The sequence below is a fragment of the Artibeus jamaicensis genome, unplaced genomic scaffold, assembly GCF_021234435.1.
Source record: "Artibeus jamaicensis isolate MK-2021 breed Jamaican fruit bat unplaced genomic scaffold, CSHL_Jam_final contig_391, whole genome shotgun sequence".
NCBI lineage: Eukaryota > Metazoa > Chordata > Mammalia > Chiroptera > Phyllostomidae > Artibeus > Artibeus jamaicensis.
Genome location: NW_026521814.1, coordinates 14675872 through 15154726, shown reverse-complemented (window position 1 = coordinate 15154726; position 478855 = coordinate 14675872). Strand labels below are relative to the sequence as shown.

The following is a 478855-nucleotide window of genomic DNA, read 5'->3' as shown; positions in this document are numbered from 1 at the left end:
ACAAAAAAACCCAAAACAAAAAACTGGGCCCAGGAACAGTCTATTACAGCATGGACCAAAGAAGAAATTTAGCTGTCGGCTCCCTTCATCTCCAATCTCCCACTGGTCAAAATGTGCTCCAGGTTGAGTGATCTATCTGGCTGCTCTCATTACGAGAGCAGCAAACCCCATGCTCTGCAGCCCTGGGATGGTGGTAATCGTGCTGAGTCATTCTGTAGGCAACCTGATTATACTGGAAACTATGTCTCCCAGAATCTCCTTTCCAATATTACAGGTGTGTATTTGTTAAGATAGACAAAACTGAAGTTATGTGAAATATGAGTTGTATTTCAACAAAAGTAGCAGCCATTAAACTCTAAAATTGTCATTGGTTAGAGGCAGCCAGAGAAAAATGTCCAGAGGCAGGAGGGTTCTTGTTTGCTCTGTGTTCTGTCTGCCAAATAACCATGACCACAGCCCGGTTAACAGACTTCACAGACCCACGGAGGTGGTGGTCACAGAGTCTGCACACCCAGAAGGTGTAGGACTCTCACACCAGCCCTCCCACACTGGCTGGGCATGCCCAGCTTCCACAATTCCCTGCAAGCTTGAACTCCTTTGTGTCAGGACTGCTCTCTGACCCTTCAACAATCTCTTTTCAGATCTTTACTGCCCACAAATGGGGAGGTCTAATTTCTATAATAAAGTCCTTATTCAACATAACTCATAGTGATTCTGTTTCCCTGACTGAGTCATCTCTGCCAGGGGCTTAAGCTTGTGGCTGATCTGTTTAGGAGGCCTGTCCTGGGTCAGTCACTTGGGGACAGTTGAGGCAAGGCACGTAGCTCAGAGACCTGGAGAGATGTGAGGCCAAGAGCATCGGAGAAAGTAGTCTAGCTGGGTTATAACCAAGCAACAAAAGTATTCATGCTGCTTTGTATTTGTTCATTGAGAGTGTTCAGTCTTAAAACTATTTGTATTATTACTAAATTAACCTACCTTGGTCAATCACTCCCATATCATCGCAATGGCTTATTCCACCTTTGTTAAGATATCATTTAAATGGAAAACTATAAATCAAATCTCAGTTGGACAGTTTTGACTAGTATCTTCCCCTCGCTATGAAATGCATCCTGAGTTTCCCATTTTGTTACAAATCTGAACTTGAACATAAATTGAGCATTCCTTTGTAATTTACTCTTTGTAAAGTAGTTCATTTTTTCTGTTTTGTTTGTTGGTCAGTTTGTGGGGTTTTTTAACCAATTTACCATCTTTACAATCTCAAAGAGAAAAATCAAAAGGCAAACTCTTTGAAACAATGAGTTCTTTCAGGAAGGGCACAATATTAGCTAGTGTTCTCGGGTGAGGGACCTTGATAATCACATGTATTGTCAAAATTTTTCTTAGCAAGAATATTTCCATCAAGAACACCTGGGTAGGCATCTGGCAAAACTCAAAAGCCTAATCTCCATGTCCCAAACTTCATTTAGTCCTTTATCCTTCATTCCCACACTGTCATGATCTGCCCAGGTGATCCAGTCCAGAGAATATTATTATGTCCACTTCAGAGTAAAGCTGTCATTCAGAGTGCCTATCCGAGTGTCTAAAAGGTTCTAGACCTGGGATTTGGTTTAGCATATAGGTTGTAAGAAGTTGTGTGTGTGTGGGGGGGGGGGTTTGGATTTTGATCCCTGTTTCATTCATTGAATTCAATAAATATTTATTGAGTTTCTGCTATGCGTCAGGCATTATTCTGGGTGCTTGAGATATGAATGAGCAAAATGTAGAGCCTGCCCTCATAGAGATTACATTCTAGCATGGGGAGAAAGACAATGCGCAAATAGATATAACAGACAAGTAAATTACATAGTGCATTAGAAAGTCATATATGGAAACTATTAAGAGCTCATTAAGAGAGATGGAAGTGGGTTGCTAGGTTGCAATCTTAAATAAGGTGGTCAGTCTGGGACTTGTTGAAAAGAAGACATGTGAGCAAAGACTTGAAGGAGATGAGGAAGTTATTCAACCAGATAAATGGAAATGGGAGGTTCCCCTCCAGTCACAGAGACCAGGCACTGCAAAGCCCATGGAAGAAGGATTCCTGTGCGGTTCAGGAAGGGCACAGGGTCCGGAGCACCTGGAACACCGTGAGTGCAGCTTTTAATTTTGTTCTGAGTGAGATGGGTATATAACACAGGTCCATGCAGTAGGGTGAAATAATTTAAGTTATGTTTATATATATATATATATATTTATTTAAGATTTTATTTATTTATTTATTTTTAGAGAGAGGGAAGGGAGGAAGAAAGAGAGAGAAACATCAATGTTCAAGAGATACATTGATCAGTTTCCTCTCACATGCCCCCAACTGGGGACCTGCAACCCAGGCATGTGCCCTGACTGGGAATCAAACTGGTGACCTTTCAGTTCACAGGTTGTTGTTGTTCAACCCACTGAGCCACACCAGCCAGGGCTGACTTATGCTTTTAATAAGCTACTGTGTGTGTGTGTGTGTGCATGCGTGTGTGCGTGTGACGAATAGGCTCTAAGAGGGACAGGGTGAGAGCAGGGAGGAAGCTGTGCCATCCTTCTGATGCATGACAGAGGATCCAGCCAGGCAGGGGGTAGAGTAGAGGTGGTAAGAAGCGGTCAGAGTTATGACTGAGGGTTACTTTCACTGTACTATTCACTCGGTGAGACTGCAGCGAGGAAATGTACTGCCTCCAGGTGTGGGGGAGTGCCGATCACTGCCAAAGATCCTAATACCTGAGAGTGACCATTACAAATGTTAATACCTTTATCTGCCCAGCAACACAGCAGTGCCCATTCTTTGGGCTTTATAAAACAGAAACACATATACTCAAACGCAAGATTAGTCCACATGGAAAAGTGGAATGTTTGGGTACGTATATGACACACCCCTCAGGTGCCCAAAAATTTAAAATGAAGTTTTCTCCCAATATTATTGAATAAAATTAGCAAGGTGAATTCCTCTTTACTTCATATCCCAGGGCCTAATTTGAAAAATAAGACTATCAAGTAAGCAACCTCAGAGCCAGAATATACTTACTCAGCCCAAACTTTTGTAGGACTAGATCCCTAAGGGGTCTTTGTTATTACTTCAGTCCTCCTTCCCCTCCAGAAGAGCTAAGGGAGCAAGAAACAACCTTCCTGACGGACAAGGATGCTGAGGGCATCGAAAGTTTCCTGAGGGTGACCAGCCTAGCGGTGGGTGCTGCTGACCGGAGGCAGCTGATACCTTCCTTCCGGTTCCATGGGAGGTCATTTCCGGGCTTGTTTCTAGATCCTCTACTACGATAAGGAATGAGGAATGCAGCAAAGGTGTGTTTGGATGCTTAGGTGGTTCCCAGGCATGTGTTTTAAAAACATTGAATCACAGAATAAGAAAGTCTTTTCATCTCTCTCTCTCTCTCTTTTTGGTGGACCTCAAGAAGCCTCAGTCTGGTGTCCATATGTTTTTAATATCTCTCTCCACACTTGCAAATTTCCCATTTTAACAAAGAGCAAGCAGAACCAGGTTCAGAGCCTTTGACCTTATTGTTATATTTTCAGAAGTTTATGACATTTCATGTTTGTTGGTTTTGATTGCATGTATTTTTTAGAGTTATTTTCACTTTGTAGCTTGTGATACAGTTGCAATGTAAAGTTTATTTTTAAAATTCATTCATTTATGAATATTTTAAAAAGAAAGTTTATTCAAAAACATTAGATAAACAATACTGTAGCTGAATGGCCAAAGATAATCATTAAAGCAGCAAGAAAACAACCGCTAACCTGGGAAGGTTAGAATGGCTGAGATTACAAGCCAGGACCAAGATTTTCTAAGTGTTTGACTCCGACCGGGTTTCTGGCCCCTCTGCCTAAGCCCAGGCTCTTCCTCCACAAGGGAGGTGAAGAAATGTCCTGAACCCGACGAGGCTGCTGTGTGGGCTGTCACAGCAATGTGCACAGTCCCTTCCTGCAGAGAACGCTGGACAAGTGTTTGAGGGTGACCTTTGCCACCCCAAGGCCCACCCGTCCTTGGAGATGAAGCACGAACCTCATGACCTTTATGCAACGTTTGCTTTTCCCTGCCCGGTGTGATGTGACCACTCATCCCCACACTTCTCCCGTTTTCCTGTTCTCGTGGGTAGTTTTAAATTTGCCTTGTTCCTTCTACTTGATTAAAGGCTCCATGAGGTCAGCTCTTTGTCCAAAGCCGTGTATACCATGGGTGATTAATATATATTTGAATAGTAGCTTGATTCAATTAATCATTTATTCAGTGATAAGTGTGTACCCAACACAACCTGTCCTCAGACAACCACTGGGAGGCCTGAGGCTTCTCAGAGTAAGGCCTAAGGATCTACACACATGTAAAGTACTGTCTCTAAACAGAATCTCTGTCTCACACAAAACATGACCTGTGTGGGAAGTTGGGAAATGCTAGATTAAATGATACTCAAAAGCATTATGCTACCTTTGGCTTATACTCTCAGAGCTGGTGAAAAGATATGTTTAGGTTGATAAGACTTTTAACATTGCACCATAATATCAAAGCAGTTCATGAGATGTAAGTGTGTCTTGCCTGACATACACTATAGAGAACAGAGGTCATGCACTAATGTTACATGTACGGGTAGTACCAAAAACCGCAGCAGTGTGCATTGCTAAACACATTATATGTAGCATTATTTTCAATGTAACAAGTCAAGTTTGTTTTCTCATTTTATCATGTGGACACTTTGTGAAATACACAGGTGAGATTTGACCTAGAAGGAAATCGAGGCACTGAGAGGTTGTGACCTGCTCATAGTCACCTTGATGAATGGAGGTTCTAGAACTCTGTTTTCAGTCGAGCTCTGTTCCCTGGACAAGGTCCACTGCCCTAGAGACCTGGGCAGCAGTGTGAATGGAGACCCACATACCATATTCAAAAGTTGTAACTCAAACAAAAAGCTTACTAAAATATGTCCTGTTTGACAACCGTATCTTTGTAATGACCTGGAAAATATTCAGAATTTCCAACCCCCTCGTAGTGCTAAACAGAAGACTTGGCCGTGCAGAAAGTTGTGGCCCAGGTTCCTGCCTGTGTCTTGCCCCCTTCCCTTCCACTTCCTGCTCTAACCCACCTTGGGAGGGCCTTTGCGCTCACACAGGTAGACATCCAGCCCCACCTCTATGTTCTGTCTCCACCCCCCTCAAACGCTGCCACTTGGCACCAGCATCCTGGTGATTTGGAGTGTGGTAGAGCAGAGGGCAGAGGTTCTGGTGGGCAGGCCACCTTGAACCTCACACACCCCTTGTCTGAAGGGGAGGTGCACTGTGGAGGAGGGCCCAGAAGGCCTCTAACGCCAAGGCCCGGCTCTCTAATGCAGCGGCTCTCTCTTCTGACACAAGAACGGTGCCTGTCCACATTTACCTTTGCTATTTCCATGTCAGCGTTCCCTGGAAAGTTGCATAAACATAAAGTCTCACAACCTTCCTACTTTTTTATCAGACTCCATTTCATCTATATAGAACTGTAAAAATATTTGCCACTTTATATATAAAAATATTCAAGTCTCAGCTTCCAAAACAACAACAAAATTGTTGCTTTAAATTGATTTGGAGAAAGTAATAAACAGTGATAGTCAAATTCTTTAACATGAGATACAGAGAAAAAAATGCCAAAAGTAGTTCATAACATATAAATTTTATAGTTTTCTTCAAAACCTAATTCACAAACTAAACAGATGGAGACCAATTTTCCTCTAGAGAGGTGAGCTTTTGACATTTGGAGAATAAATGAATGCAGATGAGTAAAAGAATACACCATACCCTCCGAGCTTTTACTGAAGGCGAGGTGCAGAAATAAGTGTGAAGATAAGAAGGCATCCTGTGTCTGTCTCACTGCCCTCAGGTTTTCTCATTTTGATTCCCCCCACCTATCCGTGCCCGACTCCCAGGCCCGACAGAAAGTACTCTTCTTTGCTTCTGTTTAGCAGAACTGACACACTGTCATTTTCAAACTACCTTTACTAAACAGTAAGGTCAAAGTATATTAACATAATTATAGCAACATACAAATCACTTTTAGAATAAGGCTTCTGGTTCTGAGTTAACTACCTGATAAGACCCACAAGTTAAATTTCCCCGGTTGCTCACACAATCTCTTTCCCTAAGGGCTCCCTGCCTCCACCCTGGCCAGGGGCTTCTGCCCACCGTTCCATCTCCCCGACTCCCCAGAAACCCCATAACCGTCCCTTTCCTTCCGTCCTGCGGACAGTCATTATGTGCTCAGATCTGTAGTCTCAGATTCCTTTTGACCTCTCATGGAAGCCCTGTCTTTCAGCTGAAAAGTCTTTTATAAAACTAATTGTGAGGATTTTGTTGATTGATAAATGGATAAACTTCAGTGATCAGCTCTCTGCAAAGTCAGAAGAGATCTCTCTCTTTTCCCCAAATGCAGGGCAATGAACTCATCCATTATCAGCTGCCCATGTGGACATATGGACCACAGGACAATGTGCAGGAATCATCATAACGTTAGTGTAGCCCATGTGAGCACTGGCTTAAAATAGTTGAAAAAGCAATTCTCGGAATTAAGTAGCCAGGGAGAACATTTAGTATTGTGATGATGAGAGTGTAATAATCTGTTTGACCCATCAGGATCTGCTTTTAAAGTGGAATTCAATTTAGAACAGCACTGACCAATACAGTAGCCACTAGTTACACGTGTGACTATTTAAATTTTAATTGATAGCACTTGATGTTAAATATTAATATTTAAGCCAGTTCTTGAGTTCCACAGTTCTGCTAGCCACACTCCAACGCTCAGTAGCCACAAGGGGCTTAGGGGCACACTATTGGACCCCACGGAGGAGACATTTCCATCATCCCAGCAGGTTCTATGGGACAACGCTGACCCAGAAGACATTCTCTCCCCTAAAGCAGAATAGGAGTGAAAGCGTTTTCCTGTTACCATGTTCTTGGGTACGACGTGAAGTACTCAGAGCTCACAGATAGAGAGGGAAGCTTTTCTTTTCACTTAGTACACGATAAGTTTTAGGGCATTTTCAATTTTTTGGAAGGAAGCACCACCTACTTAACAATCAATGGATAGAAAAAAAGTGTGTGGTGAAGTTTAATCCTAAGGTGCATCACTAGAGAGGAAGAATAAGCAATCTGATGTATGAAGCCTACTTCCCAGTGCAGACCAGTTTAGGTGGAACAGAGAAAAGAGAATTGGCAGAACCAGGAAAAAGAGATAGAGTCTAGACCAAAGCAGATATTATCACTGTAGCCATAACTAGCTAAGGGATTTTGCCAATTCTTTAGGGAGAAGAAATTATAAATTAATATCAGAATCCAGTACATGCCTTTTATACTTGGCTCCATATGAGAGTTTTTCTGAATTCCATAGTGAAACTGCATATAGTGAAAAAATAATATAGTTGACCTTGGAATGACACAGGCTTGAACTGTGCAGGTACACTTAACCACAAACTGTTGTCAGTGAATAGTTGTACTATTTCCACCCATGGTTGGAAGTCTGAGTATGTGGAGGGCCGACTATATGCATGACCTACAGGGGACTTGAACATCCATGGATTCTGGTATCTTCAAGGGGTCCTAAAACCAACCCACCATGAATACCAAGGAACAGCTGAGCATTCGGGGAGTCAAAAATTACAGAGACTTTTTGCTCAGGGCTTGGCACCATTAAGCCTCATGTTATTAGAAGGTGAACTGTCTGTGACATCAGAGAGAGTGTTCTAGGATGGTAAAAACAAAACTAAAGGTACAAGCAAAGCAAATAAAAATATAAAGAAATCTTAGAAAGTAGATAGACTTATATGTAATGCTACTTGGCTCTAATTATTTTATTTATTTTAATTTCCATTAGTTTTAAATATATATTCTCTATATCATATAGTTCAGATATACAAGATTTAGTCAATTTATCCATCCTTCCAAAGGTTTCCATCTGGGAAATTGATTCCTTTGAGGGCTGGCTATCATATTTTGGTCGCTGTTAACCATTTATCTCCCGTGTCCTTGATAACCTTGTTGCTGCAGGACTTTGGTCAGGCACAAATCTGCTCCGGAAGTAGATTGCTCTTGATGAAGGACTCAGAACTTGATTCAATGTAAGGAGCAGGGTGGTACATTTTTTCCTTTCTTAAATAATGAAATCAATAATTATACACGTGCACACAAACACACAACCAACTTTGAAGCCCCCCGCCTCACCACGACATTGCATGTTTTATATCCTGAATGCCCATGCATCTTCCAGTCCTCCACCCTCAATTATAAGTAGAATTCAGCAAAACATTTTTAGGCCTATGGTGAAGTGAAAATACAGATTCAGTGCCACTGAGAGACAAGCAGAGTTTAAGATGAGAAAAATATAAATGTGCAGCTGCTGACAAAAGAACAGCCAGCCGACAGAGCCAACACACTGACAGTCTACCAGTTACATCCATCCCGCATATTCTTACTACCCCTGAATGCCCTCCTGCTCTTCATGCCCCTTTGTGTCCAGTTTTTATTTCAGGATCCACCATTGAAATTCTCCAAGAACTTATTGTTGATTTCTGCACTGATTTCTCTGATTGGCTAAGTTCCAACACAGTAAGAACCCAACCACCTCACCTTTTCTTGCCCTGAGCCTGAGCAGCTGAACGTTGTTGGAGAAAATTATGCTTTGGCCTTCTTTCTACTTTTGGGATTTTAGTCCTCAAAAGTGTCCTATATGCAAGCCACCATACTACTTTCCCTGTAGCTTTGTTTTTGGCTCTCAAAAATACTATTTCATGCTTTCTTCTCCATTCTCTATCTGCTATCTCATAGCACCTCAAAACTCTCAGCTGACAATTTTGCTTCATTCTTTTATTTATTTATTTATTATTTTAATATATTTTATTGATTATGCCATTACAGTTGTTCTATTTCCCCCTTCATTCCCCTCCACTCTGCACACCCCCTCCCCCACCATTCCCCCCATTTAGTTTATGACCACATGTCTCCAGTTCTTTTTTTTTTTTAAGATTTTATTTATTTATCTTTAAAGAGGAAGAGAAGGAGAGAAGGACAGAAACATCAATGTGTGGTTGCCTCACATGAGTCCCCTGCCGGGAACTGGCCTGCAACCCAGGCATGTGCCCTGACTGGGAATTGTGTGGTTCGCAGGCCCGCGCTCAATCCACTGAGCTATGCCAGCCAGGGCTTCCAGTTCTTTATATTCTATATTTCCCCTACTATTCTTGCCCTCCCCCTATCTATTTTCTATGCCACTTATTTTCTGTACCTTCCTCCCCCTTCTCCTCCTCCCACTCCCCTGTTGCTAACCCTCCAGTGATCTTCATTTATATGATTTTGCTCCTGATCTAGCTGTCCTCTTAGTTTGCTTTTGTTTTAGGTGTGGTTCTTAATAACTGTGAGTTTGCTGTCCTTTCACTGTTCATCTTTTTTATCTTCTTTTTCTTAGATAAGTCCCTTTAGCATTTCATATAATAAGGGCTTGGTGATGATGAACTCCTTGAATTTGATCTTATCTGAGAAGCACTTTATCTGTCCTTCCATTCTAAATGAAAGCTTTGTTGGATAGAGTAATCTTGGTTGTAGGTCTTTGGATTTCATGACTTGGAATACTTCTTTCCAGCCCACTCTTGCCTGTAAGGTCTCTTTTGAGAAATCAGCTGACAGTCTGATGGGAACTCCTTTGTAGGTGACTGTCCCCTTATCTCTTGCTGCTACTAGGATTCTCTCTTTCATTTTAATCTTGGCTAATATAATTATGATGTGCCTTGGTGTGTTCCTTTTTGGGGTCCAGTTTTTTGGGACTCTCTGAGCTTCCTGGATTTCCTGGAAGTCTATTTTCTTTGCCAGATTGGGGAAGTTCTCCTTTATTATTTGTTCAAATAAATTTTCCACTTGCTCTTTCTCTTCCCCTTCTGGTACCCCTATAATTCGAATGTTGGAGCGTTTAAAGATGTCCTGGAGGTTCCTAAGGCTCTCCTCATTTTTTTGCATTTTTGTTTCTTCATATTTTTCTGTTTGGTCATTTTTTTCTTCCTTCTGGTTCACTCCCTTGATTTGAGTCCCAGTTTCCTTTCCATCACTATTGGTTTCCTGTGCATTTTCCTTCATTTCAATTAGTTTAGCCTTCATTTGTTCCTCTAATTTGTGACTAAAATCAACCAGTCCTGTGAGTATCCTGATCACCAGTGTTTTGAACTGTGCATCTGAAAGTTTGGCTATTTCTGGTCGCTTAGATTTATGGGCTCTGGGGCTTTGAGTTCTTCTTGAGCCATATTTTTGTCTGTTTGCACCTGTTACGTATGAGGGACAGAGCCCTAGGTGTTCACCAGGGTGGGGCAACTCAGTCCCTGGGTTCTGACGCTGTTTTTGGGGGCAGGGTCAAAGAGGGGCAATAGCGGTCCCTTCTGCTGCTTCCCACTGCTGGGGCCTGTGCGGTCTGTCTCACTGCTTGCTCCTTCGCTGGTTTATCTGCGAGCAAATGTGCGATCGCTGTCAGCCTGCTGCCTTGCACCTTCACTGGGTCTGCCTGTTGCTACCCCACACCTGGGATTCGCCCTTGGCTGCCTGTGCGCCTGGGTCGGGGTATCTTTCCTGCCTGACCTGCTCCACTGCTGGTTCCACCCCTCTTACCAGTCTGGCTGAAGGGTTCGTTGTTGTTGGACTTCTGTATAGTTCAATTTTCTGTGTTTTGGATGCATTTTTTGTTACTAAAACTGTCGTCTTTAAACTTGGTTGTGCGAGAAGGTACAGTGTTTCCACCTACGCCTCCATCTTGGTGGAAGTCCCAATTTTGCTTCATTCTTTGTTGAAAAAATAGAAGCCATCAGACAGGAACTTCTGGCTTTCCACCTTTACCTATACAGACCTGGGTACCCTCTCCTTCCAGAGGTCCAATGCGTGCCCTAGGTCCCAGCTGCTCTCGTCACCTCAAGGACTTTGCTCCTTGAGTTATCCTCTCTCTCTCCTGAGTTATCAACCATGTCCTCTCTCTGGGATCATTCCCAATAATATACAAGGATGCTCTGGGGTTGTCCATTCTAAAAAGCCTTCCTTGTTATCATATCTCCAACTACTGTACATTTCTCTGCTTTCATAGCAAAATATCTCTACTTTCTCATTTCCTATTCCCCCCACAGGACTCCTCAGTCTGGCTTCAGTCCTACAGTCCACCAAAACTGTTCTCACTAGGTACCATAGATTGTTCTTAGTGACTGTCATGTGGCCAAATTCAATGCACAACTTTCTATCTACATCTTACTTTACCTTTTATCTGCATTTCACGAGTTCACTACTTCTTCTTTGAAGCAGTCAATTCTCTTTCTTGGTTTCTGGGAGATCACGCTCTCATGATTTTCTTCTCTCTCTCAGACTCACCTCTTCATGGTTCCACATCTACCAGCTTCTAAATGTTGGGGTTCGCTAAGCTTTCATCCAAGGCCCTGGACGCTTCTTTAAGTAAGTCTCCAGTGCAAACCTCTTCTTTGAGCTATTGTTTTCCAACTTCTGACTTAGCATCTCCATTTAAATATTTTATAGGCCATTTCAAACTTAACATGTGTAAGACAACTCAATGATTTTTATCTCATGAAACCTCTAGGATTTCCTATCTTGGTGAATGATACCACATTCCACCTATTGCTGAAGTCATACATCTCACTTCTCATATGTAATTAACCATCAAGTCCTGTCATTTTTACCTTCAAAATACATCTAAGATGTCAGTGTGAAGTTGCCATTCTCTCCTCTTTCACTGGAAATCATTCAAAAGTTACAAGAAGTACGAAAGAAATAAAGGATGAAAGAGAAAAGAAAGAAGAGAAGAAAGGAAGGAGGGAAAGTAGGAAGGAAGGAGGGAAACTCACAAGTTATCTATTTTATTAAACTAAGGAAACAGCTAAAATCCCAAACTACAACAAATGGAACAAGTGGGCAGGTTCCTCCAAGGCAGGACGGTCACTCAGGACCACACCCAGTGAAAACAGAGAGAGGCCCCCGAATGTAAATCTTAGAGACAGAAAAGAATGTTTCTTGAAGATGAAAGGTAAGTCTTTATTTCCAGAACCAAAATCCTTTTGTTCCGAGAAGCTGGGGAGGAGAATCTACATGAGGAAATAGGTAGACAAACTACATTTACAGGAACCAGTCTGTCTCTACGGCAGAGCAGAAAAAGGAAAATGCATTGGGAAAATTCCCTGTCTGTCTCCAATGGCTGAGGAGAAGTAAAGGCTAAACAAAATTACACAAAATAAAGATTACAAAAACGGGGGACTTCCGCCAAGATGGAGGTTTAGGTGGATGTGCCGTGCCTCCTCACACAACCAAGCTTAGGGACAACTAAATATTAGCATCAGAAAACACAACCAGAACACGGAAAACTGAACTTTTCAGAAGTCCGCTAACAAATTCTTCAGCCCGACCGGTAAGGGGCGAAACCGGCGTCTGGTGAGGAGCTGCAAGGGAGGGCTCGGTTGGACCCGGGCGCGGAATCCAGACGCGCGAATCCAGACACACGGGTTCCAAACCCAGGATTGGACCTAGTGTGCGACCGAGCAACCCACCGGGTGAGCGACTGCAGAGGAGACAGTGGGGAGGCGGTGCAGCGAGTTGACTGCGGTTGCCTAATTGCGCGAGAGCGAGGGAGTGGGCGGTTGGACCGGCTGCAGCGGTGATACAGGGCGCCGCCATTTCCCCACTCTGACCACGCCCCCACATACAGCGTCACAACCCAGCGACCTGGGAGTCCAAGGCGCAGTTTCTCACATTTAAAGGGCCAGAACAGACCAAAAATGTCGCAGGGTGACCTCAAAGCCCCAGAGATAAATCTAAACGACGAAGAAATAGCAAAACTCTCAGACGCACAGTTTAAAACACTGGTCATCAGCTTCCTCACAGATCTGGTTGATTATAGCCACAAATTAGAGAAACATATGAAGGCTAAATTAAGGGAAATGAATGGAATTCCACAGGAAACCCATAGAGATGAAAAGGAAACTGGGACTCAAATCAATGGAGTGGACCAGAAGAAACCAAATAATGGCCAAACAGAAAAGAGTCAAGGAGCAAGAATTCAAAGAAATGAGGAGAGTCTTAGGAACCTCCAGGACATCTTTAAACGCTCCAATATCCGGATTATAGGGGTACCAGAAGGGGGAAAGACACAACCACCAGTGGAAAAACTATTTGAACAAATAATAAAAGAAAATTTCCCCAATCTGGCAAAGGAAATAGACTTCCAAGAAATCCAAGAAGCCCAGAGAGTACCAAAAAAGTTGGACTCAAGAAGAAACACACCAAGGCATATCATAATTACATTAGCCAAAATTAAAATGAAGGAGAGAATCCTAGAAGCAGCAAGAGCTAAGGGGACAATCACCTACAAAGGAGTCCCCATCAGACTGTCAGCAGATTTCTCAAAAAGAGACCTTACAGGCAAGAAGGGGCTGGAAAGAAATATTCCAAATCATGAAATCTAAAGACCTACAACCAAGATTGCTCTATCCAGCAAAACTTTCATTTAGAATGGAAGGACAGATAAGGTGCTTCTCAGATAAGACCAAATTCAAGGAGTTCATCATCACCAAGCCCTTATTATATGAAATGTTAAAGGGACTTATCTAAGAAAAAGAAGTTAAAGAAACATGAACAGTGGAAGAACAACAAGCTCACAGTTATTAACAACCACACCTAAAACGAAAGCAAACTAAAAGAACAGCTAGATCAGGAGTGGAAATATAGAAATGAAGATCTCAAGGAGGGTTAGCAACAGGGGAATGGGAGGAGGTGATGGGGGGAGAAGGTACAGAAAATAAGTAGCATAGACAGTAGATAGAAAATAGATGGGGGGGGGGGGGCAAGAATAGCATGGGAAATATAGAACCTAAAGGACTTGAGACACATGGACATAAACTAAAAGGGGGGGTAATGGTGGGGTTGGGGGGCAGGGTGGAGGGGAATGAAGGGGGGAATAGAACAACTGTAACAGCATAATCAATTTAAAAAAATAAATTAATTAAAAAAAAAGATTACAAAAACAAATGCAACACCTAAAACTAATACAAAATAGTGTTGAGTGCAAACTGCAATCAAGAAAAGGAAGAAAAAAATTCAGTTAGCCAGTAGCTGGCCCCGGTCCTTCCACCAAAGGAAACTCTTGCAAGTAGTGATAGGAAATGCTCGGCTGCTTCAGATAAAAGTAATCAAATAAGAATGTGCACAATATCCACACAAAGATGTTACATAAAGAAAAAGAAGAAGAAACACAGGGTTGATAAAGTACCTTAACCAGAAAAAGATTTCCATAGAGCAGCTGAAAATTATCATCAAACATTCTATCATGAATCTTAAAATCAGAATGAACAAATCTGCTCCATGAGGGAAAAGCCATAAAGCAGAGTTTTGAGGTCGTGGGACATATGTTAACACAACAGGAAGAAATGAGATGTGAGCTGAGAGTGTGCGTGACAGAGTGGAAGAGAAAATGTAATCATCACAGAAATGAAAGGAAAATGGGAAGGAACACATGGGCAAGCAGGTCCTGCCAAAATAACAGAAAAGATGTACGGGGAGGTAACAAGGAAGAGAGCAAAATGAAATGAAGAGGAAGAAAAATGTTAGAGAATTAGAAAGCAAAGACAGATTTAAAAAGCAAGCAAAGGAAAGCCAGTCACATAATTGACGTGTGAGGACAACAAACTAATGAAATAATATTTAAAGATCTAGTTATAGAAAAATTTCCTAAAATAAAGGAATACTTAAACCTATAACTTGAAAGGACCCAATATATTCGAGGACAAACTCACTCAGAACAGACTTAGCTTATTAAACGTGCTGAATTTCAAAGATAAAAAAATTAAGCTAGCTTCAGACTTCTCCATGGTAATATTCAATGCTAGAAAATCTTCAAGGAAAAAAGATGTGATCCAAAGAAGATATACACTTGTTGCTCAAGTGTAGGAGCTTAAAGCAAAGTTCTGAGCATGCACATTGTTCCCTGAGCCCTGCTTAGTGATTTTATCAGATGGCAAACAGAAGAGCCAGCTGAGAATCTGCTCCGGAGGACTGGCGGAGAGCCACGGCTATATTCACCTAGGAGCCAAACAGTATGGGGATTAGAGTAACAGAACCAAATGTAAATCTTATATGCCTGACAATGTAAAAACGACAAGCTAACAGGACTTGCAAGGGGTGAGGGGACTGGGCTGGAGAAAGTAAATGGCACATAGCTATGCTGATTGCCTTATTTTTAACAGCTGAAAGTCAGTGGATAAATATAATGTGGTAGAGAAGAAGGAGGAGGTGGAAAAGACATTAAATACATTAATTTAATCAATGCTCTGGTAGGAAAGTAGTAGAGGATTGCAGCATTAGATAAAGATAACAATTGTAAAGATAACAACTAGAATAATACAAGTCTTCCTAGCTGCATAAATATACAAGGAAAAAAATCAAAGGAAACTGACTACTAGTCACATATTTAAAAAAATATAAAACAATTACAAAAATGTGAAAAACTGAGACCGAATATCTCTGTCAAGGCAATGAATATAAACGGACCGAACTCACTTATTAAAAGAAAAGTATATTTCAGTTGTATCGCAAAGGAAATTGGGTGCTGAATTCAAGAGATATACATAAAACAACATACTCAATAAGAATAAAAAGAAAAAAGAAAGGATGGGCCAAAGTAAATTTAGCCAAAAGCAAATTTTTAAAAAATAAGCAGCGATTGTGATCTTATACCAGTCAAGATTGGATTCAGGCCAAAACCTATTAAATGAAAAATATGGGCCCTTTATAACATTCGAGGGTACAATTCACTAGGAAAGTATGAATAATTTATGTTTATTATCAAATAAGATAGCATTGATATTGATAAGGCAAAAATAGAAAGTGATGTAAAAAGAAATATAAATGTATCAGTGGTGAGAGATTAATTACTTTAGTCCACAGCAGATCAAGAAGACCAAAAAAAGTAAAATTATAGCACACCTAAATAATGTCATGACTGAGATAGTCCTTGTTGTTAAGACAGAGAATATATCTTAAAGTCCAGAAAAATTTATAAAAATTGACCATGTATTAAGCTATTTTAAAAAACCTCAACAAATCGCAGAAAGGAACAGGCAGATAACATTCTCTGAGCACAATGCAGTAAAAGTAGAAATTAATGGCATAACCAGATTACACAAAGCTTCCACCACTACTACCTAGGACTTTGAAAAGCAGGAGCTCTCTTAACCCCTGGGTGAAAGGCAAAATTCAAACTAAAATCAGACTATATAGGAAATACCAAAAATATAAATGTGTCAGAACCAATGAGATACAGATAAAGCAATGCCTGGTAATTTTGTAGACATAAAACAATTCCATTAATAAAAAAGAAAAATACATGAATTAATAAGTTAAAAAAATAAACTACAAATTAATCTTAAGGGAAAATAAGAAAAGATACAGCAGAAATTAATAATTTAGAAAATGTAAAAGTAGTGCAACTGATAAATATATATAAAAACATTTAAAATTTTTTAAAGTATTTATTTATTTCTTTTTAGAGAAGGGAAGGAAGGAAGAGAGGGAAATATCAATGTGTGGTTGCCTCTCCTGCACCCCCTACTGGGGAATCTGGCCCCATGTGCCCTGACTGGTAATCAGACCAGCGCCCCTTTGGTTCACAGGCTAGTGCTCAATTCACTGAGCCCCACCAACCAGGGCTGCAAAAACTTCTAAAAGAAAAACAGTAACAGTATAATATAAACTGTTAAGTAATTTTAACAACAAAAACAGAGAAAACACTAATATACAGAATAAGAAACTAAAAAGGAGAAATAATCACTTACGCAGAAGAAGTAAAAAGAATCACGAGAGTGCTTTAATTCTACCATCGATAACTTACTGTGTATAAAGATGATGTTGAAAATAGGAATGATGCATAGGTAAATGGACACTTGAGAAAAAGCTATGTTCCCTGTTTTAACAATAGACTACCTAATTCACGATATTATTTAGGTGTGCTATAAGTAGGCAAATATACCAATAATTTGCCAAAATGACTCCAAAAGAGACAGAATCTCCAACAGACCAATTGCCAAAATAAATAAAATAAAATAAAATGATAGTGAAAAACCTAATCCTCTTTCTCCTTCTCTTGACAAAAAGCATCAGGCCTAGAGTTTTCACAGGGAATTCATAGGGAGACAGATAATTCCAATGGTATTTAAAGTGTCTCAGAGCATATTAAAAGAAGGAAACCCATTAAGTTATTTTAAGGAAACCCAATGACTGTGTTTAAAAAAGCCACACAAACTAACCTCAGTTATTACTATGAATGCAAAATTCCCTTTAAATAATTGCAAGTAGATTTGAACAGCACAGCAAGATTATAATATACCAGATTAAGTAAAATTTATTTTTAAGTACAAAGATAATTTAGTATTAAGAAATCTAAAATAGAGTAATTTATTATATTAATAGACCGAAGGAGAAAATCATAAAATAATTTTTACATGTACCACAAAGGTATTTGATATGATTAAATATCAATTATTAGTTTTAAAAAAATAAATCTTTCAACAAAACAGAAATGGAAGAAAATTTCTTTGACATAAGATAGAGTTATTTAAACCCTAAAACTAGCATCATGCTGAATGGATAAAAACAAGAATCATCTCATTACAGTCAAGAACAAGACCAGAATGTTCTAGAAGTTAAACCTGATAATTGTTTTAACACAGTTTTAGAGGTACTAACAAATGCAATTAGAAAAAAAGATAATTCCCAGTCAGGGCACATACCAGGGTTGGGTGCGGAAAGAATAATTCTTCTCTCCTCCCCCTTCCCCTGTAAAGATTTGAAAAAGATAAGATGGAGTAAAATTATCATAATTTGTATATAATATGACTATATTTAGAAAATCTTACTAGCAATAAGAGAATATAAGAAAAGCATTAGTTATAAAATTGGTAGAGCACACTGAACATACATCACTCTCCCTAAACCACTCAGAATGGCAAATAAATGGAGTTATATGGTTGTATTCAGCCAATGGGACCCATACCTGCAGTCAGGACTGAGATTCTGGGGTAATTTCCCCAAAAGAAAACCTAAATGCTATCAGAAGGGAGAGGAGGCATTGATAGTGGGTAGGCAATAATCGAATGTCCACTCAACTAAAGAAGAATTAAATACTTTACTTCTTGACATTAGTATTTGCTGCTAATATTCTTTCACATAGTGAGATAACAACAAATAGAATAGTGGTTACTAAACAAAGATGTTTAAAGAGAAACTAGCAAGGGTGACATAGTACTAGTTATTTTTTTTCTAGTAACAGTTAAAGTGAAGTAGTGATACCTCAAATCTTGATAAACCATAAAATGCTGTGTTAGCCCTTACATTTTCTTGCCTTTCCTCTGTTATTCTTTATTTTGGCACATAAATTTATCCAGATGAGTTTTCTAAGAAGGGGACATTAATTCATCTGGGCATAAGTATGTTATTCTGATATATACTGTTACATATGGAATGCTAAATATCTACATGCTCAAATTTATGTATGAGATCAGTAATGTTTTGTATACATCATTGGGTTCAGTGGGGATTATTGGATCCCAATTGCCTTACTCATTAACAGGATATTCATATGTTTCAATTACTCTAATTCTTCTCAAATGTTTTAAAAAAATTTTAATAGCCTAACTAAGCTACCACTTATCTATTTTATCCGAGATGAATTTTACAATAACAATGATTGTATTGGCTATGGATTCATGACTTTTAAACACAAAATTTCACAATTGCCTAGTATATCTAGAAATATACTTTAGAGAAACATTTTTTAACAAGTTACTTTGAGTATCTGGGATATATTGGGACTTACTTCTTCAGAATGAATTACTCTTCACTAGATTAAAACTCAATAACTGTTTAAGTTGGATAAAAAATAGAACCTTTATGATCCAAAACCAACTTGATTGAATTACAGTAATACACTGAGGAGAGATGACAGGTATCATTTGTGTGTGGGAAGAACATGGTAGCATGTTTTGATGGATTTTATTGAGGTGTCTGACTCTAGCAAGTATTATTAGAGTTGGGATGAATATTAAAAGTTCTTTCTGCCCCTCACCAGCTTTACTGAGATATAACTCACATATTACATTGTCAATGTATAATATGACAATTTTTAAAAATGTATTTATTATGCTATTCCAGTTGTCCCATTTTTCCCGACCTTATCCCACTCTGCCCAGCACCCCCTTCCCACCAGCATTGCCCCCTGACTTAGTTCATGTCATGGGTCATGCATATAAGTTCTTTGGCTTCTCCATTTCCTAAACTATTCTTAGCATCCCCCTGTGTATTTTGTACCTACCAATTTATGTTTCTTATTCCATGTACCTTTTCCCCCATATCCCCCCTCCCCTTCCCTGCTGATAACACTCCATGTGATCTTCATTGTTATGATTCTGTTTCCGGTTCTAGTTGTTTGCTTAGTTTGTTTTTGTTTTTGCCTTTTTTAGCTTCAGTTGTTGATAGTTGTGAGTTTGTTGTCATTTTACAGATCATAGGTTTGATCTTCTTCTTTTTCTTAGAAAAGTCCCTTTAACATTTCATAGAGTAAGGGCTGGATGATGATGAACTCCTTTAACTTGACTTTATCTGCCCTTCTATTCTAAATGATAGCTCTGCTGGATAGAGTAATCATAGATGTACGTCCTGGCCATTCATGACTTGGAATACTTCTTTCTAGCCTCTTCTTGCCTGTAAGACTTCTTTTCAGAAATCAGCTGATAATCTTGTGGGAACTCCTTTGTAGGTAACTTTCTCTTTTTCTCTTACTGCTTTTAAGATTCCTTATCTTTAATTTTGAGTAATTTAATTATGATGTGCCTTGGTGTGTTTCTCCTTGGGTCCAATTTCTTTGGGACTCTCTGAGCTTCCTGAACTTCCTGGAAGTCTATTTCCTTTGACAGATTGGGATAGTTCTCTTTCATTATGTTCTCAAATAAGCTTTCAATTTCTTGCTCTTCCTCTTCTCCTTTTGGCACCCTTATGATTCAGATGTTGGAGTGTTCAAAGTTGTCCTGGAGGTTCCTCAGCCTCTCCTCATTTTTTTTTGAATGCTTGTTTCGTCATTCTGTTCAAGTTGAATGTTTATTTCTTCCTTCTGTTCCAAATCATTGATCTGAGTCCCAGTTTTCCTCCCTTCACTGTATTTCTTAATTTCATTTTGCATAGCTTTCAGTTCTTCCTCTATTTTGTGTCTGTACTCAACCATTTCTGTGAGCATACTGATTACCAATGTTTTAAACTCTGTATCTGGTAGGTTGGCTACCTCCTTGTTACTTAGTTCTTTTTCTGGAGTTTTGATCTATTCTTTCATCTGGATCATATTTCTTTGTCTGGGTGCACCTGTTATGCTGTAAGGGGCAGAGTCTTAAGTATCTGTCAGGGCGGGGCAACCCACTGTGCTGTGTTGTGCACTGTCTGTGGGGGAGGGGTCTGAGAGGGAACCATGCTGCTTGCTCAGCTCCTGCCCAGCTTGTTGCCACCTCCCCTGCTTCTCACAAGCAGATTGTGCCCTTTCAGGTGCTGATTCTTGGGTGGGTGGGTTTGTGTACATTCTGGGACCCTGTGGGTCTCTCCAGTGACCTCTCCTGTGAGGTTGGGAGTTTCTCCCACCACTGCAACCCCCAGAGATTTTTACAGCCAGAGGTTTTTTGAGACTTCACTTCTCCATACTGGGACCCCGGGTTATGCAGTCTGTCTTGCTCCTCAGTTATTCCTCCTGACTTATCCCCATGTGAATGTGGGACCACCCATCCAGCCAGCCACCTACTTGCCCCGTGTTCTCTCCACCCCAGCTGCCTGCTTCTGCCCCTCCTACTGGTCTGGATGAATATTTCTTCTTTAACTTCTTAGTTGTCAGACTTGCATACAGTTCAATTTTCTGGCACTTCTGTTTTTGTTTTTTTGTTTTTAAATTTGCTGTTGTCCTTTTTTTGGTTGTATGAAGAAGTAAAGTTTATCTTCCTATGCCTCCAACTTGGCATAGGAAGTACAACGTGACAATTTGATATATGTATCTGTTGTGAAATGATCGTCACAGTAAGTTAATACATCAATCAGTTCACATGGTTTGTATGTGTGTGTATGTTTTTATAAAAGAGAACTTCTAAGATCTACTCTCTTAGTAACTTCCTAATATCTGATACTGTCTGTTAGCTATAGTTACCATTTAAAAGTCCTATTAAGCATTTTTAAAGATAAAAGGAATAAAATAAATGTTGCATTTATAGTAATAATAAAGGAAAATGAAATAAACATTAAGAGCTTCCAATGAAATATTTATTTTTAAATCATCTAAAATACTACTTCCTCTCAAACCTCTCAAAACCTATGTAACAAAGAATAGTCAATGAAAAATACATTTGGCTTAAAGTAAGAACATTTAAAAATAATAAGTTATTTTTTGAATAGTTAATATAAGTACTTTATAATGTCTAAAAGGTCAAAAAAATATGGAGTAAAAAATAAATTTCTTTCTCTTTTCTGCTGCCAGAAGCCTAGTTCCCCTCCCCAGAAGAAACACTGGTATTGGTTTCTTGTACCTTTTTCTTCTTTAAATATTTTTTAAAAATTATTTTTAGAGAAAAGGCGAGGGATGATCATTTGCTTCTCATACATGCCCTATCCAGGAACCAGCCCTCAGCCCAGGCATGTGCCCTGACTGGGAATCACACTGGCAGCCTTGTGCCTCTGAGGAAAATGCCCAGTCAATGGAGCCACACCAGTCAGAGCCAGTTTCTTATGTTTTTAAAGAGCTTTTCAATATTCAAGGAAGCTAATATATGGGTAGAAACTATATGTCACTATGTACATGTTTCATACTGAGGCTTTTTTAAAGTGAAAAATACCTCTTGAACAATATTCCATATTAAGGCCTATAGAAATACTGTATTCCTTTTTAATGCCTGCATAGTATTCCGTTGGATGGATGCACCATACTTTATTTAATCAGTTTTTGCATCAGTAAGTTTCTCCAGAGACACAGAAACACTAGGTGAATATATATATTCAGAAAGAGATTTATTTTAAGGAATTGGCTCATGTGATTAATTACTGAGGAGGCTGGAAAGTCCAACAACTGCAGTGTAGGCTGGAAGGCGGGAGACCTGGGAAAGAATGGATGCTGTAGTTCATGTCAAAGGCTTCTAGGCTGGAGACCAAGGAAAAGCCAACGTTGTTTTTCAAGTCCAAAAGCCATCAGAATTCCTTCTTGTTCAAGGGATGTTAGCCTTGGTTCTATTCAGGTCTTCAATTATTGGATGAGACCCACTGCATATCAAGGAAAATCTGCTTTACCCAAAGTCCACTGATTTAATGTGAATCTCATCCAAAAAACCTCATGGAAAACATACAGAAGGTTTGACCAAATATCTGGGCACCGTGGCCCAGCCAAATTGGCATATTATAAAATTAATTACCATAATTCCCTTACAATGGCTACTTAGTTTGTTTACAATATTTGGCTAATATAATGTATGTCCTAAAACATAAGTATTTCACAGATATGCAAGTATGTCTATAAAATTAATCCCCAGAAGTGGATTGCTAAATCTGTGTGGAGTCGACCACTTTCTTGAGGACACGCATGAGTGAATAAATATGGCTGGGACAAGATGAGATCTGTTTAGGGATGGAGGAGTGGGCTGTGGCCAGTTTCTCAGAGGAGGAAGAGGCCTGGAGCGCCTTTCTCCATAGCCTTTTATTGGGTTGTAATACACAGGAACACAGGGCGGCAAGGATCAAACAGTAGATAACATTACAAAGAGGTCCGAGGGCTTACTATGAGTCAGAGTTGCAGAAACTTTGAGAGACAAACTCCTTTCCTCTGGGACCCTTATCATAAGAATGAAAGCACTTTTAGCAGATTTCACAGGTTAATCAGCAAGTCTTTGTGCTGCCAGATTTTCCCCCAGGGCACACTCTGGTCAGGCAAGGAGCTGCACCTCTCCCCATCAAGTATTCAGGCTTAAGGGGATTAGAGCCAGGAAGTACTTCTCCCAGAGGACATGGGGACTCAGGCTTTGAGAAAGCTGGGGGGCGAGAGTCCATTGCTCTCTGTTGCAGCCCCCTGAGTCCTTCCATGAAGGCCTCCCAGATGATCGAGTCTGGCTTAGGTTGTCTCCTGCTGTGAGGGGTCTTACCCGTCATTGACTTCCAACCAAGCTCTGGGGGTAGGGAGAGGAACTGAGGCAGGGTTTGCTACCAGAGACAGGCTTTGTCTCCTGTGGCTGGCATTCCAAAGGTCGTCTCTTGCCCTTAGCCACAAGGGGTAGAGATACAATTCCTAAAATCAGGCAGAGCGGTCTACTACAAATCTGTGGGTGTATGCTTTTAAAATTTTGATAAATATGTTCAAATCGTCTTCTAAAGTGTCTGTACTAATTCATACTCACAAAAGTTGAGTGTCAATTTTCCTAATCCTTTCCAACACAATGTATTAAAAAACTTTCTGACCTTTGCTATTTGGTTAGTTGCAATACTAGTCAGGCAATTAATGAGAAGACGTTCTATGCATCCTAACAAGGATGGCATTTTTCACCATGTACACAGATCCAGGATGTACATGGTAGTGTTATCGCAGTAGATGGAACGGAATGTAGAGTGCAATTTATTTTAGTAGTAGCATTAATGTCAAGAGGTTAGAAATACCCTTCATCCTGCATTTATTAAGAGTCTGATAGCAGCACTTAAATTGTTCAGTTATACGTGAGGAGTATGTACAAATCTGGATATTTAGTAAGGTTATCAGGATATACGCCCTGTTTTAACATCAAAGACCCAAGATTAAAATTAAAGGAAGGGACAGATTTGATAGGCATTTGGCAAGTAAATAATTAAATTTGGAGGTGATCGGGGGAGGAACAGAGATTGAATGCCCTCCATTCTCTCAACCTTTCTGGTCTTCAAGGTTGGTAAGAATCCAACCCATAAAGGAGTCATTTCACAGAAAGACCAAGTTGTAGACAAATTTAGATTCCTCATACTGCCCTGTTAGTAGTTACTTAGACTGTTGTTCTCAGTGGGGATTCAGAGCACAGATGGTCCCAGTAGCAGACACGTGGTGCCTTCTGGCATTCTAGTCTTCTAGAATTCCCCTTTTTCCTGTCACTGGGCCTCAGAGGCTTTAATGTTCTTCTCTATTCAAGTGACATTTGACCCACAATGAAAGTTTAAAAAAAAAGTTAAAACTTCCTTTCTTCCTTCCCTTTCCACTTTCCTTTTTTTTCTTGCCTGCCCCCACCCACGGCCTTTTTTTCCTCCTTTTATTTGACACACATTTCCTGAAGGCCTTTATAAGTCAGGGGATGTATCAGGTCCTGATCACACCGAGATGAATAAGATGCAAAAGTCACAGTTCTCTGAGGAACAGACAGTTGCAGAGGAAAAGTCTAAATCAATCATTTCTCAACTCCTTTCATGTTCATTTCTAGTTTTGTTGTAGCTGCTGACATATTTTGTTTTAGTAGTTTATAATTTGAAACACAGAAGTATAAATCATAACACAATGAACATATTTTCGACAACAAATGCTCAAAGCTGGCCACCCTATTGTTACCGAAACAAGAGGTCCGGGGTGGGGGGGCAATATCTGTCCCACCTAGGGATGCCAAATATTGCTACAGAACAGAGGCCCCTCCCAAGGACGGTATACTAAAATCTACTGGGCTCTTCTGTCCGCCGCCAATTGGAAAGACATCTCTCAATGCCAGAGATTTGTGAAAGGGAAACAAAATGTTTATTTAATGCTATTCAGGCCTAATGCCTCCACTAAAATATTAAAGTCCTTTAGGTTGTACACCTACACCCACACAGCGTTCCCTTCTCCCACTATCCCAACTCCGGATACCGTAAATCAGGAAAAGAGCACACGTCTGTGTTGTAGGCCACTGGCACCGTCAGCTGTGTCACTGCGCAGGATCTCGAGTTAATCCAAATTACTGTGGTACCCTCTCATGGTCCACTGGCAAGAGTCCTTTGTACCCAGTTCCAGTCAAAGTCTCTGTTGCTTTTCAGGCCCCGCGGCCAAAGGGGGTACCCCAAAGCCGCGTGGGCCTCTTCTACCAAAGCTGCAGGAGTCTGCACTCCACCAAAAGCATGTGGCTTTCTTCTTCACCTGGCTGCAGGGATCTCCATTCTGGCAAAGCTGCGTGGTTTTTCCCTTTCACCTGGGAAAGAGGGGGTCCACACCCTGCCAAAACCACGTGGCTCCCTCTTTCACCTCACCTAGAGGGGGTCCTCACTCTGCTGAAACCGCGTGGCTCTCTCTCCATCTGGCCAAGCGGGGACCCTTCGTGTCTCCAAGCCAGTCTTTTCCAAGCTCCCACCCAGGCCATCTCACTCAGGAGCACAGCCCCTAGTTCCTTCTCCCTTCTCCCTTCTGCTCCAAACTTGGCCACTGCTATTTAACATATCTATGAAACCAGTTAAAGGTTATAGATATGTTAAATAACCATTCCTCCAGAGGTTAGCTCCAAAACTGTTGCTATGCAAAATAGCTCTCAATGGCCTGGCTCCATTCATCCCTTGGGGGGGGGGGGCGCGGTGAGGACATCTTATATGTCTCTCCAATATTTCTATACACTTTGAATTCTGGACACCTTTCTAAATCTTTTTTGGGGGGCCTCCCCTGGCTGCACCCTGTATCAAAAAGGAAACAAAATGTTTATTTAATGCTATTCAGGCCTAACGCCTCCACTAAAATATCAAAGTGTTGCAGGAAAATGAAGCAACCAGACACCGAGGGTTTCAGGAGTACGAGGTTTTAAGGTTTTATTAACGTGTATGGGCCCATAGGAGTCAGTATCCAAATTCTGAGCCCAGAACAAAGGATTCTTGGGAGTTTTTATAGTTTACAGGGTCTTCTTGTCTACGTAGCAAAGCGGGATACAGAAGCGGAATTCGGAAGTTAGTTCTAGCTATGGGGCAGAAGCAGAGTACAAAGGCTAAATTCGAAGGTCAGTTTTTAACAGCAGGGGTGTTAATCTCAGTCCTAGCTAATGCACTGCTGTTTACTTATCCTAGACAGCCCCATCATTCTCCCTAGGGTGCCTGGGGCCTGGGCAAATAAAGGTTAAACAGAGGTTCTTCAAAGTTTCCCATATCAAAAGTCCTTTAGGGTATACACCTATACCCACACAGTGCTCCCTTCTCCCGCTGTCCCAATTCCGGGTACCGTAAATCAGGAAAAGAGCACACGTCTGTGTTTCAGGCCGCTGGCATCATCAGCTGTGTCGCCGTGAGGGATTTCTAGTTAATCCAAAGTCACGTGGCACCTTCTCATGGTCCACTGGGAAGAGTTCTTTGTACCTAGTTCCAGTCAAAGTCTCTCCTGCTTTCCAGGCCCCGCGGCCAAAGGGAGCATCCCAAAGCTGCGTGGGCCTCTTCTACCAAAGCTGCAGGGGTCAGCACTCCACCAAAAGCATGTGGCTTTCTTCTTCACCTGGCTGCAGGGATCTCCATTCTGGCAAAGCTGCGTGGTTTTCCCTTTCACCTGGGCAGTTATTGCCTCATGTCCTGGAGCCCACCTTTTCCAAGCTCTCACACAGGAGCTCTCCCTCGGGGGCCCAGCTTCCTAGTTACATCCTGGGTAGAAGCCATTCCTTTCTCCCTGGCTCAAAACTTGGCCACAGCTATTTAACATATCTATGAAACCAGTTAAAGGTTATAGATATGTTAAATAATCATTCCAGAGGTTAGCTGCAAAACTGTTGTTATGCAAAATAGCTCTCAATGGCCCTGGTTCTATTTGTCTCTTCCCCCTGGTGGGGGTGGGGGTGGTGAGGACATCTCTCCAATATTCCTATACACTTTGAATTCTGGACACCATTCCAAATCTTTTTTTGGGGGGCCCCCTTGGGCTGCACCCTGTATCACTATTGCTAAGCAACTCTTTTATTACATATTATTTCAGACATTTCAATGCAGTTTCACTAGAGAGAAGTCCAATCAGTGGCTAACATAACATCTTAAGCAAAGCATATACAGTTATAAATGATCTATATGGAATTCATATATGGGTTCATATGAAATTTACGATTTCAATGGCCATTTATAATGTATTTATAATGAAATAAATAATTAATATTGATGACTGTACTGTTTCTGCCCCTAAATTGATTATTTGTCTTTTATCTAGGAAAGCATTGTTACATTATTCTATAGTTTAATACATTGTTCATCTAAAATCTCATGCTAATTTTGCCTAATACTTAGAGATAGTATAATTCCTAATAACACTGTAACCAAATTGATCTGGAACTGAATGGGGACATCGGGACAATCTGAGCTTCCCCTTTTCCATGATCAGCACTTTGTGAGACATTGGAGCAGATTTTTTCTGTTTCTCTTTTTCCATCAATTAATTTAGATCAATCATTATCACTGTCTCATGACTTTGGAGGTCTAGGGTCTTAGAATCAGGGGTTAAATAACTTAATACATTTTTAAAAATATTAAAGAAGTTTGTTTCTGATACTTAGATGAATACTACATTATTTAAGTGATGAACAAGATAATGGAAATTTCCTTGTCATAAAATTAATTTTGGCTTCATTCTTTTTTAAGGAAGTAAAACATATGTATGTATTACATTTAAATGTAACTTTTATATGGCAATAGCAATAGATGAATCACCATTTCACTTATTAATAAACTATATAATTTGGTTTTCCACATGGGGCTTTAAAATTATGATACTTAAAAAAAGAGCCTTATTTTCTTAGTTACAAAAGCTCTGTTCATCAGAAAATGTACTTTCTGTTCACAGAAACAGATGGTATATAATATTTGACCTTCTCAGAGAAGATAGAATTGAAAAGTACATGAACAAGAGTATAAATATGTGAATTTTGAAATGTTGCAGGTGAATACACAATTTCTAGTTAAAAACTCTCTCAAAATAGAGTACACTTCTCATCAGATAGTAGGCCTTGTCTTTAAACCATGGGTCTAAAAGAAGTTGGCTGGTTGGCATGAAGGAAATCATTCATTAGAGTAGTCCATTTCTCTTTTACATACTTTGTGGAAAAGAGAAGACAAATAAGCCAGTAGAGAATGAAGAACTCAAACTCTAGCAATCAAGGTTTCAACTGTGTGGTAGGCACACATATTAAGACTTGTGTGGTAGACACATATTGGGTTGGCTACCTAGCTCACAATGATTCTTCACAAGGCCATACTTGTCCTACTCAGACCTCCATGGATTTGGGGGAATTGTTCATTCTCTTCATGGTCTGACTGAGAGGTACCACTTTATTATGGAATAAGCCCCACCTCCCAGAAAGATATTCATATGACTCAGGAAGAGTTCATCATATTATACCCTTTTGGCTATTGTGAATGGTCCAAAGGATGAGTCTATGGTTTATCTATACCAATCAGTGTTCTTTCCTGAGATTTTTTAAGTTGGAGCTAAGAGGGAAGGATTTTTATTTATTTTTTTAAAAATATACTTTATTAATTATGCCATTACAATTGTTCTGTTTCCCCCCTTCATTCCCCTCCACCCTGCACACCCCCTCCCCCACCATCGCCCCCCCCTTTAGTTTATGACCACGTGTCTCAAGTTCTTTAGATTCTATACTTCCCATACACCAAGGCACATCATAATTATATTAGCCAATATTAAAATGAAGGAGAGAATCCTAGAAGCAGCAAGAGATAAGGGGACTATCACCTACAAAGGAGTTCCCATCAGACTGTCAGCGGATTTCTTAAAAGAGACCCTACAGGCAAGAAGGGGCTGGAAAGAGGTATTCCAACTCATGAAATCCAAAGACCTACAACCAAGATTACTCTATCCAACAAAGCTTTCATTTAGAATGTAAGGACAGATAAAGTGCTTCTCAGATAAGATCAAATTCAAGAAGTTTATCATCACCAAGCCCTTATTATATGAAATGTTAAAGGGACTTACCTAAGAAAAAGAAGATAAAAAAGATGAACAGTGAAAGGACAGCAAACTCACAGTTATCAACAACCACACCTAAAACAAAAGCAAACGAAGAGGACAGCTAGATCAGGAGCAGAACCATAGAAATGAAGATCTCAATAAGGGTTAGCAACAGGGGAGTGGGAGGAGGAGAAGGGGGGAGAAGGTACAGAAAATAAGTAGCATAGATGGTAGGTAGAAAATAGACAGGGGGGAGGATTTCTATTTCTATTTGGTTGCTAAGTTAATGAGGATGAGCATGGACCCAGTGGAGGCCATGTTTCTAGCCCAAAATTATAAAGCTAACAACCAGAAAGAAGCACATCCAATATAAGAAGAGAGGAAGAGAGGAAGAGCATGAGAAAGGGAGAAGATATTTAAACGGTCACCTCAGCCTTCAGAATGGCTACTATATTTTTAAAAAACAAAATAATATGTGTACGTGAGGATGTGTACAAATTGGAACTCTTGTACACTGTGGGAATGTGAAATGGTGTAGCCACTATGAAAAAAAGTATTGCAGTTCCTCAAAAAATTGTATAGAATTACCCTATCAATCAGCAACTCCACTTATGGGTATAAGGAAGTAAAAGCAGGGACATGAGCAGATACTTGTATACCCACCGTGTTCATAGCAGCATTGTTTGTAATAGCTAAATGGTGGAAGTAACCCTAGTGTCCACTGATAGATGAATAAATAAACAAATTGTGGTATATAGAGTTCCTCAAAAAAATTAAAAATACAACTACTACATGATTAAGCAATTCCACTTCTGGAGCATCCACTGAGAGATGAATGAATAAACAAAATATGACATATATATTTATATGCAATGGAATATTATTTAGCCATAAGATGGATACAAATTCTGACACACAGTAAAACACAGATGAACTAGCACACATTGTGTTAAGTGACATGAGGCAGGAACAAAAGAACAAATAAATTCCATGTTATTCCACACATGTGAAGAATTTATGGTAGTCAAATTCAGAGAAACACAAAGTAGAAGGCGGCTGCCAGGGGCTGGGGGAGAGGGCACCGGAAGTTGTTGAACGGCTATGGTTTCAGGTTTGCAAGACAGAAAGGCTCTGGAGACTGGGAGCGTGATGATGTGAATACACCCAAACATGCTTAACTGTGGATTTAAAAATGGGTGAGATGTACATTTCATGTAAGTGTATTTCATCACAATTAGAAATTTTAAAATTAAGCACATTCTTAGAATCGCTGGAAGAATATATAGGTAAATATCTAATGTAAGCACAACATCAAAAGTAAAAGCCATAACAGAAAATGTTTGTATATACAAAGAATGTGTTAATACTGGTTATCTGTTGCTCTTGGTGTTAAGGTTACTTTTATCATCTTTGAGAAACTATTTTTTGTAATAGTCATTATTGCTTTGCATAATTAGGAAACATGGTAAGTAGTTTTTAATTAGGAAAAATGATATACTGTTTTTTTCCTTCATTCTGTCATACACCAAAGATCATAAAAAAATACAAAATTTGATGTTGATAAGAGTATGAAAACAGGCATGCTTTTTTCATATTTTATTTTTCAATTACAGTTCACATTTGATATTATTTTGTATTAGTTTCAGGTATACAGCATAGTGGTGAGACAATCATACACTTTGCAAAGTGTTCCCCCTGATATTTCTAGTACCCACCTGGCAGCTCACACAGTTATAACTATATCATTGACTGTGTTCCCTATACTGTACTTTGCATCTTGTGACTGTTTTGTAACTACCTATTCATACTTCTTAATCCCTTCACCTTTTCCACCCAGTTCCTCAAATCCCTTCCCCTCTGGCAACTGTCCCTCTGTTCTCTGCGTCTATTTCAATTGAGTCTGTTTGAATTTTGTTTGTCCATGTATTTTGTTTGAAAGAATATATGCACCCCTACGTTCACTGCAGTGTTATTTACAATGGCCAAGATTTGGAAGCAGCCCAAGTGTCCATCAACTGATGAGTAAATAGAAAAGTTGTGGTGTATCTACACAATGGAATACTACCCAGCCATTAAAAACAAGGAAATCCCATCTTTAGACAACATGAATGGACCTGGAGAGTGTTATGCTAAGAGAAATAAGCCAGTCAAAGAATAACAAGTACCATATGATTTCACTTACATGTGTAATCTAATGAACAAAATAAACTAACAAAATAGAAATAGACTCAGATACAGAGAACAGACTGACAGCTGTCAGAGGGAAGGAAGGTTGAGGAGCTGAGTGAAAAAGGCAAAGAGATTAAGAAAAAAACAAGCTCACAGACACAGACAACAGTGTGGTGATTGCCAGAGGGAAAGGGGTGGGGTGGGGTCAAAGAAGGTAATGGGGGGATAAATGGAGATGGAAGGAGACTTGATTTGTGGTGATGGACACACGATACAATATACAGATGATGTATTATAGGCTTGTACATGTGAAACTTACATAATTTCATTAACAAATGTCACCCCAATAAATTCAATAAAAATTGAACAAACAAAAAAACCAGGTAGGATACTGGTTATCATGGTGCAGCCATTAGCTACAACTTTTACGTATTCCCCCAAAATAAGGACACATAGAGAATGATTGAACAAATGACCAATAATGGGCATTTTAAAAACAGAAAAGAGATAATTAGGGAAATACAAATTAACAAACTTAATGTGTCTGTTCAGATAAGACCCTGACACATTAAGTTGCAACATTAAAATATTTTAATGCATTAACAAGTAATAAGAGTATTTTTTGTAGAATAGCATATCACATGTTTATAACTTGAACACCTTAAATATATTTAGTGATATCCAAGACTACCTAATTTGTCAGAATATTAAACTTCACACTCCTAATGATAGATTATTGTTTTCTTAACCTAAATATTGACTTGTATTGCCCATGTGTGCTAAAAATAGATGTTAACAAATGAAATAGAGCTAATTTATGTCACAGAATTAAATCTCAGTGTTTCTTCAAAAATGATTTAATCTGTTAATGCCTGGCATAATTTATAACAATTTTTCAAATAGGAATGGTTCCAAAAATTAGTTTTCCTAAGGTATTTCCCAAGGTTTATTTTATGAGAACTTCAGTCAATGTATAAGTGGGAAGAGAACTGCCTACATGGATGTCCAGTAGGGTACCAAAAACATCCGTCTTACTAATGCCAACAGATTCATTGCCTTCTTTCCATCATTCTGCAGGAGTGTGCAGAGCTATAGTAAGCCTCCAAAAACAACAGATTCTTCCTACTGCAAACTCTTTAAAGAGAATGACACATTGAGTGCTAACACTTCAGTGAGAATGTTACTCTTTTAAGAAGCGAGGAGGCATGCAATATAAATACACAGGACATGGGGGATCACTGGGAGGTTTGGGTTGAAAAAGAGAAGAGCAAAGAAAAGGTGGGTGGAGACAAAGACAAGACTGCCCTATGTCTCAGTCTTGCCTTCCCAAGACTCTGGGTACTCCCTATGTTCTTTCTGTTCCATTCTCTTAGTCTCCGTATTTCATTCTAGTTGATAAATAGCAAGTGGGGTGGGCAAGAGGCAAGGTCATACAATTTTGATGTTATAAATTATAGCCCTGTTCAATAGCCAAAAAACTGAAAAGTGATGATCCTTCTTGGCTCCAGGGTGAAATCATTGAAAGAGGATGGCACAGTCTGGCTTCCCTGAGAAGCAGACTCTGAGTCAGAGTCAGCTTAGTGGGCAGGAGGTTCACAAAGAGTGTTCTAAGGATCATCACTTATGAAAAGGAAGGCAAGGGAAGGGAAACGAACTGGCAGAGGAGAAAGCTGTGCTGTGTTGGATTCTCAGCTTTAGAGTACTCTGAAGAAGATAGGGTGACCCTTTAGAAAGCCTTGAACTGGGGCAAGAGGGCCAGGCTTTTCTACCTCTCCTTGACCAGTGATTGGTTGCAGCGTTCCCTCGGAAGGGAGCGTTTGTTCTTCAGCTGAGGCAATTCCTGAAGGAGGCTGATGGCTGAGGACCATCTTGTCTGTCCTCTGCACTGCTAATAGCTGGCAGATAAGGTCTTCAGTCCCAAAGGGGGCCTTGGGTAGTGTAAACCACAAGAAGGAACTAGCTAGCACCCACCACAGAGCTCGATGTGTGCAGTCACTCAACAAACATTTGCTGAATAGATGAAGATTCTTGTTTTATCTTTCAAATTGCTCACCCTCCCAACAGGACAATAAATCTTATTATTATTAAAGCTTTTACAGACAACTGCCTTTGATAGTAGTTTTTTGTCATGTAGAAGGATGGGCAAGAAATTTCTGTAATCTCTATCTACGATCAAGGAAAATGGCACTATGTGGTGTGTCTGTGAGAGTCTGCTACAACTCAACGTGCATTTCCTTTTGCATTTTTGTGAAACATCTTTTCATTTTGAATCAGTGTCAAATGTATAGGAAACTTGCAAAAAGAGTACAAAGAACTTTCATTACTACTTTCTAGCACAAGAAGATGTTGCAGGTTTAGTTTGTACTTTCTCTACCTGAACATTGGAATCAGACATTTCTCCTAACCTCTATTTATGGCCACCTCTAAAGGATTTAGAAAAAAGTGCTAAAAAGGAGTTCATCAAAGTTACATAATGGATTGTTTCTTGCTCTTTGAATTCTAAGGGTAGAACACTCTGTGCTCCAAATCCTAAGCTCCAAAGGTACGGATTTCATAAGACTTTATTTTAATATCTGCACTGTGTTGATATTTATCTTTAGGATACCTTGGAAGTAATACAGTTAATAAAACTTTGTGTAACAGTTTACATTTATGTCACCAAGGCCTGTTAGGTAACAGAACCTGTTTAAAACTGCCCTGTGGCAAGACTTGTGACCACCAGTTCAGCAGTTCATGGTTGGACTTCAAGCAGATAACAGGGGTTTGTATATCAGTGGAATCATTCAGTATGAAAATATTCTCTACCTCATTAGATTGCCATAAATATTAAGTGAGATAGCTCCCATAAAGTTGTCAGGTAAACTATAAAGAGCAAATGTTATTTAGAAATGTTAAGAATCACTTAACTGTTAAAACCTCTATAAATAAACTCCTTGGTTTTCACAAAAAAAACTGGTATGGCAAAAAACATCTTTAACATTATTAGTCTTTTAAAAAATGCAAGACTGTGTCCAGCCAAGATGGAGGCATAGGTAGACACATTGTGCCTCCTTGCACAACCAAAATAAGGACAACAAAAAATTCAAAAACAAAAAAGAATCAGAACTGCCAGAAAATCAACTGTATAGAAGTCCGACAACCAAGGAGTTAAAGAAGACACATTCATCCAGAACTATAGGTGGGGCAGAGACAGGCAGCCGGGGTGGAGAGAACACAAGGCAAGGAGGTGGCTGGTGGACCAGGCGGTCCCACATTTGTGCACAGATAAATTGGGAGGAACAACCAGGGAGCAAAACAGACTGCACAACCCAGGTTCACAGCATGGGAGATAAAGCCTCAAAACACCAATTGAAAATACCTGTGGGGGTTAAGGCAGCAGTGGGAGAAACTCCCAGCCTCACAGGAGAGTTTGTTGGAGAGGCCCACAGGGTCCTAGAACATACACAAGCCCACCCACCTGGGAATCAACACCAGAAGGGCCCAGTTTGCTTGTGGGTAGTGGAGGAAGTGACCAAAAGCTGGTGGAGAGCTGAGCAAGCAGCGCTGTTCCCTCTCGGACCCCTCTCCCACATACAGCTCCGAGACATATCAACAGGGGTTGCCCTGCCCAGGTGAACACCTAAGACTCCGCCCATCACTATGTAACAGGTGCGCTGAGACCAAAAAAAAAAAAAAAAAGGACCAAATGAAAGAATAGTTCAAAGCTCTAGAAAAAATACAATTAAGCAATAAAGAAATAGCCAACATATCAGATGCACAGTTAAAAATGCTGGTAATTGGGATGCTCACAGAACTGGTTGAATACAGTCGCAAATTAGATAAGAAATGAAGGCTATGCTAAGTGAAATAAAGGAAAATGTACAGGGAACCAGCAGTTATGGGAAGGAAACCGGGACTCAAATTAATGGTTTAGACCAGAAGGAAGAAAGAAAATTCAACCGGAACAGAATGAAGAAACAAGAATTCAAAAAAATGAGGAGAGGCTCAGGAACTTCCAGGACATCTTTAAATGTTCCAACATCCAAATTATATGGGTGCCAAAAGGAGAAGAACAGAAAGGAATTGAAAACTTATTTGAACAAATAATGAAGAAGAACTATCCCAATCTGGTAAAGGAAATATACTTTCAGGAAGTCCAGGAAGCTCAGAGAGTCCCAAAGAAGTTGGACCCAAGGAGGAACACATCAAGGCACATCATAATTACATTATTCAAGATTAAAGATAAGGAGAGAATCTTAAAAGCAGCAGGAGAAGAGGAGACAGTTACCTACAAAGGAGCTCCCATCAGACTGTCAGCTGATTTCTCAAAAGACACCTTACAGGCAAGAGGGGCTGGAAAGAAGTATCCCAAGTCATGAAAGGCAGGGACCTACATTCAAAATAATTCTATCCAGCAAAGCTATCATTTAGAATAGAAGGGCAGATAAAGTCAAGTTAAAGAAATTCATCATCACCAAGCTCTTATTCTATGAAATGTTAAAGGGACTTATCTAAGAAAAAGATAATAAAAAATAAGGATAGCAAAATGACAACAAACTCATGGTTATTAACAACTGAACCTAAAACAAAAACAAACTAAGCAAACAACCAAACAGGAACAGAGTCACAGAAATGGAGATCACATGGAGGGTTAGCAACAGGGGAGTGGGAGGAGGAGAGAGGGGGAAAGGTACAGAGAATAAGTTCCATAGACAGTAGTTAGAAAAATAGACAGGGGGAGGGCAAGAATAGTATGGGAAATGCAGAAGCTAAAGAACTTATAAGTATGACACATGGACATGAATTAAAGGGGGGGAATGTGAGTGGGAGAGGGGTAGAGGGTGGAGGGGAGTGCAGGGGGGGAAATGGGACAACTGTATAGCATAATCAATAAAATATATTTAAAAGATAATAAATTTTTCTCTCCTCCCTGTACCCGTATCCTACACCACTGTAACTTTGAAGTTCTTTCCACAAAAGACTAAATGTTTCTGCCCTTTGACTTTGGGGTTCAACCATGGGGTTTGCTTTGGCCAGTGGGATGTGATGAAAGTTACTTCATCTCTCTGAATGTACTTTAGCTTCCTTTCTATAAGACAGGAATGGCAGTACTTACTTCATAGGTTTGAGATTCATATAAACCATTTAGCCCAGTGCTTGGCATATAATAAGGGCTCAATAAATTTAGCTCTTTTCTAAGAAACACTTTTAGACATTTTTGTTGCTACGCCAATATCCATTCCATGCCTCTCCCATGTCATGTATATTCATTTATGTAAATCAGACCAATCCCACCCTTCCAGAAAGTTATTGATTCAAGTAAACCATGCATAATCTGAACAGTGTACATTTGCATAATTATAAGAATGAACAAGTACCAACTGGGCAAAGAGATCTCATTATGGTCTTATTAAGATATGTATTACACTAAGTTTTTCTTAGTGTGAACTGCCCTTTCACCAAAGGACAAGCCCTACTAGGCAACGAATTGTTTTTGGACATATGCTTTGTACTTTTTAATATTTGATTTAGACTTGTTTGCACCCATATTCATGGGAGAGCTAAATATCTATAGCTTTCATTTTTGCCTTTAATTTTTAATGTCAGGTATCCAAAATGAAGCATATTCACCTTTTCCAGTCTGCACAGAAAAAATTATATACCACAGGGATAATGTACTTCTCAAAAGTCTGGAAGAATGTATCAAGTTGACCAGGGATCTTTGGAGGAGATACAACTCACTGGCAACTACCTGACTTTTTTCTGTGGTTATTGACCCACTCAATTTATATGAGCAGGTAAATTTAAAATTTATATTTTAAATTCTTGTGCAGAGAATTTTCTAAATATGTTTAGTGAACCTTTAACAAATGTTTAAAATATAATTGAGGACATCTATTTTATTTGTACTCCACACCCAAGAATATATTTATTGCCTTTAGAGAGGGAGAGAGACATCGATTGTTTGATCAGTTGCTTCCCGTTTTCACCCATAACCGGGATCTATCCCACAACCTAGGTAGGTGCCCTGACCTGGAATCGAACTCACCACTTTCTGGTGCAGAGGACAACACTCCTACAGAGCCTCTTGGCCAGGGCAGCATTTATTTTTAAAAGATGCTGGTTTTTTCATGACCTGCGTTATTTCCGATTCTGATGGATTTTTTTTTAAATGCATTTACCAAGAGGTTGTCTTTTTTGTTTCTAATTTATTTCGAATTATTTTTTGTTAGTTTTGGTTCTAGTGTTGCAGCATACTTTTTTCCTCTTTACGAAATAATGGCCATCCACTTGCATTTCAGCACAGCTTCAAACACAACATCACCTACTTTTTTGTTGACAGCACAAAATGTTTAAAAGAGGGTTTTAAAATGATTTCCCAGGGGACTGATGCTTTTATTCCCTTTATTTAATGTCTTGTGGTCAAAGAGCAGAACTGCACAACTTCTGTCCTTTAAAATGCTCTCCAGGGGATCGTCAGATTCCAAGGATTGTTTTCAGCCCCGTACACTTCAAATGCTGTTGTTCAGCATGTGGGCACCAAATGCGGACCCCCTTCCTTCCTCTGGGAAATCCAAGGGGTCCAAGGGATTTAGGCTTGAGGGTGATAGGGCAGAGTCTGGAAAGGGCAAGTTTGAGTGTTTTTTTTTAAACACAGATGTAAATATTCTAAATCAGCTGATGTGCAGAATAGTTCTGGGTCCCGTGCTGCCTGTCATTCAATATTGCCATCTGACTGACTTATAAACTATTCCACTAGGTAAGTTATATCCTCTTTTCCTATATGCAGTTTTCCCCGCTTTTAGGGCAATTTCTCCCTTGTTTGATTTGTGTTATGGTAAGTCCACAGAACGTGTGTTAAGTCTCCCACCACAATCTCTACACTATATGAAAACCTTTTGTACTCCTGTATTATCCTAAATATAATTTTTAGGGCTTCTTGTCTTCACTACTGTGTTTTACTGATTAATTGGAGGGGGGGAAGGGGGTGAGGAGAACAGACTTGTCCCACTTATTCACGCATTCCTTTGTGGATACTTGTGTGTCCCCTGACCAGGGACTGAGCTGCAACCTTGGTGCATGGGACAACGCTCTAACCAACTGATGGTGATTTTATTAGAGAATGTACACATACTTTCTCACTCATGTTCTGAGGTACCTTTTATATTAGATGTACATGATAGAATTTGACTTAAAGATCTCTTGGAAGAAGGAATCATTCCATTTTGTTTTTAGAATTTCAACAGTTTTGGTCTTAACTACTTTTCTTTAGTCAAAGTATTCCATTTGTTTTTTTCAAGAATTTGGACAAGACACATTGTTATTAATTTTATTAACTACCTTAACAGATGTCAAGATTCCTAAGCCCACATTTAATTTTCAAAGCAAAAAAAAAAAAAGTTTTCGCTTTTCTTCACAAAAGGATTTTATTTCTCATCCGACCCCCCCAAAAAAGAAACTGCCATTCCTTCTTGACAGCTTCATTGATTCAATACTTACCAACTGACCTCTTCCCTTAAAAAAATTTATTTTTTAGAGAGAGGGGCAGAGGGGGAGAAACATCAGTGTGGTTGCCTCTTGAATGCTCCCTACTGGGGACCTGGCCCACAACCCAGGCATGTGCCCTGACTGGGAATGGATCCAGCAACTCAACCCTTTGTTTTGCAGGTAGGCACTCAATCCACTGAGCCACACCAGCCAGGATTATTAATTTTGATTTCATTTGCTAAAACAGTGATTACATTCAAGTAATTTTTTTCTATGAAGAGGAAATGAGGAGTATGTTTCATGTCCCAGAACGTTTGTGACCTTCACATCTGGATGAGTGGAGAACTGAACTACGAAACACTGGGGATAGATACTGTTCTGTTCCAGCGGGCATTTAACGCAAAGAGGATCTTCAGAGTCGAGCCTTTTTTCAGATTGAGGTTTCTTTTGGTAGAACTGTTTGTTTGGTCATCTTGTTTGGGAACACCTTTTATGCAAAGGATCTTTGTAATCAGCCTTTTAAATCTGTACCTTTTCTCTTAAGTTATATCTAAGGGTGCTTTTTAGCTTTTACCCTGGCCGTTTTGGTTTATTATGATTTAAGCTGCAGAATCCCTGAAAGGAAAGCTTATTAAGAGCAATGTGTAACACTGACAAAGGCAGCTCTGATCTGGTTCAGGAAAGGCCTTTAAATGCCTCAGGAGACTGCTCTTCTCATGCTGCAGAATTGTCGGTCTCACCTTGTATTGATTTTGCTTAACTCATTAAGAAACAAAAACATAACTAGAATACTATCAGAAAAATACAAAAAGTGCAGCTCAAAAAGTTAACAGCTGTCATCATGCTGGTCAAGAAAGATTACCAGCACACACCATAAGCCTTTTTTGTGGCCCCTGCCCACTGCCTACATGTATATTTTCTTTTGTTGGCTGGTTTCCTTTGTCAACACCACATTTATGAGATTCATCCAAATTGTTACATGTAACAAGAGTTAGCTCAAAGAGTTTCCTTATTTTACAGGTATTTCCTGTATATGTATTCTGTTAATGGGTTGTTTCCACTTTGAGGCAATTTAAATAATGCTAAGAACAACCTTGTATGTATTTTGGAGGGCACTCATGTTCTTATTTCTGTTGATATATGCTTAGAAGTGAAATCACTCAGTTTCGGGGAGACATGTTTCAGTATTAGCAGGTATTTGTCAAACGTTTCCGAAGTGGCTGGTACCTTCCCCAGTTCGGAGAGTGCCTGTTGTCCACACCTCACTAACTCTTGGTATCGCCAATATTTTTATTTTTACTGTTCTTACCAGTGTTAAGAGTATCTCAACACTTACTATAGTTGTAATGTGCGTTTTCTTGATAATGCGACTGAACATTTAACAAATTTTAAAAAGACTCAAACTTAACTGTCAAAGTAAGAGATTTAATTCTTTGCAAAGGATGAGTAATTTAACTCTATGCTCCCTTCCTCTGAGCCCTACTACAATCGATCCCCCACCCGCAAAAAACCCACCTGTGATCCCTTCTTGGCTTTTTTTGTGAAGTGCTGGTTCAAATCTCTTGTCAAATCATTTATCCATTTAGTTGCTCGTTTCTCAATGAGAATACCGAGCAGATGGGTAGAAATGTTAGACTCATTTCATTCCTCCGGGAAACCCAAGGAGGTTCCTCAGATATAGGCTTAGGGTAGAAGAATTTCCTTGCAGTAAGATTGAAGTTCTTAGGACAGAGGTTGGAAAAAATACCTGTTTTCATTTTAACTCCTGCTGTAAGAATTCTAAACTGCCAATGGGCAGAAGCCAGAAGATCTTTTCTGATCACTTATTCTGCCTTTGTCATTCAGCACTACTCTTCTGGTCAGAGGTGAGGTCTTTGATGACCCCTCTGCCTAGGTGAATACCAACTGTGCTTCTCTTGGTTAAAGAAAAGCTCCAAGATAGTCCAGCATCAGTGCCACCAATCCGATGCAGAATGAAGCCTCTTCTGGTGGGACTCTCAATGATTGTCCAAAGAGTCTGAAGATGGGAAGCTAAGGTAGCACCTTGCTTTACCAAACAGTTGCTTCAATGTGAAATTTGGGTCAGCCACTTAAAAGAAAATCTAGCCATTACTGTTGTATTTTGTAAAAATTCCTTATAGTTTTTACTGTTCTTACCCAAGTTTCTATGAATGCTGTTTAGTTGTATGTTTTCATGGGTGTTTTTGCAGAAAATTAGGAGGAGGAGAACTGAAGGCGTTTGTTATTTACACTGCCTTTATTATCCCTTTTATTTTCTACGTGAGAAGACAGGTCCAAGAAGGCAGTGCTAGTACCATATATAAAACTTGCCCTTGCAGAGACTGAAGGCCGATCCTATCAACAAGGACCTAGAAAACATGATGCATTCCTTGTAGTCAAGGAACTGAGAGTCATGAAGTAGAAGTTGGGTGTTCCGGGCACATTGCTCATTTTTCGGATTGATACAAAGGGGACCTACTTCTGTCTTTTTTTTTTTGTAAAATAACTGAGTTATTGCAATGAAATAAAGCTGAGCTGGTGCAAGACAGGACTATACTACAGTGCCTATAAATCCCAGATTTAGAGTTAAAATGGTAGCAAATAAGCCCTGTTAAGAGTTTCTAGTGAAAAGATTGAGCAGAGATGGTGCCTTGGTAAGGAGTTTGTGATAACAGAGTAAGTATGGATGCTATCTATCCAAGTATACACTCTCTCTTCTTCTTCTTCTTTTTTTTGCTATTCTTGGTCCAATTTTGACACTGCGAAAGCAGGTCAGCCAGTCCCAGTTCTCTCAGCAACTACTGCATTCTTCCTAAAGTCAGTCAGATAACCAGCTGTGACCTCCTTCTCTACCTTCCACCAAATGACACACTGGCACTTAGATTTCTTAAGTTACTAATGTACTAATATGGAATGGGAGGAAAAAGTCTTTTGTGCCAATGGATCAATAATACAAAGATGCAAAAACTTTGTATCCAAAGTTGGATACAAAGCTCTTTGGATCTTCAGAATCCAATATAACAAACTTTGTTGATGAAAAAAATGATGTAATTTTATATATCATATTTTCCAATAAATTAGATGACTTTAATTACTTCAAAGTAGATGACTTTAATTCTCTTCTTTTTAGCATTAAAAAAAGAGTAACAGAATAACAAACAAAACCCCCTAACAACTGTGCTAAAGAACGCTGTAACATACATATGATTAATGTTGGAAAATGATAAATATGAGCAAAAAAAAATCAGTGGTAACATCATTTATCTCCAACATCAGAAATAGAAAGAGAGGCAGGAAAATTCACAGTGTAGATTCACACAAGTATCTCTGAGTAGCCCTTTGGTTATCCTACTGTGCTCAAATAATTTTCCCAATTTCTGTGGAAAACAGTACATGCCTTTTCAGTTTGATTTTTGTATCTCGAATACAAATAATTTTCCAAATAACCTTATGAGGCTTCCTTCCACCACTTCCGCAGCATTAAGGTTGGAAAGGCAGCCTCTAGGCTGCCTCAGCGGTTGCAGCCTTGGTCAGCTTGCACATTAGCAAGCTCACGTGGACCCTGATGTCTAGACATTGGCTGCAATTCACATATGTCAAAGGACTTCCTTTTCCTGTAATAATCACTCAAATGGATTTTCATAGTACCTGGTGACTTTCTCACAGTAGAGTGAGACCTGCATTTCTCCTGAGTAAAAGTCTTGTTATCTTAAATAAATTCATCATGGTCATTGTAATGAATGAACTGCCAATTTCATATTTTAACTAAATATTTCTGTCTGATCCCCTAGCAATACCATACCTTCAGTTCCCAGGATCCATGTGTTCTTGAGTTACTGTTTCTAGAAAAGGAAATAATGCAATCCATTCATTAGAATTCAGATATTGAAATGGGAGCTCTTATGTAATAAGGATGACCTTTATGTTTTCTCTTCACTGAAAAAGTGTCAAAATAACTGCTATGATTTTTAATAGTGCTTACCATCCACATATGGAAGAAATAAAACCTGTGTACATTCTGTGTGAAAAGGCTATACAAATATTTTATTCATTCTTGCCCTCACTGATTTTTAGTTTTGTACATTTATAAAGAAGTTACTAAAAGTTAATGTGCACCTATAATCAACCAGTTTTTGGGTATACCAAAAAAGCATTCCTTTTAAAAGAGCATTCATTTTAACTGCAAGAATACTCACATATATGTACATATTTCTGTACCCTTGTAATTATTCTGTTTCAGTTTGTAGACACTGATGATATTGACATTACATTCATGCTTGTCATTTAAAAAGAATGACATACACCTATGTAGTTTTTTAGAGCCAAAATCTGATCATTTATTAACATGATTCACTTCAAAATAAGTGTAAATTAAAAAAATTAAGTAGAGCTTTGAATGGCATAAAGCAAATAACTACCATTCTTTACAAACAATCAAAAAATATTTGCTAACATGAAAAAGCTGGCCTGACATTTTTTCTATTTGTGAGACTGTGTTTTCCAATTTCTTATTGCAATTCATATGCATCCATTTCAAATTGAGGGGAAACAGATGTTTAATTGTAGACATGCCCAAGGTAAAAAAGACTCGGAAACCTCTCAATGTCTTACAACAGTCTATGCTAAGGTCCAAATGTGGAATCCCTGCAGGCCAATACACTGTGAAGTCAATGCCACTGACTACCTGACCAGAATCACCTGGGAGCTTGTTCCAGAACCCACCCCCAACCTGCATCAATGTAGCTGTGTTCTAAGCAAACATCTGAGGTGATCCTTGTGGACACCACAATTTAAGAACCACCGCTCTCCAGTTCTTGAGTAGCAAAGGTTATTACACAACTGGTGGAATCTCTATTTTCTTCTGGTTCATTAATATTTGGTAGGTTCCCAATAAAAAGAGAACAAAAATCAGAGAAAGCTAAAATTTCAGAGTAAAAGTTTCCTTAATATTTTGCACTAACATTTTATCTAGGGTGAAATACAAAAGTTCAAAAAAAAAACCTTGTATATAAAACCACAACATACCATATGAATAAAAGCAGTATATATTTTAAAAGAATTTTTCTTAAAATATATCTTTTTGAATATCAGTGCCTTATTAATAGTGTACCTCTGAAAATACAGTTCACAGTGCATAAAGCAAACTATGAAAGTGCAGATAGTTTTTTTGGAGATAACAGTGATGGTGTTCAATAGCGCATGAAAGGCTCTAAGAAGTTTCATGGTCAAAAACTTGTGGAGCTAAAAATAACAACATTTTCTAAATATACTTGACTATGAAAATTTCTTTCCTAAAGAAGACTTATTGATTTCTCTCATGTCACTAGTATTTATTTCAAAGAACACAGTTTGGGATGTACTAGGAGCAGCAAATTTGATGGCTGCTTTCGGCATCTGTAAACTACTGTAAAAGATCCAACTTAATGAACTTATAGGAGAGTTTTGAACAGGATTTATTTAAAATGTTATTATTTGAACCACCTATGTAAAAGAGAAATTAACTTGTCTTGTTTAGCTTTCTTTCTAAATTGAAGACATACTTCATAAAAACTGCTATGCTAGCATTTTACATACAACCCCTGTTAGCATTTTAGTTAACTGACATACACAGAGTATCTAAATATTTATGTATCATGTTCTTACATCCAAATTCATTTGAGAAGAAAACATTTAGCTGATGACATACAACTCTTTTAAGAGTTTATATGAAAGACTTAAGGAAATAAACCTAGGTGAGGCATCTGATGGAGACAAACTGTTTGCTGGAACTGGCTACCTGATCTTAAATGCAGGATGGAGAAACTGGGATTATTTAAGATGAACAGAAAATTTCAAGGGCAGAAGGGAATATGATAGCTATCAAGAGAAAGATTCAACTTCTCTACATGGCTCAGTAAAAAAAGACTAAGAGGTGAAAATGAGAGGAAATCATATTTTATGTCAGTTTTAAGGGTTAATCAAAGATGCAAGGGTCTCAGGCAGGAGGTAGGGAGCTCCCTACTTTTATACCATTTAGATGAACCACCGGATAGGAATATCTGGGGAGGGGGCAGTGGAAATTCAAGCATTACTTGACTGGTAGAGACAGATACCCTGTAACACAATTTAATCCCAATGTGTCAGAATGGAACTGTATATGTAGCGAATGAGTTTCAGGTGAATAAACCTATCTGCCAGTAATTAATCCTCAACTCTTCTCACTTAGGTTTTTCGTTTATAAAGAGAGCATTTGCTTTCTTTTAAAAAATATGCCCTTTGGCTCACAGAAAGATATTTGGTTCAATTTTTATACAGTAAGTCTTGCCTGGGAAGATAAGGCAAATTTTTCTTATCTAAATTTACTAAAATTACTCATTCAAAAGGAGAATTTAAATTTTTCAATAGAGAGAAGCCCAAGTATGAAACACTATTATGTTCAGTGAATTTAATCTCACTAGTTTTAGTTTAATTGAGGATGTTAGAAGCATAACGAAGAGATAATTAAGTGATGATTTAAAAACTGCATACCATTTATAATGACTTTAAAGGGGCTGAGTTCATGAGTTAGATATAACTTCTTTGATACACAGAATTCACTGTAGGAACTGCTAAAAAATTTTTTCTTGCATTTTCAAAATATAAGCAGAGGAGGTTCCTAATTTTTATTTTCTGAAATGACTATTCTTCCTATCATAGTCTGTTCCAAAAATTGCTTACATGTCATGTTTTTAAGTGGATATTACATTTCTGTATTTATAAAGGGAAAGTATCCTCTTTCGAAAGCCAGTAACAGTTCAGTTTACCATTGAAAAAACCCACATCATCAACAGTTTAATTTTTTCTTTATCACTGTTGCTCTATAATCTTAAAACATCTTTATAAAATTACCAAAAAATTTTGGTTTAACTATAAAAATATGGTATAAAAATATTTCTAATTATGTGCTTGACTCTTGCCTTACAGTAAGTGTAAGTAGCCAATCTTCATGTGTAGACTGAGTAACAATTACCATATTTTATTGAATCTAAGAAGCAGCTGACTGAAAGAAGCATCTTTATGTTCCACTACGAAGGAGAAAAAGGCTGTCAATTACACTTGGTACACCATCGATAATCAAGACGTTTCCAATTTCAGCAGTGGAAAGATGTGCATCTCAGAATCAATGAAATATGTCACTTAGTCAGATTCTAAACACTATCTGTTAAATTTTTCACTCTCACCTTTCACATAAATAAGGCATGATTTAGTTAAGCAAAGAAAACTTTATTTCTGCTACACATAACAACATATTGCTCTAAGAAACAACTACTATATTAGTTTTAGCATCAATGTGTGGATTAAAAATACATGTCAACAATCCCTGCTCCCCAGACAAACAATGTTGTGCACAGACTATCAGATATATGAAAAAAAAAAGCTGTCAACTGTCCACAGGGAGTGCGTCCAGTCACATTTTCAGTCAGTCAGCTGAGGATTATGTCATTATTTAGTCTTTGTTCTGTAGAAAGAGCACAACACAAGTATGAAAATCATCACCTGAACGGAAATAGCTATTGTATATAGTATCCCTAAAATGTTAGGAATTGTTCCTTATTTCAATATAACCAATGTTATCTGCTTACTTAGTTGCAGATACCCCCAAGTAAGCAAAACCAAACTCACCTGGAAGGATGATACAAGCACACACTGAATTTCGGGGGGGGGGTAGGGGGGAGTGCTGTAAATTAATATGGAATCAGAATGCTCTCACATACTAAACTTTTTATTTTCCTCAAATAGAAATAACATATTTTGTACATCAGCCTCATTTCAAAATAGCATTCAACTACTTTAAAAGTCATATTCTTAGACCAGCTGCTTCTCCTACTTCCTGGGCATGGCTCACTTCAACCTTGGCTTAGTGGGCCCAGACAGAAGGAACTAGCCTTCCTGAGCAGTGTTGGTGCCCTCCTGAATTTCACTAATCTAACCCTCCTCTTCTTTGTCCTGGATGTGTACAGATAAATAGCTCACTGAGGAAAACAGAGACAGAGGTATACTTTGTGCCTAGTCATCCCGAAAAACACACACTTCCTCTAGTGCAGGGACTGGGTGGATACAGGCCACTGTAACAGGGGAAGGCGCAGGACTACACAGTTTTGTTCTCAGAGCACCAGCCGACCACAGGGTAGTTTTGCATCACTAAACTTTTAGTTTTTGATCATTTAGAGATGACATCTCAACGGTTTCACTTCAGCCACCAATGCAATGGTTCAGCTCACACTTGAGAAAGAATTTTTAAACATTTTACAAGGAATTTTGCTGACTCATTTTCTCTCAATAACTCCATAAAAAAAGTCAGCCTCAGGAAAGGCCCGATCACAGTCAGTGAGGTGTCAGAGTGGAATCTGAACCCAGACCTCCTGATTTTGTCCAATATTCTCCATGCTATATAAATAATCATTGGGAAAGGCTTAACCACAAGATTAATTTATATATTTTTTGATACTCAGAAGTTTCTGATGATCATATTCTGACTAAAAGGATTGTTACCTATATGTTAAAATATTCGGACATGAATAAACATATTTTTCGTGCTATTTTAGAAGACAGCTTGTCTAAACAAATTCAGTTCTTGACATTTTATTTGTAAACACAAAAAACCACTTTGTTATAAGAAAGACTTGCTGATTCTTTTTTTACTGGCAATTTAACATTTCTACATTTTATGAAACAAAGGGAGTGGTTTTGTAACTTAAAAAAATTTGAAAACATTTCTCAGTGAGGATTACTAACAGCGGGCCCGATGGACACTTTCTACTGTCAGCTGCCTTTAGGAAGACCTAACTAGGAAGGGTTACCAGCAGTAAGGCTTGAGACAATTCATTCTGATACATGCTAGTTCTCATAACTGGTCAGGAAGAAAGCCTGAAGTGAAAAGAAGACTGCAAGCAAGCCAGTGACTTCGAACTGAGCCTAAAGTGCTTGCCAGCTGCCAGCTGCCAGCAGTAGACTCGGGAAGCTGGTCTCTGTGGGAACATGGAAACACTCAGCTTCCCCTGAAACTCAGAATTTATTTACAGAACAAAAATGTGAAAGAATCAAACATTTCTAAATTTGTAAGAATGTTTCCCCAAACTATAAAGATATGAACTGTCATAGAAAAAGAGTCTTAAGTTTGATTTTTAAAAACTAATAAAAGAAAAGGAATTTATATGGCTGCATATATCAGTATTTATAATAAACAAGGGTTGTTGGTAAATTGTCAGAATTAGTTTTTTTAATACATATATGCACATGAGAATATTTTCTGAATGTGTAGTTTTAAAGCACAACTCACATATATAAGTCCAGAAAAGCACCAACTTTTAAATTCAAAGATCTATTATTTGATGTTGAGTCTAAGGCACTTTATGAGTGAGAAGTCAAAACATTCTTTATAATACTGTTATAAATTACCTCAACTCATAACTCAAGGCATTAAGTCTTCAAGTTAAACATTTTTTTAAAGTATTTCAACTTTAAGTTTGTTAAAGTATTAGTAAAAAGTCCAATTCTTTTATCTAAGATATCCACAAACCAAAAAGTAATTAATTTTCCAATTTGAGATCTGATTTTATTTTACAGAAGGGCAAAAACCTTCTTCTAGTAAACACTGAAACCATTTTAAGTTTTAAAAGTTTAAGTTTAAAAAATATTTTGTAAAATTAACCTGAACTGTGGTTTTATCAATGAAGTTGTAAGTCACAGTGCTTTTAACTGACCACTTCTGAATCACTAGAAAAAAAGTAACTCCTAATTAAAGTACCTATTATACATCTTCCTCTTGCTATACTATTTAGTCAATGTGTTTTATAATTCCAATTAAAAAGGACTTACCTCAAAAATCAGTAAGTTCTCTGTCGTTTGTTAGATTCCTCTCTTGGGGAATCTGCCAGCATAACTTTAAGTCTGACTCCATTGAGGATCTTTCCATGTAAAGTATTAATTGCATCATTAGCACTTATTCTATCTGCATACTTGGCATACCCCACATTTTTTCCTGACACAAGGTAAACTTCAATCAGGTTACCAAAACGACTGAAACAAAGTAAAACAAAAAAAAAAAGAAAAGCAACTGATGTTAACAAATATTGCTGCTCGGGTCTGAAAGGCGGGGTCCATTGGGAACTCCTTTTTCACCCTCTCCCCATCTCCCACCTCCCGTGCAAGCTCCTTAAACGGCTCCCTCTCAGTCAGTTTCTCCTCATTCTCTCTCTCAGGTTTCTTTCCTCTTGAAGACATTATCTCTCCTTCATTATCTTTTCCTTAGAGTATATCTTCTTCACTAGCTTCCTGACCCTTGGGCATGTCCCTCTTCAATCCATTCCTCACCCTGACTTGAGTAATCTTCCTAATCCCTTCAGTAGCTCCTCATTGCCTCCAGGATAAGACAAACTCTCTCAGAAACCCTGCAAGCCTTTCAGGACGGGAGCCCTATTCTCTCCAGCTTTATCTTCCCCCACAGTCTCAAATTCCATATTCTTAGAACCTCCTTTCACATTCTCTCTGGCAGTAATAACTGCCAATACCCTCAACTTTCTTCCCAGATTAAAATGTTTTTATCCTACAGGTCTCCGTGATACCTTGCTTCTTTCAAGGAGTCTTCCAAGGTAGCTGCCCCTCTTACATACTTTATAGCCTGTCCATTCCTTTCATGGCACTAATCTCTTAAGGCTGGAACTTCATATTTATTTGTCTCCTAAATAAGGTTATCTCTAAGAAGACAACAACTATTGTGTCTTGTTTATCTAGAATATTTTGTTTATATGATGTCTCTAGCATTTAGCACAATGTCTACCTTGAACAGAGGACAGGTTCAAGAAACAAGCTAAATCAATCAGTTAAATGAAAGTCAAAATACTTCAACCACATACCTGATATTTTGAGTAGCTCTTTAATTTTCTTTCTTTTTTTATTTCTTTATTTTTAGAGAGAGGGGAAGAAAGTGAGAGAGAGAGAAACATCAATCAGTAGCTCCTTGCACACACCCAACTGGGCTACCCAGGCACGTTCCCTGCCTGGGCCTTGAACCAGCAACCTTTCAGTTTGTGAGATAATGCCCAACCCACTAAGCCACACCAGCCGGAGCTTATGCAGCTCTTTAATAAGAATCCTGCCTATCTTTTCAATTCACCAACAATGTTGAAAGGCAAATGGGAAAGAGAAAAAGTTATGGAAGGAGTTACAATAAAACCAAACAGGACTTAAGGTCAAGATGGCAACATAGGTAAGCACAGCTCGCATCCTGAACAACCACGTCAAAATTACAATGGAGATATGGAACCATCACTCAGAAAAGTCAGAAATCAAGTCCAGTGGAACTCTGACAACTACAGAATTTTAAAAAACCAGACCCTCCGTCCTCTGAGCTCCAGCATAGGGGCTGCAGCTTGAAAGGCACCAGCAGCACCCAGGGAGGAACTGAAGTGACTGGCGTCAAGGTGGGAGCTGGAGGACAGCTTTCTCCCAGACAGCAAGGCAAGCGGAGGCCACTGTCCCTCTTCTAGCTCTCCTCCCACAGAGCCACAGAGCAGGCAGGTGGGTGCCATATCTGAGATTCCATCAATTTGGCTAACACTGTTTTCCCTACTATAGAGACATCCTGAAGTGATTCTGTTCCACCCAACTTGCGGGCCGACCCAAACAATTAACAGGGGCTTTTCTATACGAATGGCTGGTCTTGGCTCATGCCTCACAACTTCCTAAAGTCTACCAAACAAGCAACAGCCGGCCTCAGTGAGCCTGTAGCTACTATACCTCTTGCTAAGTGGCCCCAGGCCTGGCACTAGCAGCAGCCAGCCTAGATTCACAGAGTGGCTTCCCCCGGGAATCTCTAAGCCCAGCACAAGTAGGAGACATTTCAGATTGCTTTACAGCTAATGTGGGGTGGCTCTGGGGCAGAACAGAGGTGGGGGTTCACCTTGGCCTGTACCACCTGGGAAGCTCAGGGCCAGCACTCCCAGTGGACAGCTACAGACTAAATTGGAGCACCATCACCCTGTCCCTGCACCCCTGATCTTCCATGGAGGATGGAGGTTGGTGGTAAGTAGTCACAGCTAGTCCTTACAGCTGACTGGCCTGGGTAAACCCCTCCCATTGACCTGCCAACAGCAAATCAGGTTTAACTATAAGAGGATGGTGTACTCAGCCTACATGAAGGGTGCATCTCAAGATTCTGGCTTAGGAGAGGCTGTGCACTGGACCACACTGGACACCTACTACTTTAGGTAATGCTACCAAGACAGAGGGTCATAGCAACTCTATCTAATACATAGAAATAGACGCAGTGAGGCTGCCAAAATGTGGAGATGAAGAAACATGGCCCAAATGAAAGAACAGAACAAAGCTCCAGAAAAAGCACTAAACAAAATGGAGATAAGCAAACTATCAGATGCAGGGTTCAAAACACTGGTTATAAGGATGCTCAAGAAATTTAGTGAGGACCTCAGCAGCATAAAAAAAGATCCAGCCAGAAACAAAGTATACACTAATTAAAATAGAGAACAATTTACAGGGAAATAACAGTAGAGTAGATGAAGCTGAGAATCAAATCAATGATTTGGAACATAAAGAAAGAAAAAACAACCAATCAGAGCAACAAGAGGAAAAAAGAATCTAGAAAAATGAGCAGTCTAAGCAGCTTCTGGGACAACTTCTAATGTACCAACATTCAAATCATTGGTGTACTGGAAGGAGAAGAGAAATAGGAAACTTACTAGAAAAATAGGAAACCTATAGGAAAATAATTGAAGAAAACTGCCCTAATTTGGTAAAGGAAATAGACATGCATCTAGAAAGCACAGAGAGTCCAAAACAAGATGATATAAAGAGATCCACATCAAGACACGTCATAATTAAAATGCCAAGGGTTAAAGATAAAGAGAGAATCTTAAAAGCAGCAAGAGAAAAGCAGTTAGTTCCCTACAGGGGAGTTCCCATAAGACTGTCAGCTGATTTCTCAAAAGAAACTGTAGGCTAGAAGGGATTGGTGAGAAATATTCAAAGTCATGAAAAGCAAGGACCTACAGCCAAGATCGCTCTACCCACACCCTGGCTGGTATAGCTCAGTGGACTGAGCACAGGCCTGGGAACCAAGGGGTCAGTTTGATTCCCAGTCAGGGCACATGCCTGGGTTGTGGGCCAGGTCCCCAGTGGGGGCCACATGAGAGGCAACCCACACCTTGATATTTCTCTCCCTGTATTTCTCCTTCCCTTCCCCTCTCTCTAATAATAAATAAATAAATAAATAAATAAATAAATAAATAAATAAATAAATAAAATCTAAAAAAAATTAAAAAAAAAAAAAAAAAGATTGCTCTACCCAGCAAAGCTATCATTTCAGATAAGGGACAGATAAAGAACTTTCCAGCCAAAAAAAATCTAAAGGACTTCATCATCACCCAACCATTATTATATGAAATGTTAAAGGAACTACTTTAAAAAGGTTAAAACTGTGAACAATAAAATGGCAATAAATACATACTCACCAACAACTGAATCTAAAAAACAAACTAAGCAAACAAGAACAGAGACAGAATCATGGATACAGAGAGGTTTTGATGGTTACCAGATGGGAGGTGTGTGTAGAGGAAATGGGTGAAGAGGTGAGGGGATTAAGCAGCACAAATAGGTAGTTACAGAATATTCACGGGGATGTACAGCACAGTACAGGTAATGGAGCAGCCAAAGAACTTATATGCGTGACCCATGGACATGAACAACAGTGTGGGTGGGGACCAACTGAGGGAGTAGGGGATGCTTGGCAGAGGGAGGCAAAGGGAAAAATCAGGACAACTGTAATAGCATAATCAAAAAATATAATTTAAAAAATAAAAAAAGAAATAAACAGGAACCTCCCTCTTTTTACAATTACATATTCTTCCACACAATCAAGTAATTGTGTACTCGATGAGTAATTATAAAATCCTTAAGGCTCTAACAGAGTGCTGACAAAACAGAAGATGCTTAGTGACCTCTGTTCATCTATCTATATTACAACTACAATGGAAAAGATATGTGAAAAGACTTTAGACAAGTAGTATGCAAAGGTATCTTCTATCAAGAAACAAATTACTTGTCCATTCTATGCATGCAACTTTTCAAAACAATACTACAGGTTTTCAATGCCTTCAAAACAAAATAATAGGAAATTAATTCAGTGTGGAAACTTAGGATATATGAATGATGGGGATGGAAATGATCATGTAGTTTAAAAGGTGATATCAATAGTTTTTTTAAAACTACAGAACAAATTATCTCTATCTGATAGGTATTGGATTTAAGAAGTTTCAAGATGGTGAGAGTGCTTCAATTACTGGTATAATAAAATGCAATTATATTATGAAATGTAACTTTGTGGATTTGAAATCTTACCAGAATATATCCTCTAGAACATCTAGAGGTAAAGGATGAGGATTAAACACAATAAACAGTCTTTCTTTCACAGGAGTTTCAGGAGGGGCCTTTTTTTTGCATGGTGGAAGCACAACATCTGTCTGGATTTGAGGCAACTGTGATCCAGAACTTCCTCCAAATTGCTGTCGAAGAGTTAGGAGCAAAATGAGAAAAAGAAAAACTGCACTTTAGGGATGTTTAGCCAAGATCTGAAGAGATGTGTTTCATGGCACCTACGTGGTCTTTCACTATAGCTCAGAAAATTTTCTCACATAGGTAATAAACAAAGGCCATATTAGCTTATACCCTATGGATGTATCATGGAGGTTAAATTCTTACCTACTTACCAGAAATTGCTGCTGACCTGGATTATTCCACACCATTGATGCAAGCTGGGCAGCTACCATCTGCGTTGCCATTTTTCTAAGGAGACTAGAGATAATAACTGATAATTTACAGAAAACCAGAAATACCCAGTCTCTTAACAGTAACTTGTTTTGTGTGGCCTCTTCATCTGAGAGGTCAATTGTTTTCTACTTTTATTCTTCAAGTCATAACCATGTACACCCAAAGCTTGGCGCAGACACTGCTGGAATGGTACTTACTCTGTTGCATTACTTCCATCATCGATGAAGGAAACACCTATCCGGTTCCCAGGAGGGTACTGAAATCCATGTAACTTGTATTTGGCATAAATAGCTGATGCTACATTAAAATACTGAACCACACCATGACCTAAAACAAAGGTAGAGAATATACAGGAGTTAAACTTAAAGTAGAATGAATACTGAAAAACCTTTGTTGCCACAAAAATGAAACAATGTAGAAATGCCCAAATATCACACAGACAGTAAATACGGAATCAAATGTGTCAGGAAACAAAAGTTCTTTTATGTGTGTAACAGCTGTGTACCTACAGAGCAAAGCATAAGTCAGATTTTGGTAAAAATATGAACATGATAGTTTAAGGTTAATACCTCCCTTTAAAAAAAGCCTTTAAAAAGCAAAAGGTTTAACACATACAAAGATAGATTAAGCTAACACTAGATAATAGGTTTGATCAATTAACTAGTTGAAAGTTCAAATGGCTAATATTAGAGCCTTGCTTCCATTAAGAAGTTAGAAATAGGTACTTGAAATGAAGGAAAGGAGTTTTTATTTCAAGGTATAAAGTTTAAGATAAAGATACTTAGGGATGAGGATGAAATTTTATGGGTTTTATAACTTTGCCTACCATCAACCAAGAGGAGGAAGCGGGGGAGAGGGAGAGAGAGAGAGAGAGAGAAGGACCTTATTCTGAGGTATTTTTGTTGTACAACTGGAAACAGAAAATGCTCTATTGTATGGGAGTTAAAATATTAAAAAGATAAATAACTCAGTATAAAGAAGACATATTCTCAAGGGCTTATTAAGGTATCACTGTATTTAAAAGTTTACCATAGATAAAAAAGATAAAAAGATAAACTTTTTCTAAGTTTAACATAGAAAAAAACAGTTTGTGCACTGTTTGGTGCACAAACAGTATCTAACATATAAAGCGTTATTGGAGAAAAGCCATTTTAACAAAACGCATAGTTAAAAATAACACGGACATGACTTTACCATAATTTGAATACGGATCTCGTTGAACTTCACAGTACTCCAACCCGGGTACGATATCGAAAATGCTGAAGAGCTGCTCTTCGGTGAAAGGCACCCTGGACACCACCGACAGGCGTTTGGAGATGGCTTCCTGGCCTCTGTTGTCATTCTTGTCGAAATTCGAAAATTCAGATGGTTGCTCTTGAACAACAGAGAAAAAAGTAAATCTTTAAATTTCTATCCATCCAAGAATTCATTGAACATTTTCGGTACTAGAAAACAGAATCAACTTTGATTCCATCACACTGAACAAAGGCACGGTATTCTGTAGAATGCTCTTCATCACCAGCACTCTCAAAAGACACCAATGACAAGAAAACAGACAACCCTTCCCTATTGCCCAGGCTCCAGCACAGAAATATTAGCAGAAATGTGTAGTCTAACCTCACAGGAAAATGTTTAATATGCAAAACTGCCAGATCTGGCAGGTGTTTCATCTAAAAGAACATCCGTGCCAGGTAAGATTCAGAGCCCCCACTTTCATCACTCATTTCCCCCTTTTTCCAGCTTCTACTTTTGTCATTGCTCTCCTTCTCTCGCTCTAATTTTAACGCAACTGTAGCTTACGGACAGAACTTTAGGATTCAATACTGAGGAGTTACTTGTGTGTCTTTCACATTTGTTTTGGTCAGCTGTGTAGAGGTAGAAGCTCACCCAAAAAAGTAGCAGTGACATAGATTAATATTTAGAAAAAGCATAACCAACCATATAAAACTATAAGTGGAAGTAGTTAAAATAAGTGTTAAGTATAAAGGACATAAGAAGTCATGACAAACTTAAAAAGAACTCTACAGTATGACTTTTATTCACTAAGAGATATTTATAGACTGCTAATAAATGAGTATTAAAAAAAACTCAATTCAGATTGTATACACTGCTTACACTATAAAGCAAAGGTCGCCCACTTACCAAATGGAAACATATTTACTCTAGGTTCATGTCCTAAAGTCTCCTGCCTCATATTATTATAATAATCTTGTTCTGAGGATTCAGATGCTTTATTTTTGGGTTCAGCCAAGATTGCCCTAAAACCTGAAAAGAGAATCCATGAATTTCAAGCTTCATAGAAAATTTGACATATCTGCAAATATACCTGATTCCTAGTGCTTGACCTAGCTTTAGAAATATAACTGTATAAAACAAAATCTACACAATGGCCATCTCCACCAGACCTACTTTTCTGCTTTTTGAAAGATTAAAAAAAAAAAAGGTCAAATAAGAAACAGTAGGAATCCCAAATTACAGGTCAATGTCAACCTGAAAAAGCAACAATTCTATGCTATTTTTTCTAATCTCCCCCCACTACCGATGACATCATTGTTCTCCCAGGCACCTCAACATCAAAATCCAATAACGCTTCTTCACATTCAAAAGGCCATCAAAATTCTTTCTTTGAAATACGCTTAGAATATGTTATGTTTTGCTTTAACTTCTTTGCCTCTGTTTTTTATTTAGATTCTCTTGTTTACAAGAACTCTTCAACTGGTCTCTGCCTGTGGAGTGAGGATTTTAAACAGGGGTCCAAGAATTAGTTTCAAAAGGTGGAAGATTCCATAAACCCTCTGGAACTTTAAACAAAATATTTATGCATATATGTGCATATGGGTATGTTTCAAGGAAAAAAGTTCGTGTGTTATTCTGAGGCTCCAAAGGGGATAAAAGTAGCCCATCTGAATTAATTCCTGGAAATCCATCCTTGATATGGTGGTTAGCTCACCTGTACTAAAATAGTTTTTATCATTTTTCTTTTTATAACAATATACAAGGGAATCTAAATGTGGACCAAACCTGAACTCTTTATAACCTCTTGTATATGGTTCCAGTGTATCTAGTTATCCGTCCTGTGATATTGCAGCAGAAATATTATGCTTTATTCAGGCAGCTGCCTTTCACTGTACTAAGCAAAGACACATTTCTATCTAGCTCTGTGCCTTTGCTAATGCTGCTCTCACCGTCCGTCCTGCCTACTCTACACCAGATGAACTCCTGCCTCTAATGCATTCCCATGCTCATTCAGTGTGCTTCCTTTTTACCACTGATAGGCTATACCACACACTTTTGAATATTTTTTTCATTTGGCAAATTTTTATTGAGGCTATTATCAATAGCAGTATCTTGAAATAAGTTCTCAATCAATTTTTTAAAAGGTTTTATTTATTTATATTTGGAGAGAGGGGAGGGGAGAGAGAAAGGGAGAGAGACTCTCGTGTATGAGAGAAACATCAGTTGTCTCCCACACACCCCCAACTGGTGACCTGGTGTGCAACCCAGGCATGTGCCCCAACAGGGAATTGAGCTAGCGACTTTTCAGTTTGCAGGCCGCCACTCAAGCCACTGAGCCACACCAGCCAGGGCCAGTAAATTTTTATTGAGGGTTTAATTACTGTATTAGCTACATGGAGTGACAAATATAAATAAGACATACTCTGTTTTCAAAGAACTCTTTAAAAATTGCATTACTCTTTTAACTATTTTCTGCTTATTAGATCTTGGCTATACAATATAGCTATACATTTTTAAATGGCAAGACTGCTTTATATTCTTTTGTATGCCTTAACCTATTAATGGGTATACCAAAGGTAATTAATGTTGACTTACTGAGAAATTTAGAAGGCTCTAAGAGAAAATTTTGGTGTGTACCTTAGGGTTATCTGAGAATTCACTAGTTAACAATAATTCTTCTTGGTATAAATAGATTTTCATAATATCCTAAAATCCACTAATTTAATTACTGTAGACCTCATTTCTAAAGGTCAATACATCTAGAAGTATGACAATAAGGAAAATTCTCTTTGGCTTATTCTCCATTATTATACCAGCATCAGTAGAATATCTAATTAATGTCACTCTACTTTGAAATCAATCCAATGTATATTTACTTACCTATGTTACCAAACCTTATAAATCCTATCCTTAACCTATATGTTTGTTAGTAAACTAAATTCTATTTAGGATTTAGGCCAGATACAAACAGATATTAAAGAAAACTTATTAAGATATTTTGAAGTATAAAGAATTTTTAAAAATCTGAAAGGGCAGGTCAATTTCTAAATACCTAATATTCTAAAGCATGTACTTAAAAATCTATAGAAATAATAACCAAAATATGGCAACCACACTAAGTTATTACAGTTGCTCATAATTCTTCCAAGATGGGGCCTCAATGAAAACTTAATTATCCACCCAAATAATTTGCATTTGAGGGCTATATATATTTAAATGCCCAATGCTAAGATTAAATTAGCTGGTAAGGTTGTTAGCCAAAACCAGAATTAGATTCAGTTACTGAAAATGATGAGAACATTTTTAAGTGTTTAACAGTGTTAAACACATGCACACTTACTTCGATCACAGTTCTCTATTGCTTGGGCAGCTTGTGACGGCTTTAAGTACCGAACGTAGCCCAGACCTTTACTCTCTCCAGTGACCTTATTCTTAATAATGCTGCAGTACTCAATATCTCCGTACACCTGGGAGGGTTAAAAGAAATGATCTTACAGGAGTCAAAATTAATAATGGAACAGATTACTTCAAAACTAACTTAATAATTATTTGTACTTCCTATTTGCCAAAAAGAAGTTACAATTTACAAACACTTTTAATAATAGAATCACAATGTCACAAACTAATGAGGAACTAGAAAAATAACCATAATAGTGATATAAACAAATAATAACATAACCAAAACAATGGACACATATTAGTGAGCATTTGCTTTGCATATACTATCTTATTGTTACAACAACCTGTCAAGAAAAAAATATATGTACACATACACATATATACATTGCAGTGTTTAAAATCGCAAACAAGGAAGCTGGGCCTTAGAGAAATCACTTGTACATGGTCTGAAGAGCTCCAAAGTCTTGCTCATTAGTGGTTAAGAGCAGAGGCTTTGGAATTAAACCTTCTAGATTCAAATCTTGGCTCTGCCACTTACTAACTGGATACTTTAGTTACCCTCTCTGTGCTTGTCTCTTTAACTGTTAAATGGGACAAAGCTCACGGGGTTAATGGAAAAGGTCAAAGGAACTAATACACCTACAGTATTTGTATAGGGTCTGGGGCATACTAACACTCATAAACCCTGGCTGTAATTATCTGTCTACCTTCTAACTGGTGCATAAATGGTCGTATATTCTTTGGAAGGAGAGACTCCCAAAGTATATCTCTAAGACACACTGGTTGGCTCAGAAAGTTAGTACTCAATATGAGAAATATGCGATGTTTATTTTTTTAATGTTGGAAGAAATACGGGATGTAAGTTCTTAGTATTTATTATTTATTTCATAAAATTCTCGTGTAACCAATTAGCAACTTAATTACTATTTAGATAAAAAATGTCCTATTCACTCAGAAAAAGATAATTTATAAATATATAAGGCAAAAACTTATTCTTACTATTAGAGGAAGTATGGAATATACATTTCTAGTATATGTCGTGTCTGAAGTATTTTATTTAACTCAATTGGAATAGGACAGAGGAAGTTTGAAAATTACTTTTTATTACTTGTTTTTCAATCTTGCTTATTATATGCTTTATAATAGCTGAGTTCACTTGCTGTGAACTCAGGCTGGGGGGGTGGTAGAACATTACTATTAATATTTCCCAGTTTTTATATATTCTTTGAGTTAAAATTAATTTATTATAGGCTTAATACTTAAACACCAGGTGGAAGGAGACTAACTTTAAAAGTTATTTAATTCCCACCACCAATCTAATGATCTAACTCACCAACACTTCAGATTTGGTAACTGTACAACCAGTTTAGGGTTATGAGTTATCACAGATGCTAGCTGATTAGAAAACGTTAAGTACCTTAAATTTTTCTCGTAGATCTTCTTCTGTGTAGGACTTTGGTATCATAACAAAGATTCTTGTAAGTTCTTCATCTTCAACATCTCGGTGACTTCCAGATGACCTGGACTGAGCAATAAAAACCTAAGAAACAAACAAAACCATAAAATAATGTGAAAAAATTAGTTGTTTTCCCATTTTCTAAACACACTTAATTCATTACTAGTATGAGGTTCATGTTAGGTTAAATGCAATGTAAAAAGGTCACATAAAATATGTTTTTAAGCAATCTTTATTGCAATGACTTTTTATATGAGCTAATGCCAATCTCTGAACTTTGTTTTTTTCCAAATATATTTTTACCTGCAGACTGTGGTTTGCCAAAAGCAATAGTGAGTGTACTGAAAAAGAATGTATACCCTGCTGCTGTTGGGTAGTATTCAATAAATGTCAATTTATGGTCGATTGATAGTTATTAAAATATTATGTATTAACTAATTTCATCTATTTGTTCTATCAGATACTACGAAGAATGTATAAAAATCTGATCATGAATTTATCTTCTTTTAGTTCTATCAATAATGCTTCATGCATTTTGAAGCTATTATTGAATACACAGGGATTACATACTTTTTGACTAGTATTTTTTATAACTGTTAACATTCCTCTTCTATTGAATACCATTTTGCCTGATACCACACTGGCTGTTTCTTTTATTTCAACTACTTTGTATTTTTATATAGTCTCTTGTAAATAGCATTTAGTTTATTCTTTTTCAAATCCTGATAATCTCTGCCTTTTACTTGGAGTGTTTAGTATATTCGTTTAATGTGGTATTTGACACAGTTGGATTTAATTCTAGATGGTCATATTGTTTTTTAATTTTCTATTATTAATCTTTTTTAAAAAGAGGTAATATAACCATACTGTGGATCATTTCAGTGACCAAGCAAATGACATAGGTTATCAAGAAAATGCAGAGAATAACTTGAGGCTCTTTTTCTACTATTGGCAATTTAGTTTTATTGATACATCATCATCTACGACACTAATGACATTTAATTGTGCATTGCTTTTATTTAATTTGTAAAGTTGTTTTGGTTTTATATTATTCTAGAGGAATATTAAAATCTCTAAATAGGATTGTGGATTTGTTTATAGAGCTATATGCATAATTTTAATGGTTAGTTTTATTTTTTATAACTTATATAAAATTAATATAAATGAGCACACAAGGATCTCTTTGAGGATCTCTACTTTAAAGGGAGGGGGTGGACATTATTTGCTGTATGTCATTCAAGAATGACAAAGCCTAGTCTTGCGAAAATAAAGGTTAAGAGGCAGCAAATAAAAGAACTCAACTGATAAAGCCATGACATTAGGAATACTGAAAAAGGTTATTATCTCTGCTTGGAAAAACGGCTGTCACAGAAGTACAGAACCTTGCGTACACAACACAGCTAGAGCTACGTCCCTAGGCACAATCTATTTCCAGTTTCAATAAATCTACACTTTATGCTCACTATATGTCAAGCAATACATGAAATATTAGTAACACTGAATAATGCAGAAATGGCCTACTGTAAAGTTAATCTAGTGGATGAATCACTAATGAACAGTCAATAGGGAACCTTTAACTATATGGGAAGACAGGGCGGGGGAAGAAATCCCAGGTAAGATTTGAGATTGAAGCTGCTGTCAGATCACAAATTTCTAAATTTTAGCAGACTAGAATGTTTCAAATATCTGACAAAGGAGACAGTATCTAAGTAGACTACATATATAATTAATAACCCAATGGATGATTTATCCTAAGATTTTATGTTCACAGACTATGGGCTCTAACTAAGAGACATTCTTACAAAGCTAAAACCCAAGATTTTTCATTTCCATTCTCTTGGAATCTTTTGGCAAAAGATTCCTAGAGAATGGTAATGAAAAATCTTTCCTCTAGATAATGTAGCTGGTCACAAAATGACTTTTACTTGGACAATCTCTTCTGGCTGTAGGTCTGGTGCTGTAATTTTCTTTTTTTTTTTAAAGATTTTATTTATTTATCTTTAGAGGGGAAGGGAAGGAGAGAGGGAGAGAAACATCAATGTATGGTTGCCTTTCATGCATCCCCTGCTGGGAACTGGCCTGCAGGGAACCGGCCTGCAACCCCAGTATGTGCCCTGACTGGGATCGAACCACGATTGTCTGGTTCGCAGGCCTGCGCTCTGTAATTTTCTAATTTGTTTTGTAGATAGATTTTTTTGAACTTTGCAAAAGCAAAGTACATGAGAAAAATTAATGCTGAATTAATTTAACTGGGACTGCTGAGAAACAAAACACCAAACTACATCGCAATGGAGGACAGCTCAAGCCGCAAGTGCTGAAGAATGAACTTTCACTGTCTAGCTGGATTCTGTGGTAAAACAACCCTCTGGCTAAAAATCAGGGGGCAAAAAATGCGAAAAACAGATTTTAAACTTTAATTGTCTTTGGAAATAATTTAGATTCTCTGTGGCTAAAAGGGAAGACATATTTCCACGTTGGGAAGTTTACTTTTCTTGCATAAATATAATCAAGGAACGGGGTGGGGGTGAGGCTACCGGTTTCAAAAGTGGAGCACGTTTTTGGTTCCAACCTGTGATTATGTGACTCTCAGAAGTATAAAAACCCTTTCTGTTAAAATTATAATTGTAAGGAGATGAAAATTATCCATCTAGTGCAGGAGTCAGCAACCTGTAGCTTTCTGTTTTTCTACAGCCAATGACCTCAGAATTTTTACATTTTTAAAGGGCCGTTAAAACAAAGAGTATATCACAGAAACTGTATGTAGCTCACAATGCCTAAATTATTTACCGTCTGGCCCTGTAGAAAACAAGTGGGCAAACCTCCAATATAGTATATGCTGTGGCCTTACAATGAGTTTTGCTGATGAGCTGTTATCAACATTTCAAAGGGTTGGAGAGGTGGGAGGAGAAAAAATGTCTACTGTGCTGTTGGTACAGTTCTGGGCTCCTCCTTTGCATGTGGATGTACAGGAAAGACCTGCAGAGACTGAAATATCTCTGAGTCTTTCATTTATATAAGCCTTTATTTATAATATTCTTCTTAGTTTTCTGTAGTGAATGGGAAAAACTGAAAAAAATTTGAGGGAAAAGAGAATTTTGTGGAAAGCTACAACAAAATTACATATATAGCAACTATCTCCACAACAAAGGTGAAGGATAGAGTTTAAGCAACTCCTAGATTCTCAGGATTAGGCTGAGTTGAGTTCACAGCAAGTAAGGAATGAATGACATCTCAGGATATTGAGGGCTTACCTTGTACCAGGCACTGTGGTAAGCGCATAGAGTAAGTCATATAACCCTCAAAATTACCCTTTCTGCCACGTGTCAATTATCTTAATTGTACACCATAAGAGTAGAGACAATATAAATACCACCAGGGTGAACTAAGTATACAAAACAAGCATTTAAATACAACTACACTACCATCACAATTACTTGGTTCTTCTCAAAGAAGTTTACTTTGGTCTGCTTTCGAAGAAAAGTAGCAGTTAACAAAACAAATGCTATTAATACCTTTATAAATAGGGAGTATTTAAAATAGTTTTCAAAATTGTAAAGACGTAGTGAATATGTAACAGTAGCAATTTAAACACCTGAACTTAAGTATCATATACACTTGTCAGGTAGTGGGAAAATGCCCAACGCAAGAGGGCCACAGCTTAATGTATTTTTATCAAGTTGTTAAACCCCATACCTCACTGTGGAAAGCATGGTCTCTTTTTCTGATAGTAGACCGGGGCAGCAGGGAGGGGTTTATTTCGAGAGGCGGGTCAAAGAAGTGCTCCAGCAGGCCAAGGCCAGAGCTGGGCAAGGAACGCAAAGGTCCAGAATAGTGGAAGTGGGGGTGAGGCTGGCCTGGCCACAGCAGCTCTCCATCCGAGTTCCCGCAACTGCCGCCAGGCTGACCCGGGGGTGGGGCGGATATTCCTTCCACACCCCTCCAAACCTTGCACCAGAGGTGCAGGCTCACAGGCGGGTTCTGAAAACGCGTTCCCAGGCCACCCTCCCCTCCTCTCGCCCCCAGACTGCCAGGGGCTGCCTAGTCTGGTCCCAGCACCAGACACACTACCACTGCCTGACCCTGGCAGAGCTGTGGAGTGAGGGAGGCCCGAGACACCCATCCCCACCCCCAGACACTGTTCCCGCGGGTACCCGACCCAGGCACCCGCACCTTGATAGGTTTGGTGTCGTTGGGGCCGAGGCACCGGCCGTGCATCTCCTCCATAGCCCTACAGGCCTGCGAGCTACGCGCGAACTTGACGAAAGCGATGCCCTTGGATTCCTTAGTGTGCTTATCCCGCACCACCCAGATATCCTGGATCTCGCCAAACGGTGAGAAGCGTTCCCTCAGTACCGACTCGGGCGTGTACTTGCTGATCACTAGGAAGATGCGGCTGTTGGGCGGCTCGTCCAGGCTGTCCACACCCGGGCGGAAGCCTCCGCCGCTCGTACAGCTGCCTGCTTCATCCATGGTGCTGCACCCAGACGCGGAGCCAGGCCCCGGTCCCCTTCAGCCCTCCTCGCTTCCGCCGCTGTTGTACACCTACAGCCGTTGCAGGTCCGATGCTCCGCTTCCGGAAGTCGGAAGAGTCAGGCGCTGTCCGGCACGACGGGCTCCGGCTTCTGGGTTGCAGCCTGCAGCGCCCCCTGGCGGCACGGGGGAGCCTAACCCAAGCCGGGCCTTCATTCCCCTGGAGATGAGACCCAAAATATTAGGTGTGCAGTCCTCATACTCTGTGGTCAGAACAGCCTCTTCTGTGCACAGGCTTTTCCAGCTCTGGCTTTACGCCACTCTCAGAGGCCAAAGATTTTTATCCAAAACTTGCCATCTTGGTCATAGGCTCAACAGAGGACCACCCTAAGACAGAATTAAGGTGGAATTCCAGCTTCATTTGTTGAGGAAATTGAGGCATGTGGAATAGCCAATGGTAACAGAGCTAAAACTGGAGCCAACCCCTTCTGATCTGCTCAACTCCACAAGGACCCCTGGGGGTCTAAGGGCAGAAAGGGTAGATTACTTAGCTGTGAAACTGGGAGAAACCCTTAAGGTGCAAGTAAATTAGGAAGTGCTTACTGACTTCAAAGGCTTTTTGTTATTGGGCTTTGAGGAGAGGTCATCAGAAAACTGGCAAAAATCCAGAAATAAAGCCTGGATATAACATTGGTGTTGGAATGAAGTAAAAGGAGTAAAACAGAAAGTGGTCCAGGACCCAAGCTCCTTGAATGTTCAAGTTCTAGCTGCTAAAACTTGGATTGCTATGATCTCAAACAGAGAAATACTATTTATTGTGCATCAACCGTGTGCCAGGCTCTGAGCAAGAAGCTAGACAAATCCTTCCCTCCACAATGTGGAACAGGAAGGACAATGTGATTCCTGCCCTGAAAGAGCTTTTCTTCTATTGTTGAAATCTTACATGTAAATATATAATGAAAAGTAATGTCAGTGTTCAACAGTTTTGCCACTGAATTCTGTGAGCTTGGACAGCTTCCTATTTCCAACTTCATTTCCTCAACTCTAAAGTAGAAATAATATTACCTATTAAATGGGGTAGTTGTCAAGCTTCATTCGTTCATTCATTCACTCATCTAAAACTAATGTTTTTGAATGCCTACTGTGTGTTGGGCACTACACTATCCTGAAGTGATATAGTATGAAACAAAATGGTCACTCTGTTTCCCTCATGCAGTTAAGAGGTTAGGCCTGTATAGTTAGGGCTACGTGAGGTAATATATATGGAACTAATAGCTTAGAGGTCAAATGAAATACTATATGTACAATGTCACAATGGAGATTCATTTTCTCACTCTCTTTGACCAAAGTGTTCACTCCCCAACTGTATATATTGTATGATTTGTGATGGCAACTAAAAGTCAAGGATTCTGAGTTCTCACCCTGAATTTAGCACAAGATTGTGAGTTTCTCCTTGCATTTCATTCCATACTTATAGAAGGAGGGCTTTGTTTACCCTGGAGCTTAGGAAGTCAAGGAAAGATTTTATCTTGACTTTCCACTTGTCTTTATCTTATCCAGACCCATCAACGAAAATGAAAACAATGTGGTAATGTAACAACTTTATTGAAGTGAGGGAGTGTAAAGATTCTAGCAATACTATTTGCACACGAGTGCCATCTAGTGGAAATATATATAATTAACTCCTTACTGGGCAATTTCCGTCTGCAAAAGATTACTTGTTGGTATCCTGAAAATATTGGGCTGATATTCAAAGAAGTTACCTTTTTACCTTAAAGAAAGGATTAAAGATTGCATAAAACAAAACCAGGAATAGAAATATTGGGAAATGCTAAGAAAGCAAAGTTTCATTACCACCCAAACATGTGAAATAGCACATATTCAAGGAAAATAAGAAATGTACTTATAAATTACTATACTTTTCTTCATTGGCATGAGTTTACTGTAAATATAGTTCTATTTAGATATAATTAATATATCATACAATTTTCCCATTTAAAGTGTTCAATTAAATATTTTTGGTATGTTCAGACTTGTGTAACCACGACCACAATCAATTTTAGAACATTTCCATCACTCAGTAATGACAGTTGTCTTGTTTCAAATTATATAAATCATATTTGAACATGGATTACATGTAATTAAAACAGATGAAATACTGAGGTTTGAAAGAATGATTATTAAGACTTCTGGCCAAGATGGAGGTGTAGGTAGACACACTGTGCCTCCTTGCACAACCAAAAGAAGGACAACAACAAATTTAGAAACAAAAAACAACCAGAACTGCCAGACAGTCGAACTGTATGGAAGGCTGACAACCAAGGAGTTAAAGAAGAAACATCCATCCAGACCTGTAGGAGGGGTGGAGATGGGAAGCCAGGGTGAGAGGACTCGTGGCAAGGTGATGGCTGGTGGGGCTGGCAGTCTTACATTGCATGCAGATAATGTTCCTCCCAGTTGGGAGGAACAACTGGGGAGCGAGACAGACAGAGCAACCCAGGGTTCCAGCGAGTAGAAATAAAGCGTCAAACCTCTTACTGAAAAAACCTGTGGGGGTTGCAGCAGCAGGAAGAACTCCCAACCTCACAGGACAGTTTGTTGGAGAGACCCACAGGGTCCTAGAATGTACTCAAGCCCACACACCTGGGAATCAGCACCAGAAGATCCTAATTTGCTTGCGGATAGCAGAGGAAGTGACTGAAAGCTGGTAGAGAACTGAGCAGGCAGCATTGTTCCCTCTCGGACCCCTCCCCCCCACACAGTGCCACAACGTAGTGATGTGGATTGCCCCACCCTGGCAAATAACTAAGGCTCTGCCCCTTACTATGTAACAGGTGCACAGAGACAAAAAAATATGGCCCAAATGAAAAAAAAAATCAAAGCTCCAGAGAAAAATACAAATAAGTGATGAAAAGATAGCTAACCTATCATAAGCATAGTTCAAAATACTGGTAATCGGGATGCTCACAGAAATTATTGAGTATGGCTGCAAAATAGAGGAAGAAGTGAAGGCTATGAAAAGTGAAATAAAGGAAAATGTATAGGGAACCAACAGTGACAGGAAGAAAACTGGGACTCAAATTGATGGCTTGGACCAGAGGACGAAATAAGCATGTGACCAGAACAGAATCAAGAAACAAGAATTCAGAAAAATGAGGAGAGATTTAGGAACCTCCAGGACAACTTTAAACTTTCCAACATCTGAATCATAAGGATGCCAGGAGGAGAAAAGGAAGAGCAAGAAATTGAAAACTTATTTAACAACATAATGAAGGAGAATTGTCCCAAGCTGGCAAAAGAAATAGACTTCCAGGAAGTCCAGGAAGCTCAGAGAGTCCCAAAGAATTTGGACCCAAGGAGGAATACACCAAGGCACATCGTGATTATATTACCCAAGATCAAAGATAAGGAGAGAATCTTAAAAACAAGAGAAAAGGAGACAGTTACCCAAGAGGAGTTCCCATAAGACTATCAACTGATTTCTCAAAAGAAACCTTACAGGTAAGAAGGGGCTGGAAAGATGTACTCAAAGTCATGAGAGGCAAGGACCTATATCTAAGATTAGTTTAGCCATCAAAGCTATCATTTAGAATGGAAGGGCAGATGAAGTGCTTCCCAGATAAGGTTAAGTTAAAGGAGTTCATTATCAGCAAGCTCTTATGATATGAAATATTAAAGGGACTTATCTAAGAAAAAGAAGAAGAAATTTGAAATCCAAGAAGAAAATAGTAAATTCTTGTCATTGTTATTTAAATTTTGTTAAAATATGATGTAATTGCAATGGAACTTACTGGTTATCAGTATTAGTTTTCATACCTTATATTTAATTAAGTAAAAATGTTTTGCCTTATGTGCCAATTTTAGTAGATTTTATCACTAATATTTATTGGTGATCAGTTAGAAACTTCCATATTGCTCTGTATGAGTCTGGTCCAGAGGCTTCATTTCCCACCTACAAGTGCCTGCCCTGGCCTTTGGTAAGCACTCAAAAAACGGTAGTCTCTGCTTACTCGATTTTGCATCTTTGTTTGAGTTTGAGAATAATATTTAACTCTTAATTTTTGTTTCCCCTCCAGTAGACCTTTGAATCAATTTGAAGACATCTTTTAAATGTGTAGCTCTCAGGACAGAACTCACACTTAGGTACCACTTAGAACGGTTTCAGTCAACCATTGAGTATTGTGGTTATTTCAATTAAGTTTAAAGTAATTAAGGTTAACTCTAATTAAAATAATTAAAAATTCAGTTACTCAGCCACATTAGCCACATTTTAAGTGCTCAAAAGTTATTTGCAGCGGGTAGACAGTGCACACGAAGAACATTTTCATCATGGCAGTGACCTATTTTGGACTGAACCCTAGAGGAAAAAAATGGTGGGCAAACCTTCCACTTACCTAATTCACAAAATTTTCACTGTCACTTTCTCAAATTTCTCGATTGTTGAACACTTAAAAATATTTTTAGTATTCCTATTTCTCCGTCAGCCTTACTATGCCCAGCTCACACTGAGTGATTATGTGACCAAAGGTGAGCCGCTTTCCCTTCTCATGTTTTCCTACCCGCAGCTTGACTTTCTCACCCATCTGCCTTCAGGACACTCATTTCCGTGTGGCTTTCTCAGTCCTTCCCTCCATCCCTTCTTCCCTGGCTCCTTCGGAGCTCATTCTCTGTTTCTATTCATGCTCCATTCCACCCTTTTGACAATTAGCAGGCAGGTTGCCAACTTGCTGTCAGTTCTTGTATTACTGTATTTTTGTGCAGCTCATTTATACTGTATTTCAGTATTACCTCTCCTGGATTGTAACTCATAGAAAATTGGGACTGTGGTTCAGTGTCGCTTTGCAGTGCTTGCCCGTAGCAAGCTCTTGTTTTACTCTCCCCACCCCCCCCCCCACATGTTTTGATCTGTGATCAAAGGCTAAGGGACCATTCATAAAATGTTGAGCTCCTTCTTGAAGCAAGAACTGGTACATACTGTAAATACGTGTAGATAATTTAACTCTGGTTAGGTAAGAGTGAAACAAAAGGGAAAAAAAACTTGGCTTGGGACGGTGACGCTCGAAGGACATTTACTTTGTCACCTATAGACTCAGCCATTAACTGTACAGCAAGTGCAAAGCTTTAAGCCTTCACAAGTCGTGATCCCACAGGATCTAGGGCCAGTCAGCAGTGGGAATGGAACCCAGCCTGCCATTGCCTGGTGTCCTGGAGCACATGCCTGGCGGGGTCTGCCGCGGGTCTTTAAGAGCCTGTGGTGTGGGTCCACTAACCTCCAAACTGGGCCGGGGGCTTTGGGCCCGCAGCCGCCCAGGTTGACTGCTAAGGGTTTCCTGGGAAGGCAGAGTGCAGAGCTGCCGGCCCTGTGGTAGGTGTGAGGCTGGCTGGGAGGGCGTGGGCCAACCAGTTAGGAGATCTGAGCAGGGGTGATGGGCAGATGCCATTTGGGCCTGTGTCCACCCAGACAGGAGTATCCAACTGTCCTACCCATCCTGCTCCTGAGGGGCTTGTCCCAGCCCCAGCCCCAGCCTGGTGGGGCCCAGGTGTTCGTAAGCGCAAAAGAAGACTTTCTAGTGTGACTTTCAGATTTCAGGATGGGATGAATTGGCAAATGGTATGGGGAAGTCCAGATTGGGAATTCAGAAAGCTGGATTCTTGTTCCAGCTCAGCCGTTCAATTGCAGCCTATTAGAAGAGGGGAGGGTTCATAGACAGGAAGTGATTCACTCAGGATCACAGCGTAGTGATGCCCCGCCCCCTTCAGTACTTGTTCCGCTACAATATGCAGAATCCCATTTAAAATATTCTAGTGAGCTTCTCCGCACTCTTTCATCACCTCAGTTTTGTGGGGTTTTTACATTTAAAAAACTATTGGTGCCTTGGTTGTTTGTGCTACATTCCTCTGTTTATGGGGAAAGTGAGAAATGACAAGGGTATGCACCGATATTAAAAAGTCCTATTTTATATACTCTTTAAGCACTCTCATTCAGTGAAGCATCTGCAGTGTGTCAGACATGGTGTTCAACACAAGGTTGCCTAAATCACTATTAAAAAGGAATCGTTAAAATTCTAGGGTTATAGTTTTTACATTGCTCTTCCTCTCGCCTTTCACCATCTCGCTTTTCATCCACTTGCAACTTAAACAAGTGTACCTCATTTTTCTTATCTGTAAAAATAGAGATATTAGTATCTATCTCACAGGGCTGGTGTTAGGATTCAATGCATTAGTCACACACATATCGAGAACGCAGACTGGGCCAGGCACCCTGCAGGCAGGCACAAGTGTTTTGCTACTCTTGTCCTGGCTGTTGAGGGTGAGAATTTCTTCATTACTGGATGAGTTCACATTCTCATACCAGATGGCACACCTTTGCCTATTTCAGGGAGATATTTCTTCTTAAGTATTGAATACTGGTAGAGTGCCAAATTGCCAAATGATTATGGGACAAAATTAATTTTCTTGGTATCCTTCTTAATCTTCCTGCCCCTTCCTTGTTGCCATTGCTGCATCTATTGGTTTTAGTGCACGTGGTTGCCAGGGCCATAGGCACTCACACGGCGTTGATTAAAGGTGGCAGCCGTGAGTGTTTTCATTGTGATTGACTCTGGTAGTTTGAACGGTGATAATGGAAGTTTTCTCATAAGCGACCTGCATGTCAAATCTATGTGAGTAAAGAAAGCTTTGGTTTTTAAAAAAGATGTCTAGTTTTCTGAATTACCAGTAACATTAAATTGGTATAAAAATCAATCCAGTCTTACTCTTTTATATGAACATTTGAAATGAAGTTTCTTTAGTTAGCACTGAGATAACATTTTGTTTTTATATGATACAAATTTTATGGTTTTAGAGACTGTATTTGACTCTAAGAACTAACTTTGTTTTTGTGACTAGTTTTCCTGCTACGGCTCTGGTTCGAAGGCTCAGTGACTTCTGTGTGTAGGCAGAGAATGGATAGAACTCATGTAGGTAGAAATCAAATGTAGCGTTTTGAGTCATGTTTGGAATTTTAGAGTAAGCTTCTTTCTTGGATAAAGTGCATTTTTTTACTCTGCTTTTTTATTAGATCTAAAGTACTGATTACCATTTTGGTTATTTTGGATACTGCCCAGAGAAAACTTGTCTTCCCTTTAGCAGATTATTAACACTGTTGTGGGTTTCCACACAGATTTAAGGAAATTAGGAAGATGCTAATTTTGAAGGTTGCTGTATAACTAATTTAGTTAAACAATATTGTATTTTTCAATATCATCAGAATAGCATAAAGTTTTTCTACTCTTGGTGGTTATAAAGGTAAAAAGGTGCTCAGAACTTGCAGCAGGGTCCAGAGATTCCCGAAAGGTGGGTAAGGCGTTGGCGATGGGTAACCGAGGGCAACACGCCTCAAAGGACAGTGAAGCTCTGTTCCCTTTATTGCAAGTACAAGCAGGTTTTTATATTTTCATTTTAGGTAGTGATTAACATTTGCAGCATAGCATGATCAGTAAAGCAGAAAAAATTAATACAAAGGTAACCAGGAAAAGTACGAAAGTTCCCAGAGATTCAGTTACAATAAACAAAGATTATTATTATTATTTTTTAAAAGATTTTATTTATTTATCTTTGAGAGAGGAAGGGAAGGAGAGGAGGAGAGAAACATCAATGTGTGGTTGCTTTTTGTGCATCCCCTGCTGGAAACTGACCTGCAGGGAACCGGCCTGCAACCCAGGCATGTGCCCTGACTGGGAATCGAACCTTGACCGTGTGGTTCGCAGGCCCGTGCTCAGTCCACTGAGCTATGCTAGCCAGGGCTAAACAAAGATTATTTTGACCAGGAGAGCCATAAATCAGACAATTAGAAGTAGCCGTATGTACAGAATTTGAATGTCTTATTGTATATTAAAGTTTCTCAGAATTTGTCATGGGGCAAAAGGATATATGCTAGACCGAGCAGAGGTTAGGAAATTTATTATAAGGCCTTTGTGATGTCTAACTTAGCTATCTAGCCTTTTTTTGTCTAAAATGTTTCTCTGTGTACTATGAACTGACTCCCTAGTAACTGTTTCTATGTGTTTAGTTTGTAATAGTTAACCAGTCTTTTTTTATTTCTTTGGTTGTCTAATTGATATATATTCCTGTTCGAGGTAAAGGAAGGGCTGTTATCCAACAACTTTTAGACATTCAGGGGCTATTTCATTAGAGGGAACTTTGTTCTCTGGTCAAGAAATTATTTTTGTACAACTTCATTGAAATTATGCGAAGCAATGAACCTAAAATACAAATGTCTAACAATTCCACCACCTTTTGATCACCAGAACAAACTTGTAAGGAGAGATAGACAGGAAATCCAGCCTTGCAGATGCATCTCAACCGTCCTGACCTTGTCAAGGGACGGTTGCTGGCCGGCTCCTGACAAGAACTGTACCGTCAAAGAATTGGGTATTTCATGGTTTCTATAATAGTAGCGCTTGTATTGAAATCCATCTCCACCCCTCCCAGGCACCCATTCTTTAAAGAACACAGGAGCAGATAAACAACACCCAGATAATACATTCATTAGCATTTCCAACTGCATTTTTTTCAGTAAGTTAAAATTATTTTAATTTTTATATGAGTTTATATGGAGGAGGCATTTACTTAGTTATGTAACAGAATTTTTGGCAGTCTTAACCAAAATATCTTTGTACAAACGTTATGGTGTATAACTATCACCATATGACAAAATCTTCCCTATTTAGAACCATGTATTGTCCACTACACTAGTATTAAATAGGTATTAATACTGACTGAGCACAATAGTGTTATTTGATTGCTTTTAGATTATGCTGGATCTAATCTGGTAGACTTATTTATAGCTGAGAATAAGAATAAATGAAAAATTATGTGTTATATATCGCTTGCTATAGCCTCAATATATGATTCTTTTCTGTATGATTTTTAATTTTACAGTTCTGTATATTATCACAAGCATAAAGTACACATAATAAATATATTTAAGCACATTTTCATTTCATTCTATCCTTATTTTTAAGTAAGGGAATATCAAATTAGACCTATATGCTTCACATCATATTTTGCACATGCACTTTTGGGGAGTGAAAAGAAAAAAATGCAGTATGATTTGCCTGGATAAAGGACCAGCGTTGTTTGAAGGTTGAAGTAGAGCCAGACTTATACCAATAGCAGTTTCTGAAATTGCTGTGGCTAGAAATTTAAAATAAGCATGATAACTCAGATTATTAAATCTTTATAAAATTGGATAAAATTTGGATATTATGTTTGTTTTTGAGCATTTAGACATTAAAGCAAGCATGCTTTAAATTATGTTTTTGTTTAATATCATTACTATTCACTTCAAAGTAATAGAATTCCTTTGTTTTCAGCTTTGCAAATCCGATATTTTCTTTAATCTGTGGTTTACTGTTTCATTGTAGAACTACACAGGAGATGCTGAGGCAGGCAAAACGATCTTTATTTTAAAAATGTGCTCAGTGCCATACAGTGGGAAAAGGGGGAAAACACAAGACTGATCCAAATCTCTGGGGCCTTTTTGGCTGAAAAACAGGACGAGCACCAGGATTTTCTTATTCTATGCAAACAAAAACAAAGGTAAAAAGCTAGGCAGTTGCGGGAGAGAACTAGAAACTTTCTAGTGAAGAACAAACTATAATTTGGATTTATAATAATTTCCTAATTTGCAGCATGAAAACTGAAGTCCTGTGTTTATATTACTGAAATATTGATTTATGTCATAAGGTCTGTGTTTGGATAACTGGTCACCTTGATCAGAGAAATTATCAGTCCTTTGTGGCATAGGTTTTTGCATATATAAGATATTTCATTTTATGTAGCATATTAATCTTGGAAAAGAATAAGCTAAATTAAAAAAATCAAACCGCATTTTAATGTTACAATGGTAGTTTTTTATTTGTAGTAGTATATTGTAACAGCATTCCCAATGATTTCTTTGTTGGTGGAAAGTGGGTAGATGGCTGCTAAAGAGAGAAAGCATTTTAGGGTTGGAATTTAAAATGGTTGGAAAAGACGATGCTTTTTCTGCATCTATTGAGATAACCACCTATTTTTTTTCTTTTGTTCTGTTTATGTGGTGTATTCCATGGATTGATTTTCTTAAGTTGAACTGTCCTTGAATTCCTGGAATAAATCCCACTGGGTCATGGCATGTAAATCTTTTAATCTGCTACTGAATTTAGTTTACTAGTATTGTGTTGAAGATTTTTGCATTCATAGTTATGAGATACTGGTTTGTACTTTTCTTGTGATGTCTTTGTCTGGCGTTTGGAGAAGTTTTAAATACAGATTATTGGCAGCTCTAAGTCCTTTCATATACGACTCCAATTTATTACTTTTGAATTTTGTAATGGGTTTTATGGTGCTTGTATAAACTGTAATGAGCCTTATTTGATTGATCTTCACAGACCGTGTTGCAGGAGAAGGGCTTTAATGAGGGGAGTTGGAATCTTGTGTACTGTTCTATTTTGAGTGCACATATAACATCTTGCACTTTATCAAAAGCAGGATTCTGCTTATTTTAAACTGTATTCAAGTTTCTAGTAGGGCAATGGTTTAGGTTGGTCTTAGGCTCTCCACAGGGATGCTATCAGCTAAAAATGGCCGGAGCACTCACTGGGTTGGTACTACTTGTGCAGAGCCCCCACAGACTTTTCCCCTGAAGAGGCCAACGTTGTGGCTGGATTTTGTGGCCGGATTTTGTGGCTGGACTGGCCCTTCTGGTTATTATGGTCAAAAGTTGCATCTCAGCAACAGCCACCAGGGAACTTTGAAAAGACAAGTTTTATTACTCACATGTCCTGGAGGGCATACAAATTGCTTGCTTGGGGCCACAGAGGTAGGTCACTTTAGGGGGTGGGCATTAGCAGAGACTGAGAGAATGCCTACTAATGCAGCAAGCACAGGCCTGAGGGTCTGCTTTTATTGGTGTTGAGGGTAGGGTGCCTTGGATTTCCCCTGTTCACTTTCTACTGGTGAATTTAAAACATAAGCAAACAAACAAAAGAAACTTCAGGGTGGAGCAGCCTGGCTCTTCATCCAGTCCTGCAGCTGGCAGTGTGTTTTTTCTGGATGGATGTTGCTAAATAGAAGCCTCCCAGTCACAAGCATGATGTCAGGCACTTAACTACAATCCAAAGTGCTCATTGTCAGGCACTTACACTACAGATAGGAAAGATATAGTGAAGTTTTTGTTGTCTGGTGTTTTGGGGAAAGGGAGTTTGTGGGTAGTCAGTGGTTTGGTTAAAACAAAATTACCACCTGCACATGTTGTCAGACTTTTTGTTTTTTGTTTTGGTGAAAATAAGATGCTTTCCATTGTCCTGAAGCCTTGAAAGTGATACAGTTTAGTAGGATGACAAGCTGGCAAAGCTCTTGTTCCCCAGACTTCTCTTGCATTTCCAAGCAAACCAGGTGGGGTGGTGCAGAAAATATACATATACATGCTAAGACCAATTGCTTTAGAGCACTACTAATAGATCTTAGCATTTGAAGATGACATTAGTTTTCTAGGTCTGCTATAACAATGTAGTAAATTGGGTGCCTTAAAAAACCAGAATTGTTTGTTTTCACAGTTCTGGAGGCTGGAAGTGCAAAATCAAGGTGCTGGCAGGACCACACTCACTCTGAGACCTGCAGGGCAACCCTTTCTTGCTTCTCCTTAGCCTCTGGTGGGCTGCCAGTGATCTTGGTGTTTCTGCCCTACAGCTGCATATTTCTAACCTCTGCCTGTGGTGTCACACAATTCCCATGTGTCTCTGTCCTCACATAAGTGTCTCTTAAGGATACCAGTCATATTGGGTTGGGGGCCCATCCAGCTCCAGCATGGCCTCACTTCAACTTAACTAATCATATCTGCAGTGATTCTATTTCCAAACAAAGCCACGTTCTTAGGTATTAGGGGTCAGGGCCTTAACATGTCTTTATTCAAAGGACACCCATAATAACGGACCATACATATATATAAAAGAAATACATAGATAATTTATAAAAATACTTATGTTAAAACAAAATAGAACGAAGTTTAATCTTTGTCAAATCAAAGGTACTTTATTTAGCATCTTTTAAAACATCAACATAGTTGTTATTAACACAATAGTACTGTATTTAGTATGTGCAAAAATGCTGGTTAGTAGGTATTCTGTGACACTGAATTTGTCTCATCTTTTTCCCAGGTTCTCTAAATCCTTGGAACTTCCCAAATTTTAGGATTGTCTTTGTTATTCAATGTTGCCCCTAGGATCAGGGCCTGAGATTATGCTAATACGATGATTTTTGTTAGGCTCCCAGAGAATTTCAGGATTGAGGCTGGCCAAACTGGAAAGACCAGCCTTGTGATTAGAGAATTAGGGCTTTGGGCTAGGTGATATCAGTCAGACCTCCAGGGATGGGAAGTAGGAACTGGAGATTGAGTTCTGTCACGGGGCTAATGGTTCAATCATCAATGTCTATGAAGAGATCTTCATTGAGCTAGTCCTGATTTCTATTCTTTATAGTAAAACTGTAATTATAAAAAATGCTTTCCTGAGTTCTGTGAATTGTTTTAGTACATTATTGAACTTGAGGGGATCCAGAGAATCCTCAAATTTAGTCAGTAGGTCAGATGTTTGGGTGACGTGGGGACTCTGAACTTGGAACTGGTGTCTGAAATGAGGGCAATGTTTTTGAGGACTATATAGTCTGTGCTAATTCCAGGCAGGCGGGTTAGTGCCTCAATTGAATTGCATGTATTGCAGTTGGATTTTCAATCCATAAAATGCCGAATAAATCCGTTTTAACCTTGCATTTATATGGCTCTTTAATTTTTAAAGTAATATATCCTCTGCGGTGTCATTTTATTATTTTATTATCTCATTACAAGAGCAGTCAACCTTTGAAGTCCTAATTTGTAGACTAGTTACAACCTAATATTGTTTCCCTAGCAGCCAATATTTTGAGGATTTTATTGCTTAATAGCATTGATTTAAAACATATTAAAACATTACAAATATGTATTCTAAATATTATAGGTTGTTGTTAAAGATTAAAAGCTGTGTAGAAGGCTTGGCTTTAACATTATTTAAGAATTAGAAATAAAGTTTCCCTAAGTCAGATCATTTAAGTAACACTTACGACTTATTTGAGAATAGGATATTATTATTTGTTAGTTCTGATGAAAGAAGAACAATATGTAGCAGAACAAAATCAAGCCCCTACCTTACACCATTCACAAAAGTTAACTTGAAATGGACTAGAGACTTAAACATAAGACCCGAAACCAAAACACTTAGAAGATAACATAGGGAAAAAACTCCTTGACATTGGTCTTGGCGATGGTTTTCTGGATATGACACCAAAAGCACAAGCAATGAGAGCAAAAACGAATAAGTGGGACTACATCAAACTCAAAAGCTTTTGTACAGCAAAACAAACACTCAGCAAAATGAAAAGGCAGTCTATAGAACAGGAGAAAATATCTTCATATCATATATCTATAGGAGGCCAATATCCAAAATATATAAAGACCTGCAATTGATTAGTGAAAAAACAAACAACCTTATAAAAAATGGGCAGAGGAATAGACATTTTTCCAAAGACATACAAATGGCCAAAAGACAATTGAAAAGGTGTTTGCATCATTAGTCATCAGGGAAATGCAAATCAAAACCACAGGGAGATATCACCTCACACCTGTGTGTGTGTATATATACATTTATATTTATATCTAACATAACCACACATATATAAATACAACTATTATCCAACCATGAGAAAGAAGGAAATCTTGCCATTTGCAACACCTTGGACGAATCTTGAGGACAGTGTGCTGAGTGAAATGTCTGACAGAGAAAAACAAATGTTATATAATATCACTTATAAGGGGAATATAAAAAAGCCAAATGTAGAAAAACAGTAGAGTTACCAGGGTCTGGAGAGGGGTGGGGTAATGTGGAGATACTGGTCAAAGGAGACAAGCTTTCAGTTATTGGAGTAACAAATTCTGGAGAATTTAATGTACAGCATGGTGACTATAGCTAGTAATACTGGATTATATACTTAAAAGTTGCTAAGAGAGTACATATTAGCTATTATCAATACAAAAAAATTGTAATGCGATTGGGTGGAGGTTTTGGCTAATTCTAGGATAGTAATCATTTTTAATACAGTATCTGACACAAATAATGCCCCTATTTTATTACAAAATCATAAGCTTGCAATTCTGTAACATAACAATATCACACTCAAGCACACCCTCTAACATTTTAGGTGAAATGTTCAAATTAAAACTATAAATTATTATACCCATATTATTACCCTACGACCAAGCTCAAGCAGATGTTACTTCTGCCAGACCCTGTATATAATAAGTGTATTAAATCGACGTGCCCGACTTAAACTTATAAAATGTTATATGTCTATTATATCTTTAAAAAATTATATTGATTATGCTATTAGAGTTGTCCTGACTTTTTCCCTTTGTTTCCCTCAACCCAACACTCCCCTCTCTCTCAGACAATCCCACCACCATTGTTCATGTCCATGGGTCATGTGTATAAGCTCCTTGGCTACTGCCTTTCTTATACTGTACTTTACACCCCCATGGCTATGCTGTAACTACCTATTTGTACTTCTTAATCCCCTCACCTCTTCACCCATTCCTCCACACTGCCTCCCATCTGGCAACCATCAAAATGTTCTCCATATCCGTGATTCTATCTTTGTTCTTCTTGTTTACTTAGTTTGTTTTTTAGATTCAATTGTTGCTAGATATGTATTTTTACCATTGTATTGTTCATAGTTTTGATCTTCTCCTTTTTCTTAAGTAAGTCCCTTTAAAATTTCATAGAATAATGGTTTGGTGATGATGAACTCCTTTAGTTTTTTGTTGTCTGGGAAGCTCTTTATCTGTTCTTTGATTCTAAATGATAGCTTTGCTGAGTAGAGCAATCTTGGCTGCAGGTAACTGCTTTTCATGATTGAATATTTCTTGCCATTCTCGTCTAGTCTGCAAAGTTTCTTTGGAGAAATCACCAAACAGTCTTATGGGAACTCCCCTGGAGGTAATTAACTTCTTTTCTCTTGCTACTTTTAAAATTCTCTGTTTATCTTCAACCTTTGCCAGTTTAATTATGATATGTCTTTGAATGGGCCTCTTTGCATCCATCTTGTTTAGAACTCTCTGTGCTTCCTGGATGCACATCTATTTCATTCACCAAATTAGGGAAGTTTTCTTTCATTATGTTTTCAAAGAGATTTCCAATTTCTTGCTCTTTCTCTTCTCCTTCTGGCACCCCTATGATGCAAATGTTGGACAGCTTGTAGTTGTCCCAGAAGCAGCTTATAGTATCCTCATTTTTTTGGGCTTCTTTTTTCTTCTTGTTGTTCCGATTAGTTGTTTTTCACTCCCTTATGTTCCAAATCATTGATTTGATTCTCAGCTTCATCTGCTCTACTGTCGTTCCCTTGTAAATTATTCTTTATTTCAATTAGAATATCCTTTGTTTCTGATGGGGTCTTTTTTATGCTGCTGAGGTCCTCACTAAGTTCCTTGAGCGTCCTTATAACCAGTGTTTTGAACTCTGCATCTGATAGATTGCTTACCTACATTTTGCTTAGCTCTTTTTCTGGAGTTTTGATCTGTTTTTTCCTTTGGGCCTTGTTTCTTTGTCTCCTTGTTCTGGCAGCCTCCCTGTGTTTGTTTCTATGTATTAGGTAGATCTGCTTCGACTCCATGTCTTGGTACTGTGGCCTAATGTAATAGGTGTTCTGTAGGTTCCAGTGGCACAGCCTCCCCTATCACCCAAGCTGGGTATTTGAGGGACACATAAAGGGCTGATTTTAAGGCCTTTTGTATGTATATGTTGTGTACATGCATACATACAAATTCATTGTGTGTGTACATCATATTTTGTTTATATATTCCCATGTCAATGGACTTTTTTGATTAATTTGAATACTGTATGAACATGGGCATGCAGATACATGTTCATATCCCTGCTTTCATTTCCTTTGGGTATACATCCCATACCCAGAAGTGGAATTGCTGCATATGATTATTATATGTTTAGATTTTGATAAACTGCTGTACTATTTTCTACTTTGGCTGCACCATTTTATGTTCCCACCAGCAATACACAAGGGTTTAAATTTCTCTACCTCCTTGACGACACTTGTTATTTTTTATTTTTTAAAAGATTTTATTTATTTTTTGAGAGATGGGAAAGGGAGGAGAGAGGGAGAGAAACATTGATGTGAGAGTGAAACATTGATCAGTTGCCTCTCACATGTGTCCCAACTGGGTGACCAAACCTGCAACCTAGGCATGTACCCTGACTGGGAATCAAACTGGCAACCGTTTACTTTGATGGACCATGCCCGACCAACTGAACCACACCAGTCAGGGCTCTGTTTCTGCTTTTGATAGTAGCCATCCTAATAGGTGTGGAGTGGTATCTCATCATGGTTTTTATTTGAATTCTTAATGATTATTAATGTTGAATATTTATGTTGTGTTATTTAAAACATCAGTGAATGGATAAAGTTTTCTTTTGAGAATAATATATTTATAGGTATTAATGAATACCTATATATCATTTGCATTTTGGGGGCAATGATAATTGAAGGGTTAGTAAAAAATTGTTTGATTTAATTAATGAGTTGCCCAGAGTTCTGTGCTAAGAAGTAGTAGAAGTAGGATTCAGACTCAGATCTTTTTGGGCGTTTAAAGAAATCCTATCATGGACTTAGCATATCCACTGAAGTAAGTTATTATTAGAGATTAATCTTTATCTTTTGACATTGCCATGTGAAATCTGTTCAAAGAGACAGTAGAACACACTGAATCATAAATGTGTTAATAATTTTAAAAATATTTTAAAATCCATGTATATTATATGAAAATTCAAATAATTCCAAAGGATACTTACCAGTATGAATGATAATACAGGTAAGAAATTATGCGTGTTTACTTCTTCCCATCTTCTTATATTCCTTTCTCTTTACCAGCTAATTTTTACTTTTTGTAATTTTAGTGGCTATATTTTTTACTTTAAGCAATATCCATATGCATCTGTTATTTAAGCAATATCTGTTTATCCCACACTGTGAAAGATGAGAAAGTCAAAGTGGTTATTCAATGTCCCATTATTTTTCCACAGTGTCTCCTAACTCTCGCTACTTCAGTTATTTTTTACTCTGACATGATATATGACATTTACAATCTTATTTAGCCATTTTTACTACAGTTGATTTAACAACTGTCCTACATTTAAATGGTGTTTGTGCTTATTCCCAGCTGTTACCACAGTGTCTGTGTTTCTCCTCTGGTCCGTAGAAGGTTGTCTATTACTGGAATTATATTACCCTAATTCTCGGGTGTTTAGAACCATCTGTGAATTTCCATTACGCTTGACTGATAATCTGGCTAGACACAAAGATGATTGGGTGACACTTTTAATTCCTCAGGATTTTGTATGTTTCATGTTGAATTATTCTTTGGAGAAATGTGAAGCCAGCTTGATTGTTTTTCATTATGATTTACTTGGTTTTATTTTTATTTTATTCTTTCCCCCCTAAGTTTCAGTGAAATTCACATTGAAATTTAGTCATTTTGCTAAGCTGTATGTAAGTCTTCACTGATCTGTTTCAGATTCTTACAGGACATGTGCTTTTTCAACTGGCAGATGTAGGAATTTTACTTTTGAAAGTTTTTTTGAATTATGTTTTAATAAGTTTATTCTATTTTATCTGGTAAAAAAATCTTACTAGGGCCACAAAAACTGTGCATAGTTTAAAGTTTCTTTGTCTAAAGGGGGCAGTAACATCAAATGGAGTAAAGATAGCCTCTTCAACAAATGGTGTTGGGAGAACTGGACAGCTACGTGCAAAAAAATGAAACTTGAGCACCAACTTACACCATACACCAAAATAAATTCAAGGTGGATAAAAGACTTAAATATAAGCCATGGCACCGTTGAAGTCCTAGAGGAGAACATTGGCAAGAAAACCTCAGATATTTCACGCAGCAACATTTTTACTGATATGTCCCCTAGAGCAAGCAGTATAAAGGAAAGAATAAACAAATGGGATCTCATCAAAATAAAAAGCTTCTGCGTGGCTAAAGAAAACAGGATTAAATTAAAAAAACAACCAACTGTATGGGAAAACATATTTGCCAATGATACCTCAGACAAAGGTTTAATCTCCAAAATATACAAAGAACTTACACAACTCCACTCTAAGAAGACACCCAACCCAATTAAAAAATGGGAAAAGGACTTGAACAGACACTTCTCCAAGGAGGACATACAGAACATCCAGAGACACATGAAGAGATGCTCAATATCATTAGCTATCAGAGAGATGCAAATTAAAACCACAATGAGATACCACTTTATACCGATCAGGATGGCTATCATAAACAAGACAACAAACAACAAATTATGGAGAGGTTGTGGGGAAAAGGGGACCTTAGTTCACTGTTGCTGGGATTGCAGACTGGTACAACCATTATGGAAAACAGTATGGAATTTTCTCAGCAAAATAAAAAATCGACCTGCCTTTTGACCCAACAATTCCACTGCTAGGATTATATCCTAAGAATCCTAAAACATCAATATCAAAGAACCTATGCACCACAATGTTCATAGCAGCACAATTTACAATAGTCAAGAGTTGGAGGCAACCTAGGTTCCCATCAGTAAATGAATGGATCCAAAAATTGTGGTACATATACACAATGGAATTCTATGCAGCAGAGAGAAAGGAGGAGCTACTACCCTTTGCAACAACATGGATGGAACTGGAAAGCATTATGCTGAGTGAAATAGGCCAGGTGATGAAAGACAAATACCATATGATCTCACCTTTAACAGGCAGCTAAACAACAAAACAAACAAGCAAGCAGAAAAAAAAAAAACAAAAACAAAGACACTGAAATAGAGAACAGGGGGACAGTGACCAGAAGGGAGAGGGAAGGGAAGTTAAGGGGAAAAAGGGAGAGGGATTTGGAGGAACAAATAGGAAGGACACAGGAAAGAGGACTAAGGGGGGTGGAAATGGGAGGGAGGTGGGGAGCACAGGGCGGGGGAGGCTGGGATGGGAGAAATAGACAAAAAAACTGTACTTGAAAAATAACTAAATAAAATAAAAAAATAAAGCTTCTTTGTCTAAATATCTTCTGTAGCTGTCATTTTCTCTTTGATCATTTTAAACTCATAATTCTTTCCATTTTGTTTTTATCAATAGTTTCAAGCTTGATTGTGTTATCAGCAACATCTATTCTTTTTGCTGTCTTTTATGTCTTTATGTTTTTGTTATTGTTTTCCTTGAGACTTTGTAGCTCTGCTTCAAGCCCTTGGTTCATAAAGATATTTTTTGAATCTCTGGAAAAAATATCATAAAAATATTTTTTTAATCTCTGGAAATGTGGCCATAATTTTTATCTGCTTATTGTATGTTATTTCTGATGTGTATTTTTTACTTAACTTTATAAAATTCCGTTCTACTATGCATGGGTCAAAAACATGCACACCCATGTTTTTGACCCAGGCTTTCAGAAAAAAAAAATCTTTTGTTTTAATTCAATTTTTTGATTTATTTATACTTAGAACCAAACCAATTTTTGTATTCCAAGGTATTATTTTGCATATGGATATTGTTATTGCTTTCTAGAATTATGCTTTTAATTCATAAGCATAAATTGAAGAATTAAAAACATTTATATAGATATGGAATTAGTACCACCCATGTATAATGTGCATCCTTATTTTTCCCTCAAAAATTTGGGCCAAAAAGTGAACACTATACATGGCAAAATATGGTATTCCCCTCTCTTTAGGTCATCATTTACTCATCTGCAAAACGCAGGGTTGATCTCTCAGATCTTTCCTAGAAGGAACTTCCTATGATTCTAGGAGAATGGAGAATTGCTTAGGCACAACATGTCTGGGTTGGTAGCTTATTGGTGTATGTTAGCTAATCCTAAACAGCATATAAGTATTGGACTTCTACAGAGAAGACAGAGTAGAGCACCAGAAAGACAAATTTTGGAATTTTCTTGTAGGCCGGAAACTGTAAGTATTCTTAGTTATAATAAATAGTCTTCTTATTGAATCCAAGAGTACTCATCTGTTCACATATGTGGGTCACATCAGAAAGGGAGCCCTACAAACATAACTACACAAGCTAAAAACTTATTTACACTTTATAGGTATCATCTGGGGAGAGGAAACTCTGATGGAATATTTGGAGGACCCAAAGAAATATATCCCTGGGACTAAAATTGTCTTTGCTGGTCTTAAAAAGAAAAACGAGCCTTGGCTGGTGTGGTTCAGTGGATTGTGTGCTGGCCTGTGAAGCAAAGAGTGGCTGTTTCGATTCCCAGTCAGGGCACATGCCTGGGTTGCAGGCCAGGTCCCCAGTGGGGGGACATGTGAGAGGCAACCACACATTGATGTTTCTCTCCTTCTCTTTCTCTCTCCCTCCCCCTCTCTCTAAAAATAAATAAGTAAGTAAAATATTTAAAAAAAGGAAGAGTGAGAGAGATCTTATTCGATACTTGAAGCAGGCAACATCTTCATGAAATACTCTTGCAACTTAAACAAAATATTAGTTATAAGCTAAAATTTTCTAATTGCAGATATGCATATTTAAAGAAGTCATATTTGATCCTTCTTGATCAGCATTTAATAAGTTTACATTTTAAAGTAAAAGTTGATATATTTGGTTGCGTGCAATTTGATTGAATACCCTTCAAAGTCTGAACTTGTTTGCTCACTAAAGATGTGGATAAGGTCAGGAAGACGGAGGAGAGGGAAGGCAACTGAAATCTACTGCGCTTCAACAGTCTCTACATGTGCAAAATATTTTATAAGCCTAGCAACTGCTGTTGATAATAGAAATAGTGTCCACATACTTATTTCTCTGTAATTTAAATGTAAATACAGCAGTCATTAGCTTTAGTGTTTATCATGCTGTGTTTTCCCTTTTATTATAAATAGTACTTAAGACAAAAAGTAGGGAAAATGAAGTCAAATATTTGATCTTACCTTAGAAATACTATTGGAAAAAAATAGAGCAAATCGTTAACCATGGGTGACATAAAATAAAACCTAGGAAAAAGGAAAAAGTATGTTTCCACTTGATAAACATTTATGACATGTAATAGTCTTTTCACACTAATATCTTTATTATATCTTTCTGATCCTGCCTACTGTAAAGCTGGACTGCAGGGAGGGTGGCAGAGACCCTCAAGGAAAAGGAGGAGAAAAAAACCCAAATCTGTTACCATTAGCATGGAAAGACATCCCAACTCACAGGAACTGAGGATAAGGGGTGGTGGAACAGGCCCACAGCAGGGCCTGTGGTGTGAGCAGCCTTTGATATTTCCTTGTTTTTAAATTATATTTTATTGATTATACTATTACAGTTGTTCTGATTTTCCCCCCTTTGCCCTCCTCCACCCAGCAGCGCCCCCCTTCCCTCAGGCAATCCCCCCACCATCATTCATGTCCATGGGTCATGCGTATAAATTCTTTGGCTACTTTATTAAGTATACTGTACTTTACATTCCCCTGCCTGTGCTGTAAGTACTTATTTGTACTTCTTTGTTTAATTTTTAAAAAAGATTTTATTTATTTATTTTTAGAAGGGAAGGGAAGGAGAAAGAGAGAAAGAGAAACATTAATGTGTGGTTGCCTCTTATGTGCCCCCACACTGGGGATCTGGCCTGCAACCCAGGCATGTGCCCAGACTGGGAATTGAACTGGTGATCCTTTGGTTCCCAGCCCGCGCTCAATCCACTGAACTACACCAGCCAGGGCCTATTTGTACTTCTTAATCCCCTCATCTCATCACTAATTTCCTCAAACCTCCCTCCCATCAAAACACTCTTTGTATCCATGATTCTGTCTCTGTTCTTGTTTGCTTAGTTTGATTTTTAGATTCAATTGTTCATAGATATGTATTTTTGCCATTTTATGGCTCATAGTTTTGATCTTCTTTTTGCTAAATAAGTCCATTTAATATTTCATAGAATAATGGTTTGGTGATGATGAACTCCTTTAGTTTTTTTTCTTTCTTTTTTTCTTGTAAGCTCTTTATTTACCCTTCAATTCTAAATAGTAGCTTTGCTGGGTAGAACAATCTTGACTGTACATTCCTGCTTTTCATGACTTTGAATATGTCTTTCCAATTCCTGCTAGCCTGCAAAGTTTCTTTGGAGAAATCAGCTGACAGTCTTACAGGAACTCCCCTGTAGGGAACTAACTGCTTTTGTCTTGCTGCTTTTAAAATTCTCTGTTTATCTTTAACCTTTGGCATTTTAACTATGATATATCTTGGAGTGGGCCTCTGCGCATTCATCTTGTTTGGGACCCTCTGTGCTTCCTGGACCTACATGTCTATTTCCTTCACCAAATTAGGGAAGTTTTCTTTCATTATATTTTCAAAGAACTTTTCAATTTCTTGCTCTTTCTCTTCTCCTTCTGGTAACCCTCTGATGCAAATGTTGGACAGCTCGTAGTTGTCCCAGAAGCAGCTTATAGTATCCTCATTTTTTTTGGCTTCTTTTTTCTTCTTTTTGTTCTGATCAGTTGTTTTTTTGTTCCTTATGTTCCAAATCATTGATTTGATTTTTGGCTTCATCCACTCTACTGTTCTGTCTTTGTAAATTGTTCTTTAGTTCAATTAATGTATCCTTCATTTCTGACTAGATTTTTTTTACTGCTGCTGAGGTCCTCACTAAGTTCCTTGAGCATCCTTATAACCAGTGTTTCGAACTCTGCATCTGATAGATTGCTTATTTCCCTTATGTTTTATTCTTTTTCTGGTGTTTTGATCTGTTCTTTCGTTTGGGCTATGTTTCTTTGTCTCCTCATTTTGGCAGGCCCCTGTGTTTGTTTCTATGTATTAGGTAGATCTGCTTTGACTCCATGTCTTGGTAGTGTGGCCTAAGGTAATAGGTGTTTTGTAGGTTCCAGTGGCACAGCCTCCCTTATCACTTAAGCTTGGTACTCAAGGTATACCCTTTGTGTAAGCTGAGTACACCCTCCTCTTGTAGTCCAGCCTTGATTGCTGTTGGTAGATCAATGGGAGGGATTTACCCAGGCTAGCCCACTTTAAGGATTGGCAGTGACCACTTACCACAAACCTTCACCCTCTGTGGAGGACCAGCTGTGCCGGGGCAGGGTGGTGGTGCTCTGACATTGTCTGTAGCTGTCACTGGGTGTGCTGGCCCTGGGGTTTCCCAAGTGATGCAGGCCAAGTTAACCCCCACCTATCTTCTGCCGTGGGCCACCCTGCCTGAGCTATAAATCAATCTGAGATGGCTACTACTTGTGCTGGGCTTGGAGGTAGATTCCTAGGTGAAGTCAAGCTGTGAATCTAGGCCGGCTGCTGCTAGTGGTTGGCCTGGTGCTCACTGAGGCCAGCTGTTGCTTGTGTGAGAGGGTTTAGGAGGTTGTGCGTCATGAGCCAAGGCCAGCCATTCATATGGAAAAGTAGCGTGGATGGGTCTAAAGTTGGGTGAGATGGAGTCTCTGGAGATCTCTAGGACAGGGCAAGCAGTATTAGCCAGGTTGATGGAGTCTCAGTTATGGCACCAGCTTACTGGCTCTGTGGCTCTGTGGGGGAAGGGTTTAGAAAAGGGACAAAGGCCTCTGCCCACCTTGATGCCAGACACTTCAATTTCTCCCAGTATGCCAGTGGTGCCTTTTAAGGTGGTACCCTGGTGCTGGAGCTCAGAGAAAGTGATTCTGAGTAGATGACTCCATGTGTGGGCTCTTTAAGAGAAACTGCTTGGGGCTCCAGAAGTTTCTTCCACCAGTTCAATCCCTGCTGGTTTTGCAGCCAGAAGTTGTGGAGACTTATCTTCCTGGCACTGGAACCTGGGCTGGGGGCCTGGTATGGGGCTGGGACTCCTTGCTCCTGAGATGCCCTTCCCAAATTTTGGTCTACCACATGTAGATGTGGGCCAGCCCATTCTGCATCTGCGCCCCTCCTACCAGTCTGGATGGGTGTGGTTTCTTTAATTCCGCAGTTGTCATATTTCCATTCACCTTGATTTCTGTCAGTTCTGAGTGATGTTTTTTCTATATTTTAGTTGCATATTTGATGTGGTTGTGCAAAGAAGTAAGCCATGTCTGCTTGTGCTGCCATCTTGACTAGAAGTCTCCCTTGAAGTTTCTATGTGAACCTACAAGTACCCTGTCACACAAGTTATATGGCCACTGTAAGCAGAATCTGTTTCCTTACTAAAGAGAGACATAGGGCTATGGCCAGTGTGGCTCAGTTGACTGGAGCATCATCCTGTAACCAAATGACAATTTGATATTCGGTCCAGGCACATGCCTGTGTTGTGGGTTTGATTCCCAGTCAGGGTGCATGCAGGAAGCAACTGATCAATGTTTATCTCTCCCATTGATGTCTCTCTCTGTCTTCTGCTCTCTTAAATGAGAATAAAATAAACCTTTAAAAAGAGAGAGAGAGAGAGAGGCAGGCAATACACTGGCCAAGGGCCATTATGGGTGAGGATAGGACATCCATTATTTCATTATCACTTTACAGTCAACACACATGTAAGGAAGACTTTATGTTCTATATTGAAACTTAGAGAAATCTTGCATCCAAATACTTTGGATGGACCCACTCTAATTCCTCATGACTGTTCATCATGTCATAGGGATAATATGTTGCTAGTTAACTTATTACTGGGTGCCACTACTGAGAAGATAGTCTAACAAAAAGTTCCCCAAAGGAGGAGAAGAACATGGCTGAAAAGCTGTGATTTCCAGAAGGTTCTTTTAAATCAACTAAGAGCCACAGTCAATTTTGGTGTTGCTGGCACATGGGAGAGAATATACTTCTCATGGAGCCCAGTGTCAGTACTGAATAGGAGTGCGTACCCTGGTGGTGGGAGGAGGGACAAAGGCTTCTGGCAAAGCTGAGCTTTTTTCTCTCTCCTGGAGCAATTCTCTGATGGGGGCAGAGAAATGTGTTGGAACACCAAGAGTATATTGGGGATGTTGCCGGTCTCAGAGCTGAGTTGGATTTGCAAGGATGTAAAATTAGGTGACATGCCTCATATGCTAGTTTACATGAGACAGAACTCTGTGAGAAGGAACTTGAACTTGTATTCGTAGTTACAGTTCAGATGCATACAACCCTGACAGAAGGACTTGGTGGTTTTGACCATTGCAGAAAGGAACAAGAAAGCCTTATATTTGGAGTTTAAATACTTCTGATCTAGGTAAGGTGGAAAGAAGATAGTATGAGGAGAGCTGAAATGATAAAAGGCAGTTGGGTGGAAATGGAAAAGTATTAAGTAGATTCCTTTCATTTAAAAAATTGTTTGGTTACCCATGCAATGTTAATATAGCTTTACATTTATGTTTATCTTAGTAAGAGCCAAATAAATATCTCTTTGCTGTTAATAATGTTCCCAGGATTAGGTAGAAAAAATATTTGGAGGAAAAATTGCATATAAATTCAGTAATTAAAATTCTATAATTTGACAGGTTTTATCACTAAATGAATATAAGGGGGAATCCCCCACAAAATGGCATTATCTTCTGGAGGGTGGGACCTTTGTAGTATAGGCGTCACCTGCTGGGTGAGTGTTCTAGGAACCCATCTGTATCAGTGTGCCAGCTGGTGTTGTTGTGAGAGGCTGTGTTTGGCTTCAATGAATTTTTTTTGAAGACTCGATGTATTTGCCCATTTCATGATGGGTGATTTATGAGTGCACCTGCCCCCACTGCACTAAATGTTCATCAGTTTTGTACCCAAAATTACATGACCCCCATGCCCCAGTCTCTCAATTCATCTGGCCCCAAAGTGACTGTTTGTTTCTCCAGATGAAAAAGTCTTTAAAGGGAAACGTTCGCAGATGTGGAAGAGGTGAAACAAAAAGTGGCAGAAACCCTAAAAGGCATTGGAATCGACGAGTTCAAAACTGTTTTGAGCAGTGGAAAAAATGTCTTGATAGGTGTATTGCATCAAATGGAGAGTACTTTGAAGGTGACTGAAGTTTAAACATGTAAGAGTAATACAAAATTTTTTATAAATAAATTCAGGGGTTTTTTTGGTCCCCCTCCTATATGTCATATCTGACAAACATATCCATTTAGGATCGATCTTCTGGGCTTCTGGGTAATTTCTGGGCACAAAAAGAACTTCTGGGCACTGTGATAATTTTACCCCGTGCCAATTTAGCTAAGCTAGAACTGTGTTTGCGAGAGTTCTCTTCTCTGTATGGTTCCTGGTTAGGGCTGGTCGCATGAGAAATCTGCATGGGATTTAGAAAGCAGCAGAGTTAGGCAGAATTGTAATTACTGCCTTTCTATTTGTCAGATTAGTGCAGGGGCTCAGGTAAAATTCATACTTGATAGTCTCCTTTGTGGGACAGCAGTGGGGACACTGAGTTTCTTTAACTCCTACCAGTTTCATTCAGCCTCTCTAAATCCTGAGTCAGGGAGATGTGCAGATCAGGTCATCTGGCTTCTTCAGGTCATCCACACAATTCACGTTTGAAATGGGAGGAACAGACAACACGGTACCAGTTTGTCCTCACAGTGCTCTCCCTACTTTGCTCCTGGCTCTCCTTCCTTACTTGCCCAGGGGATCTATAGCACATAGAGGCCCATCAGCAGCTGCAGAGCCAGAGATCTTCCATAGTCTTCACCAGCTTCCCTTCATAGTCTTGGGGACTTTGTTCTGATCCTTTCACTGTCTCCTTCTGGACCTTGATTACCTTGGCTTCTCCCCAAATTATGTAGAATCTAGTAACTCCCTTATTCACACCACTCATAGTGGTCTTGCTTCCTTGGTCAAACCTTAACTGATACAGGCACCAAATCTATGCAACATACCTCCTCGTGAATGAATTACGGGAACCTCAAAGGCATTGCTCTCTGAGCACTCCCCAGCCTAAACGTAATGCACCTTGAATGCAGGAAAGATTAATGAAGTTTACAAGGATCTAAAATTGTTAAGTCATTGAAGTCTGCCAATGTCTCCTAAACTTTAATTAGAGATTCAGTAGAAAAAAGATTCATGTTAGTTACAGTACACTTTCCTATGATTATGGAATCTGAAAAAAAAGTAAACATCATTGTTTTATTAGGACTATTAACAGGAATCAAAAATTTCACTGGCTAGGAAATATTATGCTGATTGCATATCAACAAAGATATGTTTGAAAAGAATCAAACAGCTGGATGTTTATATAAAATGTACATTTATTGCTTTTACCGTTGACAATTCCAATATATATCTTGATAAGAATCTGGAAGAATAAAGTGTGGTTTCATGTAATTAAAGTAAAAAGGAGAGATGGGTTAACTTGGTAATTATTTTTGTACTTTAGATGGAACAGACAGAACTCTCAGAAACCAGTGGAACATCGTTAGTCCCTGTGTGGTTGAGTTTTTTTTTTTTTTTCACACTAGCAAGTGAACTACTCTAATCAGTGGTTCTTGTAGGAAAAAACAAAACATCTATTTTTCAAGAAGAATATTTTTTTAATTGAACCCTTGTGTCCCACAAGATGTTGTATATAACACAGTGTGGTTTGGAGTGTTTCATTTGCTTATTCTCCCCCATCATCACATTTCTTCCAAAATATGAACATGGGTAGGAATTTAGAATCAAATTTTCTTCTGTGTAGTTTTTACTCAGCCATCATTACCATCAGCTTGTGAGTTTGAAGTCACAATTTCATGCAGTTGTTCAGCTTGAGTTCCTCACTCCCACAAAGGGGGACCTAATGTAAGCACAGAGTATGTGTAGCAGGGCCTGTGGGAGTGGGGCCCTCTCGTGGGGTGGAGTGCTGCCTGAGGGCAGGGGAGCCCGTGATGGACACTGAAGAGGAGGAAGGGGCATGCAGACCGGGCAACATGTCCTCATCTGTCGAGTGTGAGAGGTTGGACAAGATCTCCCACTTAAAAAGGTGTTCCCAAATATCTGGTTTGCCTACTTTTTAAGTGGGGTTCTGGCTAGATCCATACATTTTAAATTCATGTGTCCATCTCCTTACTTTCTCACATTTAACTTTCCTTTATAAAAACTGTAACAATTATGGAATCAAAACCTTTTAAATAAAATTCTTCTCTATGAGCCCTGACTAGTGTGGTTCAGCAGGTTGAGTGTCATCCTGCAAACCAAAAGGTTGCCAGTTCGATTCCTGGTTAGGGCACATGCTTGGATTACCCGTCTGGGGGCAAGTGAGCGGCAACTGATGGATTTTTTCTCCCCCTCTTTCTCCCTCCTTTCCCCTCTAAATAAATAAATAAATAAACAAACAAATAAATAAATAAATAAAATCTTTAAAAAACTGTTATTAATCTTGTCATGAGGTCTATTTTTGGTTCATTTTCCTTTTCTTTGATATAGTACTTGGAACATTATGTTTATGGATATATAAATACCATTCGATAATAAAAATAAGGTGACAATTTTATTTTATTAATAATTTAAAATTATTGTGTGCCCATTTCTGAGTGTAGTCAGCTGCAACAGTTAATTAATCATTAATTAATTTATTTAATGCATTCTAATTATGCATTGTGGTGGCTGGTCTCCAAAGATGGCCCTTGATAAACCATGCTTCCAGATATTTATGCCTCTGTGTAGCCCCCATTCACATTGAGTCTCGGCTGATCTGGATTCACTTTAACCAGCAGAATGCGGTAGAAGTGATGTCGTACCAGATCCAGTCCTAAGACTTAAGAAGGCCTGGCAGCTTCCACTTTTGCATTTTTGTAAGACCCAAGCCACCGTGTAAGAAGTTTAGCGATCCTGCTGGAGAGACCACACAGAGCAACCTTATAGAGAGAGAGCGGCCTGAAACTGTACAGAAAGTTGAGGGAGAGAGACTGATTGAACTGGGAGAAGGAGAATGAGAGAGATCCGCTGACTCCGCTGTCCCAGAGTCCCACTGAATCCACAGTTCCAGTTGTCTCTGTGTGGAGGCCGGGCAGAGTGAGCCAGCCAGCCCACTCCAGCTCCTAAATGACCGCAGACCAAAGATTGTTTTTATATGTTTAACAGCCACAGTCCTTCTTAAACCTAGGATGGTGGTGCTTCTGGCAGGACAACCATCTCCAAAAAGCTCTTTAATTTTACTCCTTTTGTCAGCAGTACTTTGTGCTTTACCACTGGAGTGGTTAACACATTTGAGCTTTTGTGCTTCCATGGAGTCACATTCTTTTACATGAACCTTTTTTTTTTCACTTATAGACTGAGACTTCTTTGGCCTTTGTTGCACATTTTAAAATTTCATCTGAAGTTGAGAAATAGTTGTAGCTATTTCTCACATAGGGTGGCAATTTCTAGGATTTCTGAATTCTCTATTTTCCCTTTTATCCTGCTTTTAAATAAGCCAGTTATTTTCCTGAGCTCACCTCTTTTGTAGAATTTCATTTAATACACCTAGTAATGACCAAGATACACTAGTAATATTTCCTTTTGCATTCTCTTCATCTGAAGACATAAATTTGTTGTTTATTACCTATTGTTCAAGTTATAACAATTTCACCAACTATTTGGCCTCTATAACATGAATCACCGTTTTTCTAGCTCCAAATAACAGTTCCATGCTGCCTGCCATCGGGTGCTGAATATAGGGCCATGAAGAAGCCCCCCAGTTCTAGGTACCAATTTCTGTATTAGTCAACTTTGCTACATTTAAAAAAATATTGTGTTTATTTATTTTTGAAGAAAAGGAGGGAGAAAAAGAGGGAGAGAAGCATCAATGTGTGGTTGCCTCTTGTGTGCCCCTTACTGGGGATCTGGCCCGAAATCGAGGCATGTGCCCTGACTGGGAATTGAACCGGGGACCCTTTGGTTCGCAGGCCGACAATCCACTGAGCCATGACAGCCAAGGCCTGCCACAGTTTTGAAATCCACTCATCCATTGATGGATACATAGGTTGTTTCTATATCTTGGTTATTGGAAGGCTTCAGTGCACATGGGGGTGAAGATATCTTTGAGTCAGTGTTTTTGTTTTCTTTGGACAGATACCCAGAAGTGGAATTGCGGGATCATACAGTAGTTCTATTTTTAATTTTTTAGAATATTTCATACTGTTCTCCATAGTGACTATATCAATTTACATTCTTACCAACAGTGCACAGAATTATTTTTTCTCTATATCCTCACCAACAATTGTTAATTTTTTGTCTTTTTGATAATAGACATTCTAACAGGTGTGAGGTGATCTTATTGTCATTTTGATTTGCATTTCCCTAATAATTAGTGATGTTTTGCATATTTTCATGCACCTGTTGGCCATTTCTAGGTCTTCCTTGAAAAAATGTCTATTCAGATCTTTTGCTTATTTTTAAATAAGATTGTCTGTGAGGGTTTTTTTTTTTGCTATGAGTCATATGAATTTTTATATATTTGAGATATTAATCCCTTATCAGATGTATGATTTGCAGATATTTTATTCCACTCAGTAGGTTGCCTTTTCATTTTGTTAATGATTTCTTTTGCTGCGAACTTTTCTCTGTTCTTCTTTCTGGTTTCTGTATTTGCTTCCAGCCTGCCAGCTCTCATTTCAGACTTGTTCCTGTCTGCATTCCGACCTGTGACATCAACAGCTGTAGTCTGTCTCTGGTCCCCCAGTACTTCTCTAATTCTGATGCGACAAAATATAAAGGCTTTGAACATTCCAATTTTACATTAATTATAGACTAATGATCAAATTATTGTGCAATTTTACTTGAAGCATGAAAAACTAGTTAACTGAGATTCTTTGATAGCCAGGAGTAGAAGACTCAATTTCACTATTATTTCTAAGAACCTTGCTGAACTACTCAAGAAGACAATTTATCACTAGATGACAAATTCTGATTTAGAAGACTAAGTTATTTCTTTTATAATCTGGATAAAATAAACATAGTCTTTCTTCTTGGAATGTAAGTTTACTTGAAGATAACACATTTTTCTGAATTGTGAAGGTTTTATTTGTACTGATGTACTGTTGTAATTCACTGTTAAGTAAAGAAAGCAAATTTCAGATGAATGCTATAGAATGGTTCAATTTTATATGTAATTTTTTCTATGCACATACAAAAATATGTATTAATATATATTTATGTATATGTGAAAGTGTCTATATAGCTACTTATCTATTATCGATACACACCACACTCATAGGTATGTGTTTCTGGGAATTGGAAATGGAAGATTTTTACTTTTCCTTTACACAATCTTGTAATATTTAAATTTTTACAAGCATACATTATCCTTACAGAAAGAAAAAAGGATAACTCAAAAATCACTAAAATTTTGTTATAAATGCAAAAGCAAAACTTGTGACACTTTTTTTACTGTGCTAGAAATCTCATTATTTTATAAAAATCAAGACGGAAGAACATTTTCAAGCACAGTGAATTAATGAAAAACTTATTCTGCATGTATTTTGGGAATGTGGTGTGGTCAGAAGTGCAGCCTGTGGGGAGGAATGGTGGCGCCTGTGTCAGGGGAAGGGTCGGCTCAGACTCCCTGACCGGGCTGGTTGTGTTGCTGGTAAGACTCCCCCGGACATGTGCTTTCCTGGCCAGCTGGTGGAAACCTGCAGCACACATTCTTTTGAAAAGCAAGTGTGTCTTCCTTGTAAGCAAGGTTTTTTTTTTTTTTTTGCTCCTTAAGTTCATTAAATTTTCTGCCACAATGGTGTTCCTTCAAATATTTAGTTCTCTTAAATCTACCTTTCTCTACAGTAATTTTTATTGACCCTAACTAGCAAAAATTATGTTTTTTTTACATAATTATTTGTGCCAGCACTTACTTGCCTTAAAAAATAGAATAAGTATTTTAAAATAATGTTTATTTACAGAAGATAGGTTGGTGGTTGACATAATAACAACAATAATAGAATGGCTAACATGAATTGAGAGCTTACTATGTGTTAGATACCATTCTAGTTGTTATACATGTATAAACTCATTTAACCCTCACTATAATCCTCTTAGGGAAATTATTTACATTTTACAAATGTAGATACTGAGGCATAGAGAAGTTAAGTTACTTAAGAAGTTAAGTAACCCTGAGCTTGACACTAGTGAAAATATACAAAACAAAGAAATTCAGATCAACCCCAAATCATTAAGGGCAGTGACAGAGACGATGTCATGCCTGAGGCTTCCCACAGTGGCCTTCACTCCTCGGTGATGACAATGGATAGCACCACTCCCACTTCACCAGAGGATCAGACTCAACACACAGAGTATTGGGTAAGATTCCAAACATGAATTTGAGATTTAAGAAGGAAGAAATGGATGAAAGAGTGAAAGAAAAAGCAGGCTGAGACAGATGCCTGTTTTGGTCGTTGTTAACAAAGGATGAAATTAACTGTGTTCACAGGAGGACCTGGGTGAGAAACTGAAATGAACCACATTTTATATTTTATTGTATTATGGTGTGAATTTGAGAACTTGGGCAATTTTTTATTTATTATGTTAATAATGTTGATATCCAGAAGGGCATTTAAATTTGTCTGTTTCTTGGTGGTAAAATAATTGGTGAAGAAATTTCTAGACATATAAGAGTCTCATTCAACATCGGGTTTTATGCTGAAAAAAAAATATATATATACATAAAGTGAGAACATCATTCAGAGGCCAAATTTCAGGAGAAATATCCAGCATCAGGTTCCATCTCGCACTGACAAGCTGCACAACACACAGGGTACACTTGTGATCTCTTCCTGTATAGCACACAGCTCTGATGTAGCTAGGGTTTTCAAAATGATAACTGTTAATGTTAGCTACCATTTACATTATATTCCATGCTAATAAAATTGATTTGGCAAGAGATTTATAGTTTCTCCAAGTTTAACCTGTCTTTAATTTTGATACATATATTTTGAAAAGGTAAATTCTTTATCTTTTGGCATTTTAATTATGATGTACCTTGGTATGGTCCTCTCTGAGTACATCTTGTTGGGGACTCTGTACTCCCTGGACTTGTATTTCTTTTCTTCACATAATTTGGGAAGTTTTCTTTCATTATTTTTTCAAATAAGTTTCAATTTCTTGCTCTTTCGCTTTTCCTTCTGGCACCCCTATGATTTGAATGTTGGTGCATTTGAAGATGTCCCAGTGGCTATTCTCATTAAAAAAATTTTTTTTTCTTCTTGCTGTTATGGTTGAATTATCAAGGGTACTTTGTTAATTTGGTCAATGACACTCAGATTTAGTCAACTATGCTTTGTAACACAGCTATATTTGTCCAAGTAGTGTGTCAATATATGCTTCAGAATTTATACTATAGTTTCTTCTCCTGCAGTGAAAGAAACACTTCATTCCCAAATGTACAACTGGACAGTACTAATCTAATTTACCCTGCCTCACATATGAGATCTGTCCAGAAGGTATCCAGCATTTTAATGTGAAAAATAGAGACATTTATTGAAGAAGATACAAGATACAAGAACGATTGTACATAAGACAATGACACCTCAGTCCCCATCAAAGTAGGGGACCTCACATAATTCTCCCAATCACCATCAGCTGCCCCGTTGTATTTTCCTGAATCTCATCGATGGTCTGCTTCCCTTTCAAAGGTGATTTTAATTTTGGGAAAAGCCAGAAGTCACAGGACACCAAATCTGAGCTGTAGAGGGGCTGAGACACCTGGGCGATTTGATGTTTTGCTAAAAAACTCTGCAGAAGATGTGATGCATGAGAAGTCCTATTGTTGTGATGAGGATGCCAATCACCAGATGCCCATAGCTGCAGCCTTCTTATTCATCCTAATACTTTCTGGGGAGGAATATTTAAGCTTAATGAAAAATGTGATGCAGATTCATTGCTCTACTTGCTCAGTCATTTTGAATGTGAAGACCATGTGCTTAATCACTAATGTCTACCTCTCCCACTGACCAATAAAGTGAAGTCAGTCATCATTGTTCATGCATGTGTATTCCAGTCTACTCTCCTCGGCTGCCAGTTTACATTGATGTCACACAAACCATTCTAGTTATATAAACAATGGTTGTACTTTTTCCAGACAGGCCTCATATATTAATTTATACAATAACTTCTTATATTTATCATCTCTTGTGAGTTACTATGGATTACAAAATTTCACTAGATTAAGGTGAAGTCAATAATAGGACAGGGAATGACAATTTAAACAGACACATGTTGAAATTCTACATAAAAAGAGTGGGGGAAAAAGGTGCTTACAAATTTTAAAACCAGGTAAGACACCTGTGTTAGTTAAATTAATGTCAACTTGAGTGGGCCATAAGGTGCCCAGATTAAATATTATTTCTAGAGGTGTCTAAAGATGTCTCTAGATGAGATTAGCATTTGAATTGGCAGACCCAGTAAAATAGATTGTTCTCCCCAGTGTGGATGGGCATCATCTATTCCACTGAAGGCCCAAATAGAACTAAAGGTGGAGGAAGGAGAAATTCACCCCCTTTTTTTCTACCTTTATTTACCTTACTGGGACATCTCATCCCATCTTCTCCTGCCCCTGGACTGGAGAAGTCCTCTTGCTCCTCTTGCTCTCAGGCCTTCAGACTCAGATTGAATTACAACTCTAGTTTTCCTGCATTTCCAGCTTGTAAACCACAGATCATGGGGCTTTTCAGCCTCCATAAGCATGTGAACTAATTCCTCCTTATCTATCTATCTATCTATCTATCTATCTATCTATCTATCTATCTTGCTATATATAATTATATGGTTCTGTTTTTCCTGAGAACCCCACTATTACAACATCTCAGGTTTGGGATTTGGCAGATTATGACCACTACTGACATTAAATTCCCATAGAGATAAACATCTCTGTGGGGCTTAAAACTCACAGATTTTAATTTTTTGGCATTTGAATAACCCACCTTCTTTTGATCCTGTGGACCCCTATTTCCTAAAATAATAATATGGTAATTATAATTTTTTGAAATGAATTTTTATTTTGAAAATTGCATTAACCTTTCTGATGATGCCTATTGGTCACGCAATGAAAGTCTGTTTTACGAGGTGAAATGATTAGGAGAGAAGCTTAGGAGGCAGAAGTTCATTGTGCTTCAAGGGGTTGGTATCAAGTTGTGCGATGGGATTTTGACAGAGGTGGGATGGAACCAAGAACAGATCAGAGGTTGTGTTCGGCAGCTGACTTTAGAAGAGTTATATGTCTACTGTAGATCTCAATTTTTGCATGTGCAAAATGAAAGTGGAGAATTAGATGACCTCTAAGGTTCTATCCAGTACTAAAATTTAAAGGCCCTCTTTGGAATAACAAAAGCTGTATTGCACGTAACCCAGTGCTCTGCACATTGAGTGCTCCATGAATGCTAATTGACAATGGTAGTGATAAAGTAATGAGTAATTGAATCAAAAAGGATGCCCTTATGCTTAAAAACTACAAATAGCCCTTGTATCTTCTCCAATAAGAGGCTACTTGGTCAATATTTATAATTTGGTAGAAAGAGGTAGGGGTGGGTGGGGAGGGAGTCTTTGGAGCTTCTTGCTTTAGCTGACTTATTTTCACAATAGCATATGTTTTCAGGGTTAATACCTTTAAGGGTTCTGTTGACTGCAAATGATACTGTACAGTGCATTATAGATACTTTTGGTAGAGTTAGCTGGTGAGCAGAAGATGACAGAATTGCACAGAAAATTATTTGAAGGTATAGCATCCATTATTTCTTAAGGGGACCTCTTTGAGGTTTCATACTGGGCTGAATATTTTTCATTTGCCCTCCAGATCTTCCTCTGTCCTCCCCTACTCTCTGACCAGGGAGGGCAACCTCTATGGATGGATTCCGTGAACAAACTCCTGTACCCTGTAGCTTCTATTTGGGTCTGGTCATGATAGGAGAGAGGGAGGAGACTGAAGTTGAGGTATTTCTTCTTTATATTCCTCCTTTGAGGTCAATTTGAGCGGTCAATGTCCTCTGACAGGCTGTGACTGCTCCTGTCAAGGCTGTTGTCACTACACAAGCCTCTCTCTTTCTGGGTCCTGGTTACCTTTTTCTCCCTCCGCCTATCAGTTCTGTGGGTGGTGACTTCTCTGCTGCTGTGAGTCCCAAGTTCTTTCACTGTTCCTGTGATTTACTTATACTCTACTTTATAATTAATCCCTTTGTAAATAAAACTTCTTGGAATTACTTTGAGTGTGCCCTGTTTCCTGTTGGGACCATGACTAATAATACACACATTAGTCTACAAATTGAGAATAAAGAAGAAAGAGTAATTGGGGCCATATTACCATGCATCCTTTTATGCAGATCTCTATCACAGCTCTCTGGACTATCTCATGAGTGCTCTCTGTCACTTTCTTATTTTCTTCCCCAACCACCGACTTCTTGTGACCTCATGAACCAATCAGGGACCAAAGCTACAGCCAGCTCAAAACCAACCCAGAAATGCTTAATTCCTTTTCCTCCCCTTCCCTGTATTTTCTGTTCCCACCCTTGGTGCTACAGACTGTGAGATCCTCAGTCGAAGGGAGAGGTTTTGTCTTAGACTTCTATCATGCTCAGAACCTGGATGGAATGTAACACATGGTAAACAATTGCTTGTATAAAGAATACATGAAGATGGAATCAAAGAAGTCTTTATTTTTTAAGCCTTATGTGTCTAGGCAGCTCAGGGTTGGTCCACTTCTCTCCCTTCTTTGAGGATGCTCTGTGATTTTCTTGCCTCTAGGCATAGCACTGCTGCTATATTCTGACAGGTTGTATGCTTGTTAAAATTTTTGGTGTTGTTTTATAACGGTTTTATTGAAATGTAATTCACATACCACAAAACTCACCCATTTAAAGTGTACAACTCAATGTTTTTAATGAATTGTGCAACTGTATTCAAAGAACTGTGCAATCATCACCACAATAAAATTTAGAATATTTTCATTACCCCCATACACATTAGCGATCACCCATTTTCTCTCCATCTGCCCCTTGCCCCCATCTCCTGGCAACCACTATTATACTTTCCGAGTTTCTGGATTTGCTGGTTTGAGACATTTCACATAAATGAAATCATATAATATGTGGTTCTTTGTGAATGACTTCTTTCATTTTGCTTACTGTTTTCAAGTTTTATCCTTGTTACAGTCAAATAATATTCACTCCTTGTTACAGTCAAATAATATTCTAATAATATATAAATATATCACATTTTATTTATCCAAAATTTGGTGGACAATTGATTTTTTTCCACTGAGTGCTGGTAAATGTTTAACAACAAACAATCTGGGGAAAAATCGTGATTCATAGCATTTGTTGATTTCCATGTGTAAATAGTCACATCATGGCTGATTGCTAGCGACATAATGTCACTGAACATGGAGTGGGAAAGAGATGCTAAAATTAACTCTTGGGAGTCCCTGCAAGCCAGTTCCGGCATAACAGTCTGACTGTCTTTATTGATGGATCATTCAAGTTACCAGAGGTATGGCTACATGCAGTGATGTTTCCAATTAGTTTAGGGTAATAGTAATAATAATAATAACAAAAGTAATACAGTTGGCTCCAAACTACCAATGTTCTATGTTTAGTTCACTGTCTTTTAGCTGATCTCTCTGCTTGCTCTTAAACAGTCCGAACACATTACACTTCAGCCCTTGCTTCCTCTGCCTGGTGCACTCTTTTCCCTGGATATCAACATAACTCATTCCCTCATTTTCACCAGATCTCTGCTCAGGGGTCCCCTCCCCAGAAAGGCTTTCCACTTCCTCATCCCTTTATTTAATCTTTTGCTAAATCTTGTTTTTCTTCAAAGCAGTTATCACTGATGCTGTATTATTCTGCATATTTATTTTCTTATTTTTTTTAAAGATTTTATTTATTTATCTTTAGAGGGGAAGGGAAGGAGAGAGGGAGAGAAACATCAATGTATGGTTGCCTTTCGTGCGTCCCCTGCTGGGAACTGGCCTGCAGGGAACCGGCCTGCAACCCAGGCATGTGCCCTGACTGGGAATCGAACCGCAATTGTCTGGTTCGCAGGCCCGTGCTCAATCCACTGAGCTACACCAGCCAGGGCCTGCATATTTATTTTCTTATTTGTTTACTGGCTGTCTCCCCACCATAGTGCAGGCTCTGAGGGCAGAGTCTTTGTTCACAGTTGCATGTCCAGTGGCATGGCCAAGGCCATTCCCTTAATCATTTTGAACAGTGCCTCTTTTTCCCCTCTCTGCTCCTTCTGATTTGTGGCCCAGATCCTAGCACAGATAGGACTTGGTTGGCACTAGTGGGAGACGTTTGGTGATGTGGCTAAGAGTGTGTCTCACCCTGAAGCCAAACTAAATGTATCATATCCCAGCTCTGGCACTGACTGACTGTGCATCCTGAGTAAGTTACTCAGCTTCTCAGAGTTTTCCCATTGTTAAAACAAGAAAATAAGAGTCCCCACCTCATAAGTCTGTTGTGAGGATTAAATTAATATGTTAATTCAAAGTGATCGACACATGGAATGTTCAGTACGCCTTATCTGAGCACATCTTCCAGGAGCAAGCTTTATTCACTGCGTGTCTCCTCTGGGTGCCTGCCATGTGGAAGCCTGTAAAAGTTGCTATCCACCTGCTCTGCAGCCCTTTTTTATTACCCTCATTGTGGCATCCAGTAAGAGCACTTCTGGATTGTTCTGCTGGTCCAGGAAACGGGATCATTCTCCAACTGCTTTTGTTTCTCACAAAACAGGAGACCCTTGGGCTTCAAGAAAGGGTCATCTGCCTGCTCCTCTTAATTTGCAAATCACCTGTGCTAACCACTAGGTTTGGAAAGGGCCCGAGGGAAACCTGATGTTACTCTCAGCCTAACTAGGTGAGACTAGTCCAATGCGAGATTCCCTAGAGCAGGAGGAACACAGGCCTCCCCCAGACGAGAAATCTTATCCACAGCCCTAGGACACTGAGAGTAAAGGAAGGGCTGGTTTCCTAAACTTGGAGAAAGAAGGAGATGGTGAGTCGTTCATGAAAGGAAGAGAAATCACTGTGTACGCAGGACTGGCTTGGAAGGAAGCCCCTGAGATCCTCAAGTCCACTTTGCCATGTGCCCCTGTTAGGTTGGGTCCCTAATTCAAGTACTATCCTTCCGCCTCCAATCCCAGGTCCTTGAATTTGGTTAAAGTCATGAATTGCTCAGATAGAGGAACTTCATTTATTAATTTCGGGTAAGTCCAGTTCCATTAATATTTACTGAGCACAAGCAGTTAGACAGTGTTAGCTGGGAGTCCTAGGAGCCCTAGGAACCAGCAATCCACAGTCATTTCCCAGAAAAATACCCCTGCTTCTCTCCGAGCACCCTCGGTTCCTCGAGTCAGCTTCTGGGTCTGATTCCTGCGAAACAGCGACATTTTCTCGTACCGGGGACTTCCATTGGACCCCGTGGGGCCTCCTTGAAACGCTGGAGGGTTAAAGGGCTGGGACTAGGAAAGGCTGGGGAGGTAAGGAAGGAAGGAGGGGGGAGAAACAAGGTGGTTTCTCACTCAATTCGTGTTCCAGTCGGGAGTCGGCCGTGTTCCCAGGCGCGGATCCTTTCGGACCAGAGACTGTTCCGGGAACAGCCTGGCACCCCGCGCGGTGCACTTTGGCTGGTCGGGTGCCCGCGTCTCACCCCTCCCACTTCTCTCCTCCCTCCGGGCTCCGAGCCTCACTCAGGGGCGTGTCCTGCCCTGCCTCCCTTTCACCGAGGTCCACTCCTCCGGTTACAGCGGCGGCGACAGCAGCCAGAGCGAGGGCTCAGATAGCTCCGGGTTTCTAGGAAGAACCTGTGGCCGCGGTGGCTGCAGCTCCGCGGGGGCACCTGTGTCGAGCAGGAGGGCTTGGGATTTGGGCCAGCCACTCTCTGAGCCCGAAGGAAGGGGCACCTCCCAGCCCCTTAGGAACCACTTCTCTGCAGAATCTCCACACGGAGCTGGGAGTACTGGTGGGGTAGACATGTGCAGGACCAGCTAGAGGGCTGAGAAAGGTAAACACTTGGTCCAGGTGTGGAGAAGCAGTGAAAACTGTGTCTGGGACCATGACAGCTTCCCCCCTGGACTTCGGGGAGGTGGAAACTTTCCTGGACAGGCATCCAGAGTTGTTGGAAGATTACTTGATGCGGAAGGGGAAGCAGGAGTTGGTGCAGAAGTGGCTGCAGAGGCACAGTGAGGGTCAGGGGGCTGTAGGCCCAAGGCCTGCCCTGGCCGGCACCGGCAGCGTGGCTCACGGCAGTGGTAGAGGCGGCGGCAGCAGCAGCGTGGATGGTGGCACCGGACACACTGACTCTGGCAAGAGCCAGCCCACTCCGGGTGGCGGGGACTCTGGTGGGGCTCCCCTGAGTCCCAGCTGGGCCAGTGGCAGCCGGGGCGATGGGAGCCCGCAGCGGAGAGCTTCTCAGAAAGAGCTGAGGAAGAGTTTTGCTCGCTCCAAAGCCATCCACGTGAACAGGACCTACGATGAACAAGTGACCTCCCGGGCCCAGGAGCCCCTGAGCAGTGTGCGGCGAAGGGCGCTTCTCCGGAAGGCCAGCTCCCTGCCCCCCACCACAGCCCATATTCTCAGTGCCCTGCTGGAATCAAGGGTGAATCTGCCTCAATATCCCCCTACGGCCATGGACTACAAGTGCCACCTCAAAAAGCATAATGAGCGTCAGTTCTTTCTGGAGCTGGTCAAGGATATCTCCAATGACCTTGACCTTACCAGCCTGAGCTACAAGATCCTCATCTTCGTCTGCCTCATGGTAGATGCTGACCGTTGCTCTCTGTTCCTGGTGGAAAGGGTGGCTGCTGGCAAGAAGAGTTTGGTTTCCAAATTGTTTGATGTGCATGCAGGGACCCCACTGCTGCCCTGCAGCAGCACAGAGAACTCAAACGAGGTGCAGGTTCCCTGGGGCAAAGGCATCATTGGCTATGTCGGGGAGCATGGAGAAACGGTCAACATTCCTGATGCCTATCAGGTAGGACTTTGTGTGTCCCCCTTCCAGAGCCCCACTGACCTGGGAGCCAAGCCTTCACTCACCCTTCAGCATCCAGGAACACATTACTACAGACCCTTCACAATATGATTCTTGCTATTTAAATTTCTTAGATTAGATTAGTTAGAATGTTTCTACACCATCTTTGATGTCATGATCTTGTCCTAACACAGTGAGTGGCTTGTGGAAAATTCATGTAGCCCAAGAGTTTCTTTTTTCATCCAATAATACCACACGTTCTCTGTCAAGATACTTTGTCTTTAAGAATAACAGTGTGTGGTTTTAGAGTGCATGCGTGGGGTGATAGAAAAAGGCACGTACTTCAGAATTCCAGTGTTAGTCTCAAGAAGATGAGCATGTTAGCATTTTTGATGTCTTTTTGGGACCATAATGCATTTCATTCTCATTCGTGGTTGGAAAGAGAACAAAGCGCCTGCCTGCTTTCCTGTCCCCTTCTCTCGTTCACAGTTGCATGAGTTCCAAAGTGGAGAAGAGGAAGAGAAGGGAGGTCAGGCAAAGAATGGGCCTCTGACTTATCGGTGCCTTTTTAGCATCTATTTTAACCGTTTTTGTTGTTGAGTTTACAGAAGTTGAACAAGTAGAAGGATTATTTATTTTTAGGCTGGAATACAGCATTATCTGCAATCAGCTTTTAATAGGACTGAGCAGTATTTTAGTTTGTGAAATGAAAAATTGATAATTTTCTAGCAACTCTGAAGGCAATGAGCAGGGTAAACATGCTAGTTTCAAGTGGAAAAGGAAACCCAACATGCTGTCATCTGGTATTTCTAACTAAGCTTTTTATTTTCACATGGATTTGAACTTGATATTAGATCCTGGATCCAAGAGCCGGCTGGTTCTAATTCCTTCACTATCTATCCACTGAGCATGGTGAAACCGGATGCCACTTTCTGTAGACTTCCCCAGGCTTCATAAGGACTGATAGAGGAGCAGTTCTTTCAGGTGTTAATAGAGCTACATGTTTTTCTAGAGTTTGGTTGCTATTGGTCAGAATGGCACAAGTGGTGGGAAGGACATGAAAGAAAAATGCTTTTATTTCATCTGCAAGTTGACAGTTTTACATAGAAAATTGATGAGCTCGTACTAAAACCAAGTTTCATGTATTTGTGAGGTGTCAGTATGTTATACAACCTTTTAATGTTAAGGAATGCCTATCAAAATACCATTTTTGTTAACCTTTTGTTATTGATTAGGTGCATTATTCATTATACACTTCTTGAGGACTGATAGCTTTCAGTCAATTAACCATGAATAATCTTTAACAAGTGTCTGGGTTTTTTTTTTTTTTAACAATTCTAGAAAACCATGGGAAGAAATAAAAGCATTTAATAATTGATATGTTGGAGATTCTGTATTCTAAACTCTCCTTTCCCAGGATTTCTACATGAACTTAGCACACTTGGACCAGCTTGGTCTTTTTCTGAGCTATGTCCCTCCCTTCAATTAAGTATTTTTGAATCAGCTTTACATTCTACTAAAGATTTTTTCTTGCATGCTTGGGCTAAAAAAAAATCTCTTTCTAGTTAGATGATACTTCTTATAGCCTAGAATTGCAGTCTTTTCTCTTTCTTGCCTTTACTTTTTTTATTCATCACCAACTGATTTTCTTCCATTTACGTAGCTTTTATTTCTTACTCCCCTCCTTCAGCTCCTAACTTTTATTTAATACTGTTTCATATACTGTCTTTTCTTCAAGAGCATAATTCCCAGCTTCCTCAACAGTTAACTTGTCTTCTTGGTGACTAGAACTGTGGCCAGAGGCATTATCACAGGCACAGAAAATAAGATTTTCAGCAGCTGTTTCTTCTGGGCCCTATTCTTACCCCGAAGACAGAGTGTAAAGCAAAGTTGCCTTTGGGTGTTTGAAAGCTGACTTTGGGACAGGAAAGGTACTGCTTTTGTTTCCCTCCAGGGTAGTGATGGTGACTGTGAGACTGGGTTGGTGGGAGGGCTGGCAAAGGTGGAAGAGAAGGGTATTGTTACATGGGTGGAGAGTTTAAGATTTTAGTTCATTCCTTGTATTTATTTCAATCTGCTTAGAAGGTTTCTACTTTCTTTTCCCATTGGCTACCACTATGTATTTTTTAACCTGGTGTGTTTTTTATGTTACTTAGGGTATTCATGGATGAAACTACTTATTTTCTTCATTATGGTGCATCATGGTCACCACTCGTGTGACCTCGGGAGAATTTCTTGATCTCTGAGTCTCAGTTTCCAGATCTGCAAAGTGGGAATAACACCTACATGACAAATTATTGTTTTGAAAATAAAATGAGATAATTGCATTCAAGTCTCCAAAACATTACCTGGCACACACAATTACTCAGAAATGGTAACAGGAAATGATGACTTTGATGGTATCTAGTTTGCTAGTATTCTTTTTCTTTCTTTCATCTCATTTTCAATTGTTTTTCTCCTTGTCAGGGACCGAGATGTGAACTTAGCACACTTGGACCAGCTTGGTCTTTTTCTGAGCTATGTCCCTCCCTTCAATTAAGTATTTTTGAATCAGCTTTACATTCTACTAAAGATTTCTCTAAATGTGATTGATAACACTTGACCTAGCCTATCCTATCAAAAGTTCTACACTTTGTTCCTCTTAGGCACCAATGCAGTATACACTTTTTACAAAGTTGTACTGATGTTGCATCCTTCTCAAGTTCTAGTATTTTTCCCCACCCACTTTCTGCTGTTATAGATTTCTTTTAATGAAAACTGACAATTTTCCAGATGCATGTTCTTGTATCATGGTGTTATTGTAATTCTCATCATGTATTGTTAACAGCTTGAACTTTCTGTGTAAAAAATGACCATCCTCCTTGATTCTTTATTAACTACTACATTTTAAAGATGTTTCTTGCTCAGATTCAACTAGTGTATTTTTTTTTCTTCAGGAGATGGAATTATCACATGGAGTTCCAAAATTCAAATCATTGGATAATTAGGTTGAGGATACTCTTGGATTAGTTTCAGAATGTGGGTGAGGCAAAGACACCGAATACACTTATGAGATTCTGACAACAAGAGTGGTATTGTGGAGTCAAGGATAGAGAATTTAATGAACTACTAAAGTTGAATGAAACTTTTGGCAGCAAAAATACTCCTCAGTTTATTTCATTATTTTTCATTACTTTCTTTAATTAGTCCTAAAAAACAGACTTAAAATTTGGAGACAAATAAAGAATTGCAAGAGGAAAAAATTATTTTAGGTACACAGTATGGATCCCAATGGCTGCCATTTATTTTTCCCCTGACAGTTATAAGTTATTAAACAGCCACTTTAATTTAGTAATGAAAACATTGCCCTCAAGAGGTTGAAAATAAGAGCACTCAAGTAACAGGTGTTCTCTTTGAGATTATTCTAAATATATAGAACACGGCACTTTAAACATTAATAAAAAGTGTGAGATGATATTTTTGTTAGTGTTGAAAGTAATGATACAGGTGTTTGATGGGCTTTGGGTATGAAAAGCAGCCCGGATGTTTTGTTAGGTGAACTGAGAAGAAGGGCAATGATGAAGAAGGGTTGCAGGTGTGCCAGACTTTCAGAAAACCCGATCTGTTTACACAACAGATTCATTAAGTCATTAGTTCCAACAAACATACACTGAATGCCCATTATACCTAAGGCTCTGGCTAGAGGCCTGCGGGTGTGCAAAGGTGAAAGGACATGCTTCTTGCATTGTAACTACTTACAGTCCAGGGGCATGTGCTATTCAGACTACTAATGCCAAGCTGTACTTGGTGACCCAAATTAAATGGCATTAGTGTTAGAGGAAAATGAAGTCTCATTATGATTGGGTTCATGATAGAAGACTTCATGGAGGAGGAGCCATTTTAGCTAGGAAAGGGGTTAGATTTTATTGTTGGAGATGGTTGTGACATCAGGGGAAGTGATAAGGGGATAGCAAAATGGCTTCAGCAGTGATATGATGATGAACAAGCCCAAAATATGTATAGGGGATGGTGAGCAGTTTAATTTGGCCAAAGTGTTGCATACAGTATATAATTAATGTTCAAAAGTAACTACTATTCAACAGTGATAGCAAAAGAAGAGGGGATCTTGAAATACCTGACTAAAGAATTTGAGCTTCATGTATAGTAGGCCAATGAGGGGCCCTTAAAAGCATTTCAGCATCACCAGAGTGATATTTTGGGTTACTTGGTCACTGTGGTTGAATGGATTGAACAAGAGGAGGCTCAAAGCTGTGAGAATAATGAGGAGTCTTTAAAAGGTAGTCTGGTAGAGCCATCTGGTAGATGAACAACTGAACTAAAGCAGGAATGGGGGAATGGACAGCAGGGGACATATGGGAGATGCCCTGCATGTGGACTTGGGCTGGCACAGAGAGAAGTCAGTGACAACTCAGAGTTTCTAAACCTGGGGAGTATGGAGGAGGGTAATGAAGTCAACAACAATAGGAAGAGATGCTGGGTAAATAAAGATTTTAAGTAGAGCCACCTATATAATGTGTGGAACTCAGTGCAAAATGATAAAGCAGGAGCCTGGCTGGAGGTGAAGTCAAGCATCCCTTCTTAAGGGTCTGCTGCCCAAACCCACAATAGATGTGAGACCCCCAAGAGATTTTAACTTCCATGCTGAGAAATTTTCAATACCTGGATTGGGGGTGGGTGAGAGGCTCCTGCTGTGTTGCCTGCCGAATTCATCACAGTGCTGTCAGCTCTGGGTTGGGATGAGTTCGGCCTTGCTCTTGCCCTTGATGGCATGGGTGTGCACCTGACCTTTCCCACACTCCCACCCAGACCCCAACCATGAGCAGAGGGGTCTGGGTGGCAGACATGGGATGTGGGCCTCTGCCCCAATCAATGTGAGCTGGTTGTGGCTCCTGGCCACAGGACAGGGTTGACAAGGGGGTAGTCTGCGTTGGGCCCAGGACACCAGAGGGTAGGAATCAGTGGCAGAGAACCAGTCCTGGGCAAGCAGTGGGAGAAGAGACTGAGTGTGAGCTGAGGCTTCAAGTTCCAGGCTCACATACCACTGTCTCATAGGACTCCAAAGCACAGATTCAAAGATCAAATTGAATCTCAAGCAGGGAGCCCCCTGCAACTTCACTGGTCACATGCCCAAGAGCCTGGCCTTGATTCTGAGTCATACTGAGTCTTAGGTGAAAAAGTTGAATTTTATTCCAGCCCAGGGTCTGCTGTTGTCACATAGCCTTAGTTTCACCCTAATTAAATTGTGTGCCATTTTCAGTGCCAGGATAGTGCCCTTCTGTTTCTGTGTTTTTCATCCTTTCTGCCAGGATTGCTCTGTCTTTATCTTTGCTCATTCATATCTTGCTCTGCTTTCTCATGATATAAGAAAGGAAGGCTGATTACTTATCCTTGAAGAGAGGAGATGGAAAACAAATGAAATATTATACACAAAGCTGTATTTAACAACACATTGTTCTATCCTATACCTTAAATAACAATATAAATAATACTATTTAATAATTAATTTTCACTGAATTTTATTTTTTATTTTATTTTAGAATAATCTCTGTTGAAGTAACTGCATTGAAAAGTGTTTGGCCCCAGAAAAGACTAATTGCATGTAGCTAGAAAATCAGTGACAAAAATGATTCATTCCCTAATGAGCCAGTGCTGACAGACATGGGTTTACAGCTCTGTGATTAAGTTACTGGCATTTGCTTAAGAGGCAGCTGTTGATCCCACTCCAACACTAGGATTATAGAGGAGCTTCATGAAATTTTATTTCAGCCTTGCACGTAGTGTTCGAAAAATTCCCCCAAGCCCACAAACATGTTCACTGCCTCAGAATCAGAATTGATTTTGTGCTTGAAGCAGGAAATGTTTCTATTTCAGCCCCTCTTCCTGACAGACACACGATCACGATAAACACAGTGACAAATTGCATTTGCTGCTTTGTACATGAGGCTAGATTACAGTAAAGTGCAGTTCCTACAGAATCATGGGGAGGTAATTTAAGGTTAACTTCATTTTTTCTCAAACCATAAGCTAAATGTTTACTAATCTGACCAGTTTATTTTGGGTCCTAAGATTTGGGTCACCTGTTTATTTACCAGGCTGTCTTAATTTGGAAGTTAGAATTTCGTGTTTAATACAGTGTTGAAGAGTCACAGGAATCTTTCCTCTGAAATAGCTTTGAGTTGTTTTATGGGAAAGTCAACAAAATCTTTGAGGTTCTCTGTTTGCTACTTAGACATTTATTCTGAGAGTGGTGTTTTCAACCACCTTCTTTTGGAAAGTAGAATTTGAACCATAAGAGAAGCAGTTTAGTCATAAAGTAGGGGATTGGGGTTCTAATATTTTAGGACAAAGTTTGGTTCCTGGTCATGTATAGGCATCTAGGCAAAACTTATTTATTTATTTATTTTAAAAATTAAAATAATAAGAAGGTTTCTTGGCATAAAAAGGGTGTTTTCTGCCCTGGCTGGTGTAGTTCAGTGGATTGAGCACAGGCCTTTGAACCAAAGGATCGAGGTTCAATTCCCAGTTAGGGTACATGCCTGGGTTGCAGGCCAGTTCCCAGCAGGGGACGCATGAGAGGCAACCACACATTGATGTTTCTCTCCCTCTCTCCTTCCCTTCTCCTCTAAAGATAAAGAAATAAAATCTTTTTAAAAAGTGTGTTTTCTGTATTTCTAAAAATTTCTTATTAATTGGCTGTTTTTGATGACTGAATAGTGGTTTCACGCATTAATGATAAATTCTATTTTCTACCACAAAAGATAGCATTAGGCTGATGCAAATTTGGTACAAGAAATCTCTTTCAATTGAAGGAAAAAATGAGGAACATTTTATATATCTCCTTAGGTGTCAAATTAAAAAAACTTAAATACAATGGTAGTCAAATGGAAAACTGAAGTTGACTACTGATTAACAAAAACCACACTTCAGGAGCACTGAACTTGAGTTAGGCATCAGCTCACTGGCAAGCGTGGCCTCTTTTAATCCTTTCAGTAATCCCTGGCGGTAGCTACCACCACCCCCATTTTATAGAAGGAGGAACTGAGGCTCGGAGAGGTTGAATAACTTGTCAAAGTCACTCAGCTGGGAAGCAAAGGAGCTGGGATTCAAAAAGATCTTCATATTCCACAAGTTTCATGCCTGCCACTCCTTTTGTGGCCTGTACTGATGACTAACTATTGTACAAACACTTAATCTGTCCCTTTGCTTTCTTTTCTCTTCCAGTTTAAATTTTTTCACCCCTTGAGCCCCATTGCATGAAACTCTTGGTAATCCCTGCCCCATCCCACCCAAATTAGACATGGTCTCCCTCCTTTAAACTTCTGTAATGCTTTAATGTGCTCCTTTCTGTTAGTATTATAAGTATTTGGGTATTTAAATGACCTCATGGCTGTGGACTCAAGATCAAGATATGATTTTTTATTTGTTATTCACTGCAGTGGATTGTATAGGACTTAATGCAGTTGAGTTAATTACCACTGATACCTTCCTTATATGGTCAGTTTAACCACCTGCAAGCAGAAACTTCCACCTAGTCTAGACAGCTAGACAGCTAAACCAGGAAATTCATCCTCTGGACATGTTTTTAACTCATTGGACCCTATTTTGCAGGCTTTGTAAAAAAAAAAAACAGGCTTGTGAAACCCAGGTAACTGGTGATTATATGAATTGCTTTGTGCATTGATCAAATCTTCATGTGGATTGCTAGACTCCTCCCTCCTCCCCTTTTTTTTCTCATACTTGTTTCTACATGGAGACCATGTGGTAGAGAAAGCAGACTGCCACTGACCAAATAGTAAGAAGAAGTAACAGCCCACTGCCAATTTCAAGGCAGGAGCATAGGATGCAGCATTTTTGGCCGACTGTTTTGGTTAACCCACTATTTTGGCTAACTGCATGCTCCAGTTTCCTCCTGCAGAGCCCATCACATAATAAAACTTACTGAAGCAAAAACACCCCTTACAGCCTTAGGTCTTGTAGAAATGAGGATTTTTCCTTTGAAAATCCTTTGAGATATGGGAGATTATATTGACCAACCTTATAAATATTTATGATAAGGCTTATGAAGTCTTACTATTATGTTGACCTATCTTGTAATTATGTATTTTTCAGAAACGTTGCTCTTTTAGTTATTGATTATATATCTTATGTTTCCCATACCCTCAAAAGGTCTCACTTTTGTAAATGCAACTTCTGAGACAGTTGCATTTACACCCTACTCTTTACGAGATGTAGTGACTAGATGTCCATGGGCCAAGTCCAAGTGAGAGCCATCTCTTTTCCTTCTCTCCCTTGTAGTTATCACCAGTGAATTGGCTGGCTGCTGCACCTCCTCCTCATCCTACCTCTTAGATGAAATAATAAGGTATTTTAAGGTAAATAGTACAGCTTTTCTTGTTATGTAGAAATTTATTGCCACCCTTCAATCTGAAGAAGAGGGTGTCACTACAAGCAACCTGAGAGCTACAGCTGTGGGAGAGCCAGTGCTGTGGCGCTCAGGGAGAGAAACTCAGACACTGGTAACCATGACCTTGGGCGAGAGGGAAACACTACCCTCCACACTCCCTCCGTCTCCTGCCAACACCACTCATTGGTGGAACCCAGCTTTGTTTGAGGCCCAGAGGTCAAAGAAAGCCCTGATGCCATGGCTCATGGGAGTTAGCCTCCAGTCACAGAATGGGGCAGTGAAAGGTGGCAAGCGCATCTGGAGAGCCAAGTGGGACTGTCGAGAGTCACCAGGGGTATTAGCTTCCTCATCCAGGATGTGAGTGTAGGGACCAAGTCAGGTAGGAATATCTTTCTTTTTTAAAAAAATTAATTAATTAATTAATTAATTATTTTATTGTTGTTTAAGTATCGTTGTCTCCATTTTCCCACCAACGCTTTCCCCTGCCCCACTCACACCCACCTCCCACCCTCAGTCCTACCTAACTTTGTCCAAGGGTCCTTTATACACGTTCCTTGATGATCCTTCCTTCTTTGATTTGAACACTGAATTCCAGCAGGTTACAGAGCATAATGATTGAAATCTGTTGAAAATGAGCCCAGAAATCCCATAATGGTATTTGGTTGTTTTATTTGCTTCAAGTAATTCTGTTTATTCCTGATACTCTATTTCCCAGAAGAAAGTCTACTTTCTAGTAGACTTGAGGTGACTTGGGCCAAACACATGTGCAGGGAAAAGATGATTCTGGTCTTGTTATAAAACCTTTCCCTGTACTACCTGATTGAGCCCACTTGTTTGAGAATTAAAATTTTAAACTACTAATCACTCTGTGAAACTGTAAAAGACATCAGAGTGTAATAAAAATATTCTCTAGACTGGGAGACAGGAATCTTGGATTCTATTTCCAGTTCTGCCTTAGTTTTTTCAGCTATAACATAAGGATAATATGTCCAAATATGTCTACTCCATATGGTATTTTGTAAGGATACAATCACTAAATCTAATCATTAGATTCTAAAGAGAGCATGGAAAAGCATATTCAAATAAATGAAGTAAGAAATACAAGGCTTTGTGAATATATTTTTAAAATTATTTATTTATTTATTTATTTATCTTTAGAAGGGAAGGGAAGGAGAGAGGGAGAGAAACATCAATGTATGGTTGCCTCTAGTGCATCCCCTGCTGGGAACTGGCCTGCAGGGAACTGGCTTGCAACCCAGGCATGTGTTTTGACTGGGAATTGAACCACAATCCTCTGGTTTGCAGGCCTGCGCTCAATCCACTGAGCTATACCAGCCAGGGCTTTTGTTAATATTTTTAAATGCACAATCCAGTAGGCTTTATTTATGGAGCCTGACCCTGGGGAGACCTTGCACATAAAAGGAGAACTTTGTTTTAAAATGTGGTAGTACCTGTATTGACTATGTTTTCTTCTCTTCTGTATTCTTGATATTCTGGCCTTGGGAGCCTTGATCCTGGAGAGACTGTCTCTCCCAGGGCAAGCTAATAAGTGGAGAGAGCAGATGACTCCCTTGCTAGTGTGCCTTTGACACACAAACCAACCTATCCAGAGCTCCCCATCTCCACTGTCTCCTTTATCAAACTCTCACGCAAGCCACTAAACCCCCCGGCCCTAAGTCATCCTGGTACTGAACAACGAGGGCTCACCTCTACAGCCCAGGACCTGTGAGAATTATTCAAATTATCGAATCATAAACGAACTCAGGGAACCTGGCCTCTTTCACTCATTCCTTCCTGAAAGAACCCCAATACAGGTTCCGGGCCATGTCTGCCCTCTCCCCTTCTGCCTCCTGACCGACCCTGGTCTGTTGCCACGTGGCCCTGGATGGTATGCTGTGCCTCTGGTTTCTCAAGATCTGTGACTTCGACATTCCTCCTTCATGACAGTCATTCCCGTGTCTGTGTGTTGTATCATACCTGATTAAAACAAGTCTCAGGTGCATTTTAACACAGTATCACACATACACGATGTTTTATACACAGGTGATGATTACTTTAAAATATAAGGTAATCAAATGCTTTACTTGAGTATTAGACTGTCAGGATTCACTGGCCATATACATATTCTGCAATTGATAAGTATGAAAAAATTAATTTAACTTCCTTCCTTCCTTTCTTTCTTTCTTTCTTTCTTTCTTTCTTTCTTTCCTTGGTTCTTTCTTCCCAATTGATCACTGTCTATTTTTATAGTATAATATGTAATATCAAAAGTATCCATTGGAAGACCTGGCTGGTGTAGCTCAGTGGATTGAGCGCAGGCCTGCAAACCAGAGTATCGCGGTTTGATTCCCAGTCAGGGCACATGCCTGGGTTGCAGGTTAGTTCCCAATAGGGGATGCATGAAAATCAACCACACATTGATATTTCTTTCCCTCTCTCCTTCCCTTCCTCTCTAAAGATAAATAAATAAAATATTAAAAAAGTATCCATTGGGTTTCTGTGCTATAAATTCCCATATGAAATATTCAGATCTATCACTTATTGTTCCATTCTCAATATACTAGAAATTTTTTAAAATAGCAATATTTGGATCCAGTACTTGTAAACTAAATAAATTCTAGGTGCTGACATTAAAGAGCAAATGAACACTGAAGCTCAGTGCTTGTCATCAAGCTCTCACAGTTTACTGGGCTAGGTGGAATCTGTGACAGAATTCTATTCTAAATGTGCTGACTATTTCCTAAAAAGACAGGCTTTTTTATTTCATGTTTTTCTGTGTAGACACGGTGTTAGTTTTAATACTATGCATTATCCCTTTTCTACTTATGCCTATAGTACTTAGATTATCAGAATGTTCTAACCTTCACTTTCTTTCATTTTAATGAAATAACATGATAGCCCTTTTTCATTGAAATGGCTGTACAAGTTTGATGAGATAATAGTTTTCACAGCTATTTGGCAACTTAATGTGCACAATTACATGTTTAAAGTTTTAATAACAGCTGTAATGGAATTAAGAATTGTAGGCCTGGGATATTGTGGGAAGAATCATCCCTGGGTTACTAAGGAAACCAGTCTAGATTTTACTCTTTTGTACATAAGGTCATCTGGAAAAGGGAAGCCCTAGTCCCCATTCTTTAACGGCCCCTTTATGGAGTACCCATATTTCCCCCTTAGTCTCATTCTCCTTTTGCTTCCCGAGGACCACCGAGTGAGAGGGTGTATGTGCTATGCAGTTGTTAAGGCTGGCTTTTTAAAATTTGCCTTTAGGTACGTGAGATTGAGGTCAGGTTCTTCTGTCACTTCCTCTTCTTTGAACATTGTCTTTGAAAGCCCAGAACAACCAAAGAAGGTACTATCTCCTTTTTATCATGGCCCAGAGATTATCATGTAGACAAGCAAGGAGGAGAGGAGCCGGAGGCAGTGAATGTGCTGGGCTTTGCAGAGCAGGCAGAGGAGCACAGAATCTCTGGAGAAGAAGCTGATAGCACAGCTGGGAGCCAAGGCCTCTCTGCTGTCTCTCCTCTGCCACCCAGTTCTCAAATGAAGAAGCAAGAGGAACAGCTTCGGATTTGGTCCCCCCTCTTTTTTTTTTTTTATCATGCCTGCTGTGAGTCCCACTGAATAGGCACAAAGGAATTGGCATTCAAGGAGCTCCTATTACTTTAAAGTAGGAAAGGCAGAAAACATTTTTACACCTTTAAATTAACCAAATTGAGGTGATCTGCTATGTGAAATTAAAGAACAAAAAGGTCAACTAGGGAAGAAGAATCATTGTCATTGTAGGGATGTTTTATACCTAAGACCTTGAGTTTCTATTGAAGAAACAATCAATTTTATTATTTAGAAATAGCCTTGAAATAATGAGAATCAATTGTTCACGTATATAGTCATATAACAATATTAATCTATTCTTGTAGCAACCTTAGGGAATCTGTACAATTTAATGCAGAATTATATGGAAATCATGTAGTACAGAGACTGCTGGTCATGATGGTGGCATAGGTAAACATGGCTCACCTCCTAAACAACCACATCAACATTACAAGTAAATTATAGAACAACTATCACTCAGAGCCATCAGAAATCAAGTTGAATGGAAATCTGACAACTACGGAGTTAAAGAAACCGCATCCATCCAGATTCAACCACAGAGGCAGCAGTGAGATTACCGTATCTGAGCGGGGACCACATCTGAGACTATATCAACCTGGCTCACACTGTTTGCCCTGCCCCCTGAGATCTCCCAGATGTGTCCCACCCAACTTATGGCCCACCCATGCTGTTAACAGAAACTTTTCCATATGAATGGCTGATCTTGGCTCATGCTTCACAACTTTCCTAAATCTCAAACCTGCAACAGCTGACATCAGTGAGCCCCCAGTTCCTATACCTCTTGCTAAGTGGTCCTAGGCACAGCACTAGCAGCAGCCACCTCAGATTGCTTCATAGCCCAGGCAGGGTGGCCCCAGGCAAAACACGGTGGGGGGGTTGCTGACCTTGGCCTACACCACCCAGGAAACCCCAGAGCCCATGCACCTAGTGGACAGCTACAGGCTATGTTGGAGTACCACCACCTTGCCCCTGCACAGCTAGGTGGGAGTTGGTGGTCAGTGATCACAGCCAGTCTTTGCAACTGATTGACCTGGGAAAATCCCTCCCATTGACCTGCCAACAGCAATTACAAGAGGAGGGTATACTCAGACCATACAAAGGGTGTACCTTTAGTACCCAGCTTGGGTGACAGGGAAGGCTGTGCCACTGGATGGCACAGGACACCTACTACATTAGGCCATACTACCAAGACATGGAGTCAAAGAAGATCTATCTAATACATAGAAACAAACACAGGGGCCCGCCAAAACAAGAAAACAAAGAAACATGTCCCAAATGAAAAAACAGATCAAAACTTCAGAAAAATAACTAAACAAAATGGAGATAAACAATATATCAGATGCAGAGTTAAAAACACAATTTATGAGGATACTCAAGGAATTTAGTGAGGACCTTAACAGCACAAAGAAGATCCAGTCAGAAACAAAGGATTCACTAATTGATATAAAGAACAATTTACAGGGAAACAACAGTAGAGTGGATGAAGTCAAGAATCAAATCAATAATTTGGAACATAAGGAAACAACAACAAGCAATCAGAACAACAAGAAGAAAAAGAAAAAATGAAGACAGTGTAAGCAGCCTATGGGGCAACTTCAACAGGTCTAACATTCATATCATAGCAATGCCAGAAGGAGAAATAAAGACCAAGAAATTGGAAATCTATGTGAAAAAATAATGAAATAAAACTATCTTAATTTGCTGAAGGAAATAGACATGCAAGTCCAGGAAGCACAGAGAGTCCTGAACAAGATGGATGCAAAAAGGTCCATCTAATACACATGATAATTAAAATGCCAAAGTTTAAAGATAAAAGGAGAATTAAAAGCAACAAGAGAAAAAAAGTTAGTTCCCTACTGGGGAGTTCCCATAGACTGTCAGCTGATTTTTCAAAAGAAACTTTGCAGGCTAGAAGGAATTGGCAAGAAATATTCAAAGTCATGAAAAGCAGGGACCTACAGCCAAGATTGTTCTACCCAGCAAAGCTATCATTTAGGATTGAAGGGCAGATAAAGAGCTTCTCAGACAAGAAAAAACTAAAGGAGTTCATCATCACCAAACTATTATTATATGAAATATTAAAGTGATTTATTTAAGAAAAAGAAGATCAAAATGATGAATAATAAAATGGCAAAAATACATATCTACCAATAATTGAATCTAAAAAACAAACTAAGCAAACAAGAACAGATAGAATCATGGATATGGAGAGTGTTTTGATGGTTGCCAGACAAGAGTGGTTGTGGGGAAATGGGTGAAGAGGCAAGGGAATTAAATAATACAGATTGGTAGTTACAGAATAGCCAGGCAGATGTAAAGGGGGAATAACTGGTACAACTGCTAATAGCATAATCAATAAAATATAATTAAAAAGAAATAATGAATGCAAAATTATGTGGAAAGGTATGAAGGTATAAAATTAAATAGATGTGCTTTCTTTCTAGCAAGTAAAGTCAAAGTTTACTTCTAAGCCACCTCTTTTCTCTTGGCTGTTGATCTGACCCTATTCCTCATGCTAACTTAGAACCTACCACTGCACCCAGTAGGTCCTTGGTAAATTGTGCTTAAATAATGGGAGAACCTTCACAGCTTTTTATTTCATCTCAAGGGTGACATGTACTCTTGGGACCATTATGTAGGTTGGAGTGTCTCAACATCAGCACTACTGACATTTTGGACTGGATAATTCTTTGATGGGGTGAATGCTGACCTGTGCATAGTAGGATGTTTAACAGAATCCCTAGCCTATACCCACTAGATGCTTTCCTAGTTGTGACAATTAATAATGTCTTCAGACAGTGTCAAATGTCCCCTGGGGCCAAATCTCCCTCCCCTTGGAAACCAGTATTGTAGGACAATTTGGCAATAATCATGTACTGCCTTGAGAATATTCATAATTTCTGATGCAGCAATTCTAGATTGCCCTAAGGAAATTTTTATGGGTATGTGCAAAAATTTGTCTGTATGAATACTCATTGCAGTGTTACTTAAAATAGTGTAAAATTATCAACCCAAACATCCAGCTAGAGGGTTGGATAGATTATGGTACATCGTAAAGTAGAATATATACTTAAAAGAAATTGCCCACAAAATATTTAGAAAAACATTTAGAAGATAATAGCATCCCAGTTTCTCTAACAATGAAAGTTGGAGGGTTGAGTTCAGGATCAGATAGATGGACTGGGTCTGGTTCCCAGTTCTACCACCTAAGAGTTGTCTCATATTTTACTTCTCCAATTGTTAGTTTCTTCAATCCACAAATGGGGAAACAATACCTATCTTAAAAGGTTGTTGTCAGGATTAAATGAATTACATAATGAGGACTTAGTGAAAAAGTAACTGGAATAGTGCTTGGGGAGAGGCTGGAAGATAATATGCCAAAACATTAATGAAGGTAATCTCAGAGTGGTGCGCTGACTTTTCACGTTTGTGTTTTCTTTTATGTATTTAAATTTTTTCACATATCTATGTATTAAGAGAGTAACTGTAGTTGCTCTAAAAGTTATACCTCCTGTGCTCAGTGGCACACAGTGGTAACACAACAGTTTATTACTCGCCCTTCTGAAGCTCAGCACAGGTCTTTCTGACTGATGGGGAGCTCTCCTCCACCAGTGGGCTCCTTTCTTCATGGGCCTCCCAGCTTCAGTGTGGGGCTTCCAACATTGCTTTCTGCATTAAAATCGAGTCAGCAGGTGAGGGGAAAGAGATGGACAAATGAAGTGGGAAGTGTTATGGGTCCGGTTTAAAGGGGGCCCCCATGATGTCCTGCTCTTGTTTTATTGTCTTTCTAAACTCCAGGACTTAGGCATGTGGTCTTACCTAACTGCAGGGAGGCTGGCAACAGAGCTTAGTCCTGTTCCCCAAGTCCCATCCAGCCTCTGCATGCAGCTCAAAGTACAGAACCTTCAAGTCGTGAGCCGTCTTCTCCATTAGCTACTCCTAGTTTTCACAGGCTAGGGCTCATGTGCGTGATTAATGCCCCACAACAAGATTTGAGGGGGAAATCAGCTGGGCTTTGGAAAAAAGATCTGAAAGATGGAGAGTGAAGATTCTTGCTGTTTTATTTGCCATTGCTGAGAATGGGCTGGGAACTAGGACTCTGAAGGGAGGAAATTTGCTAAGGAGCTTGTTGCCTCTTAGCTCAAAGGTCTGAGGTGTGGGGCCAGACCTGGCCATGCAATTTGTGGGACCCAATGAAAAATTAAAAATGGAGGTAAGGGCAAAGGTCAGAGAAGTCAGTCCTTCCATGCCAGCCACCATGACTCATGACAGTTGGGCAAACCCAAAAGATTATAATCTCTGTGACAAAACCCCATACCTGGATTGAGATGAGTGAGGCACCGCAGTTGCTTACTGAATAAACCCATTGTGCTGTCATTCTGGGATGGGGACAGCCAGTGCCCTGTAGAGCAGGGCACTACTCTGAGTCACCACAGGGCCCCTGACCCTCCTCATTCGATGCACATGACCTCACTGGGAATTGAGGGCAACAGCAGAATGTGGGCACCCTCCCTTTTCAATCCCCCATTGACCTGACTCTGTTGCATCACTAGGCAGAGACAGGTAGAGGTCACAGGGCTCGGGCAGGGAGCAGGAGGCCAAGAACCAGCAGGATTCTGGACTGCACGTGAGCCCTTGGGGCATGCCCCGTCAGATTTCACGAACGAAACACTAAATCAGTGTAAACTTCAAGTAGTGGTGGTTGGGCTTCTTGGCCCAGGATCCTGTGTGGCTGCTCTGGTTGCACACCCACAAAGCCATTCCTGGGCGGCACCTATACCATACTTTTAACTGTGAGAATGAATACTTTTAACTGTGAGAATGAATAGGATGCCAAACTCCCCATGGAAGTTCATCATTTTCCTACCAACTTCCATAGCACTTTGCTCATATCTCTCTTGCTATTTATTCCATTTTGGTAATATAAGTTTTGGCTCACTGTCTTTCCATTAGACTGTGAAGTCCTTGAGGGTAGATGCTCTGACTTTTTTGGCTTTGTAGTACTTCCTGTGTGTGGCACATAGTGCTTAGGTATCCAGTAAATATTTGTTGTGTGAATAAACGAGAAAAAAGAATGTAATTGAGAATGCTGTCACGAGGGCAAGTGGCCTAGGTACTACTACTAGACTACTACTAGGTTAAAGACAAGAGATTTAGCTAATAATATTGACCTAAAGCATTTATAGGCCAAGTGTCCTCTCACTCTCATATACATAGGAAGGGGTTGGGTCCCCTGGTCAAGTGGTCAGTTACAGGGCTATGACGTTCTAGGCTGGGAATGTGTTAGAGAAAGGAGGGCACAGGGAACCAAGCAATTCCCCTACTACTGGTAGGGAAGAAGACTGAAGAGTTGAGAAGATGAAAGCAAGATAGAAAAGGTTCACCTATAACTAATATAACAGGCCTGGGGGCTTTTGGAAAATAGTGAGTATGAAGTTAACAATGGCAAATTTGTAGCAAAGGAGATGCATTCTGCTTTTCAAATTCACTTAACAGTAGTGATGGCTTTAAAGCAAGGATGAATGATGCACTAGGGATAGTATATAAGGTCAGACTGGCAGCTCTCCGAGTTGAGGGGTGTGATTTAAACCAAATTAATGTGTATAGAGAACCTAGCACCAAGGCTTGATGAAAACAAATAAAACAGCAGCACCAAACCAACTCCATTTTCCCCAAAGAACCAAAAGCATGTTTCCTTGTCTGCACTTGTTTCCGGGAAGCATCCTCCAAGATCGTCAGATTCCTCTTTGGACTCTAGACGTTTTTATTTAGATTGGCTATTATTCCTGTGGGAAATACTCAATCCTTTGAGGAGGATGCAATTCTTCTAAAGTCATCTGTGACCAGTAGTTAAATGCCATTTCCAAAGATGATGATCACAATTGTTAATGCTTCAAAGTTCATGAAACAATAGTGTCAACCAACACATTTACCCAACACATTTCAGAAACCTCTGAGGCCCTGGCTTGCCTCAGCCTCTTTCCTTTTCCTCCGTCTTCCTTTCCTCTCTCTGTTTCTTTGCCTTGTGCTTTCCAGTTCCTCTCTTCTGACATCTCACACCTTTGTGTAATTGCTTTTCCGTGGCCCTCGCAACTTTCACTCTTTCCTCCCCCATCTCCCATCCTCCCTTCCACTAACTGTTCTCCATCTTGCAAGTCTCTTTTTCTTTCTTCTTTCTTCTCTTTTTGTCCTGTCCTCTTCTTGCCCTCCTTGACACTAATGACCTTAACATAAAATGGATGTAACATGAAAATAAGTATTTGTTCCCAGTTTTTTATTTCAAATAAAATTTTAAAGTCTTATAGGTTTCACTCAGAAAACACCAGAGGGTTTTTTTAAATTTTAACTTCTACATGGCTTGTGATTGTACATTTCTTTCTAACTTTAAAAATCAGGTACATTAAATATTTGTTTTTCTTATAAAACACACAGATTTTAATTACATTTCAAACTGTTACCCATGCGGCCTTTGGTTGTCATTTATTTCCTGTGCGTTAGAACCTTCCATATGAAAACTTCTTGCCCCTCAAGTACATTCTAAGTAGAACAAGTGACAAAGAAATTAGTGTTTAAAAACTTGGCATACTGACATCCAAACTTTTATTAAAATGAAAACAATGATAAATATTATTTCTTTGGTATGTATCTTAGCCTAGGATCCACCGGGAGTTCTTTACAATAGCAACACGTAGTGACCACGCTAGCGGCTCTCAGGCTGGTTGATGGAGGCCTTGTCTCAGTTAACCTAAGGTTCTTCACGGTGAATGTCCCCTGGAGGGTTCTTTTGTTTTGTTTTGTTTTTGTACACAGAGAAGAAGTGTTTTCATTTGCCTGAATCCACCAGGAAGCTTGTGGGGTTTAATCACCTCTGTTATTATATTGCTTCTCCCTCAACATGTTAATGCTTTGAAACTTGCTTAGTCGTGTGTAAAATTCAGCCACAGGACTTGCTGCCTTTCTGTGACAACCCATCGAAACAAAGTCAACAAAGCTTTATAAACTGTGTGGCTGTGTTCCTAGAGCTGCCATCCTCTCTCCACCGAAAACCTCATTGAACCTTAACGCCCGCCCTGCTTCAGTGTTTCCGGCAGAACGCAAGGCCTGGCTTGTGTGTAGAAGTTTTATTTTTGTTTTTTAAACCAGTCCAGCTTTGTGAAAGACAATGTTTCCCTTTCTCGATAGAGGAACTCATTTGTTAGGAACGTATTTCTAATTCTCAGTTTTTCTATAAATGTACAAAGCTAAAGCATAGGGCAGTTTTTCAACATTTGAAATAGGAAAACTTGAATAAATGAACATTAATTACTTTTTTTCCTGCATGGCTATCACTTTTGATAAACCACTATTTACTTCAGGAGGCATGTGCTAAAATATCTATAATTATTATTATTACAATAGTAATATTAGTTTGTCCATTTTTTGTGTGTTCTCTGCAGAAATTCTATTTTTACATTCCTTAGTGGGTTTTTTTGAATTAAAAGTGGTGTTTTGAGTATTTGAATATTAATTTGAGCCTGGCACCCTGCAGAATTATCTCATGTGATGTTCATAATAATCTGGTGAGAGAGGAGGGGATGGTGTTATGCTCTCTCTCCCTTTTATAAATTAGGAAGCAAGCATTCAGGCCCTCCTCTGAGGCCACAGGGCCCTGGCTGTTGGAGTTAGGACTCTGTACTCCTCCAACATTCTTGCCGCCACTGGGGATCTGAGAAGACCCAATGACTAACACGTCTCTTCTTTGCCCTGATACGACTGACACGAGGAACTACAAAATAGGAAACAGGACATGAAGATACCCCATTTGTAACTTATTAAGCAGATGCTGGAGTAGAGGCTTATATTTATGGGCTTATACAGTACTTCCAGAATTAGATAGATCTACCCTCCCAGATACAAACAAGGCTGTGGCCCTCCCCACACAAGGGCCCTGTCCCTTTGAAACTTACAGCACTGAGGAACACAGCAGAGGTATGCTTCTTGTGGGCAGCCTGACTCCAGAAAACTAAGGGCTGGATGTGTATGCCCAGTTAGTCTCCCTAGAGCCTTAGTGATATCACTTACCCTGCTTCCATAGTGAAGAGCAAGGTAGGGGGTGGTCCAAAGGCTGCAGAGGTTAAGAGAAATCTCTCCTTATGGAATCCAGAGAAGGGGGAAGAGTCATTCCTCCTCTTGAACATGCTGGGCCACCTCTCAAATAGGTTGTTATACCTAAAACATTGAGAGAACTTTTTCTCTCACCACTCTGCCCTGCCCTCAATCTTGCCCAAGCCTTATCTTCCTTACCCTCAGTTGCCCAAGCAGAAACCCAGGTGTCATTTTGGATTCTTTCCTCTATTCACCCAATATATTCAAGCTATCAGAAAGCTATTTTTATTCATCCTTTTAAAAAAACTATTTTATTTATTTATTTTTAGAGAGGGGAAGGGAAGGAGAAAGAGTGGGAGAGAAACATCAGTGTGTGGTTGCCTCATATGTGTCCCCTACTGGGAACTGGCCTGCAAAGCAGGCATGTGCCCTGACTGGAAATCGAACCAACGACCTTTTGCTTCACAGGCCAGTGCTCAATCCACTGAGCGACACCAGCCAGGTTATTCACTCTTTAAAATAGATCTCAAATCTATCCATTTTTCTCCTTCTCAGCTGACGTAACTCCAGAACAAATCACCATTATCTTTTACCTAGATGTTTGAATCAGCCTTCTAAAGGGTTTAAATTCACACTTAACCATTTTCCACACAGCATGTGGACAGAAAGGTGGGCTAGTTTATTAAAAAAATTTGTTATTTTAGTCACCTTCGCTCTGAAGGCAAAGAAGACCCCTAAACAGGAAAGGGACACAAATCTGAGCTGCTGGCACTTGTCATCCATGGAAACTTGGGCACACGACCTGCTCACTGTGGAGCTCAGGACCTTCACATGCTGCATGAGGGGGCTGCAGAAATAAATTCTAAGGCTCTTCCAGCTCTAAAATTTCATCTTACTCGTGGAAGCAAAGATCAGAAACCTTACAAAACAATTCTGCTCAAGGAATAAAATGAGTGGTTTTGTATCAAGGTTTGCTTAGAGTTGAATGAGCTCCATGCCTGATCCACTCTTGGTGTTATCAGTGGGGGCTCCAGAATGTGAGAGGAAGGATTCAGTGCTGCCCTTTCCTGGAAGTACAGGCTAGGGGACTTGTAATAAGCTCTATTTGCATAGTAACACGTTGTCCTCCCATATTTTGGGGAAGGCTGGAGACAAGCCATCCCTTGGTATCTTCTTTGGGTGATATTTTCCAGAAAGAGATGATTTGTGTTCAGGCTAGCTTCTGGGTCTTCCCATTTGCTGCCATAGAGAATATAGCCACCTATTATTTTGTAGGATTTGAGTCTCTTTGTCTCCAAGTCAAATATCGAAGAAAGTTCTTTTTTTTAATTAAGATTTGTTCTTTTATTTATTTATTTATTTATTAAAAAATTTATTTAATTATTGTTCAAGTACAGTTTTCTGTTTTTAACTCCCATCCCAGCCCACCCCCCTAAGTGCTCCCCACCTCTTACCCTCCCATTTCCACCCCCCTTAGTTGTTGTCCATGTGTCCTTTATACTAGTTCCTGTATGCAAGTTCTTATATATAATTTAATCTAAGAGCACTAATGAGCTCACAGGAATGATAGCCCTATATATAGGAATTGTGTGCAAAGGATATTGGGCAATGAATGGCCTCAGCCATAAACTAATGACTTCACAATTGACAGCTTTACTATTATAGCTTAATTCCCCTCATTCTTTCTGGCCTTTCCAACTGTAAGAATCTCCAAACATCTCCGAGTGCCCATCAGTGGTGAACAAGTTAATTAGCTGGTAACACTAACAGAAATAAATTGACCACTTGGTAAGAGCAATGATGGGACCAGCATAGGTTCAAGAACTGAGAAAATAAAGGAAAGCTACAAGGTAGGCAACGATGAACTGCCTAGCTCGGCTTTGCCCAAGGCAAACCATATCTGCCTGACTTGGATGGGGCAGTCAACAGCCTTCGTCAGCTAAGATATCCTTTAACCTTCTAACTCTATGGTTGTGTCATCCTGAAGTTCTGATCCCGGTTCTTAAATCAGGAAAGCAAACAAAAAGTAAGTAGAAAGGAAGCATTGATGATTCTATTCCAGAGGTCAACCTCTTCCTCAACATATTTCTTTGTATACATTTCCTAAACAATTACTCCAACATTGTTTTATATTGTAAAGTTTATAATAAAATCTCCCAAAAATGCCTATTTAAGTGAACTAAATCTGACACTATAATAGCATAAGAAAAAGACTTCTGCTAGTAAAGCTCTATTCTTATATTTTATGGGCCTTAAAATATCAACTGTTAATACAAGTTGTTTTACAATGAATACAGGTAAAAACTCAAATCAACTGGACTAACCAAACCAGAGAAAAATTAATAGCAACAGCTAACACTGATTGAGCATGTGCTGAGTGCTGGGCACTGTGCTGGATTTGTGAGAATTAAATGATATTGTCGTAAAGCTGTATGAGAGGGATACCGGTGCTTTCACATTTTACACTTGAAGAAACTGGACTTTGGGAGTTTTATTAAACTTCCTAAATCTGCACAGCTTGTAAGTGGCAGAGTCAGATTGTAAACCCAGGTTGTCTGACTTGGTGTCTAAACTCTATGTGTTTGCTACTAGGACCAATGTTAAGGATTATACTCATGTTCTGCTCACATACTCAAGGCTGTATTAGTCCTGTTCATGAAAAAAGGTGGCTCTTTGACAGAATAGGAAGTTCAGAAGTTTATTAGAATGCTTTTCAAAAGCTGTGTTAGCAATTCATATCCATTGACATCAGGCGATATTGATTATTTAGCTGCAGAGGTGCCAGCAATTGTATCGTCCTTGGAGAGATTGGGACAAGACGCCTCAGGTAATGCCTGTGAAGGCAAATAATAATAGTAGTAATAGCTAACATTTATAAGGAGCATACTACATGCCAGGCATTAATTTAAGCACTTTGACATAGATTAATTCATTTGTTTCGTACAACAATTGCGTAAGGCAGGTCCGTTATCACTCCTGTAATAACAGGAGTTATCAGATGAGGAATCTGATATCAGAATGTACAGATGAGGAAACAGACACAGAAAGGTTGAATAACTTCCCCCGGACCACACAGGGTTTGGGAAGCCAGGGTTTGAACCCGGACTGTTTGGAGCCACAATTTGTGTTCCTAAGCACCACAACTTAGCGTCTCTCTTGTGGTGTATAACAGAGTTAAGTAAGGAGTTATGAGACAACTTTGACGTAGACCACGCAGTCAATATTTCTGGATGCTGGGTTGTGAGTGTGCTACCTGGACGGTTTCTTTGAAAATGAAAACATTTCATTTTTCATCACAACTGGGAAGTTCCCAAACTTGCTGAGAATATTTTTTACATCATTAGGAATTAACTGGAAGAAATTGTTAGATTTCCTATGATATTCTAGAAATGTTGATAACTTTCAAGGCAGAGCTAGAGTTATTCTCTGAAGTTCTTAAAATTGCATACATGCATTGGAAAGTGAGAGATGGACACTTGTCCCTGAGAAAAGACCTGGAATCAGGTTTATTGTAATCAAGCACATTATCCTAGAATGAATTGCACATTTCCCTTTACTGTGAAACTTTTTGGAAACTATAGGTAAGTTATAAATAGGGCATTGAAGTTATAGCCACAGCAGTGACTTATGGTTAAAAAGCTTCTTTGCCGCTTGGAGAGGAAGCCCTTTGGGACATTCATTGCTTTAGTCATGGACTGGTTTGACTGCTTGGAACAGACACCCACTGAAGCAATACAAAATATTGGGTTGGCCAAAAAGTTTGTTTTTTCCCCATAAGATAGCTCTAGTAGTGCTTGGTTGTCTTTAACTTCATTCGAAACAGCTGTCATATCAGTGTGCATTAAAAAAAACTTATCGAAATTGGTCAGTTTTTGTGTAGCCATTTAAATATTGAAGATACAAGAAAGTAGGCAACATTTGGGGCATATTATGCTTTACTCTTTCAAGAAAGGTAAAAATGCAACTGAAACACAGAAAGACTTGTGCAGTGTATGGAGAAGGTGCTGTGACTGATCAAACCTGTCAAATGTGCTTTGTGGAGTCTCAGGCTGGAGATTTCTCACTGGACAATGCTCCATAGTTGGGTAGACCAGTTGAAGTTGATAGCAATCGAATCGAGACATTAATTGAGAACAATCAATGTTTTACCATGTGGAAGATAGCTGATATACTCAGAATATCTGAATCAATAGTTATTGGTGAAAATAAAAAAATGTGTCTTTTATTTTACAGAAAAAATAAAAACGAACTTTTTGGCCAACCCAAGATAACATCCCGGAAATAACATCTAGGGAAATCTCACAGAACTCAAGAAAGGAAGTAAATCAAACCTTTTAAGGATAGGATTTGGGAAAAAGTTCCTAATGCTTTAGTCTGGTTCCTGTTCAGTATTCTGAATGTGCTGGTATGTTTGTGTAGCACTTTTACAATACAGAAAATAGTTCCGTCTGTATTCAATTCATCCTTACTGTTTTGAAAGGTAGGAATCATTATTTCTATTTTTAGAAGGTGAAGAAACTGAGGCTTAGAGAAGTTAAATAGTCCAGAATTTTAGAGCTAACCAGCAGCAGAGCCAGGGCAGAGAATTTTGACATCACATTAAATGCACTGCCTAAGAACTTTTTGTATGACCATGATCACGAGAGGTTTAACACCAGAGAATATATCTGGAAACCATACATTATACTTATACATTGACTGTCTGTTCGTGGAAAATAAAGTGAAATCAGGAATCTGGCTTCACTTTCTTTGGTCATTTCAGCATTTCTATGAAATGAGCTAGACTGGGGAAAATATATTTGCAATTCATGATGTGCCTACTCTTCACAAAGCAAGAGTTTCAAGCTTTGGGGGAGCACACTTGATTTCTACTGTGCTTTCCTTCTGGAGAAGTCAACACTTGCTAAATATATTTAACCACAGACTGGAAAAAAGTGATCTTGGTTTTGAACTAGTCAACAACAATGATAAACAGTGTTAACTTCTGACTCTGTTCTAGTACATTAAATTGAACATAAACTACTGTTGTTGTTTTTTTTTGCCATGGACAGGTCTCTTCATGGTTTTGGAGCTGTATTTAACAACATGGGCAGTGACTCTGAGCACAAATGGCTAATTTTTCAATTGCATATCATGGTGAAAAGAGCCCAAGCTTTAGACTCAAGAATATCTGAGTGATGACTTTAGCTCAGTTATTGATAAATTACCTACATTTTGTAAGTTGCTTTCTGTTAGCCTCAGGTGCCTTATGTATATCATGGCCCCAAATCACACTCACACTGCATGACAATTGTAAATATTACATGTGTGTAAAACACCTCATGCAGATACCAGGACTATGGTAGGGTTTTGGTAAGTGATAGCTATGGTTTTGTTATTTGAAGAATTAATCACTTCCAAAATTACCTCAGTTCCTTTACTATTTAAATGGATCACAAGCCTCGTTTAGTCCCTCTTTTAAAGACTAACTTACCACATGCAATTCTGCAGCAATTACTGTGATGCTGTCTGCTTTATGCTCATCTACTGGCTTAGAAGACCAAAATGAAAAGCCGAAGCCATGATCTGTCAGCTGCTACAAAGCCAGACTGTGTTCTCTCTTCGAGGCAAGTTTTAGTGTCAGTAGAATTCTGATGTACCCTTTCTGGGTATGTCCGTGTCTGTGTCTATATATCTGGCTAATGTCTTGGACTCAGTAGGGCCCTGTGAGTGGAGGGCCCAGTGGAGAAGTTCCGTAAGGAATTCATACTGTTTATAAGGCATCAGTGTGAGTCATCTGCTCATGACAGATACTGTCTATGAGGAAAATGGCATCGTTCCTCATCAAAAAGCCTACCATTTCTTCAATTCCACTTCACAAATGTGTACTCAGTACTTAACATCGGCCAGGTATAGTTGTGAGACTGTAAGACACATTGCGTGAAATGCAACCACAAATGTCTTTATGACAAAATTGGTTGGAATCTTTGTCTAAAAGCTATACTTCATCTTTATACTGTAGAAGAAAAAAAAATCTATGACATCTTTCTCTCCAGCATCTGAAATGGGTACCTCACTACCCACATCCAAGAGGGCCAGCAGCTCTTCATTTCAGGAAATTGCTCAGGCGTTGCCTCCCACCATTCTCTGCCTCTTGCCAAATTCACTGAACTTCCCAGTCTTCTTTGAAAGAGAATACCTAGATTGTTCCTTTTTTGCTTGCCCCTCTGATTGACTGCTTTTTACATGCTCTTCTTGACTCTCTGATTTGGTTCTCTTTTCAAATTCTAAATTTAAGAGACTAAATTTAGGAGCACGAGACAAATAACCATAAGGAAAATGTTTATTCCAACTGTACGTCTCTGCTAGTGGCTGTGGATCTGGACCAAAGATGTTTCAAGTTTTTATAATTAAGGTGCAGACCATGTGGTATATAAAATCTGAGTGCGTTGTGGAGATGAGGGAAACCAAGCAGTCCTCTATTAATATCCAGGCTCAGTAACCTGGGTATTAGCCTGTGGCCTTGGGTATATCACGTCACTTCTCATTGACTGAGTTTCCGTCTATGTAAAATTCCTACTATGCAGTTCCCAGAGTGTCCTTCCCAGTTGACAAGAGCAGAGCAATTAGCGGCATTATGGTCTTCTGTCAGTGGCATTTTGGATGTAGTTCCTTAGTATCCTGAACCACAAATAGAGGAAACCTAAATCCCTTGTTAGCCACTGCTGTCAAAGTTGAGTTGTAATTAAGCCCACAAAACATATCCTCAGTAAGGCAAAAGCAAGATCAAAAAAGGTGACTCGCTCCTAGTTAAAATACCATGTCAGCCGAAAGGGAGATGGGTGAGATGACTGATTAGAAACTTTGGGATTGGTGTTGGTGAATTGCTCAGATTTCTTCTGCTAGTTGTGTGTTACAATGATTTAGTACAAGGTTAATACAGAACAGTTTTGCAGCAAGAAGAAATGTCTTGGTTACAGACGTCTTGCCCCTAACTTGTCACCTCTCTGTGGCTCTGTGTGGGGAAGGGCTCAGAAAGGGGACAATGCCACTGCCTGGCCTCTGGAGTTTTGCTGGGAGGGAGTTGTGCCCTGGCACTCACCCTGATGCCAGACACTTCGATTTCTCTTCCTCTGCCACTGGCGCCCTTCCAGCTTTTGCCCTGGTGCTGGAGCCCAGAGGGAGTGAGTCTGCGAAAGTTCAAAGTCCATTGCAGCCCTTTAAGAAGAGACTCCTGAGATTCCAGTTTCTTTTGCCACCCCAACCCCCACTAGTTTTACAGTCAGAAGTTATGGGGACTTACTTTCCTGGCACTGGAACCCTGGGATGTGTGGTCTGGTGGCTCTCTCCCAAGGCATCCCTCCCGATTTTTATCCACAGCATGTGGGTGTGGGGCCATTCATTCCATATCTCCAAATCTCCTCACCTATCTGTTCATTTCCATGTCTCCACCTCTCCTACCTGTCTGGATAAATGTGACTTCTTTAATTTTCTGGCTGTCGGACTTACATAGAGCTTGATTTTCTGATGATTCTGGGTGATAGTTGTTTTGTAGTTTAGTTGTAATCTTCCATGTGGCTGTGCGAGGAGGTGATCTGTGCTTACACACACCTCCATCTTGACTGGACTAGTTGAATATAATTTTTGACAGTATCTATAACCAGTTTATAATTGTCAATGATATTATGGCACATTGGACATCTTTTCCCTTTGTATTTACTTAGTGATTTATCAAAGTCTGTTATTATCTAAGTATGGCAGCTCCTCCTTTGACAGGACCATAGATAATTTCTTCTACTGAGATAATGTTCTTGATGCAAAGTGAAATTTCTGGAATTTTGGCATCATTTTCACAAATACAACAGACTTTTGGTTAGTCATTTCTTAGCTATCCAAGATTCATTTTAATGATCTTGTTATTCTGTGTGTCATTATTTTCAAGGTGAATATGTATTTGACCAGCACCACCACTACCACCAGGGTACAAACTCTGGTCCTTCTTACTGAGCCTACTCTCCCCATAGCCACCTGGTCCAAGTCCTTCATTTATGTCCCAGCCAGGGGAAGAGAGGCCAGCTACAGTGAGCAGCAAGCCACGCACACACGTGGTCCAGGATGAACCCTGCAAATGTCCCCTCAGTCATCTTTCCATATGTCTGTGTATTTGTGTTTCCCTTTCTAGGAAATACTTGTTCATGTCAATTACCCATTTTTCCTACTGAGTATACCTTTTTCTTATTGATTTATAAGAACTCTTTGTATATATCATATTTCTCCATGTAAATGAGCACTTGTTTGCCCAAATTTTTGAGAGAAAAAATAAGGATGTGCATTATACATGGGTAGTACTAACTCTTTATCTATATAAATGTTTTTAAATCTTGTATTTATGCTTATGCATTCAAAGTATAAATCTAGAAAGCAATAACAATATTGTATATTCAAAAAGAAATGCTAAAAATCTTTTATAGGATAAAAACAAATATCTAAATGTAAATGAATAAATAATTGGATTAAAGAATTAAAACAAAATATTTTTTCCCTGAAAGTTATGGCTAAAAACATGGGTGTGCATTATACACCCATGCAAAATATGGTGTATCTTCTGAACACTAACCCTCTTACTGGTTATTATATTATGCAAATATTCTCCCTTTATTGCCTGCTCTTCATTCTTAATGGTAAGTTCAAGTTCTTCATTTTAATACAATTTAATTTATCCTCTCATTAAATTTTGCTTTATTTTTATTGCTTGTTTTAAGAAACAAGAGGTTAAACATATTCTATCTAATTTTAATAACTCTATATTCTATATTTTAATATTTTATAATTTGTGTTTTATATCAAGTATCTAATTTATTTGTAATTCATTTTTGTATTAGAGTATAGCATAGGGATACAATTTTATTTTTTCCTATTTGAATAAACAAATGACGCAGTGTCTTTTACTGAGTAGTTCATCTTTTCTTGGGATCTGAAATATCTGCTTTGTCTTAAACCCATTTTCCATGTAGGCAACAGTTTATTATCATGCTCTCTATTCTTCTTTTGGTCTATCAGTCTGTGCCTGCATCAATACCACACTGCCTTGATTTTTGTAGCTAAGTCTTGATATCTAACAGGAAAAATCTCACAACACCCCCACCACCCCCCATACACACATCTCAGTCTTCTTCAGGACTGTCTTGGCTTTCGTTGACCCTTTATTCTTTCATGTACATTTTGTGATCAGCTTGTTGAGTTTTATAGGCACATACACGCTCTGGTAGAATTTCTATTGTAATTGTACTGAAGTTATAGATCCATTTGAAGAGGAGTTGATGTGTTTTATGATATTCAGTCTTCCTACCATATTAAATAAATAGATCTTCATATTACCCTATTAAAAATGTCTTTTAATATATTTTTTTTAGTTTTCGCTGTAGAAATGTCTTTTAATAAAGGTGTTTTTTAGTTTTCTCTATAGAAGGCTTACACATTATTTTGTCCTAGGCATTTAGAAAGGTTTCGTGTTAATACAAATAATACTTTTAAAAATTTTACAGTATTGTCCAATTGTGTGGGTATCTATAATTACTATGTTCTTACTATGTGTCAAATAGTTAACATAGGTTGTTTCACTTAATCCTCACAACTATTTTATTGTTTATTTTTCTCAAAAAGGTTTTGTTAAGTAATTCCTATGTGTTAAGCTTTTGGGGGACATTTTCTGTGTAAGCAATCATATCATCTACAAATAATGAAAGTTTTGTTTCTTTCCAATCCTTTACCTTTTGTTTCTATTTCTTGCTTTACTGTGCAAAGACACCCAGTACAATACAAAAAGAACTTGATGAAAACAGGCCACCTTATTTTGAACCTGCTCTTAGGGTGCTTCCACAGTTTCATTGTTAGGTATGAGGTTTCTGTTCTTTGAACTGCCCTTTATTGGGTTAAGAAAGCACCTTCTCTTCCTAGTTTGCTATGTTGCTGTTATTTTTAAAAAAAATCACAAGTGGATATAGAATATTTATTCCATTTTTTCTGCCTCTTTTGAAATGCACTTTTTTTACCCTTAAGCTGTTATGTGGTGAATTACTTTAATTGATCTCATAATAAGGCAACCTAGATTATCAGGTAACCTCAATGTGGTCATAATAAATTGCCCTTTACCTGATTTGTTTTATAAAGATGTTTATCTTGCCCTGGCTAGTGTAGCTCAGTGGATTGAGCTCCGGCCTGCGAACCAAACAATTGCCGTTCGATTCCCAGTCAGGGCACATGCCTGGGTTGCAGGCCAGTTCCCAGTCAGGGGATGCACGAGAAACAACCATAGATTGATATTTCTCTCCCTCTCTCCTTCCCTTACCCTCTAAAGACAAAGAAATAAAATCTTTAAAAAAAGATTAAAAAATGTTTATCTTTACATTTTTGCATATATATTCATTTACAAGTGAGATTGGCCTATATTTTTCATTTCTTATAATATCCTTGTTTGGTTTTGAAAGCAAAGTTACATTACAAATGAATCTTTTCACATTGTATGGAAAAGTTTGTGTAAGGTTAGAATTGGCCAGTGCTTGAAGGTTTGATAGAATTTCCTAGAAATCCATCTGGACTGTGCATGTGTGTGCATGCATGGATATGTGTTTTTTTTATTTTATTTAGTTATTTTTCATGCATATGTGTTTAATGACACTATTTGAAACTACTGATTCAATTTCTTTAAAGCTTATAGGACTTTTCATGTTCTCTAGTTTTTTAAAACATTGGTTTTTGTTAACCTATGTGTAACTGTTTATTTCATCTAAGTTTTCAAATTCATAATCACAGAGTTGTTCATAACATCTTATCTGCTTAATCTCTGTAGTAACTATAACTTTGCCCCTTGTAATCTTGATTTAAAATTTTTAAATACCACTCTCTTTTTCCCATTTTGTTATTCTTTCTAGGAAATTGTTTATTTTATTACATTTTTGACCTTTATTTGTCCTCCTCATTACATGTTTGTTTTCTTTCTTATTAACTTCTGCTCTTATTTTTATTATTTTCTCCTATCTTAGTTTATTTTGCTATTCTTTTTTTCTAGTTCTTTATGGTTGGATGATTGCTTCATTGAGTTGAGCTTTTCTTGTTCTTTTTTTTCTGATGTAAGCATTAAAAACTAAACCTTTAAATTCCTCTTTAACTGTGTCTTGCAGTTTTGATACATAACATTTTTCTAATCAACCTGGTATTTTCCTAAATTTCCATTCTGATTTTTTTGATCATTAGGTTGTTCAGATATATATTTAAAATGTCCAAATATTATGTTTCTCTAGTTATTTCTTTTATTGTTTCTAACTGGAGTACATTGGAGTTAAATGATGTTCTGTGTGATACAAGTCATTTGACATGGTTACCTCAAAGTGGCTAGCTTGATGACCTAGCTTTTTGTCAATTTCCAGAAATGTCTGATGTCTACTTGACTAACAATAGGAAGTGTCCCGTTGTAGAGTGCGGTGTGCAGACAGATGTATCAGATGTACTTGCATATGAGCCTGCTAATGGGTGGGTTATGGTGGGGGAGACAATGCCCAATGATGCCTGTGAGGTGATCTTTCTTTTTAAGTGAGGCAGAGGGGCTGGGACACTGGGAAGTCTTACAGTTGGAGTTTCCATAGGTATTGAAGTTGCATTACTGCTCCATCTAGAGGAACATGGGAAAGCCCCGTGGACTTGAGCAGGTGTTTGTTGTGGTTTCTGTTTCTGCTGTTCTGTCCTATGAAGATCCTAATCCCTGGGAGAATTATAGTTGCTTAAACTGATTGCTCTTTTTATTGAAACCTCTCAGAAGCGAACTGAAATTTATAGAATGGTTCTTGACCCTGCTGCTTCTATGAGGGTGAGTGCTAGCTGATATGTCCAATCTCTCTAACTCAGCAGCACCAGGTGTTAAAAATATGATGGATGGTGTAATTGGCTGGCTCTGCCAAGGGACTGATCTAGTTTGTAAAGAGGCCACTGTAGCATTCTGCCAGCTGCCCAAGGAAGTATCTGGAATTACCCAGCAGGCAGGAGAGCAGTGTCAGGAGGGTCTAACCAACCCTGTTCAAGGGGGAATAACTTAGACAAGACTGCCAAAATTCAGGCTGACTCAGTTCTCCAGTGTGTCTGTCTAGAAGGCTTCTCCTACTTACAAGCATTTCTTAGAAAGTATTTTGGTGCTTTGTCCAGGAAAAGGCACCCCGCATGCTGAGTACACCCCTGTGTTAATCCAGACTATTTACTAATGATTCCTCATGATTGAAGCAGTCCTCTGAAAGACCTAATCACATGTTGATGCCTTTAGTTTTAAATGTCACTGATCCTCCTGAATTGGAGGGCGGGAGGTTCATGCCACCCTCTTGTTCTGTGGAACACATGGCCATATCACTTCTGGGAGGGGCCTAAGTACTCTCAAGCACTGCTGCTTATTTGCAGCCGAGATCCGGTGAGCACCAGTGAAATGGAGAGCCTGGACTAGAGACAGGAAAGAAAGGCTTCCGGGACATAGAAGCTTACAGTGGGGAAGGGAACATACAGGGAACTGACCAACCCCGGGAATCCTCCTGGGAGGTCAATGGGAAGTAGTGGCATCCTGGTTCCAAGTCTTCTTCCCTGTGGATGATGGCCTATTTTTTATCACCAGGACTTTCTGTGGTTGAACATGCTCTTATGGGTGAAAGATGTGTTCTTATCATTTTCTTCCAAACTTACGCCTACTGGTTTAATAATGTTGAAGATTTTGTTTTGAGAATCGATATCAGGTTACTAGCTTTTGGTTTCTAGTATTCATCCTTTTGGAAAATGAGAATGTTTTTCTAGCATTTTATATGCTATGCTGTAGAAGTTGTTATGATGTTTAGCAATTAAATGTGGAGAGGGTTAGAGTCAGAGAGTTGAAAGATTCATCCATTTCAACTATCAGAACATTGCCTGCAGTGGCTGGTGTGGCTCAGTGGATTGAGTGCTGGACTGCAAACCTAAAGGTCACCAGTTTGATTCCCAAACTGTTCCCAAGGCACATGCCTTGGTTGGGGGCCAGGTCCCTACTTGGGGGTGTGCAAGAGGCAACTTATCTCACGTCAATGTTTCTCTTCCTCCCTTCTCTAAAAACAAATAAATAAAATCTTTTAAAAAAGAACATTGCCAAATTATAATATCTTGGCAAACTTTTTTGTTTTTTGTTCTCTGTGATTTTTCAGAAAATACCAAATTCCTTTGGCTTTCTTTGTAGCATTTCAAGTGGTCTTAATTTTTATGGCAAAGGGTTTTGTACCCAGGATGCTTAAAAAACCCAAGGCCCTTTACACTTCTGCTATATCCTGCTAAAAGTAGGGAGCAGTATGCTATTTTCACATATTTATATCATTTAAGAAAACTGACCCACCTCCAACTTGACAGTTGTCATTTAAATCTTGCTTCTCTTTTTTGGCCATCCAGTAGTATAACAACTTTTGTCTATCTGGAGGACAGTTCTGAGCTATACTGCTGTGCTGGACAGTAATCCCATCACTCTGAGGTAACTGCTGGTATGCTAATCTAAACTTCTTTTTTTCATGTCATTGTCTCATGTCATGATGAAATCACATATAACATATATAATAATAACTTAACACTTTTTAGTGGGAGTGTGTATATACCATAACGTAACTTTCTGTTGAATATTTAGGTATTTTTCAATTTTTCTTATCATAAATTCCTAGAAACAAAATTATTGTATTGGAGAGTATTAAAAATCTTAAAGGTTTGCTACTTATTGCCAAATTGACCTCCATGTATATTGCACTAATTTGTATTCTTACCAGCAATGTGTAAAAGTAGACCTTTCACAAAAACTTTCAATAAAACTAGGTATCCTTACATCTTAAATTTTAATATTTGCCAATTTTATAGAAAAAAACTATATTTGTTGTAATTTGACAGTTTTCATGTGTTTATAGCCCATCAAAAATTTTGCTTTTGTTAATTTCTTGTTCTTATCCATTGCTCATTTTTCCTCATTAATTTGTAAGAATTTAACACTTTATCAGCCTATGTTTTAAAAACACTTTTCCAATTTTATCATACTTGAATAATACAAACACAATTAAAAGTAAGGTCAATTTGGAATTAAAAACCTCTATTAACTCCATCAGTCTTTTCATTTATGCTTCCTTCCTTTGGTCGTACGGCCTGAAAGACTTTCCCCTTGTACCCATGCCTTGTACTCTATGAAAAACATGCCCACGTCCTTTTTAATGACCCTGAGCACAGACCATCACTTACTGAACTAACTTAAATGTGGCCTTTTTCTAAATCAATGATACTAAATTTCCCTTTGCATTATGATAAACAATGTTGAACACCACTCAGGTTGGATGCACTGGACAACAAATTTTAATGAGGCTACAATACCAGCCAGTCTCTATTCCCTTGAAGAATTGCTTTCTAATATGGTATAAAATTTCACCAATGATTCATCATTCTTACAATAAATTACTTGTTGCCTTAAAAAAAAAAGACTTGCCCTTTGTAAAATTATTTAAAATTTATTTATATTTCTTCCATTGTTTTATTTTTGACATTTAACTACTTAAATAATAAAAATATTTTAATATTTCAAGTAAAGTAAATGATGACTTTGTTTATTGTTTATCATTCATTATTCATTCTTCACCAGAAAGAATGAAAACTTTTGACCATTTGTACTTCTGATATGAATCTATTTCAGTTAGAAACAGAAAAAATTAAAGAAATGGAATCAATCTTACTTTTATTGGCTTCTTTGGGTAAAGCTTTGATGAAAAAAAAGGCCAACGTCAGAACATCAGGCTATTGGCTTTTCTGACTGCAGATTTAGGATTCACTTGGTAATGTGTTGGATATATGCATTCTTGTAATATTAACTGTTATAATTAATATTTAAACTTTTTTCTATTATTTCATGTTAAAGTCACAAGTGTTCGTAATAACAAACTGCTCCACCACCTACAAGTATTTTGTGAAAAAATTCAGAGACAAGGTTTTTGTTTAATGTGGAGCAGTGGCATTCTGTGAGTACATAGGAAGAACAGCAGAGATAATGCTGCACTTACTTCCTCAGCAGGTATTAAATTCGGGGCCCAAAGCACTGACTGTCTATTTACCATATGCCATGTCCTTGTTTTTATGGAATCGAATCTCAAGCCTTCCATCAATTCAGAATAATTAGTTATCCTCCTTTGCATGGAGAAGAGCAGAAGAGTACATTTTCAATTATTAAAGACTAATCAAAAATTTTAAGAGCTTAGCCTTCCAAGCCTTTTCTGGAAAACAATTGTTGTTTATGATAAATCATCGATGTAAGAAGATGCTTTGTGAATTGGAACCAAGTGAGTGTTACTAATTGATGTACGAATAAAAGCAATTTTCTTTCAAGGTTCTGATAGCTTGGCAATCTGTCAATTCAAGTTTCAGTGGCTTATTCATTTTATATTTTGTATTTCCATTAGCTTCTCAACATTGCAACTCTGTAAGGCCTTTGAAAGATGATGTAGATAAAATGTGGGACTGAACTCGGTTTCCAAACCTTCCTTTGCAAGGGTGGGCTGGTGGGGTTTGGGGGAGGTATGAAGGCCCTGTGCCTTAAGCCTTCCGGGGAAAATGGATGGAAAACATAACAAAATAAAACAAAAGCTAGCAAATAACCTTATGAAAGCCGTGGTTTACAATCTGTTCCGCCTCAGGCCCTTAGAGGCCTTGGCTTTATGAAGGGATCTTTAATTCAGTGGTTCTTGACACTGAGCAGCAGACAGAAGTCAGATCCCCTACACAGCCCCTCCTACCAGTTATTTAACTGGTCAGGGTGGGGCTAGGACATCAGTAGTTCTCTGAAGTTCCAGTGTTAGCAAGGGTTGTGAACCACTGTTCTACTCCTATGAATACTGAATAGTGTCTGTAGATGGAAGAAATACCATAAATATATACATATCTTGTATCTCCTTTTCTCTATAATTTTGGACACAATAGCTCAGATAAAAATGCATTAAATATTTCATGGAATGAATGGGGGCTCTTTGCATTTATATGTTTTCTCACTCAGATGTTCTAAGAATATAATTACCATTACGGATGTTTTCAGACTTGAAGAGTTTGAACATCTTGGCTATAAAGCAGGGGTCCCCCAACCCCAGTACTAGCCTGTTACAAACCAGGCTGCAAGGAAAGCTTAACTGAGCTCCGCCTCCTTTCCACCCCACCCCCCAAACTGGTCCATGATGCCAAAAATGTTGGGGACCACTATCAAGTACCAAAGGTGGAGTTGAGATTGTGGTTAAAACAATCACTCATATAAGTTAAATTGTGCTCAAGACTAGTTCTTGACTTAATCATGAGGGCTGAAAAAGTTTACTATAAAATGCTGGGCAGAGAAGCCTTAAATACAGAGGGGATAAAATAAATCTAATGTGACCCATCCTTACCATGAGTCTGACACCTGGATAACGCTTGTGGTGCTTTCTCCTACGTTGACGATCCTTAAGGAGCTTCTCTGAGAAGGTGTAAAAGAGACAGGATGGATTCCCTTTTGCTTTTGGGCTTTTTACATGCCTCTAAAATATGTCTCTCTGGGGTGGGTGGCATTGTTGAGTGCAATGAATACAGCTCATTTCTCAAGGACCTGAAAGCTCAGACCACAGAAGTTGGTTCTCTCTGCAAACTTAGTGGACCTTGCAGGCAGGACCCATTTTCTGGGTGTGCTCTGCAGCATCACATTCAGCTCAGGAACTTACAGAAGAGGCTGTGAGTGTGATACCTAAGTCAGAAATGTGTGTGATTACTGTTCTTTGTGTAGTGTGCACAGTTCCATTGCCAAGAAGTAAAAATTGCTTTTGGTCCTATGAATTTGCTTTTTTTTAAATATTAAAAATTATATCTGAGCGTCACATGCAAAAATAGGTCTGCAGAGAAGGGTCTGAGAAGATCCCAGCACTTACTTCTCAAGAGCAGTTATATTTAAAATATCTGAGGTAGGAAAATATTATGACATAAAAATGCTAGAAGCTAGAAGAGTCTATCACAATCATAAGAAACTCATTCCAGATTTTAACAACCTTATTAACGAAGCCTTTACTTTAATTTATTAGAAAGCTCCTCTGTTGTAGATCATTTCTTGTTCTTTTGTCCTAAGGTTGATGAATAAAAATTGGACGCCATTCTCCATGTGATATTTCATTATGAACCTAGAGGCATTTGTTAGTTTCCTATGCAAGTTTCCATTTTCAGCAATAAATAAACTCAGTGTTTCTGCCTTCTTATTGGTTCTGATTCCTTACCTGGCATTCTTGCAACTTTGCTGGTGAGTGTGGTGACCTCCTGAAGACCTCAGGTTCAAAGTTATTGAGCAGAGTCCATCACTCTTATTTAAGTAGTCTCTCCTTTCTAGTCCAATTCCTTTTCCTAAAATTAAAAAAATGTATACGTATGCTTATATAAGATAGCTATAAGAACATATGAATTGATCTACATATCTCAAACTACTTTGGGGCCACCGTGTAGATGGCCCATAGTCTCCCGAACTGCAAAATGTCCATAAGGGAACTGATGTTCCCCAGTCAGGATCTGGCCCCTCCCTGTGCTCCTCACTCAGTGACTACTCCACCGCTCACCCAGGTGCCTGTACCAGATAAATGCAATCATTTTTGACCTCTCTAACTACTTTAACAACCTTTCATTAAATTAATCTGCAAGTCCTATTGATTCTACTTCCTAAATATCTGTTAATGCAGCCCATTGCCCATCACCTCTACTACCACTGATGGTCATCCCAGGGTAGAGATGGTTTACCTCTCACCTGGATCTCTTGCCTCCAGTCCATTCTTTAGATGTAAGCCCGCGTGTTTTTTCTAAAGTAATGAATCAGCCATGTTACTCCCACCCACCTTCTTGAAACCCTCTCATGACCCGCTTCCTCTACGATAAATTTATAATTCTAACCCTGTCACAGACACCCCTTCACCAGGCTTCAGCTGGTCTTTCCTGTCACATCTCTGACTTCCCTTGAAAGCCATTTTCATCCTCTTTTAATTCCCCAAATTTACCAGCTTTCTGTTGCCAGTTTTGAATACCATTTCCTCTTCCTGAGACACTGCCCTTTGAGTGTCAGCTTAAACATTTCACTTTCTTTGGGATACTTATTTCTGACCTTAGACTAGTCATGGTCCCAGTTGTATGTTCCCCAGTGCTTTTTTCCCCCGTTATTACCATCATTTGTGGTTGTTGGTTGGCTTGCACAACACTTTTTGCTATCTTTTTGAATTTTTATGTTCTTTATAACAAGAGAGTAATGTGTCTCTTCATCTAATTATTTTCCTAGTTTTCTTCATCTCCTACAATTAATTTATAACTCAATTTTGGGCTCAACTTTCTTTATTTTTTTAATTGAAAAATGAACCTACTGATTAATACACATTAGAAAAGTATGCTATTGTATCAGCTTTTCTGACCTCCTCTTAAATGGATTATATTAAGTTTTGAGTTAATTTGTGAGAATTATCCTGTAAGTAGTATAATGGAGATATGGGCAAATCATGTTTTAAGATGAATTATTTTTAAGACTTCATGAAATAAATCTTCTCGGCTTCTAAATAGGAAGATTAACACTTACCATATATATCAACATAATTATATTTTTTCCTCAAGTTACAAGTTTATCAGGTGGGTGTGGAGAGTTAGAGAGATGGTGGGAAGGTTTTATAGCATGCACCTAGGGGGCAGGCTGAATTGTTCTGTTGTTTTTGTGTGGCTTTGAACAGCTTGACAAAGGATACTCCACAGTCTTGGTGCTTGGTGTACTGAGTCGGACTTTGGTGGATTAGGCCCTTGCCCAGGGATGCAGGTTATCACAAAGGTCAGGGCAGGTAGGACATGCCTACTCCAGAGTGGATTTTCAAGTTCAGTCTAATATGGGTCCATATGAGACTTCAATTTCCAATGAAGGACCACATATTTTATTTAGATTCTAAGTCTCATAAGTCATCTTTAAACCAGCACAGCTCCTATGGCTTTATTTTATTTTATTCTAATTTTTTTCATCTCTCATAATATTGACATTTTTGAAGAATCAAGGTCAGGCTTCTGATTGACCAATAACCTGTATTTTCGTTCACTTTTTTTGGTGATGTGTGTTCTTTGTATTTCATCTCATCAGGGGTTATGTGGCATCATTTTGTCTCATTAATGATGATGTTGCTTGTTAAGGTGGTGTCTACCAGATCTCTTCATGATGAAGACATCTTTTCTCTTCGAATTTACTAAGGTATCTCTGGGGTGTCACTTTGAGATCATGTGAAGATCCCGATTAACAACAACTTTTCATCCAATGGTGTTAGCTTGTATGGATGGTCCTTGCTTGTATTCATTATTATATTGGTAGTTACAAATAGATATTGTATATTTAACCATTCCCTCTACATTTTTAAGCTGACATTCTGTATAAAGAAGCTTTTTGTTTCCTCCCTCCCAACCACACTTTAAAAAAATTATTATTTTAATATTATTCCTATGAGCTCATAGGTTCATTTTTTTTCCAGGATCATTTGGCCAAAAGTAAACTATTGCTTTTCCGAATTTTTTTTCAGGGCTTAATCTATATTAATGATGCATTTTCACACGACACTTCATAGCCAGTTGTCTCTATGAAATAACGTATTTTAAGAAGTAGCATAGTGTGCGGTTCCATTTAAAAACATTTGCCCCTTCCCTGATTTTGATATGTTGTTGTAGTCAGGGTTAACGTTTCTCTCTTGCCTAACAACTATGGTGGGCAACTATTATTTTCTTTTATATTTCTTTGATGAATTTAACATGAAATCAAACCTGTTATTGTTATTAAAATTTTGTGGGATAAAGTTGTCCTTAATCAGGCACCACACACAGAGAGATTCAGGGGTTAGCAAAGTAAGTTTACAGTTGTTTGTGTAGAGAAAGATGGGCGGGCCATCTTATTACAGGTGCTTTGGTAACTGCTGTGCCCCCACGCAAGGGTAAACCCACTTTCGCCCGCCCCTCTACACTTCTCTCTCCTTCTCTCTGACACTGCACATGCAGTTAATACCCTCTCTCATCTTTAGGACCGAAGATTCAATGATGAAATCGACAAGCTAACTGGATACAAGACAAAATCACTGTTGTGCATGCCTATCCGAAGCAGTGACGGTGAGATTATCGGCGTGGCCCAAGCGATAAATAAAATTCCTGAAGGTGCTCCGTTTACTGAAGATGATGAAAAAGTAAGATTCTGTGCCTTTTGTGGCTTGCACTCTCCGTCTGATTACTGATTGCTGTTCTCCCTGAAAAGGACAGGAATTATGTGAATAGCTGTTGGATTAGCCCATTCATGAACCGAGGAGCTTTTTTTCATGTTACACAAAATATAATGGGAGCTTTTTTATATTTTATAGAATGTGACATAATTGAAAATAATTACTGAATCTTTTTCTTAGCTTGCTTTTCATTACAAGCCTCAGCAGCATTCTTATTGTTCCCAGGTGTTTATCTTCCTTGTAAGTAAGCTTTTTAAACAAGAATCATACCACTGAGGCACATGGCCCAAGAGAAAATAGGGGAGTTAGGAAGATTATTGTGTTTCAGAGACTCAGCACTTTCTCTTGTACTTTTATAATTATTGCAAAGAATTGTTTTTTCAGTTCTTATAGAAAAATCTCAATAAATGAACGTTATTTGATTGTTATTCTAAATTGCTAATGATAAAAGCATTTTTTATCCCTGAAGGGCAGTTGACCTTAGTAGAAGCAATGTACTTTTTGCTCAGAAATTTTAAGGTCTTTTACAAGTAGTTTATTCACCATCTCATATTAAAAGAGAGGCTTTTCAAAGAACTGAAGTTCTGGCTTTGAAGCTCTTACATTCATACTAAATAGAATCTGGTAGAATATTTACACAATTTGCTTAAGTTTGATGACTGCCATAATCCTATCTGATTTAAAAAGAGACTTTATTGAGGTCATTTCCACAGCTGAATTTGAACAACCCAAACCCGGGAGAAAGTTTATAGACCCTGAGGGCACGACAGAACCTCAGACAGTTTCTCACCAATTCAACAAACAACAGTACTGTGCAGGGCACTAGTGCTGATGTCCTAGGAAGCATAAATAGAGATTTCTTTTTTTTTTTTTTTTAAAACAATTAAATGATCTTTATGTATAGAAGAGCATAGTCAAGGTCTTGTGTGAGTCACAGATCACCTGGGCCAAGTCAATGAAAACAGAGCTATTTAACAAACCAAGCATATAAAATGCAGGTAAACATTTACTCTGTTTCTTTTTTTTAATTAATTTTATTTAGTTATTTTTCAAGTACAGTTTTTGTCTATTTTTCCCATCCCAGCCTCCCCCACCCCTTGCTCCCCACCTCCCTCCCATTTCCACCCCCCCTTAGTTCTCGTCCCTGTGTCCTTCCTATTTGTTCCTCCAAATCCCTCCCCCTTTTTCCCCTTAACTTCCCTTCCCTCTCCCCTCTGGTCACTGTCCCCTTGTTCATAAATAGAGATTTCAAGCATGTTAGGCCATCTTGGAGCTGCACAAAACAGAGGGCAAGGTCAACAATAAGATGGGCTAGGATGTACTCTGGGTGCCTAAGAAAGACTCAAGTGAAAAATCTGAAGAGCTTTCTTGGAAGCGATGGCATTTGATCTGAATACTGAAGAAAACAGAGGCCTTCATGAAACAGAGGCAGTGAGAAGGTGAGGAGTTTAGAAACGTACAAAAGTTTCTAACTTTTTTCAACATGTAGGTTGACGCGTGCACTGGCCCGCAGTGCCTGCAGTGTCATGGATGAGACATGAGACAAATTCACTTGGACTACTGAGTCCTGTGGAGGAAAAGGGACAGCATGGCTTCTCTCTCAAGGGGAGAGTGCCCAGACCCTTGCCTACACAGACTTTTGTTGTTGTTGGTTTTTTTGGTGCAGGAGTTCATGTACAACTTATTAATCAATGTCAGGGAGTAAACAGTAGATAACATACAATGAACTATTAGGGCTTCTTCTAAGTCAGGGTTTATCAGCTAAAAAGCTACAAAACTTTAGGAAAACAAACTCATTTTCTGCCCAGGCCTTTATAATTTAACTAAGAGCATTCTTAGCAAAGCAGGCTTCATAGGATTTTACATATCCTTTCTCAGGCCTAATCACCTGGGGAGTCTGCCATTCCCAGCACGGGGCCACACCACCCTCTGTCATTGTTTCAGGTTTAAGTCAGGCAGAGGAGGCAAATAGCCAAGAAATTTTCGGAGACTTCTCATGGACTCAGGGGAGTCAGGCTTCATCAAAGCTGAGGGGCGAGTGTCCATCACCCCCTTTCTCTATAGCCCCCCAAGTCCTTCCCTGGGGCCTCCATGTGATCATGCCTATTTTAGGTGGTTCCCCCCTTGGGGAATCTTACCTGTCATTGGGTAACTGATCAAGCATTGGGGGTCAGTTAGAGATGAAGGAGCAGAAGCAGCACTCCTGCCAGGGAGATAAGCTTTGTCTCCTTGGTGGCTTATGGTCCGAAGGTCATTCACTCAGGCTTATCCATGGGGGGATTACAGCTCCTGAAACCAGGCAGGGCAGTTACCAACAGTAGGTCACTATGCAAATGTTTCCAATGTACAAATAAAGCAAAAATTTTACTTTGTGCATTTGTACTGAAGATGACAGATTCCTATAATAATGTGCTTCTTATAAGGATTTAGATAGAAGGACGTGGGTTGTGTACCTTTCTAAACACAGCTACTACCGGCCACGGACATCTCCCAAGCATTTAGTTTATACACAGCAGTAGTCCTGCCTTCACTCTGCCTTTTTTATTTAATAGGATTCCATTATATATTTAATTCTCATTTCTGATTTCATTTGTGTTAGATTTGTTTTCTGGAGTTAGGGCTTCATGCGCTTTGAGTAGTTTGCACAGGGCTTTGCACCTGTCTTGAATAGCATCGGGGTTTAGCTCTGCAGAGAGCAAGGGCTGGGACCCAGTTCCTGCTTGGTCAAGGACGAGCAGCCTGCTCGGGGCGAGTTGCTTACTCTCCGACTCTCGATTTCCTCATTTGTTAATTATACTATTCATCTTGCCACAGCATGAAAATGAAATAAGATTATAAATAATAAATACTTTGAAAACTATAAGAAAGTAGGCAAGTGTAAAACATTACTTTTTATTTTTAAATTTTATTTCCCCAGAGTTTTAAAATGTCCTATTTTTGTTATTTATCCCCGGGCAAATTATTTCTTAGATTCAATTGCATTTGAGTATTTTCTTGCACCACATGTTATATTTTTCTCCTCTGCAATTATCGCATATTCTCACGGTAGTATTTTATTTTCCAACCTTTCCAATTGCCTTCCTGATTTAAAAACCCCACTCTGGTCTCACTTCTTGGAAGAAGCCCCACCAGTTAGAGCAGTTAGGTTGTGTTCACGCAGGTCATGTGGGTGACACTGGATGGACAGTATTTTATCTCAAATTCTGTTTCTGCTTATCATTCTTTCCTGCAAGGATTCTGTATGTTATCAACCAAACAGGATTGGTGAGGGAGAAAAGCACAAAATCTAGAAAAGATTAATGGGATAGAACAGGGTCTAGATACTTATTCCAAATAAGAGAAGGCATCAAGGCATAATGGCCACACAAAGGCCATGTTGTGTGTCTACCTGGCTCGAAAAGCCATCTCTGCTGCAGCCTGTGTAACCTTGGGAAAGTTATTTAGCTTCTCTGTCCTCCAATTTCTTTGTCTTAGAAGAGATATTGTAGCAATAACGCTCATCTCGTAAGGCTATCGGGAGATTCAATGAATACAGGGGAAGGACTTGGGAGGGTGCCTAGCACATAGTAAATCCTCATAAGAGATGAGCTTTTCCTAACAGCACAGGTGAGATACGGTCAGGTCTCAGTTTACAAAAGTTACCTCTGTGTGACTTAATTAAGCATAATCTATATGGCATTTCCCCTGTTGGAATTTCCACAATGAAATGAGAGGGCATACTTTATAAATTCACAGTTCTCAAGTATGATTGTTAATGTGTGTAGTTTTGCTTGATAGTACAAGATTATGCTTCCACCAGTTTGTATTCTATTTTTAATGTGAAGTTATTTCTTATATCTATGTCTACATGTGAATGCAGCCTTCCATTTTTAAGAATTATAAAGTTTTCTTCTTTTTCTTTTCCTACATACCCTAGTTTGCTTAGTCACTGTCCTATGACTGACAATTTGGGTTGTTTGCAGTTTTTCATGAATACAAATAGCCCCCGAATGAACATCTGCAACAAATTACCTTTTCCTTTTCTGTTATTTACTTGGGGCATATTCCAAAAACTGAAATTACTGAATCGAAGGGCAAGAAACATTTTATAATTCTCATTGCGAGTTATCAAATAGCTTTCAGAAACATTGAACTCATTTCCAGTGGCAAGAGCACATGTATACCTCTTTTGGCAGGGTGCTGCCAACTTCATTCAATTCACGTTTTAAAACTCAAATTACTTTTCCTTAGTTGGCCAGACAGGCTTCAGACAACATCCTGCCACATTCACCAGTATGAACTCATCAATGGAAGTTTCGATGCTATCTACAAGTTAGACAGTGAGGGGGAATGGAAGCCTGGTGATTGGAGCTGGGGAAGGAGCTCCGGATCAGGTCACCTTCAAGGCAGGTTCCAGCAAGTTGCTCAGTCCCTGTTACTTCAGAACTTCCGTAGTAGGGTTTTTGTGAGGAGTAAAATAGATAATAGATGTAAAGCGCATCGGGTAGCACTAATTATGAGTAAATGAGTTTCATGAAATCTCACCATCTATTTCAAAGTCGAACTTTCATTTTAATGACATTAAAATCATTATGCTCTTTAAAATCTTTGCATAATTAGCAATAATTTAATCACCGATGGTTAGAGTTTTGTGTGAAATGTATTCTACCATATGTACATATTAATAATTTAAGTTACATACTGACAAATTATGAGTTTGGTAATTCAAGTTGGAGGTGCATACAAAGACAGATTATAAGGAAGAGATGATTAGAATTTTCTGGTTCACTTCATGGGTATCCAGCAAATGCTTCTGTTTTTCAGTGATATGTACAAGCTAGCTGATTTAGGGGGTACGACATCCCATTAATTTATCTCTTCAGTATTCCCGGGTGAATAAAGAGAGGTTTTCTTTTGCAGAATAAAATAATGAGAGATGGGAGCAAACATTTGTTACCAAGATGTATGGGTGCTCCTGATGAAACCTGGTATCTGGGAATGAGCACGGGCTCTTATCCGCCATGACCAGGTGGCCTGTCCCAGGGCCCGGGCATGGTTTCTCATGGGGGTGTTGCATGAAGGACATGTGTATTGCAGTTGCTTTCCAACAGCCGGCATGTAAGTAGTTGTGGCTGAAAGTTGTTCTTTGGCTGATCTCCATAGGGTTCCTTTAGCCTGTGGTCACCTCTCTCCAGCTCATTATTTAGAGTGTTCAGCTAGCCTGCTGCTCTCTTTGGTGCCAACATGTTCAGACACCCTGCAGAGCTGGGATGCAGCCAGCTGAGCTCGGCTGCCTCAGGAATGGCCACATTCCAGGAACTTGTGGGTGGTGCTGCCCTTCCTGCCAAATGGTGTTGAGGATGGTGCATGGATGATGCTAATGAACCTCACAGAAGGTGGAGTTTTGTTATTTGCAATGGACCGGAGACTCGCAGGCAAAGAATAGGGAAGATTTTACAAGTTCTTGGCTGTACATTTTATAAGCTGTTCTTGACTGTGTAAAGGCTAATGGTTAGGGTCCCGGTAAGGTGTCAAAGCTACAAAAGGTATTACGGTTCACTTTATTGAAGAGGAAGAATGTTGGATGCATCACACTGTGAGGAGTTATACATTGGTTGTCCCAGAAGACTGAATGCAGCACACAGATGTGTGACTTGCATGGAATTTGACTGACACGAGATTGATTTTCTTTTTGAAAGCCTTTAGACATGGCTGCAACCTGTAGTTCTACCACAATAACCAATGCTCAACCCAGTCTGTTTAATATCAAGTCTACACAACGGGAGCAAAGATGGACAGGTTTCTTCTTGCATCTTATGATGAGTTAGTTTCTACACAAAGGTACTTCTCAAAAAGTCATTAAAAGACTTAGTATATACATAGTTAGTGAGATTAACAGCTCTGTATGGCAAGTTTATATGTATTTCTATTAATACTCCATTGTCTTTTGGATATTCAAATGCTAAACAAGAAATGAATCAACTAATTATAAGAAGAGGCCTTTGTGTTCCTATCTCATTTCCCCCCTTTCTGCCTATATTCCAATTAACTTAGATTTTAAACCCGTTGTAATAAGATTATAATTAATAGTCAATTTAGCAAAAGCATTTTTAAAAGCCTTGACAGATGGCTTATGATTAAAAGTTATCTTTGATCAATAAGGTTTCAGTCCTGGAAAAGTTTGGATCGAATCTGGTAACATAATTGCAACACTTTACATTCAAGCTGTCTAGTCCTTGTGAGCGTTCCCTTTAACAGCTATTACCCACACCCCATATAATCATGTGAAACTGCAAGAGCTTCGGAGACCCATCCGTTTATGCACCATGAGCTCCCTGGACTCTCTCCAACTGAGAGATTCAGTAACAAGCAAGATTTACAAGAAGACTCTTACCAACAGCGTACTCGTCAGAAGTCAGGGTAAACTTCAGGGAGTTTTTCTCCTGGAGGAGTATCGTTGTAGACTTCTAGCTCTGTTCCCTACCCCTCCCTTGGGCAGTCTAACTTTGGGGTAAGAAGGCAAGTCTGCTTGCCAGGACCCAGTTTAGGAGTTAACACTCAAAAAAAAACCACAAAAACTGGTCACCCTGCCCCCACAAGACTTGGCCTTGCACTTCCCTCTTCCATACTTTTACTTATATTCCTAGCTAATTGCACAAAAGCCTCCTCTTCTTCACCTGCTTTCCAGGCTTAAGTGAAATTCATCATCTCAGACTTCAGTGGGCTATTCCAAAAGTGATTATTGTTTGTCCTTACTAGTAGTTTTTCATATTTTATAGTTTAACATTTTTTCAGATGTCCCCAGGGATTGAAGTTGGATTTTGACTAACCACGACCAAATACTCAGGAAGTAAGAAAATCAATAATTAAAGAATTGACAAAACGAACGGCAATACCTACATTTGTATTTCAGATGCAAATAATATGTGGTTTGCCTGCAGATTTACAAACCTCTTGCAAAAATTCTGATGTCCTTTGGTGGCCTATATGCTGGTGCTTATAATTTCCTGCTTCCTTAACTTCTCTTTTTATGTTTCTAAAAGTTATCAAGGAAATGATAAGTGCTTAGATATAGAATCCTTCCATTTATTTCTTTTTATATGCTTTGTAGAACATTGTCAGATAGTTTTCATTTATTGGGGACATAGCAGGACCATGAACTAAACGAACGACATTATGTACAGGACAGTAACTGCAGAATGGGGAGGACTTTGAGTGATCATTGATCCAAACATCATTTTTAATGACCAAATAGTGTTTCTTTATGTGGAAGAACCATTCATTCATTCACTGATTATTGAGTTTCTGCTTTCAGACACTACTGTTTGAGGCACTGTTCCAAGTACTGAGGTTAAACTGATGAATAAGACAGACAAGAATTCCTGCCTTCTCAGTTTACATTCTTGTGGTGAAGACAGACAGTGAACAAAGTGATATATAAGTAAATAACATAACTTCAACAAATGATTAGATATATAATTTTTAAAACTTTAGATAATCCAACATTTTTTCTGTAGATTTTATTCATGTGATTGTGTTAGCAATAAAAGAAAGTGGAGCAAAGAGAACTAGACATTGAGCTTAATAAACTGAGGAGCATAAGCCTGCTTGCTGATCCAAGGAGATGCAGTTTTATACCCCAGGGGACCACGACATTTCTTCACCAGGGGAATTAACGCTCCTCCCTCCCTGCTCCAGTACCAGATTGTTGGGGAGCACAGGGAGAGGTGCTGGGCCACAGAAGCCTATCACTCTAAATAGGGGTGTGTCTCCAACTAAAGCTCACAAAAACTTGGGGAGTTGATTAGTCATTTTGAAAATGTCCCTGGTTATATAACCTCAGGGGAACAAAGAAGCTTCCCCACCCCACCTCTCTCTCCTGCTCATGACCTGCACTTGCCCCACGCGCTCATGCATCCTTTCTCCATAGCCCTGTGCCTTAGCAGCCCTGTGGCCCGTGGCTGTGCAGATTCCATGTGCAGGCTCCAGGTAGGACCCGGAATACCTCAGCACAACAACAGTTGCAGCCAGGAATACATGCTAAGCTAGCCAGATGCTGGACTGGACTGGACTTTAATATGAAGCAAAAACTCTTGACAGTGGCCCTACTAAATATAAGATTGGACTACTTCTGTGGCGGGACAGACAGTGATGGGACAGTGGGAGGTCAGGAGAGGAAACTCCTTAATTTTACATCATCAGTAAAGTTTACCATGGTCCTGGCTGGTGTGGTTCAGCAGATTGAGTGCTGGCCTGTGAACAGAAGGTTGCCGGTTTGATTCCCAGTCAGGGTACATGCCTGGGTTGTGGGCCGGGGCCCCAGTTGGGGGGTGTGAGAGAGGCAACCACACATGGATGTTTCTCTCCCTCTCTGTCTCCCTCTCTAAAAATAAATAAATAAAATCTTTTAAAAATTAAAAAAAAAATTTACCATGGAATCCTGTGCAGGTCTTAGGAAATTCTCTTCCTGGTGACACCACAAGGACTTATTTTCCACTGGTAACAGTTAATAACAATTGTGCTTAATTAAGTCTAGGCACTTTCAAAAGGGCAGTAGAATAAGATCTTTCAACAGGGAGCAAGATTTGATCCAAAGCTCACTCTCAAAAAATAATGATAAATGTACAAATTCTTCAGCTGAATCTCCTTTTTCTTCTAAACTCCAGGACTCAAAGTTTGTGTTCCTCTAGGCTGTCTTAAGCACTAAACTTGGGGTACAGAAAAGTGTTGTCTTTTTATTATACTCACTTCAAATAGCTTTGTTCTGCATCGTCTCATGTGTATCAAGCCGTAATCACAGTATGAATTCCCCATCACCTGGACCAGGGAGGTTAAGGCCTCCAGGCTGCGTGTATACAGGGCTGGTCAGACAGGAATCCGGGGTATCCGGGAGGAAAAGGCGTGGACTGAGAGGAGTTAGGTGCATTCTGACATCCAGGGACCAATACCTCCATGGTTTTTAATTGTCGGTATTACATGAAATAAACTTTTTGTCAAGCCACTTCTAAAAATGCAAAAATGACAAAAAAAAAACCCATCTTAGAAACCGTCTCTCTGATTTATACAAATTGAACAAGGAAGAATGATCTGCAATCACAGATTTCAAATAATAAGCACTTGTTGGCAGAAAAAAATTACTATTGAATAACTAGAACAGGGTGTTGTGGATTCTTGTTTACCAGAAATTTCAAATTATGACTACGAACTGTTTTTGAATAACTAGTTTAGTGCTGCTTTTTTTTAATCTTAGAATGCTGAAATATTTTAATTGAAATTTTGAAAACTTAAATCAAATTATTTTTTGATTAAAAGCAAAATTTAGTAGAATTCCAACTATATTTGGCTATCTCTGAGTTGGGAATTTCTGTCTTTCTTGCTTTCCTTTCCTTTTATGATGAGATTATTTTATAATTATAAAAGTAATACACACTGCCCTGACTGGTATGGCTCAGTGGACTGAGCGCCAGCCTGTGAACCAAGGGTTGCTGGTTGATTCCCAATCAGGGCACGTGCTTGGGCTGTGGGCCGGGTCCCCAGGAGGGATGTGTGAGAGGCACCCACATATTGATGTTTTTCTCCCTCTCTTTATCTCTCCCTAAGAATAAACAAACAAACAAATAAACAAAATTTTTAAAATAAAAAATACAAACCTATTATAGAAAATTTGTAAAGTAGAAAAAATGAAAAAGCTAAAATCACCCACAATACCTTCAAAGATAATACTATTAGCATTTTTGGCATATTTTCTTATATTATTTATTTTTACCTATAAAATAGATATATTTCCAAATTTATATTATGCAGTACATATGGTATTTTAACATGCTTTAAGTAATTCTTCAAGTATGCAATTTATGTATGTATATTATATTTTACCATGCCATTATGTAATACTTTATTTAATTATTTTATTCCTCAGTTTTTAAGTTGTTTCCAAAATTATGTTATAATAAAATTATAATTAATGAACTTCTTCATAAATAAATCTTGGACCACATCTTAAGATAGCTATATTGAGTTGTTGTTTTGTAATCCATAAACTTGGGTAGTAATTTTCTATGGTTCAAACTGATGCTTAGAGTTACTGAGTCAAAGAGTTTGAACATTAAATTTTTATAACAGCCTTATTGATATGTAATTCACATACCGCCCAATTCACCCATTTAAAGTATACAATTTAATGTTTTTCAGTATAGTATAGAGATGTACAACCAATACCACACTCAATGTTGGAACATGTAACCACCTCCTATTAGCAGTAACCGTACATTTGCCTCCAGTTCTCTCAGTGCACCAGACTATTTCTTGTCTCTGTGGATTAATCCATGGACAATTCACATAAATAGAATCATACAATGTGTGGTCCTTTATGACTCACTTTTTCAGTTACCATAACGTTTTCAACATTCTGCTACATTTTAGCATGTATCAGTATTACCTTATTTCCTAAATAAGGAAATAACTTATTTCCTTTTGTGGCCAAATATTTGTGATATGGATGTACCACATTTTATTTATACAGTCATCAGTTGATGAACATTTGAGTTGCTTACACTTCTTGACTATTTATGAATTATGAGGCCATTGGCATTCACATACAAGTTTTTGTGTGAATATATTTTTATTTTTATTTATTTATTTTAAAATATATGTTATTGATTATGCTATTACAGTTGTCCCAGTTTTCTCCCCTTTGCCCTCCTCTGCCTGGCACAACTTCCCTCCAGCAATGCCCCCCTTAGTTCATGTCCATATGTTGTGCCTATAAGTTCTTTGGCTTCTCCATTTCCTATACTATTCTTAACATCCCCCTATTTTGCTCCTACCAATTATGCTTCTTAATCTCTGTCCATTTCCCCCCATTCTTCTCCTTCCCCCTCCCAACTGATAACCCTCCAAATGATCTCCATATCTATGATTCTGTTCCTGTTCTGGTTGTTTGCTTTTTTTTTTAAGATTCAGTTGTTGATAGTTGTGAATTTGTTGCCATTTAAATGCTCATAGTTTTGATCTTCTTCTTTTTCTTAAATAAGTCCCTTTAACATTTCTTGTATAATGGCTTGGTGATGATGAACTCCTTTAGCTTTACTTTGTCTGGGAAGTACTTTATTTGTCCTGCCATTCTAAATGATTGCTTTGCTGAATAGAATAGTCTAGGTTGTAAGACCCCACTTTTCATCACTTTAAATACTTCTTGCCAGTCTCTTCTAGCCTGCAAAGTGTTTTTGAGAAATCAGCCGACAGTCTTATGGGAACTCCTTTGTAGTTTATGGAAACTCTGCTTTTCTCTTGCTGCTTTTAAGATTCTCTCTTTGTCTTTAACCTTTCGCATTTTAATTATGATTCGTCTTGGTGTGGTCCTCTTTGGGTTCAACTTGTTTGGTACTCTCTGAGATTCCTGAACTTGTGTGTCTATTTCCTTCACCAAATTAGGGAAGTTTTCTTCCTTTTTTTTTCAAAAAAGTTTCCAATTTCTTGTTCTTCTCCTCTGGCAGCCCTGTGACTTGGCTGTTGGCATTTTTGGACATGCCCCAGAGTCTTCTTACTCTCTCCTGGTTGGTTTTTTGTTTTTGTTTTTGGTTTTTAGTTCTTGTTTCTTCATTCTGTTCTAGTTGATTATTTCTTCCGTATATTCCAAATCATTGATTTAAACCCTGGCTTCATTCCCTTCACTCTTGCTTCCCTGTAGATTTTTCTTTATTTCACTTAGTGTAGCCTTCATTTCTTCACTTATGCTTTTGCCATTTTCAGTGAGTTCTCTGAGCATCCTTATCACCAGTGTTTTGAACTCTGCATTTGATAGGTTGGCTTTCTCCATTTTGTTTAGCTCTTTTTCTGAGGTTTTGTTCTATTCTTTCATTTGGGCCATATTTCTTTGTTGCCTCTATTTGGCAGCCTCCCTATGTTTGTATCTGTGTATCAAGTAGAGCTACTTTGACTCCCTGTTTTAGCATACCTGTTAAGTTGTATGGGGCAGAGCCTTAGGTATTCGATAGGGTGGGGCAACCTTCTTCGCTGCTTTGTGGATCTGTATGTAGGGGAGGGGTTGTTGAGGGTACAATGCCACACAGGTTTGCTTGACATTTGCTCATTTCCAGTCATTTTACCCCTTTCCTGTCTGCAACTGTCGCCCCTCTAGCTGCTCCCTTGGTGGTGGTTCTCAGAGTGAGTGGGTTTGCATTTGTTCTAGGACAGTTGGGCCCTTTTAATGGCCTCTCTCAAGAGGCCATTTTTCTGCTGCCTCAATCCTCACTGGTTTTTACAGTCAGAAGTTATGAAGCTTTATTTTCCTGGCACTGGAACCTTGGGCTGCATGGTAGCCCAGGATTGGGATTGCTGGCTCCCAAGTTATCGCTTCCAGTTTTTATCAACCATGTATGATTGTGGGGCCACCTGTTCTGCCACCCACTTTGCTGCTGCAACCCCACCACCACACCACATCCTCTTCACCCTGCCTCCACATTTCCACCTCTCCTTCCTGTCAGGGAAAATATGGCTTTTCTAAACCCTTGGTTATCAGACTTCCACACAGTTTGACTTTCTGGTAGTTCTAGATTATTTTTTTGAGGTTAGTTCTGATCCTTCTTATGGTTGTACAAGGAGGTGAAGCGTATCTACCTATACCTTCATCTTGAACGGAAGTCCTCAGATTTCTGATATTACTTTATTTCCACTTTTTAGAGTTATTCTCTAAATAGAATAACTAGAGATGCATGCATTGCACAAGGACTTAACTAACCACTGATCTAAGTTAATTTTTTTAACTAGAAAAAATGATTTGCATAATGCAAACTGACCTAAGCCAATTTGGTCACAAACAACTACTAGACTGTTCATAATAGCTCTTAGGTACATCATAATAGCTTCCAAAAAGTTTGAAGTAGTTTAATGAGAGTTGAGTACTTTCTTATAACTTTCCTACCAGTTTTTTAAAAACATATAATCTTTATTATGTATTTTTCATTACCATTTAATCCCCTTATGCCCTCCTCCCCCCCTTAAAAGCATGTCTCAGACCCAATTCTGCTACATATAAAGACATTTATTTAAACAAAAATTTATTGGGAAGTTGGATCAAATAGCTAAGATACTGTGTTCAAAAAGTTTCTTGAAATCTCAGCTCTCTTTGTTTTGGATGATCTAAACACCCTTTGAAAGATTTCAGAAGCAGAATCTCTTTGCTCTTGTGGTGAGCATCAGGCAATCATAATTTTTTGGCCCCATGAAAAGATTGGATAGCCTCAGGCTCCATCCCTAAGGATATAAATTTGAACTTGCTAGATTTTTATATCTTACTAATACAGGGCTTGGGGGAGTGTCTTTAGAATATTATTGCTGATTCACATATCTTGAATACCACTCATTTCAGTAATTATAGTCCTTATATAATATCTTCTGCTGATTAATTTCACAAGCTACTAATTTCACCAGTGAAAGTCCATTTCTGACACTGGCAAAGCCTCAGGCTGTAGATGGCAGGTAGAGAACTCTGCAGCACCAGTGATGGCTGCATTTGGCCTAGGGCTTCTCGATTTCCCCCAGAGGGCAATTTCTTGATAAGGCAACCGTCTGCTCCTGGATGGCATGTTAAACTATCCCCCTCCACATGCACACAGAATTTCACATAATCTTTGCTAATGAATTTAAGGCAAATTGTGGACATCAAAAGAGCATGCAGTCTCTCAATGTTTGTCCTCTTAAACAAGAAAATAACAGACGCTGGTTATTAAGTGATAGGTGCTTTGTGTACGTTATTTCAACTAATTCCCACAAAGCTCAGTGGTGATTACTATCACCCTCATTTTATAGATGGGAAATAGACTGTGAGAGATTTTAAGAATGTGTCCAAATCACTCAGTTTGTATGTGGCAGAGTGGGGTATCTTCTCTGCTTCTCCAGCTCTTCAGGGCACATGGGAACACTTGGTGGATGGGTGTCCCAGCCTTTCCTGTGTGTCACCTTCAGTTCAAGCATTCATGCCTGCACTGATGGTGCTGGGTCTGAAGCACATGTGTGGGTGATTAAACAAAGTTTGAGATTCTACACACCAATAATTGTTGAGGAGATTATACAAGTGACTGGAACATCATTTCTAAATTACATTGTTTGCTGACATTTCAACAGTTCTTAAGTATCTGTAACCAGGTTTAAGCTTTATGTGGAAAACTAGAAAAAGTAATAAGCTTTTTAGTTTTAGTTAGGAATTATTTTAAAATTTCTATGATGGTGACTTTGTATATATATAGCTATGAAGTTAGAGAATTTAATATTTTTATTCCATTTTTGTGTTCACACTGTCAAATAACACAATATTTTACATGTACAGTTTTTAATGCATTTTTCTCTCCTGAAGATGTAAAGGGTCAGTCTAACTGCAATTTTATTTTGCTTTAAAAAGTTGCACTCCAAGTAAGAATTTGCAAATGGTGTTTCATTCACTGAGCAAAGAAGTGAGGTGTTCCAGTGTAAATTACCCTGCAGCCTACTTAGAGGGTTTTATTATCAGTTTAGCAAAATTATGAAATGTGCTGTTTAAATAAGGCTGCATTATATTCCTTGATGGAGTACTCAAATAGAATATAAGATGACTTGTAGCATACTTTGTAATTTTTGTTTTTTAACAGTGTATTAATTTTAAAAAACATACTTGAATATTTATTTTTTCCTTTGCTTCTTTTCTGTATTGGAGGTAGAAATGAAGCCATTTCTTTTCATCATTTTCCATTATTTCCTTTTTATGTCTCCCCCATGTGCCCTGGATAATATCCTGGCTAGATATGATTGTAGGCTGTTTTCACTGGCAGATTCTGCTTTCATTGCCAATCAACAGTGTTAAGGAGCATTGCCCCCACCCCCTTCGTATTCTGCACACTCCATTTAGAAATGAGAAAAAGTCTCAAAGGTAGGCACTACTATATTACCAAAGCAGGCAACCAAGTCCCCCCAGGGAGGTGCCAAGCTGGAGTGAGAGCATGTTAGGAGGAAGAGAAAGTAATGAACAGTTTTGAAAAATGAGGTTATGTAAGTTAGAGTTGCCCAGAGATGCTCTGAAGGTCTATTAGACACAGTTCTTGAAAAAGGGGTTTAAATGAAACTGAAATGTAATAATGAAACCCTTTCACTAGGGAGAATTAAAAATGATTCCTCACTAAAATTAATCAACACCATCAGAAGGCCAGAACATGTTTTGTTTGAAAAGCATAATCAAAGTTTTGGAAGAATTGCTGTCGATAGCATATAATAAGTGACTGGGAAATCGACACATTTCTTTAAAGGTGCCACCCAGTGTTCGATAGAAGTTAGTGGTTATGTCCACCGAAGCATCGAGGATTAGTCTTAGTCCAGCTTCGGTGCTTGATTATTTGCTATATTCTGTTTGCAAATACCTATATGCCCCTGTTTTCTTTTTGTCACTTAAAACACTTTATGATGAATTTTTCAGATCCCTTAATACTGTCATCACTTTTGCTTGCCATGAGTTCTCTGGTACTGGTGGTTTAATGTAACTGAAATTTGTTCCAGGTGTTTTGTGCAACTTTCTGTTTTAAAACCCAGGATGAGCTTTCAAAGTAAGCCATAAAATATTCTCCCCTGTCATGGAGACACAGAATGGCAGTGCCTGGATGAAGCTTTAAGTATCCGTTGCACCTTTTCAGTGTTGGACTCTAAATTTATTTTTACATCTCAGTTTAGCTGTTTGACGTGGTACTTTCATGATTGGAATAGTCATGGGATCTGACGGCAGTTTTGCCATTTTTCCTGTTCTTTTACATTCTGAGATGGACTGACGGGGATTATTGTCTTCTTCAGACTAAGACTAAATTCATTTTATTCTAGATCTAGACGATCCATTGTTTTAAGATTTGATCTTGATGCTTGTGGCTTGTTGCCACGGTATTCTCATTGCTTTATATTTTAAGGAACACATCCAGTTAAAACAGCAGAACTGTAAGAATTATGGCAAAGTTCTGGCCTGCAGCACAGGTTTCTTAAGCAAAGAAGAACTAGACACTAAACTGCTTCTTCCTTTCCTGTGCTCCAATTGTTTCCAGGGGGAAGATTATGCACAGATCATTGGGTTAAGCAAGGGCTATTATTTCCCCCTGCCATGAGCAGAGTGATGTCATTCCACTTCTCGAAATTGCATCCCTACCTGGATCAGTATATAAAACACAGTTCTATTTGTACTGGAAGTACAAGGTCATAGCTATTCACCTGGAAGGTGATCCTTTGTAATTATTCATAGAATAACACTCTCCGCCCTTCAGGGTTCAATGATATAAAATGTTTATGTTGTATTTGTTATGGGCACTAAAGGCAGGGAATTCATCCAGCTGATAGACCTGTGGGCCTAGTGCTATGCTTGGAAAGATAGTCAACTGGTGTTATATCCAAAGGACATAAGAATAATTTTCGAAGACCTTTCAGGGTTTTGATCTTATTTTATTGGCCAAGCTTAACCTGTGCAGGGGCGAACTCTCCGGGTGTCCGGAGACACGGTGCCCAAAAGGGCTGCAGATGAGAGTCGCGCCAAGCACTTACAGCTAAGTCCTTATATAGGGACGAGCAAGCAAGCGTTGAACAGAAGCAGACGTGGCAGTTAGCTATTTGCTGACAGAGACTGCGCGCGGGAACAGGGGGGGTTTCAAAATTCAAAACTAAACAGATTACAATCTGCCTATCTTGCTCTAAGCAGGGCACTCACATACTGCAGGATGTCTGCTCAGCCTTTGTTTGCATGCTGTTCCTTGTTCCTGTTTTGCTGTGGTCAGGCTATGTTCTCAATTTCCCAGATTTCAACACTGGAAGGTGGTAGAATACATGCCAGTTACACAGTTTGTTACATGCACTATCTCTGAAGATATTGGGAGCATCAATCATTACAATAACATCAAAATTTACATTGGTGGAGCCTTTAATCTTCACACATATATCAACACATGTGATTCTCTCAATATTCTCATGAGATAGGTAAGACAATTGTTAATTTTTTTAAAGAAGTAACTGCAGTCCGTCTTGTCTAGCAAGAAGTTAAGAATAGAACTGGGAGGTCAATATTTTTTTCTCTCCTTTTGCTTGGCCTGTCAGTTTTTATAAACAGTGTATTGGCTAGTCTCACTCATTAGGAACAAGAGGGATCAAAGTAAAGAGTATTCACTGAGTTAATGGTAGAAATGATGTCATTTAATGCATCAGAACGTACAGCTAACCAATCAGTAAAAGCAGGGAAGATCATAACAATGAAATTATAGTTCTTGTTAAAGAACTTGTTAAAGGGGTGAAGGTGATAGAAGAATCTTATGAATCCTCATGGAAAAATGTTAAGAGCCATCTTCTCTAAATGAATAAAAACGATAGAAAGCAAGGGTATATAAGAAATTGTTTGGGGTCCCAAGAATGTCCTTGGGTCCTACTCTACACCATCTAGATGCTTGGCTGCCTGTGGGTAGAGGGTCAGACAACAGTGGTCCCATTCGACTCTGTGTTTCTTTGGTGGGCAACACCAGTGGGTATCCCATTTTATGGGAAGAAAAATCCTGGTTGAGGAGGGTCTCCAGTAGCAATTACTCTGTCAGTGGTGTAATGTAAGTCTCCCAAGTGCTTCCTTGCCTGTTCACTCACAGATGTTGGAGCCTACAATGTTTCTGCTTTTACAGTAAAAAGAATTAATGAAGAATCACCTCTATATTTTAGCCACGAGAGTTGAGAATTTTTTAAAAAGATTGAAAAAAAGAATCTCTGTTCTCTAGCTATCATTGAAGTAAAGTACATGTTGTCATTCTTCTATTACAGCTTCTGTATCTGGAATCATGTCAAAATGCCAGCCTGGATCATTCTGACTCAAGCTGATGTTTGGATAGATCAAGGATTTATTTTGTCAAAAACTATTATATCAATCAGTAGCCTGCTTGGCTCAAGAACACTAAAAGAGGGGTACAACTATATAAATACCTACTGCCAATTATTGATTTCCAGCCAAATAGGTAATCCAATGTATTTAACAACAAAACAAACCATTGGAACAAAACTCTATATAGAATATACTCTTAAGAATGTAAGAAATAGAAATGTTGTTGGAAATAGGTTAAGAATAATTAGAAGATAGATGTTTATTGGAGAAGCAGATAGCATGAATAGTAGAAATATTTCCTTTTATCATCAATCTACCTAGAACACTATGACTCAAATGTTTTTGATGCAGGCATTTTAAAGCCAATGTAATTAAAGCCAACAGACACCCTGGAATCTTATTCTACCCTTAACCCCATTCCTATTCTGGGCAATTTTTACTTTCTACTTTATTAATTTATATACTGTTTGAAAACTTCTAAACTTTGGGTGGGTATTGTTTTTATTTAGAGCATAAATTCTGTTTGATATTTTATTATTGCTTAGATATGTTATGTGATTCAGTTGGCACTGGATAAATGAGATTGACTTATAGCTTTTTACATGCTATATTTAACTCTACTATATTTTATTAACATATATCCGGCATATTATTTTAGAATTAGGGAAAAAGCAGTAAAATATTGTTTAGTCTGTTATCACCGGGAAGCCTCCAAGAGGTTAACATCACTCCCCCAAAAAACATTATTATAAATGGGGGGGAAGGGGGGAAGGGTTTTCAGGAACATCTATAAAGGACACATGGACAAAACCAAAAGTGGGTAGGATCAAGGGTGGGAAGTGGGGATGGCTGGGGTGGGGGGCAGTGGTGGAGGGCAAATGGAGACAACTGTATTTGAACTACAATAATAAAAAGTTTTAAAAAAATAAATGAATTTTACTATAAGTGTAAATGTGCTATTTAGAGAAGAGTTAGACATTTAATTAGGGCCTCCTGTGCAGTCTGAAGCTGGGGATAAGAAGGCCCAAGCCCCACCCTGGCCAGGTGCCCCCACCTCCAATATATACCCAATTAAAAGAAAAACTCAGGAAACTTATAGGAAGAAGGTAATACTCTTCCTTTAGATAGGTTTTGGCAGCATTTAGAAACTCGTGCCTTCATAAGAATCTACAAGAGCCCTGTCTTGACTAGCCAAGAAGAGATTTTATGCAGGGTGTTTTATGAAAATTAGTACATGTATTTTCATTTCCAAATATAAAACTGTGTTATATTTTAAATATTTTAAAACCATACATCCAGGAACTTGCAACTTTGACATTTTACTCCTATTAAATTTTAATATAAAAACTGTAAGTTCTGGTACTGGTCAACCACATTATTTAAAAGGCAAAAGTAAGTATCACGATGATGACATTAAGGGTAGAATTGTAATCTGAGATGTAGAAAATTCAAGACAGAAGTGAATTCTCATTGAAGAAGCAGTTATTTGGTTGGAATAATTCATGTTTCCTTCTGAGATGAGTGCATGCTGACTAGCCATGTGTAGTTTGTACTAGGTTAACCCCTACTTCACCCCCATCCCTACCTGTCTCCATTGGTGCTGGGGATGTCAGTTTTGCTTGTAATGCAAAACAGTTTTGACCTGCCAACCACAAAAACTGTTCTCTCTCAAAGTGGGGAAATCCATCAACTATAATGAAGAACCTTGACAATGCATGCATATAATTTAGGATTTTGGCCCCAGCATATCAGTTGGTGAATCCATTTCCCCCTGGTGTAAATGGCATAAATCCCTGGCTTATGCATACAGGGATTCACAGAAAACAGTGTCCCCTGTCTTATAGAGGAAATGGGCCTTCATTTCCTTTTGCATCTGTAGCTCGCCTTGGGATATGATAGGAAGATTCAGCCCTGGGCAGAGTTCCTCTGAACTTGGTTCATTGTGTGCTGTGACTAATAGCTTTTCCTCACAACCACATTGAGAATTGATACTGCTTTAGGAAACGGCATTCCACTTCCCTAGTGAGTTGCTTCTCTTTCTTGAAGCAGAAGGAATTGCTCACATTGTCATCCTTATGTATTTTCTGATGTCACAGGAGCACTCAGGCTATCGATTTTTTCGAACTGTATGATAGGTATTGAGGACCACTTAACAGGATGCTGTACAAAACAACTGAATCAGATGCTGAGTTCACCAAAGTTCAGCAGGCAAGCCTACCCTGCTGCCCTCTCTGAGATATCATACTGAAATTTTGCTCACAGAAGTGATACATTTTTATGTACAAATAACACACTGACCTTGGTGCATCTGGATGATTCTGGTTAGTTCTGAGCAAGAAAAAAATATTTGAGCTATGAAAGATCCCAAGAAGGTTTCAGAGGCACTGATTTTGATGTACATTGTTCAGACAAGTCTCCATATTATATCAGGCCTCTATTTCTTCTTCATTGTTAACTGCAACCGTAGCGACAATGGTAACATAATCTAGTGAGGTGGTATAATCCCATTTTTAGCAGGAGGAAACCAATGCCCAGAGAGTAAGACAGAGCTCATAAGTGATAGAGTTAGGTCTGGAACCAGCTCCTAAATCCTTTTTTGTACTGTGTCTAAGTGAGAGAACAGAATGTACACCCCATTCATGAAGTGGCCTGTAGTGAGCAAAGCAAGTTGAAGGTGCCGGAAAAAGGCTAGGACAAGGCATCACGTTTTTCACTGCCAGAGATGCTTCTGCCTGTCCTCTGCTCTGTCTAGGTCCGTGCTCCTCCAGGTTGACATACTGAGAAAAGGGGCAGAGAGTCAGGAGTGGATTAGCCTGATGTGAGGAGCTGGAGTCCCCACTTTGCTGACTTATCTGAACATCTCCAGGTGGAAGATGATAGCAGATGTCTTCTCACCACAGGGGCATGATAGCTCAGCTCTCATTTGTCCATTCCTCCCCTTGTCTGTAGTTTTGTGCCACTGGGTGGGATTGCTCTTACCTTAACTTTGGGCAGAAATAATAAAAATGACTCTGAAAGGTAGGTTGTCTTTTTCCCTGGTTGTATTTTCCTTGCTACTTGAAATTGCCTGGCTGCCTCCTGTTTGAAAAAAATGTAGATCAAAGGGTTTTTGTCAAAGATCGCTTTGGCTCATGTAATTCCTCCCTTCTCCAATGTAAGGTCTAACCTTTAAAGAAGCAAACAGAAGTACCTGGGCATTGCTCCGGCTTTTCTTGTAGCATTGTATAAAACCCCTGGGATCTCACCTGGATAACTATTTTTGTCTTTGTACTGCACCAATTCTTCAAATTTCAAAGTTCAAGAACAGAAATCAGAAAACTGAGGCAGATAGGAGAAGTAATTTGTCCACCGAGACACAGCTGGTTAGTGGCAGAGCTTAGGTTAAGCTAAATGTTTCTTGCATCGAGTTTAGAGTTCGTTCTACTACATTGCATGGCCTCCTGTGCTATTGATTAATGGATTAATGAGTGTTTCTGAATATGGTGGTGGAAATGCTTTTGAAAGTAAGATGAGAGTGTTATTCCTTACTGATTGTTTTGGTTTAAATGAGTCATCAGAAAATGATAGGAACCTCTGTTATGTGCCTGTGTTCCCTGCCTCATGTAATTTTAGCTCCAATCACAGACCTGATACTCCCAGAAGGCTATGGGTATTTGGTAAATGAAACCAACATATACATTAAGTAAAATGATGGCAAAGGTAAACCTTTAATAATGTTTAGTAATGTCCAAAGTTAGTACTCTACATTATCACTTTCCCAGGAAGTTTGACTATTCATCTACATTCTTCATTTCAACGGCCAACCCTGCTTGACCTCTAAACACTTTAGTAGATTTGTTGAAGAAAAAAAAGCACTATTTTACTACAATAGCCTGAAATGCTAGTGGTCACAGCACAGTGCCACCTGTCAGGAACCATTGAGGACCACTAGAAAATCAGATGTGTGCCTAATTTTAGTTCTGTCAAATGCCAGTTATGTATTAGTCCATCAAAGCAGCTAGAGTGCATTTCCCACAGAGGTGTCTTTGTGCAGTTTGGAGATACCTGAGAGAAGCTGGAAGGCTCTTCGCAAGAGTTTTCAATTTCTACTTTGTGAATGTTGGGGTGGTTTACCAACAACTAAATTAGGACACAGGAGGCCTAAGTAATGTGCCAAGACGGTGAAGCCAGCCAGCCTGGGAGCCGGACGACCTCACACAACGTGCCCTTCACCACCGGGCCTCCAGCTCGGCGCTGCGAGGCGAGCCAGGTGCTTTGGCACAAAGTGCGCTTGGATTCAAAACTTGGCCTGCTACTCAGGAGTTGGGTAAACTTGGCAAATTAAATATACTTTGTTTCCTGTTTATTAACAGAGAGAACATTAGTACTACTCTAATGGGGGTTTTTTGGGTGAGGTTTATGTGAAATGCTATCTACTTATCAAAATACTTAGCATGTAATACAAACTTGACAAATGGCAGCCTTTATTAGATGATGATGATGATGATGACCACCATGGGGACTCAAAATTAGATGATACCTGACTGCTTCAAGGAGCTCTGATTTAAATGGGGACTGAACTGACAAGAAGGTGCAAGTTAATGTGAGATCAAGAATAAAAGGCCTTATCTGAAAATGCTTGAAGGGGCCCTGGTATAACCTGTATTTGTTTTCTCTCTGTGCCTTCTTTGGCTCAGGTAAAAGGGTATGTGCACGATGTAGAAATATCAAGTCATTATGTGGTATATCTGAAATTAATATAATGTTACATGTCAACTTTATCTAAATCTTTAAAAAACATATGCATGTCATTCATACATACCTTCATCAATATGCTATTGATATCATGAGAAAATGATTAATTCTCCATTTCTATATACGAGCTAATGTTTCATTTGCCCTGCTGTTATAATGTTTAGATGAGCAAGCAAATTCATGCACTTTGCCATGCATCATTTGTAGCTATTCAGCACAATCCTAAAATTAGCATATTAAGACACTCTCAAATTCTAGTAGGTCCGTTTCAGTAATTGGCATATTTCAAATTTTTATATAAGCCACTCCTTTTCCCAAGCCCTCCAACAATCGCACAGCAGGTTGTCCTGCTGGTGTTGATTGATAGCTGCTAAGCCGATTCTTCTATAAGAATTTCACAGAAGGAAATATGAGTACCAGTACTTTAAGAGATGATATGTTGCTAATTTTCTCATTGGTGCTGCTTTGGGAGTTGGCTTTGTCCTGCTCTTCTGAAAAGAGCCCCCTAGTCTGCTGCAGAATCTTCATCGGGAAGGTCACTTTCCAAGCTGCCAGTGCCAGTTGTTTTGCTTCGTTGATTGAAACAATCAGATTTCATAGAGTCGATGACTGAACTTGTTTATGTTATGGCTATGACTAGTGAACTAATAATAAAGTAATTATTAATTATAATAATTATCAGTTTCTGCCTGTCTTGCAGTTTAACTATAAATTCACTGGTGCCATGTATTTCAAAGTAAAAAAAAAGATTAAGGAATGCAGAACATATGAAAAAGTTTTTGTTAGTACATAAAATAACAAAACTCTCATGAATTTATACTGCATTTTCAAGTAACTAATAAGTCATTATAGGAATCTTTAAATTGGCTTCTTAGAAATGGTAGAGGACCTTAAGTGTGTTTTCTAAAAGATTATAGCTGTTTTTACCACTTATGTAATTTTTTCTCATCTCCATTCTGCATTACAGTCTCAGAATTTTCCAGTTTTTTTCTTTAAATTTTTTTAGAACCACTTAAGACTGGATCAATTTTTAGAGTAAATGCTGATTAACTCCAATAGCCTACTGCTTATAGTGCCACCTGGTGGCCTAGATCTGTTCCTGGCACTCACTAGCAAGGCCAGCAAGCCCGCATTTGGGGCCAAACCTGAAAATAGCGGACTGAAAGTGCCCAGAGGGGATGGGGGAGGGGGACAATCGTGAAAAAAAAAAAAAAAAAAAAAAAAAAAAAGGGGGGGGAATAGACTAGATAAAGAACATGTATGAACTACCCACGACATGGACAACAGTGTGGGGAATGACTGTGGGAGCGGAGGTGGGCCGTGGGCAGAAAAGGGCAAAAGGGGAAAAATTGAGACAATAAAATAAGTGTTGAGGCAATAACAATAAAAATGATTTTTAAAAAGGGAAGAAAATAAAAAGAAATTCCTAGTGTATCATTATTTATTTTCAAGTCATTAACTACTTGATAAAACTAAGATAAAGACAAAATATTGTTAGAATGAGAAATGATTATTATTAAAGAAACTAAAAATGAAAACAAATCATCTCTGAATTATTTAAAGACATCAAAGGAAAAATGTGATCTGCTCTATGAAGGCTTAACTTACAATTATTTTTTTATGATCACCTTTACAGTGTAAGGAGAGGTAGTCTCTGCTTGCATTCTGTTTTTTCTTTTTCTTTTTAGCATCAAGAAATTATATCTGGCGGGACTTCCACCAAGATGGAGGTGCAGGTGGAAGCATTGCGCCTTCTCGCACAGCCAAGTTTAAAAACAACAAAATTTTAGCAATAAAAATGCAGCTAAACCACAGAAAATTGAACTATACGGAAGTCTGACAACAACAGACCCTTCAGCCAAACCGGTAAGAGGGGCAGAGCCAGCCACAGAGCGGGATTGGGTAGGAAAGATCCACTGGACTGACCTGGGTGTGCGACCCAGGAATGCCAGCAGCCGCGGGCAGATCCTAGGTATGGAGTAGCGGGTGGACCCACTGAGGGCCCAAGGTGGTGGACTCACTGAGGGCTGACCACGGTCACACATTTGTGTGCAGATAAACCGGTGAAGGAGCGAGCAGTGAGACAGACCCTACAGGCCCCAGTGGTGGGAAACGGCTGAGGGGACCGCTATTGTCTCTTTCTGACCCCGCCCCCACATACAGTGTCACAAACCAGTGACCTGGGTGGCCCCGCCCTGGTGAACACCTCGGGCTCCACTCCTCATATGTAACAGTCATGAACAGATCAAAACATGGCTCAAGGACAACTCAGAGCCCCAGAGCCAATAAATCTAAGTGATCAAGAAATAGCCAAACTTTCAGATGCACAGTTCAAAACACTGATGATCAGGATGCTCAGAGAACTGGTTGATTTTAGTCACAAATTAGAGGAACATATGAAGGCTAAACTAATTGAAATGAATGGAAATGTACAGGAAACCAATAGTAATGGAAAGGAAACTGGGACTCAAATCAAAGGAGTGGACCAGAAACAGGAAAAAAATGACCAAACAGAAAAGGATGAAGAAACAAGAATTCAAAAAAATGAGGAGAGGCTTAGGAACCTCCAGGACATCTTTAAACGCTCCAACATCTGAATTATAGGGCTACCAGAAGGGGAAGAGGAATAGCCACTAGCGGAAAACTTATTTGAACAAATAATAAAGGAGAATTTCCCCAATCTGGCAAAGGAAATAGACTTCCAGGAAATCCAGGAAGCTCAGAGAGTCCCAAAGAAGTTGGACCCAAGAAGGAACACACCAAGGCACATCATAATTATATTAGCCAAGATTAACATGAAGGAGAGAATCCTAGAAGCAGCAAGAGCTAAGGGGACAGTCACCTACAAAGGAGTTCCCATCAGACTGTCAGCTGATTTCTCAAAAGAGACCTTACAGGCAAGAAGGGGCTGGAAAGAGGTATTCCAAGTCATGAAATCCAAAGATCTACAACCAAGATTGCTCTATCCAGCAAAGTTTTCATTTAGAATGGAAGGACAGATAAAATGCTTCTCAGATAAGACCAAATTCAAGGAGTTCATCATCACCAAGCCCTTATTATATGAAATGTTAAAGGGACTTACCTAAGAAAAAGAAGATAAAAAAGATGAACTGTGAAAGGACAGCAAACTCACAGTTATTAAGAACCACACCTAAAACAAAAGCAAACTCAGAGGACAGCTAGATCAGGAGTGAATCATAGAAATGAAGATCACGTGGAGGATTAGCAACAGGGGAGTGGGAGGAGGGGAAGGGGGGAGAAAATACAGAAAATAAGTAGCATAGACAGTAGATAGAAAATAGACAGGGGGAGGGTAAGAATAGTAGGGGAAATACAGAATCTAAAGAATTTGAGACACGTGTTCATGAACTAAAGGGGGAAATGGTGGGGGAGGGGTATGCAGGGTGGAGGGGAATGGAGGGGGGAATAGAGCAAATGTAATGGCATAATCAATAAAAAAGTTAAAAAAATAAAAATAAAAACACTTAAGGGGAAAATTGGTTGTAAAGAATTTAGTTTGATTAATTTAAGTATGTTATTATACTCATTTAAAGTCTATTGAAGAGCCCTTCTTTTCCTGTTGTGATGAGCGCAGCTGAGGTTGTCATATGATTTGGACAGTTCAGAGGAGAGGTACGGGCACTCTCTTTGTGGTGCGTGCTTTGCAGGCCTGGCTGCCTGGGCCTGCAGGAGTCTTCCTTTCCTCAGGGCCGGACTCCATGACTGATGGAGATGTCCACACCCAGCTAATTCAGGTTCAGCCGAGCAGGGAACGCTCTCAGTTCATACCAAAGTCTTTCCATTAAAAAGACCAAATAGTCCTTCCTTTAAAAGGAAAAAAGAAACAGAAAATAAACCTCTAGAGAGAACATTCTGCAATTTTAAAATGTTTTCTTTACTAGTCTTTTCTTTACTAGTCGGTCTCTTGCAAAACATCTCTAGCAGGATAGTTTAGTAAACAATAGCTATGGGTTGAATTGTGTTCTACTCAGAAAGATCAGTCTAAGTCTTAACTCTTAGTACCTCAGGATGAGATCGTATCTGAAATAGGGTTTTTGCAGAGGACATCAATTTAAAATAAAGTCACCAGGGTGGGCCCTGACCCAATATGACTGGTGTCCTCGGAAATAGAAGAAACATAGACACAGAGACAGGCTTGCCCAGAGGCAACACTGTGCAAAGAGACTCAGGGAGAACACCAGTGTGTTGGAAAAGGGGAGCAGTGCTGCCCAAAACTGAGGACTGTCTGGGGCGACCAGGAGATGGGAGAGGAGGGATTCTCCTTTCCCTGCAGGTTTCAAAGGCATCCTGGCCCTTCTAATAACTTGATTTGAGACTTTTAGCTTCTGGGTCTGCGAGAGAATACATTTATGTTGTTCTCAGCCAGCCAATTTGTGGTAATTTGTTATGGCAGCCCTGGGAAACTAATGCAGTCATGATATTGAACTAGTACTCTCTGCATTGCCCCATGAGCACAGGAAGTGTCTTATTCACACCTGGTAACAACCCAATATATTAGCAGATGAGCATTCTGATTTGCTTAGGTAAAATGATTTGCCCAAGATCGCAGTTAGTGTGTGAGTTAGAATTTGAACCCAGGTCTGTTTAATCCCAGATTCTGCTGCTGTGTGTGTGTGCTGGAATCTGGTTCTCCTCCCTGGACTGGTTAGGGTTGCAACACGTCTCATCTAGAACCTCTCATCTCTAATCGGAGAATTACTAGCAGCTCCACTCCCTGTTTGTAAGGGCATGAGTAAGACGTCATTTCTCTGACCATAAAGGGTTGGTAATATTCTCTTGTCTTTTTACAGTTTGAAATGTATAACCTTCTTGGCCTCTTTCCCCATACCTCTTCATTTCTTTCTACCTCTTTCCATCACCCAAATCAATGTAGCTTATTTTAATATGTGTAATGGAGTGAAAAATCTACATTGAGTCAATTTTCTGCCTCAAAAGGATTTCTTTAAAAAAATTCAAACAATGTCTTTGTTGAATACCAAATAAACCTTCATTTAACTGTGTATATATCAGATAGTGATAAGTTGGCTCCTAATCTCAAGTTTCATCAGTGAAACTAATCTAATAATTCTGAGAACAGAATTGTTTTCCTAAACGTAAGAATGAGTGCCTTCTTTTTATTAGTAATTTTTCTTTCAGGCATCGGATATGAAGTAAAAACAACCCAACTGCATTGCCCATAGTAAGTACTGCTTTGTGACGATTCCAGTTATATATGCAAATGTGCACTGGGTTGCTGATCACCCACCGATAAAGGGTGCTCCTACCTACCGTTCTTCAGTGCGGACAGATCTTTGTTTTAGTCAGTACTTTAGTTTTAATTTAATTTAATTTAGCAGAATTGAGGTCCAGGGCTTTGTGGCAAGCTTCCTAAAACAAAGGATCAGTAGGGGCAGGGTAATTGCTCATGGGCTTTGCCAACATCACCAGTGCAGCCATTAACCAGCTGAGCATCTATGAGTTCTAATTTCCAAATATATAAAACGCTTGACTTCTCCTTCCTCCTTTATAAACAGTGGGTTTGAGAAAAAAAACCAATTTGAAACAAAAAAGTAGAAGGAAATATACAATGAAGAGCTGCTGACTATTTTTGTGTCACTGTAAAACAACCTGCATAGCTGCTGTTTGGTGAGTCACCTAAGGCCTTGTTAATTGATGGTTTGTCTACACAGAAATGTCTGTTGGAACAAGGAACACCTATTAGTCCATAGAGTGTTCTTGTTATTCTGCTTCGCAGTCTTATAGAACCCAGTGACTCTTACTTCTCGGACAACTTTATTACTCATGACTAACTTGCCTAGATGACCATTTGACCAAACAATAATGAAAATATTTGCTCCAAGGCATGGTGATTCCCTAAGTGTCAGGCATTCTCACTCATCCTTTTAATCTCCCTGAAGCAGCGAGGACTACCTACTATCCCTCCTTCTTGAAACTCCTCTCGTGGCTTCCAGGACCTGGTGCTGCACGGCTCAGGGTCCCCACTTGCCTCAGTGTGCCCTGTTCTACCTCCTCTGCTTCATTTCCTTTACCTGGACTTGCAGTGGTGGTGCCTCCAAAGGTGCTGTCTTCTTTCTTCTGTTCTCCACTCAGTTCTGTAGGAGTCTCATTAGTGCATATGATGTCAGCTCACACTCTCCTGCCAAATGTAGATCACAGAACTCGCTACATTTCTGAAGCTCCAGGCTCCACAGGTCTTTTCTACTTGGACCTTCTGCTGGATCCTCAAATATTACGTAGCCCAAAGCAAACTCACGACCTTCCTGCTCTGTTGCCCTGACTGTAGTCTTCCTCTTGAGCTTTCTGTGTTACCCAGTAGTTCACCATTCTTTTAGCCACCTGACCAGAGAGTTTGCCACCATCTTTGATTCCATTCCTTATTTTAGTCTTATGTCCAATAGCTAATTAGTTGTCAAATTCTATCAATTTTACTTTAAAAGACTTTGCATCTGCAGGTGGTGTTTCTGCCATGCATCTGCTTTACAGATGATGTTTCATATCTCTGCTCTCTCTCTCTGGAGTACTGTTGCTAGGGTTTACTTTTATAGTCCTGCTTGTGACCTGTCACTCCCTTCAAGTCTCTGACAGCTCTCTGTTGCTTGCAGCATTAAATCCAAACTCTTTAGGATGACATTTGAATCATTTCAGGGTTGAGTCTCAATGACTTCTTGAGTCTCATTTCTAGAACATTGCCCATACATTGTTCACACTTAAGTCACTTGGCAGTTCTTGGCATGCACAGGATGCAAAAGGCATCTCCCCAACTCCTGACTTTTTCTTACTCAATTCCTGCAGCCCAGAATTCAGTGAAAGTCACTAACATTTAGTTTAAATCCCCTAAAACATCACTCAATAAGTGTTTTTTGAGGGGTAGAAACATAGTGATTAGCTTCTCTCCTGAATAGAAATATGAAAGCAGAGATGAAATCTTTTTCATCTGTGTATTTCTAGCAATTAGTGGAGTGCTTGATGTCCAGTAGGTAGTCAAGAAATATTTACTTGGAAATGAAAGCTAAGAATTACTAGTCTGCATGGTTATATGTATTTTTAATACCCACAGTTGCCCTGGCAGATACAAAGTAGTAAAATAACCAGTTAAAGAGATAAAACCAGTGTTCTTTACTACCTGCCAGCAGGAGTCATTACTTACCAGGAGAGAATAGCTATTCACAAGATCGATACTGACATAAATAGCTGCACACCACTCCTCTCGTCATGGAGATCAGGCTGTTGATAGTTTGTAGTAATGAGCTTGCTTCCAACTTTTCTCTGTGTGAGACTGAGTGCATACAGGACCCCAGGCTTCAGTGCCATATATTACAGGTAAATGTCTGTTCCCTGCTTCCTGGATGCAAACCTTCACAATATAATACACATGAAACACTGGGTGTTTAAATCTCTATCCTAATTAACACTGGAATTAGAGCTGCCTGACAACACTAGTCAGTCCTTAAAATAGCCGAGAAGTTGGTTCATCCTGTGGGAATTTACTTGGCTGGATATGGATGAAGTGTTCTCATCGGAACATTTTGATTTTTAAAACAGCTCTATCCCTAAGCTTCAGTTCACTTAGCTTTCTATACAATAACTCTTTTTACCTTCTTAACCAGTCAGCATTGATTAGGAAAGCACCAGAATATTAAATCTTTTCTGGTCTGCTCTAAGGAAAACAGTTTCTTCCTTAGGATAATTCTATGATACAGGCTAGAGTCAAGCAAAGAAAATCTACTGAAAGAGAAAAACACTTGTCTTCTTAACTATGTTTACCTGACTGAAATATTTTATTATTTTGAGGACGATAGGGGAAATTCACTGATTTTGGCATAAAAGCAAATGTGTACATTGAGAAGCCTTGATTGTTTTAGGAACAAAATAATCGCTTACAGTTAAGCATTATACTAAATATAGCCTCTTTGCCTTTTTAGTCTGCTGGTATCAGATCTATGCGGGATGAACCAAAGTTAGCACCTCGTCTGACTGAATCCCACTCTCTCATGTGAGAGGGTATGGAGAGTGGTGAAGACCATCACATCGGCATCAGCCGAACTGTGGCCTGAATCCTGGCTTCACCATTTTGTAACTGTGTGACCTTGAGCAAATGGTTTGGTTTTGCTCAGCTTCAATTTTGTCATTCATAAAATGGGTATCCATTCATTCATCCAATTATTCAGCAAATATTTATTGAACAATTACTATGTGCCAACTCCTGTTTTAATAGCAGGAAGTAACAGTGAACACAAAGCCAAAAAGCTTGGCCTTCATTGAATTTATTCTAGTAAGGCAATAATGATAGTACCTATCTTCCTTGGCTGTTGTGAGAATTAGCCAATACAATCACTTAGCACAAAGTCCAGCCCTTAGTACACCCAGTAAGCTAGGAGAAGGAACTGGTCTAGTTTGTAGGCACACAGAAAAGGTGCTTGGGATGGTGGTATATGTGGCCTGGGGAAAGAGTAGGTTGGCATCGGGGTAGGTTGGGCTCAGATGGCAGAGGGTGAGGTTTATTAAGCACTTATTATTTGTCAGACCATGGACTAGGAGTCTTAAACTTAACAACAATCTGGTATGAGGCAGATACTAGAAACAAACTCATTCATTCATTCATTCATTCAAAAAACCTTTATTGAGGATCTTCTATATGCCAGATATGGTGCTGGGCCCTGGAGATAAGAGGATGAGTAAGACTCAGGGTCTCCCCATTAGAAGGCACTCACTAACAATGATGGGTCAATGGAGGAAGTGTCACAATAAAGCACAAGGTACTTCCCAGCTCTAACCCAGCCTGGAGGAGTAGGGCCAGATGATGGAGGCCATTGGAAACGTCTCACACGAGTTACAGAATGGCTCCAGTTCCCCACCAGTCACCCCACCCTACCTTTAAGTTATATTTGAGGATGGTTAGATACTGACTTGAAAGTTGTCTTATATTTGTGCTTTAAGGTAAGAACTATTTTAGATATTGTACTTCTGAAAAACAGAGTTTGAGAGAGAAGCAGAAAACAGAGCAAGAATGAGTTGGACAGTTCTCTGGATTTGCTTGTAGGTGGACAAGGGGAGAGGAGGACCCGTGGGTGGTAGACTGGCCTGGGTGGGTCTAGTTACTTCACCTGATTTGAACTCATCTTTCAGAGTTGATAACATTACTTCTTTTTAGGGGGGATTGTTTTCATATTTGAAGGAGTTGTTTTAGAGGGTTTCCAAGATCTGTTCTTCTCCTGACATTACAGGGTTCTCCATGTTGGATGGCTGACACCTGCACAGTGATACATATTTGTGGGTATGTGGAATGCAAGGTCACACAGCACATGCTCATGCACAGTTCTTGTTGCTGGTTCCCCAAGAATCCATGTGAAGCTCATTGTGATGATGCAGAAATACTGGTGTGGCCAGCTACTGACATGAAATTGAACTAGAACCTTTTTAAATGTAGCAGAAGGTATTTGATAATTTCAAAGCAGATTTAACTTTCTGTTTGTTTTGTATTTGAGGCAAAGGACATAGATGCTCAAAGTTTATTGACTGTTAAAGTTTGCTTACTTTTTTGACATAAGGCACAGGGAGCTGGGATAAACCCCAAAGAATTTCCCTGTTTTGTCTGTTTAAAAATTCTTATAGGCAACTTATTTTTTAAATTAAAAATTTGAGCTTTGGAAAGTAATAGTTCAAAACTTAAAAAATGAACACAATATTAACTAAATCTTCATTTCAAATATGAACATTTCTGAGATTTTTAGCCTTTTCTCTCCCCCTACATCTATTTGTGTTCATTTTTATAACAAAGCACTCCTTAATGTATCTAATAAATATGCTTTTAAAATAGGAATCAAGCTCTATTTAAAATGTATAAGGACTTGCTGATTAAATGCCTTCCACTGTAAATTTATTTTGCAATGTAAGTTATTTGACCCTAATTTATCTTTGATGTCTGCTTGGATTTTAATCTATTAGATTTGTCTAAATCAAGGCACATCAATTAACCATTGGACCTATTCCTGTTTATTACTTTCACTAAATCTAGAGATATCAAAAAAAATAAAAAAATAAATAAATCTAGAGATATCACTTTGAAATTTTAAAACCTAGAATTTTCTATGGTTAGCGTTGTTACTAGTAACAGCAATGTAGAGTTTTTCTTTATTTATCTTGTAGTTTATATTCAGGATAATATACTACATATGTAAATTCAGCATATAATTAAATGGCCTCATTAAGTTTAACTGAAAGATTGAGTATCTTCATTTTACTGATTGTATATCTGCAAACTATGACTGGGGATGTTGATATACTTGTGGTCATTTATTCAGTGAACAAATATTTAATGCCTACCATGTACTAGGGACTGGGCAAAACAGTGGGGAATGTAAAATATATGACATATTATCTCCTTTGGGATCTTATAATTAATTAGGGGAAATAGATATAAACATATAAAAAGTTACATGATATAAGACAAATTACAATATGAAACAACATAAAGTAGCAGTTCCCAAATTGTGATATGAGGTCATTTTACATAGTAGACACAGACAAGCGTTTTTCTTATTTTAATGCTTATATTTTTATTGCATATAGTTTTACAATTACCTTCACGTATTGGCTTTTCATTACAGATATGATCTAAAATGAAAACATAACAGGGAGTATGGAGATATGGGGAGAACAGTGAAGGCTGTGTAAATACTGAGATTTGGGAGACTGATGAATGAAATGCCTAGGGTGATATTGTTCCTGGCAATGCAGCCGCTGTGCTAGAGAAAGGAAAGGTCCCAGTGATCTGGAGGGTCAGGCAGGTTCGTGGAGAAGGAAGGACTTTATGAATGGATCTTTATGGTTGGAGGGGGAGGAGGACATCAAGGGTGAGATTCTCAGTGACAGAAGAACCCAGAGGTCAGAATTCGCATTATACTGAGGGACGGGGAAAGGATGTAAAGAGGGTAGGAGGACAGCCTAAAAGTGTGGGCTGGAAGGAGGAAGGTGGCACAGGGCATTGAACGTGACCCTGAGAAATCTGGGCTCTTCCTGCTGTTTATAAGCGGAAGCATTTTATTCCGCGTGGGTCCGGCTTCCAGGAGCAATGATCGGGAAGATTCTGAAAAGTCGCTTGGATTACACATGTCTCCCAGCATGAGATTCTCCAGATTTGCTCTTTGGAATTAGTATATCCTTTACTATCGACCATGGTTCTGTAGTATTTAGTAGCTGGAAAGGCCAAGTAGTGAGAAAGCAACATTAGGATATGGATTCACTTAAAGGGGAGATGGGTAGGGCAAGAACGGCATCAAACTATGGGACACTGGGCAGCCCAAGACGGCCTTTCCTCAATGGTTTTGCCTGGGGCCAACCTGCCTCTCTAAAGCCCTGTGATATACATCAAAGAGCTGCAGTACCACGTTATTGGATTTGTCATACTGTGTTTCTTTTTTCCCCTAGACTTGGCAGCTTTTCTATTTTAGACCATTATAGATGACTAGGGCAGGTCTCCTGGTGCCTTTCATGTAATTCACCTAAGCTCTCTCTGTGATTTTACTTTGGGGCAGGCTTCCAACAAGCTGGGAGTTCTCTAAGGGTTTTTCCGAAATATGTTTCAATGAAAATTTTGCTGTACAAAAATAAACATGAAATGACTCTAATGTCTTATAATAAAATTTAGTTTGGAGAAGGTATTTGTAACGAATAAAAAGGGTTACTAATTTTGATCTTTAGTCAAAATTTCTTCACTTCAAATGAGTTCCAGAATGAAACTTGGCTTCTTGGTAACACACTGGTATCAAAGTGGAACTATTTTGAAATTGTTTTCTGTCTCTATGGTGAGTGGGGAGGAGAACCTTGGCCCACAATCTCAGCTTCAACTACAGCAAATCTGCTTTAATTTATTTCTTTACATCTGCTCTCTACTGATACTCGGAAACTCAAAAGTAAAGGTAAAAACAGTAATGAAAAATCTAAAACATGGGTCACTTCCCCAACGCAAGACTTGGCTGCTTAAAAAAAGAAGAGCATGTTTTTACTCACTCTACTAAATTATGATATAATGCTTTATTCTAATAATAAATACCAACAAGTAATCCTAATACCTAAATATTTAATTTTTACAACTAGTATAAATGTTAGAGAAATAAAATACATAATTTTGTCACTAATGATAAACTTATATTTCTACTTCTAACAAAATCCAACTTTCTAACTTATTTTTAATATTTTATTGATATAGCAAATCTAATACAGCCAAAGCCAAAACTTTCTTACAACCCACTTTCCCCCAAGCTTTCCTATTTCAATAAATGATCCCACCATCTATCTACCCATGGCTTGATTCTGTTGAAATTCACCAGACATTTTAGCATTTCTCTTTTGATAGCTGTCTTTTCTACTTCCTTTATGAGGCAAAAACAAAAAAAAGGGGTGATTAATTATTCCCAGCATGTGCAAGAATGATATTGCTTGATTGCCTCTTTAAAATGACAAGGGGATAATTTATCCCTCTCAAACTTATTTTATCTTTCTTTGTAGATACAGATTTGTTAGTCTGGATTTTCTTTCCACATCCAAAATAAAATATACTTATTCAACCATTAGGTAAAGTTGCACAAAAATTTAAAGTAGACAGAAAGATAGCTTTACAAAGGACTTGTGTTGATTTTGGGATATGCTTGTGCTGTAGGAAAGCCGTTTAACCAAACCTTGTTATGTCTTTGCCTGTGTTGCAGAGGAAGAAGCAATGCTTTATGGACTGCAGGGTTCTAAGAATACTTAAAATGCATCGAAAAACAGAAGAAGGGAGAACAGCAATATATAGGTCCCCAATAAACAGTTTAGCAATGATAGAGTTTTTGTTTTATTTTGTTTATATCTTTTAATACTTTCTAGGTTTAAAATAACATATTGCTTTTATTTATTATTTCTATTACTGTTAGAATCAGAAAAAAGGAGTTAAAAAAGAGAATTATTGGGATCAAAACCCCAAGGTGGGCTGTGAGAAGCCAGGCCTCCATTACCTGTCTGTGTGACTTTCAAGGCTTGTCCCTAATAACCTGAAAGATCAGTCACGTAGTTCAATAGGCTCTGTGTTATTTTCTGGTTCACAAAAGCTGGTTGCAGGTTCATAACCAGTTTCAAGTATAATTCTTTTCCAGACAAAACTGGTTTACAAATCACATTCCACTACATAATGGAATTTCATTTCTTCCTGAGCAACATCACCCAAGGGAAGTTTTTTGTTTTGTTGTTTTCAGGATGAAAAAATTTACTTCCATTGAATCAATAATTTTTGTTTCCATGAAAAAAAAAACCACTCTGTGTTTAGTAGTTCTAACAAGTAGAGTTATGAGACCATTGAAAATAAAGAATTGAATTTGCCATCTTCTTATCATTTTTTGCTGGGAGAAATAGTATTATGTTATACACAATATTGAGTTTTCAAGAAAGGTGGAAATATTTGCACACTGATGTCCTTAGGTATTAGGAGAAGCCAGTAAAATTGATGATATACTTCTAAGTACCTTGCTACTTCAAATAAGGTGTACAAAGCGGCAGCTTGATAGGAATGCTGATTCTCAGGCCTGCCCCAGACCTAATGAATCAGAATCTGCAGTTTTGCAGATCCCTAGGCCATTTTCATGCACTTGAATCAAGAAGCATTGTCCTAGTACACTGCTGGGTCCTATTGCTTCATTCGCTGTCCTTCCTCCTTTTCCTTCTCTCTGGTGCCTGTCTCATGGAGAAGTAAGTCCTTAAAGCAGGAGTTCTTAAGCCGGAGTCTGTGGGTTTTTAGGAAGTTGTGTGTGGTGGTTTGTGAACCCACTGAAATTCTACATTAAATTATGTGTACATATGCCTATTCAGATTTCATTAAATTCTCATGAAGGCTTAAAAATAAAAAGGGGGTTAGCTACTCCAGATTGCAAAACCATTGGTTCCATGTTCTGCCTTGAAAGACAGAAAGACAGACTAGGATAATCTTTGTAATTACAGAATAATTAACCTTACCTAGGGAGAATTTAGGAGAAAATACCAGTAAACCTTTCCTATTGTTTTAATAAAAAGAATCCAGCTGACCAGAGAGCTGATCACAGAGATGAGAAATTTTTGGAAGCTGCTTTCTAATTCTGTTACACTGGTCCCAATGTGTTGAGATTAAGAGAAAATTTCTGTGTAGTTCCCATTGGTCCTGCATGCTTTAGGATGATATGTTTTGTTCCATAACTCTATTCTTTTGAATTTTTTGATATCCTAACACAGTACTCCTCAATCCTGCCTGCATATCAGAATCACCCCACACCAGACCAATTGCATCAATATCTCAGAACCTCTTGGGTGAGGACCAGGCTTACTGCGGGGTTTGTTTGTGTGAGCTCTCCTTAGGTGATCTTAAAGTGCGGCCAGGTTAGGAACCATTTGTACATAGCGATGTGTTCAATAAATTCCAGAATGGCTTTCTTGGGGAATCCTGGGTCTTTCATTATCTGAGGGGCATTGATTCTGTTTCTTCTGGACAGTGAAGTCCTTTTTTCTATTGGAATGTCATTATTTATGTGCCCTGCTGTGCTGTCTTTTTTTGTCGTGTCCAATGGTTCAGATCTGGAGCGAATTCCAAGAACTATTAAATTCTCCAGTATTTTCTTTAATCTGCTGCTCTTACTACCAGTCCATCTCAGAAAAGCTCCCTGATTTTTATATTATAAGTGACCTTTTCAAATATAAATCTGAAAGGCACTGTTCTCTTGTGCTGCTTTCTGGAGGTCACTCAATAAGCTGTAAGAAGTGATGGAAACAAGTAATTGTGCTCTAACAAGATAATTAATCTTAAGAAATTTGTCTTTCTCCCGTTTATACACACTTGGCTGTCACTTTAGTTCTAAAATGAATATTGTCTAACATTCTGCAAGTTTAAGAACACATAAGAACCTGTAGGAAGCAGGATTTCAAAGAGGTCAAGGAAAGAGCGTATAGAATGGAAGTAGTTTACAGTTACCACTAGAATGCCTTTAATCAAATAAAGGAAGTGAAATCATATCAGAAAATTCCCATTTACAAAGCTGTCCCCTAAACACATTCACAGATTGAAGCAAAATTACATATTCACATTTTTCCATTTTGTACTTTGAAGATGTCTGGCATTATTCAATTTTGCAGCCAGTCCTCTGAAACATAACTTAACAGTTTATTGTGTATTTTCTTTTTCTGAAGATTTCTGGCAATCTTCTCACTCTTTTGGGAATTTCCATGTGAATTAGTAGGATTTAAGCTCATATCTGTCCACCTGTGGGATAGGTTCACCAAGGGTTCATTTAATTACCACTTTTTCAACATCATGAAAATGCATGCCGGAGAATGATAAATTCTCTTTAACATCACTTTGGAGGCTGGGAAATAGGAAATGGAATTATAGAACAATTCAAGTCTGATGAAGATTTCTTTGAAATAACAGCTTGTAATTAGCATTAATGGAAAAAATTGGAACTGATTATTTTCTTAGTATTAATGCTTTGGCATTCTCAGCATAGAGAGAATCACCATGCAGAAGGATCTAATGTAACTTGTATGATAATAACTTTTCTTAACCTCTTACTGGCTATGGGATTTCTTAGTTGTTGTCTAGTAAATATATATAAACAATGTGCTTTTCTGTTTGAAATGGAAAATGCCTGGCATTTGTATTTATGCTTTTAATTTTTACATAGGATTGCTTAATGGTAGGAACTTTAACAGAAGGCTTTCAGCATCTATGTTCATCAGGTATATTGGCCTATAAGCTTTTTTTCTTTGTATTGACTTTATCTGGTTTGGAATTAAGATAATGCTGGCCTTGTGAAAATGAGTTTAGGAGTCTTTTCTCCTCCTGAATGTTTTGGAATAGTTTGAGAAAGGTAAATGTCAGTTATTCTTTGAATGTTTGGTAAAATTTGCCTGTGAAGCCATCCAGTGCAGAACTTTTGTTTCCTGGGAGTTTTTGATTACTGCTTCAACTTCACTAGTTGTAATTGGTCTATTCAAGTTTTTGGATTCTTTTTTATTCAGCTTTGGAAGATCATATGTTTCTAGGAATTTATCCACTTCGCCCAGTTCTCCAATTTCTTCATAGTTATTCATAGTATTTTCTTACAATCTATTGTATTTCTTTGGCTTCAATTGTTAGTTCTCCTATTTCACTTCTGATTTTATTTATTTGGATCCTCTTTTTTCTTGATGAGACTGATTAAAAGTTCTTCAACCTTGTTTATCCTTTCGACGAACCAGCTCTTGGTTTCATACTTCCAGGTTTCTGCTTTAAGGTGACAACAGTGGGTATGACCAGGTATTAAGATTCAAAGATGACAGTGATTTATAAAACAAAAAACTGGAAATTCCCTAGTGATCAATACAATGAAAATAACCATAGGAATGATGTGTTCCAATTCTAACATTTACCATGATTTCAGAGAATTTGCTAATAACACAGGAGGATGCTCATGATATATTAAGCAAAAAAAGTAGTACACACACATACATAACAGTATATTCTGACTTTGTAATGAAAAAGGGCTACTACATATGTTGTATATGTATCTCCCTACCAGCCATCAGTATCTATATACCTATTTGATGAAGGAAATAAAATGTTAAGAATGTTTTTTTTCTGAATGGAGGTGTTTGTAGGTGATTTTAATTTGGTTGTTTATGCTTTTCTGTTTTTCAAATGAGTCATGAGTACACATTGCTTTTCTTTTTAATGTAAAATTGACATTAAGATGTTTAAAATGGAGATATAGGGGTGATTATGTTTGTGTAAAAATTCAAACAATGCAGAGATGTTTGTTTTTTGTCTCAGCACTTGACATAGCAAAGAATTTCAAACAACTTAAATGTTCATCAGTTTTTCTGGGGGAGCCTTGAAAAGTAAATTCACATAAACAAGAATTCTTAGCTTGGTCATCCACATTGTTAACTTTCTCAGAGGATACTATTATCTTGCATAAAAATCAGTGATGAAGGCTGTTTCAGAAAATGTTACCAGGTACACATTTGTGACCGAATTTTCTTTTAAGTATGTTCTCCATATCATCTAACCACAAGTTCCTCCTGCCCTGGGGTAAAACACTTTCCCCTTCACCTCTGTTCAGAGGATTTGAGGAAGAGATGGGTATTTGGGGATTGAGCTGGTGGGGAATCCTCCGAGAGGAGAGTCAGAAGAAAACATGAGGGTTCAGTCTGGTAGAGTTTCAGCTTTGCCACTTCCTAAGGGGGAAGTTCAGGGCAAGCTGCCTGATATCTTCAAGGCACAGTTCTTAGCCTGTCGGAATGACTTAGTGACACTCAAATCAGAAAACTGATGTGAGGATTAAATGAGATAATTTATTCAGAGCACTTTGCACACCATCAGGTGTTGGAAAAGTCTAACAGAAGAGTGAGAAAGAAGCTTGTATTACCTGGAGTTCAGCTTGGGAGTTGTGGAGAAGAAGCCCTAAACTTCTCTTTGACTGGTGCTAATTTTTACTATGTGCTCTTCTTCCGGAATTTGCCCAGTCTGAAATGTGGTCACTTCAAGCTGGCTTTGACTTTGATTAATTAGGAAGTGTTTACATCAACTTGGAAATAAGTCAGTGTGCACCATGAAACACCATTCCCTTTAGAATCTGTAGGATATATACCTGTGTGCCCATCTTAGAGATTCACGGTGCATCCTGTGCACGATTCACCTGTGCAAGGTGTGACAAGTAGTGCTCAGTATTCTGTTTAATTCAGCGATTCCTAAATTTATTTGACAGAACCCTTATCAATATCATGCAGAACACATTTGGGGATAATTTCCTGATGGCTATTATTTGCAAAGATAATTGCTCATATTTTAAAAAATAAGTCATAATGCTGTACCAGAATGTTTGTTTTCTAAATGAAATTGATAATGATATTAGCTAGGAGCACAGCAGGCTACTAGAAAGGCAAACTATTATAAATAAGACTTGCATCCTTCATCCAAGTAGCTGCTGAAATCTCACCTCCTTTATTACACTTTTCTGGAATAAATAATATAGCATAAATTCCCACCGCCCTGTTCTGTCTCGATTATTATCTCATGTACATTTTCAAAATATAATTGCAATATAATCAAGGTTGCCTTTCGGCCCAGCTGCCATTGAAGAAACAGCACAACAGAATCAACTGAAATAAATGATTTCAGTTGATTTGGATACTAATTTAGTCTTTTGAAGAAAACACTACATTGGAGAGTATATTCTTAAAATATAGAAAAAATACTCAAAAGAAAGCAGAATCTGTAGCCCTTCCCTCTAGTTCTGGAAGCTCCCTTTGTGCTGCTTCCTGTCTGGTATGTACAGATCTCTCTTCACTCAGGGGCTCCAGGCAAAGTGAAAGTGTTCTTGCTCATCCCATTGCAACATTTTGGAAAGAAAACAACTTTAGGTCACCTTTATAGATAGATTTCACAAGAAAAGAGCCATAGCTTCTGGCCAATAAAGATTTCACTCTACTGTTACGTGTATGTGTTTAGTCGTATGGTTTGTCTTTCATGTTGCTCTCAGGACTGACTTACAAAACTAAGGAGAGTACAGGCAGGGCGACCATGTAACTCACCAGCCTTATCAGGAAGGATACGTGAAAGGAAGCTTGTATAAGTGCAAAGAAATGCGTCAAAGGCAGAAGCCAGACTTCTGAAGCAAACTGTGATGTACGGTCACACCAATTAGAGCACTCTGACAGCATTCACCACTTTCCTCGGTAGAAATGTGTAGGGAGATGCCTCCCAAGTAGTTTGGGGACATGATAATTAGGTTTAACAGTCCTCCTAGAAACCCAAAGTCACAGGTAATTGCAGCTCCCAGGAATATCTGAGTGTGTTCAAAATATACAATAATTTAGTAAAAGTGTTCCTTAATTATTAAAACCTTGGGGATAAATAAATACATTTCCAATCCAAGGCACTTTTCAAATATCCGCCTGTCCATGGCAGGGCATTGGTGATGAGGCAACTTCCAAAGCCTATCTTTCTCAGCCTGTTTCCACCTCGGGAGCTGCTGGAGCAGGGAAGTGACTAAGCAATGAGCTACAGGGTGCTCTGTTTGAATTGCACCAAGGGCGCAAGGATGGCTTTCTTTTCATGCCTTCTAATCATGGAACAAGGGTGATAATTTTTCTAGAAACTGAATGAAAAATAGATGTGAGTGTCACTAGCACCATGTGAAGTTACAGCCCAGGGCTCTGACATTGTCACACAAATACCAAAGTACAACCAAGCTCAAAATAGACCAGGCATAGAAAACATTAGCAGTATGCTCTGGGAGAGCAAGGAAAAAAATAGGAAAAGGACATTCTTTATTACAGCTTGAGACTCACTGATAATTTTTAAACTTTAGTCTGCCTAGCAAAGCATGCATGTTCCTTTTTTTTCTCTCTGAGGATACCTCACGCTCCTCAAATGACATCCTGCTCATCTTTTCTGATTCCTGCTGACAGTTGGTTAATATAGATACATAGATATCTACATAAGAAACTGAATCGCTGAAAGAGTGCCTGAAGAAGATAAAGCAAAATTATATAAAGGTGAGATGAAGTATATTGATAAGTGCTTTTGGGTTCCAAGATACCAAACAGAGAAGGCTTATAGCTGATGAGGTGTTTTGGTCTTTCTGACATTTGCTTGAGATAAAGGAGGTTTGGCTTTTCCAGTTAAAGTTCAGAGACCAGTTACAATGCCAAGTTCCCCATAGTCAGTCTGAGAATTTTTACAAGGTCCCAGTTGGTTCACGGATCCTCACTGGGATTCAAGTGGAGTGATCAGAGGGAACAACATTTTTGTTTTATTCAGAGCTCCCCAAATGACCCTGGGCCTTGTATTAGTTGATGTGCATGTAGCAGTTTCCTTATAAATACTTACGGGATGACATTCCCTACCATTTCTATCCCTCTCTCTATGTTATTTCCAGGTAAAGGAAGGGTTGGACCACAGAGCTTGGTAGTTATTTAGTATCCTATGTTTTAAAGCTTTTATTTGTTTATTTTTTTTAGACAGAGGGAAGGGAGGGAGAAAGAGAGGGACAGAAACATCAATGTGTGGTTGTCTCTTGCACTCCTCCTACTGGGGACCTGGCCTGCAACCCAGGCATGTGCCCTGACTAGGAATCGAGCCAGCAGCTAGCTTTTGGTTTGCAGGTTGGCACTCAATCCACACCAGCCAGGGCTAGTACTCTATTTCAACTTTGACTGCTGTTTCTGCCTTTCACCAGGGCTTCCCCAAATAGATACTGAAACTCCCACCATGACTATATATTTTGTCTTTCCTGATCTGGTTTTTAGTTCATTGACTGTTTACCCAGGTATTGGATACGGCTGTTGATTTCCTGCAAGGTAGGCATTGCCAATACACGCTTTCCTGCCTGCTTGAATGGAGGCCTTCTCCTCCACCAGCATGTACTTCCTTTAATACAATCTTCTCAAATTGATCAGAAAAAAATAGCTTCAGAAACACTAGTCATTTTATGACTAGCAGCACAAATATATAATAACATTGTAAGGTAGCTGTTAAATTGCTCTTAATTAATTGATCAATTTAGACCTCAAAGAATAAGCTTCAAATTGAGTAAAGAAAAATCTAAAGTATTAGCTGCGAAGTTACATACATATACGGACAAGATGAACAGTCCACATTTGTTCTATCAAACTTATAAATGGTGTTTCATTCTGATTTCTTGTCATGTAGTATATTTTATTCATTGTAATCATATTTATCCTGAAACTTTGGTCTATTAAGTAAATAACTTGTACAAAAGTGGAATTATTGTTCAAATAGCAGTTACCTATTCACATATATTACTGCTGTCTTTGGAGCCCCACACAAAGCAGACCAAAGAGACTTTGCTGCGATTTCTGTGCTGGGTGGTCAGATTGGGGAGTGGAAAGCTTTATAAAATTCCTAACAAAATTTGTTCAACTACAAAATTAGCTCTCCCTCCCCACACCCTCTACAATCACCCACACACAACCTTCTAAAGTAATTTAATTGTGATTAAGTGTAAAATAAACCCAAGGAAACATCAAGCATCCAGATGTTAAAAGAAAGAGAAGGGCCCTGGCTGGTGTAGCTCAGTGGGTTGAGCATGGGCCTGTGAAGCAAAGGGTTGCTGGTTCGATTCCCAGTCAGGACGCATGCCTGGGTAGCACACCAGGTCCCCATTAGGGGATGCATGACAGGCAACCACACATTAATGTTTCTCTCCCACTGTTTTTCCTTCCCTTCTCCTCTCTCTAAAAATAAATATTTTTTTAAAAAAAGAAAGAGAAGGTAAACCACAGGAATTACAAACTGAAAGGTGTCTTATCCTTGTACAGATGAAGCTTCAAGTTCATCCTCGCAGGCTTTAAAATACTGATGCAGTCTTTGAAATGCAATTTTAAGTTAAGGTTATTTAAAATATAGTAGTCTTCATTTCTTAAGGTTAGTGCAGTTACTTAATATTCATTTCATTTTCATCTTGCTGCCCAGCAAATCAAGACTCTCAATGGACTAAAGAATGGTCCCCCCCAACTGTGGCCTCTAAACCAGAGAGTATATGTTTGTGTGATTTCTATTATCGTCATTCACCTTGTAAACTGATATAGATCCAGAGGAAATTGTTGCTGCTCCCCTGTTCTTTCTCAAAGCAAGAAAACTTGATATAACCTAAAAGCTGGTCCTTTGCCCACTACAACCCACCTCTGCCTGCTGAGCTTCCTGGTTGCGGTGTGCGCATTAGGAGACTGGCAGTCTGCCCTCTGTCGGTGGAGGACTTTGCCTGAAAGAAAGCTTAACAGCAGATAAAACATGAAGATACATATTAGACTGGACCACAAAGACACATATATTCAATCATTATTTCTTGAGAAAATTTTGTGTCAGATGTTGTGTCCTGTTTCAAAGGGACAGTGAACTGAACACAATATTGACTCTGGAATCAAGGAGTTCACTCTCTGTCTCTAACTTGACATTGCATCTTACAAATTCCTTGAGCTGACAGCCATGTCTAACTGTCATTCATGGTCAATGGACAAGTGTTATAGGAGTCATGAAATCAATTATACTTGGCAGAGTAAGTCTGCCAGATATACTAGTAAGGAAAATTTCTGCCCTTTAGGACCAAAACAAATAGCATTATTGCATTTGGTCCAAGCAGAACTCTACTCGGTAGTTATCACTGCTGCAGTGTGAGCTTGAGTTACACTTTGATCTGATTATGGTCACGGATGCTGTAACATACAGCTCCAAAATACACTTAGGGTTCATATATGATCATATTACAGTTGATTTTAGTGAGGACAAGAATTTAAAGCAATGGCTTATACCATGAATTTTCTTTTAAAGCAAAGAGAAAGGAGATGAAGAAAATCTGTAGTTTTTTTTTTAAAGCAAACACAAATTATGTCCCACTTGGTCACTTGCTGAATAATGAATTTCACTTTAAGATAAAACAGACCTCTATATTATTTGTTGTGGTTAATGTATGTATTTATGCATGATATTTCCATGCATTCTTTTAGAACTTATTTTATAGATTGTTATTTTAATTTTTTAAATTTTTATTTATTGATTTTAGAGAGAAAGAGGAAGGGGGAGAGAGAGAATGAGAGAGAAAGAAGCATAAATTCATTGTTCCACTTATTTATTTATGAATTCATTGACTCATTGTTTGATTCTTTATGTGCCTTTACTGGAAATCAAAGCTGCAACCTTGGTTTATTGGGATGACACTTTAAGCACCTGAGCTACCTGGCTAGGGCTAGACTGTGTTATTTACTAAGTTGTTCTTTCATTTATTCGGTACTATTGTTTGAGTGGCCACTATGTGCTAGGTATTACTATGTTGAATGTTCAGAAACATCAAACTAATAACCTAATACTCTTAAGAACCCAGTAATGTTTTTAGGGTTAGATTTCAAATTTCATGAAATTTTAAATAAGTGAAGTAACAATGAGAATTTTGTCTCAAAGGAAGGCTAATGATAATTTACTCTAAGAATTCTCTAAATTACTTGTGCATACTTACAAGTTTTGGGACCTCAAAATCTTGGTAGTGGGGCCTCGATTTTCCTCTGGATCATTACCATATTCATTCTCAATCTTTGTTTCTACCCAAGCACAATGATGGCCATATGGCTTAGTATTGGCCTAGATGAGGACTGGTTTTCTTTGACCTCAAGGGTGGGTGTAACAATAACCACATAACCCAATCTGGGCCATTCAGGGCCAGGTTCAGCATTTTTGTCAGGGAAAAGATACTCTCTCTGTACTCTTGAAATCTCACCTGGAAGGAAAGTCTAGAACTAATGCAGTTCTTGAGAATAAAGCCCACATGGAGGAAAGCTCAGATAAGAGGTGTGTAGGGGAAACATTTTATGACTTCATTTGAGCTCTAATCCAGTACCTGCTGGAGCTAGTTCTACTACTTTTTATTGTGTAGACAAATAAATGTTTTTTTTCTGCTTATGCCAGATCTAGTTGGGATATTGTTCACTTGTAACAGAGAGTCTAGAAGGTAGGCAGTGAAAACATATATTGAGTTCTTGCCTATCCTAGGCCCTGTGCCAAGTGGCAGAAAGACAGGAAGATGAGTAAGCCACTGTCTGTGCCCTCAAACAATTCACAATCTATTCAGCTTATAGATATTAATAAAAATCAACCATGAATGGTATATATTGTACAGAGAGCTATAAAAGTATTGATGTGCCAGCTACTGGTTTGATGGAATGGAGGTGACAGAGAGAAAATGGTAGGTCCAGAAAGATTTTACTGAGATAAAATTTGACCTGGTATTTGTAAAATAAGGAGAGCTTGACAGATGGACAAAGAAGGCAAAAACATTCTAGAATGAGGGAACAGTAGTAAACAACAAAAAAAGGTATACAACTTCATTATGCATAGGAATGAACAATGTACTGTGGCTAGGATACAAAGGATGTGGAAGGAGAAGAGTTCTGGAACATGAGTCTAGGAAAGTATATGGGGGTCAGATCGTGGAGGGCTTTGAATGCGAAGTCCTTTTAGCAGTAGGAAGCCATGGGAGAACCATGAGGGGAGCTTGGATGGAGGTGAAGGTGAGGGAGTGGGATGTGATGATGAAGGGAAGCAGACAATGTTGAGAGATAACAGGTGAAAGAGATAGGATATGGTTATTTGCTGGATGCGGAGCATGGCTCCTAAGCTTTTGGATTCAGCCCCTGTTTGAAAGGTGGTGTCTTTATGGAGACACTCCATTCCTCTTGGAAGAGAAGGCAGTGCTGTCAGTTTATTCTTTATTTCCATGTCTCTGGTTATATTTCGTTTGCTTGTTTGTTTTGTTAATTAGGTTCCACTTATAAGTGAGATCCTATGGTACTTGCCTTTCACCACCTGGCTTATTTCACTCAGCATGAATGCTCAGCCTGTCCCATTCATGCTGTCACGAAGGGTAGGAGCTCCTTTTTTCTTTCTGCTGCATAGTATTCCATCATGTAAATATACTATAGTTTTTTGATCCACTGATTTACTGATGGGCACTTAGGTTGCTTCTTGAACTTGTCTATTGTAAATTGTGCTGCTATGAACACTGGGGTGCATAGCTTCTTTTGACTTGGTGTTTCAGGGTTCTTAGGCTATAATCCCAGCAGCGGAATTGCTGGGTCAGAGGGCAGTTGCACTTTTAGTTTTTCGAGGAAATTCCATACTGTTTTTCACAGTGACTGTACCAGTCTGCATTCCCACCAACAGTGTACTAGGGTTCCCTTTTCTCCACAACCTCACCAGCCCTTATTGTTTGTTGATTTGTTTATGATGGCCATTCTGACCCATGAGAGGTAAGTCAGTGAAAGACAAATACCACATGATCCCACCTAGAAGTGGAACCTAATTAATAAAACAAAGAAGCAAGCAAAATATAACCAGAGACATTGAAATAAAGAACAAACTGACAGTAACCAGAAGGGAAGTAGGAGGAGACAATGGGGGTGGGGGAGAGGGGGAAGGGTCATCAAGGAACAGGTATAAAGGAAAAATGGACAAAGCCAAAGAGGAGTAGGGTCAAGGGTGGGAGGTGGGGATGGCTGGCGGCGGGAGTGGTGGGAGGGAGGGGTGGTGAGGAATAGAAGCAACTGCACTTGAACAACAATTAGAAAGAGAGAGGAAAAAAATAAAAATACATTTTAAATTAAAAAATTCACACAGTTCCACCTGATTTTCACACTCATAAGCTTAATATTATACCAAAAAAGTTTATGATTCTTTTAGTTCTCTTCTGTAGCTGTAATTATATTAGCAAGATTTCTCTCTGATTAAACTAGCTAGTGATTTGTCTTACTGCTTTTTCCCTGCAAGAACCATTTCTAACTTATCAATTTTACTAGTTGTTTTCCCATCTGTTGTTTTCCCAGCCTTTTAAGAGATTAATTCCTCCCTTCTGCATTCTTTGGGTTTATAATTTTATTCTTTTTGCTTACTTTACATGAAATTTGTCCCTTGTCATAAATATTTGAGTTATGAAAAGAAACGGCAGCTAAAGGAGGTGGTGAGGCTACCGCACTGCTGACAGACTGATGGGCGAGAAGTGGAAGGTGTGGGCGGGGCAGTAAAGCATTTTGGCTTTAAAGCCTCCCTGCTTGTTAGCGAGACTGTTCCAAGATACAGAATGAGAAACCTTACTGAATTACGGGTTGTCCCACCTAGAAAGCTTCCTCTTGCCTCTTAGGATTTATACTCTACTCTGGTAGCGATGAGTAACCCTTCATAAAGTTCTGTTTGTTGTCAAGCCAAACTGTAAGCCCTCTCTGTCTTCAAGGATGTCTGTTCAGAATGTCCTGAACTTACTAGGTACAAATTCCATGCTTTAGTTGCATAGGCACAACATAGGGATTTGATCCAGGCTTTTACATTTATAATATTCCTTTTAGGGTCCTGTTATGTTAGCTAAATATTAATGCTCTAAGCATGTTTTTTATAGCCTTCTCTGTTTCTCCTCCACTGGAGAATATTGCTGGAAATTAAAAAATACTATGGTTTATTATCCATGTCATTGGCATTGCATTTTGATGATGAATTATTTTTGGAAAAAAAAGATATATAAGTAGAAGAATCCCCTCTGGGTCTTGTGTTTCTCTGAATAGCAACTTTATGTTTCCTCACTATTTTTATATATCTTCCATAATCATCTATAAAATACCAAGCCACAGTCTTAAATATTGGAGATATTTTCTGTTGAGCTCCTAATGAGATTTTAAACCATGCTATATGTGGCATAAAAATGCTCACACAAAAGTAGTTTAAAAAAAACCCTACTTTTTAATGTGCCTAAGGAATTTCTATTATTTTTTACATTCTTCAACTATGACAAGAAGGCACATTGGGACAGTTAGCCAGCATGTTTAAATGTATGACTTTTCTAGTCAGAAAACCCATGGTAGTGAATTCTTGGGTGCATTACAAGTATGAGATGGTCTCAGTTACTATTACAATAACCCACCGACGGTGAGGGACGGCAGTGCTGGGCCAGAGAGATAAGAGTATGGGGATGCAGGCTTCGAAATCTGCCTAATTGCTGACTTGCTTGTGCCTCTACATGAATAGCAATTAAAGGTAACTTCGAGGGTTTGGAACTGGGTAATTTCGACGTCAGCTGCTCATCTGGCACATACAGGGCAGTTTGGAGGAGCAAGCTCTCTTTCTCCAGGAGGAGGGGGCATTGGGATGACAGACTTTGGAGCGCTGAGTTTAAGGTACTACAGGAATCCCCCTTATCTGCAGTGTCGCCTTGCACGGTTTCAGTTACCCACGATTAACCGCGGTCCGAAAATGTTCAATGGAAAACTTCAGAAATAAACAATTCCTGTGTTTTAAATTGTGTACCGCTTGGCATAGCACAATGACGCCTCACCCCATCCCATTCTGTCCGGGGATGTGGATCGCCCTTTTGTGAGCATCTCCATACTGTGTGGCTGCCAGCCCCACAGCCACTTAGTACCATCTTGAATGTCAGATCGACTCTCCCATTATCGCAGTGTTGGTACTCAGGTGACCCTCGCTGTGGCCCAACGCTGCGTCGCAATGCCTGCGTCACTGCCCTCCCTTCATCTCCTCACAGAGGCACTGCCTCATCTCACATCACAAGAAGAAGGATGAGTGCAGTACAGTAAGATATTTTAGAGACTAAGACCACATTCACATAACTTCTATTACAGAATATTGTTCTAATTACTCTATTTTATTAGCAGCTATTGTTGGTAATCTCTTACTGTGCCTAATTTATAAATTACAATTTATTATAGGTGTGCATAAGAAAAATACAGTATGTATAGGGTTGGTACTATGTGTGTTTTCAGGCACCCGCTGAGAGTCTTACAACGTCTCCCCTGAGGGTGAGGTGGGACCACTGTGATCTCATTACCTCCACAAGCCCAGGCAAATACTAAGCTACTTTCTTTCAATGTAAATTTTCTTTTTCTATAATATACAATGAGATATTTTGTATCTATAGGAATTAGTCATAATAATTAATAGCTAGTTATAAAAAGTGAAAAATATGTGTTAGTTTATATGTGTTTATGTGAAGGGAGAAAGAGAGAGGAAAACTTGAATGATGGTCTCCAAAATATTAGTAGGGGTTACTCCTGAGTCATAGAAATATGAGTACTTTTTTACTGTTGAAATCTATGATGAGAAAAAAAATACAAATTGTCTGAGGACAGGGCTCCTAAAATGGGTTCTCTGAAGGTTTACCCTTCGATGGAGTGTCTGATTAAGAGGGTAGAAACTTAGAATTGCCTCTGGGCATGAGAGGGTTATTTTTCTAAAGTCTCAGGAGTTGGGATGTACCAATTAGAAATAAAATTATTTCTAACCGGCCCTGGCTGATGTGGCTCAGTGGATTGAGCTCCAGCCTGTGAACCAAAAGGTTGCTGTTTCAATTTCCAATCTAGGGCACATGCCTGTGTTTCAGGCCAGGTCTGGGAGCATGCAAGAGTAATCAATTCATGTTTACTGTCTTCCTCCCTTCCCCTCTCTCTAAAAATAAATAAATACAATCTTTTAAAAATAAATAAAGTTACTGGATGATATGACTAGTAGTTGAATGATTTAAGTGCTCAGCAGACCCAGAGCCTGTAAAAGACAGAGAGAGGTATTGATGCTTCGAGACTACTTGTTACTTACAAGGCTACTTACTCAGTCTTTCTACCTTTGCGTAAGCTTGGCCTCTTGGGGTTATTTTAGCCAAAACTGTCTTCAAGGAGAGAAGTGAGACTAATGGAAGGGTATTCCTTCCATTTCCTCTGGGTTCCCGGCTTTAATACCCAGGGGCAGAAGCAGAAACACCTGTATGCCCCTCTCCTAAGAAGGGAAAGTGGAAGATGAGTGAGCATCTCCTTTTCCTTTATTGTCCTTCTTACTCTCCCTCATCCTTTGTAAATGAAACCTCCCCATTTGCTTTAGAATGTTACTTCTTACAGTGGACATTACAGAGTATGTAATTGGATCATCTATTGCATGCCAATGTTTTTTAAGAAAGAATTTGGTACAAGTTATCTCTGTGCATTTTTTGAAGACTATTTTCTTCAAAAAAGGACAACACTGTTAGAAGCAGGCATGCTTTAGCCAAAAGCATATACTTTGGTGTGAGCTGAAAATATTCATTTGTGATCCTGTTTCTTGAGATAGAATCCAGCTTATTGCGATGAACCAAACTGTACCTCTGGAAGCAGGAATTTCTTCTGGAGTCTGGAAAACTTCAAACCCATTTTTAAAACCATTTTAATAGTCTATTTCTAAAAGATGTGGAAAATGTTTTATTATGTGAAGATAATATGACTACTTCTATATTTTGATAACTTATTTTCCAAATTACTTTACTTGAAGACTTATTTAGCATTTGAATTACAACTATCTTAAAACATCACCCGTTTTAAGTCAGTGGATCCCGAATCAGTAAAGCTTTGCCTAACAGTTAATGCCTGAGGCCAGAAGGGACTTCAGAGACAAACGCCAGGATTTGCACAGAGGAAGGAGATGTTCTACAATGGTGGGGAAAAACCTTCTCTCACCCACTGGTTTGGCCCACAGCAACGTGACTCTTTAGGGAGCTTTGCCTTCGGGAGTGGGGTCCATAAAGAGCGTGGTCCCAGGCCCCTCACTGAGAATCTCTAGTGTAGAAGCCCAGTGTTCTTCAATGATATATAATTGGAGCAGACCAGATCATGGGGCTTTAACAGCCTTCTCTGTGGTGTGTAAGTTTGCAAAGGCTTGGTACCTACTGTCTTTCTTTAGGACATTGATGGAAAGTCCCAGTGCTCACATTTTATGCTTATTAGTGATACTTTTCATGAGTTTCGAGGGCTAAAGTGACTTTCTCGCACTGTTTAATGACTTTAGTTTAACTCCATTTCTGCATGGGATGTTGTAAAGATTAATTAGCCAATGTTCATGAAGTGCTTTCAAGCTGAAAAGTGATTCACAAGGGTGTACAGACTCATTAGCTTCTTAGTCATTAAGGCTTTTTAGCCTTTTGGCGTTCGGAAACTCGGTGGTAAAGGCCAAATTAGTGTTTTTTCATGGAGGAGGGGGACTTCAGAGAAAGCAGACTAGAGTAGTAGATCTTTTTCTAAAGACGTCTGTTGCACTGAGATGGAAAAAAGAGATACTAAAATATTTTGTTTTTTATTATCTTTTATTTTCTTTCCTGCTGCTTCAGTTTCTTACTCTCTGCTTTCAAAATGTATTTGTTTGCTTATCCTGCACATTTATTTAGAAATTCTATAGATTATATTGTCATATGGATATTTATAATGGAGTTGAATCTGGCCATGGAGTGTTGATCATTGGCTTGGTAAATAAAGGTCCAGTCTCAGTTTGCAATGTGTCATGAAGGTATGATATTGTCTCCATATGCAGTTTTACACACATACACACAGGGTCCAGCAGAAATAAGTCTTGACTGAGTGTGGTTGGTAGAGTGTGTGAATGTCTCACACGAGATGGACAGCAAATTGAACATGTCACCTGAAATGTTGTGTGGTGTGCTTGAGTGTGATATTGTAACATAACAGAATTGAATGCTCATGATTTTGTACTAAAAAATGGCATTGTGTGCGCTGGATTATATATGTATCTCTCTCTCTCTCTCTCTCTCTCTCTCTCTCTCTATATATATATATATATATATATATATATATACACACACATACATGACTCATTAAGCTTTTGATTAAGGCTGGAAAAGTATAACTTGTCCACCAAAGGCATAAAGAGGTCCTCCAGAGACTACGATGAAAAATCTACAAAGAATTAGATTGATAGCTGATATTTTAGCAGCATCAACTGCACATTATAGAAGAATAACACCTCCTAAATACTGAGAGAAAATATCTGTCACCTAAAATTGTATACCCAGCTAAATTATCTTTTAAATTATTATACAATAAAGATATTTTTATACTAAACAAAACAAGTCCATTTGCCACTGATGCTAAAGAATGTTCTAAAGGATGGTTTTTAAAAAGTGAGAAAACTATCCCAGAAAAAAGAAAAGCATAATGTAATGAATGAATTAAAAAAACAGTTAAATACATGGGTAAATATCCATAAACTTTGACTAATAATAATAATGCCCAATTGGTAGTAATAATACAAGACAGAAAGAAAAAGGTAACATGTATACCAGAAAAACAATGTTGAGAGTTAAAGTATTTGAAGATCCTTATCTTATTTGCAAGGAGGCTAAAGATGTTAAATTTAGATTTTGTTAGGTGTGTACATAACATTTCTAGCTTAATTACTAAAATAAAGGAAATACAATATAGTAGATAGGAGAATCAATGGAATAAAAAAATAAATCAATAGAAACTTGCTCAGGGTAAAAAAGGAGTAAAGAAATTTAACATGGATTATAGTAATTGTTCCTGGGGTGCTTATCTTACAATTATAAATACTAAGTAAATTTGTTGTGTGTGTGTGTATATATATATATATATATATATATATATATATATATGACAGATGAAAATAAACCACGGTCTTAATGATATGTGAACAGGTGTTCTAGCTTAAGATGAAACCTTCAGTAACATTATTATAGAGCTTACACAGGGCGTGTGTTAGAGGAGAGGAACTTTAAACGTAGGAAGGAGAACTCAAATCTTTTATAATGTACAATAAGCCTGCTTAAACTCTGCTCCAGATGCTGATATTACCTTACTTATACTACATAGTAATTCTGCTCTTGCTCTGCAAAAAGACATTATCTTTCTTCCAAGACTGTTCACTCTACAAACACCCTTGAAAGATAGAGCCAATACCTTTGTTTTTAAGATGTGCAGAAATATGATAAACCCATGAAGATTTATCTTCAAACAACTTTGGATAAGTTCACAAAGCCTTAGTTTTCTTATCTGAAAAATGGAATAAATAGTATAATATATATAATTGTAAGGATCAAATGATATAGTACATATAAAATGCTTAACATCATATCCAAGGACTTTATCAATTACTATTATAAATGATTATCTTGAATAAGATATAAGATGCTTACTGAATTATTTTTCTCTTTCAAATAGAATATTCCAGTTCACTGATGTTTCTAATTATAGAATCACCAAATATTAGAACCGAAAGTACCAGAAAGATTATCCAGTAAAACCAGGAATTTTACAGATGAGGAAGTAAGTGTAGGCACTTTAAGTGGCTTGCTGACTTTCTCACAGAACAGCCATATAAAGGACAATGGTCATCTGATTTGAAATTCCGATTTTTTGAAAGCTTGGAACTCAATAAATAATGATATTACATTGAATTAAACTGACATGAATTGAAGCAAGGCCGTTATTTATTAAAAAGCATTTCACATGTCTATTTGATCATTCTTTTCTGCCTATGTGCTTGACCTATAAAAACCACCTTCAATTTAGCTCCTGAAAGCAAATAAATACAGAAAGGAAGGAAGGGTGGAAAGTTAATTTAAATAATCCATATCTCCTCTTTACCTCCACCTCCATCACAGTGGATGTCCCCACTGCAGAGGGGAAAAAACAGGAAACCGTGAGGGAAGTGCTATCTGTGTGTGGAGGTGACGCTGGAAACAGTCCCATCCTGGCTCGGGCAGGTAGATTCTGCGGAGTATCTGCAGCTTTATGCCCACAGCTTTATAATGGCTTATTGACAAACTTTTAAAGACATGAGGGGGAGTAGTAAGAAAGGAAAACAGAGGCTGACCAAAATTACATCTAGTTCTAGAAGGCAGTGTGTTGTGGAAATAATCACCAGTTGTAGAATTAGATGAACCTCAGTTCCTGAGTGAGTTTGAGCATAATACTGAGCTTCCTGATCTGTAAAATGTATATAATGTTCCTCCACCAGGAGTTGATGTGAATTCAATAGAGGAAATAAAGTGAGGGTATCTGGCATATAGCAGGCCCTCATTAAATATTCATTTATCTTGAATAAAATTCAGTGAAGTAATTTACCCTGAAAAAGACCTGTAAAAATGAAACCACTGATTTTATACCTCTACTTAATAGCATTCCCACTGGTTTTTTTCTCTTCTTTGAGGCTGAGGCCATAGTATTAGCTTCTATAACATTCTGAAACACTTTCAGGGGCCCCAGGTGAGAGTTAAGTATGTCGAGGTAGTCACAGCAAGACTTTCGTAGGAAATGTGAATTTCCCTTCACCTTTTGTCCACTTCAAGACCTCTGCAAATCACTTTCCACTCCAGGTAATTCTCTTCTGGGTGTCCCAGAAGTGTCTCCTGCCTGCCTGCCCGCCCCTGGGCAGGTGTGCTCCTGCTGCTCCCATCCTTCCCGCAACTGTGAGCACTGCACTGCCCTCTTTTGGGCATAGTAGAAACTGCTGCTTTACAACTGCCGTTTCTCTTTGCCAGGCATCGTACATCATAGTGTGCTCTGTGTGTGTGCGTGTATGTGTGTGTGTGTGAGAGAGAATAAGCTTTTATCCCTCTGCTTTAGAGAAGTCCCAACAATATGTCACTTGTCACAATGACATACTCTATGAGGATTTAGGGAAATAAGGATTTATGTTTTTACCTGTGGCACTCGCTCTTCCTCTGGAATTAGAGGTCGTGGAATCGAATTTGATGGAGAGTTCCAGGCAGTACTGAAAATCCCTAGACACACAGCCTGTGATGAGAGATTATTTGTTAGGATCAGGCCCATCACACCTGTCTCTTCCCATGGGAGTAGTGCTCTCTCACAGAATCCCCAGCCGCTTTTCAAACCGACTTTTGTAGGACCATGTCGCCGATTTGCATCCATATATACTTATGTCAGCAGAATAGCGGACACAATTTGAGCTCTTTTGCATGGAGCTCCTAGGTTCTCTGGCCCCTAAGATCATACTGGACCTGTCCTAACAGGCATGCTAAAATCTTTAGCTGACATAGTCGTAAGATCAAGCCGAGATCCCTGCTATAGATACATATGTATAAAAAATTGATTTATATCCTATCCTGTCTACCTCTAAATTTTAGTATAGCCATCTGCCTTTCATTCTAGGTATATCAGCGTTTATTCATTTGTTCATTGTTCAAAGAAGGCATATAAAGATGATTTGGACCCAGCTCCTGTGCCTTGGCCACCATAATCTGTTGCTTCACTTTTGTCATCATAGTTGTGACTTAACGCTTGATTGAGACCATCTGGTAGTTCATGCTGGAAAATCATCCCTCTGCAGTTAAGCTGCTAGTGTCAACAGCTCCATACTCAGTTTCTGTGGTGGAAATAAAATACTGCAATCGGGTATAGTCAGGACATGTGGAGTTTGGTTCTGTGATGTTTCGATATTCTTAACACTCTCTTTGTCCCCAGGTTATGCAGATGTATCTTCCGTTCTGTGGCATCGCCATATCCAATGCTCAGGTATTTGCTGCCTCAAGGAAAGAATATGAAAGAAGCAGGGTGAGTGAAAAGAAACATGGCTGCCAAGCCTCAAAAGTCTGTCTTTCTAGAGTCTGTGAGTCATTATGTCTTTTTAAAAACAGCAGATGACCTTTGAATAGTCCAGGAACCTTTTTTTATTTCTATAATCCTTCAAGTCTATGGTTGGAGATCCCCTTAAGCAATGAGTCCAAATGGAAATGGATACAAATTATCTGCTGTTGTTTGGAGGAAATAGTACCAGCTTCTTTGAACAAGGAAATTAATTTCACATCTGCACTATAAGGCAACAGGTTATAGTCTTGCTTACTTATAGCTTTGAAACGATAACACAATTTAATAATATTTTTACAATTCAATTCTGTTAAGAAGCAAGGTGTGCTACAAATGGTTTCACCCTACCTCACAAATTTTGGGTTTGAACTGAAAGGTTTTTTGGAGGACTATGAGAAAGTAACTGGATAACTTGTAAACACTATTTTATGGGATTACAAAGAAGCACACACATAAGAATGGGTCTCATTACCTCCACAAGTTTAGAAGTTAAAAAAAAACCATGCTCTGGCTTGTGTGGCTCAGTGGATTGAGCATCAGCCTACAAACCAAAAGGTCACTGGTTCAATTCCCAGTCAGGGCCCATGACTGGGTTGTAGGCCAGAGCCCCAGTGGGGGGTGTTCAGGAGGCAACTAGTTGATGCTTCTCTCACACATCAATGTTTCTCTCTCTCACCTTCTCCCTCCCTCCTCTTTCTCTAAAAATAAATTAAAAAATAATAAAGACAGATGCTCAAAACATTCTAAATTATCACAGGGATTAAATTCTACCAGGTTTACTATACTTTTAAATGTAGAGAAATTACTGTCACAATTTTGAAATATACTTAACAAGAAGATGTTCTAAAAGGTTGGGAACCCTCAATTAATTGGTAGTCAAACTGATTAAAAGTTTCATTTGCCAAGCACTGTGACTTACAAATACTTCACAGCATACAAACGCAGTTCGCTCTACAGCCATGGTCTTCAGCACAGCACAGCACACCTTTTCTCTGACTTGGATCCTGTTTCCATCTTTAGCTCCATGTCTTATCCTTCCTCTCCTTTCATTTGGCACCCCAGCAATATATTGCCCAATTTCCAGAAAGCAATCTATTTTTTCCATTTTCTCACACCTTTATGCGCGTTTCTCCATCTGCCCTCCATGCCTCATGTCTACCTTTCGACTCTCAGTATAATTTGCCTTGAATTTCCTTCAGGACTTCCAGCTCAGACTTCTATTTAATCTTCCCTTCTTCATTTATTGTTTTTCCTCGTATGTATTGCCATTGTTCTATTACGGGTACTTATCACACTGTATAGTATCAGTGGTCCTCCTCTGACTACATTATGAACTCCTTAAGAGACACTTCATGTAACTTTACATGTTCATTTACAGCACAACTCATTCACTCACTCAACAAATATTTATTCAGACACTATTCAAAGTGCCTACCCTCAGAGAGCTTCCTATTCTAGTGGGAACAAAAGAGAAAACAAGCAAACCAAAAATAACATAGTATAGGTTGTGATAAGTGCTTTAAAGAAAATTAAGTAAGTTAAAGGGATGGAAACTTCTTGTTGAAGAATAGTTTGGGAGGATGCTTATTTCAGAGAGTGACTAAGAAAGTCTGTATAAGGAGATAATATTTAAGTGGGGACCTGGATTAAATGAAGGAGCAAAGCCACATGAAAATCTAGGAAGAGCTTTGCAGGCAGTAGAAATACTAGATGCAAAGGCCCTGGCACAAGAGAACACTTGATCTGTGTGTCTAGAGAGAGAAGAGGAAAGACCTCAAATAGCCAAAACAATTTTGAAAAAGAACAAAGCTGGGGCAGTCGCACTTCTTGATTTCAAACTATACTATAGTAATAAAAGCACTGGGTGCTGGCATAAAAAACAGATTCTTAGACCAGTGGAATAGAATCTATAGCCCCCAAATAAATCCATGCATATACAGTCAACATATATTTGACAAGGGAGCCAAGGATACTTAATGGCTTTCAGTAAATGGTCACCATTGGGAAAACTGGATATTCACAAGCAAAAGAATGAAATTGGACCCTTATCCTATTATACCAATCACAAAAGTTAACTTGAAATGGATTAAAGACTTAAATAGAATGCCTGAAACTGTAAAACTCCTAGAAGAAAATCCAGTGATTTTTTTTGGGGGGGGGATCAGACACAAAAGCACAAGCAACAAAAGCAAGAATAAACAAGTGAAGCTAACCCCAAGCTTAAAAACCTCTGCACAGCAAAAGAAACAATCAACAAAATTAAAAGGCAACCTATGGAATGGGACAAAATATTTACAAGTGATATATATTAGATATGGGATTAATATCCAAAATATACAATTCAATACCAAAACTCCCATTTAATCCAATTGAAAAATGGGCAGAACATCTACATAGACATTTCCCCCCACAAAGAAGACATATAATGGCCAACTGGTGCATGAAATGATGCTCATCATCAGTAATTATCAGGGAAATGGAAGTCAAAACTACAAGTTACCAACTTACACCTCACACCTATTAGAATGAATTTTATCAAGAAGGTGGGAGGAGATAATAAGTGAGTGAGGACGTGGAGAAAATGGAATCCTGTGCACCATTTGTGAGCATATAAATTAGTAGAGCCACCACGGAAAGCAGTATGGAGGTTCCTTCCAGTTAGAAATGGAATGTCTATGTAATCCAGCAACCCCACTGCTGGGTGTATATCCATAGGAAGTGACATCATTATCTTGCAGAGATATCTGCTTCCCCGTGTTCTTTGCAGCATTATTTACAATAGTCCAGATATAAAAACAGCTTAAGTATCCACTGATGGATGAGTACATAAAGAAATTATAGTATCTATACACAATAGAATATTATCCAGCCATAAAAAAGAAGGAAATCCTGCCACTTGTGACAACATGGATGGACCTTGAGGGCACTGCGCTAGGTGAAATATGTCAGACAGAGAAAGAAAAATACTGTATGATCTCACTTACATGTTGGATCTATGAGAAGCAGAACTCATAGAAACAGAGAGTAGAATGATGGTTGCCAGGGCTGGGGTGTGGGGCAAATGGAGAGATTCTAGCCAAAGTGTAAACATTTTCAATTGTAAGAGAAGTAAATTCTGAGGGCATAATATTCAGCATGGTGGCTATACCAAAACAATTAAGTAATCTAAATTTTGGGGAGATCAGGATTCAAGATTAGTACTTAGGAACTATCAGCAGAGATGATGTTTAAAACTAGTCTATCAGGTGGGTTAATCCAGGGAGGGGGGGACGGTGTGTGGCTAAGAGAAGGGAAGAGATCCAAGGATGAGGCCGGGAGTAAAGAAAAATCACTGGAAGAAGGAGCAGGAAATGTGTGCGCAGTCAGGAAGCAGGGAGCGTTCAACTGTGTGAAAGACTTCTGGGGTCTGTTGAATTGCGTATCATGCAGATTTTCTTCTCTTTTTCTCCTGTTCTGGAGGTTGACCGCATCATTATTTGAAAAACTCATATTACTTGTTAGTACAGCAGCAATTTTTAATTAGAAACAATAAAGTTACTATAATGTGATTTGTCAGTGCAAGACTCGAAGCAGAATGAGGTTTTCCTCTGAGATAAATGTTCTTCCGTGTGGGTCCCAGAGGCCCTATCCATGCAGTCACAACAAATTGCAAAGTTAAATAATTGTTCAGTTAATATCATCCATCTGGAGAAATAGCCTGGATGATTACAGAAATAATGTTTCCCCTTAATAGCAGGGGATTTTATTGGTAATTATTCAGACAGTTGCCACATTTTTGATATTATAGTTGAATATGAAATTATTGCACACTGACCTCTACAGTGATTTGCTGTCCCAAAGCCAGACTGTGAGGGAGCAGTTAAAACTTTTTCACCCCCTGGTGTTTCTGTTTACTTTGGGGTCATAGAACAATCCTTAGCCATTTCCACAGCTCTCTTGAGAGAAAACCCTGCCCAGGACATTTGGTCCTCTTTTAGATGCTCAGTGAACAAGACTCATTTCATAGAGCTATTAACTCATTCAAATTCTTTTCTACCTGATTAAACGCAGAGAAGAAATTTTCAAATGGTTCCAGGACAAATCAAATTCATTGCTGAAGCTGAAATTAGCCATGTCCCTGGGATGATGATCAACTCTATCTCCCTGAATAGATGTGCATCTGAAAACCCATGACATCCTTTTGTGAGGTATTGGACTTCAGAGTGCACATCTTATTAAATTCTATTGAGTAAAGCACCCTCTGGCCACTTCACTGGCTATGTAATTTTCTGATTGCTATTTGATAGCAGCATAATATCTACCACCTGTACATAGCCCACTATTCTTAAATTTCTGGAAATATCCATGTAATGAAAAACTGCAAATATATATTATTTCAATGCAAAGACTGCAAGCTAATAGCTGGATAAAGTGACAGGTTATTACAATTTGCTTTTCAAAGGAGTACATAGTTTTTAAGTAATAATTTCTTTTTTTTCTTTTTTTCTGCTGTTTTAATGGTGTTTTCTTTCCTGAGATATATAATAGTATTCAAACATTTTTCTGGACTGATTGCGATGAAGCAATACTTCTTGTGAAGAGGAATTAACAGGGGGGTTATGTATTATTTTGGAAGACTCTGGAACTTAGTTAGCATTCACCACTATAATTCTTGCAGACTTCTGTGAGAGATGTGTATTAGTGAAAATGAGTCTTAAGTTTGACCATGAAACTATTTCTTCCTGATGGTGAGGAAAAGCTGCTTTGTAATTTTCTGAAATAAATGAGAAAATCAGGTATTCATTACTTATAAAATGTTGGGATTATTCCTAGTTGCATCGCAGAAAGACTGTGTGGGGTGGGGGAGAAGCCTATAATTAATGAGTATATGGGTCATGTAGTCATTAGCTATATGGGATAGAATCATTCATATATATATACATATATATATGTTATATGTATATATACACACACACAGCTGTATGGGGGAATTATATGGGACTATACAGACTGGAACTATTCTCAAGTTGTGTTTTGCAGTTCAAGACCCTGTTATTAAACACAAATATGGAAATATGCATATGTCAAAATAATCATAATGCTTAAAAAATTAGCCACACAAAAATATGTTTTATTATTGCAAAGACTAAATGGAATTTTGAGAGGAAAAAAACCAGTATTTTTATTCAGTTCTCTACCCACCTAAATACATTCGTTTTGCAGGCATTGCTGGAGGTGGTTAATGACCTCTTCGAAGAGCAGACTGACCTGGAGAAAATCGTCAAGAAGATAATGCACCGGGCCCAAACTCTGCTGAAATGTGAGCGCTGTTCTGTGTTGCTCCTGGAGGACATCGAATCCCCAGTAAGTTCTCTTTTCTCTGCCATGTAGAGTTGGAGACTGAGGTAGGGGAATAAAGGTCAGTTTATTCGTAATCAAGTTTGTGAAATTGTGACTTGAACCATTCTTTTCATGACTCTTCTAATCATGGGGCGAGTTTTTATATGATTAAAGTTTTTAATTTTTTTACATGTATATTCAGTCTTGTTTTGCTGTCACCTTAGAAACACAGACTCTTACACTGATAGGGACCTTGGAGATCTATCTCAGTCCCATACTTACAGATGAGGAAACTAAGGGATTAAATGGTTGGCCCAGTACTACAGAGCTGAATAGAACACAAGCTCAGGGGCCAGCCTTCCACATGCTCCCAGTCAGGCCCTCAGTCTAAACAGTGCTCCACAGCCCTCTCGCTGGGAGGAGGGAGCAAACCAACACTGGAGAAGCAGTGCACTTGGCTCTTGGATCCTGCACCTTTAATACCTGACCTGAATGAAGTGACCTGAGCTGAGGCTGGGCTGTGCAGCAGAGGTCTGCCTTGTTGCTTCTGAAGTGCACAGAGCACCCAATCAGGTGGAGGAAGCTCATTTCTTCTTCACCGCAGGGTTCCTGTTACTCAAAAGGCAAGCATCAAGTTAATTCAGGGACTTACCCTGCCTCCTCTCAGTTTTCAGGTTCTGTTAACCAACCCTTGGACTCTTTGGGGGAAATCTACTGGGTAAATACACAACAGTATTGAAAATAATGATCATCATCAATCTACCTTCCTGAAAGTTAAATGTCTAAACCAACCCTCAGTGGCAATTTGATATTTTTGCTGTGAACTTTCTTCAAAGACCAAGAATTGTCTAGCAATTAAATGCTGTTTTTATACAATAAATATAAAATGCTGTTTTTAAGTGCAGAGAATATTTTACTGCGCTTTACCTAGAAAAGGTTATCATCTTTTCTTTTTAGTTTGTGTTTCTCAAAGAATAAGAACCTTGGGGTAAATTTTGGAGATATAAGAAATATTGTAAAACTTACACATTATGTTTTTAGAAAAGCTATATATGCTTAAAATGCTTAGAAGTGTTTTCCCATGTTTTAGCAGAGCTTGAGGTTTTTTTCTATGTCAGCAGGTGTGGTTTAAACCAACAGTGGTCTTCCAAGTATCCTGTGACTGTGTAAACCTTGGCAGAACACACACATACACACTGGCCCATACTTATGGCGTGCTTCTAGTTGGCTTTGTGAAGCACTTGAGTTCATTGAATCCTCACTGCATCCTTATTAGATTAGTACTATTACTATCATCCTCATTTTGTAGACAAGGATATAATGCTCAGAAAGTCGAATGACTTGCGAGCGTCTCCCCCACCCCCGGACTCTAGAACCCTTGAAAGGGTGGGCGGGGTTGCTCCTTGGTCTGGCAGGCTGCCAGCTCTCACTACACAAAGGCAACAAGGGGCAGTTGCTAGGATGCCCTGAGTCGCTCCCAGGTCCCTGAGGGCAAGTGGCCGAGGGGCCAGGTAACCATGAATATTACATTAAAAACATCATAAAAGGAGAAAAGACAACTCTAAAATATGATATGAAGAATACGGTGTGAAGAATAAAATTGAATATGAAATGGAAAATAATACAGCGTAAAAAGTTAAGAGAGAATGATAAAAAATGGAGTCAGAATATGGCAAGTCCAAAATAAAGATAACTGGTATCTCTGAGGAGAACATGGCAGATGGAGCAGGCAAAACATTCGAAATTACAGCACAAAGACATTGTATTGAAACAAAGGCAAATTCAAATTTACAGACTGAAATAAAACATTATTTCTGGAAAAGTTGGTGCTGACTGCTTAGTACTGAGACAAATTCAGTATTAAAGGACTTTGAAGATAAAACATTCTCTAGGCGTCCAGACAAAAGAATCAAGCCACCTATTTGAAGGAATGTATTCCATGTTAGACTTCCCTGTACCATTCTCCAGGGCTAGGAGAAGATGTAGCAATAACTAGAAAGTCCTCGGGAAAAGAAAATGCAACCCTACAATTTTAAATCCAGTCAAATTTATATTCAGTTATATAAGCCATAGATAGGAAATTTTCAATGATCAAGAAAGAGGTCAGGAAATATAGTCCCAAACTGTCCTTCCTGAAAAATACAAGTGGTTGATATCCAGCTGAGCAAGTGATGGAGAAGGCATGGATAAAGACGAGATAAATAAGACTAGTATTCAGTATTGAATGGATCTAAATGAAGAACCAAGGCTAAAAATGCTGTCTTATATACTTACAGAAACAGACGTAAACCTCATGTTATAAACCATTACAACTGTCTTGGCTCACAGTGTCCCCCGAAGTGCCACAGGGACATCAGATGCCTGCACATGCGATTTCAAAAAAGGAACATTATGCTTGGAGAATCCGTCCCTTTTCCATTGAGGGGTGTCGGGCCTGCTGTTTGGAGAGATGTGTTACAACGTCTCCAAGTTTGCTCACAGCAAACACAGCCCGTGCAAGGACCCGGATGGAGAGAGGTCTGGGCTGTGCAGTGTCGGCAGACACCGGAGGACGGTGTGCTCAAGGCCCATGTGGACTGCCTCCCCCCGCAGGGATCTGCGTTACATGCAGTGTTTTAACTTTAACGTTAAATTTATCAATAATCCTTTTTGATTTGTACTTTATGTTTTTTTAACGGCTTTACCTCCATGTTAAAATGACTTTCTCTTATACTTTCTTTAACCCATCTGGTATTTATGGTTTTTTATGTCCACCTAGAATTTATTTTTTTGTATGGCATAAAGCTGTAGGTATGTGTGTGTTTGTATAAAACCATTGCCTCAGCTGTTTCCCCCCCCCCCACTCTGTAGCGCCACTTCTATGCTGTATGGTTTCCGTGTACACCTGAGTCTGGTTCTGAGCTCACTAGTTTGCCCCACTGGTCTCTTGGGCTGTTTCTGCACCAGCATCACGCTGTCCCAAGTTCTATAATTTTATAATACTCTTGGTGTCTGATAGGGCAAGTGTTGTTCTCCTTTAAAATGGACTTGCCTATTTTTGACTCGCTGCTCTTGCATATAGATTTTAAGAGTAACTTTCAATTTCCATGAAAAACTCTGTAGAGATTTTGATTGAAAATGCTTTGATTTGTAGATCCAGTTTAGGAGATGTTGGCAAGTGAGAATATACAAGGGAAATGGCTTAAACAGTAAGCTTTGTGTCTTATATAACAAGAAGTCTGAGGCCCTGGCTGGTGTAGCTCAGTGGATTGAGCACGGGCCTGTGAACCAGAGGATCGCGGTTCAATTCCCAGTCAGGGCACATGCCTGGGTTGCAGGCAGATTCCCTGCAGGTCAGTTCCCTGCAGGGGATGCACTAGAGGCAACCATACATTGATGTTTCTCTCCCTCTCTCCTTCTCCTCTAAAGATAAATAAATAAAATTAAAAAAAAAAAAAGAAGTCTGCAGGACGCGGTTCTGGGGATTGTGTAGCAGCCAGGTGGTATAATCAAGAACCCGGGCTCGTGAACTTTCTTTCCTTGCCTCGGTGGCCAGCCTTCAGCAGTTGGCTTTGACCCTCATCACCCAGGAGGCTGGCGCAGCTCCAGGCAGCATATACCATCTGATGACTAACTGTGTACCAGGAGAAGAAGGAAGGGAAACTTCTTTCCACGCATCTTTCTTTTTCTCAGGGAGGAAAGTGTTTTCCAAAAAGGGCTTTTCCCATGGGCTTTCCATAACCTATTAGTAAGAATGAAATGATGCTGTTCAGATCACTGATATTCTTAGTGTTTTTGTTTTTCATCTATCACTCTCTGATAGAGGGGTGTTCAAATCAATAGCCTGAGATTTATTTGTTATCATTTTGTTACCAATCTTATTGTTATCAAATTGTTAGCAACTTTGTATACTGCTATCTATATTAATTGTATATGTGTTTTCATTTGCACTGCACCTTATTTTCATGGAAAAGTGTTTTTGTTCATTTGTTCACGCCTTTGTTTTCTTTCATCGTTTCCTGTACTCTTCCTCCCTGACTGACAGTTTGCACGGTTCCTTGGCCCTTCGTCAAGAATGAGGTCCAGTGTGGGTGGCTTGGCTCTCCTGCTATGTGGTAGTATTACATTACACCTGAGGCAGCTTGGTTCAGTTTCTGGAGGTGAGGTGGAGTCATCTGTCCCAGAGTAACACTGAGACCCCAGACCCCGGAGGAAGCTGAAATTCCGGCCCTTGCTGCCTGCCTTTTTCCTGACCTGGAGCACAGCAGGCCTGTCTCTAGGCTTGTGCCTCAGAGATCTTTCTTTTTTCCCCCTCTTCTCCCCTTCTCTTTTCTCTTTCTTTTAACCTCTAGATGTCCTTCCGATTTTCTCTTCCTGTGCTTTATCAGTCTTGGTTCTGTTTTGCGAAGAGCACAGTTGTGTCGAAGCATGAATTTATAGCACCATCTCTAATGGCATTACATACACTACATTTTATGGTCAGAAAAAAAAGTATCATTTCAGGAAGAAATATGCTCAAACTTTTCTTCCTCCAAAAATAACGTGTGCTTTCCCCTAGTTTATTAGAACCATTTTAGGAAACGAAAACTTCTAATTATTTTTTGTGGTCAGGATATTTTAAAAAACTGGTTATTGCAGATGTATGATATTTTATTGCCTCTCTGAATTTCAGGGGGAAAGGGAAAAATTATTTAAACCTAGGTGTAGAAGCTTGGTTCATCATACTCTGACCTCAGTGTTTGGGGACTCCATTCATAGTCTGTAAACTGGCCAGTCATGGATAAACTGGTCAGGTTACTCAGTGGATGCCAGACATAGACATGAGAAATGCCTTGCTAGCCCTCTGCCCTGCCAAAATTAATATTTTACCCTCTTTTGCTTCTCTTAAGTGTTTCAGTCAATCAATTTCAAGTGACTTTGTCAATGGTATTTTGCACTAGACTAAAAAAAAAATAAAAAAGATTGTTCCATAACTACCTGCTGTCAGTATTAGGAAATATTTAGTCCTTTGAACTTAATATTCTCTGCTAGTGCGATTCCATTCCACAAACCTGTCTAAGCAATTTCTATCACTTCTCTTAGTTCCTTTCTAGCTTATGTATCTACTATGATCTCTTTTTCTTTCTGTGCTTAGTGAAGGAAAGCAAATGGAGCCATTTTAATCCCATGTCTTCAGGCACTGTCTCAACACCACTGTTTACAAGTGTTTTTTCCTGGATTACATACAACTATTTTGTTGTCCAGAATTCTGTGAAATACTTTATAGCTGAGCTATATGGGGCTAGTTCTTAGAGTTTATTTTCTGAATCATGAAAGACAAGCTATACTTGTTTTCTAATATGTTCCTTAACTTCTTGGTTCTGATGAAATATACTTATAATTAAGCCACCAAATGAGACGATCTTCCCCAAATCCAACACTTCAGAGGGAGAGATGAGGTGATCATCATCTGACTGTTCTGGAATAGCCATAATTCAATCCCCTCCATCCAAAACGGGTCGTAAAAATTGCTCCAGGCTTTCCTTCCTATTTCCCTTTCTTTTTATTTCCTCATCTTTCTTTCTTAAACTTTCCTTCTCTGGCTAAGGACACTAACAAACTCTGTTTGATTTTTGTTCCAAGTGCTTTTTCTAGAGTACAAAATGGAAGGTATCTAGAAAATCTCTGATGATTAACTGGTGAGTATATGCATATGTATATATACTCATCATTAATAATATATCATATTATGTATTTGTATATATCAATGAACTTTATTAATATTTATGTCACTATATTAACACAAATCACATCAAAAGTCACTTATGTTAACTATGTGATATATATTTATTTTTTAAAGATTTTATTTATTCATTTTTAGAGAGGGGGAAGAGAAGGAGAAAGAGAAGGAGAGAAATATCAATGTGTGGTTGTCTCTCACATGCCCCTTACTGGGGACCTGGCCTGCAACCTAGGCATGTGCCCTGACTGGGAATTGAACTGGAGACCCTTTGGTTTGCAGCCTGTTCTCAATCCACTGAGCTACGCCAGCCTGGGAAATATATTTAACATATATATGAATAAAGTTGTGAGTTGAGTTAATATATCGGGGTGGGCAAAAAAGTAGGTTTACAGTTGTTAGTGTGGAAAAAGACATGCAGATTAAGATTATTACGATAACTTTATTAACTCAAAAGAAGGTCAGAATGCAACTCTAAACCTATTTTTGTTCACTTCTGTATTGGCATATAATTATATAATCATTTATGTTAAATATATATGATCTAATTAACATATATGCATGATTAATGATGTGAGTTGCAATTAGGGATGTGTGAAAGCAATAAAAATACCATTTATATATGTTAACTATATGTCTAGGCATATGTATGCTGTATACATGCCACATGCATGTATACATGTGCCATGTGTTAAATGTATGCATATGTATGTGTATATGCATACATAAATATATGCACATGTTTAACACATATAAATATATATAATATATAAAGTATGCAATATGTGTATGTAAAATCTCCAACTGCAGTACTTCAAAGCCCATCTCTATCACATCCTGCCCAGAATCTTCACCACTTCTGAGATTTTCTGTTTCAATTAATAAAATCACCATTGCGTAGTAACTCAAGCTAAAAACCAGAGTGCTTTCTAAGTCTTTCTTACCGTCTACATTAAATTGTCTAGGTTTGTTGCTTCTGTGTGGAAACATCATTTCTAGGCCCTTCTTCCCATCCCTCCTACCACTGTCTCCACTCTGCCTTTGCTAATCTCTGACCTTGATATCCTCTTCCTACCCCATTTCTTTGCTCACAAACAGGGCACACTTTCTGTCCATCAATTCCTACTAGTATTTCTTTTTAAATTACTAGTATTTTCTTTCTAAAACATGCATCTGTGTCTTCCATGCTTCAAAACATTTGTTGTCTGTGGCCTACACAACAACACTAAAACTGCCCCACATTCAAGGTCCATCGCCTCTGCTGTCAGCCTAACTCGTGGTTCTCCTCTCTGTCCTCAGCCTCGCTCGATCCCTTTCCTCCTGTACTCCACCTCCCCAGGTTAGCTTGTGCAGGTATTTGCTTCTGTATCTTTGCACATGAAGTTCCTGTGAAAGACAAAATGCACCAGGCAATTGAAGAAATACTTTCATCCAGGCGAAACATTCATTCATAAGGAACATCTCAGAGAAGAAAAGGTGTCTGGGGTTTTACAGAAGCATGCAGGCAAGGGAGCTATCTGCACCATTTTGTGCATCTTAGAGGAGTTGTGGGGAAGGAAGGAGGCAAGTCCTATTTTGAAATATGCTAGGGCAGGGCAGTCCTTTGAGGTTAGCCAATTCTGGAAGACACAATGGTAGTGGGATTTCTTGAACATTACTGTTTTCTGGAAGCACAGAACTCAGTTGAAGTGCAATTCCGTACTGACTGTTGTCTGCAAACTCTGCCTCTCCCCATCTATCGTTAGCCTTTCTCTTTCTAGCTCAGTGCCCATGAAATCTAATCTCTATGTACTATACCACTTCGGCTTTCTTGTTCCTGGCCTTCCAGTTGAGTTTTACAAACAAGAGGGATCAGCAGAAGATTTAAGGGCAGGAGAAGGAAGAGGTTGGGAGTACTTACTTCCCTTGTTCTTTTCCTGCCAGTGGTAGAGGTGGCTGGATTCTTCCAAGGCCCCTCTCCACAGGTCCCACTCCTCCAAAGCACCAGTGGCAATGCCCTCCTTCCTTCCATGCTGCCTGCTCTCCCTCACACTCTCTTGCGTTCCCTTAGACCTAGGTCTACTTTCCAAAGTTGCCCACGCTTATATAATCAATTCCTTTATTGAATTAGGTTCAGTTACACTCTTGAGTGCTCTGTTTTCTACCAAAATTCTAATTTTGGAAAATGTCCTCACTCCTCAGCCTAGAGCACTCTTGCTGACCCTTTAGGACAGAGTTCACCTGAGCCTTCCTTCAACACCCTCCTCCATGTGCTTCTAACATTTTGAATACACACAGGTGAAATGTTCCATTTGTGAACTGTTTTCCCCTGTGTACTGTGTTGTGAGTTAACAGTACCTGCTACACTAAGCATTAGATAACTTTTAACTGAGTGAACAAATAATTAAAGTAAATTACTCATCAGGATAAGTGAGAAATTTATCAAGAAGGATGGTAGTGGATATCTTCTAATTCATACCTTTGCCTTATAGAGTAGTCCTCTTAGGGAAAAAATGGGGATTAAGAAAACACTAATGAAAAAGAAATGGTGATCACGTAGTAGATCATTTCTACTTCTTTTTTGGTGGCAGGGTTCTCTGTTTGAGCATAGGTTTTTTTTAAGTTGTTTTTATTCATTTTTTAAATGAAGAGAAACCAGACCAACTAGTGCTTGATAAATATCACATCAAAAAGACTTCTGTCCATGGAGCTTTTCCAAAGAACAGGCAGAGACACTCGGGATGTTTGTTTCCTTCACTGCAACACCGCGATGCCTTCCCCGGGAGCGCAGCACTCGGGCTGGTCAACAGCCAGGGGAGCTCAGAACCATTTGTTCAGATTCACTGACCTATAAACCACTTCTGATGATTTTTTATAAGATTTTCTTTCTACTAAGTGTATATGAGTGTGTGCATACTTACCTAATCTGTGTTTGCTTAGTACATCTATAATAAAAATGGAATTGGATTTAAAAATTAAATTTAAAAAATGAATTAAATGGAGAACCATACAATTGGTCCAAGTCAAGAATAAAGCATGAATTTTATTCTTTTTCATTTATGCTTTCATCTGTTTTTATTAGTCATAATCTGCACGATGACACTATATATCCCACTGAATTTTATCAAAATAGTTTAACTGTTTTTGCTGTTTTGTTTTTTAGCTCAGATATCTGACTGTAAATAAATTTTTACTTGAATACATTATATATTTTTAATTTTTTAAAAGATTTTATTTATTTATCTTTAGAGGGGAAGGGAAGGAGAGAGGGAGAGAAATATCAACGTATAGTTGCCTCTCATGGGTCCCCTGCTGGGAACTGGCCTGCGACCCAGGCATGTGCCCTGACTGGGAATCAAACTGCGATCGTCTGGTTCGAAGGCCTATGCTCAATCCACTGAGCTACACCAGCCAGGGCTGAATACATTATATTTTTTAAAAATTCATTTAAAAATGTAAACTGAGGCATGACTTCTTAGAGTTTTGCTTTCTGAAGGTACGTTTCTGAGTGAAAAGAGGAGCACACTTGTAATAATTGTCCCAGGACAGAAGGCTAATGAAAGTGGGGTGGTCCTGTGTGAATGGGGGCACACACGTGTCCTCCAGTGTGTCCCCTACCACTTGCCTCGGTGCCTAAAATTTCTATTATCACAGTGTTGTTTCAGAGTCTAACACCAGAATTACCCTTTCTGAATATAGGTAGATGACATGGGAACATTATATACATTACTCTACCATCAGTCATGAACAGTTTAACAGGTAATAACTAGTTGTCTTGGTCCAGAGAATGTTCTAGACTGGAAATCAGCAACCTTTTTCCATAAAGGGCCAGCTAGTAAATATTTCAGGCCTTGTGGCCCATATAGTCTCTGTTCTAACTACTCAGTTCTACCATTACAGCAGAAAGCAGCCATTGACAATATTTAAATTAATGAGTTGGTCTGTTAAAACAAAACTTTATTTATAAAAACAGATGGCGGGCTGGATCTGGCCCAGAGTCTTCTTTGCCCACCCCTGCCCTAGAGGCCTGGGCGGCAGGCAGGTCAGCCTGTCTCTCTAGAATCGTGTTGCTCCTCTGGTGTTCATCTTGCTGCTCTCAACGTGAGCTGAAGCCCAAGTGTATGTTGCCTCAAAGGCCCAATATTCTACTTACTTTGAGGGTTAATTTGGTTGTAAGCCTACTGTCGGATTGCCCTAAATTCAGAGAATTTGTAAGAGGTTTCCACCAGCATGCTTGGGTTCCTAAAGATAGCTCAGACTGGGATTTCTGGGACAATCTTAGATCCATTCTAGAATGAATTTGAAGCCCTTCCTACTCAGATGGCCTGGAAACGGCCAACTTTATACAACTTATGGAACTGAGGCTGATGTTTTGCCACTTTCTTGATCTTGTCTAGCTTGGTCAGAGGTGGGTTAGTGCCCACAGTTTTATTGCTCTGCTTATATCTGACCACTCCCTCAGTGGGACTCTGGCCTGCTCCTCTTGTATTCTCATCCTGTCTGCTATGAGCTGTAGGTCCATGTTGCATCTCTCTCACCCACCTTTCCAGATCCCCTCCCAACACCTCTGAAAAGTACTCTTCTTCACAACCTAATGGCACATAATAGCTTTGTTCAACTGTAATTAGCTTTACATAAGCCTATTTTTATTATTTCACATATAAAAGTATTTTACACCCTTTTATACAGTTTCCAATTATGTGAGTACTTCATTTCCTCTTTGTTTATATGTTTACTCAATTATCAAAAACATTTAAGGCACACTTGAGCAAAAAAATACAAAATTCATAGTGAATAACTATTTTCTGAGCACCTATTATGTGCTAGGTATGTCATAGAATAAAAGGAAAATTTTAAATAAAAGGAGAAAAGAGAAAGTACACGTTGTAAACAAAATTAAATCAAATCAACATGCTCAAAATCAAACTATGTGCAAAAAGATAAAACTTTGAACCTAAAGCTTTACTTCCTAAAATTCAAGGTAAAAAATATTTTTAATCGATATACTTCCTTTGGTTTAATGAAAGGAATCACATCAACTGATCAAGAAACCTTTCTTGACCCATAAATTTAAATGTTTTCCCCTTCAAAATATTAATCTTTTAAAAGTTAGAGACCTTATTTATTATTTTTTGATAACTGTTTATACTATTCAGTACTTGATATACATTGGATAATCAATGTTTAACCAAAGGCCAGTCAACATTTGTATTATCCTATTTTTCTTTTAAAGACGTCGAAGCCAAAGAATTATCACAGGAAGTGTGAGGTTAGGGAACATACTCTACAGCCCCGCACTCGCTTACGCCACCAACTACACATCTGGGGGTTCCCAAGACCGTTCCAGCCTCAGGAATTTGCCAGAAGGGTTCACAAAACTCACTGAAAATTGTTATACTCATGGTTATGCTTTATTAAAGGAAAGGATACAGATTAAGATCAGCCGTGGGAGGGATGCAGGGGCAGAGGCAGGAGGATTCCAAAAGTAGGAACCGGGAGCTTCAGGTATCTAGGAGCTTCAGGTATCCTGTCGCCCCAGGGTCATGGGCAGCATTAACTTCTCCTGCAACACTGCAGGACAGCCCTCATTAAGTACTGCCAGACCCAGACTGGGAGAGTTACCTGAGCCCGGGCATCCAGATTCTTCACTGGGTTGTGATCACCAAAACCCAGCTGGCCACCCACATAGCTGACCTCAGTCTTCCTCTCCTGCACAGGTTAACTGGCTCCCCATGACCCAAAGACCCCACCCTAAATCACACTGTTGGCTGCTCAAAGCCCCCACTCTGATTAGGTTGTTATGATCTGGCTGGCCCAAGGCTCCCGGGTAAACAAAGACACTTTTATCAAGGTTAGACATTCCAAAGGCTTAGAGGTCAACTTTCAGGAGCCAAGGACAAAGGCCAAACCTTTCTTTGGGTAAGGTTAACTCTGTTACACAAAGTCAACACCATGGTCGTGAACCCAGTGCTTGGCTTTGATCAGCACGCCAAGGGCTGGTTGACTGAGGGACGTATCTAGTCATCTCCATGATATGCTTAAAGATACACAATCCTTGACTTTATTTCTTAAACATGTATTTAGGAAATAAAACAACAAAATGCTAGACTTTGAGGTTTTTCCCCCCTAGCCTGTGAATTTATGTTGAGATTAAAAGTTCTAACATCTTAGAAAAACATGTTTCTCCCCTGTGGTAATTTTTTTTAAGTTCCTCTTTTATATTTCAAGAGTTCACACATTCTGACATTTTATCAAGAGGTACTTTTAAAAATCTTACCCATTCTCTTTATGATTCCAGATGTATAAGTTTTATAGCTATGAAAGTCCAGAATTTTCTATTCCACTTTTTGTCTTCTGGTAAGTCCCTATGCTTAAGCAGCTTTTAAAAAATACATATGTTAAAAAATTTTTTTCTTCTTTTAATTTCTGGACATTTCCCACCTTTGTTTTTTTAAGGCACAGGAAGCAGTTCACTAATTATTGCAGGGAGCAGTACTTCAAGGAGCCAGGACACACTAAGCCCCTGTCACATGCTCATGGGGACTTTTCCTTTCCCTTTATCAGGTGCAGCCTTAGTGCCTATTGCTCCATGCGACACAGATGATGTGCATCTCCTGTGTCAACAGTGAATAACCTAATCCTTGTACAAGTCTGAAGCAAACATGTGTCAGAGATTTATTAAATTCATTAATGAGAGAAATCGGCAAGCTGGTAAAGTCAGTTCTAAGGCAGGCACTGAGAGAATGCTAGGCTAGATTTTAAAAATGGTTTCTATCATCCAGGAAAGCAAAATCTTTACTATGGGTGTGTCTTTTCTACTGCTCAGAAATCATTTGCTTTTCTACTCAGATAAACTATTTGCATAGCGATAGGCCAAACAATTATTTGTGTAACATAAGAACAGTTTGTTGTTGCCTCAGTGGGTTCGACTGCCGACAATCATCCTGCTTGCTTTGAATTTTTACCTAATTATTGCCATTCTTTGTCCCCATCCTACCTTGTGTGTTCAAGAGACAGGCTTCAAAGATGACTTCTCCAGGTGACTCCTTCCTTCCTTTCTGTGTGATCCAGCTACACTCAAATTACCCAGTGGTAATGTTTCCTGAGTGTCACAAGTTACCTACCCATGACCCTCAATAAAGGCTGTAGCCACGTGGTTTTTTGCTCTGCAATTTCCCTACTACGAGGAGCAAAATTGGGCTTTGGGTGGCTTTATGCGAGTCTCTGGGCAGGTCAGGTCCCTCTCCCTAGGACCTGTGAGTATAATAATTTTTTGTTTTGAAATTTCACATGTCTTTCTGAGTGTAATTTCTGTGGCTGTGTTAGAGTGATCTAGAGACCCGACAAGGGGAACTTACCCTCCCATTGACAACCCACTTTGCATTGCTGTCAGTGTTTCAGAAATTCACATCTCTCCTTTCAGAGCTGTAGTCCACAAAATAGTGAAAAGAAGCCCATGAAGCATTCTCTAATAATATTGGAGAGTTTAATCTGTATCTGTCAGGTCAGAAAATGAAAAGATATATCCTTGATTTCCAAATGCAGGAACAATTAATATTGATTGGTGATGTGATTAGTTTCTATCAAGCCACATGTTTTACTTGTAGGGTTAATAACTAATGCAGAGTCTAACTATCCTGGTTGTGAAGGAATCACGTTCAGATAATTTGCTGTTATAGGACAGCTTGCCCATACTTATGAGAACAGTCAGTAGTGGGGACCTGGGGACTGTGGAATCAGATTGACATGGTTCAAATCCAAGTTCTCCAATGTATTGATTGTATGCTTTCCAGGAAACCACTGAACAAACTCCTCTAGCTTTAATGTCCCTTCAATAAAATAAGGATAAAAATGTATGCCTTTGCAGGGATGCTGTAAGCATTGGCACGTGTGTAAAGGATTGGCCGTAATGTGTGCGACACGCCTCATGTGGCTTTGCAATGTAATGGTATGATAGAGTTGCCACAGTTCAGGCTGCTGCTATAAATGCTCACAGACTGGGTGGCCTACACAACAAAGGTGTATTTCTCACCATTCTGGAGGCTGGGAAGTCCCAGAGGAAGGCAAGACATATCCAGTGTCTTCAGATGGCCATCTTCTCATCGCACCCTCACACCGCAGAGCAGAGAAGGAGAAGCCCGCTCTCTCATCTCCTTCCAAAAGTGTTAACGCCCTTACAAGGAGTCACCCTCATGACCATCAAAACTCCCCAAGGCCCATCTACACATCCCATCACCTTGGCGATCAGAATTTCAACATACAAATTTCTGGGGGGACACAAGCATTCAAGTCCATAGTAACAGCCTAAAACATGTTAAAAATAAGAAAAGAATTTACTGTCATCTAACAAAATATGGAAAGAAATCACAAATGCTGAGAGATCAAAGTAGAGATACAGGACTAACTCCATTTTTAAAAATCAGTGACGGTTCCCCACTCTGCAAATATAAACACTTTTACTTTATATCTTATTACTGTATTACCTTTAAGATTGTTTAAGCTATAGTTTGAGAGATTTATTATTTGGTAAGAGCAAATAGTTTCTATGTGGCTTCCTGGGCTTGTGAGACCCAAGAATATTGCAGCTGGATTGGGATTTCTAAGTGACTGATTTCTGTTTTAAAGTCCTCAAGACAAGTTTTCCACTTACTTTTTAACTCAAAATTTAGGGACTTAAATGTTATACACTCAGAGATCCTGTGGATCAGGAATTTGGAGAGGACATGGGAAGGATGACTTGCCCCTTTCCAGGATATCTGGGACCACATTTGGAAAAACATGGAGATCAGAGGTCACTTAATGGCTGGGCACTGGAATCATTTGAAGGTTTGTTTACTCACATGTCTGGTGTCTGGGCTGGGATGGCTTAAGTACTAGAGCTGCTGACCAGGGGCTGTGGCCTCTCTGTATGGGTTGGCTCATTTAGAACATAGAGGCTTCAGGGTAGGATGTCTTACATGATGACTCAGGAGTCTACGCACAAGTATTCCATCAGATGAGGCGGAACTTCATTGCCTTTTATGACAACCTCAACAGGCACATAGCATCTCTTCCATCTACCCTTGTACAAGTCTGAAGCAAACACGTGTCAAAGATTTATTAAACTCATTAATGAGAGAAATAAATGGGCCTGTTGGCTGAAGTGGTCAGAAGCCCATTAGATTCAAGGGAAGAGAACAGAGACCTACCATGCTGTGGCAGGGTGGCAGAGTCCGATTGTAGAGGGGAGATACTGTCGTGCCATTTTGGGAAACTCACACTTGCCACAGTGAGTGAGTTTGTAAAGGCTGAGTTCACGTGAGAATATGAAATGAAATATGTTCTACTGCTGTCCAGATGATCTCCTTGCAGTTGAGCTATTGTCACCGCTCTGCATTCAGCTAGGCGGACACAATTTTCTTTATGATGAGCTTTTCTCTTAGCCTTTTCCTAATGTTGCATTTTCTTAATTTGGGTTCACTACCTCACTGATAAATCTTTTAAAGCATTTAATCTATTTCCAGTCTTCAAATCATTTCTCAGGTGCCCATCAATTCCTCGTAAGTGGTTAATTTAGAAGGCTTTTGAAGTGTGACTGCATCTGGCAAAGGCAAACCTAAATGTCAGCCTTGGCAGCATCCAGTGACATTCAGAGGACTCCTTTCAGCACCAGGAGCTTGTTTTTCTATTGTGTAGTTACCTTGTCAAAAGAGGGCCAGAAATGGTGCCTTTCCCACTCAACATTTTTAGTGTTGTTGAAAGAACTAAGACTGGAGCCATGCAGACTTGCCTGAATCCCAGTTTCCCCAGCTAACTGCACAAAACTGAGCAGGTTTTAAAAAAATTATGGGGTAGCTTCCTCATGTATCTACTGATGATACAACTCTGTTAAGTTTTTATTAAGGGAATTAAATGGTCAGTGGACCCTCTGATGTAGGGCCTGGTTTATAGGAAGACTCAGTAAGAGATAATAGGAAATACCACCGTTATATTTTGTGTGACCATAAATTCCCTTTTGACCCAATAAGTCTTGATAAAGCTCTTCCACTGGGTATGTGGTTTCACTGGGTGGGTCAGGAGGGAGTGTTCACAATGGGGATGGTCTTTGAAGAAGGTGGCTTCCTCTTCTTTATCCTCTGGAAAGTGGCAACAAAATCTTCCCTTGAGAGGCATGGTAAGCCATGATAAGCCCAAGCTTTAGGAGCCTGGGGTTGAGGGAAGGCGTCCTTCCTGATGGGTGGCTTGTCTCCACGGGTGGTGATTGGGTTAAAAGGACCACAACAAAAAAAGAAAAATTGTACTCAAGTGACATGCACCTTTGCCTGACCACCACAGAACAGTACGTACCTGATTATAAGAATATGTATGTATTTAATAGGATGTAGTAAAACTTTGAAGTGTATGCTATGTAAAAAGAAATGACAAACTGTAGGATAGAATTTTCTTCCTGCCTTTGGGATTTCTTCATTTAAAATCCCTCTTTAATCTCCAATTATTGAAATAGTCACTATAAGGATGAAAACTGTTTATTGCATTGTTTTAACTGTGAGAAAACCTTAATTGACTAGAATGTATTGTTTTTCTGTGTGGCAGGTGGTGAAGTTTACCAAATCCTTTGAATTGATGTCCCCAAAGTGCAGTGCCGATGCTGAGAACAGGTAGGGCTTTGAATTTCAGGTTTGTCTTTGATCCCTGTCTTCCGTCCCTGGTGCTGGCAGCATTGCATATGTTCTCTGAGGATAGTAGGTGTTATTTCTTGAGACCAGCAAGTACACCTAAACAGCATCACTGTTCTGTATTTCAGGGCTTAAACAAAAACTGTAATTTAAAAATACATGTATATACATCTAAAACTGCTAATCAATAAAGTCATTTTTTAATTATTTCCTAACTACACCAACAGCCTAATGTTCTGCTTTATTCTGGCTCTTCATTTCTCTTCCTCCCTTTTATTTCCTTACATTTGGGCAATAGCATCCCCTGGGGAAAAAGAGTGGGAGTACCCAGTAATTGGTTTTTTGTTCCCTTTGTTACCTGAAGCTGTCACGGGGTAACAGAGAGGGTTGGGAATCGTCAGTGAATTTTCGTTAGCTTCCCACTGCCCTGAATAATAGCTGGGCTGCTGCAAAAATGGATTCTCTCTGCTTTTGTCACATCTAGAGGAAAGGCTAAGAATAGTAACATTGACCAAAATGCAGAAGTGTGGAGAAGGACAAGTAAAGTGCTCATGGCGAGTGGTGATAGGAATGATACTGACAGCAAGATGAGCAGCTCCCTGCCTCTGAGTGCTGAGTGCAGCGGGTACCATTCAAATGCTTTACATGCATCCAACCCCCACGTAATCCTGTGAAGCAGACATTGCACCCTTGCACAACAGAGGACAGAACCAAGGTTCATTGACTATCTCCTGGGTAAACATTTCCCAAATCTAGCTTGTCAATCACCATCAAGCTCGCAGAACTTGGTAAAAACTGAATTCTCAGAACCCAAAGAGGCATTTTGATTGAATATGTTGAAAGTGATCTTTAGGCAAAGATCTATGTATTCAAAAGTTTCTCTGGGTAATATCTGTTTTGAGGGTAATTTGACTTTCCATATCATTGCCTTTAAGTTTAGAAAATAGAAATCAATATATCAAAATGGACACTTTATTTAGTTACTTTACTTGTTATCAAGGGCATGAATTTAAAAGAGGCCTTTGCTACTGTTACATCCCGTCCTTGCGAGCAAGAAGGGTGGGAGACTGCTGGGTAGTCAGAGGTGTTTTATTGGCCAAAGTTTCAAAGTTTTACCTGCGCAGGGGCAAACTCTCGGGGTGCCTCTGGAGACACAGGAGTGCCAAAGTGGCTGCAAATGAGAGTCGCGCCTGGCGCTTACAGCCTGGGGTTTTTATTGGGGTGAGCAAGCAAGCAAGCAAATACAGAAGCAGACGTAGCTGTTAGCAATTGGCTATTTTGAGAGGACACACACACATCTCTGCTTACTACAATGGATACTTTTCTGCAAAGACAAGGTCATACATGGGCGGGTTGTACTTTTACTTTTTTTTTTTTACTTTTTTATCTCCCTTGCTGAGACAGTCTGGTGCCTGCCTCGTCCTCCCTGCTAATTTAACCCTATGGTGCCTGCCTCATCCTCCCTGCTAATTTAACCCTAACCTAACCTAACACTACGTACTACATAATTTCATTTATAGGACCTTCTTGAAAAGGAAGAATTATAAGAACAGGAAGCAGGTCAGCAGTCGTTAGGGACTGGGGTTGGAGAGAGGGGTTTACTGTGAGGGGGATGGGGGAATTTGGGTTGTGATGAAACTGTTTTATATTTTGCTTGTGATAGTGGTTGTACAACTGCATTTGTCAAACATGCAGAACTGTACATTAAAAGGGTCAATTTTACTATCTGTAAATTGCATTTTAAAATGGAAAAAATAGACATTTTGTAAGAGGTTTTTGTTTTTAGGAAAATGTGTCTATATCTATATCCAATGTTAGCTAATCTATACCTAAAAATATTTAGACATAGAAAATTACTGGTGGTGTACTCAATGATGCTTCTAAAAATTTCATGTAAAATTACATGAAATATATTAGAAAAAAAATCTATTTCTGCTTATTCCTTCAGCTAGTCATGACCTCAAATGAGTTGTCTTTCATATACGAGGGGAGAATGGAATTATTAAAACACAACCTTTGAAATTCTAATGCTTCATTATTGTTCTTTTCTATACTGCTGAATGTGTCCTCATGGTCCTTGCAGAGTTAAATATTTCTGGCCTTTTGATTGTTTTTAATGCTAAAAGGGCTTTCATGTCAAAATGAAATGACCCAAGCCCCAGACTGCCCTTGGCAAACTTTCTAATAATAAAGAAAGAAAGGTCAGATTTTCTTCTAAAAGACTTTAGAAAAGTTCTTTTGAACTTTGACATTATGAGATGGTCCTCTTCATCATTCTATTTATGGCTTTTAAATTAATATAGAATGTTCATTTATCTCAGAAGACCTTTCTTGCATTCTCTAGTAATTTTCGTCTAGTCCACGTAAGATCCCTTTGGTCATTTATTGGGACTTACAAGGAAAAAGACAATTGGCTCTAGCATTTACGTTGCTGATGGCCACGGAAGAGACATTGAAATAGGCTATGAGTCTACAAATCACAGCCTGCTCTAAACACCCTGTAAATCTTTCCTTTAACCTTTCATCACTTAACATCTTCTCTATAGATAACGTCCATTGGATACCTTAGTCCTGGAACATCACTCAGAGTTATACTAGGACAGCTTTTGAACATAATGTCTGTGGCTTCATGCACCAATGTTTTAGGGCACTATTTCAATTCAGATGAGCTCTGGTTTAAGGCTTACTCAGTTTTACACAGTCCTTGAAGTCCTTGAAGACTTTTCTAAAAACCAGTTTGGTTGCTGACTCATCACTTCTGTTTGTTGTCTTATATGGCTAACTCCTTTGTCCTGGCTGGTCTCCTCTTGGTCTCCATGTAATTAAGACAAAATCCTTGAAAACTACTCCAGCGATAAGATCAGGAAGTCATAATGGGCTTCTTCCAGTATTAGGAAGTTCTGGTTGTTAGAAAGGAGAGTTAGAAAGGCATTTAAATTACTATAACTTCCTATAACTTCCACCTGTTTGTTCTAAATTTGTTTGTTGCACATAATTATTCTTTGACTAACTTTACTTGTTTTTTCAACAGCCACATATTCATTACCCATACTCTGTGCTAGATACTCTGATAGTTCATGAGGCTACAGAAATTTTTTGAAAAATCCACAGCCTCAGCCCTCAAGAATCTGAAGGTCAATTTATAGGGGTAGGAGGAGGTTAAGAATGCAATATAAACATTGTAACCAGATTTTGCCAGACTTCCAGACCATGGCTATAAATAAAGTCCCATTAACAGTGATAATTGTTGCTTGGTCATTTTTCCCTTGTAGTATAAGACCCACAGTCCCTTGCAAAAGCCACTTTAAGTAGTTCTGAGAATCCCTGAGATTAAAAACCAAAACCAAAACCAATTTTATCGCTAACTCATCATTTCTTCTGGTGCTTAGCTCTAAATCTCCTTCCTTTACATGTCAGAATAGCGTCTGCTGAGCAACGGGCTCCCTTTCCCACTCCAGAATTCCTGTGGGCATAACTGGACTCTTCACCAGTGTGGTGCCAAAGATCCACCAGCACTGTCTCAGATGCCCTGGTGACCTTTCCAAACCTGAGCAAGGCTGGGTAGTGTGTGCGGAAGCAGGAGGAAAGCTCACTTTCTTTACCACATGTTACAGTTTGTTGCATGGCAACCACACAGCCCTTTCATTGAGGATCACTTGCATGTGATGAATAGCGTCTCACCTGTTGCTTTCTAGATTTTCTACTTGTAATTGACTTTCAACAACTTAATCAGGATGTGTTTAGGTATGAATTCCTGGAGTTTATCTTACTTGGAGGATGTTGAGCATTCTGAATGTATAGATTAGTGTTTATTTTAATCAAATATGGAAAGTTTTTAGCCATTCTTTATTTAAATATTCTTTCAGCCACCTTTCCTCTCTCCTCACCTTGTGAGACTCCCATATGCATATGTTTATATGTTTGAGACTCTTCATTTTTTTTAATACTTTTTGTCCTGTTTCTAAAACTAGGTCTTTTCAGTTATTCTATCTTCAAGCTTGGTGATTTTTTTCTTCTGGGTCTCAAACCTGCTATTGAGTCCTCGTAGGGGATTTTTCATTTCATTGATTATACTTTTAAATTTCAGATCTATTACTTGGTTCTTTTTTATAATTTCCATCTCTTATTAACATTCTATAATTGATGAACATTGTCATCATATTTTCCTTTAGTTCTCTTTTTATGTTTCTCTTTGGTATTTCTAACATATTTATAACAGATCATTTAAAGTCTGTGTTTAGTAAGTTCATCTGGGCTTCAGGGAGAGTTTCTACTGACTGCTTTTTTCCCTGTATACTTGCCCTTTGTGTTGTACATCTCATTATTTTGTTAACAGCTGAATAGTTTCAATAATATAATGCGATAACTCTGGGAGTTCGATTTGCCCTCAGTCTCGCCACACAGAGTTTGTTGTTGTTTCCCGAGGTTGCTGTTATTACTGTTACTATTGTTGTTTAGTGACATCCCTAACTATTATTTTCTCGTGGATTGCACTGGATTCTCTTCTTGGTCAGCTTAAGTGTCAGCTAATGATTCAGCAGAGATTTCCTTGAAAGCTTTGGGCCAGTAAAGTCTCCCAGCCTTGCTGAGGGGATCTGTGGGCATCTGGGGAACACCTTCGTTTCTGTGACAGGAACTTTACCTAGCTTTCACCTTCTGCTTCCACAGAACTTCGAGGTCAGCCAGAGTTGAAAGATTAGAGCCTTCTCATGTCTTTCTTGGACATATAAACAACTCTACAAGTGAGCAAGCCTTTCTAGATTTAAAGGAATATATGAGTTTTTCAAAGCCCCCTAGAAATATTTCTTCCCCATGCTTCTCCTTTTAAAGGTTTCTGGTCAGCTTCTTGTTAGCTGCAACTGTTATGCCTGCCTAAGGCACTTGCAAGGTTAAATAATTACTCATTTTTCCTCCCACAAAGTCCCCAGGGGTAAAGTCCGCTCCTAGTAGGGGAGCTCCAAGCCCAATTGAATAAAGACAAGCTCTGTGAGTAGAGATTTCCATTGAGCTGCTAAACAAGTCAAATAATGGCAATTTTCTGGGGATAGGGCTTGTGGGGAGCTCCAAGTCAGGTCTTCCTGTGCCAGTGGCTGCCAAGCTGCTGGTCTTCACAGTTTATGTGATCATGGGCCTGTTGTTTTCACAGCTACCCTAGAGCTGGGGAGAGGGCAATGGGAATAAGTGAGTTAAAATGCCACAAAACTTGCTGTCTGTACAAAGATTCAATTGTTTTGCTTGAATAGACACTCTGGATTTTTACAAGCCTTTTGTTAACTTCCAGAGATCTCAAAAAGCTGCTATTAAAATTTTTTTGCTAGTGTGTCCCCTGATTTTATGGAAGAACAAATTTTCAGTGGTGTTTGCCCAGTCAGTTTGGAAGATTTATCCTCCTTTTCCCTTATTTTTAATCACTCCATTACCTAAAGAAATAGGGGATGTTAGACAAACCTAACATACTGATATCAGACAGAATATTCCCACTGCGTACTCTGAATCTGTCCTCTTTCTTCTTCTACTTTCTTCGTGGATTTTCTTTCTTGTACTGTGCTGAGAAGGATGTGCCAGTAAACATGAGATGGTTGTTTTGCATAAATAAAAATGACACCTCTTCTAATTTGAAGGAAATGAAGAAAACCTTTAAAATATTAAAAATTAAAACAGCACCATCACCACTACCACCTGTCCTCTCGGATCATAAGTGAGATTCATGCTGCGGTGTAACTTGAAACAAGAACCTTCCGACATTTATTTGGCTGTTCATTGTCTAGCAAATTCAGGACTGCAGAACCTCGTTAGGCCAATATTTAATGTTGCTAATTGAAGAAGAGAGATCCAGATGGCCCTGGAGGCTCCTTTCTTCCCCTTGCTGTTGTTTAGCAAAGAAGTAGCTCATCAGGTCTGAGTTAGCTCAGTGGCAGGCCAAAAAAGGTACCAGAGGCTAAGGTATGGGGCTCCCTCTTGGTACCAAGGCCAATTCTTTAGCAGGAAGCTCCATTGTTACAGAGTCACCTACATACCCCCTGCATTCTGTCCCTAGAAGTATACAGAGTGTTATGAGTTTGGGATGTTTCCAGTGAAGCACTTCATATCCAGCCTAAGCACACCTTTCAGAGAATGATGTCACTGGGATACTTCAGGGCTTGCATGTGCCCCCAACCCTCTGGCCAAATAGCCTCATGTTCTAAATACCCTCTGTGATAAGAGCGAGTGTGAGTCCACACCCCATTTGTATGATGCTGACGGCCAAAACTGAACATCGGTGAAGGAGAGGAAGCACTTATAATGAAGTTGTGTCCCGTCCAGACTTTTAAGAAACTGAAGGACACATATTTCCCAAGCATATGTATTTTCCTTCTTTTCTTTGTCCTGCTTTTGAACATAAAAATTCAAATGAAAGACAAACCCTTTCATTCCACCTAGTTATTTCGGTCCAGTGGGCTTGTCACTCTAGTAAAACCGAAGATAATGAAAGCCGTAAAAACATTCTATGAGTAAGAAGACAAATGAATAAATACTGAGATCAAACATAATAACAGCCTCTGTGGGTCGGCTGTCCCTTAGATCGATGCTCTACAGTAAATAGAACTATAGCAACTCAAAACCCTTGACAATTGACTTTTGCATTTGATTTCTCTTCTTTTAGTGGCCTCCCATTAAAAATGCTGCAGTTACCATTTTATCACATTGAGCCCACGTTTCTATTTTTCTGGACATATGTTCAGGGTTCGTCTGGAAGGTATGCCCTCAATCCAGACCAGATGCATGGATGTGGCCACGAAACTCTCAGAGAGATGCACAGAGGCTACTCGAAACATCTAGCAGGATGTAATTTTAACTCTGTGTTCTATCATCACCACTTTTGCCAGTGAGCACATTTTCTCTTCAGCACCTCTCCAAATCTGACAGTGATGCCACAGTAAGGAACAGTAATATCTCTCTTGCCCCAGGAAGTGAGCAGGTACACAGAGCATGTCTTATACCTTAGTGTTTCTAATGAAAGAGAAATCTTTGTGGTATAAGGAACTGATTGAGAGGTTTCTATGTGCCGTGCTTCTTCAGCATTATATTATTGTATCCTCAAAATAGCCCCATAAAATGGGTTTTAGTTCTCCTACTTTCCATTCTGGAAACTAAGAATCAGAGTTATAAAAACTTTATTTGTAGTCTCACAGCTAGGAAATGTTGGACCAAGGTGGCAGAAAAACAAACCCCCCAGATATGCTTGGCTATGAAACCAAGCAGTTGTCGTCATGTGATAAAAACTTATAGACACCAACCACTCACAGCAGTGCCATGTGATACCCATCCGAGAGTCGCATCACACATCCCCAAAGTGACATCAACTCCTGGGGGTGATAAATCTCATCATTCTAATTGTACAAGTTGAAGAAATGAAGGATAGAAGTAGTCACCAGTCTTAATGTCTGATGACAGAGAGTGCTGAAAATGAGAGAAGTAAGAATGTGATGAAGTGTCCCCAGGCAAGACCTTAAAGACAAGTGCTTTAACAGGCCAAGGTAAGCTTCAGGAACTTCTGCAGTTTAGAGCATCCCTATCACAGGCTAGTTTTGCTTGCCAATCACGCTTTTGTTACTTTTTATGGCTAAAGGACTTGTTTGGTAACCTTCAAAGATAGACTGAAACCAGTAGGAGGTTATTAATTTTCCAGTTCTGGGTGTTTGAGCATCTCCTGCTGAGCTCCTAGCTTTGAGTCCCACTGGCATTGACTTAGTTCTTAATCTTTTAATTGAAAGACAACTTCCATTAATGTCGTGTAGCTCAAGTCTTCCAAAAGGCCCAGGGATAGACAGGCTTACCTGAGAAGAAAACTTAAGGAATGGAGTTTCTCTTTGTGAGCCAAAATTCAGACCCCTAGTTGATCAAGCAAAATGGAAAATAGCACCAGGCACAACCTATAGATCAAAAATCAGTTTTTGTTTGCAAAGCATAAAAAATAAATATTTGTCCTAAAGAGTTCCTGGAGTTCCTGACATTTTACCTCTCTGGGCCCTGCCCCCACTGGGTACTAAATACTTAAGTGTCAGAGGGCAAGTGACAGTCATTTCTCTACAATGAGAAAATAGATGGTCCATGTTGAAATTAATGTTCCTAAACCAATTATCTATTTTTAGTTAATGGTAACAGTTTTTATTAATGATTGTTAACGCATCAAAGTAAGTGTGTTAATTCAGTCTTAAAAATGTTAAATTTGAAGTGCTGGGGGATAATCAGAAGGAAGCATCCAGAAAGTACTTGGAGATATATGTGTATACACACACACACAAACACATATACACATATACATATATATATATACATACACACACATATTTGTAGGGAACTTAGGACTCAGCGGGCTGCTGATAGAGATGTGGGAATCATCATTGCACTATGGTTGTGGATACAAAATAAGTGCATGAAACCACACAATGTGTTGGTTGGCCTCTTCTGTTGTAAACTTATCCATCATTTCTGCCATGTTTCCTAAGTTTTAGCTCTACCATTTATCATATCAGTACAGAAAATCTCACACTTCTAAAGCTTTATTCATGATGTGGTTTTGTCTGAACCACTCTTCCTTTCCCTACCAGATGAACTCTTACTAATCCCACAAAACCCAGCTTAAATCAATTTCTTTTTTTTGAAGTGGTCCCCCAAATATAATTCTCAACACAAAAGAAATTGATTCTTCTTTTCTCTTTTCCCCTAATGTCTTGTATATCCTTCCATTAAAGGTATCAATCACAATTCACTGGCATTGTTTGTGAGCTTCCTCAAGGTATGGGTCCTTTAGCCCCTGCCTATACCTCTTTCTGTATAGGTTAGGGCACAATTGAGCTGACGATCCATATATACATGGGTTCCCATATGCCAACTCCTTTCAGCAAACAGTCAAAGACTTTCATTGATCACTTCATGTAAGATTCATCCCACTACTCTCTAGCAGTTAGTAAGAGTCCAACCAATGATCATTGTTGAAAGAGGAAAGTATTAGGAGTCTGTAGTGAATGAAGACTAAACTACTATTGAGAACAAAAATGTCAATAAAATGATTGACATCATTTTATTCAGATGTATTGTCTTGTAATTTGGAGACTTATTTTTGAGAATTAATTCTAACAATAATCTTAAGTTTATTTTGATCCAGTTTTCTGTGTTTGAACCTTTAGCTAAGGTAGGTTTTTCAGACAATTGAAGATGGTGAAATTACTTGTTTTGGGGTACTTTATTTTGTCTCGTCTTGCTTTACTTGTATTGATTTTTCTCCTACACCACTGTACAACTGGTCAACCTGAGGTTTACATCCACCTCACTGACCCTCATGTTGGGAGCAGTCACACTTTCTGTAATAGGGCAATTCTCTTTTATCTCTCCACAGTCAATATATCTGAGCTCATGAAGCTCTGTTTGAAGTCAGTCTGAGTCTCACATTCGAAAGCAAGATGCCACTGAAGGAGAATCTAAATTGAAGCCCTTTACAGGAAAGTCATTTAAAACCTTACATTTTCCTTTGCACCTGATTCTAGTGAAAAACAAGTTAAAGGATTTGTTTACAATTCACTTGTTATTATAAATGAATTTAAAGTTAAAATAAGTGGTTAATTTTTACTTTTTAAGGAAGTGACACTGAAGTTTACATGACAATTACATTTATTTTACTTCTTTCAGAGTCTTATTTTAAGGATTTTTTATTTTGCTACTGTGTTTTTTTTATGTCAGATTTTTACAAAAACATCCTCACTGCAGGTGTCAAAGTTGCATGGTATCTTGAATGTGAGAAGCTATGAAACATGAGCAAGATATTAAAACAAACTCTAGGAATATTTGAATGGTTTCCCAGCCAACTTTTGGTTTTCATCAATAAACGACTATTGTCAAGAATGCCAAGCCATGTCTCCCTCTCTCTGTAGAGCACTGTGTAGAGTAAGTATCTTGACAACATACATGCATAACCACCAACATGCACACTAGACATCTGCTTGCATGAGATGATTGATAAGTACCTTTTTCTTTCTGCTGAAAGAAGGAGTTGGTCCATAGTAACCCATCTGCAGATGGATGGTAAGCTCAGCCCTACCTTCTACCTATACAGAGAGAGGTATAAGCAGAAGTTAAAGGGGCTGCTTAATGAGGAAATTTGTGATAATGTAGACACAAGCATTATGGCCTTAGAAACTAGGGGCCACAATTCTTTGCAGAGCCTGGGGAGAGTATTCTTCCCTCAGCACATGAAGCTTTGGCACTCTGGGAGTCGGTGTCTGGCCTCCCTTGAGAGGATTCCAAGTAGCAGGCTTTGACAAGGGGTCTCAAGTGAAAGAATGTCTCTCTGGAGGTGGGGGTGGGGAGAGGACTTGGCATTGACTGTGGTCTTGCAGTTCTGCACATAGCAGCTGAGATCCGCTGAGCTGACAGGATCTCATTTGCACCCACAAACTGCAGAGTAATCAAATGATCGATGCATTTCCAAACTGTGGTGACACTTCTTATCTTGGTTCTGGCTCAAACTGAAAACCTCAGTGTTGGATTTGTTGGTCCTTGTTATCTCTAGTCAGATTTGCAGGGAGCTCAACAACATTGGTTCATTCAGTTTTGGATATTAATTTAAGCTTCCAAAAGCCTGTTAAAAAATAAGACCTACTAGGAATGATTCATCTTGGCCCTTTGGACTGGGAAGAAACCACACAGACTAAAAGGACCCTCCTAAGTCTGAAGGAGCTGACACGTAGGACCTTTAGGAAGGAACTAATCCTTTAAGACAGATGCACCCCTCAAGAAGCACAGTTAATTTGGGCCCTTTCCTTTGTCATTAAATTCACAATACCACATTGCCAAAATGTAGGGAAGGGTACTGCCAGATGCAGAATTTACTTTGGGAATTGTTAAAAAGTTGATTTTTTTCACATGTGTACTCTGGTCTAGTGAAACACTTGCAGAAATGATTACTTTAGTCTGCACAGTATCTTCGTAATAGCATTATATCTTTTGTATAGATGAAATGTAAGTAACTTGTCTGAGATCATTTTGCTAGGATGTGGCAAAACAGATATTTGAATCAGGTGTATCTGGCTCTCAAACCCCTGCTTTTAATCACAAAAACAGAATTGCTTTTTAAAAGAAAAGCAAGGTTTTGAAAGCTTTAACTCAGTGTCATGATTTGCGTTACAGTAAAACATTAGAATCGGAAGACTGAATTGGTGCAAAAGCCAGAACGTGGCATAAATACAACAGAATGACAAATCCACTTTTCAGACTGTTGCTCTGAGCGTTCTGCCACACTGGGCCTTAATTTATGTCCCTGGGCCACATGGACCTGAAGAAAGGGAAAGGTTGTCTTCAGAAAATCTGTTTGCACTGTTGCAGCTACAGGTCAGCTAGTCTCTCACCTCCATTCTGAAGCCTTAGCTGGGTGGCAACACCTGAAGTGGCTTCTCCCTCCCTGCATTTCTTCCACTTCATGACTGGGACAGTTGACTTAGAAACTGGTCCCCACAGCCATGTGACACATTTTTTATTTGGGATTTGTCTAAATGTCAGTGTGTGTGTCTCTCATCTCCCCAGTGGGTGGTCATCCCCAGGAGGACAGAGACCATAGCTTACCCTTTCTAGAAAGCCCCTCCTTAGTGCCTTGCACAGAGTCAAGTCCGCTGTCTACTGCAGTGCTCAACAACAGCTCTGCAATGATTTCAGAGCAGATGCAGCCTGATCTCACCAGATCTAAGCACATTTTACCTTTAGAATGAATCTTGCAGGAGCCTCTCTGCTCAGCGAGTGTTTCCATCCTCATCATCTTCTTCAGGAATTCTGGCAGGAGGGACCTAAAAGTGCTGGATTATCAGGTCCAACGTGTTTTCCTCCCTCTTCCTGTGACTGCACTCTCCATCCGAAGTGTTTCTTACCTGGAGCACCTTCCTGAAACACTGTGACACTGACTGGCCCTGTTTCTCTTCGGGTGGGAACTTAGTATTCTTGCTCTACTCCTACACGTGAGCTCCTTCCCTGAGAGGCAATCGGATGAACAGAATAATCTGGGGCTCTGCAGTCACCCGTAGCTGAAAATTCTACCTCTGCTTGAGGAAATTTTTCAGCATTTCTGAGTCTCAGCTTTCTGACCTATAGAGTGTAGAGAACTATACCCCTCTCACTGGATTTATGTGAGAACAAAACAAATTCATTAGGTAAAGCATCCATGTGGGCTTGGCCCACCATGGGGGACAATGGATTTATTTTCCCTTTTTCAATTTCTTCTCTTTATCCCCTCAGCCCTTATTATTGCTTTTCTTCTCCTTCTTTCCCCTAGATATAGATTTACTTGCATATTCTCTCCCTGAGTCATCTCATCCATTTTATTTTCCCCAAAGATAATCCCAACTCTCTATTGGTACTTTCAGTCCTAAAGATTTGATACAGGTTCTGCCCCTGGGTTTTCAACAATGAATGATGCGTTCCAGAATCACAGAATGACTGTTACCTTTTCTCGTCTCCTCACTCCTCCAAACACTCACTTCTGCCAATCGTGCCACAGGCATGTGAGTGAAATGTAGGCCACTGCTGTTTGCCCACCGAGCCCTGTGGAACCTTGTGCAGAATCTCTCAGATGGGCAGCACCACCTCCCAGCTGCACAACCTGAATGGTGTACAAGGACCTCTCCCACCTTCAGTCTCTCTTACCAACTCTTTTTGCTCTTTGTCCCCAGATTAAGCTTCCTGAAATCACAGCTCGAATCATGTTATTGCCCTGAAGCAGCTCTCTTAAGCAGCTCTCCTTTCCCTGTAACTAGAGTCTCAGCTCCTTGGCCAAAGCCTCCACCTTCGAGTCCTGAACCGCTTCTCAGTCTTATTCCCCCACAATACACACCCTGTGCTGCATCAAAGGGGATTAATCAACGTGCTGAGAAGTACCCCTGTGCTCTGCTGCGCCGCCTCCGTGTCTCTTGTTCTCATTGTTTCCTCCTCTGTCCGTGCTTTCTTCCTCACACCCCCACTCCCTCCTTTCTGAACTCCTGCCCATCCTGAAAAACCCAGATTGAATATTTTTGACACTTGTCGATAAAACCGTCTCCTTCCTTGGGCCCTCTTCACCACCCTCTGCCTCCCCCTACCCAAACCTGTATTTTCAGGGTCCTTCCCTGACTCATCCCCAGCTTTTCTTCCCACCACACACTTGGTCTTCCACACTATTTTTTTTATCACAGAACACTTTTGAAAAATTGTGGTATGGAATACAGTACACAGACAGCACAGGGCGAATTGACAGACTGATTAATTGCAGCAAGAAATTACCGACATTCAATCCCACCTTTTGGTAAACTTGGAAATGACTCCATGAAATTGGATCATCATACCAGGTGCATTATCACATGTCTCCCTACCCCCCTCTTTTTTTTGCTTTCACTTATCACAGGTATAATTTAACAAAGTGGAAATGAAATGTGGGTTTCTTTTGTTGTTCCTTTGGGGTTTTTTTTAGAAAGTAAAAGCTTTATCTCATCTTTGAAGTTCTCAGTCTTTTTACTTCTTTGATTCAGGTGCCATCTGAGAAATACAAGACTCGACTTTTTATTAAAACTTCCATTTTTCAGGCAGGGATCCACAGAAAATAAATTTATGTACTAGTGATGTTTAATATGAAAAAAGGGGTTAATAACATCACAAAAATATACAAAAATTGTTGAACTTGTCAGATACAGACCAACAGTCATTACAGGTGAACTATATTAATGATGGCAGACAACACCTCCGCCTCCCACTCACCTGTGCAGGCGGTGGCCTCACTCTGCCAGTTCCGGGCATTCTCAGTGGGCACAGGTCCCACACAGGTGCATCACTGCGTAACAGCCAGGACCGTGTACAGTGCTTAGTGTTTTACTTATGTATAATGCATTTTAGATGAAAATTCCATAGAGTTGTTATTACTATTCTTGCTGTAGTGCACTCACTGACATCTCCTGGAAACCACAGAATGCAGTTTGAAAACTATTGCCCCAGTGTACTTGCACTCATTTACATAATTTTTGTTATCACCTCTTACACCACAAATCTCACATATCCCATGAAAATTTACCTCGATGCTGCTAATTTGAACAGTGCTAGAATTTGCATTTTCACAGCTCCTGGCTGTCAGAGTTCAGTATGTCAGTTTATTTTTAATTTATTTCTGATTTTTCCCCATTCTTGGGTTTCATTTTGCTTGGTGCCAAACATCTAGTCTGCTTGGTAAAGGAGGGAGCTCAGTGGGCTTCATCCCGGTGTCCTAACTTCAATTTTGTTCATCATCTGACTTTGGGCCCTAAATACAATTGAGTGCTGCTTTCTGGATCAGAGAGAATCTATCATTTCTATCCATGGACTTGGTCATTTTACCTTACAGTAGGTAAGCCTTTCTAAAGAAGATCCTAATAATTGCCCCGCTATTGTTCTGTGACTAATGCCATTTCTCCCTTCCTGATGAGGACAGATATTCCTGCTTTAAGTGTAATTTTACAGGATTTGCTTTCAAGCCACTGACATTTCTCTCTTTCCTGGCTGCCTGGGCTGGTGTTCTGATAGTTTCAAAGAAAGCATGGAGAAGTCATCATACTCTGACTGGCTGATAAATAACAGCATTGCCGAGCTCGTGGCTTCTACTGGCCTTCCCGTGAACATCAGTGATGCCTACCAGGACCCTCGCTTTGATGCTGAGGTAAGAGGATTCTCTTCTTCAGAGTCTAATGGTTCAGTTGCCACTCTGTTGATGGTTTGCTGGTTGAAGCAAAAAAGGGACAGTGTACAGACTGACAGCAACCCCTGAGTTTCCCAGCAATTCCTTTGCATCTTTCCCCTCCGAGCTGATTATTTGCATTGCCTGCTGTTGACTGACAAAGTTTCTCTGTCTACCCTGACTTGTGGCACAGTGGTTCTCTATTGTATTAGTCTGATGGTCTTTTATGATTGGGAACATTTTAGACTAAATGTATCCATATGCATATGCCCATGTGTATTTTGTATTAATCACAGTTTACATTAAACGATGAAATAGCTAATAATAAAAATGTGTATATAATGTAATTATTTCCCAATAGATGCTAGAACAACTACTGTATTTTTAAAAATGACTCCCAAGAAACAGTAAATTGGTTCATTATTGTTCAATGTTAATCATTGTGCTGATATGCAGAATATATTAAAGCAATGCAGATTTTATTTACAAAAGTTTTTAAAATATATAATCTTTATTATAGTTTTCCCATTACCATTTATCCCCTTTATACCCTCTCCTCCCAGCAATCACCACCCTGTTGTCCATGTCCACAAGTCTTTTTTTTTTTTTGCTCAGTCTCGCCACCCCATAACCTCCCCCCACCCTTAGGTGTCATCCATTCTCCATCTATGAGTTCATCTCTGTTTTGCTTGTTACCTCAGTTTGTTCACTAGATACCATATGAGTGAAATCATGTGGTATTTGTCTTTCTCTGACTGGCTTATTTCACTTAGCATAATGTTCTCCAAGTCCATCCACACTGTCATAAAGGATAAACTTTTCTTCTTTTTTATGGCCAAGTAGAATTCCACTGTGTAAATGTCCCATAGTTGTCTTATCCACTCATGTATTGATGGACACTTGGGCCTTCTTTGCAGTTTAAGTTCTAAGATAGTATAGAGTATCATACAGAAAAAATATATATGGACTTATAAAATGTCTCTATGTGTTTTAATTTATTGGAGAGTTGGGGCACTGAGATGAGCTAATGCGGCTGAAGGGTCGGGTGGTGGAGGCTGGAGAGGAACACAAAGGCCAGGTCACTCAAAGGGGTGAAAACCCTGTGAAGAGATTTGAGTACTTATCCTGGGCAACGGAGAACCAGTAGTTGAGTTTTCAATGGGGGAGAAGCAGGAGTTGTGTTTTAGAAAGACCACACTGGCTACAAAAGAGGGTAGATGCGTAATAATAACTGAACATTTGATCTGTGCAACCCTAAGAGGTAGGTGTCATCACCCCCATTTTACAGACGTGAGAGCTGGTCTGTGACTCCGGAGATGGGCATGGATTCAGTCCATCTTACGGACTCAGCCTCCTTGTCTTAGCCTCCGAAGCCCTTACTACCCTTGATCCCGCCCTGCGCCACCTCCAAAGCATGGAGTGGGGCATGATGATGGTAGGGAGACTGGAATCTAAATCTAATCTCTAGTTTCAGCCAGACCATCTTTGCAGATCTCGGCAGGGAAACTTTAAACCCCCCAAACTCACCACCGCTCTGCTCGGTAGTTACTGGGAACTCTTTCTCCAGGCTATGTAACCTCCAGGTATTGCCTCTTCATTACTGAGCGCCAGCGCCCTTCCTGACCTCCCAGTCTGGGCCGGGCGCCTCCCCAGTGTGCCCCTTTAACTCTCCCGGTGCCAAGCACCCTCCAGCTCTCTCAGTTCTGTTTCCTTAAATTTGAATGTTGTGCTGCCTTCCTTGGGAAAGTGCCCCTCCCGTCAGGAAGAACACCACCACCTTTGTTCTGTGACTGGCGGACTGGAGATGATTATAGATGTCGGTATTTGTGCCCGTTAGCATTGTGATTGGGTCAGGATGGATTTCATAAAGTTTTGCCTTTTTCTATGTTTCTTTTCTCTTTGATTTTAGAGACTGCTGAAGAATCGATTTCTAGACACATAGTTTTATAAAGGGCTCAGTCTTCTTTTATTAACATAGGTAATTGCTGAACAAACCAAAAGCCTGGCTATGCAGAAACATCGTGAATTGCCAATTCATTGTTACAAAGTCAGCAAATTAGATGTAGAGGGCTGATGGCCGATTGCCACCCCACATGATAGCACTAGATTTGGTGTGGATTTCTGTTATTCTGCTTTTAGGTGTGGACCATGAAGTCAAGTTTTGGAAAAGCAAAAAAAATCAACAAATTATACCATTTTAAAAAAATGGTTCATAAGGCATATGTAAAGGTGTAACAAAATATGATGCAGTAAATACCCACCATTCAGTTTAAGAAAAATAACATGATCATTACTTTTGAATCCTTATGTTGATCTTCCCTAATCCCATCTCCTTTATTTCCCTCTCAGAGGTAACCACTCTCCTAATTTTAATTTAACATTCCTTTGTTTTTCTAGATAGTTCCATTGCATAGGGTTGAATCCCTGCCACATACATTGTTATATTTTGCATATCTCTAAAGTTTATATAAATTGAATTACACTGTATATGTTTTCCTGTGGCTTGCTTTTTCATTCCACAAATATTCCTGAGTCTCTTGAATTTCCATTTCATTCATTTATTTTCACTGCTGCAAAGTATCCCACTGTATGAATACACCTCACTTTATTTATCCACTGTAGTGTTGATGGACATTTGGATCCAGTGCTTTGCTGTTACATATAAAATGCCAAGGACAGTCTTGTTCGTGTCTCTAAGTAGACAGGTGTGACAGCTTTTCTAGCACTGTCCAGGACAATGACATGTTGGTCGTAGGCAGTTAGTGTCTTTCCCTTGGCAGGAAATAGAAAATTCTTGTCCAATTATTATTTTTCTCATAAAAAACAGCAGTGTAGTAAGCACAATTAATATTTCAAGAATACTTCTTTAAATTACAATATGGAAAGCTTGCATATCTCATATCCTATGTCTACAGGCAGATCTTACCACCTCTCTCCCTGATTGGTGATGAAGCAATTTACATTTCCTCCACACTTAACAGTCAATTCCAACAAAGCTGCCTGCTCCGATAGTCCATAAAAAGAACAAGGTCAAGTTCAAGGAGTTCATCATCACCAAGCCCTTATTATATGAAATGTTAAAGGGACTTATTTAAGAAAAAGGAGTTAAAAATATGAACAGTGAAAGGACAGAAAACTCACGGTTATTAACAACCACATCTAAAACAAAAGCAAACTAAGCAGACAGCTAGATCAGGAGTGGAGCCACAGAAATGGAGATCACACAGAGGGTTAGCAACGGAGGAGTGGGAGGAGGAGAGATGGGGAGAAGGTACAGAGAATAAGTAGCATAGATGGTGGGTAGAAAATAGACAGGGGGAGGGCAAGAGTAGTGTGGGAAATGTAGAAGCTAAAGAACTTCTGACACATGGACATGAACTAAAGGGGGGAGTGTGGGGGGAGGGGTGTGCAGGGTGGAGGGAAATGAAGGGGGGAAAATGGGACAACTGTAATAGCATAATCAATACAATATATATTTTAAAAAGAACAATGTGGACTGTTGAGCAAAAATGAAACAGTTATTTCTGTGGGATTGAATATAAAAATTTCATGCCCTGATCTAGTAGTTAGAAGTAATGATGTCTGAAGACCGTAAACTGTGGTAGGTTAAGCAGTGCTTATCATGTTTTGTGAAATCACATTCTACTCTATGATAAAATAAAATGTGCGTTTGGATGATAATTATTTCTTGGCTTTCCACCTAACTGCCTTCAATCAACCACATAGTTCATACTGGATGTTAAATACAAATCCTAAGATGCATTATGCCATGATTTTTACATGTTGTCTTTGTGTGGTACTAGAATTTAAAGTCATTTTATGTTTCCCTTCTTATGCTAAGGAAAAAAATAGAAAGGAGTTAATCAATATAAATGAAGATGAAAGAAGGAAGGGGAGAGAGAGAGAGATACCTAAATATAGGCATTTCGTAGATTTGTCCTACAAGTGTATGTGTGTGTGTGGTGGGGGGGTTGTGTGTGCTGTGTATCACACCAGGAAAAGCAAAATTATTTGTTACTTTGTTGCCTTAGTAACAAATGTCAATCGTTGGTGTTATAATGGAACAGAGTCCAGAGCGAGCCACAGCATTCCCCCAAGAGGCTAAGAGGCCAAAATCTTCTCCCCACAAAGACTGATGTAAGGTGACATAGATCACAAAATAAAGATGACCATTTTCAGGTATTTTTATTAACAGGTTATTTCTCTCAGGATAAAAAAATACCATGACAAAATGCAATTGATTCATTGTTTCACTAAAAGTAATTCTAAAATTATGCTTGGGACAGAGGGTGTCTTTTAGAATAGTGTTGACTTCCTGCAAAAGTCTGAGTCCTCTCTTCTAAAGTCTGGTGCATGGATTCATAGTTTTCCCCAGTAATCATAACTGAGTCATTATTTATCAGTGATGGAATATAAGGGAGCAGTTTTTTAAAAATGCAGGATTAATGACTAATTATTATCTCCACTGGGAAAGGTGCCTGCTTTTTTGTTCTCTGTACTCACTGACTTCCCTGAAGAGTTTGAGGTTGGTAACAAGAATGGTAATTTGCAGAGGTAGCATGGGGAATTGTTTTAAAGTAGTCATTTTTTTCCCTACAGATTTTCTTAACATAGAGCCACATAACGCCAGGAACACAATTACCCCAACACTGACACCTGTGCTAAATTTCTCCCCGGCTCAATAACTAATTCTGGCGACCCAAATTTTAACTGAGCAGGAAAAACGACTCCAGTTCATCAACAATGTCACTACTTTTGGGACAGAACATCCAAAAGTGGATTGGCCTTGTTCTCAGGTTTCATACTACAGATACATCAACCTTCAGTTAACAGAAATATTAGAGATTTCTTGGATTTATAGGTGAAAAACACAAAGACTCAGAGGGCTGAGATGACTTGCTGAAGGCCACACAGCTTCCTCGAGGAAGGGCACGGAACAGACTCTGGGCCTCTGATTCCTAATTCAATTCTCTTTTCCCGCGGGTTCTTGGTGGGCGGGACTGCCTAGACCCTGCTGAGGATTGCCTGGGCCGTAGAGTGACCACCCCTTCCTCCCTCTTTCCATACAGGCACATGAATTCAGTGGCTGGTAGACCTGCCTTTTGGTCCTGTCTGCTTCACTTACCAGCTGAGTAGTCTCGGGCATTCTGCTTATATACAATATATATAAGCTGTATATATATTCTGCTTATATACAATATATATAATCTGCTTATATATTTACAATATATAAAACTCTATATAAATATTCTGTAAACATTGGAGTCCTGTATAAATATCAGGTGATAGATATTAGCTTGATTGTAGGTTAGTCTTTTAGTTCCAGGGACATGCTAAAAGTAGATCCTTTTCTCTACCTGAGGGGACCTTTACAAAGAACTGCAGACCAGCAGAATTTGGATCATGGACAAGCCAATTTCAGTGTCTCTTTTCTCCAGAGACACAGCAGGGAAGGAAGAGAAAAGTCTCTACCCAAACAAAAGTTAAAGCTGATTGCTTGTTGACAATACAAAGGGCTGTTGGCAATAATCCAACAGCCTTTTTAGGCCTTCAAGAAAGCGAGGTCTTGTCTTTTCTGGACAGCGGAGAAGCAATAAAAGATGTCAGCAGACGGTGAAGGCTGGATGCATGTTCTGTGGCCTTGGGCTGCCTCAGAGAGACAGTCACTAGATCCTCCCTTATAGGAGCAAACTATATGCAGACCTGGCTCTTCACAAGAGTGGTCAGGCATCCAGGGGTCAGGTCACCCAGGTATATCAAAGGTGATCAACTGTCAGGGGCTCACTGGCCTGCCCAGGCCCAACCAACCCACCAATCCTTAAAACATAGCTAAAAGCTAGTCATGTTAGTATATTTTAAACACAGCTCTGGTGCCTACTTTCAAACTACTGTCAGTTCAGGAAATGGGTGAACCCCAAAATTTCTGTGACTTAATACAGTAGAAGTCTGGGTTTTGCTCATGTTAATTAAGCCCAGATGGATGTTTTTGATCAGCAGCGGTGGGTTGGGTGTTCCCTTCTGCATGAATGAACTTGCTCAGCAGCAGTACAAAGGACTGACCCAGAGGACCTTTTGGTGGATTCTTCAGATCTCTAAGTGCAGGAGCTGGCCCCTCTCCTGCACATCCCTCCTGTACATCTGGTAGTTCCTTCTCCAACTGCGACTAACACACAAAGCCTGTCAGTTTGGGGATTCACGATGCCAGTAGCTATTTTCTGCTATTTAACAAAAGATAATTGAGTCTGTCAAGCTATCCATTAAAGTGTAAAGTAGATATCTAATTTCTGTGAATCTTCTGCCTTAAGATAACTTTTGGGAATTCCTCTGAAATTCTGCCCAAAGTTATGCAACAAGTGAATGATCTTTATTTTGAAATTTCAGCTTTGAAACGGTGTTTCTTTTGATAAAAGCTACAAAGGGATATTTCTAATGTGATATAAAGCTCATCCCAGATGCTGTCAGGTGCCAGCTGTGAGGGCTATGGGGCAAGTAATCATAGATGTCCACCTGCTGGGTGTTCTCTTTGTGATTGTGTTAAATATTTAATGGAGTTCCCTCCTCAAGGTGCACAGAGCGCCTCAGAGGGTGAGCCACAGTGATTACTTGCCTTCTGTCTGCCTGTTTGAATTGACTCTTAGGAGCGGTGCCTGCCGGGCTTGATAGCATACATGGTTTTATGGCTGAACTCCTTAGTTTATGGGTTGAAAATTATGTCAGAATGGTCATATAAGATAGTCACAGAGGCAGAACTAAATTTCTGAGCTTTAGTGTTTGCAATCTTATGAAGATCAGGATGTGTTTATTCTGTTTCAAGACCCTGTGATCCTTGAAATGGTTAGATAATAGAAATAACCTACTAAATAAATCTGATTATATTTCTTTACAGTGGCTTAAGAAACACACGTGTTCATGGGTGATCATATTTGTGGATTTTGTAGTTTTATCAGGCATTTGCTCCCTGAGAAGTGGTTATCCATGCTTTTAAACTTTAAGTCACATCATATCACAAATCTGCTCACAAATTCTTCAATGTCTCCTTATTTCACTAGAGTAAAAACCAAATTTACAATTCTTTTGAAGGCTTACAATGCCCTACACAATCCAGCATCTGATTCTCTACCCCTAACCCTCCCTCAAACTTCTCTAGCCACACTGGTCTCCTTGTAATTCCTAGACATGCTGCTCACACACCCACGTCAGGGCCTTTGCACTGGCTACGCCCTCGGCTAAAAGACTCTTTCCCCAAGTGCTGCATGACTCGCCATCCTCACCTCTTTAAAGTCATCAGTCAGATATGACTCGTTAGTAAGGCCCGGCACCCTTGGTATTCCTAATCCCTGTTATTCTGCTTTATTTTCCTCCCAAATTCCAAACACCTTCTAACGTATAATTTATTTATGTATTTTGGGCATTGTTTACCATCTGTCTACTCTCACTAGAATGTGAACTCAGTGAAGGTGAGAATTTTGTCAGTTCAGTTCACTGATCTATCCTCAACGACTAAAACAATGTTTAGTACACAGTAGACATTGTTGTTGTTGAATATTGTTCAGCATTGTTAATTATAAATATATTAACTGTTGTTAAATATAGTATAAATTGATGTATGAACACATTACATATCTGTGGGAAAAGATCAAGAACTTATACCAAACTGTTAATAGTTGTTCTCTCTAGAGATGGCAATATTAGAACTTTAAAAAAATATATTTTATTTATTTATTTTTAGTGAGAGGGAAAGGGAGGGAGAAAGAGAGGGAAAGGAACATCAATGTTTATTTGCCTCTCATGTGGCTCCCACTGGGGACCTGGCCCACAGCCCAGGCCTGTGCCCTGACTGGGAATCAAACTGGTGACCCTTTGGTTCACAGCCCATGCTCAATCCACCGAGCTCTACCAGCCAGGAAGATTAGAACTTTCAATGTTCTTCCTATTAAAAAATTTCATAACTATTTATGTTATTTTTGTTACCAGAAAAATTATAAAAATATTAAAAAATTTTAGACCCTTCCTATTTTATATTTTACCAGGCTATTGTGAGCCCTCTAAAAACTATAAATTATTGCTCAAAACCATAATTGAAATAATGTAAGATCTAAGTAAATTAACTTGCCCTGCTCTGTCTTTGGAGAATTCAGATAGACGACTGTCTAGTGTCCTTGCCAGCATGAAGGATTGCTTGGATTTCACTCTCAGTTCCTTGCCTGAAGTGTCCCAACAGCACACACACACATAGCGCATTTGCAGGTGACCTGCCATGGCATCAGGTGGCTTCTAGCAGCGCATACTCTATTTGCAAATAGCTTCCCCACGAAACAATTATTCTGGCCTTTAGTTGGCATTGTGCTTAAGAATTCAACACCCAATAGCACATCATTTGTGAAGCTTTCTGCCCTTCTTTTCATACCAGAATCAAAAGAGCACCTTAAAACAAATACACTAATGCACACCAAGCCATCATTAGCCAACATAAGGTACAATATTCTATTGCTTAGTGTAATATTTCCTTCCATTAGTATATTGATGGAGAGAATTTCAGAGCCCTTATGTGAAGGGCTTGTTTTCTGGCTGCAACAGGAATGAACAATTGGACCCAACATTTACATAAGAAAGGCCCATCAAGGGGAATGGCAGAAAACAACTACAATAAAAAGTAGGGCAGGCTTTACCCATGGATGTTTTGATGGTCTATGTATCTGTTACAAATTCAGGAGCAGTGGGAAACCCATCAGCACCCGGCTGTCCTCTCCCAAGGGTGGCCAGTGCTAAGACTTACACAGTTAAAACCGTCATGGCCCTGAGTCTGTTATTCTTCAATCCCACATAGTTCTTCCACATGAAGTTCTTTCTATGACCTTTTTTTATTATTATTAAAGCCTGTTATAGACAACTCAGCAGTTCTTACCTTTGTCATGAGCACTTAAGGATAATGGGGCTCCAGGCTCTGAGATCCTTTGACATAGAGTACTAAAGCCCATTTCGCCTGTCAGATCTTAATAGCAAAACACGCCTGCTGTCTGGGACATTGAGCGCTAGTCTGGTGGGACAGTTCATTGTCTGTCTATTTTCAGTAATGCCTTCTGGTCTATCACTTGTGTTTCTGTTACCGAGGGGAATGTGCAAAATTGAGTCCATTAAGAGTTGGAGCTCGGGGATCTGCAGAAATGCATTTGCTACTGGCAATCTCCCAGTTTTGATACTTAGAGTAGGCCAGTTTGAGATTCTTCCCAAAGAGCAGGGTTTGGTAGAGGAGACTGGAGAGTGGATATAAGATTTCCAGATGACCAGGAGGGTGGGGGAGCTTAGGAAGGTTACTAAGACGTGAATAAGATATAGAATGGGGTAGCTGTGAGTGGGGATGACACATAGGAGTCCCATGGTTCCAAGCAGATTGATGCATGGGTTGTGGAGACAGTACTCAGTTCTAAGCCCAAAGGTCAGTTATTTTATTTTAGGAATGCTTTTGTCAGGAACTTAAGGAGTCATTTGTAGGCAGTGTTCTAGGAGTCATGAGGACTGATCCTCCCCACCCTGCCCCCAGGTGCAGGTAAGGTAGACGAAAAGAAACTGCGCCTCCGCCCTAGTCATGTAGTGCAGTAGGTTAGGAGGTCATCCCAATACACCAGGATTTGATGGCTTCGAGCCCTCATTAGGGCACTTACAAGAATCCACCAGTGAATACATAAATAGGTGGAAAAACAAATCAATGTCTCTCTCTTCCTTCTTTTTTCTCTCTAAAATCAATAAGTAATAAAAAAAGAAACTTCCTCTCTGTTGTTTCAAGAAAATCAAATGACTGGAAACTTCTCTCAGCTTGTCCTAGTACCATAATTTCTCTCCAGTAGATGGGCATTTGGGGGATAAAGTTTTTTTTGAGATTACTGTTGAGGTTGTACATGTCTTTCTAGGGGAAGGAAACAGATTGACAAATATGTTTTGATAGTGCCTAGAGATAAACCATCTTTAATGAGATCTGTTAGCTGGAAAGACCCACTGAGGAGAGAGACTTGGCAAAAATTTTAAGAAGACACCTCTTTAACTGAAAAGAGCTAAGCACTCCCAGATAATGTATTTATTTTAACTGTAGCTTCCTGGGAAGGCTGCTTAACCTCCCATAGCCTGACGTCTGGGATTCTAATGATGGGAATTTTAAACTGAGAATGGGTGAGCAGGGACTCTCTGGAACAGTGGGACAGACATTTGGGGGCAAGTGTTCCTTTCAATATTAGTAATATTTACATTTGCAAAACACCTTACACATTTTGAAATGCTTATACATGCATATTCTTATAAAACAACTTGAAAATAAAAAATCACAAAGAAGCAAAAATAATGCAAAAAAACCTGGAGATAACCAGTGTTAACCTTTTGCTTGCAGGAGACGAATACTGATGACCAAATTGCAGTGTGGAGAGTTTTGGTGACTTGGTTGAGGTCAAGAGGCTGGTAGATATTTTTGAGCTCCACTGACAGACATGACCTGGACAGTTGGGGTTATCCGATGAACAGAGTTGATTCTTTCCTTCATACTTTTTGATTCCTCTTTATCCCTCTTTGGGATTCTTTCTTTAGAGGTCTTGTTACTCTCTGATGAGCTTCATTTGTCTTCCCCTTCAACCCCGTGCTCCCAGGCCTTGCCATTTAAACTAACCTGGATTAGTTTACCTTTCCAGAAACAACAGCCATTGCCGCAAACAGACAACTAGGGGATCAGCTTAATTATCGTACTCTGCCATCCTTTTTTCTTCCCCTCTCCTAGCTCGTTGGGCTCATCAAGCATGCTAACTAATATCAGCACCCCCTCCTCCCCACTCTCAAAGTGAGTTAGTGCTGGTTTCACTTTCATCCCCCAGCCACAGTCAGATGATTTAAAGACACTCAGCGTTCCTGTTGCCTGTCCCCTCCTCCTGTGCTCAGCCCACACTAGACTAGCTCCGGACTGAACAGCTCTGCTCTCTCAGCGTGGCCTCTCTCTCCTCCAGACCTCATCACTTGTGTTCCTGCCCTCTAATCTTCTTCTCTTGCCTACTTTTGCCGTCCATTTTCTTTCTGGTTGCTAAATTCAATAGCCCATTTTTCAGTGCTTCTCCTTTTGACTATTCTGCAACAATGGACACTGCTTCTCCTTTTTAGTTCCACTGTCTAGAAAATAATTTTTTTCATTGTGTACAAGTAATTCATTATCTAACATTTAGAAAACAGAAACAGTAATTTTAAAATTCCCATAGGCAGAATTCTTTTATAATGTATACATATACATTACAACCTGTGGTGCCCTTTAAATATGTTACCATTTTGCCAGTTATTCTTCAATAAAGAAGAGCGTAATGCTGGTTGCCAGAAATGAGCAGGGAGAGAGGGGCATAGAGGATTTTTAGGGCAGTAAAACTGCTCTGTATGACACGGTGATGTTGAACGCATGTTAGTATACGTTGTCAAAGCCCACACAACGGACAGCATCAGGAGTGGACCCAAGGTAAGCCAGGGACTGTGGGTAACAGTGACGCGCTGATGTGGGTGCACCCGGGTAACAAATGCAGCACTCAGGGGGCGATGCGAGGATGTTCAGGTGTGGGGTAGGGCATCTGAGGAATCTCTGTACTTGTACTCACTTTGCTATGAACCTAATATTGTAAAAAAAAATAAAGTCTATTTAATGAATAAAGAAACAAAACTCCCACAGACAAATAATTCAAAAGGAACTATTGTGTCTATAATTTTTCCAGAATTCCCCAAAGTATATGATATGTTTATATACCCACATATACTGACAGTGTCACTTAATATATTAAAGTTCTCAATGTTAACCAATATTCTTCCTTTGCATGATTTTAATTGGGTGTATAATATTCTATTTTATGAGTGTGCTATGATTTACTTAGCCAACTCCTTTCAGTTGAATGGTTAGGTTATTTCTAACGATTAGGTTATGATATTGCTTATCATAAGCAACGCTATGGTTCACACCTTTATAGATAACGTTTTGTGTACAGCTATGATCATTGCCATAGGATAAATTTCTAGACACGACATTGGTAAGTCAAAGGGTGTGTGTACTCTTTCAGACTCTGGGTGCATGTCAGTAAGTTCATTTCCAGAAAGGCTGCAGTAATGTGCGTACACGTTAGAGCTGCTACAATGCCTTGCGGTTAGAGTGCGAGCTTTGCCTTCTTTTCCATGCTCGTCACTAACCCCACCTTCTGCTTCCTGCTCTAAATACTGTGTCCTCTTGGGTTCAATTTTTTACCCTTTCCTGCGTGCTTTTTTCTCGGACATGCTCTTCCTAGGTGATTTTACCCACTCAGTTAACACCAGAGCCTGATGACTCCCAGACTAGTATTTCTAGCTCTTACCCTCGCTCAAACCCGAAGCCCTGATCTTACCCTTTGTGGGGATGGGAGAACACAACTCCCACCTTCCCAGACTGAAAAATTCTTTTGGGAAACTGCAATGATTTGGGGTTAAAAAGATTCTCTTTCACCTAACTCAGACACAGCCTAAGCTTTGTTTTTCTCACCATCATCCTCTCCAACTGTCTCTGTCCTTGTTTCTCGCTCACTGCATGTTCCCTCGCTTTTTGACCTGTGACCTCTTTCCTCGGCTGCTTCTGATTTCCCAGGGGAGGTTAGACAGAGCCTACAGCTGTCCCAGGGTTGGCAGAGGCAGTTGTACCTACTGCTGGGTGCTGCTGAGGACCACCCGCAATTCGTATGACCTTGAGCAAAACAAAACAGACCCGGCCATTCGAGTGCTGCTCTGGCTTGCCCAAGGCTGTAGAGATACCTTGCAGACTTCTCTAAAATTGACTTCCTTCTCTTCACGCTCACCAGCATTGCTGTAATGTAGATATTATTCTTAGGGAGTGAGAGAAAACCACTTTGTTCCTGTGGAAGATAAAGTTGATGGATGTTTGTTACTGTCTGGCTTCCTTTGAGTCTCTTCACTTTCAAGGCAGTTAGTTTCTCTTAAGTCTTTTTGGATAAGGAAGAATGTTAACCTTATAGGGCTGTTTGCATAAATGTAGGACATAGTGCATGTGAAATCCCTGAACAGGGTGCCAGACACGGAGAGAGAACATCCAGTAAATGTTAGCTTACCATCTTCACTGTCATCCCTGTCTTTGCAAACCCACTTTTGAGAGTCAAAAGCTGCTCCTAATTTCTCTACCCACAATCAGTTGCTGGTTTTTCTATAATGTTTTGAGCATTCTTTACCTGGACACTTATTTTATCTTAAGTATTTGTATTTTTACTGGCCTGTGAGATCATCATGAGTAGTAACTGTCTGAATTCATTTTTATGTCCTTAGCACCTGGCAACATGTCTGGTGCACAGAAGGTGGTAAATAAATAAATGCTGGAGGAGTACCCTGGATCAATGATTTGTGCCCATGTTTTTGGTTTTGTTTTGTTGGGATCTGGTACATTAGTAATTAGAAATGTAAAATTTAGGTCTGTAAATTCCAATTTCAAAAATTTTTAATATGCAGTTTTAACTTCTACAATGAGTATTTTAAAATTTAAAAATATCATTTTATCCCAATTATCATGATCCAAAACCTTGATATGTTATTTTTTTCCCATAATATTGGGATGTCAGGTTGACCTTTTTCATTAGTAGCTTTTACCTAACAGTTCAGATATGGATCATTGGTTTTAATATTGTGGCACTTGTTACAGATGATGTTTGATGCTGATAATTATGCCTTCATATTTTAAATATGTCATCTCCTGACAGTCTATTAGTGCATGGAAAGAAGATCTTTGAACTTCTACATTTATCTTATTGTTTGCAACTTTAATTTTTTCTATACTATTTTTACAACATACACAGTAAGTTAGTAATGTTAAAATATGGAGTATTTATATAAAGTAAATACAAGTGTCCAGAAAAAGTTCAGCCATTGTTAACACAACAGGAATGGTTTGCATGACACTGATGTAACCTGGCAGCCAAGGGCAGTGGACTGGAACGTGCATGTGTAAACAATGATGGCTTCACTGTACTAGTCAATGCGGGTGGTAGATGCTGTTGAGTGAGTGTGTGTACTGTGTGGCTGTTGTATTCAAAATGACTAAGCAAGTAGAGGAATGAATCTGCATCAGATTTTGTGTTAAGCTTGAACATTCCTCCATGGAAACTATTAAGATGATTCAGAAGGCTACAGGTGTGGGCAACTGGTGATTGGCAGCTTCATCATGACAATACAACCGCTCGTGCATCACGGGTCATGCAGTTTTTGATCAAATCACCCAGGTGACTCAGCTCGCCTTTAGCCCAGATTAGGTGCCCTGCAACTTTTGCCTTTTTCTAAAACTAAAATCACCTTTGAAAGGAAAGAGATCTCAGACCATTGATAAGGTTCAGGAAAGTATGATGGGACAGCTGTTAGCAATTGTGAGAACTGTCTGAGGTGCCTACTTTGAAGGGGACTGAAGTGTCAATGTCCTGTGTACACTGTTTCTTGTATCTTCTTCAATAAATGTCTCTATTTTTCATAGTACATGGCTGTACAGGCCTTGTATGTATATGGCAGCTTATAAACTCAAACATTTTTATTAACAGATGTGCCAATCAAAGAGAAACGTTAACCCTGGTTTAATTAAAATGCTTTAAATACTCAGAACAGAAACTAAACTGTTGCCTGAATTCTTGTCTGGTGGTGTGATCGTGATCGGGACAGTCTTACACCTAGCTCCCTGTGGCCGCGAAGGTGGGGGTGGCGTTGGAGTGGGGTGTTATGGTTGATTCATATTTGCTTAGGATGTTCATTATGAGGTTTTAAATTAATTAAGAGGCAGGTAAGTATATACATTATAAACAAAATTATAACGTGTCTTTAAAACATTATTTTTAACTATTTGCTATGAAGAGTAGTAAGAGAGTAGTGAGTATATAATATTTCATTTTAATTAACTACTTTCTTATGCCCTAGGCTGACCAGATATCTGGTTTTCATATAAGATCAGTTCTCTGCGTACCTATTTGGAATAGCAGCCACCAAATAATTGGTAAGACATTACCTATATGTTGAAACATATTTTTTAAAGAATACAAATTTACTTTTAAATACACCTATTTCTTTTTTTCCTCTCAAAAACACATACTTATTCTATTTAAATAGGTGAATACAAATATTTTCCTTAATTTAAACATTTTTTAAAAATTATTTTATTGTTGTTCCATTATGGTTGCCTGCATTTGCCCCCACCTATTTCTTTTTTGTTAAATGCTTTCTCCCTTCTTATGTTCTGGATTCATAAACCTGTGTATCAAACTCTTGTGTAATCTCATAAGTGCAGAGTCCTGATGAATCAGCATTATTAATCAGATCAATGAACAAATATTTATTCCTTTAAATAAGAACTAATAATTTTGAAGTTGGAAGGAATCTCAGAAAGCAATAGGACCCTCTCATCTCATCCTTTGGAAACTGAGGCAGAGAGGGTGGGGAAGCACAAACAAGAATAAAGTCACAGAGTGAGTGGGTAGCAAGGTCAAAAAACTCAGGTCTCCTACCTCCTCATATAGACTTTCCTGCTGTGTCTGCATATTTACATCTGTGCATGCACACATGGGTTACATGCAAAGGAATAAAGCATATGAGTATTCGACATATACTGAACATGCATTCTGCCTACATGATTTTGAAATAAGTTACACTTTCCCCAGAAGAAGGGAATTGTGGGCCAAAGCAGCCTCGAATCTTTCTCTTTCCTTATTGCTTTGCTTCCCCTCAAAAACTCAGGAAAAACATTGAAACTAAGAAAGAAGTCTAGGCAAGAAGAGGTCAGTGGGGAAGGTAAAGACATTGTGAAGGATGTCAGCATTAGTTAAAATTATTGAAGTGCAAAGAAAATGGGAGCTTTTCCTGAGGGACATATGGTAACTAATGCATTTGGTAACCAATGTATCCATTTGCCTCTTTGTTTACCCCAACTTTGCTGCTTCAACTGACACCGCTACTTACCAATTTACTACACTGCAAATTATCTAATGTTGTCAAGACCCGACTTATAAGAGAAATTTTTTTCATAATTTTACTTAATTTACAGGAAAAAAAGTGGTACATTATTGGACATAAAGAATATTCTAAGACTTGGGAATTTAAGCCCCTAGTATAAAGCATTGAATTACATCATGTGTAGAGTTTAAAATGTATTTAAGTTAAAAGTAAACATCTGTTATTTTTTCAAAATTAAGACCGTGGCTTGCCTGTTACATGCTAAAAGATTTACATTTAATTATACGTCTTTTAGGGTATCATGGCTTACCTCCTGGGTGGGAAATTAGGTGTTTTGAAAAATAAAATTCTGCTTGAGAATTGCAGCTATTTTCTGTTTGCTCTAAATGGGGATACAGGGAAGCAGTTTATAAGATTGATGAGTTTTTTTGGTTAAACTTGTAGGTTTTCATAGTCATGCCCAAAACATCTGATCTATGCTAGAAAAGAACTTTGGAAAGAGGAAGGACATGTGAATTAAGTTTGTTAGGATTATGTGCACCCCACTGGTAGCAGACCACAGCCCTAACCTTGCTTTGAGGGTTCACGGGATCATCATTCCTAATATTTCTTGAATGTCCACTCCATGTGGAATAATATGCTTTACAGACATTCAAACATTATCTCATTTAATCTTTATAACACCCTGAAATAATTAATATTTGAACCTCCATTTCACAAATGAAGAAATCTGGTGCTAAACAATTTAGGTAACTAGCTCAAGGTGGGGTTAAAATTTGAAATAAGACCATCTAACTCCAGAGCCGGTGTGCTCAACTGCCGCGTCGTCCTGCCTCACTCAAACCTCTGCTTCCGGGAACTGAAAAAATAAAAAATGATGTGTGTGTGGCTATATATGTATATATACGCAGTTATACATATTCAGTTGTATATACAGGGCAGGAGAAAGTAGGTTTACAGTTATGAGTATGTGAAACAGGAGTTTATAATCATCATATTATTTTCCATACACACAACTGTAAACCTACTTTTGCCATACCCTGTATGTGTGTCTGTGTATATGCGGCAGATTTATCAGAGTCACCGTGCACAGTCATCCTGAAAACCATGTTCAGGAAATCAGGTTGATGCCTGGTAGAACCCCAGGCTTCGCTGAGTCCCGAAGTAGCCTGCATTTCAGGACACCTCTGGGCTGCTGTACAGAGAACACAGGTACTAGAGAGACCAGAGATTTAGCTGGTGTCTCAGATTACTTAAAGGAGGCCTAGAGCCCCCTGGGGCTACTATTGTACATTGTCGTAACACAGGGTCCAGTGCTGAAAATGACCACATATCCCAAACTCTTCCCACAGGAGTGGCTCAGGTGTTAAATAGACTCGACGGAAAACCTTTTGATGATGCAGATCAGCGACTTTTTGAGGTGAGAAAATTGACCAAGGGTTATAGCTGAGACACCAGTAGTCTCCTGGTTGCACCTTGACCAAAGTTGTAAGGATAAATAATTGTTAATTATCGTTATACTTAAACAGTGTGATAGAACTTAAAGAAAATGTTAAGGAATATATTGATGCTTAGGTAAGATTTGATTTGATTTTTTCCACTGTTTAGATTCTTTTGTGACCATTGATTATTTTTAGCATAATTTTGTTACAGAACTGAATTACCCACTCTTGTCCAAAGTGTTGTCTTATCTTGTCTTTGTTTGGGCGTGGTCAGATTGGTGAGACCCCTGGCCAGCTCTGCCAGCTGGGTTGTCATCCCCTGCCTGATGTTTACAAGCCCCCTTTCACTCCAGGCTGCCCCGGAGCTGGAGAGGCAGGCCTTGAGCAGGCTTCCTTGTAGACTTTAGAGTAGTGACCAACGTGCAAATCCCATGGTTAGTTTTCTGCAGCCGAGAATACCTCACGGTTTCTTCACTAACTCATTCTAGACCAAATCCTCCTTCCGCTTAACATGTAACTACGGGTATATTTGGTTGCTTTGCCAAAATATTTTATAGGCTCGCTACTAAAAGAGGTTGCTTTTGGTTAAATGGAAGAGAATTACTAAAATCAGTCCACAACCTAAAAAAAGAACACATTTAAACAGTCTGTAAGCATGTTTTTAAATGTATGAAGTTGTTTCTCCACAATGACAGTAAATTATTATTTTTTTCTGAGATGCCATGTGAGCTACAAAGCTGTACGTGACAATAGTCAGTAAGGATTTTAATGTGCATGTCTCCCCAAGGTCTACCTCTGTGTACAATAAAGTTATGTTTTCGGGTCCATCGCTGGTGACTGCCTGCTTTTATAGGAGATTATTCCAATGAGTTATTGCAATTTTTAATCATTGGGCTTTCTTTTTCTTAGGCGTTTGTCATCTTTTGTGGCCTGGGCATCAACAACACGATCATGTACGACCAGGTGAAGAAGTCCTGGGCCAAGCAGTCGGTGGCTCTCGATGTGAGTGCAGTGTTTGTGTCAGGACTGTGTGATGACGAGCCCTGGTTTTATGACAGAAAAAACTCTTGTTATGGGGCTTCCTTTCTCAATTTTTAATTTTCTAGTCACTGGGTCTTAATCATGACTTTAGAATCGTGAATTTGAACTTAATGGAAGCCAGAGACCCTCTCTAGAAGAATGCACATACGCACACAATTTTATATATAATTTCATGGAATTCACAGATTCATTGAAGCCCATCCATATATGTCGTATGGTTAAATATAGATTTTAAAATATTGGTTTATTAAAAATGATGATTCAAAAATAATTTCTCAGAATTTTAAGTGCATTATGAACTCATTTTGAATATCTGTAGATATTCTGGAAATGCATGACTTTTCTTGCCATGTGAGAACATCTCCCTTGTAGGGCATATGGCCCAGATAGGAGAGCTACTTCTGCCACTACCCACCTTCTCCCTCCCCCCAAACACCCCCTCAGGACTCTGACCTGTTTCCCAGGCCCGACCACATCTCCTCTCAGACCCACTCAGTTCTAAAAGAATGATTCTTATCTCCCCTGAATTCCAGCTTGTTTTGACCCACGACCTGTTTTTTTTCCTGCTCTGTAAGCTATTATCAAAGATTTTGTTTGTATCAATGAAATGCCTCTAATTAGGGCAGATAAAAAGTCAATGTTGAGATAATACTTTATAGATCACTATGATGTAAGACATACCCGGTCCTCCAAACATCCTGTGCACCCAGTGAGGTGCTGGTAGGAAGAGGAAACCAGGCGAGAGGACCGGTAGGGAGTCAACGGCACTCGCAGTGCTCTGACTTGAAGTTTACAAACATAAAGTCATAGTTACCTATCTATATACTTTGCTTTTTTTTCTTATGTAGACTGTGAACTCCAGAAACACAGGAATTTTTATCGATTTTTCAGTCTTATTCCCAGTGCCTAATAGTGTGTTGAGCACAGAGGAAGTATTTACTGAGTTTTTATTTTATTTTATTTTATTTTATTTTCAATAGTGACATAGGAAGTAAAAAAGTATTTATCATGATTTTCTTTTCTTTTTTACCATGTTTATTGTATTTTATTTTTCGAATTATTTTATTTTTGTTCAAGTACAGTTGTCTGCATTTAACCTCCACTACTCTCCCCTCCCCAGCCCTCCCCACCTCCCTCCCCTGCTCCCACCGCCCTTGGTTTTGTCCATGTGTCCTTTATAGTTGTTCCTGGAAACCATTCCCCTCCATTATCCCTTCCCACCTCCCTGCACACTGTCAGATTGTTCTTAGTTGTCGCTTTTATTAACTGGTTTTTGGGTGGAGGGAGGGAGGGAATTAAAGAATGAAGGTAGGTTTTTTGTTTTGTTTTGTTTTTTTGCTCTTTCTCTGAGCTAGTTCTGCTTTGTTTCGTGTAACATCTTTATAATAAGGAACACACACAATATCTGCAGGATAAGTTAATACACAGGCGAACTGTAAATATGCAAGCAACTGATAGGAATGACTGGCAGAGGGTTAAGGTCTGTGTACAGAACTGTTTTCAGATCTCAGCTCTGTCACCCACCTCAGTTGTGAGAATTAAATAAGATGAGGCTTGAGAAGATTTTAATACTTCATAAAATTATAGCAATTATGTTATACTACATTATCACTTGTAGTAGTATATTCATTACTGTGAAATCAGCATGGATTGGGAGAAAGAACAAAGGACAGGGATTTGGAACCGCAAACACTGAGTCATGACTCCTTCGCTGTCATCAAATTTTAGTCTCCGCACACTGGCCTCACCCATTGTTCCTTAGTAACAGTGAAAGGAGGACATACTCTCCACTAGACCCACCCAGCCCGACCTCATACTGCTGTGGTATGATTCACACACACATACACCGGACACAGCACGTCCCTCACCTCTCCCTGTTCTCACTCCTCACTTGCAGTGGGTCTTCCTCCTGTTGCAAAGGGGCCAAAATAACTGGGTTGAAGCACGAGTGGTCGTTTACCCCGAAAGTCAGCCTCCTCACTGGCACCGCTTCCTAATCCTCCTTCTCCCCGCACCCCACCACCAGCCAAGAGCCACAGATCCTCTCACCACGAAAGTACTAGTATGGTCCCAGTCTACTCACCCCTGAATCGCTCATTTGGCTTCCTAGTGAACACCCTCCTGTTTGTGCAACTCAGATACCTTTTCTCTTTAGATATGAAAATTATTACTGACACTCTCAAATGTCCAGCACAACTCTGAGCCTTGTGACAATCCCAGCCTTTCAGAAGTTGACTTATATGTGTGCACTTGTATGTTCTGTGTCCATTATTTTGTACCAGTGTTAAAAGTGGTATTCCCTGTCAGAATGCTGGTGTTGCCATCTTGGATTTGTCCCTCCCGCCTTTGCTCAACCCCTACCTCATCTGATACTAAATTCTTGGCTCGATTGATCAGGCATATACCACCCCCTCCAGCACAGAAATCCTCCCAGCTCAAGAATACCTGGGAGGATTTTTTATCTCAAGACTTTGTAAAGATAAAAAAATGACTTGTGGAGACCTACTAAACCCGAACTCTGGATTGAGATATACAGATACTATAGCATACATTAGCTTCTGAATAGATATATTTAAAATTTATATATTTATGAATCTTACATGTGAATCTTAACAATGTAATGTTAGTATAAATATTTCTATTAAAAGTATGTTGCTTAGATCTATGTATTTATAACTACCCTAACCTACTAAGGTATTTAAGCTACTTTATAGGAGTATAAAGGGTCCAGCAAACTCTTAAAAGGTAAGACAGTAACAACAACAACAACAGAGCTGAGAAAGAGATGAAGGGAGGGAGGGAGGGAGAGAGAGAGAGAAAAAGGGAGAGAGTGCACACCAGCTCCCAAGCCAAGGGGGACAGAGCCACATGCAGTGCTGTCCTTAAAGCATCTCCTTTGCTCCTGCCCAAAGACCTGGGACAGCCCACTCCCCTTTATCCACTGTGGCTAAGGGAAGATTCCCAACTCGAGTCTGGCCAGGTTCTTCTTCTTGTATGTCTCGTTTTTCCTTATTTTTTCAGTTTCTATCCTACTTGATCTTGCCCAAGGAGATCTATGTCTAAGTGTAGTTTTTTCTTTCCTATAGTTTTATTGCAGTGTCCTTTTTCCAGTTGGAAACAAGAGTGAAGGGAAATGATACCCCAATGGTCCCCAGTGACAATAAGCCCCCTAAGAAGCCTTCATGGTCTGGAGAGGTGACGTGAATGCATTTCTTTGTGCATGCTCATGAGACTCTAAAGAAACAGCACAACATTCTCTTCTGTGTTTTAAAAATTCTTTCCCCCTAGGCTTATTAAATAAAAATACTCCCATTGGTGCATCCTCTGGAAGTAAATATTCTCCAGATAAATTCCCTGGGAAGATTTATAATCTCCAAATGTTCACCAAAATGTTCAGAGCTCACTAGAAGTACATGTTTACTGAAGGCCTTACTTAGTAGCATCAATGTCCCCAACAGAAAGAGGCTGCGGGCTTTAACTAAGCAAGGGACAGTGCAGGGACAAGATTTAAAAGCCTTGTCTGTGATATTGGTCTGATAAATCTAGTTAGGACTGGATGCTGGTTTAGTACTTTGATCTTGGTCAGGCTACTTAACCACTCTATCCCAGTTTATTAATATTTTAAATGGCTATGATAAGAAAGGTGTTTTAACAGTCAAATAAACTAATGCAGGGTGAGTGTTTAGTGAGTGTTTAGTAACAGTAGCACCTCATAAAAGTTGGCTGTTCTATTCATCAGAGCACTTGCTATTCTTTATTTGCAGAGTTCAGACTGCTCAGCCCAAGATTTGCTGTAAAACTGCGCGGATTGAGGGGCTGGGAAGGAGGTGTGATATTTTGCCCCTATTGTATGGAAGATCATTTTCTTCTTGAAATTTGAGCTGCAAACAGACCCCGTTTCCTAGTTCCTGGACACACTCCGTTTTATGCCAGGGAGCATCCCAGCGGCATGGCAACTACAACTGCTTTGCTCAGTGCGCTACTGCTCAGCGTTACTGCGCACTAACTCCCTCTCGCTTGGGGCAAGCCTGCTGTCTGTGGCCCACGTTATCTGACGTGTTTCTGCAGGAAAGTCCAGGGCATGCAAATACAAAATTTCCCATGTCAAAATTGCCACGCAGGTCTCCTGATGCTATGTATCTCCAATGGCAACTGGCCTTCCAGAGAAGACTGGCCACCCCGGGGAGCCCGGCCCAGTTGCCCCATACTGGCTACTTCAGCTCGTTTTAGCCTAATCCACAAATGGTGAAAAATAAAAACGTAAACTCACAAAACACTTTCTACCCTTCTAGCATTTAAAAAGTGCAGTGACTAATACGTTATCTGATGTTGGTTTAACAATTGAATTATAAACACAATTATTTTGACAGATGCTTTTCTTAATTTCTCATAATTTAATTATGTAATTCTTTTGTTAAAGTCCTTTTTTATATCTTTATAAAATTAATATTCCAAGGCTCTTAGAGAGCAAAGATGCTCTTAAAGCTGAATATTGGAACAAAGAGAGAACTTTACTATCATTTTTAACAATTTAAATTTTATGATCCTCATTTCCATTTTATATGAGCAATCAAGAACTTCAATAAGAAATATACTAATGTATGTTCACACTTTCTGAAAGTAAGGCCCAAAGATAAAAGGGGGGAACTTTACCTATAAGTCCTGAATACAGGGAAAATTCAATACAAGTGTAGATGCAGAATATTACTTCTTCATTTTCGAACATCAAGAATTATCCTTTGGGGTATCTTTCATATATATCGCAAATAAAACCTTACCTAATACTGATGAGAAAATTTCCAGGAAATTTTCAGTATGTTAAGGGACACTTTATCCACCTTTATGATCAGAATGGGGAAGGAGTGAGGGTCAAACGGAGGGCGTGGAAAAGGCATACGCAATCAAGAGCCAAGCCCCATTTAGTCTCTCCCCAGTCCTCTCCCATCCATTTTCTCCTTTCCAATGTCCACAGCAGAGACCCTACTTAAGGGCTTCATTACCTTGTGACTGAGCACTTTTAACAGCCTTCTATTTGTTCTTCCTAAACTATAATTCACGTTGCACCACGCAGCCACTCATAGACCTTAATCTACTCCCCCATTACCTATCCAACTATGAGCTTTCTGGCCTTTGGAACTCTTGGAAATCTCCTACCAAACTATCTTCCCACCCCTGGCTTCCACTTTTCTTCTCAGAGTATTCTATGCTACTTACGAACTCAATTACATCTGAGTCTGCAGATCAGCCACCTGCTTCTCTGCCACCTGGCCTTTCCTGTGACACTCCCTCCACTTTAGATATTCTATTTCAATTATGGCATCTCTCCTCAAACTTACTCCACCATTCAAAGCTTGATTTAAACGTTGTCTTCTCTCTAAAGCTTTTAATCCCAGCCTGTAAAATGGGGTGGTCATTCATTCCTCTCTTTGCCTTATATTGTAGTTAATCGTGAATCTGTATGTTTTCCTCTCCCGAAACATATGTGGATTAAAGTGACCATGTCTTATCTGTTTTTTATTCCTTTTGGTGTTTTAAATGTTATGCTATTTTATAAAAGTGTATTAAATAAATTAATGCATGCAGCCACAGATAATTATTTTGGTCTGCCATGTCAGTATTGAAAAGGCAAAGCTTGGGCTGTGAAGGAGAAGCTGGCGGCCACTTCGGCTGGCCGCAGACTCGGGTAGGACCACCTCTGTATTTCCTTCCCCCATGGCCTATGCTCTGTATGGGCCATGACTACAAAATTGCTTTTATTTATTTACTTGTGGAGGGACCTTTTCCCACTTACCATGTCCCCTGGGGTATTTCCTTGCATGGTGTCATGGGGCCAACCTGGCTTCCTAACAGTAAGGAAGAAGGAGAGAAATGAAAGAGATGGTGCTCCCATTAAGAATCTCCTAAGCTCCAAGGAAAGGATCTTTTGAAAGAGCTAGACTCATAGGATGCCAACAGAACGTCACTTCATTCCTTCCCACCCCTCTTCCTTTAAACTGCTCTGTTGAATCATTCTTCCCCACCCTCAGATGAACTCTGGTAGATTCCACGGCTCTTCTGACACACTGAGCTGTGAAATAGTCTGCCAGATTCCCCATTGCCTGAAATTGGAAGCTTATGGTCGGGACAAGGTCACAGTGGGCTTCTTCATCTTCCTCATTTCTCCTCCTCCCACAAGACGGGAGCTGGGAGTACGAGGCAGGAGGGATGAAAGGGCAGAGTCCTTCATGTTTGATGCTGTCCGAACCTGGTTTCAGGGTCCTCGGTGTCAGACACCAGCGTTCGCTTTTTACCATGAGTTGCTTTCAGGAACCCTTCCGAGAACCCGGGCCAGGCTCTTGTCAGCAGTTCCTGATGTGGGTTTGCCTTTGCTGACTGGCAGGTGACAGTCTCTTCTCCGTCCCTGGCTTCCATCAAGAACTTTCCTCTGTGGGAATCATCTTATTCTTCCAGGAAGTCCTTTTGGTCAGGTTCTGTTTTGTTTTTATCTTTTTTTATTATGGCAAAATAAACACAACATAAAACTTATCATTTTTAAATGTACAATTTAGGAGCATTAAGGACGTTCACACTGTTGCACAACCATCACCAGCATCCATCTGCAGAACTTTTTCACCTTCCCCAGCTGAAGCTCTGTGCCTGTCAAGCACTAACACTCATTCTTCTCTCCACCCCACCCATGACAACCAACATTCTACTGCATGTCTATGAATTTGACTGCTCATGTCAAGTGAGCTAGCTCATGTCCAACAGCCCCGTTATCTGCTGTTTCGCCTTTCAGTTTCAGTTTCAGTGACCCGTGGTCAACCACATCCTGACATATTAAATGGAGATCTCCCAGAGACAAACAATTCATAAGTTTTAAATCTGAGCAGTATGATGAAATCTCGTGCCGAGCTTCTCTGTCACCTGGGGTGCAAATCATCCCTTTGTCCAGTGTACCCTCGCTCTAGATGCCCCCAACCCCATTAGTCACTTAGCAGCCTCTCCGATTATCAACTGTCAAGGTATTCCAGTGCTTGTGATTAAGGAGCTCTTATTTTACTTAGTAATGACACCAAGCACAAGAATAGTGATGCTGGCAATATGGACGCGCTAGTGAGAAGTTGTAAAGTGCTTCCTTTAAGTGAAAAGGTCAAAGTTCTCAACTTAATAAGAAAAAAATTGTATGCCAAGGTTATTAAGATCTACAAGCAAGAATAAATCTTCTATTTTACATGAAACCGTGAAAAAGAAATTTGTGCAATTTGCTGAGACCACATTCACATAACTTTTGTTATAGTATTTTGTTATAATTGTTTTATTGTATTGTTAGTTATCATTAATATCATATTGTGTCTAATTTATAAACTGAAATTCAGCATAGGTGTGTGTGTATGTATAGGAAAAAACATAGTTTGGGGGTTTGATACAATCCATGATTTCAGGCACACAATGGGTTTTTGAAACATACCCATAAATGAGAAGGGGGCACTCTAAGTGAGATCGTATGGCATTTGCCCTTTTGTGACTTATGTGTCCTTTTGTGGCTTATTTTACTTAGCATGGTGACTGCAGGATCCATCCATATTATCGTACGTGTCAGGATTTCTTTTTTTAAGGTTGAACAATGTTCCATTTATGCATATACCACATTTTGTGCATCTATTTATCTGTTGATAGACTCTGGTCTTGCTTCTATGGGCAGGGTCACGTTAAGCCTGGATATCTTTCATGAGTCCATTGGGCTTATGGGAAAATTCACAGCTTTAGCCATTAGATAAAACAAATGGAGGTCCTCCTCCAAGCAGCTCTCTCCTTCCACCCACTAACTTTCAGGATGTTTAAGCATGAATCAAGTACCAGTTCCCACACCACACCCTGGGAAACAGATATTACGTTCTACAGGTGGTTCTTTGGAAGGAATCCTCAAGAATTCCTAAGAAATCCCCAAAATGCTCTCTTTCATGAAGTCTCACCAATTTTTTTTACACAGTGCAGAGATAGGCAATAAGCACTTTAACTTGCAGGTGCAGAATGAGTTTGGGGCACCTTCTTTCCAGGTCTTGTGTAGAAGACCTGCAGGCCTAGCATCTCCCTCTTGGAATGTAGCACCTCTTGGTCTCAACTGCAAACTCAGAAGGAAGGAGTCCCTTTTAAATGTCCTGTTACCTACTGAAATGATTTTTTTCAGGCCAGGTTACTGTCAAACCATGTTTAAATGATACACATCAGCCCTTGGAAGAAAACCCATGTTTATCTGTAGGTACAAAGAATACAGATTGTTAATTACAAGGCCAAATGCAACACACCAGCAGAAATGGAATTCTTCCTACTCGTAAATTTTTCTTTACTGAAAACATGTTGAATTATCTAAAAACTTCATTTTTTTTGAAAGGAGAAAAAGAAACCCAAGTGATTTTCTGTCCTGAAATGGTTATGTGGGAATTACTTCCTTATTGTAGCCACTACCAAGTCTTAAGTTACTTTTAAAAATAAAATCAAAATAAAACAAGAACACTTTGGAAGCTGTTCTCTGTAAAAATTCCAGGCATTCGTTGAGCTGGTTTATAAATTATGATCACATTGTGGCTTTTAAAAAGACCCCGAGAGAATAATCATGTTGAACCTTCTACCAAACCTCAAATTTCACCTTTTCCATTGATGTTTCCTGATCTGGCACCAACAGATATGATTGTTTCTTACTTTTAACCTCTTTATAAAAGGGCTATTGTCACATAAAATCTTTGTTGTGTTAGTTGATCTTTGGATATGAGTACAAAGACTAGTAAAATCACAGTACGAATCAATTATAGTTCTGATAATGTGGATAAAGATTAGTCAAATTGTTTTTCTTAAGATTTTTTATATCTACCCTGACATATATATGACATTATTTGCTTTTTAATGTTTTAAGTTATAAAAGCTATGCATTATTATTACATAATAGCTGTAAAAAGCATTTAGAAAAAATAAAAATTACTGGTAACTTACTGCTTAGGCTAACCACCTTATTGTTTGGGTTGATACTTTTTTTTTTATCATTTAGTCCTTTGAAGATGGCACTGTCTTTTTGGCTTCCACTGTTACTAATGAAAGATCTGCCATCATTCTTGTTGTTCCCCTAAATGTAATGTGTATTTATCACTGTCTTTTGCAGTCTTTTGACTGTGATGTGCCTGGATGGATATTTCTTTCTGTTTCTTCTGGTTGTCTTTGATTAAAGGGGTGATACCTATTAGTTTCAGAAAATATTTGGCCAATATCTCTTCAAATGTCTATTTTCCCCCTATTCTCCTCCTCTCTTTCTGGGTCTAGTTAAACATACATTAAATTGTGGTATTACTCTACACATCTCTGACACTCTAGTTTTTTTCATTTTTTTATGCTTCAATTTGGGGATTTTCTTTTGAACTTTCTTAGAGTTTTCTGATTTATTTCTTCCGTCTAGTCATCTATAAAGTTTATTTATTCTGATGTTTTGTTATATTATGTTCTATTAAAGTATCTGTAGCAGTTTTAGATATTTTGACTTGGTTCTCTTATAAGCTTTTATATCTCTACTGACACTTATCAACTATTATTAGTTATGTCTAACTTTTTCTCAAAAGTGGTAACATACAATTCTTCACAAGTTATTCTATGTCCCTAGTCTTTAACTCTAACATCACGCGCATTGATGAGTCTGCCAGGATTGATTATTTCTTCTCTTGACTAAGGGTCACGTTTTTCTGTGTTTTTGCATGTTTTCATAAATATTGATTGCATACCAAACATCTTGTGGAGAAGGAAAAAAGCAGATAAATTTTTTGTTAGATACTGTTTGGGTCAAATAATATTTTTGTTGTGTCATGGTTTTCATAGAAAGGATATGTGATTTTTTAAAATATCAGGCAGCTAGAAGAAGGAGCTGATCATACGAATTCACTCACCTGTAGAGCATAGCTAGAGAGAGGCTGGAGCTTTCATTCATTTCAGTTCACTTCTGGTTTCAAGAGCTGTTATGACTATCTCCCTTTGCCCTTCAAGCCAACCCCAGTGACTCCAGCTGAGTGACTGGAACGAATTTGAGTTGCAGCTTGAAAGTTCATTTCAGTTCACCTGTGGATTCAACTCCAGCGAGATCTAACACCTACCTAATGTGTAAGAAAATAAGATTTCTGCTGTATTTTCTAGCTCTGCACTTGCCGCCACTCTGACGGCAAACTTCCCACAGAGGAGAAATTTCAAGCTGAGAGGTTTACTGTGGCACTGTGGCTCTTCCAGATACCCCTGTGTCATGGCAGCCCACTCTGTCATCAAAAACTTGACAGTTTTCTTCCTTTCAGTGGTCACTCTGCTGATGACAGACTCATCTTACACCCACCTGCAAGTGGTTGCTCCCAGGTGTGGAAGCAGTGACTGCCTTTATTCGTCTATAAAGGACTTCCCTTGACTAGAATTTAGTTCACTTGGAGTTCTTCGTGTTCACCACTTGCTCGTTGACAGCTTTAAAATGAAGCATGAATTAGATTTTATCTCTTTTTCTTGTCATGAAGTAATGGCAGTCTTTAAAGATCCTCTTCATCTTATCTGGAAGTGAAAATTTCTGCCCAATTCTTTTTTTACCTTCCACAACTGATTGATATGGATGCATTGGTATTATTTTTTTGTAATTTCATGGTATTTTGTCATGATGGGATTTGAACATAGTTATAGTTCATTATCATCAATCTCTCTTCTTGAATTGTTAATATTTCTTGCTTTATACTTTTTCATTCCATATCATTTGCAAAAACAGGGTCATGACTGAAAATTGTTTCTTTTACAGATTTAAAAATACTCTTCAAAATTTTTTTGATTGCTTTTTACCTTGAAATCAACTTAGCTTGAAATTAATGTTTGTTTGATTTTTTAATCCAGTGAAATGAAAGTAATTTATCATGCTTATTTTTTTGCCAAAGCATTCTTTAACCAGTATTTTTCTAATTAATAAAGAAAAAATGAACCAGTATCATTTAAATTGTCACTAGATAAAAAAATAAATTAAGTATTTGCTTACCTGTGCCTTGCTAGTTTTTTCACATATTATAGGATTTTAATTACATTATCATTAGTAAATCACTACTTTCCACAATGCAGTTATTTTTCCAAAACTATTTATATTTTTCTATATTAATAGAATTCTATTTCTAATACCTATTTAGACATAGTATACTTTTTGTAATCTAATCTTGCCTACCAAACCACTCCAAAACATTAGCTTAAAACTATTTTATTATTTCTCAATAAGAAACATACCTTGACATCTTATCACTTGGAAAGTTCTCTCATGCCGCTCTGCCACCGCCCTCAGAGACAACCACTGTTCTGTCCAAGAATAGTTTTTACTTGTTTATAATTTCACATGAATTAAATTATACAATATATATTTCTTTTTATAAGGCTTCTTTTAAGCAGCATAATGCATTTGAGATCCATCTATGTTGGTTATATATTGTATGTTTTTTTCTTCTTAAATTCTGAGTTGTATTCAATTGTAGAAATTTACCACAGTTTGTTTATTCATCCTCTTATTGATCAATACATTGCTGTTTCCACTTCGGAATATGAATAAAGCTGCTATGAATATTTTTACAAGCATATTTCTGAACACATGCTTTTATTTCTCTGTAACTAATATCTAGTATTAGGATACTGGGTCCAAAGGTCAGTCAGTGTACATTTAGTTTTATAAGAAACAGCCAGATGTATATTTTTTCGATGTGTCGCACTATCTAGCACTTTCCTACCAAGGAACTATTAAAGTTTTAGCTGCTTCACGATCTCACCAATACGTGGTGCTGTCCTTGTTTATATTTTTAGTGGTTCTAGTGTTTGGTGACACTAGATATTGGTGATACTTTTTTGATGTTTTTATTTTCGTTTCCCTGATGACTGGTAACATGATATTTTTTCATGCACTTACGTACCACTCATATATTCTCTATTGTGACTGTCCAGATTTTTTCACCACTTTGAATTGGATTGCTTGTCTTTTTCTTATTGAGTAAATAGAAATTCTTTCCATATCCTGGATACCAGTGTTTGGTCAGGCGTGCGTATTGTGAATATTTTATCTGAATCTGGACTTTGCTTATTCATTTTCCAAGTGGTATCTTTTGATGAGAAGATGTGTTTAGTTTTGATGAAATCTAATGTATCATTTTTGAAAATTAAGGTTATTGCTTTCTGTGATCTAAGAAATCTTTGCCTACCCACAACTCAGGAATATGGTCTCCTATGTTTTCCTCTTAAAGCTTCATGGTTTTAGCTTCTCCATTTCACTCTACGATCCATCTCAGTAACTTTTGTGTATGGAAGCAGTCCAGGTTTCTTTTTTATTTGTAAACATTTCCCGAAAATTTATTTTCTTTTTTTAAAGATTTTATTTATTTATCTTTAGAGGGGAAGGGAAGGAGAGGAGAGAAATGTCAATGTATGGTTCTCTCTCGTGTGTCCCCCGCAACCCAGGCATGTGCCCCGACTGGGAATCAAACCCCAATCCTCTGGTTCACAGGCCCGTGCTCAATCCACTGAGTTATGCCCGCCAGAGCTGAAAACTTGTTTTCTTCATTAGATAACTTTGGCCTTTTGTTAAAAAACAAATGACTCCAAAAGTGTCACTCTGCTTCAGGCCTACCTGTTCTTTTCCACTGATGTGCTGATCCTGAGCGCTTGCATTTAACAAATTTATATCTCTACTGACTCCAACGTCAGTTCCAATTCTGCTGTTGTAATGTGGGTTCCCTTGAACTTTTCCAGATGTTACTCCACATCCATTTGCGTGTTGTTATGTTGTCTGTGTGTCAGATCACAGAGTATTTGTTGAGCTACGTTGTAGTAAATGCTGTTCTAGGTACTAAGGGCTGAGCAGTGAACAAACAGTATTCGTCTTCTCATGGAGCTCACATTCCAGCCAGAAAAGACAGGCAGTAAGAAGTAAACAAGTGTGCTCTAAAAGAAACGAAGCAGGGTGTTACCTAAAGAGTCACTGGACACAGGGGCGCCTACAGACACATCCGGGAGAGCCCTCCCTGAAAAGGGGAGAGTTGAGTCTTGGTATCTCATTCTTTTGTTTGTTTGCTTTAAAATGTCATCTACACTTATTTCATCTGTATGGTTTTCTCCTCCAGTTTCAATGAGGCGCTTCTTGTAGTTTATTAAGGACACAAAGCTTAAGATTTCTAAAAGGCCATAGCCCTCACATGAAATGATCGTGTGCTTATCTCCGGGTTTTCAGGATGGTGCCTCCTTTTCCTTGGACTTCAGCATTTGCCAAATGGCAAGGCTTTGTGATTGGCCTTGAGCCTTTCTTACTGTCCACTTTTATACTAGAAGAGCCCCTTTATTAGATATACAAAATAGGAGCAGACTGATGTTAGTTACTCGGCTGATTCTTGGTATCTAACATGTAGGCATAGACCTAGGGTGCTTCTGCTGGGCCGAAACGGTGCATTCTCTCCCCACACCAGAGGACTCTGAGTCCCTCATGCCTGAGAAGGTGTCTGTGTGTGTGTGTCCCCACTGTGTGCCCAGTGCCAGCACAGGACCTGGTGCACAGTAGACATGCAAAAAATATTTATTGAGTGAATCAAACACAATAAAGTACTGGTAAGGATCACCGTTAGAAAACAGCAACAATCTCACGTCTCAGCTTTCACAGCTACTAGGACTTTTTAATGAAGTGCAGTGAAATGTATAAAAGTATGCTCTTTAAAATTAGACTGTTAGGATTTTAATTCTAGCTCTGCCAGTTTCTCTCTGTATATCACTTGGCAAGTCAGTTTCATCTTTCTTACTTCCCAGCCTTATGTAATTGTTACGAGGATGACATGAAATAAGTACAATAAAGTCTTCAGCACAGTGCTCATAAATTGCCAGTAACAATTGCTACTTGCATTATAACATCCCCCACAATTCACTGCTTTATTTGTAGTGACTCTATCCCCAAAGATGAAAGCTAATATTTTATAAACAGCTGTCATTCGGAGAAGGTCAACTGATTACTTTTCTGGTTAGTACGGATCCCGGGTCTCCGTGAGGGCCCTGGCACTCGAGAAAGGAGCAATGCCCTCCTTCTCGTATGTCTTCTCTCAGACCAGGGGGGCTGCTTTAGAAAAATGCTTCTGTCTTCTCTCATGCCAGGAGGACCGCCGTATTTCACAGGGTGAGATGTAGTTAAGCCACCAGTTATTTTTCTCAGTCCAGCTGTATCTGCCTTAAAATGGGTCAAAATTCTTTCCAGAATCTAGTAGTGGGTTGTCAGTTGTAGTGATGGTTTCTGGGTTTTCATTTAGGTATTTCGTGAGACATGGGCGAACCTGTACTGAGAATCAGCCAGATACATTTTCTATGTTCACATACACTTTGTTTTTCAGGACAGTACTGCATTACAGAAAAGTGGAGAAGACAGTTCAGAGAGTTCCCATGTACCCTATGCCAGTCTCCCTATTTATTCACGTATTACATTTGTATGTACATTTGTCAGTTAATAAACTAACATTGCTACATTATTACTAAAGTTCATATTTTCTTCAGATTTCTTAATGTTCACCGAATATCATTTTTCTGTTGTAGAACCCAATCTGGAATACCTTCCTACATTTAGTCGTCCTGTCTCCCCTGGCCCCTCTTGTCTGCGACAGTTTTTTCAGACTTTTTTGGATGACCTTCATAGTTTTGAGAAATCCTGGTCAGGTATTTTGTCAAATGTCCCTTTTAGGATTTGTCTGATGTTTCTCTCAGGATCAGACTGAGAAAGGTACACAATTTCATTTCCACGTGACTTGTCATTGTGGGCGTTGACCTTGATCACCTGGCCGAGGTAGTGCAGGTCAGGTTTCCCTGCTACGGACGTTCTCCCACCCTGCCTTCCACACTGTGCTCTTTGGAAGGAAGTCACTAGGCAGGGTAACACCGAAGGAGTGGAGAGCTGTGCTTGACCTCCTTGAGGGGGAAGTAACTACATGTAGTATCTAGAATTCTTCTATACGGGATATTTATCTTTTCTATCATCTATTTATTTTTCAATTATTTGTGTCAGTCTATACTGATGAATATTTATTTTGTACTTTGCATTATAATTCATTAATACTTTATCAGATACTGTTTTATACCGGTAAGGTAATCTCTTAACAACAACAAAGAATTTATGGATATGAATGAACGGTGCTTCCTTACAAACATAGTCAACAGTGGAGTCTATACATGCATTCTAATAACACTGGCACTGTTTGAATATTTGCAAAATACTTTAATGGATACTGTGAGGTTTGTAAGAAATAACCATAATTTAATGAGCAGATCACCTGCTGAGTGCCAAGGACTCACCTGACCCTCACCAAAACAGCATGGTGTAGACTATATATCTACCCCGCCAGCCGTCATACAGAACTCCCTGTAATTCAGTCCAGTAGAGGATAGAGGTAAGTGAAAGTGTGGTTCCCAACGTGGTTCATGAGCTTCAGTGGACAGGTAGGTACAGGACTGAAAAACATGGAGAAGGGGCATCTAAGTCAGAGAGTTCAGCCAATACTGCTTTGTAGAGAAGACAAGTGGAGAATTACCTCTTAGTGACGAGTGGCGGTGAGCTCTGTAGTTTGAAAGACAACCAGCAGAGCACTGCAGGCAGCAGGAGGACAGTGGGCAGAAGCAGGGAGGGCTGAGGCAGCACGCTCTTCAGGACAGTCCCAGCATCTCAGTGCCGCCGGGGCAGAGGGCACGCGGGGGAACAGGCAGGGCACAAGCGGGCAGTGGCCAGATCACCAAAGTCACTTGTGCTGAACCCAACTCTAATGGCGCTGGAGAACCACTGAAGAGTGTTCAGCAGGACAGGATCATAACTGGTATGACATTTTACAGGGACCATTCTGGCAGTTACAGTGAGAAAATTAATTTCAGCACTTTGTAGTCATACCTTGTTTTTTAAATAGTAAGTTGATTGTTTTTATTTTATCTCCTAGTAAGTGATATTTGGCGGTTTTCCAAAATCAAATCTACACTCAAATACTTGCTGCCAGTGCCATGGCCTAAGAAATGTGCTTTGGGCCCTGGGCAAGAGTTCCCAGGCCCAGCGGGGTGTTCCGAGTAGCTGGCGTAGTCCCCATGCTACTGGTTCTGGCTTGTTTGTTTTAAATTAACTTACATTCTTACTGTTTCTTCTCCTGTTGTTACTCTTTGATACTTTTTAAAATGCTCCATGTATTAAATATTTGTCACGTGTCAGGCACTATGTTAAGTTTTTACATATGTATATATAATTGAACCTTCACCTAAGCAGATTAGATAGACACTATTATTGCCAGTGGACCAATGAGTGAAGTGGGGCTCAGAAAGCTGCAGAACCTCTGTGAGTGGGTGTTTGGAGTTGTATTGCACAGCTAGAAGCAGAGCCAGGATTCAAACTCAGTTATGTTTATTTCAAGGGACCATGGTGTGCAAATTGTGCTTCAAGATGTCTTTTGGGGAATGTCCAGTCAATTGCAGGACTTCATTCACCACTGAAGCCATTAGCTAGAAATGATGGGAGTGGGAAGAGAGCCACAGTTAAAGGCCTGTTTTCTACACAAGGAGAGCATGCTTCTGGTTCAGGAGGCAGTGGTGGCAATTTACCTAAAAGCTCAAGCCAAATAAAGCCCACTTGGTAATATGTTGTCCTCTTCCTCTGAAAATTCCTAACTTGTCAGTAAGGAAACTGTTCCTTCCAGCCCTCGTGTGTTTGGTTCTCCAGTACAGACTCTAGGAGTCACAGCCTGGATCTGTATTCAGCTCCAGCAATTCAGTCTTTAGTTCAGTCCTGTTGGAAGTAAATGCCAAACCTAAGTTAGCTGGCTCACATGGGTATGCCATGGTGCAAGAAAGAGAACAGCATTCTACAGTGCAGTGGCCGGGCCCAAGCCTCCTTGCTTCAGTGGTAAAACACTGGCCTGGGAAATCCAGGTTTACAGTTGACTAAATAAGAGAGTAGCCCTCACTAAGCATCTGGATGCTCAGGCTCTCAGTGGTGTCCTAGTACAGGGATCTGGAAGAGGATGCTGCTTTCAAAGCATCTTTCAGAGGATGCACCCAGGATACAACCTGGCTAGAACCAAGTCTCAAAAGAGATTAGAAGAGATTCGAACTACCTGCCTCCCTTCTCCCCACTCCCTACCCGCTCTTTCCCCTGTGCTCGGTTTTCACATACGTGAACCCTGCAGCCTGCACATCCCAGTCTGTCCACAGCCCTCCAAACAATCCCACACTCGGGGGAGACAAAATCGGGGGAAGAAGCCCCTTCAGGTCCTGGCAGTGGGCTTGAGGCATGCAGAGTCCCTGGGGGGATTCTGGGTACATAGGTCTGAGTCTGGGTGATCCCAGGTTCCTGGAACGTAGTCTGGGTGGACATGTTTCCAGGCACTCATTGGTTTTCTCCTCAACAGGCGGGCACAGGTTGCGATGACCAGACTGGAGGCCTGCAAAGCAAAGAGCCAGGCCAGGGACTGGGACTGCCAGGGTCTTGAGCAATACAGTTGTCTGGGCGTCACAAAAATGAAGACAAAGTCTGAGCACTTCTGTCATTCAGATCCTTTTCTGGCCGAGTGGGACCCTTTTGTCCAGGTCCGTGCACATTGTCTGCACATATTTCTGTCTCCACTTCAATGTCATAGCCCCACCACAATTCCCTCCGCTACATCCATCCCTGCCCTCCTCGAATCTGTCCTCCACACATGACTCAGGGTCATGTTCTGCAAGTAAGGGGGGTCTGTTTATGCAAGTTCAAGAACAGGCAAAGCTGCATTATGTACAAAGGGAATGAATGCCTCGGAAGTGGGGGTGGCGGTCACCTCTGGAGTGGAGCATGACTGAGGAAGACTACACATGGGACTTCCAAGGGCAAAGTGACTGAAAAGCTAACCAATCATATCAGTCTGCAGCTAAAACCCCTCAGCTTTTCCCCTTCAACTACAATAAAATCATTCCTGGATGGCCTGGCCTCTGCCCAGCTTCCCCACTTCACCTCAGGTCTTCTGTGCCTCACCCACACTGCCCTTGGAGACAACTTCATCTCCTGCCCCAAATTCCTTCTCTCCACCCCTTGGCCTAGCTGGTTCCTCTTTATTTTCCAAGCCTCAGCTTAGATAATCAGTCAGAGAGGCCATCCCTAGTCAACCTGCCTGCCATCTCCCCATCCCCTCCACCTCCATTTATCTCCTTCAGCGTTTTTCCTGTTGACTTCGCATGTGTGTTGTTTGTCTGCTGCTGAAACAGATGTTCCACCAAGAAAAGGGCTGAGTACACCATGCTTGGCACAAAATAAGTCCTCAGTAGATGTTTCTTGATTGAACGACTGGTTCATGATCCACCCCAACTGCATCGATGCTGTTCCGTGATTTACTCCCTCACGTCTAGTCTGATCCCTGTAGCCACCAGCCTTGACCCACGCAGATCAGGAATTGTCCTTTATTCTCACCTTTGCACTTCCCTTCCCTCCACAGCAGCCAGCCGCCCCTGTGGCCCCAGTCAGTTTGACAGTGCCCCAAACTAGTCCTGGCCCCCTACTTTTTTCACTCCACTGGGGGCTCCCAGCAAAACCATAAAGTTCTGCATGGCATTCCTGCATCACCAATGCAATTACACAATGGTTCTCTCTCCCAAGTCCTCAACCAGGGTAGCTTTGTTGAGTATGCAAAGATCATGAGGGGAGAGGCATATAAATATTCAATAATGGGCTACTCGGAAGTGTGGCATTAAGTAAGATCTGGCTACTTATATTCCAACATACATAACTTACGGATCTGGAAAACCATTGGCACATATAATAGTTGTTTCAGAAAGAGCAAGAATCCATCTGAGTTGCCCAGTTAGTTCAAAAGAATACTATGTCCCCCTCTATTCATATTAACAAACAAAATAAACAAGTAAACAAGGAGTTCATTAGGAAAGTATTTGTGGAACATTAATACATTTAATAACCTACATTATCAGGAAAAACAACCTCACCATTAAACATAATGTGGGGAGCAATACAGTTGTCAGCAAGGAATACTTATTTTGAAACAGTTATGAATTATACTCCAATATGCATGTGGATAGAGTTGTAATGAATTACATGAAGAATTAATCAAAAAACTTTTTAATTTAAATACTAATGGCTGAGATCTTTTATGATAGACTACTAAAATTAGAAGAGTTATTACCTCATACAACTTCTTTGAAGGAAATAAGCTGTTTCTTTCACCCTAAGGACATTGAAATGATTAAAATAAAGTAACTAAGCAGTTCATGAGCATTATATAACAGAAATACACCAATCAAAAACCTTACACTTATAATAATTTTTTTCTACAGGTATCAGAATATGTTTAGTTAAATCAACCATATAGTTGTGTTTAATGAACACATAGTACATGAATGATATGTTAAATACAGAGAATACTTAATAAATACCTATAGTCCTACTTATTTAGTGATCCTACTTACCAACTCTTTGAAACACAGAAGAGAATTGGGAAATAAACAAAAGTTGAGTAAACACCATAAAATCCACGTGCTAGAGTTCGTACATGAGACTCATTCGCTTTGATTCCAAACACAACTCGCCATTGCCCTGCCTCGCCCATTGTGATCAGCATCAGAGCTCATCACCAAATATTTCTGGTTCTGTTCTTTCTGAGTTCGCGGCAGGGTCACACTTCCACACTCCCTTGAAGTTAAATGAAGCCCTGGGACCTGCTCTGGCCAGTGAAATGTGAGTAGAAAATGCAGGTATTTCCCATCTTTTACTGATGGAGAAAGTGAGTCTTAGATAGGTTAAGTAATTAAACCAAAATTGCAGGGCTCTTGGGGCTAATATGATGAGCTTGGGCAGTTGGTCTTCAACGCCCCCAAGCCCCACTGTCAAGCTGCACAGCTTCTCAATGTTGGTGTCCAACATGGTGACAAAGGAAGAAAACAAACCCTGGCCAAAGGAAAGGAAACAGCCTGGCTTAAGAGTTGCTGAAAATTAACCCTCAGAAGCAAAACCAAGTAATACTGCTGACCCCCTTAGATACGGAGAAAATGATGTCATGCTACAAGCCAATGGCAATTTAGGGGATGAATTCTGATTTCTGTGCTAAGAAATGCCATAGAGTTGGCATTCATGATGACATAATTTTCAGGAGGATCTTGAGCAAATTGCTTTTATGAGTGAAAGGGTTCTAAACTGATATTCACTGAAACTAATTTCACAGCATTTTGCATTTCCACTTTCAACAGTTCCATTTTTTTCCAGTTAAATGAAAGGAAATATAGTACTGAGAAGTGTAATCAGCAAAATAAAGCTAAGGAGGCATTTCTAACTCCCTTAAAAGAAGCTATTCAAATCATATCAGGATTTGGCAGGAGACCCAGACAAACTTGGTCTCTGTTTTTTCTTCTCATTACAACATCAACCAGTAACCTCCACTCTGGTCCAGGTATTTTTAACCTGGAATCCATGGGTGGAATTCAGACCAGTGATTCTCATGACATGGCGTCCAGATTGGCAGCATCGGCATCACCTGGGAATCTGTTAGACGTGCAAATTCGCAGGCCCTACCCCAGATCCACTGAACCAGGAACTCCGGAGCCAGGGTCCAGCTTCTGTGTCCTGATGCATGTGAAAGTTTGAGAACCGCTGAGCTAAGGAATGATTTAAGCTGCATAAGAGAACTTTAGAAGTATAACGAGATGGGTGAAATATTATCTAATATTATTATATTGAAATATTTTTCTATGGGAAAATCCTTGCTAAGCCCTCTTGGGATAGTGAAGATATGAGAGAATAGATCTCAACTGCCTCTAGCAAGGAGAGGACGTGGAAAAATGTTTGGTACGAGAAAGGGACAGAATTTTGTTATCTTTTTATTTGAAATGGAGATGGGAGAAGAGGTAAGAGAAAAGGTTACATTGGAGAGAAGCCAGAAAAAAGAGAAGAGGCTGAGATTCATGAGGTTAATGCTCTGTGAAATGCCCCCATAGGTGGAAGGACCAAGAGGCATTGTGAGGATGGGGAAGCTGACATTTCATTTGAAATTATGTAACTCCATCATTTGTTTTTCAGAAAAAAAAGAGAGGGAGGGAGGGAGGGAAGGAGAGACAGAGGGAGAAGGGGGCCAGGGAGGGAAAGAGAGAGGGAGGGAGGAAAGAAGAAAAGAACACTTTTCTCATGACCCACTGGAAACTTGACAGGAAAAGATCTTTTTGTGAAAACTGAAGAGGGAGTTGAGTTTCACATTTTTGTATGATGATTATGTAACAACTCTAGCACAAGAATACATAGGAACTTGAAGGCCAAAGTAAGGATATAAACCTTCCAGGAATTTGCAGATAGTTTTTAAAAGCCCTTGAATTTCCCCAGTATATCATGGTTTTGGGGCTTCAGGCCAATCTTACCTAGACTTTGAAACACAAACTTCTGTTGACCCCTGGATTACATTACTTTGTGGATTGTATAAGGTGACAAGTCCCAATTGAAGGTTAATGTTGTTCTATTTATTTATTGCTTCTTAACCAACTATCCCAAAATTTAGTGGTCTAAAACACACAAGCATTTTGCTCATGATGTTATGGTCAGGAATTCCCAAACAGCTAGAACAGGTGGTTCACCTCTGATCTACCTGGTATCGGCTGGGATGGCTGGGCTGAGGAATGTATTTCAGGATGGCCTTTTGTCTCAATCATATCTGTGGTTTCATGGTGCTCCTCAGCCTCCTTCTTCTTGCACTTGGTGTGCATCCTTCAGGCTTCTCTATGTGTCTGGAGCTTCTCATAGGGTAGGTAGACCTTATACGTAGTGATTCTGGTCTATAAAAGAGAATGTTTAAAGGGAAAAGACATAGAAACTTCCAGTCTTTTAAAGTCTGGGTCCAGTGGAACTGGCCTCACTATTACAGTGCACAGCCTCACTATTACATGCTGTGTTATTAGTGAAGCAGTCACAAACCCCGCCTAGCATCAAGGGGAAGGGATGTAGGCTCCACCTCTCAGGGGAAGAATGTCAAAGACTGCATGGGCTTTTTGTTCTGCCACAGATGATAATTTGCATGGAGTTGCAGAGGATCTGTTAAGTTGCTGGATTTATATAATGGAAGATACACTGCCCACTGGCAAGCGCACAGGTACCAGTATGTAGAACCTTATGCGCACAGGGTACAAGGTAGTCAGGGCAGCTGCCAAATGAATGTCAGTGTTGTCATTGTATCCTAGCTAAAGAGTAATGTTTATAATCATTGAACTACTTTAAGGGCTTGCTTTCCAAAGTTGGATTGAAATTTGGAATGTGAACACCAATATTCACATTTTAATCCAGCAACGACATAGAATGATTAAGTCAAGTCTTTGCGTTGGGTGAATACGTGATGAGTGCTTTCTTCATCCTGAATTAAGGGCTCTCTTAAACCACTGGAGAAGGTAAACCCGTGGCTTTGAATGGAACAAATGCAACAATGGCATGTCTATTCGGTCCAGATTAATTAAAACAGAATCCAGCCAAGAGGGGCAGGCCTCACATTGACCTAGAAGTCTAAGCTTCCTTCCGGAGACACTGTTGTCCAAGTGGATTTCAGCGAAGAGCTCTTTGAAGAAAACTCCTTTACTTTCATCTCCCTAAACGCAACTTCGTAGATGCTTTAATTTTATTCTTATTTCTGTATAAACAAGAAGCCCATTTGTTCAAAACCAAAATAATTCTCCTACATGCCCAAATAAGATGGACTCAGGAACAACTTGATACTGTCTTACAATTTCAGTCTCTTACCTCCTCTATTAATTTGTCCTACTGGTCAGTTGGGGAACTCTTAGCCTCTGACCTGAGAAGGTCACTGTTTTGTGTGTCACAGAGGGTCAGAGGCTGGCTACAGAGCTAACAGGTTTATTTGTAGTACAAATTTCACGTAATACTAAATGAAACTAAAAAATCAAAATTACACCTATATTTTAGGCATCTACCTAATCAATTAAATTTAGATATCTATGATTTTCTCAAAATATATATTTGCATCCCTTTCATCGATAAAGTCCAGGACTGAATATTTTGATCCAGAGGGTCATTCCCTATTTCCCCGTGATTGTGATGCAGAACACTTTTGCCACGGCCCTTTCCCACCTGCCTGGGGAAGACAGCACTAATCAATCACCACACACCTTCCCGCTGAGCTCCTCCTTAAGTCTCAAGAATCATGAACACAGTGCTTCATACAACTACTAGCAATTAAAGAAAACTGAGGCCCTAAATAAAATTTATTTGCCAGGATGAGCAAACAAAAAGCCAAAATGCCTATCACAACGGCTTACGCAGAGTAGGTATCCCATAAATACGTGTTGATAGGACGTACAAGCGCAGACCTTCTTTCTTTCCTTCACGTGGTAGTAACAGAGCAGCTGATCTCAAAGTCACCCTGACAACTGAGCATTTTATTCATTACCCCAGATTCTGCAGGTATCTTTTAGTTAACTTTAAATTGGAAAAGTATGAGTCTGTTTTAGCTTTAAAAAATATGTTTATGACAGATGTATTCAGGAGGTCATGATAGCACTGCATGGCAGATGTAGTTTTCTGAAGTACCTTTTTGAATCTTTCGTTCCGTTAAACAGGGGGCAGTGTCTTACACAGTGGATAGCAGAAACATGCTGTCGTGGTGTCCGTGCATCACCCGGTCACCACACCTTTGAAGCCTGTCATCGTCTTGTTAAGAATCCTCGAGTGTGGCTCTTTACTCAGTTGGATGGCTCTTCTGTCAGGTCATTCCACGTAAATTGACTTGTCATTCCTTGCAGTTTGTCACCGTTCCTGGCAGGACACCTGCTGCTGATAGCAATGCTTCTTTATTTCTTTGGAGACAATCAATATAAATTAGTAGGGATTTTACTCCCGATTAGTTTAAATGAACTCTGCCATCAGTTTAGTTTCTAAGGGCCGCCAAGTGCCACTTTGCCACTAGAGCCATACACATATCAGTAAATGTGTTTGCAGCCCTCTTCTGCCTAAGACAGCCAGTCCGGGTCCTCGGAGAGGTCTGGGCTCCTTCTTCCCAAAAAGTGGTTCTTTACCTTTGTGCTCCTCTCAGCCAGTGTATGCAGTGGCCCATTGCTCATTTCAGGAGCAGACGGCTGCTCAGGTCCAAAATAAATTAACATTCAAAACTATTGGTACAAAAGACATTACTCAAGGGCAGTTCCTCTGCTCTTGAACCGCTTGTGGCTGAGGACAAGGCTCGACACAGCAGTTCTACTTCATAGCTCTGCTCATTGCTTTTCTTTTGAAATATAGTTACTTGTATCTTGTTGCTGTGGAAACTCAACATAAAAACATAACTTCTCTATTCTGTTGTTCATGGGTCTGATAATTGCTTTATCTTGTCTTTATTTGTTTTGCTAGGGTCAAGTCTGATTCAAAAGTTAATTGAAGTTGGTAAGGTTTTGCAAATAGTGATTTATTTTTGTAACTATGAAGACTTCTTATGTTAGAGCTTACCAACAAAATCAGTGTCACTAGTTTTTACTTAAAATATTTTCTAAATTGACACAAACAAAAGATAAATCTATCTGGGGTAGAAATTTCCTTGTGAAAATTCCATGCTTGCCCAGTGCTCTGCGGATCAACTGTCTACTTTTGTCTATAAGCTTTATACAAATTTTATTTAGCTGTCAAATAATTAACAAGTGCGTTTGTATGGCTAAACTCTCATAACTTAACAATGTTCCTTAGAAAGTATTTATATAACCAAGATTTGCAAATGCTTCTTTCTTCAAACCTATTAGGTTTTAAGATTTTATTTATTTATTTTTAGAGATGGAGGAAGGAAGGGAGAAAGAGGGAGAGAAACACTGATGTGTGAGAGAAACACCAATTGGCTGTCACAAGCCCTCAACCAGGGGACCTGGCCCACAGCTCAGGCGTGTGCCCTGACCGGGAATCAAACCAGAGACCCTTTGATTCATAGTCCAGCGCTCAACCCACTGAGCCACACCAGCCAGGGGTCTTCAAAACTATTATGATGCATTCAGTTAAAGCTTTTTTACTCAATCAAATATATTATTACTAAAAAATGCATGGTATACTTAGGTCCTTGATATGTAAAGTACAACTCAGAGAATTCTTATAAAATGAATATACTCTGGACTCATGGAGGAAATTTTAACTTATCCAAAAAGGCTTGACAATAGTAATTAAAACTATATAGTTCTTTTATTTAAATTTAATTATCAACAATACGGTTTTGCCTGATTCTTAGTCATTAGCTGTGCCATATGGTCATCATATGTGTATATAACAGTAATGATTCTCTTTTGGATATTGGCCATGTTAAAAGTAATCAGGAATTACTTTTACTATATTTCCTTCAACAGCACCCATGGATTTGTCACAGATCTTAGATATATGAGGTTATTTGACATTGCTGAAAATATTCTACACTTAAGGCATTTGGTAGGCTTGCCACATAAAATCCTGTGGAAAACAAGTCACTGGGCTCTGGCTGGTGTAGCTCAGTGGATTGAGCGCGGGCTGCGAACCAAAGGGTCACTGGTTCGATTCCCAGTCAGGGCACATGCCTGGGTTGCAGGCCAGGTCCCCAGTGCCACATAAGAGGCAAACAACCACACGTTGATGTTTCTCTCCCTCTTTTTCTCCCTCCCTCTCCCTTTCTAAAAATAAATAAATGAAAATTAAAAAAAAGAAAAAGTCACTGGGAAAAGTTGTGGGGTGGGGACGGGGAGAGGAACATAAATAGTCAGGGACATGGCTTGGAGTGTTTCACGTTTATTTCCAGTTTTCTTAATTTGGAGCAGGTAGAAGTAGGGCTGCCAGGTAAAACACCAGACATCCAGTTAAATTTGAATTTCAAATCAATAATAAGTAATATTTTTAGTAGAAGTATGTTCCAAATATTGTAAATATGAATTGTTGATCCGAAATTCAAAGTTAACTGGGTGTCCTATGTTTTTATTTACTGACTCTGGCAACCCTACACGCACTGCTTAGCTTGTGCTCTGAGACACATGACTCATTGAGGAAAAGGCATCAATTAAGGGCACTAATAATAGAAGGCATGGAGAGATTCTTTTTTAAGGTTATTTTACTTTTTATTCCTTGATTTACCAAACATTTACTGAGTGCCAAATAAATACCAGGCACACTCCTAGGGATAGGCTGTGTCTTAGTGACCAAAACCAGACCTTATCTTTGCTTTCATGGGGCTCACAGTTTAGTGGGGGAGGCAGTGATGATCAAATAATAAATGACTCCGATTTCCATAGGTGGTGTGCAAAAACAGCCTGTTAACTCAGAATAATGGAGAGTGAGGTGGATTCTTGGGGTAGTAGGAGAAGACCTCATTGAAGAGGTGACATTTAACCTAATTTCAGGATGAAAATAGCCATCAGGTGATGAGGGTAGGGAAGATCCTAAGGTAGGAAAGAGCTTGGTGCATAGAACAGCCAGAGGAAGTGGGAGTGGCTCCAGAGTGTGGAAGAGAGTGAGCTCATTGTAAAGTGCATTCTGGGAGGGCCCCAGGAGCCAGGCTGTGCGGGGTCTGCCAGGTCACTGCTTGGGGTCTGGATGTTGTTCTAAGGGTAGTAGAAAGCCACTGATGAGTTTTCAGCTTGGGGGTGGCAAGATCTGATTTATACTTTTTAAATATCACTCTGGCTGACACGTGCCAAAGAGACTGGAGAGGGACATGGTAGAATTTGAGAGATTATTGCCAGCACCCAGGTAAATGGCTAGTGCACTGGACCTGGGTAGTGATAATGGAAGTGGAAAGTGTCAGAATGTAGGAGTGGAAGTGACATGTTTTTCTGATGGAGTCAATGTGAGGCACACAGAGTGGGAAGAATCAAGGATAAACCTCGGGTTTCTGGTTTAAACCATTAATGGATGGAGTGTCATTTGCAGAGCTGTGGAAGGCTAGGAGAAAAACAGATTTGTGTCATAGTTTCCTATGGCTTCTGTGACAAAGTGCCACAAACTTAATGGATTAAATCAACATGCATTTGTTAACGTTCTGGAGGTTATAATCTGAAATGGGTCTCTGAGTTAAAGTCAAAGTAGCAGCAGAGCCGCATTTCTGCTAGAGGAGCCTATGGGGAGAGTCCGTTTCCCTGCCTTTTCCAGTTTGTAGTGGCGTTTGCCCCTCCCCTTTCATGGCTCCCTCCCCTCTTAGCGTTAGCAGTGGCAGGCCGAGTTGTTCTCACATTGCATCACTGTGACTCTCACTCTCCTGCTTTTCCCCTTACAAGGGGTGACTTGTAAGAACCCCTTAATGATGTTAAGCCCACTTAGATATCCAAGATGATCTTCCCATCTCATCTGATTAGCACCCTTAATTCCACCATGGCAACCTTTAATTTCCCCTTCCCGTGGAACATAAACATATTCACAGATTCCAGAGATTGGAATGTGGAAGGGGCACTCATTTGGCCTACTCCAAATGGGAAAACCAAACATGTATGTTTAGACCTGCTAAGCTTGAGATGCCAGGGAGGTGACAAAATAGGAAATTCGAGATGTAGGCAATTGGATAGGAGTTTGAAGCTCAGGGCTAAATTTGGAAGCTGTCAACACAGAGATGGTGTACAAGGCCGTATGACATCACTGAAGGAGAGACTGAGCCCAACACACTGCTACATTCAGTACTGATGCAAAAGGCAGTCGCAGGTTTGTGCATGGATTTGGCAGCAAGAAATTGGGAACCTCGAGAAAAGCTGTTTCAGTGTCGTGGGGGCAGAAACTGATGCAGGCTGAGGAGTGAATGGGAGACATGATCAGTAACCGCAGGTGATAAGAAAAAGTCCAGCATGACTTTTGTTGTGAATGCTTGTTAAAAATAGTGAGGTGATCACATGGATCAAAAGCTAGGAGCTAAGCAAGACCATGTTGTGTATTTATATCTAGTCAGAATGCATGGTAACTATGTTGACAGTATACAAAGAAGGGGTGTGTATAGCAGGGTGCTCACTACCAGGCTCTGTGTATAAAGCAACCACTGAGAGTCGACTGGAGCAGTGAAACATCAGCACCTCCCTGAACACTTCCCAGGAAGTCCTTTGGGGGTAAACAGTAGAAACCGCTTGGAGAAGAAAATCACAGAATTCTGGAAGTCCTGTTGCAGTGTCACCTTTTCTTGAGGAATCTGCTCCCATAGCTGGTTGGCCCTTCCAGGGATTCCTACAGAGGACAATGCTATGTCCTTCCAAAGAGTCTACCCTGCAGGAATGAGGAACTCTTGTTAGCTGATGATTGCTCCCCGCACATCCATAAGGAATCGTACTCTTTTAGGAGAAGGTGGTTGAAAGATTCTTGTGTGGTGCCCCTTCTCTGCTCCCTTTACTGGTTATTAGAATCCTATAGAAGGGAACAAGAAACTTTCAGAACAAAAGGATTCAAAAGGTACAACTAAGAGCTTCCTTGTCATTAACTTGGTTAAATAGATAGAATAAAAAATTCCTGCGGACTTACTAGATTAGTCAGGAGGGAGACTGAAATCTCAGAATGAACTCGAAAGGGATTTGGCTCCAAGTTATGGTCCAGGAAAATGTAAGAATCGTGACAAAGTAACTAAGGCATTTATTGTATTAAAGTCTTAATCTTACAGTATACACAAATTTAATTTCAGTTCTGTCATAGGCTAAAACATAAAGGATGCAGGTTTTAGAAGATAACATGAGCTAGGTATTAGCTACTTTAAGGTAGGTGAAATTTCTTGGAAAGGACACACAAAACAATGATAATAAAGAAAAATGACAAATTGTGCTTGTTTAAGATGAAAAGCTTTTGCTCATTAAAAGACATTAAAGAAAATTGAGTTGGTAAAAAGGTACAAACTTTCAGCTAAGCAAAGAACTTATATGTATGACCCATGGACATGAACTAAGGGGGGATATTGGGGGAAGGGGATACAGAGTGGAGGGGGGAAAGGGGAGAAAAAGATGGGGCAACTGTAACAGCATAATCAATAAAATATACTTTACAAAAAATTTTCAGCTAAGAACAATAAGGTCTAAGGATCTAATGTAAAACACTGTGACTATAGTTAATAACACTGTATTATAGCATTGACATTTGCTAAAAGGGTAGAACTTAAATATTCTTACCAAAAAAAATTTGGTGAGAATCTTCTAAACATTTTTTAAAGATTCTCTTTGAAGTTTTTTAGAAGATAAATATGTGAGGTGATGAATGTGTTAATTAACTAGATGATGGGAATCCTTTCACAATTAAAAGACAAAACAAGAAAAACTAATAGATAAGCCACAGACTGGGGGATAATATTTTCAAAATATACATCTGACAAAGGACTTGTATCTGAAACACACAGAAGATGTCAACTCCATAATAACAAACAAAACAAAAATAATTATGTGGACAGAAAGTCTTAGTCTGCATCACTGATTCAAGTACTTCTAATTTGGTGGAGTTAATAGCTTTTATTTTTAATAATAAAGGAAGTCTGAAAGTTAAACAAGAACAGTGGGTTTTATGCCGTTAATATTAAAAGCCAGGCTAAGCGCCACCTGGTGGCACAGATTTTGAGTTTCAACCTGAGTTTTTCTGAAAAAAATTTTTTTTAGGTAAATAAAAATACATTTTGAAAGTTGAATTTGCAAAAAGAAACTTGTAAATGATAAAAAATATCATAAGGTGACAGTCAAATTAAATTTTACCACAGTAAACCTGAAGCAAAAGGACAAAATCTACTCAGTTATTTTTGCAGTGAAAATGCCTGTTAAATAATTATGCGACAATGAAGATACTACGATGACATGATACTCTACCAAACATTTCCATGGTGGAGTCGTCACTGTGATTAAATATTAAAACGATAAGTGATTATTTGTGTGCCAGATATTTAATCTGTATTATCACATTTGATCTTAAGAACTGTCTGAAAAACAGTCCTGTACCGCAGAATTTTTCCAGTAAAATAACCTATTTGATTACTAAACCTCACAGAACACGTTTCTCTCTCCAAACAACAATTTATGACTTTGTTTGTATTGGAAAAAATTGTATTTATATGCCCAAAACTTTGTAAAATGTTTTTAAAACAAAATGAGGCATGGGAAAATATTTGATTTATTTACATTCCAAACGAAACTGGTCTAATTAACGCCCAAATCCTCTGCAGACTCACTGAGAACCGCACGCAGTTTGACAGTGAGGGCGTGCCTCCCAGCTGTTGCTGGCTCCGGGTAGGCAGTTCGTCCTGGACGTGCTGCCTCCGTGCCTTTAGCATTTAGCTCTTGTTTTCACTTAGTATTTCAGGGACCGTCAGTCCCTGCTGAAAGACGGGAGTGCTGAGAAAACCATGGGGTAACGAGTGAGTGCTCACGGTGCTTACAGTGGGAGAGAAGATGCCGCTGATGTAACTTGTTAAGAACTATATTGGTTATGACCAGAGTCAGCCTTCGAATTTGAGTAACACTTAAAGCAAGTTGTGTCCAAACATCACTTTTGGTTCACACTTACATATGAATTTTACTTCTTTTCATTAAGTTGTAGGAAGCGATTGCAGGCTTTATAAATGCATTATAATTTTTTTCCGTTAAACATAACGGAAAACAGGCAGTGTTTTTCGGTAGAATCTCTGATTTTCAAGAATAAATCGCTGATGTTAAGCAAGGAACGCCTGTATAATAGTATTATGACGCCGTTTTACAAATGAAGCCCGAAGAGATGGAGCGGCAGCCCGGCTCCGGAGGCGGCCTTCTCACCGCTGCGACCGGCTGCTCCTGGTGGCCCGGCTCCGCACCCAGGGCGCCGGCCGGGCCGCATTTCTCAAAGTCCTCGGAGAGTTCCCAGATCAATACGCCCCCTAAAAGGAAGTTCTGTGGCTAACTAGGTTTGGGAAATGCCCAGTGTAACCAAATAAAACCCTTAGTTTTCAAAGCCAAAGGTACACTAAATTTCTCTAAGGTTGGTAAGTGAAGAGATATTTAGCATTTCCCAGACTTATTTGTTTAAGATGTGTACAGATTAAGAATGGGATTGGTAGCATGAAATATATAATATGCATGCATATGTGTGTGCATATGTAGGTATATATAACATACTTTCTGACATACCAGTGCTGACTCAGGCAAATGTGTGCGTGTTTGTCCTACGCAGCAAGAAGTCTGAGGCTGGGCAGTTCATGGTTGTGCTGGTGTCTGTCCCTGTCTGCTGTACTGTACTTAAAGACTCTGCTGAAAGGAAATCTGTCACTTTCCCCCATATCCCATTGGCTAAAGCAAGTCATGTACGAAGGCTGATGTCAATGGGGCAGGGGAGTATAATCCTTTTATAAAGAGCATTGCAGATTGTTGGGCAGAGCCATATAATCTTCCCTGTGTAATAAAGGCAGGCAACCGGGAACAGACCAGAGTTGGAATTGGAGACAGAAATCTACAGTGTCTGCCACAGTACACACACACACACACACACACACAACCTTTTTACTTATTTATGTTCCAGAGCATTTCCCAAGATAAGTGTTCACGTCCTTTGGGAACTGCGGTCTTGAGCCACATCATGTTTCCCTGATGAAATAACTACCTATAAAAACATCCTGGTATCAAATACTTAACCTTGAATGTGGGCTGTAGTTAACATGGGCTGTAGTTCCACTCAGCATTGTAATAAATTCCACTGTAATGGCACAGCCAGCAGTCTCTGTCACCACATACTATTGGAAGATTATTGTCGTGCATCAAAACCCACTATTTGGTCAAGGTAATATTCATGAGCAACATTTATTTATTTATTTATTTATTTATTTATTTATTTATTTAAAAATGCTTACTCCAAGGAGTACCATCTTTTTATTTTATTTTTTAAACTTTAAAAAAAATTTATTTATTTATTTTTAGAGGGGAAGGGAAGGAGAGAGGGAGAGAAATATCAATGTATGGTTGCCTTTAGTGTGCCCCCTACTGGGAACTGGCCTGCAGGGAACCAGCTTGCAACCCAGGTATGTGCCCTGACTGGGAATCGAACCTCGATTGCCTGGTTCCCAGGCCCGTGCTCAATCCATTGAGCTACACCAGCCAGGGTGCAACATTTATTTTTAAGCCAGGAGAATTTCAGAAGACAGAGTCATGTCTAGTTATTAATTTTGTCTTCTTTTTTCTGAATCAGGTGCTGTCATACCATGCGACATGTTCAAAAGCTGAAGTTGACAAGTTTAAGGTAAGGAAGTAATTGGTGCCCTATGAGGGCATGAAGGTAAACCTGACGTGGCTCTCTGACCGTTTGTTACTTGCTTCTGAAGAACTAGCTCTGCCCATTGGGTGCTGGGGGAACAGGCAAGGTGTGTTTGGATATTTCAGTTTTTGATGGCAAGAGAGACATATAGAATGGAGTAGTCCTTTATGATTATTGAATGATTCCGTATTTATTTCTTTCCATTTGTTAAGTAAGCAAGATATCAGAAAAACATCTGTGGAATATGGTGATAATCGGGATGCCTGGTTTGGGCATTGGTTTTACCTCCAACTTTCTGTTCACCTAAAATCTTAGGGCCTCTATCTTCATCTGTAAAAATAAGGAATGTAATTAGGATAATAATAGGTAACATTTTTCCCTGTATTAACCCACTTTGAGTCTCATAATCCTATGGAGTATATACTCTTTAATAGGTGAGTAAATGAGGCACGGAGATATTGAAGAGAGAGGCCAAGGTCAAACAATCGTAAGGGCCAGAGCCAGGCAGTCTGGTCCCAGCACTGGAGTTCTTAACCACCAGGCTTCACAGCCACTCAGCGTGACCCCCTTCTCTCTCTGGTGTCCTGCAAGTCTGAGAATGAGCCTCAGATATTCCTCTTCGCTTTAGTCATTGCCGTTTCCCTAAAGGCAGCTCAGAATTCTTGCTCCTCTGCCTGCTCTTCTAACAGGCCACAGTCAACATGTGGGTATATGAAGAAGCTAATTTCTTCCCTTTTGAAAGTTTTGGTGTCTGCCTTTTTAAGTTTCTGTGGAGGTTTAATCATTCATTATCGTGTAAGCTGCCACTACCATAAGAAAGGTGATTTTTTGTATTGTAGTGTTGGCATGTAAAAATACTTGGTGATGACTACTTTTCTAAGAGTTTCATTTGCACACAGTTGCGTTCATCTTCCCAGGAGCACAGGCACAGAGACCTTTAGGCCCAATCATTGAATCAGGTCGTTAGAGTTGAGTCACACTAATAAAGGAACCCAGGGAAGACCCTAAACTCATAGGGATGAGGGAACTGCCGGGAAGGGCAGGGAGTGGACACTGGGCCTGAGGTGCGTTGCTCAGATTCCATCCGGGGTCATGGAAAAGACCTGCGATGGTGACCCAGGTCAGGAGGGACATGGTGTCGGCCAGAGGTGACCACTGAGAACCAAGGAAGAAGATGGGACAACCAGGACCATAGGAGTCAGGGCCTATTGTTGCAGAGATGAACACCCTAAATTCCAGCTAGAATGTGAGTGCCTTCAGGGCAGCACTGTCCCCATGTTTTGTCCACCCTCTGTCTGTACCGCCTTTCACAGTTCTGAGACACAGTAGCACTCAGTAAATGACTTAGCGAATGGATGACTGAGTGAGTGAATGGATGACTAAACAAATCCAAACAGCGTCAGTGTTCCACAACTTAAAACAATTATTCACTAAAAAAATGTTCAAACTGTGCATGTATGTAGTTATATTTTATGGGTACTTTATTAATATTTTTATCAAAACTATTTAAAGCTTTTTTACTTTAATAAAGTTCAGTTCCCCAGAAACTCTATTTATGGAAATAATTTCCATATCTGTTTCACTATTATACTTTTTACTGCTGTAATTGTCATCATTGCTAAGAGAGGGGAGGGACAGTCAGGGAGAAAGATAGCAAAGCTCATAGTGGATTAAACAGACCTGCAAGAGCTATTTGATGGAATGTGGCTGGAGCTGCAGGGGACATGGCCGGAGCTATAGCAGACTGAAATCACTAGCTGGGTACTCTCAAAGGTACTGCCCTCTGTTCAGGCTTAATTCTTCACTTAAAGTCAGGAGAACACTCTTGATTTGGAATGTGTCTATTCTTAGCTCACAAGCATATTAAAAACATGAAGTAATTAAATTTTTTTAAAAACAGTTATTTCATCTTAAAATTATCAAGATTATTAATGGATTTATTCTAAATTGCTTACTATAGTGTAATTGAGATATATAGCAAATAATTTTACCTTAATGGCTTTTTTCTTAATATATTGATATAAAGTAAATAAAACACTATCATAATTGGTAGCTGATGTCTCATAACTGCAGCAATCACATGAAAATGTAATAGGCTTAAAACACCCTGCATAAAGACACCGAAATGTGTTTACTGAAATTTCATTCCAGAGTGCAGCGGCAGTTTCCTAACGTGGTAGCTAAACAACAGTAAACAAATACTTTGTTTTGACCAATGTGCACAGACAAAACCATGCTTATATTTAAATACTGTAAACTTTGCTACCTGCAATACTTTTTTAACAGAGTAGTAAATAAATATGTATGAGAAAGAGAGACAGACAGATGGAAAGAGACAGAGAGGAAGAGATCAAATCTTGGAATCAGAGTTATCCACCCGCTCTCACGAGTTAAAGGATGCGTGGGTCTCAATGTATTGGATTATGCCAACTTGGACCAAGCTAATGATCAGTGATTCAGAGATTAAGCCAGAGTCTGGGGGAAAATGATTTTATTATCTAGTGCTAAAAAGGATCTGGAGGTCAAATACATCTGTACACAGGTTAGAATCTCCTTGCAGCCCAAGATGTATCACATTTGGGACATGGGCATGTCTAACAACCAAAGAGATGCGATATATTTTACATTCGAGGTCTTCTGAGTTGAGAACTCTTCCTGGTGGAAGTTGAGGGCATAGGCCTCAGTTGTCTGCCTGATTCTAAGTTCAGTGTGGGGTTTGTCTTTTGGGTTTGCCTCCTACTCTAGCCTCCCATGGAATCACATCCTCAGCTAAGAACATGCATGGACACAAAAGGCATGAACTTTCTATAGTTTGGGTGCATTAAATGCCCCTGAAAGCCAGGGTCCCAGAGTGTCAACAGTGCACAGCAGAACTCAGCAGCCTGTTGGAAGGAGGCATCACTGTGGGCCAGAGGCCAGGCACCCTCCACCCAGCGTGACCAGCAGAGGCTGAAAATCAGTGCAGGCTGAGTAGTCACATTGTAAGGACAAGCAAGAGCGAGGTACACCCTGAGAACTTCCCCAAACAAGTCAGAGACATGGAGGTACCACAACATTGGAGAGTGTGACACATGCCATTAATTACTTTCAATTCATTATCACTAGTACTCCCAGATGTTATGGTCTAAAGGAACACAGAATCCATGTACAACAAACCTATAGTAAATATTTACTATTATTAATGATAGGCTGATAGCACCTTATCTTTTCTAATATCTTGTCTTCCTATTTCATACCACTCCATTTCTTTTCCTGTTTTAGACTGCCATAGAAGAAGGGGAGGGTGTTTTTGTTTTGTTCTGTTCTGTTAACCTTATTTCTCCTGCTGGGAAAAATCTCCTTGCTGGGTGTGTCGGGGTTGGAGGGTAAATGGTGGATGGAGAGAGTGTGAAAACCTTTCTAGGAGTGTCCCCGGATTGTCCAGCCAGAATAAGTATGTAAAACAACATGTAATTGCTCATCCAAGCGTATCAGAACTGAAGCTTACTTTTTCTGTGGTTCTGATATATCATTTATACATTGGGAAACAGTCCTTTTGTTGGGCTAAGATCGCAAAACTTTCTGGAACTAATGAGTTAACTTTGTAAAAGTCTGATTCCAGTTATAATGTTAATAATGTATACTTTATGGGTCGGTTGCCCTGTGCACTGACTGAGGAAACCAGGAACTGAAGAACAGTTTTTATCCTCATTAACATTTACTGATCTTCCTTGCACTTGAAATAAGAAAGGTGTGCCCAGAAAACTCTGCAGATTTTAGTGCCTGTTTATATCTTTTCTGCATTGTACTAACAGGGATAATCCATGAAGACCATATTGACAATTAGCTCTCTTTAAAGATGACTGGTTTAAAGGCTTTTAATAACCCGAAGGGGCCAGCTGTGATAGCGTAAGAAAATGAGTTTAGTACACCATTCATTATATGCTCCTGTAACTTCATGCACTTTCTTAAGATTCCAGTGCAATGGAGAGACTGAATGGTTATCACTGTACGTGCCAGTTTACCAACCAAAATCAACTCATGGACAGTCTCAAATTATAGTGCTACCTTCTATCATCCCTTCTTTCAATTCCGAACTGCATGGGTTACAGCTGCAATCAGAGAGGATCTCATGTATAGCACTGTTTAACTGCTTCAATAATTTTGTTTTGTTTTGGATTTTTTAAATTAAATTTTTAGGATGACATTGACTAATTGGATCATATAGGTTTCAAGTGTACGTTTCTGTGATACATGATCTGCATATTGCATTATGTGCCCACCACCCACAGTCAAATCATCTTCCATTGGACTTTCTGCCTTCATTTCTTTTTTTGCTTTTCAACGTGATTTTGTCTTGGTTTCCGGGGTACAGCATAGTGGTCAGAGAATCATATATTTTACATAGTGTGCCCCTTGGTGTGTCCAGCACCTCAGCTGGCCCGTGCATAATTATCACAATATTACCCTCCATGTTCCTAGGGTGCACTTCACATTCCCGTTCCTAGTTTGTAACTACCAGTCTGCACGTATTCCCCTCTTTCACGCAGTCCAACTTTTTTCGTTTTCTTCTTTTTTATTTTTATTGAATTTATTGGGGTGACATTGGTTAGTAAAATTAGATAGGTTTCAGGTGTACAATTCTATAATACAGCATCTGTACATTGTATTGTGCACTCACCACCCCAAGTCAAGTCTCCTTTCGTCACCACGTACCCCCTGTACCCTCTCCCACTTCCCCCACCCTCTCATTTCCCTCCAGTAACCACCACACCATTGTCCGCATCCACGAGGGTTTTTTCCTTAATCTCTTCACCTTTTTCACTCAGCCTCTCAACCGACAGCTGTCAGCCTGTTCTCTGCATCTATGAGTCTGTTTCTATTTTTTTTTAAAGATTTTATTTATTTATCTTTAGAGGGGAAAGGAAGGAGAGAGGTTGGGGGTTTGTTAGTTTATTTTGTTCATTAGATTCCATGACTGCCTTGGTAATTAAATACCAATAACTCATGTTGAATGTTGGTTTCTCCTTCCTCCTGCATATTTCAAGTTTCCATTGTTAATGCCTAGGCCACAAATTCATATCCTGGTAAAGTAAATAAAGTACCATAGAAAAGATACTCCCTGTGGCCTTTCCATACAAAAATAAGAATGGCTACATCAGAAATAGGATCTTAGGGCCTCTTCTGAGAGACAGATGGCAGGGGACAAGCTGAGCAATGGGGTGTGATATACATATACACCTACTGGGCTGGGGGAGACGTGTTTGATCTGTGAATTATTCACATGTTTTAATAACAAGCTTCAGCCCTTAGAAACACCCTTGCCATTTTACTGGTAGATGTGTCTGTCAGAGACCCTGCATAAGGGTCCCTGCACAAGGCGGCAGGAATTGGTGCTGCCCCCAATTGTCTGGCCAAGTACATGGAATACCTTTTATGAATGGATCCTCCAGAGGGCGCATCTTTCTCTAATTGCACAGAGGCAGCACTTACCCTGCCCTGGGCTCTTCATTTCCATAACCCTGGAGGAGCCCAAGCCTTGCAGCAGCTTCTTGCAGAGAAAAAGTGCACTACGTAGAAAGGGGTGTCACACTGTGGCCTTTGCCCAGACCCTGGGGATTCGGGCACTGCACAGGAGGGGAGAGGCTGGGCAGGGGCCAAGTGGCAGAGACTCAGGGAGCTCATGTTCCCCACCCCAGGGAGTAGGGAGCACCTTTCAGCTCCTCTCCTGCAGGCCACCCCTTCTCAGAGGCACCTCCACAGCCAGGAATATGTGGGGGTGGTAGTAGGGACCTCAGGGTGTCAGGGAGACCAGTTTCTCTAGTCTCAGCCCTCACAGCCTTCCTGAAATGCAACCTTTGGGAATCTCAAAAACTAACGACATCCCAGTTAATCTCATCTTACTTCTGAGGTCGTTAAAAAGACCACCAGGGAGCAATTATACATATCTTTTTACACCTAACCTATTCTGCCTCCTGACTCTTCCCTGGCTCTTGATTCGAGGGGGTTGTTTAACTTGAAATAGTATTTATGCCAAGTTTAATATCAGATTTTTTTTTTTACCATCGGGTAAAGTTACTGAACCCTCAGCAGGAAATTGACTGCAGGGGAAGCAGCTGAGTTGGCACCGAGAGGGCGCCCTCCGCTCTACGGCAGCAGACAGCGCCGGCAGCCTGCACACCTTGCGGCGTGTCCGTAACTATGCGGAGTGCTTGTGGTCAAATGCCTGCATGTCCCGCGGGTTGTCTTTATGAATTGTGTGTAACTGAGTGCCACATCAGAGACAGATGGTTGTACTCTGTCACTCCTGAGTATTGAGAATGTCGGTGGAGGGCTGGGGGGCGAGGGCAACCAGATCTGCTGAACCAAGCGGCTACGCGTGCCTCCGGGGCTCTTCTATGACTCACCTGGCCCAACACATCTTGCCGTGACCCTGACCCCCTCTCAGGCCAACTTAAATAGCCACTATTTGTGACACTTTCCATTTGAAAACAAAACTGCGGCCCCGTCTCAGAAAGGTCACCGTGAATGTCTGCTTCCCCCGGGAGAAGGAACGGGCCTGGCCGGCTTCCTCCCACTCGCATCACTCCGCACAGTAACACAGCCGGTCCCAGCACTCCTTAGGTGTCCCGTTGGCAGCCCGGGGCCTCCGAGCCTTCGGGGATGAAATGAAAGGTCCAGAGCAGCTATGAGATGAGTCCTGGAGGTCCCGGGAAGACGGGCGCGGAGGGCAATGGTGTGGCCCAGGCAGAGCCCTGACTCCTGACCGGTGAAGGGACCTGGAAAGGCCGAGCAGGCCAGGACCCTCGGAGCACCAGGGCATCCTCCTGGTTCTCCTCCAGTGAAAGCCATCCATCACCGGAGAGGTGGAACTGGGAAATAAATAACTGAAAGCCCCTCCCCTCAATGACACGGGCTTGGTTGAGCAATCGCAATGGCTGTTTTTTTCTTTGCTCTTCCTTCCGTACACACAGAAGCCACAGACTCCCACTGTCATGCTTTGCTCACCCTCCTCCCCATCTTCCCCAAACGCACACACTGGATAAAATCATCCCCTTTGAGTCCTCATGCTTCCTCACTCCCACACACTGTCTCCTCCGTTCCAGCTTCAGAATGGCTCTCAGGCCCCCTGTCGGTCTCTTGTGATCATCCCTCCTTCAGGCCCAGCTGCCTCCTTGTGCAGACGGTGGTTCCCCAGGGCCCTCCGCCCATCTCCTCCTCTTGACCCGCTCCCAGTTCACCCTGTACACGGCGGCCAGACTAGCAGTACTCTTCTGTGGGTGCCGGTTTCCTTCCTACAAAGCTTCGTATCGTCTTTAAGCCTCTAGATCCATCCTGTCAGATTCTGTAATTGACTAATGTGCTCTGAACTCTGACCTCCATTTCACCTTTGCTCCTGTCCCTGACCCTTCACACAAGTTCCATTTCGTAGTTTCTGTGCCTCTCTTTCCTTCCCTCTCATTGGTCCCACCCCTATTCCTATCTCTGCATATTTAAAATCTCAGTAATCCCATCTGAGCCTGCTCAATTGCCTCCGTCTTCATGAAATTGTTCTAATGGCTCATTTACCACTATTTTAGTGTATTTATTATTTCTACCCTGCGATATAAGTCTTTGGGCACCTATCTAATTGCCTGCTTAAACTAGGAGCATTTTTCGGGGAGAATCCTCATCTAAGCTGTTTTTGTAGCCTTTATAGCACCTAACACCATGCCTTGCACCTGGGTACTGGAGAAATTCCCACCAAGTGACCAAACCCATTGAGATGTTTGCAGTGTTGATGACAGATGACGTTATGACAGGTGAGTGGAATTGTGAAGCAGGGCCTGTGACAACGAGAGTGGAGTCTGTAAATTCGTTCTCAACCCCTGCTCTATGTTCTTGGTGGTTAGTTTCCTGGGTTTCCAGTGGATTTTAAACTCTTTCTAAATACAGGGGTGCCTTTTCTTTATTTAGGATATTCTCCTGGGAATGGTCACTGTGATGACCTCTGTCTCTCCTGCTGCCGACAAGGGCCCTTGTCAATACTTCTTAATTGATTTGACATCTTCATTGATACTAAATACAACTAGATTTTTTTAAAAACTCTATTTTCTTGAATCTCAGGATACATTTCTAATCTGTTTATTATTTTATTGCATCCTTTTTGCCCATGTTTGAAATTTGGTACTGCTTTGTTAGTTCTGCATGTTTTCTCTCAGTTGACAATGAATCCATCCAAAAACTCTGACAACCACACATGAGTCATGCTTCTGTCCGTCCCATGGCACCATAGGAAATTCAAAGCCAAGAAGATGTCTGACCTCAGTGTCTGGTCTCAGCAGCCAGAACCACGCCCTTTGAAGCAGTCTTTCTGTCATGAGGCCACAGACACCATCAGATGGGGGAGCAAACAGCTGCTCGACAAAGCAGCCACAAGACCTCTCGGTTCATTCAAAGGTCCCAGGCCTCAGCGCTCCTCATCTGCAAAACAAACCCATTTCCGGCTATTAAATGGTATAATTTTATGAGCCTATAAAATTTATCTTTAGGAAGGAAGGGGAAAATAAAACACAAAGCAACATAAAGGTAACATAACATCACAGAGTCCTTAAAATTTCTAAATACCCAAAGCTGTAATTTTAAGCTCTGTTTAAAACTTGGTAGGAAAGTTGGGTTAGATTGATTGAATTGCATGTCATAAGTGATTTCCAAAGCCCATGGTGACTGTATTATATTTGCAAGGTAATATAAGGCAATAATACTTGTGAGGAAGATAAGTGATTATTTCGGTTAAGACAAGCATCTTAGTCTCATCTGTATAAAAGTTGTGCACTAACACTACCTATAAGTGTGTAAATAATATGAGCAGTGTGTAAATGATATGACTGAGCAGTGTATGAAGGCCTCCTCAGTCCCATTATCTCACTTCAGCCTCACAACTTCTTGGTGAGAGCTGGATTATTAGCGCTATATTTCACACATGAGGCAACCAAGAACCAAAGAGCTGGCAAGCAAAATCTACATATTTGGCTTTGATTTTTTTCTTTCCAATATTTTGCTTTGACCTTGAAGATAATGCTGCTCTTCATTGGCTGAATGGGAAAATGTAGCAGAATCACAGGATTTTATCCTGAGGTTGTATCTTTTGATTTAGCCATTATTCTTGGAAACTCCATGGCAGTTAGTAAGTATGAATGGTGATGGTGTCTGAGAAAAACAGGATTTTGGACTGAACTTAACTGACATTGTAGAAGAGACTTTTCACGGTGCTCTTTCAGCAGCCGATATATAATGCTATTTTATTAGAAACTTGCTTTGGTGCTGTGTTTGTGCCAGCAGGGTGACTTCCTGCCCTGGGGGTCTCAGCTGCTTAGAAACCTAAGGAAATTGGAAACAGAGAACATTATGAAGATATTGCATCATCCTTAGCAGGAGAGCATGTGTTCCATTATTCTGACACCTTGCTTGTCTTCCTTACAGTCTGGTTGGCTGTCTCACTGTACGGAACTCTCCTGACATCTGGGAAGCTCAAAGGAAAAAGAGCGGCCCCACTTTATTATTCCAACCTCTCTGGGGCTGCCAAGCACCTTGTAGGAAAGATAAGAAGGATAGGAGCTTGTGAACATCAGTTTAATTATAAACCCTTGTCAGGAGATAAAATCTTATGTTTAAAGCGTGAGAACTGATAAACTGGAGACTATTTGGGGAGGGACATGCAGAATGCGAGACTGGGTTTGTGTTTGTGAGATACTCCCTTTAGTGGTGCTGACATTAGGGACATCATGGGCAGCCATCTGCCCATGTGAAATGTGATGCCTTTAACATAAGACTCTTAAGGTAACTTTAAGGATTTTAAAAAGTTGTGCCACATAATGGTTTACCTCCGTGACTGTGTGAGTGCTTACTTTAGCTTAAAGGGATAGTCACGTGATTTGGAGTTTCAACTCTGGCTTGAGAAAACAATCTTGTGGCTGGTGATTCACTGTCTCCAAGGAGACAAGCAACTTTGTGAGAAAGCAACATCTGAGATGAAACACTTTGGCCACTGGGTGCCATCATTGCTCCATGGAAGGATTTGCTGAGCCACATTTCTAGGAAAAACGGTTAAAAACTGAAAGGCAGTTGTTTAAACGTAATTTCAAGGTATAATAATGTTTGTGTGTGTGCACGACCTGGAATCTGTTAGCGGCACAGGCTGCGTATTTGTTTGCTGAGGCATGAGGCAGAGGGACCAGGGAAACTCGCCCTCCAGCTCAGCCTTATCAACAAAGCCTGGGCAAAGCCTGCTTGCCTGCCCATCCCACTGAGCCAGCCAGTGGGTGGCAGAATGGGTACCAGGGATGGGCCGGGAGTTGTTGACCAAGTGGGGCACTAGGGGTCTGGAGGTTAGCAGGGAGGATGCTCCATTAATTATTTTTACTGTTGCATGTATTGTAGCATGCATGTAACAAGACCGAAACCCAGGCTTGCAATCTCTGTGGCCATGCTGTTTCTCTTCAAAGGCGGAGCCCGTGGAGCTATTAAGCACTCTTTTCCTTCCTAGGAAATCTGCATGTTGGTGGAATAGTCACTGTGTTTCAGATGCTTTTTATTTCCCTAGAAGCAATTTAAAGAGTTCACAGAGAACCAGCTTAGAACATCTGTGATCAATGACACAACATCCGTGCAGGATTTTGCTATCTTTGGATTTGACACTTATGCATACTACCAAGAAATTAAGCTCAACATTATGAACATGAGTCTCTACAGAGAATATTCTAAGACTGTCATGTAACACAGGCTGATATTTCCTTCCAGAGCCTCAAACATTTCTCGGGACTAAAAAGAATTTAATTGTAAACAATAATTTTAATAAAAATTGAAAATATGTTACAGTCAATCTGTGACAAAAAGCTCTAGCATCCTTTATACAAGACCCCGATGTAGAAGGGATCCAAGCTCAGAACAGATTTTACCTCCTACTCCCAAGCCAGGGGTCACTCAGCTGGACTCACACTTGGCCCTGGACGCTGGCCCAGAGCAGCGGCTACAGGTACTTCTGTAACTCACTGGAATCAGATCTGGGTCGCCATGAAAAGAGAAAGTGTGAGAAAAGCTGGCAAGAACTTACACAAGTGCAGGCTTTTTTCAACCTAGCCTGGGATAAAAGACTTAACTATTCTTCTGCTAGTGATCATCCATAGGTACTCTGCACTCTATTCTCTGGGCTTACTGCAGGATAACACGGCATCGTTCATTATATATTTTAAATATTACTATTCATTAAGAGTCATGCTGTTCTAGCTGTAAGTATGCTTGCTGTCTCTGAGTGCTTTCATAGCTCTGACTTCACTGAGTGTTAACAGAAGACTTCACGGGAGGAACTGTGGCTGCACCCACTCGTGGTTCAGGCAGCCGAGGGAAGCGGCGCACCGCCAATCTGGCGGCTTCCCTCCTTGTGGCCGAGGCCCCTTCCCTGGATGCTCCCCTGCCCAGAGTCTGCACTCAGATCTCTCAGGGGGAAGGTCATCGGGAACATGAGAGACAGGTAATGAAACATACCACTGTCCGGTCTTTGTTCAGTGCCTGCTATTCTTTTTTTTAATTTTATAGAGGATGAAACAGAGGTACCAAGAATGGCCCAATTAATTCAGTGTACGAGAAACTGATGCGGGTAGGCAGGCACGCTGAATTTGGGATATTCCCTTTTGAAATGGCACAGAACCTTTTTGATTTAGGGGCTTTGGCTCCTGGCGTGGCCCTCTCCTTTCAGTCTGAGTACAAGCCCTCCTGTGATCATGGTTTAGTTCCTTATATGAGTCCAGATGTCAACAGACTGTGCAAAAGGGGTTTTTCTTTGTTTGTTCATTTGTTTGTGTTTAAGCTTACCGAAGTAGCTTTTAAGTTTGCAAAGCAGTCTCACCTTATGGTCTGGGGGACAGTTGTGGTTTCCAGCCGTCAGCATTCGGGAGTATCGACTTCAAGGGGCAGGTTCCTGGGATCTGAAAGCGATTTTTCTGCCCAGAGCGTAAATCCCAAACAATTCCTGTGCTGAATGATCCCTTTCCTCTCTGCACCAGGTTCACTTTCCTGACATCCATTACCCACTGCAGGCCTTTCCAGAGACGGAGGGGGGCTCTGTGAGAACGAAGCCTCGGGGTTTCCGCCGAAACAGGTGGCTACCCTCAGCACTGGGCTTATGCATGTCAGGCAACCCTGTGAAATACAGAAGCTGGATTTTAAGGGAGGACATTGTACTCTTTCCCTCGGCGCCAACAGGACAGCCCTAGAATTCAGAAAAGAGAGAGGTTTCCTTTGACTGCATTGCTCTAATATGAAAAGTCATAGCAATTGCCTTCCCTTCAAAACCATGGATAAATTTATGTTTTGTCTGAACTACATTTCAAACCATCAGTAATTTCCTTGGAAACAGCTTCCCTCTGCTTCTCTGGGAAGTTCTGTGCAAGAGCAACGGCTGGGTATTTTGATAAAACCCTTAAAAACCAAAGGTGCAAATATTCTATCATCAGGAATGTCCCTGACTGCCCTGGGCCGCGGCCAAGCGCCTCTCTCCACGCGAGCTCTCTCTCCCCCCACTGCTCGATTTACTCCCGAGAGGGCAGGATGAGACGGGTGCAATGTTCTGGACCCGAAGTTTTCTATGTAACACACATAAGCCCAGAGTTCCTCATGAGAAGGCAAGTACCCAGAGTAAAACCTGTCCCATGGCTGTGCTCCCGTCAACCAACTGCCACCGGCAGAGTCACCTGACCACTCCCAGAGCTGACTGCAGCAAGTGCCTAGGTTGTCCCTTAAGCCAAAGGTACAAAACCACGTCCTTGCAGCACTGGGCTCCCAGGTGTGCTCACTGCAGCCTGGCTTTCCCTGCAATGGGGTAAACATGGCCTCTGTCAGGGTCTAGCTTCTCATCTTTCAGCAAACCCTCGTCCAGAAAGAACCATTCTCAAGTTCCAGTTTGGGGAATCTTGTGGAAGTTTTCTGATCCGTTCAGGTTGGGGCTAGTGCCCATCCCTGGACCAATCAACTGTGACAGGGTGTGGCCATAGAAGAACATGTCAGCTCTCAGGTGAAAACACCTGGTTGTAGTAGAAGAACCAGTGTTCCTAGAAAGGAGACCATACGGAGGCAGATAATATCATATTGCCCTTTACAAGTGAGGTGTACCTGCAAGTAACTTAGAGAGTGACTTTCGGGCCCTTTCAAACCTGCCCATGACCTCTCTTGTGGAGAGTACAGGTTTCCTTTTGCACAGATGAGATGCTTAAAACAGCCCCTTCTTAATTCATAATTTGTAGACACTGGCGATTTGTAGACACCAGTGTGATCTATCTGCTGAAATGGTTTCCCAAGTGACTGTTTAAACTGTATTATTGAAAAGAATGTCTGTTATGTCCTTCAAGCTTTTCTATTTCCATAGCTAATCCCACTGAGGGTCACACTGATTCAGCTCTCGAACTCACCCAAATATTATAAGGCAAATAAATGTAACTTCCAGGGATGTCCCAGTTTAACGGCCCAAGAATTGCTCCTTAACAACCGTCTCATTTGTTCATATCACAGCAGCATCTTTCCATTGTGCTTGAACACTAGAGGCTCTGATGCATAGAAAAGCCCCTCTAACCGGACCATTGAGTAATCCACAAATCCTTCTGGAATACTCATTTCTTTAGGAACTAATTAGAATTTACTGGAGAATTATGCAGATCCAATAGGCCAAACATCCCTATATCTGATGTTTGGAACTCACAGTAACATAGCTCAATTCCTAATCTACTTCCTGGCCTCATTAGAATTCAATTAGTAAAAGGATGTTCTTGCCTAGAGGCTCTTCGGCAGATTTGTGTGTACACAGTTAACCCATTGTTAGCCAAAGCAGGTACTTGTATCCAAACGGCTCTCTCTGACTGCAGAGAGAATCCCAAAGCTGTTTAGACAAGACCTTCCTTATCCTCCCACCTGGATGCAAGTATTTTACGTGGACAGAGTGTGATAAAATGCAGCCCGTGCAGGCCCAACACCGACCGCATCCTGTGGCTTCTGGATTGTTGCAGCTGAAGGTCATGGGAGGGAGGTGAACGAGGACGCTGGAGACAAGGAGACAAAGCAAAATGTGAAAGGCCTCTTTGATGTTGTTTAAAACGATTGCCCTGAATTAACAAGTTCAGACTTTGAAATGTACCAACGCCAAACTACAAAAGGTGTGTAGAAATACTCGTGCGTTTCCAGGGCAGGTGGACCTGCTCCCAGGACCAGGAAAAGCAGTGTGTTTGAGGGCAAGACAACCTTGAGTTGGTTTTTCTTTTTTTTTCTTCTGCAGTGTTCCCATAACTGTTCTTCAGAAGCCTAAATGTAGACTCAGGGAGATTTATTTTTCTTCTCACAGGGTATGTTATAGTTGTCACTCAGCCTTGAAATAGTTTTCCTCTCCAGTGGAACATCAGGCCCGTGATGTATTTGCATAGCTCTTCCCACCCGTCACTCTGCTGCCAGCCCCGTGCGTCAGCACTGCACAGAACGTCCAACGAGCCAATGGCAGGCTTGCAAACTGCTGCATCTATCGGGCATGTTTTCAAAATATTCACGGTCACCCAGTAACAGGAAAAGGTATTTCATTGGCTCTCTCACTGCCAGCTAGAAAGGAGGACAATCCTGATGGACTTCAGCTGTGAAGATCAAGATGCGGCATTGGAACAGGGAGAGGCCAGGTGCTTGAACATACCAGCCTCTCAGGTATTTTATTATAAGTATCAAATAAAGCACAATGTTTTCATGCCTCCAGATAGGAATCACATGTTAAAGAATAGCATGTGTATGGCAGGCAATTTTCATCTGCAGGGTCATAGGGTGCATAAAAGATCAGCCTGGGCCCCCAGTCTCACCTGCCTGCTCACAGGGAGTGCTGAGAAACTCCAGCCTCAGTGAGAAATGCAGCAGAGCGTTGGTCGTGGAAACGACCAAGCCTCCCTCTGCTAGAGGTGGGGCGCCATGTCCGGTGGTGCCATATGCCAAAGGCAAAAGCAAATTCCATAAGTTACTTTATCAATATCTGATCTTGCAAGTTATTTTGCACTTAAAAGGTTCTACCTGACTCTTCAGGTTGACTTTCCCCCTGCAGAGAAGCCCCAAGGAGAGAGCCAAGAAGCAGGTCAGTGTTACCCTGGCCTTGAATAACAGAAAATTGTGCTGCCCCAGTTGCCTCTAATTTCCCCCTTTTTTTGTTACTATAGGACAGAAAGTTAATATTGACTGGGTGGATATGTGAAATCAAAGCAATTATGAAATGCTTAGGAAAAATTATGCTGTGACCCAGACAAGGAAAAAAATAAATACATTCTTGCACTGACAGCACCCAGTCCTTGCTGAAGACCCAGCCCCTCGTCACTTCGGGAGGCATGACGGACAGCTACACACTCTCAGTAACTACAAGCAGTTGTACTCTGGAGCTTCGGTGCCAGGAACACATACATAGCTCATCACTGGTTAAGGACTTCGATGCAGAGCAGGCTGGCTGATTGTAAGAGCTCACTCAGTGTGAACTCCTCCTTGTGATTCACGAGGGCAGCTGCTCTTTGCCGGCTTAGAGAGCAACATGGAGGGAAGGGCTGTCTGCTGTCCATTCGTCAGACTGGAAGTTAACCCCAATTATTAGTAATTATAATTAACAGTTGGCAACATATTAACTATGGACCCTGTATTATTTTGTGCATGTTCATTTTAGACTCACATTATAGTAAACTAGTATGTGAATATCACTTGTGTGTATCTTTAATGGGGTATAAAATGATACAGTCAAATTTGCTTTTACTAGGCTGTAAGCTACTTGAAAAATTGCTTTATCTCCAGAGCCTAACACAATGCCTGGCATAAATATTTCTTGAGTGACTAAAGCAATAAATTGGTGACAAAAACCTCATGAATCTACCTGAGTTTCACAAATGGCAAGCTTTGAAAAGTTGGGAAACTTTTCTACCTTATTTTCAACATTTGGGTGTATAAGTCTAAAGAAAATTAAAGTCAGGGAACCAGAGTGATAATCCTGTTTGGTCACAAGTCTCTGAACAGAAATTATTATAACCTTATTTTATGGATGAAGAGACTGAGGGCAAAGAAATAAAGGAACCGGCCCAAGGTCACAGAGTTGATAGGTCACATAGGTCTAAGACTTGAACCCAGGTCTAATCCCAAGCTCACGTTGTAACCATTATGCAAGCCTGCCTGCACACCTATGTATTTTTTAAGTATTAACATGTCTTTTGTTTCAAAGCACAGAGTAGAACATTGAGGAGAAAATGCTCATGCGGCTAAGATACAACTTTGAAGAGGATACAAAATAAACTGAGAGCCCAGATGCAGGAAGGATGAAATACCTGGCACTTGCTAGGCTTTAAAGAGGTCAAGCTGAGGCTGGAGTCCCCACCTGTTTCTTGTGGGAACTCTGCAAAGGCAGGGAGACAGTTTGTCCAGGTTCAGTTTTGCCGTCACCGTCACTAGACTTCTGTTCAAGTCCCAGTTCTGCCTTACACTTCCGGTGGAATTGAGGGCAGTGCCTAATCCCCTTTGAACCTCCCTTTTCACAGGCAGAAAACTGGGATAATGGGAACCTCCCCAGGGGCTGTGTAAGGATTAAAGGAGATGACGATATGGAAAGAACTGTATCCATGCTAGCACATTGCAGATGCTCAATAAATACTAAATGCCTTCTCTCTTTCTCCTATACCCTTAAGTTAAAAGGCTGAAGACTCTCATTGCTTAGCAGGTTATAAAAGAAGTCCATAAAATTATACAGTTTGTTTAATCAGTAAATGTTGGTTCCATAGTTAAGGAGAAAGAGACATGCATTTCCTATTCCAATAAAGTTCTAGAAAAGCTCAAAGACAAGGTGCAATTTTGAGCTACAAATTTATAATAGATAATAGGCTTTTCAAGGCTCCAGGCTACCAGCTATTTCTCAGCCTTCATTTCTCAGGTAAACTGCACTAATGGTGAACAGTCAGGAGCTTCCAGCACCTACTAGCTTGAGTGGGAGACACAGAACATCTCGGAGGGTTTACCTGCAGCAGAAGTTCCCACCATTTTTTGTGAGGAAGAGCAGCTCCTCACTTACCTATGGTCATGCTATTAGCAGGTATGGGGGAGGCCTGTGCATTCCCACTGCAAATGGCCCCAGCCGAGGAGAAGGAAGAGTAGCAGGGAGTGAGCCTGTGAAACCAGCACATCAACATATCGGCTGGAACTTCAAGGTCACTTGGTGATCCAGGGCTGATCTCAGATAAACCGTCTTTCTCTGACACATCAGAGCTTTGGGAATTTTTTTCTGTCGCTCACCATGGCTCTGTGCATTGAGAAAGGAGGTCACTGGGGTGCAGAAGTGTCATTAGTGGCAGGTCTAGGTCAGAGGTCCTCAGACCTGGCTAAACATTAGACTCACCCAGGCAAGGAAGCCTTCAAAAACCTTATGATGCCTGGACATTGCTCCAGACCAACGGAAAAGACACAGGGCAGAAGGCTGGGACTGCATATTTTCTGAAGTACCCGAGAGATTCTGTTATGGAACTAGGAATGAAAAGCACAAGCATAGCTAACGTTTCCCAAGCTGGTCTCATATGAAACCATTCCACAGAATATTAACCCATGTGTCGCACACCCACAAAAGATGTTTCAGTAAATCCTCAATTAAATAAAGTAACTAGAAGACTTTAACTTTAAACCTTGCCCAGCCGTCTTTGTCCACACATTTTTCAAAGCCCAGCTGCTAGACGGCTTCTCTAACAGGGTGCCGGGGAACACCTGTCTGTGGCCTTGCCGGCCTGGGCCCACGTGCCGCCCCCGGAGAGGCACACGAGTCCCGAGAGAAATGGATAGAGGCATCTGCTGGCGGTCACGCTCAGTCGTCTGAAATGCCGTAGACCATCCAGATCCTGGCATGGATACTTCTCTAGAATGAGCCTTTAATTATTGTGCTCCTCATTAAATAATAGTTGCAATAAAAGACTTGTCTCAGAAATTTTCAAAGAGCAAGTCACTTTAATTACAATAATGTATATTTCAAAGCTGCTGCATTTATACTGCCAGTATTTCTACACTGAAAAGAAAACGTGTTGCTGTTTTTTAGTGGTGAATTCTCTCAAAGAAGGAGAGCTCCTAAAGATTCATATTGCCTTAGACTACCTGGAGACGCTCAGAGAGCCGGTCTTTACTTCCAACCAGGGATCTCAGAAAAGAGGTGGAAATAAAACGAAACCGACAATGACATTGAGCTTGAGTATGTGCAAGAATTAATGATGTATGATCTAACTGCCCAAAATAAAAACGGGTAGTCAGTGATTTGCATTTTACTGGGCAGAGGTGGGGAGGTTTCTCACATGCGGCTGAGCTCATGTGCCGTCGTGAATGAATCTTGAACCGGAAACTCCAGTTCTCAGGATCTGAGAAAGGAGCGCTCTGCGCCTGTACCATTCCTTCTGCCCAGGACGTGCTCTGAGTATCTGACTTAGACCTTTCTCCCACAGCCTCATCGTGTTTCAATTCACAGTTGGTAGTATATAACAATTAGCAATTTCTAAGCCCCAGTGAAATAGTGACCACACTCCATGTCAAACAGCCAAGAGCCTCAGAAGTTATTTGACGATTACTATTATCGTTATCATTTGTTGAGTACCTAAGATGTGCCAGGCACCTTACCTGTGTTGTCTTAAATTGATCACCAAAACAACTCTCTGAAATTAGTAATTTGGGTCTTCTAGACCTAATGGGAACCTACAGCCCAGAGAGATAAAAATAATGTGCTCAAGTCAGTGTTTAAAACTGGGACTGGAACCACTGTCTGCAAAAGCTCTTTGCAGTTAACCCTGATCTTAAACGTATGCTATTCCTTATTTCATTATTTAAGAGAAATGATACTTCCTATAGAGGAGGGAATGCTATGTGTCTACAACTTCATGTCTGAACTATTTCAATATATGGATACTTGAATCTCTAGATATAAATATTTGTACAGCATTTTTCAATTTTAAAAATAGATTTGGCATCATATACTTATGCTCCTGATTTGCAAAATGATTGATGAGGCTTAAAGTAGCAAATTAGCGGACATGTATATATTTATATAGCTGTAGATACATACACAGGCCAATTTCTATTTTGTCCAATGAGCATCGTTTGATGTCCTCATTACGAGAAGATGGCTTTCCAGACCCACTAACTCCTAGTTGTTTGGGAAGCTGGGACGTTGGATTTGCTCTCTCTGGTCACATGCCCGTCAGGAGCCCCTGCAGGACACATTTATTGACAAGGAAGTGGGCTGGAGGGAGGAGCCACAGAAAAGACAGCTAACTCGCTTCCTGATTCCGCCGCAGTCACTACCCAGAAAGAGAAGAATAATTGTTAATATACTTACTGTGACTGAAATACGAATCTAATGTCTGGTGACCTCTGGGAAAGAAGTGTAAAAAAGAATGATTACAAAAAAAGAAAGAAAAGGGCAGTAAAAGATAAACTCCTTTATCTTCAGCAAAAATAGCGGTGGGTAGTTACTAAAATATACTGTGTCTGACGGGAAAGTGGTCTACTCCAGCCTACACTTGCAGCAGGCACACTCTGTATTTGACTCAAAGAAAATAGCTTTTGGCACTTATCCACAATATTGTTTTTACCACTTAATTCAAAACCAGAAAAGTTCTAGTTCTGACAAAAAGCTATGTCGATGTTTTATTTTTATTCCCCAGCAAACAGCTTCCAATGCCAAAGGATAATTTTATCAATATAAATAATCTAGCTTCAGGTGTTTTATATCATTTTCAATGACAAAGTAGGAAATGTAACATTTTTTGCTTTGACAGCCCATGAAATCCATCATCTGTTTTCACAGATCTTTCATTCAGAAACAGATTTGGATTTTAAGGATTTATGGTCCAGTCAGAAATATTTAAATAAAAGATTTTCAGCTTTAAAAATCAATATCCGGATTTACTAGTAAAAATCTGGAGTCAGTTGATGAAATGTTACTGTGATCATTTATCCTTCATGACCTTTACAAAATAAAAAACTCGCTGCTGTCTTACGCCCACAGTTTATATCCAGCAACACCAATAAGAGCAAGAAGCTTTTTCCCTTCACCCTGAAGTTCATGGCTCTTCAAGAGTCACCCATATACTGCTGCTGGGAGGCAAGGGGCACCGCACGATCTCGGCGTTTAATAAGACATGAATAGATAAGACAGGAAAAGGGCTATAGGCACCTGGTGTGTCTTCGTAAGAGGAACTGGAACCATGAGAAATGTGCCTTGATTCATTTTCAGAATATGAATTTACACTCTGTCTACTCTCTTTCTGAGATGGGTTAGTGTGCTGTTCTCCTCTGAGTCCATACAATGGACTCACTCTAAAATTTCCATTTAATTGGGTCATTATTATAAGGAAAACTATTTCCTCTCAGTGGTAATTACAACTTTAAGAGTATTCTCTCTTGAATAAATTTTACTATTTATCATTTATTAGATTTATTTACAGTGGTATCATGGGCTGGAATTTTCTTGGTAGAGGCTAAATATGGTCGTGATGTTGAGTACTTCATCTGAGATGTCTCATACCCCAGGCAGAGCACAGAATGCTGCTGATTAGAGCCAGAGCTAAGAGAGAGATGGAGCAGAGCACCCAGAACCTTGGCGAATTCTGCCTTAAACTGGAGGGGGCACTTGGGAAGGGCAGCCTGTTTGCTGGACAGAGCCCTGAGCCTGGAATCAGGGGATTCTGATCCAGGCCCCCCCGCGCCCGCCAGCGCTCCCACCTCAGGCAATTCATTCAGCCTCTCTGGCTTCAGACGGGAAGGCACCATCCACTTCCAGCCTTCGTGAGTGACATCCAGAGGCCCACCCCTATTCTCCTTTGTTTCCAATGAGCTGAGTGAGGCTGAGACAAAGGTCTCTCAAATGCTTTCCCCGAATCCCGAATGCCACAGGCAATCTAATGGAAGGCAGGCCACAAGTGGCCCAAGACCCCAAAGATTCAAAATGAAGCCCAGAATTATAAGGAATCTGGGCAGGGTGGGGGTGGGATAGGAAAGAAGAAATGTGAATAGAGTCATTCCAGCATCCCTAAGGATTTTAACTGGTCCAAGAGAGCCATTTGGAATGCTGTCCTAGAGCCCCTGCAGAAACAACTCCCATCCTTCCCGCCCAGACCTCACAGACGCAGAGCCATCTCAGGCTTGGCCCAGACTCTCCCTGGCACACTTCCCATGCTGCCCTCAGCTCACCCAGCAGGGATGGGTGGCGGCTTAGGTGCAAGGAGGGCCGGAGCCCAGGCTGCTGGGAGCTCAGCGCCCAAAACAAGCGACTGCAAAGTGGAGTGCTGCGCACAAGTCAGGGCGGGGCAGTTCCAGAGGGTGGGCAAACTGAGAAACCGGAGCTGAACTGTCAGAGTGCAGAGCAGGTCGAGGCGGCGCTGGATACTACATCAGGAGCAGCGAAGCAGATCTCTGACAAAATCTTTGCTGCTTTTTAAGCTACTGCTTCTCCACCAGGGAGAATTCTATCCCCAGAGTGAGTTACTGTTGTTTGGAGACACCACTTCGGCCATTCCCCCACTGCTGCCCCCCCCCCCCAGCACCTTACCTTACCAAGCCTCCAGAACATTCCTACTCCCACCTCCCATCAGCTGGGATCACAGATGTTTTCCTTCCCTTCTCTCTCCTTTCCTGGGCCTGCCTACCTCATATCTGCCCCCACCCTTGGTTTTGCTTGTCACAGTTTCTTCCAGATGGATATTAGATTTCTTCTGGCAGTCAATATCTACCTTATTTCAGTAAACCTTATTTGACACATATATTAGATCATCTCAGTCCGTCTTTTACTATGTCCCATTTAGATTTAGCTCTCTATATTGCAAGTACCGTTGCTCGCCACTTTTTCCTCTCCTCTTCATCTTTCCCCCCCTGGAGTCTCTGCCTCAGGCCCACTTGTTTGGCTCAAAGCTCTGAGTCCTTCCTGAGCCACAAACGTCTGTCGCTCTCGCCGGCAGGGGAAGCCCATCTTTGCTGGGCACAGCCTCACACGTGCGCAGATGTCCATCTTTTTGCATTTCAGGTTGCACTGAGGAGTCCAATACCAGTCTGATTCTTTTCCATTTTTAAGTTACTCATTGTTTCTGTTTGGCATTTTGTAGATTTTTTTCCCTTCTACTTTAGATTTCAGGAATTTTATCAAAATACACCCACATGAAAGACAATTTTTTAAAAATCATTTCTATAGACTCTGGTCTTTCTGTAATTTAGGAAAATGGCCTGTTTTGGTTGTTTTATTGTTTCCTTTCCTCAGTAGGTTTCTTTTGCCCCTTCTGGAGTTTCTGGTGTTTGCTCATTTTCCTCCTGGATTTATCCTCCAATTATTTTGTATTTTCCCACTAGATTCCCAAATTTCGTATTTTTATTTGTGCTTTGATATATTTCTTCCACTGGACCTTCCACCTTACTACTTTGGCAATGTACCTAGTGAATTTTTTAAAGAAAGTCATGTTTTTAATCCCATTTTTCTGCTGTAATCCTTAGCTGTGAGGGTGATGAGGGTGATGTGTGAGTTGTCTCGTCTCCTCCAGCAGCCCTGTTCGTCTCCGGCTGCCGGGCCCTTTCTGTGCATGGCTCTTTTCCTGTGTTCACTGGGGCCCAGGCCCACCTCCTGGAGACCCCAGGGGCAGCAGTCCGAGGAGCATGGAAGGAGCAGAGGCCCCATGGGCAAGCTCTGAACCAACAGGCAGGCTGCCAACCTCTACGGAAACTTCAGGAAAAGCCCTCTTGCCTTCCTGGTTCCTTCAACTGGCTGCAAAGGCTGATGCCATTCGTGTTTCTCAGGGTGGAGGAGGGCTCAGCCCACCTAACAGCAGGTGAGAGGGAGAGGAGAGGCCTAGGAGAACAGGCACACCCACTCGTGCTGCGGCTGCTCCCCTTCAGAGGAGGACCGCAGGGGCTGAGCGCCCGCAGATTCCTAGAGCTCCCCAGCTACAGCCAATGCTGTCTTCTGGCCCAGAGAGGCCAGCGTCCAACACCAGCTCCTGACCAGAACCCTGGCAGAGCCTGGGTTTCCCTGGCACTCTCAAGGCCCTGAAATCCTGCCAGTGCAAGGGACTAGTGGCAGTTTCCCAACCTGCCGTCTCACTAGCATCTCAGGACAGGGCCTGGGAATATGCAGATATACGCTACTCAGATGATTCTGGAACAAAACTGATTATCAAAACAACCGACTTAAGGTGGAACTTGGTGCTTTTGCCTAGGGGTGCTAAGAGCCCGTTGTAGAGGTAGCAGGCCCTAAATATGCCCTGTGGTAGTTCTGGACATTGTGTTTTCATACCCGAGGCAGCTAAGTCACCCAAAGACCTGAGGTACACTCAGTCTCTTTTTCTTTCTCAGTATGCCAGTTTCTCTCTCTCTCTTCATGCTGTGACTTTTCTGTGACGTACAAAGTCTCCCATGGTTTGGGGTAAAAAGGAAAAGTATTCATGAAGAGGAATAGTTATCCTTTAGTATGAGCACTTGACCTAAAAAAGCCAGGAGGGCAAAGTGAAGTGAGGAGAATGTGCCAGGGAAGGACCATTAATGCACCTCTCACCAGGTGTGTCGAGGGCAGGTTTGCTCTGGCTCTCGGACTATGTCAGCTACAGGTCACCTTGGCTCTGTGGCTGCTCCCACAGGTCTGCTTCATTCCAGGATTCAAGTGGCAGAGCTGGCAAAACTCCATGATGTGTCTTAGAGATATTTTGCATGTGTGTGGGTGGGGTGGTATGGGATTCAGTCAACTCCACTCATGTTTCACATGAGTGACTTGCCAAAGCAAGTCACAGACAAGCCTGAAGTAAACAGGCAGGGAAGTATCACCCCCTGCGGGCAGCGCAGGGCACGCGGCAGTGCGAGGTCATGTAGGGTCTCCTCCTGTGGAAGGGAGTGAATAACCAGGAATGATAATGCCATTCATCACAGTCACTAAACAGAAAAGCATTCCTTTCAGAATTTATCCCCATAAAGAGGCCCAATAAGGCAAACCATCTGATAAGACAGTGACTGAGCGAGGTGATCTGAACCCACGGCCCCTGTCCCTGCTGCCCCGTGGCCCTGCTGGGACTCAGAAGAGGGGAGACGTTCTTTGTCCTCCAGCCTCAGTCTGCCCTGTGAATGTGCAGAGGGGAATTCGAAGACAGTTCCAACACACCTCAAGTTCCTGCTGCTCTACCTAATGTGACGGAGTCAAAGGAAGCAGGGGACGCTCGCAGCGGGCCCACTCCTCGGCCCTCTCCCCCTGCCCAGCGCATCGGGGACGGACTCCCAGGGACGGCTTTCTCCTCCTCCTGCCTCTCACTCAGAGCCGTTCCTCTCACGCTTTTCTTCCCCTCCTCTAATATCTTGGTCTTTTTTTATTTCTAGCCTTTTGAGGTCCCCGTCTCTCTCTGTTGCCTGAGCTGCAGTCCCACTTTGGTCTTAGAAATGTTTAAAGCTCTGGCCCAGCTATTCCCGGCTTGCTTGGTTTCACCACTGGGCAGGGGGAGAGGAAGGAACACCCCGGGATGGTCTGGACACCAGGTCGCCCGACCTTGTTTATTTAATGATGCAGATACCGAAAGGCACGAGCCGTCCCAGCCAGCCTCTGCTGGCGCAGTTTTAGGCCCCCTGTGCACCACACCTTCTCTCGTTTCCGACTGGAGTTTCGAGCACAGGCGTGCTGGGTAATCCCTTCCTGACTCCTGGGTGATAGTTACAGAGCTGACCAAACCCCTACTGCCACCCCTCTCCCCTCTCCCTTTAGACCTCTCCTATTTTCTTAACTTAGTCAAGCTCGGCACCAGCAAGTTGGTTAACTTTGCTGGGCCTCACAGCGGTATTCGCTGAGAAACTAGCCGCGGGGGGCGGCCACTCGGAAAATGCCTGTTCCCTTTCTTTTCATTCCTCTTGAAAGAATCTGAGTGAGCTACTACATCTTGGCCTTCCTAAAGTAGGTGAGATTGATTCTGGAGGCACTTCTGCACCGTGTGGTCTTGTCTGATGCTTGCATAGTTGGAAGTGTCTAGTAGGTGCTCAGCGAGCACTTGGTGACCCCGTCCCCCCCTTGCCCCTCATTCCCTGTGTTCCCAGCACCTCCCCTTGTAAGACTCACACGCTTTGCATACGCCCTGCTCTCCCGTCCTTTCCTTCCCAGCTGAAGCCAGGAGAGCAGCATCCGCACACTGAACTCTTATGTGGGGCTAACAGTCCATGATCCGAAGTGATTGCGGATTATGAAGTTTTAACAGAAAATAATGAAGGCAGCAAAGTACCATTATTTAAAACTTAAGTTTTACTTCTGGTGTCTGGAGTCAGCCTCTGTCTTAGCTTTGATTCTTCTATCCGCCCCCTAGTCCCAAGGAGAAGTAAAAACTATGACACGTGGCTTTACTGAACGACTCCTTACATCATTCAATCACTTTGCTGTTTATGTAGAAGGGGTGTGAGTTCAGAAACACGCTATCCACAAATGCAGAAGCAGCAGAGGAGGAAAAGGGCAGTGGCTGTGAGCTCCCTGGCAGTGGACTGTGATGCGGTTGGCCCCCAACTCTGCCTGGTGCGGGCCCTGCCTCGCCCTCCGGAGGCCCCCGGGGGCCCCTCTCTCCCTCCAGAATGAGGTTGAGAGTTGAAACCTCTATTTCTTCCACTGCCCACTGGAAGTGGAGCTTTTCTTCAAACCTCAAGATACTGCTTCCTCTTACCTTCCTAACCACCCCTTTCTTCCTACGGAAATTAGTCTGAGAGAAAGTATGCTTTCACACGTGTCCATTGAATTTAGCTAACATTCGCTGAGAGCCTGCCAAGTGGCCGGGCCTCTGGGCGGCACAGAAATGAAGCAGACAGTTTCTGCTCTGTCTTGTCTGGTCCTTCGGGGAGTCCCTGTCTAGTAGGATAAACCGATGCCTACGCAGCACTCGGCGAAGTAGCTGCACGTAGGATGCCCTCACTAAGTGCCTGTTGGATGGATGAGTGAAAGGATGACTACACAGTAACTGTAACAAAGAGCAGACCATGGTGAGTGCCGTGGACAGGGAAGGACAAAGCCCACTGGGAGAAGGAATGTGAGAGGCTGCCCGGGGGTAGGCACTGGGGAGGGAGGCCAGCCGAGGTCGGCACCCGGGGCTCTCTGGCACTGAGAAACCCTCCCTGGGCCTTTTCTCAACAGCACAGCCCTGCGGTCATCTTCTGCATGAGGGAGTACAGTGACAGAACGGGGGATGGTAAGGGCTCGCTGCACAAGGTATCGGGCTGCAGAATGAGTCGGTTCCCAGTGCTTCTTCACAAGGGGACCCCCGTCCTTGGCAGAATAGGGAGCTGGTTTCTTTTCCACAAGTTCACGGCACACCCCCGTCCCCCTGGCCAGTCCTTATGTTCTGCGGTGTTTAACCTGCGCTTGAGGAATCATGTTTTCTTCCAGTGTATCTTGGGTATAGCAACACGGAATATTTCTTTCCAAAAGTAAATATGGTACCGTTTGCTGGGGAAAGAACACCTTCTCTAGATTGCATTCCTTGGATTGCTTTCTCCAAGGAACAAGGCAGAGGAAGGACTAGAATTATAACCAGAGTACTTTTGAAGAGAACCACCGTTCTTGAGTCTGACATAAATCGTTTGTTTTGAATTCCTGGAAGTTTAGTATTCAATTAGCCTGCCATGATGTAAGGGATGCTATTGTGTCCCTACAACGTTCAGTGATGACACCCAGCTCCTGCACCCTAGAACGTGCCTATAGAGAGATGGGGCCTTGAAGGCAGTGGCGACGGCTCAATGAGATCATCAGAGTGGGGCCCTGATCCCAAATGACTGCTGTCCTTACAAGAAGAGGAAGAAGCCCCAGGGTTGCCCGCAGGTAGAGGAAAGGCCATGTGAGGACACCCCAAGTTGGCCGCCATCTGCAAGCCAAGGAGAGAGGCCCAGGCAAAAGCAAACGTGCCAGCATCTTGGTCTTGGTCTTCCAGCCCCCAGAACTGTGAGAAAGTAAATTTCTGCTGGGACTTTGTTATGGCGGCTCTAGCCAACTAATATGCTGTTGTAGTGTATTGAGGGCCTACTACCAGCCTGGCCCTGTGCTAAGTATTTTAGGTCACTTAACATTTTTAATGGCTACAATGAATAGTTATTGTTATATACATTTTTTCAGAAGAGGAAATAGACCCCCAAACGCACAGCTCTAGTAAGTGGCAAAACTCAGAGTCGAAGGCACACCTGTCTGCTCTGGGCATTATGCACTGAGCATACCACCACCCGCATGTATTGAGTTCTAGCTGTGCAAGAAGAAGTGTCGGGCTATAATAATTGCTGACTTTGGAGGACCTTTATCCTTTCCTTACGGAACTTGTAAATGAGGAGAGACAGGCTTACAAAGATTAGTGAGTAAATGAACAAATACTACAGGGACAAGAACATCTGGGACCACTACCGCCGCGGCAGAGCCACAGGGAGTCTAAGAGAACTTGCGGACGTTGGTGAAGGCAGCATAGGAAGGGGGTTACGGACATAAGGCGCAGGAGGCAGGTTCGGCAGTTTTCTAGTTGTACTGCCTTGCGCAAGTTACTTATGTCCCTAACCTCACTTTCCTCCTCTGTGCTCGGGGGGCTAAATTGATACTAATAATGGAACATTACCCATTGGGTTGTTGGAGGATTAAAGGAGATGCTTTCAAGTGCTGGTGTGGCTCGGTTGGTTGGACCAGAGGGTCCTGCGTTTGATTTGCCATCAGGACACTTGCAGGTTCTGTCCCCAGTAGGGGCGTGTACAAGAAGCAACATCAATGTTCCCCTCCCTCTCTCCCTCCTTCCTGCCCCTATTCTCCAGTATCAACGAGCACATCCTCAGGGGAGGATAAAAAAGGGCTTTGTGTGCTGCTTGGCCCATCACACATCCCCGTAAAGGTACCGCATGGGAAACCCTTCTCACGGGTAGTCTCCTAAGCGTCAACAAGAATGGCCAGTCTGTGTAAGCATGGTTGAGTTCTTAACTGTGTAAATAGAGATTACTAATGCGCTCAAGTTTATGAATAATTAACAAGGTGAGTTTTCACTAACCCTTGTATGGGGGTTTCCAAATGTGCAATTCTATTTCCAAAATATTTTTTCCATTCAGCACATTCAGATGAAGTCAAATACTAACCTACACAACCAGCAGCAGAGTCAGGGTACGTGTTTGTCAGGGTTGTCGACAATCTGATAGGACGGCAAGTCAGAAAGGACTGATCAGATACCCGATTAAAGTCAGAAAATAAAGTTGTGTGTGTGTGTGCTTGCGACATCGTGTGCACAGGTGTGTGTATGTGTGTGTGAGTGTTTTCAGGACCGCCTGCGTTCATCTGAGAGCAAGTCCAGGTGCGGTTCCAGACAGGGACCTGTGACAGGAGGTGGCCGGCAGCCCGCCGCCTGCCCGATGATCATTTCTTCACTGAAGGGGATTGCTGCATTCAGCCCTAGGAACAGAGACTTCTTAATAATGCTTCATATGCTTTTATGGCATAAACCAATATAAATATTTACTGAGTCTATCAGTAATAGTATATACATTCTTATTCTTATTTACCTTGCTGCAGAGAGAAGCCATGGAAAGCGTGTGCAGAGCAGAGTCTATTTTTCTCCCTGCAGACAGGTTGGAAAATAGTTTCTGCGGAATACATGAATGTTGAAATATGTCCTCTCACGAGCTCTCCGGAAAGTGATGGCTGGGTGGCCAGCCACATCTGTCCATGCTGACAGATCGAGCTCCTAACCCCAATGAGCAGGACGAAAAGCTGGGGCTCGAGGTACGGAGCAAAAGGAGAGAGAGCACGGGACCAGGCCAGTGACGTGACTGAAAGCCCAAACCAAACCACATCCTGGCCGGTGGCCCGCGCCATCCCCTTCACCCTCAGGGGACCCCTGTTGCCATTAGCCAGTCTCAATCCCTGCTCGGCTTCGCCCCGCACCTCTGGTGGAATGTGGACCTTGTAACAGTGCTGGCACCTGTCAGCCCAGCATACACAGGGCAGGGTCAGGTGGATGTTTACCCAACCACAAAGAGGGCAGGCTGAGCTTCAAGCTTCCTTTAATCTCCCAACACCAGCCTTTTCTACTGCTTCCCGGGCCTCTGGGCTCCATGCCCCTTGCTGTCCCCTGTGCCCTAGGTGTCTGGGCCCAGTGTTAGTGTCTGCTTGTCCCTGTGAATTCCCATTAGTGGCAGTTCCTTCATAAACCTGTAATTTCACACTACAGAAACAAGGGAGGATCATGTTCCTTAGTCTGTATCTTTCGTGAATCAATTGTAGGACCAACTCACTGGTTTTCACACCCCGACCCCTTACCAGGGACTGAGGTCCTAGCCTCACCTCTTGCTGGTACAAAAATTCTCTCACCTTCTCTTTTCATCTTTTCCCGTCTAGTTGTTGAAACCATTGTCAGATTGTTGTCTCATTCCTTAGGGAATTATTCTCATTTTCTGCCCTGCTTCATGAGCCTATTCTTCTACCCCATTGCATCAATGGTATTTTCATTTTGATAGAGAGACTTTTCTGCTCTATATGGATGAAGCTCTCATGGTTGTGTCTTAGGCAGGCAGGAAAGAGGCTCGCTTGGATTTGTGGATCTTTCCCCCAACCTGGCGCATCCATTCATTCAATCCATGTGAAAATCATGTTTGCATATCAAGTTGTATTTTTTCCTTCGTACTATTCCCACCAAGAGCTGGGAATTTCCATCAGTCTTTTGCAAGTTTCTATTAGTCAAATAAACATCTAAGCCTGCCCATTAAATCCAAACGTTTAGAAAAACTGCAGTGTGACAAGGCTACTAGCAGAAAAGTTGGGTACTGGGTGAAGCTATTTTATTTGTTTGCTAAGATGCTTAAATTATTCTCAATCTAATACAGAGTGGTTGTTGGTTGGAGAAGATGGTATTTAAGTTACAAGAAGCTGGCATTTAAAGTTTTTTCCTTTTCAATGGAAACAATGTGATTAAATCTATATTGTCCATTATAGATTCCACATTATTTTCTAAATGATGACCTAGGTTACCTTCTATAAATATCTTTTGTAATATTGTTTCATTCCTACTCCTATTTCAGTATTCTTCAAGTGGACTTATCTAGGTACCTAGATAAACTGCCAGTGAGAGTACGGTTTACCCTCATTGATCACATAGTCACAGAGTCCCCTCTGTGTACCCTTCAAGCCACCAGGCACCATGGAAGGAGCATGGGTGACCACGCCTTCTCTCTCTCAGGTGAGGCTGCAGCAGACAGGGGCAGCAAGGACTCGAGCAAAGCCCACAGTGCAGCAACTTGAGGTTGAGGGGGCAGGAAGCTATTCAGATCCACCCTAGTATGTGAGCCTGAGCAGCAGTGTACCAAAGAGACGTGGGTCCTGGCAGCACTGGGACAGAAGGCAGCAATTCTCCGGGCTAGGAAGACCGGGCTGGAAGGACAGCACTGTCCTTCCAGGGTATCCCTACCTCACACCTCTGAACCTTAAACTCTAATGCAACGGACACAACCTTGGCTGCCTGCAACTACCCACCACGCTCCCACTGCTGAGGCCTGGGAAGAAGGACACCATGGGAAGTTCACGAGGACCTCATGGGGCCACCACGCTGCACCACATTCAGAGCCTGCACTGATGTGTCACAGGCTCTAAAGGCCTATTGGGGCAAGTCCTGAATCAAGGAGGATTTCGGTCAGTTGTGGAGCCCTGCAGGTCTGTGTCACATGGTACTTTCCATCTTCGGGTGAGACTGGAACTCCACTCTGCCCACGCTCTTTCCCTTGCTCAGAAGAGTGTGTGATCCCTCACCCTCCCAGTGGGTAGCATTCATCCTTCAGGGCTCATGTCAGACGGCCCTCCTTCAATGTGTTTCTTGGCCTCTGATACGCTCCCTTCTCTCACTGCATCTGAACTTTATGTGTCTTTTTTTACTAATCATTCCATTTCTTTTTCCTTGAGTAGACCACGGTATCTTAGGAATGGAGTCAATATCTTTCCTTAGGTTTCAGTATAAGCTCTATGATCTTGAGAAACTTTCAATCATGTATTTTTAACATTTCAAATCATTCTAAATATACTTTATAAAGGATGTTTAATGATGATTTAGACTTGAAGCAGGGACACGAAGCTGGAGGTGTTTCATCAGACTCTCCCAGGGCTTCCTGCAGAGCCCGTGTCTCCCCTCACAGCGCCGACCACACTGCTCCATGAGGCCTGTTTACTTCTGTTCCCCTGCAGACCGGGAACACGGAAACCACACCGACTTCATCAACGCAGCCACAGCACAGTGCAGCGCCTACTACAGCAGGGAGTTAGGGGGGGCAGTACCTGTGTGTTGAATTGAATACAATTAAACGCAGACATCTCCTAAGGGAGCAGGTGGAGGTGATTCCTCAGGGTCTAGTCACTGAAATCTCCCATGTCCCAGTCATGGGACAGACTGGGACAGTGATGTCCGTTTGAGACGGACATCAGTATACACTAACGAGTGTAGTAACAACAACCGTAATTGTACCAGTCATTATCATTCAGTGTTTCCTATTTCCAAGCACTGTGCTAGACTCTGCATGTGTATTGCTTCACTTAATCCTCATAACAACCGTGCAGCCATTTTATTATTGTCTAAGACAGGGGTGTCCAACGTTGTAGTGTCTCTGGGCCACACTGGAAGAAGGAGGGTTGTCTTGAGCCACACATTAAATACAGTGTGACAAATAATCACAGGAAAAAGAAATCTCATGACATTTTGAATGAATTTCCAGTTTTGTGTTGGGCACATCCACAGCCATCCTGGGCTGCGTCCTGGGGGCCTGTGGGATTCCCCAGGTCGGACGCCCCTGGAGAACATTCAGTCCAAGCCTTACTTTGTCTCTTGCCCATGGCCACTCAGCAAATAGGCACTCGAGGTGGGATTAGACTCAGAGCCTATCTGTTATGAAGAATGCTCTAGGCAACGGCACGTTTAACTTAGTACATATCTTTAAGAGAAAACAATTACTAAAGGAATTTACACCATGCTTTTAGTGACATCACTGTAAATTCTTAATAAATCAAAACCTTCTTCTAGGAAGGCAGTATTATTAGTTGGATGTTTCACCACCTGTTGGCAGTGAATTATTTTTTCCCAACATTTTATTATGAAAATTTCCACACACAAAAAGATCAAAAGAACTGCACAGCTGACCCGCATCAGTCAGTGGTTTTTCACTTCCTCGGAGAACCCTTTATCCTCCGCCTCCCGTCCCTCAAATTTGCACACCATGCAAAGCCAGTCCGGCTTCTAGTAATTCACTGCTATGGTTGCTGGGGGGGGGTAATGTTTGGAGCAATGGTTCTCAAACTTCAGTGGCCATCAGAATTGCCTGGAAGGCTTGCTAAGCACAGAGTTTTTTATTCCGAATCTGCATTTCTAACAAGCTCTAAGGTTTGCTATGATTTCACTGACCTGAGGTTCACATTTTGAGAATCACGGCTTTGGAAAGTTTTCCTGAAAAACAGAAGCAATGTTTTGCTCTAGACCCAGACATAGTATAAGCTGTGTCTCTAGGAATGTCCTTAGCCTCTGCTTTTTTCCAATCTTATGGGCACCGTAAAGCATCTAACACATCACACCCTCCCGGTAGTGGTTCTGGGAAGTCGGCACTCCCACCGCTGGTTGGCGCTCCGGACTGCACTTTGCCCGGTCCCCTCACTCTTGATCTAGTTTCACATTCCTGCGCTGGGTGTCCCTTTGATTTTCCTTTCTGGCCTGTTTTCACTTTGTTTTACTCTCTGTTTTTGCAGGGATCTTTGAAACCCACAATAAACATTCTCGGAAAAAAAGCCAATTGTGTACATACCACTATCACCAGCAGGAACAAAATAACACTGTAATGTACCACATTGACTTAACTTTAATAAGAAAGAAGTAAATTTTATAAGAGAAACATTTTTTAAAAGAAAAATCCCTTCAGAGTGCCCACTCACAGAGGAGCCACAGGCTTAATACACAGCTACTTTACCCCTGACCTTAAGCCAAAAGGCCGAGAGGTGATGAAGAGCACCGAGTTTCAATGGAAGTTTCTGCACATGTCGTCTCTTGGTGCTGATTCTCTTTCACATTGTACGCCGCCTTTCGGATCATTGTGATGTGCACAGTGCACGATGGATCAATCTTGTAATCTCACTTTTAAACAGTCTTCTTTCATAAACTACAGAAAACATAGAGCTATATAAGCAAATATTGCATCAACTGACATGTGATATATATATATATATATACACACATATATATGTATCTAAGAAGAACACTTGATACCTTTTTTAAAAATCTTATACGGAATTGTTTTTAATTTAATTTTAAATGTTACATACTGTGGTGGGGAAGACAATTTTAAAATGACCTCTTTTTGTTGAAAGGCGGATTCAAATTTTCATTGCTGCTAAGGAGAACGGTTTCATTGATAAATATCAGCAGTGAGGGCATGTTAGCAACACCGAAGAGCCAGGTTTATAAAGAAAGCCACGCAGGGGAAGGGTCTCTGTTTCAAAGGGGACAGTCACTGTGAGGCCCCCTTTTCTGTGGGTTCTCACCACGAGAAGAAAATACAGGGGAGCCACGCTCTCCCACGAGGCTGCGGTTGCTGTGTGGACGATACCGGAGGCGGGTCCCGAGACTGCCAGGAGACCCTTTTAGGTAGGACTGCCTCACTCAGATCGTTCAAACAGAAGTAAAAGAAAGGCCATAGGATTTTTTAACTTCTGGTGAAATTTCTGAAAATCGCATGTAAAGAGGTTGTTGAAGTTTTATTTTCCTATTAAGAGATCCACAGCAATAGATCTACTCAAACCTAGAATACCAAAGTTAATTAAGCAATAATTGAGAATGAAAGGTCAGTAAGAAGGGGGGCATGTTTTACCTAGAAGTTTATCATCTTTTAACTTTTTCTCTCTTTTAAAAAAATACTTCATTTTATTTTTAGAGAGTGGAGAAAAAAGGGAAAAAGAGAGAGAGAGAAACATTGATAGGTTGCCTCTCACATGCCCACAACTGGGAGCCTAGACCACAACCCAGGCGTGTGTCCTGAGTGGGAATTGAACCAGCAACCTTTTGGTCCACAGACCAGCACTCAATCCACTGAGCCACAACAGCCAGGCTTCTTTCTTTTTAAACATAGTGATTATTGACTACTAATCTTCCTTGCTTTTATGCACATAAACAAGACAAACAGACAAAATGCCCTGTCTCTTGTGTAGCCATGTAATGGGAAGCTTTGCTACTATTTAGGTGAAACTTAGACATTCATGAGTGCAGACCCCAGGAGCAAACAGCCCATAGGGAAGTCCTTCTCCAACCTGAGTGTACGAAAGGATCACCTAGGGGTTTTGTCCAGCTGCGGAACCCATGTTAAACTACACAAGATTCAGAAGAAAGCTATGGATCCCTACCCCCAAATTGCACCTAAAGACATTGGGGCCAGCTGGCATGCGTGATTCAGGGACCTAATTTCCGCTCTAATGGGCAGCTCCAAAACACTGTGGGGGTGTCCGGCCTGTGGCCCACAGCGGTGCGCAGCCCAGGACGGCTGTGAGTGCGGCCCAACCCAAAATTGTAAATTCACTTAAAACAGGACGAGATTGTTTTGAGGTTACGTGTCACGATGTATTTAATGCATGGCCCAAGACAACTCCTCTTCCAGTGTGGCGCAGAGACCCAGAGATACCGGAAGGTTGGACACCCCTGCCGGAGGATAAGTGACTCTAAATAGTACGGGATTCATACGGCTACAGAGAGAGGAAGGGACTGTAGGAGAAGATTGGAATGAATGAGCAGGAATGAAGTTGTAAAGAAGATGCAGTTTGAATTTCTGTTGGCACAGTGAAAGAAAACATTCAAACCCAATGGGTGGGCCTGTGGATTGGGGAACGGGTAGAGACAGGGGGGTCAGGGCAGCATGATTTGAAGCCATAGAGGGACAGATGAGAATAAAAGTAATACATTTCTCAGCAGGCCACACTGAGCTCAAGGCATTTAAAGGGGAAGTGACATAACAAAAATAGTATGGTATGGAATGAGTTAAAGGGACAAAGTCTGTGTTTTAACATATCCACATATATTATGCTTATTATATATTTTAATATGAGAGGGTAGGACCTTATTATTCTCCTTTTAAAAATATTTCTTGGCAATTCTTGGGCATTTATATTCACTCCTAATTCACAACTGTTTCTGTATATAAATTTAGCCCATGAGGAGCAGAGTTTAATCATCTGATCCTTGTATGCCTGGCCCCAGGAACATGATGCGGATCTTGGCATCACTGCTACACGTGGCTCCAGGTGGCTTCAGAGCCCTTGGGAGCTTCTCGGGTTTGGTGCGGGCTGGTGTGGCCCGCAGACACCTTGGGCCGGCACCTTCTCTGTCTGCTGACAGCCCAGCAGATTGTTCTATGGTCAGTTTTGAGTTTAGAGATTTTCCCAAATGGATTCTTCAAAGTAAAGACCAAAATGTTGTCCCCTCCAATGCATCCAGGCTGCTCATTATCTAAATGGATTTAGAGGCTAGTCATTTGGATCCGAATCTCGAGCAGTGTCCAAGGTGCACCCGAGAAAGGCTGCATTACGCAGGAATGGAGAACCTCTGGGCTTGGCCAGGGCCCACCTTTAGAAGCAGTGTAGTAGTTAGGAGCCAGCGTCTAAAACCAGACTCCCCAGGTTCAAACTCGCTTCTGCCAATCACACCTGTATGGATTGGAACAAGTTACCTGTCATGTTTCAGTTCCCCAAGCTGTAACATAGGACTGAAAATAGTCCCTACTTCTTAGGGTCCCAGGGAAGAGCAAATGAGTTAATATGCAGTAAGTGCTGCAACAATGCCGGCGAAACATAGAACCTTCCTTTCCAGTCTCCCATCTGCATTGACCCGAGAACCCTCCAGTCCCCACTTCCTCCTTTGACTGGAGTGGCGATGGGTGGGCTGGGTGGGCACTGTCAGTTCTCCTGTGAATTGCTGGGGCCGGACCACCGCCCACTTTGTTGTTTCTTTCCATGTTCTGAGCATCACAAAATGTAATATTCATGTGTCAAAGGTTCCAGGATTGTACTTTAACATTTTACAGCCTCTTTGGAAAACTACCTTTTCAATTTTAGAGGAGGCAGTTTTATGACTCCCTTTGATAACCACTTAACTGTGAAGACCCAAACAAAGAAGAGGAACGGTCAAAGGATATCAGGTGCTCCCAGCCAGCTGGAGTCCCACTGCTTGAACATTATTCAAATTAGCTCCCAGACTCGTAATTCTGCGTTTTCATTTATTGCTGCAGTAAAGTAAATGCTTCTTTTATCCAAATGTTATTTCCTGGCTATTAATTCAGTAGTTATTTTGGATTGTAGTACTCCTCTTTGATTTAGGGATATGGTACCTTATAAATATTTAAAAGTTGAAGACTGGCACTTGACGAAATTGACTTTGACTTGTTTTGTTAATATCCTATGGCTGGAGTAATTATAGGTGTGGAAGACACAGTCCCATTCTCTACTTACCAGAAGAGATAGGGAGCTTCTGTGTCCCTAACGAGGGAAGTTGGCAACAGAAGTCTCTTCCCAAATCTTTCACAGACTAGACTTCCATGTGCAGGTCCTCAGAATACACACTCCTCTTTATTCTTCATGATTTTCTCCAGAAGCTGCTCTTGAATTTAGAAATGTGGATGCAAACCCTGCCTACACCTCAAAATAGCTGAAAATGTTCCTTCCTGAAACTTGGGACTTTCTCTGCATCTACAAGTGCCAGCAAAGGTTTACGACTGGGCTCAGGGTGATGTATAGGCCTCTGTGATTTAACTGTGGATCCATCAACCGATTAGGGGGGAAAACACAAGGTGGCTAGGGATGGGTCTCAGTGAACCAGAGGTCACCCTACATTTTTCAACCTAATGTTCTTATTTCCTTTCCATTAACATTTCATAATGAAAAAGGCCTATATTCTTTAATTTTTAAGATAATTAAGTGAATTTAGTGCCTGTGAAGGGTAGAGGATTTATAATGGCACCAGGGGATACACTATCAATAACGCACACGGCAGGGGCCACCTGGGGAGCCGAAGCACGCAGTCTGCACCGCGGAGCCTGCTCCCGGGCCTCAGAGAGCTCCGCCTCCTCGGCCAGACTCCTCTGAGACCAGAAGCACTCGTGTTCTTTGGGGGCAGGGCTTTTTCCCTCTTGGGAAATGGTTTTCCGATTGTATTTGAGTTTGAATTTCAACAAGTTAAAACAGCTCATCCTAAGTGCATGTGCAACGCCCTGAAACACGGGATGAAAATAGAAAGTCATTCTGGAGCTTCCCTGAGGGAAGAAGGCCTGACACCTGCCTCTGGGATCACCGGCAGCCTAGCCCGTGAGGTCAGGAGTGACCCAGTGGCAGGCCCTAGGTCCAGGCAGCCAAGCCTGTGCCCAGGGAAACACAGGGTCTGAGGCCCCAAGGCTGCCTCACCTCTGAGTTCTCCTCTACGGTCATTTTAAGGCATTTAAGAAAGATCATTTCCATGATTTTTAGGCACAGATGATAAACACACTCATTTTACTTGTTCCTTAACCAACCATATTAAAACGACAATAAAGAGATATTTTTAAGGCAAAAACTCTCAAAGACAAAGAAATGCAGAAACATTAAGTAATTTAATGGACAAATAGTAAGTAACTTTGCAAAACCAAGGAAGCCAACATAAGCTAGCAATGGGAAAAGATGAGAGGCAAACAGATGATATCCCACACCCCTGCCCCTGCATAGCTCAGGAAGTGGCTAATTAAGTCCCAGTGGGAGTGGGGGTAAAGGTGGGGCTATAAACAGGAAAACAGGAGAACCTAAGAAGCAGTTAGCTCTCCGGATCCTTTGTCCCGCTTGCCACTCCATAAACCCAGGGGCTCACCCTCTGAAGAGGGCGTAACAGCAGGTCTTTGGGTTAGGGGACGCTGGTGCAGGGCTGCAGGGTGGGGTGCGGGGGTGGGACGAAGAGTTGTAGACCAGTGCTGCTGCGCCCCTCCACTCCTCTTCCCCACCAGCTCCAGCCAGAAGATTCTTCTCTGGGGAATCGGAAAAGCTAGAGAACAAAGACCCAAAGATGTCAATATTTGGTGGCTTCCCCCAGAGGAACAGTTAATCAGATTCCTCCACGGAGAAGCCCCCAGAAGCTCTAGCAGGAGCTTTTAGAGCCCCACTTTTAAACAGAAGCAGGAAACCAAAGGTCACCACATGGCCAGGGAAAACCTCTAATACCCTGAAGCCTCTGTTATCTTAAAAATGATTTATTAAAGGGTAAGCTGATTTAAAAAGGGACTACACCATCACCAGATGGTCGGATACAGAAATGTAGTCTATGCAAACAACGGAATGTTACTCAGCCTTCCAAGAGAAGAACATACTGTCCCGTGGCACAACACGGGTGAACCTTGAAGGCGCTGCGCTGAGTGAAATAAACCAAATCCGAGAGTCAAATCCCCGCGATTGCAGTCACGTGGGCACCTAGATTAGTCAGAGCCACAGAAGCAGGAGAGTGCAAGGTTGGCTGTCGCCCGGTCCGGGGGCGGGTCGGGGGTGGGGGGGGGGGGGTGGGGGGGTGGGGAAGGAGGAGCTGCTCGCGGGACTTGGGTTCTCCCAGTCACGCAGGGGCCAGGTTCTAGCCGTGCGCAGCCAGCGCTCAGTGAGCCACACCAACCCGCGGGCACTCGCGCGTGGTTAAGAAGATAAGTTTGTGTTCTGGTTTTTACCACAATTTTTTAAAAAGTGACTAAAACAACGTGAAGAGAGTGCAGTAAATTATGAAGGGGGAAGAAAATGTCAGTCAGAGTTATCACTAACACCCTCAGAGAGATAAAAGATGGTATTGATCCATGAAACAAAATTTGGATGCTATTTTTAAAAAATTAAAAAGAAATATCCAGACAAGTAAAGAAGAGCCGTTAGAAATGAAAGCTATGGTATTAAATATCAATGATAAAGAGGTAGACTATTTCCTAGGAAATAGAGTAAAAAGAAAAAGAAATGAAATATAGAAGGAAAAAGAAAAAATAAAGCCAGGCCAAAGATCAAATAAAAGGAATTCCAGAAAAAAAGAAGGGAAACATTTCTTCGATTTTATCAGAAAGAGTATTTTAAATTTTTTACTAGAATTAAAGGACTTGATTTTTCAGGGGAAAAAAAAAGTGTTCAAAAGTACCTAGGATCATAGGTGAAAATAAACTCACATCTGGAATCTAGACACATTTTCATAACATTTCAGACATCTGGAAGCCAAAAAGAAGATCCTGCAAAAATGGTCCAGGAAAGGGAGTCATTTCTAAGGATTAGGATTCTGAGTAGCTCTGACTTCTCAAAATTAACTGAAGCTAAAGAGGAATGTCTTTCAAATTCTAATGTGATTCTTTCCAACCTAGAAATCTGTACCTAGACAAATTATCAATCAAACGTGACCATAATAGGAAAACAATTCAGACGTGCAAATTTTCGTGTCACATGCTTTCTGTTGGGAAGCTGTTGGGGGATATGTCTCACCATGAGGAAGAGAAAAAGCAGGAAAAGAGAAAGATGTGATACAGCAATAATAGAGGGACGAGGGCACCTAGAAATATGGTGAAGGAACACCCTGGGGTGAAAGCTGGGAATCAGACATAGAAGCCTGCTGCTCCCGATCACAGAAGCTCTGAATTAGGGAGAAGAAATTGTCAAGTAGCATTATCAGTAACATCATCAGAGAAGTCGATAGTGCGTCCCTGAAACAAAATTAGGATGCTATTAAAATTTTTTTCCAGATGAGACTTAGTTAATTGGTGGAAAATATAGGGGTTGAATTAGTGATAAGTACATAGAACACTAAACACACATTTAAAAAGATAATTGTTAACTCTGCAAAATACAAAATGCTGTCAAGGAAAGGGAAATAACCATATTAAATTAATGACTTAGCGACGAATATCTTTTACATAGTCGGGGGATACTGTAACCCTGAATATTTCTCTAAACAAAATTATTACATTATTATGGGGTGGAGCAAAAGTAGGTTTGCAGCTATTAGTGTAGAAAATAATACTACAGTAATGCAGTATTATTACTCTGTGTTTTGTATATGCACGACTGTAAACCTGCTTTTGCCCCACTCTGTGCACTGGGGAGTGATAAGGGTTAATATACAAGGTCACAGGTTGACAGACAAAAGGTAAGACAGCTTAATCTTCCTTTGCAATGTCAGGAAGTTGATAAAAATACTTCAAACAAAATAAAAAAATAAAATCACAAGCATCTTTGTTGAATACAAAAAAGAAATGCACCTTCTAGGTAAGAAAAAATGGGGTACCATGAATCTGTGTGTGTGTCTAGACTTTCAGACCTCATTTACTCTTAAAATTATGTGTATGTATAACTTTGATTTAAAATATTTTTAAAGTGCAAAAACAAGTTAGTAAGGTGTTTAGCATAAGGCCAGGAACTTAGAGTAAGGACACTCACAAAAAGACTGTTTCACAGGCCTTACCTTTTTCATTACAAGGAGTTAGATTCTACAACAAACATGTTAATATATTACAATGATTTCCTGAAGGATAAGCTGATTAATTTTCGAATGAAAGTAACTAATCTGCAGAATGCGACTTTTCTTGTAATTTATGTATTTGTTCATTGTACTTTCATGTCCTGTTTGGATTTTAACCTAGAAAGGTAAACTCCTGTGGCGGAAGGAGGAGATGGGAAGAAAAGGTTGATTATGTGGTTTCTGGATGCTTAGAGTCGTTCGAGTTGGACTTCCTTGCTCAGCCAAAGTAGCCCTGGGTGTTAGTTACTCCCTGGGTAATTCATGCCCAGGAGTAGACTAGGACCATGAAAACAGGTTGGTCCCTGATAATCTGAAAACGGAAATGATTCTCTTACCAAGATTGGCCCAAAGGATATGGTAAACCCAATGAAATCAGCCCCAAAAAATTATTCCCAAAGATTTTTTTTGACTTTAAGTTTGTGTGGGACAGTTAGCTAACATGAATGTTTTGAAATTGATAGCTAGCTAACATGAATGTCTTGAAAACACTGCATATGGCTCCATATCCAGGGGTTTCACACGTGAGAATTAAACCAGGGGCAGATGGAAAATATTGGAACGAAAATGTTACATTGCTGCTAATATGTACTACCTAGTGAGGTCTACCACAGTTGACTCTGTACTTAACATGTACAGACTTTTTTCTTGTAGTTATTCCTTCCACAGTCCGATATAACAAGTATTTACATTTTATTACGTATTATAAGTAATCTAGACATGCTTTAAAATATACAGGAAGATGTATGTAGGTTATATGAAAATACTATGCCATTTATATGAGACTTGAGCATCCATGAATGTGGGTATCTGCTGTGGTCCTGGAACAAATTCCTCGTGCAGATGAAGGGATGACTTTATGTATCACCAGAATTGTAATTAGGTTAAAGTTATCAAATGGCATAAAGAGAATGAAGCTAAACAATATTGCAGTATGTTCCTTCAGTGAAGCACATGCTTAAGCTAACCCCACAAATATCTGTTTTACTAAGAAAACACATTTTGCAACAGAGATGCACAAAGATCTTTCTCTCCTTGTGAATATACAAAACGTGTGTGACAAAGAGCATGTGCACAGCTACAGGATATGAGAACAGAAGAAACGAGGCAAAGTGGTAGATTCCCATGTCTTTCTCCTGAATAGCAGCAATTAGAATTCACAGCTGTGGGCTTCCCAGATGTTGCTTGCATTTAGTGCTCTGTGGTATGCGTCAGAATACTCGTCTGTTGTATGGCTGTGGTTTCAGTAAACTACGCAGCTTTGTGTTCTAAATTCTGCAGACGAGTTCCAGTGTGTATATTTTTGCTTCAGATTAGCTTTCCCCTCTCCCCTTCCTTTGCTTGGGGCACCTGCAGTTCAGAAACAAAAGACATTTCCAGCTCAGAATGTAGCTGTGCTGGAGTGTAAGTGAGGGTCAGCTCTGATTTATGTGGCACGTCTGATAAGCAGGAGAGGAGGGCAAGATGAGGGGTTTGGAAAAGCAGGTGAACTTGGCCTGACTTGGGTCTTTTGCCTGTGTAGGCAGCCAACATCCCCTTGGTGTCGGAACTTGCCATCGATGACATCCATTTCGATGACTTTTCTCTGGACGTCGATGCCATGATCACAGCTGCCCTTCGGATGTTCATAGAGCTGGGGATGGTACAGAAATTTAAAATTGATTACGAGGTAAGACCTTCTGTCTTGGGTGATTCCAGGAGCGCACTCAGGAAAACATAGTAGCCACTTCCAGCCTCAGGTTTCCCGAACACGGTCTAGAGACAGTAATACTTTACCCGCACACTTCATGGCATTGCCGTGACAACCCTAGGAGGTGTTCGTGAGGGGCGTTGCATCGCGAGGACCCCCCTGACACGAGTCCTTGTGTCGGTAGTGGCTCACTGGACACGCACACAACAGCCTGACGCGGCCTTTTCCTTCCCGTTGCAGACACTGTGCCGGTGGCTTTTAACAGTGAGGAAAAACTACCGAATGGTCCTGTACCACAACTGGAGACACGCCTTCAACGTGTGCCAGCTGATGTTCGCGCTGTTAACTGTGAGTGTGTTCGGTGCGGGTGAACGGTTCGCTGTCACTTGTGGGGTGCATTTTGCACCGGGACCTCCTACCTGGGTTAGGGGCGCACGTGTTTCCAGGACAACGTCTGGGCTTCACAGCGGTAGCACCGCTGACATTTTGAAGCGGGTGTGGTTTTGGAATGACTACTGTACTTGAGTCTCTTTTCAATGTTTTTTTTTTTTCTTGGAAAACTGTATATGTGTAAAAGAAACTGCTTGACTTTTCAAAGTGATCTGTTTACCGAGCGTGTGGGGCAGAGTAACCGAACAAGAGATCACTAGATAAGACTGGCTGGTGGAAAGCCAGAGTGGGGGCAGGCGTGTGGAAACAGTACCCATGGGGACCTGGAAACCCTGAGGGGATGGTCCCTGGGAGAGTGCCCGGTGTGCCAAGGGACGCCAAAGGGAGAAAAGAGTAGCACTGAATGTTCTCAGGGTGTAAGAGGGCACCAGGCTTACAGTCTCTGCTCCAGGGGCTGTAACCTAGGGTGGTCTTTTTTTTTTTTTAATGGAGATCACTTAGAGCAGCTTGCCAGAGGTAAGCCTTGGAATTTAATCTAAAAGCAAATGTTTGTGGCAAAGATTGAAACAAAATTCTCTACTCTTGTCCATTTGCTGGCAAGAAGTAAGGCTTGTTTTGGCTTGATTTTCCACTTAGACTATAAAGCTATCATCTAATAAATATTTCCTGGCTTAAATTTATTGATTTCTTTAGCCTCACAGTTATATATCATGCATGTGTATACATATACGTGTGTATGTATATGTAAACATATTTTCTATACAAAAGAAAAATAGAACACAAGTGTTGGATTCACATAACATAAACCTAAATATCTTACATCTCTGCACCCAGATTAAAATTTAAATGCAAAATATGGAATGCCAAATGACATACGTTTTCCTTTGCTCCAAATAGAAGATTATTCTCTTTCTTCTTCAAGAAATCCTCTGCCATGTTCTCTGCCTATTAAAATTGTACTCATCCTTTACGGCATTGCTGTAAAACCATTTCTTCCATGAACTTCTCCTTTTTCTCCCCATCAGTAATTATTTTCTTCTCTGAACGATGTCTGATGCAACATGCCTTTCTTTCTGCCATGTATTTTAAGTTACAGTCTCTTATTCTCCTATAGTAGAATAGGCTTCTTGAAGCTGGACGAATAATTTATTGTTCTTTCAATAACTTTCACTTATTGGCTCCACATTTATTTATTGAGAGCCTCATCAGCACCTTGCATTCTATCATGTACGTAGAGTTGCGAGAAATGTGTTTGGATTGACTTGAACTCAAATGTGCATACAGTACAAGAAGATTGGACCAAAATGTCTTCACTTCTGTGCTCAAAGACTTGTTTTTGGATCTTTAACTGCTTAAGGAACAAGCAGACTACCCTGAAAAGACTGGACTGGCCCTGTCCTATAACACACACCGTGAGAGCAGTCAAGTGCTGATGAAAGATGCTTTGAGCTATGCGCTTTAATTGCTCAAGTGCCAGTGTTGCTCAAAATAAATACATAAATAACCAACCACTTTCATATCAGATCGCAATAGATAAGGAGTAACTTTCTGTGTGCCAAGTTCATGTGTCTCTTGTACGGAGGACATTCAATAAAGAAAGTATTAACCTATTATTTTGGAGAACCTATGGATTTATAGTGAACTGCCAAAATGCTTTTTCAGTGAAGGGAAAGGAACAGCCATGGCACGGTGAGTTAGAGATGTCCAAGTCAGAAACAGACTTTTATAGCGAGCCTTAAAGTGGTCGGGATAGGGGCAGCTCACAAGAGTGGCAAGATCGGGGTGGGCACTCAGGAGTTAAAGGAAATGCATGCCCAGTTGCCCAAGTAAATGTTCCTATAAAATGGGCAGACCATCTTGATCCTTTTCAAGAAATTGAAGAAAGCAGAACTCTCAAGCTCTGTCACCACAGTGGGGGAACGCACGCTGCCAGAATATTCCAAGGGTATCGTTACCTTTCCAAGTCTACTCAGCAAGCTTGAGGAGTATCACTGTTGGAGAAGATTTGGGTTTTGTTTTTGTATTAATGCAAGCACAAGAAGAGGACAATTTTCTATGCAAGTTCTCTTGCCCAGGGTGGGAGTGGGGGTGGGGAAGGGGAATTGGGAAATGAAAATATGACTTTGGAAAAATATATTGGTCAATGTTATTTTTTTCTCCTTCACATTAAACTGAGTAGCCACATCTGGAAAAAATATTATTTTCTGCTCATTAAATTTTGCTGAACTTGGCTAAGGGTTACAATAGGTTGAAAATACCGACTTCGTTTCCTCCTAACGCAAGCAATCCCTTCTCTAACTGGACCGTGGACAATCTAGCTAATCAGAATTTTTTAACTAAGAAAATAATTACAGAGTTAACAAATATTACTCTATCAGTGAAGGAAAATTGAATTTAATTCATTCATCAATTTTAACCTCAGCGAATGGAAAAACGATCTTCCCATGAAAGGTCACTCCTGAAGACAGGGTCTTTCACTATTTTGTTCTCATAATTGACTCTATGTACACACTGATTATATAATATTCTATTTCCATGTGTTGAGATAAAGCCCAAAATCTCTGTTAATCTGAAAACAAACAAAGAAACAAACAAATCACAGTACACCAACCGCTGGATTCAGCCAAAGCTAGGAAAGCATGGCGCATGTGCGCTAAATTGTCCTCTAGATGGCGTTCCAAGGCAAAATTTCCCAGCCAGTTGCCGGGAAAGGAAGGAGGAAAAAAAAAAAAAAAAAAAACCTTCGTTTAAAGAGCTTCTTTTCTTCTAGGACCAGAGATACTGACGCACACTCCCCCACACTCTTTTCTTACAGACACCAACAATGCCAGTCTGTACAGAAAGGGCCCCTCCTATCAGAAGAAACCTGTACTGTGACTGCATTCGTGCTCTCCGAGCTGTTAGTGTGAATAAGGCACTCTCTGCGTGTCTCTGGATGTGTCCTTTTTAAGCCCATTGTCTCTGGCTGTGCATAGCTGTGCGTCATTGTTAAGCAAATTATGAAACTGTGTACAACAGGACGAGCGAATTATGAATACACACACCAGCTTCCTAACCTTTAAACCCTAAAATCATTTCAAACACAGAAAATAACCTTATTGACTTGGAATTAATTATTTTCTGCAAAAGCATTCAACCTAATGTCTGAGTAACAGAGTGGTTTTGTTCATTTAGAAATTTGAAAAAGAAAGAAAGAAACAACTGCTCTGTAGGATAGGAAATGTTCTTTAAAATGGTGGAAATGTAGTTCACCAGGAACCCTGTTCATGACATTTATTCCATGCCTTCAGCCTGAAATTCCAGATTTTATAAATGAAAGCTTCAACATCATTCTTTGCTTCTAAAGAGGTAGTTAGGTAGCTAACATTTGCCAAATATGTTTAATTCCTCAGCTAAACAAGAGTATATAGTGCAAGTTACTATTTTTGGTGAAAACAAAGGAAAAAAAAAACCCCTGCAGAACAAGACTAATTATACAAATGCTCTTCATGTATGGGTGCTTAGAGAATAAACATTCCATCAAGCACACACATAATGGAAGGTGATAAACACATGTCTTCTACTCACAATGTAGACCAGATAAAGGCAACAACCGTGCTTTTGTCTGTGTCCCTAGAATGAAAGGCATGTGCCGGTGCCAAGGCTGCGGAGACATTTTTTGGTTTTGTGGATGATGTATGAGCACTGACAGATTTCCCAGGGGGGAGACGGTGTCCTCAAGAGTCAGTATTCTTTACTATCCCATAAATGGACTCATTAGCACTTTGGGTCGTGCCCTGCATCCTGTAGGGCTCAATAAAGATTCATGGAAAAAAAGTGGATTTAGTTTAAGGTTATATTATTCAAGGAACCATGTTGCTCAGTGTCCAGTTTTTTTTAAACTATAAAATGATAAACAACTGTCGCTGCTAGAAATCTTGTTCTTCATATCACACAAAGGTTCAGCTAGGGTTCATATGGAACATTATGATCTTGCAGAATTCACTGAATATGAAAAGAGAAGTGCACATGATCACATTAAAATTTATGGCGGTGCCGGCCGCGTGGCACTGGCAGGGAATTGCCATTAAACACCACTAATAACCGAGCATCACAGCACACACACTGACACCCCCTGACACTCACTGGGGGCTTCGCAAACCTTGAATGTGGAGGGAGCATGTTCAGTTCATATTTGTGTTGTCGACAAGCTTATTTTCACAGATAAGCCAAGCCGTTTTACTGACAATTCAAACTAGAGAGCGGAAGGGACGTTTAGAGAGAAAAATCCGCCCTATTTCCAGCTGGAGGACAACGCACTGTCTCCAGTCTGCCGTTTTCAGGCAAGTGTGTGATTTCCGCGGCAGCGGATTCCTTCTGAGAGATCTCAGGAGCAGGACGGGAGCTCCTCCCCCGCCCGACCCCAGGAACAGAACCAGCTGAATTATTTTCATCAATAACCAGAACCTTGATTTCACCAGACATATAATTTCTTCATAGATTGTAACATTGGAAGGTACAAAGAGAGCTAAATGATTTGTTCGATAACTGACTGTAATAAAGTAACAAACAGTAATCATATCTGTAATCATCAAACATCATTTTTCATTGCATTTCCTTACCAATGTAAGTGGTAACTAGTTATATTTACTTTTAAGTAAATGGCAGCATTATCATAACAACACAAGAAAATCTGTACATTAGAAAAACTAATTCTTTAATATTCATGTAGGAAAGATTGATTTCTTGTATAACTTCAAAAATGGCAAATTTTCAGCTTAGGAGAGAAGTGATTTTTAATGCTTTTGCATAACAGCAGCACAGGGCACTATAAATTAACTATGGAGCTAATAAATTTGAATACAGTGTTTAAATTATATTTAAGACTCTTGCCTTTTAATCTTTTAAGAAGGTTTCTATTTTTATTCTCTCTGGCCACCTCTCAGAGCCCCAATTAGGCACTCCAGGCTTCTAGCTGACATTCCTTTATCCACATTTATTTTATAAAAAGAAAAAGGCAAAGCCGCACATAATTAAGAACCGACATACAACTGGGCGGAAGGATAATCCAATCCATTTCCCCACACAGGAGAAGTAGCCCCCATAACTCACTTTATGCGCTGCCATTTGTGAGTTATGGGTCATTCCCTTTCTAGTGAAAATAAATTCTCCCGCACCATCAGCCAGAGCCGAGTATTTTCTTAGGACACGTAAATTGTAAAACTGTATGAGCATCATGGTGTCTAGCATTTCGGGAGAGTCTCAGCTCCTGTTCACAGACGCAGGCTTGTAAGGAAACGTGTGTGGTTTCCGGACTGGGGCTGCCTAGTTACAGTATAGGATTTTTGATTAAAGTGAATTTATTCCTGAGATTTTTATGGTGTTGGTAAACTGCTTAATCTGTCGCTTTGTGTTTTATGACACCAGCCGAGTGCGGCCAGGTCCAGGAGACCTGGCCGCAGAGCCATGGTCGTTCGTTCCTCACAGCCTCCATTTTCCACGGTGTATGACTTAGGGTGGCACACTCTTGGGGCTCACAGCTGGCACCTCGGGGTGTCAAGCTGGGTGCTTTAGAAGGTTTTCATTTCTCATGAGTCTCGTGATTGATTGTGGCTGAAGGATGGCTGGAAAAAATTTGGGTAGGTTTTGAAGAGGCCTTATATTCTTGAAATTCTTCCACCTGGCCTCTCGTGGTGGAAGGGCTGTCTCTCTGCAGGGTTAATGTTGACCAGGCGACCGTTTCATTTTCGGTACTCAGCAAGCACATGTCATGCCATACACACACATGCCATATATACATGTACATACATATATACACACATTCAACAAATATGCCATGTGTATCAATATATATTCAATTCTCTAGTAATTTATCATAAAATATAAACTGTATTTCTAAAGATGAACAAAACATGCCTTCTTTGTCCTCAGAAAAAATCATAAAGCACATATAGTCTTAGTCCTTAGAATCTAATATGCATTTTTTTGTTTCTTTTGGAAATACAGTTGGTATGCTGCATGCATAGAGCTGTGTTCGTTGTATTGTCTAAATTGAAGAAGAAACCTTGTGTTTCACATCTTGTTATGATATTCACCCTGAAATTTTAAAATATCATCTGCATAACTTTGTACACATTTTGTGAAAAAAATGAGACAATAGGTATATTGAAAGTTTTTTCTGACCACATCAGGACTTCTTGGGAAAGAAATAAAGTGCATTGACCAGTGCCAGAGGTTTGCTTTGAAACATCTAGCAAACAAAGCAATGGATGTGAAAGTACGAAACGAGACTGGCAAGACATGGATCCCTGCTGAAGTCAGGTCATGAGTATGTGGAGGTTCATTATAGTGTCCTGTGTCGTGTATGCTTTTGACTTTCCAAAACAAATAATTTTTTAGAAGAAAAAATAAAAATTAAGTCATGGAAATGTTTTAAGAATAACTAAAGAAAATGGATTAACCTCAATCCGATTTTTTTATTCACTCATCATTTATTCGACATGTGTAAGTGTCCCAGATACACCATCAAGTTTTGCTGCCTGGCGGTTCTGAGTGTTACCTGGGCAACCATTCGCAATATCATCGGAGGTGGAGAGATGAGCATGTCCAAAATATTACTTAAGTTTTTCAGTTTGATAGTAAGTGAAGCCTTAAGTGCCTTGAGCTTCTGGTTTTAAAAAGAAAGTATTTAAGTGCAGACTGTGAGGTGTTTTCAGCTCTGAGCCCGGTAAGGAAAGATCATGGGAGACTTAAATCAATATTTAATAAATGCCAAGTCCACGTCTGACGACAGAAAGACAAGCAAATTTGATCAAAAGTATCCCCCTTCCGGGGACCCAGAGACAGCACCGCTGCCTCGGAGGACAAGACGCGCAAACCCGGTGCTGGGCGGCGGCCTCTCAGCACGGGTGTGGGGACCACAAAACCGGACTGGAGCGCCTCCCTTTCAGCCCAGTGGACCCGAATGTCAGCAGACAAACCACTGTGAACACCAAGGGGGCAGGACCCTGCAATCTAGACGCCTCGGTTTGTGTGGAGGGTTTTACACTTAACAGAGGATCATGTTACCAACGCCTGTTCTTCCTTCCCTGTGCTTGCGTCACACACCCTCTCTGGTTGGCAAAGATAGAATCGTTTTTTTCAAAAGAAAATGGGTTACTGCATCCAGTAATATCAATTTACTTGCATACATTTTTGGTAAGTAACTGAAATCTGCTTCCGTCTTCAACTTGATCGAGTCCTCTGCCTAAAATCACTGCTTTGGATCCAATTGAGTAGATCGATACCCACCAGCCTGGCCCAGGGATTTAGATGTTAAGAGGTCACCATTCCATCTTCGAGCGAACAGAGCAAGCTCGCGGGACCTGCTGGGAGTGCCCGTGGAGCCCACGCCTGCGCCTCTCACCGCTGGGGGCCGGGCACAGTGGGGAGATGTGCGGCCTGGGAAGGCGGCGAATGCACGCTTCTCACAGAGCCCTCGGCCCTTGTCCGGAGGCTGAAGTTTCACAGACAGACACCTCGCGTGAAGCACCGTGATCCTGCGACGCTGCCTGCTAGAAATTAAGAAATACCAGAATTAAGTGCTTCCTTTGTAAGTGCTGTCTTTCAGCCCCAAGCACACACCACGTCCAAAGCAAGGTCATCTACAGATCGGCTGAGACATGATGACAAGGACCAGGGACATGGTGGGCAGATTCTTGCAGAGGGCACTTTCTGGAGAAACCACGCTCTTCAAAAGCCCTCAGAATGGTCTGAGCTGTTCTCTGTGCTCTTTCTACCCAGAAGAAAGAGAAAGATGAAGGGGAGAAGAAAGACGCTAAAAAAACAAACAAACAAACCTGTCTTGTTCTCTCTCAGCGTTGGCCATGACACTGCACAGCCTGGCCATCACATCCGAGGAATAACCGCCTTTGGTTTGGGATTTCCAGGACCATTAGGAATCTCCTGTGTATCACTGGACCCCCTTCCTCATAGTTTGCCACCTGTCAGATATCAGAACCAACAGGATGAAATCAAGAAATCCCTCATCATTCAGTACCTCCAACAGCCCCATTCAAAAAGAAATGTGAAGGTAGGATCTCTGTCATCGCTTTCTCGGATTCCCCCAGGCCATAGACACGTGCACCACAAAGGGAGTAGCCCATGATGCACCTTCGCAGAACGAAACTCGCGCAGCTAGCCACTTTCACCATTACTTGTGTTCCACAACCTGGAACCATGTTGTGACGGTGTCTCCCTAGAAAAGGGTGCTCCCTGGCACTGTTCTGGTTGGCTTGAAGTGTGACGGACTGTGTGCGCCACAAGGGCTGGATGTGTCACAGGCCTGGATGTGCCCGTGTTCCTTGGCGCTCCGTTCTGAGTGTCTGAATGGGGTAGATGCGTAATAAATATTTGCTCAATGAGTAGATGAATATCAATGAGTAGTGATATTTTTCAGGATATCACTATTTTATTCCAAGCAAGGGTAGTTTGATGGAATGAGTTTATTCTTTAAATCCTCACCTGAGGATATGTTTATTGATTGTTAGAGAGAGAGGAATGGGAGTGGGAAGGGAGAAACATTGATCTGTTTGCCTCCCACATGTGCTCAGCCAGGGATCCAGCCTGCAACCTGGACATGTGCCCTGCCTGGGAATTGAACCTGCAGACCTTTGGGTATGTGACTGTGCTCCAACTAACTAGCCACCCAGCCAGGGCAAATATTGGTTTACTCTTTAAACAGAATTTACGCACTCAATATACATTATAATGAATAAATGCTCCTTATGGGAATTTGGACACAAAGGAAAAAATTGTAAGTCCCCTGCATCCCCACTGCTAGTGACGTTTTGATGTATATCTTGACAGTCTTTTTCATGCATATACTGAGACACTTGAAAGTTGGGATGTTACATATGAATCACTATATCTGTCTTTTCTCTGTGACATCTTGATGCACCAGAGGCATTTTTAGGCTCAAAGCATCTAATGGCTCTGCAATATCAGCCTCTCACTATTCAAGAATAACATCCTTTTATAAAAAATTATTTTATTGTTCAAGTACAGTTGTCTGTACTTTCTCCCCCACCCCCACACCCTCCAAACCCACCTCCCTCCCCTGCTTCCACCCTCCCCCTTGGTTTTCTCCATGTGTCCTTTATAGTAGTTTCTGAAAACCCTTCTCCATCTGTCCCCTCCCCCCTCCCCTCTGGATATTGTTAGATTGTTCTTAATTTCAATGACTCTGGTTATATTTTGTTTGCTTTTTTCTTTTGTTGATTATGTTCCAGTTAAAGGTGAAATCATATGGTATTTGTCCCTCACTGCTTGGCTTAAGAATGACATCCTTCATGGAATAAGCTCGCACCAGGTGATTCTCGAAAGCCCTGTTATCTAACAATCTATCATCACAAGAGTATTTAAAAGCTGCACAAGTGCACCGACACCTCACCTTAGCAGCTGAATAACGCGGTGTGTGGAAACCCAGAACCAGGAGCCGGGCTGTGTGGGCTCTGAGCCCACCTCTTTTGCATTCCAGCAGTGTCCTCTAGTGCTCCCTCGCCTCGTGTGCAGAATGGGGAAGATAAGGACAGTATTGCCCTGAGGGTTCTTATAAGGATCAAATGAGTTGACGTTTTTGAGTATTTAGAACAGTGCCCAGCATATACTAAGTGCTATAGAAATGTTAACTATTATCAGTATGATCCCTAGTCTCTCTTTTCAGATGTAACAATTGCTTGGTACATAATAAGCACCGAATAACATTTTTGTTAAGTAAACAAAACAAAGCTGCTTATAGCACCATCTAGTGGTGACATTGTGGCTGTTGGTTTTTACACCTATTTAAGGATTCTACAGGGGCTCAAAGCAATGGCCATTTTTCTCTGGCCACGATATTCTTCCGTTCACGAGTATCATACAGGATCAGCTTTGAAATAGGAGTGTTTCTTAGCTGGTTCAAGTTTTATGTTGACTAGATAATAGGAAATTATTGGGTAGTCTAGGGGACCCTATGAAGCAACCTTACTGTTTGAGTCCTTGGTGTTCCAGTGATTATATGCTACAGTGAAAGTCTACAGGGGCAGGAGTACCCCAGCAGGTGTTTTAGGCCAACAAAGGGCTGATGGAGGCCTTCTCAAAGGAGACTCATGGGCTTCCCTGGAGACCGGGACATGGGAATTAGGTCTACATGCCCTGACAGTCAGTTTATCTAAATATACTACATTCACTGATGTACATGTCTGATAGTGGACAGTGAAGGAATACAGTTGAGCAGGTAGATTATAATAAATAATTATTGGATCAGGAGCAGAAAAAAATAATTTTATTGAAAAATAAAGAACAAAATAGAGTCAAGCATAGAATAAATGCATTGAAAATGCTTCCTGCTGCCACTCAGTTCTCTTTTTGCTCCCCTGTGCATTTTATTCAGTATATCTTTTAAAATTTTTAAAAAATTTTTTTCAGTTACAGTTAACAGTCCATATTACACGAGCTTCAGGTGTACCGCATAGTGGTTAGCTATTTATATGACTTACAGAGTGATCACCATACGTAGTTACCGCAATACTACTGACTACATTCCCTATGCTGTGGTTTACCTCCCCGTGACTATTTTGTAACTGTCGATTTGCACTTCTCAATCCCTTCACCTTCTCCACCCAGCCCCCCAACCCTCCTCCTGTCTGGCAGCCCTCAGTTTGTTCTCTGTAGCTCTAAGTCTGTTTCTGTTTTGTTTATTCATTTATTTTGTTGTTTAGATTCCTCTGTTCTCTTTTGCAAGCATATTGTCTTCAGCAGGCAGTTGACTTTTTCTCCTCAATGCAAGTGTAGGTCGGAATGGATAGGACTGGACAGAAGATGGGGGGAAGGGGAGGAGCAAATGGACACAGTGGCAGGTGGACGCCCCTCAGGCCTGACGACGCTCAGAAACTGCTTACCAGGCAGCCCTAAGTCACAGGCAAGAGACAGGTGCCGCTTCAGTGATGAGGTATCACAGTCCAGAGAGGTGAATCTGTCTGCGTGTTGGGGTGGGGGGCATACTTCAGGGTTTCTTTATTCTGAGGGCTCATCACGTTATATGATGGGTGATAGCTGATAGCTTAAAAATAACTAAGGATTTTGATCTTGAGTGTATTAGATGGCATTCAATTGTAACTTTTCATAAATCTCTAGTCACATTATGTTAGTTTAACATTATCCCATCCCTATTCTTACCGTTTTAATTCATCAGCTAGTTCTAGTCAATAGCACTTCCACAGGCAAAACCTTTGTAAATTTCTGTGCTGTTTAATTGTTGTTTACGGCACCGATTTCCATAGCATCATGAATAATTGTTTTATGCCTGATAGACTGTCAGGATTTACTGAGCATTAGCAAGATCCCAACCCAGCTAAACTGACTTACAGTTTCAAAATGACAGAGAGGACAGACATAGACATTTATATCCCCTCTGCCTTTCAAAATCACTCCCAAATACCAAGAGAACAAGGAAGAGAGAAATTCTACCTTTTGTGGTACCATAATAGATGACGGCAGAAAGTGGAGGGAGGATGGTTCATAGCTTAGCAGAGAAGAGGAAGGGCTGCCCCAGTGCCTTTCAGGTCAGTGGGCACAGGAAGCGGGCCCATGAGGAACAGTGTCCCCCAGAAGCTGCCAGAGCTCAGGGACTGCAGGCATCAGATCCCACAGAAATGGGGCGAGGGGGCGAGGGGGCGAGAGGGCAACGGCAACTCTGAGTCCCCAAGGCCCCGTCCCCTTTCCACGTCCTCAGGGCTACTCTCGCCCTCACCTGTTCAGGAAGCCAGAGTGTTTGCCGGGGGAACTGAACCCCAACAAAATAAGAGAATTAAGTGAAAGTCTATATCCTCAAAGGTGAGAAGCTGCGTTTTGTTTTCTCAGAACGCCAACAGCTGTGTTCGTGCCATTTCCAAACAAGAGACTGGCAAGTCCAGCAGAAGCAAATTCAGACCCTGACACACGGGGGATTCTCGCAGAAGACCGGCCGTGCCTCTGCTTGCCCTGCGGTGAGGGCCCAGCCGCGGCAGACACCAGGCTCACGCACGGCGGCCTGGGGAGCACTGGGACGCTTCGCTCCTGCGAGTGAACTACCAGGCACCCGAGCAACGCAGAGAGACAGGTCTCAGAGGAAACAGGCAATCAGGGAGCAGAAGCAATTTCAGAGGAATTATAATTAATGTCCTCAAGAAACACGAGACGATAATGCAGCCATGAGAGAAGAAAAGCATCCTATTAGAAAAGGAGCCGCAGACAAGGAAATGCTTATAAGTGAAAAGTATTATTGCTCCTAGGAAGTAAGAGAGAAAAAGTCAATATGGGCAATGGAACTGAAAGAGGAAACAAGGAAATCAATGCAAGAAGTCCAAGTTCACCCAGTGGGAGCTGCAGTCAAATAGGACAGAAAATATGGTGAAGAGAAAATTATTCGGAAAAGTATAAACAAGAATGTTGTACTGAAGAAAAAGCTGATCGAGCAAAATGGGGGAAAAGCCCCAAACCAAAACAAACCTTGTGAAATTGCCGAACCCCGGAAACAGAGAATCCCAAAAGAGGGAAGATCAAGTAACACTCAAAGTATCGGCGAGAAGAATGACATAGTTCTCTAACTTCCGAACTAAGAAAGCAATGGGGCAGACCTTCAAAATGCTCAGTGAGAATGCTGCAATGAAAATTGTTAGGCAAGCTAACCAATTGTGTAGAAGAATAGATGAAAGACATTATTAATCATGCAATTGTCAAAAAAAGTAACTCCCCTAGTGTTAAAAAGCGACACCCTTTCCTATGAAGCTTCTGGTGGATGTGTTCCACAAACTGAGTAAAGGAGGAGAGAGGTTCGGGGCATGGAGATGGGAGGTGGGCCCTGGGGGGCAAAGCTGGCAGCAGACAGAATCCAGACCAAAGGGAAGAGCCAGGCGAAGGCAGGGAGTCCCTGGAGCAGCGAGGGATCTAACAAATGTTTGCTGTGACTCTTTGCAGAGCAATGTGGGATGTGAGAAGACTTAGATGTGCAACCAGATCTTAACTCCAGGAAATGAAAACATTTACATAAGACACAATTACCAGATACTAGGTAGCTTTGCAGTGACTGTTTACAGAGTGTGTGAGACCCTGGGCACACAGCATCTCCGGCCCTGTTTCCTCACCTGTACCTGGGGATAACAGAGTTCCCGCCCCACAGGTCTGTTAGGAGAATAAACAGCTGCAAAGCCCATAGGAACTATGTCAGGCACACAGGAAGGACTATATAAGTACTTGATGAATAACTACGTGTTAATAAGATAAGGATCTGTATAGAAATGTGGTGTAAAATACCTAGCAAATTAGATAAAGAAGAAAATGGAAAGTGGTTGCCTTTGGGAATCAAGGAGAAGGATGAAGAACAACTGTTTTTGGTTCTAAGTCTCTTAAAAACAATTTGAATTCTTAGAAACTATTGCAGGTAGTACTTCAAGTAAAATAAAATTAACTTAAAACCAACAGCCAGCTGCAAAATTTAATGAAAGTGCACCCAGCTTTGACATGGGCTGGTTCATCCCGCCCCAAACAACCTATTCATGTTCCCATTCACTGTGTGAATTAAATCACACGTCTTTCCAAATGTAGCAGTGGACCCAATTTAAATTTTAAAATTTTTGTTCCACACAGGAACTTATCATTTAGTTACTTCTGCAATAAAAACACAATTAATTAAAAAACCAACTTTGCATGCTGTAAGAGAAGTGCCTTATGGCTGCTAGCCCGTGCCCCTGAGTCTGGGGAGACAACGTGAAAAGGGGCAGCAGCTCAACCCCACCCGGCCGCTCCTCCTGCCTCTGGTAGAGGTTTCAGTGGAAGTAACCCACTGGGAGGCCTCAGATAGACTTGCTTTCCAGAGGTTTGCTTGCTCTTTGGAGCTAATGAAGAGACAGCAGGGGCGGAAGAGCCACTGCTGCTCTGGGTCACACAGTGACCTCACATGGCCCTGAAAGAAGCCACACCACAGCTGTGCACTGCGCAGGCGAGGGGACGGAGGGCGACAGAACAAGGAATTCCAATGACGCTCCACCTGACCCTCAGTCTGGGTCACCAAATCCTCTGCCAAATTCCAGTTTGTGAGACATGCACTGCTTTACTGTCTCTAAGAAGTGAGTTGGTTCTTCAAGCTCACTTCTAGAATATTGCCAGGTAACAGTTTCAGCACTTCTCACTCACTTCTTTTACTATTCAGGGGGCCCTGGCCGGGCTGCTCAGCTGGTTGGAGCGTCATCCCATCCACCAAAACATTGCGGGTTCGATTCCCAGTATGCAAAGCAACCAACAGGTGTCTCTATGTCACATCGATGTTTCTCTCTCTCTCTCCCACTTCCTCTCTCCAAAATCAATAAACATATCCTTGGGTGAGGATTGAAAATATATGTTAAGGGGGTTAACAGGTGTTTTTTGGCAGGCTTTCGTCTGAGCGGTATCTGGTGGATGTCACATTCAGGTCTAAGTTCTCAGCCCCCTTCCCTGCCATGACACATGGGTCGTTGACACACAGTCACGGAGCATGTTTTGCTCCGGGCCTTCGTCACACTGTCACTGTGTCCGGGGAGTGCAGCCTCTTCTCTAAAAAGGGAATGAAATAGTCTGGATGCTGTTCTGGTGGCCCAGCGTGGCTCCCTGTGACCCAGAGACAGCTCATCACCACGGGGACCTTAGTCTGTGCAAGTGACCGCCCGACTCACCGTCATCTGAGGGGGTGGCAGTTAATCATTCCCTTAAATGATGTGGGCATGGAAACAGAACAGAGGATGGCTCAGCAGACAAACCGTATCCATCCCCCGTGCCCCGAGCGCTGACTGCTGCCCTTTCCTCTCCTTCCCAGACCGCCGGGTTTCAAGAGATTCTGACCGAGGTGGAAATCTTAGCGGTGATTGTGGGATGCCTGTGTCATGACCTCGACCACAGGGGAACGAACAATGCCTTCCAAGCTAAGTAAGTGTCCTAAGTGTTGTTATTTTAATGCATTTGCCTTCCCCTCCAGAGCAAAGGTGACCGATACTAAAGAGTAAAGCATTAATTTCTGGCGTCCGAGGCCAAGGCCACGCAGGCTTGGGCTCGCGTGTCATGGGGCCCATCCATCTTTATAATTCCCTGTTCTTCTTTTAATTGCAGATTTGCCCTTCCGGTCATGCTTGTTGATTTGGTCTGTCTCTGTTGACCTCAGTTGGATAACAAAGCACAGATTTTAAAGTACCTGGGTTTTTCTTTCCTCCCTGCATATTGGCTCTCATGGCATTTTAAAGCTTTTTGGACTCGGTACTCTAAAATCTGGTTTTGAGACCATTAAAAGAAAATCGGACTGAGGAAAATTTAAATTTTATGAAGCAAAATATTTCTTCCTTCCCTGATAGATTCCCTTCCAGGTTCTTTTGGTGCTGGATGTCAGGTAAAGCGCAGTGAAGAAAAGCACCACGCTGGAACATGGCCTGTGCTCCTCAGCAGCAAGGGAGCGACAGGGAAGGAACCGTACGGAGACTGGGGGTGTGTGGGCATGCGCACAGGCAGAGCAATCGGTCCCTCGGCAAGACGGACTGGTGGAGAGAGCTGTTGCCCTGCGGCTCCCACTGCAGCCTGCGCCGTAGCGTGTGGGTGTGGAGCTCCTGAGGTTTACAGTGAGGGCCCAGAATGTTCCTACTACCTGTCAGCAAGCAAAGTGGTGTGGGTTCAGAGGCTGGAGAAAAGAGTTTGGGGGTGGAGGACACATTAAGGAAGGCTTCAACAGAGTGGTAAGATTAACTTTCAGATGACTGATTTCAAAGCCCCCATTTACAGGTGCAGCTCCGTAGTAGGAAACATCAACAGACCACCATTTTTTCTGTTCCCCAAAACACCTACCAATTGATGCTTTGGAGTATTGGCCACTTGCATTTGCTCCTGATCTAGCAAATGAACTTTGACAGTGTACCCTTCTTTATCCATCCTGGACCTTATAGCCCATCCCTTCCACCCTCCCCTCTCAATATCCTAAAATTTATTGACTCTCTTCAGTTTCTCTGACATCCACTCTGCAAACCCTCAGCTCCAGTTCAATCTAACAATTCAATTTTGTGCTGCTCTGCCTGGACTTACGAAGGCTTTAGTAGAAAATATCACGGTTGTGAGAGTTTGAGATTTACCAGATATATGGTCTCCCCTCTGAGCAGCACGCTCGGTGTTCCCAGATTCTGTGTCCCGGGCCAGTTCTCCCCCACTGCTCTCAGCAGCTCTATGTGGGGCACATTTTCCCCTCCTGCCCACCTCCTGCCTTCTGCCTCCCCCGCTCTACTCAGCAGATCACCTTACCTCCTCCTGCACGGAGAAAATTGAGGCCATCAATCGAGCACTCCCTCAATTTCCTCCCCTGCCACAGACAGACTTATCTGTCTGGCCCCATCCTTTCCTCCTAACCTCCTATCTCAGTGAAAAGGCTGTCCTTCCTCTTGTCTGATGCTAATCCTTCCATCCGGGCTTTGGATCTCTTTCCTCCTCCCTCCTCTGAGACCTTGCTCTATTAATCTTCCTCTCTCCCTTCCCTGTGTCTCCCTTCCCTTCTCTACTAGCCCTCAGCATCTTATTAAAATGAGCAGTTCCCCCACTTCTTGACAAAGCCCACTCTAACCCCCACTTCTCCCTCTGGCTTCTGGTCTATTTCCCTTCCTTCCTTTCCAGTCAGTCTTCTGGGAAGGCTCATTGCTGTCACTTCCCCATCGCTGCCTCCCAAGGGCCTTCTAGTTCTGCTTCACCAGGGGAACTTCCCTCAGTAAAGCCACCAATGGCCCCTTTCCCTAGAGCCGCTGGGCACTCTTATGGTCCTTCTTTCTTGACCCTTCTTCCCAGGAGACCCATTTTCTGCTCCCTCCTTCCTAGAACTCTCTCTTCCATTGTCTCCCAGACGAAGGATTTCACCACCTTCCTAGCCTTTCTTGTCGGTGTGCTTCAAGGCCTCCTCCTGCTGTCCCAGCCAGCACTCTTGATGTCCTGTCCCTCTCCTGCTCTCCACAGTCCTTCGTGCAAGGCCCGCACCCAGTGCTGATCAGCCCCAAACCAGATCTTGGGCCCATAATTCTCTGCTTCTCCCCAGATACTTATCCCAACTGCTCGAGAGGCACCTCCCATTGAAGTCTCACAGACACTTCGGTCTCAGTCTTCCCTCTGTCCTCTGTCCCTTGTTCTCTATCTCAGTGACTGGCACTGCCAGAAATCCACAAGTCACCCACATTCCTTCCTCGGCACCCTAAAGTTAACACCTCAAGCCACCACTGCTTCTTTGCGTCTCTCCTGGGTTGCTACATTGAACAGCCCAACTCTCCTCCTCCAGTCCTATTGCCTTGGCACTTCAGAATAATCTTCGAAATTCACAAAGCTCATCGGCTCACTCCCCTGCTCAACAGCCATTCACTGGCTTCCTTGGCTTTAAGGATAATGTTCAAATTCCTTAGTTTGGCCGTTTAGGGCTCTTTTCAACCAGACTCCTGCCCATCTCTGGTCCAGCACCGCTCCTTTCATCCTACCCCAACCCAGGCATCGATATTCCAGACACAGTGGGGCCACTTGCAGTGCTCAGTGGGATCTAGCTAGTTCACTTCTCTCTGCTCCCCGGTGTCGTTTCCCTGCCTGGAATGCCCTTCTCCCCCTTCTCTCCCCTGCAAGCCCACCCCCGGAGTCCTGTTCCTGCTGCACCTCCCGCTTGTCGGTTTTGTGTGCCTAGGCTGTGCTTTTTCAAAAGTGTGCATCTTACTCTGTTTTAATCGCTGATCAACAGGTGTGTCTCCCCTTCTCTTCGAGTTCTGATGATGTGAAAGAAGCACCAGGAGCATAATAAGCAGGCAACGAATGTTTGCTGAGTGACTGAATGAAGAGCGAATGTATAAATGGATGAGATCTTAACTGTTTTACTACAGTTTTTCCATAAATTTTTCTGATTTCTTAATTAAGTATAACCATTTTTTAGATTATTATAAAACCCAGTGGTTACGGTCATGGTTTGATGTTGTCTTCTCCTGCCCAGTCCCTGGGGCCTGCTCGAAGTGTAAACTGATATACTTTCATTATAGGGTCTGACGGTTCCTTGTGTTTGAGTTCCTGTATCTGCATTTTATTAATTTTTTAGGATGTCTTTCTCTCTTGGGCAATGACATCATTCTGCCTCCCTCCGGCAGCGTCTCTCCAGCCCCTACCATTTTGCCCCTTATGCATAAAGAAGAGATCAGTGTGTTAGAACTTAAAAAACAAGCATCAGCTCCTTCTGGGTTCTTTTAAGAGTCCTGTGCACACTACTTGTACTTAAATACCGATGTCCTTCTCCCCAAGAGCCTGTGTGTCACACTGAGAGAGGCAGTTCTTCTTGCTGGTTCACCTTTGAGCTCTTTGGACCAAGAATACACACCTATTCGAAACCCATTCAATCATATTTTCTCTCTCAGGAATTAGGTGTTGGATTACCATGGTACCGACTGAGTTAGTTGCTGGCATCCCAGCTGCAGACGCGGGAGCTGAGGCTGCCATTTCGGGAAACCTGTCATGACCACGTGCCAAGGGGATAAGAGCAGTGTGTGGAGAGAACATGGGAAGGTGGACATTTAGAGAGAAGCAGAGATAAGAACTTGTAAAACCCTAGAGACCTGGAGAAAAAGCAGACTTGATTCCTGGCTTCACACATCTCTGTTCTTGTTTCCAGAAGACCCAGGCGTACTTACGATAATTAGGCTCCCTCGTAGTTGCTGGTGTCGTTTAGTCTTTTGTTTTAATTTCCAGGAAGATTGTTCTGATTTATTTCTGTTCTTTGCAACCGGCAGTCCCCGAGACAGTGAGAAGAATTACAGTGCTTGTTTACTCTCTCAAGCACTCACCCACATCTCCGTTAGACGAGGTGTTTCCTCTCTGTTGGAGGGGAGAGCGGAGCCTCACACTCCAGAATGCGGCAGAGTGGCATTCGGACCTGGGCTGTCTGATTCCAAGAGCCAGTCCTGAACACGGCCTCGCACTGCTTTTCAAGACTCAGTGATATTTATTTTGGGCCTTTGACTTTTCAGTTTCTTGGCTGACTTGCCATATATATGAGCTCTGGAAAACTAAAATGCAGTTGGTACTCTGAAAACCAAGACGTGGAGCTATAAAAAAATCATAGAACTGAACTAGACCTTGGTAGTCTTCTTTTTCAACACCTTAATTTTCCAAAAATAGAAATGGAGATTCTCAAATCTCAGGTTACTTGCATAAGACTAAATAGTTTCCAAAGCTGTTAGATAGGTATTAAGTTGCTGGTACTAGAACTCAATTTTATTATTTTATTTATTTTTGCACCCTCACACTATGTGATCAGATCTGCCTGCTCTCAGTTGACCTGATGTCTTTCTTCAAGATGTTTAAGAGATGGGACATCCATCAGCCCTGCCTCTATCTTGGAACTTAGGACAGGGAGGGCCACCACCACCCAACCTCAGTTAAAATTTCCTTGGACAATGAATGCTGGTAGCAACCTTTTACAACATGGTGAAAGGTATCTTTTTATTGATTAGAATAAAATTTATTCAGTAAGTGTGCCATTGTTTAGAAAATCCCTAGGAAGAAATCTACATCTTTATTTCCTTTTATATTTCCCAAAATTGCATGTTTTCTGTGTGCAAAGTACTGGGCTAGGCATTGTGTGAGAAATAAAGAAGTACAGCAAACAGTCCCTTCCCTTAAAGTACTCACAGTCTAATTTCAACCTTTCAAGTGATTTGGAAATGGAATTTAAATGCACCAATTATTATGTAAAGCAAAGCATATGCTACCTTTTTTTCATATATAAGGCTATAAAAAACAGAAGACATTTAGCAAGGGACAAATTACTGTATAAAATGCAAAATGCCTCTATAATAAAAAGTTGTGACTTTAGTTATAGCAGAGTATGATTTATTCTCTTAGCCTTTCTGATAAGTGAACCTTTGCATTTTCATATTTTAGTCTTAATTTTTAAGTGTTGGAGTACGTGCCATGAATGATCAATAGGTAGAGAGGGCAGCGATACCACAGGGCTTTGAAATTGCTCTGTTAACGCCTCTCTCCTGCTTTCTCTGGGGAAAGCCTTTCCCACTCATCCCCCTCTCTATTACAGCTGCCCCTGATGATTAAATATCAGGACCGAGCAGCTTTGTGGGATATTCTCCTAGGAGACTTCTTCTATTCATTTCTAGCATAATCTCTTATACTCATTTCTGGGGAATGAAAACCCATCTTGTCGCTTTCGGCCAGGTCCCAGAAGTGAAATCCCGGGGCACATTAATCTGCCGTGACAGCCTAATCCCGCTCCTCGCCACCTCCCAACAGTTCTCAATTTCCTAATTACCTTTCATAGTTTTCCCTTTTAAAGTTTACTGTGAGCCGTGGCTGCACCCTTCTGTTAAGTCTCCCGTCCAAAGCTCGTGCGTATCCAGGGAAGTTACAAAAGTGTGCTCCCTCTGCACGCTTATTTTTGGTGCCTGTGCACAGCGCTGAAGGCCTGTAGGGACATACGTTCACTTTGACTTTTCTTTTTAGTAAGTTTCTCCTCAGTGTGCTGCTTGTCCTCCCTGCAAAAATAAGACAACTTTGGTGTGATGGGATGAACTGGTCACAATGAGCATCATGAATAGTTATATGTAAAATATTCCTATGCTTATGGAATTTGGAGACTCTTCTCCTCCTCTCTTCTGTCTCCACACACCCTCCATACACACATATATGAATCTATATAATATTTTCACTATTAAGGTGCGTGTGCCCCCAAACTACTTACGTGAAGCATATACTTACCACAATTAAAATGAGATATGGTGTTAAAGTCAATTTTTTCCATATGTGACAGATTTGGACTAGGCTTTTTAATATGAAAAGTGGATGTGTACCTTTATACACAGTACATTACGTGAACATACATGGCCTCTTTTAAGGATGATTTTATGGTCAACTAAGATTGTTTAATACAGCACATTGTGATTCCCTCCTGCAGAATCACGGTGCCTGTTTTCCCACGCTGGGAAATCCTGCAGTGGAGAAACCATTTAACTTTTTAAACCCAGAATTTCCCAAACATAGTTGACCATGGGACCTTTTTATATTTCTGCCCATAGTGTCATCCCAAATAACTCATATTTTGTAGAACATTTTGGATAAAGTTTATCCCAACAGATACATACTTTTTAGCCACTTACATCAAGTTTTATGACTGTGCCCTTCACCCTCGCGGTCCCGCAGGGTTCGCAGCATCTGTGTTTGGGGTGCTACGACGGCACACAGGTGAGCTCTGTTAGTGTGAGGCAGTCTCCCGCACAATCCCAGGGCACTGAGAGCTCCCCGAGGGGAGGAGCCATGTCTTACCTTTGTGCTCCACCTGCCTGCAGCCTGGCATCAGAACACTCATCAGTACCTGAATGAATGAATAGAGGGATGGATGAACGAATGAATCACAGTGTCTTCACAGCATTTTGATAGCACTGGCCTGGTTCAATCACAAAATCTACACACTTTAGTGATTAGCTCAGGATGGTGCGTGTGAACGGGTGGAGGATAATGTAAGATGGAACTGTAAAACGGAGCAAAGAGGGAATCTGAGGGTGAAGATGCTCAAACCGTAGACAGTCAGATGGCTGCATTGCACCAACACCCTGAGAGTCCTCCTGAGGGAATGCAGCAGTTTGGAAGCCGTGTGGACCTCGGGAAGAGGGGAGGTGCAGCATAGGAGGCTCCAGAGTCTTTGTCGTAAGCTGTTCCATAGTTAGAGGAGAAAATATCCTACTCATACTTAAAAAGGAAAATGCAAAGTGGTTATGATCATCTAGCTGATTTAACTTTGTGAGTTATCGTGCTGAACCAACACGATAAAGGAAGAGACAGTATTTTGCGTCTGGACCCCAGTTCACATCATTGACCCTGTTATCAGGATTCTCACCAGCACAGGCTCAGCTGGGCACAGCTGATTGGTGGACATGAATCACAGGGGTCTGAGTCTATGGGTAGCAGTTACACTAGTAGAATTCTGAATTCAAGTTTTCAGCCTTCTTTCACTGATAACAACCAGCTTAACAGAAACTGACAATTGAATATCAGAAATGTGCAAGTTATAATTAGCTTTCTAATTATGTGATGAGAAGAAGCTTACAAATTTGGATTCCAATCCAGAACTTGTACTTACTGGCTCTGTCATCTTGGAAACGTAACGTAACTTCTCTGAGCCTTGGTCTTCCTCACCTGCAAAATGAAAGGACAACACTGCTTCATGGTGGTTGTCAGGGCTAGATGAAATAACGTAGTAAGTTGCCAATTTGTTTCCTAGTGCATATGCCGTATGTTGCCATGTATAATGCACACTTTTTTACCCAGTTTTTGAGGGGAAAAAGGAGGATGCACATTATACATGGGTAGTACTAATTCCCTATCTATATAAATGTTTATAATTTATGCTTATGTGTTAAGAGTGTAACTCTAGAAAGCAATAACAATATCCGTATGTTCAAAATAAATGCTGAAATTCTTATACAATGCAAAAAATAAGTATCTAAATATAAATAAATAAAAATTGAATTAAAAAATTAAAACAAAAGTATTTTTCTTGACAGTTGGGCCCCAAAATGTGGGTGCGTGTTGTACACAGCAAAATACAGTAGGTACTTACTCATGATAACTAATATTGTTAATAACACTATTATAAAACATGTCAACACACTTATTACTGCAAAGCTTCCAATTTTAACTAGAATCTCTGGACATACCACTGTGTGCTTATTAGCTAAGTAGCTAATACTATTTTTAAGCACATACTCCATGCAAAGCATTTGGATGTGATATGCATATAAACTTTCTATGAATAGCACATGTAAATTTGAAGTATCTTAGAATTTTAAAGGCCAAGACGAATATAGTCAAGACATAATACATTGTGATTTTTGAAAAATATATTTTCATAAAAGTGAACTCTATGTTTAAAAACTAACATCTAACATTAAATATTAATCACTGATTACTAAGATTAGCCTAACAAATGTTCACTCATTAAATGATATAGATTAAGACAAGATTTAAAGAAATAACATGTGCCTGATTAAAATCTCCACACCCTCTTTGTTAGTGCTATTTATAATAATCTCTATAGAACTTCACCGCACTGTGTTTTTCCAATATGTGGTCAGCCCTGAGTCTGTCAAGGCACCCCCAAACTGGCCATGCCCTTGGACTGCCTCCCACTAGAGAAGGAGGGCAGCTCATGCCCGAGTCCTCCATGTTGCCCTTTGGTACAGCCTCTGCTCCTCCCACTAGCAGGGCAGACCAGGAGCCGTCAGTCTCCAGTGCTTCCGAGTTAAGACCAAGTTGCCTTTTCAAAGTCCAAGCTCCTTGCAGTGAGCAAGAAAGAACACAGGGACCCGGGATGGGTCCTCAACTGAATCCCATGACTGTGCTGTAAATCCTAGGATTCTCTGGAACTCTCTTGACTCTGTAGATGCCCTAAGTCCTGTGTTCCAAAAGACCTGGAAGTGAGCGCACTCGAGCATTGAAATGAACACTTGGCCAAACTGAAATTGTTGAGGAATGGATTGTTCTACATAAGTAAAATTTTAAAATAATCCTTTCAAGTATCAGTTCGCATTGTATTTATTTACAGTGAAAGTATCTTTGTGTTTTAATGATTAATGAATAATTAATATAGACTACAATCTACTACATGACAGGCACTGCCAAGTATTTCATTGTATTTTCATAAACAACAGGCGAGTAGTTAATATTATCATAATTTTAGACACAAAGAAACCAAGTCTTGATATGACTGAGTAACTGCCCCATGCTATGATCAAGAATTGAGGTCTGACTCCAAGTCCAGGGAACTTTCCAGAGTTCTGCACTGAGCTATCGTAGCATGGCTCTGGGCCCGAAAACCACAGTATAAGCTCGTCAGCCTTGCATGTAAAGTAGATTAAATGCAAAATATCCACAAGGTCTTTTCCCACGGAGAGTCAAATACATTCCATGTAAGACCACTGTTCTGGACGCTCAGAGGCTGTATAAGATTTAGTCCTCATCCCCAGAGCCAGAAATTATGCTTCGTGTCCTCAGATCGCCCAAAGCACTTTGACTGGACCTGGGACATTTCCGTGCTGTTTCTGTTGTGTCACGTGCCTTGGTTTCCCTGTGACCACATCTCATCTCCCTTATTCATCTGTAGATTTCTTAGAGTCAGGGACTGTGTCTTACTCAGTGTTGTATCATCCACAGCATCGAGGCCAACACACAGAAGGCCCCCAAAGGGTTTGCCTGATAGATCAGTGACCGACATAAGCAGTTACTTGGGAATGTATCTGCTCGTGGTCCTTTGCCAAAGCTGGAAAAGCAGTTTGATCCCAAGAGCTGGTGTGGGGGCATTGTTGCCAGGTAGAGGGCCCCGGTCACTGACCCTTCTGTCCTCTTTCAGGAGCGGCTCCGCCCTGGCGCAGCTCTACGGCACCTCGGCCACCTTGGAGCACCACCACTTCAACCACGCTGTGATGATCCTTCAGAGTGAGGTACACGCCTCGCGCTCCCTTCTCCCCTTGCCAGGAAACCAGAGAAGCATCGTTTCTACCCTCTCTCTGTGGTGCCGTGGCTGGACACAGAGAATTGGAACAAGTTTTTTTTTAAGCCAAACCACTAGACCTTTTTGGTGGCTTTTAAAATTCATTTAGACACCTGACCAAGGACCTTGCCAAATTCTTCCTGAGCCGATTCAGTTGGGTTTCATTGTTGACTTGCAGGTTTTCCAGATTCACTTAGCAACGAAGACACCTTGAGCCTGTCTCAGGGACACAGAAGCCCACTAAACACAGAGATGGGATCCCGGTAGTGAGTGGCCCAAACTTCCCATTGGGTAAAACCTAAAGCTGCTTTAAAAGATGGTTGAAACAGAAACAGGGTGAGAAAGTTATACTTTAGTAGCACAATCGAGACATCTATAAAAACACAAAACCTTAAAATTGCAGGTTGGGACCGGTTTGAAAGTGAGAATGGCAGCAAACTTGAGACCCCGGGCTGGGGCTGTGCGCCTCGTTTTGCTGCACCGGCGTTTGCAGGACTTGGAAGTACTTGTGTAGTTTTAGCCCCCCAAGGGGAAAGGAGCCCCTTCTGACTCTGGCGGAGGCATGAACCAGTTTGCAATCGCCAGGAAAGGATCTGTTTAATCCTCTGCAGGCGTACAGACTTTTGTTGGTGAGGCCAGGAAGGATCATCTGTTCCTCATTATTTGTCAGTTCTCTAGCTGCGCCATTAATTATTATTATTATCATCATTAAGGCCCTGCTTTGCTGGAATAGCATCATTAAATATGGAGGTTTTTTTCCTCCAGCCTATTTTGAGAAAGCATGTCTTTTGCAGTCTCAGGAAGGCCTTGTCCGACCCCAGAAAGGACAGTCGGCACTGCGGCTGGGGAAGGGCGAGCCGAGGGGGAGGTGGAGTTTCAGCTGAGATGACAGAAACGTCCTGACCCTGGGTAACTGACAGAAACCAGCACCCCAGCACCCTGGCACCAGGGCTCAAGTGTTCCCCTGGGAAACGGGTTTTAGCCCAGTGCTGCCGGAAGGGAAGTGGGACAGGAGGAACTGGGGTTCAGGCTACTGTTTCTGCACTAGTGATGGGATGGGTTTGTGCCTCAACCCCCAGGAGCCCCCCGCCCCTTTGTAATAACAGGGAGTATAAACAGGGTGTCAGAGTTTGCTCAGGTCATCTGTTTGTTTAGGGAAACAAACCCCACTAGCTCAGAATTTGTCTTCCCACAAATAAAATAGCCTGGCGGACCCACAGTTCTCTGTGAAGAACACGGAATAATGGTGATGTTATTACTCTGCAGGAGGCAACTGGTGCTGCAGGCCCTACTCTGGAGCTCCCCCAACCCCCCTGTCCTGACCCTCTGAGGGGCGGACATGCAGGGGGCACTCTCACCCAACTCTCCAAATGAAGCAGGCACAGAGCGGTTAGATGGCCCGACAAGACCACCCCAGACTTCTCCCCACCACTTGGTTCTCTTTCCATCAACACCCCCCTTCTCCCTAAGCAAAGGAAAGCAGTGTTTCAGGGAGACAAATCCATTTCAGGGCCAGGCTCTCCAGGCAGGGGAGAGGGCCAGTCTGCATGTAAACAATACACGGATTGCAAATGAAGGATGGAAGCTGGTCTGGCCAGCTTTGTCTCTGGTAGCTGTGCACTGTGTTAGGTACTATACATCTTCTGAAAGTACTAGTAAGATGCACTCTTGCAAAACAATCAAGATCCTCACGTTCGGACCACCTGTCTCCCGGGTTTTACGTAACTTGCTCCTAACAGCTCTACAGGCAGACCTCAGAAATATCACGGGTTCAGTTCCAGGCCACTGCAATAAAGCGAGTTGCAACCTTTTTGCTGGTGGAGGGTCTTGCCTTTGGTTTGTAAAAAAACCACAATATCTGTGAAACATGATGAAGCAAAGCACAATAGAACAAGGAGTGCCCGTACTTCTCTCACTGGGAGATATTGGGCTTGTGGCTAGGTCTCAGTGGCTACTTGTCCTTAGCTTGCACCTACTGGTCCCCAGTCCCCAGGGCGCAAGCCTGTAATTGATCTGAGGGCAAGGCTCAGGCAAAGAAACCCAGGCAGAGTTACGGTGTGGCGTTCCTTTAGTTACTTGTCTTCTTCCTAATGGCTGAATTAGGGGTCTGGAAGATTTCATTTGAAACTTATTATTAATATTGGACCTGGTCCCATGTGGAACCAATATATTCTAGTCTTTAAGGAGTGGCAGGTTCACCCAATGAGATAAATTAACTCAGGGGAGCAAATTATCATCTGGTGCCTTGTAGGCAGTAATTTACTAATTGATATTCTGGTTCCATGAAAGAATTAACATCCCTCTTGTTGGAGGAGAGTTTATTCTCAGGCAGTCATTCTGCCCCGTCCTTCTGCACCATCTCTGGCTCTCCAAGCTGGGTTTAAAATGGCCCCATTCCCAGGCCCCGTGTTTATGAGTTCATATTTCATACTACGAAAACCTGATAAATGAGAAGTCCTGACTTTCAAAGCAAATTAAGTGGATTGTCAGTCACTGACAAAAGGGTTACTCACTTCACTACAAACACTGTAAGCTGCCAGTGTGGCTTGAACACTTTCTGATGAAGAGGGCTTTTCAAAAACCTGGAGATGCAAGTGTGTCTGCAGGTTTTCCCAGATAAAAGTCATCTTTACAGGCCCAAGAACAATATCATATATATTTTAGCTGTCTGGGGACGATGTGCTGAATTTAGCCTGCCACACGCTCCACCAAGATGGGTCTTCACAGTTTAGCTCAGGCTTTTGTGACATCAGCCAGTTTGGCATGCCCAGCCGGGCTCCCGTTTGCTGCACAGTCCGCCTCTGCTGCACAGTCCCCCGCACGGTGGGGTGTTCAGCAGCACCCCCAGCCTCCACCCACTACACGCCAGCAGCACCGGCCCCAGCAGTGTGACAACCCAGAGTGTCTCTAAACATCACCAGACATTCCCACTGACCAATTCACCCCCCGTTAAGTACCACTGCTCTAGTGTTTTTTCTCCTTGAAGTCATGTGTTGCTATAGCAAGTACTTCCAAATGCCAACTGAAGTCTTAATTCATGAAATTAGTATTTATTTTAGGGTCTTAGAGATTCCCAACTGTTTTGTTAACTTCTACATTCAGTAATTCCACAGGAAATGGAGAGTCCAGTGAAGTTGTTGGCACAAACATACCCATAGTAGACAAGTTCAAACATTTTGTAGAGTTTTCTCTGTCACCTGTGTCCTTTGGTAGTCCTCCTCAAAATGATTCCACTTTCTGCCAGAGAATCTGTTTGTATTTGTACAAAATTTCATTAAGCTTTCTAAAAATGGTTTTATCATGTTCATGTGTGTGTGTGTATGAAAAACATGTAATCAACAACTCAGATTCAATGTGTATGTGTGTGTGTGACTTTTTACTTTTCGTTACAGGGTCACAACATCTTTGCTAATTTGTCCTCCAAGGAATACAGTGACCTTATGCAGCTTTTGAAGCAGTCAATACTGGCCACAGACCTCACGCTGTACTTTGAGTAGGTATTGGCATTTGATCTATTTGACAAATGGACATCTAACGTTTCATCCTGCAATTAATTTTCAGGTCCATTTTTGGGGTTGCCTGTTGTTCTAGCACTGAAATCAATATGTAAACAAGCTACACTTTTTTCCTGTGGTTTTCCCCTCATCTAATAAACTTAGTTAAGGTGGTGTCTGTAAGAGAAGAAAATCAGGCCTGCAATCATGAGATTTATAGTTTTCTTCACTTCTATGATCCCTGTTTGGGACTCTTGACTCTGAAACTAAGTGATGGCCGTGTTTATTTCAGAGACGGACTCACATTGCTATTTCATTGAGCCCATTATTTCTCTTCAGATCTATCATGGCATTGATGATTCTAGTGAATGAGATTTGTTGCTGAAAGGTTGACTAGAAATCCAAACCTTCATTTCCTGCCTCTCCTCTACCTCTCTTTCTCAGAAAGCTGTCCCCCCTTTTCTTTCAGTTTTAAGCCTCTATCTGAGCTGGAAATCCCATCCCTGTCATTTCCTCTGAGACCTGCTCCACCAGGTGCCACCTCTCGGGAGCCCGGAACTCTCTTCCTTTGCTGCAATGCACAGTTTCCTCTTCAAGACCAGACAACTTCCCTTCCCTAAAAAAATTCTTTCACTCGATCCCATGGAGATTTTTAATTGCTTTTCAATTCACCCTTCTTTCGCTCACTACCTTTTAAAGTCAATGGAGCACATGAGTACCTTTGTTTTCCTAATGCCTGTTTCACCTTCAAAAACTGTGTCCACTTTCACATTCGACCAAATTATACTTTCGGAAGTCACCAGAGACTTCCTGTCCCCAAACTCGGTGCTCTTGGTTCACTTCTGATATTTTCTAGCTTTTTTGAGACATCTGAACATTTATTGACTTTTTTACTTCAATTTCTACTCTTTTTTCTTCCCCAACACTCAGCTCCCTGTCTCCCTGTCCCTTTCTGGATCCTTTCTGGGTTTCTTTTCTTCTTGCTCCTTTGTATGAGTTCTGGAACCCATGTTCTTCTTTCTCTATTTATCTTTACTCCTCTGGTTTCATGTCTACCTTAATATGGTACCTAATATTAATGGGACCTTAATATGATAGAAGACTCTGAAATTCTTGACTCTGTTCTTCTTCACATTCTAGACAGGTGTCTCCAACTTCCACCTCAAAAGCCTTTAGGGGGTTCATTGCTCCCAAAGCAACCTTCAAACTTGGTTTGAGTTTCAAGGCCTTTCATAATCTGCCCTCAAACTTTTTTCATTCTTACCTTCCACTTCTCTCCCATATGACTTGCCTACTCCAAGCAGACTGGCCTACATCCTGCCCTTTGAGAGCACCACACACAGCACCCCTTGATCCTGAACCCCATTACTGTTCCTACATGGAGTCTATCCCTCCACTTCCCCACCTGGCTGAACTATCCTTTAAGGTTCATCACTATGACCACCTTTTCTAGGAATCATATGTCACTCCCTTTGGAATCTTACTGCACTTCAGCGTTGTACCAGTTAGAATTAGGTTCAATTATCTAAAGAGGCAAAAATACCCAAAATAGCAGTGGCTTTCTTCTCTGTCACATAGAAAAAGTCTGGAGATAAGCAACCTAGAGTAGGTAGAGTAACTACATTAAGTCAGCAGGGACCCAGACTACTTCTGTCTTTCTGGGCTGCCACCTTCAACAGATAGCTTCCAGCTTAGCCCAAGACAGCTACTCAATGCCCACCTGCATCCCAGCTGACAGGGAGAGGAAGGATACAAAGAAACAAGGGCCTGAAAGGTGATGCAGGTTATCTTTCAAGAGAGTTTTCTAGAAACTCCACCTGACACTTCCACTTACATTTCATTGGTCAGAATTTAGTCATTTGGCCACGCCTCAGTTGAAGAAAGTTTGGGAAAGGAAACCTTTATTCGGTACAGTCATGTGCTGCATAATGACATTTGGGTCAACGAGGGATGGCGTATGTGACTTCGGTTTACCATCCAGCCTAGGTGTGTAGTGGGCTGTGCCTCCTAGGTTTGTGTAAGTGTACTCTGTGAGGTCCGCACCATGATGGATCAGCTAATGACACATTTCTCAGAACAGATCTCTGTCACAAAGCAGCACCTGACTGATCATTGCCCTGCTACAAGCTAGGGCTTCTATTACTAAGAAAGGAAAGGAGGAAAGATGCTGGAGTACACAACTGACAGCCATACATATGTATTGTTGGCTTCTGTGAACGTGTTATCACATGGTAATAGTGAAAGGAGGAAAGGCTTGGAATTACTGCTCTGGGTTTAAATTTTATTCTGGCATTCTAATTATACCCAGTGCATTGAGCCCACGTGTCTATGTCTTCTCCCTCTTGAAACCTTACTGAGTGGCAAATGAATTTAAAAGGCAACTAAGGGACAAACCTGCAAGGAAAAGGGAGAGGGGGCACCTAATGACTGATAAGAGATGTCAATACACTTGTGGAGATGGAAGGCCAGCTGAGGAATAGTAACTGACCCGACAGAGCAGAGGTGGCGAGTAGGACCCGCAGAGGGAGACAGCTCTGAGAAGCGAGCCAGTTTGCCCTGCAGAAAGGTTGCTTAGGGCTTAGAGACAAAAAGGGTCACGAAAAGTGGATTTGACACTCAAAACTTAAGACAAGGCAATGACTAGAAAGTCAATTTGTAGAACACCCAGGGCCCACAAGGTCTTCCACCAACATAGCCAAATAAGTCCCCTTCCCCTACATTTGGAGAAGGCTAAAGGTTTATTCTCTGGAGAAATAAAAGAAGGAGCTCTGGACCTGGAAAAGTACAAGGTACAGATGAGATGCCAAGCTCAGAGGAAGGGGAGAAGTGCAATGGACGGAGTCTCTGCGCTAAGAACCCATAGCCTCTGGTCCCCTCACCCAGAAGCTAGAGGTCTGTAAGCTGTGCACTCAAGGTTGTCAGATTTAGCAAACAGCAGTATAAGAAGTCCAGTTAAACTTGCATTTCAGATAACAATGAATACTTTTTAGTGTAAATATGTCCCATGCAATGTATGTGTGGGACACACCCATAGGACTCCAGTTCCACCTTTTCGAGTCATGCTAGTGCACACAGAGGGATGGCAAGGGTCACACGGCATTGACGAGAGCCTCCCATCGGAAACCCGGAGGTTAAGAAACAAACCCAAAAATGAAATCAGGGAAGACAAGGAGGGAAGAAAGCAAAAAAGCTACTGTTAATATCCTTAGGGAATATACTACCTCCATGAAACAAGGACAGGAAGCTTTCAAAAACAATAGGGACAGCTATAGAAGAAGAAAGAGCTCTTGAAAATTAAAAACGTAATTGCCAAAATAAAAAATCAAATGAAAGCACTGGGAAATACAGGCAAAGGATAATAAGGCAGCAATATTGAAAACACCACTTTATTTTATTATACAATTGACCCTTGAACGACACAGATTTGAACTGCTCGGGTCCACTTATACAGATTTTTTTCAATAAACACACTTGGCCCTTTGCGTATGTGGGTTTCACATCCCCAGATTCAACCAACTGTGGATCTAAAACAGTGTTTCCAGTCCTCTGTTAACTCTGAGAATGCAGAGGACAGACTGTATACGTTGTTCTACACCATTTTATATGAGGGACTTGAGTACCTGCAGAGTGTGGTATCTGCAGGGGTCCCAGAACCAATCCCCCAGGGAACAGTGGAAGTTTTGGGAGAGTCAAAAGCTGTGTGCAGATTTCCAACAGTGTGGTGTTGGCACCCCTAACCCTTGCGTTATTCAAGGTTCAACTGTATGTTTTTTAGTACTGTTTGATTTGTTAACCATGTGCATGTTCTACTTTGATAAATACAAATTTTAATTAATTTTCTAAGTATTTTAAAAATTAAAATCACAGCTCTTCTACTACCTAGCTGTGTGTCATCAAATTATATAACTTTCTGAGCCCTTTTTCTTCATGTATAAAATGGAGATAATACCTGGGTGGGTTATCTGTCTTATATCTTGTAAATGCCTTGCTTGTCTCATAAATGTTTATATCTACAATCTCATTTGTTTATAGCCTATTTATTTAGCATGTTCTGTGGCTTTTGTGTTTGACATAGATATCATGATCTTTCTTTTTCTGAATGGATGCTCCTTGATTTGGGATTTATGGGAGGAAGTATTCCTTTAATGTTTTTATTTCCTGACTCTGACACTTGCAAAATTTTCTGTTCTTTTTCTCAAAGTAGAGGCATCTTTCCAAGCCAACTTTCCAAGTAACTTCTAAGGGAGAAAAAAATCTCAGCAGTTGGAATCCATTTATCAAGCCCTGTTAGCGACGTGACGAATCACTGAGTGACCAGTGGAACGCAGTCGGCTGGTTGCAACTCACTTTCTCATTACTCTGTTCTTATCTGAATGCTGCAGCCCCTGCTAATGTTTGCTGACTCCCAACGAAGCTGGCTGGTTCTCTTTTTGTCAGTGTTATTGTTTTTTAAGGTTCTGAATAGCCATTCATTCTCTAATCTAGACCTTCAGGACGCTGACTCACTTGCCTGTCTAAAGTTGCATTAAGATGTTGCCTGCTTTTTAGCCCAAACAATCCCTAGGGTTAATGAGAGAGAAGCAACTCGTACAAATTGTCATCCAAATGCCTTTATTTCACAACTATATAGTGTGGAACTGGAAGAGATGTTAGAAATGATGTAATCTAAGTAATGTATTTTTTTAGATGAGGTACTAAACTCAAAAGGTTAACTAGTGAGTTTGAGTCACATACAATTAGTGGCTAAAATAGAACCCACACTGTGCAAAAAATAACACAAAATCTTGCAAGTGTCAGAGACAGGAAAAAGATTCCTCCTTGGGGGCTTTTCCCACAACCACTATATTCCTTCTCTAGTGGAAAAAGTCAAGAAATAGTTGTCATTTGAACTGGGACTAAATTACATGGCAATAGTGACCTTCACAACTGTGCCCTAATTGGCTTAACCAAAAACTCAGCACGAGTTCCCGGTGCCCTGTCTCAAAGCAGAGCTGGAGACAGGGCTTGCAGGCAGGTGGTTTCATTTTAGAAGTGACACCAGGAATACTGGGATAGTGAAAGGGTGAGTAGGGAAGCTGTCGTGAGGACACAGACCCTTGTTGGTCACCACTGTGGTCCACCAGCTTTGACCCTGTAGAGATTGTCTGAAAAATCTCATATGCTGCACCTCAAAATTTTCCATTGGCCTCCTTCTTCCAAGAGTCAATGTTATCCGCGGATGTTAACGCCCACCCATTTCCTGGACGTCGTGCCCAGGGCTGGGCATTCCTACAGTATCCAGGGCCGCATGTGGAGGCAGAGCAGTGCCAGGGCCGAGAGGAGGCCAGGCAGGACCAGCAAGGCACTGGCTGGTGGGAGCGGCAAGGCTGGGGAGGGATGGGCGAGGAGGTTGTGAGGCAGCCCCGTGCGAAGTCCGGATTAGTGTTGGTTCTTCTGCCCTGACGCCTCCAGGCAAAAGTCATGACACGTCTTTGGTCAACCAGAGACTAAGCTCATGCTTTCCTTCACTAGGAAGGGGGAAGTTGTTTACAAAGGCCCCAGGCTGTCGGGAAGAAGAGGCCCAGGCCTTTTGGAGAGGGCTTACGGCTAATTCTGAGGGGCAGGATCTCTTGCTATGTGCCAACAGGGAAAAATGTAAGAATCCTTGAAACATGGAACCTCTTTAAAAATAACCAGTAAAACTTGTAACTTTAATTTCTAATGGTTTTAGGTGTCCCCAAGGTCTTCTCCTACAAGTGGCAGATAAATTCACAAGTTAAAAAAAACACAAAACAGTAGAACAGAAAAACCACAGTATGAATTCCTAGGCTTTACGACCTAAGTGTGGAAGTTAATTCTTAAATCTGATTTTCCAACTCACTGAAAACGTATTCCAGTTTCTGCTGAATGATTTTCTAAAAGCCATTTCTGTGCCTATTTCTCAGTCCCTGCAGTGAACAAGGCTTGATAATTAAATAGTAATTATGGCATCTCGAGCAGGAATTGGGTATACCTCATCAGTAACTAGCCCTGTGCCCGGAGGAGAGCCACTCACTCAGTCCCCCTTTGTCAGCAGTCTGGGCATTGGCACGTCACCCACACCGGGCCCCTAGGCTCCTTGCAGCGGTCAAAGGAGATGACCTAGCTGGAAGATAACTTGGTAATTTATATAACTAAGATTAAATAATCTAATCAAAATGAAAATAATTTAAATTTGATAACTCCAATCATTTAGAGTACCTTATAAAGACAAGACTCATTCAGCCAGAAAACTGAATGAAATTCACATGATAAAACATGAAACTTGCTGGGGTCTGCAGAAGGAGAGAGAGGGCACGTGCAGGCCAAGACTACGAGTTGAGGCTTTAAAGGGAATCCACACGTGCCCCACGCTATTTATCTGCACGTAAGTCAACACAGATGACCTATGAAACTTTCGCAGTTTTCACAACTTTCACAACAATAGAAACAAGATTTCCTGAATTCTTACTTGGGAACTTTATATGCACATCATCCATTTCATACTTACAGCAGTCCCATTAGAACAGGGGTCATGTTTGACCCCAAACACACACGAGGAAACTGAGGCTTGGAGAGACTCGGTAAATTGCTCACGTTAACTGGTAAAGCCGAGAGTGAGGCCAAGTAGCTGGACTCCAAAACATTTCAACAGCTCTGCCGTTCTCTCGCAGTTACATAACCATGAGTTTGAGAGTGCTGATGGGGAGACGGAGGCCAATCGGGGGGGCGGGGGACACTCTGGCGCTGAGGGTGGCCGTGACTTGAGTATGCCCAAGTCTGAGTCCAGTTCCAGGTGCACCATGGAGTGAGCTATAGCAATTCAATTACCTGCGGGCCCCCCAGCAGATTTGGGGGCCAGGGACAGAGGCTCCAGCCTAGGGCTGCCCCAGAGCTGACCGGCAGAGCTGAGACTGCAACTGATGGCCCATTGCTCACAGGGGAGCTAAGCTGGGGCATCAGGCGGAAACGCCTTAGCTTTAATACAGCCCTGATGGCGCTGCCATCAGACGGCAGTTCAGCATCGCTCCCCAACGGGTTGTGATCACATAACACTGTGTCTCTTGTTTACTGGGTGCCTGCTCTGTGTCCAGCCTGTTCTGGGCACGGCGGTGTCTTCCTGTGTCCCCACTAGAATGGGAACTCCGGGAACGCAGACATCTCATCCACTGGACCCCAACACCCGACACTCTGCCTGACCCAAGTTCTCAGAGGATGAACTTGTTTGGGACTGACTTCCCAGATCAGCCTAGAAGGTAGATATTGTTATACCCATCCTATAGATGAGGACATCGAGGCTCAGAAAGGGTAAGAATGTGCCCAAAGTCTTCAAGTTGTCTGTGCTCGATCTCCGTGCCACGTTGCTTCAGACCGCTATTGAAACCTAGCATTAGTCAGTAACTCAGATTTTATGTTAAATGGATGCCCCAAGCCTTTTGGGTTGGCTTCCTAATTAATCAGACTAATCTTCAATTGAAAATTTCTTTTCATGTCCCTCTGTGCTCTACAAACCACTCCTCAGCAGTTAGGAAAATGCTCAGTCTATTGGTTTCTTTGTCTTTGACTTTCCAAAGGGATGCAATAGGTAGCATTACCCAAAAGCATCTTATAGTAACAGTAACATGTACTAAATTATCCAGGATTATTAGGAGTCACTGTTTGACCATCCTTCTAAAAATTAGATTAATATCCTGAACAACTCATTTTTAAAAAATACAATAGGAACTTAACACATGTTTCTATTTTTATGCAAACAGGCATATTCGTTCACTCCACACATGTGTATTAGGAGCCCACTATGTTCAGTGTTTGCAACTTCCGCAGCTGCCTGCACTCAGCTGGCTACCACACTGGAAAGGAAGAGGAGCAGTAAGGACAGTGAGGTGTAATGACTTCCAGGGATTAACCCATTGCTCTTTCCTACACATTCTTACATGGTAGCAGAGCCCGATAAATTAACCCACTGAAATTATTCTAATGTTAAAACAACCAGCCTTGTGGCATGTTGGTGGAAGAAATATTTTGGTACTTTTTAAAAAAACATATGTACTCCTCGATGTATTTCAGAGCATTTTACATATATTCATCCCTATAATGCCGTCCACCTAATATTGTGACTGTACAAAAATGAGAAATGAAGCCCTGGCTGGTGTAGCTCAGCGGATTGAGTGCCAGCCTGCAAACTAGAGTATCGCGGTTCGATTCCCAGTCAGGGCACATGCCTGGGTTGCAGGCCAGTTCCCAGTGAGGCACGCACAAGAGGCAACCATACATTGATATTTCTCTCCTTCTCTCCTTCCCTTCCCCTCTAAAGATAAATAAATAAATAAATAAATCTTTTTAAAAATGAGAAATGCATCTCCTGACACTTGTTATGCCTTCTTCATGCCAGGTATGTGCTAGTTGCTGGGGATGCAGAGGTGGGTGAGACATGTTTCTCACCTTTAGGGACTCAGAGCCCAGGGGGGAGAGAGAAGCAGTGAAACCAAAGTGTGACAAGTGCTGCCGCCAAAGTAAAAGCAGGGACCACCGGGGCATGTGCCATCTAGCTGCGTCCCAAACCACTTCTACCTGGCGATTGTGGTTTAATTGAACTGATGGTTAGGTCCCTGTGTTGTCTCATCTGCCATTTTCCACAAGGCCATCCTGGCCTTTTCATTTGCTGCCTCCTGCCGATCCGATTTGCTCTGTCAGTGACAGCGCAGCATCAAATAGGTCACCTCATTCTCAGCCAGTCCTCGTGCTCCCAGACCACTGAAGCAGGGAGATCATTCATTTTCCAAGTTAAATATATGGCTTTTGTTTCTTTAGTCATAATTACTGGAGTTAATGTGTGCCTATTAATTTTCTGTCTTTCCCCTGTGCTTTTACAGCCAGAGTCCAGAATCTGCATCTGGCTGTCAGTAGTAGACGTATGATTTGCCTGTTGAATGAGCCACGAGAACAGTGAAGGAGCAGATATCCAGCCCCTCCCTCACACCCACCTCAGCCCACCCACGCACTCCTGCCCCCTCTGCGTAATAATTCTGGAGTCACAGTCACGATTTGCTGGCTCAGCAGTAAAACCTTCCCAATGTTCATGGACACCAGTAGATTCAGAACAGTTAGATAAACAGACAGATAAAGAATATGTATGCATACGTATATGCATACATATATAAATTTACAAAAATATTCCTGATTAAAATATACACTGGAATGGTGATTTCTCACTTTACAAATAAAAGTGCCTTGCAGATAAGTTACAAACCAGAAAGATTTTCAATGTAGTGATGGGTGACTTGGTAACCAATCTCTAGAATTATTTTTGAGGGTAATTCTATCAGTTCTATTCAAAGGACACTTTTGTAAAGACTGTTATTTTTCTGAGTGGAACATATGTCAAGAGAACAGGATAAAAGCCTAATAAAAACATATCAGATTATAAATGAGATTTTCCAGTAAGTTGCTTTTCACTAGCTGAAATATTTGCCATTGTCCTTGAAAACCAAGGTTCCCAGTGACCTGCTTGAGAAGGTAATGGTGTAGCTCCTCTGACTGAGGGGTCCGAATCCAGGGAGTGTTACATACTCTTGTGGATGTCCAAATGTTCGTTTTATCAGTCCCATCTTTTTAAAAGAGGTATTTTAATATATTCACATAAGCTCATGCTGCTGTCTCTGTGTAATCTACACACACAGACACACACAGATGCTAAAAGGCTCTGTGGGAAAATTCATTATTTAAAAGCACAGTGAATTTCACATCATTGTTTTGTAATGATTACCCCTAAGGAGGAGGTCAGAAATAAATCACCGGAAACCATGGACCCCCAAGCTGGCCCAGGCCATCTGCAGCTCTAGTTTGGAGCAGCCCCATCATTGACGATGGACAGACTCCTGTCTGGGGCCTGCCACGGTGCGTGGGCCCGGCACAGCAGCCCGCGATGCCCTGACTTCGCACGGAGGGGTCCAGCCGCTGCCGTCCACAGTCTCACGCCACACAGTGCTGTCTGGCCCCCAAGGTTCACGCTATACACTGTTTAAGAGACGGTGTCAGGGGCCAGAACTGGGATACCGGGCACCTGGAATCCGCCTAGATCTTCCCAGAACTGCCTTGGGACCCTGAACAACTGTACCTCACTTTCCTCACCTATAAAATGACAGAATTACAACTGGAAACATACTTTTGCCCATCCTGTATACTTCCAGGAGCCTGTAATTATAGTGAAAACTCAAGTTAAACATAGAAAATAATCACATTAAGACCCAGAAATTTTACATATACATAATATATACATACACATATAGCGAGAGAGAGAAAGACAGAGATGGAGAGAAAAGCAGAGGCAGAGATAGAAAACTCATACGAATTCACAAAGAGACATGTACAAAGATGTGCCTAGCAGCACTGTCTATAATAGCAAAAAAAAAAACCCCATAACTAATCTAGATTCTCCTCACCAGGAAATGGGTCCATAAACAGGGATCTACTGATTCTCAGGATACCACACAGCAGTGACAATGAATGACCCAGAACCATACATAGTGACGGAATGAATTTCATTAACACCGAGCAAGAGAAGAGCAAGTTGCCAAAGAATAGATATACTACAACAATATCATTTATAAAGTTTTATACCATGCAGAGCAATAGTATGCATCGCTGACCTAGTAAAATTGTAAGGCTATATGGAAAGATGATTCATGCAAAATCTGGAAAGTGGCCATCGTGTGATGGGACGGGGGAGGCAGAAGCAGCAGCACAGAGATGGGCAGTGACCTGCGCGGAGCAGATAAAGCTGGGGGATGAGTAGAGAGATGCTCTATGTCCACTGTGTAGTTTTGTACCTTTTAAAATATGTTAAATATATCGGTATGTGATCTTTGCATATCATCACTTCAAAAATCCTTTTGCGTCCTTATGAAAATGATCAACTCCATCTCCATCTTTTAAGACTCTAATTTTCAGAAATTCTTACAAATGTAAATGCACTTTGGCTTAAACTTTATAGCATCTCTTTGGCATTTATGTGGCCAACTGTATTAACACATGTTTGTTGTACACGGTTCCACTAGTGACAGGACTTGTCCCACATTTATCGTGATAAAACTGTGGTGACCAGGAAGTCTCCTATTACCATCTAAGGTCATAGCCAAACCTTAGGACACCAGAGTAAGGGGAGCCTATTAAGAGATTGCAGAGTTTTGTCAGTGGGGAAATGTGTGCCTCATTTTCCTGTGTCCTGTGAAAATACTTCTTCTTGCTCTGCTCTATTCACCACCCCCTTGGGATAGTGGATATTCCTTTTTTGTCCGGATGCAATAAAATCTAGCTTTGTTATAATGTGAGGAGAAACCTATAGACTGATTTTGGGTTTAGCTGATTTAAGACTTTCACACCAGCAACTCTAGCTATTAAACTTTCCATCATTGGGGGATTTGTTCTTAGGGTGTCATAGATTTGTATTTTTTTAAATTTACTTTCTGCATTGAGTTAGCCACCGAGGTACTATGTCCCTTTGTATCAAAAATGTCATATCTCATATATCTCGTATATGCTCAGCAGATACAGCAATAGTAAGTGCAAGAAAGGTCGGACAATGGTGTTCTTAAATTTCTCACAACTTGCTATGTTGTCTACTTGGTTCAAGTTAGAATCTAGCCTTCGAGAATCTGACAGGACTGTTTAAATTAGATTTTCTGTTGTTTTCTTATCTCAGTCTATCCAAATGTCAACTGTGAAGACCCCAGAACCAGTTAGAATCCAGATGAAAACAGTGACTGGAGAGTTATTGTTTTTTTAATGAATCATCGTATGAGATCATCTTTTTCATTCATTCATCAACAAGTCTGAGAGGCTTTGGATGGCTGTTACTCTGACAGGTGGCATTTGTACTCCAGTTCTGCTACTTGCCAGCTGAAAACCACTGGCCCAGGAACTCAGCTTTCCTGCGCTTAATAACTGGTTAATCCTTACTGAGCACCTACTGTGTGCCAGGTACTCTGTGAAGTGTTTCACATATATCATTTTATTTAATCTTCCCACCAACCCTAACAATGTAGATTCCATTAGTATTACTCTTTACTCCTAAGAAAACTGAAGCCATGAAGCAAGGTTAAATAACCTACCCAAGGTCAGCAATGTGGGCGGTAAATGATAGAACCCAGCGAGTCTGCCTGGGACATAGTGAGAACCCAATAAATATCAGCCTCATCACGGTGGGAACTAAGAGGAGGCAAATGAAGTGAGTCAAGCAAGTCCACTGTCCAATCCTGTCTTTATTTAAATTTTTGACACTTTGTTCATGGATTTGTATGTTTATGTCGATTTTTTACAAATCGTATTGGTCTGATTACTGAGTTTAGGGCACCTGCTTAAATTCTGTGCCCAAGGGGAGTGCCTTCCTCACCTCACTCCAGTCCCAGTATCGTCAGTACTAGTTACCTATGAATCTGTTGATTTTCCCAGTTGAACTCAGATGTTTGAAGGTCACTCACACCCATGTCTTGTGTCCATAAAGACTAGTAAAGAGTTGGTACAGAGTAGGTGTTTAATAAATATTTGTTGAACCAAGCTTTTGCCTGTACAACCTTTAAAAGAAGGCTAATATTCATTCAGAGAAAAGAGAGAACTAGACAACATCTTCCATATCTATGCAGTCCAATCAGCCTATTGTGTATGATTGTTGGTAGTGATTCTATGAATAGTACTTATATATTAACCATGGCCATCAGCTATGGAGTACCCACCAGTGCCAACACTTAAAGGGCCTCATCTCAGGTGTGCATCACAAGGCTGGAAGCTGCCGCTCAGCCCTGCAGGGCTGGCTGTCCAGGGCCGTGCAGCAGGTAGGGCGGTCAGCACTAAGCCCAGGTAAGAGTGAGTGCAGACATGGGTTCTTTGCATCCCGCCACTGCTCTTTCTACTTCAGCAGGCAGTCTTGGGGTGATATGAACAAAGTATGTCTGTGGTCACAAAGAGGAGGGTGGGTGATTTAGAACAATTGTAAACTTATAAGAAGAAATATATGTAAAACCTGCACACCAAAGAAGAGGGGAGTTGCGGGGCCCTTCCGTGTAACTGTGTGATGCCATCCATCTCTGCCCATTGCTATGAGGTTGTTGTAGAGATGATCCCATACTGTGGTATGGCCTTGACCTATATCCACTTGAAGGAATTGATCCAGGACCTGTCTTCATGTCTTAGATAAGGAAATGAGCCACATTCTTTGTTTTACCTTATCTTCCGGGTAGTTGGAGTAGTCAGTCAGTCTGCCCAGGTGACAAGAAGTCCATGCAGTTGGCCAGCTGGCAGTGGGCACCCAGACTAGAAACAGGGGAGCTGGCTGCACTCAGCATCTTGTCTTTTGTTCCCTAAACTAAGTACTGAGTGTCTAAGAGCCTACTCAGATTTCCACCATAAGCAATGTGGTGGTATTTTCCAAAGTGTATCCCTTAAAACACAGTACAGTGGAATTCTGTAGTTAAGTAAGCTTAAGTAGGCCTACCTATTTCTCAGACTTCAAAGAGCTGATGTGGGCAATGACCCTGCAAGGAAGGTGATGCAGATACCAGCTCACGGGGTCTTCCACACTGTGGATGAGGCACGATAAATTCACACTGACTAAAAGTCCTGTGGAGAAAAAGGGGTGGCATGGCTTCTCTCTCAAGAGGAGAAAAAGCCTCGGCCCTTGCCTTCACCAGTCTTTATTGCTTTTCTGGGCATATTACATGATGGTCCTCATTTACTATGCACAGGTTCACTTTAGGTGGTTACCTTTTACAGAAAACAAAGGAGATAATGCTGCTAATTACATCACAGAAGAAGGATATTTGCAAATGCAAGGGAAAAGTGGTTGAACTGGTCACACTCCATACTGGGGAGGTTTAGCACAGACTTTAGGAAGTTACAGTAGGCACTTTCTGCCTCAATTCAGGGCGAGGGAGTTTTAACAAAGCAAATCCCAAAGCGGCCTAGATACACTGCAGGCCTGACTCCCCACGGGAGAACCTATCCATGGAGGTGGGCCCTGTCTGGGTCCACACCACGCAGAATGGTCTCCTACAGGAAGGTAGGTCACAGGCAGCATTTCTGAAACCCACTTAGCTGGGGAGTACGATGTATGGAGTACCTCCTAATACTAGTCCTTTGTGGGATGAACTTTGGAATATGGTGCATCAGGATCCTTTAAAGAGTCTCTCATCAGGATGTGCCAAGAAGGGGAAATAATTCTTAAAGAATTAAAATGGTGATGTTGTTTGTTTTTGCTTTCCACTATAACAATAAAAAAGTCATATGACTACATTAAAGTTTTGAAAATAGAAATGTCACCCTTATTTTCACAACTTCGGAATTTTCCCTCTTGGTTTATACGTATCTGTACACCTCCAAGTGAGCCTCCACGTGCAGGTGTGGATGCAGCACCGAAAATGTGCAGGCACCGCGCTAGGTGCGCCACCTGCCCCATCTCATGTAACCCTCACAGTCACTCCGGGAAGCAGCATGTCTCCTCCTCGTGTTAGAGGTTGGGGAAGTGAGGCTCAGAGGGTTTAAGTGACTTCCCAAAGTTGCACAGCAAGCAGGTGACTGACCCATTGTTTAAACACAGTTGTTTTCGACTCCATTGTTTGTGTGTTTAAACACTGAAATGCTGAAATGATTACCTTTGTACCAAGAAAGAGTATTTGTCCTGAATTTACTACCAGGAGTGGATCTTATCTTGGATGGCCACACAGCTCAGCTCTGTGCTGAGTGATAAAAGAACATTCCAGAATGGTCCCCACTTTTTATTTGTCCTTGTCTGTCTGCTCTGCCTTCCAGCGCCTTCTGGCAAATAATCCCCCGTGCAGGACATTGCTTTCGGTTTATGGCTCGATAATCCTCTCTGTTATAAATACGTTCAGAAATGATTGTGGCTTTTTCTTGAAGCCCCAACATTTTTTAAGTGATTTACTTTACGGCTTTAGCCTCATGGTTTCAAATATTAAGTTACTTGGTTCAGGTGGTCCTTCTGTTTTCCCATAAACGTGTTTATGTCGCCCCACAGAAGTGGGAGATTTCATTCCAGGTTTTTTTTTTCCCTTTCTTCATTTGATTTTGTGTAGGAGGAGAACTGAATTCTTTGAACTTGTCCGTAAGGGAGAATACGATTGGAACCTCAAAAACCATCGTGATATATTTCGGTAAGAAAAAGCTCTTGTTTGTGTTTCTTCAATATTTGAACATTTAGCTTTGCTTTTCTAACAGTGTGAAGAGCGGACAAGCAATTTTCAAAGCAACAAACCTTAGTTTATGTTCAAACAGAGATTAGTTGAATAATTACAGTGAAGGCAGAGAATGTCTTTTTGTATCCTGATGTATTATATTTTTGCCTCCTCTCCAAAACCTTGCATTCAAACTTAGAAACTAACGCTCAGAGTGGCTGAGTTTCAGCAAGCCAGGACTGCAAGTCGGCGGGGAGAAGGGATGGAGGGGGGCGGGGCTCAGCCTCAGAAAATGAAGTTACACAGACTAGAGGACAGTGGAGAGTTAACTTTTGTTTTTCTTTAGAGACAACGTGTGTTATTGTACGATAGATAGAAAACCAACCAGACTGTCTGGGTGGTGGGAACAGCGAGCCTGTTCCAGCCTTTTCGACGGACGACGTCTTCCTGATGGTCCAGAAAAGGCAGCCGGAACCATCGCCTGTGGCCCGTTTTAACCACCCGTCGCAGCCACTCCCGCTGCTCGGCCGCACCACTTCTCTCCGCTGTGCCCTGGCCTTCCACGGTCCTCAGGCCCTCTGCTGTCTTACCGGTTCCAAAGCTGTTAAGTAATCCTGAAAAAGCTCGGGAGGCCCGGATTAGGATTATGGGTTTACCAGGACTGCTCCACAGCCAGGCCACGGTGAATCGCCCCAGGGGACCCGATCACCGCCCCCCTCCGGTTTTGCTGGGCGAAACCTCCGACGCGGAGCTCCGCCCGCCCGGCCCTCCGCAGCGCGCTCCGCGGGGCCTCCCAGCAGACGGCTTCCTTCCCTCCCTCTCTGCCTCTCCGAGGGCCTCCTTCGCTGCGTGGCTTCATAGACGGTTTGCACTGCCCCTTTTTGAGGTCTAGCTGGGAGCCCCCGAGCACCTCCGTTTGTGTCCCCATTCTGTTCCCTCCCCCTCCCTCACCCCAACCCCGACCTTGCTGTATCAGTTGTACAGTCTTGAGTGGCATCTTCAAAATATGTTTGTTTTCCATGATGACTTTTCTAAAAGTATCCTTCCATCTCAGCCAAAACAGTCATCCCTGAAATCTACCCTCTTCTCCCAGCCCTATCTTAGTTCTCCCCTTTCCTTCAGTTCCACACTTCACTCACACCCCTCTTAACTTCTTGCGAGGCAATTTCTTTCTTTTTAAGTAACTTTTAATTCCGCAAGGAACTATGGGAATATATTTGTCTGTAACAAATTGAAACATTACAGATGGACCTCCCATTCCCCTTGAGCTTCACTCCCGATTCTCAGAGGCTGCTAGCTGTGCGCTGTTATCAGTTGGTTGTTCTTTCCAGACCATTTGCAAAGCAGGCGCACACATGTGCACCCATAGGGTGAAGACTACCTAGTGTGAACTTGTCTGTTTTAACATAAATTATATACATACAGAGTAAGCTGGAATTCCTTGTTCACTCCACTATGTGCCTTGGGATTCTTTTCATATTCATACCTTATCATTTTTCATTGCTATGTAGTATTCCAAAGCACACTGAGCCCAGAGGAGTTTGGTCTATAAAATGTGATTTGCTGCTCCTTTGGAAAGGCATCGCTCACCTCCCAAGAATCTAACTGCACAAACTTTTCCCCTTTGGCTTCCTTGACCTTTTCATGTACCCCTACTTGCATCAGCTTTTTCTTTCCTTAAAACTCTCTCCTGCCTTGGATTCCGTAAAGCCATGATCTTCTGGGTTTGCTGCATTCTTTCTGACTTTTTCTCTTTGCCCTTTTCCAGGCTGCCACCTCTCCACTACCCCTAAATGTAACTCTCCCCCAAGGACCTGTGTTTAGTCTTCAACTCTTCTCTCTGAGCAACCTCCTGGGCTCAGTGACCGTCTCTTCCCAAAGGACCCCCACGCTCCCCTCTGGGCCGGGCCTCTTCTGAGCGCGACTCCTGAAACGCCAGCGCTCGTTCCCCACGTCCTCCTTGGTGTTTCCGGGTGGAGGGTGTTCAAACTTTTTGGCAGGGACGCCATATGTTAAAAAAAACCCTTAGCTGGAAGCACAGTATGTAAAATAGAGGTTCTCTGGGAGCTTTCTGCTCCCCCATTTCGTGGTTAGACTCTGACATGTGCACCAAGGTGGGGGACTCTGCGGAGCGCTGCCTTAGAGAATTTTAAAATAGCAATAAAACCAACTGAACGTTGGTCTGCTTTTTATCACCACCATGTGCCTCCGATCTAAACAATGCCAGTGAGGAGATGCTCTTCACCGAGAATAATCTGTTGTTGTTGCAAGTTGTTAACAATTGCTGAAGTTCCTGTATGGTATCGAAATAATTTATATGAGGCGGGGACTGGTTGACAAGAAAAAAGTCTGTATGAAAGCTTCAAATCAGCATATTATTACCTATCCATTAATTGTACCTGTATCGTACATGTAAGTTTATCCCAAGAACACCCAGTGGTACTGGCAGCCCCCAGTGCAGGTGGACACACTTTCAGGCGTAAGTTCCTCTCAGTTTGAAACCCTTGCCCTGGCTCTGGGTGGCCTGTTGTCTCCGACCTTGGGGAACGCCACATTCCTGCTTCTAAAGAATAAACTGAATAGTTTATTCTGAATAGTTCATTCAGAATAAACTGGTAGCACAGTGACGGTAAGGATGAAAGAACATCATTTGGCTACTTTAATTCTGTCATTTATATAACAATTTGGGGGCTTTTGTTTGTGTTTATAATTTACAACAGTGAAACAGTGCAGACTGCGAGGTTTTGATGGGTCAGTGCAAAGTTGAGTTCATACATGACATCTTTTACTGAATTTGAATATACCTTTAAAATGTATTTCTTTGAGGTTGCTAGTTGTTTTAAAACTAGAGAACAAATCAAGAAAGATTCTCATGGAACCGTTTTCAGCATGTAGAGGAGAGGGATGGCGAAAGGGACCGGTGGTAAGGGTCCGGCTTGGAGGTGCGGCGCCCTTCCTCACCCCCCACCCCCACCGCCAAGGGCAGACTTGTGCCCTCCTCACTGTTGGCCTCATCTGTCCCATTGCACTGAGCAGGGTGACACCACCTAACTGAAGATCAGAATGGAGCTATGCGCACCTCAACACTGAAACAGTTGGTACAAACTCCATCCCTGCTCTCTGCCTCTAGAAAAGGCCTTTCACTTCTTGCAGAGGTTTGATCTAAAAATTCAGAGGGAACTGCTCATTTGCCTCCTTCAGTTCTTCCTGGAACCACCCCCCCCCATCTTTGCCTTCCCATTCTCCTGCCTTCTTTGTTGTAGGCACTTACCGATTCATGCTTGTCAACTGGTGTCCTTGCCTCTGCTGCCCCCTTTGTCAAACTATTTCACACCCACCACCTAAAGTTCTGTCCTTGAAGGTCCAGCCAGGTCCCTCTGAGCCCTCGACCTTAATCGACTCCCCATTGCCTATCAGATAAAAGTTTCATCTCCTCCCATAGCCCCTTCCTGTCTTCCTTCTTGGTACAGACACTCTGCTCCACTGTCATTGCAAGTAGACACTCTTTCACCAGACTTTGTGGGTAACAATCCTACCTTTGATACTTTTCCACTACATAACCTTGGGCAAGCTACCTAACTTTTCTGATCAAGGAATGCAATACACTATTTGCTGCATAAAATAGGGATGATAATAGAATCCCTGCTCGACAAATAGTAGCTATGAGAATGATCATCATTAGAGCACCTAGAAGATACCCGCAAAATTAATTATTAACTGATTAATGGTGATATGAATATGAATTTGAGAAGTAAGTTTCAAAGTACCAAGCAGATGGAACCTAAGAAATTATCCAAGTTACGGTGCAAATAGGCAAGTTTAGAGATGTTTTTTTCCAGTCCAGAAGAGAGACTGCAAAGCCGGGCGCATTGCCTACAGTCTTGTCTCCCTCTGGTACTAGCAGAGCCTAAAATGAGAAGCTTCCCAGTGCAGCAAGAGGGGTTCTGGTAGCTTTGTAATAAGCACAGAATCCTGAATCCTCCACTTGCTTTGGCAAGGTGGCTTGGCCCCTCCGTGTTTCCATTCAGCTCTCTGTAAAACAGGAATCAGAGAGCCCACCTCGAAGGTTGTGACGAAGATTCATTTAGCTGGGAGTTAGTTGGTAAAGAGCACCTAGTACAGAGACAGGCAAACTGTGAGCTGCAGAAGTGCTTGCTACAGGACAAGTGTGAAGAATAGGCTGATGTGTCTCTGCTGATGCTGGTGTGCCTGGTTGTGCTCTGAATGGCCCATTGTTATCTGTCTCTTTCCCTGGAGGGGTTTCCTGAACAAGTTACACCCACCCCCTGCCATCTAGGCTCTGCCATCTGGGAAGCAGACATGTTTCCCTGGCCCTGGAATCCGGCCGGGTATGAAATGCTAACACCTGACATCAGGACAGCCCTCTGGCCCCGAACAACACACCCTTTCTTCCAAAAGGAGCCAGCCAACATGTGGTTTCTCAGCTCAGATCTGTCATTACTTTTCATCACCCACTGCTGCTGTTAGTACAAAAAAAGCAGATTTTGGACAAAGAGTGTGTCTTATTTTCCCCTTTCCAACCACATCACATTGTAAGCATCAGGGCTCTCCACAATTTGAAGTCCCCCATGTTTTTATATCTATGGTTCAGTGTAAATTCTAGTTAAACCCAACTGAAACGTGCCCCTCAACAAATCTGATTCTGATCTTTCCTCTGCTTCCTTATATGCTCAGATTCATGAGCGCTGTAGCCGACTGTGGCTGTAGCCAGGTATATACTGGAGAGAAACAGTGTGGCTCTTGCCCATAAATCTTAGCTCACAGAGGAGAGGACAAGGGGCTTCCAATGTGACATGGGCCTGGCCTCTGTGCTGTGAGCTTCTTTCCATTCCCGTCAGTCAGCGATAAGCTGGTAATTAGATTCATCAGCCATGTATATAGTATTATGCACTGATTCCCTTGCTGATAGTTAAAAATATACAGCATTGTCCATTACAAATTATTTTAGGCAGAGTTGCTGAGCTCAGACATAGAGAAAGTCATGCTTTGCTTTCCTCCATCTGCTGCAGACGAAACAGAAGGGCAGCCAAGGGTGCACGTGAGCTTTGTCTTCCTCAGCCGCGTGGCCACGGGATGGAGATGCTGAACACGGGGACCTCAGACAGTGCTTCCCTTGTTGGGGAAAAGATGGGAGCTTGCCTCCATCCCATTTTACTTATTTATGTATCTGAGATGGGTTTGTTTAGGAATGCAACAAAAGATTATTCAGGCTGTTTTGTTTGGTTCTGTTTTTCAGATCAATGTTAATGACAGCCTGTGACCTTGGAGCCGTGACCAAACCGTGGGAGATCTCAAGACAGGCAAGTGGTGATTAATGGCAGGGCTCAGCAGAGGAGGGACTGGGGGTGGGGGCACAATATTCCCAGAGCCCCAACTACCAGACTCTGAAACCCTCGTCAATTTGCATCAGCATTAACATTGTGTAAAAAATAGCAGGAGGCTTTGGCTCCACATAGTTTATTGCCCAGTCTTTCTTTATGGTGTTTCTACCGACTAATATTTCTGACTCTGGAAGGTTTTTTTTGTTAACACACTAAATCTAAATAACACTTCAACTATTTCTTACAGCAAGAGTTTAAAACATAATGTTTTTGAGTAGGTAATCATGTTTTAGCATAAGGTTCAGTTTTTCACACCTGAAAAAAAACAACCAGGGAGTAAAAGTAAATTCTATTTTTCTTTTTAAAGACTATTTAGAGATCAGAGGGCTCTTTGGCCAAAGTGTGCAGCATGCAAACCTAAAAATCTTGCCTTTACCATTTGGTTTCACAGCCAACACTGTTAGTTCTAAAGCAAGAATAGTTTTCAAGACATTTTAAGTTTTATGAGGCACCTACTGTGTGAACTATGGGGTCTAAAATAGTGACTCGGTATCTTAAGATTTGACATTTTAGGGGAATAAGATACATTCATATAACAATGCATAATATTTATTGATTGAATAAGTAACTGATATTAAATAACTGATACATATGTACTATCTCATTTAAATCTGCAAAACCTCTTTGAGGTAGGTGTAGTTACTCTAATATACTGAATAATGGCAACCTGAAGGTATCAGATCCTAATTCCTGAAACCTGTAAATATTACCTTGAGAGGAACAGGGGTCTTTGCAGATGTAATTAAGTTAGAGATCATTGGTACCATTGTCGTTATCATTATCCTGCATTTTCCTTCCAGCTGTGTCCTGAACCTAATCACAAGTGTCATAATCTGAGAGAGGCACAGGGAGATTAGACATTTAGAAGACCACAGGGCAATGTGAAGACGAGGCAAAGTTTGGAGTGATGCAGCCGCAAATGAAGGGATGCTGCTAAAGGCATCAGCAAGTGAAAGAGACAAAGCAGATTCTCCCCTAGAACCTCCAGAGTGGGGGTGGCCCTGCCAACCAGCACCTCAGTTTCTGTCAGGAACTCCTGGCCTCCAAAACTCAGAGAGAGGAAACTCCTATTGTTTTTAAGATACCAAGTGTGTTGTAATTAATAGCAGCCCCTGGGAAACTAATACAGTGATTATCCCTATTTCACAAAGGGGGAAAATGAGGCTTAGTCACTGGTAGAGCTAGGTATTGAAATCCTAGCACATTAGGCCCCAAAGCCTTCATTCTTCACAGTGGTTTACGCTTTCTTACACCGGATGCATCAATCAGCAGTTTTAAATGATGCGTGTCAGTAGCACAGGCAACATTACCACTAAACCCGAAATCTCTGGGGCTTAAACCAACAAATCACTCCTGAATGTGTGCATCCAGGGTGGGCTGGCCCCTCTTGTCCTCATTCTGGGGCTGAAGGACCAGCCACCTCCTGGATCCTTGCAGCAGATGTCCTGTGGGTTCTGCACTGGCAAGTAAATGCACCCTCCCAACAATTCAGTGGCCAAAACCCAGCCCAACCATGCGATATAACCCTTCCTTGTGCCCAGAAATTAAAAAGCCAGAAATAGTTATTGCCTACCACAATTTACCCTTTTAATCACACACACACATTCATTCTCTACAGCATGGATGGAACTGGAAAGCATTATGCTGAGTGAAATAAGCCAGGATGTGAAAGACAAATACCATATGATCTCACCTTTAACAGGAAGCTAAACAACAAAACAAACAAGCAAGCAAAATATAACCCAAAACACTAAAATAAAGAACAGGTTGACAGTGACCAGAGGGGAGAAGGGAGGGAATTTCAGGGGAAAAGGGGAAGGATTTATAGGAACTAGTATAAAGGACACACGGACAAAAACTAAGGGGGGTGGAAATGGGAGGGAGGTGGGGACCACTAGGGAGGTGGGCTGGGATGGGAGTAGAAAACAGAAAACTGTACTTGAACAACAATTAAATAAATTAATTAAAAAATTAGCCTCTAAAAAATAAAGATTCATTCTCTTCCTTCAGGCAAAAGGCAAAATATGCTCATCCTCTCCCCAGGGGAGATGACCAAATGTCCCATCGGTCATGTTCTCAAGCTTGAAGTCCAGGACCTCTGGGTGATATACACTAGTCTCCACATCAGGCCCGTATGCACATTAAAGCCCTACACACACCCAAACCACAAAATACTCATCATTACAGTCCCACTGAGAATCCACAGCGATTGCAAAGTGCTCCTGGCATTTTCTCGGAGGGTCCTCTACTCTGTGGTGGGCCTGTTTCTCTGGGAGGTGCTCCTGGGTTCACTGTTTCCCATGGCCTTTAGCTCCACCCTGGGAAATTGTCCCTTTTCCATTATCTTCCTTGGCTATATACCCCAAAGCCAAAAAGATTTCTCAGCCTGCTTTCCACCTAAAGAAGGTTGAAGACCTGAGGCTTCTTTCAGATTTTAAGTAGTCACAGGCTGTGGTTAGTTTTGGCACCAACACTCTCTTAAACATCAGCTCCTCATGCCTTTGATTCTACTGATCTCCATTTGCCAATAGCCACATCCATAGTTCTATTCTGTACAAACGTTTTAGATCTGCTATATTGCTTTGCTTCCTTATGTTCAGGAACAAAGAAATATGCACATATACAGTTTTCTTTCTTTCTCTTTCATGACTTAATTCCCAGCACTTTGGGGCCTAACGGGCACTGCTGGTGAGAGAGCCATGTAGTTCAATCACTTCCCTGGGCCATTTCGTGCAATTGAAAGGACATCCTATGTGCCACCTGATTCATTGAGTCTTTAACTACAGATGTACTGACTGTGCCTTTGATTTGACTCTTGTTGCAAGGCTGAGTCCTAATCAACCTTTGTCATTCAAAACATATCTTGATTTTTATTTTTAAAGTTTGGGGTTAAGAAGCAGCTTCATCTTCCATCCCTATAACACCCTGAACTTTTACCTTATTTCCTCTCATTCCTGCCAGTCCTTTTCTGAGCGCACTTCTCATAATACCTAGCAAAACAGGAAATAGCAAACAGCACATGCTACTGATATTTTTGTTTTCCCATCTCTTCCCCTAAGGCTGTAAGTTCATTTGTAACATTATTTGCTTTATTTCAGTAAGAATTGTACAAAAGATTTTGCCGTTATGCAACATGGATCAGCCATCGTCCTTAGAGCTTCCAGCTACCATCTCCTCACTGTTTTATACCTGCCCCCAAGCTAGTACCACATATTTTAGGATCTTTTCCTTTATTTCTTCTCTTTTTCCCCCTTTTCTATATTTTCCTTTCTTTTCTCTGCCCTGTCTTCCTTCTTTCCTTCCCAACCCTTCCTTCCTTCCTTCCTTCCTTCCTTCCTTCCTTCCTTCCTTCCTTCCTTCCTTCCTTCCTTCCTTCCTTCCTTCCTTCCTTCCTTCCTTCCTTTCTCTCTCTCTCACTCTCCCCCTTACAGCAGCATCTCACTTCCATACCAATTTTGGTGTCCGTCAAGGTGAGGCTTTGATGTGGCAACAACTATATTCTCAAATTTCAGTCGCTTAACACAAATAAAGGTTAATTTCTAGCTCATATTGCAGTCCAATACAGATTGGGCGGTTTTCCTATCGAACACTCTCCTTCAGTAAATAGCTCTCTTCCAATGGAGCGTTTCCATTTCATTGTGGCATATTTGAATGTGCATGAAGCAAAATAACTGTGAAGAGTTTGTGGTTGAGCAACTTATTTGTACATCTCTGCCCACCTTCCACTTCCCCTGTGTGGGAAGGCCTCTCTTGAAGTAAAGTCTGAGAATCAACAGCCAAAGAGAGGTAAGGTGGCTTTTGCAGGTATTGGGGGAAAGTGCAGTACTGGGCGTGGCCACTCTGATGGGGATGGGAGGGGAGGGGAGGGGCCCAGAGTGGGAGAAAGCTATGGGGCTGGGGGAAGAGAGGAGATTGGAAAGGGACTGGGATGAGGGATGAGGGTGTCAGGACCTTCGGAGGCCCCAGCACAATGCATGTCAAGAGCTAAAGGAGCAGGAAGGAAAAAGATTTCTGCTCGATGTTTTAGACCAAAGAGACCAGCACAGCCTGTGGATGGTCTTCCTGGCCAGTGATGGAAATACCATTTTATTTTGAGGATGTAAACTTTTGCTACTAAGTGTAGAAACTCAAGAGTTCAAGGAAATAAAACACAAAACCATGTTTTTCCGAATGTGTCATTAGAAGTCTTGTCACACCTCTAAACTGGAGATCTCATTTGTGTTTGTCTCTGAATTGAGTAGGTTAAGGCATTTTAAAAATGTAATCACTTCTGTGATTTTAGGAAAAATGGAACCTTCTTTTAAAAATACAAATATATTTCTTATTTCCTGGAAGTTGATTTTTTTAATTCCCTTTCAATGTTTTTAAAAAGCCGGTGACGACTTCACTTTTCCTTCTTCACAGACGTGATTGTGAGCATGTGGGTTTCCCCAGGGAGCCCCTGAGGTCTGATTAGCATCTCAATTTCCCTCCTTAATTCAAAATTCAATCACAAGTCACTTAACGTCCCTGATTGGGTTTTTAAGTACAAACAAAACGGTGGTACGAGTGGAGTGTGAAAGAAGCCCAGGCGAGACACCCAGGACCGCTTTAGAAAGATCAAGGCCAAGATTTTGTTTCAATGTATTTGCTGCAGACTTACATAGGACTCCCACCTTGGCTGACCTGATTGTACGCTCGCGTTCTTGAGTGCAAAAGACCCACCTCAGAGCCATCTGAGGGGCAGTTCTGGGAACTGAGTAAATCAGGCCAGGCCCACGGGGAACCATTCATTTTTTTTAAAGGCCGGGAACACACGAGATGGGCCTGAAGCACTTACAGTGAAAGGTGGCAGCAGAGCCCGGGGCACAGAGAGGTGCACAAGTCCTAGGGAAACTGAGTTGCCAACTAGTTTTATGCTGCTGAATTTTTTAAATGTTTAAAACCTGAACTGACTAGATATTCCAATTATTTATAAGTGACTGTATACTTGCTACTGTCAGATTTGTATGTGGGTATGTGATGTTTTTATGTTTTATCAAGGTTAAGACCTATTGTTCACAAAAGCTCTTGAAAGATACCCTCAGGCACATGATCTTGATTCTACGCACTTGACCAAAGTCAAGCCATTCTAGTCTTTACCAGACCTAAGAACCTCATTTTTGTAAGAGCCTAGAGTAGAGAAAAATTGGGCTGGGGATCCAGATCTTCTTGCTATCGGATTGTCTAGGAGTTCCCCCCCTGTTTTTTCCAATATTCTATAAATGCCACTAGTTCATCTCAGAGAGTTCCTAACACACACCACAGCGTGTGGCAGCACTGCCCTGTCATGTCATCTGCTTCCCATAAAGCTGTCCTTAGAAGCACGGGGCTTGGAAGAGGTGAGAGTCTCTTTAGCTTCTTCACTATGATTGGTAGCTTCTGATAGTCCACATGAAAGGATGAAAGGTGGAAAAATACAGGTTCTTACTCTGGAAAAATATCTGCAGTTTGGGGTACAGTAGCCATACCGTTGCGCTTGTACCAACTAGAACCCACCATCAACGAACGCTCTTAGTACAGAGACAACCTGAGGAGCAAATCGAGTTCTTCAAACTATACCGTGACACACTGTAAGTCCAGCTAATGCTGCCCCGTGGCTGACTGCTCCAGCAGGCAGCAGAGGCACACCCCATGGTTGCTCCCTCCAGGGTGCAGGCGGGTATGGGTAGGGAGAGGCCGTTCAGGAGTTTTTTGTGATGGCAAGTTTAAACCAGTTCAAGATAAATGTATGCAACAGTGTTAAGAATCCACACAGAACTACCCAAAAGTGGATTAAATTATTATCATGAACATATTGGAATAATATAGTACAATAAATTATTATTAGATTATTATTTGCTTCATTTTCTGGATAAGAGCATTTCCTGCTTTGAAGGCGGCAACCTAGGTGTTTTGTACCAAGTATGTGAGCTGTATGTGCTGTCGGGATTGTCTAACGTCCTGCTCCTGAAACTACACTGCACACGTTCTTCTGATTAACAGGAAATCAGTTTCATTGATTAAATTCTGTAACAACTTCAAACACAAAAGGTTAATGTATTTCCTCATAAGCTCTGAAAAGGATTGTCTGTGTTGAACTGCCACACACATAAGCCAACTCCCAGGTCCTGTGGTAAAGTACACATAGCCATAAATTAAAGTGTGTGTGTGTTTCAGGTGGCTGAACTTGTGACCAATGAGTTCTTTGAGCAAGGGGATCGGGAGAGGTCCGAACTCAAACTCACTCCTTCCGTAAGTTCATCCTTTTATCATGATGCGTCTACCCTTTTGAGTGATACTTAAAAAAAATGACTCCAAAGTACAACTTGAAAAAGGGAAAAATTAAGAATGAATTTAAGGAATCACTCCTGAAAGTTTAAAACTTCAATTATACTTACATGCTAAACACTCTTATTCCCAGGTTTCTGATTAAGAGTGGTGAGCTGATTAACAAGAATTTCCCAAGCACCCACGGGGGCGGGGGGTGGGGACGGGACAAGCAGGCACAAGGGCGGATGCACAGAGTGGCATGTGAATCACTCCGAGCCCAGTGCTGGCGTTTTGGATGTGGGCAATGACTATGTTGGAATAAAAATACGGGCGGAAATTAAAGGCCCGCTGTTCAGCCTTCAGGAGCTAGAACAGACAGCTGCAGTAAGTAATGGGTATTCAAGATTTAATTTTCAATTTTGAACATTCCAAAATCTCAAAAACAAATCATTTTAAGCCTCTGTTTCTATTCGTTGTTTGCAAAATGAAAAGTTTCACACAGGAATTTAGGTTCTGCTGATTGAAATGCTATTTATGTTGGACTCATTCATTCAAATATTATTTGAGAATGCTTACTGTAGTAGGCTCAGGATGGTGCTGTTTTCAATCATCAGGTTACAAAAGATATAAATGCCTTGGTCACCACTCCCCCCCAAGGATGGGCTGGCCTTTTTATTCTTAATAGATGGTTAGTTAAAAACCCAACAACCCTAAAAACGGTGCAAAATATTTTAATGGCTGTACAGCACAGTAGAGTCAAGGAAGCTCGAGAAGTGTGTCAGTTGTCAGCAATGTCTATTTATGGCAATCATCTAGTGAAGGACTCTTAGGTCGTTTTCATTCTTGACCACCGTGAATGATGCTGCAGTGAACAGAGGGTTACATTTTTCTCAAAAATATAGCTAACTTTTTTAAACATTATAATATAAAGTTTAAAGGCTGGGAATGATGAGGAGAGAATGGGTCCCTTCTACCATCATCCATCCAAAAATAGATAAAAAAAACTTTGGTTTTTATTCATGGCACGCGGAACTTTATCTTCTTAATCCTTACCCAAAGATATGTTTGTTGATTTGGGGGAGGGAAGAAAGAGAGAGAGATCAATCATTTGCCTCCTGTTCATACCCACCAGGGGTCAAACCCACACCCTCCTGGTACATGGTATGATGTACCTGGTACATGGGATGATGTCCCCCAGCACCTGGTTGACCCAGCCAGGGCCAGACAGAAATTTTCTGAAGAACATCCAGAATTGCCAAACAAACACCCCACCCTGAAAAAATCAATACCAATATTTCCTATTTAAAGTGAAATTGCTTTTAAGGATCTTATTCAATCTATCCCACTCTCTTTCACGATAAGAATAAAATCCTGCCATTATTTGGGTGGCAATAAAACACATTCCATTCCCCTTGACTTGTACCCAATTCCCAGTGACCTGGTGACTTGATTTAGTAGTGGTTACCTATATCTGAAGACAGATTTTGGCCCCAAGGAGTTGTGTGCTATAAAGTTCAAATAAATTCGCTTACGAATCTCATGAAAGAGGTGAAAATACTTTATTTCTCATCATAGATAAAGGAAAAGAATGCACGTATAAAGACTGGTTGTAATTTGTGAGTGGGAAACTGTTTGACAAAGCATATGTAAAATTCTGCATTATAATAAAGCAAGGTCCCCCACCCCAATTCTAGGCTATTTTTGATCGGAACCGGAAGGATGAACTGCCTCGGTTGCAGCTGGAGTGGATCGACAGCATCTGCATGCCTTTGTATCAGGTAATCGCAGTCTGGGAGGGTGTGCGCGTCCTGACTGAGCCAGGAGAGCGTATGTACGGTACTTGCCACTTCGGTGTGAGGAGGCTCTTCGGACACATATGTTTCTAAGAACTGTGGTTACGGTGGACCTTTTCTCAGATTTCTGATCCTGTCCTGAGATAAGTTGGTACTGGAAGGCCGGAGAACTGAGGACATAATCTTCAGGGGCCTCAACTCCTTCATTTGTAAATCAGGGATAATAATGTTTTTCTCAGGATTTCTCTAAGTGCACCGCGTGAAACACAAGCACCCACCCATTGCCTAACAGTCTCTCCTGAAGGGAGCTCGCAGGCCCTGCAACTAGGAAAATCCCCTGCACAGCAAAGTACTGCGGCTGGAGCAAGTCCTTCGGGCAAGAAGCTTGTTTAACCTTGAGTAACTCTAAATTTCTCAAACAATTGGCCATGCAAATCTTTTTCTTTTTTACACTTTTTTCTTTTACTTACATTAATTTCCATGAGGTTTCTATGAATCCCAGTTTTCTGCTCTGACCCCATGGTCGGGGCCACGGAGTTTGTGAAGCACCTTCCACCTTAAAATCCCTTCGAGATGCATGGGACAAATGCTACCACTGAGTTCCGAGCAAGATGCCCTCAGGCTTTCAGCTCTGCTGCCCGGTGTTCGGGACCGGGGGCCTGGCAAGGAGACAAGCGCCATGGGCTCTGAATGCTCACCCGCCGCGTTTTGAGTATGGATTAGGGCCACATCGGTTAACGTGAACAGTTTAGCGCACACTGGCTTTTAATTCTACTTCCAAGCATTTGCTTCCTTGTGTAAAACCGGGTGAATTGTCTACCCCCCACCTAGCTCAATCAGTCTGAACTTCTTTTCTAACCTCAAATGAACATCACATGCAGGGAAAGCAAAACTGCTTCTCTTGCTCACTCTGAGTAACTGCATTAAAAACCTAGTATTGTTTTTTAAGGACCTCACAGTCATTAAGTTTCACACTTATCTACCACATCGTTTTCGGCACTTTGAGGAACTGCTGAGCCCTGTCACATTAACCTAAAAAAGAAATACTTTCTTGAAGATGGAAATGAAATTTTTAAATATTTATAAATAACAAAAGTTCATTCATTTTTTTGTTTTAGGTTATCCATGCAACACATGATTATATAAAGTCAGACAAAGTTTAAAATAATCTAAAATAGACTGTTTTAGTCATAATTGGGATGTAATGTTCTTTTACTTAATAATGAAAGATTGGATGAAAAATCAAGAATGACACACCCTTTATTTTAAGAGGATCCTCAGCTCTCCTTTCTGCCTGCTCCTCCTTGACTTTGGCACCTTCTGAATAAGCTGGGCAGCACTTCAGCAGGCAGAGCTTCCTTTGCTAAGCTGACTTGACAACACAGGTTGAATTCTTTTTTTAGTGCCCCTTGTTTTGTTCAGTTTTTTGCGCCCCTTTGGGCAATAAACGGGATGAATAAATTATTCTTGTAATTAATGAATCCCTTTTATGTGGGTAGAGCTGAGGAGGATGAAGACATGTACTTGTGGAGCTGATAAATTTGTTGTACTGGTCTGCAAAGCTATCTCGGGGATGAACCCAAAGTCGACACACCTTTCCATGTGATTACAGTAAAGGCTGGAGTCGCCTCTCTCGAGCTTCTCCATGTTAATGCAATCGTTTCATTGCTGATTCATAGTCTTACATTTCTTATCGAACACTTTGAAATCTTCGGTTAAGAAGGAAGTTACTTGAGTTTAAACTGAAAAGAGCAATTTCCAGAATTTAGAGAGTAATATGAGCACATCACATGACTTATTATCCCTGACTTTTCACATCTGTTTTATTTTATTACTTATCTGTAAGGGTACATGCACCTGCTATTTTGACCCTCAGGAAGTTAACATACAGAAATGTTAGTGACACTACCAACAAATTAGAGTTGTATCCTGCTTACGCTGGGCCTTGGTTTTGGTGTGATGGCCTTTCTACCCTGGCGGCATGGTTCTTCTCCTGCCTTGTTATTGAACTGAATGGGAGAGTCACGCATTCTGAAGGGGAGTGTGGGAGGAACTGTGCGTAAACGTTCGTTTGTACCTGCAGCTCTGTCTCCTCACTAACAAAGCATGGAAATCGTGTTCATTTTGAGTTCCTTATCTCCCTAGCTTTTAAAAATGATCTCATGGATTCACTTGTAAATTCTTTACAAAGTTTTTAAAACAACGTTTCAAAGAGCCTGCCAACTGAATCTTTGTGGAGTGATTTTAAGTATTCTCTTTTTTAATTGAAAATATTGGGGTGACATTGGTTCACAAAACCATACAGGTTTCCAGTGTACAGCTCAACAAAACATCATCTGCACACAGCATTGAGTGCCCATCACCCCAAGCAAAGTCTCTTTTCATCCCTATTTCCCACCCTTTGCCCACTGCCACCTGCCGGGCACCCCCACTTCCCTTTGGCTATCACCACACTGCTCTCTGTATCCATGTGTATATTTATATATATGTATATGTGTGTGTATGTTTTTGTTTAATCCCTTCACCTTCTTTCATCCAGTGACCCCCAGCCACCCTCCCCTCTGACAGCTGTCAGTTGGTTCCACATATCCAGGCCTCTGTTTCTATTTTGTTTGTCAGTTTATTTTGTTCACTAGATTCCACATATAAGTAAGATCATATGATATTTGTATTTCTTTCTCTGACTGGCTTGTTTCACTTAGCGCAATAATCTCCAGGTCCACTCATGCTCTTGCAAAAGGTTAAAATTTCCTTTTTTGCAAGGCTGAGTAGTATTCTATTGAGGATCCCTATTTTATTCCATCTCATGCAATGGATTTTTCATTATTGAACTAGATAATTGTGCATAACTGTAGGTGTTTCAGAACTGAAATGGAATCAGTCAGTGGGAAGGAGTCGCCATTAGTGCAAGGACACAAAATCTTTTGGAAGTGACTCACTGAGCCAAGAGTCACTAAGGTGACACTAATTACTGAGGCAAAATGTCTGCGGGAACTCGGGCTGTTGTTGAGGATGTTGCTGGGGCTTTGAACATGGAAGTGCAGTGGTGAAGAGTCTGAGAGGGTAGAAGGCAAACGGGAAAGTAGGCAGGTGGCAGGGATCTCAAATGTGATCGGCCTGAAATCACATGGCCTCAGTCATGGAGCATAAGAACGCACTGTGGCCTTGCTAAGTCAGCATGGCAGAGGGCCAAAGCCTACAGAATAGTACATAGGAAACAAAGAATGTCCCTTTCATTTCTTTTTTAAAGATTTTATTTATTTATTTTTAGAGATAGGGGAAGGGAGGGAGAGAAACATCAGTGTGCAGAGATACATCAATCTGTTGTCTCTTACTCACCCCCAGTCATTCACCCCCTGGCCTGTAATCCAGGCATGTGCCGGGACCAGGAATTGAACTGGTGCCCTTTCAGTTTGCAGGCTGGCATTCAATCTACTGAGCAACACTAGCCAGGGCCCTTCCATTTCTTTCCCCTGGTCTTTCACTTCTTTTAAGGCCAGGGTTCTGAACCTAAGATGGGGCAGGTTCAGGTGGCAAGAAAGCTCACAGAGCCTGAGGGTGTTGCACAGAGAGCTGGAATCTGCTTGCAGCTGCTTTGCAGGGGAGCAGCGTGCAGGGGTGCAGTCTGGCGAGGGCCTCCACTGGAGGCTGCTGGGAGCCTCAGTAGGACCCAACCAAGAGTTCGGTGGGAAGAGCAGGGGCGCAATTGGGCTGTAAATACAACTTTTGACTTCATTGACTTTCTCTTGATAATTCGGGTTTACTGCATGGTTCTGAAAGAGTTGTGCTCATCAAATAGCAAAACAGATCATGCACTCTCTGCTTGTGCTCCAGTTTGCGGAGTTTTGTCTCTCCTCCAAGCAATAATGGCTAGTCTTCCTTGCCTGAAGGGCTGGCTACTCATTTGTGTGCTGAGGTGGGAACTTATAAAAAGTACAAGGAACCATTTGGGATGTTCACTACATTCAAAATTGAAACTCTTATCTCCACAACAACTTTGATTTCCAGCCTATTTGTCACTATGTTGAGGTAGAACAATGCAACCACATTCTTTCCTCCCTCTCCCTCCCACCCCGGGAAATCTATTCATTAGGAAGTTTCCTCAGTACTGTGATTGATTAAAAGTGACTGACAGAAATACATTAAAATATAGAAATAAAATGGTAGGTAAGGAACAGTCCTAGATCCACGGATAGTTGTAGAAGAGGGAGCTATGACATGTTTGTTTATAAGTGGATATATAATTCTCCAAAACTTGCTCATCTTTTTAAGCTCACGGTTCTAAACTTTTCTTTAAAAAAAAAAAGAAAAAGAAAATTGTCCTAACAGGCGGAAGTCATGATTTATCTTTGACAGCTTTTTAATCGAGAAGCATACAGAGAGCCAGGAGTGGGCTGGGAACCAGCAAAGCATGGTCCCCGGGAGAGGGCTGAAGCCCTGCGTGTGTAGTTAACGCTGTCTTAGCAGGGAATCTGGAGGAGCACGTTGACATCTGATTCCTGTGCTCTCTGCTGTCTCTGCACCCTGCTGGGGATCCATTAGCCTGCTGCTCAACATCTTTGGAAAGAGAAAAAAAGAACAAATAAAAAAAGACACCATCAGACTTTGAAGTCATAGCTGCGCCAGCCTTAGGGATAAACAAAAACCTGATGTCGGGGTGTCACACTGAGCTTCTCTGTCTGCAGTGGCAAGCTAAGTTTTTGTTCTGTATTTTCATTCTCCACTTAATCAAACCTCAGTGTACCTAGATTTCAGTGATGAACAGAGGCATTAGAGACCTTCTGTTTGTTAAAGATTGAGGGATTTTCCTATGAACATCATCAGATTTTCAGCTCATCCCAAACTGGCTCTTCATGTTGGATTTTTTTGCACAGATGATGCAAAAGAGCTGGACCTGGACAGGCCATAGCCAGAGTAATTTTCCTTTCCTCCTTCCCTTCCTTCCTTCCTTCCTTCCTTCCTTCCTTCCTTCCTTCCTTCCTTCCTTCCTTCCTTCCTTCCTTCCTTCCTTCCAATTTCTCTCTCTCTCTCTCTCTTTTCCCCCCAAAAAGGAAGGGAAACTTTGGCAACAATATTGCATCTTTACAAAAGTGTCGTGGGGCTCCTGTAACAGGCAGGGCTTCTGATGTTATGATAATAGTAATTTTTGACTTTTTTTCTGTCTTCAGTTTCCATGGTCATTTTGGAAAATAGATTCTACTTAATGCAATTATAAATATAATCTCTAGAAAAAAAGAATTTTTAATGTGTAGTTGAAATTGTAGAGACTGAGAATTAGAATTGATAAAATGGAAAAAGCACGTAAAGAGCCACTCCAAGACAATTCTTCTGGATACCAATAAAGGCACCTTAAAAAAACTCAGTGTTGCTCCATATGGTTCATGCTCCGTGTCCAATGTTATTTTCCAGAATGAGATCATTTTCTTTCTATTTTTTAAAATTTGTTTATTGATTATGCTATTATAGTTTTCCCAGTTGTTCCCCCTTTGCCCCCTTCTGTCCAGTACCCCCATTCCCTCCAGCATTCGCCCCCTTAGTTTATGACCGTGAGTCGTGCATATTAATTTCTTTAGCTTCTCCATTTCCTATACTATTCTTGTTATAGCCACCGGACGCGAGAATAATTTTCATTTATAGGCCCCTCAACTATAGTCTGTCTCCCAAAGTTTTGACAAAATGACTTCCTTTTAAAAAAATGGATCAGGGCATCCCCCTGCTTAAATACCTCTGATTAGTACCACCATGTATAGAATACCTTTCAGGTTCCTTGGGGGATGAGCATTCCAGGGACCCTTGGATGAGGCCCCTGCCTCTTGGCCTCACCTCCTGTCGCCCTGCTCCCTTCCTCACCATGCACCCTTTGCCCCAAAGCATGGGACGCACTTGCCCTATTGTCCATCTTCGTTTGCCTTTGCTTACACCTCCTTCCAGAGACTGGCAGCCCAATCTGTCATCTCTTCTGTTAAACTTTTCCTCCCCACAACACTTGTACTGCACTCTATCCGTCTCTTTATAGTGACACATAGCACTCTGTACTGTGATTATCTCTGTCCATCTGTATCTTCTCCACGTTAGACCAGTTCTTGGGACCATGATATTCCTTTTATCTAGCATAGTGCCTTGCATATCTGACTTGCTCAATAAATGTTGAACAAATGAATGAGGAAACAGAGGAGTGAATGATGGGATGCAGCACCGCAGAATTAATTGTCAGCAGTGGAATGAATGTACAAAGTTGGGTAATAATGTCATTTTAAGTTATCATCTATGAATATATAAAACCTTTTACCAGAGTACATATGCGCTGTTATATTCATACCCATAATCTGAAGTATATGGTCTATGATATCTTTTTAGAAAGTGGTTTAGTTCGTATCATGCTTGAATTAGCCCTTAATTTTAATGTAAAAGGCCAGTTTATAGCCATGGATTTTTCAGGGCTTTGACTTTTTCAACTAGGAAATTCATGAAATTCCCTTTTATTCAGCATTGCCAGGAAATGTAGTCTTCTAGCTATTTTAATATTCAAGTTTATAAAGAGAATTAGCACATAAACATAGATTTCAAGAAATTATATTGTAAACTGCATGCCCTTCCAAGAAATTATAATACAATAAGCACACTAAGTTTATCATGATTAAAATTCCTCTTTCTTTGACTTAGAAGACTGTCCAGATCCTATAGTACCTAACATTTATCTGTACAAGCATCAGAGAATTATGTGCTACGTGATGAAGGGCTGAAGAGGAGAGGGCTCATTACAGAAGAGCACTGACGTTTACGTCACTTCCTGCTTCGTGCCTGGCCTGCGGCCAGTGAAGGCATCTCGCGCTCTTGGCTGCATCTCCCAGTTCTTTCTGAACACCTGACATGCCAGGATGTTCAATTTTGTAATGTTGCACCTCCACTTCTAAAAAAGTAAGTTTTACTTGGTAAAGCAACAAGCTCTATGAACATTTTTATAAATAAAATGGACTTTCATTATTTTATTTCATGCAGCTAGAAAAAAATCTCTTCTTTTAACAGTGTCATTTAACCCATTCCTAGTCAAATGCATTTTATGAGCTCAAAACTGCTATTGTGAATCCATATTAAAATGCTGGAATCGGATGAAAAAATGATAATATCCTCCCTAATAAGGCCTTTAAAAGTAGAATTTAAGATAAGGTCTATTTTCCTTATCTAGCTGACCGACCGAAGTAACTCTTTTTAAAAGTGCTTCTACTTTGGAATCATGAAGTTAGAAATCGCTTAACCCCCAAGTCCATACAAGACTTGGAATGTTGCCTTTACTTAAGTTACTTCCCAGTTCCTCTAGGAAGCATATTTTGAAAGCTAATTTACCTCTTCTTCATGGCACTGTCTTCTTTGACTCCCTTCAAAGAAAGAGGGCAGAAGGGAGAGAGGGAAGGAGCAAGAGAAGAAGGAAGAAAGGGAGATAGAGAAAGAAAATCACATTTTTTTAACCAGGAAAGGAATCAAGGTGACCTTTAAAGATTGTTTTTTGCACTGTAAGTGTCCCTTCAAAATGTCTGCACTTCAATGTTCATTTGAAGGGTCTGCATTGTTTGAGCTCCTGGGAAGTGAGGCGTGAGATAAACAAAGCGTTCTCATTGTGCTATTGCCAAGCGATCTTCAGTTCTATTCTAAGCATTTTCGAACTGAATTCAAGGAGGCAGTGTTTGAATCCTTGGCTATCACCACTCATTTAATTATCTGAGTTGCAGCTGTAACGATATTAACCAAATCACTCGAGTCACAGCCTCCTTTTAGCAAGCAGACGCTGTATGGCAATGTGATCACAGACAGCCAAGCTCTCTACCTCATGCAGCAACCCACAGGGCAGCCCAGCAGCTGAGTCTGGCAGCCAGCATCTCCAACCAAGTTAGGGACTTCTGTCCGACTGAGTTTTTGGAAAAGAGGTTCAGTATCAGGGTCCTACAGACACAAGAGTATCCTTATGCTTTTGTAAGTAGACTGTATTTTCCACTGGATAAGGGCTTAAATTTTAAACTTTACAAGGTGCTTTTACATACACAATTAAATTTGACCTTAACTCTGTGAGGGAAGAAAGTACTTCATTCTGGATCCTATAATGTCTAATGGTCTAAGTTTTATACACGAGGAAACTGAAACCTAAAGAAGCTAATGGACTTAATCAGAGTGATGTTGTTAATACATGGCAGAGCCAGAATTTCAAGGCCAAGTTCTCTCAGTCTTACCTGGCTGCATTCTCCCACTCTGCTGCCCTGAGAAAGTGAAAGGCGACGACATCTTGTCCCGCAGTTTCTCTGCCTTGGGAAAACTCCATATACAACATAAAACTCCAACTGCTTTAAGGAGAAGGATACAGGGACCAGAATAGAGATTCTAGGGAGAGCAATTCCAGCAGGACTGGGTGGGCTAATAGACTCTATTTAGCTGGTTACTGTAGAAAACTTTCCAAAAATATTTTATGTCTATGTCAAGTTGTCTCTGATCTAGTACATTCACCTGTCAAGTGGGGCTTTATTGCAATTAAATACATGGACAGGCCTCACTAGTTTATGTCCTCAACTTCACAAGAATTTCATTAATATAATAATAAAGGAATTTTTGAAAGATAAAACTTTCTTGGGCAACAGGAAGAGGCTGGAGGAATCTTGAAAAGCACGATAGAAGAAGCCTATAATACTATGAACAGAATGTTAGTAGAAGTCAGGAATGTTAACTCCGGGAATAAAGACTCAGAGGAAATGAGGAGCGCAGCAGAGAAAATAGGTATCACCTCAGAGAATACCCAAGTCTTTGAGAGCAGACTGTGAGGAGAAATAAGGGCCTGCCTCACAATCTCGTAATCCTGTGATGCCCCTTTATGCCATTACCCAAATGCAGACACATTTTCACCCACGTGCACTACTGTATTCTGCTTTGAACACTCAACCTTATGTTAATGTTGCCACATTTCTAATATAATTTTCATATTGTCCTTTGAAATGACAGCCTAATATTCCAATCAGTTGACTTTGCATCAATTAGTCAGTCATCTCCTTCTTGTTTTTTTTCTAGTAAATTCTGAAATAAACACCTTTGTTTATTATTTTATTGACTTGTTTAATACTATTAATTGTGATTAGACATAGTGAAGTTGTATTCCTTTAAAAAAAATACATCTAAACTCTGAAGGACAACAGATTGTGAGAGGAGACAAGATCGCCTCACGTATTGGAAGCTGTAAAGGAAGTAACTGCCCAGAATGTGTGCAGAAGGGGATGCCAGCCAGAATGAGCTGATCTGTCTTTCAGAAGGAACTCCTGAGAGGCTCAGGACTCCGAGGGGCCAAGGACAGCCAAGAGGAGGTGTATCAGATTCCTGGGGCTGCCTACCAAGGCACAGGGTACCTTAAAACAACAGGAATCTATTCTTTCCCAGTTCTGGAGGCTAAAAGTCTGGAATGAAAACAAGACAGGGGGGGTTCCTTCTAAAGGCTGTGAGGAGGAGTCTGTTCCATGTCTTCCTCCTGTCTTCTGGTGGTTGCCAGCCATCCTTGGCATTCCTTGGCTTATGGATGCACCACTGCTTCTGTCTTCCTGCGTCCCTGCACCTTCACATGTTCTTGTAAGAACAGCAGCCACTGGATATAAAAGCACAGTCTAATCCAATAGGACTTCTTAACTTCATTATATCTGCAAAGACCCTATTTCTAAGTAAGGTCACATTCTCAGGTACCAGCATATCTTTTGGGGACACAATTCGATCCACAACACTGAGGTTGAGGCATGAGCCTGGAGACAAGAGAAAAGGTTGGAAGGAGTGAATGGCATTTCGGGAATCTCCCAGGACCCACGCAGCCAGGTAAACAGCCTCCGCAGCAGCCTCTGCCCAGGTGGTGAGGGAGCTCTTCTCTTGGGGCACTCCTTCGGAAAGCTCCTGGCTGGAACTAAGTCTGTGGGCTGGCTCAACCCCCAAACACCCTCCTACCCTGGTCGCAAGACACCTGCAGCCAAAAACCCCAGAAGAATAAAAGTGGGATTTCACACCGGGAAAACAGAACAGCCTCAGAGAAAAGACCTGCATTTGGGACTCCCTCCGTGAGAGTCAACTGCCTGTAGGATGCCCTAAACATGACATGCAGTCGATCAAGCTTCTCCCACGTCCCCTCTCCCCTATACACAACTGCCTTTAATGCGTCTTTCTTGGAGCCTTGCACTTAAATGTATGCAAACAGATAACGGCCTCAGTGTGTTTGAGGAAAGCCTGTAATAAGAAGGAATGGAAGCAAGTCAAAAAAAAAAACATGATTGAGAACAGAATCAAAGCACACAGTAAAGGCAAAAAAAACTTCAAAAAAACCCTCTAGTATCATCAGAACAACAAGAAATATTATAAAAGGAGACCAAATGTTTGTTTTGTCCTTCTCTGCGTTTGAGTTTCGTGTCATGATTTTTTCCCCTCCTCCGGGTCCCCTGTACCACAGGGGCTCCCCTGGCTCTGTCTCTCCGGCTAGCTGTCTCCATGCAGACCCTTGTCGTGCTCAGCAGCACCCCCTCCCCAGCTTCACCCCTCAATACCACTGTTCAAGTTAGCGCTAGAGTTATCTCCCAAAAGCAAATTCAGTTGCAGGTCCTTCAGACCCTAGTGCCTCCACATTACCAGAAGGAACAAAATCCAAGCTCAAGCACAGCAACTTGGCATGCTCACCTCCTCTCCCTCCTTCCCTTGTACCCTCTGTTCTTGACATAACTGGCCACTTGCCATTTCCCAAATTGCTTCCCCACTCATGTCCCACACCCTTTACTCCCCAGGTCTCTTTGTTAGGACTACCATTCCCTTTTCTTCCCAAGCAAATCCTACGCTTACTCTAGGAATCTGTTCAGATGTCAGGCTCCTGTAAAACTTCTCTTTGCCTCCAGGAGGTAGATATTGCAGTCTCTTGGATGCTTTGCATTTTCTCTTGTTTACATGTTACACTTATTTGCATTCATTGTCTCTGTTACTCCACCACACTGAGTACCACAACCTTTGCCCTCATCCAGGCTGGAGCATCAGCGTGTAAGTTGTTACCCAGACCCCACGGGACTGCCTCAGCAACACAGCCAGAGTGCAGGAGGGACGGAAGGTAGAAGGAGCAGGTTGTCATGCTGCCGCCAGGAAGACCTTGCGTTCCCTCGGCATCTTTCAGGCATGCCCTGAGATCACCTGCCATTTCTGAGTTGCCCTGTGCTGAGCATTAGCATTCCTCTGTCTTACATTTGAGAAACTAAGGAGGTTATACTTGCTGCTCAGAATCACCCAATGAATTGGGAAGTATCAACATGTGAACCAATGCCTCCCATAAGCAAAGGCTTACACCACAAAATCGTAAAATAATAGCAAAGCAAGAATTATTCTCCAAGCCTTTGACTTAATATGTCCTCTGTGATCTCAGTGCTGTAGATGGTCTGAACAGCTGAAAAATCTAACTGGGAACATATAAAGGGTGAAACAGAGACAGAATAAAAGAGAAGAGACCTAAGACGAGGCAGTAAGGGGTGAATGTTTTTTATGAGTGTCCTCTTTCAAATCCACCCTTTGCACTCATAAAACCTAAGGTTCATTATCATCAGCTTTCTTCTTACAGTGATTACCACTGGCTTGTAGGTTTGATTGAAAGGAATTCCACTCTGCTACTTTTTTAAGGCCTCTGGCCTTGGAAAGGGACTTTCTTCTTGGAGCAAACGGAACTGATACTTGATACCACCCTTTCTAAGAGTCTGAATGAAGAGGGATGAGGTACATGGACATGCCTTAACGGTATGCATTAAAGCCCTCCACACATGTGAGTTGTTAGTACGGTTAGCATCGTTCACATGCTCTCCATGCTTCAGTAGTCTCTGTTGCAAACTGGGAAAAATAGCCAAACTGCCTGTCTTGCTAAGACAGGAGTCTTGCTATGTAAGGAGTTTATGACCACATTTATTGAGCCCTTACTATATGCCAGGCCCCAGACTGACTTACCAGCACTATCTGGTTTAATTCTCTTAGCAATCTCAACTCACATAGTATTCTTACCCGCCCCCCCCCCCTTTCAAATGTAAAACCGAAGCTACAGACTTTCTGTAACTTGCGCAAGAACATACAGATGTTAAGTGACGCAATTTAGGTTCTTTCTGCTCTCACGTCTGGGCTCCTCACCGGTGTGATCATCTGAGCTGTACGTGCAGGCATTAGCATTATGTAAATCTTGTGTCCTTATTGGGTTGCCTTAAACGGAGGCAATTTGCAGCAGTAACACTAGAGTGTTTCACTGGGAGCAAACTTGCCCATCAGCAGTAGGTGAGGAAGCGAAACCCTGAAAGGTCGCTGTGGCAAAGCTGGTTTTAGAACCAAGTCTTTTGGCTTTTATTTTCAGGTTTGTTCCCAGATACCCCACCATCTGCGTATAAAATTTGAAACATATTATCTGAAAAGTTTTCAAAGCTATTCAGAAGGGACGGGGAATCGACATTAGCAGTGATGCAGATTTTAAACAAGCAGAAAGCAGATGGGGGCCAGGGAGTTTGCCTTGAAGGACAGCGTGGTGCACCAAGATGCCTCCCAGAATGGGGGAAATTAAATGAAAAGTCAGCAAACAAGGTAGAAAAGACAGCCCTGAAAGGGCCTGAGAAACTGAACAGAAACCCTGAAGGAAGATAAATGGATAATTTAAAAGCCATTCAGTTTTTAAGAAAGACAAAGAATAAGCTACATTGCATCAGAAAAGGCCTAGAAATGATGATGGATGGGGCCCTTCACAGGAGGGGCGAGCACCGCGGAACCACAGTTGGCTGCACAATTCCCAGCTGAGGGCGAATTTGAAGAACTAAATAAGGATATGAGACTGATATGGATTGAAGAGTGTTTCAAAATCTATTTAATGGCCAGGCAGGGGACATTGATCGCCTTTCAGAGGAAATGTCTAGGATCAATGAGGTAGTCATCCTTTATTTGGGGTGGGGATTGGTGACGGGAGTGGGGAAGGGGCTTATATGTAACATCGCAACAAACATTAAGGTACTAAACTAATTTTTGAATTATGGCAGTAAAGCACTATATTATTTTGATCTTTGTGAAATAAGCCATTTCTCTTTTTTATCCTTGTATTTGTAAGCCTTCTTTAAGTACATGCAATCAGATGACTTGTTATTTAATAATTCTAACACATGATCACAGATTGCTAATTCCTTTACCCAAAAGTTCACGTTAAACTGTTAAATACAATATTTCATTGTTAAGTAGTTTATACACACCCAGCGAGCAGAATCCAAAAGGTACAGAAAGCATTAGAAAAAAGTGTCCCCCAGACACTCAGTTCCTGTCCCTTGGGACGGTCACCAGTAACCAATTTCTTGTGTGTCTGTCTAAGATAGTCCATATAAAAGCAAAACAGTTTTTACACTGTTTTGTACGTAATGGTCACACATTTTGTTTTATAGCATGTATGTCTGTATGTGCTCATACACATGTATATATATCCTGCCTAACCCTGCTCCCTACCTTGTTTTTTCACACTTCATAGCACTGTCTCATTCTTTTTGATAGCTGTCAAGTATTAGATTTTATAGATGAATATATTATTAACCACTAATTAATTATTTAATTATTTGAGGACTCAGTGCTTCTAATACTCTGCTGTTGTGAACAAGTGCAATAAATATCACTATAAATGCATCATCTTCATACTTTATTTGCAGGATAAATATGCAGAAGTGGGATGACTGGGCATTTGGCATATGGACATTTAAAATTCTGATAGATATTGCCAACTTTTCCTTTGCAGACTTTGAACAAATTTATATTCCCACCAGCAATGTCTAATCTGCCTATTTCTCTACATCCTTCCTAATACAGTATGTTATTCAACTCCTTGAATTTTGCTGATAAAATAGGTACAGCATCTTTCTTATAGTTTCCACTTGTATTTTTCATGTCGTAAATGTGTCTGACCACATTTTTAGCAGGGCTTTATTTAGGAGCCATTTGTACTTTTTCTGTTTGGTTAGTGATCTTTTTTCTCACTGAATTGTAGGAGATCAGTATATATTAAGAAATAGACTTACTCTGTAGCAAAAGTGGCAGATGTTTTTCCTAAGTTGTCATTTATCTTTTTACTTTGTTTATGCTATACAGAAATACACTGGTTTTATGTAGTCAGATTCATGAGTCTTTTCTTTTATGGCTGATGGAATTTATGTCATACATAGAATGACTTTCCTGTTCCAAAATTATAATGTTTTAAAAATTCTCAGAACTTATTTCAGTATTCTATGGCTTCATTTTTATATTTATATCTGTTATTTATCTGACTTTGCTTTTATTTTGGGGGATGTAAAGTGGAAGCTCAGAATAGTTTTTTAAAATATATTTATTGATTATGCTATTACAGTTGTCCCATTCCCCCCCTTTATTTCAGTCCACCCTGCACACTCCCTCCCACTCACATTCTCCCCCTTTAGTTCATGCTTATGGGTCATACATATAAGTTCTTTGGCTTCTACATTTCCCATACTATTCTTAACCCCCCCCCCCGTCTATTTTCTACATATCATACTATTTATTCTCTGTACCTTTTCCCTCTCCCCACGACTCCTCTGCCAGAATAGTTTTTCAGTCTGCTACCCAATTTCTCAGTTTTTGACTAATCATTTTCCTTATGATTTAAAATGTCATTTTATTGTACTCTAAATTCCCTTCAATTCTATTTCTACTCTTTCTATTCTCTTCTATTCATCTGCCTGCTGCATCATGCAATTTTAATTATTTTGCTTTATAATATATTTTAATGATAAGCCTAGTTTAACCTTCCCCATTACCCTTTCAGTATTTTCTGGGTATTCTTATTTATTTTTTACATAGAAGCTTTAGAATTTAGTTCGAAAACAAATCTGGTATGTTTTTTTATTGGGATGAATATTTAATTTTAAATGATCGATGTTTGAAAATTAAATTAATATAAAACTCCCTGACATTGAATCGACAGAAAATGTTGCTGATGAGGAAGTTTTTGTTCATGAAATTTTAATGTTCTCTTTCTTAAACTGGACCTCAAACATGTAATAAAAAATAGAGTGGGCATCGGTCCTGCCGCCCCACACATACAAACTTTTCCCATATGTTGGCCCTTTGGGGAGTTAGGATGTGGAAAAAAGCCACGATAGCAAACCCTCAACCAGGTCGTAAAGTAGGCAGACTGGCCCTTTCCTACCGACTGGGAGAAGACCAACTAGTGGTACAGCATCCTCCCCATATACCCAGTGCTATGTGCAAAATATTATTCCTTTCTTGTCTTTTTTTCTTTCTCTCCAAAATCTCACTTTTTAAATTATATGGTAAAGTTTAGAAAAAGGAAGCTTCTCTCACCATATGGAGTGAAACTCCCAAAACAACAGAGGATTTTCATCCCCAAGGATCTTTACCTAAAGTCAGAGCATTTCTGGTGGATGCTGTAGGTCCGGTTCTCTGGAGATCGGGGCTTTGGGAGGCCGGCTTGGATGGCCTCTCCTGTCTTGAATCCGAGCACTGGTTGGTGCTGGGCACGAGGACCATTTTTAAACTCTCATGAGAAATGCTCAGTAATCATTGTCTTTGCACAGTGCTAACTAAGAAGTTCATTAGTACAGATAATTAGTCTTTTGAGTCTTTGGGGACTTTCAAATACCGTTGGCCTCCCATACCCACAAAATCCACATTCGCATATTTAACCAAGTGGGGATCAAAAATATTCAGAAAAAAATGTTACATTGTTGTTGACATGTACTGTGTAGTTAGGCCTATGATGTTTTCATCCTTACAGAACATGAACAGACTTTTTTTCTTGTCATTATTCCTGAAACATAACACTATTAGCAATGATTTCCACAGCACATGCATTGCATTAGGTATTACAAGTAATCCAGAGATTATGTAAGTGCACGGGAGGTTGTGCACAGGTTATATGCCAATACTTGGCCATTTTACGTAAGGAATTGGGCATCTGCAGGTTTTGGTGCCCATGGGTGTCCTGGAACCAATTCACTGTGGTTACTGAGGAATGAGAGTTTCAGCTAAAAAACAGAAGAGCAAATACCAATAGAGTATTCTAGAATCCACTCTTAGCGGCACCTTACTCAGGACGTCATGCCCACTGAGGACCTGGAATTGCAATCCCATGCTTGTCCCACCCTCTCACATGGGCACCATATCCATTTTGTTGGGAGAAGCCTAAGGCTCAAGGCCCATAACAAGCAGACAAGAAAACCTATAGTAAATAACTCTGTGCAGCCCACCAACTCAATTTTAAATATGGTCTCTTTTACACGTTGAACTCTGCAAAAATAATACATTTGATCTATTTCTGTAAAATCTGAGGTACACGGTTTTATGAGAAAACATCCTGGTATGTGGAGAGGTGGACCCTTTCCATGTGCCTGTGCCTTAGTTACAGGTCTCAACCGCCTCTTCTGTGAAGCCCCATCCATCAGGGCCTGTGCCCTTCCTCCCATGTCAGACACTGCCTACCCAGTGAGCATGACTGATTAGCTACCAACCTGCTCTGAAAGCCGGACCAACAGGATGGCCTGTGACAGTATCCTAGAGGAGCTCATTATAGCAGAAGAGACAGTTCTCTTTGCTTCCGATTACACTCACTGTCTTGAGACTTGCCTGTTATTTATTACTTAAAACCCTGGTTGTATTTTCCTGAGGCAGGAGAGAGTAGAGAAGTCACAAATAAAAGCTTCACTCTCTACATCTAATGTTTGGGAGGTGGTGTTTCTTCATTAATCGGTGAGGTCACCTCCCTGTGAACTGGGCTTAAAACAGCATCACAGACACTAGACAAGAGTTGCCCTGTCCTGACACTGCAGTTAGGTGTGGGACACCTGTCGTCATCAGCATCCCGGTCAAGGTCTCTTCCGTGAAGATGCCGGGGCTCTGCACTTAGACGGGCCTGGACTGACATTCCAGCTCTGCTGTACACTAAGCCATGCGCACTTGGGCTCTTTTGACTTTATTTTCCCAATCTCAGGCTCCTCATTTGTCAAAACAGGGCCACTGGGACCTGCCCACAGCACTGCTGTGAGGTTAACCAGCTAACACATGGAGAGGTCTCAGCACAGCGTCCAGAGCACAGGACACATTCAATGCTTTGGTTAGTTTGCTTTGGCAAGATGTGTTTTACTATCACAGTGAGCAGGCCTCAGCCCACAGACATGTTTTATTTTGTTGAATGCTATTTTTTAAATGATAAAATATCCAGTTTGCCATAGGCCCCACCACTCCCTACTATGTCATGTAGTGTACTTCCTTCTTTAACGTTCCTGCCCTGGCCCTGTGGACATTTGAATTTAAAGCTCTTGCCCTATATTATGGAAATAATAATGCTATTAATCCAAGAAGACTAAAATCCCTGTCTCATAAATTCAGAACGTTAATGTCATTTATAAATATCATTTTCCACAAAGGAATCCCTTAAGCATATGAATAAAATAAGCTAAACAAGCAACCTGGGAAATCAGGAAGGAAATGGAAAAGGAAAGAAAAGAGGAAAACGACTATAATATTTTGTTGCATTTCACTTTTATAGGCACTGCTAATCTGCTTCAGACCTTGGAAGGAAAATGATCTCTTTCTAAGTTATTACTTGTACTGTAATTAGCTTTCAGGATATTAGACATTGATGCTACAAACATTGATGGTATAACATGGCTGGACCGTGCCTTTAGGATTCCGATTACAGATCTGAATCATTCTTGCAGTGGATTCTAATGAGCTTCTTGTCTCATACTAAGCATTAGCTCTGTAGCATCTTTACTGCTACTTGGTTAACCATCTTACATTATTTAGGTTTTAATATCTCAAATATCACTAACAAAACAAAGTTCTGACAATATTTTTTTGACTCATGCCAAAATCTGGCATAGCCAACCTGTTAGTGCTGAACAGTAACAGACCCACAAAGTAATGCCATATGTAAGAAATAGTTTTCCCAACTGGAAAAGAATCTCACTCAATACGGTAAGTGTGGAATAACACTGAACTCCGCTAAGGAGAACATCACATCTGGTTGCTGTTTTCCTTTTCTGTCCAGGTTCACTTGGTTCACAGGGAAAATCCAGGTGAAATGGACTCTGCCTCCCAATCCCTTTTGTTCCCCTTCCTTGGAAGCCAAAACTCCGTAGGCCTGCTGAATTGCCACCAGAAGGAACTGGCATTTACTGAGTATTTTCAGGCTAAGAATGAGCAACCTTTTAAGAAACTTCTAAAGAGTCCAGCAGACTCTGAGGGTTCCAGAAAAAAGGAGATGCTGCCAGCTGGTCCCTGACTCTCACTACCTCGGGTAAAGAGGCCGCTCAGCAAGTGTGTGGCAGCTTTTTATGCTGGGGAAGCTGACAGTCCCTCATGCCAGCCACCAATTCGAAGTGTTGTGGGGGTTTCAATCGCACATGATTCCTGGGGTGGCAGAGAACGTAAATGACAATAGCAAGAGACCCATCATTTGGAGCTCAGAAACTCGCTCAACGTAGTTTGAACAGAAATGGAATTTTTTAACTTAAGCAACTGGGGAGCTTAGAGGTACAGTTGGCCGGTGGCCTTCAGCTGGATCCAGTGGATTCAAAGCCACCATAAGACATACGTCCCCTTTTTCCCTGCCTAATTATGGTTTGGTTTCACTCAATCAGGCTTTCCTCACTTGTCTTGGTAGCTCTAAGGTCACATGTTTATTATAAGAATTATTCACACTAAAAAAGGAAGGAAGGAAGGAAGGAAGGAAGGAAGGAAGGAAGGAAGGAAGGAAGGAAGGAAGGAAGGAAGGAAGGGAGGGAGGGAGGAAGGAAGGAAGGAAAAAGAAAAAGGAAGGGAAGGGAAGGGAAGGGAAGGGAAGGGAGGGGAGGGGAGGGAGGCAAACCTCATTTGCAGTGGTTCCAGGTAAAACCTAGAGAGAGCTCTAATGGCCTTGGCTTGGTGCCCATACCCACCCCTGCACCACTCCCCAGGGCACTCCCGTTGCATGGTCCTGAACTGTGTGCCTACTCAGAGGACATGGAATGCATTCTGTTGTAGCTTCTGCTGTCTAGTCCAGCTCACTACACCTCACTGCCAAAAGACATTAACTTACCACTCCCAATGGAGGGAATTCATTCAAGTATCAAAATGCCTAGACTTAATCTGACACCTGTACAGGTAGACAGAAAATAGAGACTTACAATATAGCACTAATTCTCTCAGTTAGGAATTGCATGCAGCCACTGGTAACGGATCTGAAACCCAAGTAGCTTAAACAAGAGAAAAATTAATTTTTCTGATAAAAAATAATCCAGATAAGTCCATTTGAGGCTGCTATTATATGGATGTTTCATGGTCTTCAGAGACCCAGTCCCTATTTATACTCAAGAATGCCTCATAGTCACAAGATGGTCACTGTATTTCCAGCCATCATGTTAATATTCCAGCAGCAACAAAGACATAGAGGCAAGGACAAAAGATGCACCTCCCAGCTGAATAAATGCCCATATAAGCCTTTTCTCAGACGCTCATCCTTATGAATTCTGCTTACACCTCCCTGGCTCAGGGAAGGCCAAATGCATACTGGGCGGGCAAACTAGCAGTCTCTGTTAGAGATACCAGACTCCTGGTGGAGTAAATGACTCTGTCCCCAAGCAGGACAGAAGGCATAAGGCCAAAACTCCATGCATTCTAGCCTCGGAAGAACCCAACAGTACCCAGTGCCTGGCCCGGTTACATGTGTGACATAACAAATGTAAACGGTTATTCATTTTCTGGTTTTAGCCATCACACACTAAAGATTTATTTTCAAGCTGCTTTTTTTAATGTGGATGTTTAAAATATTTATCCAAAAAGACTTGGCTTTCTTCTGTGTTCACCAGTAGTGTTTGTTTTCAAAGTAAGTTTTAAAAGCTGCCGGAAGCCTCCTAAGGTAGTTAATACATTATCTTAAGCAAATTAATGCAAATTAATTTTTACACAACCTTGAGTTTTAAAGGCCATTGACCTGGGGAGGGAAGGAGTAGGTGTGGGAGGAATCCGTGTGCCGTGTCCCGTCCGGGCCCCGCAGCCAGCCTCATCTGCTCTCCCGGGCAGGGACTAGCACCTTCGGCTGCTCCCCCGCTAACACTCCATGTGCCGTTTAGCTTCCTTTTTTTTTTTCTTTTTTAAACCCAGGAAGAGGTTAAAATGCCTAGAAAGATGTGTATTTCAAGTTTTCTAGAAAAGTTGCTGGCATTACTTTTGGCATTTCCAAACTCTGTTTTTTGTGGGTTTTTAACTCAAGTTTCCAGTGGGTTTTATGTTTTTTTTTCTTTTTTTGTTTTGTTTCTGGATTTTATTTTCTTTTAATACTTTTCAGTAGGGTCTTATAGCCCATTTGTACCCAATGAGAGACACTAAAAGGTTCAGGGTAGGAGGCGGTGAGTTGGATGTGTGAGTTTGGATCAGTGACCGCCTGAGGGTGGCTACCATGTGGCAAGTGGATTGAACAGGAGCAAAGGAAAGGCCCGGAGCCCAGTGAGGGGGCAGCAGCAGGTGAAAGCAATTGAAAAGAGGATGGCAGCCCGGACTAAAAGTGTAAAAATGGCAACAGACGAACACCCAAAGACGCTTTGGAAGTAGGATTGACAAAACTTGGTGACACTTTGGATGTGGGGGGGAGGGAGATGGCATCAATGACCTGCAGATTTCTGAGTTGGGCAGTGGGGGGGGAGATGATAACGCACAGTTCCTGAGAGAGGCAGCCGAGAGCAGCAGCAGCGAATTCAGAGAAAGGTGGTAAGTTCGGTTCCAGGCAGGCAGTTCACTGTCCGGCCTTCACAACACAACAGAAGAGTGGAAGGTCTGCAAGCCAAGCGTGATTCTTAGCCAACCGCATCATTGTAGCATGGCCTACAAAATCCAGGAATATGTCAGAAGAAATCATGACTAATCTTCCCCCTTGGGAACCAAGAGGAACTAGCTGTTCAACAGTTCAGTGCCTTAAAGTCTGGATTTGCTCACAGAATTGGCCACTTCTCTCTGAAGTCATATACCTGAAGCAGAAGCTTCCACTGTTTCTCAGAGATGCCCTCTGCCAGTCATGTGAGTTCAAGAGCGTTTCAGGGCCCGGCCCCTGCTGCACGCTGCTGGCCCCTCCTGTTGAAGGTCTGGGCAGAGATGACACCAGTTGGTCATATCAACAATGATTTTCCATTTCAAAATGCCAACCCCTAGCTGGGCCGTTTGACATTTCACTCAGAAAGTAAATAATATGATAGTAAAGTGACCACATCTTCATAATAGCAACATTGCCCTCAAACAGATGTTGGAGGTGGACTCCAGGTTTGTTTTTATATTTCACCAAAAAGTAGATATTTTTTAGAATACATTAAATTCTCTCTCCTCTACCATGCATTGTATCTCTTCGTTTCCAAATATTTCTTTTGAGTAAGGTAGGAATGGGAGAAGGCAAAAAGCACTAAGTCTTATAGTCTGCACTCTGGAATATATACTTCAACGACAGATGTGAAAACTGTTTTCTTTCTTTGGCTTTAAAATAAATAAATAACCACCTCGAGGATTTCCTCAACATTTTAATTTTTTTAAATATCTTATTTATTTATTTATTTATTTATTTATTTATTTATTTAGAGGGGAAGGTAGGGAGGAAGAGAGGGAGAGAACCATCAGTGTGAGAGAGAAGCATTGATTGGTTGCCTCTCATACACCCCAACAAGGGACCAGGCCTGCAACCCGGGCACACGCCCTCACCGGGAATGGCACTGGTGACCTTGTGCTTTCTAGGACGGTGCCCAACCAAATGACTCATGCTGGCCAGGGCTCCTCAAAATTTTCAAAAGGTACTAATGACACAGTTGGACATTATTGGGTTTGAAGATAAATCTGGGTTCAGTATGGTGGGGTCCTCTGTGTTCCCTTCCAATAGCGGAGTACAGGAGTAGTAACTTGTTCTCACAGCGCGGCTCGCTCTTTGCTTGTCCCCTTGTCCCACGTCTGCCCATCTCTCGGCGGCTGAATTCCAAGAGGTGACTGTGCGTGCTAGGAAGCACACACTGGGCCGGGGGTAGCAGGCATGGGTTGTGATGGCAGAGGAAAAGCAAGGCCAGGTCCAAGGAATAATGGTAATAAGAGAGAATACTCTGCTCATTTCCCATGGGGGTCCTTCTGGGTTTGTGTTTACAGCAGGTTTTTGTAGCAGGTCAGAATGGACTGACCCCGCTCTCCACCCTGGCGGCTGTCCTGGCCTTGACCCTCCTTCCTGCCACTGTTCTGAGGGTGGCGTGGAGGAGGGGCTGTCGTTCCCAGAAGTCACTGAGGCAGGAGCTAGAGATACAAGGAAGCAAGGCCTTGTCTCCACTTTCCCTGGGAACTCTTGGGATGACACAGAGTTGTTTAAAACCAATGATGAGAAACTCCCACTCCTGGCCGTAATAGAGCGACAGGACCAAGAAAACGAAACAAAAAGCAACCCCAGAAAAATACGCGGAACAGTTTTCAGACAGTCGACAACAGGCAACACAGAGGAGTGATTCGTGAGAGAGGGGAACAGATGAAATGAGCTTAAAGTTGTCCTGCCTTCCTTGCCTGGAGACAGTTTGCAGACCAGGCACAGAGCGGGGAGCCTAAGCGAAGCCTCACTGAGATGAGGGGCAGAGCCAGGAGTCTGGGAGGCCACGGCGGCGGCGGGAGGTCCCAGGGAAGCGCACCAGAGGAGAGTGCTGTGCGGGAGAGCCGAGGGCTGCCGAGGGCTGCGGAGGGCCTTGGAGTCCCCCAGGCTGCTCACCAGGTGCATGTGAGGAAACCGCTGAGGCTGAGGGAAGAACCAGCAAAAAGCAGCAAATAGAACAATCCTCACGGGCTGGGGAATAGTTCATGTTCCCACCAGACAGCATATTAAAGAAAAACCTTGAATATATGAGGTACTGAGTACAGTTCTCAGAAAATTAATCTCTAAAAATTATTGCCTAAAAGAGGCCTAGATAAAAGGCTACTCTGGACCCACCCAAAGAAGTTTAAAAACAAGTCTTAAAAGGACCGAATTTTTACTAAGTAAGCTAACTGCATTCCAAAACAAAACTAAAAAATGTTTAAAGAAATGCTAAAAAAAAAAATCCAGCACCCAACAACATAGAATTCCCAGTGTCTGATATCCAATCCCAAATCACCAGGCATGCAAAGAAGCAAGAAAATTGGACCCATAATAATATAATAATGAGAAAAATCAATCAATTACACTCAGAAATGATACAGATCATAAAATTGATAGAAAGGACAATGAGGCATTTATTATATTTTGTATGTTCAAGAGGGTAGAGGAAGGGTTGAGCATGACAAAGTCGTGGAAGATATTTTTTAAAAGACTCAAAGTAAACTTCTGTCAATGAGAATTGCAACTTTCGAGAGGATTCACAGCAGACTGAGCTCTGCAGAAGGAAAACTCAGTGACGGCAACAGAAAATTGGAATTTGGCCCCTCCTCTCGCTACATCCTCCGGCTGCTAATTTCTGCCCAGCACACTCGTTCCAACTCAAGCATCAAAATAATGTTCTTCCACGGGGTTTGATTTCACTCCGTCTCTGAGAGAAACGCCTGAAATGGTGAGGGAATCACCTTAATTATACTTATATACACTATACATATGTCATGTATTATACAAATACATTATGTGCATCTACATATAGAGTATGTATATGTTTATTTGCTTGCATATGCATAAAATGTTTCTTGAGGGTTACCCAAGTTGCCTCTAGAAAAGGACCCAGGTGTCTGGGGCAGGGAATGAAGTGAAATTTTACCCTATACTATTGTACCCTTTGTATCCATTGAACTGTGTGAATATATTACTTAGTCAAAACCTAAATAAAAATGGAATAAATTGTATGTGATGGTCACAGGTGGACTCAAGCATGAAGTGTGAATGGAATCAGGAAGGAGGTAAGGGAATGACTAGGGGCCCAAGGCTGTGTCCTCTGGTGGGGCGGGTTTCCAAGGCCCAGCCTACGATGGGCCAGGAGGGAGCTTGGGACCCGCAGTGATAGCCATACAGTTGTCCCAAGGGATAGTGAGCAGCACCTCCCAAGCTGGGTCATTAGGTCAGTACGGACCCTAACCTCCACTTGGGGCAGCACTCAAGTTGTCAGTGCTACACTGACGAAGCAGGTTGTAGTTTAAAGGCAAAACACCGCAAGTCCTGGAACATTAAGTACAAGGTATAGGGATATGTAGTTTTGAGCTCCATACAAGGAATGACATTCTAAAATCAGAAGAGAGAGTAAACCGAACCCCTCTGGGAGGTGGTGAGTCTACTGCCTTTGGACACGTTTAAAAATTGAACGGCCACACCGCAGGAAGGCCACAGAGGAGACCCAGCAGCCCGCGGTGCCAGGCGCCCTGCAAGGGGCTTTTCGAGTGCCTCTGCAGGCGTGTGGACAGGGAGCAGGGGGCGAGAAGTAAGCCCTTGCTGCATGAACAGCAGGTCAAACAAGACGGGCAGTAGAAGCGTTTGCACAGAACCCATCAGGTGGCACTCGCTGATGAGGAGCTTTTAGGAATACTCTCACCTTTCTAAATACTGGGACATTTATCTTCTGGGTGGCACCTGGCACATGATCACTGAGAACCCTTTGCTCTCCTATATTCTAATAGTTCTATATTTTCTCAGTTAACTGCATTTGTGTAACAAATTTATAGTGCGAGTAGGAGTAATGCTTCAGGATTGGCTTTTTGCTCCCTTCGCCTGGAACCAGGGAAAAACGTACCCTAGTTTGTCAATTCTGTGTTTAAGGAGAATATAAAACAAAGAAAAGCAATCCTGAGAAATATGTACCCCTCCCCCCCCACACAAATTTTTTTCAACACAAAAGAAGAGGCAGAACAAAGAGCTACATAAAGGAAAGAAATCTTTTTGGGGGGGCTAAGCCACATAAATTTAAATGGTTTAAGGAAAAAAATTGGTGAAGAAATTTGAATCATGGACAGGTGCTATGAATGTAATTTAAAATGCTCGGGAAGCTGCCAGAGAAAAATGTGTTGCTTTTGAGATCATTTCCCAGCAGCTTCATAAAAGAAAACTGATTACAGGAATTTAATAAGTAAAACCAAGCCAAAATACAGTAATCAAATGAGTTTTTAATTACATTTCAGGCAGAAAAAAATCCAGTTTTTGCTCCTGAGATTAAAAAAAAAATAAGTTCTAGAGAAATGCTTTTGAAGCAGGAAAATAACGTAAACACTAATTTCCATAGGAATTATAGTAGTCAGTTTAATGAAAAGGCTTCAGCAGAGTGAAGGGGAGCCAGTGCCAGACTATATTAAATAGAACCATGGCCTTCACTGCTACCTCACACTATTGTCTAATTAAAGCCCCACGCATTGAGCAGAAACAGGTACCTGCATTTTTCCCGTGCAAATAGACAGGATTTTTGATCACTGCCTGAGTTATTCAGTTGCTGTATTACTTCTATATGGAATAAAATTAGATGTTGTTACGTGTTGCTTGAAGTGCTAAATATCACTTTTTTAAAGAGAGAGAACATGCTCTGTTTAAGGGTCATCTCAGCCGGGTTGGAGTCCTCGCTGCCCCGCAGAATACCAGGAGGTTATTTCTGGGCTTTTCAACCCGTCTTACTTACTTACCTTACTTCTAGGTACCTGTTGCTTGTGGTCCTATGACTTCCTGGAGTGGGTGGTTGAGCGTATGAACAGGTGGTTCGCCATCGTGCTCAGGAAAGAACATCCTCAGCTAGACGAGCTGTTGGAGGACTGTTCTCGGCCGCAGGCCCTGCGCGGAGAAAGCTGCTTAGGAGGCGTGCTGAAACCGCAGGGCGTTTGTTTCCCTGGCGGTGAATGGGACACGCCAGCGAGGTGTCTCATCGGTGGCCCCGGAACACTGACTTGAGGCGTAGAGCGGAGACTCGAAGTGTTATGTTCCCGTGAGCTGACGCCCCCACAGCTCCACGATCCATGTTTTCATTTGTTACCTTGTTCCACTGGAGGTAAGAAGGGGCGAACCAAGTTTTGTGAGGCAAAAGTTTGTGAGGACTTTAAAAAATACAAAATTAAGTCAAAAGAAAATTTTTAGAGGGATTACCTGCAGTTAGGACGCCAAATCCTGGGCTTCATTAGCCTCATGGTCTGTCGGCTTCTGGCCACAAGCTACATGTCCTCTTCCTTCATCTCTCCTACGCCCCTCCGTCTTTCTCCTCTACACTCCTTTTCTTTTCCCTTGTGTCTATTTCCACACATATTCTCGTGGTGCTCTGTACTTTGGGCACAGCTCCCAGATTCTTAGCTTTAAAAATGAGCACCTCTTCTCGTTTCAGGATTTACTTTGCCTTTATCATTCAGGTAAGTCCACCAGGAGTCATCCACGGTAGAGTAAATGGTAGGCTTATTTTTGTAAAAATTTTAGTTCGTGGTCTACCGAGATCTAGAGGCCTCCATGGCAGGTAAAGATGCAAGTGTGAGCAGACATGTGTGAGCTACATACAGGTGTTTTGTTTCTTGTCTTCTTCCCTATGAATCTAAAACAAGGTCATAACCTAATTGTCTGGCACCCTGGAGTAGTACCTGGCCACCTGTATTTTTTCATATTCTTTATAGGCTCTATTCATATAAAACAATGGCACTAAATACATCTCTACTTCTTGTAAATGGCTCCTGGTTACCAAATAATCATCACTTTTTATTTCTTATAGCTGGTTTCCATTCTCGTAAGTGAAAGCTGGAAAATCATGTGAGTGACTCTGGTTTCTCCCCCCACCTTTCTGTTGTTTTATCTTAGGCATTGGTGAAGGTCAACGTGAAACTCAAGCCAATGCTGGATTCAGTGGCTGCCAACAGAAGTAAGTGGGAGGAGTTGCACCAGAAAAGGCTGCTGGTCTCAGCTGCCTCCCCCTCCTCTGCAGGTCTCACAACGGCTGGTGAAAACAGTAACTAACCCTCAGGGTCAGCTTATGCTGCAAAATGACTGCATCCTGAATGGCCAGCTTTGGTCCAGCCACATCATCATTTTGTCCTTTAAGCTCAGACAGACATAAAGTCTGAAGGATGTGCGGGGAAACACGCCTGGGCTTTCACCTTGAAGTGTGGTCAGCGGGAGAGAATGAGACAAGGAGAGAGGAGGAGGTGGGGCGGGAAGCACATCCCAGGGCCCCCCGCTTCCATGCTGAGCAGATGTGGGCTGAGACTGAGACAGGCGCTGGGTGGAGGACCACTGTGATCCAGGACCTGAGGACAGCCGGCCCTGCTCATTGTGAGCCAAGGGAACGCAAAACAGCACAGGCGTCCTTAGCGCCGCTTCATTTTGCACACACCTCTTTTATTTGTTCCAAGCCAAACAAAGCCTGACTTTGCTTCCTTTCCCAAGAGCCCTTTGTGCCAGGCTGTTCCAAGAATCCCAACTTGTATTCTGTAGAGGTATTTTGTTTTTTTATCCTAGAGGTTCTTCATGGTGGCTCAGAGCCTATAACACACTTATCTCCCTAAAAGATAAACTATATTATCCTTATAAACACCAACCCTTCCTTCATTTTCCCTAAAAAAATCCATAGTAGGAATACATCAAATGTGTTTGTCTTATTGGTGTTTATATAAGATTCACAACACTGTACTGGAATCATGGTCCCCTTTTTTAGTTTCGTAATTCAACCTTCATTGTAGAGCAAAGTCTATTCCTAGAAGGAATAAATTAATTGGCTTTACTTAAAAAGTTAGGATGAGCCCTGGCTGGTGTGGCTCAGAGGATTGAGCGCTGGCCTGAGAACCACAGAGTCTCAGGTTCAATTCCTAGTCAGAGCATATGCGTGTGTTGTGGGCCAGGTCCTCAGTAGGGGGCGCACAAGAGGCAAACACACATTGATGTTTCTCTCCCTCTCTTTCTCCTTCCTTTCCTCTCTGTCTAAAAATAAAATAAATAAAATCTTTTTAAAAAGTCAGGATGAAAGGAAATCTAGGAAATCTCTAGTTGGACTTACTACAAGTGACATGCGAACATTTAGAAACTATTTCCAACAACGAAACTTTTCACAGGATACCACAGCATCATGGAGTATGATCATTGACTACCTTGAGTTCTCCTCGTGATGGTTTTTGTATGAAATTGAAGATTACTGTCAGTACCAACCTGTAGCAAAATACAGGAGTCCCCAGTTTTGGATTTTTCCTTAAGTGTAAGAAATAACCCTTGAAAGCTAGAGAAAGAATGGTCTAGACAGAGAACAAATATTCTACTAAAAGATTGAAAAAAGGTGAAGGGACCAGTCAAAGAACATATGAAGGACCCGTGGGGATTGACTGTGGGAGTGTGGGGTGGTCTTGGCAGAGGGGGGTGAAGGGGTGAAATTGGACAACTGTAATAGCATAAACAATAAAATGTTTTTTAAAAAGCCAGGTTTATCATGGGTAAGAATAAATTATATTAAATGGATGCAATGACTAGAAAGCTACTTTGCTTCCCATTTTATATGAAACTGAGGACATGCTATGCCTTCTCTGAAGAATGCTAGGCTAGAAGCTAAGATGTATACCCAGCTTTGGCACTATTGATAGGATGATTTTATATAATTCACCTAACTTCTTCCAGTCAATTTCCTCCTTTGTCAAGTAAGATCACACTAGGAAATGATTTTCAAACATGTTTTAACCTTGGACCTCTTTGTTGAAATACATCTAACAAGGAATCCCCAAGACATAAAACATTTGACAGCCCAAGTCCTCCATGTGAAGCTGGGCTGGGGCTCCAGAGTCGCTGCAAACCCTCGAGTTTTCAATTACGTGCATGGTGGTCCATGAAAGGGCTGTGAGGGGATTGAAAATCTCTAGACCAGATGAACCTTAAAGTCCATTCGAGCTCTGAAAATTTTTAAATCTACAAGCCTTCTTTGTTCTTTTTGCCACTGGCCATTATCGGTTATTAACTCTATCACTCAAATACTAAGAAAATGGGGGTCAAGTTCCACAGAGAACATTGTTTTGCTGGCAAGAGTAGGCAGTCTGGAAATGCATAAAGAATGGTTAAATTAAGGTACCAAAATGGAATTGAGGAAACAGCAGATATTCATAGGGAAGAAGTAACATTCTGGGTGACTAGAAAGAAAATAAAATTATAAACTAGGCAAAAGAAGGAGGAAGAGAAGGAGGAAGAAGAGAAGGAGAAGAGGAGAAGCAAAAGAAGATGACCAAGAACGAAAAGCTAGGCACCGAGGCAGGTGTGAAGAGAACCACCAGAGGAAAGGTGAAGGGCAATCCAAACAAGGAAAAATGGAACTTCTAACCAAAAAAAAAAAATGAGCACAGGATCAGGGTACAGAATCCTGTCACCAGTTGCTTAGAAGAGAGAGATACTTGAGCAGGGAGGAAATTTGACAAAAAAAAAAAAACAGAAGGAAGGAGTAAGAGTCTTAAAAAAAATAATGTTTCTAGCTTCTCTTTACAGCTGTCTCTGCAGGGAAGACTGGAGAGACCAGAGGAGAAAATGAGTGCAGGAAAAACTGCCCCTGCAGAGCAGGGGAGAGGAGGCTGTTCAGATTTATGGGTTTTATTAAGCCAGTTTTCTGAATCATTCTGCCATAAAGGAAAATAGCTTCTGCTGGGCTGTGTCTGCTCCTCAGGTAAGGAACAAAGGGTGGGTGGAGTTAGGGTCTGCCGCTCAGAGAAGCACTGCAGGTGTTTCTGGCTACTGTGCCGCATTATGTTTATGTCACAAGCGGGAATTGAAAATCAGTCCGTGTGAGGCAGACATGAACCCACATCTGTTATCCTCCCCCGCAACAAATAAATAAATAAAGAGCCCAGACAGACGGATGCCAGTCTACCTACAGCTACATTTTAAAGCATGTGCTTGATGCTAAGACTAAACCCAGGGTCCACTGGAGACCGCAGGCAGCTACAAGCGCCATAACTATCCTGCACAGTGATGCTGCATGTTGCTAAGGGGAACATAATTTATGGCCCAAACCCTACAGCTTCCACTAAGGTTGAGTTTTCCTCTCGTTTCCTTGCCTTTTTATTGGCTTCACTGCACGGTTGCCAATAGCAACACCCACTGGTAGCGAGGGGAGTTCAACACCATTGCAATCTGCCATACAGTGGAGCCCTGACAATGTCAACCATCAATCAAAGAGCTGTTTGTAATTGCCTTCATCTATTTTTCCTGTCTCGGAGTGTCTTTCCCATTGTGGGTCAGAATTTCAGAAACTGCTGACTAATGCCAGGGGTGGGTCCCCCACCACCAGGAAGCAGCCTCTCTGGAGCCTGCAGCCCCGAGGGTTAGGGGCTGAACTCTTGGGAGTTCAAGGTATTTTTAGTCCCTTTTCTAAATAATGTATAATTTTCCAAGAATGTGAGGTATGTATTCCATGTATTCTGGTTTTCTAAAACAGAGAAAGAGAAATTTTCCCAGTCCTTGTTATTGGTGTTTTTTTTTTCTTTTCCATTGGAGGAAGGCGTTTAAAACAGGAGCCTTCCTATTAAACCTCCCACTGACCAGATTATGTTTGCTTCCTTGGGTCTCTTGGCATTCATGTTTGAAATGACTTCATCCTATTTTCTCCACGAGATGCACTTTTTTTCAGAGATGCTATTTATTCTCTTATTAGTCGGTGTGTAGATAATACATGCACAGCCTACAATGTGGCTGGCAATCCTGGCCGGTGGCATCAGCCAGCTTGGCACACTGTTAAAGGCACCATCCAGCGCACAGTGGGCCTGGGGCTCCACCCCAGCGTGGCCCCAGCTGGACCTGTGTCAGGCTTTCCATCTGTAAAATAAAAGCATTGACTTCACTTCCACACGGAAGGACTGAGCCGTGTTTAACTTTAAAAAGTTTTTCCAGATATCTGTATTGTTGACTGTTCTTGAATTAAATCGGAATAAACCGGAAAAGGTCATCTCATTAAAGACAAAGTACAAGGCTACACATATGGGGTAGATATCAAAGCAACCTGACCACAGATATGTCTGAGCCTGCCTCTAGCGATCATAAAAGATATTACCATCAGTACAATTTTCTTAAAATTTACCCTTTTATCACATAAAGGACAATTTTGGATTTTCTTATATTGTAGATATCCAATAAATGGTAGTACATTTAATTTAGAAATAAATTCATAAAGTGAGTAAAAGAAGTTAAAATTGCATGTGCATTTTCTGTCTCTCAAATCTTTGATGTCTATGCATTTCCAAGTATTTTATATTTACACACACATTGGGTTAGAAGTAACCTTTAACATTTGTTAATGTAATACAATATTACCACTCCGGGAATTCGGTTGTTTTTTTTCATGTATCAAAATTTTTCATTTTTTCCACTTACCTTAGATCATCAAACAGAGTCTGCTCAATTTACTTTGCATTACAATCATTTTAAAATCCATTTCCCCTGCCAACTCTTCTCAAATTGCGGAATTACAGGATACAGTTTTATCGCTAGTAACAGTGAGAATCAATTCCCTTGAAGTGGGATGGAAACTTAAACATATTAGGGGAAGATTCAAATCTTTAGAAAAATATTTTGCTTGGAAAAAACATCAGAAAGGATTCATTAAAGCTACAAAAGAAAACCTGATTTGGGAACCTAAGAACTCTGGCAGTGCCACTACAGTGAAAGTCCGTTGTCTGTTGTTCTGCCACGTGCTGCGAAGAACTCCCCAAACTCACAGGGTTGGGAAATTTGAAGGCTGAGTCTGGCTACAAGAAGGCCAGAGTTTCACAGTTTTCCTAAGTGGTCAATAATAGAATAAAACACATAGCTAGCAGAAATAAAATGAAGTGTGTCTGGAGAATTTCATGATGAGCACCTGGACCCAAGAATGGCCGATGTCCTGATTGTGTACCTTTTCCTCAGCTCGTAATGTTGCATTGTACCTCTTTCCTAATTTAATTTTGAATGTTCTTACATATTTGGTACATCTCTCAGTACTGCTCCTGACAAGTTGTTTATCTGTGTATCAACTCTACACCAATGTCAATGAATGTATACACTGGTGCAGAACTGTTTGTTTTATTCAGTAAATTAAGTATTTGCTTTGAAAAAAATGTTATTTGCAGCTATCATTTATCTTTGTGTTCATTTTCTGTGTGTGTATATGTCTGTTAGAATCTCATTTTTTCTTCAGATTTAGATTAAATCATATTTAGATGAATTTTAAAAAATAAACAGCATAGCGTGGAAATAATAGGAGACTAGATTTTGTTGAGTCTCATTCCCTGGGGGAAAATTGCTTTTGCGATTGTATTTTGATGTACAATAATCTAAAAAGGATCTTCCACTGATTAGCTTCCTAATTAATGTTTTCCGAGAAAGAAGGGAAATATGTTTTCAATTGAGCTGTCTGAAGTCACTCCCTTTGTGTATTTTCCCAGGCCGATGTTTCACTGCAAGAAAACTACATTATAGATGGCTCAGCCATTTCACGAGCAGCTAATCCATGATTTTGCAATAGTCTGCTGCTTTAAGAGACCTACATATCTTTGTTTTTAATAAATGCTTAAAGTTTAACTAAGGGTTTGAATAATCTTTCTCTCGAGAAGGGTGATTTAAGGGCTGAGAGAGGCAAGCATGTATCCAAATACCAACAGTTTAAATCTTGACTGTCACTTTTAGCCCATTAACCTTGTCTTGATCTGTGATGTTTGCCTGTGTGAGAGAACACTGGGACCTCCCTGTCCGCAGAGCATTTTAAAGATGACAGAATAATTCAAACGATTGAAGTTTGTCTAGAGGGAGAAGAGTCTGCAGCTGAAGGCAGGTTCCTGAGTCCTAACGGATTGCTCAAATTTGCAGGGGCAGTTAGTTACACAGGGGGATTGCATCAGTGCAGAGCCGCCAGCCACACTGATGCCATACAATTACACAACGGCTTCGGTGCTTAAACTTTAAAATTCTTCTTACACCATTGTGCCTGTTCTGTTAGAACAAACTGCAGCAAATGATCCAAAGCCAATTCAAATGACTGAAGAGGAGGTGCCCGGCGGGGTAGGAGGGAAGAGGTACAGCATGGCCCCTACTGGCCATCTTAAGCAATCACCAGTCCTTGGTGCTGGCTGCCACAGCCACTGGCTTCTTTGTGCTTTGTAGTCCATGCTTTTCAAGTGGGACCAACAATAAGAATCACCGAATTCACAGAAGAGCTGTAAAGATTAATGAGGGAAGTTAGGCAAAGCAGGACCTAGTCCTGGTACAGAAAGTACTTGAACATGGGGGCTAGTGTAGCTCTTTGTTTGGATGGTTGGTTGGTTATTTTTAAATGTCAGTATCCACAGTTGTGCCTTCTCTAATTCCTTTTATAAACCATATGCTACTGCGATTTCTCTGGTAAGTTAATTTAGATCATAACACCATAAGCCCCCAAATACAAAGTACTTGATACAAAACAAGGTATGGCCAAGATGAAAATCTAATTAAAATATTAATAAAGCTGGAACTACCAGGGAAAGAAGAGTTCATAATGAGGTTAAATGTCTCACCATCTGAGTGTAAATGTTCCCAAGCATTCATTTGGAATACAACCTTTCCAAAAGTCTTAAAAGATTGAACAGATGCTCCTGAAAGTCAGTCAACTACATTACCAATTTGGCACTAATTTATTCTTTTCTTCCCTGTTTGTGGTGAAAGATGGGGGAGGGGGAGGCGACAAGAAAACTAGCAGCCAAACTGGGCATCCTGCAGAAAATGGCCTGGAATGAAAGGGGGAAAGAAATAACAGCTGGAAAGTGGTTTTGCAGGTTTTCCGTTCCTAAGGCAGATGTCTGGCCACAGCTGTGGTTGTTGAGATGTTCATAAATTACCATTGTTTATCAATAGGAAGTGCTCACATTTCCAGGATAAGTAAGAAAACATACCTTCCAACTAGCTGTAAAAGAGAATGACAAGTAGATTAAGTGTACAAATAGAATTTGATGATCTCACATTTTAGCAGGCAGAAACATAAACATGGTAAGAAGCAAACATCACATTTTTAGCTTCTCTACTTTTTGACAGAATGAAATTCTTCTATGTGGTAAACATGCCCCCCCTTATGCAGCAAAATCCAACACCATTTTCCCAAAGTCTCATTCCTATCAATAGTAAATCATTTTAGTGTAACCACTAAATGCTTTCTTATTGCTAAGAAGGGCATGTTACATTTTCTTTTTGATATATGCTCCAGATTTTCAAGATTCTGTTGGAGACTAAATGATCTTTATGACATTTTGGAATATCCCACCCCATTTATTGATTTCCAGAATTTCTATCATTAATTAAAGGGTCTTCTTTTACCACGTCTCCCTCCCACAATCCCCCCTCCAAAAACAAATCTATTCCCCAACTACCTATCAGAGATTAAATAAAAGTCAGTCTATCACAGCAGCAGCCTTGGTCATGCCAATTTCGCAGTGTGAATTGTGCACTCATTTCATTTTGAAAATGACCCTGCCCTCCATCTGTCTAAGCCGAATGTCCTGCTTTTTTCAAGCCAACACATTCAAGCCAGCACAGCCTCCCTCCTGCTCCGCCCGGCTGCCACCCTCACAGATAGGTACCAACACAAAGAGGGGAGCCTCAGCTGATACCTATAGGGACCAGAGAAATTTGCCACAAAGCAGATAGTCCTGCTATTTTTCATATTATTTCTAGGGAACCATTTGAAAGTGAATGCTTTCATGATACAACTCTTGGAAACAGAGTGACAGACTAAAGATATATAAGGCAATTTCCTGTTTCCATGTTCTATCATCTTACCTTGATTTAATAGCAACTTAACCAAAGTAATAGTTCATACCTAAGTACTTTAAAATACTGAGCCTGAGTTTCCAGAGACAAGTGTAGTCAGACAGCCATGGAGGTAAAGTTCTCCCCGACTCATCCTCAATTACTGAGTGGCACTTGCTAGGATCCCTCCTCAATCCATGTGCCTCCCTAGACTGAAGGCCCTTAAATGGTGCACCTAGAGCCTGGATTGAAAGAAGCATCAGAGTAGGGTGATGGTTATCCTCATCAGCTGTTTTCTGTGGGGAAATTTAAGTGGCTTAGAGCCCCACTCAACTCCACTGAAATAGGTGTAGGTTGTCCCTTCCTTGGTATTCACGCAGTGGAAGCTTCCCTATCTAATTCCACATATAAGAACACAGCTCTGCCAATTTCTCAGCAAGGGAAAAGACTGAATGAGTGCATGAAGTCAGTTGTTTTACGGCAGCAGCAATGTAGGTCAGCAAACTTGCCTCCTAGCTACTCCAGGTGACCGGGGGCCATACCACCCCCACTAGTGACTTCATAACATCTGCTCACAGCTGCAATTCAGGCCTGAAAGATCAAATTTCTACTGCCTAAACCAACTTGGTTAATTTTTTTCATGGAGAAAAAAGATACTAATCTACCATCATGCAACTTGCCACCAAACACTGGGCCCTTAAAAACTCATCTGTAGAAACTGTATGAAATAGATTATTTATCAGTCACCATTTCCTACTGAAACTAGCTGTTGGATGGCAAAGCCACTACCTAACTATGTGGTCTTCAGCAAACTACTCAAAACTTTCTAGTAGACAGATTCTTTATCTGTAAAATAGAATATAGGGTGGATATTAAGATTAGCACTAATATATGTAAATGGTCTAATAGAGTGCCATATCTTATATACAGTTGCTGCTGGCTCTGAAATGTATAAATAGAAGAGATGGAGGGGCAGAAAAACTAGAGAGGAAGCATATAAAGGACTTGTACTGAGGTCTGTAAATATATAGCAAATGCTTTCATTCAGGCATCATTCATCTTGCACACTACACAGGACAGTGCAGATCATGGAAACTCCGTGGAGAGGTAGGGCGATCAAGGAAGACTGGTTTCTTTACTACAGTGAAATTTGAAGACCTGGGGCAGTAAACAGCCAGGTTTAAAGGCCAACATCTGCTCAGTAATACTTGTGTATTAAAAAGGGGATTGGGAGACACTAATTTTAAAATTAAAGGTCTCCCATACTAGGTAAAAGTCACAAAACCGTTTCCTAACTTTTACCAGTGGAAACAACTAAAATAAGGGTGCTTGGTTTCTGAATATTCGGTTTTTTGAGTGTTCCCTCAAGGCAGCTTAAAAACAGCCTATTCTAATTCTAAGGGGAACTTCAAAGTAACGTTCCACCTTTTCCAGACCATGAATTTACAAAAAGAAAATGCGAAACGACACTATTTGCATGCAGCACATAGTGTATAAGGCTCATAAATGCAAGGAACATATGACCATAAACCTTCCTCCCCAGTCTAAGAGACCCAGGTAATACAACAAGCAGCCAGCAAGCCTCGGCTGCACAGGAACCAGAAACCAGTGGAACCCTATCTGCCAGGCAGATGGGTCCGGCTGGCGGAGACTACATATCCCAGAAAGGAGGGCGGCCACGCCCCGAACAGCCTGCGTATACTTGACCGGTGCATGTAGGGAAGTAGAGTTTCCGTTTCTGAGCTAGCAGTACGGAATTCCCTCTCTCTTCGCTATTCACGACTTCTGCTACCCGTCTTCCAGGGCTGAATCGGTAATTGAGAGACTCACGTAAAAAAACAAAAAGGATTCCTTTTTATTACTAACTCTGTTGCAAAGTAATCGCCAGAGAAGCCGGTTTCCGGTTCCGGTAGGCTTGTTGCCTTGGTAACTAGGACGCACAGCAGCTCTGACGGTTATGGCTCGCCTGGGTAGTACGCAGATCCCCGACGGGGAGTTCACCGCGGTGGTGTACCGGCTCATCCGCGATTCCCGCTACACCGAGGCGGTCCAGCTGCTGGGTGGAGAGCTCCAGCGGATCCCGAGGAGCCGCGCCGGCCTGTCGCTGCTGGGCTACTGCTACTACCGCCTGCAGGAGTTTGCACTGGCCGCCGAGTGCTATGAGCAGCTGAGCCAGCTGCACCCGGAGCTGGAGCAGTACCGCCTGTACCAGGCCCAGGCCCTGTACAAGGCCTGCCTTTATCCCGAGGCCACCCGGGTCGCCTTCCTCCTCCTGGACAACCCCGCCTACCACAGCCGGGTCCTACGTCTGCAAGCTGCCATCAAGTACAGCGAGGGCGATCTTCCCGGGGCCAGGAGCCTGGTGGAGCAGCTACTGAGTGGGGAAGGGGGAGAAGACAGTGGGGGTGAGAACGAGTCAGATGGCCAGGTCAATCTGGGTTGTTTGCTCTACAAGGAGGGACAGTACCAAGCTGCATGTTCCAAGTTCTTTGCAGCCCTGCAGGCCTCGGGCTACCGGCCTGACCTTTCCTACAACCTGGCTTTGGCCTATTATAGCAGTCGACAGTATGCCTCAGCTCTGAAGCACATCGCAGACATTATTGAGCGTGGCATCCGCCAGCACCCAGAGCTAGGTGTGGGCATGACTACCGAGGGCATTGATGTTAGAAGTGTTGGCAACACTTTAGTCCTTCACCAGACTGCTCTGGTGGAAGCCTTCAACCTCAAGGCAGCCATAGAATATCAACTGAAAAACTATAAGGCTGCCCACGAAACCCTCACTGACATGCCACCCAGGGCAGAGGAAGAGTTGGACCCTGTGACCCTGCACAACCAGGCACTAATGAATATGGATACCAGACCTACAGAAGGATTTGAAAAGCTACAGTTTTTGCTCCAACAGAACCCCTTCCCCCCAGAGACCTTTGGCAACCTGTTGCTGCTGTACTGTAAGTATGAGTATTTTGACCTGGCTGCAGATGTCCTGGCAGAGAATGCCCACTTGACTTTTAAGTTCCTCACACCCTATCTCTATGACTTCTTGGATGCCATGATCACTTGCCAGACAGCTCCCGAAGAGGCTTTCATTAGGCTTGATGGGCTGGCAGGGACGCTGACTGAGCAGCTTCGGAGACTCACTAAACAAGTACAGGAAGCAAGACACAGCAGAGACGATGAAGCTGTCAAAAAGGCAGTGAATGAATATGATGACATCCTGGAGAAGTATATTCCTGTGCTGATGGCCCAGGCAAAAATCTACTGGAACCTTGAAAATTATCCAGTGGTGGAAAAGATCTTTCGCAAGTCTGTGGAATTCTGCAGTGACCACGATGTGTGGAAGCTGAATGTGGCCCATGTTCTGTTCATGCAGGAAAACAAATACAAAGAAGCCATCGGTTTTTATGAGCCCATAGTCAAGAAGCATTATGACAACATCCTGAGTGTCAGTGCTATTGTACTGGCTAACCTCTGTGTTTCATATATTATGACTAGTGAAAATGAAGAAGCCGAGGAGCTGATGAGGAAGATCGAAAAGGAGGAAGATCAGCTCTCCTATGATGACCCAGACAAGAAAACCTACCATCTCTGCATTGTGAACTTGGTCATAGGAACACTTTACTGTGCCAAAGGAAATTATGACTTTGGGATTTCTCGAGTTATCAAAAGCTTGGAACCTTATAATAAAAAACTGGGAACTGATACCTGGTATTATGCCAAAAGATGCTTCCTGTCCTTATTAGAAAACATGTCAAAACACACAATCATGCTTCGTGACAGCGTTATCCAAGAATGTGTGCGGTTTCTGGAACACTGTGAACTTTATGGCAGGAATGTACCTGCCATTATTGAACAACCCCTGGAGGAAGAAAGAAGGCACAGTGGAAAGAATACGGTCACATATGAGTCCAGACAGTTGAAAGCTTTGATTTATGAGATTATAGGATGGAATATGTAGTCATGTTTGATAATGGGCATTTATCATAATGGCTCTGTTATCTATATTTCTTATTTTCTTTATCCTTTGGCTTCTTTACATTTGTAGAATTTTTTACCCTTAAAAATTAATTTAGCTGTAATGTTTCTCTGGGAAATCTCATCAAATGAAATGTAGTAAAAGGCACTTGAACCCTAGAAGAATATGAAAGAATTTAAAAATTAATGAGGAAGTTGTATTTAACAGTATCTGTAGTACCTGTGTACCCTCTCCCTTGTATTCTTGTGCTTGCTATATCCTGAGGGAACTCTGGATGACAAGCTGACATTATCCAGGGGCTAGACACTCTGAAGTCCCAGACTTAGTTAATGAATATAACGTCTGGACATTAAAAATTACTTCAAGAATGTGTGCTCTACTCCAACATTAACCCTCATAAGTACATTAATTTACAGTGCAATCATTTTGCATAGCTTTTAGTATTTCTTGGCAGAGGTTTTATACAGTTGTAATGTTTTTTTCTAACAAAAGTTTCTGATGTTCCAGGTGGAGTTCTTTTTTTAAAATTTGTTTTATAATGTGCAAGACCCAGGGGGAAACTTTGTACTATAACAAAATTATGGTGCTGTGGCATAGAGACGATAAACATGGTTGCCAAATTTCCATGGTTTTCTTTTGCTCTATTTGTTAATACTTTGAATATACAAAAGTAAATAAAGTGTAATCATACTGTTTTCATATTTGATTTTTAATAGTGATTAATAACAGTTTTAGCCTCAGTTCTTAATTCTTATCCTTTTATTTCTACTTAGGGTACATTAATGCTAGAGTTTGGTTCCATGTTTTACCTTCTTGAAAATGGAAAAATATTGTATATTCCAATAACCCCATCAACCTCCTCTCTTATTCATGTAGCAACAGGTGGGATGGCCTATCAGTGGATTCTGAGATTGTAACTGGTAGATTGATAATGCAAGTTTCATATTCGAAAGCCTCTCAATAGTGTTCTGGAGTTTTCACTATGAACTCCATTCATTTTGCTTGGGCATTCAATTTTCTATAAGCTACAAGAGCTTTACTGTTTTTTCACCCGCACCTCACCCCTTTGCTCTTCAAAAATGTAACTGTACCGTTGCTGGTGTGGCTCGGTGGATTGAGTGTGTGCCAGGGAACCAAAGGGTCACCGGTTCCACTCCCAGTTAGGGCACGTGCCTGGGTTGCAGGCCAGATCTCCAGTGGGAGGCACGTGAGAGACAGCCACACATTGATGTTTTTCTCTTCCCCTCTCTACAAATAAATAAAATCCTTAAAAAACAGCCCTGGCTGGTGTAGCTCAGTGGATTGAGCGCAGGTCTGAGCTCAGTGGATTGAGCGCAGGTCTGCGAACTAGAGGATCACAGTTCAATTCCTAGTCAGGGCACATGCCTGGGTTGCAGACCAGTCCCCTGCAAGCCAGTTCCCAGCAGGGGACGCACTAGAGGCAACCATACATTGATGTTTCTCTCTCTCCCTCCTTCCCCTCTAGAGATAAATAAATAAAATCTTTAAAAATATACATATATGTAGCTGTCAACTAAACTCCACCTGACTTAGAAGAAAATCAAAAGTATTAGATTGAATCATATGAAATTGCTGATTTCAAAAGTTTTGAAACAATAAAAACAGCGATTTCTGTTGTTCAAACTAAGAGCTTTCCACAAACAGTGGGGATTCCTGCTGTGATTGATTTTTCTTTGGAGGAAACAGCTATATATATACTGAGATGAAGTATGCTCAGAATAGTTCCTCTATAGCAAGACATCTTTGGGTGCTGAAATGCTATCATATCTGTTCAAGAATTTGGAATTAGCATTGTGAATGCTAACGCATGGTCTCCAATTTATGTGGCTTTTAATCTGTGTTATCCAAGCTACTACCACTTACCTAGTTGATAGTGATCATCCCACATTTGGAGGAATATCTAAAGGGATTTTTGAATATGCGTTTATATATATGCTGCATATTGAAAGATATGTTCCATTTGTTTAAAAAGTACAGTCCTTGGTCAGGTGATTCCTTTCCAATCCTAACAGCTTCTTCTACTACAAATTCACTTAGGGAGCATGTAAAGAAAAAAAAATTGCCAATCTTCCGTTTCCGGTTCGGTTGTTGCCTTGGTAAGTCAGATGAACAGCAACCGTGACTGGGCAGGAGTTCACCGCGGTGGTGTACTGGCTCATCCGCGATTCACGCTACATCGAGGTGGTCCAGCTGCTGGGTGGAGAGCTCCAACGGATCCCGAGGAGTCGCGCCGGCCTGTGGCTGCTGGGCTACTGCTACTACCGCCTGCAGGAGTTTGCTCTGGCCGCCGAGTGCTATGAGCAGCTGAGCCAGCTGCACCCGGAGCTGGAGCAGTACCGCCTGTACCAGGCCCAGGCCCTGTACAAGGCCTGCCTTTATCCCGAGGCCACCCGAGTCGCCTTCCTCCTCCTGGACAACCCCGCCTACCACAGCCGGGTCCTTCGTCTGCAAGCTGCCATCAAGTACAGCGAGGGAGATCTTCCTGGGGCCAGAAGCCTGGTGGAGCAGCTACTGAGTGGGGAAAAATCTGAAAAAGATGCTTTTAGTCTTTATTAGAAAATATGTAAACACAAAATTATTGTCATGACAGTTTTTCAAGAATGCATTCGATTTCTAGAATACAGTGAACTTCGTGGCAGGAACACACCTGCTGTTATTCATCAACCTCTAGAAGGAAGAATGCATATTAGAAAGAATACAGTCACACATAAATCCAGACAGTTAAAAGCGTTGATTTATGAGATTATGGGATGGAAAATCCCATAATCATGTCATGTCTCACAATGGTTTTTTGTTTTGTTACTTATATTTCATACCTTTTTAAAATCTGTATTATCCTTGGCATCTTTACATTTGTTGTATATTGAACTTTATACAATAGTAATAACAAGTTTTTGTTTTGAGGAAGTTTTCCATTTAATTAAGAAGAGTTAGCTCATGTAGTATGAGCTAAATCAGTTTGTTTTTCTCTGTCAGTAACAGTCACCATATATTGCCTTCATGCAAATATTACTAGAGTGAAATCTTTATTAAAGCAAGTAACCCTAAATAGCCGTTTATATTCATCTTTAGGCTGTAAAAAAGAGTCTGTCCCATGCCCATGAACGTTTGCATTGCTCCTATTGTTAGCCCATTGGTTGGACCATTTCTCAATCAACAAAGACAGGTTCATTGTGCCAGTTCAAGACGGACTGAGCTTCCATTTCTGGCCTGAACTGTATGCCTGCATTCAATTTTTTTAGTCCTTTAATGAAAGACTAAACGAAACAGAATTTGCACCCTTGGTCCAAGCTCTTTAAGAAGTATAGGTATTAATGGGAGTAAAAGAGAGAAAACAGAAATTGAATAACAATTTTTTAAAAAGTACAGGTATTAAACAGATGATAATATTTTTCTTGATTCTTTTCAGGTTTGGAGATCCAGTCCATGACTTAATTTTTTTCTTTAATTTGGCTGATTGGTTGGTTTTTAGTTTTATAATCAACATTTCCCTTCATCTTTCATTTTTTACTATACCTCCTTGTGAATACTGACAAATATCAAGTGTAGAAGCTCTAAATATGTTCAACTAGGGGAAAATAACACAGAACTGACCATGAAAATTCCAAGGTATGAGTTCCAAACCCTTCACAGTCAAATAATAAACTCAAGATATATAAAAGACTTAAATATAAATCATGACACTATAAAAGTCCTACAGGAGAACATAGGGAGAAAAATCTCAGATATTCCACACAGTAATATTTTTTGCCAATATGTCCCCTAGAGCAAGGGATATAAAGGAATAAACAAATGGGACTCCATCAAAATAAAAAGCTTCTGCACAGCTGAAGAAAACATCAGCAGAATGAAAAAGGAACCAACCATATGGGAAAATATATTTGCAAATGATACCTCAGACAAGGGTTTGATTTCCAAAATATATAAAGAACTCACATGCTTCTATTCCAGGAAGATAAACAACCTAATTAAAAATGGGCAAAGGATCTCAACAGACACTCCTCCAAGGAGGACATACAGAGGGCCCAGAGACATATGAAAGGATGCTCAGCATCAGAGAGACGCAAATTAAAACCTCAATGAGATACCACTTCTCATGGGTCAGAATGGCCATCATAAACAAATCAACAAACAAGTGCTGGTGAAGTTGTGGAGAAAAGGGAACCCTAGTGCACTGTTGGTGGCAATGCAGAGTGGTGCAGCCACTGTGGAAAACAGTATGGAATTTCCTCAGAAAATTAAAAATGGAACTGCGCTCTGAATCAGCAATTCATTGCTGGGATTATACCCTAAAAATTCTGAAACACCAATTCAAAAGAACCTATGCACCCCAAATTTCACAGCAGCACATTTACAATAGCCAGTGTTGGAAGCGAACCTAAGTGGGGCCCATTAGTAAATGAGTGGATCATAAAACTGGTACATTTACACATTGGAATACTGCAGAGCAGAAAGAAAGAAGGAGCTTCCACCCTTCACAACAGCACGGATAGAACTGGGGAGCATCATGTTAAGTGAAATAAGCCAGGTGGTGAAGGACAAATACTACATGATCTCACCTATAAGTGGAATCTCATGAATAAAACAAACAAGCAAAATATAACCAGAGACATTCAAATAAAGAACAAACTGACAGTAACTAGAGGTGGGAGGATGACAAGGAGGGGAAGGGAAAGCGTCATCAAGGAACATGTGTAAAGGACCTATGGACAAAGCGGAAGGGGGGGAAGGATCGAGGGTGAGAGGTGGAGATGGCTGGGGTGGGTGGGAGTGACTGGGGGGAAAATAGAGCCAATTGTACTTGAACAACAATAAATTTTAAAAAGAGAGAAAATTTTTAAAAAATTAATTTACCCCTTAAGGCCTCAGAGTCACTTGAACTACAAGGTGTTCTTAACAGTAACTCCTGGCTGCTACAGCTGATCCTGTGTAAGCCACGTAGAAGAAAATTGCCTTCTCTTATGACCTGGATATATAAACAAGTCATTCAGAAAATGAAATACACCACTGAATTTCAAGTGAATGTTTTTTGTATTTTGGCCTAAGTAAATGTTAACTCCTAAGATGAATGTTAATTATTATCTTATTGTTGGGTGTTATATATAACACATATTGATTACTAGTAGGATATTTGGATTTTTGCCCTTTTTTACTTGGAGTCTTTGCTCACAAATGAAGCTACAAGTGTATATAAGGTAGTCCTCATTCTCTGCTATAGTTGTGCATAAGTTTAAAATTTGGGAATATTTAGGAATTACTTAATTCTGTTAACATTCCTTTTTTAGTTTATCTGCTAATGTATATACAATGAGATCTGTCTGGAAAAAGTCCAGCCATTGTTAATATAACAAGAACAGTTCGTGTGACATTGATAAAAGCTGGCAGCCAATGAAAGTGGACTAGAATGTACATGTGTGAACACTGATGACTTCACTGTACTAATCAGTGGGGCGGTAGATGCCATTGAGTGAGCATGTGTGCTGTGTGCCCATCACATTCAAAATGACTGAGCAAGTAGAGCAATGAATCTGCATCAGATCCTGTGTTAAGCTTAAACATTCCTCCATGGAGACTATTTGGATGATTCAGGAGGCCACAGGCAATTGGTGATTGGCAGCTTCATCATGACAATGCACCCACTCATGCATCACGTCTTGTGCAGAGTTTTTTGGCAAAACATAAAATCACCCAGGTGACTCAGCCCCACTACAGCCCAGATTTGGTGCCCTGTGACTTCTGGCTTCTCCAAAACTAAAATCACCCTTGAAAAGGAAGAGATTTCAGAGCATTGATGAGATTCAGGAAAATACAACAGGGCAGCTGATGGTGATTGGGAGAACTGTGTGAGGTCCCAAGGTGCCTGCTTTGAAGGAGACTGAAGTGTCATTGTCCTACGTACAACGTTTCTTGTATCTTTTTCAATAAATGTGTCTATTTTTCATATTACATGGCTGGATACTTTCTGGACAGACTTCATATTTTGGTGGGAAGGGATATTTGCTTTTAATTCTTCCCAAAAATGATGTACAAAAATGATACATATTCAGGCCAATATAACGTGCATTTTGAAATCACTTGCTCTTAAAATAATTGGAGCCTCTCCTGACCCTGCAGTGAAGACCTCCAGCCACCAGCCAGCCTGCCCGGAATCTAGAAACCCAGGAACAGGCGAGGTGAAGATGAAACAGATTTCCCCATGTGATTTCCCTCGCGACCCACCTTGGGTCTCCTTTAACTACACATCTCAGTAGTTAATCAAATGTCTGCTGCCGTTAATAGAGAACAGAGTGGAAGTAACAGATGCTAGAGCTACTTCTGGAACTAACTCACCAAATCACACCATCAGTCCTCATACCTTTGTTTTTATCTCATCCCAGGAAGAGAGGTCCTGCAGACTTTCCAGAAGGACAAAGCCACAAGGAACGAGAAGGCACTCCGTAGTTTACTTTTTCTCTGGGTGTTTCCTTTGTCTGCCTTTGAAAGATCTATTTAGAAGATAGCAGCGTTACTGCTGGAGAATGTATCACAAGAAAAGACATGAAAACTCCACCTACCTTACCACCCCCACCCTCCGTTTGCCAATTATAGGGACATTAATAGATGGAAGTTGAAACCACAAGCAAGCATAACAACCGCATATCAACCTTTAGCCATGTCTGTTAAGACAGCACTCTTATTATCAAAGTGACTTTAGAAATCATTTAACCACATTTTTGCAAATCAAGATAGTATTTATTAATTAAAAGTGACTCTCAAATTGGTAAAGCCAGAGAAAATTGTAAGAGTACTCACCAAAAGCATTGGATCCATACAATTTGTAGAATATAATGAGCTTTATTTTTATACTTAACCTCTATCTTTTTAAAAAATATTTTATTTATCTATTTAGAGAGAGTGGAAGGGAGGGAGAAAGAAAGGGCGAGAAACATCAATGTGTGATCGCCTCTTACATGGCCCCCACTGGGGACCTGGCCTGTAACCCAGGCATGTGCCCTGACTTGCAATCGAACTGGCAACCCTTTGGTTCACAGCCTGAGCTCAATCCACTGAGCTATACCAGCCAGGCCTATCTTTCTTATACTAAACTCTTTGACCTCGAAAGAAAAACGGTGACTGAAATTATAAAGATTTTTTATCATTTGAAATGTTTCGTGGCATTGGGAATTAAATATACTGTTAACTCTAAAGGACACTTGCTTTTTTGTATCCATAATTATTTTATATTGAAAAACACAGCCAGACATTAGCCAGATGATAATTAATTAATTAGTCATTGGTATAATGTGGTATTGTTTTATATTCTTCTGGGGGGGGGAGTGGGGAGTCTTTTCAAGGCAATTACTTTATACTACAATCCACAATTAATTGAGGATGTTTTGATTGTTTAATTAAATCATCTCCCTTGGATTTGGGCCAAGATTGATCTATCACATACTGAAATCCTGTCTACAAGATCATAATGTGCATATATCAGAAAAATTATTAGACAGTAGAGAGTTCTATATAACCTGGCAAGAAAGATACATTTATCTCTTGTTTGTTTAAGTAGGACTGCCAATAACCTGATGATGAACATTTTTAGGTGAACATGTAAACCGAGTCCAAGTCCTTTGTTCAAAAATGAAATTTGCACGTGCGTGAAATTGAACACATCATTGTCAATAACTGGATACCTGTTTCAAAGCCACAAATGGCTAAAATTGTGCTGTGCGTACGGGGCTCCAAGAGGCTGTGCGAGAAAGCGTTGATTGCTGTTATTACCCCATTTCCAATGATTGTAGTACAAGAACCAAATGCTCACGATAAAGGGCACAGGACTAAAGGTGTCACCAGCACTCGGGACAACTGCCGTACAAAGTACCTCCACAGAGTGTCCACACAGACTCACCAGGAAATAAATGGCTGCTTAGTGTCTCCGCTGAGTAAGATCAAAGGCCGTTCTGTGACTTCTCCTCCTGGTCCCTCTGGTTCTGAACCTGCCAAAGCCATCTCCTGCAGCTTACTCACTCCACATATGGAGAGGAGAGTGTCTGCTTTGGGGAATATAAGGTGTTTATCCCTTCTGTAGGTCAGGAAATACCATCTTTATAGCAAGCAACGGTCACACCCTGACATAGCAAAGCAAAAGAAAGCTTCAGGAATTGAATCATAACAGAAACACTGCTAAAAGACTCTGTTATTGTACAATGAAATACCACCTACCCACATGTGCCAAGGAGCGCCATTATTTTGTGCGTTTACTAGGAAAGGCAGAGCTTTTTCTGTGGTTCATGTGACGTGGTTGCGCTGCATCACGACATTTAATGAATGTGCCGACAAAACGCTGAAGAACAGAGCTGAGCTGTCCGTGATTGGACCAAGATGCCGAAAGTAGTTATTAACCCCTTGCAGAAACTGAGGAGGCTATTCGTGGGTTTTTTTAAGATTTTTTATTTGTTTGTTTGTTTGTTTATTTATTTTTAGAGATGGAGAGAAGGAAGGGAGAAAGAGAGGGAAAGAAACATCAGTGCATGAGAGACACATCAATTGGTTGCTTCCCGCACACCCCTGGCTGGGAACCCGGCCCTCAACCCAGGCATGTGCCCTGACTGGGAATTGAACCGGAGACCTTTTGGTTTGCAGGTCGGCACTCAACCCACTGAGCCACATCAGCCAGGGCTTAAATAGATTTTTTAAATTACAACTTGGGCATTACAATACTGTGAATACACCTGCAACAACAAGCCGGGGCTTGAACTAGCTAGCTCGTTTCTTTCAGGGGGGTCCAACCCATGGCCTGTGAGCCGCATGTGGCTCAGGATGGCTATGAATGTGGCCCAACACAAAACCCTAAATTTGCTTAAAACTTTAGTGTTGCTCCTCAGTTTTCGTTAGTGTTTATATATTTAATGTGTGGCCCAAGACAACTCTTCTTCTTCCAGTGTGGCCCTGAGATGCCAAAAGCTTGGACAGCCCCGTCAGCCTTAAATCATAAAATCAAGGCTTAGGGATTAGCGTGATTTGCCAAATAGTGGCAAAGCCAGGATCAAAAATCTAGGGCTTCCAGCTCGATTCCCCCCCTTAGGTTTTTCCACATTACTCTGACTCTATCGATGCTAAGCAATTCTTTTTCCATTGCTATGACTGGCACTACTTCTGTTGCTGCTGATTATTTAATTTGGGGGTTATTAAGCTTTTCCCAAATACACTTAGTGAGCACATTCCTCGGCTAGCCTAAATCATATTACAGTTTTTTAAAGTGTGCTGAAGAGGAGGCCTTGAGTAGCTACCATGTATTATCTGCAACAGGCATCGATTTAGCTGTGGTTTGGTCTGGGCTGGAGACAAAGGTCATTGAGCCACGTGTTGTTCCATCACTTCTTTCTTAAAAATCACCCTTTATGATCCTTCCTTAAGTTACTGACGTTATTTTCTCCACGATGGGCTCTTGCCACCAACCAGAGTAAAAACAGCTGTCAGAAGCCTTCTCTGCAACTCAAGTGCCAAAGGTACGTAGGAGGTACTTAGAAACCACAGTAGAAGGCCAGCTGCTTACACACGTATTTCCAGTTGTTACCAGAGTCTTTTGAAAATTCATAAAGCTTTATTTTTGCTTACAAGATCCATCCGAGCCAAGATATTAAATGCTTACACCCTTTCATGAGATAGGTTACTCGTTTAGCTTAGATCTTGGGGAGAAAAACTTAAAAGCAAGTTAAGAACAAGAAAACAGACTGAGTCTCTGCTATCTACCTTCTTTTGTTCCCTTTGTATTTCTAACTCTCAATCAACCCTCCACAGCAGAATCAGCTGGTAAACTTTTCAAAAATGAAGATGCCCGGTCCCTAACCCTAAAGCTTCTTTTTAATTTGTGGAGATGGGAGTAGAGGAGAGGGATCAGTGGGGTTTTTTTTTTTTTTGGAGATTTTACTTATTTTTAGAGAAGAAGGGAGGGAGAAAGAGAGGGAAAGACACGTCAATGTGCTAGAGAGAAACATCAGTCTGCTGCCCCCTGCACACTCCCAACAAGGGCCCTCCCAGGCATGTTCCCTGACCAAGCATTAAACTCGGCAACCTTTCTTTCAGTTCAGAAGAGGATGCCCAACCCACTAAACCACACCAGTCAGGGCTGGAGGGATCAGTTTCCTAAAAGTCCCTCCGGGTAATCGTAATGTGCAGCCAAGGTTGAGAACCACGGTTCTATACAAACATAACAGTGACCACATGAAGGAGCATGCGGGGCGTAGGAGGTGGGGGGTACTCTGTTCGGGAATGAAACGATCCTGATACCCAACCTAAAGAAATTATTAAAAATGAGTAAATAGAAAAATATCAGTGCAGCTGGATAATTTTAAGGCATTTTAGTCTGGAGTAGTCTGTTGTTCATATGCAGCTTTTTAACCAGTGAAACGTCTTTAAAAAACCTTTTTTTTACTGTCATGCATCCAAGAATTCTTTAAAAATGTTTGGCTTTCAAGGAAGGAATTTGAAAAATACTGCAGTATCTTAGAAGGTTTGAAATTTGATAGTGGAAACCTGTTAAAGAGGGTTTCCAGAATTTAAGAGTATTCTCATACTTTCTTCCTTCAAAGACTTGTATCATTTAACATTACTTTTTAGTTTATTGTGCTCTGCTAAAGTCAAAAGTAACTCTGTATATGCATTATCATAACCACCCTCATAGATGGTTTTGATTGGCTTTGGATGCATCCGATGTATTCTCCTAACATGGACCACACTCATCTGGCCTTGTAAGTACAGATGCCTACAAACCTGACCCCAGTCCCACACGTGCATTTACACCTGCACGTACATCTCTTTAAATTTACCTTGAAAATGCAACATTATTCAATGGGTACGGGGGTCTACAATCCACTATCCATTCCCAACCCCTTCTCCATGCCCAGCCCTAAATGTTTGGTCTAAATTCATGCTCAGCTGCACATTAGAATCACCTGAGGAGCTTTGAACCCCTCGCTGCCCCAGACTGCGTCCAGGGATCGCTGCAGGTGGCAACCTGGTATCAGCATTTCTCTCAACTTTCAAAATGCAGCCAAGGTTGAGCCCCACTGATCTAAGCCTACTGTCGTAATCCCTTCTTGATTTAGGAGTAAGCATGTGAGCCCATCTTTACCAAGGCAGGAGAAGGCTACTTGGAAAGGCTGAAAAGAAAGATTTCTTCACGTCTAGAAAAATTTTGAGAATATAAGAACTCTTTCCTGTTCTGGACATAGTTGACCTGTGAATCTGATGTCACTATCTTGTGACCATGACAGAATCAACCTAAGGGTGACGGTGACTCTGAAGATATCAAAGAAAAAGAACTTAAGTCTTCAGTGACATCTCTGAGCCACTGTTATTAGCTACCGAAGAGTCTGACTTACCTCTGGGTCTCCAGTAGAAGGGAAAAAATCAGTTATTGCTCAAATGGGTTCGAGCCAGATTTTTCTGTTACTTGTGTCTAAAAGCGCCCAGACCACCCTCACCCTACTAAAGTCGTGCATTTTGAGTGTTGTCAAGGAGGTAATGAAATCTCATGCTTATTCCCAACATTTTTGTCATCCATTCTTCCTGCATTACTCTTTAGGTTCTAACAGATAAGATAAAGTCAGTTGATCTTGGTAAAGACATTGCTTGAAACCTTGACTTCATTCATATTAGCTGCTCTTCCGGGCATTTGAAATTGCAGCGGCTGCTCATGAGATCGGGTTTGCCTTCACAGTGTTGAGAGAGCACTCACTTATGTAGAAGTACATGGAGGATTGAGCTGCTCTGCCCAGGTGAGCTGCCCTGAGTCTAAGTCTTGCTCACTGCTTCTTGGCAAAACCGCAAGATAAACACCAATGTGTACAGTGACTCATATGGAAAATATATTTCTCAATTTTCGAATTTCCGTCACATTCCCGGAAGGTCATTTCAGTAAAAAAGCTCAATATTTTTCAATAATAATAGAAAAATAAAACTGAATATGAAAACAACAGCAGCATTTATTCATGCATAGGGAACCCAAGTGTTGAAGTAAGGCAACGGAATCTTCTCTCCAGGGAGAAATGCTAACCTACCTACTGTGCTATTTCGGCTTTGGCCCTTTCCAGCCATAAACCTGCTTATAGAAAAAGCATCGCTAAATAAATAGACGAACAAACACTTCAGTTCTGGAGAATCCCCACAACACTGCATTTCATATATCGGGCCCAATTTAATTCTGAGCTGTTGCCTTATGTCGGTTCTCGGGAAGAAAGAGGAAAGAAATTCACATCCACACCGGATGGTCCACATCACATCGGGGGCCAGGGACAGCTGATTTACTCGTACAGTCGCTTTAAACATTTACCAGGAGTGATACTGAGATGGAATTTATTGCCTCCTCCTGCCATCTTTGGGCCTACAAAAAGCAAAACAAAATCCTGCTATGAAATCTGAAACTCCAGTCACTGATTTCCTGACTGATGTCATCTGAAAGGCACAGTGCAGTCCTCTGATTGTCGCAGCAGAAACCTGCCTCTCTCCGGGGTTGCCATCTGTTTGCCAGAAAGAACCTCTTCGGAGAGCCAGGGCACACGCAGAGCACCCATTCCGCCCCATGGGGCCCCGCGTCTTTTACTGCTTTAAAGGTCAACTGTTGTTAGGATTGAATTTGCTTGCATTTTCCCAGAATAATAAGGTATATAGAATTTCATTGCTGTAACTGTAGTGTTCATTTATGTTTGGCTTATCATTGGCTATTTTATAATAATTTTCCATGTGTTTTTAAAACTACTACGCAAATGTTACCAAAATGAAAATTCACTCACTGAAATTCTTTCTTTTTGAAGAGTTTTCTAACTTTATGAAGTGTAATTCTTATTATTAAATATACATATATACATTTGAAGGAACTCTTTCTGAGCCCTTTAGATCCAAAGATGTAAATGTATAAATATTTTATATCAAAAACCTTTTTCTTCACTTCTCATTAAGGATCAACAGAGATGATAAAATAAATTAAACAAAAAATAGATTATAATGACAGGAGGTTTTTAAACTGATCTTTTACAAATCAGCTTCAACACCAATAATCCACTATATTTAATGTGGGGTTCACAGTGGCACCGAGTTATAACTACCTGGGAATTGAATGTATTCACCCAGCAATAAATGCATAATGGCCACCTTTATTTCTGAAGAAGCAAAGCTTGAATTAATTCCACAGGAATGTTTAATAAGGGAAAAGCTTTCACGAACATCAGCCTTTTTCTCATCTCCATTCTCCCCTGCAGGAATCACAACTCGTGCAGTGCCCCAACCAAAACAGACTCTCCATTCTATTCCTCAAGGAGTAATTTTGTAAATGTGCTCTTATAAATTGGACTTTCTGTGTTTATGTGCTATTTCCTCAGAGAAGCTGACCATAAGGATGAAATAGAAATAACCTCACTTTTCAATATTTCTCAAGCCCCAATTCCTAGAAAAAGACAAGAACACAAAGGTCTTTTTATTCCTTCTGTCCAATACCAGTTTGTTTCCATATGGTTTCCTGGAGCTCAGAACCAGGCGAGGCCCCGTCCCCGGTGGGCAGGGGGGCAAGTTCCCCCCGCCAGCCGGGGGAAAGGAAATGTCCTGACTGAAGCCAAGAACTCTGAAGGGGCGTAGGGGGGACGAGGAAAGATGTTGAGACAGAAAATAAGGCACAAGGGAGGGACCGGGTGAAGAAAAGCAATAAACATCTCTCCTTCAACAGAAAAATGAAATTATGACCACTATATTTACGTGACTTACATGTGGGGTATGTTTACCTCAGCATTTTCTAAAGTATGGTAAGCACATGTGATAATTGTATCAGATGAATTTAGCTGGCACACAGAACAGTTTTAAATAGCCATGTATTTATTTTATTGAGTGCATGTATATATGCGCATAACATACATAAGGCATCAAACCTGAAATTTCATGGATTCTGTTGTATGGGATGAGACTAAAATTTTTTTAAAATGGCTCAATTGAAAGAAAAATGATGAGTGTACTTGGCTATGGCAAGAAGCCTGTGGGTGACACCTGAATGACAGAGTTTAAGAAATCGTGGTTCGGGCAAACAGGACACAGGATTTCAGGTGAGGGGTGGGAGGACCCTACTCTTCCCTGAGCAAAAGCAGGTTTTTTACCCAGTGCTGAAGAACTTGTCTAGGCCCCTCTGTTTTCAGAAAGCAAACTTCAGGTTTTGATGCGGACATATTTTTGCCACCTAGTGTGAAAGCTTCCTTAGAAGAATGTTGGGTACCAAGTTTGTGAGAAAACAAGTTTAAACATCATAAATCTCTTTCTTTGTCGGAAAAGCTGAGATTTCATAGTAGATATTGCTTCATATCTCCTCACAATTGGAATCCATTCTGCTCTCTCTCTCTCTCTCTCTCTCTCTCTTTTTTTTTCCATTTCCCACAGACCTAACGAGTCCTGACTTCTGGGTGAAGGAGGAATCCCGCCAGCAGAGGGGGCCTCGCTCTGCCCGGAAAGTGCTCGGAAAGGCCAACTTCTAGGTCACCGCGCTGGGAAACAGGGTTGGCAAGCCGTTCGTTTGCTCAACACACTACGGTTTTCCTCGGAGCTGAGATGGGGCGGCGCCGGCCCGCCTGCGGCCCAGTCCCCCTGCCGTCTGTCACAGGCCCTCTGAGGCCCCGGCTGAGGTTTCCGAAGGGTCTGCCCAGCCGCTCTCCGACCCATCTCGCTAAATAAAACGGGATGTTCTAATCGTTACCACATTTTTCATTATGTGCGTCGTAGATCTGGGCTGACTAGGCAGGGGTCCCAAAGTATTCCTTTCCAGTTGGAGTCAAGGTTTTAGAGTTGAAAGAATTTTTAAGAGCATCTGTTCCAACTCCCATATCACAAATGAAGGACAGAAACTCAAAGAACTTACGATACTAGTGCTCCTAGGCACTGGAGAAAAACATTCTTGGGCTGTAAAGCCAGCAAGAGACTTTGAAAAAGATTTACATGTATCCCAAAGAGGCAGAGAAATGATTACAATGACAAGTTTTCCAAAGAAAACTTGTGTGGAAAGTTTGGAACTAGTGTGGAAATCAGGACTACTTAGCTTATGTTTTGTTTTGTTTTTTTTAAGTCATTTGCTGCCTATTTAGTTGTGACTGCCACTAGAAGCTGTGTGGCAGGTCATTTAACTCTGGGTCTCAGTTTCTTTTTTGGTAAAATAAAGGCACAAAACTGGGTGACTAATAAAATCACTTCAGCTCTACCTTCATAGGCTCTCTGCTTCAATGATTATTGCTTTGGCTTCCATTTGAAGGCAATTCTAAGACTTTTTTTTCACTTTTTTGTTCATCCATCTTCTTTAAGTTTATAAATGTGTTTTATCTTTGCAAGAATAGAAGGGATTAAAATTCAACTATAGAACAAAAAATTGAAACTCCATTATGAATGCAACATTTAAAAATACATTGTAACCCAGAACAATAAGAGAATGCAGAAAAGTGGAAAAAAACAGAGTATTAAGGTTGTAAAATTATGAATGATTTGTTTTTTTTAAATTTTTTATAAGTATGTATAATAAAACATAATTCAAGAGGACAAAAAAAAGTCCATCTAAAAGGCAAAGCAGAGGTTAACAAGCATCAGACAGTGGCCAGCCAGGGATTTCAGGGGGTGGAACGAAAGGGGTCAGCAGACCCACGGGGGTGCTCAGCCCCGGATCCCCCACTGCTGGTATACTTCAACCTTGCAATAAAGCTTCCCTTTTTTCAGGATATTAAATTTGAGTTCAGGGAAAGCCAGACATCACGTAATCACAGTTTGGAATTACAGTATGTATCTAATAAAAGCCCACAGAGCTTGCCCCGCAACATACTCAGAATCTGTTAAAGAGCTGTGTGTTTGCTACGAAGGAGGGAGGTGGGAAAGAAGTGGAGTGTAAGGGAAACCTTTGCAGAGAGCCGAGGCGACTCCAGACCAGGCAGATACTGGCAGACAGCTCGCAATGAGGACTCCCCTATTCCCACTCTCGCCTTAGAGGAAAGGAAGGAAGAGGGACCGGAAATCAGTGTCCAGGGCAGAGTGAAGACACCTTTGTTCAGACTGGATCCTAGGAAGGTCCACCTACCCCTCCCCTTGCGGGCATCAGCGCTCTGTGGAGAAAGCGAAGTTTTTTCTCTGCTGTAAAATGAATGCAGAAAAGAATTTTGGCTTGCCACATCCAGAGTAATTCTAGTGGAGACCCACAGCCAATGTCATGGACGGCTATTCCATCACACAGGGCTTGGCATGTGGAAGGGCTCCACACTTGGCTTAATCCTCTGCTGCCACTCTTTTGAAATCCTTAATAATTTATGAACAAGGGGCCCCACATTTTCATTTTGTACTGGGCTTGGGAAATGGGGTAGCTGGCTTTGGTTGGCCATCACAAAGTACTGCTCCATGGTCAATATTTTAAATATGCTTCGCTATGGCCCACGGAGCTGCGATTTTCCCTGTGCGTTCCGTGCCACAGCCAGCGGTTTTCCTTCCAGGAGGAGCATGAGTCCTTTCTCCCTTCTAAACTCCAGGTCGAAGCCCAAGTCTTATCACGCACCACCCAGCTTGCCTTTTGTCTCTTCACCAGTCTCCAGAGTCCCATGCTCTTGATGTGTGGGTGCTCTAAGAATGTGCTACCCTCTTAGAACCAACATTCAAAGCAGTTGAGTCCTTCTTACAATGTTGCCTAGGGCAAAGATCTGAGTAAACTTCTGCTGACCTCCGCCCCCCATACTGACCGCCATCAGGCCTACCTGCAGCAAACAACGGAGGCCCCTGCGTTCTACCGCATTTTGTCCAAACCTCTCAGGACGCTTCACACTTGTTTTCTGCAGGTCAGGGTCTGTTTTAAGGCTGAAAGTGGTTCTTTCTAGTGGCTAAAATACAGTAATTTAATTCAAGCCTTGATTATTTCTGCAGCCAAAAACCTCTGAGCTATGGCAAGAACAGGCAACCTTCCCACCACATCTGCACACACAGAAGGAGGAGGAGAATGGCCCTGGGAATGAAGCTCTTTTAATATTCTAGCCATCTTCTCCTTCCTGCCCCTCCACACCACCTCACCCCAGGGCAGGGCAGAAAAGGAACCTAACACTGTTCTGCACAAACAATGGGGGAAAGGGGGAGAGGGAAGAAAGGAAAGAATCTTGCAAATTTGGGAAATACTTCTCAGTATCAATTCAGACTGTATCATTCCTGAACATTAAAATGGCCATTGGCGAGCCCTGGCTGGTGTAGCTTAGTGGATTGAGCACGGGCCTGTGAACCAGAAGATCGCTTTTCGATTCCCAGTCAGGACACATGCCTGGGTTGCGGGCCAGGTCTCAGCAGGGGACGCACGAAAAGCAACCATACATTGACATTTCTCCCCCTCTCTCCTTCCCTTCCCTTCTAAAGATAAATAAATAAAAATTTTTAAAAAATGGCCATTGGCGAGACTGGTAGACACAGGTAAGAGGTAAAATAATACGCATGAGTGTAGCTCACCATTGTAGAAACAATAAAAAGTCAACCTGACCTGCAGACTTCAGCTCTACTACCCCTGGCCACACAACAAGGAGCCTAGCTCCCGGACTGTTTTGTGAGGGTCAAACAGCAAGGGGCCCCGCTAACCATTTTGCTGAGGCCCCAGATGGTTTCTGCAGACAGACTGACTGGGATGGGCGTGGACACTTGGCAGAGGTGTGCTGAGGGCCGAAGAGCCAGCTGGGACTCAGGGTGAGAGTGGACACCCACCAAGGGCCTTCTTCCTCTGAGAACATCTTGATCTTTGAACTGCAGCCCCGTGGAAGTTCGGAGAGAAGTCCAAATTAGCCGGCGTCCTGACTTTTCCTCCACGGTTGAAGGTGCGGGAACACTTTGCCTTCTTCCCTTGTAGGTACTCTGGCCGCTCTAATAATTAAACTGACATAAAGCATTAACTGGAGAAAAACCATTTTAATTTTGTACATACAGGAGCCCCCTAAAAAATATCACGCTCAAAGACATGTTGCCGACTGAGGCGTATGGGCCACCCTGAGCTATGGAATAAGATGGGGGTGAGGGAGTCCTAGGGGGAGACGGGTAATTCTCAGGAAGATAACACGAGCGCGCATTTTGGTAATTAGAGGTTTGCCTTGCTGTGCAGATGGGTCTTTTAGATTAAAAAAAGTTATCTCTGGTAAGTGCTCTCTTGCTGATACAGGCCGCCACATCTAAACTCTTTTAGACGGTGAAGGCATGGGTAAATGCGGTCCCCAAACCTGACGGATTTTCTTTGCCTTCAGCTCACAATAATCCACGCGGCAAAGTGGCACGTTTTGGGGTGGCATGCTCTGCTCCCCTGCACTGAGTAATTATTTCCAAAATCATGGAGCCTTGGATAGACTCAGGGACTCGATCTGTGGTCCACTGGATCACCTTATCGAGTGAACCATGACTCAGAGGCTCAAGAGAAAAAGTAGAATGAGGCTCTGCCCTTCTTGGATCAGTGAGAGCCAACTGCCCCCTGAAAGAGGGGTGGAGGGGCGGCTAAGACCCGACACTTGAGTAACCAGAGACCCTGGGCCACTGCCAAGGCCTGGCAGAGAACCCACATGGGTTCTGTTCACCTTCCAAAGAAATTCTGTGGCAAGAGAAACAAATTGCCACCTAGTTGCTAAAATACCGATGAACAAGATGGCCTTAATATCTCTCAGCTTGATTAAACCCTGGATAGGCTTTTTCCTGACCTCCCTTTTCCTAGAGCATTTTCTTTAGAAAACGTGTCATTGTAATTATTTCTCTGCCTCTTTGAGATACATGTAAATATTTTTCAAAGTCTCTTGCTGATTTTACAGTCCAAGAATGTCTTTCTCCAGTGCCTGGGAGCAATCTCTGTGAAAGGCAGTCATCACGGGAGACAGCACTGCTATCCCCCAGTCCCTGTGGGAGAGTAGGAGCCTGACTTCTTCAGGTTACAAAACTACCTCCTGTTGTAAAGACATGAGAAATGTACCTTCCCTTGTGTCAGGCCAGTTAGCAAACATGATAGCCCATGATCGTCCCTCACCCCGCTGCTTATAAATGCTGCCACCCCCACCCCCTGTTTCAGCAGAGTTGAGTTCTGAGAACTCTCCTCTATTTTAAGAGCTTTGAATAAAAGTCTCCCTTGCGTGTTTAACTCTGTCAGGTGCAATTTTTGCTTTGACACCAACCATGTACAAGCAGTTATGCAAAATGTGTTGTGTTCCTGCAAACCTTGATTGCTTGGCAACATGAAAAGGTCAGGGACTAAAATGCATGAGGCAGTGCGTCTTGGTTTGTGTGTCTCCCTGGAGGATCCGGGGAAGGCATATCTGAGTCAAAGCAGGCATGTGAAGGAGGGTTGTCACCAACGACTCTCAGTAACTGGGATGTTACTGGGACATCAGGGAGCAGGAGGGAGTTGCGTGGAGCCGAGCTGCTCCTCCTCAAGGCACAGCCTACTGTACTTAGCAAAGCCTAACAGAGCACTCACCTCACACCAGGCACTGGTGCCAGCACTTTACAAACAATAATCACTTGTCTTGCAACGACCCCAGGAAACAGAGTTCATTCATAGCTCCATGTTTTCAGGTAGGGCACTCCTCTTGCAGCACAGATAGCTTAAGTAAACTTACTCAAGCTCACACTGCTGGTAAGGATTGAGCCCTGACATACTGGTTCCAGTGATTTTAAGGCCAGATTCTGCAGCCAGCACAAACAAGCAGGAAATCCCTGGTCATGTTCAAAAGCCCTGTGAGACCTGATCAGGAAACTAGGTACGCTTTAGGGAAGTCTCCAAGTCTGCACGAGAGAGCAGTTCTCTCTTACGGGGCTAACGCAGCCATGGCGGCCTCTGCACAGCAGCGTCCACCCGCGATGCCCTCTATACCATAGCACGGGACTGTTACCGGTATCCCACCATTCCCTACAGTCCGAGAGGGTTCCGACATAAAGGGCACTGCAGATCTTTTCTGTAAACCCGCTTTCACAGTGAGCATGAGCCTGGCAGCTCAGAAGCAAAGCAGCCTATTTTTCTATAAAAGGGTTATACAGAGGCTGCAGTGTCAGAGAAAATAATGCAACAATATCCAAGTTCTTTCTTCCTTGCAGTTCTGAAGCCCAGAGGCTGACCTCTGCAGTGTATGCTGAAAATGAAATGGAAGCTGAGACTGCTATCAAGGGCAACCCAGATTCCACATTCAGTAGCTATTCTCCCTGCCCCTTGCTTCCTTCCAACTTACTCGTCTCCCTCGTGGCTTCCAAAAGTGCGGGAGACATCTTTGACTGAGGGAGCTGATGTTTGCACAAGGGAAAGGAAGTGCAGCTTGCACTTCGACTACACACGGAAAGGACAGGCTCGGCGGGACCTCGTGGGTCCGGAGGAGCCCAGGCGGTTTCCGCACGGCCAGCTCTGGGCTGGGCGGGCGGGGCATCCGAGCTGTGGCGCCCAGCTCACCATCATTCTCTGAACCTTCCTTTTTCCATCTGTGAAAAGCGAATCACAATATCTGCGCTTCGTACTCTCCAGGGCTATTATGAAGCTCAAATGAGACCACGTATGTAAAGCGCTTTGTAAACTGTAAAACGCTTTACAAATGTAAGGGATTAGGATAAACCACAATACAGCTATGTTTTATGCTTTTATAAAACTACTAGCTGGAACTGTAGGAAGGGGAATCCCTCTGGTGATTTTTATTTTGGAAACACGAGGACTTGGGTTTGCCTCCTGGCCAGGAATCGGATTCCTGGCAGCAGCTGTTTATTCCATTTCGCTGGGCGCCGCGCATATGGCCGCCGCGCGCCTCCTGCCGAGCTGACAATATGTACTACTTTGTTTGGGCACATCAAGAAAAAGCGTCTTCTCGCCTCCCTCGCTATTTCTAACTTGCCAAGTCTAACACCTAGGAAATAAAGACTTGCAAGTCGCACTTCGTCACCACAGCATTTGTTTTTTCAGATGAGATCTTTTTTTTTTCCTCCTTAGCAACCAGAAATGTACAGCCAGACTCTCACCATTAAAGAAAAAAAGACTTCCCTTGAGCAGATTTTAAAAACTCGGATGCTGCTTTTATAAAGCTTGGCGGTGGTTAAAATGAACACGTTCTTAATATTCGTTCTGGGACTGAGTTTGCACCAGCTGAAAAGGATTAAGCCGCTAACCGGCTCTTTTCCGCGTCTCTGCTGCGTAGGGCCAGCGAGGCGCCCCCTTGGGAAACCCGCGCGCCGCAGCCGAGCTCCCTACAGCTCTGCGCAAAGGCCTGCACCCGCGCTGGGCTGCAAGGAGCCGCTCGCTGCAGCCTGAGGTGTTCTGAGGTCACTCATGTATAAGAACTACTACTTGCTTGTAAATGTCAAGAGGAATTATGAACCTTTGTAGAAAAGTAACTGTTCGACTAATTTCCGGTTCCATGGAGCAAATACACTACCCTATGTATTTAGAATCTGGTGCTGACAGCCAGACCGTGGCAAGCTTCAAGGTTATAGGATCATAAATGGGATTAGATAACCCAGGCGGTGTAACTCAGACTCTAGCACTCTTAAAATATTATTTGAAAAGAAAAGAAAAGAAAAAGGCAAACAATATTGAAAGGAGAGGTAGAACAGACCCTAACAAAGAGGGAGAGGAATTGTGGAGATGGTACTAGCAACTAGGTAACCCCCTGGAGCACATCTAGAGAACATGTTAGAATAAATAAATGTTTTAGGACAAAAAAAACAAAGAAACAGGTGATGATTTATAGCTCAGAATGATTTTTCTATTAGATTCGAGGCATGGCAAAAATAAATAAATAAAAGGAAAGGATGAAGAAAAACTTATCGAGGAGACCTGAATTGACAGTAATAATTTGCAGTTCCAGATAGCAGAATGCAGTGCACCACCTGGAAGCCTTTGCATTTTAAATGATCTGTTTCTTTTTAATTGACTAGATTAATTATTTCCACCTTGCCACTTGGCAGGTAGGTCACTGTTCCTTTTCACAGCATTAATGAACCCATTCACTTTTTCTCTATGTAATTAAGACTGCGGGTTACAGATCACATTCTTAAATTGGCTTAGTGTACAGCCAACTCAGTCTTTATTAAACAAAATATGTGACATCAGGCATTTCTCATGGAAAAAGAGTTGGATTTCTACTGAGTTTTCCTCCAGTTGTTGTGAGAGTAGTGACTTTGTTCTTTTCATTTTTTTTGGAAAAGAAATACAGACCTATAAACATTATAGTAGCCCGGGTGGTGTTTCATTCTTAATGTACTTCAAGTCCAGAGACTCACAGAGCAGCTGATGGATTCACGCTGGAGTATTTCTATTACCACCAAATCCTGACCAAGGCTTTCATGAGCTATTTAAGAAGAAATAACTTTGGGTATGCAGTTAAAGTTAGTTAAGTGAAATATATTGCTCTCTTCTGTTAGCTTTATTTCTAGGTGGTTTAGGAAACCCTAGGAACATTAAGAGTTACTCAGAGCCTTGAATACGGTAGCTGAGCACAGTAGAGAAAGCTTTGTCTATGGCCCTCCGGAGAGCAAGCCTTAAGCCAAAGCAAGCTGTCTCCCAAAGCATTCGGTTTCATTCAGGACTTCTGGGTCTCCAGTTTCTTCCCAGAGTAACTAAGTTTAAAACTAAGGGTTAAGGTGCTTTCATCTGTCCAGGATCTGAATGGGATTTGCTCCGTGAAAATGAGTCTGGTGAAGCCCCTAATCAAGAGGAAAATTGTGGGGCAGATATCTTAATGGTGGTCATCTTTGCTGCTGGCAAAAGACTAGCACCCCAGATTCAAAATATCAGTAAATCGAGTGCATTGTTTTTACATATTGAAAGCTTGTGAGAAATTCTGTTTGTATTGCCTGCATACAAGGGGATTGAGGTCAAAGACATAACAACTGATGTTTTTCCAATTCTTACCCACTGCCTTGTGAGAATGTAATCTCATCAGAGGTAGTGACTGCTCTACCAATCACTCTGTGACAAACCTACTTAACTATGTAACATAACTTATTTACTAATTTTTAATGGAACCTACATTTTGCAATCTTTTGTCCCACAGTTGTAAAACTTTATGGCATTCTCCTTTCGTCTACTGAGATTTCAGGTGGCTAAGTGCTGTATTTCCTTCCAACCTAAACTGCAGTAATGATATCCATCTGCTTTGATGAAAGCATATTGGCCTGTGGTTACATTTTAAATAAGTGCCTGAACACACACACTCACACAGAGTCAGAGTCAGCTGGAATGGCATTTCCTCTTGGTCTCATGTATGGCAGACTGTGGCACTGGCAAAAAACATACGAAGCTAATTGGCTGATTGTAGCGTGGCTTAGCATAGTTTCCATCTTTTGCACTACAAGTGCCTTTTACTCATTGCTGGGATGGCTTGAAACAGCGTGAAGTCTTTATATGAACAGGGCACTTCCAATTCATGGCATAGGGATGTGTGGGAATAGAGGTAATGGGAATGGAAATATCAACTTCAGGAGCTGGAGTGCTTCCACATGCTTTCGGAGTCCTCTCTGGGGCCTGTACCTAAATTGTTTTGTGCTGGATAAAGCTAAAAGCTAGGGTCCTGGAAACACATTATTTAAAGGAAAACCTGCTCAGAGAAATGAGGTTTTCAACCTGCAGGAAGCTAACCAAACTAGGGAACCACCTCAGTGCATTACAGCCCCTGGCTGGACAGTTTTATCATGCAGACCAAGTCATTCCGCAGGAGGCCAAGGCCATCCTTCTGCTCTCCCCTCCAGTAAATAGGCCACCAAGCAGCAATAACTTCTGCCTGGGGGAAATCTTCGGGCATTGTAAAAGTTCCCTGCTCCTCTTTCAACCAGGTTTGACCTCCGTGATGGCACAAGAGGGCTGCCAGACACAGCACTTGGGAAACCTGCATGTTGTAAAGGCCAGCGTAGGGTCCTCACTTTCAGCTCTGCTCGCTGGAGCCAGAGCTTCGCCAGCACCTCCCTACTTTGCTCCCTCTTCTTCCTGTGATTAGCTCATCACTGGCAAGATGACTGTAGGGTAGAAATTGTGACCTGGGGGTCTTTGTTATTGTTGTTGTACAGGGTTTTTAAATATTTTATTTATTTATTTTTAGAGAGGGGAAGGGAGGGAGAAAGAGAGAGTGAGAAATATCAATGTCTGGTTGCCTCCCACAGAGCCCCCATTAGGGACCTGGCCTGCAATGCAGGCATGTGCCCTGACTGGGAATCGAACCAGCAATCCTTTGGTTTGCAGCCCACGCTCAATGCACTGAACTATGCCAGCCAGGGCCCAGGTTTGTTTTTTTTTAAGCAACTCATTGAATTACTGCACAGAAGTATGTGTTTTATTTTTTTTAGACTAGCTTCAGCATTGTATGGTTTAAAATAAGTAACTTGAACTTAGATACATTTTGAATTGTATTTTTTTCCAAAAGGTAAAGTCATTTGGTGAGGAACTGTAACTCTGCCCTGGAGAGGAGAAGCAAATATTTTGAACAATATTACAATTTATTGTAGGCCAAATATCAAACAAACATATGAGGCTAAAAGTCTGAACATTAATTTAAAAACATTTTTAAGTTGCAGGGAATGAAAAGACAAAACATTGGTTCACACTCCCATTGCTAAAGAGAATCTGTGCCTGACTGAGCTACAGGCTGAGCAAGGACCCGGGTCCCATGACCCACTTGGCGTGTTTTGTAAGTGGCGCGGCCTGACCATCTGGAAACCAGAGCTACAGAGCTCTGAAGCGGTGGAATTCCAGAAAAGTGCTTCCGACAACGTGGTGGCAAAATAAGAAAAGTTAAAATCATTTGTGAATATCGGGGAGGAAAGCTTGACATTTCTTGGCAAACGCACTTCACCCACATGGTTTCCTCAATGAAGAAATACGTCTAAAGCCGCAGAACAGTGCTCAGCAGTTTGGTGGTGGACGCAGTGTGGCTCAGAAAGGAGGCTGCAGCCCGGAAGGAAGACGGATTGCAGGTCCAATGGGACCAGTCGCAAGGGGTAGGCAGCTCTGAGATTTAGCACGTCTTTACCTCCACCTTCTCTTAGCTGTGCATTGGCATTGTTGGCCTCACTTCTACTCAGCTGGCAGCTCAGCACAGGGATCCCCTTTCAAAATCAGATGGAAGGGGCCGAAGGGTCCCTACCTGTTTATTTGAGGCTTACTCAGTTGCTAACAGGCCCGAGTGGGCTGCACCTTTTCTGTCCACTACCACCTGCAGCCCCTCTGCTGGATGATCAGGGAGAACCCTGGCTCATAATGCAGGTGTGTCCACACCTGCTCCCACTTCAGCCTTGACTGCAGTCGGTGCAGTCAGTCCAAGAGCCAGCCTGAATTGTTTGCCTCTTGCTCTAAGGTTTTGGCTTTGCCTAGACAGTAATCTGTGCTCCAGTACAGCCCTAATGGGGCCCAACTGCAGGTTCCCCCACAGACCCACCCAGCCCTGGAAGGCAACCTGAGTGAGTGGCAAAGGGGCACAGTGGTTCTCAGTTGTAACTCTCTGAATGCTCACACCCAGAAACACTTAACTCTGAGCAGTGTGCTCTGCGGACAAGGGGGTGGGATCCTGGTTGCAGACCACTCCCAGGGCAACACCTGCTGTTAACTGAAAGTGGGGTAGTCTCTGCTGACCTGCCCTCGGTGGCTCTTTGTCCTGTCCCCATCTGAGACGTGAGGATGATTAATTGAAAACATCCCAGTTAGAAATCCACCATCTTGCCTTGCCAGACTTCCACATATCCCAGGTCCTTTATGGAAGTAACTGGTTTTGAGGAAGACGTCTAAGCTTAGGCAAAAACAAAGCTCACTGAGACACATGGGTATGAAATCACTGGATCACACACCAGACTGGGAGAATGGTCCCAACGTGAAAATGCCCCTCAGGCTAATTGAAGGACTGCACCCCATCAGAATGAGGAGACACACAGCAGTGGATACGCAGTCACGCCAGCTGCTGCTGTGTAGTAGGAAGCCACAGTGATCCACGATTTTTACTTTTTAAATATTTACCTGCTCAGTAACCTTCTCTCATAATGCACCCTGTCTTCTGGAAGGAGTTCAGCCCTTCCAGGAATAGGGACATGTGACACATTTGGGCCCAGTCAGTGCCTCATACACTTGTTTCCCAAAGTTAGACAGGTGCTTCAACCAGGACCAAACAGAGCCCTTCCCTGAGGCTTTTAAAGGATGATCTGCCTCCTGGACCAGTGAAGTAGGTCTCTGTTTGAGAGCAGCTCCCCTGAGCCTGTCCTGGCGAGACACTCAATGGCACTGACAGTCACTGCACTAAGTGTGGCTGATTCACCAGGGCCTGGGTTTCGTTTTGGTGTTTTGTTTTGTTTTGTTTTGTGGACAATGTGCTGGAACCCGGCTGCTTGTGAAAACTTTGCCATTTCCCTCCTGTTATGAAGCATATTTTACGGCTTCTCATTCTGACCCATGTTCCTTTAGTCCACCACTCTTCTTCAAAACCACTCGCCTTCTTGGCCCTGACTATTCACCACTCAATAGGCAAAGGGCCACAGGAGGTTCTGGCTCAGGCTCATCTATCTGAAAACCTCCCTCAGCCATTTCTCTCTCCCAGCATCAAGTAAGTGGGGCCATGCCTCTCGTGAGTCTTCTGAGTGGTGTACAGTCTTTGCAGCTATCCCTGAAGATGCAAGAAATGATCATGCTCTTAGATATCCCACAAGCCTGTCAGATGCGCCTCCCACAACAGCACCCCCACAGGTTGGACCTCAAGTAGAGGAAGCTAAGGACACTCAAGTCTGACCTTTCACTTTTCTTCCTGTTTCCTGCTTCGGATGAGCTTCCTACTTCACCTTCCTCTTTCATATGAACTGCCCCTATGCCACGTCTTCCTTCTCCTCCTTCCCTGAGTGGCACTTGCCCCTCCCTTCCCTGGGAAAACCATGTTGGGGACTCTGCAGAGAAAGAAGGTGAATTTTCAAGATGGGAAAACACATGGGAAACAGCATCGTTGTTACTCCAGCAAAAACTCAGCAATCTTAAATGAGCCTCCTCGTATTTTATTCGTGTAATAACTATTTACTGCGAAGGCAAAGACACAGTCCTTACCTGCAATAAAATTACAGTCTTATGGGAAAGACAAGTATCCACGAATTATAATGACCTCGGTACCTATAATACTGGATCACACACTCTAATTGTATGTCTTCCCTTAATAGATCAGAAGTTGTATTTTATTCTGTAGTCCCTGATGCAAAGCCTAACACAATGGTGCTGTTAAAAAATTTTTGTTAAATAGATTAATCAATGAATGAATGGCAAGGTGAGTGTTGGAAGAACATATGCATAGGACATTCTATAAATAGACACAAGGGCTCGCCATTTTCACTGGCTTGGGGGACGGCACCCAGTCAAGGAGCCCCAGAGAAGATGGTGCTTATGCTGAGCCTCCCCGTGGGGCAGGTGTTGGCAGGTGGAGAAGGCATGCTCTGCAGAGTTGCACTGTGATGGGAAGGACCCTGCCGCTTCCCAGCAACCACATGTTGGATTGGCAAATTGCAACTGTCCTAGAATGAATGTTGGGGACATAAAGCTGGCGAGAGGGCAAGACCTAGAATGTAGGGCCTTGTGTCCATGTTAGCGCCCTCTGAAAGATTTTTACTTTGTGAGGAGAGGGATTTTGTCTATTTGCTCACCACTGTATCCCTTGCTCTTCAGTCACTTCTTTCCCATCATTCAGCTTGCTCATGGTTTCAGCCAGCCATGGTTCCATCCTAACCTTGGGTCAGCCTTATAGTTTATGTTCCTAAAGTGCCTTCATCTCCCCATGTTTCCCAGCTCAGATTTCCAGGGCCACGGGTCAGAGTGACGCAGCCCGTTTTTTACCACCAGAACATACGGTGGGTCAGCCTGTTAGATGGCTGCTCAGGGTGAGGGGCCAGCCTAGGTCCAAAGTAGGAAGCTTCAGGAACAGGTCACAGGGTACCACACTGGCCCGCCCTGACAGAAGGGCTATGATTATGGCATTTCTTTATGAGACTGGAGGGTGAGTCAGTGAAGCAGGCAAAGGACTGATATATCCAGTACAGGTCTTAAGAGACAAAGAAAGAAGCAAGGAACACATCTTATTCTTATGAGCACCCCCAATGCATATACAGTGCTTCATATATGTTCTATGAATGAATGAGTGAATGAATAAATGTATGAAGGAATAAATTAAATTAATGAAGCGGAAGCAAGTGCTACCCAGAAGATAATTACCCTAACAATAGGACAAGAAGGAATCGGGACACTGCTCAGCAGCTGTCCTGAACCAGAGCTGTTCTTGGCACACTCTTGCGGGGCTAACACCCCAATCTGCCCCTCATAGGATGCCCTCTTGGAGAGTGAGCAAGGAACAACACTGTCTGCCAGGCATTTCATCCAGAAGCTCCCTCTGGCTGTGAATGAAAAGCTTGACCCAAGAGGCCTCTGGAAAGAGAGAGGACTTCAGTTACATTGCCTAATTAATCTCAGGTTTGGCAAGAGTGCCTAGGAGTGTCAAAAATCTGTAGGCAAACAGATGCTTCTCCTGAACTTTAACAACGAAGTTGTCAGTGATGTTGGGAAACAAGAAGCTATAATATTATTTAAGAATTTAGTATGCTTGTTTGAGAGACATGGAAAGGAAAGTCGTAGGCTTGGATCCAAAAGAAGTGAGTTTGGGTTTGAGTTTGACCTTGAACAAGTCACTTGACGTCTAAGGCTCTAACTTTCCTTTATAATAAGCATAATCACTTCTGACCTCCCCATACCTCATTAGGTTGTACTGATGACCAATTTAGACCTTTGTGAAAAGAGTTTGTAAGCACTGAAAGGCTATGTAGGTGCAGGAGACTGTTGCTAGCCTCAATAAGCAATTCAGCCAATGGACTAGGAGTGGGAAAGCAGGCAGGTAAAAAGTCATCAGCCACAGGCAATGCTAACTTGATCTAAGGTAGATGCAGTGGAAATGAGGAAAAGGTGCTGGGACCGTCTCTTAATTTTCTGGCCCATATGAAAGCATCCAAGTTGTTTAATAAGTGAATGAATGAATTACAATCAGCAGTTCTTTATGAAGAAATCACCTTACTTATCAAAACGTTACCTGCTACAGTAATTTCTGAATTCTGAATTCCACTCCTATTTTTGAAACACCAGTGAACATAGTACACACTTTATTATTGCCTTTATCACTTCAGTTTAGTGTATTTGCTAAGTTTTTCATCTCCTTTTCTACACTTGAATCCCTGCAGTACAGGGCCATGTTTTACTAATGACTGAAACCTTTCTTGTTGCCTAGCACACTGTTTAATGTGGAATAGACATGTAATGTTTGATGGATAAATATATGATTAATCATGTCACCATGGATTAATTTATTACTTCGAGTCTTCAAAATAATCTTGCGAGTTGGGTCTTTTTAATTCCCATTTACAGAAGAAGGAAGTAAGGCTCAGGGAAGTTAACTAATTCAGTCACCCAAGGTCCCATAGCTGCAGAGGCTGGATTCGAATGGCCTACTTCGGAGCCCGTGGCGCCTCCGCCTATTTCCTCAGTGCCCAGCTGCACATACCCTTGTGATCTCCCATTTGTCTCCTACCCACCAACGTGCTTGTCTTGGCTTGGATCCATACTTCACTTTTGTGGAGAAGCGAAAAGGCTTCTCGGAGGAAGGCAGTACTGTGAGGACCCGGGAAGGACTGGGTACAGAGCACCTCTTCTGGAAACGGTCAGCTTCTTCTCAGCTAAGGCCCTCGGGGATCGAGTCTGATCCAAACTCTTCAAAGAAACTAAGGGAACTAACTGCACGTAGCACTGTGCCCGAAGAAGCCTGGCATGTCCCACCTTGTCCGATGGGGCCTTTGTCACTCCATGACGAGGACAGCATGGAGAGAGTGGACAGGGATTCTTGCCTGTCTAGCTAGCAAGGCAGCTGGCAAGGACTGTCCGGGGAGGAAAGGCGGTCTCTAGTACCACCAGGAGCCACAAATATATAGTGTTTGAAGGCTGCTCACAATTGAAAAGGAAAAACAAACTGCTATTCTATGCTTACAGCCTTTTTTATTTTGCTTTTTTACATATCATAAGCCTATCTGACCTGCCTGGTCCCTCATGCACTGATGCTCAAAAAACAAAAAGAATTCCATATTACAGATGCTCTTTTGTACTTTGGTATCTCCACAAAATACATGCTATAAGTAATATAAACTATACTAAATGGTTTTGAACAAAATGATAAACAAATTATGAATGAATAAGTGAGATATACTAGTATGCCTTGATGTGCCCCTGAAATGATCATCTTGCTATAAACCATCCATGGACCCTGATCTCGTGTCCCAGTCAAACTACCTTCTGGTTCTCAAGAGGCACCTTCCCATCATCCCAGTAGGAGCGTCTGTGGGCAGCCCATCCTCTGGAAATCCCAACCAAATGGGCCTAGGAAAGAGAGGAGAAGCAGGTTTGCCTTTACTTCAACAGCCTGAGCACACACTTCTAACACTTAGTTTATTTGAAATGAGCCTGAGTTACAGCATAATTCTATACAGAGATTCACTGAATCTAAAAACATGCTTTTTCCAACAAAGTTCAAGCCAAGCCTGGCCTTTGTTAAAGAAAAGGCAATAGTGTATGCTGTTTATTCAGTCTCTTGCACATCAACTACAAATATTCGAAAGCTCCTATCAGATTCCCTTTAAGCACCTTAGCAAACTCCTCCTGGGCAGCTGCAATGGAGAACAACTTCATTCCGAATGAGTCACTGCTAGGGAACAAAGTTTGGTCACATTCCTGGCTTGACTCTCCAGATTGCTACTCCACTCCAGTCCCTCCACCCCAGGTCCATGGGGGTGGGTAGTGGGGCAAGAGGGAGCTGGAGGGAGTGCTAACCTTGAGAGACCGCTGACCTGGGGCCTGCCCCTTACACAGTATAAGGAGCCTTGGGAAATCCCTAGAATCTCAACCTGCCTCTGGCACCTCAAGTGGGAAGCCCAACCTGAGGCTGACTATGGTCCTCTTGTCCTCGATCTTCCCACAGGTAACCTCCTGACTCCCCTGAGGTTCCCCCCACAATCCCTAAAATGATATCTTGCTGGGCATGCAGATTATTTTCTAGCAGAAGTGCCCTCTACACCATCCATTCCCAAGACTTCCCCAAGCTGCCCATCTCCTCCGCCCCATGCCACTCAGAGAAGAGGACTGTAACCCATCGAAAGGCCGTCTGAGGAGAGGGGAAGTGGTGCACAAAGGCTCCTCTCCACCCAGCTGAGGTCTGCAGAAATGCTGAGCACCTTCCCATTCCTCCACGAAGCAGCCCTGCACACAGGAGGTCGTACCCTGAGTCCCTCACTCAAGAGACTTGGAGCTCATGAGGTTACTTGACTTCTCTGAGCCTCACTTTCACGATCAGTGAAATGGGAAGGACACAACCAGTATTACAGGACTGTGGTGAGCACCGAACTAAACATAGCATAATAGTTCCCAGTGACTGCTAGTAATACTACCAACAGTTTTTATGTTTTCGCTTCCATCTTCAGAATGGGACTCCTAACCTAGATTAACAACATCTCTCACCACCGATAATAAGCACTCTTAGAATGTACAGGTATCAAGTATGGTGAAGACATACTGTCTGTACTCTCATTGAAAACATGTTGGGTTTCTTCCTGCATAAAGTATTAGACAAGACCAGCTGTGGTTTTGTTTGGTTTTTGTTTTGTGTAGACGTGCTTAAGCAGTGTTGCCCAGAACAGCAGGGGTCGGGTAAGCCCACATGTTAAATGATATGACAGTTGACTGAGCCATGCCTTGAACTTTGAAACTCATCAAGAACCCTAAAGTGACCCCTGAAAGACCCCAAGTTTGGCTGAGCCAAGTTCATCAATCATCGTATGCTTTCTGAGGCATGAGACCAACGGTGAGCCTCTCCCTGACCTCCCTTGTAGATGGAGAGATACCCACACCTACGAGGAGAGCTGACCATTTGAGGAGGGAGGCAAGTGCCAAAGAGCGGCACAGGCAATACTCAGACGGCACAAATCATCTCACTATAGCGCACGAGGAATTTAGAATCAGACCTTCCCCAGCGCAGCCTCTGTGTGCCGAGCAGATCTTTAGACCTTGAGATCAGTTAGTTATGACATTGTGTTTGTGCCCTGCAAGAACGATAACCAAGTTCCTCAAGGAACTTTCCTCAAGGGCTTTCCTGATGGCATTGGACCTGTTTGGAACATAGTAGGTACTCAATAAATTATAAGTAAATTCACACTGAAGGCTAGCAGTTGTCTGATATTTTAGAACAGGTGTGCATAGGGGATGGTGAGTGTGCCTGCTCGGGACAAGTTTGTTACTGCTATTGCTACCTTTGACATTTCTTTGTAGAAAAAAAGACATAAATGTCTGTGTATTAATGTTCTTTGGCAGCTGACTTTTAGAAGTAGGATGAGGATGAGGAAGGAAGTAGGAGGCATCTTTGTTTAAAGGAAGCTCAAAGGGGTAGAGAGAGAGACAGAAGTGGGTCCCGATCCAAACACTGACAGATGTTCTGCAATCGCTCCTGGCTGCTGGAGACACTGAGCTCTGAAGTTCCTGGCTGGCTGCACAGCTGCCTGAATGTGACAAGGAGGGCCACTCATTAGTGCCCCCAAGACCATTGCCAGAAACCAACTTCAGGTTGCATGCCAGGCCTGCTTCCTTGGGCACGCCGCCCGGCCGTGAGGCCTGGAGAGTTACCTCGATGCTCACATCAGCTCACAGGCAGAAATGAGGAGGCACCGAGGTGTCGGGTGCACTGCTCTACATGGCTGTGTCTGTCATCTTCTGGCACTCGCAGCCCAGGCTGGTGGCTTTCCAGCTTGCTCTAGCATGCAGGCCTGGCATTTCAGAAAGTTCTGGCAGCAGAACTTGGAAAATAGTACCTTAAAAAAACGGAGAAAGCTAATGTCACATTGGCAAAGCTCACCTGGGGCCCCCTCCATCTGCCATTCCCTCTCTCTGTGCCTCTCCATTTTCACATGCTCTGTAGTGGTCAGAACCTCTATTGTCCTTTGCATGACCTTGTTGGGAATAGGACCACGGATGGTCTTCCACTGCATTATGACCCCCCCTTCCTTACAGTTTGACAACTGGGCAAGACAGCTGAAGTAATTTCCATAAGGGTTGTGAGCTAAGACTGCAGTGGAAGGCAATGGTTTAGATGTACAACGTGTGCTTACCTAACTCCCTGCCACAGATGGGCTTCCTCTTTCAAGACGCCGCTGGTCTCACACCTCAGAGTGGAGCTGACACCCTCCTTCGTCTGCTCACTATGCCTTCGCAGATGTACAGCTCTTTGTAACTCCCACGCACGTTTAAATGTTCAACCTCTACCAAACTGCAAGCTTCTTGCCGGCAGACACCAGGTCTGATTTATTGACGAGTCCCCAGGGGGCTAGGGAAATGCTGAATGCAAAATACCTGCTTGGTAATTGTTGAAGAATGAGTGAGTGAATGAACAAATGAATGAATGAATTCACAAATCAGCTTAAAGTAAAGCAGGCGTCATTTCTGTGGGATCTATTTGGGGATGACGACAAAACAAACAGTCCCACACTGGCTGCCAGTGAAATTTCCCCAGCTAATACAGCGTGGCAGCAGCAAGGCAAGGAGAGATCTGCCCCAGGAGGCACTTCTGGTCTCAGAAAGGAAGGAGAGCAGGTGACAGGGTCTCCTGAGATTTCTGCAACTTATATAGGTGAACCTGTCCCCTAAAACCCTCACTGCCTCTCACAGAGACTCCCTTTCCAAACTGTCTTTAACATAGTTGAACCTTGTCGTATCTCATGCTTAGATGACCACATTTGTTTTTTAACTAGGATATCTAAAAGCAATTCTCCACTCAGTTACTCTGCATACCACCTGCCAGGTGTGCTCACCCCGCCCCAAAGCCTCCATGTAGCTGCAGAAAATGATCTGAGGAGTTTAAGCTCTTTCTGTTTCTAGCCTCACTTTACCTCACAGCGCTAGTCAATGAAATAAATTGGCAATACAGGCTCTAGGTATTCACAGCAATGAATTCAGTGAACAAAACTCTCAGCCCTTGGGGAACCTCACCTTCTAGCCTTCCAGCCTTATCTACCCCACCTCCCTTCGCCGTCTTTCCCCACCTGCTCCCATCGCCTGCACACACCTTTTCATTCCCATTTCCTTACCTTTGCTCCTGCTGTTTCCTGGCCTGGAACGTCCTCGCTACCTGAGCCACACTGATCTGAATCTCTTGTCAAGTTTCTCCTGTCTCCGCAGGCTTTTCTAAATACCTCAATCCATAGCCATCTCTCGCCCTCTCTGAGTCCCTGAGGCACTCACTCGATCACCATGCCCTCGCTATGCATGTTACGTTGGCCTGATTTCTGTGCACACATGTGTACATTGTGAGGATATGCATGGGCACTTTCTACCATCGGATATGGTTGTATTCTCTACCCCTAGAAGGTAAACTGCCTGCAGCAGGGAAGTGTTTCTCTCTGCCTCCTTCTGAGTCTCGCTCAGTGCTCTGCATGTGGAACTCAATGAGTCCTAACAGAAGCAGGGAAATTAGGCGGCAGCAACCGCTCTGTGGGGCTCTCCCTGAATTCGCTGACATCACTTCCTGCTTCCCAGGTGCCCACTTCTCTCGGTCACTCTGCCTGGCTCTTGTCAGCTGAGGCACCTGTGCGGTTCTGTCAGTTTAGGGTGACGACAGGCACCAGAGCGCTGGTAACAGGAGAAGAACCAAATTTTGAAGGTGTCCTAGGCAGACATTTTCCTTGAACCTTGATAGAACTGGCCAGGTTCTTCTTCCTTTCTTAACTTCTCTAGAATAGAAACTATATATACTATAAGACACATTCAAACCAGGGAGAATTCTCTTTTTATCTTTGTGAGCGATGAGGATTTTAGAGCAGAGGAAAAAATAAGGCAGGAAGAAGACCTCCAAAGAGCTGGGGTGTGTTCTCCAGAAGTCTATTACATGCATGTACACACATGTTTTCTGCACATGAACACACATGCATGTGCATGCCCACACAATGGCACGCAGGCCAGGGAGCCCACAGCTTGCACTGCGGCTAGAACAGAGTCATGACGTAATCTCAGCAGCGCCCCGTCCAGATGGTTTCACTGGCACAGCCAGACAGGGCCTGCTCAGAACACCCAGGCTGTCCACCCATAATTGCTCCTTCCCAGCAGAATCCACAGCCACCACCATTTCCCGTGGTCTAAGGCCATTCCCGCTGCACTCTGCAGAAAGGGAAGAAAGGGGAGCAGATCACAGGCACCATACCACTAGCTCAGCAACACAACTCCTCCTCTAAACCGGCTTTTTCGTCTGCCAAATATGGCAGCCAAGACAGTGCCTGAGTCGGGACCAAATCAAAGAAGACAGGAATTTCAGGGGGAAAAACTTGCAGTCTTTCTAGAAAGCAGGACCCACAATGCTCTGAGGCCACATCTAATTAACTTACAGCCTCTGATGTCAACAGCTTCCAAGGCCAGCATGGTGCATTCACAAACACGTTCCAGGAGAGTCACCGCGGTCAGTGTTGACACAGGCTCATAACCGGCAGAGGCAGTAGTTTTCAATTTATGGATGCTGTAAAGCTTTGGCAATATGGTTGTTACAATGTGTGGTGTGTTTTTGACAATAAGCAGGAGGCAGGGGGGTTAGGGAGTAAAGGCTTTGTGTTTGGCTATGGACTTAGGCTCGTACGGCCAACCCAGCAGTGGTTTCTGTTCCTGCAAAGCAACTGCAACAGGGCCTCTGAATGATGAGGTGCAGAATGTTACATGGTTCTTTACTTGCAAACTCTAGACTTCTCCATCAGACCAAAGGGACATTATTAATTCAATAAACATTTTTGCCACTTATGTGTCAGGCACACAGTACTGAATCAGCTCAGCTGGGAGCAAAAGAAATGGGCATGGGGTTAAGTTTACCCCCAGGGGACTCAATAAATGTCAGGTCTCCTTGAAAGAACAATGGTGGAAGGAACAACAACAAAGGAGACGGATGGCGAACATGGCTCCTCCTACCACCTCGACTGTGAGTGTCCACAGATGCAGGTGTCAAGTGTGCTCATGCGGGCTGTGATCAGAATAGTGGCTTTTTCATCCTCTAAACCCCAAAGATAATACTGGGCCTGATTATTGACCAAAATAAAATTATTACCAAAAACATTCTTCATTTATTGTCATTTCTAGACCAAAGCCAACATTTAGAGGTACTCTGAGTCTGGGGTTCAAAAGCCTGGGCAATATGGTCCCAACCTGGTGCAGAAGAGTACCTGTAGCCTTTCTGTGAAAATGTACGTGCTAGCCTGAATCTCTCCAAATAGCTCTCAAACGCAGAGGCAGCCAAGTCATTGAGAGCCACACAACCAGCAGATCCTTCTAAACACCTGTAGTGTGCCAAGCACGCTGCTGAAACACAGAGGCTAAAGGGCAACCTGTGTGGCTGTGTGCATGCCTGCCTAAGAATAGAGAGGAGGTAGCCTACCTAGATTCAGATTCACACACTCATTTTCAGGCAATTCCAAATAGGAAAGAAAGGCTCTTAGCTTTAACGACGAAATGGGGCGGGAGGGAGAGTAAGGTTACCACTACCTCCGAGGATGGCCGACACCCAGCACACTGACAACGCCGAGCGCTAACACAGATGCAGAACAGCAGGAACTCTCAGACGTTGCTGGAGGAAATGCAAAATGGGATGGCCGCCTTGGAAGACAGGTGGGCAGTTTCTTCTAAAACGAAACATTTCAGCAACCATAGTCCTTGGTATTCATCCAGAAGAGTTGGAAACTTATGTCCAACACAAAAATCTGCACACAGATGTTGAAGGCAGCTTTTCTATAATTTTGCCTAAACTTGGAAGCAATCATGAGGTCCTTCAGTAGAGGAATGGGTAAGTAAACTGTGACACATCCAGAAAAGAGAATATTATTGAATGCTAAAAAGAAATAAGCTATCAAGCCATGAAAAGACATGTGGAACCTTAAATGCATATTATCAATTGAAAGAAGCCAATCTAAAAGGTGACACAGTGTATGATTCCAAGCATATGACTTTCTATAGGCAAAACTATGGAGACATTGAAAAGATCAGTGGCTGCCAAGAGTTCAGAAGAGGGAGGAGTAAGTGTGTGAAATGCCAGGGACTTCTGGTGCAGTGAAACTATCCTGTATGATGCAAACTATAATGGTGGATACGTGTCATTATATATTTGTCAAAACCCATAAAAGGTACAGGAGCAAGAGAGAATTCTAATGTAAATGCTGGGCTTTGGACGATGATGGTATGTCAGTATTCACGGACTGAAATACATGTACCATTCACGTGGAAGATGTTAATGGTGGGGGCGTGCTGCTCTGTATGTTGGGGGTGAGATACGGAAACTCTCTACATTTCCTGCTCAATTTTCGTGAACCTAAACCTACTTTTTAAAGTCTAAATAAATAAATAAGTAAGAGGAAACAACATTCCAAGTTGTGAACACTTGAAGAAAGACGTGAGTAGATCTGATGCTGAAGTTTCTCAGGAAGGACCCTGAGCAGATGTCTTGGGTTCTTCTAACATGGAAATATTTTACTTTTTTATGCCAACATTGTCCCTCCTGTGAGTGTACAGCCATGTTCAGAACTGGGGTAGTGGCTCCAATGAGCCGATGTCCAGTCACAGGAGCCGGGCCATTGCTCTAACCCCAGGGCCAGACAAGGTGTAAACTGAAGCCTGCAGTGCCGCGGAGGAGTGGGAATGCTTGCGCAGGCAGAGTAACATGGTTGAGTACAGTCAGGGAAAAAGTACTTCGTAAAAGAGAGTAAATGACATGGCCGTGATTCTGTTTGATCTTAGATGGAAGACACATGAATTATTAACAGCAGTTGTCTTGGATGACAGGTTACCATGTGGCTTTTTTATGTTTTGCTTTGTGTATCTCTATGCTCTAAATTTTCTACAATAGACATGTATTATTTTTTCACCAAAACAAGAGAAAAATATGAGAGATGATGATCATCCATCAAACAGAGTTGCCATGGAGGGTGTGAGTTTATCAAAATAAAATATCACCAGCAGAAAAACCGTTCTTCATCTGGCCCAGAGCAAGCGTCTGAAGGACTGGGACACACTTGGGTTAAAATGAAAACTGAGCCCATGAAAACCTAAGCCCATATGTGCTGTTTTTAAGTCAACTACTTGGCCATAGCAGTAAGGGTCCGCCCAGTTCTTGTCCATCCCAGAAGCAGATCGAGAGTGCCAAGTATTTGAACACGGAAGGTTTTCTCATCAACGCCCAACCTCTTCACGCACGAAAAGGAAAGGCTCCCTCCAAAGCTATAAAGGGCAAGAATGGTAGTGTCTGTAGCCCCAAAACAGACTATAAAAAGGATAGCTGGACTTGTGGGCCCAAGTGAGAGTAGGGAGGTGAGGGCAGGAGCCAGAAAGAAAGAAAACCTGAACCACAGCTAGAGATCAAAACCTAACACCTTCCACTTGATGTGATGGCTCTTCCAGGAGCCTGTTAACACCTCATAACTTAACTGACACCCACAGAAGAAACCATTCCGCAGGGAAAAACACAACAATCCACGCACCCAAACGTGATCACAGTCTCTGGAGCAGAACGGACAATCCTTTCCAGAAGGTTCAGCAGTGAAGAAGAAAGATAAAGGGTGGCATTTCTTTAATGTCCCTCAATATTTCCAGCTGTGGTTTGTCCATTCAAATCCTCGGTTTTCTGGGAACACACATTTTTGTACTTTAGTGAAGGCTTCCTGTCTGACATGGGAGGCAGCGGGTCCATCAGGAAGGCCAGGGGAGAGCTCAAAATGAGCTACGAGCTCCCGCCAAGAGCTGTTGGACCCACTGACGTGGTGAGACACATCCTGAGTCCAGGTCACTACTGAGGCGAGGGGCTCAGTTGAAGATCAGATTATGGGAGGCCGAATAGGTGTTTTTTCCATTCTGAGCTCTTTTTTGTTTTTAAATAACCAGAGCTTAAAAATTCTCAGAGGTCGTCCAGATTGGCAGATATCTCATCAGGGTTTAAGAGTAGTGGGGTCTGGACTCAGTATGGGATTAATAATGGACATTCTAGATTTTTATGATGATGAATAATGTTGATCTTCACATCTCCTTTATCCTTCACAACAAAGCTATAAGGTAAGTAATATCATCACTTTCATTGTTTCAGGGAAAATGTCTTGCCCGAGATGGTAAGTAAGCTAGTAAGTGACAGGACTGGGATTTGAACCAAGATCTTGCTCAGCATTCTGTCTACGCTGCCTACCCAGGGCAGCTGGCACAGTGCTAAGATCTTACAGCTACAGAGGAACTTTCAGGTAGGACTTGGAATGGGAGCCCAGACAGTCTGAGTCTTTCCAAGGCAGGGATCATGTCCTGTTTACCTTGGTCTCAGGGTTTGGGGTGTGGAAGACTCATCACATGTGGTAAAGGAAGGAGGACCAGGGGTCAGGGAGACTCGAGGCACCCGGTGGGACTCAGTGCCAGCTTGCCCACCAACAGTATCTCACACTGGGCTCCCGCAGAAGCCAGAGCGATCGAACATTGTACAGCACTCTCCAAAGGCAAACTCGGCCTGGTGACTGCAGCTGCGGGCATACGTGAACCTCGTTCCCCGCCACCTGGGGACTTTCAAAACTTGTACGATTAGAGCATCGGGAGGTAGAAAGGGAGGGGGGAGACTTGAGCTATTGAAGATTGAAGAAGTGATATTTAAATTACTTTTGGATGATAATACACAAAGATGAGGTTCATACCTGTTTTTAACTTATCAATCTATAGTGAGTTTCTAAATCAGTAAATATATAGATTTATATCATCATGGTTATTAGCTGTATTGTTCTTCAGATTATAAAAGTATACAGTAATTTATTTTACTGACACCCTATTGATGGTCATTTCTATTGCTCCCCCCCCGCCTTTTTTTTTGCTATTATAGCCATGATGATGTGGACACCCTTGCAGAGACGCTTCCCGAACTTACGAGAACTAGATGGTCAGAAGAGAAAAGGTGACTTTCAGCTGGGAGAAGAGGACCGGGCAGCTTCATGGCACATACGTTATTTGAGCTGGATTCGATGATTAGGTAGGGAACAGAGAATATGAAATGAAGATGGAGAGGAAGGCAGTTGGAGTAGATTACCAACCAAGAGCAAATGTACAGAGGTGGAGACAGCACTCGACGTGTGAAGGAAAGAGAAAAAGGTGTAATGGGCTTGGAGCACACAGTAGATAAAGCAGAGGGTCCAGAAGTAGATTCACAACTAAGTCTGCACAAAACTGAGGGGGGCTTTGTCTGCCCAGCAAAGGGACCTATTGGTGTAGATCAACAAGACAGTTTCATGGTAACGTGTTCAGTTTGGAGATCATCCATCCAGACTTCAGCACTCAGTGAGTCACTCAAAGTCAATCGTCCTGTTACCGGCTGTGAAGGAGAAAGAATGGCCTGAGTTCCGGACTCCAAAATCTGGAAAGAAAAGTCACAGACTCAGAAGTTCAGTGGCACATGCATGAAAGAAACTTGCATGGACTTTGTCTCATGGCAACTGCTCAATAAAAACTATTAGTACAAACAATTACAACAAGAGCTCATTTTTCAATTCTGGGACTCTGCAGTTAGCAACTTAGCTTTTTTCGTGTTGACTTTGCTCTGTCAGCATTCGTGATTTTACTTTCCAATAAAGTTGCATTGGGAGAACACAAGCTTGCTTCCAGGAGAGAATGAGACAAATCCCACATATCTAAGTGGGTATGGGAATTCATTTTCAGGTTGCTTTATCTCCTTACTATTCAAACCCTCACCATCTAATCATCAAATTCAATCTAAACCTGTCTATTTTTTCCTGTGTTTGGAGTTTATATTACAAATTAAAATTTATTGCATTTGCAGATCATTTTTAGTCTTTTTATGAAAAAAGTGGAGGCATTAGAGACCCACTTGTCCAACGTGTCATTTTAAACATGGTGGGCACGCGGAGGGTGGCAGCTTTATCCATCACCACATGCTCACTGGAGTGCGGGCGAATGGCGTTGCTTGCTCTGCCGAGCATACGGGGAACAAACACGGCACTGAGCTGGGTTTGCACAGCAGCTCTGGGATCTTGAATTATGAGAGGATTAGATGAGGTTTGAGAGCAGGGAGGCTCTGTTGTTTTTCTTCTCTCTTTTGTGAAGATTTGAGGGTGAGAAAAGCCTAGAATAAAGACAGTAAAGAGTCTGCCAGATGATGCTGCTTGGAAAATGGGTTGGGAGGTTTCTGATTTCTTCCCTCTGGTTATTTGCCAAGTCGGAAATCATGATGCAGATAATGACTTCTCTCTCTGGAGGGAGGAATTCATTGGTGTCAGACCCAAAGCCCCGTTGGGCCCTAAAGCACGTGCTTTCACTCCCCACCTGAAGGGCCACGCAGTATTCCATGTCCATGAACTTGAGGGTGGAAGCCCATGTCTGCTTAATGATGTTATGGTAAGTGAAATATATTTTTTAAAGCTGTTTGTCTTTTGTTTTTGCTAATTGTGCCAACTCCAACTGATCTGCAAGCTGACAGCATTTGCTCTCCTTCATTTAAGAAGCCGCAGCTGTGCCCCGACTGGTGTGGTCGGTTGGTTGGACCGCCATCGCATAGACAGGAAAGTTGTGGGTTCCATCCCGGTGGGAGCACATACCTAGGTTGTGGTTTTGATCTCCAGAGGCAATCAATTGATGTTTCTCCCTCGCAGCTCTCTCTTTCTCTCAGAATGAAAGAAAAGGTGTCCTTGGGTAAGGATTGAAAAAAAAAAAGAAGTTACAGATACCGCCAGCACAGTTTTTTTCTAGGCCAATCCCTCACTTCTCTCTACAGCCCTCTACCTGCCTAACCTTTAGACCATGCCCTCAGGCCCCACTCTGATCACCCCATCATCCTCAGGTGCCACTGAAAGGAACCTGCCTAACAGAGCCGTCTTCCCAGGAACCTCATTCAAAGGTCTTAGTGTAATGGAAGGCCTTCAGATCCAACCTCAGCTTAACTCCTCATCCTCATTGGCAGCTGCTGTGCTCCATGAACAGGTCATGTTCTCTCTGATTTCTGGCCCTTTGCAAAGGTTGTTACCTTGGAAAGAGATGCCTATCCGCCTCAGTCAGTAAGAACTTACGTAACAAAATCCCATGGATTGATTAGGTGTCTCAAACAACAGAAATTTATTTTTCACACTTGTGGCATTGGAAGTCCAAGATCAGGATGCCAGCATGGTCAGGCTCTCACGAGGATTCTTGACTTGGCCTGCAGATGGCTGCCTTTTCGCTCTGTCCTCACAAAGTGAAGAGAGAGAAACCCTCTCTCTTCCTCGTTTTATAAGGGCACAACCCCATGACGAAGCCCCTCCTTCCTGACCTCATCCAACTCAAACAACCTCACAACGGTTCCATCTCCAAACACCATCATGTTGAGGGTTAGGACTTCAACTCGCCAATTTTGTGGGGACACAAACATTCGGTTCATAACCCATCCTACCATCCAATAGGCCTTGCTTCAGATCTTCACTTAAATGCTTCCTCTGCTGGGAGTGTTTCCTGAAATGCCCAAGGCTATGATCTCTCAAAGCACTTCCAGTTTATTTCACACTTATCATAGTCCTTTCACTGTGAAATCCTGCTCTGATTTTGGTGCGTTACCTCTTTGTCCTGCATCCGTTCTTTCCTCCACATCCCTGGGAGGAGCGTCTCCTTGCTGAAGGGCGCCGTGTGGGAAGTCACTGGCTGAGCTCCCCCAGGTTCTCCTCGGCAGGGAGGCCTCCCGGCTCTCCGCAGCCCCATCACGGCCATGGCACACAACTTACCTTCCACCCCCAATCTGGAGCACCGGTCCATAAAGAGAAAAGGGAAAAGCAAGCTGTCTAAAGAGTCCAAATTCTTCTTCATGGAGTAAAGCAACATGTTACCGTGGCTTTTGACCTCCAGGGGTTGGATCAGATGGTGTTCCATGTGGTTTATTGTGAAAGGTTTTATTGTGCATTCACCTCGCAGATCCCCCAACAATTTAATTGCCATAAAAATAGCTAACATATGTGGCAGGTTTTTTAAATGTCCATCCGCCAAATGGATTTGCTTCCCAGGCGGCCACCAGGAGCTGGCAGCTTCTCCCCAACACCTGCCTCGGCTTCTCAGTGAGAAGGCTACCATCGCCCTGAGAAGCTGTATGGAATGTGGCTCCCAGGAGAGAAAAGACAGACTCTGCTTCTATGACCCTCAGAGACATGTTTTGGTTGCCATTTTTCTTTTTCTATACTGGTAGGAGTGTTATTTATTTGCTTGCTTTTCCACTTTGGGAGGTGAGCATTTAAAGACATTGCTTTGTGGGACATAAAAAGTTTGCAGTCCTAGGTTCCATGAAGGTAGAGTGAACTAACGTGGTCCGTGGTCACTGTCTCAGGGGGCTGGTGCGATCCTCATACCATCCCTTGTTCTGATGTGTGAGCCACTAACGTCCCTAATCTACCTGTTAACACAGAGGGGATAAATCTCTGACAATCTGGAACACAGTGGAAAGCCATGCAATCGTTTCCTTGGCAGGAAGTCATTGTCTTTACATCCCATTGAGTAGTAACGATACTAAAAAAAAATCATAAATGGATGCACTTGTCTTTCTGTAACAGATGTTATTTCTCAAAGTGAGGCTGCCTGCTGAGAAATCCTTTGAGGTCTAGTTAATTAGTGCCCATAGACCCAATAACCAGGTGTGATTTCTCCCTTGACCTCTCTTTTGTCACTTGTTATAATGTCCCCTAGCTATGGGGGACTCAAAGGGCAGCCTCCTAGGGGTCTGACAACCAGCCTGTTAGCAGCAGGACCCCATCTTTCTTGTAGTGGTCCTGCCTCCAGTTGCCTAGAGACCAGTCTGAAGAGGATGCTGCCCATCAGAAAAATGCCATTATCCATCCCAAACATCAGCAAGATTTGCTGTGCTCCAGATGCCACAAGGAAGCTAGGAAAGGTCAGGAAAGGCCTCCACCTGTCCCCTTAGAGCTTTGCCTTGTCACCTGGCTTGGGAATCTCTACCTCCATCCAGGGAAATCTCTCTTGGGCAGCTCCATTAGCTTCTAACTTTCACCCCACTTTCCACAGTGGCTCAAAACTAATTCGAAGGACCATCGAGGGACCCTCCATTCTTCATCCACCTGGTACAACTGGTATTTTTTTATCTCCATGCGTCTCCCCTCTAATAACAGCAGGGGGCAGGAAAGCATTGTTTTAGCAGCTGGTAGCAGAATTCACCTAATGAAGATGCCTTGTTTACTGAAACATTTTGATAAGCCACTTTGGCTATAGTAAGATGGCCCCTAAGACAACGGCTGGGTGAGAAAAAAAGGTTTATAAAGTGAGAAAAGGTTTTGAGTTTCCAGGAGCAGTGGTGGGGGAACAGGGGCTGAGAAAGGGGATAAGCTAGGAGAGGAGGTGATGGGAAGCAATGGCCCAGCGAGGGAGTGGGAAATCCAGGGCTCAAGGAAAAGAGAAAGGGAATGGGAAATCCCCAGAGTGAGACGGACGGGTGGACTTTGTAGACTAGGTGTAGCTGGTCTTTTTAGTATGAAAGTTGTTTACTCTGCCATGGACTTCATGGATGTCTTATATTAAAAGGAGCTGAACTAAATTAATTTGATGAAACAAGCTATAGAATAATGAAGATCATTATTAATTAATGAATAACATTTTATTTAGTTCAATATATCCAAATATGTTGCACTTATTGGCACCCAAATGAACTGAAGTTCTCTTTCACACACAGCTACATCTTGTACCTGGGCTAAGAGATACGATTTCGCTCTTCTCCAACATGATTATCTCACATACATTTCCTCTCCCGCAGTATTACTACTACTCGGTACCTCAGTAGCTGGGAATGGTATTTGGCAGAAAGTAAGGAAAACGAGTGTGTTCCATATTTGCACAGCTATCAGACCTAAAGAGTGGGTACGCAACAAGAAATAACATATAAGAAAAATGAAAAATTCAGAGGAAAGTGAAAAATCTGAGTATGAAACACTGATCTGTGCTGCCAGATAAAATAAAGAATGCCCAGTTAATTCTGAATTTCGAATAAACAAATAACTTTTAAATATATGTCCCAAGCAGACTTTTCTTATACTAGGTGTCCCAGAGCAGGAGAATTATGAAATATATTAGCAATAAAAATATTTTAATATCATAAAAGAGTATGATTTGGGTAAAGTGAACATCTAGGTCAAATAATATTGCACATTTTTCAGAGGTATTATATTTAGAATCAGGCACGAGACCCTTCACAAATTTACATCACTTACAGCACATTTCAGACTATTAAATACACATTCTGAACATACTCTTCCAACATCAACACTAGCTATGAGACACTGTCTTACTGATTATCTGAAACAAAACAAAACAAAATAAAACTACTATACCCTTAAAGGAAATCTTTAAATTTGTAGAGAAACTAATTACTAAAGAGGCAAGGAAATAGCTTCCCCTCAGCTCCCCATTCTCTATGGCCAACCAAACGCAATGCAGCCTGGAGACCCCACCAACAAGACTGCGGTTCTCACCAGGCCCGCTTCGTCACCACATAATCAAATTGGGGCCCTTTTCCCAATCTTACTACGACTTAGCTTTATCAGACATCAATAATCATGCACTTAAAAAATCCAAATTTTATTTTACAAAAGATCCCAGCCATACACATAAGCAAAGTAGAACAATAGGAAAACCTTTTCAATTTAAAAAAAAAAAGGTTGTTACAAAGGTGCTTAATAAAATACAAGGTAAATGTACTTAATAAAGTTACAGTTTAAAGTGAAATGTGGAAACCTGTTTCATTTTTATTAAAGCTGGATTTATTACTTTGGTTTATTAGTTTATGTCCTCAGTACTTAATTTAGTCTCTAGATGGTTTGCCCAAAGGAAAGCTGATGGGTCAGCTGTATGTTGAACTACAACAGCCAAAGGGCTGTGATATACACATTAACTAACCTGGCCGGCACCAGCAACCCCCAAATAAACAAAAACTATTCAAAAAAGTCTTCCCAGTTTACTCCCAACTTTGTCAGCATGAACTTTCTACAAACATAACTTGTGATTTTTTTACTTTTACACTGCGATCCACTCTGTCTCCCTGCTCTCTCCCCTGTCTGCTAGTTTAATAATGTACTTAGTACATTATTAAATGTATGCTAGTTTAATACTGCCCACCACTTAGGGCCCCTTCACGCCTGTGTGCTGTTGTCTCTCTCCCTTGGCCTGTCCGCTCACAGTGGCAGGTGTGCTACTCTAAGGAGATTCTGCATGTTTGTGGGGATGTTTTTCTGATGTTGCCATGACCTAGCACACATATTAATAAACTACATTCTACAGTCTATTTTACTACATTCTATTAAACCAGGAAGCATTTTCCTATATTTCTTCCTTATATGACAGTAGGGGCATTATGTTGATTTTTTAAAATTTTAGATGTGGCCCTGGCTGGCATAGCTCAGTGGATTGAGCACGGGCCTGGGAACCAGAGTATCGCGGTTCGATACCCAGTCAGGGCACATGCCACGGTTGCAGGCCAATTCCCAGCAGGGGATGCACAAGAGGCAACCATACATTGATATTTCTCTTCCTCTCTTTCTCCTTCCCTTCCCCTCTCTCGAAAAATAAATAAATAAAATATAAAAAAAATTTAGATGTGTAAGGAAATGTAAAGAAGTGTCAAGAACGGCCATGACACTTCACTTCTGAAAAAGGCAAGTATAAAGTGGGTATCTGCCCAACCATATTTGGATTTATAATAGAGCTGTGTATTTAAGATAGTGTTGTATTGGTACAAAACCATAATCTGCAATGGATTACAATGGAGAGCCCGGAAATAACCCTATGCGTATATGGAACTTTGTATATTACAGAGGAGACAGATGCAACTGAGATGGACTAAGAGACTGTTCAATAAATAAAGCTGAGGACATGAGTAGTCACAGAAATCTTGAGAAAGAAGGACAAAACCGGAGGCATCACAATGCCTGATATCAAACTATACAACAAGGTTATAGTAGTCCAAACAGCACGGTACTGCAGTTAAAAAAAAAGACACATAGTTCAATGGAACAGAATGGAGAGCCCATAAATAAACCCATGTCTATATGGTCAATTAATCTATGACAAAAGAGACAGGAACATGCAATGGCGTAAAGACAGTTTCTTCAATAAATGGTGCTGGGAAAACTGAAGAAACACATGCAAAAAAATGAAACTAGACCACCTTCTTACACCATATACGAGAATAAACTCAGAGTGAATTATAGACTTAAACCTAAGACTCAAAACCATAAAACTCCTAGATAAAACCATGGGCAATAAACTTTTTGACATTGCTCTTAGTAACACTTTTTTCTGGATATATCTTCTTAGTCAAGGGAAACAAAAGAAAAAGATAAATGAAGCAACATCAAACTAAAAAGTTTTTGTACAGCAAAGGAAATCATCAACAAAACAAAAAGAACCTAATGAGTGGAAGAAGATATTTGCCAATGACACACCTGATAATGGGTTAATATCCAAAACATATAAAGAACTCATACAACTTAACACCAAAAAACCCCCAACAATCCAATTTAAAAATGGGCGGAGGACCTGAAGCGACATTTACCCAAAAAAGATATACAGATGGCCAATAGACATATGAGAAGATGCTCAACATCACTAGTCATCAGAAAACTGCAAATTAAAAACACAATGAGATACCACTTCACACTCATCAGAATGGCCATCATCAGTAAACCAACAAACAAGCGTTGGTGAGGATGTGGAGAGAAGGGAACACTCATGCACTGTTGGTGGGAATGCAGATTGTTGCAGCCACTGTGGAAAACAGTATGGATTGTGGGGTAGGGGTAGGGGTATAAGGGGACTAAGTGGTGATAGGAAAAAATACAATAAAGATTAAATTTTATCTTTAAGTTTTATCTATGAAGGCTCCTAAAAGAGAATTAAAAATAGAACTACCTTATGACATACCAATTCCATTTCTGAGCATTTATTGAAAACACGAAGTTAAAATATATGCACCCCTATGTTCATTGCAGCATTATTTGCAATAGCCAAGCGTCCATCAATAGATCACCGGATAAAGAAGTAGTACAAATATACAGTGCAATATAACCAGGCAATAAAAAAGAACGCAATCCTACCATTTGCTACAACATGGATGAACCTAGAGAGTATATGCTAAGTGAAATAAGTCAGAGAGAGGAAGACAAATACCATATGATTTCATTTTTATGTGGACTCTAATGAACAAAATAAGCAAACAAAAAAACCCAGGAACAGATACAGAGCACAAACTGATGGTTACTAGATGGGAGGGAAGTTGGGGGCCTTGGGTGGAAAAGGTGAAGGGACTAGAAAGTACAAATTGGCAGTGACAAAAATAGTCACGGGGATGTCCAGTAGAGCAAGGAAAGGCAGTCAGTAATAGTGTCATGACTAGGTGGAGAGCCAGGTCGGTGCTAGACTTATCCGGGGGATCACTTCATAAGTTACATAAGCATCTAGTCACTATCTTACATAAAAGTGATATAATACTGAATTTTAACTGGGACTGGAAAATAATGATTGAAAAATTAAAAACTGTTGAAAACCCATAAAATATGAAGCTGAGGAGAAACAGCTATTCATTTGGTAAACAATTAAATTGAATATCTACCTCACATCATTACAAAAGTTGATTTTTGTAAGTCAACTCCAGATAGGTTAAAAATTTAAATGCAGAAACAAAATTTTAAAAGATATATGTGTATATATCTAATCATGAAGTAATACAATATTTTTAGAATAAGACATAGGAAACCTTGACTATAGAAGAAAAGATTAATAAATTTGACTACATTATACTACACTACGTGGGTGGTGACATCACTGGTGATTATTACGTTAAAAATAACTAGCAGAACAAAGAGAAGACTTAGAAGAGGACCACGCATGGATCAATAATGACAGTATATCAATAATCAAGGAGTCCGATTAGTCAGTTCATGCACCTGAGATTTAAGATAAGAAAAAGAAGGAAGGAAATAAAGAAAATTATGGGTATAAAATGTTAAAAGAAATGATGTGTGTAGATTGTCATATATAAATTTTATTTCAAAATAGTAAAGGGGACCTTGGAAAATATTTGGTCTATAAGGAGAAGCAAGGTAACTGAGAGGGTAACTGTGCAGTGCCTCTCTATCACTCAAGGCACTGCACATGCCGTCCGGAGTGTGATTTTTTTATGTATCTGTAGTATCTCCCCTGTACTGTATGTTTCTGGGAGGTTCTGGACTCTCCATGATGTACTCACTAACTTCTGGAATAAACAAAATTTAAGTTGGTGGTTTGATTTCTCGAAGAAGTGGGTGTAATAAAGACACCAACGTATGCCAGACAACGCTCCCTGCACCTTCCGAAGTTCACCAGGCACTAAGAGATACACATCTGAAGCATCAGAGACCATCTCCTCCTGGATAACAGCCACTTAACTCAGTAATTTTGTCCCAAGGAATCTCAATAGCTTCATTTATGTCATAATAATAGTTAAAATGGATTAAATACCTACTATGGACCAGATGAATTTTGTATTATCTTTTTTGTTTAAAGATTTTATTTATTTTTAGAAAGAGGGGAAGGGAAGGAGAAAGAGAGTTAGAGAAACATCAATGTGTGGTTGCCCCTCATGTGGCCCCCACTGGGGACCTGGCCTGCAACCCAGGCATGTGCCCTGACTGGGAATCGAACCAGCGACCCTTTGGTTCTCAGGCCCATGCAATCCACTGAGCTACACCAGCCAGAGATTTTTTTTAAATATTTTATTTATTTATTATCTTGAACAAAGAAATCAGTGTGGTCCCTGTTTTACCAATAAGGCGACTGCAATTCCGTGAGGTTAAGAACCTCTTCCATGGCGATGTCGGTGGTGATGGCAGAACGGGGAATTGACTTCAGATGGTTTTATATTGAACCAGACATCTCTCTCTCTCAAATATGTTATGCTGCCAGGGGCATTTTCGTGGCTTGATCAATTTTTTGTTTATTTTGGTTTTTTTTTCTAGGGTTCTTTCCCAAAAGAATGCAAGGTCAGCAGGGTTCCGGGGCTAGCCAAGGACAAAACTATTTCTAAGGGTTAAAAGACACAAAAAGGGCAAAGCACCCGTCCGTGGCACAGAGATCCAGAAGTAATAAAATCACTGATGAGCTTATAAAACGAAATAATATTATTAAATCCTTCACTAGGAAAAAGTTACTAAATCAAATGAAGTTTATACATCACCCTCAACTTCTAATACTGTATATTGTAACCATTCTTGTTCAAACCATATGAAGGCTGAGCCCCAAAACATTCTCACACATTCAGGGAGCAAGAGTCGTTGGGGTGAATGACATCCTACACGCCTGAGGCAGAAACTCTGACTTAGGAAGAGGAGCCCGGGAGTTCTATTTTGTAGGAGGATCTCATGATCTCCTGGCAGAAACCGTGAAGTGCAGGTAAAGGCTTAATGAGGTCCCCAGAGTAAAACAAAAGAGGGAGATAAAGCGCTTTGAAATCTTTGGAAACATCCCAGGAAAAGACGAAGAGTGTCATTTAGGAAAACTGATGCAGGTCTAGGAGAAAGACGTTGTGGCAGAAGCCACAGCTGCGGTAGAAGAAACTGGAAAGAAATAATGGAGCTGAGATATTTAGAGGAAGAATTGTCAGAACTCGATTCACTGGATGCAGGAGGCTTGCAGGGCAGTCTTGTTTCTGAGTCGGTCTCTTAGTCCACTAGGGTTTCATCGCTCTCCACGGAGCTAGGAGAAAAGCCTCAGAATCTAGTACAGTACTTCTCAGACAATTGGACGGTGGTCATCAAAGCCTTCACGGGTCCCTCTCTGATGGAGAAAGAGTTTGGATGCTTTGCAAGCTAGACAGTGTGTTCACAGACTTGAGGACACCTTTCTTTAAGAAATATCAGCCCTGGCTGGTGTAGCTCAGGGGATTGAGCACAGGCCTGTGAACCACAGGATCAGCGTTCGATTCCCAATCAGGGCACATGCCTGGGTTGCAGGCCAGTTCCCTGCAGGGGCCAGTTCCCAGCAGGGGAAGCACTAGAGGCAAGCATACATTGATGTTTCTCTCCCTCTCTCCTTCCCCTTTAAAGATAAATAAATAAAATTTTAAAAAAAAGGAAATATCAACTTCTGACCCTGGATTTCAAAGACCTTTTCCACCCAATTTACTATTGGGTTAGCCAAAAAGTTCACTTAGTTTTTTCCATAAAATAAAAGACATATTTTTCTTTTTCACCAGTAATTAATTGAGGCGGATATTTTGGGTATGTTAACTATCTCTTGCAGGGCATAACACTAGTTGTTCCAGTTAGTGTCTCAATTCGATCAGTCACAGCACCTGCTCCATACACTGCACAAACCTTTTTTTTTTGCGTTTCAATTGTGTTTTGCCTTTCTTGAAACAATAAAGCATACTATGCCAAAAATATTGCATATTTTCTTCCATCTTCAATACAAAAATTCACCAACTTTGGTAAGCTGTTTTACATGCACATGATATGACAGCTGTCACAATACAATCTAACAAGATTGTTCCAAATGACACTGAAGACAGAGAGGTGCTACTGGAGCCATCTTATGGAAAAAACCAGACAAACTTTTTGGCCAACCCAATATTTTCATGGCTATATTTACAGAAGTGAAAACTAACACAGACAGATATATCTGACCATAAAAGGTACCACTCTTGGAAGAAAGAAGCGATGCTACAAATCATCTCTTGCCTCTTGGAAATGAGAGCAATGAAAAATGCTCAGGTGAAGTGATTTGGGGAACAGCCCCCTCAGTGCATTTGATAGCACATTTCAACTGTGAGGAATGCATTTTACAACAGCAGTACCCACAACTGTCTTTTCTGCTAATTCCTTTTTTATAAACCATAATGTTCTTGTCTTCTGCCTAATAAATTAGTTCAGCTAAACCTTGAAGTAGAAACTACTTGATCAACCTGGCTCCGCAGCACGATGGATAGCGCACTGGACATCTAGACAGAAACTATTCGATTACAGCAAGATATATCAAGAAGGGAATATGTCACTATGCATTAATAGAGCTGGAACCACCAGGGAAAAAAGATTAAGTTCTCAAGGAGGTTAAATTTCTCACCATCTGAGCATAAATATTCCCAAGTGTAGACTCAGCATTCAGCCTTTTCCAAAAGGGTCAAAGATTGAACATA

The 478855-nt window shown here is 41.1% G+C and overlaps 3 protein-coding genes and 1 pseudogene across 5 annotated transcripts; 3 read left to right on the top strand and 1 right to left on the bottom strand.

Annotated features, from left to right (window-relative positions):
• Positions 1–48439: 48439 nt before the first annotated feature.
• On the bottom strand, positions 48440–64074 carry RBM45 (RNA binding motif protein 45). 3 transcript variants are annotated; one of them, XM_037130040.2, is made up of 9 exons: positions 63666–64074; positions 59457–59579; positions 57981–58107; positions 55547–55669; positions 54599–54778; positions 53602–53731; positions 53344–53428; positions 52976–53139; positions 48440–48640 (listed from the first exon to the last, which is right to left on the bottom strand). In XM_037130040.2, exons 1-9 carry the CDS (start codon positions 63963–63965, stop codon positions 48448–48450), a joined length of 1425 nt encoding a protein of 474 aa, XP_036985935.1. In that variant the 5' UTR covers positions 63966–64074; the 3' UTR covers positions 48440–48447. The 3 variants fall into 3 exon arrangements, with proteins under 3 accessions (XP_036985935.1, XP_036985936.1, XP_053521143.1); XM_053665168.1 differs by lacking the exon at positions 48440–48640 and adding an exon at positions 48652–49520; XM_037130041.2 differs by lacking the exon at positions 55547–55669.
• An 8128-nt stretch (positions 64075–72202) lies between these two features.
• LOC119037745 (cytochrome c, testis-specific-like) lies at positions 72203–84531 on the top strand (annotated as a pseudogene).
• Positions 84532–103625: 19094 nt separating this feature from the next.
• PDE11A (phosphodiesterase 11A) lies at positions 103626–416251 on the top strand. The gene is made up of 20 exons (XM_037130066.2): positions 103626–104848; positions 145019–145177; positions 201597–201686; positions 206922–207062; positions 223288–223352; positions 237918–238050; positions 253003–253078; positions 255384–255451; positions 256383–256475; positions 288625–288675; positions 330730–330876; positions 331138–331245; positions 346112–346221; positions 355691–355781; positions 359224–359324; positions 374409–374486; positions 379765–379828; positions 386087–386161; positions 387874–387957; positions 414740–416251. The coding sequence occupies exons 1-20, from the start codon at positions 103931–103933 to the stop codon at positions 414893–414895; spliced, it is 2808 nt and encodes a 935-aa protein (XP_036985961.2). The 5' UTR covers positions 103626–103930; the 3' UTR covers positions 414896–416251.
• An 8144-nt stretch (positions 416252–424395) lies between these two features.
• LOC119037775 (tetratricopeptide repeat protein 30B) lies at positions 424396–427319 on the top strand. The gene has a single exon (XM_037130065.2). It carries the CDS (start codon positions 424605–424607, stop codon positions 426600–426602), a length of 1998 nt encoding a protein of 665 aa, XP_036985960.2. The 5' UTR covers positions 424396–424604; the 3' UTR covers positions 426603–427319.
• Positions 427320–478855: the final 51536 nt, after the last annotated feature.

Coding starts and splice junctions, on each gene's coding strand:
- RBM45 (XM_037130040.2), bottom strand. CDS start 63,965: ATGGATGAAGCAGGCAGCTGTACGAGCGGCGGAGGCTTCCGCCCGGGT. Junction 53,732..54,598: donor AGATCCGTATTCAAATTATG/GTAAAGTCATGT, acceptor CCTTTGTTTTAG/GTCATGGTGTGGTTCAGTAT. Junction 53,140..53,343: donor CAGGTCAGCAGCAATTTCTG/GTAAGTAGGTAA, acceptor ACTCTTCGACAG/CAATTTGGAGGAAGTTCTGG.
- PDE11A (XM_037130066.2), top strand. CDS start 103,931: ATGACAGCTTCCCCCCTGGACTTCGGGGAGGTGGAAACTTTCCTGGAC. Junction 346,222..355,690: donor AACAATGCCTTCCAAGCTAA/GTAAGTGTCCTA, acceptor GTCCTCTTTCAG/GAGCGGCTCCGCCCTGGCGC. Junction 355,782..359,223: donor TGATGATCCTTCAGAGTGAG/GTACACGCCTCG, acceptor TTTTCGTTACAG/GGTCACAACATCTTTGCTAA.
- LOC119037775 (XM_037130065.2), top strand. CDS start 424,605: ATGGCTCGCCTGGGTAGTACGCAGATCCCCGACGGGGAGTTCACCGCG.